General features: G+C 37.8%; 42 protein-coding genes, 2 long non-coding RNA genes and 14 pseudogenes across 80 annotated transcripts in view; 33 read left to right on the top strand and 25 right to left on the bottom strand.

The window, feature by feature from the left end:
- Nucleotides 1–4,629: 4,629 nt before the first annotated feature.
- On the bottom strand, nucleotides 4,630–9,903 carry LOC149045139 (uncharacterized). Of its 3 annotated transcripts, XR_016186663.1 has the most exons (4): nucleotides 9,718–9,903; nucleotides 8,602–8,762; nucleotides 5,856–5,898; nucleotides 4,630–4,931 (listed from the first exon to the last, which is right to left on the bottom strand). It is a non-coding gene; the product is annotated as an uncharacterized LOC149045139 (long non-coding RNA). The 3 variants fall into 3 exon arrangements; XR_016186662.1 differs by lacking the exon at nucleotides 8,602–8,762; XR_016186664.1 differs by lacking the exon at nucleotides 8,602–8,762 and having other exon boundaries at nucleotides 4,630–4,928.
- Nucleotides 9,904–11,512: 1,609 nt separating this feature from the next.
- LOC113682349 (microfibril-associated glycoprotein 4) lies at nucleotides 11,513–14,733 on the bottom strand. 2 transcript variants are annotated; one of them, XM_027199511.2, is made up of 4 exons: nucleotides 14,178–14,733; nucleotides 13,478–13,592; nucleotides 12,963–13,377; nucleotides 11,513–12,747 (listed from the first exon to the last, which is right to left on the bottom strand). In XM_027199511.2, exons 1-4 carry the CDS (start codon nucleotides 14,496–14,498, stop codon nucleotides 12,519–12,521), a joined length of 1,080 nt encoding a protein of 359 aa, XP_027055312.2. In that variant the 5' UTR covers nucleotides 14,499–14,733; the 3' UTR covers nucleotides 11,513–12,518. The 2 variants fall into 2 exon arrangements, with proteins under 2 accessions (XP_027055312.2, XP_089062754.1); XM_089206628.1 differs by having other exon boundaries at nucleotides 11,518–12,573.
- A 3,443-nt stretch (nucleotides 14,734–18,176) lies between these two features.
- On the bottom strand, nucleotides 18,177–20,004 carry LOC149045138 (uncharacterized). Its single transcript, XR_016186661.1, has 2 exons — nucleotides 19,860–20,004; nucleotides 18,177–18,338 (listed from the first exon to the last, which is right to left on the bottom strand). It is a non-coding gene; the product is annotated as an uncharacterized LOC149045138 (long non-coding RNA).
- Nucleotides 20,005–20,009: 5 nt separating this feature from the next.
- Nucleotides 20,010–42,317, top strand: LOC113682367 (uncharacterized). 3 transcript variants are annotated; one of them, XM_089206624.1, is made up of 28 exons: nucleotides 20,010–20,217; nucleotides 20,400–20,447; nucleotides 21,431–21,479; nucleotides 22,109–22,174; nucleotides 22,960–23,045; nucleotides 23,443–23,534; nucleotides 23,671–23,770; nucleotides 24,888–25,292; nucleotides 25,634–25,735; nucleotides 27,015–27,071; nucleotides 27,183–27,263; nucleotides 27,824–27,892; nucleotides 28,174–28,224; nucleotides 29,005–29,046; nucleotides 29,816–29,950; nucleotides 32,596–32,659; nucleotides 34,672–34,723; nucleotides 34,972–35,068; nucleotides 35,385–35,465; nucleotides 36,013–36,054; nucleotides 36,488–36,596; nucleotides 36,840–36,881; nucleotides 37,410–37,503; nucleotides 38,009–38,057; nucleotides 38,593–38,690; nucleotides 39,270–39,454; nucleotides 39,976–40,037; nucleotides 41,979–42,317. In XM_089206624.1, exons 3-28 carry the CDS (start codon nucleotides 21,461–21,463, stop codon nucleotides 42,123–42,125), a joined length of 2,427 nt encoding a protein of 808 aa, XP_089062750.1. In that variant the 5' UTR covers nucleotides 20,010–20,217; nucleotides 20,400–20,447; nucleotides 21,431–21,460; the 3' UTR covers nucleotides 42,126–42,317. The 3 variants fall into 3 exon arrangements, with proteins under 3 accessions (XP_089062750.1, XP_089062751.1, XP_089062752.1); XM_089206625.1 differs by having other exon boundaries at nucleotides 21,353–21,479; XM_089206626.1 differs by lacking the exon at nucleotides 20,400–20,447 and having other exon boundaries at nucleotides 20,049–20,217.
- Nucleotides 42,318–49,006: 6,689 nt separating this feature from the next.
- Nucleotides 49,007–55,034, bottom strand: LOC113682366 (protein lifeguard 4). The gene is made up of 7 exons (XM_027199527.2): nucleotides 54,852–55,034; nucleotides 53,081–53,189; nucleotides 52,384–52,489; nucleotides 51,359–51,392; nucleotides 50,564–50,681; nucleotides 50,126–50,171; nucleotides 49,007–49,652 (listed from the first exon to the last, which is right to left on the bottom strand). Exons 1-7 carry the CDS (start codon nucleotides 54,961–54,963, stop codon nucleotides 49,446–49,448), a joined length of 732 nt encoding a protein of 243 aa, XP_027055328.2. The 5' UTR covers nucleotides 54,964–55,034; the 3' UTR covers nucleotides 49,007–49,445.
- A 96-nt stretch (nucleotides 55,035–55,130) lies between these two features.
- Nucleotides 55,131–64,749, top strand: LOC113682363 (serine/threonine-protein phosphatase 4 regulatory subunit 2-B). The gene is made up of 8 exons (XM_027199524.2): nucleotides 55,131–55,293; nucleotides 55,397–55,484; nucleotides 57,003–57,051; nucleotides 58,336–58,457; nucleotides 60,736–60,829; nucleotides 61,995–62,044; nucleotides 62,702–63,207; nucleotides 63,652–64,749. The coding sequence occupies exons 1-8, from the start codon at nucleotides 55,242–55,244 to the stop codon at nucleotides 63,750–63,752; spliced, it is 1,062 nt and encodes a 353-aa protein (XP_027055325.1). The 5' UTR covers nucleotides 55,131–55,241; the 3' UTR covers nucleotides 63,753–64,749.
- An 865-nt stretch (nucleotides 64,750–65,614) lies between these two features.
- LOC113682359 (uncharacterized) lies at nucleotides 65,615–70,196 on the top strand. Of its 2 annotated transcripts, XM_089206608.1 has the most exons (4): nucleotides 65,615–65,943; nucleotides 67,232–68,423; nucleotides 69,036–69,447; nucleotides 70,025–70,196. In XM_089206608.1, exons 2-3 carry the CDS (start codon nucleotides 67,260–67,262, stop codon nucleotides 69,438–69,440), a joined length of 1,569 nt encoding a protein of 522 aa, XP_089062734.1. In that variant the 5' UTR covers nucleotides 65,615–65,943; nucleotides 67,232–67,259; the 3' UTR covers nucleotides 69,441–69,447; nucleotides 70,025–70,196. The 2 variants fall into 2 exon arrangements, with proteins under 2 accessions (XP_089062734.1, XP_027055321.2); XM_027199520.2 differs by having other exon boundaries at nucleotides 69,036–70,196.
- An 850-nt stretch (nucleotides 70,197–71,046) lies between these two features.
- Nucleotides 71,047–73,661, bottom strand: LOC113682362 (calcium homeostasis modulator protein 5). Its single transcript, XM_089206618.1, has one exon. It carries the CDS (start codon nucleotides 73,485–73,487, stop codon nucleotides 72,465–72,467), a length of 1,023 nt encoding a protein of 340 aa, XP_089062744.1. The 5' UTR covers nucleotides 73,488–73,661; the 3' UTR covers nucleotides 71,047–72,464.
- Nucleotides 73,662–77,419: 3,758 nt separating this feature from the next.
- On the bottom strand, nucleotides 77,420–83,265 carry LOC149045137 (uncharacterized). 3 transcript variants are annotated; one of them, XM_089206614.1, is made up of 7 exons: nucleotides 82,899–83,265; nucleotides 81,144–81,404; nucleotides 80,578–80,643; nucleotides 79,868–80,099; nucleotides 79,335–79,451; nucleotides 78,758–78,880; nucleotides 77,420–78,482 (listed from the first exon to the last, which is right to left on the bottom strand). In XM_089206614.1, exons 2-7 carry the CDS (start codon nucleotides 81,341–81,343, stop codon nucleotides 78,102–78,104), a joined length of 1,119 nt encoding a protein of 372 aa, XP_089062740.1. In that variant the 5' UTR covers nucleotides 81,344–81,404; nucleotides 82,899–83,265; the 3' UTR covers nucleotides 77,420–78,101. The 3 variants fall into 3 exon arrangements, with proteins under 3 accessions (XP_089062740.1, XP_089062742.1, XP_089062741.1); XM_089206616.1 differs by lacking the exon at nucleotides 80,578–80,643 and having other exon boundaries at nucleotides 82,899–83,039; XM_089206615.1 differs by lacking the exon at nucleotides 82,899–83,265 and having other exon boundaries at nucleotides 81,144–81,494.
- LOC149045136 (heat shock 70 kDa protein 12A-like) lies at nucleotides 82,021–87,330 on the top strand. The gene is made up of 5 exons (XM_089206604.1): nucleotides 82,021–82,168; nucleotides 82,876–83,180; nucleotides 84,674–84,898; nucleotides 85,227–85,404; nucleotides 85,863–87,330. Exons 1-5 carry the CDS (start codon nucleotides 82,147–82,149, stop codon nucleotides 86,930–86,932), a joined length of 1,800 nt encoding a protein of 599 aa, XP_089062730.1. The 5' UTR covers nucleotides 82,021–82,146; the 3' UTR covers nucleotides 86,933–87,330.
- An 801-nt stretch (nucleotides 87,331–88,131) lies between these two features.
- LOC113682360 (uncharacterized) lies at nucleotides 88,132–101,437 on the top strand. Of its 4 annotated transcripts, XM_089206609.1 has the most exons (13): nucleotides 88,132–88,293; nucleotides 90,365–90,406; nucleotides 91,274–91,324; nucleotides 91,801–91,887; nucleotides 92,767–92,829; nucleotides 93,307–93,369; nucleotides 94,108–94,170; nucleotides 96,257–96,331; nucleotides 96,635–96,697; nucleotides 96,959–97,175; nucleotides 97,793–97,912; nucleotides 98,407–98,553; nucleotides 99,909–101,437. In XM_089206609.1, exons 1-13 carry the CDS (start codon nucleotides 88,202–88,204, stop codon nucleotides 100,299–100,301), a joined length of 1,476 nt encoding a protein of 491 aa, XP_089062735.1. In that variant the 5' UTR covers nucleotides 88,132–88,201; the 3' UTR covers nucleotides 100,302–101,437. The 4 variants fall into 4 exon arrangements, with proteins under 4 accessions (XP_089062735.1, XP_089062737.1, XP_089062736.1 ...); XM_089206611.1 differs by lacking the exon at nucleotides 92,767–92,829 and having other exon boundaries at nucleotides 88,135–88,293; XM_089206610.1 differs by lacking the exon at nucleotides 93,307–93,369 and having other exon boundaries at nucleotides 88,135–88,293.
- Nucleotides 100,903–107,870, top strand: LOC113682365 (heat shock 70 kDa protein 12A-like). 2 transcript variants are annotated; one of them, XM_089206601.1, is made up of 5 exons: nucleotides 100,903–101,081; nucleotides 104,573–104,892; nucleotides 105,183–105,407; nucleotides 105,922–106,093; nucleotides 106,447–107,870. In XM_089206601.1, exons 1-5 carry the CDS (start codon nucleotides 101,009–101,011, stop codon nucleotides 107,493–107,495), a joined length of 1,839 nt encoding a protein of 612 aa, XP_089062727.1. In that variant the 5' UTR covers nucleotides 100,903–101,008; the 3' UTR covers nucleotides 107,496–107,870. The 2 variants fall into 2 exon arrangements, with proteins under 2 accessions (XP_089062727.1, XP_089062728.1); XM_089206602.1 differs by lacking the exon at nucleotides 100,903–101,081 and adding an exon at nucleotides 102,118–102,234.
- Nucleotides 107,871–112,035: 4,165 nt separating this feature from the next.
- Nucleotides 112,036–148,306, bottom strand: LOC113671139 (uncharacterized). Of its 6 annotated transcripts, none has more exons than XM_089206595.1 (28): nucleotides 147,905–148,306; nucleotides 147,644–147,730; nucleotides 146,200–146,292; nucleotides 142,718–142,795; nucleotides 142,167–142,241; nucleotides 139,608–139,682; nucleotides 139,083–139,157; nucleotides 138,726–138,800; nucleotides 138,315–138,377; nucleotides 137,460–137,534; nucleotides 137,028–137,102; nucleotides 136,140–136,193; nucleotides 134,028–134,102; nucleotides 130,969–131,043; nucleotides 130,559–130,633; nucleotides 129,695–129,757; nucleotides 128,969–129,043; nucleotides 125,663–125,737; nucleotides 125,335–125,409; nucleotides 124,968–125,042; nucleotides 124,523–124,585; nucleotides 123,253–123,327; nucleotides 121,175–121,237; nucleotides 119,880–119,972; nucleotides 117,918–118,134; nucleotides 116,378–116,497; nucleotides 115,567–115,707; nucleotides 112,036–112,939 (listed from the first exon to the last, which is right to left on the bottom strand). In XM_089206595.1, the coding sequence occupies exons 1-28, from the start codon at nucleotides 148,093–148,095 to the stop codon at nucleotides 112,553–112,555; spliced, it is 2,763 nt and encodes a 920-aa protein (XP_089062721.1). In that variant the 5' UTR covers nucleotides 148,096–148,306; the 3' UTR covers nucleotides 112,036–112,552. The 6 variants fall into 6 exon arrangements, with proteins under 6 accessions (XP_089062721.1, XP_089062722.1, XP_089062723.1 ...); XM_089206600.1 differs by having other exon boundaries at nucleotides 112,934–112,954; XM_089206599.1 differs by lacking the exon at nucleotides 112,036–112,939 and adding an exon at nucleotides 114,651–114,769.
- Nucleotides 148,307–149,712: 1,406 nt separating this feature from the next.
- LOC149045135 (heat shock 70 kDa protein 12A-like) lies at nucleotides 149,713–151,348 on the top strand. Its single transcript, XM_089206619.1, has 3 exons — nucleotides 149,713–149,937; nucleotides 150,066–150,249; nucleotides 150,706–151,348. Exons 1-3 carry the CDS (start codon nucleotides 149,917–149,919, stop codon nucleotides 151,221–151,223), a joined length of 723 nt encoding a protein of 240 aa, XP_089062745.1. The 5' UTR covers nucleotides 149,713–149,916; the 3' UTR covers nucleotides 151,224–151,348.
- Nucleotides 151,349–152,781: 1,433 nt separating this feature from the next.
- LOC113671138 (heat shock 70 kDa protein 12A-like) lies at nucleotides 152,782–158,934 on the top strand. Its single transcript, XM_089206623.1, has 5 exons — nucleotides 152,782–152,797; nucleotides 153,931–154,276; nucleotides 154,990–155,212; nucleotides 155,439–155,616; nucleotides 157,605–158,934. The coding sequence occupies exons 1-5, from the start codon at nucleotides 152,785–152,787 to the stop codon at nucleotides 158,660–158,662; spliced, it is 1,818 nt and encodes a 605-aa protein (XP_089062749.1). The 5' UTR covers nucleotides 152,782–152,784; the 3' UTR covers nucleotides 158,663–158,934.
- Nucleotides 158,935–166,088: 7,154 nt separating this feature from the next.
- Nucleotides 166,089–171,308, top strand: LOC113671140 (heat shock 70 kDa protein 12A). Its single transcript, XM_027187356.2, has 5 exons — nucleotides 166,089–166,427; nucleotides 166,970–167,295; nucleotides 167,709–167,933; nucleotides 168,259–168,442; nucleotides 169,199–171,308. The coding sequence occupies exons 1-5, from the start codon at nucleotides 166,409–166,411 to the stop codon at nucleotides 170,269–170,271; spliced, it is 1,827 nt and encodes a 608-aa protein (XP_027043157.2). The 5' UTR covers nucleotides 166,089–166,408; the 3' UTR covers nucleotides 170,272–171,308.
- A 4,120-nt stretch (nucleotides 171,309–175,428) lies between these two features.
- Nucleotides 175,429–176,451, top strand: LOC149045134 (heat shock 70 kDa protein 12A-like; annotated as a pseudogene).
- LOC149045132 (uncharacterized) lies at nucleotides 176,421–194,583 on the bottom strand. 3 transcript variants are annotated; one of them, XM_089206621.1, is made up of 7 exons: nucleotides 194,280–194,583; nucleotides 188,404–188,496; nucleotides 183,648–183,864; nucleotides 182,380–182,499; nucleotides 180,848–180,988; nucleotides 178,707–179,133; nucleotides 176,421–177,004 (listed from the first exon to the last, which is right to left on the bottom strand). In XM_089206621.1, exons 1-6 carry the CDS (start codon nucleotides 194,333–194,335, stop codon nucleotides 179,092–179,094), a joined length of 669 nt encoding a protein of 222 aa, XP_089062747.1. In that variant the 5' UTR covers nucleotides 194,336–194,583; the 3' UTR covers nucleotides 176,421–177,004; nucleotides 178,707–179,091. The 3 variants fall into 3 exon arrangements, with proteins under 3 accessions (XP_089062747.1, XP_089062746.1, XP_089062748.1); XM_089206620.1 differs by having other exon boundaries at nucleotides 178,707–179,135; nucleotides 180,851–180,988; XM_089206622.1 differs by lacking the exon at nucleotides 180,848–180,988.
- LOC149045133 (uncharacterized) lies at nucleotides 177,322–178,634 on the top strand. Its single transcript, XM_089206617.1, has one exon. It carries the CDS (start codon nucleotides 177,409–177,411, stop codon nucleotides 178,483–178,485), a length of 1,077 nt encoding a protein of 358 aa, XP_089062743.1. The 5' UTR covers nucleotides 177,322–177,408; the 3' UTR covers nucleotides 178,486–178,634.
- A 1,066-nt stretch (nucleotides 194,584–195,649) lies between the features above and the next one.
- On the top strand, nucleotides 195,650–201,000 carry LOC113682354 (heat shock 70 kDa protein 12A-like). The gene is made up of 6 exons (XM_089206603.1): nucleotides 195,650–195,754; nucleotides 196,682–196,998; nucleotides 197,571–197,795; nucleotides 198,080–198,257; nucleotides 198,877–199,426; nucleotides 199,724–201,000. The coding sequence occupies exons 1-6, from the start codon at nucleotides 195,748–195,750 to the stop codon at nucleotides 200,250–200,252; spliced, it is 1,806 nt and encodes a 601-aa protein (XP_089062729.1). The 5' UTR covers nucleotides 195,650–195,747; the 3' UTR covers nucleotides 200,253–201,000.
- LOC149045131 (uncharacterized) lies at nucleotides 200,985–218,250 on the bottom strand. 2 transcript variants are annotated; one of them, XR_016186660.1, is made up of 14 exons: nucleotides 217,687–218,250; nucleotides 216,602–216,688; nucleotides 214,971–215,024; nucleotides 214,581–214,643; nucleotides 213,862–213,918; nucleotides 208,403–208,459; nucleotides 207,921–207,947; nucleotides 207,485–207,559; nucleotides 206,719–206,793; nucleotides 206,190–206,264; nucleotides 205,367–205,583; nucleotides 204,236–204,997; nucleotides 203,416–203,556; nucleotides 200,985–202,085 (listed from the first exon to the last, which is right to left on the bottom strand). XR_016186660.1 is itself a non-coding variant. In XM_089206607.1 (14 exons), exons 1-14 carry the CDS (start codon nucleotides 217,884–217,886, stop codon nucleotides 201,714–201,716), a joined length of 1,620 nt encoding a protein of 539 aa, XP_089062733.1. In that variant the 5' UTR covers nucleotides 217,887–218,250; the 3' UTR covers nucleotides 200,985–201,713. The 2 variants fall into 2 exon arrangements, 1 of the variants encoding a protein (XP_089062733.1); XM_089206607.1 differs by having other exon boundaries at nucleotides 204,236–204,355.
- A 173-nt stretch (nucleotides 218,251–218,423) lies between these two features.
- On the top strand, nucleotides 218,424–222,646 carry LOC149045130 (heat shock 70 kDa protein 12A-like; annotated as a pseudogene). The gene is made up of 5 exons (XR_016186659.1): nucleotides 218,424–218,457; nucleotides 218,751–219,071; nucleotides 219,279–219,503; nucleotides 220,088–220,271; nucleotides 220,455–222,646. The product of XR_016186659.1 is annotated as a heat shock 70 kDa protein 12A-like (transcript).
- An 89-nt stretch (nucleotides 222,647–222,735) lies between these two features.
- LOC149045129 (heat shock 70 kDa protein 12A-like) lies at nucleotides 222,736–228,761 on the top strand. Of its 2 annotated transcripts, XM_089206605.1 has the most exons (5): nucleotides 222,736–222,945; nucleotides 223,378–223,700; nucleotides 224,504–224,728; nucleotides 226,097–226,274; nucleotides 227,027–228,761. In XM_089206605.1, exons 1-5 carry the CDS (start codon nucleotides 222,933–222,935, stop codon nucleotides 228,079–228,081), a joined length of 1,794 nt encoding a protein of 597 aa, XP_089062731.1. In that variant the 5' UTR covers nucleotides 222,736–222,932; the 3' UTR covers nucleotides 228,082–228,761. The 2 variants fall into 2 exon arrangements, with proteins under 2 accessions (XP_089062731.1, XP_089062732.1); XM_089206606.1 differs by lacking the exon at nucleotides 224,504–224,728.
- An 889-nt stretch (nucleotides 228,762–229,650) lies between these two features.
- Nucleotides 229,651–234,443, bottom strand: LOC149045128 (uncharacterized). Its single transcript, XM_089206613.1, has 9 exons — nucleotides 234,010–234,443; nucleotides 233,504–233,599; nucleotides 233,192–233,290; nucleotides 232,634–232,735; nucleotides 232,199–232,279; nucleotides 231,606–231,837; nucleotides 231,154–231,276; nucleotides 230,530–230,652; nucleotides 229,651–230,086 (listed from the first exon to the last, which is right to left on the bottom strand). The coding sequence occupies exons 1-9, from the start codon at nucleotides 234,204–234,206 to the stop codon at nucleotides 229,733–229,735; spliced, it is 1,407 nt and encodes a 468-aa protein (XP_089062739.1). The 5' UTR covers nucleotides 234,207–234,443; the 3' UTR covers nucleotides 229,651–229,732.
- Nucleotides 234,444–234,500: 57 nt separating this feature from the next.
- LOC113682263 (heat shock 70 kDa protein 12A) lies at nucleotides 234,501–243,335 on the top strand. The gene is made up of 5 exons (XM_089206594.1): nucleotides 234,501–234,693; nucleotides 235,827–236,146; nucleotides 240,102–240,326; nucleotides 240,473–240,638; nucleotides 241,549–243,335. Exons 1-5 carry the CDS (start codon nucleotides 234,675–234,677, stop codon nucleotides 242,601–242,603), a joined length of 1,785 nt encoding a protein of 594 aa, XP_089062720.1. The 5' UTR covers nucleotides 234,501–234,674; the 3' UTR covers nucleotides 242,604–243,335.
- On the bottom strand, nucleotides 242,686–253,138 carry LOC113682264 (uncharacterized). Its single transcript, XM_027199421.2, has 5 exons — nucleotides 252,876–253,138; nucleotides 250,298–250,637; nucleotides 245,076–245,229; nucleotides 244,577–244,714; nucleotides 242,686–244,035 (listed from the first exon to the last, which is right to left on the bottom strand). The coding sequence occupies exons 1-5, from the start codon at nucleotides 253,003–253,005 to the stop codon at nucleotides 243,874–243,876; spliced, it is 924 nt and encodes a 307-aa protein (XP_027055222.2). The 5' UTR covers nucleotides 253,006–253,138; the 3' UTR covers nucleotides 242,686–243,873.
- A 3,630-nt stretch (nucleotides 253,139–256,768) lies between these two features.
- On the top strand, nucleotides 256,769–272,326 carry LOC113682262 (uncharacterized). Of its 2 annotated transcripts, none has more exons than XM_089206592.1 (23): nucleotides 256,769–256,918; nucleotides 258,275–258,331; nucleotides 259,130–259,168; nucleotides 259,815–259,891; nucleotides 260,306–260,349; nucleotides 261,125–261,174; nucleotides 261,749–261,832; nucleotides 262,163–262,237; nucleotides 262,492–262,575; nucleotides 263,448–263,535; nucleotides 263,933–263,995; nucleotides 264,382–264,419; nucleotides 264,669–264,767; nucleotides 265,368–265,450; nucleotides 266,111–266,195; nucleotides 266,338–266,376; nucleotides 267,277–267,396; nucleotides 267,809–267,871; nucleotides 268,426–268,497; nucleotides 269,515–269,568; nucleotides 269,992–270,041; nucleotides 270,811–271,027; nucleotides 271,841–272,326. In XM_089206592.1, exons 1-23 carry the CDS (start codon nucleotides 256,901–256,903, stop codon nucleotides 271,967–271,969), a joined length of 1,728 nt encoding a protein of 575 aa, XP_089062718.1. In that variant the 5' UTR covers nucleotides 256,769–256,900; the 3' UTR covers nucleotides 271,970–272,326. The 2 variants fall into 2 exon arrangements, with proteins under 2 accessions (XP_089062718.1, XP_089062719.1); XM_089206593.1 differs by having other exon boundaries at nucleotides 256,829–256,918; nucleotides 257,415–258,331.
- Nucleotides 272,327–274,215: 1,889 nt separating this feature from the next.
- LOC113682259 (guanine nucleotide-binding protein-like 3 homolog) lies at nucleotides 274,216–287,360 on the top strand. The gene is made up of 24 exons (XM_089206589.1): nucleotides 274,216–274,310; nucleotides 274,395–274,447; nucleotides 276,073–276,130; nucleotides 276,489–276,571; nucleotides 276,989–277,105; nucleotides 277,473–277,524; nucleotides 277,775–277,812; nucleotides 278,130–278,201; nucleotides 278,478–278,541; nucleotides 279,012–279,115; nucleotides 279,782–279,926; nucleotides 280,137–280,161; nucleotides 280,721–280,783; nucleotides 281,167–281,278; nucleotides 282,007–282,072; nucleotides 282,299–282,386; nucleotides 283,230–283,284; nucleotides 283,654–283,753; nucleotides 284,253–284,289; nucleotides 284,794–284,876; nucleotides 285,441–285,548; nucleotides 286,309–286,461; nucleotides 286,580–286,616; nucleotides 286,998–287,360. Exons 1-24 carry the CDS (start codon nucleotides 274,298–274,300, stop codon nucleotides 287,060–287,062), a joined length of 1,791 nt encoding a protein of 596 aa, XP_089062715.1. The 5' UTR covers nucleotides 274,216–274,297; the 3' UTR covers nucleotides 287,063–287,360.
- Nucleotides 287,361–288,153: 793 nt separating this feature from the next.
- Nucleotides 288,154–301,746, top strand: LOC113682257 (glucose-6-phosphate 1-dehydrogenase). Of its 2 annotated transcripts, none has more exons than XM_027199410.2 (16): nucleotides 288,154–288,538; nucleotides 290,928–290,989; nucleotides 291,511–291,548; nucleotides 292,285–292,393; nucleotides 292,834–293,054; nucleotides 294,091–294,249; nucleotides 294,889–295,014; nucleotides 295,498–295,591; nucleotides 295,946–296,132; nucleotides 296,704–296,733; nucleotides 297,193–297,305; nucleotides 297,715–297,807; nucleotides 298,007–298,083; nucleotides 298,590–298,682; nucleotides 300,000–300,110; nucleotides 300,705–301,746. In XM_027199410.2, exons 1-15 carry the CDS (start codon nucleotides 288,421–288,423, stop codon nucleotides 300,088–300,090), a joined length of 1,611 nt encoding a protein of 536 aa, XP_027055211.2. In that variant the 5' UTR covers nucleotides 288,154–288,420; the 3' UTR covers nucleotides 300,091–300,110; nucleotides 300,705–301,746. The 2 variants fall into 2 exon arrangements, with proteins under 2 accessions (XP_027055211.2, XP_027055212.2); XM_027199411.2 differs by lacking the exon at nucleotides 288,154–288,538 and adding an exon at nucleotides 290,776–290,840.
- On the bottom strand, nucleotides 300,112–305,325 carry LOC113682258 (EKC/KEOPS complex subunit LAGE3). Of its 2 annotated transcripts, XM_089206591.1 has the most exons (5): nucleotides 305,173–305,325; nucleotides 304,227–304,301; nucleotides 303,554–303,939; nucleotides 303,326–303,454; nucleotides 300,112–302,446 (listed from the first exon to the last, which is right to left on the bottom strand). In XM_089206591.1, the coding sequence occupies exons 3-5, from the start codon at nucleotides 303,568–303,570 to the stop codon at nucleotides 302,329–302,331; spliced, it is 264 nt and encodes an 87-aa protein (XP_089062717.1). In that variant the 5' UTR covers nucleotides 303,571–303,939; nucleotides 304,227–304,301; nucleotides 305,173–305,325; the 3' UTR covers nucleotides 300,112–302,328. The 2 variants fall into 2 exon arrangements, with proteins under 2 accessions (XP_089062717.1, XP_089062716.1); XM_089206590.1 differs by having other exon boundaries at nucleotides 303,554–304,301; nucleotides 305,173–305,314.
- Nucleotides 303,596–307,783, top strand: LOC113682256 (dual specificity tyrosine-phosphorylation-regulated kinase 2). Its single transcript, XM_027199409.2, has 2 exons — nucleotides 303,596–303,729; nucleotides 305,252–307,783. Exon 2 carries the CDS (start codon nucleotides 305,512–305,514, stop codon nucleotides 307,246–307,248), a length of 1,737 nt encoding a protein of 578 aa, XP_027055210.1. The 5' UTR covers nucleotides 303,596–303,729; nucleotides 305,252–305,511; the 3' UTR covers nucleotides 307,249–307,783.
- Nucleotides 307,784–309,683: 1,900 nt separating this feature from the next.
- Nucleotides 309,684–317,933, bottom strand: LOC113682255 (F-box/LRR-repeat protein 5). The gene is made up of 8 exons (XM_027199408.2): nucleotides 317,766–317,933; nucleotides 316,926–317,264; nucleotides 315,247–315,339; nucleotides 314,407–314,927; nucleotides 313,506–313,713; nucleotides 312,929–313,011; nucleotides 311,724–311,999; nucleotides 309,684–311,142 (listed from the first exon to the last, which is right to left on the bottom strand). Exons 1-8 carry the CDS (start codon nucleotides 317,916–317,918, stop codon nucleotides 310,914–310,916), a joined length of 1,902 nt encoding a protein of 633 aa, XP_027055209.2. The 5' UTR covers nucleotides 317,919–317,933; the 3' UTR covers nucleotides 309,684–310,913.
- Nucleotides 317,934–320,155: 2,222 nt separating this feature from the next.
- On the bottom strand, nucleotides 320,156–322,123 carry LOC149045127 (serine/threonine-protein kinase pim-2-like). The gene is made up of 3 exons (XM_089205850.1): nucleotides 322,055–322,123; nucleotides 320,922–321,078; nucleotides 320,156–320,450 (listed from the first exon to the last, which is right to left on the bottom strand). Exons 1-3 carry the CDS (start codon nucleotides 322,121–322,123, stop codon nucleotides 320,263–320,265), a joined length of 414 nt encoding a protein of 137 aa, XP_089061976.1. The 3' UTR covers nucleotides 320,156–320,262.
- An 8,340-nt stretch (nucleotides 322,124–330,463) lies between these two features.
- LOC113682261 (uncharacterized) lies at nucleotides 330,464–346,029 on the top strand. Its single transcript, XM_027199416.2, has 18 exons — nucleotides 330,464–330,708; nucleotides 332,616–332,699; nucleotides 333,457–333,667; nucleotides 334,367–334,510; nucleotides 335,737–335,850; nucleotides 335,955–335,996; nucleotides 336,929–337,013; nucleotides 337,573–337,657; nucleotides 338,003–338,081; nucleotides 338,706–338,782; nucleotides 339,547–339,586; nucleotides 340,047–340,141; nucleotides 340,284–340,379; nucleotides 340,785–340,873; nucleotides 341,988–342,158; nucleotides 342,742–342,823; nucleotides 343,956–344,073; nucleotides 344,476–346,029. The coding sequence occupies exons 1-18, from the start codon at nucleotides 330,613–330,615 to the stop codon at nucleotides 344,598–344,600; spliced, it is 1,833 nt and encodes a 610-aa protein (XP_027055217.2). The 5' UTR covers nucleotides 330,464–330,612; the 3' UTR covers nucleotides 344,601–346,029.
- Nucleotides 346,030–350,711: 4,682 nt separating this feature from the next.
- On the top strand, nucleotides 350,712–372,220 carry LOC113682260 (uncharacterized). The gene is made up of 21 exons (XM_027199415.2): nucleotides 350,712–351,305; nucleotides 358,727–358,798; nucleotides 359,186–359,260; nucleotides 359,783–359,848; nucleotides 360,282–360,353; nucleotides 360,899–360,970; nucleotides 361,528–361,596; nucleotides 362,522–362,593; nucleotides 363,080–363,151; nucleotides 363,729–363,809; nucleotides 363,945–364,016; nucleotides 364,471–364,542; nucleotides 365,031–365,111; nucleotides 365,573–365,644; nucleotides 365,790–365,861; nucleotides 365,974–366,152; nucleotides 367,051–367,223; nucleotides 367,967–368,108; nucleotides 368,982–369,263; nucleotides 370,440–370,718; nucleotides 371,123–372,220. The coding sequence occupies exons 1-21, from the start codon at nucleotides 351,112–351,114 to the stop codon at nucleotides 371,944–371,946; spliced, it is 3,093 nt and encodes a 1,030-aa protein (XP_027055216.2). The 5' UTR covers nucleotides 350,712–351,111; the 3' UTR covers nucleotides 371,947–372,220.
- Nucleotides 372,221–374,769: 2,549 nt separating this feature from the next.
- Nucleotides 374,770–381,614, bottom strand: LOC149045126 (uncharacterized). The gene has a single exon (XM_089206126.1). The coding sequence runs from the start codon at nucleotides 381,320–381,322 to the stop codon at nucleotides 375,842–375,844; it is 5,481 nt and encodes a 1,826-aa protein (XP_089062252.1). The 5' UTR covers nucleotides 381,323–381,614; the 3' UTR covers nucleotides 374,770–375,841.
- A 9,613-nt stretch (nucleotides 381,615–391,227) lies between these two features.
- LOC149045125 (histone H3-like) lies at nucleotides 391,228–392,494 on the bottom strand. Its single transcript, XM_089208262.1, has one exon. It carries the CDS (start codon nucleotides 392,492–392,494, stop codon nucleotides 392,084–392,086), a length of 411 nt encoding a protein of 136 aa, XP_089064388.1. The 3' UTR covers nucleotides 391,228–392,083.
- An 883-nt stretch (nucleotides 392,495–393,377) lies between these two features.
- On the top strand, nucleotides 393,378–393,914 carry LOC149045124 (histone H4). The gene has a single exon (XM_089208272.1). It carries the CDS (start codon nucleotides 393,383–393,385, stop codon nucleotides 393,692–393,694), a length of 312 nt encoding a protein of 103 aa, XP_089064398.1. The 5' UTR covers nucleotides 393,378–393,382; the 3' UTR covers nucleotides 393,695–393,914.
- Nucleotides 393,915–394,140: 226 nt separating this feature from the next.
- Nucleotides 394,141–395,290, bottom strand: LOC149045123 (histone H2A pseudogene; annotated as a pseudogene). The gene has a single exon (XR_016187297.1). The product of XR_016187297.1 is annotated as a histone H2A pseudogene (transcript).
- LOC149045122 (histone H2B.1 pseudogene) lies at nucleotides 395,284–396,424 on the top strand (annotated as a pseudogene). The gene has a single exon (XR_016187293.1). The product of XR_016187293.1 is annotated as a histone H2B.1 pseudogene (transcript).
- On the bottom strand, nucleotides 395,740–397,006 carry LOC149045121 (histone H3-like). The gene has a single exon (XM_089208265.1). It carries the CDS (start codon nucleotides 397,004–397,006, stop codon nucleotides 396,596–396,598), a length of 411 nt encoding a protein of 136 aa, XP_089064391.1. The 3' UTR covers nucleotides 395,740–396,595.
- An 883-nt stretch (nucleotides 397,007–397,889) lies between these two features.
- Nucleotides 397,890–398,426, top strand: LOC149045120 (histone H4). The gene has a single exon (XM_089208271.1). The coding sequence runs from the start codon at nucleotides 397,895–397,897 to the stop codon at nucleotides 398,204–398,206; it is 312 nt and encodes a 103-aa protein (XP_089064397.1). The 5' UTR covers nucleotides 397,890–397,894; the 3' UTR covers nucleotides 398,207–398,426.
- A 226-nt stretch (nucleotides 398,427–398,652) lies between these two features.
- On the bottom strand, nucleotides 398,653–399,802 carry LOC149045119 (histone H2A pseudogene; annotated as a pseudogene). The gene has a single exon (XR_016187296.1). The product of XR_016187296.1 is annotated as a histone H2A pseudogene (transcript).
- LOC149045118 (histone H2B.1 pseudogene) lies at nucleotides 399,796–400,936 on the top strand (annotated as a pseudogene). The gene has a single exon (XR_016187291.1). The product of XR_016187291.1 is annotated as a histone H2B.1 pseudogene (transcript).
- On the bottom strand, nucleotides 400,252–401,518 carry LOC149045117 (histone H3-like). The gene has a single exon (XM_089208264.1). The coding sequence runs from the start codon at nucleotides 401,516–401,518 to the stop codon at nucleotides 401,108–401,110; it is 411 nt and encodes a 136-aa protein (XP_089064390.1). The 3' UTR covers nucleotides 400,252–401,107.
- An 883-nt stretch (nucleotides 401,519–402,401) lies between these two features.
- Nucleotides 402,402–402,938, top strand: LOC149045116 (histone H4). The gene has a single exon (XM_089208270.1). It carries the CDS (start codon nucleotides 402,407–402,409, stop codon nucleotides 402,716–402,718), a length of 312 nt encoding a protein of 103 aa, XP_089064396.1. The 5' UTR covers nucleotides 402,402–402,406; the 3' UTR covers nucleotides 402,719–402,938.
- A 226-nt stretch (nucleotides 402,939–403,164) lies between these two features.
- LOC149045115 (histone H2A pseudogene) lies at nucleotides 403,165–404,314 on the bottom strand (annotated as a pseudogene). Its single transcript, XR_016187295.1, has one exon. The product of XR_016187295.1 is annotated as a histone H2A pseudogene (transcript).
- Nucleotides 404,308–405,448, top strand: LOC149045114 (histone H2B.1 pseudogene; annotated as a pseudogene). Its single transcript, XR_016187292.1, has one exon. The product of XR_016187292.1 is annotated as a histone H2B.1 pseudogene (transcript).
- LOC149045113 (histone H3-like) lies at nucleotides 404,764–406,030 on the bottom strand. The gene has a single exon (XM_089208263.1). The coding sequence runs from the start codon at nucleotides 406,028–406,030 to the stop codon at nucleotides 405,620–405,622; it is 411 nt and encodes a 136-aa protein (XP_089064389.1). The 3' UTR covers nucleotides 404,764–405,619.
- An 883-nt stretch (nucleotides 406,031–406,913) lies between these two features.
- LOC149045112 (histone H4) lies at nucleotides 406,914–407,450 on the top strand. The gene has a single exon (XM_089208267.1). It carries the CDS (start codon nucleotides 406,919–406,921, stop codon nucleotides 407,228–407,230), a length of 312 nt encoding a protein of 103 aa, XP_089064393.1. The 5' UTR covers nucleotides 406,914–406,918; the 3' UTR covers nucleotides 407,231–407,450.
- On the bottom strand, nucleotides 407,227–408,826 carry LOC149045111 (histone H2A pseudogene; annotated as a pseudogene). Its single transcript, XR_016187298.1, has one exon. The product of XR_016187298.1 is annotated as a histone H2A pseudogene (transcript).
- On the top strand, nucleotides 408,820–409,964 carry LOC149045110 (histone H2B.1 pseudogene; annotated as a pseudogene). Its single transcript, XR_016187294.1, has one exon. The product of XR_016187294.1 is annotated as a histone H2B.1 pseudogene (transcript).
- Nucleotides 409,276–410,724, bottom strand: LOC149045109 (histone H3-like). Its single transcript, XM_089208266.1, has one exon. The coding sequence runs from the start codon at nucleotides 410,544–410,546 to the stop codon at nucleotides 410,136–410,138; it is 411 nt and encodes a 136-aa protein (XP_089064392.1). The 5' UTR covers nucleotides 410,547–410,724; the 3' UTR covers nucleotides 409,276–410,135.
- A 94-nt stretch (nucleotides 410,725–410,818) lies between these two features.
- LOC149045108 (histone H4) lies at nucleotides 410,819–411,955 on the top strand. The gene has a single exon (XM_089208268.1). The coding sequence runs from the start codon at nucleotides 411,434–411,436 to the stop codon at nucleotides 411,743–411,745; it is 312 nt and encodes a 103-aa protein (XP_089064394.1). The 5' UTR covers nucleotides 410,819–411,433; the 3' UTR covers nucleotides 411,746–411,955.
- Nucleotides 411,956–412,301: 346 nt separating this feature from the next.
- On the bottom strand, nucleotides 412,302–413,212 carry LOC149045107 (histone H2A pseudogene; annotated as a pseudogene). The gene has a single exon (XR_016187299.1). The product of XR_016187299.1 is annotated as a histone H2A pseudogene (transcript).
- A 122-nt stretch (nucleotides 413,213–413,334) lies between these two features.
- Nucleotides 413,335–413,859, top strand: LOC149045106 (histone H2B.1 pseudogene; annotated as a pseudogene).
- Nucleotides 413,860–414,852: 993 nt separating this feature from the next.
- LOC149045100 (uncharacterized) overlaps nucleotides 414,853–420,000 on the top strand; it is a 56,358-nt pseudogene continuing 51,210 nt past the window's right edge. The window contains exon 1 of the transcript XR_016186658.1: nucleotides 414,853–415,030. The product of XR_016186658.1 is annotated as an uncharacterized LOC149045100 (transcript). The remainder of the gene's footprint in view (nucleotides 415,031–420,000) is intronic.
- LOC149045105 (uncharacterized) overlaps nucleotides 415,024–420,000 on the top strand; it is a 7,828-nt pseudogene continuing 2,851 nt past the window's right edge. The window contains exon 1 of the transcript XR_016186657.1: nucleotides 415,024–420,000. This exon is cut by the window's right edge and continues 2,851 nt beyond it. The product of XR_016186657.1 is annotated as an uncharacterized LOC149045105 (transcript).

The following is a 420,000-nucleotide window of genomic DNA, read 5'->3' as shown; positions in this document are numbered from 1 at the left end:
CGCTTTTCTAAAATTCACTAAGAGCATAAAATTTTCTTAAGATTTGTAATTTTCCTATCTTTCATTTTTAACTACGACTAACGAGCCGCACAAAGAAACACTTTTTGTAATTGTAAGCTTCTCGTTTATTTCGGACGCGTTTCGTCTCTTATTGAGACTTCTTTACGGAATGATTACAATTAAAGAGGAACAGTATATTATATTGCACGTTGGTGTGCTTAAGTTTTGAATTTCCATGGAAGTTAATTATAACTGAAAGCGGGCGTTATAAAAAAAACGCCTAAATACATATCAAGTTATTGCGTATTGCTTTATTTTGGGGGGCTAACGATAAGCGCTAATCGTAGAATTCACCGCTGAAAAAAGAAATGGGAAATCGGGGTAAAGATGGCATGTGGGAACTTAGAGTATTATCCACTTGTAGCGTTAATTCTCAGAATTTACCCCGTTTTGCCAGAATTTATTGAAAAAAATGGAAAATCGGGAAAAAGATTGGATATGGCAAGTCAGTAGGATAAATTCCACTTGAAGGATGACTTTTCAGAAGGTGCCCGGTTTTTCTATAATTCACTAAAAAAAATTGAAAATCGGGGTAAACTAGATTAGTTGTAGCATGTAGCACTTGTAGCATGAATTCTCAGATTTTACCCCATTTTTCTGGAATGAATTCATTAAAAAAAAGGAAAATCAGGAAATATTTGACACGACAACGTAGGTCATATGCCACTTGTGGGATAAATTCTAAGAATTTACCCCGGTTCTCTAAAATTCACTAAAAAAATGGAAAATCGGAGCAAAGATGGTATTTGGGAACTTCGAGTATTATCCACTTGTAGCATAAGTTCTCAGAGTTTACCCTGTTTTTCTAGAATGAATTCATTAGAAAATGGAAAATCGGGGTAAAGATTGGATATGGCAAGTCAGTAGGATAAATTCCACTTAAAGGATGACTTTTCAGAATGTGCCCCGTTTTTCTATAATTCACTGAAAAAAATGGAAAATCGGGGTAAACTAGATTAGATGCGGCAAGTCAATAGGATATATTCCAGTTGGAGGATGATTTACTAGAATTTACCTCGTTTTTCTATAATTCCTTGAAAAAATTGGAAAATCAGATTAAAGATGGCGTATAGGAATTACGGGTATTATCCACTTGTGGCATGAATTCTCAGATTTTACCCTGTTTTTCTGGAATCAATTCATTAAAAAATGGAAAATCGGAGTGAAGATTGGATATTACAACTTAGGATATATTCCACTTACGGTATGAATTCTTAAAACTTACCCTGTTTTTCTGGAATTCATTGAAATAAAAATAGAGGATCGGGTTAAAGATTGGATTTGGAAACTTAAAATGTATTCCACTTAGAGGATGAATTCTCAGAATTTACCCCGTTTTTCTGGAATATATTAGAAAAAAACGGAAAATCAGGGATGACCCGAGTTATATTTTATCCCACACAATTGGACACAATAGCCGTTTTCAGAATTTATTGAAAAATTCATTTTTCATATTGGGATATATCTTTTTATGAGATGAATTGTTTTTCTAGAATTCTCTGAAAATAATGGAAAATCGGGTAAATATTATATATAACAAGTTGGCACATGTTTCACTTGTAAGATGAATTGTCCGATTTTATCCCATTTTTACAGAATTCCTGGAAAATGCAAAAAACCTGGACAAAGACTGAATATGACAAGTTAGGATGTATTCCACTTACAAGATGAATACTCAGATTATACCCCGTTTTTCTAGGGTTGACTCAACAAAGGGAAAATCGGAGTGAAGGTTGATTATGAAAGGCTAGGATGTAACCCACACGTGGGATTAATTGTCAGATTTTCACTTATTTGTCCCTAATAAACGAGAAAAATGAAAAATTAGGGGAAAGATTTGATATGGCAAAATTGGAAACTAGGAGCAAAGATGGTATATGGCCATGGGAGCTAAGGGTATTACGAATTATTTCTAGAACTAATTCATCAAAACAAAGGAAAATCGGGGTGAAGATTGGACATTGCAAGTAATGATATTAGCTACTCGTGGAAAGAGTTGTCACGATTTACCCCGTTTATCTAGAGTTATTGAACAAATCCGGGTAAAGATCGGATATGGAAAAGTTATGATATTATCCACTTGTAGGATGAATTGTCACAATTAACCCCGTATTTCTAGAGTTGATTGAGAAAATGGGAAATTGGGTGAAGATTTGATTTGACATGTTAGGATATGTTCTACTTGCTGGATAAATTATCAGAATTTATTCCGTTTTTCGAGAATTCTCACATTCAATGAAAAATGGAAAATAGAGGTTAATATTGTATATGTCAAGTTGGGATGTATTGCATATGCAGGGTACGAGCTATTAAATTGTTTTGATTTTCGAATGCGCTCAAAACAGGGAACAGGGATGAACAGATATACCGCATTTGTACGTTAGATCGCCGGAATTGCACCTTTTATTCGCGTAAAAGAACTTTAGGTCGGGGTAGGTGTCGGAAGGTTACCCTCGGGTGAAGTCAATAACTTTAGCCGGTACATTGTAGAATCCCTTGCACAAAGCCTGGGTATTATGCGACAAATATCACTGAGCCTGAAGAGATCTTTTTGCTGGAAAAGAAAATGTAGCCCTATAAAATATTGATCAGTCGGCAAGTTTTGGTGTTATGTTCCACCACTGTGATGTTCTGATTGTTGAGAAGGGTCTGCATATTACTCCCAACCTTGGAGTTTAAGTCAATTTAGCGTTAAAAATGTTTTCAGGCAATGAGAAATTTTCCCAGAAGTCGCTGCATACACAGATGCATGTGCATATATTGACGGCAACTTATTAATTTATCTTTGCTTTACAAGCAAAGTGAACATCTATGTAGAGGCCTACGGGTACTATGCGCCGTCAGATAAAACATTGTAACATAATAATTGAAGGGTTGAGTGCAAAATAAGCCATTCCAAAAGGATCATTCCAGAGAGACATCTGCCCAAAAAGTGGGATGCTTATAAGAGAAAAGAAAAGAAAACCAAACTTAAGTCATTCAGATTTAATCAAAATTTTAACAGATGACAATATTAACAAGCATTACTTTCTTTTCATTATTAACATGCATCACGAAAGACAACTGAGCAATAACTATTAATCATGCTAATGCTAAGTGAAAGCTTTGTCACAGTTTATTTCTCAACAAGATATTGTAGATGAATATAAAGAGTGATTTTATCCAACCAGTGAAATTGGTCATAAACTACTGGGCATTACAAAAATTTTTGGTTTGTATCATGTTTTCCATACACAATACGGAGTGATCCAACAACCAAACATACATGCTGGTGTCATACAGGTTGTTTACATACTGTTTCATGGATTAAGTAAAATCACTTCAGTTGTTCCTTTTTTAATGTTTCGTATAAATTTTTGTTACCTTTATTCTGCTATGATATCCTTTGTTAACAAAATTCTCTTGATAAATAGGATACACTGTAAGTGTTTGGAACAAATAAACACTTTTTTGTGTCATTGAGGCAGGAGTGATTGGTGCTAAATATTTTTTCTAATTACTGGGTGCATTAGCAAACCATAATTAATCGAACTCAAAATTCAAGCTTAAATTGCTCATCTAACGAACAAAAATGGATAGCCAAAAAAAACTCCTCCAGTTGTACTTGAACATGCAACACTCTTATGGAAATAAACATCTTCAGTACAAATAATTCAAGCAAATAACTTCAGGTGAAATGGTGATTTTTTTGGAATTTGTGAAATATAAAGTAGACTACAGTGCACTAATATACAATAAATCCATTCTATCTTTTATTTACTTCCAACTATTTGGCTCTAATTGTTCAATACTATTTCACAGATTACAGAAAGTAACTCTTTCTGTCCTTCCAATTTGCTCTTCTATACTTTTGAATAAAATAAAGCAGTTGACACCAGATTGAGAAGTCAAGGCTATTTTATTCACCCATTCATTCATAATTGTTAGTAAGATTTCTTTTTTATATGGATTGCTGTAAATGTCAAGGGTTTAAATAAATTCTTTGCAATTTAAATGATTGTGTCATTTTTTAACATGTTACTGCTCTGGAAATGCACTAGATGTAAAACTCTGGAACTCGACAATTCCAAAGGAGGTTTTGTGGACAAATTCATGGGTCTGATGTGAACATGCTTAAGAGGTCACATTCTCTGCTGATGTTCTCTGGCCATATCTAGGTACCATTCATAATTTGGAGCAGGGGAATTTTGGATATAACTTGAATTAAGCATGCTTCAAAACCCAATCAAAACTGTTAGAGTGAACACATGACCCATTAGGTGTTTAATTATTAGTATTACACTGTGCCAAATAGCTTGCCCTACTGATTTTATTTAAAATTAAAAAAAGTCTTTCTCCTCAAGTTGCCTCCATTTCCAGTCTCTCCACATTGGCAGAACATCTCTGCATAGTATAAAATAATTATAATAATAATAATAATGATATCCCCCTAAACTACTTTACATGTTACAAGAACATCTCTGCATCATTTGACAACTCTGTGTCTTTGTCCAGTAGTTGAATGCCTAATGAGGGAAGAGGAGGGAGAGAGGAGGGGAAGAGGAGGGGGGGGAGAGGAGGGGGGAGGGGAGGGGGGAGGGGAGGGGGGAGGGGAGGGGGGGAGAGGAGGGGGGAAACAAATGGATCATCTTCCTATCTTCATAATCCTCCTAAGAATCCGCTGATTCATACCTACCAGGAAAAGCAACACCAAAACCAGCAGAAACCTCTTCCATGGTTTTTTCAGGACTAAATGGACTCACTCCTGTTCTGCATTTCTTGATTCCATCTTCACCTATTCTTGCACTGCTGTCTTCACCAGCACGGTGCACAAACAGTATCTGCCAATTTTTCATAAACATATTTCTGGCATCCATTGAAGCTACACTCTGCTAAATAAAATATAGTATTTGTGAATAAGTAATAGCTATATAAGATTGCTACCTTTAACATACACATTAACCCTTTACACCCTGACATCAGTATGCATTTTCTCCATACTGTTCTCTATACATTTCCTACGGTGCTGACAAGGAGAATTTGTTTAAAAATCAAGAGCTTTACAAGTTGTTGGTCATATCCTTGACTCCTGTGACTTTAATGTTTGATTCAGGGGTGATATTGTAAGGAGAAATTAGAAGCTAGTCACTCTCAGGGGTTAAAGGGTTAAGATTTTTTTTCTGAATAATGTCTGTAAAATTTAAGCTCAAATGTAGTATTTTTAGCATATAAATCTACTCCTGGTAAGTGGCTCTGGCAACCTATCTTTACATGACTAACTACTAATAAAATAACCCTCCATCTTCACAAAGATCTAAGTAAGCTTTTAAGGCCTTCCTGTCATTTTTTTTAAAGAATGGCCTTGTAAACTTTTCCTTTTGGCTCCACTGATAAAAAACATTTAGGGAAAGTCAAATAATCAACAGGCACAACTAGTGCTTAAATACTAAGTTGGCAATTGATGGAGACACCATTAGCAACACAACAAAAAAAGGAAAGAATTCTCAACTGGCTAAAAATTGCATCATTAAGTTGCATACTATTCTTCCCACATTTCCTAATAAATTGACCTATATTTAGTGGACACCTCTATAACACAGACACTAGGGAAGGTTCTCAGAGGGGTTACCTTTGATATTTTTATAACAATAAAAGTAATAGCTTTCACTGCAGTTTAAAGTGATTTAATTTTTTAAAAACAGTTAACTTCTCTAATCACACAACACCTGCATGAAGCATGTCAATTATCAATAACAAATAATGGAGGGTTGCAAATTACTTTCAGTACTTTATAGTGCATGCAATGTGTTCCTTACCATCATTTTTCTGTGTTTTATTTCCATTTATAGACTTAAGTGGCTGTAAAAAAAAAACAATTCAAACAATTTACCTCACTTCTTAAAGCAAGAAATCACAAGACTAAACACCAAGTGTAGAAACTTAGACATACTTGGGCTAGAACCCTAATTAAAAAAAAAAAAAAAACTACCCCCCTGCACTGTCTTTGGTATCATCCTGTTCCTCCCCTTGAACTTTTCTTTCCTATCAATTTGCAAACACAAACCATGCTTCTTCTCAAAGAGAATAGTTTCCATAAGAACCCAAATAACCACAAAGAACATTGGCAAGATAGATAACCAAATGAGTAGTGGTATCGAATTAGAGCTTGGAGCAATAAACCAACCTGAATGACTGCTACACCTCATTCTTTTTCCCCAGGTCTATGTGAGCTAAATTTTGAGCACAGAATGCAATACCTCACCAAACATCCACTAGGATGACTCACTTAAAAGTGTGAATGATTATCATCTCTTGCTGAGATTGCACACTTCTCTTTAATATTTTTATTACTACACATATGGGGGCTTTGGTAAGATTGTGGAAAGGGGGGACAAAAAATGACAGTGTGGCAGCCATTTATTCCCACTTGGACAACGAAGTCAGGAACCTTTCCCTGGAAATTTAAAAGTTTGGATGTCCAAAATGGTCCATTTTAGGCCACCATTTCCCAAGTTGGCTTAAAATGATATCTGCTATGAGGGAGAGTATTGACACTTATTTAATAAATAGCGTAGCTTTTACATAACTTACTACCTTATATAAACATTATACATAGCAATTTTGTCTCGGAAATGATGTCTGTGTAGTCTTGTTTGATTTTTACCTTTGCCTTGCTCAAAAATATGAAAATGTACCCAGGATGACATTAGATTTTGGGACATGGTGGTGTGATTTCCAACACAGTATATTTAATGAAATTACTGATGGCGAAGAAATTAATTTAAGTGATGAATGTAGAGCATGGCAATCTATGAAACAATCAATTTCTAATCATGAACTAGCTCTTTGTCAATGACAAGTTCACAAAATTAATATTGCTAAGGGTTACATCAAGCAAAAGTTACTGCAACCACCATACTAAAAAACATGGCAACTGGTACATTCACCCAGAACTCTTTGCACAAGAAAATCCTGGAACCACTCAAAAAATCAAGCAGAAAAGGTCTGGAAAATTTAAACCTTCCATACATGATGTTGTTGTTTTCTGAAATATTGCTCTCTACATGTGCCTCATCCTAAGAATAATGGTAAAATGTACAAGTACCATCTTTGTCTGTAAGTGGATTGAATCTATTGGGTAAACACCAGAAAAAATGATAATATTGATACAAATATTATCATTTTTGATAACTCATAACTCATAACAAATCTTGTCTTGTGATTGTTTGAGCGATCGATGTAGATGATGTTATTTTTGAAGGATGCAAGTGGCCTGTCGAAGAGCACAAAAGAATTGGATAGTATACTTTTATCGTGTCATTGCTATCTCAAGTTATTGGTGATCATTTGAAGTACTTGCCTTCCTGTAAGCATTTTTTAGAGCTTAAACTGTACTGCCAGTGCAGTGTACTTCCAATTTTGGCAAAAATTTAAAGTTTAAAGAAGTTTTCTCCAACCTATTAAATTACAAGAGTTGTATGACAATTTGATGATCTGAAAAGACTCTTATACATGCCAAACAAAAAAGAACAAGTAAGGCTGATATTTAACAGTGAGGATAAAAACAAAATATTTCCAAAAGCCTTTTCTTTTCAGGAGTAAGACTAAATGAGGTCAGATTAAACTAATGTGGAGAGGTTTGTTGATCTCTTTATGAAAATGGATGATTTACATCTTTCAGATCATTGCATATTCTGCAGTAATGGGCATCGGCTTAGATGCCTATTTGCAGAAATTAATAGTTTTCAAGCCAGGGGTTTGTCTATGCTAATTTTAGGGCAGAAAAATCATAAATCAGTCACTTAAGAAATTTTATAGCCCTGACTGGAAGCTCAAACACTCTTAAGGAACAGGACAATATTTCACCTGATCACTCCTCATATTCTTTTCCCATGAAATTTGGACAAAAACTTTCAAAGAACTTTATTGGTAATTTTATAGTTGCAAAAAAGGTATAGACACAAGTTGCATATAGCATAACCTAGTAGAGGCAAGTTGTGTGGAGAGAACAAAAGATTGATCATTTATACTGGTAGTAAGCTTCTGGTACTAATGACATTCTCTTGAATGCCAGCTTGCCACAGCAAATGTCACTCCTATCCTTTCTGTCAATAGTACCGATTGTTGTATCGCTCATCTCATGTTTTAAGAACCAAAGAAAGTTAGATAATTTTAATCTGCAAGTTTTATAGTACACTTCGACTCAAAATTCATTTCGTATTGCAGAAGTATTCTACTGAAATAAACAAGATAGAATGAAGCTGACACCATCCGTTTCAAATAACACATAAACATAAAGAAAACAGCACCAGTTTAAACTCATGATACAAAGCCCACCCATTTTCTTTGAGGTAAATGAACTGGTTAGACCGAAAGCTAAATAAATAAGATTTGGGGGCCATGTAATAAAACAAGTTCTACTGAAGTTTATCCTCCAGTTAGCACTTCAAGCCCAAAAGGGCAATCAGAAAAATTCGCACCAAAACACAGCAACAAAATAAGATAAAACCAGAGATGATCGAGGCAAGACTATAAACATTGTTAAGACACATGCCTACATACCAAGCACAACAGACTTGGAGAGCAAAAAGGCCAAAGACAGTTGTGAGCTATGACTTGGGAATTCCACCTCAACTTCCCAAAAATGAATTCACTGAAGGTTGTAGAAAGAGCAACTCAATCCTGAAGCTGGAACATTTTTTTAAGCCTTGTGTCCTTTGAGACTTCAAAGAGAAAGAAGAGAAGATGTTATTTGAAGTGATTTGAAGCTTGGGGGCTACCTCGAACTTAACATAATTACTCGGGCTTTCCGAAGGAAACGCCCAAGGTATAAATTTGGCTTTGTTTTGTTTTTGTTTTTTGTGTTCAGTCACAAAATGCAGTTCCGCTACAGTGCATGTGTAGAATGAACGCTAGAGCACATGGTTTTAAGTAATGCCTGCCTCTGTGGGCAATTCCTTGCTCGATGTATGTGAAAGAAATTCGATGGCTGTTATGCTCAATATACATACAAAGTCACACACCATTCGCAGTAGACCCACACTAAAACTTGTGGAGCGTTTTGGAAACGGGTCGGTCCGCAAACTTTACAAGAGATCAATTTATGAGCAATCCTTTACAAGTGAACTTTCTATCGAGAAATATCAAGCGAAACCTGCTATATCAAATGAGCTATCTAATATTATGTTTACATGTAAACACAACCGTGTATTTAGACGTGATTGAGAACCCAGTAGAATACCAGAAGGTACTCTGAAACGTCTCAGAAGAAAGGGCAGAAAAGTGAAGGAATATGTTTATGAGTGTATTCGTCCAAGCATACCAAAGTTCTCTTGGCTACATTGTTATGTAAAGTGTTGCGGCAAATGAACATCAAGGCTCGATGAAGTGCCAAGAAAATCGCGACCGGAGAAAAATGCCAACCAAACCAGGGGATATGTTACAAGGACATAACTTTAATCAATCTCGTAAACTGTAAGCGAATTAAAAAAGGGACTTATATAATAGATTGTATTCAATTAAACACGTGGCGACTTAACAGCGTAAATGAATCTTACATAATAAAGGAACTAATAAATGAACCAAATGCTACGGCAAACACAAAATATATATACAAATAAAGACGAAAGAGCTTGCTTGAAACGAGATAAACAAACAAAACAAGCGAAAACAACTTACATATCAGTCCCTATACGCCGGTGGCTTGAAATCAAACTTTATAAATTAACTTTGTATGCACGCCGAACATGAACAGGCGATTAATGAAAGCGGGAGAGAAAAACTATTTGAAGGAATCAAATGGCACAAATCCAACTGTAACACAAATGTCACGCAAGTTTAACAGTCACGCATTTACATAAAGGTTAGAAGAGTTACAAAGAATGTTTGTAAGCTTAATACGAAGAGGGTAAGATTAAATAAAGTGACACAACATGATAAGAAGCATTTGTTGCATTGTTCTGTGTGGGTATATCAAAGGATAATTAAATTGAAGTATAGAGCAAGTCGGTGTTTATCAATGTTCTCTTGTAACAGACCCATGTGACTTAATAAGAGTCAGACACACCTATCAAACTATTGTGAACTTCAACTGAGTTCAGATATCAAGAAAAACCCTAGTCCTACTCCAATGTACATTGACCCTAGCAAAACGATAACGGCACCATATAGCTAAGCAAATGAGTTGGTATTTGGACAAAATTCAGGACAACAATGTGTTGCATTGAGTTTATACTCTTTGATTTACAATAAAAAACAAGGAATCAATTCTGCTGATGATCTCATGTCAATAATGAATATTGGAAATCAGTTGTACTCAAGTTTGTCTCAGTTAACCAGACAGTCATTTTTAATGCAGACAGAATTACTCACACTTTTAAATGTGTTTGGGACTGACTATGAACTTCAATACAGTGAGAGCTACACTGGTACTATTCATCAAGAAGCTACAGTAGAAGGATATCAGTACTGTACCTCCTTAGATAGAGCCTTTCAATCACTTATATCCGAAAATTTCAACAATTCTGTATTGACAATAGGATGTACTGCAGTTGCTATCTATTGTAAAGGTAATGTGGGCATTGAAAAGTCCTTGAATTTCAACCTTTGGCATCTGTAGGAACCTACTCCTATAAGGTAATATATTATTTTGATTGTTGTCTAGTACCATAACAACATTCATTACACTCCAGCAGACAAAAATAAACACAAGTTGACTTATTCATGACCGGCAATGACGAAATTGCGTGACGACAGTAACAATGGCAATATGGCAGTCTCACTCCAGATGTGCGATATTGAGAGCCCGAGTTCACGCAGCTATGCGTCTAGTTTTATTTCAAAGTTGTAGTAAAATAAGATCAAATTGTAAACTACCTTCTATTATCGTAACGAATACCTCACGATCGCCTCCACACACCACTTCGTGATTCATCAGCTTAATAAGACTAACCTTCAAGGTTTGTAGTCTCATGTACACATCTTGATCGTCAGCAAATCAAATATCAAACTTCAAGTTTTGGGCCTTTTTTCGCGTTTTGTTCGCACTTTGATCATTAAAATATCCTCATCCGAAGAGCCAGCAAACTCCATGAGTATCCACAGAGTTATAAATGGTGGTAAACTTGTCATACTTTTTCATCCCTCTCCAAAAAATACCACAGAAAGGTGTCGATCGCTCAGTTGAGAACCCGCAAAAGCGCGCTGACAATATCAAAATGGCGCCAGACGCGCCGAACAAATTTTCTTAGCGCATGCGCAACAAAATGCTCCTCTGCTCCTCTACTACTTCGTTTTACATCTCGTTAAGGACAAAGTAGATGGGTTCAAGACTACGAACAACGAGCCGCTCACGCGAAATAACGACAGCAGTCTACTGTGTGACCGTCTGACTCTCTTCTGTCATCTTCTTATCCCATACATGCCCAATACACAACAATGGATTTCGATGAAAATTGTGGTTTTCAAAATACACAATTATTTGACAATAAAGGATGCTACTTCGTGCCTAGCCCACCACCATAGTCTACTGTTACTATATCAACCTATTCACCTTAGTATCATTACACAACATGTTCGCGTAGGGCTTGAAATCATGGGACTATAGCTGAAGAAGGAATTGATGTCAGGGGTGGGGAGCCTTGAATGGTATGGCCCATTTTATCAAAGAGAATGAAAACTTTCACTGCTAATGATAGTAAAGAATACTGAAATGCCTCCAATACTGAACTATTAATAGACAACCTTGTAGAAAATTATGCCACCAGCCCCTACGACAAAACACAGAGCGTGAACTTCTCCAGGAGGAAAATGAAGGATGAGGTGATTAGAAACTGTATCCCTTTGATAACGCGAAAAGTTTTGTTCTAGAGGTGGGACTGGGACTAAATTGTTTTGACGAAATTGTTTTTATTATAGCTAGCGGTTGAGATCTTTTAAAAGAGGTAAATTACTCTTTTTTCAGTTCTTGGCCAAGATGATCATGCAGTAAGGGTTTCTCCCTCCACCACAGAGAGATTGTCCTCAAAATTTCACATTTGCCTCGGAAGCTTCGCTTCTCGACCACATATTAATTTTTCGGACAATATCTTAGCCGCGGACATTATCAGGCGACATACCTGCCGCCCAAACGAGTCTATTACTAAATATTTAACAGGCATACAAGGAAGAGACGCGAACGGGACACTCGCACCCACGTGAGGCTCCCACAAAGAGGATGAGCACTTGCAACTATACAAACCTAAACAAACTAAAGGTTAATCTAATAATGGCAATATGGACAATCCCCTGAGATAAACCAAGAACATACCAGGTCTCCATCAAAAAATGACATTAAATACGGATAGTATTGATAAGGAATGAGAATATGCCTGCTTTTACGGCAGTTCATGCTAAAACTACTAGTCAGTCAGGATTAATCCAATGCTTTGATGACGTCATGCGTGATACCATGCATTTGTTATCCCGCGATAGAAACCATCCTATCCCTTGATTTTAACTTTCATCTCAGTGCGTCTTAGAGAGTAATAATAGCCCCTGAAAGCGTACCAGTTGACTCCGTTAGCATAGGTGGTTTGTCGACCATTGAGATATAATCCGTTTAAATTGGACCTATGGCATCGGTCGTACCACCAGGCTCCTTTGTACAGTTGGGCGCAGCGGTGACTATATATGTCATTGTCTTGATCTTTCGTAGAAAAATTCATATGGCTGGAATGATGAAGATTAAAACTCAAATATTGCCGTTATTCATTCAAAGTAAAAAATTTTGGGAATTAGTTCTGTTAAAAATCATAAAAACTAATCAATTTATGGAAAAATTTCTTAATAAATAGCATGGTCGGCACGGACACCATACGAAAAAAGGGACAAAAAGATACAATAAAATTGAATACAATACAATACAATAGACAGTTTTTCCTTACTTGTGTCGTCCTGTCATAGAGTCACCAGCCGTGCCGTTGTATCCGCCAATCAAAAGCTGATACTTATCAGCTTCGCCTGCCACCTTAAAAGTCTTGTACTCAGCGTAGGTGATGTTACCGTCAAAGTCTTCCAGGTCAACTCTCATCATCACGTTATCAACTGCTGTTAAAAGGTGAAGATTGTCGTTTCCAAGCCAGAACTCACCGTTTAGATTTCCAAACCCATTTTTGTAGGATTCCCATCCAAGATAAAAGTCAACAGAGCCGTCAAAACGTCTTTGAAATACGGTCCAACCTCCGCCATCCGTGGTCATATCACATAACACTTGTATCGGTTTGCCGCCATCTGGATTGATGGTGTACAGGCCACTGACATTAAAACCATCTTGAAACAATTGAGAGCAGCTCTTCCCCTCTGTTGCGAAGAAAAAAAGTGATTCAGTCCAAAGTTGTTTTTGTAGAATAATTAAGCTTTGATTGACTCAAACAATAAACTTTCTAAATCCTTGACTTACTGCAAGGTTTTCCAGTATAGCCATCGTCACATTTGCATCGTGCGCTTCCATCTACATAATTGGGAATGCAGATTCCATTTTTGCCACATTGAAACCTGTCCTCCTCGCAAGCGCTCTGTGAAAAAAATAACTCCTCAAAAACCTTTACCCTTTTAAGTTTATCGAGACCTTTCGAATAAAAGTGTTTTCTGGGGGATCCTTGGTTTATTTAAAGGCACCTTGAGAAAAAAATCATTTTAAAATTCTTTTAATTATACCTGTTTACTTACTTGTAAGAGGTGCGATAATTTATATCATGTTTTACTACGTGATTTAGCTTTGGGTTTTAATTATATACTCCTCCACAAGCCAGATACTTATAACAAGGTGCAACAGGAAACGCATCATTTTTGGATCAGGAAACTCGAGAAAGTTCATGAGGAATGCCTATATATATGCACGAAAAAATAGCAAGGTTGGATATTGAACGCATAATACAAGTCGAACATAAGCCTGAATTGTTCTCTCTTCATACCCTTTTAGCAAATTTTTATCGCAAAAATGACCCCTCAAAGGTAATAGTAAAATTTTATTAAGTTTAGGCTGCTTTTGTTCGTGGTGTCTCTTTACTGTGAAGGTCCACCACAATTTGAAACGCAATGTTTCATATACTGAGCTGGTGACAAGTCATTTTCAATGCACTGAGATAGATTTCGCTTACCATTAGTCCTCTATAAATAAAATCTTTGTCTTCAGTAAAGTTTGCAAATCCAAAAAATCGATCAGAGTCGCTCAGTTGACACTTGAATTTCCCTGAGTCGCCCTTTATGGTTCTATAGTTGTAAGACTGACATCGCTCTTCCTCCACACACTCAAACTGACAAGAAGTTTCCGAATCAACTTCCATTTCACTTATCAGGCTTTTGTTCAGCTTTCGTCCTGCTATGTTGTCGGCAAAGTTAACAGCGTTCAGATCTGGCTCTGAAATACGGCTAACGCCGGACACAACGGCACAAAGAATAAGTATAATACGGAGATACATGTTCAGTCTTTGCCTTCAAAAAGTTTATGATAAAGAAAAATGAATGTTTGTTTCCTTCTATTGGCTAACTAGACAAGCAGGTGAAAGGAAATTACCAGAATGAAAACAAACTATATATTGCAATATCGACTCTCAGCTAATTAATTAATATCTGATGACAATTTTGGATAATTTGAAAAATGTTATATGTTCTAACATCTGGCTGTTACTTTGTCGTTGGTATATATTGGTCTACGACAAAATTTTAGCATCTTAATAATTTGTATGTAGCAATTAAGGAAGGCCCCCTAACCAAACCTAGTGTTAGCTTTCCTTTTGAGCTTCTCTCTTTAAATAGTGTCATTATAATTGTCTCGTTGCAGTGTTGATATCAAATTTATTCTAAATTGCATGAGGTTGTAGTATTTCCTATTTTTTTTCATCGAGACCTCATTTTTCGCGGATTGAGGGTTTAATTCATCTTTCCCTTGTGCAAAGAGGCCAAATTTACTTATTTTACCCTATATTCTCAGCCAAATAAAAAGATGTTTTGATTTTCTTTTGCCATGTTTGCTTTACGTATCAACATCCTTGTTTCGATAATTGAATAATTTGCAGAATCTATGACTCTCTCGTCGTTCAAATTTAATAGCATCTCTCACATTCTATCGGAAACACCAGTGATTTCGTGTAAAGCTGTTTAGAACCTAACGATTCGTGTTCAACTTTAAGGAAAGTTGGAGTCAAAATATGATTATTTTTGTCAGAAAAATAAATGAAAAAGATAAAATTACTGGAATAGGCGCATGTATTACTAATTTTCGAATGCTTTTAAGCAGGTTGCCAATTAATGCTAATGGTACTCTTTCATATGTAGCTTTTTATGATTCTTTCCTGAGGCATTTAAGCTTTTGAGTGTTTATTTCTCTTAAGCCTCTTGCAGCTTGCTTAATTAGAACATAATCATGAAACTATAAATGAATATGTAGGACTAAGTTAGAAGGAATTATAAAATTCAATTAGAATCATGTTTGCATAATGAAGTCATAGAAACACCTTCTCCTGGGGCTGAGGTTTCATTCTGCAAGCAAATCTGAAGACTGATTATATTCTTCACCGAATTTCTGGATTTGTAGCCTTTTTACTCACAAGTGTAAATGGCGAATCATTTTAGTTTCCATAACAACACAACAATCATAATATTATCCATCAGATGATTTATATTTCATCGCAAAAAAAGGTAGTAGAAAGAATTGTCATCAAGATTTGCCTAACTTACTCAAACTGACAAGAAGTTTCCCGTTCAACTTTATTTTCTCTTATCAGGCTTTCGTTTAGCTTTTGTCTTGCGGGAAAGTCAACAGCGTTCACGCCTGGCTCCGAAATACGGCTTCTGCTTTATACAAAGTCACAGAAAAAGAACATTTTGCAGTGATGCCTGTTCGGTTTTCACCGTCCGATGAAGAAAAATAAATGTTGTTTTCGTTGTCAGTGCCCTATTAAGAAGAATAAGTAGAAAACGAATCGCCTGTGATATTACTACGCTTCCGTCACAAACCTTTCAGACAATGTGTTTGAAGGTTTGTTCAATTCTGATTTGCGTAAGTGCCTTGGAAGGAATACGACACTATGCCAAATGACGAAGGAAGGACGAGGGAGGCCTGTCGATGGGGGAGGGGTCGGGACACATTTGCAGTTTAAGCGGGAAATTTGACCATTGAAAGACCCTATTATATTCAGTTCCTAAAGACGCTGGTTCTACTTAGCTTGGGAAATGAATTTGTAGAGCACTTTGCAAGACTTAAGTTAGTAAGTTGTACATCGTGGTGATTTCTATTAGTCCATCGCTCTTTACTTTTCGTCTGAGGAGCATAATCCTAGATCAGAGTTTGTGCCCCTCCCAATCAGTAGCAGCGTCTTTTAAGACCAGAATTAAATTACGGGAGGACTGGCAAATGCAAGTGAGCTCCAACCCTTCCGACCAACAGGCCTCCTTCTAAAAATTTTTTTCAGGTTCTATTTTCAACTACTCGTTTCAGCAGTGTTCTTAGCTGCGAGGATCTCTTAATTTCATTTCTTCACGGAAGTGCAAATATATGAATTTTCATATATCTAAAATCATCATTCATCACTTGGATGGTTTATTTGGACCCAACACATTGAGCAGCTCCCAGTTGGCTTGTTAGCTCAGTTGGTGGAGCGCTGCACCAGTATCGCAGAAGTCATGGGTTCAAATCCCGTACGGGTCTGAATTTTTTCCAGGTCCTATTTTCAACTACTCGTTTCACTAGCGTTCTTAGCATCTCTTAATTTCATTTCTTCACCACACTGCAAATATATGAATTTTCATATATCTAAAGTTATCAGGCCTCCTTCTCTCACCCGTCATATATCACTTCGCATTAAAGAGTCAGAAAGCCTTAACTTAGGGTCATTGAATCTGAACTCTCCTGTCCGTACCCTCAATGTATCGTCTTTTTCTTAATTCTAACAGACACTTGACCAAATAGGGTTTGGGTTCTTTCCAGTGAAGGAAGAGACAGGACACTGGGAACGAAGTTGTAGACGCGGTCGCTAAGCCAGAAAGGGTTGGTCAGCATTAGATTCCATCCACCAAAACCACCTCGGTCGAGAGGGACTGAGATGGAATATTTAAGGACTTGCAAAACATAACCGAAGATTCTCGGAAATCTGCAAGTGATGTAGCCGAACATCAAAAGCTGTAAATCCCATGATTCTTGAGGAACAAACAGAAAAAGCATAGCGAGAATTTTGAGTCGCGAACCATTGATGGTAGACATGCAGATAATTTAGGATACGTAAATTCTGTTGATGAGGCGCATAAACTTATTGCGGAATTTGAAACAGGATTGACGACGAAGTTTTCTTTCTTTAAAGCTGTCAAAGGTTTCGGGAACACATATATATATTGATATAGCTCTTTAGCATTACAAAGCTTTGCTATCGCTATTGTGCATTCTCACTAGTTTACCTAGTTCAAGTCCTCTGGCATGGCTTGGATGATACCACAATAGTGGAATCATTCGGGTTAATTTAATGCTTACACCTCCTTCCTCGGACAGAAGTCACCAGATACTGGGGGAAGATGCATGAGATATTTAAGGAGCAAAAATTCGTTTTTTACTGGTGTGCCTTTCCTAATTTTTGGAAGGAAAGTGTTCAATTGCCAGCACGGCATAGATAGAACAGCTGGAGAGAAAAGGAAACGAAAAGATGCAGAAGAAGTACTGCATATAATAATTTTTTTTTATCCTCAACCTTTGTGTTTCTGTCAACTATGGCTTGCTAATTCGAAAGGTCAAATACTTGAATGGGTCATATGACATTGATCTCAGAATACTTTTATGACAAACGTGATAACAGTTCAATCTTGGCTAAATTGAAGATGGTTTAGAAGTTAACAATCATAAGAACTTTTCACTAACATATGCTGCTGACAAAGGAGAAAATATATGCAATTCTGCATTTTTTGCTTTCTATCAAGCAATCATATGTTTGCTCCTTATCACGCTATGACACTTCCGTTTTGTCACATTCCAAAAAATAACTCGAGAAATACACTGTCACTCATCTTACACTGTTATATTTACCTATTACAGAAGACTGGAAACAAAGATTTTGTTTTCAAGAAAATAAGATTTCTTGTCCAAGACACAAGGAAGTTTGACTGCAAAGCACAGATAAAAATGCGAGAAATTTTATTTTTTCAGAGAACAAGGTAGTTCTACTCATGTATAAACAGAACAAATGCGATTTAATAAATCAGATATGTGGCATGACTCCTTTTCTTCCGTCCCCACTCAAAACAAGCAAACACACCTATAGAGGTTCCAGTCTGGTCTGCAAATGAAAAGGAGGAAGGTGATCACTGCAAAATTAAGCATTAGGGTTCTTATTTATAACATATTGATTATTGTATACTGATATCTAGAAATTAAGGTTGCAAGTAGCAGCCAGCTGAGTTATAGTTTGAGTTTTATCAAGTCCATTACTTTGTTAAATTTAGAGTAACCTTGTCTTGAGAGAGGAAAATTGAGGAGCTGTAATATACTTATCATCAATTAGGGACCACAAAGAAAAGGAGAAGGAGAGGGGTAAGACTTGTGACAAGCTGGCAGACATATAGATAAACTTTACTGCTAAATGGGTTACAATACAAAGTGCTCAGTATTTGGATCAGCTATGGCTCAACTTAAACTTTGCTTTAGCTTCAAGTTTAATCCTTTGTGGTTTCCTTTCTCTGTGTTTATTTTTCATGTTATGTACACAGAAGAACACAAAAATGACAAGGAATGCTTTTGAATATTAAGAGGCTGGAATAAGCAAGAAACCAAAACTGAATTTTAAACAGTACAAAGTTAATTTGATCTTCCAATGTTATTTAATTTTAACCATTAATAGAATTTGCTATTTAAATTTATCCCCTCCATTTTTCTAGATATTGTGAGCAAAAACAAACAATTATCACAAAATGCATGGTATACAATGGTTTGATTCACCAATGTGGCAAAGGCCTTTCACTGTCTATCCATAAAAAGGGAAATAGTTAATGTAAAATGTAAGACATTCTGCAGTTTGAGCCTATACTTATTCATCCATGTGAAATTAAAGGTTACTTGAAATAAATGTGAAAGATTTATAGGATTTTCAGACCCCTGATAACAATTACTAATGTGCTGATCTGTTGTACTTAAAGGTTATGATTTTAGCGGAAATAGTGGAAGAAATTCTTGGACCTGGAATTTTGTTGCAAATGTCTGTTTAAATCAGTTTAAGTCAGTTAAAAACTCTCCTGTTTCAAGATTACATGATTACCACACCAGAACCTTTTGTATTCTATATTGTGCACCATGTTATGATTATGGTTTCAATAATAAAAGGTGCTGACTCAAGAACTTTGCAAAATATCTCTACATAAAAAAAAAAGATTATGGTTATGTACTCCAAATAGCAAGTCACATCATTCTTCTGTTAGGAAGCAGCAGAAATTGCTATGGTGGTTTTGGTGGATGGAGAGAAACATCCACCAAAACCACTTTATTCTATGTGTTAAGAGTTATGATAATCATTATGAACGTTTGGTCGGTCAGCAATTGTGCACCATAAAAAATAATTAGCCAGAGCACTAACTGCTAATTAGTGGTATAAATCTTTTGTCTCCCTGAACATCTAACAGTGGCTATAGATAAAATTTAAAAAATATATTGTTGATGGTTTTGGTCAAAGTTTTGGTGGATGTTCCCTAATGACATCCACCAAAACTACGTAACATCTGGGCACCTTTTAAATACGTGAAATATCTGCATAAAATTGCGTAAAATGTTTTATAATACTACAATCGAACAATAAATTAATACTTACCATTTCTTGAGAAAAAAAGTTTTGACGCAATTTCCCAAACAAATGATACACTTAGGTCATCGGGATAAGTCGGCATGTTGTCGTAGCTTCGTAATTTTCATTTAGTATAACAAGTCATGAGTTGTCCATCATTCCATCTCAGTCCCTCTCGACCAAGGTGGTTTTGGTGGATGGAATCTAATGCTGACCGAAAGGGTTCCTAACCTCCAAACATTTTACCTCCAAAGCCTTAGTTCAAGCTATGAGCTATCTTTAAAGTTGTTTTGATTTATTCGATTTGGTGTCTTTTCATCTCATTTTCGCTTTCTTGAAGTCATCAACAAAGGATAATTGTTTTTTGCTCGGTAGAAGTTGACAGGTATGTTATGCGAACCGATATCACTCCTTACATCTCGTGGATTTTAGTTTGCGAGCTTTCTATTTTTATTGAATTCTTTAATCCTAATTGATAGCTTAGCTTTGTTAATCAAACTTAAGTTATTTCAATCGTTTTAACTTAAGTCGTAATGGATGTAAAAGTTTAAGTAACTTCTTTGATAGACTTCCTTATCGGCACCTGAAACCACAGAAAGCCTGGACTTATAACTGGTTTGTAGTAAATTTTGATGTTCAGTTTACTATTTATTCGTCCAGTATTGAATTATTCACCGAGACAGTTAGTTGGTAAGTTATTCGAGGCATTAGGTTTTGGTTTCTCGGTGCAGGGAATACACAGCAATGATACGTGAAAACCATGTAAAGTTTTTGTAATCTTTACAAGTCACTGTCCCTTAGAGTGGAGAGGGGGGGAGAAAACTGTACCTCGTTCTTCCGCCTCCCGGACTTTGTGCCCCTCTGTCTCCAGACCCCGCCCCTCATTATATTACTCCAGGTTCATTGTATTATTCAGGTTAAAAAAAGGATCAGAAACATGGGTTTTTGGCAAGCTATGCTAAAACATATCATTATTGACCATTCCCTCTTTGTCATTTTGATAGCAGCTTTAGTGTAGTTGGATTAATATAACACATCTGACAAACTTAGTGGCTTCTCCTGACATAAAATGCTTGTATATATAGATGGACGAAATTATGAAGTACACCGTTATTGTAACACTGCTGATAAATTGTTTTCAAAACCATTAACATTTTTTGTACAAAGGTGCTCTAAACTAAGGGGGTCTGCAGGCATACTCCCTTAGTACATTTTAACTGAGCATTGTTTATTTTCCATATCTATGGTTTTTTTTTTTTTTTTATTATTTTTATTTTTTTTAATATTGTAATGTTAATATTATAATATTGTAATTTTACCGAGTAATTTTACTGGTTTTAATTTAGTTTTTAATAATATTGTAATGCGCTTTTGAGTATTTTTATAGAAAAAGCGCAATATAAGTATTAAATATTATTATTATTATTATTATTATTATTATTATTGTTATCGGCAAGGTAAAGTGTTATCAGAATAAACCCTGTAACTAATGATTCTTTCTTATTATCTTTACCCATTAGAAGGTGTGGGAAATCAGGATTCTTTTCAATTATTTTTCCCCAAATAACCACTTACATCATGGGTTTTTTTTCATGTAGAAATAATCTGCAGCAGTGGTCATTTTAATCATGGATGCTGAGGATAAAGGTATTCAATATATCATCTATATCTGGAATATATCAAGTTTTAAAACATCTTTTTCCTACTGTGTGCCATATTTGAACTGAGGAATCTCCTGTTCTCTGCCCTGACCTGGTTTAAAGGACATGTTCCCTTTCCTTTCAAGATTTAGATTATCAATGCTCTATGCAATCTGTCACCATGGATAGGGCATTGCATTTGGGGATTTTGGTTGGTACTATGAAATATTATTAAATGTTATTGTTACAATTTTATTTGAATGTCAGATTCTCAGAAATTAATTGGGTCTGATTAATATCAGTGCAGTACACTTATAGTTCTGTGACTTTGGGTATAGGAAAACCCAAGCAGAAAGATTTAACACTTTCTTTCATAATATCATGAGGACATTTAGCACCTAATATTTTCACTTTCTCTTCCATAGATAAAAACACTGATTTTTGAATAATTTTACATGTTCGACACTCATGCCAGTAATCTTCAGGGAAACTTGCCCTGACAGCCTTACTTTCATGTTGGCTGAAATATAAAACTGCTATCCGAGTAAACCAAGCTGAGGGATCTGGAATAAGAGTTATAATTACTATCAATTTAGGAGACAATTATTTAACTGAAAGTATGTTCTTCTTATCAAGATGGCATTAGTCAGAAAGTCCAGGGTGAACTGCATAAACTCAAGCAAGCTTTTAAGTGTTCAGCAGGTAATTTTTTTTCCCAATAGCCACCATTAATGTTCATTGTATTTCTTAATGTCAATATAATCTTTTCTTTCTTTTTAATTTTTTTCCCATTAATGTGAAAACTTAGAGGAGTGGTTTAAGTAGAAATATGAGCCAAAAATGTGTTCATGATGTTTATACATGTAGGCCAAAATGTTGCTTTAAGCCAATAATGCTACAAATTCTGGCTTTAGTTTGTCTACGTGTACAAGATGTTCCAAATTGTTTCAAGGTGCAATTGTCCTCTAGAGGTGACATGCTTCTGGTGCTCTGTTGATTTCACAACTAAATTTCTCACCCACACTGTAATTTGCAATCATTTGTGATAACTTTTCTTTTCAAGTATTGATTTTTTTTTTTTACACTGCATTTTTCAAGTAGTAGTCAGGTAATGCTGAAACACAATGAACACTCTATATAGCTGATTTTTTTCACCAGGAATGGGAATATAATTGGCAAACATACATGTGAAAAGGCATGAGATTGAAGTCAAATTACAGGCATGAGAGTTAGGAAGCAAGACATGACATTTATTGTTATGTACGACATAATATACAAGTATACACTGATGGAGAATCAAACCCTCTTTTTTGGTGGTTTTATTGCATTGGGACCAAGATGATATAGATCAGTTAACGATTAAAAAAACCAGTGAACTTACTGATCTGTATATTAAGCATTTACCAGTTGTACTTTGATGCAATGATGTATGGTTAACAAAGCAGAAATTAAAGGGACCTTTATATACTCTTACTCTACCAATGCAGACTCTCAGAACTGGGTGAAAAGTGAGATAGTGTGTCGCTGCACTGACGAAGAGTTTCAGCAACTTCTCAAGGGCCTGTCATATATTGTGAGTACCTTGACCAACTGATTGGCAAGTAAATTCTTCTTTCAATATTGATACATTCTCCAGTAAACAAAGTAATCAGAAAAAAATGTTAAACTTATCAATTACATAGGGTTATCTTATTAGTTTTGTAAATTCTTTCTCTTCTCATCTTTTGCCAATCAATTAAGCATTTTGAGTAGCTTAAGAACTGTAGTTAACATGAAACCATTTGCATTCACAACAAACATCATTGATCATTCATTTATGTAAAATGAAAATTATTTGTTAAAATATTTATATATTACTGTTATTGAAGTTTATTATTGTGCAAAGGTAAGTACATTTTAAGCTTATAAATGTAAAACACTGCAGAAGCTCACCCGTTAATTATGCTTTGTCTTAAATTTTTACTGTACAGGAGTTAGAGGCTGCTGCTTTAATACTTCAGCAACACATTGACCTAGAAAAACAAGTATGGAAATGTTTAGAAAATCTGAAATCAGTTCAAAGGTATTCTTGTGTTCATAATCTTCCATGCTCATTCAGAGTGCCTTTCAATTGACTATTTCACTAATAAGACCTAAAAGTATATTAATATTTTTGCTATTAAGGTCTTGGGTCTAATTATTATGAATTTTTGTTGCAGTGAATGGGATGGAAAAACCATTGACTGCACTCAAAAGATTATTGCAAGTCAAAGGAAGGTTGCAAGACTAAGGAGTAGATTGCTTCGCTGTCTCACTCAGGTAAGTACATGTAATATGTATATTTTCTTCCAGTGGGAACTCATTTACTCTTAATTTCCCAAAATGTGACTGAACATTCCCATCTACATGTAGCTTCTGCATTTTCTTGCAATTTAGACGCTACATTGTAAAGTCATGCTTAAGCTTTAAAGTATGTTTGTTTTCTTCCCCTATTTATGGGTAATGTATCAATCGATATGGATAGGGAAAAATCATGTTGGCTTTAATATCAATAGTCATCCACTGTCAGAGATGAGAGTAATTTCAATTGGTACTTAACCCTTTCCATCCTAACATCAGTTTGCATGTTCTCCATATTGTTCTCCTTAAATTTCTTAAGGTGTTGAGAAGGTGAATTTGTTTAACAATCAAAAGCTTCAGTCTCTTGTTGCAGATCATTTTCTTCAATCTCCTGATCTTAATGTGTGATTCAGGAGCAGTAGTGGGAGAAGAAATTAAATACTAATCATTCTTAGAAATTACTGTGTTTCATTGTGAAGTATTTGTAGTATGTGTACAATTTCAAATGTCTGTTTGGGCTTTTTGCGACGCAGAAAAGTGCTTTATGGGCATTCTACTGTCACTATATCCCATTTATTAGTATTGAAGCAATTAGTCATGAATAAGTTAAGTTATATAATAGAAAACACAACCAATGTTATAAGGCAGCTGAAAATATACAATAATAAATACCTTAATGGCTTGAAAGCTAAGATCAAATGTTTTTGAGATACTGCCTTTGACTTGAGATAGATAATACTTATCATTTCTGTAGGGGAAAGGTTCGTTAATTGACAGTGTAGGCTAGTGGACAAACAAGGCTGAGATACTCAAGGACACGCAAGTGACAGGTTGCCCTTTTTTGGATTTCAATAACTGAAGAGAAACAGTAAACGTTTATAGAGGTCCCAGCTGGGATCCCACGCAAAATAGGGGGGATCCCAGTTGGGAGAAACTGGGATCCCATGTGGGATTGGGGGAATCCGGCCTCACCAGTGTTTTTACCTGGAAATTTAGCCAAAGTAAATGTAAGGTCTTTAGATGCCAGCTTTGCCTGCTTTATTTGAGGATAACTTATTTATTATACCTGATTTTCACACAATACTTGTCTCCTCAGCAACTTTACAAGAATGGTTCATTATCTTGTGAGCTTCCTCCTTGGTCTGGAGATGTGTCCCATGCGTTGGGCAGAGATGAGGATGATGATGATGATCAAGTGAGGCAGGAGGAAAGCTTGCAGGACAATGACTCAATGTATTCAAATGTCCAAGATGAACAAAATATAGCGTCTAATTCTGCTTACGAAAATCTTGAAATACAGTCAGAACAGAGCACTCAACCTGAACACGCAGGTAAAAATTCAACCGCAGAAAAGAATGATGGAAAAAATAATTACTACGGTCCTGTTGCTCTAAAGCCACAGCCTTCAAGACCAGCTCCCTCACGCCCACTACCGTACGCTGTGACAAGGAAATTGAGCGGTAAATCTGGAAGCGAAGTTGACCACAAATCGTTAGAAAAGGTACAGTACTGCCATGTTTAACTCGTTATAAATCTATTAAGAGCCAAAACGAGATTCGTTTGTCTTTATTTGAGTTATTTCTCTCCTTACTGATAATGCACTGTGTATGCAGTATGCATTTTTTCCCTTGAGAAACAAACACAAATGGAAACTACATGAGTAACAGGCCTTCCGACAAAGAACAGTAATTTTTTTACCTGATTTCTACTTTAACCCAGAGTAAGTGAATACCGTTTGAAGAGTGTTCACATATTACAAAAATGTGTAAGCCTCAAGCCCATGTGTTTCCTAATGTTATGTTTTTTATTATTTTTACTTGTGACGTTTATTTTGTGTATTAGGATGATAAACCTGTGGAGTTGTCCTCACCCAGTGACAACAGTCAGGGAGATGATCAAGATGGCTTGATTGCGGAGCAACAATTCCTACAGGACTGGGATCCTGTGAGTATTAATTACGGCATGTACTAGAATTAGAGCAGTTTTCAATTGACTGTCAAAAGTAATCCAGGATTGCTTTAGTTTTACTTTATTTTTCTCTGTGATTGGTTCAGAAACTTCGCGCCATCCTCTCAATCAATCAGATACAAAACTAAAAACAACAGCGACATAGTCGTTCGCGTTTTCCCGCGCTTCAAGCAGTTTACATGTTTTCACTTTGAGTTCTCATTGGCTACTGATGATGTAAAGCTTCGGTCCGATTGGTCGCTGGGACATTTTCCTTAGCTCTGATTGGTCGTTGAGATTTTCTTATGGCGCCTAAATACTTGGCTTTGGTTTTTCGACACTCCCTTGAACACTGCCCTCTTAAAAGACGTGTGAATCACTGAGAAGCATGTTCTCATGTATATCCCGATTAACGTATTTTATGATCATGAGCTGACCGTGAATGGGAAGACGTATCTTAATGTTTGTACGTTGGACGGCTGCTGTTTACAATTACTATACTACAACTATACTTTTACAATATATAAAGTTTCTCTAATTGATTAACACGAATTAACAAAACTGTTACCTTACCATTTGTAAACTAAAGCTATTTTACTACATTGTAGCTAAGATTTAAATCCGATAGCTGTTCATATGGGAAACTTGGGTGCTACTGTTAAGATAAAGAAGTCGAAGTCCTTCAGTGTTCGCCCACGTAACCTGGCCAACGTGATCATATGGGGGCTCTGAGTTGGTCACTGGCATCTCGTTTGCTTGGCTAACGTACCTTGTTGTCTGAATATTTTTTTGTTCCTTTTTTTCTCTTGTTTTCCTCCTTTTTTCCAATTGATTAGGCTCGTATGATTGACCGTCAAAGAACAGTCAGCTCAAAGTCTGATGCCCACCCAGTTATCTCAAACTGTTCGAAATTCGAGCTATTACAGGAGTCTTCAGTTCTAGTTTACGTGGTTGCTACTGTATGGGCATGTTTTGCCACAAAGAGCATGAAGCAACTAGTATTCTGAGGGAGTTAGAGAGGTCTTATATGTCTCTTAATCTTTGCTGTAAGCTCTTACAAGTGCCTCACAACACATGTACCAACTCTATCTCTAAATTGCTGAAAGTTTGGCCCGTTTTGTTGAGGTACTGATCTAGTGGGTGTAATCACCAAGAAAGCCTCGTAGCTGATTATCAATGTAGGCAACAGAAGCCTTGTGCCATCAGGTTTTAAAAATCTGGCCCAATAGGTTTATATGGAAATAACTCTTTCATTATGTTTCTTTATCTTTCCAAGACCCCAGTCCTTCAGGAGTTGTTCGGTAACGTGCGCGCACTACCAACCCCTCAGTTGGTAAGGATGTTGTCTTATTAAGTGCTTTTGTGCATGTACAGTAGGATTTGCTTAATGAGTATAGTTTCAGGAACATTAAAGAACAAATAATTTCCTTTGTTTACTCAAAAGCGAACTTCAGAGGGCGGTCCTGATAACATCCGCATGGCTGGATACATGGAGAAGCAGCCTGTCAGAGGGAACCTGAAACGAGTAAAGTATACTTCATAAATGCTTGCGAATAATGGAGTTCCGTCAAAATGCTTTGCGTATCTTGGAAGATTTCGTGTTTTTTTCGTGATCATCATTTCAATCTGTATTAATCTTCTCAATCGTTAGCCATCCCTCTGCTTTATTTCTTTGAAACTTCCTCTTTTATGTGTTTCTTTACCGCTCTAGTCTTTTGTAATGACCTCGTCCTAAAAAGATTTGCGTCCTTAAAGTAGCTGACAGGCAGATATTGCGAAAGGAAAGTTTGCTTTTCCACGATACGGGCGCACAGTATGGTGTTTGTTACTCGTTGTCCATTTTAATACTAATATAAAGGCCAATCCAAGCGTCTTTTGGATTTTTTTCGTTGATAGTCGAAGGGTCTCCTCACTTATACGATAGATAGAGTTTAAACTTTTTCTGGGATGTTAAAACATCCCAGAACAGTTATTTGAATCACTGAGTGTGCTATTCGAGTGTTTCCCCAGCGTTCTCGCTCGTATGCTTTATTGCACCGTGTACATCTTTTTTGTGATGTATTAAAGTTTTGTTGTATGCAACAGGCTTCTGTATTTAAAGGATGGAAGAAACGTCACTTCAAAGCTGTTGGAGGCAAACTTTATTACTACGAGGTAGGAAAACATTCGTGATCGTCGTAATGTTCAAGGGTATAGTTGGTTTTGCGTCACCTCGCTCTCTGATTGTCTTGGAAGCTTGCGCTATCTCCCAACCAATCAGGCTTAAACTAAATACGTATCGTGACTCGGTCAGTCACAGTTCATCCCGCTGCTAGAGTAGTTTACTTGGTTTTAGTTAGAGTTTTCACTCAGGTTCCGTGAGACATTTTGCTTAGCTCTGGTTGGCTGTTGAGATCTTTTACGACACTTAATTGTTCAAATTTACGCCATACCAGGATCATCGAGCAAGAGAACCATTAGGATTTGTGAACCTCATCGGTTGTACAGTAAGTGGACATTGCTGATTTCTAAACACTGTCTTATGGATACACCTAATTGCAATAAAGATAAGAAGCATTTAGGAATGTATTTGGGCCAATAATTTACATCCTTAATGTCTATTTGTTTTTTAACCATGATATCGACGTCAAAATTTCCGAGTCACCCATGTCTCAGAGCTGATAAAGGCATTGCGTTACACGTTGACACAATTAGCTTTGTCTGTACTCTTACTGACAATAGCAAACTGGCCAATCAGATTGCGACATTACTGCTAATCGTGGTAAAATAATCCATTGATTCGTATCAACTCCGCGGTACATTCGAATACAAGGCCCCGAACACAATAGATGCGTGTGTGGTTGGGGTAAAGTAACAAACCAGGTTTCAGTTATTTTGTTATTATCATTATCATTAATATTATTTTTATTAGTGTTTGGTATTAAAACTATTTATAGCTATATTAGGAATTTAAAATATGTTAAAAATCTGAAACCTAACGCTCAAAAATCATTCAAAAGCTGACCATGGACTATAATTGCGTAACTTAACTTGTGTCTATAGCCTGCTCCAGAGGTTTAGTTTCAAGGGGGGGGAGAGGTCACACTGTCAAACAGAAGGTACTCACCAGATTGGCATGTCGACCTCCACATGTTATTTTACTTATAAAAGAAGATTGGAACAGAACACTACGGATGAAACACTATTATTTCTGTTGCTGCTGTTATTGTTAAATTTGATTTTTTTAAAGATTTAATGTTGCTATATGTATATGGCTGCTGTTTCAGGTGAAGAAGATGGACGAAAAGTTTCTGGAAGTGACTGAACAAGTTAGTGTGTTTCTTTTTTGATTAAAATTGTGTAACATAACGAAACTACCAAGCTTTTTCACCGCATTAGCTTACACCAGTCTTTTCATTATATTTTCATCAGTCGTTCAATTGGTTTTAGTAACTTTATTTAGTGCTTTGTAACTTTCAAAAGTACCTAGAAGATGAAGTATTATTTTGATAAAATAAAGAGGATATCAATTTAGGAAAAATAAGCTAAGCACCTACAAGGATAACGTAGATAAGGTCTTGGAGAAGTAAATCGATGCCTCTGAGTTCCCCGTCGCGACCCTCAAAATAAAATTTTAGCGTATGGAATCCAAACCGGCCCTTTCACTCTTTACGGTGGCTAATTCACGTTTTCGACTCAGTTGTTAACACCAAATTACCTGTTATACTCTCCCACCGACGCAACACCTCAGTTTCTTGAGAAACTTACTCCCTTTATTCAAATCTCAGTACGTTCTCTGACTGTCGATTTTGGTTTGAGATTATTTGTTTTGATCAACCGAGTTAATAATGTAAGTTGGCCACCGTTAAGAGTTTCTAAAGCTTATGTTTCGGGCGGTAGCCCTTCGTCAGAACGAAAGACTCGCAATGTTAGCTCTTGGAACTCTTAGCAGTGGTCAATTTACATCATCAACTCAGTTGATGAACCAAATTATCTTGTATTACTCCCCACTGACTCTTTAGAACTAACCTCCTTTATCGATTCTCCTTTGACCTGAATTGTAGTCAAGGGTAGCTTTTACCTATGTTTTCTTACCAGACGCAAGGTGGCCGTTCAGTGAAGCTGAAGTGTTCATCTGCAAAAGAGGCGGAGGACTGGAAAGAAGCCTTGGAAGCAGAATCTGCAGCACCCTTGGAAGGCAGTCTTGGTTTGGAGGAATCGTCAGCCACTGAGGTTAGTTTACTTTTAACTCATCTGGATGTGTGAGGCATGATAACCGAAAGAATCTACAGAATTTGTGCAAAAAATTGATTTTTAAACGTGTATCATAAATCCCTCACCCAAAGTCAAACCGCGTGTGACTTGCGATCCAAGCCCATAGACCCCCAAGGACACAAGTACCCAAACCTTAAATACAAAGATTGTGTTCTCTGATAAATATAACATAACATCATATTCCTACAATGTAGTTAATACCAATGAGGATGAATTGTGACGTTTCGATTGACTACAAGCCTTTTTTGGGCGTTGAGGTCGACTCAACGTTTCTTTCACAAGATTGTTACATTAGAGTGGCTGAATACTGTTTTCCCATGCTGCAACCTGTTGTATTCTGAGCGCTCAAAAACCAACTTTTCCCCATTGCAGTCGAAACATTTTCTCACATGCGCTTACTAAAGGTTTCAAGTTTGAAATAGAGGCCGTGGCTTTGCAATCGCCAATAATATGCTAAGAAAAATCCCAGAAAATCGCTTTTGTCGACGGTCTCAGAAAGTCGCCGTTGTATTTTTTCGCAGCTTCCTTATTTTGTCTCTTGGGGTAAGGCCTCGCTGAAAAAGAATTTCAGTCGACTGAATCTAGCTGTTTAAGAATTTCGATGCTGCTTCAGGGTAGCTCGCCCGATCTATGTGATCGCACCGATTTTTTGCAACTACCGAGACGATCGGAGGCGATCCAAGCGATTAGGAGCGATGAGGAGGTTCTTAAATGATTACCGATCGTTAAGTATGAACAATGCGCGCAGTCAAGGCCTTGAAAGCCATCAAAGACTGAACATCCGTACGAGGTTTTCATATCTATTCTTTGCCGCGGGGGTTAAACTCTCCTTCCAAATGCATTCATCAGCAACAGAAGCTCTTGATCTACTTGGTTGGGATACATTAGAAAAAAGGCGAAGATCTCATCGTCTATTTTTGGTTTTTAAGTCCTTGAATGGACTAATTGATTGGAATTTTAATTTTAATCATTTTAAAGATATACATGATTATAACACTCGTTTTAATAACAACATTTGTAAACCACAATCAAAGCGTACATGGGGTCAGCATCGGTTTGTTTGTCATGCAGTAGATGACTGGAACGCTCTCCCAGACGGCATTAGGAACATTTCCGATTTTTCAGTTTTTAGACGTCTTGTTAAAAACATGTAGTCTCTTCTATTGATTATACCCTTTTATCCTATTCTTGATAACCATATTTATATTTTCTGTTATCCTTACGTTAGATTTATGCAGGGCCTCACTGAAAACCACACTTTGTGACGTGGGCTCCCTGTCAAAAGATCTTATTTATTATTATTATTATAATGATGAACCCAATATATTTTTTTTATAGTCCATCGAAAATTTGTTGTATATACTCGTATATTCTTGGCCTTCTTTCATGAATAAGGAATGGTTAAATTCTTCAGTTTTGCAAGCCAAGAGGGCTTATTGGTATGCACAGAGAAGAAAGATTATCGGTTGTTCAACCGGAAACCGCCAAAAACTGTGCAATTTAAGTGCTAACGTAGACTAGCCTTTAACAGCCTGAAACATTTTTTATTTATGGAAAAATGGTTTTGTAGATATTTTGAGATGTATAAATTTTGTTTGGAATACAGGAAGGTTGTGCAATAATCGTGAGGTACTTACCCTCTACTAAATGCTCAGAGATATTTTTTTTGTCCAGAGCTCTTTTCTTTGCAAACCATGTAAATGTTTTTCATTATGAATATCGTGGCTGTTGATCGTATAATGCCGATAACGTAATCTGTTAGTTAATGAAATTTTTAATAAATTTGCATTTTTTTAATGTAGTTTTTTTACTCCATTATTGTTCTCAGCAAATTTTTCTGTGCACACCAATTTATTCAGTAATGAAGACAACTGTTTACTCTCTCTTTTTTTTTTTTTTTTTTTTTACATAAAATGCTAATTTCTGCGAGCTGTTTTGTGTCAATATCTCATAAATGTTAAAATAAATTCGTTTGACCGCAGTTTTTCATCATTTTATTGTTATTATTGTTATTGTCTGTATCTCTTTACACCCCCCTCCAAATTTTTTTTGTCATGCCCATTGTTTTTGCGTGGAACTTAAAGATACGGTGCTTCAGTACAAAAAGTCACAAGGAAATTTAGAATTATTCCTTTTCACTTGTCATCTTTGCAGCAAAGTGAAATAGTTGAGTAAGAATTGAATAGGGGATTTTACGGGTCCGTGGAGGCTGGTGTCAACCAGCCTTCTATTGAGAAGGGAGTGAAATTCATGTCCCCGCTCTTATAAGATTTGGTCTGTAATCATTTGAGTGACTTGTCAACTAGGGGAAGGATCACGTACAATATTGGGCGTATCATATTGGATGAAGTTTTTTTTGCCCTAGCTATAGCAAATTTTTATCGCATAAATCTGTATTTATTTTTCTGTGGCGATGCTTACGACTAAGAAGGCGGAAATGAAATCGAAAACAGCCGCCAGCGTTCTATGAACTCTCGGAGTTTGAGAGATCCCATGAATAATTATGTTGGAATGGAAGAAGGCTAAGTTAGCTCCACAGTTGGTGTTGGTAATATTTGTTCCTCGTTACTAGACACGAGCTTCACGGTATGTTTCCTTTACAGGGTCTAACCATAATCATTGACTTAGGATCAAATGCTGTTAAGGCTGGCTTTGCTCAGGAAGGTGGTAAGTGCAGTGAGTGTTTTAAGTGTTCGTTAGTTGTATGACAAACCTATGCCTTTGATTGAATGCGTTTAGTACAAGAGAACATGACGATCTGTAACTTAAAGCACAGGCTGGCAGGATGACGTCTGAAAGCTATTTGCGAAATCTCTGCAGTCTGCCTATTGGGTGTGGAAACCGACAGGCCCCCAATGGCGGACACACTTCCAAAGCACAATGAATCCGTTAAAATCAGTATTCGGTCGTTTAGCACGTTTTAGCACACTAAATGAAAATTAGGAATATAAGTCATTTATTTATTTTTTAGAGGGCACGGTAACGAATCCTGCCATCTGATTGGTTCTTTACGCGGTCCGTATTTTCCTCTCTCTGCCCACGGGAAACGCTTTTGTGAGTCGCCGAGTACATCCCAACCTTCGTTGCCATTTTTCCTAAATATATCTCGTTTTTCCGGCTGGGCAGTATTTTTAAGCAAGAACGATAAATAACTTATTAATCCTCTTTTCTCTCTCTGAAATCACTTTGGTTGACAGAAAAGTATTGGTTGCAAAATGAATTTGCATAAGCAATAGTGTCATTATGTATTTGGCCTAAAAACCGTCTGCAATTAATTTTGATCTTTCACAAAAAGTACCCAGAAAGTTAAAACGTGAGGTATTTGGTTTCAGTTGCACTAATCGATGGAACTTTCATTCATTTAATATCTGAATTTTCTCAAACAACTTGTACGTAGTGAAAGAGCGAGCAAAGTTTTAATTTCAGTTCTACAACAAATATACGCTCTCGGTGAGTTTTTCCAAGTCCGTCCAATTTGGACATTTGTACCGTAAATTGCACAACAGAAACCGAAGGAATTCAATGAGAAAAGGCCGCATTAAATCCCCTTGTGTCTTGTTGGATTGTATCATTCGAATTTAGTTTTTGTGGAGGAAAGACCAAATTTACACACGCCATTGCAGCAAACAAACAAGCAGACTCTCACAACTTCAAAATAAAAAAAATTTGAATTACTTACAATTTCTTTCCTCGTCATATACTTAATGAACAGAGGTAAATCTTCGAACATGAGTGAATCTTCGATGAGAGGGAATAATACTTTCCGTTGGATCATTGACTGTTTTTGAAGAAAACATAGTCGTGACAGTCCCTGCCAACCTAGTTTCGTTGTTTTTCAAGAGTGTACATGCGCTTTTTTTTTTCTTACGCGCTCTCTAATTGACAGGTGTCAGAATGTGATAGATAGTTGTAAAAATAAAGTTTGTTTGGAAGCCTTTTAAATCACCTTTATCATTACGCAAATGAAAATGTTTTGGTGAAGCATCTCTCTTTAATTTGCATCACCTCTATTTTAACTACCATTCACTCGCTCAAAAATTGTTCAGTGTAAGGAAGATCTTGCCGTATTTACAGCCCTAAATCATTCGGGTTCTTTGGGAAAGAATTTCGTTAAGTTAAAAAAATATATGTATATATGTTATTTACCGGTTAAGGATCGGTACGTATGCCTCGGACAGCATTTTTAAGACCTCGGTGGCAGTTTTTCACCACACGGACCGACCTTAACTGATAAATAACATATATTTATAACGAGAGATTTTGACAAAAAAAAAAAACAGATTCAGATTTACAAGGCTGTAAATAAGGGTACGTTTCGCGGAAATGACCAATCACTATACTCGTTATAACCAAGAGATCCTCGAATTTCTCACTGAGGTTCGATTGGATCAGAAATGTGGCAATTGTTTTGTAGTCCCTTTCAACAAACGAAAAAAATTTGAAATCAAAGCAAAACAAAACAAAATAATAATAATAATAGTTGCGTCTCCCACCATAAGGTAGTATCAAATCTGTTGTTAAATGACCTGGTTTTATAGTAAATTTTCATCTTTCTGTTTTTTCTCCCTCGTCTTCCACTGAACCTTTTTTGTAGCCATGATTCTTCCGGTGGTCCACCAACTTTCATTTTGTCTGCATGTTTTTCAGTCCTCAAAAAAGATTGTATTTCTTTGATATAGCATGGCCTCAAGTGATATTTCCCTGTGTTGTAGCTGTGGACAAAGAGAATTCGTAAGTATTGATAACACAAATTTGTTGATAACACAAATTAAAGTATGAAATTTAACCGTTTGTCGCAAGCATCATAGAGTGACCCCGGTAAGGTTCGAACAGGGACCATTGGATTTGTAGTCAAGCTCCAACCACTTGTTTCCCGAATCTCTTACGAGATCATTTAATCTTTCCAATTTTCCTAAACAAAAGAAAGAGGGGATGTTTTGAAAATTCCCTGACTCAGTTACATTCTCTATGTTGTGTAGAGAAAACTGTAAGTATGGATACGATGCGCTCCTACCTGAGACAAGGAAGACGTCAAGGTTACACTTCCCCTTGAGAAAGTCATTGAAAATTGACAAGGTAAATAATCGTGACTTCTATAAATCATTCGTGTTTTACTGTTTTTATGCGCTCGTTTGACTAAGCTTCCATAGACATGACTTGGGATAGATGTTGAAAGAGTGTGTTATCTATGGAAACGAATGGAAATTTTTCTTTCCACAATCAAGCCATGTTCTTTTGAGGGTAAAGAGGTAGTCTTTCCAAAAATAGATCTGTTTTTCGAGAAGTTCAAGCATACATTCCACATAATGTAAACATTAACTATACGACGTTTACAATAAACCAAGTATTCGTTAGTCTCCTTGTTAACGTTTCTGCGTTTTTGTGTTTACAGCTCAGGATTGAGATACAGGATTTAATTGGAATATTTGAGCACGTGTTTGATAAACTCAGAGTTGAGCCATCTAAACACAAGGTAAGCCCCATGCATCGTTATCTTTATCACTGATTAGTAATTAATACTGTGGTTTTTTCCTGAAGCCTTCAAAAAGTTCAGTAATCTGTTTGTTTATCTCTATCTTCCAGTCTGTTGTACGTGTTTCATATACGTGTGTCACTAGTTCTGTTCGTCTGTTCCCCCACCTTTCCAGCAGATGGCTATCCTGTTTTAAAGCAAAGTTCTCAATTTCCTTTAAGTTACTGAAAACCTCCAAATAAAAGATTATCAGAGAAGAAAAACTTCCCAGAGTCATTGAAGTAGGCAAACGGGTGAATAAAAAAACAGAAACAAGAAATCATAAAAGGAAATGAAGATATATTTCAAAGATTAAAGGATTACAAAGATTTGCGCGATTTTGTCGGCGACTAACTCGAAAAATGAGGTTTATTTTCATATCGACATGACGAGGTAAATCTACGTTGACGGTTTTTTTCGTGGCATAAAAAGTACGGGTACACTTCCTGAGCACCATGATCTTTAGTTGGCTTCAGCTCTTTGAAACAATTCTTTTTCATAACTACAGGTGATTATGACATTACCACATGGCTGCGGTCCTCAAGAAAAAGTGCGTTACTGATTTTTTTTTTATTGTTGTTGTCGTTGTTGTTGATAAACAGCCTAACTTGTAAACAAGCCCGTTTCCTAATTCACACTTCAAAGAAAACAGTTGGTGATAAACAGCCAAACTTAAAAACAAGCCCATTTCCTAATTCACACTTGAAAGAAAACAGTTGGTAGTATCGATGCAATCTGTAATTGTCAATTCTCAGGCTTAGACCGAGTCCAAATAATTATAATTCCAAAGAGATGCAAATTGTATGTGAAAAGAACGGTGGTGAACGAATAGCAACCGTATAAATTGTTCATGTGGGCGAAATTCGCAACTAAATATGGGAATGATCTAAATATAGCCTAGGAGCTGCGTAGGGGATTCAGTCTCTTACCTTGATTCTCTCTTGGGATTTTCGTTCCACTCAATTGAATTGATTTGTTGACAGGAAGAGCTAGTAGAACTGCTGCTGGATATCTTTAAAGTTGAAGCATGTTACCTCCAGGAACAGGCTGTTTTATCGATGTACTCCTACAGCGCTATTTCAGGAATCGTTGGTGAGTCCCAATTTAGAATTGAAATGGTGAGGATACAGGGAAGAAGAAAATATTAAAAGATGCCAAATCACCATCTTGGCCTCCCTTTTCTATTTATTTTTTTAAAAGCATAATTTATTCTACATGTAGCGCGTTGTAGTGGTTAGATTTAAAAACACTTAAACCCTTCACTGAAACCACCGTGGAACCAAAATGAAATATAATTTTATCTATTTTATGTTTTTTTTCTTTTTTTGTTTTCAGTGGATATCGGTGATCATATCGACATCATTCCAGTGGTGGAAGGTAACACTGTAACGTAACCCACTTAGCATTTCACGTTTTATATGTTAGACGCTAACTCAAAACTGAGTCTAGCGCATGACATGAATTAAAATGAAATAAATAAAATACGGTAAACTGTCCGCTATAACGGACACTCTCGTTTGCTGACATCTCTTTTGACAGACCCTGACTTTTTTATCAGTTTCCCGTTTTGCCTCAAACTCTCGGCTGTATTTACGCATTTCCGTTAGCGGACACTCTCTCGTAAGTGGCGTCAGACAATTTTGAAATGCGACTTAGCAATTCGAGAATATCCATCAATTCTTCGTTCTCGAATGGTTCGTCATCTTCTGCAGCGCTGAAGTTTTCAACAGGATACTTACCGGCTTTCTTAACCTACTGTTTTATTTCATTCATACATTCACTGATTCCTTTTGTGACAATTTATTTACTCACTCATTTGTTTAGTCATTTGAAAATTTATCTGCTACTTTATTATGCTTCAAAGACTGCTATTGTGCTCAATTTAAACTTACAAACCTGTTACAGGATGTATGATCGAAGCTGGTGTCACCAGACTTCCTTATGGCGGCAGACAAATTACCGACAGTTTTACAAGGTTGTTGACAGAGAAAGGCATTCGGTAAGATGGATAAGTCTCTCTTGAGACCATGCACAAGTACACCGTACAGAGTATCAATAAGAGGTCATATTAAATAAAAAACTGAAACGTGCGAGAAGAATTGATCAGAAATAGCTGATTTTTTTGCACGTGAGTAACTGGTAATGTATTTTTTTCGCCTCAAACAGCACACATATTTGATCCTAACAATCTCGAAAGATTTCAACAAGGAATCGTATTTACAGTAATCGGACTTAATTTCGAAACAGAGGCTCTATAGTTGTCATGTCGCCTATCTTTCGATTAAAATAGCATCGCAATGGAAAAAATGTTAGCACTCTCTGTAAAACTGTGTTTTTTTGCGAAATATTGAAAGATAAACATAAAAAAGAAGACAATTTTTTTCTATTACTTTCTCCAAAAGATCAGGCATCGTCCATCAAAACCGCAGTTCGTGACACCCATATTACTTTTTTCTGCAGTTCGAACTGACCTCAAATCTTTTCTTTTTTTATCTCAACCGAAGGCTTTTCTCAGAAGTCGAGTCTTACATTTCGCGAGCAATCAAAGAAAAGGTACGATTACTGCTATAAGGCTGTTAGCTATTAAGACTGGAGTGTTTTTGTTTCGGTTGTCAACAAGGAAGGCTTGAGGGGGCTGAGTTACCTTACTCTGAGTCTAAAAAGCTAACTAGATAAGCTACGGCAGCCATCCAAGGTAATCCGACTCATATCCAGAGAAAACGTTACCGGGGAAAAAGAAACTTTTGAAAGTACTCAGTATTTTATTGAGCCCAGAAAGGCTCTGGTTTCTTATGGGTACATTCATGAATTTTGATTTTTGAATATTTGTCCAGAGGCAAACAACGAACTTTATTCTTTGTACGAAATGTTATGGTGTAATTGGATTGGTTTATGTCGTAAAACGTGTTTTGTTGAACTTTGGTCAAAATGTACATGTAAATATGTGAAGAACACGGTTTTCATGGAAGTAAAGGCAGCTGCGTTAGGTCGTGGTAATAGAAATGGTCATTAAAATTGCGTGTTAATCAAGATAGACTGATTTTTTGCAACCATATTTTTATAAGGATGTTCTTCAATTTCTCTTCAGGTATCCCTTGTGGCAAAACGAGATGTTCAAGAGGATACAGAAGCGGACTATACAATGGAGGTGGATCTGGAAAAGTACTCCATACCAGATGGCACAAGGTGTGTTACAACCAGGGATTCTCTTTCCTTGAAGTTAATAGGTCTCGGTTTCTTCTTCAGCCGGAGAATTCAGCCAAGGTTGTTATTTTCAGTCCGTAATGATCCTCGCCGACTCTAATCATTCTAATTTTCCTTTGGAGTGTTCTTACTCTTCTGGCGTATTTACCCTGGCAAAAGGCTTGAACGCTGAAAAGTGACGTTGAATGTTGTGACGTAGCCCTGTAGAGCTTCTTCTGCTGTCTAAAAAAAAAAAAAGGCAAAACGTTTTCCAAGTAATGTTGTTCATCCTTGAGATGGCGGCTCTTGTTTCTCTCTAAATTTCATTGGCAAAGAAGTGGCAACTTTGGGTGGCTTTTTCATACGGGCAGTGGAAATACTCTAAAGAGTATTCGACGAAACATTATAGGCATTTGATCGACTTTCACCCAGCATGCATAAAGTCACGCAAATTCTTTATTTGCCTCGTATTTCTTTGGCATTTTTATGTTATGAGTTGCTTTTCGATGTAGTTTCTTCGTAGAAGCATATCATATCTTTTTCCGTGCAAGTTAAGATAATCTGTTACTTTTATTTCCATAGGAAAATTACTGTGGACTCGGCTAGATACCGCTGTACCGAAGGACTGTTTAAACCATCCGTTTGGGGCAAAGACAATCCGGGTATTCACCAGCTGACTGTTAACGCCATCATGGCCTGTAGTATCGACATACGGAAACAGATGTGTCGAAATATTTACCTGAGTGGTGGAGGGTCCATGTCTCCAGGTTAGATCAAAATGATTACCACCATTACTAGATAGTACTGTGTTGGTTTCACTCATGTGGTTTTCTTTAGCTCTATTTTGTTCCTCTGCCTTTTTTTTTTCTTTGTTTGTTTCCTTTTGTTTCCTTTTGTTTCATTTTTTTATCTTTGCTTTCTCCTGTTCTTAATTTCTTTCATTTCCATTTTTGGTCTTTATTTTGAGTTGATTGCCTTTTGTTTTCTGTTTGCTCAATTCGTTTGTTTTTATGTTAATTTGTTTGGGGTTGTGTTACGTTCTGATTTGTCAACTGATCGATGATCGAATTTCGTGTAGTATATTTCTTTATAAGAAAGTTATCACGTAACTGTAAGGACCTAACCTTGTTAATTTATAGTTACAAGGAATTATCATGTTACGTTTTGATTTACGGTTTGCAAAATAAAATGAAGGAGAAGAACGTATATGGGCTATTAGACGTTTCGAATTTTTTTGTGAAATATTCTCACATGAAAAATACTAGAGAATTGTGTGCTTCGTTCCCAGGTCTGGCCGAACGACTTCAGGAGGAAGTTTCTGAGCTGATGCCTTCAACTTCCCATGTTCAGGTATGTAAATCATGAACACTGTACCTTCCGCTTTTAATCCGTGTGTGGCGTTACAAGATAAAGTACAAAAAGAGGGAACTTTTGCAATAACGATCACATTACAATCACGATCACAATCACAATCGCTTTAAAGAACTGTTTTGCAAACCAAAACAGCTAGACGAAGTTAAAACTTTCTCTAAAATGTCAAAGCACGTGCAGTCCCCCAGAGATTGTCGCGTGACACGCAACGTAACGTAAAATCGGAAATGAACTAAAACGGAAATTAAACGGTAGCCACAAACACTGTCTGTAAAAGAAAGTGAATTAATGACTTCCTTTGGTCGTGTATGTGCTTGAAACCTTTGGGTTTAAGGGTAAAATTTACACCTTTCTAAAGTCTTATGATTAAGTTTGTTTTCGTAATTCCGCCAGTCTTGCATTCTTGATCTTACTATGAGGACGACAGGAAACATTCTCATACACTACCTGGCCTTTGGGTGGTGATAGCCTAATATTCAGTTCCTACTACTGAAGAGGGGGTCATTGGGGTCTATTAGAACCACAAAACCATGTCAAAAAAAAAAAGAAAACATCCAAAACCGCAAAACTGCAAAAATTCTATCAATACCGAAAACCGTCAAAACCGTTAAATTTTCACATCCCAGTTGACAAAACCGTAATCGATCCGGTACAGTGGTGACAAGTGGAGCATACAGAGGTATATTCGAGATCAGTGGTGGCGCATAATTGCCGCTCACATCGAGTAGAAACCGGAACCGAAATAGGGAAAACCGGAAACCACATCAGGTACCAAATCCAAACCCATTAGTATTTTCGACGAAAACCGAAAAGCAAATTCTACAAAGCGGAAAATACTCAAACTGCAGCGAACACCAAAAGCGAAAAACCGAAGTTTTTTGACACAAAGACCGAAAAATCAAACTAAAAAATGGCCAAAACCGTAAGACCGAAAATCCTAATGCCCCCCTCCCCCTCCCCCCCCCCCCTCACTGAAGACTACATTCGAAAAGTTTCGAGGCTTTGAATTTTAAGTGATGTAGCACCTCTAAAGAACGTGAATTTGACCCTTCCTTACTAGGTTTATGTATATTAGTAAAAAAGTTTGGATAGAAAGCGCGCTACCATTGGTTGAAAGAGCGTGCTCTATTAGAGTATAGAACATAGAACAAGAGAGCTAAAGTTGTCACGCCATCTGCCAAATTGGACCATGTCAGACCGTTTCCCGGACTTCTCTCTCGCTTTTTTTCATTAAATGAAAGTGAAATTTCGGAACAAGCGAGCCGGCAAGTAGCAACAGAAGAACCAAACAAAGGTTTCTAAACATGCCAGGCGCCGCACATAACGTGAGCAGAGACGAAAATCTTGGCCACATTTCACTGAAAATTTCATTGTCAGATTCAATATGAAGGTTCAGGCAAGTGACAAATTCGACCTGCAGAACTATTTCAGTTTGTGAACCTTGATGGTTTGTCATTTTTGACAGCTTTAGTCTTATTCAACCGATCAGATTATTTCCACTATTCTAACAAGGATTCTGATTGGCTTATCGTAACGAGTTTTATGAGAGTATAGAACATGGTGACGACACGTAAAATTAAAATTTACTTTGGAAATAGTATAAGTAAAGCATTGGGAATTTAACGGATTCTTTGTTGTAAAACAAAAAGCCTTAACTGTGCTCTGTTCTGTTGTAAAGCACTTAGGATGTGTTTCCCTTACTTCTTCAGTGCTCCCAACTACGTCTCGTGTGTTTTTTTAACGCTTTATTTTCCGACTTTTTTGCATTAGAACGTCTTTTATTGTTGATTATATTTTCTTATGTAAAGATTCTGATCATTTCTCTATTCACCACTTTATATAAACTTCATTCAAGTCCTTGCTGTTTTCTTATTTGTTACTTGTCCCTTGGCTCACGTTCCTTGTTACTCCCCAACCCAGGTTCACGCAGGACTTGAGCGTCAGCATGCTGCTTTCATAGGGGCCTCAGTGGTCGCCAAGCTTCCTCTGTTTGAAGACTTGTGCGTCTTTAAAGAAGATTGGGACGAAAATGGACCAGAAGCTTTAGAAAAATGGCTGACATTGTAGCGTAATTCATTATTATGGTCAACAAATTTTGAATTAAAAAATAAAGCAGAGGAACTTTTAAACAGTCACACACGCGTAAATACGTCGACTCGAGCAATCAAATAATTATTCATAATTTTTCTTTCTCGTCATTTAACCTGCTCCGTAAGTCGTGCTCTTCTACAAACATACAAATAAAATGTAAAACAGGGAGCCTGGTTGTTATTTGAATTTACGTTTTCTTGTGACATTATTTAAAGGCCCCTCTCTTAGGCAAGCCGTCGTCAACTTTTTGTGACCACCCAAATCCATTTGTGAGGGCGCTTCAGAGTGGAAAGATCTATTTGTGAGTGCGCTCCAGACTGGAAGACCTATTTATGTGGGAGCTCCAGCAGAGTGGAAAGATTTATTTGTGAGGGTGATTCAGAGTGAAAAGATCTATTCTCTGCCTGGGGGTTTCCTCTCATAACTTTCCAAATGTTGACACACTGATTTTTTACAAACTTGTTGTATGTACTCTTGTATTCTATGACTTCTTTTGTGAACAAGGAATGGTTAAATTCCTTTGTTTTGGCGGGCAGTTTGGTTGTGAGGTCGGGTCTTGTTCTGGGTAATATTTGATGCACCTTATTTGGAACGCTTTGATTGTCTCTCGGCGATCGTTAATGAGTTTATAAGAAGCTAGGTCTCATAAAATCATTAACGATCACCCTGTTGTACGCTTGTCGGACATTTTAAAAGGTAACGATGTCGCGACAGCCCAGAACTTCGTCAATTTCATCACAATGAGCTGATTTCCTTCCATTTCCTTCAGACTGCTTGCTGTTCCAGTCTTTGGCCTGCTTGTATCGATCGACAAGGTACTTCATCTTCTTTTGGTACTTGTCTGTTGTTTTCTTGGTACCGAATTTATCTTTCATTTACTTGGCGATGTTTTCCCACGCTTTTCGAGCTTCCCTGCTTTTAAGGCGGTCAAAATTTTCGGCCCGTAATCTTAGCAACATTGTTTCTTCGTCATTCGACCAGCAAGCGTACACCCGTCTTTCCTCAGCAGAAGAAGACGACGAACTTGGTCCGCTCAGAATGTAAGGGAGTAGTAAAGACTGTTTAAGAAACGCTAAATGTTTGCTAAACGTTCGCACAATTAAAATTGGTAAAGAGAAAGAAATCTCGCTAAAGAACACCTGCGAAGGGGTGATCCTTGAGGCTAATCATTCTATGCACAAGTACTTTATCAGCCACAGTGATCCCGTGACACTTAAGAGCGAAACGAGGTGGTTGAAAGTAGATGATGTTACCTTAGTAACAAAAGAAGGAGAAAATGACCGGCAGCAAAAGGCAAAGGGTGACAGTGGGAGACCAAATGATACTTGCACAGGCCATGAAGCCGATTCCCCCGGCCAACCAGTCAAGCAAGCAAGAACAGACAACGCCAGTTTGTTAGAGGCCAGCATCGATCAGATGTTCTCCTCGGAAAAGCTTGATGGTGACACTGTTAACTTGTATTTTGACTTTTTGAGAAATAATCGAGCATTTGGAGAAGGGAACTGGGGGTTAGCAAGTTCGTACTTTTATCCTTCATTGCATCGACCGCATGGGAGAGTAAAGATTACGTCCTTTCCCCGCCCCCTAACCCTACCGTCCACTCTAACTATAAATCAAACATGGCCGGTCAGATAATCGATGGCGAGCCTGTAACGTTAGCTCGCCCTAATAAGACACCTGCACTGCAGGCAATATGGTGTTTTGCCTAAGAACACAGCACAATGACCCAGCCAGGGTTGGAACTTGGACTTTTGGATCCGTAGTCAAGCTCCAACCACTTGTCCATGGCTCTCTTGCAGGATCAAAAATTCCCTCTGATTTATTTTTCTATACAAAAGAGAAAGAAACGTTTCCAAAATTCCCCAACTCAATTATATTCTCTACGTTGTGTAAAGAAAACTGTAAATATGGATACGAAGCGCTCCTACCAGAGACAAGGAAGACGTCAAGATTACGCTTCTCCTTGATAGAGTCACTGAAAATTGATGAGGTAAATTATGGTTAACTCTCAGTCATTCTCTTTAACTCGGTTTGTTGTTTTCGAACATTACTGCTTACGTTATTGTCTGACATCGCCTCCGTCCTCATTAAGTCCGATATAGTTAAAAACGGTATCTTTACTATGGGAACGGAATAAAAGCTTTCGATTCCTTTCATAAATCCACCCATACTCTTTTTAGAGTAAATTAAAGAAGCGGATGTAAGAAAATCCGTCGCACGAGAGGTTCTATAGTGCATTATACTTGATCATAACTTTTAACTCTTGTATGAGTTCAGTAGACCAAGTATACCTCAAACTCCTACTAAACATTTCTGCGCATGCGTTTTTGTGATTTTTGCTCAGATTATTGAAATACTTAATTTAAGTGGAATCTTCACGTGTTTGAGAAACTCAAAGTTTAGCCATCTAAACATAAGGTAAGCTTCACGCAACGTGATCTTTTTCACCATAATTATTATTGCTGTTATTTTTTTTTAAAGATCTGTACTGAGTTTTGGCAACTCTGGAGTAGCCTAACATTTTACCAAATCGTTTTAGCCTTAGGCAGGCATCGTTTTTACTCTGTAGGTCATTATAAGTCTGAGAAAGTGACTGTAATTGTCATGCTGAGAAGGGGAGATTCCATGGCTCTTCCTGTTCATTGGAATTTGGAATGTTGGTTTTTTGCGGAGGGAGGAAAACTGAACCGGAGGATCCGGAGAAAAACCCTCGTAGCGAGAACGATAACCAACAACAAACTCAACCTATATGTGACGCCGGGTACTGGAATCCAACCCGAGTCTCGTTAGTGGATGGTGGGAAGCGAGTGTTCTCACCACCGCGCTCCCCACGCTCCCCTAATGAATGAGTCAATTATGTTAGACTAAAGAAGGGACATCAAAAAAGCAAAGAAGGAACATCAAGAAAGCAAAGAAGGGAACCAGATCAATGATGTAAAAAAGATATTTCTATGTTTTCGATTTTCTATAAAGTTGTTTGTCTCCTGGCTAATACGGCAACCCGTCACTGCCAAATTCTAAAAAAAAAAAACTTATTCGCACATTACTGGTCCACACCAATTCCAGTGCTATTGAGTTGCATAACTAACACGGTCAGTTTGGACACTGTGTGGTTGAGTTAGCAAAGTTATAATCTCGATTCAGTAAAGTCGCTCAAGTAACTATTTAAATCGTGACTGCCCAGGTTACCTGTGAAGTCTCGAGTATTTGATGACAATAAGTTAACAAAAACTGCTAGGCTGCCATTGTAAAATGAAAGACAACGACAAAACACCAGTCTTGTCTCTTGAACGTTGAGATATGAGCGAGCAAACCACCAAGTGCACTCAGCTGTCAAATTCAAAGTTTAAGATTTTGATTGGTAGGTTTTACGTTGAAGGATACATCACAAGATGACCTCATCTACACTACAATTAGAACTTGGCTTCAAAACGAAAATTATTGCATTGTTAGTTTCTCTCATTTGTGATTCGACATCATTTTTCCGGGCAGTTTTGATTTGAAATGAAAGTTCATTTCACGAAAATCTTATCATTTCTGCTTTTTATCACGTTGGTTAGATCTTCTACTAAGGCTGACAGCCGATTGCAAAAGAAATTCAAGAATGGTAAGAAAATTTTGCTTTGTGTAGTAATCATGAAGAGCCATGGCGCTACAAGTTATCAGGAAAGTTTTGTCACATTTCTTGGTATTTGATTACTTTTTCCGAAATTTCGTTTCGATTATTGTAGCATAACCACAAACAGACCACAACATGTATTCGTGTCCGGAGGTCAAAACTAATTTCGTAAGAAAACGCTTCAAACGGCCCATGAAGGCAAAAAACCAAAACAAAACAAAAATACCACAAATGTATCGTTTAACATTTCATCAAACTTTATTGAGATATTCAGACCGAGAAATTGAATTTTCAGTGCTTTATTCATATTTTTCAAAGACAACAAAATTTACAATTTGTAGTCCTGGAAAAATTTATATGTGTATATACACACCAAAGTGCACGAGAAATCATGTTGGGCTTGCTGTTAATATACATGAGAAAAAGTTAAGATAGCGCGCACACGCCATTAATAAATTTGTAATTTGCACTCGTGTTATAACTTCAGTAACACTCGTGTGTTATAACTTTGCTCTCGTGTTACATGAAAAATGCACTCATTTTTAGCCAATCAGACGCGCGTAATTTTTTCATGTATATTAGTAAACGCCTGATATAAATTATGAGGGAACATGTTAAGTATACTTTTTATAGCTAGCGATATGCCCTGTCTGCACAAGTGTTTGAGAAGGATCTTCTTTTTGATTTATGGTATGCTTATCTAGGGTCCGTATTTTTTCGAGATTTGGTCTTTTCCCTCAGCTTCTTTTCCTTAGTTAGCCCAAAAAAAGGCCTCTCCATCTGAAATAAGATGACAAGTTAATTTCTTTTAGGTATAGAGAGGCAAGGCAGCGAACAGATGTACCACAATCAACCTTTTCACAGAGGTCATCTGGTCCCTGCACGTACTATGTCGATTGATCGATCGCACTATAAATCGACTTACAAGTACACAAATGCTGTTCCACAGCTTGGACCCTTTAACCAAGGCTCATGGTCCCGATATGAGATGAGGATACGGAGGTACGCTCGAAACACTTGCACCAGTCAAGCGCATAGGAATGGAGTGTTATATCTTTTAACTGGCCCCTCGTTCGTTCAGCTTCACCATGCGAACCCCGTGGGGTTCGGCCTGGGTCCAGCAATTCAGCGATTAGGAGGAAATAATCCAGGTATAGTAATACCACACTCAATGTGGACCGCTGGTTGCTGCGTGGGTGCTAATGGCATAGAAAGTTTTGCTGTCATTGGGGGCAACTTACCACATATTGCATCTAATACACAACAAATAACCGTACAACAACTGCAAGAAATCCTGAGCGCTGACGTAACTCACCGCAATTTCGGCGGATCAAATGTAAATCTGTTTCCAGGAAACGTCAACTGTGCGAATAATAATAACAATCTTGCTCACCTTCCACAGGCTGTACAGGGAGACTGAAATAAGGCCAAAACACTCAAACAAAAACTAGCAGTTTTTCCCAATCAGCTGACTGAATTTCGATGGGGTTTATGGAATTAGCAAATCAAAATATATCAATTCGGTTTTCCAGCAATGACATTGTGATAAGGATTATTATTTCAATAAATGATTGCTGTAGATAAATGCTGCAAGTTCTACGCCACGAAATGAATGTACAGATATTTATTCTTCCAAATAGAAGTGGATGAAGATGGGATTCGACTGAAAACAAATATTTACAAATATCCAACTACAAAATATAACCCCGCCAAAAAAATAAAATACAAATAAATAAATGAAATTGAAAACGTTCAAATTCTCCCTGACGAACTGAATTAAAAATTTCACAAACGAGTCCTAGAAATAGCCTCCTACTTCCGCTCACAGCGATCCCCTTCACCCATGAATTCACGTTTTAAGCAACTCATATATGGTAAGGATTGTAGCCTTTCCACCACCTCCTGGCGAGTAACCATGAGCTTTTATCACGAAAAATACTGCTGTAAACTCTGATGTCTTACTTAGGCAAACTGTACCCTCGTTTCTGATCGGTCGGCTATTAAGGAGGGTTGCAAAGAGGGGGGAGGGGGTTCCAATCACACATCACGCTGAATGTTATCTTAAAGCGCGCATCACGGAGATTTTTTCTAACTAATCACGCGTGACGTAAAAGGCGTAAATACGTTAAGCTAATACTGTAAGATTTCAATCCATCGGATGTATTTTTAAAAATGATATTACATCCAACGTTTTTTATCCTGGAATGAATTAAGTTTCGCTTGTCATATTGCTTTTTTTTAGACAAATAAAGACGACTTACTTGTTGAAACCAGACGCTCCGAGAGTGCTTACTCGGGTTTCGTACCGCAATATCAAATCGTACTTTACAAGTATCGCACACAGTAAAACAAATAATACTTAAAGGATCAGGATTTTCAACACAATTTATTCAATTTGCTTCGTTGAGTATCCTCTTCATCCAATAGCTTGTTGTTTGCTTCACCTTCGAAGTTCTGTTCACGAAGATTTTTTATTTTTTCAATTTTACATGAGGTGTTCGTCTGAGCATCACAGTCATCATAGTTTGTTGTTTAACAAGTCAGTAGTTGTAGTTTTGACACTTTTCGTAGTTTGAATTCATATATGGCTCATTAGTTATCTCGCGTAAACTAATATGAACTTTGCTAATTTGGTTATCTTTCAATTTGTGGCCACTCGTGGCTCCTGGAGTATTGCTTACGAATTGAGTAGATGTCTACGTCTACCTTTACTATTCTTTGATACACGGGCAATACTTATGTGAAAGCTTTGCGCAATCCCCTTCTGTGCGACACCTTCTTCATATCAGTGAAGGATATAACGTGGCTCTTGAATTCGTTTAGGTCTTTCTAATGACCTTGAAAAAATTTTGTGTACCACTAACTGGTACACAAAATTTTTCCTTGTGTACTGGCTCATTGCTTGTATTCACGCCTTCTCGGACGGCATAAGATGACACCAAACTCTGACGACTTTCACTGTTTCAGCCATTTGGGTCGTTTGGGTTAATATTCTTACAGCTCTTTCATTCAATGGTCCGAATACTTTCTGGTCTTTCTGGATACGATCTGGCGCACTACCACGACCAGGTGGTCATAGTCTTTGTGCAACTCTCTCTACCCTCTAGTAAACCCCACCTTGTTTACAACCAATATTGGGGAATTTAGACAGAGGAAGTAAAGCCCCTACTCCTCTTTCCCAGCACCTAGCTAATCAGGCCACAAGCCTAAACATCTATTCAAACATGCAAAAACAGGCTGACAATAATATCGCTTTTTATTTCTTCATTTCACAGATCTAAAGCCTTGAAATCAAATCACTACCGAGTAAACTATTTGACGCGTTGTATAAAAAGTTTTAACATTTGCTGAAAGCAAGACTCCTTTACAGCTGTTACACGTAATTGAAAATTTGAACTTCTCTAAACAAGGAAACAACGCGGAAATGTTAACATAATTTGCAAAGAAAATCCTCAAACAATACCTTAGTGTACATAGCATTTTCATCCTACAGTTCCCCAAGCTGAGAAGTTTAATAAATCGAAAAATCTTTCTAACTTATTATCATTTGACCTTCAACTACTGTGTAAATTAGCACGAATCATTCTACAACAGGAAATACAATAGTAAGATTAACCAAGAGAGAGTAGCAAGAGAGCCTTTTTTTAAAAGGCTCGGTGTCGGCCATTTTAAATTAATCAGTTCTTCTTCATAGAATTTAGGATTCTCAGGATCTCGATGAAGAGATTGATCATGTCCAGGTAGAGGTTGATTGACGCCAAAATGTATTCCTCTGGTGAAAGTTTATGCATTAACATGTGAGTATCAAACACAATGAAAGCTGAGAACAGCAGAGCACCAGCTATGGCATACACAAGCTCAAAGGTCTCGCTGTGGAAGAAAAACTGAAAAACAAAGTTGTAGAAAAATAAAGCAATTAGTAACTTAATTGAAATGCTTGTTTTGTTTACAGAAGAACACACATCATATCAAAAAATATCTAGACATAACGTGAGAATGTCCCTTTGCCAATTATGTAAAAAAAATACTATTGAGCAATATTATGCTCAGATTTACCCTAATCCCAAATCTCTAAAAACCGATTGATCGGTCAAAACACTATTAACACTCCTGAAATAAATAAGAAGCTCAAAAAGTCTAAGTTTGAAAGTAATTTTGGTACGTGATCCCAAATAAATCCATTCAGTATTTTTATCTCCATTTTTGCATCATTTCAAAGAAAAAAACTGATAGCAACTTGAAGCACTGGCTGTTTTTAGCAAGAAACTGATAAAAATTCGCAAGATATGGCACAGAATGAAAGTAAGAGTAGTTCATATTTTACTAAAGCAAGTATCCTGCTTCTACATAAACCAACCTGCAGAAACCCAGCTAAAATGAGGATCCACAAAAGAGTGAACAGGCTGTAGACAAAAAAAAAGGAACTATCAATGTTGATTTCATCATCTTCACCCTGATAACAACAGAGACCTGTGCTATTAATGCCTTTTAGGATTAGCGTCAAGTCTTCCAGCTTTGATCAGTTCATCTCATTTAAACAAACTACCTGCTTATAGAATAGTGTTAAGTGTCCACTGATTGTCCAAACCCCAACCTCATTCATACCTTAATACAAATAATTAACCTATATTTATTGTGATAGGTAAAAAGACAATTTGAGATGTCCATTCATAAATATGAAATACAATGTTTGATTACAGTACTGCAAGTGATTATGAATTGACTATCACAAGCTTCAGTTTGTATCCATAAGCTTGATCTTGATCTTGACAAAAAATACAACAAACAAACATACCCAGCACCCCACGAACTGTAGTCTCTCTTGCTTTGCATTGTGTACATTGTCAATGCTGTGGTTGTTGCCACAGTCAGCACAAATGCTTCCAGCACCAGCACTTGGTCATAAAATGTAACTGTAATGGAAAAGATTATCTTTACTTACTTTTTTGTCTTATTTAAAGGTTTAGTCTATTGGTACTATAAAAGTGATACCAGAATTGCATAAAGGAAAACCTCCACCAGTGAAACAAGTTGCCTTAAATCTGATTGGGAAATCTTGTGGTATAAAAGATTTATTACTGGAGGCCAGGAACCAAAAGCAATTGGAAAAATAACACAACAAAGATAGAGGATTGATATTCCATACACGTGTACACACACAAGGTGCCATTTTGGAAGGTATACAGTTGCCACTATTTTCATCAAACAGCACCTCATGCTCTACCAAAAGGGTTAGTGGGTTCAAGACTACACAGTCTGACCACAAACTATTTAAAGTAAGAAAACTAAATTTCAAAAAACCAGTATAGTGATGGGGAAAACAAAAAATTGGCATCTATCCAAACTTTTCCATCTTCTTTTTTGGAAATACCACCCAATCCCATACCATTCAGTTTTTTTTTTCCTTCAGCAGCAATTTTGATTTAGTCTCAAACCCTGCCTAAGTTTTAATTTTTCTTTAGCCTGCATTGTAATAGAAAGCCTTCCATAAGGTTACCCATAGCCTACTAGCTGTGGGAGGTGTTTCTATACCCATGGCAAGGATATAGGAGTACCACTTAGGTCATAAGATCAAGATGTTAAAACGTACCCAGTGTACCAACAGTATAAGCTTCTGATAGTGTCTGAAATAAAATGCACCATTCTAAGAATATTTGTATAATTACAAATGACTCCTAATAATTCCAACCCACTGACTTGCACCCCAATCTACAGGTAGCATGAACCATTTCCCCTCAACTTCAGTCATTAATCAACTTTCTTAACTCAATCTGGCCACCAACTTTCATTTCTATTCAGCTTATTTAAATATTCTTTCAGCTCAGTAACTGAAACCATGTTTGTCTCAATACACAACAGGTGAAAACAAATGGTACTGAGTCTAACTTTACATGTTTATTTGTATTGTTAATCCATTTTAAATTCTTTCTTATATTACAAGAACATTGTCAGTCCAGTTAAGGTTTTAGTGGTAGAGGAATGGCATAAATTAAACTTAGGTGCAGTGTTATAAACTTCTCTTAGCCTCTATGTTTTGTAACAAATTAGATTAAAATGTTGATTTTATAAATAATGATAAAATAAATCCCCCCTTTCCTCCCCAAATTTCAATGAAATTTCTTCATTTACTCTAAGCTTCTGATAACGTGACCTTTTTCAGTTTCCCTAAACGTTTGAGCTTCAAGATAAATCAGGGGTCAGCAAGTCAGCTTGGTGACCATTAACCCTTTACACCCTACCACCATTATATATGTTGTGGTTTAATTTTCTCCTTGATTTCAATTTTATTTTCCTTTGTTTCAAATGCATTATCATACATTACAATACCCAAAAACAAAAGAAAAGAAAATTTTAACCAAGGATAAAATTGAACCACAACTTATACATGTATATTCTCCATACTGTAATCTATACATTTCTCAACCTGCTGACACAGAGAATTCTTTCAAAATCAAGAGCTCCATAAGGTGGTGATGATTTCCTTTGTTCATGTTACCTTAGTGTTTGATTCAGGGGTGATATTATATGGTGAAATTAGATGCCAGTCACTCTTAGGGGTCAAAGGGTTAACCAAAAATGATATTTTTTACAGTACAATTTCAATTTCAAACTTACAAATGCACCCAAAAGGTACATGTTGGTTGGATGTTCTTTGCGCTTGAACATCAGTCCAATTAGCAGACCAAGTGACAGGATAAATGCCATCATCAAAACCTCAGGTCTATGAGAGACATTGTTTCAGGAAAATAGAAATGATAAATATGAGGATAAATTCTCTAAATGTGCACTAGAAAGTCTCTATTGGTAAATTTTTTCTCTTTCAAACCACCTTTGACCAGAAGACAGTTAGAAACAGTATCATTCTGGAACTCTATGCTATCATTACCATGTGCAGACACCCATTATCTTTCTTCAGTACTTCTTCTTCTATGCACTGGACTTTCAACCCATGCTAGTGCCAATGTATACAGCCCTCATTGGGGAATTTTTTCAACTAAGTACTTAACAATTAATGAAAGTGCTCATAAGGCTTGACACTGCGTAGACAAAATAGCATAATACTGACAGTGACAAGTATATTGTACATCTGTAGTTATCAAAAGATCTGCAGAGTGATTCTATCAACAGATAACCACACAGTCTTTACAATTAGTAGCTGGTGCTGGGAAATTGGCTTTGTATAAAAATATTCCCTAATTGATAATTTGTTTCATTCTCCTCCCTTGTCTGCTTTACAGACTATTAAGATGTAGAGAGAACTCTTGGGTGGCAAACAATTACAATTTGAAATTATAGATTTTCCACACAGTACCTTCCCTGAACAAAAGTTTTGATGCTTTCTGTGTACATAAATACTCCCGCCACAAAAATGGTGAGCATAAGTTGGGCAGTAAGAATGCCATAAACCTTTCTGAGGAAACCTGTAGAAAAAAAAGAAAAGTTTTTCCATCAACAAATGGTTGATTTAAAAAAAAAAAATTTTAGCTGAATTGTCGAAAAAAGATGCTGCTTTAAAGTAAATAAGCAATTCAGTAAACAGGAATAAATCAGATAGAAATTTCCCAAAATTTCAATGCATAAGCATGGCTGATTTTTATATTCTCAGTGTAGTTGCCAACATCCTCTCCAAGGTCTGCAGACTGATGATTCTGTTGTTTTTTTTATTGTTGTTTTTGTTGTTGTTTGCTTTGTTTGTTTAATTAACCAACTACAGGGGCATGAGAGTTTTAATAGAATATGATAAATAGAAGTAAGACAAAGATAGATATGTACTATAGGGTAACACAAATGCTGCAAAGTAAAATTTTTGTAAATTTTTAACATGTGCTGTACACATGTAGCCATTTAGACAAAAAATTATGTAAATGAACTACATGCATTTACAAGGCCAAAATGTTTTAAAAAGTAGAAAACTAAACATTTTAGACACTTGGTCATCATTTGGGTAAGAAATGATTTATCCTGATGATGACCATTTGGTTTTATCTTTTCAATATTTTAGCCACGTAAACAGCTCATTTTCAAACATAAGTGAAATTTATGGAAAAATAAGTTAATAATAGCCCAATTATAGTATTTAAATAATTCATTATTTTACAACTGACTTAACCCTTTAACTCCCTTGAGTGTCCAAAACAGAATTTATCCTTACGACATCAGCACTATATCAACCAAATAAGTATTAAGAATAAAGAATAATATCAATTTGTGATAATTAGTTGATTCAATACTAAAATTAATTGTCTCAACTAACATTACAAGAATTGCATGGCTGACAGTAAGAAGAATTACAAATTTGTTTGGGAGTTAAATAGTGGAATAACCTCAATAAATGATGATTACAATTTTGTAACAAAATGGACGCCACCAAACTTGTTCTAGACAGGCATACAGTGTATATAAGCAAAATTAGGGGTGCTTTCAAGACCCTGCTGTGTTGCTCTGGAAGCCTTGCAGGTCATAGAAGAGAAAATCTCTCTAACAAAATTAATACCTCTACAATTCTTACCGCTAATATAATTTCCAAGGAAACAATAAAGCAAGCAAGCAACTACGCATTGAAGAACTGGAATATTAATTATTTTTGCTTTTATTGAAGTTTCAGGTGAAAATAATAATAGCCTATGTGCTCATCTATCACCTTCCCACAAAATTAACATATATACAGTGACTATCATGTGTTCTACATGTAGTTTCATGTTACGGAAAAGTAGAAGAGCTTGCTTTGCACAAGTCATCATAGCCCACTTAAAATACAGTAAGAACTGCGAAAATCTACCAAAACTCCAAACGAGGTATATAAAAATGACGTGTACACAGAAATAATGTTTACCATCATTCATCTTCAGAATAAGAACACAAAAATTTTAGTTTGATTCAAAATGTGTAAACATTTAAAATCTATTTGGCTATTTCCGCTCTCTTCTCAAAAAAATTCTTCACAATTTCTAGTAACAACTGTAAGTCATCATCAAACAAAAAGGGTTTCACTTTCAAACTCCCTATCGATCTTCCAGGAGAGAAACATTCTGACGAAAATCGTCATTGGAAAAAAAAGCTATGAAACATTCTGTAACACTAACCAAGACGGATATTGATGTTCGTCTGGGCAACAGTGACTCCATAACTGAAATCGTCCTCCAAACTCGACAGTTTTGAGCCGCCAAACATCGTATCTCCTTTGCTAGTCGACATCTTGGAAATTGCCAATTATCCTCTGTAAGCAAGAAATTTCACCTAAAGAACGGTGTTTTTGATTGGTTTTCTCACTTAAATTAACCAATCGCATTTCGTGTTAGAAACTTGTTTTGAAATCTCTTCCAAATATGGAGACATAAGGGACTACCTCCGGTGGAAACTATGACGTCAATTTCAATGGCGCCATTTTTGTTGTCCGCGATTCAGACAGAGTTTGGAATATTTTAATTTTTCGCAACATTTCTTGTGGTAATCGTCAACGAAAATCTGTTTCGATGCTCATTAAAACGATGGAGAATAATGAAGAAATCCTTCAAGCACTGCATGGTAAGTTTCAGTGAGAAATTGGGTGAATTACGGGCAATGAAATTGGATTTTCTCAATGTACCATTTTTGATATTCGCGGTTCTTTTGACGATTTGTCCGGCAGAGTTCGAGAGCGCAACAAATGCTGAGAAAGTCCTTACACAAGAATTAGAGGACATGCTCTTGTACATCGCCAAGACAGGGAGAGTCTTGTAAGTGTTCATCTGTCAAATAATTCTGTAGCTAACGTAATGTCATTTTTGAGATGTTAATTTTTTGTTACAGAAGGCCGCATGTGTTTGTTAATGAATACGATCAAGGTTCTCTCGCGTATAGTTAATTCAAATTTTTGATCCATTGATATTTTCCGTCGTAAAGTTGAGGATTAGCCGGCAAGATTGCATGCTTCTGTCAAATCTATGTTTACTATTTGCACGCCGGCAGCAATATTGTCCTTCTACTTTCAAGTCAGAATTTGGCTGATAGGCCGGCCAGCGGATTTAAAACGTGGTTTGCCCAAAAACTGCTGAAAGGGTCTCTCTTGCAGTGAGTCTGGAAAAGCATACATGGCCATTGATCAGCACTTTCCTGTTGCTTGCAAGTCAAATTGCAAATTATACCCATTTCTTCTTCCAATTAAGCCAGCCCACCTTCCCAAATCACATTTCCCCCCCCCCTGTCTTTTTTCCACCCAGCCCCAAGCTCACCCTCTCCTCTTGTTGTTTACATAGAAACTTCTCAACTACTCATATTTGGCAACTAAAGAGATAAGCAGGCCATGTTATTCATTTAAACTCTGCAATCGATAGACTCTTTGGCCATTCTCGTTGTGGCTGCTGGTGTAGGCATTCTCCCATATGACCTAGTTTTACTTTGGTGAAGGTGTTTTTAGCTCTGTCAAACTAAGTTTTAGTGGAAGACTTCCCCATCAGAAACAATTTTTAAACTGCAGAATGCATGGCTGGAAATGTTGTGCATTCACTTTGAACTGTAGCAGAATTGCTGCACCATGGAATCATGAATCACCAAATTGTTAGGTAAAACCTTCTGGAAAGTAAATTTCAGGATACAAATCATATTAGCCTGTCTTAACAGTTCCAAACATTGGTGAATTTACCGGTAAATCTGTTGACTTGAGGGAAAATTTTAAGTAATTTTCTACATACTGGTATACATGTATATCAGTGACTGCTGAATGTTTTTCAAGCCATTGCGAACACTATCAAAGCTCAGACTGTTCATTGAATGAGGAAAAAAGGATCTGCTATGTCACTGGAATGTGGACATGCTTATTCAGGAGGAGTTATGGGTGGGATTTGGTGCCCCAAGTTCAACTTTTTTTTTTTCCAAAATCATTATTTGGTAATCTATCACAAAATGGTTGCTATATAATGAGTGCCTAAAATCATCACACAGTTGAACTACAGGCTGGGCTAGGCACTACTGAGAAATTACTTCAACTGTTTTTCAAAATTTTTATTTTGTGTACCTTTGTGTCCAACATTGTTGTAGAACTGTCTTGAGGTCACTGCTGAAAGTGTTATCATTCTCTCTTCAGTATGAAAGTTAAACCATTGTCACAAAGTACATATGTTTTTGGAGATGGCTACTCTATGTAAACTTTCTGTCATCCGTATAGTTTGATTGCAAACAGTTGTCAGGGAAATTTTCTAGTGCATGTATTAGACATTATCTGTGAAAAAAACATATTATTTTATTCTTTGCCATAGATTTCCATGGAATTCATTAAAACCTGTCTTCTTGTTTAAACTTGACAAGGTAAAACCTAAAATTTTATTATACTTTGACCAATAATGCTTATCCTGCATTTTTCAACTACATTTGTCTGGACAGAGCTGAGTACACGTACATGTAAGGTCTGCGTATGTCAGAAATACATTTATGAATCCATAAAAACAAATAAATGTAGTGGTTGTTTTAAGAATGTTGAAAGCCAGCTTAATGTCCTTCATCTATTGAAACTGTTTTATCCATATTATTGTAGCCTAATCTATGCAAAATGCATTTGTTGCAATCAAAATACCATGGTTTGCTGTTAAATTTCATTAAGTGTGCAGAAATAAGACTATGGTGTCCAAAATGTATTGGTTCTACCATTTTAGTCTACTGTTGTCATGGTTTTAAGCATGAACCCATGAAATTTCATGATATGTGCAAATGTTTTTCAGCTCTGTCAAGGTACTGTGCATTTACACAATTTATGTCAATTTTTATATATTGATAACTACTTGTATCAGGAGAACAATTTCAAGGAAAACCAGAATAATCTCCATGTTTGAATAAAAATAGCTTACAAAATCAAAATTTAGGCCACAAACTGTGTGATCCTCAGGGAGGGCCTACCAAACCTCTTTTTTGCTGCCTTCAGTTGTTGATCATTAACAAATATTTACAAGTAGAGACATGAAAATGATACAATTGCAATAAATTGTGATGCAGTCCAACACAGTTTTGCTGATGGTTTTCCAGCAGTTTTAAGCTGAAGGATTGAACATTTATTCAATAGCAGTAAAGCTCTACTGCTTGTTTTCACAGTTCTGTGGCTTTTTTTTTTCTCCAAGCACCCACAAAATTCAGGCTACTTTACCCGTGATCCTTCAGGAATTTTGATTCCGGCCTTAGAGGGTGGCATTGTTAACAGCAGCTTAGAGCATTTTCTGCCATCTGGCTATCAACTCCACAGTGCGCCTGTTATTTTAAGGTGCAGTAAGGCATAAGAATCAGTCTGTGCATCTCTAAATCCCCTATAAAACAAAAAAAGTTATACACATGTATATCGTAATGTGTGTTAACTCTATAATTGTACAGTGTATGTCATAGGTAACAGAATGGATTGAGAAACAAAACCTAAACTCATTACTTGGCTGATGAGTAGTGAGACAAAAGTAAGTTCTCAGTACATTCTCATTTCATGCTGACCAGGAGAGGACAGGTGTTCATGTGCATGTATGCAGTTTGTCATACATGTACATGTACCTGTCCTTCTATGCTAAATTTGACCTCGTCTCAACCACTGGCACATGTTATGTTAACATTTACTAGGTAATGCGAGAATTCTTTGAGAGCAGCCCATCCAGGAATGCATCATCTACTGAACCAACGGTTACAGCAGACTTTGAAGTAATGAGGCAGAGACTTTTGGATTGTCTGGATTCATTCACAAGGTATGACTGATGATGATAATAGTAAAGATGGATTTATTCATGTACAGCAGAATCTCTATATCAATATGCTCTAATGCTTTTTACAACACTTTGTGGAGGACTTTGGCCGGATAGCATTAAGCAGTTTACAATTTGTTCTTAGGGAAATTTTATTGGGTGCCCCCAATTTAGGAATTGTTTAGAAACAATGCTAGACCACAACACAAAGAGCTACTGTATGTTCCCTACTCTTTGCAAGAAGTGTGTGGGTTCTTATTGTTGGCTGCCACCCAGTACAGAGAAGATGTAGGAGATAGGGCCTTTGATTTATTGTCCTTATTGGAGGAAACTAGAGGGGCAATTATTTGCAGATGTCTCTGCTGCACATTTTCCTTGGTTATTGTAACACCCTCTGACTGTTGGTCCAGTCTGGGGCACAAACCTTAAACCCTCAACCTTCTGCACAGCAATCACACATTACAACCAGATTTATTGTCCTTATTGGAGAAAATTAGTAGGGCAATCATTTGCAGATGTCTCTGCCACACATTTTCCTTGGTTATTTTAACACCCTGACTGTTGGTCCAGTCTGGGGCACAAACCCTCAACTTCATGCACAGCAATTACACACTACAACCTGAGCTACATGTAACCTTCATACAATATTTTAGCTTTCCTGGGAGTAGTAATACAAAGATATACTAGATGTATTTTTGAGCAACATTTATATGGTAACCCCAAGAATGATAGGAATGATCACATGTATATGTCAGGGATTAGGAAGGCCGTGCGCCATGCGCATATGGCGCATAAAGCTACGAAATGGCCCATTATAAAAATACTTACCGGGCCTGTGATGCGCCCTGACCACACAAAGCTAGTGAAATATAAACTATTTTGTGAAAAGGATTTTAATTTGTAAAAGTTTCACTTTGGTGAGACATAAACAAGCGAAAAACTACGGTGCCTTCGCTTGTTTGATCACGCTCGCTTCATTCTTGTTCCCAGATCCTGAACTCGGACTTTGCATGCAAACGAGGCTATTACTCGGAGTTCCACGTGCTTTCATTTTTGAGCAGAGTTCGAGCGTTTTCGTCGCTTTGAATGTATTTGCATCGATTAGCCTCATGCCCCCGAAAAAAATCTTGAGATTGGACAGCTCGCAGAGAACGTTGTCTACATTTTTCAACACAACAGCGGAGCAGAATCGTGATACTGTGAGCGAAAACGACCGTGAAACGGACGAAACAGATGGTTCATGTATAGGTAGACTGTAATACACAAGCAATAAACCTTTGTTAAAATTTTTACTGGCCCATTTATTTACCCTAATGGCCCAAACGTTTTATAAATGGCCCATAACTTTTCAATGATAGGGGCCATAGGCTCATTTGCCTGTTAAACCTTCCTAATCCCTGATATGTACAGTTATATAATAAGCTCAGTTATGCACGTATTCTGATTGGTTCTCACTTATGATCTATAGGAGGACAGACGTATAGATGACATCATCATTAAAACTTTTTTTAATTCTTTATTATATAAAACAAATAGATTCCAAGTTACCGTACGTCTGTTCAGTAATAGATCACAGAGGATGTCAAAATGTGGTAAGAACATCAGTGACACACTCAGCTGCGCCTCATGTGCCACTTTTTTGTTCTTACCACATTTTGATGTCATCTGTGATCTATTACTGAACAGACGCACGGCAACTTGGAATCTATTTGTTAATTAGTATGGTAGAACTACAGTACATGTTGTATCACAAGATTTCTGGTTTTGTTTTAGTCTCTGAAATAAAGTGCAAATCCTTTGTCAGCTGATAATATTTTTGATCAGCATAAGGCAGTTTTTTAATGAACTTACCAGTACACTAAAGTCACATAAATGTACAGGTAACAAACAGGTCCTTGCATTTTTTTGAATCCAGATCAAGATTAACATGCACATTTATTAGGGTAACAATTTTAAAGCTCTACAGCACCCCCCCCCCCAAAAAAAAAGTAATGTATTAAATATAATAATATTATATAATATAATATAGAATATATATATTATTATATGTTGTTTGTAATATTATACATACACACTGTAATAATAGTAATTTAATAATGATTATTATAATAAATTAATAAAACAGGCTGCAAGGGAAAGACAATAAGTTCACTGTTTTGTCACAACTCCCCATCAGGAATGTGCGAGTGTAAATTTTCTCTACAACCCAATATTGGCATTTTTCTTTATATCTACATTGTATGATAGATAAGAGTCTTATCAGATCTTTCCTTCTTATCAGTGCACCTTTTACTATCCAAAGACTTTGTGAGTTGATGATGGAACCCAGGAAAAACTATAGCAACAGTGAAAAATTCATGAGAGGAGTTGAGAAGGTGAGTCATAGTGTGCTAGGGAAGTCATATTATGATTGCAAAGCACATTTGGGAAGGAATCATGGAAAAGTGATAAAAGTCAGATTTGCAATCTTTACATGTTGGTCCAGAGAGTGACGTTGTTGCAATTCCTGTTTGGATTCATTTGTTGTGGCCCAAAGTTGAATTTCTTCATGTTTCATGTACACTTGTACAACTAGGAAGTAACCAAGACTGATCTGCTTCATATCTTGTCTGATTGGAATTTGGGTGAATTATTTCAAATTAAAATCCATATGTTAAGTTACCCCCAATTCTTTTCAGTGGCTACTTTATGTTGTGTAGTGCAAAATCACAGGACAGTTCTCAGGCAATATGCCCCATCTACATTCATAATTATTTGTCCTCCAATTACTGAAGCTAACAGAAACAAAGCTACATGTACATGTACCAGGAAAAAGCCTGTTCAAGAGTTTCACTCCTTCATCTTTATTACTTTATATGGAAGAAAAATTAACTATTATTGTAGAGTCTGAGGATAATGACATTGAAAAGCTGATTTTAAATGCTGCTCCAGAAAGCATACTGCACAAAAAAGTCAACACAATTTTCTGACAATGCGTGATACAAAAATTAATTGAAGGGCTGTAAGATAAACAAACCTCCTTTTGGTTGAAATGTTGTCCCAAAAAATTCACACTCACCCCCAAAGCTTCACTTCTCAGCCAAATAGAAATTTATTAATATCTTGGACAATGTCGCAGCTGCAGACATAACCAGCCAACATACCAGTCTCTAGAAGGGGTTTATTTACCAACTGATTTTTAATTTTTTGATTAGAGATGTAGACATGATGTTGACATCTGCTTCATAAAAGAACATGCCCTAACAGTACACTTACAAACTGAATGAAATTTTAAAGTTGATTGACCAGAAAAAAAGAAAAAACCCCAACAACAAATTTTAGTACAGAATAATCTTTGGACACAACTGGGGATATTGTAAGTTATCAAAAAGTAGTGATCATCTCTCTTGGAGATGTTCAGTACATGAAACTATCAAAACAGCTGTGGCTTGGATTGCCTAAGAACACTACATAATCATTCAATTTATGAGGTGCAGATTTGTCTGTTGGTTTTTGTTTCCATTTTCATATTTTAAATCATGGACACTTTATTGTTTTCAGAATGTACTTGTGGTTAGCACAGTGGATTTTGGTAGAGATGAAGTTGCAGTGTAAGTACATATAGTTGTTTTTAATGCTCATAAAGCCCTCAAGCCTTATTAGTGACTAATTGGTGAAATGCAACTTTTCCTAACAGTTTCACTGCAGCAAGTAGTTAATAGGCGTGGGTAACTTTATTAAGTTGACAGTGCTACATATGAATATGAAAGTGATTTTTGCAGTAATGAACACTCCTTAAACAGTAGTGAAAATAAGGCCTGAATTTTTTTCAGGCCTGTATAATTTTTTTCTGGTCATATTTTTACCACTGTTTAAGTAGCGTTCATTACTGCGAAGATCGCTGTCATATTCATTTTTCAATTCGCAGGTCACAGATATGATTTTCTTATATATACAGTCAGTGCTACATGTATCTTGACGTATGATCACCAAATTCGTTTAACTAATTCAGAGAGAAAGTTTAATAGCTGTAGCGAGAAATTCCCTCGTCCAATTCTGATCAGGGAAGAGACTGTACCAAAGAACATCCACTAACACTATAAATACAGTTACCATATATGGTTCCTCTTACTGATCTACCTAAGCTTGCAACGGAATAATTTTGGTGTGTGTTACATGTCCATGTACGTTTGTTGGTAATTTTTTTCCATTAGCGCCGTTTTTCGAGTGAATACCGCATAACAAATTTCTTATCTTATTTCTACCAGCTATGGTCTCACGAACAACATTGATGGGCAACACACGTTGTCAAATGTCCCTAATGGTCCAGTTACAAACGGAGTTATGAGCTTAGGAGCCTCGTCTGAAGGAAGCTTTGTCGCAGATCATGGTTATGACGAACGACTTTCACCTCATGTCACGCCAGATAACGTGACACAAAATGTCACACCAGGCACAAATGGACCTACACCTTTAAACGCCCATGAAAATGGACATGATACTCAAGAACATTATAATGAAGCCAATTCAACAGCTAATTCCACGGGAGTGGAAACAGCAGCCTCGTTAGCTCCACCAGAACACGAAGTACGCGAAGAAAAGAGTGAAGTACTGAGTACGAGAGATGGAGAACATGTTGAACTAGAGCAGGCACCAGAAAGAGATCTTAGTGATGGGTTGCCTGTGACTTGTGCATCCAGAAGTCCTGCAGAAGAAAAAGAAGCCGCCCAAGTACTTCAGGAAGATTCAAAACAACCATCAACAACGGAAATAAGTGAGTGGATAACTTGAAATTTAGAGAGTACAGTGTTGTACATGTTAACATGAATGCCAAAGAATCACTCTATAATTCAGCCTACATGCCCCATCAATCTGAACCAGAAGAAAATTTAAAGTCAGTTTTCAACCCTTAAAGCCTGTTTGCGTAACATTTCCCTTTCCCTTCCCCTGCCCTCCCCTGCTCTCCCATGTCCTCCCCTCCCTTCCACCTCCGGACACTTTTTCCGGTTGAAGTCATTTACACTAGAAGTACATGAAAGCAAAGGAAATAGGACGGAAAACTTCTCTAAATAACACAATGAACATTACAGAATAAACGGATTAAAAGATTAAATGAATCAATTAACCACTCAAAATTTGTTTTAAATTCGTTTCCTTTCAATTTCTTTTTTTTTTGTTTTTATTTTATTCTTAAAACTGTTTTTAACTTAATTGTCAGAAAGTGACTCAGCTGAGCAACAGACTCTTGAAACAGAGACTTCAAAAAGCCCTGAGAAAATCGAAACAAATGGAGACGAAGAGCCGATGGATGAAAATTAACATACAGTTTACATGTACTTCAGATCAGTGATAATGTTCCTATGTATCAACAAATGGCTGTTCTCAATTCCTTCGAGTTCGAAAGACAAGTAACCTCACAAGATGAAGAGATCGTGGCCGCATAAACCACATTTTGAATGACACCTTCAAGTTGTTCAGAACGATCGTTCAAACGAAAGAACATTCTATTATTCGTAAAATTTTTATTTTATTAATATTTTGTTGGTTTGTTTTCTCATTCATTGTTTTAGTAGGAAAATGTCTTTATAGACCTCAAAAGAGAATTTTGGCTTTATATTGTCCAATCAAATTGCATTGCAGACTTTAATGTTTCCTCTCTGCAGCCATTACTTTGCAGACATGTTTTGTAGGGTTTAACTTCTCACGTGTAGGGGAGTCAGACTTAATTTCTTAACTAATAGACGGAAGTTCTGCTCTAAGTTACCTTTCCTTCACTTTTGTACTTTACATCTTCGCAGTTAACGCTATCCATAACTCTCAATATTGTAAACTTTCTTTACACATTCCGTTTAATACTATGCGTTTGTCTTGAACGTGCGTGTTCAGGAGTTTCTAAGGTGTTATTTCTGATGTCGTTCGCCTTCTTTTGAAACTTCCTTGGTCGTGACTGCTACTTTCACGTAATTTTTACCTATTCAGCTATCATCATTCAATTCTTTCAGCCCTTTTCACCAACTCTTCGTGTTTTATGTTCTCTTCCTTCTACCGTAGCATTTCCTCAAGGCTATTTTTGAGACTTTCTCTCTAGTTTTGATTCGAGGAGAGAGAGAACATGGATTTCAGTAACAAAAGTTTCCCAAAAGAGAAGGTGACGCTAATATTCGTCAGCTCTATGTAACATTAACTTGGGTTCAATTTAACAATATAACAAAAGCTATCATATGAAAGGTGGAATTTTCTTTTTTCATCTATAAGTAGGAATTGCCTTCCCTAAGTGTAGAAAGCCAAAGCAAAAAATTAAATTAGTCAAACAATATTATTGACAATTTTTCGTAATCTGAAATGTATTGCTAATGCATTGATCAATTTGAAGCCTCAACATCGATGCACCCCCCCTCCCCGGGGGAGTTTGAACTTTTAAAGATTGTTTCGTCCAAAGTCCCGCCTAACAGGGCAAAGTGGAGAGTGCCGCTTCAAATTTCCCACCCCACCCAAGCAAGATTCAAATTTCACCTCCCCAGGTGGGAGGACAGAAATGCTTGTGGTTGCCTATTGGTGATGTCGAAGCTTCGATTAATCGGTGCATAATTGCTTTTAAAAACTATTTTTACTGTTCGAACGCGAATTGCTAAGCTTTTTCACAATGTGGCGTTACCTAAGTTGCTCACCAATCTCATTCCCAGGGAATTTTGGTCACTCTTTTTTTCCCGACCTATGGTCAGGGGAACAAGGACTCTGCAGTAAGATTTTTATGAAACGTATGAGACACTGAAGGATTTCATTAAAACTTCTAAAGTAACCCATGGAAAGGAGACCATATTATCTGCGCATTTAGATGACTGAGTTTTTCCCAATTAGCCTACTTACTCCAATATCTTAAATCAGTACTAATTTTTTAAAAGTACCCTTAGGACAGTCTCAGATTTAGCGTACAGACTAGGCGTTATTAAGTTAGTAGGGGGGGAGGGAAAGGGGGCGGTGTTAAGGCGAGTGGAGCTCGAGCTTAGCTCGCTTCTGTTCGCCTGAAAAACGCAAAAAAAACAGATGATGCCAGTTCTTCAAGTTATCACTTAGCTTTTTTGTGTATTTCGTCACGCAATTTACTTCCCCGTAGCCAAAGGGCTCCTAACGAGGACTTATGTTTACACGAGTAGTAGCCGCTATTCAAAAAATGAGCCCGCGCTGTTCCCTTCCCCACCCTTGAGAGTCGAAGGCCGGATCCGAGTAGACGCCAGATATAGCGTCTGAGTAGGAAGACAACGCCAAACAACGGTGGCAAAGTGCCATTTTCTCGAGATATTTCAAACCAGTTTATCAAAATTTCCGCCTCTAATAGAAAACTGCTGGTAGCATCGATCGGTTGTGGACTTCCCGTGATCAGCTTTTTTTTCAGGCTCTGTCATTGACCCTCGTTTCCAAGGGGAGAATCATAACGAGTAGGTGTGTACGTTTATGTGTACGACCTTGAAGTAATCCGGCACTGAGTGAGAGAACGACTGAAAGGTTGCAGGTGTGTTTGTGACTCTGTGTGTTATTGTTGTTGTTCTTATTCTCATCAGTAGCTGGGTGGAAATTGTTTTCGAAACTAGTAAGCTGCTTCTCGATAGAAAACAATTTCCTCTCCAATAAATCGTTTGAATATAGCTTATTGTACACGGATCTGCCCTGTATAAATCCATCGTAGGTGTCGATATTTCACTGATTTGTGCGTGCCCGTAAGCGTCCTTAGATTATCAATCATACTTTTTGGTCTAATATCGGACGACGTCTCCCATTTAAAAGATCATTGACCTTGCGAAATACATCCCCAATCGAATGTGATCGATCGTTCGAGTTGGGAAGGAGGTCGATTCCATTGCAAATTGGGCGATCGAAAAAAGTGATATGCGGAACTTTTTAAGCGCATAATTGTATTTGATTTGTTTGGAAATCGAAGAAATTTGACTTAGCCTAAAAATCATCCCTGTTCTGATGCGAGAAGGAGTACATCAGTCTAACAATGTACATCTAAATAAGTTGAACACTGCAAATTAATTTAAAACAAAATATCTTACGAAAGCAAGGAAACTTCATGATTCTCTTTGTAAAGTCGTTGTCAATCAGCTTGCTCTCTACTGATTAAAAAATTGTTGAAATATGAACAAAAAACCCTCATTTGCCACGTGGAATTCCCTTATGAGACAGAAGTGTTGTTGAGAGGATATGACTCAATCATAAATTAGTGGACAATTTAGTACAATTAACTGCCTTTAATTCGATTCAAGTGTTCATTTCCTCACTTTATAAGGGAAAGTGTTTAAACAACAAGTAATTAACTTAACACTGGAGTAAATATGTTTGAAGATGGTAGAGATCAAAGATTCATAAGCTCCCTTTTGAAAGCAAATCCATCTCAATCTAATTTGCATTTTCCCTCATTTGTTTTTCCTTGAGTTACATCAAAACTTTAATGTGCCAAAAAACCCTTTTTCACGAAAGCATACAGAACTTTGGTAACTTCAAGTTGACAATTTTATCACTCTTAAACTCCCAGAGATCAATGCAACCTATCAAAAGAAAAAAATGTTGGGATGATTACCAGTATTGATTTTCATCGTAATTTTGAGCCATATATCAAGAATTATCTTTTACGTTGTATAGTTGCTCAAAAAAAATCCAGTTGAAAATGACCATTAAATTGACTTTTACCATAAGCAAAACTTAAGTAGAGTTTTCACTTCCTTCTGCATTTTATTTTCACACCGTCCTATATGGTGAAAATTTACAACATTAATTATATTTTTCTAACTTATTTACAGATACCCACAACAAGTGATACTCACAAATATGGGTGGAAATCAGTCCAACTTGCCTCCCCGACCAATGGGCTTTGAATACATGTGTATTGCTGTTCGTGAAACAGACAAATTGCGCATTGTCCTTGGCACAGATCGAGAAATAAGCATTATCCGCCAGGTAATTGAGGAATCATGGCCCAAAGGGATTCAACAAGAGACATTCAAAATGAATGGTGTGCATGAATTCAAGTTGAAAGGAAATCCATTCTGTGCTGCCACTTCATCAAGTGATGCAATCATTTCCAGGAAAATGGCTGGAAATGTTCTGCACAGGCTTTACCGTGATGGATGGAAGCTTCAAATGTCAAGCGACCTAACACAGACAACAGATCTCACAACATGGATTTTCAAGCAAGATACCACTTCCATCTGTCCATCTTTGCCATTTCTCATTGTGGGTCTCAGCAGTTATGATAGTTTGATGGTACTCAATGGTCCAATGGACCTCCATCAAACGTTCAAGGATGTCATAGAGAAGTCCTGGCCTCAAGGAATACAGCGATGGACATATGAGAGTGATGTTTTAATGATCAAATTGAAGGGAAATCCCTGGTATGCGAATGGTGAGGATACAGTACATGCCAGAGTGATTTTACACACTCTTATTGGTGCACTGCAGGTCAAACAGTGGAAGCTCTATGGAAATTCCAACCTTAGAAGTAGTGCTAACACTCTATTTTTTGAGCATGATCCTAATATTGTGCCTGGCATGCAGTTTTCTCCCATCCCTGGAATGCAGTTTTCTCAGTCACACTTCACAATCAGTTTCAACAGTCATGACTTGTTGAGACTGATTGGTGCACCAGAGGGGCTGGTGTCTGCTGTTCGCAACACTCTTCAGACCTTCTGGTCAAGAGGCATTCAAGAAGAAAGATCTTATGCCAGCAGCTGGCAGTTCAAGCTACGAGGCACTCCTTGGTGGGCATCAGGTGATGAAGCTGTGGACTCGAGGTTTCTGGTTTTGAAGGTGCTCGAAGCTTTGCAAGCCTATGGATGGAGTGTGGCGGCCAGTGTTGATTGCTCAAGGAAAGATTCTGACAAGAGTAGTGTGATCTTTAAAACATCTCAGCCAACTCAGTCTCATTTCTTCTGCATCAGTTTGCATGAGACTGACAAGTTGCGGCTTATAAATGCACCTGAGGATGTCACAAAGGTTTGTGAAAGTCTTTTCATATGTCATTTTAGTAAGGAAGCAAAATCTGCATCAACCCTTTAACTCCCAGAAGTGATCAACACGAAACTTCTCCTCATAATATCCACACATTATCCAGCAAATAGGTAATGAGAATATTCAAACTTATCAGGCAGAAGTTATAATCTTGATCTAACACCAAATTATCATTACTGCTTTACCAGGAAATGTGTAGCAGCTTGAGGGGAGAATTAATAATTTGATATTAGGAGTTAAAGGGTTAAATTAACTTTAAGTTGATGTATTGAGTAAGATACCTCAGTGCCTGTATTTACATTAAAGACTCGTGTCTTAGTTTCTTATTCTTTGTCTTTGGCACAATCAGTTGCAAAGAGCACAATACCCATGATCATTACTTGCCTGATAACTCCCTGAATTGTTCTCTACTCAGTCCTATTCACTACTAAAATTATATAAGTCTTGCTGTCAAGATATTGACAGTGTTTATGTTCAATTACACTGACTAGTTAACTTGCTCAAAATAACAACACTTTTTACATTTCTACATGTTTTTATCTTTAAGATTGATTGTACAGATTTCAATTGAAGTAACTGTTTTCTTGTCTTGCTCAGATTTGTCAGGATGTGATCCAATCCCAGTATCTTCTTGGCATTCAAAGGGTGCAGCTTTATGGTAAAAGCCTTGAGTTCAAATTTGTGGGTAACCCTTGGAGTTGTGGAATAGATGGTCATGATGGTATCCATGGCAGAAATATGTTACTGCACATATTTCGTGCTCTAGCAGGCCGCTTTTGGCGTCCAGTCACGTCAGCAGATGTGTCAGCCAAATATATGCACCAGGAAAATGGTCCTGATTATCCATTAGATGTGGATTCTATATTCTTTACCTATGATCCTTCTGCTGCATCACCATCTGCACCCCCCTATATGCAGCCACCACCTTATGGCTTTCTCCCACCCAATGAGGCTCCACCACCCTTTGCTCCACCTGCCTATGGTGCATATCCAAATCAGTGATAAAGTGGTATGACATCTAGTCTTGCATATGAAATGATTACCATAAATGGTGCTCTGAAAGAAGCCTATGACTGTATAGTGTCTTATAATTCCCAAAGGATTCTGAGTTACATGAATGAAACCAGTCCTTATTATGTCAATTACAATCAACTACTAATACTGTTTTGTCACCTTATTAGTAGCTTTAAAGGTTGGCAGATTTGGTCTTTAAAACCTCTCAGATTGTGCAATTTTGCACAAAAGTAAGCAGATTTATAGTTTTGGAGATTGCTCTGGATTGCGAATAAGTGGGGTGGTTTAGTGGAGTTCTCCAAGACTTTGTCTTACTTAGAGACCCTGACGAGCTAGCAATTCAGTTTCGAACACCTAAAAAGACAGGAAACTTCATGTAAAATCAAGTAATATCCTATGGAAGAAAAGCAAAGTATATGTACTAGATACATTATGTAGTGAAATGAAAGCAAGCTAGTCACAAAGACATTTTTTCAGTAACGCTGTCACATCTTTCATCAATAACTATTCATGTTACTATTTGTTAATATGTGGCATGTCAAAACATTATTTTTTTTATCTATATTCTCTAGTAATCGACTATTTTGATGTAACTATGCGAAAGGGCATTCTTGACTTCATCATGAATAGATATCGTTTTGGTAGAAGAAAAGAAAAAGAAAACGATATAAAGATGCTTGCGCTATCAAGGCATGACAGAATATAAGGTACGTAGAGAATCAGAAATAAACTTTTTGAAAATTATACTTCGTCACCTTTTTACTCAGGGCCGCTTACTTAAACATGGTTCAGTCGTTTAACAAAACCGCCTCCTAAACAACCCGCAATTTAGCTGCACCTTTCATCCCAACATTCATTTCAGCGAGCAGTGTCAAGAGGGCGAGGGGTAACAGCGGAAGGACATTTATTGAATTAAATCAACCCTCTTGTAGAGAAAGACTAAGGCCCACTGAATGTGTAAAACCGTGGTTTGGGTTTGACATCGTGTAAATAACCGGCTCTTAGTTTTTACCCTCGAGGCTGTTACTGATCAAGTTTCAATACATTTTAATTCTTAACTCTTTTTAACCCCCAGATCAAGGTGCAATTCTCCTTACTGTTAACCATACAATTCTCATGATGTTAGTTCAGAGAATTTAGTATTGGATCAACTTATCCCCAAATTGATATTTTACTTTATTCTCGTCACTTATTTGGTTGATATTGTTTTGATATTGTGAGGAGAAATTCTGCCTTGGTCACTCATGAGAGGTAATGGGTTAACCCTTAACACCCTGACACTAGTATGCAAATTCTTAAAACTGTTCTTTGTACATTTTCTAAGCTGCTGGCAAGGAAAGTGTCTCTCTCAATCAAGAACTTCTTTAGATAGTGATAGTTTCTATTTTCTCGTCACCGTAATGTATGGTTAAGGGTTGATACTGTAAGGTGAAATTCGATGCTTCTCACCCTTACACTCGAGGGTTAACAGGAATGTGAGTGTCAGTCCGTAAAAAAAGAGTAAGCGGACTTTTTTTTCGACCACCATAAAATTAATTCTTAATATTCAGTGTGAAAGTGTTGGAACGGTACTGATTTGTATTCCAAAGTTTAATCAGTTTCATCATATTTTTTATTTGCCTTATTTACATAATATAAAAAAATTTATTTACAACGGTTATAGCTAGAAGGCGAGGAGACCCAGGAAGCTACCGGGCTTATGGGAGAGCCACCTCGCTTACATTAATAAATAAAGTAAAGAAAAAGTGCTGCGAATGTGCGGCTAGGCCAATTCAAGGATTATTTAAGTTAAAACTCTTGCATTTTCGTCTTAAAACTAAGAAGGTTTGACGAACGAGTGACTGAAACAGGAAGAGAATTCCAAATTTTAGGACCTTGGTAAAGAATTGTAAAATTGCTTGAGATTTGTACGGCACAAATGCGTTCGATAATTACTGGCTGTTCTGGTACCATAGTTGTGAATTTGGCTATTCGTAACAAAAAGATTGAGAAGCAATGGAGGAAATAAGTTATTTCTGTAATAAAACATGAATTTGGCGATTTCAAACGTATTGACTTGGAAAATATCTAAAATTCCTAGTTTAGAGAATAAAGGAGCGGAATGGGCTCGATAGTCTGAGTTGGTGATAGCCCGCACAGCTCGCTTTTGCAAGTAATAAATTCTATTTAAGTTAGATACGTATGTGGACGACCAGGCACAGTTACAATAGACGATATAAGGATAAATTAAGGTGTAGTACAAAGTGAGCTTGGTTGTAGAGGATAGGAAAAAGCGAGACCTGAATATAATACCTATTGAATATAATATAATATGAATATAATACCTATTGATACCAGTCGAAAAAATATGTACATTTTAAAAAGGGTGAAAAAAGTGAAAGATCTTAAATACATTTTTACTAAGCGTAGGGACAGAGAAAAGTCCTCTGCCAGCAGTTGAACGTTAAATCATGAACATTCGAGTGCTTTCCTAACCGAGCCATACTTTATGAATGAATGAATGGTAAGTTTCTAAAGAAACTGTGGTGCTCCATACGTAGGTGAATGAAATACAAGAGAATTTGGTTTCATCAACTGAGTTGACAAAGTAAATTGGCCAGCTTGAAGAGTTTGTAAACCTGACGTTTCGAGCGTTAGCCCTTCGTCAGAGCTGACACTCGAAATATCAGCTTTAGAAACTCTCTAAGATGGCCCATTTACATTGTCAACTCAGTTGATAAAACCACACCATACTATACAACGCACTGGCTAGCGAGCCTGACTTTTTAGACGGTTGTGTTTCCTGATCACGGCTGATATAACTAACAAATTGATAATTGGCTGCACCCAAATATAAATAAAGTTCTCAGCAACGTTTTGTCACCTTACTTAAATTAGCATAGGACGACTTTCTCTTTCATTCAGTTGTGTCAATCACAGCGTTTTGGCGATGAAGAGAGAATTTCGAAACTGTCTACCTCGGTTTGTCTTGGCATTCACATGAAGTGTTCATTTTTCCTGAATTTCTCTCTTTCATACAGTTGTTTCATTCACAGCGTTTTGGCGATGAAGAGAGACTTTCGAAACTGTCTGTCTCGGTTTGTGTTGGCATTCACATGTAGTCAGTATTTTTCCTGAATTTTGATCATTAGAGGAACTCGGACGATTATCCGTGGCATCGATTTCACAAGGGAGAAACTGTGGCGCTTTTTCTGCGACACCCTCTGGGGTGTGAAAAGCAGGACTCTCTGGAATAATAAAGAACAATCCGTACCTGTAATACACATCATGAGATACTTCTTTTATACGCTCATCAAAATCTTTGTTCTCAACCTTCTCGAATGACTTTTCTACGCTTCGTTCAGCGCTTTCTTTGGCGATCTCTTTTGCCTTAATATGGAACCGTACTAGCGCTTCTTTCGCCTCAATGTGGCGGTAATACTCCAAGCTTGGTATTTCAAGCTGCTTTGCTTTTTTAAGACACCGACGAATACAAATTGAGGTGAACAAAGTAGACACTACTATTAGCAGCAAAGACCAGCCTGCTATCTGACTGTGGGTCTTGTAACGTTCTTCAAGTTGCTCCGAGCGGGTACCGGCTTCAAAGTAACGGAGACATCGGTCAGTCGTATTTGACTTCGTGGCATCTTTATCAACTAAAGGTGGTCCGAAATAGGCGCACGTGTAGTATTGTTGCCGTAAAAACGACAGTACTAGCCAGGCAGCTGGGGCGATGCATGCTCTTATGAAGACATATGGTGTAAGGAACAAAGCCTTAAGGTAGCGGAAAGTCGGATATTTCGTCCGACGTCTGTTACAGATTGTGGCGAACTTCCACAGATCTCTATCGACCAAGATTCCGGCAAGAAACAAAAGCATTGCCGGAACCCAAAGAAATGCCAATCCATATGCAAAATGTCCCTCACACGGACAGTGAAATACCACACTTCCCACTAACTCCTCTAAGCCAACCGTCGTTCCAGCCATAAAGCCGTACAACAACGAGCGTTTTGAGTTACTGAATAGAATTGCTGCACTGCTCAGTAGAGTATTCATTTTAAGCTGTCGGGACAGCAGCTCGAGTATTTTGACTATTGTCCGACTTCAATTGCAGTTTTATATTTCGAGGATATTTTTGGAAACGGAAGCTGTTTTACCAAATAAATTTCGCTTCTTTTCACATTTAAGAACGAAAGTTATTTTAACCAATAAAATGTTTACTCTTTCAGCAATAAACAGGAAGTGTTCGAAAGTTAGTTTCGAGCCGGTTTCTGAAAGGATGGAGCCGATTTTCGGTTTGATGCAGTTCAAAAGAAAGTTAACCGATAGAATGCGCTGCAAGAATCAACTGATGCTTAATATGTTGTTTCATGAATCATTATGACTGTTGATTCTAGAAAAGCGAATTGATTTAATTCCACGAGTGGCGGTCGTTCCGTCTACGAGCTGTTTTGCTAACGACCGGTTCACTAACGTCCTATTAATCAGAAAGAAAGGAAACATCCAAAGATGAAAGTACACATTCAGCACATACAGTTTCAATCTTTCTATTCATTCATGTAACACTAATGCCACTCCACAAATAATATTACCGCTCTTCAGTAAACATTAAAACTTCATTTACCGATACTAACAAGGTCCTAGCCATTTATCAGTCATTACTGATTCTTCTATATCGTTTTTCCGACCAAGTAAAATTACGTTATTAACTTTAACGAAAATGCCGGCTTACGAGTCAGCTTACGAACCTGGATGCCCACCATGATAGGAGTTATCTCCGGTTTTCAAAGCTGACAGCCCTGCCCATGTCTTCTGAAAGCTGGCTTGATGGGGCACCCCCTATATTTGGTGCCTCATCCGGCCTTGAGAGAAGGGACTGAACCAACTTCCCTCTCGAGGGCAGAATAAGTGTGTTTACATCCAGTGTGGATAGACTAGCGGATAAACTTATACAAGTATCATTCGCAAAAAGGTGAATCACAGTGCTTTTTTTTGACAATTGCACATCGTCTGAGTACTTTTTCTGATTATGACCGAATAATGGTGCTTATAATCTCGAGATAAGATTTTTTTCTGACCCCTTAAAGATGATAAAGGTTGGTTGATCATCATTAGCATGAAGAAGCTTACAAAAAGATCAAATTTAGGTTCTGTCTTTTGGCTGCTATTTTGAGTCATAAAAGGGCAAATTATGAGTTTAGCAAGAAAAAATATCAGACGTTTCTTTCATGGTCTAGAGCAACTTCTTTAAAGCAAGAGGAATCATTGGTTATCAGCTTTCATGGTCTCAGTTGCCATAGTTATTGTAATTATACTCTTATTCAAAAAGACTAAAGTGGACGTCTGTTTACTAGTTATGATGAGCTAAATTTGATTCGATCAATTATTTTAGTGCGTTCCAAATTTTTTCCCCCAGATTTCTTCCCTGTCTTGACTTTATTATGGCATGGAAAAGTTAGTGACGTTTTTTCCACGCTGCTCAAACGAAAGCCTTAAAGTTGTGTTGAAACCTGACCTACATCGCAAGTCTAGGAATTCGCAACATTTTGGAACTTAATTATCAGCTTTGGCTAGTTTTAATATATCGTTCTCAAACTTGACAAGTTGACTGATTTCCAGGCGCTCTTTAGCAATAACGGAGAATCGTTGCCGCCTGGTCTTTGCCAAAAGTTCTTCTTCGCTTATATGTTTGCAATTTTATTGGTCTTTTCTTTAAATTTCAGCGTGTTATAAAAGAAAGAATCGGTAAATATTGGCATTTTGTTACTTGACACATCGTTAATCAGATTTCTCTTCGAGATGAAGTGGAGCGTTCTGAAAGCCGACTGTAATTTTTATCATGGAGCGGAAGAAAATCCAACTCGGCGAGTTTCTATCAGGGACAATCAAAATCCAATTGAGCAGGAGTTTTTGCCAAAGTATCAGTAATTTTTTCGTTATCAGCGAAATGAGGTTACTTTAGACCTTAAAAAGCCACTCTTGACATAAAAAAATTAAAAAAAAGCATTTAGCTCATTCTCAAGCTGGAAAATAAATTTGTAGTTTAGAAAAAAAGTTAATTTAAAATCAATAATAGCAACACATGGCGAAATAATTTTTTTTTTGGAGAAAAGTCAATCAATAGCTTAATGTACTATAATCATTTGAAACGCAAGCTACTCATTTGTTTTTTGTGGTAAACTTTGGAAGAGGACTCCAATTAAAATCATCGGCATATTTCATTTTCGTAGATTCGCAAAAGTTAGACCAAGTTAGGCTACCAGCATCCGTGAATTGGAGAGAAACACTCCGTAAATAATGGTTTGATTTAATACAAAGGACAGAAGACACCTGGGATGAAAAAATAAGAAACCGGAAAAAAACTATGGCAGCTGCCATGTTTTGTTTGGAATATCGCCGATCAATAGTCATCAGTATCACACGGTAGTGAGTGATTAAAATAGTAAAATTGTCTGATACCCGAGAAATAGAATTCCTTTCAAGCTTTTTCTATTATGTAGATCTTAGAAATCTCTCCTCGGATTCTTGCAGCTCAGCAGCTGATATTTTCTAAATTCCTCTTCTTCTATTTTCTTTTGGAGGGAACTCTTTAACGGTTTTAAGTACTTCTTTCCTCCTTGTGCAAGCACTTTGTTCTTCGTCAATGGATTTGACCTGTGAAGCGTTTTCCAGTTAAACATTTGTGTCTTGTAATAAAATGATGTTTACTTTTTCAGCTTTTTAGGCTAATCAATATGCTACTGTCTGCGGCTCACCAACACAGTTCAGTGAATGCTGCAGCCCATCGGAGAAACGGGGAATTCCGTGATGTTCGTCGATCGAGTCTTGAGCTCCACACAACTTCACCCGGAGCCAGGCTACGACGCAACTATCCCGTGCGTCTGTGAGCTATTTCCTAGGGGGTCCTCCTGTCTTGAAAAACATCAGCTTTAGTGCCACTCCCGGTGAGAAAATAGATGTTGGACGGACTGGTACTAGAAAGTCGTCAGTTACCGCCTGTTTGTTGCGCATGCCAGCAAACACCGACACCATCATTATCGATGGAATTTGTATGACTGATCTCAAAGTCTAGGATGTTTGCACTATGATGGCAGTCATTAGTCAGAGTTCTTTCCTATTTAATGAAGTGCTTCGTCGAAGTCTTGATCCAGCTGACAAATTTATTGTTGAAGAATTGCGGAATATTTTGGACAAAGTTAAGCTGAAGTCGACTGTGGTAACAGAGATGGTCAACTTTACCGTCACGTGACAGAAAATGGTGCTAATTTCAGTGTCGGAGAGCGGCAGTTGATCCGCTTCGCTCGCGCTCTTTTGTTTGGATGAAGCAACATCCAGTGTGGATACACAAAGGGATGAACTTATACAAAGCATAATTCGTAAAGAGATGAATCATTGTACTGTTTTGACGTCTGAGTACTGCTTGGCGTAGGGAAAATTGTCGGAATGGATTCTCCCAAGACTTTACTTAAAAATAAGCTCACTTTTTTCTACCAGCTATATCACAATGTGAACTTTGAATTATGATTATGCCAGATAGTCCTGTGAAAGATTGGCCTAAGACATTAGACCAATCTTTTACATGACTATCTGGCATATCTGCTCATTAGGCCCTATGGTGTCGATTCAGATTTTCGCTCATACCAAAGGTTAGAAAGCGTACAAATATGCGGTTATCAGAAGTTTACTCTTAAATCGACTGTTTTACTCCACCTCGCTGAAAATTTGTATTGCTGAATTTCAACATATCTTTTTGCGGTAGAAATGAGGATCGGTGAAAGATAGATGGACATGATTCGACTGAAAACAAATGAATGCAGATATCTCACTACGAATTACAAAAAAAACAACAAAATCAATCGACAAAAAATATTCTGAATGAAAAAGAAACTGACGAACTTACAATTTGTGGCGTAGGCAGGTCTTGCAGTAAAAGTTTTAAATAAAAGTAACGCGGCGCTAACAGAAACTAACAAAACAAAACGACTGACTCAGTTGAAACCAAACAACGATATATTGATGATATATTGATGTGAGTGGTCAAAGAAGTAATCAGTTTAATAAACCACTCCAGTCGTAACAAACTTGTTGAAAATTGGCGAATATTTACAGACAAAAATTCACACCTAAAGATTCGAGTTGTTACTCACTAAAAAAAGACGGGTCTATAACTGGTCTAGCCGGTCAATTCTGTGTCAAGGTAGGCTTCTTATTAAATAAAACGTGTGCTGCATTTTACCATGTTCTTACATAGGAAGTGCAAATTACACACTCTAGCACTCTTAAAATGAAATGGTTGTTTTCATGACAAGTCCAGCGAGTCAGTGAGTTTGAGATACCTGTGCTGTTTTCAAATCGATAGAACTGTCTTTAGTCCACTATTTACGCAGTTCTTATCTCCTATACAGTTACATAGAATAACTTGATTTTTCAGAGGTACTAAACGTTTTACAATAATTTTGTTCCTGTCGATTTACGAGTTTTACAGAAATAGTCTCAAAAGTAAAAATCGAATGGCAAAGACAAATCCTTCCAAAAATTAAAAAGTCAAATTTCTTTTTCAGTTGACTATCTTTCTTATTCTAATAAAAGTGAGTGTTTCTCCAGTTGCACATGAACCGAAAATTTTTCCATTATAAGCTGAGGCATAATTATGCCGGTAGTCATAGCTTGTCAAACGTAAGAGCCAACGGAGCTACGCCCTGTCAAAACGACATCCCCTTTGGCAATAACTCTGTTTTCCCAATCGTAAAGTGTCGGCCATAGGTAACAATAAATCCGTTTACCTCCTTGGATGCTGGCCCACCGTTGAGACGCATTTGGTTTAACTAACGACGGAAAAGCTTGGCTTTCACTATGGGATAGTGGGTTAAAGGTCCAAGAATTGTAATCGATTTTGAGCGGAGGGACTTGGGTAACAGCCCGCCACGAAAATCGTGTGCAGTACTCAATGTACCCTTTCAGTTCCTTTTTGAGGCTTTTATCAAAGCTTGGAAGGATTTCCTCTTTCTTTTTATTTTCCTTCCATTTTACCTTCAGTTCTCTCCTTACGGCCTGTGCGGATTGAAATAATACGTATTACATGTGTCATTGTTAAGTTGCATTATTTAATAATTACAGATAAAGAAGCAAACGGTTTGGTAAACTCCATAAATGGAAGGATACGACCGAAATGTATAACATGCTGTATCTATAAGTAATATAGTCTAATACTTCGAACCCAGCTTGAAAAATTAACCAAAAAAAGCAAAGATCAAAAACACACGCAAAAAAGTAAAAACAAAGACAACAACATTTCAAACGTATATTGTCAATGAAAGTTATCTCGCCTTCACAAGCTTTTCCAAATTAAGGTTCTCCCTTCCAGCTGCCTCTTTAACGAAGACCATGACTTCATTGGTGTAATCTTCTGGAACATCTTTCGGTCTTTTCGCAGGTAGGACATCGGGAAGCTTAGGAATAGAAAGAGATATACTTAATCTCATGACAGTAAAAGTATACGACTCAGTTTCACAGTTGTTGGTTTGAATTTTCAACTGAACTGTGTGTACAATTGGGCATCTATAATTTTTTTTTCAATTACTTTCTAAATTTCTGAAGACCTTCCTTCGAATTATCGGCCTGGTCATCTTAACAAACTCCATGCCACGGGCGTCTTCTGCGCCTTTTTTATTTTGAAATAAATAACAACAACACAAACAAAAAAACAAACAAAAACCAAACCAACGAAGCCAAAACAAAAGTAAACGTATTCGCACGCCCTTTCATTACTGTGGTATGAAACTGATAATTATGGATTGTAAAAGTACGTATAAAATATTTATCTTCCTTTCATAGAAAACAACTCAAATAAGGAAGAGCTAGTTAAAATGATAAATAAACATTACAGCACTAAAGATCACAAACCTTATATTTACCATCCCCTAGACCAACACAAGGTGCATCAGTAACTAAAGTGTCAAAAAGCGATGAGTAGTAGGATAAAAAGCCAATTCTCGCCTTCTCTGCACATTCGTAAGACAACTGAAAGAAAGAAACTTGCACATGAATTGTATGGAGACAGAAAAAGAGATCTTGTAGATCTGGAAAATTTCAGTTTGTAGGTGCCTTATAAAAGTGCGGATGTATTGCATATAAATAAAAAAATAATAGAGACCAATAATATATGAATAAATAAGAATAATAAGTAAGAAATGGAAAAAATATAAAGGAATAAATGAAAAAAATATCTGTTTGACTGTTCATCCCTAAGACCCTCACTATAATGTACACAATATTACTATTCGTACGTTGACCCGCGCACAAGATAACAGATAACGAATTTATCCTCACGGGCTATGCGCAATATAAATTTTCTGCCATGGCATCTGATCTCGCACGGTATGAATAAAATAAATTATATTTCAACTCCACGACATTTTACAGAACAAACAAATCACCTCAAATATATAACATGCAAGCCTGTACGCCTTTAATTGATCTTCTTCGGACTGCTGTTGAGATCGGCTTTTCTTCATTTTTGTTTCAATCAAATCCACTGCGTCAACGCGTCTTCCATCCCTAAAGTCGTTCCTGTATTCTGCCTCAAGCTCAGACTGCCTGTTTGAGCTCAACGTGTTTTCAGTTCTTCTTTGGTCCATGTTGACTTTTCTCTCTGCCACAGTAGCAAGCCTTATTGAAAATAAGAGTTGCTGGTTAAATTGAGTCAATCGATTGTCGTACCTTCGATTATATATCAGCTAGTAACATTTCCTTGAAAAAAAAATTCAAAAGAAGTATCTGTATCAAACATAGCAAGAGGGAGACAAATCACAAATATAATGCGATGTGCAACAGAAGAAGTAGGGAGAGAGTACGAAGTAGCATTTTGGTATTAAGGTAATGGCGGCATTCAATCAGTTTCTTTCAAGAAAAGCTACTCTGGGAATGATATTCAAGGAAACCCACTAACAAAGAGACAAGGACATGTTCACTCCCTGATTAGAAATAAATTGTCCTTTAATTCAATTTGAACTAGCTTTCGTTTTAGTGGATAATTGTGCTTGTTTGGGGAATTTCCAGGAAGATATTCATGAACAGGTAGAAACAAGTTTGGTTTAAGGGTGTGGGTAAGGATCAAAGCAGATGTTACTCTCCACAATTGTGTTACCTTTGTCTCAGTCTTTGAACTTCCGCTGATAATTCCCTATTTTCATTACTATGACTTTGATGGAGGCTATCGATAATGAAGAGAAGTCAAAATCATTCGTAAATGATAATCTACCTCATTTAGGTGTTGCTTAATATGCTAACAGCTTTCAAGAATTTCCGTCAGTGTCGACCATTAATTATATTCAGTTTGTCACGCCTGAGGAACAGAAGAGTCCTTTCAATGCGAGCGTGACGGAAAGATTATAACCATTCCTCCTTTCCTAACCGCTAAATGATCACAACAGTTAAGAACTACCAGAATACTTTATACCTGTGACGGATTAATTGATTAATTTATGTATTTATTCATTTATTTCCTTGCGGAGTAGGCATTAGATAGGGCAGATATTTCTGTGACGATAATAACGACTGTAACATTTCATTGTGCATACACAAATGCGTCTACATTGTGAGCAATGAGATCATTACATAAGCAAACAATTTCAGCCGGTTTTATTTAAAGAATTTTATAATATCTTGCAATCTACATGGCCTCAAATGAACAGAACTTCTCAAATTGTTTACCTTTGCAGTTGTTGCCTGAGATCTTTATTTTCATGCTCTAACCTCTCGAGTCGCAAAGGGAGTTGTCGTGATGCTTCAATTAGTTTTTCTGTGGACCATTCCTCATCATTTGAAGGTGATGCCGATGGATGCGTTTTGGATTCATATCCACTTGGTTGAACGGAGTTAGGTAACGTTTTTCTACGCTTAGAGGTCGCCATTACTGAATCAAGTAGCAATCGCCCCAACGTGTATCGACTGTATCTCCCGGATGTCTGTTTTCTTAGAAAGAAGCCGGAAGTGGCTAATTTATTTTAACAAAACTAAAATATTTCATGCGCCAGTGAGGGATAAGTTCACTTCGCTAAGTTAAGTCTCCGTCTTGCGCAACCAACGCGTAGATACGGTAGTTAAAAACGGATCTGGAATTGAATCGTTTTTAAAATCGATTTGTTACATTAACACTCCGTAATGTAGCTTTACTTTGGCGTGAATATGCACAATCGGGGGCAAGGAAAAACACGCAGACAAACACGCGCAGACCGCTATTTTCTGCCTTAATCTTAGTTTTTGTATCATCAAAAAGACATGAAATATATACCTATTCGGCGAGTAGGTCTAAAATTGTCGATAAGAATTGATGTTTCTTTTCACGAAGCCCTTGTAGGGTCACGCAATTCCAGTGCGAAAGTGCCTTACTAAAGCTTGAATAGTAGTAAAATGCAAATGATCGAATTCTGATCAAGTCTACAAAGTCAAAGAGAATCAACTCTGTCAGAATATTATCGTGACTTGTTAAAAAAGGAACCCTTTTTGAGTGAGTAACAGTATACTTGGTGTATAACTTCCAATTTTTATTCTTGGAACTAACGTAACCTGCGTTATTTATAACTCACACGAAACATAAACAATTCTGGGAAATTTCCCTCCGTCACCCTAATCTCTTGACCACTGAAGACATTTGCATTTAACAGTTGCTGCACGTTTTCATCCTCTCGTTGCTCAGCTTATTCTGTTAGGAGATATGGCATCGGCATCAGGCAACGGTAAGAGTAGATTTGTACTATACTCAATTGTAAACACGAACAACGGGCAGCAAGTTGAGAATCGGCGAAGCGACGTCTCCAGATACACAGAGCCGAGTTCATTTTGAACCGACCGTTTTATAATGAAATGAAAGAACAAGCGATATCGATTTATATCTCACTCTGAAACTGATTTTTCTGAGGACAGGTAACAGGGGAAACAGTAATTCCCGGTTTTCCGATTTCTTTGTATCGAACGTTTAAAATCCGCGTAACGCTATTTTACATTCCGTGCGGCTGATAATAAATCAATTATTCATTTTTGATCTGTATGATCACCCTACACTTAAATGATTGAGATTCTCAACTTAATCAAAGAAAGAAAAGATGTTCCAGTATTCCAATCAATCCAATTCACTTACGGGTGATTGGACCTCAGGAAATACAACAAGTAAACTCTTACTTGATCTAAGAGGGTGTACGATTCTGTTAGTTTCATGTATGCAAGCCTTCAAACAACTTTTCGATTTAAGAAGCTCGTGCACTAACTCTAAGATCGATTCGCTTACTACACTTTACAGCAACTCAGCTTTAAATTTGTCATATAAATGTTCCAGGAACAGCGAATGTCTCCTGACCGAGGGAAATTTTAATGAAGTGTGTCGCGTCACGGTAACTCCCCCAAATGTGCCAGTTTCTGAAACGTGCGGTTTCCTTTTCAAATCTAGGTACTCGTCATGAGAATTCTTACCTTGCAACCGTAGGGATAGACTTTGGTACAACCTACAGTGGGTTTGCCTTCTCATTCAACAAAGGCGAAGGTGGAGAAGCGATTTTTATGAACAGAGACTGGGTCAATGAACAGGGCCATCGAACCAGCAAGACACCAACATGTCTGCTTCTTAAACCAGACTTGTCATTTGACTCGTTTGGTTACTCAGCGATGGAGAGATACTCCGGTTTAAAAAGTGCATACGAAGAAAAAGAATACTTCTTTTTCCAACATTTTAAGATGGAGCTGCACAACGAAGAGGTAAGTAAAGGCCAGCTCCTTTACGCGTTTTAATATGACAGGGTCTTACAAATGCTATCCAAGTGTCGCATATCTTGCATTTTTCCCTTTGTTTATTTAGTTTGTGGTTTGAGTAAGTATCATTTGATCGCGTAGTATCACGTATCATGTGTATCATGCGTATCATGTATATCTTCAAATTGAAACATTTTTGAGAAAGATCGTAGATGCAATATATATTTATATATATAAATTCCCCGATGAGTAAGCATTCACGGAACAGGCTTATAGGAATGAAAGTGTTGTCTCTCTGTTCTTTTCTCCTATCGCAACATATGTGTATATATATATATATATATATATATATGTATATATGTGTGTGTGTATATATATATAGTATATATGTATAGTATATATATATATATAACTAACTGCATATATATATATATAATTGCATATATATATAACTAACTATATATATATAACTAACTGCATATATATATATATATATATAGTATATATATATATATATATATATATATATATATATATATATTTATATATATAATTGCAGACAGTACTGTTTCGGCCTACTGGGCCTCACCAGTGCAGTGCTGATGTTACAAAGGAGGTGTAAGCATTAATTTACCCTGAATGATTCCACAATTGTGGTATCATCCAAGCCATGCCAGAGGATTCGAACTAGATTAATTGGGCAGAATGCATATAGATCTATATATACATACATACATACATACATATATATATATATATATATACTTATTTATAGGAAGTCTGTGTTTTGATTTTTCCGTAGTACAGTGCTCGATACATACAAGTAGAGTGCGATATGTATTGAGATCGGCAAAAACAAAGAGACTACACTTTCATCCTTACAAGCCTGTTTCGTAATTAACTCACTCTTCAGGGGATTTCAGTGGCAAGAATATTCGTGAACATCGTTAATATACTATAAAATTTGCATAAGTTGATGTGGCGGTAAATTTAGATGTTTAGTTCAGCTGTTACGCAGCAACGCTTTGTTTCTGTGACGACATGACGACACAAGTTCGTTACGTTTGTTGCTTGCGCTATTGTAGGGTCAGCTTGATGAAAGTATACGCCACGAAATAAAGTGGCCAATGTTATTGTCTTTAAGAGTCCAGATGTGTTTGCTGAGTTCGGTAGAGTTTCTGCGTTTTGCGTGTCGGAATGATGCAGTGTGGTTTCTGTATATTGAAGTCGTTTTCTGTAGGTCCGATGTACGTTTCAGTAGTGCTATTGTCCTTACGTGTGACGGTGGCCTGGTAGATAACTGATGATTGGAGGCAGTTAACCTCCGCTTCTTTTACTATTCATTGGGTGTTCATCTGCAGAGCTGATTGAGGTGATAAAAATGAACTTGCTGCTTGTTAAGTGACTAAGATAAAGCAATTTTGATTTAGATGATACAGAAATACCTCTTCATTTTGAGTCACTATTAAATTATATTCAATTTCTTTTACGACAAACAGAACATTGACCTGCAAGCTACTATCCCTGATGCCAGATATAAACGCGTGAAGGCAAAGACAGTGTTTGCTTACGCCATACGGTTTCTGCGAGATGAGGCGATTAATTTCATTCGCCAGGAAACTAAAGATCAGAGTTTCAAGGTTGAGGATGTTTTGTGGGTTCTGACTGTGCCAGCCATATGGAGTCCAAAAGCAAAACAGTTCATGAGAGAAGCAGCCTATGAGGTAACATTTTGACTCATGGGAATGGTTTAAACTACATCAGTGCCGTTAATGCCGCTGTGGAAGTTTGTAAATATGTATAACTGATCTACTAACTAAGACTGACTTCTGTTTGCTCGTTTCGTTTTGCTTTCTTTTTTGTTTTTGTTTTTTTTATTGTTTTCTTTTTCTTACTTGATTTGATTGATTGTTGGAATGTTTACAAAAGAAGAGAAATTTAAAAACCAAAACAAAAGGAGACAAAACTAAACGAAACGAAATGCATTATCATTTCCCTCACGTTAAGTTGCCATCTTTAATTTCTAAATTTGAAGGCATTATGTTTTCTCAGGCTGGTCTCGTCTGTCGTGATCATCCGGAGCAGTTAGTTATTGCTTTAGAACCTGAAGCGGCGGCGATATTCTGCACTGAGAGAAAAATGGACGCGATACTGTCAGAGAAACTTGATGTATCGATGGATGGACTATTGTCCCAACTGAATGCACAGTATATGGTTGTTGACATCGGAGGTAAAGTTACTGAGAATCATGAGCTAAATATTCTACTAAAAAGTTGATGAAATCATTAAATCTGGTTAAATCATTTTTGTTGTTCTTTATGCTGCAACATTGAATTTTCTTCAGGATCTTAAACTAAACATTTCCTTAGCTCCTATTTTGCCCATTTTCTTAGCTAAAACCTGTTTTAAATTAAACTAAGAACACTGATAGACTAAAGAAAGAGAATACGATAAACAAAGAAAGAACAACAGGAAAAAGGTCAGAAATAATAGTTGACGCAGTAATCACAGAAACTGCAATGGCGATAAAACGTTAATAAATTTTTTCAATAATGGGTGAACATACTCACTTATTTCTTAGCATTGTCAGTCACTATACAGTCACTTTTTCCTCGACTGTCGTTTGCCATACGATTCGCAATTGATATCTTTTTATTTCCTCTTTTTTTGTAACAACTGCGCTCCCAGGAGGTACTCTCGACGTCACCGTTCATGAAAAGCAAGATGACGGTACAATTAAGGAAATCCATAAAGTGACAGGTGGGCCCTATGGCGGAAACAAGGTGAATCACCAGTTCGAAGGTCTTCTGGATGAGCTATTTGGTGCCGAAAAACTGTATGAGTACCGTAAACTATTTCCTATTGATTGGCTTCGCTTAAAAAACGATTTCGAAGAAAAAAAACGCGGACTTCGCTCTCAACAAAAGAAAGAGACCCGAATTCGTCTACCGTATAGCTTTGTTTCGACCGTTAGTGAATTTCTGCCTCATTCTCTTGCCCGTTATGGCGAGGGTGAAATTCAATTGCAGAGGAACGAATACCTCTGCCTCGGCCCGAGTGTGATGACGAAACAGTTTGAACCTGTTTTGGAAGCGATGAAAGATCATTTGGATGTCTTGCTGAGCCAACCCAAGCTTTCAAAAGTGAGGGTAATGCTACTTGTTGGAGGATTTGCAGAATCTCCCATTCTTCAGCAGAAGATAATGGAAAAGTTTAACAGCAGATGCCGTGTAATTGTACCACGTGACGCGGCCAAAGCAGTGGTTCAGGGTGCCGTGATGTTTGGTCAGCTTCCCGATAGAATTTCCCAAAGGGTTATGTCTACAACATACGGCTGTGCCTGCTGCCGAGATTTCATCCGAGGTGTACATCCAAACGAAAAGAAATTAATGGCAGATGGCGTAGAAAAATGCTGTGACTTATTCGCTTGTTTTGTTAAGGAAGATGAAGTGGTGACCCTTGGTCAAAGAATCCGGCAAGTCTTTCATCCAGTATATGCTAACCAAACAGAGGTACCCTTTGGATTTTACACCTCAAACAACGTCGACGCACAGTTTGTTACCGAACCAGGCTTGACTAAGATTGGAAACCTGGTTGTTAATTCTCCTGTTACCAGTAGTGGTCGTGACAGAGAAATCGAGGTCAGCTTATACTTCGGTGGTACCGAAATAACGGCTACAGCTTTAGATGTTTCAAGTGGGAAAGTAAAACAAACTACTCTTGACTTTTTCCCTAAGTCTGAAAAGATTGAAAAGTAACATGTCCTGTTATGGCTTATATCTTTGAAGGACCTACTTGTAAAAAGTTAATCAGCGACACACATTCTGTCTGAGCGTGTAATATTTCAAATTGAAGTAGCCACTGTAATTATTAACCAAATATAAATATGACAAAAGCAATACTCAAAAAAGCATGAAAAAAGAAAAAAAAATCAAATTACATGCATAAAAAGGAATCAGAACAATAAAAAAATGTAGGCATAACGACTGAAACAAACAACAAACAAAAAGCAAGGTGGTTAAAAGGCCTTTAGCTGGCCCCAAAACTGTAACATGTATAGGGGTAGAAGTACTGTTTGTCTTATTATTGAAATTCCCACTTTTATAAACCTCCATTTAGACTTGAAATACACATAATTAACTTGTTTGGGCTTCAATAGTTCATGGTGTTCTTACAAATTCTCATATCCAAACTAAATAATTGATATAAGGGCTTGGTCACAATATATGTGAGTTTTAAAGGATGAGAATCTGGAAAAGCAAGCATCCCTCTTTAACTAGAACTGAAATTGATGGGCACCCTCCCCTTTTAATTCATGTTTTTACTTTGATCTCCCTCCCTCCCCCCCCCCCCCCCCTCCTCCTCTTTACTGTTTAGGGAAACATGAATGAAGATTACCTTTTTCGTATTTTGACGCGTGAAGTTTTGATTAATTGGCGTCCACGTTACGCATAAGGCGAGAATATAAGTGCCTTAGCTTTATAAGTGAAATAATCAAAATAGGAGAGTTATGCAGAACATATCCTACCTTTATCCTCCTCTGGATATTTGCTTAAATAACATAGTCACCACCGATATCAGTCTCTTTTACTCTCGTGTCCACTAGGCTTGTGGAAAGATGATAACCTCCGCATTTTTTAAATAAAGAAAGGAAAGCCTGCCGTCTCACAGCGGATAGTTCTTTTGTGCATGAGCAAATTGCTTATTTTCAAAGCTCTGTCTGAAGATTAAAATTTAATGGCAGACCCAGGACTATTGTTCGCTACCATTTCTCATTCATTACTTTCTTGTAAATGAAGGCGATTTCTGGTAAAAATTTTAGTTTGGAAATATCTTCGCAACCATATACTGGATTTTCCGCGAATTTCTCATCAATTGACGTTACTACCTGTCTCCCATTTGAAATTAATGAAGATTGCTCTACCTTGACATATATCACATGACATTCAGTTACACTTCCGGTAATTCCTAGAAGACGAGGTTTTAGGCTACTGCGCGGCGGGCAAACAAGATCGATTCTACGCATTATGGAGCGATATTTGTCGTTCCACTGGCATAATAATGTATCGTCAGACACAGCCACCACACCGGAGTTAGTCCAACTTCACGAAGATTCAAGGTAAGTAAGTGAATGTCGGCGGTCTGTATGCGATCTCCATCTGAAGGTAGTGTATGAGAGTACGATTAGACATTTTGGTTTGCAATAAGGACCTCTGGAGCGAGAATTTCTTTTTCTTCAGAAGTAGAGGTACCTATTTCAAGCTACCTCTTTTTGACACATGAATAAAGTTTTTCATTCATTCATTGATAAATCCATTTATCACGTCCATTTTAAAGTTGATGTTGAGACACTGAAGTATTACTTTCAACGACAACAAAGCGAACAGAGTCCAAGGCCTCGATATCGTCCTTTGTGATGACATGCAATTCTTTGATGTCACGCACTTTTGTTGAATCGATAACGAGTAAATGAATAACTTATGCATGTTAAAAGAATAATGGAATATTAGAGTGTACAGTCAACTTAACGAGGGAGTGAATGAACAAAAAACATAATACATCATGGGAATGTAATACATCGGTGGGAATGTAATTGACATGTGCTGTGTGTTTTTGAAAACCATGCTAAGACTTGAGACAAAATTCCTATGGTTTCCTTCACAAGTTTTTTTATTGTTGTTGTAAAAGACATGTGACGATATTGCTAGGAAAGGGTTAAAGGATTCACACTCTTTCTATTGTATGGCAACTTTAACATGAACCTGAAATTTCCATGTAAGGACAGCATCAAAATCGCTACATTTTCACCATAATTTTCACACTGATTTGCTGTTTGATACTGGTAATCATTGATAGGAATACAGAGTATGGAAAAGGTAAATCTGAGGTAGAAATAGGAGACAGTGAGACTACTGCAATTTTCAATTTCTTTTGTGCACTTTATTGTTTTTGAAGATTTCTTTTGGGGCTAGCTTCAGATTGTCCTTTTTTTCCAACACATATGTGGAAGAATTGTATTAATTGGGATGTTAAGGGCCTATCAATCAACCAATTAATTGATTGATTAGAATGAAATTAACAGTTAGAGGACATATACATATTCCAACACTTGTTTTACATCCAGCAGGTAATAATATATGAGTATAAATCATTACTCAGTCGGAACAATAATTTATAATGTGACATTTCTCATCTTTCAACTTAAAGAGAACTGAATAATTCAAGAATTCAGGCAAAAGGGGATGTTAATAACAAACAGTTTTCTGTGGAATCCATCTTATATTACTTTTAAGATCATAGGCATCTTCACTTCACAAACTCCCCTCCAATTTATCCAGTTTTAAGTAGAGATTTGCTATTAAAATTGTCTTAAAACATTCAAACTTCAATAGACACTATGAGGAAAACCAGTCTGAGAGTAAAGTGTGCAGGCAGAAGTTACCACAGTGGTTTGATTGAGGTTTTAGTCCTACTTTCACTTGTGAACTTGTTGGCCATGAAGAAAAAGACCCCCAGAGAAAACTCAAACTTGCAGCTGTTTCTCAAAATATTTTGTCTAAATGCTTCATAATCACAAATTGGCATTTTTTTAGCATCCAGACTGTTTACATACTTTTAGTGACAATCTGTTTCCAATGGTGTACTGGTACAAATGTGTTAAATCATATTCCCACCATTGAAAAGAGGGATGACTGAACCCCTGCTATGGGTTCAAATTAATTTATAAATTAAAAATTGTTGGCTGACATCTACAGAACTTGTAGATCTTGGCAAGCAATGGTTAATATTTAAATTTAAGCCTTGTGAGGTTATGGCACCACAAGTTCAATTGGGCAAGGCCAAAAAATATTATGTAATTAATGATGTTGGAATATGGTACTTTTTGCAGATTTTCTCTTTTTTTTCGTCAAAGTGATGGAATGAGCTTAGCTAGGCCAAATGCTTTCGCAAAAATGGCAGACCCTGTGAAAACCATGACAGACATTTTTTTACAAATGACACCAAACTCAACTAAAATCTTAAATAAGTAATGAATACGCAGCAACCCCAAAGGATAGCTGCTGCCCAAAAAATGCATGCTCACAAAAGCTCTCTCCACCCTATGATACTCCCTTTATATTGCACATATTCGAGGTTTGCACCTTATGCATTTCGTATGTCACAGCATTCCACTGCTTTACCTTTTTCAGAACACAAAATTTAGAGAAAGAGATACAACAGTTAAAGGAGAGGTAGGTATCTTCATGGTTGGTTCTCATTTGCCCTGAAAACCTTTTGGCCCTTTTTTATTTGTTTGGTTAGCACTTAGCATTAACTAAAGCCAAAATTTACGTCTTGGCTTTCTATTTATTTAATTTATTTGTTCACCTGTGATTAGTGGCAAAAATCTAAATGTGCTTGCTCTTTTATTTTTTTATTTCTTTCTATCTATAACTCTCAAAATTTACCTTGCCCCTCATCCTCAATGTTGCCTATTGTTCAAAACAAAAGGTCACTAATTACCTAAATTGATAAAAGAAAGAGGGGACTCTCAAGTAAGTACCAAGTGACATAAATAAAGTAACAAGTAAGTTTCAAGGAACATGTTGGAGATGAACTAACAAGAATTATTTTTATTATGTTGACCATAGGGTTGCCAACTATTACTTAGGGGAGGGCATGCCAACTAATTTTTTCACTTATTGTTTGATGTGTTCTCGAAATGTTAAGACATCAGTAAAACCCAGACAATATTTAAGTCACCTTTCGGCCTAAATTTAGCTAATTGTATGTAGATTTTGTGCAATTGTATATTGTTGGATCAATATGGTGAAGTAATAACAGACATTCCCATTCTCATTATTATGAAGTGATAAATAGCAAAAAAGGGAATGATATAATTTTTCTAAAACTTTATCAAACTCTCACTGAACAAGTTAAAGCATATCTACGTTTTCTGAGCATTTAGTACGTCTTTATTTCCTAGTGGCTCATAGTATTCTAACTGTGTTCTAGGTTCAAGCAGTGTATAGGTGTGTTATATGAGAAGAAAAAAGCAGCTGATGAAAAACCCTTTGAACTTGTATTACAGCACTTTTTGTTGTTGTTTTCTTTTCTAGACAAGGCGTGTTGGAAAAACGTCTAGCTTTGAAAGAAGAAGATTGCCAAAGGTGAGTGAGACTTTGCAAATAAAGCAGATGCTGATAGTTCTCGGAGATTTCCCTGTCTCGGTCATTTAGCAGTTCTTTTTGATCTTTCCTTGCTTGCTGAAAGATTATTCTTCCTTATCAACATTGCATTCATTCATCTCTCTTTTTTGTTCCTTTACACATTGTTCTAATTCGTCTATCTCATTGCTATCCGTTTTGCCCCAATTTTTTAAAGTAATTTTACCTACTTCAGAATTAAAGGAAGAATCAATTAGAACATTTTACAATACTGAGGTACTATTTATGGGGCGCACTTACGGTGATAATTAATGACAGAAATACAGATTTTCACTATTGTCCCCGATGCCATACATCTGTTACAGAACAAGCCATTTTTTCTCTTGAATCTTGTGGATCTATAAAATATTATTAGTATTAATACTCTAATCTCTATGACGAGTGATTTACATTTTAATTATTTGTTGTTTTTTTTATAGACTGAAATCTGAAAAGGAAAAGATGGAAAGTAAATTCAAAAAAGATAAAAAAGCGATAACGAATGCGTTAAATGATAATCTCCAAAGGTAAGGCCTGGATTTACACTAAACGCAGTGTGCAAGTAAGGAAATTGTGCCACGATGACGATGACGGTGTTCTCTGAAGAAAATGCCTGAGGTCTAGGAAAACACGAATTAGCAAGGCACGACTGGATTAGCAAAACCAACTCGATCGGAATTAGTTTCAACACTCAATTAAAAATTGCTCCGGTGACTGTGATGGGTGATTGTTATTGCAATTTATGCTACTTCTTCTTGTTTACCAATCACTGTTGTTCTCAATGGACATAGATGAGCTTGTCAACTGTTGACTTGAAAGTTCTGCACCATGCCTTGTTATGATGACATTGCTTTAGTACTTTTGATTCCCAACGTGCTTTAGAGAAGAAAACAAAAATAAGATCAATAGTTACTTAAAAGCTTTCGAGACGCCGCGGATTTTAAATGACGGATGATGCCTATATGAGTTATTTATTGTACGGAAAATAACGTACCGAAGCCTATTTTTTATATTGATTATTTATAATAGTCACAATGTAGAAAAGCAGCAGATGGAAAAAAGATTTACAAGAGAGCTTACGGCAAGAGAGAACACATGTATGCGTCTAGTTTACACATCTCCTCACCTTAATGTCATTTCTCCCTTAAGAAAGAAAGAAACTCTGTAGCTTTTCCCAGTAACTAACAAGGTACAGAGGCTTTTGAACTTCGAAGACTTTCAAGAGCCTGCTCAGACACACGCTCTACAGTTTCCTATACACGTAAATTTTGCATCTGTGACAGGCAAACAGAAACATCAAATGTATATTAAAATTATACACGCATGACATTAAGGCTTCTAGCCACAGAACCACTTCTTTTAGTTAAATCAAAGTCGTTATGAGATTGTGTACTTTTTTCTGTGAGGTTGAAACAAGAAGAGGAGTCCACAAAGAAATGGAAAGACAAGGCTGAATATTGCTCGGAGAGGTAAAATTGATGTAGTGCTTGATTCTAAATTCATTTAAGTACCTCCAATCCTACTTACCTCACAGAAATGTACATAGTTGATTATACAAAGTTTTGATTATATTACAACTCGTTATTTCAGTAAGTTACTGCAAAAGAGTTTAATGGACTGTTATTATTACCTACCAACTGACCGACGGGATGACTGATTGTGTAATTGCTTGACTGACTAAAGGGCTAACTAACTTACAACGTAGCCGCACAGTAATGGTGAGTTTGTACCGAAGCATATCAGATCTCATTGTACTACATTGGCAAATGGAGAAATATGAATTTCCAAATCTTGCATCCATAAATTTTGCATCCTTAACAGGCAAACGGAAGCATCAAGTGTATATTAGAATCAAACATGCATGGCACTAAGGCTTCCGGCCACAGAACTAGCTTTTTTTTAGTTAAATCAAAGTCGTTATGAGATTGTGTACTTTTTTCTGTGAGGTTGAAACAAGAAGAGGAGTCCACAAAGAAATGGAAAGACAAGGCTGAATATTGCTCGGAGAGGTAAAATTGATGTAGTGCTTGATTCTAAATTCATTTAAGTACCTCCAATCCTACTTACCTCACAGAAATGTACATAGTTGATTTTATAAAGTTTTGATTTTATTATAACTCGTTAATTCAGTAAGTTACTGCAAGAAAGTTTAATGAACTGTTATTATTACCTACCAACTGACCGACGGGATGACTGATTGCGTGATTGCTTGACTGACTTAAGGGCTGACTAACTTACTACGTAGCTGCACAGTAATGGTGAGTTTGTAGCGAAGCGTATCAGATCTCATTGTACTGCATTGGGTGACGGAGAAATATGAATTTTTAAATCTTCATATTTAATTTTGCATCTGTGACTGACAAACGGAAGCATCAAGTGTACAGCTATTTCAATTTACGTTGTCGGATCAAAGCTTCAAGGGTACGGGACAAGACCGAAAGGCGGTATGGGTAGATTAGAATTAATTTTAGGCTTTCGGGGTTGTCGGCGCGAGATGGACATAGACATCGGAGATCTTCGCTGTATGGACGAGGCATTGTTAATTTTGCTGATAATTATTCATTAAGATCCCATATTCCCCTTCGGTCTTGTCTTGTAGGCTTGAGGCTTTGATCCGACAACGTAAATTGAAATAGCTGTATATTAAAATCAAACATGCATGGCACTAAGGCTTCCGGCCACAGAACCAACCTTTTTTTTTCGCTAAATCAAGGTCGTTATGAGATTATGTACTTTTTTTCTGTGAGGTTGAAACAAGAAGAGGAGTCCACAAAGAAATGGAAAGACAAGGCTGAATATTGCTCGGAGAGGTAAAATTGATGTAGTGCTTGATTCTAAATTCATTTAAGTACCTCCAATCCTACTTACCTCACCTACTTACCTCACAGAAATGTACATAGTTGATTATACAAAGTTTTGATTATATTACAACACGTTATTTCAGTAAGTTACTGCAAGAGAGTTTAATGAACTGTTATTATTACCTACCAACTGACCAAAGGGATGACTGATTGCGTGATTGCTTGACTGACTAAAGGGCTGACTAACTTACTACTTAGCCGCACAGTAATGGTGAGTTTGTAGCAAAGCGTATCAGATCTCATTGTACTGCATTGGGTGACGGAGAAATATGAATTTTCAAATCAGCGACAAACGATTAGTTTTGGGCCACTCGCGCTATTCAAGTACCGTTCACTAGAAATTCGGTCCTGAAGTTTCTTCTTTAAAACAAGGATTGCGTCAAATTTAACAAAGAAAGCCAATGATACTCTTACGTTCATATCCCCCGTGAGAAACCCACAATGTTCAGGGCGCTACCTTATTCAAGATACTGTAGGTGCCTTTTTAGGTTTTTCTGAAATTGTTACATATTTCTTCTTAAATAAAGCACTGTGACCAAGCTGAACATGCTCAAAAGGCATCCTTTGCACTTAGCCTCAAAACTTTCTTGGCGCTTGACCAACATTTTCTTAATTTATTTTAAAAGAATACTTAAGGAAATATTATTTAAACGAATGAATGTTTATAAAGAAGAATATGAAACACTTTATCCTTCTCGTTGCGGCTCAGTCTCGAGAAACGTTTTCTATTCAAAGGGCACGCTATTCTTGATAGTGTCAACACCATACAAGCAAACATGGAAAAACATTTCTTCTCGTCTGGAGTTTTTTATTAGTATAATGGGAGTTTTCGATACCGTTGATTACGAAACACTACCCAGGGGTGCATCCACCTTTTTTATTTGTTTTAGGCATTTTCACTGGTCTGAAAGCGTGCTAACCTAGTGCTTTAACGTTACAAGATTTGTTCTTGGTGCTTCTTTGTTATTTAAGATCTCGAAAGTATGTATGTCGTAGCGAAAGTCCACTTCTTGTCTCAAACTTTACAAGAGTCATATAGTTATTATAGAAGTCAAACGGGAGAAAAATCCTAGCTGCGGGCCTTTGGGGTTATAGGCTGGCCGCACTCCTACACTTGATAACCTTTAGCCGGTTTCATCTAATTTAGAAGGTAGAACACCAGCAAATCAGATTGGTTTATACATTGCCGAGAAAACCACCACCTGCTCATGCATGTATGCTAGGACAACTTCTCTTTCTATTACACATTATGATGTTCATGATCACTGTGGTTCCATCTGACACACACTCTTTTTGTCTTTTCGCCGATGGCACCAATATTCTCTGCGCTGACAAAAATCTAACTGTAGAAGAAACTATGAAACAATAAATACAAAGAAATCTAACGAAGTAGTACCTCATTCTTATAAAAACGTATCTATCAACCAAATATTCATATTCTTTACAATTACTTTGGAAGGAAAATAATAATTCAGTTACCCTTGGGCAGTAATAAATCGTTACCTTTTTTTTTGAAATATCACATCGGTTATATTACACGTAGAATAAATAAAACAGTAGGATTAATTGCGAAATTAAGACACTTTTTACTACTACCGACTCAGTTGAATGTAAGGAGATATTAATGTCCCAATATTTTCACTTGTGAACGTTTATCTAATTTACATAATTTATGGACTAACTTAACATATCACAAATCATAAAAAAGAGTTAAATTAACAGAAAGTGATAAACAATAGTATGTCCGAAGGAGCTGGTAATAATCCTTCATTAGTGCCTAAGTAACATTTCTTATGTATGTATAATTACACGTACATGTATACATGTATATGGCGGTAAGTAATAATTCGTTCTTTGTACTTCTTGTCCCTGTTCTTTATCTCTGTCACAATTATATATTAGGAATGTCATAATCTATGACTGGCCCACCGAGATTTATTCGCCTATTTGCGGTCAGTCCAATGTAACAACGTGCAATATGTAATATTTAAAACAAGTAATAACATTTATGTATTGTAACGTATAACTCTTTTAGCTTTGAGAAAATTCGTGACAGCTTTAACATGTACCTCAAGAAGCAGGCTGCAGAAGAACAGGAATTAATTAACAGGTTAGTATCCTGAGTTGTTTACATTGCTGTTGCCTCAAGTGAGTTTGATGTTTATTTGTTACTTCAATTTTTTGGTAGAACAACGTATTTGGCGTTGCCACGAAGCAATAAGTCATTTCACTGAAACAATCAGCATTAGCAGGGTCCTTTGTTATTGTTGTTTTCTATGGGGTGGTAAGAGTCTTTCCCAAATGCACGTACATTCTTACTGTGTTGACATTTGGATTTCACTTTTTGATCATGTTTATCTGTTCAAAGATTCATTTGATTTGACAATGTATCCGTGTTAATATTCACTTAAAGTTTGTCGAAAAGAGACGAGGAGTTACGGGTTCTCCGGGAACAATTAAGAGACAAGACAGTGAGGTACTTCACCTACAATAGTATTGTTTTCAGCAAATAGAGAAACATAAATATACCGCAGCTTGCTAATTATTATTATTTTTTTGTTGTAAATAATTTTTGAACTTGTGGTTACTTTATACTTCTCTAAATTAAAGAGCACTCCACTATCATCAAATCCTTGTCATTCTGTTTGAAGTCTTACTTTTACGGGATGGGAAATTTGCGGTCCAAATTTTAGAACCAATTGCAGGTCACAATTTCACTAGCCCTTACTGCTTATAGATTGGCCATAAGTTTTGAAAAGCGACTGAAGCAAGATCAACGACGAGTTGAAAATACTGTGGAATCAAACACACCCAGTGATATAGAAAAAGACTTCAGCGACTTTTTCGATGGAGAGAGGCTTGACGCTTGTGACGACATCGAGTTCGTGTTGGGCCCATCCGGAGAAATCGAAGATAATGTTTATTATCCAAGATTGGCTTGCTTGATATTTGAGGTAATCATCATACATGTAACAGTAAATAATTTAAGATCAAACTTAACTTAATAACAACAATTATAACTGATCTGCTGAAATTATAACTAGTAGAGACATGAGGTAAACCTCGTGAACTTGTGTTATCATGACTAAAAGAGCAGTTGTCATCGCCATTCTTGTTGTCGATCCGTTTAAGGCTGTCATCTCCAGTGAATTGACACTTATTCAGCAATTCAAAAATTTTGCCAGCTGTCAGACTCGTGTACGCTAGAGTGGTGCTTCAAATAGCTAGATCAGCAAGTCTTTATTATTATCAACTTGACTCTTGTCTATAAGAATGTAAGAGACAATTGATGCATACCCAACGCTCCTGCATGTTGGATTAGGCTGTGAACTGGTCCGGAAAGTTCCGTGGTTCACAAAAAAAATAAGCACTCCATGGATTACGACCATCTGTGATGAAGATAACAACAGCATTCCACCAATTTGCGAAGGCATGCCCTTCTAATATCCATAATACATTGCGCACTCACAAAGTAGAGCCAAGAATTTCAAGACGTCCAATTAAAATGTTCTGATTGGAGATTGTGCGCTGATTTTGCTTATTTTTGGAAACATCATGATTTCTTTTGTAGACTGCTTACGAACAGGTGAAAGAGGCAAGGGATGCCGCTTGTGATTTGTTCCAAAACGTTACCAGCCAACTAATTGGGGAAGCTCCAAGAATGTGCCAGGAATTATGCCACGCAAGAAAGGTTAGGATGTACATAAATAAAAGGCCTTCATTATCCCCTGTATACTCTTGTATCATTCACGAGGCGTTTTGAGAGGGTGTGCATGTATGTGTACACTATTATCATTGAATTGCATTACTATTTAGACACACTTAATAGCCCTTCCTCTTCACTGTCTTAGCCGTGTTAATGTTGTTATTTTTTATGATTATCTTCATGATAATGATTATTGATTTTAAGATTTTGTTAAGGTTTTGTTTTGCACTTCTTTTCCTCCCAATTGATAACTTAACCTCTTGATGTGCACAAATGATGGAAAAGCTCCTTTAAAGAAAATCAATTTCAACTATGCTTAATCAATAGAAGGAATTAGAAGGTCGATGATCAAAAAAAATTAATTAAAAAATAAATGAATAACAAAGAAGAAGTTGTCCTATGCATTGACCCTCTGTTCCCTAAATATGGACTAAGGCCGTATTTTAATTCAATTGCTTCCTCGTGTTTCTCAATTAAAGGAGAATGGTGCTTCTGCTCAGTTACCAGAAACATTTGATCTTTTAACGGGGAGGATGGATGAAGGAATATCAACGGATGTACTTGATGGAATGATGCTTTCCTTGAAAGAAACGTCACACTTGGGTAACCTCGACTGCTTCCAAAAGGTATGTGATAAATAAAGAATGAAACACGGGCACGCGTAGATATGGAATTTCTCCTCGAGTGTCAAACTCTATAGCTCACGAGTGAACGCAGCGAACAGGTGAGATATCGATATCTACAAGCAACCATCTTTTATTTTTTTTTGTTATATAAACACAAAAGGCCTTTACTAATAAGAAGAGTCGACTTCATTAATGAATGAGAAAAGTTGTAAGGTGCGTCGGTGATAAGGCTTGAGATGAAAAAATGCGTTGAAAAAGTACAAAACAAACACTGGGCGTAACTTCCACCTCACAAAATTCTCAGTTATTGACTTTTTCCTTACCGATAGAAGAAATTTTTTCAGATACACGGCCAAAATCGGCCTGTGACAAATCTTCCAGTTGGAGATTTTCGTTCTTAGCCGCGAGAAATGCCACTGCTAAAGCCAAGCGCGTAACTTTCCATTTTGCTTTTCGTATTTTGGTGTTCTTCTACCTCTAGGAAATTTTGCTCATGACTGTTCCAAAGCGATACGAATTTTAAGTGTTTTTAGCAGCCATAATCCGTAAACAGTTAGGCAACACTAAGATTAAAAACGAATATCTTTTATTACCAATTCCAGCCAAATTGTTCTCTGCCAATCGCAAACCATGACGCAACAGTATGAAAAAATCCTGGAAAATTCACCCAGCCACACCAGCTTTCCATATTTATGATGTGCATGAATCGACTCTTCCGGATAATTTTAATCAAAGTATTGTGCGTAATATATTTTTGTTAACGTCATCAAGTTCAGCTTCGAAGTATGCGCCTTTGGAATCTTAAAATCTGGATATCACGATAATTTAAATTATTTTCATTTCTATATCAGTTACCATTATTGTTGTTATTATAAAAGTTGAGGAAGAGAGAAATGCCCAAGATATGTCATCATGGTGGAAGTATTGGCGAACAACTCTTTCTCAGATTGTCAATGAACAATTGGTTCATATGTCAGCGTGCGTTCATCGATATATGAAGTACTTGGGAAGCTTGGAGAGCACGAAAGATGCGTAAGAGTAGCTTCTTGAGTGCTCTCCAAACTTCCCAAGTGCTTTATATCTCGATGAACGCACAGCTGACGTATGAACCGATTGTTTTATAACATTTTCAACCCGATGGTTTGCTGATTTGATTTGTTTGCTAACGTCATGAGCGTGCACAATAAGAATATGATGCACACTCGCGCAATTGAATTTGATGAGACAAATTTACTAGCTATGTTATAAAATTCATTTGATTAATATGCACATTCATTATTTTAGTTTAGTTTTGAAAGTCTTCATAGTGATTATTTCACCCTATTTGATGTTTTGACTTCTCAAAACACCCTTAGGATGTCAGGAAGATTGTGTGGGAACGTTGGACAAATTGCATGTCCGAAATGGAGGGATCATTCTTACCCAGGCCTTCAGAGGATGTGTTGACACGACTCGGTGACTACATAAAGGCATGTATCAGGCTAACATGGAGAATGGTTACACAAGTTCCACCAATGCAGCTTGAGTATGGGGCTGTGCAATTTGACAAAGATTTGCATAAATTGGCGAGATTCCAACATCGTGCAGAATACAGTCGTGGCGCAGATCATCTTTCTGGGCAGGTTATTGCCTGTTACTTGTGGCCTGCACTTTTGGAAGCGGGTGATCGAATTGTTTTTCCAGGAGAGGTTATGTGTGAGCCTGAATCGGATGGTTATGTGGTGATTTCCCCATCTTTGATACCCTGATCCAGATAAATAACATCCTCCAAAGAATCTTTCAGAAGGAGGTCACACGTTACGACATAAACATTATGGATATTACATATCTGCAAAATTAAAACATTGCAAAAGGAGGCATATAATTTAATCGTTTGTCTATCATTCCAAGACTGTATGATATCTTTACACCTCGCCGGTTGAAGAGTACAGCAGCCTTCTACCCCCCCAAAATTAGCAATATAGATTTGAGACCAGCATCTTCGTCTTTTTCTTGTTCACAAGTAAGGTCTAGCCATCGAAATGGCTTAACTTCGGCAGCTTGGAGAAATCTTTCAAGTAGACTGATGAAATGTAAACAGGGAGTCATTTTAAAACCTTTCGGTTTCGGTTTTCTCGGGAAAATTCCATTGTTGTTAAATATCTTCGTGGCTCTCAATTTTATTGCTTTCAAAGCAAATTTCAATTTAGAAATTTTCCGGCAAAAAATGCCAACCTAATTCCTTCATCGGGATTATGCATGAAATGTGTTACACAATAAACTTTCGCATTTGGGTTTCCGTCACATACTCTCTCTTTCTCGTTATCCGATACTTATGAAATTAAAAAGGAATGTGTTTTCTGTGTAAACAGGATACTGTAATTCCAGGCCGTTGATCGTCACTTGATTCTGGGAATTTCCCTTCCTGTTTGGGTTTCTCAGAAAGCACCCTCCAAGTCGTTCTTTGACACATTGAATGGCGAGTTATCATATCACTAAACTTCTGTTGAGGAAAAGACAAGGCAAACCTAAGGGAATGGCTTCAGAAGGTAATGATGTTTATACTGCTAGAATTTTCACGCGAAAGCTACAATGTCCACCACAATCCTTAACAATTATTGTTATCAGGCCATCAAAGCTCTTGCACTCAGGAGTAAACACAAAATGGTGCACTCAGTCAGACTTATTACATTTTCCATCACAAAAGTTACTCTAATTTTGTTCAGGATATGCTTCTTAATCAAAATTATGCCGTAATAAACGCGTGAAGTGATGAAATTTTTGAGAGGTCATACGTTACGTTAATAGAGGTCTGTACTTTCCCTTGCGTCTACAAGGCTTTTATTAGTCACAAGATATAATGAATACTAAATATCCAGAGCATTAAAATATTAAAGTCATTGAATGTAGACTCGTTCATCGATCATTCCAACACTAAATGTTGAAATTATTCCCTAGAAAAAACCAACAATAAGAAGAAGAAAGATTGAGGGGCAGCGTCATTGTCTGTTTGTTGTTGATATGTTAATTAGATTTATGCATTAAGGTGGCGTGACTTGCGATGATTGCAAATGTAAACGGGAAGTCATTTAGTAACCTTTTGGTTTCCGCTTATTCCGAGAAATTTCCCTTGTTATTGAATGTCTTGTAAAGCAATCGGTCGATCTTTTGTGTCTACAAATTTTACTGCCCTCAAAGCAAATACTTGTATTTAAATTTTCTTTACACAAAGCCCAATATATTTCTCGACTATGATTGTGTTTTCCGAGAAACTCAACAGGAAGAGAAATTTATTTCGTGAGCAAGAGAATGGGGCACTTTATTTCGTAATTTGATTTTCGTGAGATACTTCTCGAACTTTGCCTGATAGTCGTGAAATTAGAGAGGAATTCAATAAGATTTTATTTTCTGTGTAATCAGGATATTCTAATCTCATGACCCTTGATCGTGGGTTAATTCGGGGAATTTCCCTTTCTGGTAATTTAGTGTTAACAACTGGGTTGAAAACGTAAATTAGCCACCGTAAAGGGTAAAAAAGCTGACGTTTCGAGCGTTAGCCCTTCGTCAGAGCGATTGAATGTTTAGATGTCTCGGAAAACACGGTCTAAGTCAGTCTTCGACGCTTTGAATGGCGAGACATGCTATCATAGAACTCCTGTTTAAAAAAAAGACAAGCAAAATACAAAAGTATGGCTTCAGAAGGTAATTCATACCGCTAGAATTTTCATAAAATTAATTCCAGAGAGATCAAATCTTTGAATCATACATTCGTTTATCAGCTCATGCAAAAGCTACGCTGTCCACCACGATCCTTAATAATGATTGTTTTCAGGTGATCACAGCTCTTACACTCAGGAATGGTCACAAAAATGAGCATTCAGTCACACCTTTTTAGTTTACCTTCACAGGAGTTGGTAATTTTGCTTAGAATATGCTTCCAAATCAAAACCATGAGATCCAACAAGCCTCTGAAAACATTTTACATGTTTTCGTTGTTGACATCTGCAAGGTAATCAATAAGATTCTGAGAAAAAAAAAATGGTTTCTTTTGGCATGAAAACCCATCTGTAGTGACGTTTCTTGTGAAAGCATTGCCAACCAAGTCTGTGTCCGCATAAATTTTGGTTTAGCAAGATAGCTGATTTATTGTCCAAAACTTACATCTAATACATTAAGGGGGTAAGGTTCTAAAGGATCAGCGATGTCGATAGTGTAATGTTTGTAGATATATCGTCTTGTCCCACGCTCGTGACAAGACGACAAACATCTTTCTTTATTGCTTTACCGAGCTCAAAACTTACCATCTCTCTTATCAACTTTTGGCTATGCTATGCAGTAGATGACTATGGCGGATGTGCAGTAAAGTGATCAGTGATCCTAATGGATCTCTTGCGCCTCGATATTTTCTCTACGTTATGAACGAAAGGACAAGTTTTGCATCGTGAGCGAGCGCATTTGAAAGTTCCAGGTTGGTCATTGGTTTGAAATGAACTTCTGACCAAAAAGTTGCCTATGTTTTTGTCACGTTTGAATAAATTAGTAGACATTACCAAAAGATAGTACCAGTCTCTCAATCGTTCTGGAATAATGTAAAGTTTTTAAATTTGATGATAGATTTAACTGCGTGGTTGTGTGGGCGAAATGTGAGAGTGAATGGAATGTAGTCCGTATTTTCCTTCTCGGCCGTTTGTAGTGCTGACTGTCGATCAATTGTTGGGCACGGTGGTGGCCCGCGGAACGACAGAAACAGGATAGCCACGTTTCGATAAACTTTAAATCACTCCAAAACGATTCAGAGACTGTTACCATCTTTTCGCAACCTCCACTAATTTCATTCAAACGTGACAGAGTGCTTCAGGTCTGGAGACAAAATAGGACGAACTCGAGAAACATGCCACGTCTTATATCGTTTGGTCCCTTGATGTTTAGTAGAACGTTATATTGACACTCTCTTCCCTTCCCTTATGACTATGATTTTATGATTCTAGGTTAATTTGGTAGTGCATCAACTAAATGAATTACTCATTTGGTTGGTTTCATTTTGCATTCTATTACGTTTTTAAAGACTAAAACAAGTACTTATTGAAAAGGAAAAGAAAAGAAAAAATGTCCAAACTCGCGACTTCTCAAGAAAATACATTTGCCATCAAAAAAGCGGAACCTTTCTAGTTTTACGAGGGCCGTGCAAGATTTACAGCTTGTCTCCTTTTCACTTCTTCTCTTTGTACCTAATGCAATTGCTGGCAAATTCGGCATTGAAACATTATTCAAGTGTTATTATTTTTTCCACAGTTCGTCAGGGGGTGGTATTCTACAAAGTCTGCGATCTGATTGGGTCCGAGAGCGGGCAGCATTCTCCCATCCGACCCGCCTCCGTTTCGAATTGAGTCGCTTTGCAAAACATGTCTTGTTTGCTTGGAAGCCTTTTAAATTAACTTTACCATTACGCGAAAAAAAAATGTCTCAGTCGAGTCTCTCTCTTTAATTTGAGTAACCTATCTACCTACTCGCTCAAAAACTGTTCAGTTTATGGAATTACAGCTCTTAATCAATCTGGTCTCTTAGCCAAGCACTTAAGGATGGAAAAAAAAAATGAAATGTTATTCACCAGCCTTAGTAGGTTCGTATTGAGAGAAAGCCTACACTCTATCTTGCGTATTATGGATATTATGTATAAAGAAATAATTTTTACTGTAATTTATCAAGTCTCAGATAAGAATCTAAAGGAAGACTAAGAATGAATTCAGCTCTGTCCTCAGACAAGCTCAAACTTCGCATATACCAAAATTCATGTATAATCAATTTAGCAGTTGTTTTCTAAGAAAATTGTTGGTTTTGAATTCGAAGAGACCGTCGGTCATATGGCCTCAAAGAGGAAAAAGACCTGTGGAGAAATAAGAAATCGGCTATCACGTTGCTTCCTTATCTGAGAATATTTAGATCCATCAAACATCCAAGTTGATTTACCTGCCAGGTACCTAGAAGCTAAAGCTGATCAAACTCACGCAGGTCTAATAGTATGGTATTATTGCATTTGCAGTTAGAGAAAATCCGTCCGATGATTTTAAGAATCCATACATTGCCATGGTGGCGATAGACTTTGGCACTTCATACACTGGCTTTGCCTTTTCATTTAACAAAGGTAATGAACAAGACGCGATTTTCATGAACCGGGACTGGACGAATGAACAGGGAGGCAGAACGAGCAAGACTCCGACCTGCCTGCTCCTTAATTCAGATCTCAGTTTCAACTCGTTTGGCTATGATGCAATGGAAAACTATGCACAGCTACAAAATGAACACGAGGAGCAGAAGTACTTCTTCTTTCAGCATTTTAAAATGGCACTCCATAACGATGAGGTATAGTAGCTGCTTTACAATTACCTAGAAATCTGTATCGAAGCTTAATCCCAATCGTCTTAGATGAAATGAAGTTCCTTTCCTTTTGGCACCTGACTATCGAATTTTAATACCCTCAATGGAGTTTTATGTAATCAGAAAACCTTTCTACACTGGAAAATCTGGTACTCAGGTGAGAATATTCGGGGTCCCATGCGACAATATTTAACGAACTCTGGAACTGCTGCAAGATGTTCTGATTACTCTCGCGTAAAATGTTTTTCCTACTGATTGTACGGTTATATTATTAGAAACTTAACAAGGACACATCCATTAAAGCTGCAAATGGAAAAGAAGTTAAGGCCCAGACTGTGTTTGCACTTTCAATCGAGTTTCTGAAAGACGAAGCAATCAAAATTCTTGCCTTGGAAACCGGTGATGAACAATTTAAGGCAGACGATATTCAATGGGTACTAACTGTTCCTGCAATATGGACTCCAGCAGCTAAACAGTTCATGAGAGAAGCAGCCAATCAGGTGAGGTTGCATAAAAATACATCGTGGTCACTTTGATTCCAGCATATCAATGCATAGCATGGATTTTTTTTTTCACTCAGGCTAAATCACCCATTTTCACTTCCGTGCCTCTTTGTTCAGAAAAAGAGAGCTGCAATTTAAAGTTCTAATTACACAACTGAGGTAAAGTAGAGACGCGGAGACATTTTCCTTATCAACCCAGAACTTGGCATTGTTTAGGCTATTTCTGAATGCGCCTGAGGCACCAAAAGCAACCGATCAAAACATTTACAGGCATTAGTAAATTATTTGGCTTCACCCAAACTTTTTCTGCTCTTTTTTTTTTTTTTTTATTTAAACATTAGTTTTGTGTGTCTGGCGTCAACCCATATCCTCGTGCTTTTTAAACCCTTTGTTGCTTACTTTTCTCCCTTTCGGTACATGTGTTTGCTTAGGAGGGAAGGGGGGTCTCCATTTTTGCGAATTAAATGAAAAATTTACAAGCCACATTTTTCACTTACTTTTTTTCTTGTAGGCCGGAGTTGGAAAGCAGACTAATCCTGGCCAGTTAATTATTGCCTTGGAGCCCGAAACTGCCGCAATTTTCTGCATGGAACGGAAGAATATAGAAAGAGAATGTAACAGTGATTTCAAAGATGAAGAGCTTTCAAAACCAAAAACACGGTATATGGTCGTTGATATAGGAGGTAAAGATGTTATTCAAAGATCCCTTTGTTCTATCCTTTAAGTGAATTACCACGCAAAAAGGGTAGCATATACATTTTTAAAGGGGTAAAGTGAGCACATTAAGCTCGACTGAATTGGGAATGTAAATATGAAAGAAAACGCTTTGGTTTCGTTCAAATAAATATATTCCACAAGGAAACAATAACTTCCTTGTTACAGACGCAGAGAGGTTTAGGAAAGATGAACAGAAAAATAGACAATAATCAAAAAATGAATTTTTCCGCTTGATTTAGCGAAACTTTCCGATATGGGGGGGGGGGGGGGAGTAAGAAGAATTAAAACTGATCGGAATTTTTTCTTTAAATATTTCTAGGTGGGACATTAGATGTGGCCATACATGAGGTTATAGAGAAAGGCAGCATCAAAGAGATTGACAAAATAACGGGTGGTCCCTATGGCGGGATCAGAGTGAACCAAGAGTTCGAAAGGCTCTTGGGAGATTTGTTCGGAGTAGCAAGGCTGAATGCGTACAAAGAGAAGTTTCCTTCCGATTGGCTGGCTCTGATGAACGACTTTGAAGGGAAAAAGCAAGGATTTCGTATGTTGGGAGGAAAAATGACAAATATCCGTTATCCGGCAAGCTTTGCTTCTCTTGTTGAGCGAAACACAGTTAAGGAGCGTTACGATGAGAATGATGTTAGGTTGAAGAGAAATGAATATCTTTGCATAAGCCCAAACATCATGGAAGTAAAGTTGTTTGCACCTGTCTTATCTGACATCAGGGATCATTTGAAAAGACTGCAGGAAAGGACAAAGGCTTTAAATGTTACAACCATGATTCTGGTGGGCGGATTCGCGGACTCTCCGATTCTTCAGAATAAGATTAAGAATGAGTTTTCAAAGAATTTTCGAGTTGTGGTCCCCCGAAATGCCGCTATAGCTGTAGTTCAAGGTGCTGTATTATTTGGAAAGAATCCAGCTAAAATAACGGAAAGGGTCATGAGCACAACTTATGGTGCCGATTGCTCTCGGGATTTTGACAAATTCGTTCACCCTTCCGCTAAGTTTTTTTTAGCCGATGGTCGCCCGAAGTGCAAAGACTTATTTAGCTGCTTTGTGAAGGAGGATGAGGTCGCACAACCAGGTCATACTGTCAAGAAGATGTATACCCCCCTTCATGCAAATGACACTCAACTTACATTTGGATTTTATGTTGCAAAAAATCCCGAATGTAAGTTTATCACCGATGAAGGAGTAACTAAGATTGGAAGTGTCACTGTCAACTCTCCAGATACTTCTAAAGGGCGAAGCAGAAATATTGAAGTCACCATGCACTTTGGAGGAACAGAAATCGTCGCCACAGCAATAGATATTTCGAGTGGAAGCACAGCTCAAACCACTCTGGATTTTTTCCATGACTAACCGCTATCAAAGAAATGTAATAGCACTCTATCATTCTGTAAGAAGCTGGTGTCGATCTGAAACTTTATGGCAAGTGCCATGCAAAGCGGCGTAGAACAATTTGTGTTGTAGAAATGATTGCAATTGCCAATTTTAAAGTTGTTAGTGCTGCTTGTAGGAACGAGGATGAAAACAGACGCACCAAGGAAATTTGGCTTTTTTATATATCAAATTTTCTATCGAAGGCAACGGTCTATTCACTAGCTAAAGTGTGAACTACAAACCTACAGATTCTTATAGCTCCTTATGATATTCATCTTTGCATCCATCGCATGTCAAGAATTCCACTATTTCCTGATAAATAAACTGTAACAGTTTTTTAGTTTGTAAATAAAATTAGAGAGATGGCAAATTTGAGTCCGGTAAAGAACAAGAGAAAGATGCTGTTCTTCTTGTCACAAGCGTGAGACAAAGAAAAAATTCTGAGTCCCCATGAGGAAACGAACCCTAGACCTTCGGATTCTGCGCTCCGATGCTCTACCACTGAACAGAGACTCTGCGGTGAGCGAGGTCTATTACGAAGTTCAAAAGCCACGCGTACTGCATACCGCTTAGATCAGCAATATCGAAAGCATCTATTTACAAACATGACAAAAGCTTCAAAATTTGCGGCCATCTCGTTTAATAGACAACTTGGTTTGGAATTTGTCAGGCATCCATGTTAACGAAGTGTAACCACTTTGATTAATTTTATTATTTTATCTATTTACTAGTTAATTAGCTCATTAATTTATTAGTATATAGTTTTAATTATTTCTTTATTCTGAAAAGCCCATTTGGGACGAATGAAGTATGTATGTATGTCTAGAGAGGGTTGGGGAAGGAGGAATCCGAGATAATCTTGCACAAGACTGGTTTGGTCGCACAAGTTGGGTCAGGTAGGTTTTTATTTTTTATTGAATGTACGTTGTGGTTCCACATAGTCATGGTAGCCTGCGTAGCTGGCGGTTGTGTTTTGTTTGGGCAAACGAGTAGCGAAGCCGCGGGAGAAATGGGAAAGAGGCGCTTCCACTAACCATAACCGCCAGTAACGCAAACTAGTGGTCATGCTTACCAACCTAGTTTTGTTCTTTCGATATGTAGGTGTATGTAGGAAACGCAGAAAGCGATTAAAGGAGATGATACATAGTGAAGTGCGTGATATTCAAGTCTCAGAACTGTGAGCTGAATCTAAGGTAACTGAGCAGCTGGAGAGAATGGCGTTAGTGAGTATGTAAAAATCAAAAACACTGTCAATTGTTACTTATTAAACAATTCCAAAAAAAAATCACGCACACAACAGATGAAAAAGATTAAGAGTTGTTTTCTTTATGAATTATTAGCTGATAACGCCACGTCACGGAAAACAGATGCTGTCATCCCAAGGCATATGACTGTTTGCCACTGTGTGTCGTGATAAAGAGGTTCAGACGCTCTCTATTCGTTGCAACAAGATATTTCTAAAGCATTTTGTTTGACGTCATAGCATTCTAAACACAAATTAAGGACTGGGGTGTGTGTGATGAGTTTCCGGTTTCCAGACTCTCATAAAGATCAATAGGCATAAGGGTATTCATAAATTGCTTCATTTAAGTAAATACTTCCTGCAGTTGAGATGATTGTAGAGGTACTTTAAGTTAGTGAATAACGCTTGAAGGAAATGAAAAATGATCTTTTTCCATGTTTAGGATGGTCGTGATGACGAGGTGGCCTTCAATCTTCCAGAACCGGTGCAAACACCACAGAGTGTAATAACAAATGCTCAAACACCACAGAGTGTAATTACGAATGCTGAAACACCACCAGGTGTCTATCAGCCATCTGAATGTTTTACAACTCCATTTAGAGATGACTCAGTTGAAGTGACGAGCAACTCAAAAGAGAAATTGAATTCCTTTCTGGCTTCTAGAGGCTGAGTCCTATCCGTTATCCGTTCGATTTTAGGCTTTGAGTGCATTTGATAGTTTTTGGCGGGTAATAAACAAACGAAATGGCGACCTTTGTTGCAAAGAATAGTGGTGGGGTGAAAGAGAAGCCAACGATAGTCTTAAAAGAGTTGTAAGTTTAAAGAGTTTTTTTTTCGTTTTAGTTTCAACAAGCGGCGCCAGCGACTAGCAGGCGTGCGAGGATTCACACTGAAATAGGAGAACAACCTTCGTTTTTCATAAAATTGTAATTTACAATCCTTGAACTTGAAAACAATCCTAAGATTCATTAAAAATATCACTTACTCCGAAGCGCTCGGAGTTTACAGGTGTTCAAAAGCTTTTTCCGTTATGGCGTGAGATTAGGGACAAAATCGATCATTACATTTCGTATCGTGTGTTTTTTCTGTGTGAAGCAACAAAAGGTGCCGGCGACTGACGAAATTATAGGTTAACACGAAAATCAAATAACACCTAAACAAATAATTTTGGCTACCGATTTTCAGTGAATTTTTAAAGAACAATTATTTTAAGTTTCAATACAATTTGAAGGTTCAAAATAATTATTACGTACTAAAATGCGAAAGTTATACACCACAAAATTAATAAATAGGCCTCAAATGAAATTCTATTTTGTTCTCAGGATTATACGTTGCCTAGCACGTGACCAAAATCTACCAAGGCGGAAATCCAAAATGACGGTGGCAGTCTGGGCTTAGTTATATCACTCGAAACTCGTTCCCATTTGTCTCATTTAATAAAGAGGAATCATTATTGTTTTCATTAAGACAACAATGCCTTGATTTTCCAATATTTACAACGATAGATAGTAAATTTCACTTTTCACCCACATTTAATTCCAACCTTTTCTTTTGAACCAGAAACCAAAATGATATATGTTTGAAACACATGACATCATCCACCCTTGTCAAATGTAATAACATGATCATTTCAATTGTAATGCCTTCTTATCCCAACGTTACTTTGTTTCTTTGCTACATAAGCGAACACTGAACTACTGCTCGTACTCTAAATATGACAATCAACCACAAAATTCCCTAAAATAGATAAAATTAAACATAATCCAAAAAATCAAGTAAGTCATCTGTCAATTCACGAGTTTGCTCATAGAGCACTTTGATTGACATTCATTACCAGCCCGTACGTCATTCAAGATTTGCCATTCGGCAAGGGAACTCCTAGGCAAGAGAGCAAACTGGCAAATTAAAACTGGCAAAACGTTATCTCAAATGTAACTATAAGGCAGGAAAAAAACGTACTTTAAATACCTACTCCGTTATCGAACTCCGGAACTAAACATTTCATGTCAAACCCTAGAAATACAGAGGGAGTTTAATAGGCACGATAACGTTCTTTTCAGTTTTTTTACTAGTGTCATACCAAGTCATGTATAGTTCACACAATTCGATTTGACAACTCAGTTTTTCGTTACACTTTGATAGCAAGTACATATATCGTCAGCTTCCAGAGTTCCAGATCACTGTAGGGCATCTGCTCTCAGTTACCCTGGAGATCCAGATTACATTAATAATTGCGATCATGATCATGACATCGCATATGATCGATGCGAGTTGTTCCCTGATGTGGTCCATGAAATCGAGTCCGTTTTAGAGGAGGTTCAATCCAAGAAAGAGGAAAAAGATGAGATGAAATATAAGGTTTCTCAAGCTAAAAAAAAAAAAATGAAGCATTGAAAATTCATTTGCTCCGCTTCATCAACCAAGACGAAGCATTACATATACCTTAAAACATCTAAACCCTCATTCTGTGCTTTTAGTTTTGGATTGGGCCATGAAATACCTCCCAAGAAAATACCGCGAGAGTCAGACCGATTGGTTTGGAAAGCGAGGTATTTCATGGCACATAACCACGGCCACAAGAATGCACGAAGGACAACTTCAACTGCTGTCACTCGTCCACCTTTTTGAAAGCTGTTACCAAGACAGCAACACAGTTTTGGCTGTAATTGATGACGTGCTGAAACAGCTCAAGGAAACAATGCGCAAAGTTGATCGCGTCCACCTCAGACAGGACAATGCTGGATACTATCATAGCGCATCTACATTACTGGCAATTCAGCAGGTGGCCAAAAGTCACGATATCAGCATAGGGCTAGATTTCTCGGATTCCCAAGGGAAAAAGGGGTCTTGCGACCGTAAAGCAGCCGCGATCAAGAATCATATTTGAATTTATCTAAATTCTGGTCACGATTTCGAGACTGCCGACCGAATGAAGACCGTTATAGAGTCCTCGGGTGGTGTACCCGGTGTGAGGGTGTTGCACGAAAACTTAGAATGGGACCGATGGGTATTTAGTATTGCTAGCTCCTCACATCTGCTAACACTCCACAAACTGTGACCACCGTATGGACAAAAAGGCTTGTAGAGTCTTTTAATACTCTACAAGGACTTGAAAGTCCTATCCAAACTCTACCACTGTTTTTAGGTTTATTGACCCTTGCCAGCCAACCTTCCAGAACACCTTCAAAAGGTCTAAATCGACCGCCGCAAGTTTTTTCTATAGAATATTTAAAAATTACTCGCCTTAAGCTCAGTGAATATCATGATAAATAATTGCCGAGACGACGTCGAAAGGATTATTATTATTATCTTCTAAATCAAATTGCAAAATAAACGCTTATGAAAGAAACGATACATGTGGTGAAAAATTAACTACTTAATATATAAGCAATTTAGTTTCTGAGCAAATGCTCTCATTTAACATCAATAGGAAAAAATGTCCACGTAAAGACATTTTAATGTTTTGACTTGTAGACGAAATAAAATAGTACGTGCATAAACAAACAGAATACTCATTGTTAATCGCTTACATTCTATTCCATCTGTTATCGTTTATTTTTCAGAGTTCCTTCTTTCTCTAATAACGTCACAAATAATACTAAATATGATAGGTCGTTTTATGTCAGAAAAGCCAATCACATCGATCATGAATCGAACTGATTTGTGCCCCTCATTTACATTTGGAGCGTAGCACAAGTAAAAAATATTCAAAAGGATTTTGAACATTAAAGCAGTTTCTGAAATACACATAAGCTTTTGCTTTAGTTGATAGACGTAAAAATTCAAGAGAAGCTTACTCAGTATTCCCTTTTATCTTACACAAGACTTCTCCTTTTCGAATACATCTTCCTTCCCCATCAAACAGTCCCGGCCAAAGATAACATACTATCTCCTCTTCCTGATGTTGGTCGGGGGTTCCTTTCACCAACGTACGTACCTCAGGACTCATATGGTAACCCATCTTCTTATGGTACCGTTGTAGGTGCGAGGAATGATACTCTAACCTCAATGGTGGTGTCTGGGTAACCATTCTCCAAGTAAGCTGGATACTTGCTTTAATGTACTCCTGGAATAGTGGTTTATGAAGCTGACTCACTGCGTGTGAAAGTCGGCTGTTTCTCACCAATTTCTCCTTTTCTTGCCACCTGCTCCACTTCCTCTTAGCGGCTTGAATAACATCCTAAAATTTTCAGTGCTGGTTATTTAAAAAGTTAGGAGTATATACGTTCGCAAGTTATCTTTCAAATCAAATTTGCAAAATAATCGCGTATGAAAGAAACGATAAATGTGATCGAAAATTAAGAAAGTCGACAACGTTGACAACAGTAAAAGCGCCGGTGATATAGATATAGATATATATATATATATATATATATATATATATATATATATATATATATATGTATATATATATATATATATATATAGACTACGCGCTTCTGATTGGCTGAAAACGAGTGTACTTTTCATGTCACGCGAGTGCAAAGTTGTAAAGTGAGTGCAAATTACAGATAGCGCGCGCGTTGTCAAAATTTCGTCTGTCTTGACTTTCTAAGATGCTTTTTCCATGAAAATGATGAACAAAAACTTGCACTCGAAATCATCTTATTATCGATACTAATATGGTTAACAATTTTTTTCAGACCTGACATCGACATTCATCCTTCTCCCCTTTCCCCATGGAGAATGATGCAGGGCAGGAAATGTACGATATATTGGCTTGGGATGAAAATAAGATTGCAAAGATTAACTGCTTAATCGTCTCGTACCTAGGTAATGTTTTTGATCTGAAGATAATGATTAAAAAAAATGCCTCTCAAAATTTCGAAAAAAACAATTCTAGGTTTCTAAGTAATTTTCAAAAGTCAGTATAGTAATTAACTCTAAGTTACTGAGTTTTTTTTGTTTTTGTTTTTTTTTTCAATTTACTTATTTTCCGTGTGCGTTTGATCCAAAAAACTGAACTACAACTCGGTCTCTTCGTGACGCCTTTGAAAACTTATCAGAAAAAAAAACCATTAGATTCGATCGTGACTGATGATCTCATATGAAACCAACCAGAAGCATACCAAGTAGCAAAACTCATTAGAAACATGGGAAAAGCCTTTGCGTTACCACGAACATCCAACAAACTGGACTGTATCACTCAGCAGATAAAAGGCTAGAAACGGTGTGAGGCTTTTTTGATATTCCTGTTGTTCCCGAGAAAATCTATTTTAAAGTTAGACAATACAAAATTGCGTTGTCACGCGCCGGGAATTCACAAGAAAGATATCTCAAGTTTCTTTAGAGCCTCGTATAATTTTGTACATTAATATCTGACAAATATCCTCGCTAAGTTTCGTCAAAATGCGACAAAACTTGTTAATTCGTTTAGGTATAGGTTACTCACATAGAAGCAAACCTCGGGTTTTCGGCCTCCAAAGAAATTCCCAGTCTTCGCACCTCATTTATTTCATTTAAGCGCGTGTCGATGCCGTCATGCCGCCAACCAATAAATAGAGAATAATACATGGGCGCGCGTAGATACGGAATTTCTCTCCGAGTATTAACTCCATAGCTCACGAGTGAGATGTCGAAGTGAACACGAGAAGGCAAATTTCATATCTACGAGTAACCTTGTATTATTTTGTTTATCATATAAATCCAATGGCCCTTTACTGAGAAGAAAAGCCGACTTCATTACTGAATGAAAATAAATGAATCGACATTCGTAGAGTGCTTTAGCGCTAACTCTTAAGATGGAAAAATGCGTTGAATCATGATTAAAAAAATAACAATGGTCGTAATTTTCAATTTACAAACTTCTCATTTATTGAATTCGTCCTTACCGACAGAAGATGTCTTTCAGGTAAACGGCCAAAATCGGCCAGCGGCAAATCTTCCAGTTATCGATTTTCATTCTCAGCCGAGAGAAATGCCGACACCAACGCCACTGAATTCGTACCTTTCGGTTTTTCCTTTTTGTATTAGTTTTCTCTCCCTTCTAGGAAAGTTTGAACCTCATTGTCTGTCAGCGATACAGATTTTTTTAGTGTTTTCGCCGCCATAACTCAAGAAGTTCCAAGAAAGTACTTATATTGAGAATTGTGAAGGCTTTGTTGTTCATTCATCAACCTGACCGAGTGGCGCTAAAGGCGAGTGACGTGTCAGCAGCTGACTGGCTATATCAACACACGTGAAAAAATATCGTATTTTTTCACTTATGTTGTTACAGCTTTTCTCAGGGCCGGAAATCCCCGTATAACATCGCAGTTTATGTGATAAAAAGCAATATTGAACTCCCTTCTCGAGTCCCTTGACAAAGAGGCTTTTGAAATTCGCGGTTAAACGAAGTCCAAAAAATTCATCAAGAAAAGCAATTTGTAAAGTCAGACTTTTTTACTTCATCAAAATCTCCTGCCTTCGACTTCTTTGGCTTGGGCCTTCTGATAGATTCGCCACAAAGCGACATCTCTTTTTGACTGTTTCATGAAGACTCTTAGTTTTCAATGTTTTGGGAAATGTGATAACTTCACTTCTTTTGTGTGGTGCAATGTGTGATGTAAACGAAATATGCAAATCGAGATCCACCACACTGTTCATCCTCACCCCGACGATTTACTGCTTAACCATGAAACCTTCAAAACTTATATGAACAAGTGATGTTTACAACCAAGATACGTACTGAGAGGCTGAGTCAAATCAATTACGAACTATTAGAGAATCATAATACAAAAACCGAGACCGTTTTTTCCCAAATACCTCTTGTAGGGCACATTGTTGTAACTTTTTTCGAACGAAGATAGAGTGTACAGGACAACATACCTCCACTAAACAATCAAGATTGCAACTGGGTGCCGTTTCTTTCAAGATCATCATTAGGGCATCAACAGCTTCAACCGGATACTGTGATTCTTGACGTCCTAAGCAGACTCGATAGGTAATCGATGTTTTAGAAATGCCCGTCTGTTGGTAAAGACAAAAGACTTGTATGCTACACGATATTACAATAGGAATATTTTAAATGCATCATGCAGTCATAATATCAATGGAGGGCTAAAAAGACGATTAAATGGATATGGCTGAACAAGAATTAACAAAATCCGAATCTTTAATCTATCTATCCGAGTGAATTCAAATTTAATTTATATATTCCCTAGATTACTAACCACTCTGTAGACAACTTGCCGGCTTAAATGAAAGCCTAAACCTTATTGATGCAGCTGGAATCTGAGTTTTCATATGAAAGGCAAGTCCTTCATTTAAATGACAATAGGACCGAGCCGATTTATTTTCACTTAACGATGCAAATCACCTTTCCTTACTGTAAGGCTTGACGCCTCTTCTTTCGTCAAGAGAGATTCGTGTTCATCGTGTCTAGTGAGGTCTAGCTTTTCTTCAAAATGACGCTGTATCTTAACATCTACAATTGATCCGCACGTAAGGGGGGGGAGGGGGGAAACTAGAAGGATGATATGGTTTAAATACAATGTCAGCGTCCTTACTCAATATCGTTATGAAAAAGGACGAGTCTCAAATCTTTACAAGTGTTCTATTTATATTAATCTTAACCACCGCTTTTCATCTATCCTCGTCGGAGATTAATTGCTCTAAGGGTTTATTTTATTTGTCTTACCCTTTTATAGCTGGTCATCAATTTGATCTCTTCTGGGGCTAATTGAATAAAACCTTTCGTTACTTCTTTCCCCAATTCAAAAATTGTTCCTCTTGCCTCTTCCATTGTTTCGTAGGCAGCCTAAAAAAAAACAAAACAAAACAATACAAACATTAATAATGTGAGAATGGCAATTACTGTACTAAAATTATACATAATGTACATCTCTATGGCAAAATGAAATCCTAGTAATACATTTACCGCCGTATACAGCGACGAAATCTACTCATTCCACCAACACCTAAACGAGCAGAACACGAACAATTAGCAGACAAGGCGCACAAAACCGACGCGTACCGACATATTACCAGACAAGTCATCTTACTACCCGGAATCACACAGAGTCGTTACTATTATGCACCCAGGGCTCTAAAAAGATAGGGTGCTCGACAGGCACCCTACCCGAAGAAAACCAAAACTTTGACAATGTTTTTCCCTAAAAGAACAACAGTTAGATTCAGCGACACACTTAGCAGCGACAACACCTACGACCACAATGACTACACCATAAATGAATGCATATCTGAAACCACCTCGCGCATGCTATAACCATTCAATATCCATGTCACCCATAAAACGATCATTACTACACTACGTCAATTACAAAAGACAGGGTTGTTTTATAACAAACTTTAATACAAGACCCACTAAGCACGAACGAGCGACGAGAAATGGTAATAGAAAAATCACATCACTGGAAGGTCATCTAGTCACGAACCACGCTATTGAGTAGGACTCTGCCTAATGCTTAACCTACAGCTCTAACTATTTCCAGACTGACTCTGTAAAGCTAGTTAACTTATTTAAAGTAAACTACCCTAAATAGATGTCAATAACTACTGGCACCGATAAAACGACTTATTCAATACATTTGCACCGCCACGGAACCGAACAGAACGACTATGCAGTCATTCTGCCGACGGATCGAAACGAATGACGACCGATTTATATGCACCAAATGAGTCTTTGCAAGGACTGGAACTAAAACAGTCACTGACAACAACTCTTCATTTGACTCTGATGGTGACCATCCACTCAGTTTGTCGAAGGTCAGTCACCACAACCGACTACGATCCTTCTCAGGACTACCCCCTCCCGCACGATCAGATTACACGAAAACATTGTACCCACTGGTTCAAACCATTTATTGTAAAATCAGAATGGTTTTCATTAGTCGTTCCACTTAAAGGATGGAAAACTGTAGCAAAAACCCCGAGAGAGAGAATATAGAGAAGTTTTACATAATTTATATTGCAGTCAGAATATGCGAAATGAGAATTAGTAGGACGTACATGGTCATAATGCTACAAACAATGAACGACCCTTGCCGACTTGAAAAATGTAGCATTGACGTATGTTTTTTATAAGAAGCTCATGCCCATCGTCTTATTAAAAAGGTTAGCTCAAAAGTTTTGAAACGACTTCAAAATTAATTATTGATACTACGAACGAAACATCTACATTTCATGAGTGTTAACTTAACCGTTAATGCAAGACATACCTCAAAAACAAGACAAAGAAGTCTGGGGCCATAAACGTCGACCTCCAGCTGCTCTTTAAATGAGCAAGATGTCTGCATTTTTTCCAATGCATCCATTCTCGTTTCGTCGAAGAAATTAGCGAAATCCTCTTCCACCTTTGACTGTCTGTTCTCACTAAGCGTGTCCTCCACTTTTGACTGATTTTGTTTTACTCTTCTCTCACTGAGAGCGGCAACTCTGCAAGATAATAAGAGACCATTCAGTGCTAAGATGATACACACATCGTCATCGTCAAAAAGAAGTTGAGAGAAAAATTGATAAGGGACATTTGTATAAAAGGATATGAAAATAGCTTCTGAGAATTTTTTTGAAATGCAGTTGGTCACTTTCAGAGGCTGAATTCACGTTTGTATTTTTAATCCTAGGCGAAATTTAAATGCCTCATTTAACATCGTTTGGATGAAAAAGCAAAAGGCATATATATATCATGCAAAGGTTCTGAGGGCGGCTTTCTATACAGCTAACCTTATTTATTATAAATATCCTTGACTTGAGATATCTTGGGATTTTAAGTTTTTTTTGTTTTTGTTTTTTTTTTATTTTTAACTTGAATGTGCGACCTTAAGTAGGCTTCCTAGTGGGAGCTGTTCATTTGATAGCCATTTTACACTTTCTAATCATACACATTCATATGCGTGTGTTTGTCTTTGTGCATTACTACTTCAAAGACAAGGATTTTTAACTCGAAACAGCGATCTCTGGACTTTTTCATTGCTGTGCGAGTAAAGGATAACGTTCAACTTTAAAATTCAAAAACGGTTGCAATTCCGCTTTCTGTGGATGGTGGCGACGAATTTGTTCTCATGGTGGTGCTATTTTCTTGACCAAGTAAAAATTTACATTTTGTTCGATAAATCCTTGCATATAACACACCTCGGCTCTTCATCAGTTTAGAGCGTGTGACTTGACAATTGCTTTTCTTTTCAGTTTATCTCATGTAGAGTTCACAAAATACAGTGTGTTGCGTAGTCAAGAACACTGATCACGATTAGAATTTTACAAGTATAATTAAATCTGTTTAAGGGGAGGGAATAGATGACTCGTATTCCGAAAAGCATTGCTTAGTAAAGCGGAGGAATTCAATCCTAAGTATCTTTTGCGTTAATACAGGTAAGCTCATTGCTGGTAACCCGTATATAAACATGAGATGCATAAGACCCTTATACTCCTGTGCTGGAACCTGTTTCCTTCATTCAAAAGCTAGTTTACGAGATGAAGGAAGATCAACATGAAGCAAATTCCTGAGCCAACTTTTAATGTAAACTATCGATTATTTCTCAAAAACTTCTCTGAACATTAACAGCTTGTCTATTGTGATCTCTATAGATGGAATTGTGTAGTTCAAGATCGAAATAAGACGCACCTCACTTTCAGCTGCGCAAGAGGAAAAAAAAATTATTCGCGCTGAATAAGCCAACGTATTTTAAAAAGAAAACATTGATTAGGCAATAGTTCACAAATTTTTATGTATGTCATACTGTTTAACGATATATGAACATGAAGGTTTGAAAGACTTTGCTTTGATCTATGTAAACAAAGTATCACCGACACCCTTTACGGTTTAAGGAAAAATAAAAACTTGGTACGGACTAATAGATTTATGCTGACTTGCTGAGGGTTGACCTCAACAAGTTACGTTTCAGTATTCATTTCCTACTCAGCGTTGCTTTTCGGTTTTAAGTCGGCTGCTTAACCTGCTGTAGAATGTGTCTTCTAAGGTCACATGTACTAAATGATGTAAGTTAAAACGAAATTTCACACAACTTAAAAGCTGGTTTGTTCGTTTTCTTCAACCTTTCTTGATCATCAAAATAATTTTTTTTTTTCATTTTAATGATTATTTACTTTAAATTACATTTAATGTAAAAAATACAAGGGAAAGCCACTGCCGATTAGGCATGTACTGTAATACAAAAGGTTACCCGATGGCGCTCGATGTTTTGGAACTTCCAATGTTCGCCAAGACCTCGATCTGTTCCTGTTGATCTTCGATGGTTGCCTCCAATGTTTTAATTCTTTAGAAAGGGATAAGAACAATAAATGCTCTCCTTCATGATAAACTAGGGGAAAAAACAAACGTTATTTTGGACTTCTATTTTCTCCATTCATATAAAACGAAATACAGGAGAGGTAGGTTCGTAGGTTTTAGAGAATGAAAAAGAGAAAAGAAAACTGAACCACGCATGGATTTTTTAACTGTAATTAGTGTGATATTTAAATTGTATTTTTATGCTTTTACCGTACTGAATTACCTCTGGACGAAAAAGGGCAGTTTTCCAATTAAAGTTGAATTTTATTAGGAATAATCTACCTGAGTCACTACAAATGTTAATTCAAAGAGTCAGATAATTTCCACCCGGCAATTTTAATAATACTGATGAAAGTTATGATAATGACAATGATGTTCATAAAAATATTAATAATAATCATGACATTGATAATGATGATGATAATACATCTTTTAATCGTCTAGCAATTTTTCTGAAAGAATAGCCTCAGAGAGTTTCGCAGATATTCTAAACTAAAAAATGCCGACTTTACAGATTTGACCTCGAAATTAATCCATCACAAATCTAGTAGGGTAAATTAGAAACGATACCGTAAACCTTTTAAGAATACTGAATAAAATAAACAATAATTTTTACACTTCTTAATCACTAATGCACGCTTCTTAAGAGGAGGTTTATAAGTTCTGTTTACAATAGGCGGTTTCTGCTTGAAAGGAGCACTAAAAGAGATAGAGTCTTTAAAAGCCACATGCTCACAATGACAAATACACGCCCTATTTTGTTAAAATAATTTCAGACCAGCTATTGATGGCAAGTAAAACAAAAGTGACGAGAATACATTAAAAGAATCTCCATTAACCTTCATGATACATACTGCTTAAAATGTTGTTATTGCAAGCTGCACATGTTCTGAAAGACACAGCTTTTAATTCTATCGAAGCCTGGACTTTTTGAGGTCTCTTTTAATAGGAGCTTTAGATTTCAACATTGTCATAATCTTAAATCTGGTACTTCACTTGCCGGGCAATGGACCTACTCCTAACCCCTAACTTTTAGTTCATTCAGTATCATTATTATCGTCATCACTTTCATTATTGTTATTGCCATTATAATAAATATTTTATTTTCATTACCGTTATCAGTATTGTTATGTTCAATAATCCTTTTTTTCTCAGTAAAAAACATACACAAAAGTATATTAGCTGTACTTCTCTACTTGCTGTGCTAGTTTCTGTTCCTTTCCCTCGATATTTGCAAGGAGTTCGTCATTTCTACCGAGAAATGAAAACCAATTATTCCATCAGTAAGAGTCTGTCAAACACGTTTGTATTCGCATGTGCGTATCCAAGTAATTTAATTTCCATCTAAACATATAACTGATGTATTTAAATGTGTTAATGATGCTCAAAAAATATAAATCTACCAAATGAAGCAGAAAACGTTCTTAAAAACGATACGTGATACTTTTTTTTCATTTCGCCCATAAGCTCTTTTAAAGCTTCCATTTTTTCCCCTTATTGAAATACCCTGGTGTTAGAAAAGTACACAATACTCGATTAGTAGCTAAATACGTGTTAAAAGTAGTTAATAATACCTCCAGCAGCTACAGAGAGTGGTTGCAGTAGCAGCGGCAGTAACAGCAGTGGTAGTAATAGCATTATTAGAATTAGCAGAAGTAATAGCATATGAAGCAATAGCAGTGGCAGTTGCGATGGTTGTAACAGTGGCGGTAAAAGTGGCATTGGTTGTAGTAGCAGCGGTTGCAGTATCAGCATTGGCAGGAATGATAGTAGTTGAGGTGGTAGTAGTAGATAGTAGTAATCGTGATAGTAGAAGTCGTGGTGGTAGTGATAACGGTAATGGTGTTGTTTGTGGATAACGGTGATATAAGTAGTTATAGAAACCAATCCCTTGCCTAATCCCAGTCCGTGCAGCTATCCTTAAATAGTTTAACCTTCGTGCAGGGTATGCCAAAGACAAAGTGTTCCTCAAGTTCACAAGTGATCACAAGTAACGTTACGTTTTGAATGCTGTTTTGCCGTATTCCCAAATCTTCAGGTAAATGTCCAGTTTCATCGTTTTATTCGTATTTTCGTTTATAACATTCTTTTTAAAAACCACTGGAAAGGATATATATTGTTAGAAGTTCGATTCGTCCAGAATTAAACTTCTCCAAGTCCTAAAGTTATTGCAGATGCGTTGATTATAGTAGTGATGGTGGTAGTAGTGAGGGTATTAGTAATGGTGGTTCTAGTAATGGTGATAGTAGTTTTGATGATAATAGTGACGGTGTTGGTAGCAGAAGACGTGATAGTAGTAATGGCGATAGTAGTAGTGATAGCAGTGGTGGTGGTAGAAGTAGTGGTAGAAGCATTGGTGATAAAAATAGTGGTGATAGTAGTAGTGGTGCTAGTTGTAGAGGTGGTAATAAACGTGATGACAGTAGTAGTGGTGGTGGAAGGAATGATGCTTGAAGTGGTGGTGTTAGAAGAAGTGGTGATAGTAGTAAAGATCGTAATAGTGGTGCTGATAGTAGTAGACATGGTAGTGGCGGTGCTTGCAGTATAAGTTATTTTAGTAGAGGTGGTAGTGTTGTTCGTAGTAGTAGTAGTGGTAGTGATGGTGGTGTTGGCAGAAGTGGTGGAGGCATTAGTAGTAGTAGTAGTAGTAGTAGTAGTAGTAGTAGCAGTGGTGTTGGTGGTAATACTGAAAATAGTAATGGTGAAATTAGTAATGTTAGTAGTAGTTGTGGTAGTAGTAACGGTGGTAGTAATGGTGATGCTGGTAGTTTAGGTGTTAGTAAAGGTGGTAATAGTAGAATTGGTAGTAGTAGAAGTGGTAGAAGTAGTGTTGGTTATAGAAGTGGTTGTAAAAGTAGGAGAACACGATTGACCTCCATTCTATGGTAATCTTGAATGTCACATGTAACGCTAAAAGAAAGTCGCGCACTTAATATTTGCGACAACTGTTCCTTCTTAACTTAGCTTAGGTTCGAGAAAACAGTGTTTACTGATAAAAAATATGGTACCCTGTGTGATTACTAATGAGGTAAGAATTCCGTGTGGTAAGCAGAATATCAGTTAAGGCATGCGGGTATTTGCTAAGAATAAGTGGATAATTCTGAATCAAAATGGCAATACAACTGGATTATTTAAATAGTCAGAAATACACTTTGCTACTTCTTTCTTCCCATGGTGAAAGAAAAGCTACGGTAAATTGGAGAGGGCTTTCGAATTGCGGTATGCATGTGACCAGGAACACCGCTTGTGTGGAAAATCGTACATACCTGATTTTCACCTCCTTCAGCTCTTCGTCTTTAATTTCCAAAAGAGCTTTGCACTTTTCTTTCAGTTCTTTCTGCCTGAAAGAAGAATGCAAGAAACAAAACTGAGCAGGCGGCGAAACAAGTAGTGGTGGATAAAGCGGTAAAAAATCAAATAATTCTATTCTTTATGAATTTAAGTTGCACAGTCCCAAGTTGTCTTGGTTTTGGATGGGAGATGTTATTAACCCTCCGACGTACACGCAAACATTCTCAAACCCCCACCGTGATACAAGGAGGGAGTGGGGCGAAGGGGGTTTGGAACCCCCTTTAGCGTTTTCGTTAGGTTACGCTGCAAGAGTGTTATTTCAAATAGTTGGCCTGTTATGTCGTCTACAAGAAGCTTTTTATTCTTATTGGATACATATGCAAGTGGCGCTGTTGGGTGCGGACTTTCTCAGATTTTTTACTCTTCCAAAATTGTCAAAAGAACAGTGGCTATCGAACTTAAGAAAAGACACTCAAAAGATAATATTTTTACTATACTTCCTTTTTCAGCACTATAAGCTTTAGTTCTTTTGTAGCTCATCATGCTCATTTCAAACCCTAACCCACACCTCACCTGCCATATAATAACTCCTACATCTATAAGCCGATTTTCACTTAATTCACAGCAAATATCTCTTCAATTTAAACGAACAGTTAAGAAAGTGGACAGTTACCCTGATCAAGAGATTATACATCATAATTATATTATTGGGTCGAATGTGGTACACTTTGAAAATAGTAGTAATAAAACTAAACCAGTGAGTAGCACTCTGCGAACAGTTGTTGTAAAACTTGCCTTAATTTCCAACGCGTTTCGTCGAATTGCCACAGACTTTTTCAGGAAGTTTTACAAGTAAACACTAAATGCCTGTATTTATAAATCATTGTTATTTTATTAAGTTATTCTTAAAGGTCCTGAAATAAGCGTGAGAGCGGTTTTTATGAAATTTTTTGGCTAACAAACAACACTCATACCTTTCTACGCGATTTAACACCCTTCTAAGATTAATAAAAAGGAAAGTTTCCGAATGATTAGCCTAATCTGAGCGTCCAAATGTCCCTAAGTGGGAAACAAAAGCGTGCACAAAAGCCTACAAATGCTACAAAGTTACTGTGCTCACATGAAACAGTGGTGCACCGTGATTTTGCGGGGACATTGAACAGAGTCTTTCTCTTGTAATAAGATTAGTGGGCTGAGCCCGGCATCTGCAAAACTAGGTAAGTTCCATGTTGTCTATCCACTTACATCTGAGTATGTTTCATTATTTCCTCCTCCTTGTTTTCGAGTTCCTTGAGAAGAGTGTCATTTCTGTGAGAAGAGATTCAAAAACAGAACGTCTTACTATGATTTCGTAAAGTTGAAGTTTATGTAGATATGGTAACCCTCTCAAAGTGGCAGAAGCATAAAAGTACCTAAAATTTAGTTTTCTGTACCACCAGAATTAATTCTAAGCGCCCAAAATACACACTGGCGAGATTTCTCTGCAACCCAATTACATATTTCCACCGAAACAATCAAAATTCCTCTTTCGATGTTTTAGCTGAATATAGACTTGAAAAAATAGACGGCTCTGATTATTTGCCTCTGAAGCAATCGATATTTTAAAATGATCAAAAAATGTGTCTGCTTTCACCAATGGCAAGAAAAATGCTAAGAATAACTGTTTTAACATCTAAATTGGCATGCAAACCTAGATTTATGATCTGCAAGATTCTTGTTGTAGTCTTCATAAATTTTCTGGATATAGTCACTTTTCTTCAACAACCTTTAAGACAAGACAAAGTATGAGTGAAATCCTTTTTGTAGGCGTGAAATCTGAAGTAAAATCCGCTTTAAATAGGCTCAACACGAATTGACTTCAAACGTGTCAGATTTTTGCAGTGGACGACTGCAGCCTCGTCGAAGAGAATTGTCATCAAGATTCCTGTACAACTCTTGAGATGACCATTAAGTAAAAAATTAACAAAAACGGAAGCTAGAACTGGAATACAAGACTCAATCTTTGTTTATTCCAAGCCGATTCTACTGATACAATCAGACGGTTGATATAGACTTACTTTTCTTTCATTGTCTGTATTTCGCGTGACAATTTATCGACCTCCTTCTGATGTTCATTTTTAAGGACCTCCATTCTACCAATAAAGAATTAAAGGTCTCATTTTAGATAAAAAATCACCTACTGATAACAAGTTATTATTTGTGGGTAAATTATTGACACTGAAAAATTATCAATGATTATTAAACTATCGCTTCATCACGGAAAATCCTCTCTTGCACTTTAATGGTTCAGTCCTTAATCATCAGTTTGTCTCTTCTGAAATGGGCTTCAGAGTCACTCTAAATTTACAAAATGTTCAAAAGGTTTAGCTTTTAGTGAGCACTCACTTTTCCTCTTGTTCTCTCGCTATTTCTACAATCTGCCTTTCCTTCTTCTCCTGTTCACTTTCCAGTTTCGCGATTCTGAAGATAAGAAAACAGAATTTCTAACAAGTCCAGTCAAAAAAAAGAACTAAACGAGAAGAAATTCATGGAAAAGCTATCATTAGATTGAACTCAATCTATAAATTACAAAGCAAAAAATATTAATCTTGCGCTAATATCGCAATAAATATTATTTTCATGCATCAAAACAACATCACTGGAGTATTTTCTTTTGCCTCACATTGCAATTTCTTCCAAAGTGAATCGTATCGTTTCGGTCGAGTGATTGACTGGTTAGTGTCATAGGGAGGATAACGTTCCATTGTGACTGGTTGAGCAGAGAGGTGCTTCTGGGCGATCGCCACCTTTTTCTTATAATTTTTGAAGAGGGATGAAAGAATATACCAAGTTTATCATCATTTCTAACTCTGTGGATACTCACGTTGTTTGCTGACTCTTCGAATGAGGATACTTTAGTGATCAAAGTGCGAACAAAACGCAAAAAGAGGCCGAAAACTTGAAGTTTGAGATTTGATTTACTGAAGATCAACATGCGCACATGAGACAACAAACCTTGAAAGTTAGTCATAAGATGTTAATGACTTACTTCTATGAATCACGAAGTTTTATTTGGAGACACTGTGAGATATTTGCTACGATAAAAGAAGATAATTTAGACTTTGATCATATTTTACCTCAGCTTCAAAGGAACTTGAAAATTGCGTTCAGTTCGCTTTGGCCCCCAAGATTCAAATCACTTCAAATAACACTGCCTTTTTTTTCTTTTTAGTCACATGGGACACAAGGCTTTAAAAAATGTTCCAGCTTCAGGATTGCGTTCGTCTTACTACAACCTTCGGCGAATTCGTTTTTAGGATGTTTATGTGGATTTTCCAAGTCATGGCTCACAACCGTTTTGGCCTTTTAGCTCTCCAAGTCTGTTGTACATGGTATATAGGCATGTGTTTTAATAAAGGTTAAAGTCTCGCCTCGATCATCTCCGATTTTGGCTTATTTTTTCGTTGTGTTCTGGTGGAAATTTCCTAATTGCCTATTTGGGCTTGAAGTGCCAACTAGAGGTAAAACGGTAAAACTTATTCATCACATGGTCTCCAAATCTCTCACCACTGTTAGTTCATTGTTTATTTAATTTCGGTCTAGCCAGTTCATTTACCTAAAAAAAAATGCGTGAGCTTTGTTTCATGAGTTTTCTTTATGTTCATGTGCTGTTTGAAACAAATGGGGTTAGCTTGACTCAGTCTTGTTCATCTCAGTAGAATGCTTCTGTCTTGCGAATTGACTTTTGAGCAGAATTGCACCATGAAGCTCGCAGATTTATATAATCAAACTTTCTCTAATTCTTAAAATATAAGAAGAGTGATACAACGAATTGATAATTACTCAAGGGGCTGGAGCTCTTTGTTTCCTTGGGATATAGACTACACCATTTCTGTTGTAATTTAAAACGAATTTCGGATTGAAATGTATTCAAACCAGTCTGACTTGCATTCACTTTGCTAGAAATGTCTTGATGCTTCAATTATCATTTCTTCAGTAATTAAGATTGATGATATGTTATGTTCTCTGCTGTGTAGGGAGATGTGAAGTGACCCTAATACGTGTACATTGAGTCGGTACTATTAACAGAACGGATAGCTGTGGCATTTACTGTGGCAAGCTGCTATTCAAGAAATTGTTATTAGTACCAGAGCCTTACTGCTGGTTTAAATTATCAGTCTTTTAATCTCTCCACGCAACTTGCCTTAACTGAATTAATTATTACTGGTCTCACTTTTAGGCTCATAGGGCAACAGGCCGGTCTCTCTTGTCTTTGTACACACCTCTCCACTCATGACGCAACTCTCGATCATCTGTTGAGGCTTAGGGGTACTTTGACCCAAACTAAATCTTCAAATTCTTCAAATTTTGATGAAATTTGTGGCATTATTGACCATAACTAATGATATTTCCGATACTAAGGATTGAAAATAAGTTTCTGTAATTTTAAGGAAATCCATAATTGTTCCTCCTTTTCTAACAAGCTCTCCTTTGATGTAACAACCGTATCTCTAGTACTAATGTTATCTTATTTTTCTTTACCCGACATTGACCTTTTTTGTTTTGATAAACGAGACTTTTGAAACTAAACGTAAACTTTTTTCTTTCGCTTAAATAAAGTACATTGCACTAGCAGTTGAAGCTCTACGAAACGCTCACAGGAAAGTGAGTGCTTCAAATAATCAACGATAACTTGAGATAACAATGACACAATTAAGGTACTATCCAATAGGTCTATACTCTTCAACAAGCCTCTTGCATCCTTCATAAAAAAGACATCATCGACATAGATCGCCCAAACAATCATAAAACAAGACTAGAAGTCGTTTGCATACTCTTTTGCCTTTTGAAAATCACTTCCTTCCGTACACCATACAACAATTTTGAGACGTCAACGTTTTCATTTAAGTTACAGAGGGAAAAATAATAAGAAAGGTTCTGTAAATTACTCGATCAGTTGTTGTTTTTCCGACGTACTTTCCTGCTTCTCGAAACCGACGCAGGCGCATACCAGCGGTTACTCGCATCAAATGAACAAAACATGAGCAGATAAAATGCCTTTCTACTTACTGATTGGTTTTTAAACTCATGTCGGACTTATACTCTAGTAAATAAAAAATCCTCGCAGATGAGCTTCAATTATTAAAATTGAAGAAAAAAGCCTGAAGAAATTTAAGCTACGACAGGATTCGAACCCGTAATACCCGGATACTAGTTGGGGCTGCTAGCAAGAAAACTGCATGTCAGAATATTGCAGATTTTGAGCTGCTCTTTGTTCCCTTGAAGGAATCTGATCAAAATCAAAGTCAGATAAGAGAAAACACATCACCATAATATTTACCCATAATCGCAATCATTTTAAGGCCACATTAAGTTTCCGAATATCAACAAGTTCCTCTACTAGATGTGAAGCAAAGGGTAAAAAACTGCCAAAACAAAAAGTCTTTTGACTCATAAGGTTATTAGCACCAAACAGATGTACATCAATATGTCTAATTTCAGCAAGTACGTTGAGTCTAGAACTTGAATAAGAGTCTTAAATAAATCCAGAGAGATAATGGTTGGTGGAGGGCCAATATGGGGGATTTAGTCTATTACGTTCACACTCTTTTAGCCGTTTTGACTCGTGCTGTCTCAAATTCAATCTATAGCAGTGAAACGTTAAGAAAATACTGTGAAATGTAAATTAAATCATATTATTTGAGAATTTACCTTTCTTCTAGCTCTTTAATTTTCTCCTTTGCCTCTTTTTCTTTCTTCTTCATTTCTTCTTTGAGTGTCTTATTTCTGAAAAAAGAAAGAGCTTATTCATATACCGTACAATTATGATTCAAACCAACTTAAATTGCACTCTTCATATTGAATCTTAAAACTGGGTCGTATGTGACACAGTTTAAAGAAATAATAATAAAACCAAAACAGTAAGCAGTCATCTGCGAACAGCTGCTGAACAATTTCCCTTAATTTCCGAAGTGTTTCGTCGAATTGTCACAGACTTCTCCGTAGAGTTTTACAAGTAAGCACTAAACACCTGTATTTATAAGCCATTGCATTTTAGTAAGTTATTCTTAAAGCTCCTGAAATTGAAATTGTTTGGCCAACGCACAACGCTCATAAAGAAAATAGGTTGGCAATTATTAGCCTAAACTGGAGAAACAAAAGCGTGTACAAAAGCCTAGAAATACTTCAAAGTAAGAATGTCACGCCACCTTCAATTACACTCTGCTAACGTGAAACGGTGATCATGTGACCCCAGAGATACACATTAGAACGAGGGCTGCATGGGCAAGAGTTCCAGCTATAAATTAATTTTTGTTTTTAAGCGTACTGACTGTGATTTTGCTGGGACATCGAACAGTCTTTCTCTTGTATTAAGATTCGTGGGTTCAGCACGGTATCTTTAAATCTAGGTAAGTTACATTTTATCTATCCACTTACATCTGAGTATATTTCGTTATTTTCTCCTCCATGTTTTCGAGTTCCTTGAGAAGGGTATCATTTCTGTGAGAAGGGATTTAAAAGCAGACCATCTCACTCTGATCTCGTGTGTTTTTTAACGTTTATCGGTACATATAGCAATCCTCTGTTATAAGCAAAATGCTCAAATGTACTCACTATTGACTCGATGTAGTTGCCTACCAAACATTTTCTGTAACACCAAATTTAATTCGAAGTGCACAAAATACACACTGGCTAGATTTCTCTGCAACCCAATTACATATTTCCACCCAAACAATTAAAATTCCTCTTTCGATGTTTTAGCTTAATATAGACTCTTAAGAAAATAGATGGCTCCTGATTATTTGCCTCTGTAACAATAGCTATCTGATAATGATCAATATTCAACAGTAGTCATTTCGCTTTGTGCCTGCGTTTACCAATGGCTAGAAAAGAATAACTATTTTACCAGCTAACTTGGCATTCAAGCTTAGATTTATGTTTTAATCTTCATACATTTTTTGGATATAGCCACTTTTCTTCCATAACCTTTGAGATAAGTCAAGGAATGAGTGAAATCCTGTTTTTAGGCGTGAAATCTGATGTAAGATCCGCTTAAAATAGACTCAACAGAAATTGACCTCAAACGCGTCAAGATTTTGCGGTGGACGACTGCGGCCTCTTCCAAGAAAATTGCCATCAAGAACCCTGTCCAACTCTAGAGATACCGTTTAAGTAAAATCGATGTTTATGTGTAAAAAATGTAATTAGCAAAAAGGAAGCTAGAACTGGAATACAAGATTCGATTTTTGTTTATTCCAAACCGATTCTACTGATTCAATCAGGCAGTTAATGCAAACTTACCTTTCTTTCATTGTCTGTATTTCGCGTAACAATTTATCGACCTCCTTCTGATGTTCATTTGTCAGGCCTTCAGTTCTAACAATAAAGAATTACAGATCTCATTTTAAATAAAAATCACTCACTGATAACGAGTTAACCAAAGAAGACAAACAGATTAATCAATTTCATAAAGAGAGTCTTTATCTGCCCTCAAAAATCGCCATCATGGCATGTGGATAAATTATTTACACCGAAGAATTTCCACTGCTAAACTATCCCCTCATCACGTAAACTCCTCCCTTGCACTAAATCATCAGCTTGCACCCCTAAATCATCAGCTTTTCTCTTCTGGGAAGGGCTTCAGAGTCACCCCAAACTTACGAAATGTTCAAAATCCTGCTAACAAGGTTTAGCTTCCAGTTAGCACTCACTTTTCCTCTACCTCTCTTGCTATTTCTACCATCTGCCTTTCCTTCTTCTCCTGCTCACCTTCGAGCAACGCAATCCTGACGACAAGAAAACAGAAATGTTAATAAATCTAAGACAAAGAAAAGCACTAAGCAAGAAGAAATTCGTGGAAAAGCTATCATCAGATTGAACTCGATATGCAAATTACAAAGCAAAATCTTGCACTAATATTGTAATAAGTATTATTTTCATTCATTAAAACATCACGGGAGTATTATTTTTTGCCTCACAATGCAATTTCTTCCCAACTGAACAAGTGAGTTGTGACGTTTCGGTCGAGTGATTGACTGCTTTAGTATCACCATAACGCTCCATTGACTGCTTTAGTATCACCATAACGCTCCATTGTGACTGGTTAATCAGAGAGGCATTTTGTCCGCGCATGCGCGAGATTAATTAAAATGTTTCCCGTTCAACGTTATTCTGATGTTTTTAGCGCGCTTCCGCGGATTTTCAACAAGGCTATCGACATATTTCTCTAATAATTTTTGAAGAGGAATGAAAGAATATGCCAAGTTTACCGCCATTTCTGACTCTGTGGAAACTCATGGTGCTTGCTGGCTCTTCAGATGAGGATACTTTAGTGATCAAAGTGCGAACAAAACGCGAAAAAATGCCGAAAACTTGAAGCTTGAGATTTGATTTACTGAAGATCAACATGTGCACATGAGACTACAAACCTTGAAAGTTAGTCATAAGATGTTAATGTCTTACTTCTATGAATCACGAAGTTTTATTTGGAGACGCCGTGAGATATTTGCTACGATAAAAGAAGATAATTTAGACTTTGATCATATTTTACCTCAATTTCAAAGAAAAATTGCGTTCAGTTCGCTTTGGCCCCCAAGATTCAAATCACTTCAAATATCATTGTCTCTTTTTCTCTTTGTATTCACATAGGACACAAGGCTTTAAAAAATGTTCCACGGCTTCAGGATTGCGTTCGTCTTACTGCAACCTTCGGTGAATTCGTTTTTGGAATGTTTATGTGGATTTTCCAAGTCATGGCTCACAACTGTTTTGGCTCTCCAAGTCTATTGTATGTGGTATGTAGGCATGTGTTTTAATAACGGTTAAAGTCTCGCCTCAATCATCTCCGGTTTTGTTTTTGTTTTTTTTTCGCTGTGTTCTGGTGAAAATTTTTCTATTTGCCTATTTAGGCTGAAAGTGCTGACAGGAGGAAAAACTAATCAGTAGAACTTATTTATTACATGGCCCCCAAATCCCTGACCACTGCCAGTTCATTGTTTATTTAGCTATCGGTCTAACCAGTTCATTTACCTCAAAAAAAAAGCTCTCGGATTAATATAATTAAATTTTCTCTTCTTCTCAAAATATGAGAGTAGGGATAAGAAATTGATAATTACTCAAAGGAATGGAACTCTTTGATTCTTTGGGATATTGACTACACTATTTCTATTGACGGAACGGATAGCTGTGGGATTTACTGTGGCAAGCTGCTATTTAGGAAATTGTTATTAGTACCAGAAGCTTACTACTGGTTTAAATTATCAGTGTTTTGCTCTCTCCACGCAACTTGCCTTAACTTAATTAATTATTACTGGACACATTTTTAGGTGCAACAGGGAACACCCCTCCACTCATGGTGCAATTCTCGATCATCTGTTGAGGCTTAGGGGTACTTTGACCAAAATTAAGTCTTTAAATTTTGATGAAGTTTGTCGCATCATTGACCATAACTGATGATATTTCCGAGACTAATGATTCAAAAAAGGTCTCTTTACTCTGATAAAGTCTATAACTATTCCTCTATTTCTAAACAAGCTCTCCTTTGATTTGACGACCATATCTCTAGTAGAAACGTTGTCTTACCTTTCTTTACTCGACATTGACCTTTTTTGTTTTCATAATCGGCCCGGCCGGTTGTGATTCATGCCAAAAAAAAAAACATTTCAAACAAAACACAAATTTCTGAAAACCTTCAAATTTCGCTCAAATTAAAGTAATTGCACTAGCAGTGGAAGCTCTACAAAACGCTCACAGGAAGTGAGTGCTTCAAACAATCAACGGTAATTTGAGAGTACTATCCAATAGGTCTATGCTCTTCAACAAGCCTCTCGCATCCTTCATAAATAACATCATCGACATTGATCGCCCAAACAGTCATAAAACAAGACTAGAAGTCGTTTGCATACTCTTTTGCCTTTTGAAAACCACTTCCTTCCGCAGACCACACAACAATTCTAAGACTTTGACGCTTCCATCTAAGTTACAGAGGGAAACATGACAAAAATGGTTCTGTCAAATGCTCGATCCATTGTTGTTTTCCGACGTATTTTCCTGCTTCTCTTTTAGTCTTTAGCGGGGAACCGACGCAGGCGCATTCCAGCGGTTACTCGCATCAAACAAAAAATGTACAAAACATGCGCAGACAATATGCCTCTCTACTGACTGGTTGGTTTTTAACAGCAAATCATGTTGGACTTATACCCTAGTGAATAAAAATTAAAATCCTCGCCGGTGAGCTATAGTAAGTGGAGAAAAGAAGCCTAGTTGGGTGTTACTAGTCGGGTGCTACTAGCAAGAAAACTGCATGTGAGAGTATTGCAAATTTCGAACTGTTCTTTGTTCCCGTGAAGGAATCTGATCAAAATCAAAGTCAGATAAGAGATCAGACATCACCTTAATGGTAACCCATAATCACAATCATTTTAAGGCCCCATTAAGTTCTAGGATCAACAAGTTCTACAAGATTTATAGTGACTGAAAGTCTATTGACTTATAAGGTTATTAGCACCAAACAGATGTATATAAATATGTCTGATTATGGAAAGTACGTTGAGTCTAGAACGTGAATAAAAGTGTTAAATAAACTTGGAGAGATGATTTTTGGTGGAAGGCCAATATGGAGGATTTTAATCTATTACGTTCATACTCTTTTGGCCGTTAATATTAGAATCGTTGTCCCTGTACTATCTCAAGTTCAATTTATAGCAGTGACACGTTATGAAAATGCAGTGAAATGTAAAAAAAAATTAAATTGCATAATTTGAGAATTTACCTTTCCTCTCGCTCTTTAATTTTGTCCTCTGCCTCTTTTTCCTTCTTCTTCAATTCTTCTTTGAGTTTCAGATTCCTAAGAAAAGAAAGAGCTTATTCATATACCGTACAATTATGCTTCAAACCAACTTAAATTGCACTCTTCACATAGACTCTTAAAAATGGGTCGTTTGTGGCACAGTTTAAAGAAATAATAGTAAAACTAAACCAGTGAGCAGCCCTCTACGAATAGTTGTTGTAAAACTTACTTTAATTTCCGACGCGTTTCGTCGAATTGTCATAGACTTCTCCAGAGAGTTTTACAAGTAAACACTAAACACCTGTATTTATAAGCCATTGCATTTTAATAAGTTACTCTTAAAGGTCCTGAAACAAGCGTGAGAGCGATTTTTATAATTGTTTGTTACACAACGCTTTTACCTTTCTACGCGATTTAACACCCTGCTAAGGTTAATAAACATAGGCATGCTATGCATGTAAGAGTTTTTTTGGGGGGGTTGGGTACATTTTTACAAACGGAATGAAGAGCATTAACGCGGAAAACAACGAAAATGTCGCATTAACTTACACTCAGTTATTTTGTGGTAGATTGTGTGTGTTGTGCGAATAACTGTCACCAAAAATAAACTGTATTGGTGCCACGGATACCTGTTAGTACAAAATACAGACTGCAGACTGCAGACTGCAGACTGCAGACTGCAGACCGGATACAAAATGTAGACTAAATACAAAATATAGACTACAGATTGCAGAGTGGGTACAAAACGCAGACTGTGAGTCTAAAGAGTTTTTTCGTCTGGTAGGTAATAACATGTCATGTTATAGCTTACCGTTGCGTCACGCAGTCGCTTTTCCGCGATCGGCTTTCACGATTATTTGCACTATTGTGGAATATTCCTGGCCCGTTTCTCGATCAAAATCGATCTTAATATAATTTCAAGTCTTCGTATAGTCTTCTCACTTTGCGCACGAGTTGGTTTGTGTGATGTCTGCACAGATTTTACCAACTTAATAAAAGTAGATGTAGATGTAGATGTAATGTGCAATATTCGAGAAACAATTGACAGCTTTGCAGGTCGTCTGTATCATTATCTGTTTAACCGGTATGTGTTTATTTTGTTGACAAAAATTCGGTCCGAGACCAAAATTGTTCCTTCCACTTGAAATATTTTCAACGTTAGTAGATCACGTCATATTAACTTACCTCCGTAAATCATTCATTCCAGATAACAAAATCAATTCGTCCTTGACCAAACACAAACAACCCCACAAGATCACTTTTTCCAGGCATCGAAAACATACACAAAATCGTCCATATTTAATTTTAATCACACATTCATCTAGAGATAGCACCGAGTAAACCAATCCAGAAAAATATAATCGGCACACTCAGCAAATCATAAATCTTGCAACACAGCTTGCCGTAAGAGAACTGCTCAAATCAAAATGTTTGGTGCAATTCATCAACACCTAGAGCAATATCTGATCTGATTCAAAATTTTTCTACCCTCTATCGTCGTGAAGGAACATCAACCATGATCGTGCTACAGTGCACAGAACTCCATTTTCTCTCGAACCACTATCCACCATTTTCACAGCACGCGTAACACGGTTACTATAGGTAATCTGATATCTTGCATCTGTCTAGTAGTATCGCATTTCTCATAAAGCGCCGTAAAATACACGTAAAAATACAGAAAATCAAATATTTCTCATTCTATGAGATGATTTCATTTTACGAACCGCTCTCTCAGAATCCCCCATTACTTCGTTGAAATTTGAACACCTCTCAAACCAAAGAACAAAGGCGACGCTCTGATTGGTGCGAGATACATACCTTTATACGGCGTCTGATTGGTGCGAGATACATACCCCAAACGATCTGATTGGTGCAAACAACATACCACTCTTTGAACGCTAACGTAGAGTTTTTCTGTTTTTTTTTTTTTGTTTTTTTTTTTGTTTTTTTTTTTTTTTGTTTTTTTTTTTTCATAACTCAAAAAGGAAGTTTCGCAATGATTAGCCAAATCCGAGGATTTGGATATCTTTTAGTGGGGAAACAAAGCATGTACTCTACAAAAATAGGTGAGTTACATTTTGTCTATTAACTTACATCTGAGTATATTTCGTGATTTCCTCCCCCTTTTCCTTAAGAAGAGTGTCATTTCTGTGAAAAAAAGATTTAAAAGCGGAACAACTCACTCTGATCTTGTGTGTTTTTGTAAATCTTATCGGTAGATATAGTAATCCTCTTAAATGGGCAGAAGCTTAAATGTACTCACCATTGTCCCAATTTAGTTGCTTACCAAAAATTTAACCTTTCTGTACTACCAGAATTAATTCTAAGCGCACAAAATACACACTGGCGAGGTTTCTCTGCAACCCAATTACATATTTCCACCCGGAAACAATCCAAATCCTCTTTCGATGTTCTAGCTGAATACAGACTCTTGGAAAAAATAGATGGCTCTTATTATTTGCCTCTGGAGCAGTAGACATTTTAAAATGATCAATATTCAACAGTACTCATTTCGCTTCGTAACTTCTTTTATCAATGGCAAGAAAAATGCCAAGAATAACTGTTTTTAAATCTGATTTGGCATTCAAGCCTGGATTTGTGATCTGCAAGATTCTTGTTGTAGTCCTCATACATCTTCTTGATATAGTTACTTTCCTTCAATAACTTTTAGGATCAGTCAAGATATAATTGAAATCCCGTTTTTAGGCGTGAAATCTGATGTAAGATCCGCTTTAAATAGACTCAACACAAATTGACCTCAAAAGCGTCAAGATTTTGGGATGGACAACTACAGCCTAGACGAAGAGAATCTTCATCAAGAACCCTGTCCAACTCTAGAGATACCGGTTAAGCAAAATCGATGTTAATGAGTAAAAAATGTACATTAACAAAAAAGGAAGCTAGAACTGTAATACAAGACTCAATTTTTGTTTATTCCAAGCCGATTCTACTGATTCAATCAGGCGGTTGGTATAGACTTACTTTTCTTTCATTGCCTGTATTTCGCGTAACAATTTATCGACCTCCTTCTGATGTTCATTTGTCAGGCCTTCAGTTCTAGCAATAAAAAATTAAAGATCTCATTTTAAATAAAAAAAATTAATCGCTGACAACGAGCTAACCAGCGAAGACATAAAAAGATTAGTCAAATTCATACATACAGTATTCATCTGCTGTCTAAGAATCACAATTATCATTTACATGTAAATCATTTACATTGTAAATTATTTTCACCAATAAAACTGCTAATGACTCTTAAACTATCCCTTCATCACGAAAAATCCTGTCTTCTACAGTAAGATTTCAGTTCTAAGTTATTAGCTCGTCTCTTCTGGAAAGGGTTTCAGAGTCACCCTAAATTTACGAAACGTTCAAAATCCTGCCAACAAGGTTTAGCTTCTTGTGAGCACTCACTTTTCCTTTTCTTCTCTCGCTATTTCTACAATCTGCTTTTCCTTCTTCTCCTGTTCACTTTCGAGTCTCGCGATTCTGACGATAAGCAAACTTGATAAGTCAAGTCAAGGAAAAGCACTAAACGAGAAGGAATTCATGGAAAAGCTATCTTCAGATTGAACTCAATATGCAAATTACAAAGCAAAATCTTATACCTTAGTAAACAGTGTCATTTATTAAAACAACATCACTGGGGTTTCAATGGAATTTCTTCCCACGTGAATCGAGACGTTTTGGTCGAGTGATTGACTGGTTTAGTGTCATCTAAGTAAGGATAACTCTCTGTTGTGACTGGTTGAGCAGAGAGGTTTTTTGTCCACGAATGCGCGAGATTAATTCAAATTTTGCCCGTTCGGCGCCGTTCTGATGTTTTCAGCGCGTTTCCACGGGTTTTCACCTGGGCTATCCCCACCTTTTTCTCAATTTTTGAAGAGGGATGGCAGAATATGCCAAGTTTACCACCATTTCTAGCTCTGTGGATACTTGTGGTGGAATGATTAGCCTAATTTGAGCATCTGAATGTATTTTAGTTGGGAAACAAAAACGTGTACGAAAGCTAGAAATGCTACAAAGTAAGAATGTCACGCCACCTTCAATTACACTCTGCTCACGTGAAACGGTGGTCATGTGACCCCACAGAGACACATTAGAACGAGCGCTGCTGGGGCGAGAATTCCAGCCATAAATCAATGTTTGTTTTAACTGCGCAGGGATTTTGCCAGGAAGTTGAACAGAGTCTTTCTCTTGAATTAAGACTCGTGGGGCGAGCACGGCATCTACAAAACTAGGTGAGTTACAATTTGTCTTTTAACTTACATCTGAGTGTATTTCGCGATTTCCTCCTCCCTCTTTTCGAGTTCCTTAAGAAGAGCGTCCTTTCTGTGAAAAAAGATTCAAAAGTAGAACAACTTACTCTGATCTCGTGTGTTTTGGTAAATTTTAACGGTACATATGGTAACCTTCTCAAATGGGCAGGAGCTCAGATGTACCATAATCTAGGCTTTCTGTATTACCAGAACGAATTCTAAGCGTACAAAATACACACCAGCGAGATTTCTCTGCAACCCAATTACATATTTCCACCGAAACAATAAAAATTTCTCTTTCGATGTTTTAGCTGAATACGGACTCTTGAAAAAAAAGGCTCTGATTATTTGCCTATAGAGCAATAGATATTTTAAAATGATCAATATTCAACAGTACTCATTTTGCTTTGTCCATTCAGACCTGGATTTATGATCTGCAAGATTCTTGTTGTAGTCCTCATACATTTTCTGAATATAGTCACTTTTCTTCAACAACCTTTAAGATAAGACAAAGAATGAGTGAAATCCTTTTTGTAGGCGTGAAATCTGATGTAAGATCCGCTTTAAACAGACTCAACACAAATTGACCTCAAACGCGTCAAGATTTTGCGGTGGACGACGTCGAAGAGAATTGTCATCAAGAACGCTGTCCAACTCTAGAGATACCCGTTAAGAAAAAATTAATAAAAACGGAAGCTAGAACTGTAATACAAGACTCAATTTTTGTTTATTCCGAGCCGATTCTACTGATTGAATCAGGCGGTTGATATAGACTTACTTTTCTTTCATTGTCTGTATTTCGCGTAACAATTTATCGACCTCCTTCTGATGTTCATTTGTCAGGCCTTCAGTTCTAACAATAGAATTAAAGATCTCATTTTAGATAATAAATTAATCACTGATAACGAGTTAACCAGCGAAGACATAAACAGATTAAGCAACTTCATAAACACAGTATTTATCTGCTGTCTAAGAATCACCATCATCATCTGTAGATAACTTATTTACTATCCCTTCATTGCGGAAAATTGTCCCCTGTGACGTAAGTGTATAGTCCTAAATTATTAGCTTGTCTCTTCTGAAAAGGGCTTTAGAGTCATCCTAAATTTTTTATATGTTCAAAATACCAATGACTCTTAAGCTATCCCTTCATCGTGAAAAATCCTTCCATGACCTGTATGTGTTCAGTCCTAAATTATTAGCTCGTCTCTTCTGGAAAGGGCATTAGGGCATAAGAGTTACCCTTAACTTAAAAAAAGTTCAGAATCCTGCCAACAAGGTTTAGCTTTTAGTTAGCACTCACTTTTCTTTTTCTTCTCTGGTTATTTCTACAATCTGCCTTTCCTTCTTCTCCTGTTCGCCTTCGAGTCTTGCGATTCTGAAGATAAGCAAACTTGATAAGTCAAGTCAAAGAAAAGGACTAAACGAGAAGGATTTCGTGGAAAAGCTATCATCAGCTTAAACTCAATTTGCAAACCAAAATCTTGCGCTAATATCGTAATGAATATAATTGTCATTCATTAAAACAACATCATTGGAGTACTATCTTTTGCCACGTGAATCGCGTCGTTTCGATTGATTGATTGACTGGTTTGGTGTTATCTTAGTCCTCTGTGACTGGTTGAGCAGAGCAGCCTTTTGTCCACGCATGCGCGAGATCAATTCAAATTTTTCCCGTTTAGCGCCATTGTGTTTTCAGCGCGCTTCCGCGGGTTTTCAACTAGCTTATGGCCACTTTTCTCTCATAATTTTTGAAGAAGGATGAAAGAATTTGCCGAGTTCATCACCATTTCTAACTCTGTAGATACGCATGGTGTTTGCTGGCTCTTTGGATGAGGATACTTTTGAGGACAAAGCGCGAACAAAACGCGAAAAAAGGCCGAAAACTTGAAGTTTGAGATTTGGTATCCTGAAGATCAACATGTGCACGTGAGATAACAAACCTTCAAGTCTAAAGATGATGTCTTACTTCTATGAATCACGATGTTTTTTTTGGAGATGATCGTGAGAAATTTGTTACGATAAAAGAAGATATTTTTTAATTCGATCTTACTGTACTTCAACTTCGAAATAAAATTGCGTTAAGTTCGAGGTGCCCCCCCCAAACTTCTTTTATTTCTCTTTATAGTCACATAGGACACAACGCTTCAGGATTGCGTTGCTCTTACTTCAATCTTTGGCGAATTTGTTTTCGGGAGATTTAGGTTGATTTTCCAAGTAATGGCTCACAACTGTCTTTGGTCTTCTAGCTCTCCAGGTCTGTTGTACATGGTATGTAGGCATGCGTCTTAACGACGGTTATAGTCATGCCTCAATCATCTCCGATTTTATATCATTCTTGTCGTATTCTGGTGGGAATTTTTCTAATTGCCTATTTGGGCTTGAAGTGCTTACTAGGGTTTAACTTCGGTAAAACTTGTTTATCAAATGCTCCCCAATTCCTCACCACTATCAGTTCATTGTTTCCTTAGCTTCCGGTCTTACCAGTTCATTCACCTCAAAAAAATACGTGGGCTTTGTCTCATAAGTTTAAACTTGTATCGTTTTCTTTATGTTCATGTGTTAATCGAAACAAATGTCTTTGTACACACCTCTCCACTCATGGTGCAATACTCGATCATCTGTTGAGGCTTAGGGGTAGTTTGACCAAAATTAAGTCATCAAATTTTGATGACATTTGTCGCATCATTGACCATAACCGATGATATTTCCGAGACTAATGATTCAAAAAAGGTTTCTTTACTCTGATAAAATCTATAATTACTCCTCCATTTCTAACAAGCTCTCCTTTGGTTTGACGTTCTGGTAACACAGAAAGCCTAGATTTTGGTACATCTGAGCTCCTGCCCATTTGAGAAGGTTACCATATGTACCGTCAAAATTTATCAAAACACACGAGATCAGAGTAAGTTGTTCTACTTTTGAATCTTTTTTCACAGAAATGACGCTCTTCTTAAGGAACTCGAAAAGTTTTGTTTACTCGACATTGACCTTTTTTTTTGGTAATCGGCCCCGCCGGTTGTGATTCACGTCAAAAAAAAACTTTCGTCATTCGTCTTTCGTCTCTTGCTTAAATTGAAAGTACATTGCATTAGCAGTTGAAGCTTTACAAAACGCTTACAGGAAAGTGAGAGACTTTGACGCTTCCATCTAAGTTACAGAGGGAAACACGACAAGAAAGGTTCTGTCAAATACTCGATCCATTGTTGTTTTGCGACGTATCTTCCTGCTTCTCTTCCAGTCTTCAGCGGGAAACCGACACAAGCACATACCAGAGGTTACTCGCATCAAACAAAAAATTTATAAAATGCCTCTCTACTGACTAGTTGGTTTTAAACACTCAATCATGTTGGACTTATACTCAAGAAAATAAAAATTCCTCGCAGATGAGCTACAATTATTGAAATTGGAGAAAAGAAGCCTGAAGAAATTTAAGTTACGACAGGATTCGAACCCGTAACTCCCGGATACTAGTGGGTTGCTGCTATCTAATGCGCTACAAAACTGCATGTGAGAGTGTAAGACATTAAGTTTCCGAGGATCAACAAGTTCGACTACATATATAGCAACTGCAAGTCTATTGACTAATAAGGTTATTAGCAACAAACAGATGTACATAGATGTGTCTGATTTCAGAAAGTACGTTAAGTCTGGAACGTGACTAAAAGCGTTAAATAAATTCAGAGAGATGATGTTTAGTGGAAGGCCAATATGAAGGATTTAGTCACGTTCATACTCTTTTGGCCGTTAAGATTAGACTCGCTGCTCCCGTGCTGTCTCAAATTCAACCTATACTAGTGAGATGTTATGAAAATACAGTGAAATGTAAATAAATTCTAAATCATATAATTTGAGAATTTACCTTTCCTCTTGCTTTGTAATTTTGTCCTTTGCCTCTTTTTCCTTTTTCTTCAATTCTTCTTTGAGTTTCAGATTCCTAAGAAAAGAAAGAGCTTATTTATATACCGTACAATTATGATTAAAACCAACTAAAGTAAATCCTAAAGCATCAAAATTGTTTTAGCCAACACTCATTTCTGGATAGCAATTATTATTATGCACCTTTAATTGTGATGTAGTACTCTTAGGCATATCTTTGCTCTTCGTTTGAAGCTCAGAACTTCTTATCGCAGTGGAAAAGAAGAGTAAAACAAACTTTTTTCTTTACTTCTTTGGCTTCCATGCGTAATAAGCAGACAACCAAGGCTAATTACAAACTAGATGTACGGAAGTAGGAACTACGGTTACCGTCATGAACAAATTTGGTCGGCCAAATGGGTGATCATAGTCTCCTATTTATGGAGCTCTATAAGTAAGTGACAGTTAAATGAGTCATGGCAGTTCGGAGGGCGATTTTATAGATCTTAAAAGTGGCTATTTTACTTATTAGGATATAAATTTAGGTGCTCTCACTCCTCTTCCACCAGTTTTAACCGTTCTTTATTCGCCTCTATTGTATCTTCCTTTTCCTTCAATTCTCTCTCCACGTACCTAATAACACAAATGTAGCGTGAGAAAGCAGATACCGAAATAAAAAAAGTTTCAGTCATTTAACCATCGCCAAAGAAAAGGGCTGACAATAGTTTCTGGTGGAGAAATACCACTTGATCAACGTGTGGTAGTTCGTAGAGTTGAATTGTGGTATGCGTTACAAAATAGAGAGCTTTTTTGTCACGCGCTCTATATTTCAACATGGAGACGAGGCCCAGATCTACATTGTCCTTTTAGCTCCGGATGGATAAGCGAACGCGACTAAAAATTAAAGGAGACTTCACAGCCAAGTAGATGCGACATGTTTGACAAGATAACGATAAGGAATGCCATGTGACCGCTGACGTCAGTATTTTTGTCCTATTCTAATAAAAATATCAAGTAGGTAGCTTATTACTATTACCTTAGTAAATTGATCTTATTTGTATCTGAAATTCCGATATCTTTTGAAATAGTATCTTAACCTTGTCGGGGCAGACTTGCAAACGAGGTAAATATTAAGAGCGGTGTTCCTTTGGTCAAATGCTTAAAATAAAAACATCCATAAAAAGGTGTCGCGTGAAACAAACATTTTTAAGTTTGCGAAACATTTTACGATATTGCTGGCACCCTTTCAGTTCATCCCACGTCAGTTCCAAATGCTCGCGTTACAGTTTGAATTTAACTTTAAAAATTGGTCATCGAATCACGATGTAAGACTAACAGAGTCCTGAAAATTTGAATAGAACATAACAGAAGCACAGGCGGACAGAAGTGGTATTCTTAAGTGCATCCTTGAAGGATTTCTTTTGCTATCCACCTCCCAGCAACACGCGCGGGAATTGCACCGGAAAGTATACTAACGGTTGCAGGAATAAATGAGTCAAAATCATCTCTTTATGTAATATTGTACCCTGTTTTAATACATACTAGCTACAATAATGATACACTTGAAAAATTACGCGCTTCTGATTAGCTGAAAACGAGTGCATTCTTCATGTAACACGACTGCAAAGTTGTAACATAAGCGCAAAAAAATTTTGTTTGTCTTGATTTTCTGGGATGATTTTTTCATGTTAATTATTAATAAGTAATAACATAATTTTGAATGCAATTTGGTGCATCTAAGCACTTGTATATTTTTCAAGACAACAATTTGGACTCGCCCTACGGGCTCGTCCAATTTTGTTGTCTTTGAAAAATTTGCTCGTACTTGTTTACACTAAATTGCACTCGAAGTCATGCTACTACCTATACGTATATATTTACTATTATCATTCTACTGTGGTAAATATTGTTTCGGTTTTATGTGGATTACTTTAAAATACCACTCTCCCTGCGCAACAAGTTTTTAAATCAGTTCACGATTCTGAATAGAGCAATCTTACGTCGTGATTCGATAACACATTTGTTAAGTAAAATTCAAACTGTAACATGAGCATTTGCAAGAGGGTTTCGATGGAGTTAAACCGTCAGCAATCAAAGAGGATAAATTTTTACGGTCAACCGTCCAAAATGCAAATCAATATTAACCGTCAAACGGTTTAAAGAATTTGTATACTTTAGTCGCTTGCTACTAAGAGCTTAAGATCTGGAAGAATCCTTCGGATGGTTAACAAAAATCATCACTGGTAGATTTCGCCAGATTATTAATGATTCCCTCGAGATCGACGACATTTTTATCTTCGCTCTATGTTTGAAATAGTGAAAGTAACCAAAAAACCAACGTTCCAATTGAATGGATGAAAACCCTTCAAGTGTGCGAGAAGCAAACGCAACAATCCAATGAAAGAGAATCTTAGAAGTACTCGAGATACTTAAGTAACTCACGAATGAAGGAGTTTCTGAAAGTGCGCGAGATACTAACGTAACAGTCCAATTAAAGAGAATCGTAAAAGCGCGCGAGATACCCACAGAACAAAATTTCATATCTAGAAGTAACCGTGCAACAAAATTCTCAGTTATTGAATTGGTCCCTACCGACAGAAGAAATCTTTCAGGTACACCGCCAAAATCGGCTGGTGGCAAATCTTTTAGTTGTTGATTTTCGTTCTCAGCCGCGAAAAATGCCATCAACAAAGCCACTGAATGCGTAACTTTCGGATTTTCTCTTCGTATTTTGGTTTCCTTCCCCTTCTAGAAAAGTTTAACGTCACTGTCTATAAAGTATACGGATATTTCACTGTTTTAGCAGCCATAATCCGGGAAAATTCCGACAAACAATGAAGGATTGAGCGGAATGGTGAAGGCTTTGCCCTAAATTCACCAACCTGACCGGGTGGCGCTTAATACGAGTGACGTGTCAGCAGCTGATTTGCGATATCAATCACACGTGAAAAATATGGTATTTCTCTTTCGCTGGGCTGGAAATCCTTGTATAACACCATAGTTTATATGATAAACTAAAGTAACAATTTGATGAGAGAGAATCTTCAATGTGCGCGAGATACTAACGTAGCAATCCAGTGAAAGAGAATCCTAAAAGTGTGCGAGATACTAACGTAAAAATCTAAGGAAAAAGAATCCTAAAAGTGCGTGAGATACTAACGTAACAATCTAACGTAAGAGAATCCTTAAAGTACGCGATATACTAACTTACTACACCCATTTTGAAATCACTGGGGGTCCCTATAATCTGATTGACTCTAATTGGTGCGATTTATTCACAAATTGCATCATTTTTTGCTTTAAATCGCATCTTTTTCTTAGCCAATGAGGAAGCTTCACTAATAAGAAAACAACCAATCAGATTTCAAGGCTTGTTTACAGTAACCAATCAAATTGCAGGAAAGTGAGCCACTTAGGATGGCATCAGTAGCATCGAAACATACTTTACAGATTTAAAAATGTCGTTTTTAATGCAGATTGTAATTCCTTTCGTTTTCAATCTATTTTTGTGTTTGCGTCTTATAAACATTTTGCCAAAGATACACCTCTCTTTCTATTGTATTGCCTCGTTTTCAATTCTGCTCCAACAAGCTTAGAAAGACATTGAAATTCCAGATGCAAATAAGATCAATTTACTGAGGTAATGGTAATAAGCTAGCTACCTTCTTGATATTTCTACTAGAATAAGGTAAAAATGCTGACGTTGGCAGTCACGTGACGTTCCTCGTCATCATATTTTCGCATATTTCACGTCTACTACCATCAATTTTTAGTCGCATTCGCTTGTCCATTGGGAGCTAAAGGGTCAATATAGATCTCAGCCTCGTTTCCAGTTCAATTCAACTCTACGAACTACCACACGTTGATCAGGAAATCTTTCTCTACCAGAATCAAGTGTCAGACTTTTCTGTGATGATTGTATATATATTTGTAAACGGAATTATATACATGCTAGAAAACCTGCGATGTGATTTACAGTCCTAACAGTTTTTTCAAGAATCACAATAAAAATATACGAAATGTGAAATCGGGTTAACCTGTCTCTGCTAAACACCATTGAGCTGTGCACGCTTTTCATGGCCTCAAGTGCTGCAGTCATCTCTCTGACAGTTTGGTCCAAGGTCACTAAACTGTAAAGGATGCTAACGCTTATTCAAAATTGACATTTGATGCTTAAAAAATTAAGATAAATGAACCTATTGAACAATATTAACATGGCAATGACAATGATGATAATAATGATATAGTATTCGTCCATTATTGTTACTATCTTCTACATCAATGGCAATAAGTAAGATTAAAACTCGAGCCAAGAGGCTCACACTACCGGAACTTATCGCTGTTTCCGTTGACTGAATCTATTAGTAGCTACTCCGTAGTTCATCGTAGGGTGACCGAAGAATACTTACTACAAGTAAATGATCGCGACTTAACGTAATTTTGGTTTTTATTACGTCGTGATCTCGGTCCACATCCTGTGAAAAACTCATCCTGTGTTAGCTTACTGAGAAAAAAATGTGGACTGGAAAAACCAAGTAACTACCAATTTCAAAACTTTGTCTTTTCTTAGGCCTTATTCGTTTCTGCTGAGTTCATCGCGGCTTCCCTTTGTGAATTCGAATTTGAAAGGATCTTCAGGACTAAAACCACACTCTCCCAAGAATTGGGGAGAAGTGTTAATCGAATTAGCCTAAATGGAGGTCACCAATTACAAACCCTACTGATGTCCATAATAATGTTCAGCTCAGAACTTATCCGTGACAATTTCGCGCGATATTTTCGTGTAGTTATTATTGCGTTACAGGATCGAGATTGACTTTTTCGAATTAATTTCGAACATGGCCCAATCTCTAATCTCGAATTATCGTTACGATGTCGTAAATACATCAGATAAAAGGTTAATGTTTGCCTACCGTTTATCGTATCGAATTCACCCGTGAAATCGTCCGTAACGGATGGTATACCCCAGAATGTAAATTTTTCCGGAGACAGAAGAGCGATTAAATCGTTGATGCCAGACCGAATCACGTTTAAAGAGCACTGACAAACCACTGACTATAAATATCAAGATTCCACCAACAGGTAAATGTGAAGTTTGCTATGAATACGAATGCGCGTCAAATTTTGGGTGATTCATTGAATTCTCACTTAATCAACCGCAAACGACTCTTGTCCGGATTACGTTATGTCGTTACGTCAGATCCAGTAAATTATTGAAACGATCTTTAGGAAATGTATTGCGTTGTGGGTGTACATTCTTTTCGAATTTTTGCAGAACGCAAAGCGCAATAGAACTTTTCGATATAATTTTGGAAAAGGTTCATTAAAAGGGTCCTTTAGGAAAATTCTAGATATTTACTCATGGTCAGTGGCTCTTGAGTATCTTTAGTTTTTCCCGAAACACATATGCCTGACCCTACCCCGTCATATGGAAGGTCACACATAACAGTGTACAAGTAACGTGTATCAAAGCCTGCTTACCTTTGCGTATTCGCGTTTATTTCCCCTTGAAAACATTCCAGTTGCTTTTGCATGTCTGATCGTGCTAATCTTTCTGACTCATCTCTTCTGCTTAACAAGAAAAAATCGGCTGATGAAGTTGTCTCGTTAACACCAGACACTTAACTACGTATTGTATTTAACTATGTGACATTAAACTTAGAGATGTGTCAAAATTTTAGGCAAGATATGTGCACGGAATATTCTTATGTTCGATTCATTCTTCAATGTGGTGTTACGAACCCGTGTTTGGTCGTTTCGGGTTGATTTGTAGCCCCTGTTTCCTTCTCAAGCCACTGCTCAATCCTTTCCGGCAAGTTGGAGAACACATCGCGATTAGCTTTCAACACAGCGATGAACGACCTCCTTGAACGAGCTCGAGCGTCGTCGATCGTCGTTTGTGATTCGGTAGTGGGGGATTGTGTGTCTGTCATTGCCACAATACAGCGAATAAAGAGCAACGATTTAAAACATTGAGTCCTTGCGCATGCAGAGGGTTGATAAATTAAATCAATAGACTATTTTTCACGGTTGAGAGATCCGATGCTGAAATACCATGACTCTTAATTCGCACTTTGCCTCGTTCTCGTGCCTCAGTGAGAACTTGAAAATGGCCCAAACCGCTGGGAAAATGTTACAAGATTTCTGAGAAAAACCGGAAGTGTCATGTACTTTTTACCATTTATTTATTCATTTATTTTATTTTACAATTTTGAGAAACGATTTTTGAGATGAGCATAACATAACCTTTTCAAAAGCTTAAAACAGACGAAAAACCAATCAAATATACGCTCAAGCCATAATTCATATACCAAAGTCTTCAACAAAGTTTTAATTTCAACAACGTCTGATGTCTCTAACCTAAAGAAATCGTTATCTTTGAGGCCATTATAATTATGACGTAATCTTTCCAAGAAAGGGACAAAATCCCCTGTAACACATTATAATGACCTAGTTTCCTTGAGGGCGATTATTTTACCGCTGAGTGATTTCCACTACAAATCTTCGTGTTCGATGAACAAGAGCTGTCTTAAAGATGCAAAGAACCTCGGAATGTGAGTTGACGATGCACAAACCAAAATTATTGTGACCGACCACTACATGAGCTCATGAAGTCGAAAACAGAATTGAAAGTCGCTCAAACAAACATTCTTAATATTAAATGGACCATATCATATTTTTGAAGGTAAAAATGAGACCTCAGTGATTCGTCCCATTTATGACTAAATACAATAATGGAGTTCAAGTCGTGATTTTCTTCAAACCTGGCACACTCTAATACGATGATATTAAGAAATCGACGACTTTTCGGTATTCTCGGAATTCTTCTGCAAATTTCAGCTCGGTTATGATAAAGTATTTCAAGCGCTTGAAGCTTTCTATGATTCGGATAACTTCAAATCAACTGCGGAATAAAATTCTGCTTTTCTACTAATTGCCAATACATGAACTGAAACCGTGTTTCATTACTTTGCATTTTATATCTGTCATCACCTGCCTCTCTCATCTATTTGACGTTTCTTCCTGAAGCATGTGCTTATTTAATTATTTATTTGTTGACTATAATTATCGTTCAACAGATGATCAAGAGGGAGGAGAACTTTTCCTCTCCTCTCCTGTAACATTCATCGCTGTGGTAGCAATTGACTTTGGTACAACGTTAAATAGGTTTGCATTTGCGTTCAATAACAAAGAAAGAGAAAAAAGTATCCACATGAATAAAGAATGGGGAAGTGACCAAGGTTACTCCACTATGAAGACATCTACATGTTTGTTGCTCAATCCAGACCAGAGCTTCAATTCCTTTGGCTATGAAGCCAAAGATAAATTTGCTGATTTGAAGGAAGAGGAGGCTCGACAATATTTTTACTTTGATTGCTTTAAAATGATTCTTCATAACAATGGGTTTATACTTCTTTTAGAAATATTCATAGAAAGATATTTCTTATGTTGTTTAGGTGATTAATTCCGAACCGAATGAGAGCGCAGAAACTTACTAAAAACATAGAACTGATAAACTTTCCAAATAAACGTGGTTTTTCTCTTCACAGAGCTTGAATATAAACACCACTGTAGAGGCAGGAAATGCCAAGCTCATGAGGGCCTTGGATGTTTCTAAATATTCTATACAATATCTTTACACACGGGCACTAGAGGTGATTAAGGAGAGAACTGGTGACGAAGACTTCTGAGAGAATGAGGTGCAATGGGTCTTGACCGTCCCAGCAATATGGAAGCCAGCGTCAAAACAATTCATGAGAGAGACTACTTATCAAGTGAGCTGCTATGATATACAAATTTTTCCGTGATGTACTTCTTTCTGACGGCCATTTTCTGAAATATGTCTCTGTAACATCATCTTCATTGACTATCCTGACATCTAGTGCTTGTACTTTTATCTTAGGCAGGGCTGGCACATCCCTCAAACCCAGAGCAGGTACTGATCGCTTTGGAGCCAGAGGCGGCCTCCGTCTACTGTAGAAAGCAAAAGGTGAGAGAGTCTGTTGCTGAGAGTGGTAGCAACGATGCCTCAGTTGAGGACGCCATCGCCCGACCAGAAACACAGTACATAGTAATTGACATTGAAGGTAAACTCAATTTTCCTAGTAGCAAATTGTTCCACTCGAAACTCTAGACTTGAACAAAGACATCGACCTTGTGCGGTTTAATTGTTTTATTTCATTTATGTTAATTTTTTATTTTTTCTATTTGCTGTGATGATCAGCAGAGTAAGCAGAAAGTATAAATCTCGAGACAGAAATAGTCAACACATGTAAAGCTAGACACCCCATTTTTTAAGTGATCAATTTTTTATCATTTTCATGTAATGTTCTCTGTTTAATAAATGTGCAGGGCCCAGTTATATAAAGATCGAATAATACTATGCAACGGATCAATTGCAATCCGGTGGTGGATAAGTGATAGTAAAACGTATAGCGTTATCCACCGTATAGAGTTATATCCAGTAGATAACGTAATTCAACTTTCGAACAACCGCGGCCAGAATGTTCTTTTTAAATCTTTTGACTCTTTTATTTATGTAGGCGGAACTCTTGTGGTGACTGTTCATGAACTTATGGAAAACGGTGCAATCCGAGACCTTTATAACGCCCTTGATGATTATGCCTGTCACAATCCGGTGGATTGGCTCTGTCTCATGTATGATTTCGAAGTAAAGAAAGTCGGAAAACGTATCTGTGAAGGGGGGACAACACGAATCCGGTTGCCTGGTAGTTTCTTGAGTAAATTTCTCAGCCAGAGAGGTTTCGATGTTAACACAGCCATTCAGCACCATTACAGCCTGGATGAAATAAAAGTCCTTCGTAACGAGTACCTCTGCCTTGAACCAAAAGTCATGAGGCAGCTGTTCAACCCAGTCTTGGATGACATCATTTCCCACTTATCCAACCTTCTCGCCAAACCAGAATTGTCTGAGGTCAAGTTTGCACTCCTTGTAGGCGGTTTTTCTGACTCAGCTGTTTTACAGGAAAGAATCAAGGGGCATTTTGGCCATGCCTATCGCATTTTAATACCGCACTGTGCATCCCTTGCAGTTGTCTAAGGTGCTGTGATGTTTGGACAGAAACCTAACACTTTCGAGTCCAGAATAATAGCTAACATCCAAAGCATCCGTGTACATAAGCTCTTCCTAGACGGGTTACATCCTGAATCGAAAAAGGAAATGAACGCTGGAATCCCACATTGTAAAGATTTTTTTAAGTTTGTTAAAGATTTTAGGCAGAGGGTTATAGGGTATTTACGTCAGTATTTCTATAGTAAAAAATGATCCTTCATACTCAGTTCGCGTAATTCATCACAGCTAAATTTTTATGAAGCTGTCTGCATAACGAAATTTAAGTCAACATTTAATGAAAGCCTCATAACCTCCAAACAATAAGACCTATTCTACTAGTTTCTTTATTCTGTTAAAACGCACATTATCTGTTATATTCATTTTGTACTTCGTTCAGTCATGGTAAAAACACAGCTAGTGTAACATCCTTGTGACACTATTATGGCTCTTATTATGGCTCTGGAATAGAGAATCTCGCATGAACTAAAACTTAGTTTAGATTGATTCCATTCCCGGCTCGCATTCTTCCTTTTAAACTCGAAAATTTCATTTGCTTCTGTACGTGTACTTGTATTTCGTGTTCATTTTTCAGCTAACCTTTGCCGTTGGAGCACTTACATCAGTCCCTCACTATGATGATTTTCGAACCGCTAGCCCAAAGTTTCCAGTCTGCCAGATTTTACGCCGGTGCACCGCTCATAATCGAAACACGAACAGTTACAGTATTGTCATCGATCACTAGTAAGTATATGCCGAGCGGGCTATGTAGATAATCTAAATGATATCTGAATAACGCAGATAACTGATCTTGCTGGTCATATATTTAAGTATGTTTTATGAAATTCCACAGGACACATTAATAGAAAAGTATCCTTGAAAAGAATAGCAATAACGGTTAAGAGGAAGAGTTAGTTAAAAACTTCCTGCTTACAAGGAGTAAATATGGAACTAAAACAAAACCGGAAAGAAAAAGTCATTGACTTAACAAATTAGATAAAACTCCCTTCTTATCAACACTAAAAAGCAGGTTGTTGTGGCTGATGTGAATTAAACAATATTCACCATCCTATGATACTCATTGCGAAAGATTATACTCAGTCGGGAGAATAGAATATACTACTGATTTTCTCTTAGCTCGGATGTTATTCCAAGAATTCGCGTAAGCTTAGGTCAACTTACTCTTTTCTTGCATCCGCCGATGGGAAATTGATTTTAGTCACCGAAAACTTGGCTGTTTTCCGAGAAAATGCACACTATCACAGGGATAATGGAATATATTATTTTCTCTTAGCTTTAGTGCTTTTCCAGGAATTCTGGGAAGTTTACGTTAACTTGACCTTTTCCTGAACCCACCAATAGGAAATTGATCCTTAGGACTGATAACTCGGCTGTTTCCGAGAAAAAGCACACTATCACAGGGATGTTTCACGAAGTTGTGCATTGATTCTTCTGAGGAGAATTTTGCTGGGATTTAGCTTCGATAGTGAAGGGAACAATTTAACAGATAACTTGTAAAGGGATCCTTTTAGCAAGGTGGTTAGCCACAGGAATGGCATACAAAGGTAAGATCGCTAGATCGCTCAGACTCAAAGCCAATATTCCTGAAATCAAATCCTTCAATGTTTCGTTTCACGGAAAGCCAGAATGTCCGGTCTTAAATCAAGTAGATAGAATCTTACATAAAATGTTATTGTGGATAATGATCTCAAATGCGAATGGAGACCGGTATCTGCTGAACTCGCGAGGTCTTGGCCGATTTCAACAAGTATCCTCGATCTCTTTCATAATAATCTATTTTTAAACTTTTCATTTGTCTGTTCATTTTTACGTCCAAGAATTATTTCACTTGCTTAGTGGCTTTCACTTTTTTTACTAGTCTATTTTTCATCATTATTTCATTTAAAAAAAGATTCTGACAAGAAAGCCTCTGACAAGTTAGCCCGTTTAAAAACCTATAGTCGCTGACGCTGTCACACTCGTTAATTCAATGACAAGTAAACAAGGTAATTTCGCAACGCCAGATCGCTTCGATCGCCCAGAGAGATCTTAGTTATTCGAGAAATTCATATTTTAAAACGCTGTGAATCCAACCGATCCTCTTTTATTATTATGACATCAGACTCAACCAAAAACTTCAAATAACATTATTTCTTCAATCCTGTTCAGTCTGCATCGAGTGCACCCGGCAGCTTCCATGAAAACGCCGGAAGACACCAAAAATTTGAAGTTAATCGTTGAAAATATCCTTGTACAGTTTTCTATCGCATTGATGAAATTTATTCATTCATTTGACGTTGATATTGAACAAAGTTTGCCGTTAGTTCGCACTTTCTACGCCATTTCTACGAAGAAACGCGTTGTGCCAGGCAGATTTCAGGCATTTGAAAAACTCTCGACAAAAGATCTGGAGTTACCGACAGAACTTTGTATCACAGTTCCTTGCTGAAAACCTTTCTATACTTGACCTGTTTTTTTCATGTAATTTGGTATTATAGTGAGTTATGGGTGTTAATAGAATATTTTGAACTTTTGACGACTCAAAGTTCAATATTTATTGAAAGCAGTTAAGATGTTCTCTCTTGTTTTTCTCGGTCTGTACTGTAAGCTATGGGTTATAAAACTCGTTCTGTAACTCACAATACGGTTCTCGAACTCGGTTAGTAAGAGGTAAAATTGTCGTTTTAATTTCTTACAGCACTGGAAGGCTCACTCCTTTATACTTCAAGGCGTTCATATCTGGCAGTTGTTGCCATTGATTTTGGAACAACCTACAGTGGATTTGCTTTTTCATTCATCAAAGATGAGGGAAAGGACGCCATCTTCATGAACAGAGACTGGGCGAATGAACAAGGCGCTCAAACAAGCAAAACCCCGACATGCCTGCTACTCAAAACAGATCTGTCATTTGACTCATTTGGTTATGACGCGATGGAAAAATACAGCAATCTTCAAGATGAAAGAGAAGAGAAAGATTATCTCTTTTTCAAACATTTTAAAATGACTCTTCACAATGAGGAGATAAGAATGAGCTCCACTGATCAGTTTCAAATATAAATTATTAAAGACATAGACGGCACTTTCAATTGATTTTAGGCGTAATTACCTACGCAGGATGTTGAGAAAACATGAGAAAAGCTTGTAAATCACAAGCTGGATGCCAGTCTATTGCCACTGCTTTCATAAATATAATATAATTTAATTTTCTTTTGGTTAGCCGGCGCAATAAACGGCTTTGACGAACCAGGGTGCCTGTAGAATCTCGGTGATACTTTTCACGTTCTAGAACAGAAGAGCGAGCAGACAAAAATAGCTTTGTCATAACTTCCAGACTTACCCCAACCGTCCGGCCCGATAGTTGTTACTTGAAAGAATTGTTTTTCTTTTTTTTAACTTTTTTTAAATTAAATATTAAACATATCGTGTTATCTTATTTATTCCGACAAACACGTTTACAAAATGCTTATTAATGCCAGCGTAAGAAGCGCTGGCTCGACCTTAGCCCTGACTATAAGTCCACCATAGCTGTCAGGTTCAACCGTAAACTCGCTCATCTTGAAGGACTTTGTCATGGCGAAAGCATTGGTATAAAATTTCAATTCCGTCATCTTTAATCGTATCATACGCGTCAATCTTCGTCATCCTTAAATATTTTGGTTCCTCTGAAGTTTCTTAGAATCTCTTCTTTGTTGAGGCGATTGCAAAAAGATATGACGACATATTTTCCCTTAAACGCTGGGTTCATTCTCTCCTAGAGTCTTGACAGTAAGACTCTAATAGAAGCGGCCAACGGACAACCTGTCAAGGCCAAGACAGTGTTTACAAGGTCCATTACATTTCTCAAAGACGAAGCCATCAAAGTAATTTGTCAGCGGACTGGAGATGATCATTTCAGTCCAGACGATGTCCAATGGGTTCTAACTGTTCCGGCAATATGGACTCCAGGCGCAAAGCAGTTTATGAGAGAAGCAGCTTATCAGGTAATGTTAAAATATCATGTTTTATCCAGTTCGAAATGAATGCCTCCAAATCTTGAATCTGGGTGTGCCCACAACTTTATACGAAGTCTGTTTAGGTGTGCTAATCTTGTGGCAAACATAGTCGTAACATTTAATAGTGCATGCTTGTTTTTTATCGACTTTACGACATCTTTCAGGTTTGTTTTTAGGTTTGCCAACTAAATTAAAAAGTCTTTGTTTTTCAAAGGCTGGTGTGGGATCACCAGAGAATCCTGATCAACTAATGATCGCTTTGGAGCCAGAAGCAGCTGCAATTTTCTGTCAAGAGAAAAATTTGAGTGATTTTCAGGCGGAAGTCGGCAGTAGACCTGTGGATGGCATATTATCACAAATTAATACACACTACGTTGTCGTGGACATTGGAGGTATGTAACTCAAGTTAACAAGCTAAGAACATAGCAATCAACGTGTAACATTATTGTTTATTGTTTATTCTTTTTGGACTAACAGATTAAGGACACGAAGCAAATAATTAAATGCAGAGATTCCATTACTTGACTGCTATATTATATCGTCATCCTCTATGGTAGTTAAGGAAAGAGTTTTTTAAGACTAAAAAACCATCTACACTGCTCTGCCCCTTGCCCCATAAGACAATTTTCATAAAGATCGCACAAGGTTATTTCAACTCTGAATAAGCTAAATACGTGGTCTTAAACATCATTCAGGGAAACATTTACTTACATTATGAGTGCGCAGAAGTATCATATACCGACATTCCCATCCTCGAAGTGTGTAGTAGGTAGAAAGTTCGAAGCACTAATCAGAAGGTCGTCGGTTCGACGCCGAGTGGAAGCACCCTAAGCTGTTTTTTTTTTTACGAATATTTCTTTGCCATTCACTGAATAACAGTTTTCTTCACACCAAGCTTAAAAATTATACATCATTAAGCGAAGCAATGCTGTTGATTATCAACAAGCCAAATGGTTCGGAGTAATACCCCTATGAATTAGGGTTACGAATTGCCAACCGCGAACGTAAAAAAACCTATAACAAAACGTTTCTTAGCTTTGGAATACACGTAAACTTAAAATAGGAACTATAGGTATTTAATATTGCCAGCGCCTCACATTTTGCGGACACTGCACAAACTGTGACCACCGCATGGGCAAAAAGGCTTGTAGAGTCTTTTAAGACTCTACAAGGACTTGAGAGTCTTTTAAGACTCTACAAGGACTTGAGAGTCCTATCCAAACTCTACTACTGTTTTTCGGTTTATTCACCCTTGCCAGCCAACCCACCAGAACACCTTCAAAAGGTCCAAATCAACCGAAACAAGTTTTGTCCACAGAATATTTAGCAAGTACTCGCCTTAGGCTCAGTAAATATCATGATGAATGATTTCCGAGACGACGTCGTGGGGATTATTCAACAATATTCACTCAGCCTGAGGCAAATAATTGCTCAGTTGCTTTCGAATTCTGCGGTAAATTCGTTTTAATGTTAAAATCATCCTGTTACAATTGTCTTCGCTATTCGTATGAAGATAAGCAGCCAGTTTACGCTAGAATTTAGTAGGCTCATTTGATTCGATCAGTAAAAAGTTCCCGTATTACTTTTGAAAAGTGTTACACCAAACTTTAGCATCTTTTGTGGTCTTTAGAGTTGTATTTTCTTTCATCGTATGCATCATTTTCCGCAGAGCACTGATAAAACAGGAGGCAGCCATTGAAAAATTTAGCATCCCTACTTTAATCACCTCACGCGAGTGATTCTAGCGAGATATGACGCAATACTCGACCAGTCAGAGCGCGCGCATCTCTATAATCACCTGAGCAATTATACAAGACTCATAAAAAGCATGACTGACTTTTTTGATTAAAGATGGCCTCCAGTAAGTGAAAAGAGAGACTTTTCTCGACTCAAATTAACCTTTAATCGCTGCACGACCCTTCTTTGCCATTCTGTTTGTCGTTACTCAATGTCACTGTTATCGGATAATTATATTATCCCTGTGGAAAAGGGAACTTTTTACGACACCACTGACACTTTATTTACTAATTTGTTTGCTAACATTAAATCCAGTGGTGATTATTGAAATTTTAGTTGTAAATAGTTAATCTCGTAGGCTGTTTTTTTCATCATTGATGTTAGCTATGTTAATAATATTATTATTGCTATTATCATCATCGGTTGGAACCAACCCCTTTTTTTAAATACAACTCTCGTTTCAAGGGGTATAAATCCTTACAGTAAATACACTAGGAATCACCACGAAACGTATTGACTGTCCTGAGAAGTCAATGATGCATTTGCGATGTCGATTAATCGAAAAAAGATTAACCAGGATATGCAGGGTAGGATATAAAGTTAGTATACATCAGCTGACTTTCCATTTCATCATTTATCTCAGGAGGGACACTAGACGTGACAGTGCACGAAATACAAGATGATGGTAACATTAAAGAGATCCACAAGGTCACAGGGGGACCTTATGGTGGAATGTACGTCAACCAGCAGTTTGAAACTCTCCTGGAAGAGTTGTTTGGTGTACAAAGAATTCAAAAGTTCAAAGAGCAGCATCCATCTGATTGGCTGTCGTTAATGAACGAGTTTGAAGGAAAAAAACGTGGGAAGCGCATTTTAGACGACAGTTTGATGACAAACATCCGCCTACCAAGGAGCTTTGTATCCATGTTAAATGAAACTCAGAGTTCAGTGATGGACAGCTATGGAACTAAGGACGTAAGACTGAAAAATAAAGAGTACCTTTGCCTAAGTTCAGGAATGATGAAGAAATTGTTTAACCCTGTCGTGGAGAGAATTAAACAACATTTAAAAACTTTGATAAAAAAACCGCAACTATCAAAGGTGCAAACCATGCTCCTTGTTGGCGGCTTTGCCGATTCTGCTTTCCTACAACAGGAATTAAAAACGGAGTTCGCAAGAAGGCTCAGGATACTTATTCCTCATTATACAACCATAGCAGTTGTTCAAGGAGCTGTAATCTTTGGCAAAAAACCTACGAAAATATCCGAAAGAGTCGTCTCCACAACTTTTGGCGCCGATCGTTCGGTAGATTTTATCGAAGGGATTCATCCTGAAGAAAAGAAATTTATTGCAGATGGAATTGAAAAGTGCGGTCAAGTTTTTAAATGCTTTGTAAAGGAAAACAGCGTAATAAAGCTCGGACAGCGAATTACAAAATCATGTCACTCTGTGCGAGCTAATGCGACAAGCCTGAAATTTGGATTCTACGTCACAAGCAATCCCAAAGCACAGTTTGTTACTGACCCCGAGGTAACAAAGATTGGAAGTGTCAAAGTTCAGTCCCCAGATACATGGAGAGGTAAAGATAGAAAAATAGAAGTCAGTATGTATTTCGGAGGAACTGAAATAACCGCCACTGCCTCTGATATTTCAAGTGGAAACAGCGCTCAAATCACATTGGACTTTTTCTGTCGATCATGAACGTGTTTCTTTTTTCTGTTGTATATAAGACAGAGATTCAAAACAGATCTAATACAATAATCAGACCATGATCATAACCTTAGCATTTATTTAAAAAAAACGAATTCCATAGACGTGCACTCCCTGAGTAATCACTCACGAAGTCTAGTCTGAGAAGCAATGTGATTTACCTTGTGAGACTTTTCAAGAATTGTCTGACTCCTAAAAGCAGTCAATCGCTTCAATAGTTCATCATAGTAAGCATCAATAACAATAAAACAATCCCAATGCTAGTGATTGTAGAGTCTTCCTTTATTTGAAGGTAAATGTCATATGATGTGCAAGAGGGAAAGAAGACAAGTGCCTAGTCAGCATAAGTGCCATGTTCAAAAAAGTTGTTTAGACATATTTTAATTGATAACTCTCTAAGCACCCGTGATTTGCATACCAAACCAGTCATAATTACTCAGTGATCTGTAGCTATTATACCAATATTTTTTGTTGTGAAAGCGCGCGTTATTTTTTATAAAAATCTTAAAGGAATTTTTTTTTGTTATGATAAGCTACCAACAATTAACAAAACTTAGTGTTACTTACAATATCAGAATTTATATTTCTTACAAAATTAGAAGATATATTGTAGTTTAAATTTGAACTCAATAACCCAATATTCAATCATTTACTCAAGAAAAATTGCGAGGAAAGCTTTTGCCTTTAAGATAGATGTTGAATTATGGATAGTTAACCAAAGACAATCTTTATTATATCTTTAGTTTGACCATCCAAACTCTAAAAGAAGCTTTAACTACTAAATATATAAGCAATTTAGTTTCTGAGCAAATGCTCTCATTTAACATCAGTAGGGAAAATGTCCATGTGAAGACATTTTAATGTTTTGACTTGTAGACGAAATAAAATAGTGCGTGCAAATACATTAAACAAATAGAATACCCATTGTATCGCCTGCATTCTATTTAAAAAGAATTGCTGGCTGCATCGCCACGCAGTTCTCAAACTAAAGTTGTATTAATAGTGGTACATTTATCCCCAGTACTGCCACCAGGTTTCAAATCGATACTACTTGCATCTGTAATCATTTATTTTTCAGACTTCCTTCTTTCTATAGTAACGTCACAGGTAACACTTGAAATAAGAGGTCGTTTTATGTGAGAAAACCCACTTATTTCGATCATGAATCGACCTAATTCATGCCCCTCATTTACATTTAGAGCATGGCAAAACTAAAAACATATTTAACAGGATTTTCAACATTAAAGCAGTTTCTAAAATGCACATAGGTTTTTGCTTTAGTTGATGGACGTAAAAATTAAAGAGAAGCTTACTCAGTATTCACTTTTATCTTACACAAGACTTCTCCTTTGTGAATACATCTTCCTTCCCCATCAAACAGTCCCGGCCAAAGATAACACGCTATCTCCTCTTCCTGATGTTGGTCAGGGGTTCCTTTCACCAACGTACGTACCTAAGGACTCGTATGATAACCTATCTTTTTATGGCACTGTTGTAGGTACAAGGATTAATACTGTAACTTCAGTGGTGGTGTCTGGGTAACCATTCTCCAAGTCAGCCGGATACTTGCTTTGATGTACTCCTGGAATAATGGTTTGTGAAGGTGACTCACTGCGTGTGAAAGTCGGCTGTATCTCACCAATTTCTCCTTTTCTTGCCACCTGTTCCACTTCTCCTTAACGACTTTAAAATTTTCTGTGCTCATTATTTAAAAAGTTAGGAGTATATACGTTCGCTAGTTATCTTTAAACTCAAATTGAAAAATAATCTCTCATGAAAGAAACGATGCATATGATCAAAAATAGAGAAAGTCGAAAACGTCGACAACAGTAAAAGCGATGTATATGTAAACATTGTGCACTTTTGATTGGCTGAAAACGAATGCATTTTTCATTTCATACGAGTGCAAAGTTGTAACACGAATGAAAATTACAAATAGCGTGCGCTGTCAAAATTTCCTCTGCTTAACTTTCTAAGATGCTTTTTCCATGCAAATTATTAACAAAAAATTGCACTCGATATCATGTTGAAACCGATACTAAAATCGCGAACAATTTTTTTTTTTCAGACCTGACATCGAAAGTCATCCTTCTTTCCCTTTTTCCGTGGAGAATGATGCACAAAACAAAATGTAGAGAGGAAAGGGCTGGAAAAGTACGATGTGTTGGCTTGGTTTGAAAATAAAATTGCGACTGTAAGCTCGTCTGGAACCTAAGTTCTGTTTTTTAATTGGAAGATGTTCGAAAAAGAAAAACGATTCTAGGTTTCTAAGTAATATTCAAATTATTGTGAAGTCAATATAGTGATTAACTCTAAGTTACTGAGTTTTGTTTTTTATTCATTTATTTCCTGTATGCGTTTTGATCCAAAAAACTGAACCACAACTCAGTTTCTTCATGACGCCTTTGAAAAATTATCATCAGAAAAAAAAATCATTAGAGACGATTGTGACTGATGTTCTCATATGAAATCAAGAAGCAGCATAACAATTAGCACAACTCCTTAGAAATCTGAATAAAGATTAAGTCACCGTCAACAGAAAAGGGTGCCCTCCGGAAAAAGCCTTTGCCTTACCACGAACATCCCAACAAACGGGATTGTATCACACAGCAGATAAAAGGGTAAAAACGGTGTGAGGCTTTTTTGATATTCCTATTCGTTCCCGAGAAAATAAATTTTAAGAGGCCGTGACTGTAAATATCGAGAATCGTTGGCCAGGCTAAAAAAAACCAAAATTCTGATAATTTGCCTAGAAAACCCTTTTAGGGAGATATATTCAAAAAAATTATTTTAAAGTTTGAAAAATCAAATCTGTCCGAGGAAATGGGGAAAAACGAAAATTCGGGTTTTTCCTTATTAATTATGCAAAAAAATACAGTAAAATTGACCAACTTTAGTGTGCGAGTACTGAAGGAGGATGTTTGGTAAGAAATCGGGGGTGTTTTTACTTCAAAGTATAATTCGACGCCAACTAAGGAAAAGCAACATTGAACTCCCTTGTCGAGTGCCTTGAGAAAGAAGCTATTGAAATTCGTGGGAAAGGTCATCTCTCGCAACCTCACCGGAGAAAACGAATAGAAAGAAAAGCAAGAAAAGCAATCAAGAAAAGCAGTTTGTAAGATCAGACTTTTTTGCTTCTTTTGTGCGGTGCAATGCGTGATGTAAACGAAATATGCAAATCGAGATCCACCACACTATTCATCCCCACCCCGAAGATTTACTGCTTAACCATAAAACCTTCAAAAATTATATTAACAAGTGATGTTTACAACCAAGATACGCACTGAGAGGCTGAGTCAAATCAATTACGAACTACTACAGAATCATGGGGTTCCATGTTTCCTTGTTCCCAACAAAATTTATCTTGTGTTCCAGTGTTCCCTGAAAGTATTTCGTTGATTTTGGTTTTCCCTGCTCCCCAAATAACGCTTTTGTTCCCGTGTTCCCAGTTTTATTTTCCCTTTGTTCCTATGTTACCAAAAAGTTAAATGGCCATGTTCCGTTGTTCCCTAAAACCCCTGAGAGGGGCTTACCCTCGGGCTGTAAAAACACGAGTATTCGAACGCTGTCAACAGGGTCTTTTTCTTTGACACCAGTTTGGAAAAGGAAGTTATAGGACACTTTTTGAAACTATTCATACTGTTCTGTATTCTAATTTAAGCTTATAATTTCTGTGCTTGTGGCAAAAATTTTCCTGGGTACGGACATGTTTCATAGATAATATCACTAATTAAGTTGACCACAATCTGCGACGAAAGTTAAAAATTGAAAGAGTTGTGACCATTGATTTTTATTGATATCAATTTAATTGCTTTTTGATAATCAGTGCATACATGTTGAGTTAAAAGAAAATTCTAGCATGCCAAGTTACTTTTATCCCAGACACTAATGGTTTATGATTTGGTGTACTTAATGGACCTTTATCTTTTTATCTAGGAGAATGGAGGAGGAACAATATGATACCAGCAATGGTTTTGGTTGGCCAGTCTCCTTAAAAACTTACAAACTTGGTGACAATATCTTATCATTTGTACTATATCTACTCATTTGTTTCCAAATTTTAGCTATAACCTCTGGCATACATACACGTTTTTGTTTGAAACTTATGAAGCTGAAATTTATTTGGCCGGTTATTTTGACCAGTAAGTATATCTCCATAATTTTCAGCCCTGTGTAATGTAAAAATAAGTTTTGTCATTGTTTTCCATGCCTCGTTTGTGATGCTAGTCATCAGATACCCTGGAGCGGAAGAGAAGACCAAGGAACTAGGAAAATTCCTTTTACGGCTGATCTTACGTCCACCTTCAGCTTCTCCTAATGTTAACCTTCCTCAAACGCCAACCCCAGACACAGATAGTTACCCATCACAGACTCCACTTTCATGTCCTGATTCTCAACCGCTGCCAACTTCTGCAGGATCTCCCACAACACCTGTGACTCCATCAAGTCAGTTTCAATCAGCAAAGCAGTTGGTGGATGATCCAATGAAAGAGGACCCTAAGAGCTGGCAAGATACTAACGTATCAATTAAATGAAAAAGAATCCTAAAAAATTCACGAAATACTTATGTAAAAATCGAATGAAAGAGAGTTCTAAAAGTGCTTGAGATACTGACGTAACAATCCAATTAGCTGTCAGCGGTCAAAGTAAGAAAAATAACTGTCAATTATCAAAACTACCCTCTCTCAATGAGACCCTCTTGCAAATGAAGATGGCATCCATAGTATCGCAACATGCTTTGCTTTTGTTTTAAGCAGATTGTAATTCCTTTCGTTTTCAATCTATTTTATTTTTGTGTCTTATTAACATTTTACCAAAGATACACCTCTCTGAACATTTGCTTCGCTATCAATTCAAGTCTGCTCCAAAAAGCTTAAAAAATATCAGGATTTAAGATGCAAATAAGATCAATTTACTGTGGTAATAATAATAAGCTAGCTACCTACTTGATATTTCTATTAGAATAGGACAAAAAATGCTGACCTCAGCAGTCTCGTGACATTCCTTATCATCATCTTGTCAAATATTTTACATCTGCTTATTTTGCTGTGAAGTCTCCTTCAATTTTTAGTCGCATTCGCTTGTCTATTGGAGCTAAAGGGTCAATTTAGATCTCAGCTTCGTTTGTATGTATGTATTTATGTATGTATGTAAGTATGTATTTATGTATGTATGTATATATATATATATATATATACATACATATACATGCATGTATGTATACGGAAGTATGTACATGCTAGAAAACCTACAATGTGATTTGCAGTCCTAAGAGTTTTAATAATCACAATAAAAATATTAAACGGGTAAAGCTGTCGCTGCTAAACACCATTGAGCTGTGCTCGCTTTTCATGGCCTCAGGTGCGGCAGTCATCTCTCTGACAGTTTGGCCCAGGGTCACTAAACTGTAAAGGATACTAACACATCTAAAATTTTTATATTATGATTAAAAAAATAGGGTAAATTAACATATTGAACACTATAATCATGGTAATGATAATGATGGTAATACTGATATAGTATTCGTCCATTATTGTTACTATCATCTACATCAATGGCAATAAGTAAGGTTAGAAACTCGAACCAAGAGGCCCACGCTACCGGAACTTATTGCTGTTTCCGTTGACTGAACCTATCAGTACCTACTCCTGAGTTGGTTGCAAGGCAATCGAAGAGTAGTTACTACAAGTAAATGATCGCGACATAATGTAATTTTTATTACGTCAGGGATGAAGTTCACAATGCCATTCATTTAGTGCAACATGATCTCGGTCCACATCCTGTGAAAAAACAGTTGGCTTATCTTACTGAGAAGAAAATGTGGACTGGAAAAACCAAGTAACCAACAGTTTCAAAACTTTGTCTTTTCTAAGCCTTAATCATTTCTGCTATGTCCATCGCGGCTTCCCTTTGTTAATTTTGTAAGGATCTTTAGCAATAAAACCACTTGCTCCCATGAATTGGGGAGGAGTGTCAATCGAATTAGCCTATATGGAAGTCACCAATTACAAACCCCACTGAGGTTTATAGTAACGTTCAGTTCGGAACTGAGTCGTGACAATTTCGCGTGATATTTTCATGTAGTTATTGTTGCGTTACAGGATCGAAATTGACCTTTTCGAATTAATTTCGAACATGGCCGAATCTCTTATCTCGAATTATCGGTGGGGAAAATACATCAGATAAAAGGTTAACGTTTTCCTACCGTTTATCGTATCGAATTCGCCCGTGAAATCGTCCGTAACGGATGATGTACAGCAAAATGTATTCAGTTCTTTCCGGAGACAGCAGAGCGATTAAATCATCAATGTCAGACTGAATCATGTTTTAAGAGCACTGACAATACACTAACTATAAATATCGAGATTCCACCGACAGGTACATGAGACTTAACTAACCGCAAACGACTCTTGTCCGGATTACGTTATATCGTTTCGTCAAATCTAGTAATTACTGAAATGATCTTTAGGGAATGTATTGCGTTGTCGTATACACTCTTTTCAATTTTTCGCAGAAAGCAAAACACAGTAGAACTTTTCGATATAATTTTTAAAAAGGTTCATTAAAAGGATCCTTCAAGAAAATTCTAGATATTTACTCATGGTCAGTGGCTTTTGAGTATCTTCAGTTTCTCCCTAAACACATATGCCTGACCCTACCCCCGTCAGTGTACCAGTGACATATGTATCAAAGCCCGACTTACCTTTGAGTATTCGCGTTTATTTCTGCTTGAAAACATTCCAATCGCTTTTCCATGTCTGATCGTGCTATGTCTGATTCACCTCTCCTGCTTAACAAGAAAAAATCTGATGATGAAGTTGTCTCGTCAACACCAAACCTTATGTATTTAACTATGTGACATTTGAACTTTAAGATGTGTGAACAATTGAGGCAAGATACGCGCACGGTATATTCTAATGTTCGATTCATTCGTCAATGTGGTCTTACGAATCTGTGTTCGGTCGTTTCGGGCTGATTTGTAGCACTTGTTTCCTTCTCAAGCCACTGTTCAATCCTTTCCGGCAAATTGGAGAACACATCGCGATTAACTTTCAAAATAGCGATGAACGACCTCCTTGAACGAGCTCGAGCGTCGTCGATCGTTGCTTGTGATTCGGTAGTGGCGGAATGTATATCTGTCATCGCCACAATACAGTGAATAAAGAGCAACGATTTGAAATATCGAGTTCTTGTACAGAGGTTTGATAACCCAAATCAGTAGGTCATTTCCGAATTCTCACGGTTGAGAGATCCGATGCTGAAATGCCATGACTCTTAATTTGCACTTTGCCTCGTTCTCGTGTCTCAGTGAGAACTTAAAAATGACACAAACCGCCGGGATGTTACAAGATTTCTGAGAAAAACCGGAAGTGTCATGTTATTTATTTATTTATTTATATTGACTTTGCAATTTTGAGAAATTAGTTTTAAGCAGAGCATAACATACAACACGTCGAAAGCTTAAAACAGACGAAAAACGAATCGAAGATACGCTAAAGCCATAATTCATATACTACAGTCCCCCTCACAGTTTTGATTTCAACGGCGTCTGATGTCTCTAATCAAAGAAATCGACATCTTTGAGGCCATTATAATTATGACGTAATCTTTCCAAGAAAGAGACAAAATCCCCTGTAAGACATCATAATGACCTAGTTTCCTAGAAGGCGATTAATTCACCGCCGAGTGGTTTCGACTACAAATCTTCATGTTCGATGAACAAGAGCTGTCTTCAAGATGCAGAGAACCTCGGAAGGTGAGTTGGCGATGACTAACCAATCTTATTACGACCGACCACTACATGAGCTCATGAAATCGAAAACAGAATCGAAAGTCGCTCAAACAAACATTCTTAGTATTAAATGGACCATAACATACTTTTTGAAGGCGAAAATAAGACCTCAGTGATTCGTCTCGTTTATGATTAAACACAACAGTGAACTTTAACTCGTGATTTTCTTCAAACTTGGCATCCTCTAAAACTATGATATCAAGAAGTCGACGACTCTTCGGCTTTCTCGGATTTCTTCTGCAAATTTCAGCTTGGCGATGATGACATATTTCAAGCGTTTGAAGCTTTCTACGATTCGGATAACTTCAAATCAACTGCTGAATAAAACATTGCTTTTCAACTAACTGCCAATACATTTACTGAAACCACGTTTCATTACTTTGCATTCCTTTCAGTCAAACTGAAGTTTTATGTCATCACCTGCCTCTCTCATCTGTTTGACATTTCTTTCTGAAGCATGTGCTTATTTAATTATTTAGTTGTTGACTATAATTATCGTTCAACAGATGATCAAGAGGGAGGTGAACTTTTCCTTTCCTCTCCTGTTACATTCATCGCTGTGGTAGCAATTGACTTTGGCACAACGTTTAGTGGGTTCGCATTTGCGTTCAATAACAAAGATGGAGAAAAAAGTATCCACATGAATAAAGAATGGGGAAGTGACCAAGGCTACTCCACTATGAAGACACCTACATGTTTGTTGCTCAATCCAGACCAGAGTTTCAATTCGTTTGGCTATGAAGCCAAAGATAAATTTGCTGATTTGGAGGAGGAGGAAGCTCGACAATATTTTTACTTTGATTGCTTTAAAATGATTCTTCATAACAATGAGGTGAGAGAAAAATTCTCGTTTTTTTTTTTTTTTTTTTTTTTTTCAAACTTCCTTATTTAGGAGAAATATTGGTAAAACTTTGAAGGATTTTATGTCAATAAACATTAGTCGATTCTGGTATGGAAGAAAGAAGCTGTGTTATTCTGATAAGTGTTGGCAATTTGTTTATTAACTTTGAAGGAGATCAGGGTAAAGCCAAGCTATCGTATAAAAGCTTTGGTCAATTTAAAGGTTATTTGGTTTTCCTTAAAATTTGGTGTTTTTCAAGTTTTGTACTTTTTTAGAAATATTAATAGACAGATACTTCTAATGTTGTTTAGGTGATTAATTCCGAACTGAATGACAGCGCAGAAACTTACTGCAAACATAAAACTAATAAACTTTTGAATGAAACGTGGTTTTTGTCCTTATAGAACTTGAACATAAACACCACTGTAGAGGCAGGGAATGGCAAGCACATGAGGGCCTTGGATGTTTTTAAATATTCCATAAAATATCTTTACACACGGGCACTAGAAGTGATTAAGGAGAGAACTGGTGACGAAGACTTCGGAGGAAATGATGTGCAATGGGTATTGACCGTCCCAGCAATATGGAAACCAGCGGCAAAACAATTCATGAGAGAGGCTGCTTATCAAGTGAGCTGCCATGATATACACATTTCAATCATCAACAAATCCGTGTAATGATCAGTATTATTGACTAATTTTCAAATCGCTAACGCAAAAAAGGGTAAAGCTGTTGCTGTGAAGAATGCAAATTCTTGCACCATACGAGAAGAAAATGGTGAAACATTACTGAACCAGTATGCTTGGTTAGGGCTCGCTCTGCGAAACCGCAAAAGCACAAGAAAGAAAAATTGGGCGAAAATACTTCTTTCCTACGGCCATTTTCTGCAATATGTCTTTGTAACATCATCTTCATTGACTATACTGACATCCAGTATTTGTACTTTTATCTCAGGCAGGGCTGGCACATCCCTCAAACCCAGAGCAGATACTGATCGCTTTGGAGCCAGAGGCGGCCTCCGTCTACTGTAGAGAGCAAAAGGTAAGAGAGTTTGTTGCTGAGAGTGGTAGCAACGATGACTCGGTTGAGGACACCATCGCCCGACCAGAATCACAGTACATGGTAATTGACATTGGAGGTAAATTTAATTTTTCTAGTAGCAAATTTTCCACTCGAAACTCATGACTTGAACAAAGACATCGACCTTGTGCGGTTTAATGCTTTATTTTATTTCCGTTAGTTTTTTACTTTTTTCGATTTACCGTGATGATCAGCAGAGTAAACAGAAAGTATAAATCTCGAGACAGAAATAGTCAACACATATAAAGCTAGACACCTCATTTTTAAAGTGATCAATTTTCTATCATTTTCATGAAATGTTTTCTGTTATAACAAATGTGCAGGGCCCAGTTATATGAAGGTCAGATAACGCTATCCAACGGATAAATTCCTATCCGGTGGATAAATGATAGCGGAGCTCGCAGAGCGTAGCCCCATAATTATACAAAATAGTAGTAACCCATGAAGCCGAAAAAATTTGGATGTACGACGGTACGACCGTCCGACCGCACAAGGTGCCACTGTCAACCTGCGTGGTCAACTGTACCGCGGGCACGCCAACGTCATGGCTTTGTTCAGTAGTCCAGTGTTCAGTGTACTGGGCTCCGAGTCGGACCACCCAGGTTCTAGTCCTGGCCGGGGCAAGGCGTTGTGCCCTTGAGACGTGCGGGGAAAAAAAAGTACGAGCTCCGCTTTTAGGCTTGGCTATATATTAGCAAAACGTATGACGTTATCCACCGTATAGAGTTTTATCCAGTGAATAGCGTTATCCAACTTTCGAACAACCGAGGCCAGAACGTTATTCTAAAATATTTTGACTCTTGTATTCATGTAGGCGGAACTCTTGATGTGACTGTTCATAAACTTATGGAAAACGGTGCAATCCGAGAGCTTTATAAAGCCACAGGAGGTACATTTGGAGGACAGAATGTCAACAGACAGTTCAGGATCCTTCTTGAACAAATTTTCACCAAATCCTTCCTCGATAATTATGCACGTCACAATCCGGTGGATTGGCTCTGTCTCATGAATGATTTCGAAGTAAAGAAACGCGGAAAACGTATCTGTGAAGGGGGGACAACACGAATCCGGTTGCCTGGTAGTTTCTTGAGTAAATTTCTCAACCAGAGAGGTTGCGATATTAACACAGCCATTCGGCAGCATTACAACCTGGATGAAATAAAAGTCCTTCGTAACGAGTACCTCTGCCTTGAACCAAAAGTCATGAGGCAGCTGTTCAACCCAGTCTTGGATGACATCATCTCCCACCTCTCCAACCTTCTCGCCAAACCAGAGTTATCTGAGGTCAAGTTTGCATTCCTCGTAGGCGGTTTTTCTGACTCAGCTGTTTTACAGGAAAAAATCAAGGGGCATTTTGGCCATGCCTATCGCATCTTAATACCGCACTGCGCATCCCTTGCAGTTGTCCAAGGTGCTGTGATGTTTGGACAGAAACCTAACACTTTCGAGTCCAGAATAATGGCTACCACCTATGGCATTCGTGTACATAAGCTCTTCCTCGACGGGTTACATCCTGAATCGAAAAAGGAAATAATAGCTGGAATCCCACGTTGTAAAGATGTGTTTTTTAAGTTTGTTAAAGTCGATGAAGTCGTTAAAGTTGGAGAAAAACGTCAATTCACTGGTTTTGCACCCTTGACAGGCGAAGAGAAACAAGTGAAGCTCGATTTCTACCAATCAGAATGTCCAGATGTGGAGTTTGTTACAGATCCTGAGGTGCGCAAGGCCCCCGGTCGTGGATTAGTGATTGAAACACCAGAGGCATGGAAAACGAAAGATATTGAGATCCATTTGCTCTTTGGTGGAACTGAGATAAAGGTCACGGCTGTTAATCGTACTAGCAACCGACAATCCACGGTTCATCTAGACTTTCTGGCCAGCAGTTAGTAGATTTAGGCATTTTTCAATTGTTCAACAGTGGTAAACAATTGCAGAAATTTGTGTCAGAGAATGACTTTAGAAATTGATGTATGGGTTTACCGGTGGCAACACCGGTCCCTCCAAACTACCTGTAAATTTGTCATTTTACCAAAACAATTATTTTTTTTCCATGGTTTTTGAGGTATATACGTCGGTATTTCTCTAGTAAATAATGATCTTTAATTTTTTCCCTACTCTTCTTGATATTTAAAAGCAGCTTACTAAACTTGCATATTGCAGATTGTAGGATGGGCGAGTTATCCTTCATACTCAGTTCGCGTAATTCGTCACAGCTAAATTTTTATGAAGCTGTCTACATAATGAAATTTAAGTCAACATTTCATGAAAGCCTCACAGCCTATAAGACTTAAGACTTATTCTACTAGTTTCTTCATCCTGTAAAAACGCACATCATCTGTTATATTGATTTTGTATCATCCATGGTAAAGATACTGCTAGTTTTACATCCTATAGTGATTATGGCTCTGGAATAGAGAATCTCGCATGAACTAAAACTTAGTTTAGATTGATTTCCATTCCCGGCTCGCATTCTTCCTTTTAAACTCGAAAATTTCATTTGCTTCTGTACGTGTTCTTGTATTTCGTGTTCATTTTCCAGCTAACCTTTGCAGTTGGAGCACTTACGCACTTACATCAGCCCCTCACCGAGATGATTTTCGAACCGTTGGCCCAAAGTTTCCAGTCTGCCAGATTTTATGCCGGTACACCGCTCATAATCGAAAGACGAACAGTGACAGTATTAGTATCGATCACAAGAACGTAATGGCCGGGCGGGCTATGTATATTATTTAACTGATATCTGACTGACGCAGATAACTGATGTTGCTAGTCAGATATTCAAGTATGTTTTATGAAATCCCACGGGACACACTAAAGTAGAAAATTATCCTTGAAAAGAATAGCAATAACGGTTAAGAGGAGGAGTAAGTTGAAAAGTAAAAACTTTCTGCTTACAAGGAGTAAAAACTGGAACTAAAACAAAACCGGAAAGAAAAAGTCATTGACTCACCATTATCGATGAAAGTCCCTCCTTATCAACACTTACATGCAGGTTGTTGTGGCTGATGCGAATTAAATAATATTCATGATCCTATACTCAGCACGAAAGAATATATAACTCATTTTCTCTTAGCTCGGATGTCATTCCAAGAATTCGCGGAAACTTAAGACAACTTAACCTTTCCTACATCCACCAATAGGAAACTGATTTTAGGCATCGAAAACTCAGCTGTTTTTCGAGAAAATACACACTATCACAGGGAGAATGGAGTATATTACTTCCTCTTAGCTTAAGTGCTTTCCCAAGAATTCGTGGGAGTTACGTCGACTTGACCTTTTCCTGCACCCACCAATAGGCAATTGGTCCTTGGCACCGATAACTCGGCCGTTTTCCGAAAAAAAGCACGAAGTTGTGCATTGTTTCTTCTCAAGAAAATTTTGATGACATTTAGCTTCGATACTGGGGAGAATCATTTAACAGATAACTTGAGAGGTATCCTTTTACCCAGGTGGTTAGCCACAAAAATGGCCTACAAAGGTAAGAACGCTGGTACTCAGACTCAGTGGCAATATACCTGAAATCAAATCCTTCACTGTTTCGCCGAGGTTTCACGGAAAGCCAGAAAATCCAATCTTAAATCAAGTAGATAGAGTGCCATCGTGAATAATGATCTCAAATGCGAATGGAGGCCGGTATCTGTTGGACTCGCGAGGTCCTGGCCGATTTCAACAAGTATCCTCGATCTCTTTCATAATAACCTATTTTTAAACTTTTCATTTGTCTGTTCATTTTCACTTCCAAGAATTATTTTATTTGCTGAATGGCTTTCACTAGTTTATTTTTCATCATTATTTCGCTTAAAAAAAGATTATTTTAAGAAAGCCTCTGACGAGTTAGCCCTTTCGGTCTGCATCGAGTGCACCCAGCAGCTTCCATGAAAACGCCAGAAAACACCAAAAATTTGATGCTAATCGTTGAAAAGACCCTTGTACAGTTTTCCATCGCATTCATGAAATTCATTCATTCATTTGACGTTGATATTGAACAAAGTTAGCCGTTAGTTCGCACTTTCTACGCCATTTCTACAAATTTCAGGCATTTGAAAAACTCTCGACAAACGGTCAGGAGTTAAAGACAGAACTTTGTACCACAGTTCCTTCCTGTAAAACTTTGTATACTTGACCTGTTCTTTTTATGTAATTTTGCATTATTGAGAATTATGAGTATCAAACGAATATTTTGAGCTTTTAACGACTCAACGTCAGTTTTTATTGGAAGGCAATAAAATGTTCTATCTCGTTTTTCTCGGTTTGAACTGTAAGTTATGAAACCTCGTTTTCCGTCCGATTTATGGCCCATGCGCCAAGCGCACGGGTCATAAAACTCGGTCCGTCAAAAAAAAAATTGTCGTTTTAATCTCTTACAGCACTGGAAGGCTCACTCCTTTAAACTTCAAAGCGTTCGTATCTGACAGTCATTGCCATTGATTTCAGAACAACCGACGGTGGATTTGCTTTTCCATTCATCAATGATGAAGGAGAGGACGTCATCTTCATGAACAGAGACTGGGTGATTGAACAAGGCGCTCAAACAAGCAAAACCCGAACATGCCTGCTACTCAAATCAGATGTGCATTTGAATTATTTGGTTATGAAGCGATGGAAAAGTACAGCAATCTTCAAGATGAAAGAGAAGAGAAAGATCATCTCTTTTCCAAACATTTTAAAATGACTCTTCAAAATGAGGAGGTAAGAATAAGCCCCACTGATTAGTCTCAAAGATAAATTATTAAAGACATAAACCGCACTTCCTATTGGTTTAAGGCGTGATTACCCGCGCAAGATGTTGGGAAAACACGAGGAAAGTTTGTGAATCGCGAGTTGGATGCCAGTCTATTTCCATTGAAACATTTTGATAGACTTTAATATTCTATGGGTTAGCCGGTGCAATAAACGGTTTTTGACAAACCAGGGTGCCTGTAGTATCTCAGTGATACTTTTCACGTTCTAGAACGGAAAAGAGAGCACACAAAAGCCCGAAAGGAGTTGCTTGAAAGAATTTTGTTTTTCTTTTTTTCTTTTTTTCAATTTAGTATTGAACAAAGTATTGAACATGTCGTTTGATCTCGTTGATTTCCACAAAGACGTTTACAAGATGCTTACTTAATGCCAGCGTAAGAAGCGCTGGCTCGACCTTAGCCCTGATAGACTATAAGTTCATTCTCTTCTAGAGTCTTGACAGCAGTCAGCAGACAGGAGATGATCATTTCATTTCATTTCAGCAGTTTATGAGAGAAGCAGCTTATCATATCTTATCCAGTTTGAAATAAATGCCCCCAAATCTTGAAATCTGGACGTGCTCACAACTTTACATGTGTATTTAGGCGAGCCAATCTCATGGCAAACATGGTCATAACATTTAATAGCGCATGTTTATTTTTATTGGCTTTACTACATATTTCAGGTTTGTATTTAGGTTTGCTATCTAAATTAAAAAGTCTGTCTTTTTTCAAAGGCTGGTGTGGGATCACCAGAGAATCCTGATCAACTGATGATGCTTTGGAGCCAGAAGCGGCTGCAATTTTCTGTCAAGAGAAACATTTCAGTGATTTTCAGGCGGAAGTTGGTAGTAGACCTGCGGATGGCATACTATCACAAATTAACACACACTACGTTGTCGTGGACATTGGAGGTATGTAACTCAAGTTAACACGTTGAGAACGTAGCAGTTAACGTATAACATCATAGTTAACTATAATTTTTTTTTAACTTACAGATTAAGGACACGAGTAGATAAAATGCAAAGATTCCATTAATTGACTGCTACATTATATCGTCATCCTCTATGCTAGTTAGGGAAAGAGTTTTTTTTAGGACTAAAATACTATCTACACTGCTCTGCCCACTGCCCATAAGACAATTTTCACAAAGACCGCATGAGCTTAATTCAACCCTGAATAAGCTAAATACGTGGTCCAAGACATCATTCAGGTAAACATATTTATTTACATCATCATTGCGCATAAGCATCACATATCGACATTCCTATCCTCGAAATGTGTAGTAGGTTGAAAATTCGAATCACTATTCAGAAGGTCGTCGGTTCGACGCCCAGTGGGAGCACTCCAAGCTTTTTTTTTTTAGAATATTTTTTGTCATTCACTGAATAACAGTTTTCTTCACTTAAACCACCAAGCTTAAAAATTATGCATCATTAAGCGAAGCAATGCTGTTGATTATCAACAAGCTAAATGGTTCGGAGTCATACCCCTATGAATTAGGGTTGCACTGGAATTTCCAGCTTACACTAGAATTTAACAGGTTCATTTAATTAAAAAAGTTCTCATATTTCTTTTGAAAAGTGTTACGCCAAACTTAGTAGTATCTTTTGTGGTCTTTAGAGTTGTATTTTCTTTCATCACGTGTATCATTTTCTGCGACACACTAATAAAACGCGAGGGAGCCTTTAAAAATTTTGCACCCCTACTTTAATCACCTCACGCGAGTGATTCTAGCAAGAAATGACGCAGTACTCGACCAGTCTGAGCTCGTGCATCTCTATAATCACCGGAGCAATTATACTAAACTCACATATATAAAAAGCATGACTGACGTATTTGATTAAAGGTCTCAGATCAATGAGAGGAGAGACTTTTATCAACTCAAAGTAAGGACCATTCTTCAAAAATTAATTTCAGAGGTGATTATTGAAAGCTTGGTAGTAAATAAGTAATCTCTTAGGCTATGTTTTTTTAATAATTGATGTTAGCATGCTAACCATTATCATCATTTTTGTTAGTGATCGTATTAGTGTTATTATCATTATATTTTCGGTATCATTATTGCTACTATTATCATTACTATTACTATTTTTACCATCATTATTATTATCATCCTGGTTGGAACCAACCCCTTTTTTAAGTTCAACTCTCGTTTCAAGGGGTAAAAATCCTTACAATAAACATACTAGGAATCACCAAGAAAGTTATTGGTTGTCCCGTGAAGTCAATGATGCATCTACAATGTAGAGTAATCGCAAAAAGATTAACCATGATAGGATATAAAGTGAGTATATATCAGCTGACTTTCATTTTTTTTATCTCAATGGGGACATTAGATGTCACAGTAGTGCACAAAATACAAGATGATGGTAACATTAAAGAGGTCCACAGGGCGACCTTATGGTGGAATGTACATCAACCAGCAGTTTGAAAATCGTTTGGAAGAGTTATTTGGTTCAAAAAGTTCACAAAGCAACATCCATCTGATTGGCTGTCGTTAATGAACGAGTTTGAAGGAAAGGAACGCGGGAAGCGCATTTTAGACGACAGTTTGAGGACAAATGTCAGTTTACTAAGGAGCTTTGTATCCGTGTTAAATGAAACTCAAAGTTCGGTGATGGACAGCTGTGGAACAAACAACTTTGATGAAAAAACCGCAACTATCAAAGGTGCAAAGCATGCTCCTTGTTGGCGGCTTTGCTGATTCTGCTTTCTTACAACAAGAATTAAAAACGGAGTTCGCAAGAAGGCTAAGGATACTTGTTCCTCATTACAAAACCATTGCAGTTGTTCAAGGAGCTGTAATCTTTGGAAAAAAACCTACGAAAATATCCGAAAGAGTCGTCTCCACAACTTTTGGCTCCGATCGTTCGATGGATTTTGTTGAAGGAGTTCATCCTGAAGAAAAGAAATTTATTACAAATGGGATTGAAAAGTGCGGTCAAGTATTTAAATGTTTTGTAAGGGAAAACAGCGTAGTAAAGCTCGGAGAGCGAATAACAAAAACCTCTCACCCTGAGCGAACTAGCGCAACAAGCCTGAAATTTGGATTCTACGTCACAAGCAATCCCAAATAACAGTTTGTTACTGACCCCGAGGTAACAAAGATTGGAAGTGTCAAAAGTCAGTCCCCAGATACATGGAGAGGTAAAGATAGAAAACTTGAAGTCAGTATATATTTCGGAGGAACTGAATAACTGCCACTGCCTCTGATATTTCAAGTACAAATAGCGCCCAAACCACCTTTGGACTTTTTCTTTCGATCATTAATGAATTTTTTTCTAAACGGATCTAAAACAATAATCAGACCATGATCATAACCTAAGCATTTATTTCCAAAAACAAGTTCCATAGACGTGCAATTATTCAATATTTAAACACTTGCTCAAGAACAATTGCAAGGAAAGCTTTTGCCTTTAAGATGGATGTTAAGTATGGATGCTAAACTAGGGACAATCTTTCCAACAGTTTTCTCTATGTCTTTAGTTTGACCACCCAAACTCTAAAACAAGCTTTAACTACTCAATACAGAAGCAATTTAGTTTATAAGCAAATGCTCTCATTAAACATCAATAAGGAAAAATGTCGATGTAAAGACGTTTTAATGTTTTGACTTATAGACGAAATAAAATAGTGCTTGCATAAACAAACAGAATACTCATTGTTAATCGCCTGCATTCTATTCCATCTGTTATCGTATATTTTTCAGAGGTCCTTCTTTCTCTAACAACGTCACAGGTAACACTAAATATAAGAGGTCGTTTCATGTCAGAAAACCCACTTATTTCGATCATGCATCGACCTGATTCATGCCTCTCATTTACATTTGGAGCGTGGCACAAATAAAAGGTATTTAACAGGATTTTGAACATTAAAGCAATTTCCAAACTACACATAACCTGAAAAGATAGAGGGGCCGCAGCCAGGATAAAACATCTTGTAAAATTTAAAAAACGATCTCTGGCTAAAACTTTTAAAAATACGAGCTTTCGGCTGTTTGCGCTACAGCCTTCAACGGGTAAAATGATAAAAAGGTAAGAAATACTAGGTGTGAAGTACAAAGTAGGAAATTAAAAATGCTAATAACTAAGAATGTTTGTTAAAAATACTAGGTGTGAAGTACAAAGTAGGAAATTAAAAATGCTAATAACTAAGAATGTTTGTTAAAAAGAATGTTGTATTGTCCGGGCAAAGGACAGGAATTGTTGTCCTGGAACAGGATGCCTCTCTTCCATCCAGAACAAATTTGGACATCAATGACATAATATCACTCCTCCAATTTACCCTGTCCAACAACTATTTTATGTTCAATGACAGAGTCTATAAACAAGTACACGGATGCGCTATGGGCAGTCCAGTCAGCCCTGTAGTGGCCAATCTCTGTATGGAAGAGATCGAGGAAAGTGCGATTAACAGTTCATCCGTCCCTCCTAAAATCTGGAAACGTTATGTTGATGATAGCTTCTGCATTATCAAAAAAGACAATGTGCGAGCTTTCCATGACACATTAAATTCAATTGACGCCAACATCTCTTTCACCATCGAAATTGAAAGTGACAATAAGATCTCCTTTCTCGACACTTTGGTCACCCGTAGAAATGGCACCATCGCTGTAGATGTTTACAGAAAACCTACGCACACGGACAGATATCTAGACTACAATTCTCACCATGATAATAAACACAAGGCCAGCACAGCAGCAACCCTTCTACACAGAGCCCTAAAGCTACCCAACTCCTCCGAAGGAAAAGAACGAGAACTAAATCGAGTTTATTCTGCACTTGAGTCTAATGGTTATCCATCGATTTTCATTAAAAACATCCAGACCAAAAAAACCCGACGCTCAACAGTGTTGTCCCCGGAGGAACTTGTTGGCACATTTTTCAAGATGGTCGAGGCGTCCGAATCACGCAAGTTGTTCGCCTCTCTTCCATACATTAAAGGCGTAACAGAACCTCTGACTCGTGTCCTCAAAAAACACGACATCACAGTGGTGAACAAACCACTTATCACCCTCCAACAACAGTTCCCGGCCCCAAAATTTCGACCATTATTGGAATCTCAAACAAATGTTGTTTATAAAATTCCTTGTGGTGACTGTTCATGGTGTTATATTGGTGAGACTGGCAGGGCCTTCAACACAAGAAAGAAAGAACACCTCAGAAATGTGAAAACCGCGGCAAAAGGCTCAAGAGTTTCCAATCACGTCTGGGCCAATAATCACGCAATAGACTTTGATAATGCTTCTATTATTGACAAAGGCAGTTTTAGAACAAGAAAAACACTAGAAGCGTGGCATTCCAAGTTAACTCCCAATGCGGACAACAATTCCTGTCCTTTGCCCGGACAATACAACATTCTTTTTAACAAACATTCTTAGTTATTAGCATTTTTAATTTCCTACTTTGTACTTCACACCTAGTATTTTTAACAAACATTCTTAGTTATTAGCATTTTTAATTTCCTACTTTGTACTTCACACCTAGTATTTCTTACCTTTTTATCATTTTACCCGTTGAAGGCTGTAGCGCAAACAGCCGAAAGCTCGTATTTTTAAAAGTTTTAGCCAGAGATCGTTTTTTAAATTTTACTACACATAACCTTTTGCTTTAGTTGTTGGGCGTAGAAATTCAAAAGATGCTTACTCGGTATTCGCTTTTATCCTACACAAGACTTCTCCTTTTCGAATACATCTTCCTTCCCCATCAAACAGTCCCGGCCAAAGATAACATGCTATCTCCTCTTCCTGATGTTGGTCAGGGATTCCTTTCGCCAACGTACGTACCTCAGGACTCATATAACAACCCATCTTCTTATGGCATTGTTGTAGGTACAAGGATTGATACTCTAACCTAAGTGGTGGTGTCTGGGTAACCATTCTCCAAGTCAGCCGGATACTTGCTTTTATGTACTCCTGGAATAGTGGTTTATGAAGGTGACTCACTGCGTGTGAAAGTCGGCTGTTTCTCAACAATTTTTCCTCTTCCTACCACCTGTTCCACTTCTTCTCAACAACTCGAATGACGTCCTAAAAGATTTTTGAAGATTATTTGAAAAGTTAGGCGTACGCGTTCGCGAACTGCAAAGTAATCGCTCATGAAAGAAATGATACGTGTGGTCAAAAATTAAGAAAGCCGACAACGCTAACATCAGTAAAAGCTCTAATGATGTTTATATAATGATGTATATATAAAAATTACGCGCTTCTGACTAGCTTTAAGCGAGTGCAATTTTCATGTCACACGAGTGCAAAGTTGTAACACGAGTTCAAATTACAAATAGTGCGCGTGCTGTCAAAAAATCCTCGACTTTCTAAGATGCTTTTTCCATGCAAATTATTAACACAAAACTACACTCGAAATCATGTTATTACCGATACTAATATCGTGAACAATTTTCTTTCAGACCTGACATCGACATTCATCCTTCCTCCCCTTTTCCCGTGGAGAATGTAGCACAAGACAAAATAGAGAGGAGAAAGGGCAGGAAAAGTACGATATATATTGGCTTGGATTGAAAATAAGATTACGACTGCGAGCTCGTCTCGTACCTAAGTACTGTTTTTAATCGGAAGATAATGATAAAAAAAAGAAAAGTGCCTCTAACATGTTCGAAAAAAAAAATCAAGTAATCTTCAAATCATTGTGAAGTCGATATAGTGATTAACTTTGAGTTACTTAGCCTTTTCTTTAATTTATTTATTTCCCGTGTGCGTTTGATAAAAAAAATGAACTACAACTCGATTTCTTCATGACGCCTTTGAAAAGTTGTTATCAGAAAAAAAAAAAAAAATCAGATACGATTGTTACTGATGTTCTCATACGAAACCAACCAGCAGCATAACAATGTGCACGAATCGTTAGAAATCTGAAGAAAGATTAAGGTCACCGTCAACAGAAAAGAGTGCCCTCCGGAAAAAGCCTTTGCGTTACCACGAACATCCCAACAAACTGGATTGTATCACTCAGCAGATTATAAGCTTTTCGATATTCCGATTGGTTCCCGAGAAAATCTATTTTAAAGTTGGACAAAACAAAATTGCGTTGTCACGCGCCGGGAATTCACAAGAAAAAGATATCTCAAATTCCATTAAAGCCTCACATAATTGTGTGCATTAATATCTGACAAATATCCTGGCTACGTTTCATCAAAATCCGACAAAAATACATACCCTATTAAATCGTTCAGGTTTAGGTAACTAGCGTAAAAACAAACCTCAGATTTTCGGTCCCCAAAGAAATTCCCAGTTTTAGCACCACATTTAAGCGCGTGCCAATGCGGTCATGCCGCCAACCAATAAAAGGCAATATGGAACTCCCTTGTCGAGTGCCGTGAGAAAGAGGCTATTTAAATTCGCGGGAAAACGTATGGGTTAAACGAAGTTCAAAAAATTCATCAAGGAAAGCAATTCGTAAGGTCAGACCCTTTTTGCTTCATCAAAATGTCCTGCCGTCGATTTCTATGGCTCGGGCCTTCTGTTAGATTTGCTACAAAGTGACATCTCTTTTTGACCATTTCATGAAGACTCTTATTCTTCAATGTTTTGGGAAATGTGACAAGTTCACTTCTTTTGTACGTTTCATTACGTGATGTAAACGAAACATGCAAATCGAGATCCACGACACAGTTCATCCCACCCCGAAGGTTTACAATGTAACCATGAAACCTTCAAAAATTATATGAACAAGTGACGTTTACAATCAAGATACGTACTGAGAGGCTGAGTATGCAGGACAACATACCTCCACTAAACAATCAAGGTTGCAATTGGGTGCCGTTTCTTTCAAGATCATCATTAGGGCATCAACAGCTTCTACTGGATACTGTGATTCTTGACGCCCTAAGCAGACTGGATAGGTTATCGATGTTTCAGAGACGCCCGTCTGTTGGTTAAGACAAAAGACTTGAATACTACACGTATTACAAAAAGAATATTTGAATGTATTAGCCATAATGGATAGATAAATAGAATAGATAGAAAAGCTAATTTAACCACGATAACCGTGATAAAAAACTACAATATTTTCCACGTTTGTTCTTCCACAAACCGTGAACAACAAAAATTCGATTAAACTTCCAGAGCCTTTGCGAGTTTATATTTTTATATGAAGATCTCTAATAGATAGTTACAATTTTTTTAGTCACGTGCTTTAAAAACAGCAGAAAGTTCAATATGTAAGTTCGTTGTCAATAGCTTAATGGCGCAGCCAGATAAGGAACTTTACCGTAAATTTGGTCCAGGCCGGTTGCTTTGTTGACATCTCGGTGACAGTTTGACAGTACAGTAAAGAAATAAAGACCCTAAACGGTTTAATTTCAGTTCATTAAAACGAGGACGGCTCGTGTTCCAATTCCTCTTATAAATTTATGGATGACCTGGAAAGGTCTGTAGAAACACCTGGACCAATTTAGGTAAAACAATTACCGAACCCATCGGCAATGTCGTTGGTATTTTTAACGCTAGCATTTCTAAAAACTGGATTTCTAGATCCAAACGTCTTGTATAATTCATGCAGCTTCGAATGCAAGTGCAAACACCACCACCACCTCGATTTCTATCAAGGCTAATCATATTGTAACCCTGAAAGTGTAAATTAGATTGTACAGCCTAATTTAGGGTCAGAAGTTCAAAAGTCTGTTCATTCATGAAAGCTAGTTCGTTAATGGACCGATAAAGGCTTACGATATTATGGGAACAGGTTTTAAAACCCTCGGCATATATATCTATGGAGGTGCTAAAAAGCCGTTTCTATTAGATAGATACGGCTGAAGAAGAAGTAACAAAATCCGAAATTTTAATCTAGCGATCCCAATGAATTTAAATTTAATTTCCTAAATTACTCACCACGTTATAGAAAACTTGCCAGCCTTAATAAAAGCCTATACCTTGTTGATGCAGCTGGAATCTGAGTTTCCATTTGAAAGGCAAGTCTTCCATTTAAATTACAGTAGGAACGAACCGATTTATTTTCACTTAACGATCCAAATCATATTTCCTTACTATAAAGCTTGACACCTCTTCTTTCGTCAAGAGAGTTTCGTGTTCATCACGACGCTTTATCTAAACATCTACAATTGATCTGCACGTAAGGGGGGTGGAGAACTAAGGATGATATAGTTTATATACAATGTCTGCGTCCTTTACCCAATATCGTAAGGAAAAAAGACAAGTGTCAAATCTTTACAACAGTTTTGTTTATATTAATCTTAATCACCGCTTTTCATCTATCCTCGCCGGAGATAAACTGCTATAGGGGTTGATTTTTTGTCTTACCCTTTTACAGTCTGTAATCAATTTGATCTCGTCTGGGGTTAATTGAATAAAACCTCTCGTTACTTCTTTCCCCAACTCAAACATTGCTCTTCTCGCCTCTTCCATTTTTTCGTAGGCAGCCTTGAAAAAAAAAAGAAACAGAACAAAACAATACAAAAATTAAACACTTGTGAAAATGGCAATTACTGTACTATAGCGTGATGAAATCCTAGTAATACATTTATCGCCGTAAACCACGACAAAATCTCCACATTCCACCACCACCTAAACGAGCAGAGCACAGACAAACAGTAAACAGACAAGTCGAAGAAAACCAACACGTATCGCCGTACACCAGACAAGTCATCTTACAACCCGACATCACACAAAGTCGTTACTATCATGCACCCAGGGCTCTAAAAAGTGCGCCTGGTTTGCAACTCGACAGACAGCCTATCCAAAGAAAACAAAAACTTTGACTGTGTTTTTCCGAAAAAGAGCAACAATTGGATCCGGCGAAACACTTAGCAACGACAACTCCTACGACCACAATGACTAGACCGTACATGGAGGGCATGTCTGAAACCATCTCGCGCATGCTGTAACCGTTCAATATCCAGCTCGCCCACAAAACGATCGTTATTACACTACGTCAGTTACAAAAGACAGGGTTGGTTTATAACAAACTTCAATACAAGACAGACTGAGCACGAACAAGCGACGAGAAATGGTAATGATAAAAATCACAACGCTTAAATTCATCGAGTAACGAACCCCGCTATTGACTGTGACTCTGCCAAATGCTTAACCTACAGCTCTAACTATTCTCAACGACTGACTGTGTAAAGCTAGTTCACTAATTTGGAGCAGACTAGCCTCGACAGAAGTCTACAACTACCAGCACCAATAAATTGACTTATTCAAGACATTTGCTCTGTCACGGAACCGAAAAGAATGACTTTGCAGTCCTAACAATTACGACCGACTTACATGCACCAAATTAGTTTTAAAGTCAATACAATCGCGGCTAAACTGACTGAACATTATGCAAGGACTGGAACTATAACAGTCGACTGACAGCAACTCTTCACTTGACTCTGATGGTGGCCATCCACTCAGATTGTCGACTCGAAAAAAGCACAACTAAAGTATGTTTTTTTATAGGAAGCCGATGCCCACCGTCTCATTCAAAAGGTTATCTCCCAATTTTGAAACGACTTTGGAACTAATTATTGATACCGTGAACGAGGTATCATGGGTGTTTGCTTATTCTTAATATCAAGATATACCTCAAAAATAAGACAAAGAAGTCTGGGGCAATAGATGTCGATCTCTATCTGCTTTTCAAACGAGTACGATTTCTCCATTTTTTCGAGTATATCCATTCTCGTTTCGTCGAAGAAATTAGCGAAATCCTCTTCCGCCTTTGACTGTCTGTTCTTACTAAGCGTATCCTCCACTTTTGACTGATTTTGCTTTACTCTTCTCTCACTGAGAGCGGCAACTCTGCAAGGTAATTAGAGACCATTCAGTGCTAAGATGATAGACACATCGTCATCGTCAAACAAAAGTTGACAGAAAAAATTATTAGGGAAATTTTTTGAAAATAGCTTCTGAGAATTTTTTTTTAAATGCAGTTAGTCACTTTCAGAGGTTGAAGTCACGTTTGTATATTTAATCCTAGGCGAATTGTAGATGCTTCATGCAACACCGTTTCGATAAAATAACAAAACGCATATGTACATCATACAAAGGTTCTATACATCTAACCTGATTTAATTATATATAGTACACCTCATTTAATGTAAATATCCTCGACTTGAGATATCTTGGGATTTTCGCATTTTTTTCGCATTTAACTTGTATGTGCAACCCAATGAAGGCCGAAAATCGAAACGTCACGAGTTAAACTCTGGAAACAGCAGCAAGCAGTTTATATTATAGTCATTTCACACTTTCTGATCATGTACAATCGTATGTGTGTGTGTCTTTGTACATTACTACTTCAAGGACGAGGATTTTTTAACGCAAGGCAGCGATCTTTAGACTTTTTCTTTTCTGTGCAGGTAGAGGAAAACGTTGAACTTTGCTCTCGGACCTTCGTCAATCCGCAGCTTGTGGTTTGACAAATGTTTTTCTTTTCAGTTTATCTCATGTATCGTTCACAGAGTACACTATGTTGCGTAATCAAGAACACTCATCACTATTGGAATTTTACTAGTATGATTAAATCTATTTAAAGGGGGGGGAAATAGATGACCCATATTCCGAAAGCATTGTTGAGTAAACCAGAGGGATCCAATCCTTAGTATCTTTTGCATTAATGGAGGTAAGCTTGTTGCCGGTAATCGTATATTCTCATGGGGTATATAAGAGCCTTTACATACTTCTGTGCTGGAACCTGTTTCCTTCACCCAAAGGCTAGTTTACGAGGTGAAGGACGATCAATAAGGAAGAAAATTCGTAAGCTTGTCTGTTGTGAGCCGTATGGATGGACAACTCATTTAACTCGTGAAATAAGACGCACCTCATTTTCAGTAGCTCAATCTCTCTGTCCTTACTATTGTAAAATTCTTCGAGCTGATTAAGCCTACACATTTTTAAAAAAGAAAACATTGATAAAGCATACTGTTTAACGATACATGAACATGAAGATTTAAAAGGCTTTTCTTTGATCGATGTAAACAAAGTATCACCGACACCCTATACGATATCATTTTGGGGCAAAAAAAAAACTAAACTAATATATCATTGTTATTCTGCAGTAGTGTTCAAAACAGCGTTATAGAGCAGTTTAATAGTCACTCTAAGCACAAACAAGATGAAAAGTATTCGGTGAGCTCACTTTTCTCCCCTCTCCCCATTTTCTATCTCTATTACTTGTAAGTTAATCTCAAGTTCAACTATTCTGGTGGATCAGCAAACGAAATAATTACCATCTTCTTAACGAGTCAGATTTACAACCTTTAGGAACTGAACAAACAACGGAAACAACCCAATTTGAAAAAAATATATATTCCATTTACTTCATTGTTGAACTGCAATAGCTCTGTTTCCTCTGGTAAACTGCGCCCTCGGGTGCAGTTAAGGGACTGGCCTTTTAGCTGTATATCCAACAAAACTCACGGGTAGTTTCACAGACACTTGAAGGAAGGTACCCCTCGCCTTGAAGCCAGCCTGGGCGAGCATCCAGGTGCAGCCCGGGGACTGGCCTAATTTTGGGTGGTGCTTCCAAATATTAGGAGTGGTTAAGGTTTGAACACCTACGTTAATGAGGGTTTGTTTTCAATTTTCTCATAGCTTATTTTTGTCACGTGCTCTTTTGACTGATCCTTGGGCTTACGTCACAGTTCAACCAGTGGGCTTTGTCCCTGTAGCTGTAGGGAAGTCTGCTGAAGACCTCGTGCCTAGGGGTATGTTTCGGAAAATTCACCTGGATATTTGTTTTATAATTAGGCACACATTACTTTTGACGCCAAAAAATTTTATTTTCGCAAAGATGACTTTAAAGGTTCCAATTATCTTTTTTTATATAAGTCTAAGCTGTTCTTATTGCAAATTTGGTTCTTACCGATAAATCGACGTTATTATATACATACCGAGATTTACGCGCCAAAAAGCATTTAGATGAAAATAGTCTCTTCGCGCTAGAGAAGCCAGCTGATTGGTCATACAAACCTTTCGACGCTCTGATTGGCTATATCATTATTTTCACTAGTGAACAAAACCGTGTCGTTCGTTCGCAACTCCTCTTGACTGACAAAAAGCACACTTCTAAGCTCAAGCGCATTTTTCTTCAGAAAGATGGCTTCAAATCAAACTAACCATTTTCAGAGCTTAGATTCATCAGTAGAAGAGTTCATAGACGGACAGGAAAATGAAAACGCCAAGAAAAAGACCAAACACGATGTTGCTCTGTTCCATGAATTTCTTGTTTTCAATGGCGAGGCGATTCAGGCATGCGGGTTCTGATAAGCAACAAAAAATGAGGTCTCGGGTTTTCACTTCTGTATTTCAAGTTTTGAGCTTCCGTAGAGTTATTTCGTCATATTTTTAGGATGTCTTATTTCATTCTAACTATTTCTGCCTTTTGACGGCATTTTTGCTTGATAATTTAAATGTAAAGTATTTTACAAGGAAGCCATTTCAGTGCAACTCTCGAACTATGCGGCGGCTTGACCGCGCGTTGTTTTCCTTTGAAATAAAATAAAGATATGTTTATCTTTGAGTTCTGTTCGCTTATGAATCTTGGTATGTATATAATAAATAAGTTATTTCACGATTGGTTCGCTTGTACGATTTTAACTCACTCGCTGTGAATAAAAATCGTACGTGCTCACCAACCGTGTAATAACCTATAATTATCCCTCAATGCGAAAGGTTTGTTGAGCATACCGGGGAAAAATGGTCTAATATTAATCTATTTGCATAATTTCTTTGTTATCCTTTTAAGAGAGAAGATACAAGAACTGGTTTTCAAATAATACCTCTTTGCTTGCTGTTCAAGTTTCATTTCCTTTTCCGCGATCTTTACGAGGAGATCTTCGTTTCCACTGGGGATGGGAAGCCACCAGGCGATAAACCTATCATATAACCACCTATACAACAATAAATTGCAATTTAATAAGAAAAGGAACCTGAGATGAAAATTTTCCCTCTTTTTTCTGTCGGGCCGAAGAATCAATCAAGAGGCAAGAAACCTTTCCCTTCTTTTGCACTCATCAATCTCACGGTCATATCGATAGACGAGGAAGTAATCTATAATAATCAAGCTGTAGAACACATTTAGTCATATCAGGCCCTGGAGTTATAAAATAGTAAATTTCATGTAGCAGATAGATGTAAGGAAGTTCACAGATAGAAATCGTGTTGAGTGTCTTGACAAAAGGGAACGTACGTCTGCTATGATGAGAGCGTTCGTTTGAAACTTAATTCAAAGAGCTTTTAGCTATTGTTACATAAGAAGGGAATTTTTTTTTATAAAGTCGTGTCAGAGAAAAATGAGAAGTAAACATCCCACGCTGCCAACATTTTTATATTAAAACAGGAGCACGAGTAGATTGTGAGTACACAACCTTTAAAAAAGAACGAAAAACTCACCATTTGATGAGAAATTGTAGCACAGGAAATAGGCAGGAAAGGTTCATGTTTTTTTTTGTTTTCTTTTCTTTTTGTTTTTTTGCGAAGTGCTTGCTGGGAGTTTACACACAGCAAAAGAAGAAAAATAAAAAATTGGAACGGACTAATAGATTTATGCTGACTTGCTGAGGATTGACCTCAACAGGTTAAGTTTCAGCATTCATTTCCCACTGAGCATTGCTTTTCGGTTTAATATCCGCCTCTTAACCTGCTGTACAATATATCCGTCTAAGGTTACGTGTTCTAAGAAGAATCAGTTTAAACGAAATTTCACTTTTAGAGCAACTTTAAAGTTATTATTTTTCATTGTATTCGACCCTTTTTGATCATTAAAAGAACATTTTTATTCTATTTTGATGATCATTAGAGTAAATTACATTCAGTGAAAAAAATAAGGAAAAGCCACGAACAGAGTTTTGAACATCCTATGTCTGGAGAATTGAAAAGATTGCCGATGCGGTAAAATGAGCATAAATAAACCAGATTAAAGAAGATTGCATAACGCCTTTTAGCCTGTTACAAAATGTTTGGCGCTAGAGTTATTGTAAAAATTCGAAGATGGTATACATCACTAGATGTAGTTATGTCACATTTAAATAATTTATTTCATGATGCAACATTTAAATGAACAGAGTACTCTGTGATAAATAAAACCTTAGACATCTTCGCCTCAAAAACAATACTGTCCAGCTGAGTTTAAGGGGAACAAAGAGAGGAGTTAACATAAATATTTTTTGTTGCCTTGCTGTATCTGCACACTAACAGTCCTTACTTAACGACCAAAGTTTCTTTGAGTTAGAATTAATCTAGAAGACATCAATCGTGGTCTATCGCTAAAGGAAACAAACTAAAAAAAAGGTATTCAGTGTTTTGACACTACGTATGTATTGTAATACGAGAGGTTACCCGATGACGCTCGATGTTTTGGAACTTCCAGTGTTCCCCGAGGCCCTGATCTGCCCCTGTTGATCTTCGATGGTTATCTCCGATGTTTTGATTCTGTAAAAAGGGATGAGAACAATAAATGCTTTCCTTCAAGAAAAACTATGGGTAAAAAAACAAAATTTATTTTGGACTTCTATTTTCTCCATTCATGTTACACGGAACACAAGAAAGTTGGACAGAATGAAAAAGGGAAAAGAAAACTGAACCACGCATGGATTTTTAAATGTAATTAGTGTAATGTTCAAAAACATGTTTCGACAGTTCTTCTGTCATCCTCAGTTCTGAGTAATACAAAGTACAAAGTTGAATTTAAAGTGTGTAACAAAATGCTGACTGGACAAAACAAACAATAGTAGTAGAATAATGTATGCATTTACAAAGAAAGTTTTAAATTACTATGGTAAAGTTGGTGATAAAGTGTAGGTTTCTCCCATTGAATGCGGATAGCTTCTTTGATTTTAAGTTGAAAAGTTGTGAAAGCGTGATCTAAGATGGTAAAACACTCATCAGAACAAAGAGTGCGACATTGTGGAGAATTATACGGAAGCCGAAAAGGGAAAATCCAAAACTATTTTGTAAATCCGAAAAAATATTTAGAATCGATATCTTTTAGCCAAATCGCTTTGAAAAAGTTTTTCAACTCGAGAAAACAACTTTAAATCTTGATTCAATTCATAGATCTACAGATAATTAAAATCAGAAATAGTTTACAATCCAAGAATCTCTCCAAAATCCTAAAAATTTTGCGAACCGAGAAAAATATATTGTCACGTGACACTTGCGCGAGTAGTCAGCACTTTGTCACAACACGACACATCGTGTCACTCTAGGTTGCACGAAGTCGACTTGGAGTCACTACGCGAACGGACTAAATTGTACCAAGTGTATTGCAATGTTCTTCCACAAATGTGGAAAGGAATTTAAGTAACGTTACGTTCTTAATGCTGTTTCGTATTCCCAAATCGTCAGATAAATGTCCAGTTTCATCATTTAACTCGTATTTCCTATGTTATTTGTATTTCATGTGTTATTCCTATGTTATTTCGAATGATGTAATTAGTTATTCCGTTCTTAATTTATTACGTTAATAACATTTAGTTTAAAACCACTGGCAATGACATTTATTGTTTGGAGTTCAAGTCGTCCAGAATTTAACTTCTCTACGTCCTAAAATTATAGCTGGTGCGTTGATTATAATAGTGATGGTAGTGTAAATGGGGTATTAGTTATGGTGGTGATAGTAATGGTGATAGTAGTGGTGATAATGAAAGTGGTAGCAGAAGACGAGATAGTAGTAATAGTGATAGAAGTAGTGATAGCAGTAGTGGTGGTAGAAGTGGTGGTAATAGTATTGGTGGTAAAAATAGTGGTGATAGTAGTAGTGGTGCTAGTTGTAGAGGTGGTAATAGACGTGATAGCAGTAGTAGTGGTGGTGGAAGTAATGATGCTCGTAATAGTGGTGGTAGTGAAAGTGGTGATAGTAGTAAAGATCGTAATAGTGGTGCTGATAATAGCAGACAAGGCAATGGCGGTGCTTCTAGTATAAGTGACAGTGATAGAGGTGGTTGTGTTGTTCGTAATAGTAGTTGTATTAATAGTAGTATTATTGATGGCGGTGGTAAAAGTGGTGGAGGTGTCAGTAGTGGTGGTAATGGCAGTGGTGTTAGCTTTTGTGTTGGTGGTGGTACTGAAAATAGTAATTGTGAAAGTAGTAGTGTTAGTAGTAGTTGTGGTAGTAATGGTGATTCTGGTAGTTGAGGTGTAAGTTAAGGTGTTAATAGTAGAAGTGGTAGTAGTGGTGGTGGTAAAAGTAGTGGTGGTAATTATAAAGATCGTAATAGTGGTGCTTAGAGTAGTAGACATGGTAGTAGTGGCGCTAGTAGTAATAATGATAGTAGTAAAGGTTGAAAGTAGTGTTCATGGTAGTAGTGAGGGTAGTAATGGCGATGCCAAAAGTGGTGGAGGTAGTAACAGTGGTGGTAGCATTGGTGGTGGTAGTAGTACTGATAAAAGTACTGGTGATAGTAGTAGCAGTGGTGGTAGTATTGGTGGTGGTAGTAGTACTGATTATAGTGGTTGTGATAGTAGTAATGGTGGTAGTAGTTGAAGAAGTGGTGGTGATGGTGGTACTAATGGTGGTGGTAGCAGTAGTGATGGTGGTAGTAGTGATGGTACTAGTGGTGATGATATTACTGGAGGTGGTTGTAGTGGTGGCAGTAGAATAGGTGGTAGATGTGGTGGTGGTAGAAGTAGAGGAGGTAGTGATAATGATAGTAGTAGTAGCAATAGTAGTAGTGGTGCTAGTGGTGTGGGTGGTACTAATGGTGATAGTAGTACTGGTAGTAGTATTAGGGGTAGGAGTAGTGGCGGCAGTAGTAGTAGGAATATTGCAAGTGGGGTTAGTAGTAGTCGTGGTAATGGTAGAAGTAATGGCGATAGTAGCGGGGGTGAGAGTAGTAGTTATTTAATTAGAAGTCGCTGTAATGGTAGAGGCGGTGTAATGGCAGTAGAAGAATAGATGGTAGTATTAGTTATGGTAGTAGAAGTAGTGATACTAGCAGTAGTGATGGTAGTTGTGGTAATAGTTGCAGTGGTTATAATAGCAGTCGTGCCATTAGTGGTGTTAATGGTAGTGTTGGTAATAATATTGGGTATAGTTGTAGGGGTACAACTTAAAGTGGTTGTGGCTATAGTGGTGCTAGTAGAAGAGCTGGTAGTAGTAGACGTAGTAGTGGTAATAGTAGCTATGATGATAATGGATGTGGTAGTAGTATCGATGTTATTAGTGATTAGTAATGGTAGTAGTGGTGGTGGTAGTAATAGCAGTGGTATAGGGTATGTTGTAGTGGTGGTGTTGGCTGTAGTGGGGTGACAGTGGTATTGCAGTGGTGTGGTAGTGAAGGTAGTAGTGGTGGTGTTATTAGTGATGGTGTTAGTATTGGTGATTGAAGTAGTAGAGGTGGTAATAGCGGTAGTAGTGGTAAAGGTAGTAGTGGTGGTGATGGTAAATGTGGTGATCGTAGTGGTAGTGGTTATAGTAGTGGTGGTAATAGCGGTGGTGTTATTAGTGATGGTGTTAGTATTAGTGATTGTAGTAGTAGAGGTGGTAATAGCGGTAGTAGTGGTAAAGGTAGTAGTGGTGGTGATGGTAAATGTGGTGATCGTAGTGGTAGTGGTTATAGTAGTGGTGGTAATAGCGGTGGTGTTATTAGTGATGGTGTTAGTATTAGTGATTGTAGTAGTAGAGGTGGTAATAGCGGTAGTAGTGGTAAAGGTAGTGGTGGTGGTGATGGTAAATGTGGTGATTGTAGTGGTAGTGGTGATAGTAGTGGTGGTAATAGTGGTGGTGTTATTAGTGATGGTGTTAGTATTGGTGATTGTAGTAGTAGAGGTGGTAGTAGCGGTGGTAGTGGTAATGGTAGTAGTGATGGTGATGGTAAATGTGGTGATCGTAGTGGTAGTGGTGATAGTATTGGTGGTAATAGTGGTGGGGGTTATGGTAGTGGCGGTTGTAGTAATAGTGGTGGTTGTGGTAGCAGTAGTAGTGGTGGTAATAGTAGCAGCAGTAGTATTAGTGGTGGTATGAGTAGTGCTCAACATCTTTTGGTTCTATTTTTGAATAATGGCACTTCCAAAACACCTGAGTGTTCAACAGATTGGTAATTAAACTGCGAAATGAACGCAAAGGTAGAAAACAAAGGTAAAATATGATGTCATCAGACACATCAAGATTGATGTTTATCGTGGAGTACAAACCTCCATGAGTCCAGGTATCTATTGTGTGTAATAAAAACTATTAGAGGAAAATGGTTGACAATTTGTTATCATTACATAAACATTAACTTGAAGTCTCGTAACCCGGATAAACACTATTTAGTGATGTTTTTTCGGAGATCGATGTAAAGTTAATTACAAGGAGAGTTATTCGAATTTGTTGGAAATTTTTGGGCAGAGCAAGCTTAGAAAAACTTTTAAGATTTTTCGCCCCTTTTGGAATTTGATTAAGTCATTTTCCGAGTTGTTTGCAGTGAATCGCTTTTCATAATGAGCTATGTGAAGTTTTATATGAAATAATTCATATTTGTACTGCGGTTGTAGATGAAAGTGAAATGTGATCATCGCAGTAAATTTTCCAATTTAAGCAATAGGAAAGAAGAAGCCTGAAAAAAATCAGGGCTTCAACGGGATTCGAACCCGTGACCTCCGCGATACCGGTGCGATGCTTAAATTGGAAAATTTACTGCGATGATCACATTTCACTTTCATAATGAGCTATGTCGTCGTTAGAGACTTAGAGATTTTAAGGGATTGAAGTCTGTATTCTAATTATGCTAGTGAAGGTGCATATCAAGTTTATAGCGGTATAGGAGAGGGCAAAACTGTGTATTTGGATTGGGAAAACATCACAAAAACTTCAGATAATGAAAGAAAATGGTAGAGTATCCCAAAGATTGGGGATGCAATACCTAATTCTAATCAAATGAGAGTTTTAAATCGCGCCATCATACGGCGACGTGAAAAAGATCACGTTACCTAAAATCACATGAGTTAAAAAGAGGTTCACAACATGTCATGTAAACCAACATCTGTCATTAACGTACCCACCAACAAGCGCTGATTGGTTCTTTTGCATGGGATTTCAAGTTTCCCACTCTGTTGCTTTAGGGTAGCTGGGAAAACCTTTTGTTCTCCTGGCGTACCCAACGCCCCATTAAACAAAATTACCCTGAGGTAATTCATCTCGGTAAAACTCGGTCTCATCCCAGTTGCCTTGTGCCAAATTTCTACACTTTACTGCGAATTCTTTTGATGCTTTGTCTGCTTTAGTGATGGCCTTTTTATTTGATAAATTCCAACCAAAGGGTCCCCCAACAACCTGGCCTACCATTTTTTATTCTTCCGTTCGTCTCTAAAACAATATTTTGAAGGTTAAATGTTTGTTACATGAAATAACTGTCTTGCGTATTACCGCAAACCGACCTAATACAAAAGATAACCGAATACAATCTTTATAAATATAATAGTCCTGTAAAGCTGTACAAAAAATTTGTAAATGAATGAATAAAACCTCTAGAAATCTAAAATGAACTGAAGTAAAAATATTTACAGTTTCCAATAAGGAATTATGGATCTGAATAACACCGGCGATGTGTGATTTATTTGCGAAACGCGCCCGCTAATTTTGTCATAATTTTTGTCATTGGGCATGACCCAAACGCTCAAAAGCAACTTTCGGGTATATTAAAAATAAAACTCTATCATGTAAGCTGAAAAATAAAATGAGAGATTGGGAAAACATACAGTAAGTGGCCGCAATCATTGCCTTTATTTGACGTAAACATGTAAGCTGTAAGTACCATCAAAAACACTTGCAACTGATCATTGTTACCTCTGATAGTACTAATTCTGTAGAGGAAAAGGCTACTTTCCCGCCTTTGTTTCAAGAATATGTTCTCCTGACTCATTAAAGCGACGCCAGCATTTTATTCGTAATAGAAGGAAGCTTAAATCCTTCCCACCCCTCCCCATAATTTGCACCCACCACGAGTCGTTGACTTGCAAATGTAAACTAGTAGTAGAAACGAGTCTGTAAAACGTTACACAAAAACGCGAGGTTGTAAGATTAATAACTTCATGTGAAACAAATTAAGAGCGTTTTAGGGGTAAAAGTATCCGTAGATTAAATGGAACATGTCAAATTCAAAGGTAGCAATGGGAGCATCTGTTTGTATCTGACTAACATCTAGCAGCATGTTTGCATCAGTCAGACCCTCGACATTGATCAGCAAACTTTTGATGAAATGAAAATTTAAGTTAAGAACATTCACGTTTTCTACCTGGCTGTCTCCGGTGTTTCTGTTTTGACGTACTTTGCCACAAGAGTATGCTGCATTTCGATCAGGCATTGGGCCTCTCGATTGTCTCTAAGCACAGCGATTACCTGCCTTACAAATTTGCCTGAGTGTCCTCCTTTGTTGCTTGATCTCCAAACTAAGCAGGCTGATAGTGTGCCATTTCTGTTTTCACTACTAATCTTACCAGCTTATTTCGCCTCAAGAATAAAACAATGAAAAACTGCTGTCGATTTGCACTGCTTATTTTGTTTCAATTCGCATTTCCAGGAAAGACCGGAAATAAGTCATGTGACATCATGTGATATCCTAATTTTATGCCGAAGTGCTTCTGAGTAATACCAGGTAAGTTTGGTGGAAGGAAGCGGTGATTGTCGCAAAAAATAAATGGTTTCGGGAGCAAGGTTTTAGTTGTGCTTTATTATTCTATGTTTTCCAGTTTATTCGTTTATTTCGATGAATTTATATATTCGTTTGCGAAAACAGCTTTAAGTATAGTGTTGCCCTGATATCAGATTATTTCCCAAGAACAAAAAGGGCTCTTTTATTCTTGCCTTCATCAATCTTTATTCCAATGGTTAGTCTCTCGAATCGTCCTGGCCATTTCTCTCATCTCGGGTCTGCATCCCATCGAGGTGAACTTCAAACTGTGTGAAGTTTTGTAGAGAGATCGCCATGATGTTTTGATTGCGCAGGAAAAATTACTTCGGAAATCCCTTTGGAAATCGCTTCTAAAATCCCTTCAGATCCTTTTAGAACACGCTCTCTGGGTTTTATGCTTGATCCTCGTCACCAGATGTGGTGTTTATGCTCAAATAAATACTGAAACTTCTGATATCATCGCAACGATATTTAATCGACATACATATAAAATCCGACTACAGAAGACTCCTTTCTTTCTTGACCCTTGCGGTCGAATACACCACACCAATTGTATTAGGGCCTATATCTGGAGCAGATGTATTACTTAAGACTTACATTTGTAAATGGTTTTAATTTTTCCCATTTGTTTTGACGATAAGGCACGCAATGATCAAGCAACCGAGCTATCTTTACTTAAAAAATTCATGTTTTTTATGAAAACAAAAATTCTAAACCTTCAGAATCAAAAACGGACGCTTGTGTGTCAGTAACAAGCTACTTCTTTGGGAAATCTTGAATTACAACATAATGGCTCTCACTACTTATTGATTAAAGAGACTTTTCTTGCACTGTCTTTTTGCGCAAGTAGATAATAAACAAGCAGGCAGAAAAATTCTGTACATGATTACTTCCGGAACAGTGCGACCGGAACCGGAAACAGTTTAAAATTTCCGATAAAAGGAATTCTAGGAAAAAGGGGAAATGAAAAATTTATGGTATAGCACATAAGCATTTTCTTTAGGGTGAACGACGCGTACTATCCAACATAAAGATTCTCCATCATTTAAGGAACTATTAGCTTGAAAGCGGCATGAGTGGTACGTATCAAAATCCTTATTTAAGTTATAAAAGTACAGACATTTACTATTCGAGCGAAACAAATTTTATAAATCATGCAACAGAAAGCGTTACTACAGGTTAACAAGTGAACACTTCTTTGAATTACAACTGGGTCCAACTCTTCAAAGCATTCGATTATTGTAAGTTGTTCCTACTTCGCTACAAATATGTATTAATTATTGCTTACAAGAATCATCGAAAAAGACGTAAAAGATACAGGAGTCTGAAATGAGGATAGGATAAACATATTAGCCCGGAAGTTAATTACTTTCGGTTTCTGCAATCGAACGCATCGACTGTTGATGAAAGATATTACAAACTGGCCTGTTCACCTTCGAACTTGAAGAAAACATGCCATTGGATACTATGTAAAAGAACTGATACACGGACTAAGAAGCAAGTAAAATTCGTCAAGAGGGATTTTGTTATCATCAAACAAGCGCGAAACCATGATCCTCCTCTCCGACGCCAAACGTATGAGTAAATGAACTAAACAAAGAATTACAAGAGGAAGGAGTTTGGTCAGTTTGGAGAGCATTATTACCAGATTAGGGGGGAAGCCTGGAAATCTTCTCTGTTAATCAACAGATTTTCTCAAAATGAATACTATAATACGCAGTTTTTTGGTCTCAAGAAAGAAGATGCATGTCTCTATTCTTCGGCATGATATAATTATTGACATTAATTTCTCTCGTAGATGTTCTTGTATCATTTTTTCGAATTATCTAAGCACCTACACCCGTCATTTTCTCTGCATAGAGGCGAGATCCAGCTGTTTTACTCTCAGCCTACCTTCCAACCTTAATAAAGCCACTTATCAATTAGGGTCATGCATGCCGTTCGTGTTTTCCAGTGTAGTGAACAAGGAAATATTCGCTTTTCTTAAGCTCATCCTTGCTCTTCAGCGTCTGAAGGTTTGCTGTTCGCTACAAGTTCATCATACATAGCCGTGGTTGCTATTGATTTTGGGACCACATACAGTGGTTTTGCTTTTGCTTTCAACCACAAGAAGGGAGAAGGAGGCATTCATATGAACAGAGCCTGGGGACATGACCAGGGAACTGCTACCCTTAAAACACCTACCTCTCTGCTTCTTCACCCTGATGGTAGCTTTGATTCATTCGGATACAAAGCGGAAGAAAAGTACGCCAACTTCTTTAATGGTGAAGATCGAGATTATCTTTACTTCAAACATTTCAAAATGGCACTACACAAGTCAGAGGTACAGTTCATTCATTCGTCTTTTTTTTTTCTTCCTTTTCTTTTTTTCGCCTGAAGCGAAACTTCCATAGACGGACTGTCTATCACTAACTCTAATCTTGAAATCAACTCGAAACACCTATAAAACTAATTCATAACGAATAGTCATAGGAGGAAGTAAAAGGTTAAATTACTGCTGATTGTCTCGACAAACACCGTAAAAAGAACAAGCATGGGAGTATGCGGTTGCTGAAGAGGAGCCGAGAGAAAAAATTGAAAGCAATAACTGAAAACAATAGCACTTCATTGCAAAATGGTCATAACAAACCAAGTTAACAGTGCTCTTGATTTCATCAGATCTGTAATCTTTACATAACATCTACATCTAAGTTTGATAAGAAAAAACAGATCACGAGATTTTTTAATTCATATTAAATGATAATTGCATGAAAAACTAAAAGGGTCTCTCAGGGTCCTCAAAACTAAACTAGATAGTACGCATCGTTTTGGGTTTTGTATAAGTTCTCCGCTGAAGTTAATTCGCATCAAAAGTATTAGACATAATCTTTGTAAATTTGTCTTCTCCTATTACAGACATTAGACAGAAATACAAAGCTGACAGCTCGAAATGGAAAAAAAATTGATGCTTTGGTTGTTTTTGCCCACTCATTGAGGTATCTCAAAGATCGAGCTATCGAAATCATTCGCGAGAGAACTGGAGACGAAAAGTATAATGAAAAGGACATTCGGTGGGTCATAACAGTGCCTGCCATTTGGAGACCCGCTGCCAAGCAATTCATGAGAGAAGCTGCATGTAAGGTAATTGTAGAGAAGTCAAATTTGTTTGTCCCCACCCCCTTACGATGAGTTAAGAGGTGAAAATTAAATAAGGAAAGGAAATACCGGACGAGCTAGAATACAGGTCACTCTGATGTTGTCAGTTACTAAACATGAATGTGTTATCACAAATGTGAAAGTTTTGTTTTTTTCTCCTCGGAGGTGTTCGCAAAAAGCGAGAAATTTAAGTTTGAGATTAATCAATGTTGTTTAAACGAAACGTTTTTGTCTTCAATAACTGACTTTTTTTGCTTCTGCTTTGGAAGGCGGAGATGGTATCAAATAAGAACCCTGAACAGCTGCTTATTGCCTTGGAACCAGAAGCAGCCTCTATACACTGCAGAGAAATGAAGATGAGAGAATTCGCCAATGAGAAAGGAGATGCCACTGTGTCTGACGTCTTTGCTCGACCTGGGTCAAAATACCTTGTTATTGATATCGGAGGTAAGACTGAACTTTTAGAAAAATGGACCGTTTTGACCATGTCACGCTACAAAGTATCAAAACCTTTTCTTATTTTTTAATTTGGAAATAGTAATGTCTCCTCTAAATCATTTAAAAGTTTCCATGTGTTTGTGAAGACGCAAAGTTTTTTTTTTAATATGAGGCAAATTTGTAATGGTAATTGAACTAAGTGGAGTGGTGGGACATCGTCGTAACTCGTTTGATACTGACCAAAGCAAATAGGCTAATAGCTTGTGATGATAACCTTTCTCAAACGGAGTCAAATAAAAACGACGCTGAAATTTCAAAAAATTTGAAAAATTCGTCGGCTAGGAACGGATCATTTTATAGTCAATAATCTAGAAGGCTGTTGAATTCGCAGGTAAGCGACAATGTTAATTATACGAGGTTTTAACTATCAAAAATAGAAACAAGCAAGCAGCCATGGACAGTTGTTTTAGCTTTAATGGGCTTCATTAGCTTCAAGCTTTATCAGCACAAATATACTAAATGTGATCGATCGAACTCGTAATGCGTTTTATGTTTGACTCGTGCAATATGAATGTAGGGGCTGAAGCTGTAAATTAATTGGTGTTACATCTGTTACTCCTTGATAAAGGCGGGACTCTTGACGTCACAGCTCATGAAATCTTAGTGAATGGAAACATTAAAGAAATCTATCAGGTGACAGGAGGACCTTATGGTGGAACCAAAGTTGACGAGGAGTTCATGTCCCTACTTGAGAGGTTTTTTGGAACTTATCAGGTGAAAAGCTTCCGTGAAAACCACCCAGCAGAATGGCTGGAGATGATGAATGAATTTGAGATGAAGAAGCGAGGGCGCCGAGCTTACGAGGGTGAAACAACCAGAATTCGCCTTCCTCGTACCTTTACTGCACTGGTTTCAGAGCAAGGTGGGCCTGATCTGGCGAGACGATTTGCAAGTTCTTGTACAACTGATGATGTCCAATTCGTCAGAAATGAATACTTCTGTATAGGACCAGCGACCATGAAAAAATTGTTTGAACCGGTTCTGAAAGGAATAGTGAAGCACTTGAACAATCTTCTTAAGCATCGTGAGCTCCGTGGGCTGCAATTTTTCTTTCTTGTTGGAGGTTTCGCCGAGTCAGCGATACTTCAGGATGCAATAAAGAAAAACTTTCAGCGGAGGTAAGGTAAATTTAACGTAAACGTGTGAATGGGTTGAAGTTTGGGTCAGAAGAATCCTAAGTTAGGTCGCATTATCTGAACCAAACGCACTGAGATGTGTTTCGACGTCCGAAGATTTTCGGCACGAAGGGTCGTGGTCAAAGTATGCAGTTGCAAGTTATCCTAAGATTCATCAAATCAAAAGGGCAGTTTTGCAATCAAAAGGTATAAGAAGCATGCCTAAAGGACAATTGACCTCCCATGTAAACATCACATGTAAAATGACTGTCATCTTTGATATTTTTTCTCTAATCACAGATGCAGAATTTTAGTTCCAAGCAACGCTAGCATTGCAGTTGTTCAAGGTGCAGTTATGTTTGGCCAAACACCTGACATTGTCGACTCTAGAATAATGTCTACGACTTACGGCTTCGATACGTACCGCCCGTTTAACCCCAGTCTTCACCCAATTGACAAGCAGCACTTTGTTGACGGCGTAGCCTGCTGTAAAGATTGCTTTGTGGTTCTTGTTAAAGAGAATGACATTGTGAGGACAGGTGAAAAGAAAGTCTTCGCTGATTACAGCCCATTGGAAGGAAGTCAAACAGCAGTTAGGTTCAGTTTTTTCACCTCCACCAATCCTGACGCCAAATACTCAACAGACGCTTCAGTTAGTAAATCCATTGGGGAGGTTGTCGTAAAATCACCTGACGTTACAAAAGGAACCAACCGAATGATTGACCTGGCGATAGAGTTTGGCGGAACTGAGATTAAAGCCACTGCAATAGACAAGAGCAGTGGGAACACTGCCACGGTGTATCTTGACTTCCTGTGCAATAAGGATTAAAAATCACCGAAAATCACCTGAGAAGATATGAAGTCCACGAGTGAATGTATGTGATAAACCTGTCTGCGTTTTAGGGACAATATTTTCGTATGTTATCATTGTATCGCGTAGAACTGATTTATCCCTAAAGTTTTTGTAAACCTCTATTTTAGTCTCCGTGTGTATGGAGTCCATCATGAACAACTCCAGCATATCGAAGCTAAACCTGACGTTATGAAACATCTTTGAACTTCGTTATATAACTGAAATACTAGACTCAGACCGGCCTACCTGAGGATTGCTATGACAAAGACAATTAAAATTTTCGATAATTAATGTCACACTCTTTAGGAATCTGACTGACACGTTTTGTATTTTAGACCGTGCCCAGCAGGTCGGAAGGGTTCTATACATTAGGCCGCGAGTTTTTCTCCCATTTTTACCGCAACGAACGTGGTGGGTTTTTTTTTGTCCTGTGGTTACTCGTTGGTCCTCCCAGGCCTAAGTTCTGTTTTTCGTAGACCACTTTTGTTATATGCGCGATTAACAGTTGCTATATTAGTTTCATTCAATTAACATACCGTGCGGCCTCCAGTGAGCACGTGATAGCGTATATGTTATTTTTTTTCTTCTGTTGTCACGCACGGCTATGGTGGTGTCAGGGAATATAGACGTGAGCTGATATTTTTGTTGTGATCTGAAGATGCACTTGAATCACAATAATTTTGTTTTTATTATCAAGTATTAAACAGGTTTAAATTTAAATGAACTTTATTCAGTTTGCTTTGAAAAAGCCAAATATATGGTACTTTTCTTAATGGAAATTAGAGAAAGCAGCAATTGGAACAAAACTTTACAAATTTCTTCCCGAAATTCCTCCCGAGAATGCACTAAGTTAACTTTGTCCGTAAACTCAACCCTCTTTCTACATGTAAGTTCCCCGCCAAGCCTCAGTCACAACTATTGGGCAAGAGTAAACTTGTAATCTATTAGCATTTAAGTGAGGCTGATAAATTGGATGTAAATTACTGAACACTTTTCTGCTAAAATAAAAGTCCATTCATGTTCACATGGAGGACTAGGCTATTTCAAAAACAAAAGAAATATCGGATTTTCTGCTTCAATTATTATAACTCTTCACTCTACTAATAACCTGTAAGAAAACAGCTCCTACACTTCCTGAGTAAGATCTAGAATGATATCATCAAACCCAACGTTTTAAAGCAAATTCTTCCTTCAAGGTAAGATCACGTATTACGGTTACATTCTCCACTAAAAATTTAATTCGTTCGTCGTGTCAGAGGAGCTTTAAAACTTTACGTAAAAAATACTCTCATTGACATTTTAAAATAATTTTGAATAAAGGACAGCGCTGCTTTTTTTCCATCCGATAAATATTTGGAGGGTAAGAAATAGAAGCCCCGTTTTTCCGCCAATCAGTGTCAAATATTTACCCCTGATACACCAATTTCAATTCAGCTTTTATACCGCCTCAGCTTCCACTTTACAAAGGACTTCTCCAGGTCGAATGACTCGTCCTCCTCCGTCTAAAAGTGCAGGCCACAAATAGCATGCAATCTCATCAGCGGCCGCGCCTTGTCCATTCGGAGGGGGCCTTGAACACATCTCTGGACTGCTGTGGTATCCCACCTTCCTATGGAAATTTTTTAAAGTGGTACACCTATACTCCAGTTGCATGGGTGGAACCTGGACGACCATACGCCAACTTAGCAGGATGCACGCCTGAACGTAGTCCTTGAGTTGAAACAGCAAATGATTGGAGAAAGAGAATTTACACGATTTTTCGCTGGCGAGCCATGATGCCCACTTTTCCGTGACTTTTCGCCGAACATCCTGAAAAAGACGCAATTACATGTGGAACCTGATTCACACTGGCCGAATAGACGAATGAAGTAAACTTCTTCAAAATTAAAAAATAGGATCATGGTGTGATCTTTCTTGCATGTAACAGAAAAGCTGCACAAAAGATATTTACTTGATTTACTTACTCTGCAAACTTTTCTAACCATTGGTCCACGACAGCCTGCTGAATGGGGCCTTAACCATACAAGAATATCTAAAGTGTCTTCTCTTAAAAAAGTACTCTCTGCGATGTTTTACGCGGGCTACAAATCGGCTCTGGTTCGTATATGTGAAGAGGACCTTACGATCTCAGGACGATTATTAATCGGCTTGAATCGCTGACATGGGTAACCGTTTCGCAATCCAATCTTTTCGAGCGTTTATGTGAAAAAAGTAGTTAAGTCGAATCAACCCCATTGTCTGGTAACCATTATAGATATTCAAGTTGAAGTGGCTGAAAAGGTTAGGATATTTTCGATTTAAACACTGACGTAGAATCCAACCCATGTTAGTCATTTTACTAAATAGCAATGTTTGTTTCGTATGTTATCTTTTATGTCACCATGGCTACCTAATATTCCACCAAGCTCGACTTTGTATGATTAGCATAAATATTAAAGTCCCCATTTTTATCAATGTTCCATTAATAAATACAATTTTCTTTCTCTCTTTGGGCTATTTCTTTCATTAATCGCACAATCTGGTTCCTTTGCACTTTGTATTTAAAGTTTTAGTTCTGTTGACCTTGCTAAGAGCCCTGGCCGAACGGGCGGTGAGTTGATTTCTCATTTGAAATTTCCAATTGAAAAAGCCAGTTTCAGGTGAATTTTCGAGACTTTTAGAAGGTCTAAGCCCTCATTGCAAGCGAAATGGACCAAACCAATGTAAAGAGAAACTACCTCTTACTAACCAAGTTCGAGGTCAGTGCAGTGAGTTAGGAACATATCTTTTCCCACTCAAATCTAATGAGGGCAGCAAAAACGAGTATTCGTAATTTACAGTGCGGACTACGAATACGAAGTTAGTTGAACCGATGACTTTCCACTTTGCGATTTTATTCGCCGATCGCGGCGAATTTGATCGCTAACTGACATGCTGGATATTCACTTGATATTGCCATGAGAATAAAGGTAAAGACAGACCGGCACGGACTCCCCATATGGCTTTTGTAGTCGCGACGCATAATCGCCTTCTAAGTAAATTTTTGCTCTCACAAGCATGTCTTTAAAGGATTTTCCCCTTTTGTAAGAGATGATAGGAGGCTTTGTAAAAATTGAATGGGAACTCAAAGCAGTTAACTATATAGCTATTACTAACATACCTCTCTCATGGACTCAAGGCTGCAAAGGTGCGCAGTTTCTTTCAAGGAAAGCATGAGAGCATCTAGAACCTCGGTCGGGTATTTCAGTTCCTGGCTGTATGTTGATATCTTCAAAGTGACTCTGTGTGACGATAGCTTGTACTTGATCGTCACAGGACAGAGTAAAAAAGATGAGAATTAAACTAAAAATTGTGAAGTACAATCAAAAAGCGGATGCTTTCAATAAGTTTTTTAATAAATATTTTGAAAGCAATACTGAGTTAAGGTCCTAAGTCATCAAATTCTCATTTATCGTCTGAGAAATGAAACTAACATTGATTTTTCCTTCGGCAGGGAAATCGCACGAACACGAGTGCATTTAGAAGTCTATTGTCTCAAGGTTTTTTCTTTGTGTTTTGGCAATAATATTGTAACACCAGCAGAAACATTAAAAAGTTTGAAAACCACTGATCAAAACATCAATAGTTACCAGAAATCACGAAACGCGTGTGCAGTTCATACGATTTAATTATTTATTTTCAGATCGTGGCAAAGCGGTCTTCCAAAACTTCCGTGTAAGTCCTTTAGCAGTGAAATGAGAGGTTCAAATTTCGGGATCAAAATACAATTTTAACAACAACACCGAGTTTTCCAAACTACTGGATCACTCTTTCAGTCTTACCATGACAGTAATTCTCGGAAAAGGCACCGAAAACCATTCATTTTAGATTTGGTTCCCTTTCTGATTTAACCTGACAAGGAACACAAGTTATAGCCATAATCTCAGATTAGCGAGATAAAGCTATTTTTGCCAGCTTTAGTGTAAGAATTTATTGTATACCTTTTCCGAAAGCAAGTAATCTTCTCCCAGTTCTGGAGCTTTCTTAATCATTTCATTGATTGTTTCTCTGAAAACATGAAGTGCTGAATCCTTTGCTTCGGTCGTCTTTTCGTAAGCCGCCTTTCAGGAAAAATATTTCACAAGTGTTACTAGATCAGACATAGTTTGATGCTACACTGGTTTGCAGATTTAATGAATGTAACCGAAGAAGTTACAATTCATAAACCCAACGTTTCCACACTCCTGTCTAGTGCTTTCATCAGGGGTGATCTAAACGCTGCAACAAGAGGTCCTTTTATATGATCACTAATTAGCGGCCTTTTTTCTGACGAGGTGTAAATAGGCGTCAGGAAGCAGACCACCATCGTCACGATTTAAAGGGGCGTGGGCGGAGTTAATGTGCCAAGCCTCCAAACAAAAGCGCTGGTGGTAACGCCGATTAGTGGTGATAATTTTGGAATTATCCCACCCAATTGTATGGTTGGTTAGGCAAGTATGCTCCGATAAAGCTGAATTTTCCTTTTTGCAAAGAAAAACCGCTTTTTGGTGCTCTTTTAACCGTGTACCAAACTGGCGTTTGGTCTGTCCGATGTATTCGTTGTCACAGTCATTGCAAGGAATAGAATAAATGGCGTCGGTTCGTTGTTCTTTCGTGACAGGATCCTTAGGTTTGGCGAAAATATGCCCCAAAGTCTGAAAAGGTTTTTGAGCAACTTTAACGTTGTGGCTATTCAAGATTCTCTTGATAGGTTCAGTAACACCCTGTATGTAAGGAATAACAGCAAAACCAGTCGCTGGTTCCCTTTCATCAAGAGCGTTACTATTTGTAACTGGTTTTTGGCAGTTACGGAGAAAAGTTTTTGTATAGCCATTTGCCTTTAGGACATTGGAAACATATTTCCTCTCCTTAGCCTTCGAATCGAGTGATGATGGTAGACAGTCAGCCCTCCTAAGTAAAGTTTTGGCTACAGACTTCTTACGGCAAATAGGATGAACTTTAATATATGTTACTAGATGTTTGATTGGAAGGGTTACGACAGTAACCAGCCATAATCAGTAATATTAAAATATCGCAGCTTTCCAGCTGTCAAAAAAGGGAACAAAATGAATATCTTTTTCGATTTTTCTCACCTCAAATATCATGCAGGCTAGTCGAGGGTAAGAGATACCAATGTCATTGTCTTCCTCAGATCCATAAACGGTTTGCATTTTTTCTATGGCGTCCATTCTCTCGTTGTCAAAAAAAGCAGCGAAGTCTTTTTCCACTTCCGAGGGTCTATTTGCTGCCGCCGTGTCTTCCACCTTTCTCTGATCCTTTTTCACCAGTTTTTCACTGAGATGAGCCAGTCTTGGAAAAAAGAAAAAGCAAGGTGGGAAAAGTAAATCAATTCCCATTGCCTCTGAATTGTTAAATAGCCAGCACTCAGTCGCACTAGTTTGACAAAATATTTTTGCATCCATCAGAAATCTCGGAAATTTTGTCTTAACCAAATCTTTGGGAAGCGCGATGGTAGACAACGTGATAATAGCGAAGGAAAAGAAGGAGGTTTTGGTTTAAAACTGAAACGCCCGGGCTTAATTTCTGCTGCTCCCTTTAGCAAAGATGTTTGCTATGATTTAGCGTAGAGTTTTTTACTTAGTAACCCCACGTAGAAGAACTTACATTTGAGCTAGTAACATTTATTATTAGAAAACTCAGAGGGCTGTGTGAGAATTCTGTGTTGTAAGCGGAATTTCAACAGACAGCTACAATTGTTGTATGCGGGTATTCGCTAGGAGGAAGTGAATAATTATGAATCCAATATGGCGATACAATTACGGATTATTTATATAGAATGTCAGATATTTAATTAATTTGCTACTTCTTCGTTCCTATTTTAAAAAATAAAAGCAATGTTGAATTGCGGTATGCATTTGACCTGAAAGATCGCTTCTATTGGCAAATCGTAAATACCTCATTTTCATCTCCCTCAATTCTTCATCTCTGCTTCCCAAAAGAGCTTTACATTGTTCTTTCAGCTCTTTCTCCCTGAAAGAAGAATATAAGAAACAAAACTGAGTAAGCGGCGATACAAGCAAAAGAAATTACAATTAGGCGATAGAAGATACAATTATTCTATTCGTTATCATCTTGAGTACTGCATTTCCATGCTATCTTGGTTCAGAATGAGAGATGTTGCTCAATTTCAGCCTGTAACGTACTCATACCAATAAATACAGTTCAGTTCCTCTTTATTCACTTTCAGATTGTTCTAGTAGTGGGGCTTAACCCGAGATATCCCTGCCACGTTGTTGTTCCTCTATTTGATTTTTTTTCTTATTGTTTATTTATTCTTCATTTTTTAATCACTCCTTCATTCTTCTATGTCTACTTTCTTATGGAACTGAGCAAGCATCCGCCAATTTAACACCTTTCCACTACATCACAAGCCTTGTTTAAATTGCTGCGAGTCTGTTAAAAAGTTCAGTCATTAGAATGTTACCTCAATTTCATTTGATTCAGCTCTTCATCTTTTATAGAAATTATTGAATTGGCACTCTTTTCCATTTGCTGATAGCTAGAGAGATCAAAATCGAAATTAAAGACAATCATATTTTGCTAATTGAAAAAAGTCAAATAATAAAAGGCAACAGCATTTGCTGTCTTCGCGCAAAACGAGTACAAATTAATGGGAGGGTCATTAAATGAATAAACCCCTTTCTGGCATGTTAGTGTGTCGGCTGACAATGTCCTTGGCTGAGAGATTGTCCTCAAAATTTTGCATTTGCCCTCAAAGCTTCGCTTCTCGGCCTTATCAATAAAGGGCAAAATTACTGAGCGCTGATTGGTTGAGAGAGAGGGCATTTTTTCTTAATCGAGGGCATTTTTAGTAATCAAGAGAGGGCATGATTACCTGTTAATGATTGGCTAATCCGTTGCATAATTTTGCCCTTTATTGATAAACAAGTAATCCCATGAGACCTCGTACTATTAAGGATTAATTGCACGTGAGTTTTCAAAATTTTCCAAATTGCCCTCGTCGCTTTGCGACTCGGGCAATTTTGGAAAATTTTGAAAACTCTCGTGCAATTAATCCTTAATAGTACTTGGCCTCATGTGATTACCTACACAAACACTCATTTTATGGACAATCATGGGTAGTGGTTCAATAAACTGATCCACGCTAACAGTAGCCTTAGCTCATAAACCAACCTCGCATGGGGGTGACCTGTAGAAAACGTGGTGTTTCTTTTATCCCTTAGTAGTACCTGTGCTGTAGATTTTTTAGCTCTTCGTTTCCCTTTAAAGTCATTTCCTGGTACCTTTTTTCCATCTCCTCAAACCTCAAAAGATCACAAACCTAATTTTATCATAATGTGGAACCAAACTCAGAAGAAAAAGACAAATGAGTTGAAATGAGAACAGATATACCAATTCAATAAAAATGCAGATATCCACTATGAGCTGACATTTATCGTTAAAGTTTTCTTTTCTTAGTTCAGGCCCTATTAAAACTCACTCCAGATCAATTTAAAAAGGTGTCTCCCATTTCTAGTATAAGCTTTGTTTCTGAAATGATGTCTCAGTTGAAAAAATACATGAATAAATAAAGTTTCTCCAAACCTATCATGAGTGAAACAAAATATACAAATTATTGGCTTAGTTTGGTGTAGCTTTTCGTCCATTTATGACACATAAGTATACCTCTCAGAGTCCTCCTTCCCTCCAATACTGGTTTGATTAAAGAAGAAAAGAGTGTGTGTAAACATTAGTTACATGTATCTTTCAACGGCAAACGAAAGAATTTAGACTTGAAGTGATACGGAATAACATACAGAGAGGAATAAATAAGGCTCAGTTTCAAGAAACGTACAAAACCACGTGTATGGTTATTTCTTCTTGCACGTCTAAGAACTTTTATTTTGGCTTTCCATAATGATATTGACATAATATTCTGCACCTAGGCCTGTTAAGTAAGCCTTAAAATAGATAGAGAACAGAACAGGAAACAAGACACATGTGGCTAGAAAACTTGGAGCTCATCGAGGGAGCTCGACAGGTGAAAAACGCCCTGGCAGTCGGGTAGAAGATGTAGGATTACCGTGAAGAATGTACAGTACGTCGTTTTGAAGTCTAGTCATTATTTATTTGTAAAGATTTGCGATAAAACTGACAGTGAGACTTACTCTGTCATAGTTGACACTGATACATTTGATGTCGGTTTTTCATCAAGGGGAGTTTCTCTGTTGGTAAAAGTCGGAACAGAAAAGCAGTTAAAATTGACTGAAGTAGTCGAAATCCCCTTATTTTCTTTTGCAGTTCTAAATAATAAAACAACGGGCTTAAACTTACTAAAAATTCGAATTGGTATTTTGCTCTTGAACTCATCAACGTTTACTTACGCTTTTGACAGGCACGTGTTTCACAAGCCGACATCAAGCAATGGTTGATTATTTACATCTGTTAATTTCTGATTAAACAAGTGTTCACAATGTACAAGTTTACGTCAATGGAAGTGCTCTGAATTCGAGATTCGTTTTCAAGTATTTACGCTAATAATATCCTGAAAATTTAGGATTACTTATTTAGTACAATGATCAAGTGTCTCTTTGCTACTCGTACTGATGCCATACCAAACAAATGTTTTTACAGCTTGTAATACTCAAATTGTGGTAATTGTTTCACAACTTTTAGGGTATTATTCTATTAGTGTAACTGAGATACTAGCTGGCATCCGACAAAGTGGGTGTTACCGTCGGTCCAAAAATAGACCGTTTACACTTGTTGAAGATTACTACTGCGTGGTGACCTTTAACCTGAATTTCTGTAAACGTATTAGTGTTAAACTTAAATATGTTTTTTTTTTTTAGCTTGAATAAAAGAGTGTAGTAAACAATTTTTAAACTGCTCGGGTTGGTTTATTTTGACCATACATCTTAAGAACGATAGTGACAACTTAGTTTGAAAAAGATTTTAACACTACGTAGTCAGTATGTTTATCATAACCTTGGCCTACTGCGCAAGGCATTACGCAAGCCTAAATCAAGGTAAGGCGTTCGGTTGATGAACAACTTTCAATCTCTGGTCAGTTCTTCCCTAGCTACTTTAAAAGGTGAATAGATTGAAGTGGAGAGTAATGAGCAGTCAATTTATATTAACAGTGGAACCGACATCAAATAAAAAGAAGTTAAAGCTACAATGCGTTTCTCTTTGTTGGTTAGTGTCTACTTCTGCGTAAAAAGCTTTTTAATTGTAGACATTATTCTTTTTTTTTCTTAACAAAACATTGTGTACATTGAATCGGTGAGTTTTAGGCTGGTTTCCCTGCTCAAACTTTATAATTTACGAGTAACATCGTGATGCAAACTTATTTCCAAGATCCTTTTTCTCGCTATTATTGTGAGATGTAACTGAAGGGAATAAGTAGCAGCAAAATTTAAAAAAATTCAATTGTGATGTAATATAATAATATTATAAATAAAAATAACATTCAAACTTTCTTTAAGAGCGAATGTTACCAATGGTCAAACATTTGGTGACAACAGTTAAAAAATCAATTTCGCCCATATTTCAAAGTTAGGTAAGCCTTGGAGAGAAACAAGCCACTGCATACTTCGCGTGGCTGAATATCGATTTATGTTCGAGAAATCGATAATAACTGAAATTCCGCCAAAATGCCTCTTTTGAAGCTCAAAATTTCAGGCGAGTCTCGGAACGTCGCGTTACAAAATGAAAAAATTGGACTGATAAAGAATACCAAATCTTGAAAAACAACATCAAAATATTTGTTGACAATAATTTGAGCTATTTTTGACCATTTATTTGCACAATATAATTGAATTTATCCGACCTACTTCTGACTTGTTTAAATATATTGGTCAAAAGTAACCCGTCATTTAACTTTGTGCTACACAAAATGAAAATCTGGCCTTTTGAAGATTAAAGTTAAGTTAAAACAAAGGAAATCACATTGAGGTCGAGGGATGAATAATTGATTTATTTTGTTTTATTCCCCCTAGCCTCGGAGCCATGTCAAAATTTGATTTTACGAAAATGGCCGATTGAGAGGATGGTTTTAGTGTAACCACTGACACCTCACGTAGTATCTAAAGAAGCGCTTGACTAAGCATCGAATCAACCTGAAGCGCGTTAACTTTTCAGACTCCCAAGGTAGAAAAGGGTCATGTAACTGTGAGGACGCCAAAGGAAAAAGTTAAATAAGAATCTATCTCAATGCTGGCCATGACATCGAGACAGCTGTTGAAGTCCTAAATGTAATAACTGTCCTAAATGTAATAACATTTGGTCCTAAATGTAATAAGCCTCCAATGCAATCGTTTAACTCCTTCAGTGCATTGTTATTATGGCGGACATCCACATTGAGATGTTAAAGTGACAGCTGTCGCCCTGAAAAAACCGCTGACCAGTATACATGTCACATTACGGGCTCGCTGATATCAATCAGCGTCTTTTCACTCGCTTGACATAAGAAATAACAGTCGAAGTATGGTCCTTTAAGCGGTTTATTGATCGAGTTGAAGAAAATCATTTCCAGCCCAAAGTGGGACTTCGTCTCCATCCATAAAAACGCAAAAAAAGAAAAAAAAAAAAAAAGAACTCGGCCAATATCCAGCCATTTTGACCTCACGCTTGGTCAATAACGCATATGAATCTATTTTGTTCAGACCCATACAAGTCTGGCAAGGGAAGACAGTACAAAAAATGCACTTCCAAGCCCGGAATTTGTCTGACGTATAAGTCGGTGGACTTTCTTTTCCTTATAATTCGGTTCATGAAGTGTTAACTTCAGCACTGATCACACAAGTATATCGTCAAAATCTGTTACACTTAAGAGTCTGAGCCAATGATATAAATAGAGCTATTGGTCAGCGTTCTCATTCCTTTGCGTCCGTCAATTTGATGCCAAAAGCACATCAGTATAAGGTTTTGTGGCCAATGCTTCACAACCTATGTCTTAAGCAAATAAAAAGACGGTGAATAATATCAGCGAGCCCGCAATATGCCATGAATATTGGTCAGAGGATTCTTTAGTGCATCAGCCGTCACTTTAACATCTCAATGTTAGCGCAGTTAAACGACTGCATAGGAGGCTTATTACATTTAGGACCGAACGTTGTTACATTTAATTTAGGGCTTTATTACTTTTAGGACCAAATGTCATTACATTTAAGACTTTATTACATTGAGGACTGTTATTACATTTAGGACTTCAATAACAGCCATAAGTCACCTGGCGGAATGTCTGAAGTCAGCGTGACATTAAGCGGTCCGCTTAACAGCGAAGAATTTAACTTTAAGCACTCGCGGTGAAGATGTTAAAAAAAACATGAGGCAAACAGAGAGAAAGACACCCAAGAGCTTTCTGAAGAAGTGATGAAGACTTTTGCTCTTCAGCATCTAATCATGTTTGACAAATACAACATCTGTAAAACTGTGTGCCACTCCTGGCTGTCGAAGTTTTCCGTAGGGATGCCGCCTAAGATTTGTACCGCGCTTGAGCTAAAGGTACTTTCAATAACAAGCAAGCGCAAGTAGTCCTATATAGATATTTGAGAATTATTTGACAAGTGTGGTTGTAATAGCATAGACTAATTGTCCTATACAAACCTTGAATTCCTTACCTGCGAAAAGATCCGCGCCTTGTCGGCAAATTTAACGGATTACTCACGTACCTTGGTGATACGCTATAGCTGAACAATGAAGTGTTTATTTTTAAGCCGTCTATAAGAGGTTAGTCATTTACTTCTTAAATTTATGAACTTGGAAGGAAAGATTAAGGAGATGAGCACAACATGGGTCTGTTCACTTCCTTTTTTCTGGTAAAATCTAGATGGGCAAAAATCTGGTCAGACCAGAAAACAGGCTAATGCTAAATTTGTCATTACGCATCACCTACGCTTGGTAATATATTGTCATAAGATTCATTGATGGTTTTGGACCCGTCCATATTTGAGAGGGATAGATCACTGCTTAGATTCAATTGCTAAATATCTACCTAACATGGTTCATTCTTTCAAAAGCCAGTGTTTAAAATATACAATATCAGCACAATTAACTCTCAGGAGACGTATTTTTACTCGAAGTCCCTGATGTGACCGACTAGCACTCGAGGCTGCTGTATGAGCTGGGGCAGTGATTACTCTACTGAGGCGTTTCTTCCGTTTCGAGATACGCAGAAATGGTTTTATAACCAAAGGTAAGCTTTTTTGAACCACTGCCAGGAAAAGATAAATGTGAGTATAAGGACGTGCTACATGGGTCGTAGTCTAACTACCGGCACGAGTAACTTCACGAGGCATGGTAGCCTCTGGGGAAGAAGTATAATATAAATCTTTGAGCGTTGGCTAGTTCAAACATTTCTGTGAAAGTTGCAGTTTTAACCCTTAATACAGCTTCTTTTAAATAAAAAAAATACTGTAACTCTGCACCTTGCTCTATTGCGCATCTGCAGGGTAGAGCTATGCCCTTTAAAGATCTTCAGTTTATCCACCAAAAACAATAATTCAAAAAATATCATAATTCACTAAATCATGATACCTTTAATCATGGTCGGGGTTAGATGATTGTTTGCTCCTGTTTCGTAGATTTAAATCTCGACTTAAGTTCCCGAAGCCACTTGTTTCACAGTCCACTTCTATTTTGGCGGAGTTGTCGCTTATAGTAGACCTCATCTTGAATTAATTAGCGTTATTCCGCATGTACACGAGAAACATGTTTCTAAACCGGCAACATTCCGCTTACATTTGGTCCGCAGTTCGGTTGAATACTAATATTTAAGCAAAGATCACTTACGTGTAGTAATTACAGCCTCCTTTTCAACGAAATGGGAATACAAAAATCTTAGATCAAAAACCCTGAAATACGCTTTGTTTTTACGTGAATGATGCAACAATTTCAGGGCTGTAGCCTTCTCCTTCAAAACAGCAACATGAAGGTAAGAGGATATTATGTTAAATAAGCTGTAGATTGGACGTAAAATGCGACACAATTGAGTTTGCTTGTGTATGTGTATATTTTCGGCTGGTCGCCGGCACCGTCGAATCGGCGCATTTTACCCAACTATAAAATTTGATTAAATCGCGCTGAATCATTTCCCCAAACAATCCTTTGGAGATCGAAAAGGATTTCACTTCTTTTGACCGATTTTTAAACAAGTCAGAAGTAGGTCGGATAAATTGAATTGTATTGTGCAAATAAATTGCCAAGAAGAGCTCAAGTTGTTGTCAACAAATATTTTGATGTTGTTTTTCAAGATTTGATACTTTTCATCAGTCCAAGTTTTTTCATTTCGTAATGCGGCTTTCCGGGATTCGCCTGAAATTTTGAGCTTCAAAAGCGGAATTTTGATGGAACTCAGTCATTGTCGATTTTCTCGAAAATAAATCGATATTCAGCCAAACGAAGTATGCAATGGCTTGTATCTCTCCATGGTCTACTTAACTAGGGAATATGAGCCGATTTTTTGCCACTCTCCTCACACCAAAGTATCATTCTAAATCCAATGTCTCATTGCATAAATGGTCTGTATGGTATGAGTAAGAGTAACTACTCGGTTATCTTTTCTGTTATTCCTACTTGCATTTCTCAGAGTGGTTTTTCGTTTTTTTAGACTGATGCCTATTACCTTGCCATGGTCGACACTCTTTCATATGAGTTTAGTTTGCTTTCAAGCCAAGATATCCTGGTGACAAATGTCATAATAGTAGAACATGGAATGAGCTTAATGATTGAGGCATTGATGGTTGTATAGTTATCCTTCGTTAAACTGTTGAATCTACAGAGCACTCAAGACTGCCGATTCAAAGAAGTCTTTGTTTTTTTAGAATTAGAACGAGGACATTTTTCCATAACTAATCGGTGGGGAAAAAACACTACATACACATGGTGAACCAAAAAAAAAATAAGTGCGTCGAAAAAACTACATTTTTGCCCAACTTCAAGGGACGGTAAAGGATTTTTCTCAATAGACATGGAATCAAACGGCAGGTCCTAATTCTGGCTGATGAATAGGCAGAACGTTGACTTAGCCTAGTGCTAAGGTAATTATTAAACCGGATGTTAATAAAGAAGACAGGCAGTTGCGAGAGAAGGGTGCCAGAGAGACTGTTCAAAGTTTAATTTTTTGCGTCCCGGGGGTGTTTGTGTCACTTATGTCCTTAAAAGCTGGCCCAAATGGGGATGTGAGTTGCGCGAGAAACAACCGTGTTTCATAGTGGTTTTACTAACTCGTTACATTTTCTTTCAATGAAAAGGAAAACGCCATGTTAATGGTTTCAGTAGTGCGCAATTGATCTACGTAATTATATATATTTGTGTTTTTCTGTCCCTGGTTATCCTTCTTACCTTTTCCTAGACTCTTTAAGTTCATCCTCCTTGGCTCTGATCTCTGCTATGTACTTGTCGTTACTACGACACAAATTATACGGTATCTTAAGCACAGATCAACACGAGATTTTGCCCTTTTATGTAAAACCGGGAGCGGAACTATCATTAACAAACTGTTTGCAAGAATGTACGTACTTCGTTCTTGATAAAATCTCCTCGAGGTTTAGATTGAAAACAATCGTTTTGGACGACAAACGTCTACGCCATTTGGCTATTTTAACGCTCTACCATAGTTCCAGTTGACTAATCATTCTCTGTTGGTTTTACCAGACGACTTCTTTTTCTAGATTTTAGCGTTTAGTATGTTTCATCATGGTTTCTCGAAGTCATTACATTTATTATACTTACCTTGATTTGTGATGCTCCTCTTGGGATTTGTAATGGCTTAACAATTCAGAGATCCTGTAAGATAGCAAACACAATATTAAACTAAGGTTAACAAGAACGCAAATTGTATCTCACATGAGCTTACACGCTCCAGTAAAAGCAAAAATTGAGGTGGCTGTGAGCCACTAGACTTGAAAAATGAAATATAAAGAGGTGAAATTTCGAAGCCACTAAACTGACTTAGTATTTTAAATTTTTGGTGAAGGAAGGTCACGCTTCAACTCTCTGTTCTACTCCAGTCTATACTCGGAAAGCACGTTCTGATCTCTAGGTGGTAGATAAGTGATACATAGTATATTGATAAAGAAATACACAGGCAGCCGAGAGCTGAATTGCGTATTTAACGTCAGTTTTATAATATTACTCATAAAGTTCTAATTCTAACTATATATATATATATATATATATATATATATATATAACTAACTGCAGACAGTACTGTTTCGGCCTTCTGGGCCTCATCAGTGCAGTGCTGATGCTAGGATGGAGGTAAGGCTATATATATATATATATATATATATATATATATATGTTACTAAGTATAATAATAATTACGGCGTTATTAATCTAAATATGAAGAATTGGTAATTAAGATTTAAAACTATGATTAAAGTGTCAATAAACATTATTCTTTAAAAAAGAAATCAATGAAAATGTGTTTCTGAAGAGATCTGTTTTCCAATTTGGGACTGAAAAATGCCTATTGTATCTGAGCGAGTACTCTGATTGAAGCGTATATAGCGGCTAAAAGCTTATTGTTCAATCTTTTCTCAGCTATTAGTTTATCCCCAAGCAGGAATTAAACAAGCGAAAGCCTCATAGGTTAGTTAGCGAACTTACCAAAAATTTAACAAGAATGGAAGGAAAGAGTGACGACGGAGTGATGGATGGAAGGAGTAAATTTGGGATCGTAACAACAGCTCAGAGGATGGCTTTCAGCCTTCATCCGAGTTAGAAAGGAAGAAGGAAAGGATGAAATTTTCATTTCAACGTACAATTTCTCCCAACTTTTCCTATCTTTGTTAAATTCAGAAACTTAGCAAAAATGGTTGCTCGTGTTGTTTACTATCTCTGAAACTGTATGCAGCCAATGTTCTTACCACATTTTGACATCACCAGAAAAGAGTGCACCATGTTATTAGTATAGACATAAATTATGTTCCAATAGCTCTAAAACCTACCAGCGTGATTACAGTGAAATAAAGAAAGAAAAAAGTAACCGAGTGTAGAGTCAAGAGCCTCTTTTTAGCTTAAAGTTACCGCGCTTAGGTTGTAAGAGACATTACACGTGGTAAATTCATGATCAAATAAAACTATGCAGCTTTGCCTCAAGGTGAAATTGTGCCAAATTCCCGCATAATCTCTCGAATCAAATGTAGTATTAAATACAATCCATTAAAGAATGTCCTTCTTTATTTCTTTCAAAGTTGCCTCTATACGAGGGCGAGTTCTACACGTATAAGATCAACCTTGAGTTTGCTGAACGACGGAAGATTTATTTAGTAACAGCAGTATCTCAATGGCAGCTTTTGCAGTTAACTTGTACAAGTTATTAAGATAATTCTTCCTTGCATTTTGAATAGTATGCTTACCTTTTATCTTTTTTCGCCAGTTCTTCATTTAAGAGTTTTACCAAATCGCCCTGTTTCCTTTTTTCAAGGACACTTATCGCATCTTCCCTATTAAGAAGGATTACAAGTAAATTTAATCTGTCGTTGATTCTCTTTTTTCCGTTCCTTTTCAGACTCTCGCCCCGCCCTCTCAACAACTCACTGGTAAATCTTCATTCTTATCAGACCAAACAGAGTATTGCTCGAGCAAACCTAACGTAAAAACGGTCCTAATGGCCACCAAGCATTAAAAAAGGTAATAACATAAATCAACATATATATCAGTGAGCTTTAAAAATATGTGTTCTTATTCCCCACTCTGACTCTTCTTCCATTTGTTCTTCCAACGTTATTTCTAGCTAGTCTGTCGATCTGTTTTCCTCAACTCAAAGGGACGCCTTGATTACTGCCTTTTATTATGGACTGATCCTATTTTGATTAGTTACTTTTTGGTTATGTTTCGATTTCATCTAGTAATTGGGGTTTTTGGGGGTGTCTTTAAATGTTCACCGATGTTCTGGTTCCTCTGAACTGATATTCCAGTATTTCTCTTGTGGTGAGAGATGCTGAAAGCTATGGGTTCTCCAACCGGCCGAAACCCGGGATAAATATAGAAAGGTCACATGTCAATCATCTTGGCAACTGAGTAGAAAAAATTCCTATTTGAACAGCACCAAGGCCGAATTATGGTCTGGGCATCATAATTATGGAAATCAAGTATTAGCACACGACCATAATCGTGCTCGTCTCGACTTTCGTTTGTCGGTAATCGCCCCCATCGCCTAGGCATTATTTAGGACATCGGGGCGCTAATATGCAATTCTATGGGCGGGCTGAAATTATTACTCCTAAAAGAAGCCTGTAAAATAGGCCCCTCTAAGACCTAACCCCAATTGACGTTATAAACAGTCAAACACAAGATCCACGACCTCTGATGCTTTGAACGCCGCAGGTTCTTTCTGAATTAAAACTGTCATTATCTATCCTTAAAGTGATTCTTCAATCGAGATATCTGCAAATTTATAGCCAGAGCTTTAGAGATAAATGAGCGGGTTAAACTTACATACCTGAATAAGTCGAAATTGCTTTTGTCATGCGGCTCCTTTGGCATATGTGTTTGTGCGGTTATCATTCTTTCGCACATTTCTGGCAAGGTGGGCAAAACGTTTTGATTTTCATTCAGAACAATCGAAAGAGACCTAAGAAATTTTAACTGACAGTCGCTCATCTCTCCTGAATCCTCAAACTTTTCTCGTACGCCTGACATTTTCCGTACTTCATCAATGAAATAATCTTATTCGCACTCGTTTGCACAAACAGATGATTGTACTCAACCGAATGGTTTGTAATATTTGTTTTAAGATTCCGGGAAAAAGCGGAAATATGTCATGGTATGGTAGGTCAAATAAACAACTCGCGAACTTTCAGTTTCTGAGAAAATCATTTACACAATAACTGCTGGACTGTCGATGATAGAGCAGAAATATTTTTACACACCGAGTTGCAAATAGCTAATAACTGGGGATTCTGACATTCACCTACATTGACTCACGATTACTAGACTCTGTAGCAGTTAAAGCACTCGATCGCATCAAATGTACGCCTGGTTTAAAAAATTTATGAAGAGACATGACGTCATCTTTCCAAGAAAGGATAAAAATACGCAGCAAATAATTTTGAACTTTCAGTTTCCGGGAATTTAAACAAAAGAAATATTTCAGAAGACTAATTTCACATTCTCTTCACAGATTTTGAAGTATTAGCCTCAATATTCACATTGTCGAAGTGCTTGAAATACATCTCACAATAGGGATCGGATATGGAGCAAAGTTTTGATGGTAAGTCAGTGGTGTCGCTTGTTGAAATACTAGTGAAAAGCGAATCTTCTTATCGTTTAAAATTTTCATCATCATTTCCTTTCATGCTCAGTCGTTTTAAATGATGTTATTCAGAGTGTTGAGTTTCTTGTGCGGCTGTTAATTGCTTGTCTTAAATTTCCCTGCAAGCCCTTAGCATCACAACAGTTAAGTCTTTCGTTGCAACTGATATCAACACTTGACGGAATAGAGCAAGTCTTCGGAGTTAAAGGCTGTATTATTTATTTACTTTTTTTTACTGTTTGCTTCTTAAGACATGCGAGAGGATGGCGATCTGTTCCTTGCTTCAAGTAAAACATACATTGGTTTAGTTGCAACTGACTTTGGCACAACCTTCAGTGGTTTTGCATTCGCTTTCAACTACAAAGAAGGCGAGAAATAAATCCATATGAACAAAGAATGGGGCGCAGATCAGGGCTGTCCTACACTCAAGACTCCAACTTGCCTTTTGCTTAATCCAGAGCTTCAATTCGTTTGGCTATGAAGCACAAGACAGATTTGCTGAGTTAGAAGAAGAAGAAGCTGGAGAATACTATTATTTTGAGAGGTTCAAGATGAGTCTTCACCACAACGAGGTAAGTTTATCAATCTTCGGCCCCGAGAGAAATTCCTGACCAGCGAGTAAATATCTCCAGAAGTTAATCGTCAACAGTAATAACAACAAAACATTTCATTCTTCATCTTAGTCATTGCTGTATCAAGTCATTTATTTATTTATTTGTACGGTCAATTGGTTTATAGCAGTTGTTCCTTACAAATTAATACCCATTGTTTTGGGACAGCATTTAAACTTGAACAGTACTCTGGAGGCCAGCAACGGGAGACACATGAAAGCTTTGGAAGTTTTTTCGCATTCAATAAATTACCTCCACAAAAGAGCTTTTGAAGTCATTAGAGAGAGGACTGGTGATGAACATTTCACGTCCCGTGACATTCAGTGGGTCTTGACAGTGCCGGCAATCTGGAAGCCAGCCGCGAAACAGTTTATGAGAGAAGCAGCTTACAAGGTAGGCAATCCTCAAAGTATCTTAAGAAGTTTTATTTTTTAACGAAAAAACATTGAAAACCCTCAGTACGAAATCAACAAAACGATAACAATTTGATTTGAAATCATTTTTTCAAAAACTTATTTTATTTCATCTAAAACTCAATTTTTCTCAAATCCAATTTGGATGAAAAATGTATACAAACTAGAGCCTCTATTTGGTGCTAAAATATGCATGGATATTTTCATGGACATTACCTGTTACTAGAGTAAAGCTCCAAGAAAATTGTTAGTCATGAGGAACAGATGATGTCTAAGGACAAATATCTACGCATTTTTCCCGTCAAATGTTTACTATCCTTACCGTTTAACGCAATGGATTTTCACTTTACATTGTTTTCAAAATGTTAGTACAATCGGATATAGATGTGCATCAAAAGCCGGTATCAAAGTCATCATGTTCTTCTTCTCAACTTGACATTGGTTTTCCACTTTCAGAGACTAGAGTAATTTTTGCATTTTTCACCTGAGGTGCTTTATCACCTTTGAGATGCGAAAAAAGAAGGCGCACATAGATATTTATACGTTGAATGTGTCTTCCACCAGGCAGGTGTAGGCTCTCCATCCAACCCAGAGCAGGTAGTTATTGCCTTGGAGCCGGAGGCTGCTTCTGTTTACTGCAGAGAACGAAAGATGAGGGATTTTGTTTCAGAGAGTGGGAGCAACGACGTGTCGGTTTCTGATACTATCGCCCACACTGACGTGAAGTACGTTGTGGTAGACATTGGAGGTAAATACTTAAAACAATCGTGAAGAATGTTTAAACGGAACAGGCTTAAAAGAAAATATCGCCTTTCTGAATATTTTTTCAAATAGAGATTGTCTCATGGATCAGTTTGATCAGATTTCTCTCTAGTTATGCTTAGGGTTGCCCTCATTACCCCTTTTTTATTACTTGTATTCATATTTCTAGGAGGAACCATGGATGTTACCGTACATCAAATACAAATGAATGGGTCGATCAGAGAGCTTCACAAAGCAACCGGAGGTCCTCACGGTGGAGACAAAGTTAATGAACAATTCAGGGCCCTTTTATAGTCAATTTTTAGTGCAACATTCATTGAGAATTATGCCCAGAATAATCCCGTTGATTGGCTTTGCCTCATGAATGATTTCGAAGTAAAGAAACGTGGAAAACGGACTTGTGAAGGAGGCACAACGAGAATTCGGTTGCCAGCAAGTTTTGTGAGTAAATTTTCCAGTAAAAAAGGCTGGGATATTAATTCAGTTATCGAACAACGTTACAGCTTGTCGGAAATCAAAGTTCAGCGTAATGAATTTCTCTGCCTTGACCCACAAATCATGAGACAACTGTTCGAGCCTGTCCTCGATGGAATTATGACTCAATGGAATTGTCTCAAGTTAAATTTGTCTTCCTCGTTGGTGGATTTGCTGATTCGCCACTGCTCCAGGAGAGAATCAAAAAAAATTTCCACAAAAGCCTTCAAATTATGGTACCACAAAATGCATCTCTTGCAGTTGTCCAAGGTGCTGTGATATTTGGCCAAAAACCACACGTATTTGAATCTAGAGTTATGACTTCGACTTACGGCATCCGTATACACAAATTGTTTCTTGACGGGCTGCATCCTGATTCAAAGAAGGAAATCATAAACGGAATTCCACGCTGTAAAGACGTCTTCTTCAAGTTTGTTAAAGTCAACAAAGTCGTCAAAGTTGGAGAAAGACGTAGATTCCCAGGCTTTGCTTCTCTGAGAGGGGCGGAAAAGCAAATCAAAATTGATTTCTATCAATCGGATCGCGACGATGCGGAGTTTGTTACAGATCCTGGCGTAGAAAAGACGCCTGGTCGAGGATTGGTACTCGAGACGCCCGAAGCTTGGAAAACTAACGACATCGAGATCAATTTGTATTTTGGCGGAACGGAAATGAAGGTCACAGTAGTAAACCTCACAAGTAAAACACAATCGACAGCCTGCCTAGACTTTTTGGCAATTACTCAGTAATTGATGGAAATATATGAATATTTCAAAGGATTCTGAGAATCAAGAAAACTTTTTTTTTTATTCATGTTTACTCAGTTTAGTTTTGGCTAGGAATTTCGTTGTTGACCGCTGTTAAGATACGTCTTTATCAAGTCCCCAAATTCTTAATTCATATTCTACTTTTAAGTCTTGCACAGTAAAAATTTGTTGGATACTGACACTCCTAGCGGATCTCTCTAATGCAGCACACATTTAATAACCTAATTGACTACCTATGTCATAACTGCTCTTAACTGCGCTAAAGTTTGAGACTCGATGGTCTCCCTTTCACTGACTATCTCACTTTTGTAGCTAATTTGAAAAGCTGACGTCTCGCCCCTGTCGAAGCAAAATGAAGCCCAAATAGCGGGCAATGTTCAATCAACAGCTCAAAACTCTTGACGGCGGTCAATTTACTCTGAAGAACTCCTTGTTGATAACGCGGTGTTTCACTTGGCCGTCAACTCAGTAAAAGAATCTCAAAAAAAACTAATTACTAAATCACTTGGATCCAATCAGTAATTCTCATCTGCTTTAATAATAATATCGAAGAAGATAAAATAATTGTTCATTCTTTCAAATATGGCTAGGGAACCGCTAATGGAGAGGCCACGTTACACAACGTACTCCATATTCTTATTTATCTACATTATATTTTGTAGAATCGCTTAAAACAATGTGAAGTTTGTAAACTTAGAGAAGAATAAGCAACAGTTTCATGACCTTTCATGGTGTGGTTCACGCGCTCAACTACCGGCAAACAATTTTAACTAAATATCAATTGCGCATCGGTTATACTATGTGGTGTCTTATTCAATAGAATCCAGATGCTACTATAAACAACTATGACCATTCAGAATTCATTGAAAATTAGATTAATTCTACAAGAAACAATATCTTGAGAATACTGTTATGGACCACAAAACTATTAGAAGAATATTTAAGTTGTGAATTGCAAGTTTTTCTCGGCATGGAACCAGAAGTTGAAATCATTTACATAAGTTCTCCGATAAAAATGTACTTCTTAGAAACACTAGAGCGTGCAACTTTCTTGCATGATGTGAAGTAAACAACATACGGGAAACTTTCGTTGCCCAATAAAATCCAAATCAATAAAAAGCGATGACGTTGTCTTTTTATTTTGGGCCCAAGTGCTTTTCCGAGAAATCGGGGAAACATACGTCAACTTGACCTTTCAGTGCAGTAGCCAATAAAAACGTTTTTTAATATGGAGATTAGGGTTTCTTTTTCTGAGAAACAGCACTATGCCGAAGGGAAATTCCCTTAGCGACCGGAATACTTTTTTTAGAAGGGAAATTTTGAGAGATTTTCATTTGGATGGCGAAAGGAGCGACAAAAATGTTTTACACGGTCAGTAACTTTGAAAGAAGAGTGAAGCGACACAAATGGCACTCAAAGGTAAAGATTTAGATTTGTCTGAAGAAATGTAATACATATTAAGTCTGATCTTTCTCCTTTCCGCTTGTATTTCGTGAAATGCCAAAATATCTGGTCTTAAATCAAGTAAATAGAGTGCCTCAATTTTTTGGCGTCGACCACCATAATACCGTTCTAGTTATGATCTCAACAGTAAAAAGAAACCGGCAGTAGTTGTGGCAAAAGTTGAGATAACGATGTTTTAGCCGGCCATATTTTGAGTCACCTATCTTAACGTTTAAGACTAACTAAATGGCCCAATTAACAATTATTCATAGAAGTGGAGGATAATAGTGGTGGATATTTACCGAGCAGAGAAGTGGCGAGGTAAATATCGACAAAAGAAGAAGGGAAAAAAAGGTTCGAAGAAAAGGAAACCATAAGAGTGATATGTATTTTGTTTATCTAACACAGCCCTCGAAGGCTCGCTTCTCTACTCTCCGAAACGTTCATATCTGGCAGTTGTTGCAATTGATTTTGGGACAACCTATAGTGGATTTGCATTTTCATTCATCAAAGATAAAGGAAAGGATGCCATCTTCATGAACATGGACTGGGCGAATGAACAAGGTGGCCAAACAAGCAAAACGCCAACATGCCTGCTACTCAAACCAGATCTGTCGTTTGACTCGTTTGGTTATGAAGCAATAGAGAAGTATTCCAGTCTTCAAAATGTAAGCGAAGAGAAGGAGTATCTATTTTTCAAACATTTCAAAATGGCACTTCACAGTAACGAGGTTAGTGATTTAACTTCGTGTCAAACTATTTCAATTGCATATTTACTTAACGTTAAAGGCGAAAATTTCCAGAACACCTAAGCTTCTGTGTTTGTGTCTCAGTAAAGTCTTTTAAACTGATAAAACTTACAAAACTTTGATATGGTTATTATCATAGATTTTTTTCCCAGAGCAACCACTTTTTAAGGACTTTAGACTTACAGTCAAAACCCAGCATCCAACGTTCTAAGGAAATCTTTCTACAAAGGTCACCTTTCTGTGAGAATATTGATTTCAACCTCAGTTCAACCTCGGTTCAACACCAACGTTGCATAGATAACTTCAAAGTGACATTTTCTGCTTCTTTTGTGGTACTATTCAAATATTGCCACGCGTTCGATAGTAAATAAGCAACTACATTGCAAAGCTGTTGAGTACGCTGCTGTTCATGTCACTCGTAAACATGAACTAGAATAAACTTTTTTTGGAACCAAACAGAGTTTGATCCTTAACGTCCGAAATAAGTCCACCGAAGCAGTTCCTGTGTACCAGGAAATCGTGACGAGTTTCTGTTTCCACCGTTGAGGGCGCCTAACGAGTTATTTTCCTCCGTTATTGTTGCATTCCCTGCAAAAGTCCAGTTATGGCGGAAAACAAATGATCATAAAACATCACTCAATCAATAACCTTGTTATTTATGGATCGATAGTTTTTTGTGATAATATATGATTTATTAGAATGACCGGCAAACATGTCGCACAGATTAATGCTATTTTAAAAAATACCTACACATGCTTTCCTTGAATACCTATACTACCTTTCAGACTTTGAATAGCAGGACTGTCATTAAGGCAGCAAATGGACGATTCGTCGAAGCCAACACAGTGTTTTCACGTTCCATTAACTTCCTTAAAGATGAAGCCATTAAAGTCATTCGTCAGAGAACTGGAGATGATTATTTCAGCGCAGATGACATCCAGTGGGTTCTGACTGTACCCGCCATATGGACTCCGAAAGCAAAGCAATTTATGAGGGAGGCGGCCTATGAGGTAATCTTCAATTATTGTACGCTCTCTTCTTTAAAGTGTGGGGTGTAAAGGTCGTTCAGACCAAATAAGCCTGCTATCTGCATCCCCATAATTACTCTAGAAAATTTCAATTTATTATGTTACTTCACGAAGTTGCATCATGATACTACTGATCCTACACAAATTCACTCAAATTAATTGTTTAACTTTAGCATAAAGGGGTCAGCTCCTAAAGAAACTGTATTGCTGCGTCGGTAGGGGAGTGTAACAAGGTGATTTGGTTTTAACAACTGAATTGAAAATGTACATTGGCCACGGTAAGGAGTTTCTAAGCTGAATTTTTTAATGTCAGCCCTTAGCCAGTCGATGAAACTAAATAATTCTGTATAACTTTAGGCCGGAGCAAACTGTGGACTAGACTACTAGACCTTTGGACTGTTGGACTATTTTTTCGGTCTGGTTTTTAGACCATTTTCTAATAAATTATAATAATATTAATAATAAATGTCTTTATAGCTCATTAGATAAAAATATATATCTAATGTTACAGGATAAAAAGATTAAAAGTTCAGCCCAAAGTTACAATAGAATAAAAGGAATAAAAAGATTAAACTGGATACAATATATCTGGCATAAAATATCATAAATGGTTGTATTTAAAAATTGATCTATTTACAAACGTGTTCTTACAACGTTCAGTGTTTATCTTAGGCTATTGGCAGCTTTTACGTTTAAGGTTGTAGGTTAAATTGTTCTTTTCTTGCGGAAAGCAAACCTTCAGAGGGTGGTTATCACGCTGTTGAACTATTTTTAGAAAAGCTTCATCTTGTTTTGTAATGATCTAATATTTAACTGCGTAGATATAAAGCGCAACTTACAGCAACTGTCTAAAAAGTGCTGAAGGACATTAATTTCCGCATCGGAGACACCATAAACAGGTAGTCCGTAGATTATGTTAGGGAGATCAATGCTATAGAAGAGATAATCAATTTCTGTCTGGCTGTAGCGGTCTTTTCTTCGTACTCTCAGCGCGTGTAGACATTTGTTGGCCTTGCACAGTTTAGCTTTTATGTGTGCAAAAAAATCTACAGTCATTCTGGAAGGTCAGACCTAATAACTAAAGAGTGGCATGTTGTGGTATATTCTCTACGTCAAGTTCTTTACGCTTGTGAGGGTTACAGCTCATGGAATTACAGTTCGCACAAGTCAGAAATTTCTCCACTAAACCACTTGACGTGTCACTAGGCCTGTTTTCCCCGTACAATAAGTTTTTAACTACACGAATATCATCCGACGCCGAAGAGGTTTTGAACAGCTTCTTGTCGGAAGTGGTTAAGACACTGCATCCTTTTCCATGTATATATATATCTTTCTTCTCTTGCTTAAAAGGCTGGTGTGGGGAAACCAGGAAATGCCGATCAATTAATGATTGCTTTAGAACCAGAAGCGGCAGCAATTTTCTGCAAGGAGAAAAATATGAATGACTTTCTAGAAGAATCTGGCAGCAGATCTTTAGATGGAGTGCTATCCCAAATCAACACACACTACGTTGTCGTTGATATTGGAGGTGAGTTATGTATTGATCTACTCCTTATCAACTAGAATACCACATAGAGGAGGTTGAGCAGAGATTTTTTAAAGTCACAATTACAACCACCTATGACTTCATCGATAGGAAGAGCAGCGAAACAAACTACTGGTCTAAATATAAGTCCTCACGAGCGGTGAAACCGAGAACTATGTTAGAGAGAATGAAAAATTAAAACCGCTAAAGGATGAAGGGTGACCAATCAGATCTTCATAGACCATGTAATTACTTCTCTTTGTATACATCAGCCAGGCAACAAATGCTTAGGGTTATTTAACACTCGAAACAAATTTTGATTCGTAGGTTAGTTGAGGGTGTCTTAGATATTTCACATTAAGTAAAGCTTGCTGATTCTTTTGAAATTATGGGCTATTATTCGACTAATTGAAAAGTTTTTTATCATTTTTCACGCAAACAAAAATTTCTTCATCCTTTTAAGGACTTCAAAATTGAAAATTATCAACACCTTTTTCTTCATAATGTATAATAGGTGACCGCTGAAAATAAACGAATAGATCGCGTGTACCATGGTCAATGAATAGCAAAGTGGAAAGAATAAGAAAACTTTGAAATTATAAAGAATAAAACCAAACTAAAATTACCGAATGGTGGTGATAGAAATAGTCGTAGTTTTTGTTGTTATGGTCTTGAGAATAGAAGTGTGAAGAAAAGAGAGGGAGGTATATATTTATTTAGGCTGGCAAATTGATTCGTGCTTTGTCATTTTTTAGGAGGAACACTTGATGTAACAGTGCATGAGATTCATGATGGTAGAATTAAAGAGATCCACAAAGTCACTGGGGGTCCTCATGGTGGAATGTACGTAAACCAGCAGTTCGAAAGTCTATTGGACGAGTTGTTTGGTACCACGACGCTTCAAAGCTATAGAGAGCAATTTCCATCTGATTGGCTCTGCTTGATGAGTGAGTTTGAAGCGAAAAAACGAGGAAAACGTATACTTGACAGCAGCTTGATGACGAATATACGATTACCAAGAAGCTTTGTATCGCAAATCAAACAAAACAAAGGGATGGGAATCGACCGTTATGGAGAGAGAGAAGTCAAGATAAAAAGTGACGATTATCTTTCCTTAGGTTCTGGAATGATGAGGAAATTATTCACCCCCGTCGTGGACAATATCAAGGAACATTTGAATAACTTGTTGGGAAAGCCACAGCTCTCAAAAGTACAAACAATGCTCCTTGTTGGTGGCTTTGCTGAGTCGGTTTTCCTCCAAAACGAAATAAAGAAGACGTTTTCCGGAAGGTGTAGAATCCTCGTCCCCCACCACGCCAGCATGGCAGTCGCCCAGGGCGCCGTAATCTTTGGCAAGAAGCCCACCACAATAACTGAAAGGGTAATGAGTACTACATATGGCATTCGTTGCACAAGAAAATTTAAATCGGGTGAGCATCCGGAAGAAAAGAAATCAGTCATAGACGGCATTGTGCTGTGCAAAGATTTATTTAGCTGCCTAGTTAAAGAAAATGACGTTGTAGAACTTGGACAGCGAATCAAAAAAATATATCACCCTTCGACGTCCAGCTCAACAAGGGCCACCGTTGGCTTCCACGTGACGACTAATCCAAATACTCAGTTTACCTCAGATCCTGGGGTAACTGAGATTGGGAAAATTAGCATCCAGACTCCTGACACCTGGAAAGGCAAAGACAGAGATATTGAAGTTAGCTTGTTCTTCGGTGGAACAGAAATAACCGCCACAGCTTGGGACGAATCAAGTGGGAATCACGCAGAGACAACTCTGGACTTTTTTACTCAATCGTAGACTGCTTATATCGAAGAACTAAAGCGTCTCTTTCAGAACCACAAGAAGTTCGTGTAAAGCTGGATAGTTGTATTTAATAAATTGATAGCTTTCTAAAGTAGAAACCTAGATTATTCTTCGAGAATATTGTCACAGTAAGAAAAATTTTTATTTTACAACCCAAGAACTTTTTTTCTACACACTATGTCATTTATACGGAACAATAGGAGTCAAGCATAGGCTAAAGTTAAATTCTCCGAACAACATCCATTTTTTCGTAATTACCACTTCGTATTACTATATCTGGGAAATTCATGAAAGGCTTTGGAACAAGGTATGGGGGTTTGCAACAATTTTTAAAAGAGTGACATGTGGTTCCTTCCACGAAAAAATTTCAAGTATTAAGTACAAAAAGGCAAGAATCACCAATCGTCGAAGAAATTATTTCGCTGCACATAGATAACAGAGTGTATGAGCGTGTGATTATACCTAAGTTTATTCACCGCGTGAAGTAGTCGCAAAAAGACTGGGGAACAAACTAGTATTGTTTTTCATGGTTTTTTTTCCTTTTTAGACTGCTATAGCTTTGCTATTCTAGATAAGAGAGGAAAGAACTAGTACTATAATCAGCACCACTGTGAACAAATCATCGGATTCTAGCTATGTTATTACTCGAAATAAATGGTCAGAGCTCAACGAAACACCTTTGAGATTACTTTGCTTTGTGGCTGGAGTTCTAACAAATTTAAGAGTCACATGTTTAGAGTATTTATGCGTGGTAACTAGAAAGTGGCATATTGATGACCCAGGAGAATGCCAAGTCATTGAATGCCATGGAACTTTCTAGAGTATTCTACTAGGTCACGTAATCACAATGTACTATTAGCAAAATAACAAGCTACCGAAATGTTCTAGAATACTCTGTAAATGCATAAAGGACTCAGTCGTGTACTTCTAGTTGCTGTTGTTGTCGGGAGTGACCGACTGTTTGGAAAGCTATATTGTGAGAGAGCGATTGTGGAAGACTGTTAATTTGAAGGAACTTTGGAGAAAATTTTGAGTTCGTGTCAGTGGGCTTAAGTGATTTTCTTAAATCTTAATCTTAAGTATCAGCCCTAGAAGGATGTGACACTCAGATGATGCAAACCGTGGCGAATGCTAAGCGTCCCATTTACTGGCGAAAATCATTTATTTTAAGTAAGATCTATAGTGTAGTATAGCTTTGATCTTGTTTAACGTGTGTGGAAACAATTATTGGAGTCAAAAGAATAGTCGCTTGTCAGTCAAACTCTTCACAACTATTTAAGTAGAGGCAGCTTGGCTGCCTGGGCGCTGGATTTTTCATCCAGTCACCCAGGTCCTGGTTCTGCTCGATCAAAATATAATTGTTTTTATTATTTATGATACTGACTTTTCATTAGGACTCCACGGCCCCGAACGATCAGAGTGCGCAATCTTATAATACCAAAAATAATTGCAGGTTTTGCCTGCCTCCTGCTTTAATGTGTTGCCTCATTTGAACCACGCCCTGATGGAATTTCTGCTGGGGTTTAAATTTAAAATTAAAAAGAAATAGAAAGAAAGAAAGAATTGTGGCTGATTTTTTTCAAGTATAATTCATTTCTTGTAAGGAATAACTTAAAATAAATCCTCCATTTGGAAGTTTAGCACATTATAGCAACAGTACTTCTCCTTTCCTGATAACTTTTCCGTCACAGTCTAACAAAGTAGGCCACAGATAGCACATGATTTTGCGTGTCTCTGAGTACATTTTTCGACGAGACGGGCTCCTTTCTTCGGAGGGACTAAACGCTTGACTCACTCCATGGACCTTTGTGTCATAATCAGTGGTCTTGTAGTCAATCTTAAGGGGAGGAACCTGTGTAACAGCACACCATGCAAACTGAGTGCAATATTTGATATAGTCATTCAGTCTATACAATAGATCCGAGTCGTATTCAAGAAGAAGAGATCCTCTTTGCAATTGGTGACGAGTCCATTTTTCAGAAATAGATCTTTTCACATCCTGAAAATTAACGCAACGAAAAAACGTAATTACATTTTGACGGGGAGTTTTAAGGGGTTTAAGAAGGGGCTTTCCGGAAAAATAATGACGAAGAAAATACTTTTTCACTTCGCGAAAAAAAAATTAAAATCCTAAAACCATACTCAAACGTTTAGTAATGGTAAAGCAAATCAACCCAGGATTTCCAATTTTTCATTTTCTACTCTCCACGGTATTTTTTAAGACCATAAACAATCATTTATCAGTTCTCAACTGGTTCTGAATATACTGTGAATTTGATTTGGTTTTATCAGTCTTGACAAATAAATGGAGAAGTGCAAAGAAGAGGAGCAAAATAAATTGTGCTTCAACATTACCAACTTCTACAGCTTCAGTAGAAGAGGAACAAGATACTATCGAGCCCAAAGACCCATTTAGGAACAAATGCAGATCATTGAATCTACCTGAACAAGTGAATTTAAATCGTGTTTCTTCGCCTTTTCTTTGACGAGAATCATCAACTCGCTGACCACATCTTGAGTAGCATGTACATCTCCATTTGGATTATTACACAGCGTATTCCAGAGCTAGCCAGTGAAATATGGAGATCGTAAATCATAATTGTGACTGAACTGATAACATTCTACTGTGTTACCACAATATATGTAAGTGTCCCTCCACCAATACAATTTCTAGAGAAGAGCAAAAAAAATTGTCCTTCAGTAGTTCTAAAAGCTTCGAGCGCGAGATTGGCGAAGAGGAATTCCATCCACTTAATGGAGATATACACTTTAAATTCCTTCAAAACCAAGCGCCTTTTTTATTCAAATAACCAGAATTATTGAAACAATTGAGAGAGAGACACAAGAATCGCGAAGGGTGTGCGCCACGAACAGACCACAGTGACCCTCACCAGCTTCACTCCGAAGTTCTTACAAATTTGTTCCTGTGCCTCAGAACAGACTATGTAGACAGACCCGTCTGCACTCTGGACCTCGGTTAAAAAACCTTCTTCCACTAAAAAGGCCCTTTGTGAAATTTCTTTATCAGTCTACCACTACATTAGATCAATGATTGACTAATCGTACTTTGCTTTGGAACGATGTGGAATCTGACCCTAGCGCGGGAGCCTCAGCAGCTAAGGTTTCCATTACACTGGACGTGAATTTGATAAAGGAGTCTTTCACCTTTAGAACAACGTCATAAGCTACCTAGATCCGGAAAAGAGGACATGTTTAGCTCTCTTGTTTAGACAAGATTCCCTTCTTTATTTCATATGGAAGAAGCTAGAAGTTTGTCGTTCAATTTACGTTTTACTAAGTTTGGTGAGCAATTCTAAGGTCGCCATATAGAGTTTCTAAAGCCGACTTTCGCCAATTTACACCATGGATTTAGTTGATTAAACCAAATTAGAAACTTACATCCTTTCTTCCAAGGTCAGCTTCTTTGATCCTTCTCCCTAAACGATTGAATTTTCACTCTTTAAATTAGATCGACACATAACTCAACCAGTCAATACGACACAAGTAAAGGACAGTACCTCAAATATGAAGCACGCCGATCTACAGCACTTTAAATACTCCCGTGTGGTGTTGTTACTCCCCCTCCGACGTCCAGATTTACTTGTCATGATGTCTATCGCATCAACACGAGTGCCATCCTTAAATTCGATGACGTAATCGCTCTCTAGCTGAGACTGTCTGTTGGTACTCAATGTGTTTTCAGTTCTTCTCTGATCAGACCTTACTCTCCTTTCCGAGACAGCAGCATGCCTATCGATGATGAACAATATTTTGAATGGCTAAATAAACCCCTCCAACTTCGACAACAATAAAATGCAAAACAAAATAAATGACGATTTGGTTGTCTAGGTTTTGTTAATAGTTATTTGCTTTGAGGTTTCTTGGAACACCAACTTAGAACTTTAAGTTAAACTTGATTAACCGTGTACTATGCTTCAGTTTCGTTTCAGAGATCACAATTTCCGCCATTTACCAGTGGACCTTGTTACATGGTTTTGTCAACAGTAGCGTGACCACCGTTTAGGAAAATTGAGTAATTGAATAGGATTCTTTGTTCAATTGATATAATAACAAAAATATTCAAGATAACATAAACAGCTATTACCAATACCTTTCCTTAAATCTGTCAAGCTCTCGGCGATATCCTTCAGAGACTTGTCTCGCTTTCATTATTTGTTGCTCATAGTTAAACCTTTGATAAAAAATAACGTGAAACAGAGTAAAACGTAATGTTTTAACAATTTAGATCTATCCAGTTATTGCAAAACGCTGAACTAAGTTAACCTCTGTAGCAAAACATTTGTTGCCCACCTTATCTGTGCTGTACTTCTGTATTTCTTAACCAACAAGGGAACAGTCGTGAAGAAGTGCAGCACGCAGGCCTAACAAACAACTTAGGAATCCAACGGCTGTTAGCGGCTTTAAATACAAACCTCATCTCCCTAAACTCCTCCTTTTGTTTTTGATACAATAAAGTCTAAAATCCAACTAACACACAACTGAGAAAAACATGATTACCTTTTCATAACTAAAAGTAAACACTAACCTCTGAGAGTCTCTAGAATATCTGTGACTGACACTGCTTCTCTCCTGTAGAAGGCGCTCATATTCTTTCAATTTTTTCCTCAAATCCAGGTTTTCTTGTGCGCTGCGGAAAATGAATTGTAAAGGATTGCATCAGACTAAAAATGTATGTTGAAAAGACTTTTCTGAAAATAAATCTAATTTCCGTTCTGTTTACCGTCATAAGCATTCTTAAAAGGAAAAAATGACCTGAGTTATATCAGGAAACGTAGAGTATTTTGAAGCTCCGCGATTACTTTTGTATATGTACATGTATCAGTCAAAGGCATAACTTAGTATGAGAGTATTCTTGTTTCACACCATCACATTCTTTAGTAAGAAAGTCACATAAATGTTGGTGAACATACTGGTCTTTCTTCTTGTATTCATTACTCTCTGAAAGGAATCAACGGTAAATGAATGAAACTACAGTAGTATTATAGGCATCAGTTCTTCACAGCTTTCCTTAATTTTCAAATGATCAAAATTTCAAGAAACATTGATGAGCACTCGAGATAATGCTGATGAAAAAATGCATTACCTTTGATTGAGGTTCTTATTCAACTCCTCGTTGTTTTTCTGCAGCGTTTCCGTGTTAGCCTGAAGTTGCTGCTCAAATTTCTTCCGTGCCTCTGAGATCCTTTTAAATTAATGGCAAATAGCAGGATTAACCACATTCTACTTGCAGTAACGAACTGTAGTTGTTACATGCAGGACCATTCGTTGAACGGATTTCTAAAACTTATGATTTAAAAAGAATCTTTGGTAGGAAATTTAATTTAGTTCATAGTGAAGTTGATTATTGAAAAAAGAGTGTGATTTAAATTCATCAGTGTATTTATAAAGCGTATACCTTTCTTTGTATTCTGTTCTAAGCTGTTTTTCTTTGGACTCCAGTTGGTCTTTTAACCATCTCTCACTAATGGTTGCCTGGCTAGGTGACTCTACCCTGAAAAATAAAAGTAGGAATTTTCACAAATTACTCTCTGCACCCTCTCCACCCTCCCTACCCTGGCAGTTTGCGAGGATATTCTAGTCACAGCCTCAGTTGCGAGAACCTGATTTCAAACCCTCGAGCAATTGCCCCACAAGCCCTGTGCTGTTATTCCTTTTATACACATTAGAGGGGCAAATCCACCCACTTGAATCCCAACAAATGACAAGAGATCGTGGAATTTCGTTTATTTGCATATGGCGATTACTCCTGGCAAGATCGAAGTTGTTCAGCCGAAAATGTACGTTGTATCACGGCTTTATCAAGTTATAAGTAAAAAAATTGCTTCCAAATCAGACACTAGATCGGCTAAAGGGAACTGAGTACAGATTCGATATACAGAGTGTATTTATTCTACTGTTTACCTTGACCGCGTCGCTTGGGCTTCCTTCTTCAGTCTGTCGTTATCGCTTCGGAGTCGAATGAGCTCCTCAGGAAGCTTTCTCAAATTCTTAATGAATTCTTGGTTGGTAGCGAGTGATTCCACTCCATTCGTGAACTCTAGTGATTCTTTCCGAGTTCTACGCCATGCGTTTTTCGGTCCTCTGCTCGGTCCGTCCATATTATCATTCCACGGGTACAAACTTAACGAGATATTCCTAGAAAAAATCGCTTCCGCTCTTTCTCTTTCTCTTTCGCGGAAAACCGGAAGTTGTCACGCTTATAAATTTGGTCGCACTTTATTCTCACAATCGCAAGATGACGTAATCTCAAAGTTTTCATTCAAGTTTGCTTTGCAGAAAAGTCGGGTTCCGTGAGTATGAAAATGGAATTTGTAGATAAAAGCTATTGAGAGAGAAAAAACTGGCAAATGTAAACAACCAAACTACGTTCACGAACATCTAAATTTGGTAACCCCCCCTGTTGTTTCGGAAGACACGATTCATCTCTTGACCCTCTATTGGTTGGTTTGATTTCCGGGAAATTTCCCCTCGATTTTGACGAGATAACATTGAATTTGTGAAATCGCCGATGATTTGCTCTCTTTTTCAAAATAAAAGTCTTTCCTCAAGGAAGATATCGGAACGCTATGGCTTTATCTCTAACAGGTAACGTAAACTTCAGTATTTACTGATTTGCTTGGACACTTTGGGGTTTGGATGACGTAGCAACAAGACGTAACTCACTGTGCTTACACTTAGTTTAATGCAACGACTGTTTTCCACACGCGATGGTTCAGAATATACAAAATACTGTTCTTAAGACCACTGATTATAAAGCCACAGATCTCACTGTAATCACTAACGGTGATCGACGAAACTATTGATCGATTGTAACGCTGATATGCATCATTATTCTTCGGCGAACTTATTCTCGCCTTGCAATTTTACAAGCTCGGCGTCAACAGTCACAGCAGTCAGCTACTTTCGCCCGGTTATTGGTACAGCTGTGAAAGAAAACAGCCTCCTAAGTGGGTTTCCGAAAATTAATGTGGTGCTATGTATTACGTTCAGGCAGTGTCCTACCTTTGATAAAACAAGCAAGATTAAATCAGTCATATCTAACTTTCGTTTTGCAAGTTTGCGGCCGTTTTATCATCATAGCTACAATCCTATCTGAATATGCCCATGATCAACACGCCGCTTATCTGTAAAATGCCATGCAAACTTTTAATCTGCAGGTTTGCGTGGTACTTGATGTAGCCCTCTTTTTTAAGGTCCTTTGATCTCAGCTCAAGCTACAATGTAGCATGCTCCATCGTCTTGATAATTTGCATATTATCTGCTCTTACTAGTTTAGTGTGAAAAGGCGGAATGTACATTCAAGCTGCAATGTGTTATGCTTTCATCTTTCATTTGCTTGGTTTTAAGTTCAGTGGCCGACGGAAAAAAACAGCGTCAGTCTAATTTTTAGAATTTACATTTGGGTCATACATAGGTTACGACAGTCATTAACATCAATAATAGTAGCTTAATAATAATGGTGCGCAAATTTAACATGTTGATATGCTCAAATACGCATGACATAAAATTCTAAAACAGTTCAATCTATCAAAAACTATGAAAAGGTGTGAATATCTAACATGTTAAAAAACAAATGGAAAAGCAATACATACATATATAGGCAGTTACCTCTCAATTTAACGAAAAGCTATATCAATGAGGGATTCGATCCCAGTTAATAAGGCTTTTAGAATTTATTTTAGTCATGCCACTTTTTTATGCCAATTTTTTTCACACAGACATTGGCAATTCGCTTTTACATCTTGAAAAGTCCTTCCTTGCTACAGTAGCAATAGACTTCGGCACAACCTACAGTGGGTTTGCTTTCTCATTCAATAAAGACGAGGGTGAAGATGCGATTTTTATGAACAGAGAATGGGAAAATGAACAGGGCCATCGAACTAGCAAGACACCAACATGTCTGCTTCTTAAACCAGATTTGTCATTTGACTCGTTTGGTTACCAAGCTGAGGAAAAGTACGCAAATCTGAATAACCTCTCTGAGGAAAAGGAATACATGTTTTTTCGGCATTTTAAAATGCTGCTACACAATGATGAGGTATGAAGTGCGCTAGACTATAAGTCTCTAGTATGTTTAACCATTTTATTTCATCTTTATTTCATCTTTTTTTTATCTTTTAAATGTTCTCCTCTTTTATTCACTATTTGGTACCATTATTACCATTGTTATTACTGTCATCATCGTCGTCATCGTCATGATCATCATTAGTATTATCATAATTGTTATCATTATTATGAAGAAAATTCAAGGAGCTGATCAGGTCACATTCTGTGGTCTGGGCCTTGCACGTTCTATCCGAGACAACAAATTGATTCTCGTCACTGCCGACAAACGGACGTAGTTCAGCTTAAATTGTAGAACACATCCATAGGTGGTTTAATCAGTTTTTAAATCCTATTGTGGTTTTAACTACAGCCCAGATGCATATTAGGTTGACCTGAAGAGATAAGGATCATCATCATTATCAAGTTTTTCACCTCTATCATTATCAATATCACTAGTTTGTTTAAACATCAATGCAGCTTTGCGAGTTTTAAAGCGTGTAATTTGAAAAGAACAAAACCATAGTAATAATTTGGCAAAACCAATTATTATCAGTAGTGATTTGGTAAAACTTTTGACCGTAAAAATTAATGGTAAAATACGACGTTTCGACCAAACTTCGGTCATTTTCAAGTGAGTGGTAAGAATTTAACGAGGAATATATATAGGCGTGTAAGAAATGCAAACGGACATTAAGAACATACAAGGAGAAGAAATAATAAGCTAATTAAAAAGGTTTTTAATAAGGTTTTTAATTGTTTTTAATATTTATATGTTTTTAATTAGCTTCTAATTATTTCTTCTCCTTGTCTGTTCTTATTGTCCGTTTACACTTTCAAAAATTTTTTACACTTCTTACACGCCTATATATATTCATCGTTACATTATTTCCACTCACTTGAAAATGACCGAAGTTTGGTCAAAACGTCGTATTTTACCGTTAATTTTTATCGTCAAAAACCAATTATAGATTGAATTTTCAAGATAGTTAGCTTGTTTGACCGAAAAATTCTGACGGAGTTCTGCTTTAATATTCGAATGATGAAGTTCAGCTATATCTAGCGTATGGCAAGTACTCATAACGCGTTTAGACGAAGTATTAGTTCAAAAAGTTAAGACACTGCAAAGCGATTTATTTGTGCATCCATGTGACTGAAACACACTCGCATAATTTATATATGTTATTTGCCGGCTGGGAGGTCCGTATGGTGAAAAACTGTGAGCGAGGTCTTGAAAATACTGCCCGAGGCCGTAGGCCGAGGGCAGCATTTTCAAGACCTCGGTCACAGTTTTTCACCATACGGACCGACCCTTAGCCGGTAAATAACATATTTATTGTTTTTAAACTTGACGAAATTCTTTCCGAAAGAACCCTAATGATTTATGGACGTAAATACGGCAAGATCTTCCATAAACTGAACAATTTTTGAGTGGGTAAATGGTAGTTAAAATAGAGGTGATGCAAATTTAAGAGAGATGCCTCAGCGAAACATTTTCATTTCCGTAACGATAAAGGTGATTTAAAAGGCTTCCAAACAAACTTTGAAACATTATTTTTACAAGTATCTGTCACAATCTGACACCTGTCAATTAGAGAGCGCGCAAGAAAAAAAAATCGTGGGAACATTTGAAAACCAACAGAACTAGTTTGGCAAGGACTGTCACAACAATGTTTTCTTCAAAATCAGTCAATGATCTAACGGAAAGTATTATTCACTCTCATCGATCATTCATTCATGTACGAAGATTTACCTCTGTTCATTAAGTAAACGGCGAGGAAAGTAATTGTGAGTAAATTCAATTTTTTTATTTTGAAGTCGTGAGAGTTTGCTCGTTTGTTTGCTGTAATGGCGTGTTTAACTCTGATCTTTCCTTCACAAAAACTGAATTCGAACGGCACACTCCAACGAGACACAAGGGAATGTAATGCGGCCTTTTCTCAAAAAATTCCTTCAATTTCTGTTGTGCAATTTAAGGTACAAATGTCCAAATTGAACGGAATTGGAAAGACTCACCAGGAGCGTATATTTGTTGTAGAACTTAAATTAAAACTTCGCTCGCTTTTTTTTTACTATGAACAAATTGCTCGAGAAAATTCAGATTTTAAATGAATGAAAGTTCCATCGTTCAGTTTAACTGTGACCAAATACCTCACGTTTCAACTTTCTGGGTACTTTTTGTGAACGATTAAAATTAATTGCAGACGGTTACTAGGCCGCTTGTCAACCAACGTAATGACAATATTGTTTATACAAATTCATTCTGAAACCAATATTTTTCTGTCAACCAAAGTGATTTGATAGAGATAAAAAAGAGGATTCATAAGTTATTTATCGGCTTGAGGTAGTGACCGACGTGTTTGCTTAAAAATACTGCCCAGCTGGAAAACGAGGTATATTTATGAAAAATGACAACGAAAGTTGGGATGTACTCGGCGACTCACGAAAGCGTTACCGTGGCCCGTGGGCAGAGATAGGAAAATACTGACCGGGTAAAGAACCAATCAGATTGCAAGATTCGTTACCGTGCCCTCTAAAAAAACAATAAATATATGTTATTTGCCGGCTGGGAGGTCCGTATGGTGAAAAACTGTGAGCGAGGTCTTGAAAATACTGCCCGAGGCCGTAGGCCGAGGGCAGCATTTTCAAGACCGAGGTCACAGTTTTTCACCATACGGACCGACCCTTAGCCGGTAAATAACATATTTATTGTTTTTTAAACTTGACGAAATTCTTTCCAAAAGAACCCTAATGATTTATGGACGTAAATACGGCAAGATCTTCCATAAACTGAACTATTTTTGAGTGAGTAAATGGTAGTTAAAATAGCGGTGATGCAAATTAAAGAGAGATGCCTCAGCGAAACATTTTCATTTCCGTAACGATAAAGATGATTTAAAAGGCTTCCAAACAAACTTTGAAACATTATTTTTACAAGTATCTGCCACAATCTGACACCTGTCAATTAGAGAGCGCGTAAGAAAAAAAAAGCGCAAGAAGATTTGAAAAACAACGGAACTAGTTTGGCAAGGACTGTCACGACAATGTTTTCTTCAAAAACAATCAATGATCTAACGGAAAGTATTATTCACTCTCATCGACGATTCATTCATGTACGAAGATTTACCTCTGTTCATTAAGTAAACGGCGAGGAAAGTAATTGTGAGTAAATTCAATTTTTTTATTTTGAAGTTGTGAGAGTTTGCTCGTTTGTTAGCTGCAACGGCGTGTGTAAATCTGGTCTTTCCTCCACAAAAACTGAATTCGAACGGCACACTCCAACGAGACACAAGGGGATTTAATGCGGCCTTTTCTCAATAAATTCCTTCAGTTTCTGTTGTGCAATTTATGGTCCAAATGTCCAAATTGAACGGACTTTGAAAGACTCACCAGGAGCGTATATTTATTGTCGAACTGAAATTAAAACTTCGCTCGCTCTTTTACTACGAACAAATTGTTTGTGAAAATTCAGACATTAAATGAATGAAAGTTCCATTGTTCAGTTTACCTGTAACCAAATACCTCACGTTTTAACTTTCTAAGTACTTTTTGTGAATGATTAAAATCAATTGCAGACGGTTTTTAGGCCGCTTGTCAACCGACGTAATGACACCATTGCCTATACAAATTCATTCTGAAACCAATATTTTTTTGTCAACTAAATTGATTTGAGAGAGAGAAAGAGAGGATTCATAAGTCGGCTTGAGGTAGTGACCGATGTGTTTGCTTAAAAATACTGCCCAGCGGGCAAAACGAGGTATATTTATGAAAAATGGCAACGAAAGTTGAGATGTACACGGCGACTCACGAAAGCGTTACCGTGGCCCGTGGGCAGAGATAGGAAAATACTGACCGGGTAAAGAACCAATCAGATTGCAGGATTCGTTACCGTGCCCTCTAAAAAAACAATAAAGTTACTTATCTTATATTTTCTACCTTTATCAAATTAGAGCCTGAATCTTAGCACCAAGATATCCGCAGCAAATGGAAAACTCTTGCATGCAAAACAAGTGTTTGCACATTCCATCCGGTTTCTGAAAGAACAAGCGCTCAATATCATTCGACAAGAGACGAGAGATGACGGATATAAAATGGAGGATATCCAGTGGGTTCTGACTGTACCAGCCATATGGACTCCACGAGCGAAGCAGTTTATGCGTGAAGCAGCCTATGAGGTATGCAATGAGATGGGCTTAAATCATCCATGCTATCGGCGAGTGAGGCATTTAGCACGATTGTTCGATTGTGTTGCATTTACCGGCATATTAGTCTGTCATCATTTCAAGGAAAAATGAGTAGTTGTGTCACTTTTTTTTCATAGGCTGGCCTTGGGTCATCTGAGAATCCAGAGCAGTTGATAATTGCTTTAGAACCTGAAGCTGCGGCACTGTTTTGCACAGAAAGACACCTGGAGAGAATGGGTGCTGTGTCGCTTGAAGGACAACTCTCTCAACCCAATATACACTATATGGTTGTCGACATCGGAGGTGAGGCTTCCTCTGAGCAAAGATTTTCGTAGTCTTCGTTTCTGAAGAACCTTTTCAAATTGAGTGGTTTGTAGAGTTGATGAAACGCGCAACGATAGTGCTTCTTTTTGAACGCGAAAGGAGCGAAGAACATCAATGGGTGGAGTAACTTACAAGAAGTAGCCCCTTGTCTAGAGAAATACTGCCGGCTACTTTACTTATTCAAAAAGAAATACTTTTTCAATAAGCAAGGAGTAGTTCCGATGGCTATCTGTACAAAATGTGGATTGCTCTATAACTGAGAACTTGTTCAGACAAAAACTAGAATGAAACCATTCAAAACCTTGATAATGTCGATGGTCTGGTTAACTATAACATTTACCTTCTAAATAGGGGAACGTAAGTAAACCTCTGTGACAAACCACCGTGAAGGGGTTAGAAATATTCCTCCTAATGCGCTATTTCCACAGTAAAATCCGAAACAGACGCGATACAACCTTGTAATTATATCAAAGATGACGAAACGCACTTTGCTAACATTCAAAAATATTAAACACCTATTTTTTAAAGAAAGATGTGGTATAGAGTTCAAAGCCAATTCAGTTAGGTCAATACGTGGAATTAGACAGTCAAAAATCCCTGTATAGAACGCATTGTAGCTTTTTTAATTTCCTAACCCAGCATGACAGTTTCATTATGAAAAAGTCTCTCTCTTTGTGGATTTTACCTTTCACAAACCAGCTATCTGTTTCACCTTGGAAGAATCTGAACTGCAGGGACACGGGAGTTTGCTCTCTAAAGTCGACGAGATCATGATTAAAACAATCTGGTCATAGCTGTGGTATCAAATTTTACGGCATCACGATTAAGTAAATAAGTCCCATTCAATAAATATTTAGGTGTAATCCATAAATCTCTTAACTCTTTATAGGCGGTACCTTTGATGTGACAGTGCATGAAAAACAGGATGACGGTAACATTAAGGAAATCTACAAAGTAACAGGTGGACCGTATGGAGGCAAGAAAGTGAATGAACAGTTTAAGAGCCTTTTGGACCAAATATTTGGTCAGCAGAAGATGTTTGATTATCGCCAACAATTTCCTTCTGATTGGCTAAAACTCATGAACGATTTTGAAATTAAGAAGCGCGGGGTTCGGGTCGTGCAGCAAAAAGAGACAAGGATTCGCCTGCCACGAAGTTTCGTCTCGTGGATCAACGATGCCGTTACAGTGGCTTTGAAACGCTATTCAAATGGAGAAATCAGAATCCTCAACGATGAGTACCTGTGCTTAAGTTCGAGAGTTATGGTGGAGCAGTTTCGGCCGGTATTGGAAGCTATGAAGGATCACTTAAGAGTGCTCCTTAGCGAGCCACGGCTTTCGAAAGTCACTGTGATGCTATTAGTTGGAGGATTCGCGAATTCTTTGATTCTTCAGGAAGAAATCAAAAGAAGGTTTTCCAGCAGGTGTTATATAATCATTCCTAATGATACCAGTACTGCTGTTGTCCAAGGGGCTGTCTTGTTTGGCAAGAGTCCGGGTAGAATAGTGCAAAGAGTTGTCAGCAAGACGTATGGAGCCGACTGCTGCCGAGAGTTTGTCCGCGGAGTTCACCCAGAAGAAAAGAAGTTTGTCGCGAATGGCGTGGAGATGTGTAATGATTTGCTTAACTACTTTGTGAAGGAAAATGAAGTCGTTAAACTCGGGCAGCGAATAAAAAGTATCTATCGACCATTGTATCCAAACGAAAAGAAGATCAAGTACTCTTTCTACGCGGCAGACAACCCCAATGCCCTTCTTATCACTGACGCCGGAGTAAAAAGGATTGGAAGCGTTGTGGTTGAGTCTCCTGAAACGTGGAGAGGTTTGGATAGGGAACTGGAGGTCAGTCTGTATTTTGGAGGAACAGAAATAACCGCAACAGCTCGAGACATTTCGAGTGGCAATACAGCGCAAACTACACTGGACTTTTTCCACGTCAAGTAATGATCAGTCTCAGCGTTTGGAACGATATTCTTACGTTACATTTCTTGCGTTATATAACAGTGAAATTAAAGGGGAAAATATGATCTAGAAACCATAAAATCTTTATCATCGCCACTATGAAATAAGTTTTCAAATTTACAACATACTGCGTCTCAAGATTACAGAGAGTCACCTTACCGTTCGAAAGATGTCTTGAAATGTGCCAAAAATTCGACCTCGAATGCTGCCATTTTGAAAAACAACTCAGTAACATATACGTACACGCGAAACTACAACACGAAGTTTACAAACAGCTGCTTCTCTATTTGATTCGAAAATGTGTTTTGGTGTGTCTCCTAATTGTTCCAACAAACCGCCAAGAGGTGAAACACTATCACAGGACTTAGACTAGCAAATTTTTCATGCGTTGGCCTGTCTTATGTAATGATTCCGAAATCACTTTTTTTCAGTGAGAAGAATGATATGATTTCTCTAGCATACTTTTTCTTTATTACAGAAGAGTGTATCGCAGTGATGTACGGAATTTAAGTAATGGCAACTCCTTGAGATGTGTTTACAAATGAGATTATTTTTTTCTGTTGGTCAAATAAGTGATTTTCACATTATTCCCTTGGATGTAAGATAGCATCATAGACCTTAGTGCAGCCTTGGAGCTGAAAACATTAGACTCTTGTTAGGCAAACAGCGTAAAACGGAGGGAAATAAAGTTATATGCAGATGTACACAAAGAAATAATTATTTTGAACCGAATTTTGTCTTAAAATACTGAAACAACTTATGGGTTCCGTCAAAAGACTGCTGGTTCAACCTTAGCTTGAAGTAGGGGAAAATCTGACGGAAGTTTCTTCGCTGATTATCTTCAGTGATCTTAAATTGGTAAGCTTTTTTAAGCGCAATGCAGTTTCCTTTTTAGTTGTCAAGTCTTCCACTTCTCGGTGAGTGACCAATGAAAACTGCCAGCATACAGGAATGAACTTGCATTGCCTCTCGTGATTAAAATAACCCCGGTCGCAAAAGAAAAATTTGTCAATCGCATTAGGCATTTTGTGTGATTTAGCAGAGAATACTTGTATCTACGTCTACAAAGATATCCTCGTTTAGCGCCTTCGTAAAAGAGAATTGTGACAACAAGATTAAAATTATGGTAAGTCTTTTTTTATACAAATCTTGACACAAAAACTCATCAATTCTTCTGGACAAAACACTCGACGCCTTAATGAACAGTTATAGCTTGCACAATGCGGAAGGTATTCTGAAAGGCAAATCTGTTTCATGTGGAACTGTCAGAATTTTTATTCAGCCAGGTTTGAACTTTATTTGTTGGAGACTGTTCAATCGCAGGAGGATACCAAGTGATGGCCGGGAGGGCTTGGGTTGAGGGTCCTCGCTTACGGCAGTAAATATTTGTCTTGTGGATTTTCCTCTCTGCCGTCTGCGAAGGAAACGAATCATTTGGCATGGGTCCTTATGCATTTTGTTTTCTGTGGTGGTATTACACGGATAATAATCTATGTTTTACAATTCATTACTGTGAGGCAACTTTCGGGAGAATGCCAAAGGGTCATGGAATGCTCGATAGGAGGATAAAATCTGTGAGAGTTTGTGCCATCTTAACCTGACAACTGCAACTAATGCATTCATTTCTGCCCCTCGTGGAAGAAAGAAAATAAACCAAGGATTCTAAGTTTTCATGCAGAGCTCTCTTCGCGCAGAAAACAACGTATGGGAGGGGTTTATGGAGCGATCTGCGGCTTAAATTCCTTCCATTCGCATGTAATGAATTCTGGTAGACAAAAAGATACAAGAAAGGAGGATAAAGAAAGAGAGCGCGGGAATACAACAAATGATAATGAAACAACTTCACTTGAGAATGGAATGAAGGCCAGTTATTTTGAGAAACCGAGTTTCTCTCCGTAAAAGCTGAACACTTTAATTTCTATACATTTAACGTTGATCAAGTTCATTGTACGTACTTTGATTCGGGAAGTTAGATCGTGGCACTCTCTGACAGTTTCATCTATCTCATGTTGCAGTTTCACGAAACGTTTCTTTTCCTTCTTTTGTTCTTGGGTGATTCTTTGGTCATCCAGTTCGAGTTTCGTTTGTAATTCCTGAGTAAAAAACGAATAACTTAATAACAAGAATTTTTCAAGCGTATCAATGAAGAATTTTAAGATTATAGCGTAAGATGTAAAATTGATATTATGACCATTGCATACATGCGTAATGATCTGCTTCCCTGTATTCCGGAACATTCAGCGTCTAAAAGGATTGCTACCTCCCACGGATAGGATGGCGTCCATAAAAGGTATTCCGTCAACTTTCCATAAGAGTTTACAGCTTCTCATTTATACTCCTGCTCAATAGCGAGGCCCTGAATTTTTCAGAGAAAATGGCTCATGCAGAAATGCAATTACATCCCTTGACAATTATCGATGATAATTTCTATATATTCAGTATTCATCTTCTCACCTTCAGCCTTTCGTCCTTCAGTTCCAGATCCCTATCGGCTTTTTCTATCTTCTGCTCCAATTCTTCTATGCTTGGTAATTTTGAGTCAAGTTGCAGGAGATTTTCATATCTCTTACTTTCGTTCTCAAGCCGTATGACTTTTTTTGTTTTCTTCCTATCGTTAAAATATAACATTTAGGTGGTGGTATCCTTATTCAAAATTCCTTATTCCCTGATAAATGAATACTACAACAAATTTCCTTTTTCACTCTGAAAATGGCATTGTTCCTGTTTTTTAAAAAAGATGCGATCGTTAGGTTTTCTGTGATTTTCACTCAAGTGATATCATCGATTTGCAATCAGCATTTCAAAATTCATATCATTAGATATATCTTCACTAAAATCCCGCCTACCGCCAGTGGGATGAAATTTCTGAACTTAGTTTTCGCCTGAAATGTTTTACACTTAAGAGGCGATCTCTGTAAGAGCGGTCCAGGGCATTTCGCATCGGAAAAAAGTTTTCCCTCAAACTTTACCCAATAAACTATCTTTGGTAACAAGTAAATAAAACCACATTAGTTTTTGGAAATACCTCAAAATAAAATTTTTAGAGCTCTCAAAAGTCAAAGCTGCTAAAGGCCCTTTTTTGACCTCTTGCGACATCGAAAATTTCAAAAGTTGAATAGCCCGGTCCTCGTATCACACCGCATGCAGCAAAAAATATTTTGTATTCTTAAAGTGTGTGATATATAAGGTGTTTAAAATGCATTTCAATTTAGATATTCGTTTATTCAGAGGCTCGTCATAATTTATTTAGAAACACTCGTTGGACAGCTTTCTGAAATTGGTTAAAAATACTCTTTCTTTCTCGGTTGATATTGCTCAAGTCCAGACCAGACTATTAAAAACTCCGCTTGATTTCTGTTAATAAGATGTTTGGCTGCAGAAAAATATAAAAACATCTTGCACTTATTGATTTTCTTCGCCGAGGTGACTTCGAACTTTTAGCGATATTGCAAGCGTGACAGCCGATTATGCAAATTAGTTCATTGAGCAAACTCAGACCGTTTTATGTGAGTAGCTCAATAAATCTTAGAAGTAGAAAATATAGGAGAAAATATAGTGGACAGAGCTTTAAGACCACACCGATCAATACCTTAAACATTTTAAAAGGCCAAAATTTGACAAATTTTATTATCTCGTGACGAAAGACGTCAACAACAACGTATCGAATATCATAATTATCATAATTCATGATTAGCGCTCGCAAACCCCTTTATAAAATTTGGCTTCTGTTATTTCATATTTGAGTTCTGATGGCTTACGCTATTCAAACCTGTATGAACATTTCATAACCAAACTACAGCATTCTATTTAGTGTAACCGGCGATAACAGCACACACTGAAATACACCGTGACCACTGTCACATAATTCAATTGTACATGTGTAATTATCCTCAATTGCTTCTCCCTTCTTAATAAAGCAGCGATAACATCGCCTTTTGGATCCAAATTCTGGTCGGCAAGAATAAGAGAAATTTTGTCTGCACACCTGTCTTTATGAAAGTTTCTATTCAGAACTCTAGGGAGTTCTTGTGGAAAAGGACCCCGCGATTTTTGAGGAAATAAATTATTACATTACTTGTGACCTCATTTTTCCAACAATTAGCTATATCTATACTGTAAAGTGCGTAAGTGTATTAGCTGTAATTCATATGTCTCTTTCGGTACTGGTTTGCTTGGGATTAATAACACTAAATTCTTGAAGCGGTATTCGCCAAAAGAAGTCCTGTTTTCAGTCGCGTTCTTCAGAAACTTCGCTCGAAGATCACGAGGAGTTTCCGGTTTGTTTAACTTGCCTCAGAGTACTGACTCAATAAAGAGTCATATCTGCTTAATCCATTTGTCAAAAGAGAGTTTCACAGAAGGAGAGCCTATCTTTGCAAGGGCTGGCCTGTTCGATGTAGAAGACTCAGTTATAGCAAAATGTGGGTCTGCGCAAAGCATAGGCACACTTATGGGAAGTTCTGGCGCCAAAGTTCAGCGTGCCAGTATCCGACACACCCTGGTAGCGATTCCAAAGGGCTAAAGAGCCGGTATTCTGTCAATTTGCAAAAGTCAAAGGCAATATCTAAGATGTATGGCGTTATATAGAGGTTTACACGATACTGCAGCTGAGGGAGCGGATGGTTTCAAGGATTTTCTCCAAATTATAGACGAATTGGAAAGCGTGGGAGCAGAAAAGGACTAGTGTAAAGAAGTTCGCGAGAGGCTTCAGGAGAGCAATTTGTATTTGAAGACTACATACCGTAATCACTGCGAAGAGGACGATAGCAAATGTGCCGATCACTGTAGGGTCTTTGCACCGAGCCATGCTGGTGACACTGAAGTTCAGAAAGTATGCAGTCACAGTCACAACGTGAAGTGTGAGGATTGTGAGATGCTGAAGAGTGTTCTTGAAGAAGTAAAAGGCGCTATTTCTGAGTACACAATACAATTGGGTAGGTTTCAAGCGGAAGACTATCTGTACAAAGCAAAAAATGCTGCCGCTAAGATCTTTGAATGGAGAGGGTATATCCTGAGAGCAGAAACCAGGATCAGTACGAGCGGCAAATTGTCGATACTTTGGAGGGAGATGAAGCATTTATAATAGTTGACTGGACAATGAAGTTCATAGCGATGAAGTTCCGGGAAAAGCAAGCAGAATGGTTTACCAAGAGGGAAATCAATTGGCATGTGAGTAGCGTTGTTGTAAGACAGGAGGAAAGCCTGGAAGAAACCTGATACGTAGAACTTTTTAACAGCTGTAAAAAAGACTGGTTTTCAGTGCTGTCAGTCCTAGAAAATCTCTTTGTCACCATAAAGTTACGAAATTCAGGAATAAAAAAGGCCCTTATAAGATCGGATGAAGTAGGTTGCTATCACAACAGTAAGCTAGTATCATCTCTACGAGGGCTCGGACATCAAGATTGCCACTTTCAGCAACTTATACAAGAGGGCCTGCGCGTTTGTAGAGCGTTTAATGTTGGGTCTGGAAAGTTTATTCGGTAAAATTAAAATTGCAATTTTTCCACAGAAAAAATGACGGATCTGGTGAAGGAGATTCCATTTTTCCCAACCACTGCTCGACGAACTGCATCAGCAGGAGAAAGCAATGATGGCAACGACGGTAGTTCCTATCAATGCCCTGAACCTGGTTGCGATGAAGATTTTAAGACGCAGGCCGACCTTGACTTCCATATGAACTAGCTGGTTCATCATGTAAGTCCTGTGCCTGCGAGCATGACTTAAAGTCTTTATGACAAAGTGAAGAGGTAGTGGGTCCATTACTTTCAGTCATTGTCATTAGAGGGTGAAAGTTCGACTGAACTGGTTGCAGTGGCCACAGAACCCTTGACAAGTACATCAAAGCTTCCCATGGGATGGGCTCTTCATAAGAGAGGTGCAAGTGAACGGCTTTCACAAAACGTCAGGCAGTACTTGAAACAGAAATTTAATATCGGATGAGACACTGGCAGAAACCAAACCCAGAGAAAGTAGCAAAGGATATGCGAACTGCTTGCACAATAGATGGAGAGAGAATGATCTATAGAACAGAGTGGTTATCCAACATACAGATTCAGGGTTTCTTCTCGAGATTGTGCCTTAAACAGCGATCTAAAATACAACAAGAATCGGATGATGCCACCGACGCAGACGACCACTTGATAGAAGCATCCGCGTCTGATGTAGACGAAGGGTGTTTGAGAGAGGCGAGGAACACAGTAATGGATGAGATAGACTGAAACATCCAGTCATGTTTGATATCTATGATGTGTGCTCGTTGGCAAGAGAAGCAAGGTTGTCTAGTCTCAAAGTCAAGATGCTAAGAGACATATGCGAACATTTTGAGCTCGCATTCAAAATGCAAAATACAAATGCAGCACCTCTTGCAAAAATGGAGGAAATGATTTCGGAGTGTAGTTGTTATGCAATCTAATTATGACGTCCGCCCGTTATGCGAATGCGATATCTTTTTTTACAAGAACTCTTCAAACTTATGAACAGAGACTGTTATGCAGACAGATGTGACGACCAAATATAATTTTTTCCCTTTCAGCGAGAAATCCGAGAAATCGCTGCTTTATTTAGACGTGAGAAGTATTCAAGACAATTACACGATGGAATTACGTGACAGAGTCACTGGTCACGGTGAATTTAGTGTGTGCTGTAATCGCTGGTTACACTAAATAGAATCCTGTAGTTTAATTTTGAAAAGTTCGTACAGGTTTGAATAGTGTAAGCCAATAACAGAAGCCAAATTTTAAAAAAAAGAGTTTGCGAGCGCTAATCAAATTATGATATTCGATACGTTGTTGTTGACGTCTTTCGAGATAATAAAATTTGTCAAATTTTGGCCTTTTAAAATGCTTAAAGTATTAATCGGTGTGGTTTTAAAGCTCTGTCCTACTATGTTTTCTACTTAAAATGGTTAAAATCTAAGATTTATTGAGCTACTCACATAAAACGGTCGGAGTTTGCTCAATGAACTAATTTGCATAATCGGCTGTCACGCTTGCAATATCGCTAAAAGTTCGAAGTCACCTCGGCGAAGAAAATCAATAAGTGCAAGATGTTTTTATATTTTTCTGCAGCCAAACATCTTATTAGCAGAAATCAAGCGGAGTTTTTAATGGTCTGGTCTGGACTTGAGCAATATCAACCGAGAAAGAAAGAGTACTTTTAACCAATTTCAGAAAGCTGTCCAACGAGTGTTTTTAAATAAATTATGACGAGCCTCTGAATAAACGAATATCAAAATTGAAATGCATTTTATACACCTTATATATCACACACTTTAAGAATACAAAATATTTTTTGCTGCATGCGGTGTGATACGAGGACCGGGCTATTCAACTTTTGAAATTTTCGATGTCGCAAGAGGTCAAAAAAGGGCCTTTAGCAGCTTTGAATTTTGAGAGCTCTAAAAATTTTATTTTGAGGTATTTCCAGAAACTAATGCGGTTTTATTTACTTGTTACCAAAAATAGTTTAATGGGCAAAGTTTGAGGGAAAACTTTTTTCCGATGCGAAATGCCCTGGACCGCTCTTACAGAGATCGCCTCTTAATAATTAAATAATAAAACACCGCCACCGACGCGGCACCGCAGTTTATTTAGAAACTTACACCCTTTATGTTTTATGCCGGACCTCGACATGTCATTGAGGCCAACCCACTCTTTAAGTAATTAGCATTTACTCACCTAACAGTAGCATCAGCATCAACTCGATTCTCCTCACTGAATCTCACATCTTTACGAAATCCCTTCAGGGACAGATTTGCCATATCTACAAAGTCATGTCTATCGTGAATTTCCCTTGTTTGAGATCGTTGAAGTCGTTTCAGTGCTCTGTTTTCGTGACGCAAGTTGTCCACTGTATCACTCAGGTTTTTGGCTTCAAACTCCAGGCTTTTTGCTTTGTGCTGTGTTCTCACAGCGATCTCGTACAGCAATCGATCCATTGCCGTTTGGTGCACGGTCTTCTTTTTCCTTTGTGTTGATAATTTAGAGATGCCTTTTTGCTTTGACTTTGCTCTTCCACCTCAAAATAAGTTTAATAAACCAAATCAACAAACCATACATATTTCCCTTCCTGTAGGAATATTAGTCCTTACCTCTGTGGGTGCATACAGTCATTAGATTTAGTATCTAGAACCAAAAACATTTCTGCTTCGACTAAGGTTGAATGAGTCAAATCAAAAAATCTTCCATAATGATCTTCTCGAACCCTGCGACCTGAGCACTGAATTTGTCGAAAAATATCGTAGACCCGAGGCGAATAAGGATTTTTACCAAGTTTTTTTGCGGTAACTAAAGTTAGAAATAAATCAAATATTTTATTTTCGTATTTATAGGGACGAGGTGTTTAAAGGTTCAGTATCTATCTAATGGGTAACTGGAAATGTTTTTGTTTTGAACATTATTCAATTATACAATCAACTCTTTTGCTACCACCAGATAGTTTTTCCTTAGTACGGCTCGAGCAAGCGAGGTTAATAGGTAGTTTATTATATGGCACTCGGGCCAAACTTGTTTAATTTCACTTCGCCGGCTTCTGTAACCAAACGTGCACGGCTCAGAACCAATCAGGACGCTCGGATTTACCTCGAGACTACCTTGCATTACAATAAAGTGTGATATATTTAGCGAGCGCGCAGATTACCACAATAGTAAAATATTAATGAAGTAAGAAATGGAAACAAAACTAAAACAAGAGAGTTTACTGTGTGAATTAAGAGGAAAGGAAAACAGATCTTGTTTAATTTTGTATTTTCTGTATCAGTTATCTCGCTCGGCGTTTTCTTCGATTTCCAGTTGTTATTGCAAATAAGACTGAAAATCACATCAAAACTTGCAGCGATTTACCTGTCCATATCTAAACTCTAACATATCAGTTACCATGGAATCAAAACACCAGCAGTAAACCACAAAAAAGATATATCTTTCGCGCTTTTCTCATGGAATTAAAATTTGCTCGATTTCTTCCTCGAAAAAATTCGATTCTAATTAAAAATATCTTCTCTGAAATTGTGTTAAAATCGACAGACAAACCCTAAGTGATGTCTTCATTCAAACCGAAATCAATTTCACCTCAACTTAAGTCGAATCATGGCTCACAAAATTATCTTACCTTACGCGATCTGCCTTAATGGATGACTGTTATTTCTCTCGTAGGAAGACAATTTTTTTAATCCTCCATCGTTTTGACTGGAAGAAATATGTCTCCCTTTTACTGAATATTAGGAACGTAATTAGAATAATTGAACCCGCGCTCTGATTAAACTTGGTTGTGGTTGGTTAAATATTAAAGAAGAGATTGCAAAAACACAATCATTGAAACAATGCAATTTTCAATGTTTGAAATAATCTTTGTCTGTTTTATTTTAAATAATTGAAAACAAAACTCAATAAGAATAATAAGCGCGTTAAACTGACTTATGGCCGGGAGTTTCTTTCTCTATGTCATTTATTCATTTTCCCATCAGCCAAGATGACTTTTTTCTATCAAGTTCCATAAAATTTTAACTATCTGAATTTTAGGAAAGGATTTTCTCATCGAGAGCATTATGACTTTATGATAAAAAAAAATACCTTATTTTTAAGTCTGATTTTATCAAAATTTTTGTTTTCGTGAAAACATCCTACCGCTTTCAAGAATAGCAAAAATTAATATTGTATGCAGCAATCGAAACATAAACAACTCAGTTCCATATCAACAGCTGCCTCACTGAATGGATAATTTTAAAGACCCTTCTAGCGTGTTATCAAGAGTGTTTCGAAATACATTGTGAAAAAAATCATTATAGCTCGGGCCGTATAAGCTGGGATACTTGCAATAATTTAGCAGTTGAATTAAATATATCGTGGAAAACTTAATATTTCTGTATCGTAATACATTTATAAGTCACGTAGGATACGCCCTTATACGATATCCGGGAAAAGTGGAAAACTTTGAACCGCATAATTTAAGTCCAGTTTAAATCCAGTTTGAGATTAAGGCTCTTAATTTGCTGTGCCAAATCATCCTAGAGTAAAAAAGTAGTTTAAATAATCCTCATAGAATTTCAGCGACGAAACGATTTGGCCATGGCCTGGCGTGTTTTAAGCGAATCTCACATGGGAATTTTAGAAATTCGAGCTACGTGTAAGGCAAACTTGATAGCAGAAAAGTTCTTCTTTTATCGCAGAGAAGCCTGCACGGTGTTAAGAAAATAATTAAAGTCAACTTGAAACACCAAGAGGGTTCCTTCAGATAAGTTTTAAATGCTAGATGAATTACCCTTCGTTGTTGGTCGAGAATCGTAAGTGTCCAGCGTGGTTGCACGTTGGTGTTTTTCACTCTCGTCAGAAGAACTGCTACGCGAGCTAATATCACTGTACATTTCTTCTACAACTGCCCCAAAAGACATCTGTTCATGTATCGTTACGTCGGCGGATCGCAACGTAATAGAGCGCTGCACTGCATTACATTTACGTACATATATCGTCGTTATCAGAGGTAGGCCGGTGGCAGTTACTCTAACGAGATATTACATTGTTTGAGAGAGTTGTTTAGAGCTATCGTTATTCCATAGGTAAGCAGCCGGGCTCCTTTGATTGGCTGGTATAGAAAGTTGTTTTGTTACTCCTAGAGTGAAAATAAACACTTAGTAGTTCATACTTAAACGATATGTTCGTAGTATCCACCAATTAATAACTGTATTTGGGGTTTTCACTGATTCAAGTTACTTTCTACTTTCTTCTTGGGCAGAATTAAAATTATAGACGGTCCTGATGACTTTTTTCTTTTCATGACGCATTTCCACTTTTTCCCGTAAATTGTGTTTGTAACAAAGATCAACAATAATAAAAAAAATACCGTTCATGTGAAGAAGTGACGAAGACAATTACCTCGAATTCTTTTATGAAAAAAAGGAAGATAAAAAATAAAATAAAAACAAAATGAATACAAAAAATAATAAAAATAATCTTATTCCAAAGAGTACTGTTAGCTATAGATAAACTAATAACAAACCTGGTTTCTTGTTTGGTGAGTCACCACTTTGTTTCTCTACTAAGGTGAACGTAGAACTTTTACTGCTAACTTTTTCAGTCAAGGAGGTTGCACAGCTGTTTTTTCCATCGCTGTTTGGGCTTTTGCTTTTGCCTGGGTGGCAATAATAAACTAAGCCCTCTGTGTCAGAGAGTTGATTCAACGTGTTCGAACACTTTGTAAACTGGCCTGAAAAATAAAAATATCAGAAAAGTATCTACGTATACCCTACTGCCTCTTTAGGACAAAAACATGACTTTTTCGTATTCCCTGTCTTAAACGCAAACCGCAGCTCACGTAGCATCCTGAATGGAGATGAAATCCAAGATTTCCTATAGAAGTGAGAAGACAAGCATCCACGCCTCCTTCACACGGGAGAGGCAACAAGGATGTTTTCTTCTCCTGACGTAAAAAAAGCCTTTCCACGGACAGTTCCCCACAACAATGGACCATGGTCCAATCAGACGCCCACCAAGTTATTCTGATAATTGAACCTCTTTAACAATTCTCGGGAAATAAAGAAAAAAAAAAGAAAGAGAAAGAAAAACAAAACGCGGTAGCGAATGGGAAGTCAAATGCAGGGTCACGTTAACGTATTTACCTTCTTCTTCCTCCAAAGAGGGCTCCGGACTAATATCTGCTGATGCTCGAACACTTTCGATTTCGCAGTCACCTTCATTATGAAAATTACTTTCAGGAGTTTCCTTCTCTGAAACGTAATGGGCATCATGGTATAGTCTGACTAATCCCGTTTCATTGAACAGTTTTACTGTTAGCGGATAATTTATGAACTTGTTTGTTTGCAAGCTGTACCATTATCCTAGATTGACTGGTAACATGTTTCATGCGAACTGTTAGGATAAGCAATGTCAAAACTACACAGTATGGAAAAATGTCAGAAAGATAATGACCGAGCTTTAATTTCAGCGTTCTCCTTACTCTACCTGAACACAGTAGTAGAACTGTTTTTCCTAGTTTATTCTGAAGACCTTTATTATAACTCCGATAACCTGAACAAAAGATTATCCCTGATAATTGGAGACTTCCATATATCATGGATAATTTCTCTGACTTCAGAGAGAATCCTTGTTTTGAAGAGTATTGTTTGTCAAAAATCCCATAATTCCCTTGGAGCATCGCGAGTCTAATCCGCACATTCACACCACCAAAACATGTTTAAAATCAGAAGCAGAGAACAGAAAAACTGAGTTTTCCATAGCATTCAATTAATCGCACACGTGTATTTTCAATGCGCTCAAACATCGGTTTAAGGAGCTTCTGGTAAAAAAAACAGATCAAACCCATGTTTTGCAACTTTAAAAACATAATTCTATGCTTTGGTGTGAATGGGGTATAATAAGACATCTGGTGCGGCCAGGAGTTCACTTACATCATATACCATTGAATGCATGTTTATATGTAGAAATGGCTTTTTTATAATCGTATTTTTTTTTGGACATATACATCATTTAATTTTGTACTTAGTATTAGAGCGTTCTCACTAATAACCTCAAGAGATTATAAGCTGCTAACCATTAGGAAATTGTTAGTCGACGCTACTTTATAATTTAATTTTTTTTTAATACTTTGGATCTCCAGCAAGCCGGTGGGCGGTATTTTAGAAATGTTTTAGATACAACTCTTTCGAGAGCTACCCGTTTTCCCGTGAAAGTTAAGGTTTAGAAACATAAAGTTTGCTGTCAAACGAATTACACTTTTTACCTTATTATTCTTGCCACAAAGAGAGTATTGTTTTACTTTCTTAGGAAATATTTCACAAATTTTAGATAATTTTGAAAACATCTTTCGATGTTTCATATTTTCGTCATTCAGCGGTACCACAAGATTACAATTTTTGGCAACTGAAGATCCTAACACTGGTCGCGTTCTTTGTCAAATTTCGTTTGTTTCTTTTTCCTTTCTAAGAAAATTCTTTTGTGCATCAAACTTTTCACGATATTTGAAACTCATATCTAAAATCAAAATTTAAAGAAAAAACGTTTCTGAACAAATGTTTTCCTTCATTTTATTTTAACTTATTAGAATAACTTACCAATTTCCATTACGAAATCTCTCTGTATATTTTTACCACAAGTTGAGGTATGAGTTCTTTTGAATGATCAAAGAAGGTGAAAAAATATTTTGGTTTGAATAATCATCTGTCAGGTGAATTTTCAGTTTGTTGCAATTTAATCGCTAATTGCGGAAGGTGGTAATTGCCTAATAATCTTGAGAAACAACTAAAAGTCTCACATATTCTTTTGTTTGAATTTCTATTCCGGATTTGATCAGAAAGCGACCACCTGAGGAAATTTGAGCGCGTTTTGATGAATTGAGGAATTCCGGAAAACGAACTTATAACGTTTTGCTAATTAGTGCAGAGGAAAATTACTTTAAGTAGATGAACAACGTGGCAGATAATTTTACAAAGGAGACCAAAGTTTGTCAATTTAGCAAAATGTTTCAGTTCCATCTTTCTCAAGTCAAGTCGTGAAATCAAAATTACAAATTATTATATGACAAAGTAGCCTGGGGTAAATGCGAACGTTCTGATTGGTTCTTACTTGGTCCGTATTTTGACATATGGACTGTTTCCGTGAAAATGGTCATAAGCCGAGTATTTTTCGGTCGCGAAAGCCGGCAAAATCATAAGAAAAAGGTTGGCGCGGGAGCCATATAAAAAACTACTTACCAACCTCGCTTGCTCAAGTCATACTCGCTCGGTTAGTAAAAAGGGAAGAACTTTGAAAAGTAGAGAGACTCACTTTTGGTTAGTCTAAAAAATTATAACTCATGCAAAAAGTTTTCGTTTAACAAATTTGTGTACAATTTTGTACAGGTGCGGTGTCAGAAATTAACCAACAACAAAAATAAAAGATGTTCAAAGATAAAAAAATAATTAAGTAGATGAACAAAATGGTAGACAACTACCGTGTATACTTATGACCGTCAAAATAATTATAGCTATTTAGTACCTCGCGAAATGACGCGAAACTTACTGTTTGTCCATGTTGAAATTCCCATTCAAGTAAGCTATTGAGTTTTTGCAAAATTTTTAACCAATGTTAAAACGAGAATTGATTTTATCTCAGAGCGTAACCTGAATGTGTAGCCATTCTTTAGCCAAGTCGAGGCTAGGGGCTTGGACTCCAGTCACGCAACTGCTTCCTATGGGTCAGTTGTCACAATTCTGTCACGGGATTTGCTATTCATTCTTTCCATGGTTGCTGGAATCATATATTTGCTTGTTTGTTTCTCAGTAACTGATAAAAATGGCGACTCAGCTGAAGGTATGTGATTTCTGAATGTTAAAAAAAATGCTAGATTTTATTCTGAATTATCGTGAATATCAATTTCTTCTTGCTTCTTGACGGAAGCCATTTCGTTACCAAACAATACCCCAGATTTTCCTTGATTATGATCATCGAAGAACGTTCGGTACTTCATTTGACACTCTTCTCTCGTTGTGAAATACATTAGGATAACATTGTTCAGGATGAAGTACAAAATGATTAAAAATAATCGATTTTCTTTTTATGCTATCGACAATCCCTGGGATATCAGGGGGGGTAGAGACGGGGGGGGTTAGCGAAGAGTGGGGAGGTCAAGATATACAAATTATCCATCAGAGCTACTTTATTATGTATTAAATCCCACCAGATGGAAAGGGTTTGGCTTCCATTGACCTATAAAATTCTTAGTTCTGTTGACCAATAGCTAGAAGAGCTTAATACATTATTGAAGGAATGATGGCTGAAGCATAGGCAGTGATCTATCTATCTATAGGTGGGTTAGAGATTCTTGGACTGACCAACCTCTTTCACTGGTTATGGGTATGTAAAGGTAGACTGACACATGAGCAATACTCCACCAATGTCCATCAGTAGAGTGCCTATCAGCTGACCATCAGTTGATTATTAAGGGATAATCAACCAACCTTTACCTTTTCATCAACGCACTATTGAGCACTATTTCAAGCCAGCTGGCTTGAAAATGTTTCAGTCAACATCAAGTGATGAGTAAATGGACTTCATCAGCCACCCATAGCACAGTTATTACCATTCAGTACATTAATAGTCAGTTTCAAATCCTTGCCATCTCCAAGACTTGTTGTTTTCCAGATACAATTGCCCTAAACACTGGTATATGAGCTGCACTTTCAGATAAGCAGCATCCCAAGTTTGACAACTCAAAGTGGAGTCTTGAGAGCTTTGCTCTGATGTTGTTTATTAATTTCTCCACTGAATGTATTTTCTCACCTGAATTAGGGCAATAGATTTATCTGTCATAGATTCTGGACCACTAAGCCAGACCAACACATTACACTATAAAAGTTCACCCTTAAAAATTATGCATACATCTTGAGACAAAATTATTCGACCCAACTAGTAGTAAGGCCATAGTGAAAATTAATTACAGCAAGTAAAGCTTAGTGATGTACAGGGGGAGGGAACATGGAACCAAAAGAAGGGAATGGAGATACCATGCAAGAAAATTTCCTTTTCAACTACTCCTTTGCTACCAATTGTACTTCAATTGATGGATTTAATTATCTTTAATTTCGAGTCAACTGGTAAAGTAATTTTAAAAACAAAGGAAGAGTTATATAAACAGGGCATACTGTTTTTATTATGGTCAATAATCAGGTCAATAGTAAGGTGCTCACTGGAGATGTTACTGATCAAGCAAGTTGGATTAAAAAGGTACATGCAAGGTGCTAATAAATACTTGTGTTATAAATATCTAACACCTATCTACCCAAGTGAAAGTAGTCAGTGGTGGATATTTACTGGTATTTACTGGCCATGGTAAATATCCACCACTAACTTCCTCCATGGAGGTGAATAGTTGTTTTAGCACATACTAAAGCAGTGAGATAATATAATACAAAAAGATGATTTAAGCTCATTTATTCCTGTAACAGTTACAACATTTTCAAGCAGAAGTCCCATGCATGTTACTCAGAGCTGAATAACAAAGGGTACCAGAGTATAAGTAGCCAATCAGAGCAAGCCTTCAATGCTATGCACTCTTTTAATATATACATGTACTAACAATGTTCCTAGCACTATATTGTCACTTAGTGTCTGAAAACTATTACACAGATGTAAACACAAATTCCTTTTTGGCCAAATGACACTTGAGTTACTCCAAAGTGTCAAGTATAATTGATTATAATCCTTTTTTAGCAGCCATGGATTCAATAAATCAATCACTCTGGAGGAACTGAAACCACACACCACTTTTTGGGCAGCAATGAAGACCAGCCTTGAGAGAGAAAGAGAAATCAGTGCAGCTTGAATCTCAGAAAAAAGTGTCAGTTGAGACAGGTTCCAAATAACTGAGCCCAAGTTAGAGTTCATTTAACTCTAGGATCCAACTTAAGCTGCCCCAAAAGCATCTAGGTAGCATACGCAGTAATTTAACCTAGAATTAGTTTTAAAAAAATTGTTTTACCTAAATTATTTATTTTTCCTAATTTTTCCTTTTGTTTTCCTAAGATTGGGGCAAGGGCACACATGAGGGCCATTGGATTCAAGGCAGGTTGAAGTTTTTTTAAGGTTTTAGTCATTAACTAGTGCACAACTAGTTTTTTCCTGGTTCAAGACCCAAATAATATGATAATTAATTAAATCAGAAGTTCATAGTTCAAGTGTGTTTGCCCTCAATCATGAATTTACACAAATTTTAAACAAATTTTGTGAGATGATCAATTTCATCAACACAGGTAAACTTCCTGGACTTAATTTTTTTCCAGATGTTACACTTTTATATATTTTAATATTCAGTTAACCTCAATTCCTATAAATTTGTCACTCATACTCCCAAGCTCAAAAATTTTATGATAAATCTCTTAATATATTCACGCACAATTGTTTGGTCAGAAATGTCATCCAAAATGTTTTTAAAAGTGAGACAAGACAAAATAATTATTCTTACGTGTACTGGCATAAGACTAGATTAATTCAGGGTAATAGAATGTACCTAGATGATAATAAAAATTTTGATGTCCTAATGTTTGTGGAAATGCAGTCGGAAAGGATCCCAAAGAGGAGTGCTGTTCATACTTACTTGTTTGCTGGGGGGGGGGGAGGGTATAGTGTTTGCATTAAATTGGAAGAGTGTCATACATTTATTTATTGTTTGAGTTGATCATAACCTTTGCATGACTGCTTAATCACTTAGGATGAAGATTTTGTGAAACCCTTGATAACTGTGGCTTGCCCCTATATCAATGTAATACCATGCAACTTTCACTTCAGGTTGGTGAACTATTCACTAGCTATCCTGAATTATAATTGAAATAACTATTTTATAACTCAGACTTACCATAACTAAAGGGTGGAAAATAACATACTTTATAATATAGCAAGGTGGTCTTTATTGAGGTTATGCAAACATTCTGATTGGTTCTTACTGTGTCAGGAATTTTTTTATAGGAACTGTTTCCATGTATTTTTGTTTTTGAAAGCCAGAAAATTTGAATAAAAAAGTTTAAATGAAGAACTCAAATAGAAAGTTCAGATGAAGTTTATTCCATACTGCCATGACATCAGGTCAATATTCCCCAGAATGGCCCTCATGCTTGGTTAATAAGGAGTTATCATGTGTAACGTAAGGCATATGTTACAGACATTAAATATATTCTAATATAATTGTCATTGTGATCTTCAAAGGGAGCTTGCAGATCTTGTGATAGAGGCTGTCGAAGAAGAAGGAGGTATTTGTCTCACAAATGTGTCCTTTAGAAAATTATGTAGTGTTAATAGGATATAAGGCAGGCAAGTGATGAGAATAAAGGAAAATATCATCTAGGGGATTATTTATTGATCCTATACTAAGTTTTCTAGCTAACATTCTATGGCAGACAGTGAGGAAAATTACCAATGAGATCTTGGGAATGAAGGGGTTAATTTGTAACCGTTTGGAAAAGGAGACAGAGATGAAACTCTAATTACTAAAGAGAGCAAACAGTGGATTTGGGTCTGAGCAGGTTATTAAAGGGTGAAATGACAATATTTATACCTCAAGTTATCAAGCAGGTCAATTGGTGTTGCATACCTAGAAATAAAAAAAGATGCTGCCTGCATGCATACTGAGTTATCAGCTGTACTCAACAGTTGCTTTGTTAATTGGTATCACTATTGAGTCAGAAGACACATGTTCAGATTTTTCCCCTGAAATTCAAAATCTCTCATCGTTAGTATTCCTATCTCTTGTAATAGAGGGTACCCCCTCTGGGAAAATTCTATTGACTTGTCATGACCTATTACCTCAGTCCAAAATGCATACCTGAAAAACATTTTTTTTTACATTATCTATGATTATTACCATTATGATATCATTATTTCAGACTCAAGTTCCTACAAATCAGTTGGTATCCATTGGACTATAGTCTTTAATATTAGTATATAAGGGGAACTAAATGAAAATCTGTTAAATACTCATTCTCTCCATTGTACCTAAGTTGCCTTTGTTTTTGAAATTCTGACCAGGAAAAGCTGTCCTATGCTGCACACCTGTCATAAGTGATGCTATGACCATGGTAAAAGATCTGTTGTTAGTGGCTAATTATAGATAATAAAATGTGTTAGTGTAATAAGCTTTTCAAATAGTTCAAATGTTTGGCCTTGATAAATCTTCAAAAATAAGTTGTCCAAGGTGTTCATATTAGAATTAATGAGGAAAGTTCAGTATAAGATAGGGCAGTCATGTGGAGAAAAGATCTGTTGGTGCCAGAGCTGTCGTAACAAATTTCAAAATTGAAGCTTGATGTCCTAAAGTTTCAGAAATTAGGCTTGATAATCTGTGGGTTGAGAGATCTACTGGATTTGAGCCCTAGCATGGTTTTTTGTGTTCTTGGGGAAAAAAAAACCAGCTAGGAATATCAATGGATGCCAACAAACTGATGGGCAAATATCAAAAAAATCTGGGATGGCAATACTCCCAATAACATCATGCTTCAAAAACAAAGTAAAAGTAAAGTGAAGTGGGGTGGGAAAGGGTGGAAGATAGTCCACATAAAGTGCATATAAAACAGTGTGCAAGGATCTTATATCAATAAAAGTTGTATCAATACTAGATAGCTGACTGTTAGTCAACTGAATTCATTTTCTTAGGGAACAAGTGGTATGAAGTATTCCCTAATATCAAGGGACTGGATTACTGATTGTATTGAAATCACGCATGCTGGATACACTGGGGTAAGAATTAGATGAAGTTGTAAATGTATGGATGAAATATTGATGAACACATTTGTAAGTTTCACAGTGCACTTGTTGTCTGGGGGTTTTCAGATGTGAATATATGTCACATTCTTATTAGTAACTGCCTTTCTTGAGATTATTATCGTACCATCTTTCATGGCATGCTGAGGACCAAACTTGATCTTGTGTTCCTCTCAGTGTGAGTTGCAATCTTGTCATAGTCATGACAACTTATAGGAAGGTGAGAATTTCATCTGAAAATCTGTATGATTTAAATGGTTGCTGCACCATTTAAATTCAGTGTCACCTTCTTTATACCCTTTCCAGGATGGCATGATCTGCCTTGCTGGCTGTGACAAGACCATTCCTGGTGTCACCATGGCTTTACCCAGGCTTGATGCAGTAAGTAGGAATTTTTATAACCCAATATTAACTTAGTGTGTGGGTGAAAAGCCTATTTGAATAGACAATGCAAAAACAAAAAAGGAAAAAAGAAAATTCTTTTAAAAACATGCTTAATTATAAACCTGTAAGTATAACCAGTTTTGACTTAAACTTGTTGCTTTATCAAAATATCTCTGATATTTACAGGTTAAGACTAAGTCACTGAAAGATTTTAAGGTTTGAAAGTGGCATACATTATTTTCAACCAACAGTGTGGTGTTGTTATTTATGGAGGAACAATGCTTCCTGGATGTGGAAAGAAACATACAAATCTGAGTGCTGGGAGTCCTTTTGAGGTAAGATGCCTGTGGCAGACCATGTCAAAAATTTGTATGACTGCTGTTGTGGTCAGATATAGAAATTAGCCACATGTTTGTGCTTCTCACTGAAGTTAGGCCCTTTTGGCTGGGATTGCCTTTTGGATAGTGACTGCACATAAAATCCCATGTTGTAGACTTTATTTTCTCTTGTCTTTATTTTTGTGATTTAATTCCAGTACTTTGAAGAGTCAGCACTAAATTTAACACATTCCATGTGAAACCAGAGTGACTGTAGGTGACAACCAATGCATGCCTCCTTGAGGCCTCCATCAGTCTTTTTTATGTGTTTACCGTTGGTCTGTTTGCATTTTTTTATGGTAGCCCTTTGAACTGTAGTTTCCTGTTCCTTTATTCTAGTGCTTCATTAGGACTAACATTTCATTTTGCATTTTGATTGTCACTGTCCAATTGACCTTCTATAAGTGTATAATGGGTGAAACAAAATTTGTTGAAAATATGCTGTGGAACAGAAGACTAATAATGACTTTTAATACTTTGACCTTGGCTCGCTAAGGTATTACTCTATGAATATTGCATTTCTATTGTTCTGATTGGTTCACTTTGGTTATCAGCTTATATTCAGAGTCACCTTATATGGAAATATGTCTTGCCAACTAGTGCAGAGCTGAAAAGGCTCCAAATATCCAAAAGTTCAGGATTTAATGAAATTTGATGAAACAATAATTCCAGTCATGCATGTTGGATAAAAGATTGGTTGTAGCCAATTCTGATATCAAACACAGAATGCATGGAATAATTGTTGGATATTCAGTAGTGAGTGAAATTAATTTTGTTTTTTGATTGATGATCAGTCTATCAATCTAAATCTGTGCTTTTTTTCCTTGTAGGCACTTGGCTCATATAGTGCAGGCTTGATGGACATTGAAGATTTGAAGGATATTGAGTGTCATGCAATACCTGGTGCTGGAGCCTGTGGTACATATACAGCTGCCTTATATTTATGACAGCAAATTTAATGATATTTCCATCAACTCCTTTTTGTTCTTGATAACAGGCAAGTCTTGGAGACTGCTTACCCTGAAAGGCTCTGATTGTCAGAACTTTTTATTCCTGTTCTATCAACCTGAAGCAACAAAACTTTCATTTTTAGGCCGTCTTTTCTTTTTCAGGGCACCACTCTTTTTCAAGAATAGCTGTGAATTTTTGCAACTAACATCTACAGTGACCTTTTCTGGCATCCTTTTTTTAAGTTTCTTTTTTTGTTCAATTTTTTTACTACCTCTTCAGTGCTTGTGAGCTCCAGAAATTTTCAATTTTTTTCCAGTTTTTTACATTATACATCAGCTTCTGTGTTTTGTAATTTCATTTTTAGGTGGTATGTTCACTGCCAACACCATGTCATCTGTCGTAGAAACTCTTGGCTTGTCATTACCAGGTTTGTGATGATTCAGTTATCAATTGAAAAGACAAACCTGCTTAGCTTACCATGGAAAATGACATTCCTTGGCAAATTCCTTTGATCTCAGAAATTCTCATCCAATGCAGGAGCCCCTCCCCCTGAACAATGTAGCGCTTCAGCTGTGATGTTAGACAGAGAAGCTCACTTTGGGAAGGGATTAGAAAACATCAATAAAAACAGGATAGAAGAAAAACTAGTCTTCCAAGATCTAAAGTTTTACCACTGATTGTAAACTTATCTTAAGAAGAGTTATTTTACTCCATGCATATTCCAGTTTGTAATTCAAATAATGTTATTAATAACATACAAATATTGTATTTATTCTTTTGGTTTCTTTTTTTTTTTTTCCGTCAATTTGATAGGTAGTGCTTCTGGTGTTGCTGTAGATGGGGAAAACAAGGTTAGTTTCTCAAACTTTATGTTTAAGGGTTAAAATGTGCGTGGCTTCAGTTTTAAAAGTGGATATTAAAATGAATAAGTCTTTTTGTCCTTATTTACTAAACTAGATGCATCACTTCTTTTGATCGTGTTTTTCTCTGCCGTTTAGAGCAGCTCTACGTCTTTTGATCGTTTATTCCCAATAAACAGATAGACAGACAGACACACTGGCACACAGAGCTGACTCTCTCACCGTCTTCTGTTTCCTCAGGTGATATCAGCTAAGAAGAGGGAAGTCAAAGAGGCTGTGAGGGCGTTGTTTTCTTTGATGAAATCAGGAAAAACTGCAAAAAATATTTTGAGTAGGAAGGTGATATTTGTCCTTACGCCTCGTTCTTTATGTTACCCGTTGATAATGAAGTAGTGTATTGTTTTATAGTGATCACTAGTGATTTTGGGCACGGCTAAATCAGGAAATGGCACTTGGATCTATTCTGGCATGAAACTTTGCTTGGTCTTACAAATACTGAGTAGTATTTGTACTTCACTTTGAGCAGTTTTAAATCCTTGGTTTGCCTTGGTTGACCAGAAGGGAAATTCTCCATAGCGCGGCTTTTTGAGATAAATAAAGATAAGCTAAGGCATTATCAAACAACAAAGGCCTGTTACCTAAGCGATAATTATTTTGATTCTCCTTTGGATTTTGTACTTTAAATGTAAGTTAAAGGAAAACATCACCAATTCATAAGTAGGTTTCAGGGTGAGACTGATGTAGAATCGTGACCATGCACCTACTTAACATCGCCATGAAATCGCTGACAGTTCGGCCAATGTTCTTGCGCCTTAATCGATGATTAAACCACAGCAAAAGTTTTTTAAAGAATCAATTTATTGTTGAACAGGCCGTAACATTTTGCCAATACTTATGGTCCAGTTTACTCTGTTTTGTTTTGATTCTCATTTTTATCAGGCTTTCGAAAATGCTGTAACAGTTATGTACGCTTTAGGTGGATCAACTAATGGAGTTCTTCATTTACTAGCTCTCGCCCATGAGTAAGTTGTCTTTCCTTTATTGCAAAAGTGTTATGATCGCTTTGAGGAGTGGGATCCATCATTCGTTACATCTTTATGCCACTATCACTTTATAGACAATCCTAATGCCGTGTCCACAGAAGATGCCTTAAATTTTCTTTTGAGCTCAATTGGCTCTATTTGAATTACTTTTTGCGTGGAAAATTCGGCTTGCATCTCTCTAATATAGCAACAAATAAAGTTTTTCTTGTATCGCAAAACTTGCTTGTTCAGTGGGACTGCGTGTAAACGACTGATACGTTAAGTGGACCAAAAAAAATGATACGTCACAAGGGCGTAGCTGTCGGGCATAGGGGTGCAGCTTCTAAATCTTTCAAAGAGGGATTTGATGAAAACTTCCATGATCGGGGACAAGTGGTGTAAGGGGTGTTTGTCACTTATTTTGTATTAAAAATGAAATGGTAAGGTTAAAAGTGGTGGCGGTGGTGTCACAAGAGTTGAAAACTTATTTTAAAATTTTTTTCGCTATTTAGAAACGAAACGCATCGCTTTAGCAGTACTAAGGTTTACTGAGAAGCCTAATCAAGAGATGTACCATTAAGTGAATTAAAACACTCCAACCAGCAAGTCGTAAACATTTGCATACGACTGTTTTATCTTGTTTTTCTCTTTAACATTCAGATCTGAAGTAGAATTTTGCATCGAAGATTTTAATAAGGTTGGAGGAAAGGTTCCACTGATAGCAAATGTTAAACCACATGGCAAGGTAGGTATAGTCCACTCTCCTCATTCTTTCGGCTAAAATCGATAAATTTTCGGCCGAAAAACCTAGAAGTACACATCAGCCCAAAAACGATTCATTTTCTTTAAGAATTAATCGGTCTGGATTTTTTGTCGTTATTTTTTAGTATCAAATGGCTGATTTGGACAAGATTGGAGGTCTTCCGGTAAGTAAAGATTTGGAACTTTGTTTAGCAGTAAGTTACTGTGTTTCGTGAAGAAATTCAAGGGATTGAGTTACTTTATACCGAATCAAGTTTCGTACCCTCACTATCCTTTTAACGGAAAAGAGAACGAAGCCTATATTTAGTTATCTTGACCAAACAAGCTCGGTCAATAAAGGATATATCATATGGCCATCGGTAGACCACAGCCTACACACGAAGTGTGTGACAACTCGGCTTGCGTCAATTGCTTGACCTGTGTGCCATCGCTCACGGTACAGTAGTAAATTATAGCACGCGGAAGAACCTTCATAGAGATATTCCTTGCGTTTTTGGGATGAAGACAACGTTTTTCGATTAAACAGCTCAGCTCTGCCTATAGCTTTATATCTTTATATGCCTACCTGTGGTATAAACGAAGTCTTCCGGAAAATTAAACTAGAAAGGGAAGATTGGAGAGAAAAGACACCACTTTCCCAGCAGACATAGCACTACGCTTAGTCTTCGTTAAGATACCAACCATTTCTTTATGATCTATGAATAATATTAATCATCATCATCATTATCATCATCATCACCATCATAATAACGATGATATGATATTCTGCCTTCCATCGTCCTTTTGCCATTTAGTGTAGTGTGTGTGTACCAACATTATAATAATGAAAGGGGAAAGAAAACTAGGAAACTTAGTGCGCTAGTTTGTTAAAAGTAGAATTAATTCAGCGAGTGCTACAAGAATTGTTGCCGAAGATTGACCCTTATATTGCTAGTTTACCTTGCTGTCCTTTAGTCCAGTGTTTATAAAACTTTGAAACGTATTTATCATGACAGACTTGTCACTAAGGGGAAAAATCCCGCGATCATCAAAGTAAGGGATAATCAAAACCATCTTTGTTGCAGTTAGTGTTGAAAGAACTACTGGATAATGGTTTTCTACATGGAGATCAGATCACAGTTAGTGGGAAAACAATGGCTGAAAATCTTGCTGATGTACAACGTCTTTCTGAAATAGGACAACAGGTACATGGAGCCAGTGTGTTTATGTCAAAAACAGAAGATTCAGCTCCTACATGCGGACCATATATCAATAACTGAAAAAGTTCTATATTTTTTACAGTACATTTTTCGCTTCGTACAGCATATCCACTATTGCTTTCTACCAAGAACATATCCTGCTAGAACTCTTTATTGAAATACGATTCAAATGCCAACTACAATGATATCCGTTGCATTTGTATAACCTTCCACGCCTGTAAAGGCTATCTTAAATAGTGGATCAGCGTTATACTGAAAAATCACGGTATGTTGCAATATCCTGGTTTCGTAATTATTAGTCACTCAGCAGCTGAGTTGTTCTTTGTGTTGTTAATGATTATTTGATTTTGGTTATTTTTTTTAAACCTACATCTTCTTATTCGTTCATATGTCGTAGGACGTAGTGTTTCCAATTTCATCTCCAGTGGCGCCAGCTGGCAGACACATCTTGATTTTAAAGGTGACGTAACCAATATTGATGTTGGTTTCTCCTCACATTATTTTATTCAGGAGCACAACTGATTTACTACAAGCTCGCTAGCTGACCGGGCTGCGTACAGACGCCTAGACAAAATGCTGAACCTCGTCCCTTAGACGCTTCCCCGGTCAGCGGCCTGTCTCAAAAGTCCTGCTAACGGTTCCGAAGCAATATTAATAAATCGATAGTTTTAAAATCTGCAATCGTGCAGGTCTGAGCCTCAAAACCAGCCTTTTCGTTTGTTCGTTTCGGGGCTTCGGATAGTCCGTTTAAAAGGTTCAATAAAGCTATCTACAGTTTATACAATGTGTTCATTTCTACAGTCCAAGATACGTTTCTGAAAGACACGTCGGTGATAATGTTGCTCCTATGTTACCACTGTATCTTTACGAATTTATCAATTTGAGATATAAATTTAAGTAAAACGGGTATAGGGATCTTGTGGAATTTTCTCGTATCAGTTTCGTTATAAATAAAATGCAAGTAGCTACACAATTTTTCCAGAAAATTTATCGGGATTGTGATCTCTTTTTCAGGGGAATCTTGCTCCTGAGAGCGCTGTACTCAAATTAAGTGGAAAAGATATAGCTGGAGTGTTTCGAGGTCCGGTGAGTAATACAGAGATTAAATACGTATGTGCTGTAACTAGACATATTTCTGTTTTGTCGGACAGTTGGTGAAAGCAGTCCGATATGTGGAAATGGGATCCAATCCCTGACGCAAGTATAAATTTTGAAAGGCCATTGTGGTTACGACTATAGTACTCTGAGTGTGGAGACATTCTTCCTTTCGCTCTCTTTCTTGATCACACTCACCTTCATCCGGCTGACGAACAGTAAATGCTTCCTGACTTTTAAAGCTTGCTCGCCTAGATACTTCTCTAAAAGTCGTGGATAATCCTGACAGTAATCTGGTAAGACCGTAGTTATGGACTAGTTTTCTAAGCCGTCGCTTGCATTATTTGCCCGAGTGAAATTTGGGAAGGAGTGTCTTTGTAACTTTATGGCTTTGTTTTGGTTGGCCGACAAAAAATTGCACGATACTACCCTGCTGCAAATTTTTATTTTTGACCTGTGCACGATGATCAAGCAACGACGAGATCCTCGCAAGTGAGCTGGAAGAAAAAGAGCCTAAAGAATTCAGATTTCTACGGCATTCAACACCACTGTTGAATTGTGATCAGGTTCCTTGACGGGAACGAATAATCCATGAAAATTTGCCTCGCTCCCAGAATGTGGCCTCGTAACTTAGTTGGCAGCAGCATCCAACTAGTATTTGAGAGACATGAGTTCGAATCTGTAATTTCTGTAAATTTGGTTACCAGCGAAGATTTTTTGTTCCCTTGTAGACAACAAGAAATCGCCTCATTTTGATTCATGGATAGCAAATAGCAATGTAACATTCGAGTATTAGAATAACGTACGAAGTGCCTAACAGACTGCAAGTATTTACATAAATGAAAGCAGGATAACTTCTCTTTCACATCCTTTCAGCTGAATCAGTTACTTTTAATAGTGTTTCCTCGACTGACTGTCACCATTCTTTTGGTGCACATTCGCGCTCTGCAGTGTTTTGTCTGTGTAAGAGTGTGTAAGCATGGATAAGTTTTCCTTCTTTTTGCATAGGCAGTGGTATTTGATGGAGAAGAGCAAGCATTTCAAAGTGTTATGAAGGGAAAAGTAAGTCCAATGTCAGTGACTGCATCTGACACATCTGTAAAGGAGCTCTTTTGTATTGAGTATCGTAAAACCAGAACCAAACTAATCGCAAAGGCCAATCAGATTAAATGTTAGCATCGCAGTTAATTAAGGTTTTCCTATAATAGGTTGAGAGAGTAGCGCAATCTCGAATTACTTTCGAAATTCACTACCCAGGCTCGCTTAGTTAGGCAAGCGATAACAGTTCCATCTGGGCTCGCTTACAGATCTGGTAATCTTGTCCGCCCATTATTATCGTTATTGTTGCTGTTATTGTTCTCTGTGTCAACTCGCGATGATTGCTAGCAGTCGAGAAGAAGCCACAACGGTGTGACGAAGTTAGTTTATGGAAATCATCTTACAAATCGATAAAAAGATTCATGAAGTTCCCGATTTCTTTGATAGATCAAAGCCGGCGATGTACTGGTCATTCGATATGAAGGTCCACGAGGCAGGTGAGTGGTCTGCACATGATGTACTATTAGCAGTCCTTAGTCCCAGTGCTTCAATGTGTGCACATTTCAGTCTTAGTATATGTTGCCTCCTAAATCAATAAAACGACTTTTTAGCTCGTAAAATTCACGAAAGACTAGTATAAATTACAATCTGTCGACACTGGTTGAACTCTCTTGTCACATTGTCTACTTTTCTGTTTTTTTGGCGTGAATTCATGCATCACTTAAAAACAAAAACGTGTTAACAGGGTAACTTTTATTTGTTTATTACTCGTTAATTTCAGATTAATTTATAGGAGTAGCAATTCTATCTGATGACTGATTTTTTTAAAACCGAAAACTATCAGGAGAAAATCCTCGAGCACAAAGGCTAATATACTGCAAAAACGTTCACCATAAAAGGGTAAGCAATCAATGATGAGACCCAACGGCTTTGTGGGTACTGTTATACATGATAACCACAATTAGGTTCACGTGGTAAATGACAGAAGCTATCCACACTTTCCTGAAAGAAAATAATTGTCGTAAACAAAGATTTTCATGAATAATGAAAAAGTCAAGCATTATGCAACTGTACGAAGATTTTCAGTAGCTCTACCAATTTTTGAAACAACAGAAGTTTGCATAAACTTTTTACCTTTAAGCCTATGTGAACTAATGGCGCTCACGCGAATTTGCCCTTTTTATAGATGGCATGATGGTGTCCATTCTGCTGAAATGTTTAAAGCTTCTTAAGGGAAAGTTTTCAAAATATTTTTTTCATGTTTAGTCCAGGGATGCCAGAAATGCTGGTCCCCAGCGGTGCCCTGGTTGGCGCAGGACTGGGAAAGAAAGTAGCATTGGTAACAGACGGACGATTCAGCGGTGCTTCCCATGGTATCATGATCGGTCACGTGTCACCTGAAGCTCAGGTCGGAGGTCCGATAGGTTTGATACAAGATGGTGATATCATAGTAATAGATCAGGAAAATGCAACTTTGCATGTGGTAAGTTTAGTTAAATCTAGGTCTGCTTTTGCTTAGCTTTTTTCAGCTCTGTGATTGGTCCAGAATACTTTCGCCACTTTCTCAACCAATCAGATCCAAAACGTAAACCAATCGCGACTTGTTCACGTGATTTCCAGTGCTTCAGACTGTTTGCCTGTTTTAATTTGATTTTTCATTGGCTCCTTGAAATATTTTCCTTTGTTCCGATTGGATGTTGTAATTTCCTTGGTTTTGGTTTCAGGACACTCAGTCCACTTTATTTTTTGCGATCTTTTCTTGGTAACAATGATATTAGCACCACAAACTGCAAATGAATATGACTGCGAGACTAAAAATGCACGTTATTTTCTCCTGGCTTTGTGATTCCGGAAAAATTAGAAAGAGAAACCATCATTTGGAGTACCTTTCAATAACAAAAGGATGGAGATGACTTTATTTTTACCAGCTTAAGCAGTGCTGATTTATAATGATAACTGAACTGAGTGTAGTGCAATTTGGTCTTCATTCATACTCGTGGTTTCAAAATCGAACGAGCGCGCATAGAGCCAATCAGATTGCAAGCATTTCATCAGTGTTTTTAAAATGGATCTAAAATAGAATGAAAACAGACGGTTATAGATGTAAGTCGCAGGCTGAATTCTTCCCTGGGACTCAGAGCTATTCTTTGTCAGAAGCTCTATACAAACATGCATTGTATGGTTATTTGACCGATGAGCTTAATGTTGTCGTCGTTTTCTTTCTTTTCCTAAACAAGGAAAGCGGTTTTTCGCAAGAGCACACTTTTCTCAAAAATGATACAAATTTCTTTCTCAGGAACTCACAGATGACGTGCTGCGCGAGCGAAAGTTAAGATGGCAACCACCGCCCAGAAGGCTCACGGGACTACTTCAGAAGTACTCCAGAGTAGTTTCCAGTGCTCATGCGGGAGCCGTTACTCACTAATCAACAAAATATAGGGATCTAATTAAAATTTTTAGAAAAATAATGGCTAATCTTGATGTAATGAAAAATGATTATGATGGTAGTAAAAACCTGTCAAGAATTAAGAAAACAATAAATGAACAAACAAACGCAGGAGCCTATTAGGATTGGAATGCAATTAGATTGCAAAGTTCTCGTGAATATCTATCAGAAAAGACTCTTTGAAGGAACATATTTTCTCGTTTGCAGTTTGTCTAGAAACGATTCTTACGCATAAAATAGGACCGTATTTGTACATCCGTTTTAAAGCTATTATTTTACGTAGGGAATGTACTTATGTTACTTAAATAGTTATTAAATTCAATTACTTTGGAGGAATCTTGAGAATTGTCGTACCTTCCTTTAAATGTATTTTACATTTACCTCTTTGGCCAATGTTAAGGGATTTATTTCAAAAAGATTGTACAGGTTCTTTCTATCCCACAGCCGTGTTTTTACCCTGTTTTATCGAAAAGAAGCGTTCCATTTCTCCGTCTCATTTCGGTCGGTATCAACCGATTTCGTAGGCTTTGCACGTCACGCCATAGGGGACTCATGTAACAAAGTCCATCGTGAGAGACGTCCAGCTTACTGCTTAGATAGAAATGTCGAATATGATACTTTTGCGCAGTGGTGATGGTAAAGGTGAACCTGGCGATTTAAGTGAAAGACGGTGCATTCAGAGAAAAACGCAAACATAATCAGAGGATATGAGATTTAAAAAACTCCGAGTTCTCCTAATAGGAGTCAAACGTACGTCCTTACGATTAAAACTTCGGGTGCATTGCCACTGAGCTCTATCAGCTTTGACTAAATCGGTCCTAGGTCATCTAGTCGCCCTCTATTCACGAACCACACCAAGCCCGGAAGAATCTAGGAGAGCAGAAATGGCGACGTCGTTAGTTAAATTTGCTGATGTGTTTGCCTGCTCAATTGATGACTCGGAGAGAACAAAATAAATGTCAACGCACTATCAATACCGGAGACAATAAGCCTATCCGCCAGAATCCAGTACGCCTGCCACTGGGTCAGAGAGCAGTGACAGAGGCACTATCCTCACAGTATGGAAGAAGTTATTCACCATGGACTTAGTGAAACGATTTACTTTGCCACGAGTCGGCTATAGTTCAGTGGTAAGGCATCCGAAGCGCTAATCGAAAGGTGTTAGGTTCATATCCTATTGGGAGAATTCGGAATCCTTTTTTCTCCAAATATGCCTGAGTCGCTCACTGAATACATCATCTTTAACATAAAATCAACAGGCTTTACATTTGCCATCTTCATTAAATCATCATTGTGCAAAACCAACATTCGACATTCCTATCCAAGCGGTATAGTGGAAGTTTGTCACCACAGAACTACTTTAACAGTTTATCCCAAAACTAGTCTACTACAGCTCAGTGGTAGAGCATCTGAAGCACTCATCTGAAGGTCGTAGGTTCGAATCCTATTGGAGACACTCCTTTTTTTGTTCTGTTTTTTTTTTTTCTCCAGGTATTTCTGTGTCATTTAGTGACAAAGTCATATTTCAGTTAAATCACCAGGCTTAAAATTTATCATCTTCATTTACGTCATGGTTGCGCAAAAGCATCATGGTGGGACATTTTTTACCTCAGAACTTCTTTAACGGCTTAGCTTACCACGAGTCGACAAAGGCCCAGTGGTAGGGTATCTGAAGTAGTCATCGGAAGGTCGTAGGTTCGAATCCTGTTAGGAACACTAGGAGTTTTTTTTCTTTTTTTTCATCTCAGCGTGCCTATGACATTAACTACATACATCTTTCACATAAATCGTCAGACTTAAAATTTACCGTTTTCATTTCCATCATGATTGCGCAAAAGCATCGAACTTGAAATTCATATCCAAGAGGTATGATGGAAATTTGCCATTTTGGACCTAGTTAAAAGGTATTGCCTGGGACGAGTCTCCTACAGCACAGTAACAAGCAAGCACTTATCGGAAGGCCATTGTAGGTTCGACTCCTAATGGGAGCACTCCAATCCATTTGTCTCCTTGAATGCCTGTCTTTAACTGAATGCATCACCTTCACGAAAATCCTTTCCCTTTCTTTCCATCTTCGTTCCTAATGGGAACGAAATCTTACTTTGGTTCGAGATGGAGGTTTATTTTGCATACCATGACAAGCGATTCTATTTATATATTGACCCCTATATTACGTTAACATAAGTATGGAAATCCTGTACTGATAATAAATTGAGTCAGCCCTAAGGAGACTGAGCACTAGTTCCGCCATTTTGGAAAGATTCACGTGGAGTGCTGGTTAATTGAGAGCCGAGAACAAAATAAAGTATGGTCCGTCCAAGTAAGTTTTGTAAATTTTCGTGTCAGCAAGCGGCTTTTTTTGCCATTAACCTATATCTGAAACGTTGATTTAAATTGTCTTCAGAGAAACAGAGCAAGCGGATGACGGCCCACAAGAAATACAAAATACAGCGAAAGGTTTGTTTGTGGATTGTGAAATGTGACGATCGTAGTAGTACAGCTGAGTCACAGTACATTGCAGTTAGTAACATGTAGGGGTGTCTGCTCAGACAGAAACACTTTTATTCGACAAAGTAGAAGATCGAGTTTTGACTGCCCTCACACTAGACATATCATTGCTCTGGTTGGGCAGGCAATAAAAATCGATATCTGAAAACCTTGTTATAAATCGATGACCATAGCATCATTGGATTTCATTCTTTCATATGTATTGTACTTGTGAATCAATGAAATCAGTATCCTCAGGCTATGGATTACGCGTTTTCGATGTTATCAATTGAATCAATCTTGTAGTATCAAGAGTCGTCTCATTCCAATCAGTGGGAATTTTAACCATCCTATCCAAAAGTATGATCTCAGGTACTAACTAACTAATGTAACATCAATAGGGCTTAACTCCAGTCAGTTTGCAGTTGTAAATGCCATTGAGTCAGTCTGTGAGTAAACTTTTTAGGAAGATCAATTGCAGTTTCTCTCTAAAATTCTTTGAACTGCTCCCAATGTATTTAGCTGACCATAGCTTGTCTGCTTTAGTGGGTTGGGGAGAGTTCAAAATTTTGTTGGAGTTGCACACTTGCTGTATCAAGATGATGGTGTAAACTCACTTTATAAGATAACCCAATTAATATTTCCCATTTTACATAATTCATGATAAATCTGTAACTGCTAAACTATTAAGAAATATAGGGTAATTAAGTGCTATCAACTGAGTTGATAACGTAAATTGGCCACTGTAAAGAGTTTAAAGGCTGATGTTTCGAATGTTAGCCCATTGTTAGAGCTAAAATCACTTTAAATGTCAGCCTTCAAACTCTCCACAGTGGCCAATTTACATTATCAACTCAGATGATAACACTTAATTATCCTGTTATACTTTCCCACTGACACAGCACCATTGTTTCTTTAGAAACTTAATAATACCCTTTTATTAAGAATTATAGTGCTTGTCTAACACCTCAACACTATACCTCGGTGGATAAAGGGAACGACTACCCTAGCTTTAAATTGTTTTAATAGACTATTATCATGGTGGTCATGTTGAACTTTTGAGGATAGAGTCTCATCAAGGGAGTCACCATGGCTACTACCTGTATATCTTACCCAAAGTCAAGAAATACAGTGGGGATAAAATAGACTAAAACACTAGGAATGACCAACTTTTTCATCACACATCTAAACATATCATGTATACCATCAAGATAATGACACACCAACTTCTTTATTATACCCCCTCTAATTCATTCCCTTGTGACTTAAACATCAGCAATTACCTTTAGAAGAGTGTTGTTCAAGGTTTTACCTGACCCCCATTTTTCTTTTATTCCTTTCTTCATGAATATTAACAGTACAAACATAAATATTAACATAACATTAGCGATATAAAGCAACACATTGTTTGGTGCATTTTTTGTCCCATTGAAAAATAGATGTATGGCCACTTAAAAATCATTTGTATTATGATGATGAGATAAAATCGCCAACTTGTCCTACATACCCTTCTTGGGATCAATCATTACAAACCTGAAAATATATCTTTGTAGTTAAGATAATGTTGTTAAATATTGTTTCACCTTTCTTTCCAGATCAGGGAGCATCTTCGGAAACAACGAAAAGAAGCCAAAATTAGTGGAAAAACAAAAAGTATGTAAAATCCATAAATGATAGGCTTAAATTGAGCTAGATGATAACCCAGATAAACATGTTAGAAAAGACTTTGTGTCTTAATATTGCATTGTTGCTTAAAACAAATTTCAAGTCTAAATTGTTTCAAACTTGTTTTATTTGTATGATCCTCTGTTTCAGACATAAGACAAATTGGAGTTAAACCTGAAATTGTTTTTACATGCTGGAAAACTTGTATTCATAGTCTGTTGAATTAGTTCAAGGTGCTTGCTTCATAGAGTTTTTCTGATCCTGGTTTGGGTTGATGTATTTTTAAGCCCTTTCTTCACACTAGATGACTGTCTTGGATTAATTATTAAAAATGTTAATATTTCAGAACACAAGAAAGATCCAGGAGTCCCAAACCTTTTTCCATTCAAAGAGGAAATACTTAAACAAGCAGAGGACAAGAAAAGAAGAGTGAGTACTTAATAACTAAACATATGTAGACAATAAAACTAGCCATTAACCCTTTAACTCCTATGAGTGACTGAGAAAGAATTTCTCCCTACAATGTCAACATTATATCAAGCAAACAAGTGATGAGAGTAACGAAAAAGGTGAACACTTGAAAAAAATTGCTAAAAACTATCCAGGACTGAAAGACAACCGCAACAAAAGGTTTTCTCGAGCATTAAGATTCAACTGCAATTTAGCCACATGGCACCACTTGAACCTGTGGCTGAAATAGCAGTTGTTGTCTGAGAGCACCCACTAAGGTTGTGCTGGTTAACTTTCTAAACTGCCTCTTTGTTAAAATTGTGAAGAAGTTCTAATATTTTAGGGAACATTTATTTATAAATTAGTGTTAATAAGATCATACTGTAATTCTTGCAGCAAGAAGAAGATAAAGAAAGGAGAAAGAAGAACAGGTTGAAAGAAGTGAATAAAAAAAGAAATCTAGAAAGTTTGCAGAAGGATGCTCTCAAGAGAGGAAAGGAGTTTGAAAGAAAGGTACAGTTACTGGAATGTGTTCGCTGCAATTTCTGATGAAATGTTTTGTATTAAACCACTGTATGATTAGTTGGTGTCTAGCAAAAGGATATGATGTATACAGCTCTGTATTTTTTTGGAATTTGAGACAAGCCTGCAAATTATTTATGTTAGTAGGTAGGTCATATGTCAGGCCACTGACTGGTGTTTGCAGCACAAGAAGTGGTGGTGAATAAAAGAAAAACTGTTTCATTTTCTGGAAAAAAAATGTTCCTTATCATTGTAACATACATACACAGTCAGATTATTGGACAAGGCCAAGCTTTTGCCTGTCAAAGAGGGTTTGTTACTAAATATTTTCTGATGGAAAACCTAATATTTTTTATAGGAAGCAATTAAAGAAAATTCTCAATCAGATATTAACTCAGGCAGAAAAGTAGGTGGGTACAGGAAAATTGAATATTCTTCATTCTGTCTCTTAATATTACAGACAAGTGTTCATGGTTGTTGTGTTGGTTTTTAAAAACTTACCTTTTTTGGCAATCTCTTTAACTTTATTGATCAAATTGATTGAGTGATTTATTTTTGATGAATTGATTGACAATGTACACTGTTTGTTTATTTATCTCTGTCCAACTCTATCCTTCATGTTCTTTTTATGACTGCCATATTTGTTTGACTTGTTCACAGAGGGATCACTTAAAGCATATTACAAAGAATTCAAGAAGGTACAGTAACCTGTTATGAACATACAATTGCATAAATTTCCAGATATATTACATACTTTAAATTTTAGAAATAAAGAATTTCCTCTTAGAAATGTTCCCTTGTTGCATAGTGGAACTTCATGAAAATGCAGTTCAAAATGTTCTGATATGCAGTTTAACATAATTTTTCATTGGGAAGTTTATTGATGAGTGTCACCTTAATGTTCTAGACCAAATAATAGTTCTAGAGAGTTGAGTCCAACCATATTGCACATGGGCTTTTAAAATAAAAAGTATCACTTGATTATTTCATAGATGAAATGTGTATTCATTATTAGGTTGTTGATGCTGCAGATGTTGTCCTGCAAGTATTAGATGCCCGTGATCCTTTAGGCTGTAGATGTCCACAGGTGATGTGATACTATTTAGAGAATACATACCTTTTTGGCTTTTTGTGAGCTATAAATGAAAGGCAACACTGTAGTGGTGGCTCACGTGTAAATAATTTTTTGGAGGGCACTTAGAGTCAATTTCGATTTTTGCAAAATTTGATATGAACTTAAGGCCTTAAGGTAGAAATGTCTGAACTTTGCACAAGTTTGATGATCAAGATAATCACCATTTCACTGACAAGAAAAAAGCTTCTGTACCTGCACATGTCTAAATATTTCTTTAACTGCTCACAGGTAGAGGAGGCAGTATTATCTTCTGGAGTCAATAAGAAATTAGTTCTGATTTTAAATAAAATAGGTGAGTTTTTGGCAAGGTTTAAGATGACTTCACACAAACCAGTAACAGCAGAGCTTATTTGGGTTTTGGTATATGGATGGTTTCTATTCCACTACATTGTACCCTCAGTATTTCCTCACAATTCTCTTCAGCTCTGTAGTACCAATTTTTCTTGTGGACTGAGAGGGGACCACGGAGAGTATACTGTTATGCAAAAGAATATGTTGAGTCCAAAATTTATAGGACTTACCATTAAATCACCACATTTCTCACCAAGTCCATCCCTAAACACCTTCAACTGATCACAAAAACCAACAAATCAAAACAAAAAAAAATCAGTGGAAAATGTTAAATGAAGTTGTACACTAGGACTGCATTCTTGGGTGCTTATAAGTTACAATTGTTATTTAATTTATACTCCTTGTGCCAAAAGTTTATCTACTAAATTTAAAGAATAAAAACAATTTTTTTTTAAAAAATTTATTTTGCAGATCTTGTGCCAAGACAAATTGTAGATCAGTGGTTGAAATATCTCCGTAATGAATTTCCAACAATTGCTTTTAAGGCATCTACACAGAACCAAAGACAGAACCTGGTAAGTAACTAAATATAAATATTTTTGGAACAAGAGATCCTCTTTAACTTAGCAAGTAGTTCTTTGTTCAGCCTTTGTGTGCAGAGGCTAATAATGCAGGGCAATCAGTGGAATTTTTTGATGAAGTTTTGAAATTATAGGCAGTTAATGGTCACTAGTTTTTAAGGTTTTGATTGAGAGCAAGTTGTCACTTAAAGCTGCATACATTATTATGTTCAATATTTTTGACAAATGACACAAACTAGTAAAAGTTACTTCTAAGAAATGTCAGACACCATTAAGTTTTCTAAGTGAGCATGGATGTAACAATGGTAAGAAGGGAGCTTGCCTCCTACTGCTGATCAGGTCAACATTTTGTTTTCCTTGCATGTACCTAACATGTACCTGAATGAACAACTGAGAAGAGAAAGGGAAACTTAATGTAGACATGAGACTTCTGAAAGGAACAGAGGAACCTCACCTCAACAATATGCAATGTATTTGGATGGTCCAAGTGCTTTACATGAAACCCTACTACACTTATGTTTCAAAAATGTTTAGTAAACATATACCAAAAGATATTTGAAGAGTCCAGCCAATATCAATTACTGTTTGTAGTAACTGATTATCAGTCACTTTAGGTCAGTTAGTTATTCTCAGTCTCTTTCTTGTTATCTTTTTCTCCAGCATCAAAGTAAGGTATCTTTGTCATTAGCTTCAGGAGATCTATTAGCAACCAGTGCTTGTTTAGGAGCAGACACTTTACTTAAACTTCTGGGAAATTATTGCCGTAATAAAGACATCAAGACTGCTATTACTGTTGGAATAGTAGGTATGATAACATGGAGTTTTGTCCTTTTTCCCTGCAGGACATTTACAGTTTCAATAGGTCAAGCCTATTCACTTTGATTTCTTTACCCATCCTGGGGTGGCCCCCACCCCAGGATGGTCACTCATAATACAATTGCAATAACATTTAGAGATTATATGCTTGGAGCTGATCATTTATAGGTTTTTATTTATTTTCCCTCTGAATATCTAGGTTTTCCTAATGTTGGCAAAAGCAGGTGAACTATAATTATCTAATGTTGTGGTGTGTAAGTGACAAAATAAGATAGCGTATAATCAACTACTTTTGTAGTAGACTTTCCCTTGTGATCCTCATATGGTGTCTACAGCAGCAAGGTTCTATCATGATAGCTGTGTTTGATGATATGGACCTAAGTTAGGTTTTGTATTGCAACTATACATGTGAGAAGTTTGTGTATCTTATTTTTGCAGTATTGTTCCTCATTTTATAAAGAGAGTAAATAAAATAATTGAGGTATAATTGGTAGAAAGATCCAATTCCTCCAAGTTCTCTGTACTTTAGGACCATCTGCCCATAAATTGTCTGGATTTTATGCAATTTTAATGGGAATCTGCAGTACTAGTAGCTTAATATACAGAGTGTAATGGTGCCATGTTCATAAGATTGGGGGTTACTTTTCTCGACTGCAGAAATGGTGTGTGACTCCTCAAACTTTTAGAGAATGCTAATAAAGTCAAATCATGGCAAAAAAAAATTTGTCCTATGTAATATGTTTTTTTGTACATCATCAACATCATTTTTGTGTTGTTTGATAGCATCATCAACAGTCTAAAGAGGAGTAAAGCATGTACTGTTGGAGCCACTCCAGGGGTTACAAAGTAAGTCAGCACTCTTTACTTGTATTTAAATGTAGCATGAAGTTTACTCTGAAGTGAACTTATTACCCTACACTGTATCTCTCACAGGATTTGCAAAGTAAATGATATTATAAGCTAGTCTAAATAACATGTTGAGGTTTTGTTTTGAGCCTTTATCTCCAGATGTACTTTTTTCCGAGGAATTTGTTCAAGGACTTACACTGAGAACTCTGATCTTTGATAATTTTTATGTCCTGCTTAGTATTCAAATTGATTTCACCTTCCTTTTAGTGATTTTTTCTTTAATTATTTTTCCCTCAAAAATGTCAATATGGTAAGGATTTTAAAACATTTTACCCCACATTATCATAGAAGAATCTAAATAGGACATTATTAAACTGCAGGAGCATGCAAGAGGTACATTTGGACAAACATGTCAAACTTCTGGACAGTCCTGGTATTGTGATGGACAGCGGAAACTCTGATTCAGCTGTTATATTACGGAACTGTGTTAAGGTATAAAGTAGAAATATTTGTTGAAATCGTACCAGTATGTTTATAGGACCCTTAATTAGAAATTATACTGCATCCATGTGCCTCACTGCCATCAAATCTTCACAAGATTTCTATGACATTTTTTTTATCAGGTATACTATGGTATATCAATAACCACATGGGTTTAACGCATTAAATGGCCTTTTTAAAAATATTGTGCATAACCAGTTGGTAGTACAGGTGAAAGACTTTCAAGGTTAAGTTTGGGCCAGCCTTGCATCTTCAAAATTGTTGGATATACAATTTGCATTACTAAATGCTTTTTGATAAGGAAATCCAGTGATACTTATAACAAAGCACAACTTGATGGTAAGCATCAACCAAAGTAGAATCTTTGATGGAGAGTAGCAGAAGCTCTTCCCTCTACTTTTACTGACATGTGACACAAGACAGGTGCAGCTCTGTAGGTTTTCCAGGAGTTAGAATGGCCCCTGGGTCAGCTGGGTGCATCAGGTTTAATTCCACTTGTATCACTATGTGGGGTTTGTTCTTGGCAGTCTTGAGTTTAGCTCATTTGTTATGCTTGTTAATAACCAACTAATATCCCCCAGTGAGTTAAGAATCTTGATTGGCCACACAGTATTTCACTGGTTTATTAGTGATTTTATGGCTCTGATGCTATAGAGTCAATTTTTTCTTTTATTTTCTTTTTCTACTAGTTATTGATAGTGCAGTTTGTTCCATAACAGATAGAAAGCATTGATGATCCAGTCCCAGCAGTTGAAGCTATTTTAAAAAGATGTAACAAACGACAGGTAATTTTTTTAACCTCATTTATTTGTTTCATTCATATTAAAAAATTTGAAAAGCAACTTTATAGATATGAGCAAATCTTATTATGTTTTAATTTGCACTTTTTTTTCAAACATCATGCTATTGGTTTCAACCCTGAACAAGTACACAGCTCTTTGACTAACTTTTGGCTTATCATTTTTTTAAAGATAATGAGGCCCTTCTTTCTTTCTTTCTATTTTTTGAAAGGTCATGGAAAAATATCTAGTACCAGATTATACAGATGTGCATGAGTTTCTCTCTCACCTTGGTAAGAGGCTTGGAAAGTTAAAGAAAGGTAAGATAGTTAAACTAAATGTTTGAAATGAATGATCTAAGAATTACTTCATTCTGCATAGGTCTCTTCTGCTGTTTGAATGATAATTATTGTGATGTACATTATGGTAAAGGAAAGTAAAGTCAGAAATTTTTGAAGTAGGCAACTGTACATTTTCTTATCTGCAGCTGAGGTATCCTGTGTAACTCAGGTTTAAATCACAAGTTACATAGTAAAATTCTGTTTGCTGATGGATACTTTTGTTGAGGGTGGTGCTCCTAAGGCATCTTTGTTGATTCTTTAGTTGGGACAAAGGGATAGCAGAGTGCTGAGAGGATGGCCTTCCTTTGCTATGTCAAGGGTTTGATTGATCCTGGGCCTCTCATGGGTGGAGTTTAATGCTGGTTGTTGTCCTGGTTTCCCTCAGGTTTTGTAGGTCACTAGAGTTGATACTACTCATTTTACAATAGGTCATCATAGGTTAACTTTCCCACCCCTCCCTTCTAACCTTTTGTTAGAACAAAACCTTTCTTGTAATTTATTACCTATTTGGCCGCAGTGATTTGAAAGTAGTCTATCAAAATCAAGTTTTCTCTTAATGGGCTAAACACAAGTTTACAAAAACTGCATTGTATATGTATCATTTTCTCACATACTGAACTTGATTTTGAAGAGAGGACATACAGTATATAAACACCAATGAAACTTCATAAGAAGTTAGCTTAAATTTGGTACTGAACTTAATAATCATAATTATATAACTTAGATTACTGTATAGGCTTCCAACTTGATTTATTGACTCTGTTTCAGTGGGTGAAAGTGTGTTAGATTTTTGTTTGTTGTTTTTGTTTTCAACTGTTGCAGGTGGCATTCCCAATGTAAATGCAGCAGGGAAATCAGTGTTGAAAGACTGGAACAGGTTTTGTATTTGACTTGTAGTTTTGTATGCAGAATTGAAGGAAGACTCTCAAAACATTTCCAGTCATTTGTTGTGCCATTCAAATCTACCTTCAACTTGATATGAGTTCAGTGAGAGAGAACAACATTTGAGCGTTTGTAGAATTCACGTTTCTCCTAATTGTTTCCTACCTTGCACTGGAAGTTGGTCTTTGTTTGACAGAAAGAAAGGGATTGCCGGACCCTACACTTCCTGATAAACTGATGCATCAAGTATTTGAGTGTGCTTTATCAAATACAGACATCGTGTTGTATTGGAGGGTCACTGGCACCTAGTGAGTGAGACATATTAACTTACGTTGTGTTTGAAAAATGATTTTTTTATCCACAGTGGAAAGATTGTATTCTATACTCATCCGCCAGAACAGCACAAGTTACCCACCCATTTATCAGCTGATATTGTCAGTGAATGGAGCAAGGAGTTTGATTTGGTGAGATATGAAAGGAAGGAGATGAAGTTCTCCTCAGTAATTTCATGTGTTTGTGTCAGTGTTCTTAAACTTTAACTGCACCGACAATTATTCATCATCACTCGTCATACCAAGTTACTTACTTTGGTTTATTATTAAGTTATTTGCTAAAGCCAAAGCAATTTTGTATAACTCTCGTAAAAGCATTGATTTCAAGACAAATTGTTGAACAATATTATCTTTTATTGAGAGTGCATCGATTTTGAAAATTGTTACTGCCCTTCTAGGGGTGTTAATATGTTCGCCGCAAACCCTTTTTTCCTCAAAGCGCTGGTTCTTTTAAGAGTCGCGAGAGAGTTATGGAATGCGAATGCCAGCAGATGTAAGAGGTGTGAAGACGCTTCGCTTGGCTAAGATAGAGGGATGAATGAACAGCTGTGCTCAGACTACTGGGTTGTTTAATGTCTGTTATATCTTCACATTCCTCGTTACTAATTTCATTGCACCTCTCTTTCTTCAGGGTTCTCTCCAACAGAATGAACATGACGAATTGCATGGTAAGTCTGCTGCTGATAGAAAGAAAGACCACAGAACTGGCGCTAAGCGAGGAAAGACCCAGTTTAGTGGTTACTTAAGTTTTTCCTGCACAATTTTTGGCACGGGAAGCAATTGGTTTTCACATCTTTGGTGCCTCGTACATTTTCAGCCACGACAATTTTTGGCCTCGAAATGTGTTGTAAAAAGGAAAAATAGCAAACAAACGAGAGAAATCAATATTGTTTGCCTTTTTTGCTCGAATGTGTCTGTCACCAACTGAAAAAAAAAAGGAAAAAAACTTTTGAAAGTGGGTAAATCGCAAGGTTGCTTATGAAATTGGTTTGTGTGTTTGCAAAGACGGTTTTTATCGTAAACATTCCATCATAGTTGCATACTGATACAATTTAATAAATCAACTGTTAAATGGTTTTCAGTGTTTTGTAACCATTTCTAACTACGGGCTGGGGTATATACATTTATAAAGCAATTAATCAGGAAATTCATGTACTTGCTATCCTTGGTAGGTCTGCGGCACACAATGGAAGATGCAATGGTGCTTGAAGCGGGTGACCCTGTGGATGCAGCTAAGGTTGATGAGGAAGATATGGTGAGTTTCGAAGCTGTAACTGTTCATTTATTAATCCATTTTGAAACTTTTTTGCTATTTCTCTTGAAGTTTTCAAATTTCCTACCAAGCTTTCTTACGTAAGAGTGGAGGATAGTGGAGTATTATTTTATGTCTCTGTTCTTTTTATTCCCACTCTGTCGCTGAGCTCTCTTTTTCTATTCGTCCCCATGAGCGTCATAGTCAGGTTTGTCTTTCAGTTAATCGTTACCTACTGTTGATTATTCGTAGCCAGTTTAGAGAGCTACTGTCAAAAATAAGTCGTCATTCCCAGAACACATCATCAGTGAATGCTGGCCTAAGCAGACCTCTCAATCCGGAATAAAACGTGCCTTCCACCAGGCCATTCAGAGCGGGTTTTCCGTCGAGTTGGTATTAAGTGGAAGTTTTTGATGGATTAAGTGTAGGACGCGAAATGGCATTTTAAAGTTGGTTGGATGAACTGAAAAGAAACGCAATCTATAAAACTTTTTCTTCCAAAGAGTGAAAGTTTTTGTAATGAAACAAATTGAAAAACATACGTTTTATTTGCCTTGCTTAACACAGGAATCCGCCGAGGAAGATGACGACGACTCAGATGACAGCGATTATGATGAGGAAATCGACGACGACAAAGAAGACGAAGAAGCCATGGAAGACAGCGATGGTGAGCAGGTATGATCAAGTTTATTCTTCTTACGTCAACAGCTTTTTAAGGGATCGGAGAGGAGAAATCGATGCTACCGATGAAATATGATAATTCAAATAAAAAACTACAACAACAGTGACGGTAAGAATCATATAACATTACATATTGATAATAATTGTATCAAATATGATGATGACGACAACGATAACAGACTGAAGTTACTGCTTAACCTTCACGACTCACATGAAATCTGCTGAGAATCGGTGCTCTTTTGATTGATGGAGGTTGGTCCTAGTTTACTATTTCATTCTAAACTACAAATGATATTTACTTTGCTGTTGAGTGAATTGTTTGTGTTAGAAAGAGATCAGTGGCGGGCGTCAGTATAGGACGCTCTCAGTTTATGTCACCACTTTAAACATTTACAGCACATAGCCACCAAACACCATCTTGAGTCAAAAAGATTAAAAACATCAAGTGTTAAGCAATGAAGTCCAACCAAAATTTAGGCTAAACAATGAGGTAGTGAATATCCTGAATCCAAGTCTCCCGCAGATCAACGAAGCGTGCTGCATAGCTTATCCTTTAAAATTATTTTGTATGTGAATGAAATCCCATTTTTAAATTAAAGGATGTAAACTAGATTCGCCTTGAGAACGAGGCGTAACGGACAATGAGAAGTGTTTGGATTCGTTTGATAGCTGAAATCCTAAGGGCCAATCAAAAGTGTAGTCAAGGGTGAATCAAAACTTATCATCACTATGCCGACCAATTTTACTCTTGTAGGCACAAAAAGATGGCATGACAGTTCTTGTCAAGAATTCAAAATCCGTCTCACATCCGAAGGAGGTCACGAAATCTCGGGGAGCGACTTCAGGTGGACTGGCGCCGAATGAAATCAATGAATTTAATCTACAGACTAATAAGGAAAGAAAGAAGGTAAAATATGTTTAGTGTCTCGTGCCCAAGCCATTCCGCTACAAGATAGCAATGCAATGTGTTTTGAATTCTTTTTTCCCATCTTTTTTCATTACTTGGCCTTTGTTTTTTTTTTTAGCTTTTTAAGAAGCAGCAGAGGGACAAGCGGAAACAAGGTAAGACTGTAATGAATGACAAGGACCAGGTTCGCCTCGTAAGTTAAGTTTCTCCTTAGTAGACAACCAAGCACAAAATTTACCAACTTTCTCAATCTTTTAGCACAATCAACTCCTTTGACATTGTTGGTCTTAACGTTATATACAGGACGCTAGTCACATCTGAACCTTGCTGCTGTAATAGCCCAGATCACGATAGAGTTCTTTGTAGCTGTGTAGTTTACTTGAAGCTTTTGACCGTAGCTGGAATCGAGAGTTGTGAGGTTCCAAATACCCTAGGAAGACATATTAGAACCAAATACTCGATGGAATCTTGACTGTAGTGTTATATTTCAGGGTGGTTCATACGAATTGAATATGAATTGTTCTATTCTCTTACAGCAACGAGTCAAGGAGAGGCAATGGCTGAAGATGACGATTACAACTTTGACACTGACTTCAGTTGAAGAGAAAAGACATAATCCTGGACTAACAGCAATAACAATCACGCATATTGATCTTAGGTTCAATTGAAAAAAAAAGGGAGAGAGAGAGAATAGAGCTAGAATGTGAGGGAAAAAAGCTTGGATCTGAAGCCTTTGGAAAACTATTGATCGTCTGAGAGAAATTTTAGGATAAAAACAAATTTGTTTTTATGTATTTTTTTATTTTAATCTCCCTCTGTTTTATTATTTGTAATAAGCGTGAGACAAAATGTACAGGACGAGAATACTTTATTCCTGATTAAAAATACTCCCCGACAAAGTTGGTCTCTAGAATCGCATTGTAGTCAGATTGTTCGATATTGCCGAGTTGTATATGTTGGCATGGGAGACTCGGTGATCTAATGGTAAGAGCACTAGACTCCTGGTCGAGGAGTGCGAATTCGAGCCCAGGCTGAATCACTGTGTTGTGTCCTCGTTTAAGATACTTGACTATCACAGTGCTAGTGAGTGACTTCATGATTGAGAGCAGTACACACATTGATAAGTTAGCCGAAAAAAAGAGGTAATAGTTCAGCGTGGTTTACTCCAGGAATGCTCTGTGAGTGAGACTTGGTATGGTTTGAATGGCAGAAACTCGCAAACTACCAACAGACTGGACTAATTCCAGGCTCCGAGCTGCGGGCTGAAAAGGAATTAAAATTCAGTTAATCACGCCTGTAAACCTGCTTTTCTCGCAATGCCTTGCAATAAAGATGAGCAAGAGCAGACCTTTCCTAAAGCACAGTGATACTGAAACTCTGCGGCTAAGCTAGGTTCTAACTCAACAAACCGACAGGTAACGTTCCGTGGAAACTAAGCAGATCATGACGCTTAACCACAGTCGAACGGGTCTAAATGCACCCTCAGTCCACCGCACTTTGTTATGTTCCTCAGAAACGCGTATGGAGAAACACCTTGCAGACGACGGCAACTAAACAAATTTCAAGAATCGTAGGAGTTATGTAGGCTTGTCATCCCTATTTTTTATTTCTTTGACGTTGTAAGTCGTGTATGACGTCTGATTGACGTGTTGTTTGGGAAATGAGCCCACGTGGTCCAAGAGCTGAAAGTTTATCTTTTTCCGAAACGATTCCGAACCCATCTCTGCCAGCGACAAGATATTTTAAACTATACTGTTGCTCTTCTCCATGCGAAACAATACGCAGAAATTGTCTAATCACCTTTTATTCAGTTTTGGAAGACGTGAGTTCCAAGCGGTGATTCTCGTGGTAGATAGTTATCGTGGCGTGACGGATTAGTTCCCAGTCTCAAATCAAAAGAAAACAAGCAAAGACGCATGGGAAGTTGCGGTCGTTGACTGATCTTTTCAATAACTAATCATGGCAAGGAAAATTAAACCTGATAACTCATGGATCTTCAATTTGGATTCTAAACCAAAACCAGAGAAAACGCATAATTTTGACCTCTGTCGTCTTCGAGCATACTCATCTCAAACAGGTAAGATTATCGTAATAAATTATTTCACGTAAAGACACACACTTAACAAACAGACTGTTTTAAAGCCTTGACTCCCTTAAGTTTTACACAAGTTGACTTAAGTTTAGAATACTCTAACTATGGCATTTCAAGTTTGTTTCTATGAGCTTAAACGTTTTTTTTTCTCATGGTGGACAGAGGTACTACCTTGTGAATTGGTTGTGAATATTTAATGTATCAAAAAAAAGATTTGCGTTGCGTGACATGATTTAAGTTCAGTGACAGAAATGGCTATTACCAGTGAACATACCAAAATATAGATTTCCTGATCAGTAATCAGGTTTTTTTGGCAAATCTTGATCTTCGTGGCTGAGTTCAGACGACGTTGTAATAATTTGAAAGACTGAAGCACGTTTTCTATTCTACTAAAAATCCCTCATAAACAGTTAGAAAGACAAAGTCAATATTTCAGCTCCAATGGCCAACCATTCATGAATATATATAAATTATGTTTGATGACGGGGGAGGGGCAAGAATTTCCATTTTTCAAAATCATTGAGCAAAAAGTTAGTTGTCACTGTAGATAGACTTCTACACTGATATTTATTGCCTGGTTATTTAATTATTACAAAGAAAGAGAGTTTTGTTTCTAAGCGTTGTAACAAGGAAAAAGAGGTTGGAGGGAAATATTGTTCAAGCGTTATACTTCGTGCTTGAATGAACAACAAAGGATTTATCCTGTTTTTGCTAAATGCAAATATTTGTTCGTTTCCAATTGTGCGTTTGAGATTACGTGGTATGAACAAGAAAACCTCAGAAATGTATGATTTCCTTAGATCCTCAATAAGAAAAAACTAGGTTCATCTTGAAGTGATACATCTCGTCAAAGCGCCTCGACTGAAAGGCAACTTTAAATAGGAACACTTCTCGTTAAAAGTCGCCCTTCCCTACCCCTCCCCCCCCCGAAGACTTCCAGTAGTCCAATGGACTCGTATGATAAACCAAGTATACTGTATGCCGCTCTTGATTTAAACAATTTTGCCACGGATCGCGTTATTTTGTCCACACCTAACGCAATCGCTACGCTTTCGACAGTGTGTAAATTTCGGCTCAGTCTTTGGTCACAAAAAAATAACAGTAATCGAAATTCCTTCTGAAAACCTATAAGAGTATTCGATGATTGTTTGGTTTTGAATTGGGGGAATTTTTTGGGCTTGTGTTTTCCGAAAAATACGTGACTAGACATGGCCAGATGGTCGATAAGGCCCCATCAGGATTACCGGGATACGGGATGTTTGGGTAAAAAATTATAGGGATACGAGACACTTGAGGAAAAACTTAGAGGGATACGGGCTTCGGGGATATCGAAGTAAAAAATTGGGGATACAAACTACAGGAATTAACGGGATACGGGATATTATGGCCAAAATTAATGGAATACAGGATACTCAGACCTCCCTCATGGGGCCTTGTTGATTTGACACGATCTCCTATAATATAGTTCTAACTGGCTAAGAGATCATTGAGAGGATTTTGTGTTAAGGGTAAAGGTTTTAAGATCTCTGCACAATTCCACCCAAACATCTTTTAAGTGCTCCCCTCTTCGTTGGTGCAATACCAGCATCACGTTAAACAAACAAACAACCTAACAAACAACACATAAAGAGGAGACATGGTGAACACAGACCTCGTCAATGACATAAACTAAAAATGATGATAGGGCTTGGGTTCTACTTTGGGTTTCGACTTCCGTCAGATTCATCTTGGCCACTAGCTTAAATTTTCCATGTGATCAGTGACCGAAGCAACACATAAGTTCGGGAAAAGCATTATGACTTCGAACAGGTGGAATCATCCATTCTGCTAACGGGTCTCCTTGTGAGGTTAAAATTACGAAAGGGAAAACCTGATGTTATAAAAATCTTCTAATATTTAGTAACTAAAATTTCACGCAGTGCAGATAAGAGTCATAAAACAGACATTGTAGTTTTCGCAATCTTTGTACAGCTTTATCTTTATTTCATACGAAGTTGTTGTTCATCACGTGAACCCAAGATTGCGTGACAAACCTGGGTGGATTTTTCCGTTCTAGATTGTCTACCCACGTAAACTCTTCTTCCAATGCCCTTCATTTCTTTGAAACGATGCATTTGAAAATTAAAATAAAAGTCAACGACTGAAGCAATCAAAAACATGTCGAGAAGTATTTGTTCAAAGTACAGACTTGCCATTTTTCCAGGGTAACAAATCATGTGGTAATTTGCGCATGATCATCATTACGTAAACACCAAGGTGTTCTGACAGTGCCCCAGAGGACCCAAAGGTCTGCAGAAAGTTGTAAATCTTAGAAAATTAGAATTTTAAAACTAAAAACGTTGTAATCATTCCTTTTTTTTATAAATTTCGCCAGATCCAGAGGATAGTTCAGCAGTGATGAACGAAGAAACGTTACTAGTTGTATTCGGAGCTTCGGTAAGTGACAGGTTTGACTTTCGCTTCTATCGATCTTTCCAAGTTGCACGGTGGAACATTTTTATTTGATACCAAGATAATGTGCCGCTTAAAAATCTTTTTCTATCTCCTGGCTTCGAAATCCTTTCTGCTAATGAACAAATGCGTTCATTTTGAAACAGCTCGCAACTTCAATCGTTCGTGCAGAAAATCGAACAAATTTACACATGCAAATATTGCAAGTTAGGTCTAAGTAGTTTCACTTCATGTTTGGAAGTTCACAGATTGAAATTTAATATTATGATTACAGGGTTCGAACGCAAGGCTGGAATTTTGTATCTGTCAGTCTCAATGCCATTTTACATCAGTCGAAGTTAAAGAGCTGTTTATTTGCGATTAAAGATTTTGTAAGGAATTTGCATTAACACGCTAATCGGACACCAATGTGATAGCAAGAATTTTGAAGATGTAGGTCGCCCATCATGTTTGTGAAACTATCAAAGTAATACTTCCTCAGTATTTCTCATAACTTATCATTACAGGGAGACCTTGCCAAGAAAAAGATTTACCCCACCTTATGGTAATACAAAGTTTTGTTGATAAATCTTTTGTAAGCAAATATTGGATGAATTACTAGTCAACAATTCTATTAAATCTGAAAAGTCACGCAATAGTCAGTGATGATGTGACACAAATGTTACTCTTCCAGCCAGATTCTTATTGTAATAAAAGTTGAAAACTTAGATTAAAACTTTTTTCATTTGAGTTTTCATTTCCAAATTAAAAAGACTGTGTAAATAAAAAAAGAAAGAAAAATTTTCAACCAGGAATTTGTTATAACAATCGATATCAATAGGAAAATCTTTATTTCATAGTGGCATGTGTTATGTTAAATGTTTTTGCTTTTTGATACTCTCCCATGGCATTATACTTAAATCAAATTGATGCCATCTAACCTCATTGCAAGGGCTAGGGAGACATTAGTCATCACAGACATGAAAAAGCTGATAGAGATTACAATAAATTATCTCTTACTAAGTATTTTTTAACGAAGTATCATGATGCTTAAAGACTTTTGAAGGGAACATGTTGAACTGGTGTTGTGAAATTGATGCTAGATGATAGGTTTTTATTCCATTTAAAGTCTGATATATCTCTTAAGTGAGTTCACTTATTGTACATATAACTGATAAGTAAGTGATTGTTCGGTGGAGAAAAAAAATGGAAGTTATATCTTGTGGCAAGGTCTGCGTTTGATCTTTCAATAAGTGCACATTTTTGCTATTACAATTAAGCTATGCCATTTATCTTACTAGGTATCTGTACAAAGATGATCTCATTCCAAAAAACACTAAAATAATTGGGTATGCTCGTTCAGATCTGACTGTTGACAAATTACGAGCCAAAATTGAGCCTTTCATGAAGGTGAGTTCTTTTCCTCTGGCTAAGAGTAGAAAATTAACCTCTGGTGGAGTATTTTAACTCAGAGGATCAACCAGTAAATTTCCTGTTCTAATATTTAGAGATAGAGGACAGTTCTTAGATGTAAGGAAGAGGTGTGGGTCGCCCATTTTTATACAGTATCATAAACCCAAAGTAAAGTAATCACTGTGGCCAATCAAAACCAAGGAAAGATCAACAGGAGTAAAGGAACTCAATATAAATTCATATAAGCATGGAAAAACCCTAATGATCCAGTCAAATTTGTTTTAGTTTTCCACTTGCTTGATTGACAGGGCAGCATAACTTTTTTACTACTGTGAAATCAAAGAGAAGCAAACCAATGATAAGTACATTTCTCTCTCATTTATTGAAAATTTTCTTCTGTAAGCTAAACAAATTTGTAATAAATTATTTCTTTTTAGCTTAAAGATGGAGAGAATGAAAAATTGTCAGAATTCTACAAGAGATGCTACTATGTGAAAGGTCCTTACAATGAGACTTCAGGTTTTAAAAGTCTGAATGCAGAGCTTGAGAAACTTGGAGAAGGGAAGGATGTTGTCAACAGGCTGTTTTATCTTGCACTTCCTCCTTCTGTTTTCATGGACACATCAGAGAACATCAAGAAGTACTGCATGGGCTCAAAGTATGTTATGGTTTGATGAATAGTGTACATGGTGGTTTGGATTTCTCCTTGGTTTAAACTCTTTCACTCTAGTTTTGTTAGAATTTTTTTCTCTGTTTGTTATTGTGATGATGAGTTCAGGACAAGGAGAAATAAAAATCAAACAAGTCTGTAAAATTTGAAATGTAGAAAAAAATTTAAATCACATTTAATTCAGTCATGTAGTTGGTCCACTCTCTCCCACAAACTTTCCACTATGGGAAAAAGACTTAAATGACCAAATTTAAAAATTCAATAATTTTCATCTCATTCATTCAATAAAGCAATTAGTAAGTCAAAGCAAGTTTAGTAAGGGTAATTCTTAATAATCTTTATATAATTCCACTTTTTCCACTCACATTAATTTTTTAGTTCCATTCACTTCAGGTCAATACCAGGTGTCTTAGAATCATGTAAATGACCTCAGAATTGAGAGTAATTTTTAGCATTAAGGTTGTACTCCTGTATCAAAGTTTTTCAGATCCTTAATTTTATAAATTAAATGACCAAGATGTAATGAGATGTATGCATAATGATTTTGCCAATGATGGGTCTGGACAGCTTTCAGTTGTCCTGGTTAAACTTGCTGTATTACTCCCACAGTGCCCCCCTTCACCCAAGAGTTCTAAGTAGGTAGCACATAATGGCCAGGGAAGAGTGATGAATTACAGGAAAACCATGCAAATAACCAGTAGAAGTAGCAATATCCTCAGTTTTTTCATGTGGCAAAAACAGGATAAGCTTGAAATAAAGGTTCCCCTTGCAATATAATAGGAACTTCTTCAGAAAGAGTAGCTATACTCCTATTAATATTAGCTTCTTGATTAAAAAATCAGGATAAGCTTGAAACAGAGCAATAGAATAGGATTCCCATCCTTAGTGAGTAGTGGCACATTTGGTTTCTTCTTGTTTCAATAATCAGGATAAGCATCTATCACTATATTTGTCAAAGTTTTAGATGTGCAAAATCTACTTTGAAGTTCATAACTAAGATTGGACTTGTGTATGGTTTGTACAGGGGTTGGAATCGGGTGGTGATAGAAAAACCCTTTGGCAAGGATTCTGACAGCTCTGCTGAGTTGTCCAATCATCTAGCGTCACTGTTTCCTGAGGACTCCATGTATCGTATAGATCATTATCTTGGAAAAGAAATGGTACAGAACCTGATGGTGCTGCGGTAGGACTTATTTCCCTTTACTCTTCTTGCTTTCAAATTTTAAGGATGGCTCTTTGAATTAACCTCCAACAAGAGTCTTATGTCAATAGATAGACACAGTCATTGAACACACTAGTTGTTAATGGTCAAGATTGTAAAGGGAGATTTTAAAACAAATTAGGTCTGTTATGATGTTGTGTTTGCCCTTTCTTCTGCCTTGCCACAAGTAATGAAGGTAACTGTGTTAACACGAGCTATAATGGCTAGTAACAAGGCAATTTATGGTTAGTTAATGATTGATACTCTTCTAATGAAACTGTTTTTTAACTATTTAAACCCTGAGAGTGACCAGCATCTCAATTCTCCTTACAGTAATACAGCTGAATCATTCATCAAGATCATGAGAATAAAGGAAATGATCCCCAACTAAACTTTGATTGACAAACAAATTCTCTTTGTCAGTACTGAAGGAAATGTATAGAGAAGATTTTGGAGAATATGGATACTGATATTAGGGTGTAATGGGTTTATGATTGGCAGAGAAAACCATTAGCAACACACAAATTTAGTACCAGTGATATTCTATTTCTGAGGTTAGGTGGCAAATTGAAAGTAACAATAGTTCAAGTGACTCCCTTATAAACAATTTCTTCATATTAGATTTGGTAACCGAATTTTTGGTCCAGTGTGGTGTAGAGAGAGTGTCAAAAGTGTCATCATTACATTCAAAGAACCCATTGGAACTTATGGGCGAGGAGGCTACTTTGATGAATATGGAATCATAAGGTAATTTGTAGCAATTTACTCTGACCAGTACAGTGAGTATAATTACCAAAATGTGGAATAGTAGTGTTTCTCTAGCTTTATAGGAACTTAAAGTAAATGATTAAATGACGCCACAATTGCTGAATAAAATTCAAGTCTTATAATCATAATAGTTTGAGAGAGGGGTTTCTTTGAATTTGAAAAAGGATTAGGCACTTTACAACTGAGTGAAAACTAATTTGAATTAAATTGCCTTGTTTTTCATCTCTTCAATTTTAAATTGTTAGAAGGTGCTGAACTTTGCCTCTGCAGAACCTACAACTTCTATCCATCTTTATTTAACTGAGTAACCTGCCATTGATAAATGTAAATGACAATTACCAGTGTATGATAATTAATAGCATGGAGCCTCCTTTAGTTTGGAGTCAAAGAGGGAATTTCTTTTTCTTTTGCAAGTTTGAGGTTTGACTTCTGATTAATACAAACTGTGCATGTCTCTTGCAGAGATGTGATGCAGAATCATCTCTTACAGGTTCTTTGTTTGGTTGCCATGGAAAAACCAGCCAGTAAACGAGCGGAAGATCTTCGAAATGAGAAGGTGAGTACAATTGTGTGAACTGTTCAGTCACCTTTATTCCAACAAATTCGAACTCTTTTTTTAATCCAGAAACAATTTTTTTTCCTGCAGAAACCAGTGGACATCCCTGTATACTTTTATTGTTCTTTCAAACTTTAAATTTTTTATAAACAATTTACAATTCATGGGGCATGTGAGGTACAGTCAGCTTAGCACGGATGATTAGAGTTATTGCCTCCCCATACGTGAGATTGCTGATTCAAAGCAGGGTGACCCCCTTTTACCCCTACCCCCCCCTTACCTGTTCTCCACAGGAAAGGGGGGGCTTTTGTTAGGTTACACTTGTTGACTAATCCTGTCATTTTACTCATTCAGGTTAAAGTTCTGAAGTCCATAAGCCCAATTGAATTAGAAAACACTGTGCTTGGTCAGTATATTGGAAATCCTGATGCAGAAGGTGATGGAAAATTTGGTTATCTTGATGATCCAACTGTACCAAAAGGATCCATCACACCAACCTTTGCAACCTCTGTCATGTACATACGCAACGAAAAATGGGATGGTAAGTTAAAGGTGCTCACTGAGGCAAGTGAATTGAGGGATCTAAACACAATTCAAGAAAGAGTTGAAACCCAGCATTAAGACTGTCTTGCAGTGTCATTGTTCAGTAATGTTGTTGATTATAGTGACTGATATTTCAGTAACCTCAGCTTAAGTCATCATTAGAGTCAAGTGAGTAGTTCTCTGTTAGTCACATGTTAGTCACATGTTAGTCACATGTTAGTCACATGTTCCAAGTCCACTTACAGTAATTGTTTTATGAATCCATTTCAACAAACCAAGCAAATGACATTCAAGTGACACACAACTCCCAGACTCAAATGATGACACTTATCCATCTCACTGATATACAAAAGTCCTATTCAGACAGAAGCAGAACTGAGACTAATCTTCCCATGATCAAACTTTTAGCTCTAGCACTAACTTTAAGTACAAGTTAAGAGCTACACATGTTTCAGTGTTAAGAAGTGGTAGGCAGGAAGACGACAAATTAATCAAGTATTGATAGAATCAGCCAAAGTACTTCAATTGTGATATTTTTTACTGTACTTTTTGTTCATTCATGTCTACAGGTGTTCCATTTATTCTCAAATGTGGCAAAGGTATTTTTCAATAATTATAATTTTATACATGTCTGATTATAGATTAATATAATTATTGGTACATGTCAAATTGTCGATACATTGTAATTTTAAGTCTGAATGATTTCAGATTTTATATCTGACAATAAAAAGCATTTTTGTCTCATTTACGTAGAAGTAAATACAAAATATTAGTCTCATGTTTGTGTTGATTTAAGCCTCTATGGACTCAACAAATTTAAATACAAGTTTATTTAATAATATTCAAAACAAATTGAGTTAGTTTTATTTACTCTTGAGAATTATTATCAGAAGCAATCATCAGCCTCTATGGACTTAACACAATTAAATACAAGTTTACTTATTTAATAATATTCAAAATAAAATTAGTTAAAGTTTTAATTTAATTTTAAGAATTGTTGTCAGAAGCAATCATTAGCTGTTACACTAAAAAATCACCATCTACTTCTCATTCTCTAGCTCTGAATGAGCGTAAGGCAGAGGTCCGCATTCAGTTCATTGACACACCTGGAGATATCTTTGAAGGAGGATGCAAAAGGAATGAGTTAGTGGTCAGACTTCAGCCAAATGAGGTATGCAGAAATTTCCCATTTTTATTAATAAAAAATAGTGTTCCCATGGTATCAATTTTAAATTTGTGAAAATGTTCACTAATAATAATGATAATGATAATAATAATAATAATAATCATAATAATAATAATAATAACAATAATATCTCACTGATTGTGGGTGGATATACCTGTGATGACAGCAATATCCTCACATGTAAAAGATGTGAACAATGCATCAATCAATTGGAAAATTCAACTTCCCCCTACCCTTCCCCCCCAGACATTTGAACTTTCAAGGATTAGTCCTTTTTAACTTCTGCCCCCCCCCCCAAAAAAAAGAAAAAGAGTAGTGCTCAAATATCACATCCAAGTGCATTGAAACAATTGTTTGTTTTTAGTGAAGGAAATATTTTTGTTGTATTTTACAGGCTGTTTATGTCAAGTTGATGATTAAGGAAGCAGGAATGTCCTTTGAACCAAAAGAATCAGAGTTGGACTTAACATATTCTGACAGATACACAGTATGTTTTTTTCTATCTGTCAGAATTAGCTTCTTTTTTGCAGTGTGGTTGTAGCTTTTTCAGTTACTTAAAAGTTTGTTCTTTCTATCATGTAAATCCCAATGAATAACAATTTTTTCAGGCATTTGTGTCAGCTAATAGTATTCTTCAAACATTGCACAACATTTGAATACTTAACACTTTTGTTTTTACTTAACAGAATGTGAAGATGCCTGATGCCTATGAGAGACTTATTCTTGATGTGTTTTCTGGAAATCAAGCTCATTTTGTCAGAAGGTACAAACATCTGTTAGAAATCAGACTGTTGGGTTTATCTCAATGGTTGTAGACCACAATACAATTGATAACAAGTTGTATCATGCTGTTCACTATGTACTTTTTCAAGAACAAGTTAGTGTGAGAGGTGATTGGGACAAGTTGCTACAAAAGCTTCCTTATATTTGACAGAGAGAATTTTGAGAAATATTTGTTTTTCCAATGGAATTTGGTCACCACAATCAGTTGCACAAATGAAAACTTGTTAGAGGTCGTGCAACTGATTGCAGCGATGTTTAACTCTGTCTTAAGAACAAAGGTTTTTCTTACAAATCTCCTTGCCATGGGGAGCAAAGTTTTGCTGCCATTTGTTTCAGTAAAGTTTTGCAGTAAATTCTTGCATCATGTGTCTTGGTCTGAAAACTTAGGAACTGTTTAATTCTTTTATATTGCTATAATTTTATTGTGATTTTCTCTACATATAATAAGTTAGTAATTTTATGGGTCACACATTTTTTTATTTCCAGTGATGAGCTTGCCGAGGCTTGGAGAATTTTTACCCCTATTCTCCATCAGATTGAAAAGGAGAATGTAAAACCAATTCCTTATCAGTTTGGAAGGTATTAACTCTTGTTAATAATGGACATGTGCTAAACAAGTTCAGTTATAGCAGTCAAGCACTTTCAATGATCAATTAAAAATGAATAACAGCCAATCGTTAACAAAAATGACCCTAAGTTTGTCAAACGTAACAGTTGGTAGAGGAAGGTCAATCACTTTGTCGTGGTTAGTATGTCACTGTTAGATACACTGGGACTGTATCACTGATAACTCAATATTGAAAACACCCAATCATGCAACTAAATTTGAAGACATGAACAGATTTCTCCTCTAATTTGAAATAAATTTAATTACTTATAAATTTTCCTAGGCAACAAATTGTACTCAATTTGTTTAGTCTTTAAGAAATTTACAGATACTTGTCCTTGTTCATTCCAAATTGCTCTAGAAATTATTTGACCACCTACACAAAGCTGACAAGATCCTCAGTCAAACTGTATCACTCACACTGTGTGGCTTAGTCATATTTGGATTCTAGGGATTGTTGCTTTCACTTGCATTTAAGGTCAACTTAGTTCAATGTTAAATCTTTCTTACTGATAGTTAAACCCACTTATGTATACTGATTGTTACCAAAGATGAAAGTCAGGCAAGAAAACACTCCCTACGGAAGGCCCAGAAGTCGTGGTCATATAGACTGAGGCACATGAAAACTGCACATTTCCTTTAAACATTGATTTTTTTTTTAACCCAGGACCCCCAAGAATCATAAGCATCAAATTTCTCCTTACAGTATTATCCCTGAATCAAACAGTAAGATCATAAGAATAAAGGAAATGATAGCAAACTCAAGTTCTTGATTAAAAAAGTTGAAAAGATGAAAGTCAGGCAAGAAAACACTCCTTATGGAAGGCCCAGAAGTCATGGTCATATAGAGGCACATGAAAACCACACAGTTCCTTTAAAAATTGATTTTTTTTAACCCAGGACCCCCCATAATCATAAGATCAAATTTCTCCTTACAGTACTATCCCTGAATCAAACAGTAAGATCAGAAGAATAAAGGAAATGATAGCAAACTCAAGCTCTTGATTTTTTGACAAATTCTTCTCATTAGTAACATTCAAAATGCACAGAGAACTTGCATACTGATCTTACAGTGTGTGTAAAGGGCTAGAAACTCAGTACGACTGTGTATAAGAAGTTCAACTTATTTTGCATAAATCTTTATTTTTCATTTTTATATAGGCAAACATGCACATCCACTAATCATGAGGTAAATTGTCTTCAGTTTGATTTGCCATTTTTTGGCAGTCATTGAGATTTTTTTTTTCTTTCTTTCTTTTTGTTTTGTTTTGTTTTGTTTTTTTGGACAGCCGAGGACCATTAGAATCTGATACTCTTATCAAAGACAGTGGATTTCTTTACAGTGGAACATATAAGTGGGAAAAGAAAGCTAAAAAGTAGATCATTACTTTAAAACTCAGGTATGACTGCCATGATTTTATTCAATATTGGATTTTTACAGTTTGCGTAAATAACAAAAGGCTCAAATCAGCTGTAGCAGGACCAAACTGCAAGATTTTACCTGTCTGATTACCAGTTACTGGCAATTGAACAATTAAACAGCTGATGAAAATTACACTTTAACCCTTAAACCCCTTAGTGTGACTAGCATCTAATTTCTCCTTGCAGTATCACCCCTGAATTATGCAGTATGGTCAAGAGAATAAAGTAATTGATCACAAACTAAAGTTGCTCTTGATTGTAAAACAAATTCTCCCTAGGAAATGCCTAGAGAACAGTATGGAGAATATGCAAACTGATGTTGGGTGTAAAGGGTTAAATGTTACAAGCCAAATTATTACTCAGAAAATGCCAATCAATCAAAACGCCTGGAAAACTCTTGGGCACCCTGCTCCTAGAGCTTAAGCTTAAGAACAAATTAACCAATGACATTGATCTGGTGAGAAAAAGGTTTTCTGAAGCCACTTTCCAACCAGAGTGATGGGACCAATCAGTTTTTTTATTCTTTGTTTATATGTAGAACACTGAAGTGTGATATTTTTGCTAATTTGCAGGTTAGCCCTTTTCAGTTGATAATCAACATGAAAGTTGCAGTTGTTTCTCCTGCTGCTGATCAATTAGCGGAATTTGAAAATGACAGTTTAAGTCACAACTTTTATATTAACTCACTCATTGCATAACTTAACCTAAATTTCTTATTACAATCCTTTTCCTGCCACTTTCACTTAAAGGATTTGTTTTGTACTTCAGTTGTCTCTAGCTTTTGAGAGGTGATCACTATTTAGCTAGTATTAGTTTCAGTTGTGTCTCTTTTATTTGTGTTTTTATGACACTTTTTTTCCTCTGAGAAATATGAAGTAGAAGTAGTCTACCCTTTGTTGCCTTACAACATATCAAGTCATCCATCTGCAAGATGAATATTTCCACATTTTCAGGGAATTATATGTGGTCAGTTGTGCTTTTTTTTTTTTTTCACCCCGTTTGATCTGATGCACAGGTGAAACAAACTAGGACTGTTAAATTTGGGCAGTTTCCCAGCATGTAGGGTTCAGTTGGACCATAGGTTTTTTTTTAATCAAAATGCATATATGTGGTACAGCTGAAAGTCATACCAAAACACTAATGTCAAAATATTTGGCTTTGTTTTTTTCAAGAGCCCAAGGGTAATTGCATAGATCTCAATTTAAATGTTCAAAGGTGAATCACTTTACATACTTTTCCCCTTAAGTATGAACATAGTTTGACTTGCCCTGCAATAAGCAGACATGATACATACTGGTACATGTTTTACAAGGTTAACTGTAAGATATAAAAATGTACTATTTTAACAACAGGCAACTTTCTAGGTAGAGTTTTTCCTTGTATTTGGTTTGAATTAATTTTAGATATCATAAGAATTAATAATGTTGCAGCCATCAAGAGTCCTGCTCAAAGCATTCTTTTTAGTTACAAAAGCTGCTTCATAAGGTCAAAACCTAGCACATTTGTAATGCTAGCTATTATTCAAAGACTTAGTGTGGTAACTTAGGCTTAAGTAAATAATGTTTGATTCCCTTCTCAAGAGAGAGAAGAAATAATAAAATGTGCCTTACTTCGTTGTCTGTTACTATTAATAGTTATTTTGCACATTGTTTCACTATGAAAAGTCCATGACCACATAAAGTACATGTACTCTTAAATAACAAGAAAGAAATGACAGTTTCCAACTTTTCCATGTGGTTGCTAAAACATGACTGTTTATGGTGTAATTTCAACACAAGTGAGAAGCACACCATGGTAACTTCCATTACCTCAAAATTCCTGCTGTGAAACTGCAAAAATGTTTAAGATACATTTACCATGTTTTTCAGTTGTTGAGGCAAACACTAAAGTAAAACACAGACATGAGTCCATGCCAACACATATGTGGTTTGTATCCTTGCCACTTGAAGCCTGTTTTTTCAATACACAATTCCAAGCAAAACGGCTCATTCATAACAACAAGATAATAGCAGCTGGCAAGTACTTAACAGTAATTTACCTATTAGGTAGAGTGTTTGTTAAGCACATGGAGCACCATTGTAATGCTGTGAGGTCAATTTTGACTGGGTAATTACCCAATATAAATCAATCTATCTTGCTGGTGTTGCAATAAACTCTCTCTCCAAAAAAATGGCTATAAGTTGATATCCAAGAAGGTTACGATTCTTCCAAGGGAGGACCAAATGCTTCAATTGTTTCTGTAACCAGAGTCAAATGGTCAAGGAAACCATTTGCACAGACTCTCAATGTCTTAGCTTCAGGGGATGATATTGTTCTGTAGGAATGAAAAGTGCTGGTCACACAAACAGTATCATGTCTTCCTGTAGGAAGTCTTTTTTTACAGGCCTTTTTTCCCCCTAAATTACCAGCACAGAGAAAGAACAAACTGCAAGGGATTTGTTGAATCTTAATGCAAAGGGGTGGGGAGTGGAATATGACAAAAAAGACAATCATTATCTGTGTTCATGGTAGTCTATTTGATCACCTAAGAAGAGGGCTGTAAATAAACCAAAACCTTAGAGTATACCTGCCTGCATCCTGGTTGGTAGGATGACGTAGACTAACAATTATTTTTACACAGAAAGGTAAAATAAATCCTAAAACTCTCTACAGTTGTCAGTCCAATTTATTAACTGTAAGCTGGTTATATTCTAATATATGAATAATTATTGATTATCTCGTCATACAGCCGCTTACGATGTGGATCAATAAGAGGAGAAGATAGTGATTGGTTACTTATTGTGTGATTCACGACTTAGAACATCCCCATCCTTTTTAACTTTAATATCTTGTAGCAACTTGATAAAGCTTGATAAAAACGTAACTATGTTACAAACAGCGGTTGTAGCAAAAACAAAGACCGAAGATCTGAAAACGAATACGTATCGCGACTAAATCACTATTAGAGGGATTAAAACTGGAGCTAGACGTTTCTGGCAAGAAACCATAACAAGATCATGTCAAATAAAGAAAATAAAGGAGTCTTCATTATCAAGTCTTAGCTTTCGAGGGTTTTCAATTACGCTACAACCTACAAACAGCTGAGGTTGATCCAAAGGTCCACTTTCCTTTCCAGGAAAAGAGCTTTCAAAAGTAATGCACAGTGAAACACGTACATACACAGATGGAAAAGTGCTAAATTTGCAACACTTACACGTATAACACATTGTCTTTCACTGTTAGCTGTTTCTTGGCTCCGCCACGTTTTGGTTCCGGATCGACGGAGAGAGAATTGCGAACAATTTGCGCCTCAGACTCAGTCGAAAAAGGCACAGTAAGTTCCCTGAAAAAACGATTAAGAAATTCATTGAAAACAATTTTCAAACCAAACAAAACGGCAGTTCCTACTATAACTTGAAATATAAAAACCTCACAAACTCACAGCTTCAATTCCGCCATCTTGTCCAGGTGAGGCAATGACCGTGGGCTCAGCCGAAACGCGAAGAGCTCCTCGTGCTTCCTGGCTGGTCACGCGAACTTTCCCCAGCAAAATGCAACCATTGATAAATTTGAACTTATTTTCCTTTTTACTTAGCACTCACAGTTGATAATGCGTGGGTAAGTAACTAATAATAACTCTTTTAGTTCATTTTGTATGGTGGTTTTTTGTTCAATCGAGGGAGAAGTGTGCTCCAGAAACCACATTACTTAACCATTGCAAAGTTGTTTTCAAGTGTTCGAAAAATTTGACCACGGATGCCACCAACTTGAATCTTACTTAGCAACCTTGTCGCCCTCTTGCGTTGTTGGAAAATAGTACTCCCACTCCTATTTTTCAAATAGAGTATTATTTTTTGTTTCCTAAAGGACACATTATCTTTATTTGTGCTCTTTAAAAAATACAATTTTGCAATAAAGTTTTCATAAAATGTAAACTTTAAACTTCAAGCTGGCAAAGTGATAATCTCAAATTAGTGCTGTAACAGCACTAAGAAAAGGGTTTCTAATGTATTATGAATGACATTTGTCCATCAATACTGGCAATACTATGATTACAACAGTGCTTAAAGGTAATAGATTTTGATGAGAGCTTTGTATGGATGTTTCGTACTTACATATGAACCACAAGTGATTTCAGTTCTTTGTAGTCAAAATATTGATGATAATGATAGTCCTGATGAGATACCTTCCTGCAAACACAAATACATTTACACATACTTATTGAGTTTCAAATAGTAAGCTCCTCAAAGAAGATGATTTAGAGAGATTTACCATGATTTTATACTTACAATTGATAAAATTATTTGATCTAATTGAAGTATTAAATTAGGCTTCATTAACAAAACCCATTTAATTATTCTGACATAAATTTCTTGGACTTTTTTTCAAAAATGATACAGAGTAAATTCCTTCTGTTGAAAATAGCTACAAAAATGATAAATTCAGTGCTGAAAATGAACCCTTACTCTTGATAAAAATCATATGATTTATTTGTAATTTAGGCTAAGAATTAAAAATAACCAACAGGAAGTAACGAACAGGATCTGTGGCAATGGAAGTAATTTTTAAGCTTGAGTCAAACTTGCTTACCTGCTATGAATTAATTTTGGTTATAGTTGTGGCAGTTACATCATCAGCTACATCAAATGTGAGGTTATAGTCTATTTTCAGTCAGTTACTTTTAGAATTGTTATAGCATAAAGATGATGAAATATCTCGAGAATTATTTTTTTGGGTAGGTGATTTTTACTTAAATTTGAGATTTTTTTCCGTTGTCATGTGTGAAGTATCAATTCAATTATCATAAAAATTGTGAAAAACGTTCTTTTTTATTCCAATGTTAAATTTTTGACTATTTAACCGAAATAATTCTCACACGATGCTATAATAGGTCATCAGCTGTATGAAAATTGACGTTTCATTCTATTTCCGCCATTTCTTTCTGATAAAACACATAAAACTTATTGTCATAAATCTATAAAATCCTTTGTGCATCAGCTGCTTCGTACGTAGTTCATCAGGATTAATTTAGTATAGTCCGCGAAAGGTAGTCATACCTACCTATTTTTAACAAGTTAATACGTGAAACAGTTTCAAAATTGAGATCATGATACAGTTAAACTTTCATTTTTTTTCTTAGAAGATGAAGTTTCTCGTCGAAAACAAAGAACCCTTCACACACGTCCGAACTATGACGTCACAACGAACTGGTTTGTTTACGTCTTGTGGTTTCCAAGACGCCACGGGAAAGCGCGCTGATTGGTTAGAAATCACCTGGCAACGACGCAACGAAACAACATCAAATGCGGCTGACAAAAGAGAAAGCAATTTATGAGGCTTGATTACTTCGTAGCTTCAAAACGAACAGAATACTGGCTTCGATCTTAACATTTATAACGTATGATGCTCACAACTAGTCAAAGAAAGCCATTAGCGGTTTCAAAGAGAGGAACTGGAGGAGATGGGATTTATATGGACCGAAACGGTAATGCGGATGTGTTACCTCCATTGAAACCGTCAACGAAGGGTAATGTGAAGGCTCACGAATCGAACGTTTCTGGAGCTTTACCGCTTGTTGGAGGAGTACAAGTACAACAACTATTTGAGGAAGAAACTAACCAACAAAACAAAGGAAAGGTTGCCAACGAAATACAAGGCCTTCCATCTGTTCATCGGCCAGTATCTTACTCAGGGAATGCTTCTCCAGCGTCAGGAAGGAGATCTAGCTTGAACGGATCGGGATCGCTGAAATCTAGAGGATTACCCATGGCGCCGGAGCAGGCAATGAAACAATTCATGCACAAGCTAACCAGCTACGAACATCATGAGATCTTTAATTATCCTCAAATCTGGTTTGTTGGTCCAAATGCGAAGAAACGTCAGGGTGTGGTTGGTGGTGCGAATAACGGAGGCTATGATGATGATCAGGGTTCTTACATTCAAGTTCCACATGATCATATTGCTTACCGCTACGAAGTTGTCAAGATTATCGGTAAGGGAAGCTTCGGGCAGGTTGTGAAAGCTTACGATCACAAGACTCAGACAAATGTGGCTTTGAAAATGGTCCGTAACGAGAAGCGATTCCACCGACAAGCTCAGGAAGAAATCAGGATTCTAGAACATCTGAAAAAGCAAGACAAAGACAACGGCCACAATATTATTCACATGCTGGAACATTTCAAATTTCGCGAACACGTTTGCATGACTTTCGAGTTGTTGAGCATGAACCTGTACGAACTCATAAAGAAAAACAAATTCCAGGGGTTTAGTCTACAACTGGTGCGGAAGTTCGCACACTCGATTCTTCAATGTAGTGACGCACTACACCGAAATCGTATTATTCATTGTGATTTGAAACCAGAGAACATTCTTCTCAAACAGCAAGGACGGAGTGGAATTAAAGTGATTGATTTTGGCTCTAGTTGCTATGAACATCAGCGTATTTACACGTACATTCAAAGCCGATTTTACCGTGCGCCTGAAGTGATTCTTGGAGCAAAGTATGGTATGCCAATAGACATGTGGAGCTTTGGATGTATTTTAGCTGAACTTTTGACAGGATATCCTTTGTTTCCCGGTGAAGATGAAGGAGACCAGCTTGCTTGCATTATTGAACTACTTGGCATGCCTCCTCAGAAACTATTAGAAAACTCTAAGCGGGACAAGACGTTTATTAATTCGAAAGGACATCCAAGGTATTGTACAGCAACAACTCTTCCAGATGGAAGCACAGTTTTGACTGGTGGTCGTTCTCGACACGGTAAGACGCGAGGCCCTCCTGGCTCGAAAAAATGGCAAACGGCTTTGAAAGGCTGTGAAGATGCACAGTTCATCGATTTTCTAAAGCGATGTTTAGAATGGGACCCTTCTCAGCGTATGACTCCATCACAAGCCCTTCGTCATCCATGGCTTCGAAGGCGCTTGCCTCGAGCACCCGAATCGAACGCGTCAGTGGAGAAATCATACCACCAGCGTAATTCAGGCTCGGGAGTCGCCAAGCTTCCGCCAGCTGCCCCAACATCAGGGAAAACCAAGCCACGAAGACAAATCGAAGAGATCTTGGACGATGGTCGTGGGGTAACAGACTCTGCTAAACTTAACACCAGAACTGTGTTACCAAAAATAGTGGGAAGATAATTTTACTAGTCTTGCAAGAAGTACACGATTTTCTAAGCTCTTGATAAAAATCGAATATTTTAACACCTTGCTTTTGTTATCAAGGTGACAACTGACTTTACTTTGCGAGAAAATTTTATTTTTTACCTCTCTTCGTTGTATTTTTTAGGAATTCTTAGAGTGTTTTAGGTTAATTACACCTTCAGAGGTAATTGAACGATGAACTGGTTCCTTTCAAATGTAAATCTTCTCTCCTCATACGTGTACGTTTGCACAACAATGCTTACTAGGTGTTAGCTTTAAGCGAATTTTATTTACTGTTTTTCTCAAGGAAAGAATTCTATGATCTACCAAATAATAAGTTATAGAGAACTACGTGGTAAAACACCCTGTATATACGAGTGAAGTTAGGTGTTATTGTTATTATGCAACTTGTATATAAAATTTAGACAATTCCTATTCATGTTCGTGAAATTAACAAGAGGAATGTTGTTTATCCCATACATTTATGTGAGATAGGGAGGAAAAGAATAAATATTTTAACTTTTCCAAAAAATTTTGTTTGATTCCTTGTAGATTGCTGTTGGAGTCGGACGTTTGTACCGTCATTTAAGTGGGAATGTGTGTCATTTCTAAAGATAGCTTAGTCGAGAATTTGCTTTGTTTTCCACGTCCCAGCTGGAAGCGTTCAACATAGGGATTCGTGTACTTGGTGAAACTTGATGAGCCTGTTCAAAAGCGACAGCATGATTACTGGTAGAAATCCCAAATAAGAAAACTTACTTAGAGAGCAACATTCTCGAAACTCTTCAAATTCCTCGTATTCTGGAGCCAGAATTTCATCTCGAGAAGTCTATCGCGATCTCCGAGGGTTCTTTGTGTAAAAGCTTCATATCTATCAATTACACAACAAAATTACTTCGAGATAACTTGGCCGCCAGCCTAAAATGCGTTAAATTACTCCGCGAATTTAAGACAAGTTGGCAAACGGGCTTGCATAAAGAATTTATATATAGCGAAATTGTCTTCAAAGTTACAACTTCAATTACAGGGGCATGCGTTGCAATCTTCTGTGCGACACACCAACTGAACTTCAGTATTAAGCAAATTCTAAAAATCCATTTTATAATGCTACTAGGCTCATAAATGCAGTGGAGGATTGCAGAAAGTAAACATTTACTTTATTTTACTCGTCTTCCCAAAACCTGTCGCATACTAACATTGCAGTAAATATTGAACAGAATAAACGACACAAGTTTCAACTTTGGCTTCCAGTGGGCTCGTTTCAAAAGTGGGAGGGACGGGAAAGGGAATAATCTCGACAAATTTTCTTAGATTAGCTCTTTAAACGGCTTAAATTGATAACAAGTCCAATGATGCACAATGTGAGGGTAGAAAATGGGAAATTTATTTGTGCCCAGAAAAAGAAAGTATGCAAATGATGCTCACATTTGTCCTGCATCTACAAGTTAATACGTGTTTAAACCAACTTTCTCTTACCACTACTTCCCTTAAGCCAATCATCAGAACAACTCAGACTTACAATGGTCGACTTTTCCAGAAACAATTTTCCAGATTTCTAAGGGTGAATTTGATTAGCCAGAAGGACTCACATACATTGATGCTGTGGGGTAAAAATCTCCTTCCTAATTTCCATCAAATTGCTTGCCTTCATCTTGCCAACAGTATAAGCTTGCAATTAAGAGTATTGATAGCATTAGTTATTATTTTTATAGTTTATCATACAATTAAATCCGTATGAAGCAGACCCCTTACATGGTGGACACTCTGTATTACATGAACACTCCCAGCTTGAAGTTCTGGTATTGCCTGTAAGTGGTTATGTAATTGTGAAAAAAAAAAACAGCTACTGTGTCCAATTATTATCTCTGAGGTAGACATGGACACTGATAATCAACCCTTTTGCGATTAAAAACCTGTGCACACAATAATTGACACTTTGATTAGTTCAAACTCTTCAATTTTTTATAAGAGCTAAAAAAAAGTAGCATGTTCAACCAAAAATTACATGAAGCAAAATGCCTCTATTAAGCAGTCAATCATACTTGCACTCAAACTTTTGATCTTTTTTACTTTATCACAAGTCCTAATCTGTGCACCATTTCCAGATTATCTTCCAGACAAGTTGTGCTAAGAAGGCTCTGCTAGGGGCAAGACTTAAGTGAAAGAATTGCAGCTTTCATATTGCAATGAGTAAATGCATCTTATTTCATCATGCAGCATGGGATATTGTGCTTTAAGGACTTAACTGCATTTTGTTAATGGTGAACAATAAAGACAAACTGATGTTTAAAAAAAAACCTGCTAACTTTTCAAATTGAGGTGTAGAATTGAAAAGGTGGATGTTTGAAAAGGATGATATCAAAGTCAAAACATCTTCATTTTCATAGCAAGGGTACTTTACCAGCTAAATCATCAAGAAGAACTACTTTGCATAACCTTTGTAACCACATTATTCATATTTATATATTCATTACATGCACTTTGCCATTGTTGTACATATCTAATCTCACAATTGGCATCAAAAGTGTTCCTGTCTATGATATGCTTTTAGCTTGTCTTTTACACTATTGAAAAGAGCGCTAAATATAAAATTACATTAATTTTTTAAACTCTCCAACTCCCATCAGTGACCAACACAGAATTTCTCTTTATAATATCAACACAATATCGAGCAGACGAGTGATGAGAATAAAGAAATATATCAATTAGGGTATTTTAAGTTTGTCTATTACCAAATTCTCAAAACTAACATCACAAGAACTGTATGGCAGACAGTGAGAAAAATTACTAAATGGGATCTTGGGAGTTAAAGGGTTAATCAACTTTTTTCACTTGACTCTTTTCTCTCATTTTTTTTAAATCATGTTTTAAACTCAGAAAATGGTGAAAACTTTGATTTGATTCTGACAGGTTCATACTGTACTGACCTGAATAACAATTAACTTTAGGATATGCAAAAAACAGTCCTGTTTTGCTTTTATTTTTCTCAGAGTTGATTAGAAAGTTTTGTAAGTTTCACAACTTCTGTATATATCTGCTTCGCCTTTATCAAACACAACTATCACACACTTTTTCTTTTTTAAAGTCAGTTTGCTTTCTTTTGACTCAATCAATGGTACTATCCACATGTTTTTTTGCAATTGTAATAAATGCCAATCAAAACTGATATCTGTTATTTGAAATCCAAAGCCATAAGCCTTTGATTTACAAAACAAAATATTGATCCTATACAATAGTAAGTTTGCTCTCTTTTGACTAATCAATTGCATTATCATGTGTTTTTTCACAATTGTAATAAATGCCAATCAAACCTGATGTCTGTGATATGAAATCCAATACCATAAGCCTTTAATTTACAAAACAAAATATTGATTCTTTATAAGAAAAAAAAATTGGAAAAGAAATTGGAAACAAAACTATACAATAAAACAAGACTGCAACTACCAACCATTACAGTGTCTACCCAAAAGTTTATGTAGACTTGGTATGACACAAACAACAGTTAGTGTACAGTCAAAGTTAATATCAGTTTCATAGTAGCACCAAACAAAGAAGTTCTCACAAATGAACTAACTATTAACAACAACAAGTACATAATCAAACTTCTCTCAAGCTCAATGCTGAGATGCACATTTTTGTGCGCACTATGAACATGCAATGTGTTACTCCCCAGTGCGGCAGCAGACACGATTTTTACACTGCAGATTCTGGCATCCACTGGCTGTCTCTGGGTAAGGACCCTCATCAATGTTATCACAATAGAAAAACTCTGTATGATCCAAAGCTGGACAAACAAAAACCAAGTCCAAAAGTCCTTCAGCTGTCACATGTAAGCAGCCTGACAAGTCCAAATGCCTAAGCTTGGGAAGTCCTCCATACTTTGCCAATGCCCTGCATAAACAAAGTTGCACCAGGTACATTAGTATAGCAACAGTAATATGATGAATACCATTTCATTAAAATAAATAAAAAGATGATAAAAATGATGTAAAATGAAGGAGTCATTTCTCTGTGCAGATGTCAGCTTGTCAAGGAGAAATTTGAATGTCACACCAAAAAATAACATTATTATAATTATTTTTTTTTAAAATAAATCAGGACTGGTTCACATTTTGTCAACTTAAGGGCAGCATAAAGGAGAACTATCTATGCTTTTAACAAAAAATTCCATTACAGATCCTTCAACATGATTTAAAATGATTTCAGAAATGTGCCTTTGTTCCTAGGCTTACTATCCACACTAGTCTCGTAAATTTTTCCATTGAAAATGAAGCTTTTCAAACAAGATAAATCCAAAATAGCCAAATTAGACCTTTGATTTTTTTCAGTTGAATACTTATTATTATTATGATACACATGTTCAAGAATATAGTCAATAATTTTTTCCAGCATAGGCAGGAAATGTTTTTCTATTTCCGGAGGAAAAAATAAAAGTTTCAAATTCATCTTATGTGTCTAGTGTTATCACTGACCTGAGACCTGCATCTGTAATCTGGTAACAGCCTGATAGTCCAAGATAGACAAGCTCTCTTTTAGCTGTCTCTGGAGTGATACCAGTACTTATCAATCTGCCACAAGAACAGATTGTATGGCAGTCACAACTGCTATCCTCAATGTCAGAAATTCCTGATCCAACTGGAAGTTTACCCAGTGATGAAGATAATTTAAACAAAGTTTTGTCTGTGATGTTTTTGCAGCCAGATACATCAAGATGTTCCAACTGTAAGCCACCACCCTTTCGAAACAATCTGAAATTACAAAAAGGGTTCATTTAAGATGTTTTCAGTTGATGAATACATCACTTTTGGAACAATACATTTATATCCTGTCTACGGCTTCCTGATCATGCAAGAAAAAGGTTTGATTTAAAAACAGATCTTGCACAGTCAGCTTTTACAACAAGCTCAACAAACCTAAATATGTTTTTGGTGGAAATATAGAAAAGGCTTTCCAGTCTTTCCTATGCTATGTCTTGGCCATTTACAGGTAATATTTATAATAATGATACTTCATTCATATAGCACTATTTCTATTGCCATCCAATAGCACTTTACAATGACTGAAAATAAACATATTAAAGTGCTTGAAAATCCCAATTAGCAGGAGGCAGACCAGTTGGCTATTTACACAGCCCAACCAGGGAGTTAGACTTGGGGCAGCTGAGAACAAATCCAGAGAATGTCAGGGTGAAGAACTTGAACCCAGGACCATCAGATTACAAGTCCAGCACCCTAACCACTTCACCACACTGCCTCCTACCGGTCCATATCACTCTGTCAAATTTCAAAGTTTGGGTTAGAATCTACATTAAGGGTTGTTTTGTTGTTGTTAGCCCCTTTAATTTCTGAGTCAGTAATAACTTGGAAAGGGGTTGGGAGGTTTGCCCATAACTGAGATCAAGAAGGTAGACAAATGTTATCCTTACTTTGAACATGACAAAGAACTAGATGCAATTGGCAACTAATGTGGTGATTGTCATGGGGGACTTCTAAATAAAATAGGGCATCCAATACAACCTATGCAGCATTGGAAGGAGGGTGTTTATTGGGAAAAAGGGGGTGGTGTCTATTACATTATTTAAAGTGTACCTTTAATCAAAAATTCATTTGATTTATATTAACATTTTTAACAATTTATATTAAATTACAACTCAAGACAGATCTGCATTCTCACTTACCCTTTCAAACCCAAGTCTGACACTGCAGTTTGAGATAAATCAAGCTGCCTTAGATTGGGACACTGAGACAAAATCTTGAATGCCTGTGCAAGTTATGAACCAAAGTTACTTAATAACTAGAAACTTTTAACAAAATCAGACAGAAGTTAAAAGCACTCTCATACAAAGCAAAGCACCATTACTCCATTTCACAACAGTGTCTGTCAATAGTGAAATGGGCAGTGAAAATGAGCCATATAAATCTGACATTACATAGCAGTTTATCAAAACACAGGAAAATGACTTCACAAGACCTTGTTTACAGTGTTAGACCACGAGTGACAGGCTCTTTATTCACACCCCCTGTTATAAAATGGATTATAAACCTGATAGGGACTTTCATCTGACTTAATTTGGCCATCCACATAAATCATTTTAGATAAACATGATACTATAACAACTCAAGTAATAGCCGCATCTTCTTGCCAAAATTTTGGGCTCAAAATCATGCATGCAGCATATATACAAGACCGTTGCTTTCAGAGGGAGTAACCTGACCTGTATGGGGTCACAGCATTCACTTAAGCTACTAACTCACCAAACCATTACTCAACATTGGACAACAGCCAAGTTTTAACACCCACACAGTTGGACCAATCATTGGTATCAGGTATCGAACCAAACCCAGCAGCTGATGTATCTCTGTGTGTGTCTCACTGTCACTGTCTCCATCATAACTGGACTCAGTGTCACTGGACTCAGTGTCACTGGACCCTTCCTTGTCCAAGTCTGTGTCAGTAAAAGAACTTCCACACAAAAAATTTCTTTAGTTAGTATATCATGTAATGGAACCAAAATCAGATTACCATCTGAACAATATGGTACTGATAAATACTGGTTAAAATTTTATCCAACTTGAAAGTCTTACTGCTTTATTACATTCCAGCAAATCCATTTTCCCACAATGCAAAAAATTCCATTAATAAAGTAATTACTCAAAAAGATTCTCAAGTCAGTTGAAGAAAAGACAAGGTATGTAATTATACCTTTCAAGTAAACAAAATAATATACTCAGCTAGCTGAAAACATTTTCAATTCATTGACATCTATATTATACCTAAAATAGCTACAGTACACAGGGAGTAGTCCAAAGGGTTCCAAAGAATCACAAAATTAGCTGCTAAAACTGGCTGTTTACAAGAGCTATTGTAAAAAAAAAATGGGGAGAACCACTTCCTGATAACAACAACATGATTATTAATCATTTCAATCTTAGTCAACATTATTTATAACTTTTCTGTGAGTATGCATGACGAAAGTTCAGTTACTGAGTAATGTGCAGAATAGATATGGTACCCATTCATTCTGGACATAAAGATAAATCCAATGACATTACCCTTAGTTTCGAAAGTCTTCTCATCTTCAGAAATGGCCAGCCACCTAAGCTCTGGACATTTTAACAAGATCAAAGGTGACTTATTCTACTCAATGCCTCTTACCTGCCATCAAATCCCAAACTTGGTATCTCCGAATCACAGTTACAAGAGCACATGTCATCACTATCTGCACCAAACCGCCAATCCTTTTTAAAGATCCAGCGCACAGGATAAAGCTCTCTCCATAAGTCACCATCTCGAGCAGAGTGTGACCATTTCTGACAAACCTGGGCACAATGGCATAAGTCTTTGGGGCCCAGGTAAGAAAAAATCTTTAGTGTGATTTCAGGTGGAAAACTCAGCAGCAAAGGTTGTTCTTTTTCAGTCACAACATCAACCTCAGCTTTCAAAGTCCTTTTTGTGAGGTTGTTTTCACTAGTCTTAAAATTGTCTGCTGTGGACATGCCTGATTTTAGATACATCCTTTCTTTTGATGAATGTTCTGTAGCACTTGAGTTTGTGTCCACTGAAGAAGATTTGTTACCCTCATTGTCAGGATTTTGATAAGTTTCAGCATCAAATGCACTATTCTTGTTAATTTGTGAGGTGAGAGGAGGAGACCCTGTTTCGTGGGAACATGAATGCTGAAAGATAAATAAAACTCAATTTCAAAGTTTGACATAACTTTGATTAAAATTTTAACAAACAGTTGCCAATCTAAGTGTTGGTTGTTGACAAAAAGCAAATTTCAGATCAAATTGACTTTTCTCTTTAAGATATGTGTTTTAAACTGAATGATTATAAATATTATCCCAACAAAATGTTAACAGTCAAGCCAACAAATTATTCAATAATTAAATATCAGTTTTGGAAAAACTTGTTGGAGTTTACTCTCTAATTTTTCACCACATCTATAAATCTGAACACCACAACATTTAGGGGAAAAAGCTATGAACAATGTACCTCAGTAAAAGCAGAGTGCAACTGATGAACCCTGGTTTTGATTTCTTTCAATTCCTCAAATGTGAAGTATTCCATAAGTAACGGCTGGAAAACCTGAAAACATCAGAGAGGATGCCATGTGGCAGTCTTAGTGTACATTATAACATCAATAACAAAGAAGATTTTAGGGATCTCTATGATTTTTATACAAGAATTTGCTATCAAATTAACTAATAATCATATGACCATATCAGATTGAGAGAGAGATGTCTGCCTGAGATTAAGCTCTTGAGTGTTAAGTATGATATACAAAGTAAGTTATGATTGTTTCTTTGGTCTGACACAAACAAAGCAACGGTATGTACAGCACCCACAAGGTTCAATGTAGGGATTTTAATTGACTGTGACTACACCTGGGGTCTTTCCTTGAGGCACATCCTTCAAATAAAATCAACTCAGTCCCCTATCCAGAAACAAATTGTCCCTGAATAGGAGAAGATCAAAATAAAGGACAGCAATGGGAAGCAGGCAAAAGATTTATAAAAAGTTGGACACAAGTATGAACTATTCTGAAATATGACCAAGCTTAGTTCCTCCATTTTAGATCATGTGGTATTTCAAACTTACTACAGTAGCTATTTTCTGAAGTGTCCCCTAAGAAAACCTAGTAGTAAAACAGACATAGTAACTAAACTACATATAATGAAGACTTTAAATTTTGAACACAGTCATCAAAAAGAAAAGAAAAGATGTAACCACTTTTCTGCAAGCAAGTAACAAAGACAGGAAATGTAACACCATACAATAGAGCCAAGCTTGGACCAAGGGCCAAAAGTTTGATTCCTCAGTGAGGACTCTGTTTTTTCTTCCCATGCTCACCATCAAACAAATACAGCTGCACATCTTTCTTTAACAGCACTACTGTACAAAAATAGCAGCTAAGATATAACATTGTACATTCCCAAATACCACCAACTTCACATTGGCAGAAATCTCTTTAGCAATACTCTCTTCCATGTGGAGCCCACACAATTGGCGTGATAGCTTTATATTTTGAATTTTGAAAAAGTGAAAGAGAATGTTACAAAGCTTCATATCATCCCACTAAATTACGATAATCCTTCTTATTTAATATCACAATAAAGTAACATGATTTACCTAAAATGTTTTGTATCGTCATTTTTGAGGCTGGAGACTGCGAATTTCAGCCACTTAAATGGTCCAGCAATTTGTCAATTTAATATGAATTCTGGCCAAACAGTTTTGGACTTATTTCAAGTAAAATCCTGCAAGAAGAAACCTAAGACTTGCAAATAAACATGTGTATATTTTGGTACAAATGCCAAGGAAATTTTTTGAGAAAAGTCCTCTCCTTGCTGGAACACCCAAAAATCAACTTCTTTTCCCTTTTCCTTCTATTATACATGCAACAAAGCATCAATTGCTGAACCCATCAATTGACTTATATTCACCAAGTCTGGCTACATGAACAACAACACACTACATTCTTGGTAAAAGTATGCTTACTTCCTTTCAGTATGAAATGAGAATATTCATCACAATTTAGTATGATGATATGAAGATTTTTGCCTTTCTCACGCATTTCATATACAAGTCAAATTATACAAACTGTCACATCAATTTGTCTGGACCCATCTCTGCCTGTTGCAGCAAAGGATTTCTCCTTCAAAAGCCTTTACCTCCTCTTCATGCCTCATGTGGGGGAGGAATTCTCTTTGAAATGATTCCAATGCTCCTTTGAGTCTGTCTTCAAATGTTCTCCTGTTCAAATTAGTTCTGCTTTTTGATGCACTTTTAAGTCCTTTCCTTGCTAATGACAAAATTTCCAAAACATGATTGTCTTTGTGAACATCACGCACAATAGCCTGAATCTGTTTACTAATCAAACGATGCTGCAAAACTTTCATAATGCAAGTATTTTCAATTTCCTCATGATGTTTCAGTTCTTGAAAGGTGGAGTTGATACACCCCAAAAGTCCGATCAGAGAAACATCGTCTTTAAAGTTGGTGGCCGAGAGCTGAAAGTCGTAAAACAATATTAAAAACCATCAACGTTATTTTAAAAGAACAAATTTAAGCCATATTTTCTTTGCATATATTTTAAATCAAATCAATGATACGCTAATACCAATTCCTGATCGATCAAATACCACATATTCGAAAATACGAAGCGAAACTTGTGTTGTAGAATGGAGTTTCGTACAACTACTGTGATTACAACACAGCTTAATTAACATCCTTAGAATCTCAACTTGCATTATTTTATTGAATAACGTTTGCCAACATAGCTATATATCCTACATTAAAATGTTTATATAAAAATAACGTTTTATACAATATCATGCATACTTCGAGGAATCTTTTCAGGATGGAGCTTCTATGAAAGCTAATGTAACCTTACGTGCATGTTGCAAAGACACTTAGAAAATTATCACAGAAAAGTTTGCGATAGAGCACATACCAGTAAAATCAGGAACCGAATAAGTTCACACACTTAACTTCAAACACCCAGTACATACCTTCTCTAAAGCTTCATAAACAAGCTGCTTCATCCGCAAGTGAGGTCCAGTAAAGACATCTATTTCCTCCGGCCAGGGTTGTTGACACAGCGCCATGTTTACAGTCTTAAGGTAGTAGATTTTCTTTACAGTTCGCATGGCTTGACGGGACATGACGTCATAATATTGCATCAAGTTATAGTTAGTAACCTCATTTACACGCTTTAATATGAATCGAAAGTCCATCAATTTCGCTGCTCCGGTTTTTCCCGTGTTTAGCCAAAAGTCGCCGTAGATAAATACGTAGGTAAAAAGATTTTCATCAAAGGACTTTAACAACTAAATCAAAAGGCATATCGAAACACTGTGTGTTGTGGGATAAATAAAGATGTCCACGTGCTTTTCACGTGACTTTCACGTGACTTTTACGAAAATTAACGCATGGAATAAGTTTGAGAATAATACATGGGTGCGCGCAGATATGGAATTTTTCTTCGAGTTTTCAACTCGTACCTCACGAGTTTAATTTTTTTTCCTTAGCCAGTTTGCATTGTGAACGCTAAAGAGAGAGTATAGTAAGCCACAGATCACATACAACTAGAAGCTCACGATTCGGACGAGAACGTTTATGTCAGTATCTGAGCAACTGCGAATTTACCCCACCCCTACCTAACAACAGTCATCAAGTTAGGGTTAAAGCTGGGTTAGGGAGGGGTGGGTGCGCAGTTTCTCAGATCCCGACATTGCTCCATTTTCTTGACGGCGACGAAATGACCCTGCATGCCATAAGACTCCATTCATTGAGAAACGAGTGGAGATCGAAAGAGAATACAACTAAACTCGTGCTAGACTAGACTTTTTTCTGTTATCAGAGACATAAGAGATCAAGACGACGTAAACTTTAAAATTTCTTGTAAGAAACGATTGAACTTTCTTATTTACGATGGTGAATATAACGTTCAACCGCTCAGTCAGGGGTTCTACATTAAATAGGCGTAAGTTTTAGATTAAGCCGGTTAATAATTAATCATATAAATTAATTTTTAGACGAAAAATTAGCAATCTCATATAGCCTAATTTATCCAGAAACAAAATTGTCTGGTATCCATTTTCATTTTTGACGTAAAAATCAACCAACAAGAGAAGGAGACATAAAGAATGAGTTGACCAAGCCTTGGTATTTTATGGAAGTGGGCCCTTGGCTCTTCATTATAATTTGGAAACAAAGTTTTTAACGTTTTTTACACTCTTTTCCCAAGGCGACATTTTATTTACACTTCAATTAAAATAACGGCAAAATGTTTAAGAAAAATCTTAACGTACATGGAAGATTTTCTCTCGGAGTGTGGCCTTGTTTATCAGAGCATCACGCTACAAGGTCTACAAGGACCATGATGGAGACTGTCCACTTTATTGTACATCGTAGGAGCCCTGTTAAGGACACAAAATTTCGCTTCAAATCGATAGGATCCCTTAGAGAATCAGTAACCTCTCCATTTCACTGTACTATATTTCAAGAACCTGTGTATATACTCCATTTCACGAAAAATTAGTAGGTTCCTTTTAGGGACTCCGTCATGCCAGGGATCATTAAGATTCGTGTATAGGCTATGCATTTCACTAAGATCTATTAGGTTCCTTTTAGGGATTCTATCGTCACTCCGAATCAATAGGATCCATTTATGTTCGGACTCACCATTTCGCTGTACATTATAAGATCCCTTTTGTGCATGTTGTCCCATATCAGCTAGTTAGATCATTTTCACCCTATGAACTGGTTCAGGTAGTTTGCGCATTTAGTTCCGCTAAACCGTTGTAGCTAGTTTGACATTATTCAACCCTGTCGGAGAATCTACGTTTTCTTGTCTCACCTTACTACGCGACATTTCAAGGCTACTGTTAGAGACTCTCAGTAACAACACACAATTTATCAAGGCAATTGTACCGAGTACAAATAATCGGTCATACTAAAAAAAAAAAACGACATCTCGTAATCAGCAAACAAGGTCCATAATAAAGAGAGGAGTTTACACTTTAACTGAGAACCATGGATGCTGGAGAACTTGTCTAAGAGTTGGTCGCTGATCTGCTTCGAGATTCCACAAAGTATATAAACAATATTCTTGATCTCTGTTAAATAAGGGAAAAGATAGATGATTATCGCTTTTAAACCAGATTTTCACGGAAAATCCCCTCGAAGTCCCTGCATTATCTCTAAGGACTTTTAGGTCCGTGATCTCTCGAAACTGAAGTGAAATAATTCGGAACCCGACGATTCTTCCTATAGTTGATTGCTTAACTGGAGCCAGTTCATTAATGTAAAGGCGAAGTAACTCCTACAATTATCCTTAGAGAGCTTGAGTGGTGATAACCAACAATGACCCAACAACAGTTTCCTTTACAACTTGATCAGTAATTGAGGGCGAAACTTTCCGACTGTCATACGAGAATTTGCGAAGATTTTTTGTTTGTTATGATAATGAACGCAGTGTTTAAAAATGTTCACTTAACCAAACTGTTACACACTTGATGAAAAGTGTTGAGGTATTCTGAGCTCCATGCTCAAACAATGTTGCAGTTTTCCAAATGCAGAAATAATTGGTGGCAACATATCGACCAAGAGAATTCCCATCACCCATATGGTTGCCCCGCAACCATCATATTTACTTGTCTTCATGAATTCAGAGGGCATGTATAGATTCATACCTAGAAGAAAAGTATTGATATTAAGTTTAGTCAAGAACAAAGAGAAAACAATTTCTATTGGATTTTTGTTAAGATTAAGCCTCTTTAACGGGCGGTTGTCGAAATTCAGAGTCGCAAGAGGAATAGGAAAAGGAAATTACATAAATTTGAAGAGGCTCTGGCCACTACCCGTATTCCTGGCTGCACCGCCGTATTCCTAGCTTCCACTTCCTCCCACTGACTTGCCGTCACGTGACGTGATGCAAAGTACGACTTAACTGGAACAATATGTAGTGTTAAGGGAGGCAAAATTAAAATGATCAATATCAGCAAAGATAAGATAAGCAAAAATAAGGAAGCTTGCTTCGAAAAATTAAGGGTCATTTTCCTACAAGATCTTTTAACTAAGCTGGTTTCTGAATGCGTGATTAATCTTTGTTATGTTGAGTTGAGATCACTTGAAACCGATTTCACTGATTGAACAGTTCTTACCTCTAAAGCTGTCAATAGGCTCTTCTTGTGTCTCAGATGCCAATCCAAAGTCATTCAATTTCACTTCATCATTTGAAAAATCCGGGAAGATATTTTCAGGCTTGATAACGCGGTGTATAACAACTTTTTCATCGCATTTGATGTTAGTTTCCAAGATCTGAGCGAAGTGTCGTCTCACTTCTTTTCAGACAATGGGTTTCCTGCGGAGTTACGGTCCTGTATGACGTCAAAAAAGTCTTTGCAAGATTCTGGTCGTTCCATAAAAAAACAGTAATGTTCTTCAGTAAAGATAAGTTGGTAGATTTGGATGACGTTTGGGTGACGCACTCGACTCATCAGATAAGCCTCAGCCGGGATTTCTCTTCCTCTCAGCTGTAACAAGAGAGGGAGAAAGAATAAGAGTGTTAGTTACTAGTGTTAACACCAAAAAGTCTCAACGACAAAAAGTAATAAACAGCAACAACCAAAATGGAAGACCAGAATTGAGAATCAGATTAAAAGCATGAGAGCTGAACTGTAGATACTAACAGACGACACAGAAAGGGGAAACCCAAAAGATCTCAAAAAAAAACAAAGAATTAAGAAATACAAAATAACAACAAACCAAGAACTGCCGACAGGAAAGAGAATCCTTCAAAATGAAAATTCAAGCAAAAGTTCAAAGAGTCGGGAGAATATGTGTAAACAAGTAAATAAGTCAGTCAAAACCAGATTTTTCCAAACAATAGAAATAAGTTCTTCAGAAACCTTGGAAAAGAACACATATCAGTTGAAAAACCACCTAAGAAAGAGCCAACAGGAACATTCTGGCATTCCCTCTTAGAGAACAATTGAGAGTACAACCATTCAACAGGGTGGATAAAGAGAGAGGAGCAGAAACAGAATGCCAACCATGGGAGGATATAAGCCAAGATGAGTTGCAGACCGCTTTAAAGAAAACAAGCAACTGGAAGTCACCAGGCTCTGATGCGGTTCTTAACTTCTGGCTCAAACAACTCACAACACTACATCAAAACCTGAATGTATATAACCAAGCAGTCGAAACCCCGAAAATCTGCCTAATTGGTTCGCAACAGCACAAACTTACTAACTACCAAAGAACAAAGACACAGAGAACCCCAAAAACTTTAGACCAATTGCCTGTTTATCAACATCCTCTTAAGTTCTCCCATCGATTTTAGGCCAAAAGAAGCTACACCCATGTCACAAAGAATGATATATTGCCCATAGAACAGAGAGTTTGTGTCTGGAGAACATACGGATGCAAAGATCACCTCCTAATGAATAAATGGTCATAGAAGACTGCAAAAAGAAGAAAAAGAACTTGACTATGACTTGGATAGATTACAGAAAAGCTTATGATAGTGTCCCTCATAGTTGGATACTAAAGACCTTACAGATGTACAGATTTAATAAAAAACGAATCAAGTTCATGGAAACCTCAATGAGAAACTGGAAAACTACAATGAAGCCATCTTGTAATGATGAATGGATCACAATGGATCAGATCAAGATCCAAAGAGGGATCTTTCAAGGAGATTCATTCTTGCCTAGTAATCTGTTTTATATGAAAGACCTAAAATTGAACAACAAGAATAAGGAAAAACAAGTTGGAGAACTGAAAATAGTGACACAATTCAGTGATGATATTGGTATGGAATTTGGCCTGGTGGAATGTGCCAAAGCCAGTTTCAAGAAAGGTAAATTAACCTCAACTGGAAACAAAATAATAGATGAGGAGACAGAAATACAAGAATTGAACCAGGAAGGAGCATACAAATACCTGGGTGTAGATAAAAGTGATGGTATCCAGCATAGCAAAATGAAAGAGAGGATAAGAAAATAATATAATAGGAGAGTAAGATTGATCCTAAGAACTGAGCTCAATGGAAGAAACAAAATAGAAGCCATCAACAGCCTTGTAGTCCCAGTTGTGCATTATAGTTTTGGCATCATTGACTGGAAAATCTCCAAACCGAAGAAGATTGACATGAAAACACCCATACTATTGAACAAGCACCAGGTGTTACATCCTAAAGCAGATGTGAAAAGGCTGTACATCCCAAGAAAAGATGGAGGAAGGGGCTTGATTGATGTAGAAACAACATTCAAAACAGTAACAATAGGGCTCAATCATTACCTAAGGTACAAAGAAGGGCAATATCCAAAGCAGGCGCTTGAACATGAAAGATTTAAGTCCAAAAATTCAATAACCAAGAATGCTACTAAGCTCAAAAGGGAAGTAACAATGCCAGACTTTGAGAACAGAGAGGATAAGTCAGCCTCAGAAAATGCTAAGGCCCTGAAACACACATCAAAGTCCAGGATGAAATCCATGAATAAATGAAAGTGGAAAAAAAAGCATTGCATGGCCAGTATTCCAGGATTCTAGAGAAGCCTCACTTAGACACAGTCACCACCAACAAATGGTTTTCAAGTAATCTGAAAGGAGAAACAGGGGACTATTTGTTGCAGCTCAAGACCACGCAATAAAACACCACAAACTACCACAAAGTAACATGTGTGTAAGATCCAAGTGTGACATTTTTTCTATTATTCGTTCTTGCGTAATTTGTTTTTCCTTTGCGTACGCAAATTAGTTTATACTTCTTTTCGTCCATTTGTTTAGTCTTTTTTTTTTGGCGTTTATTTAGGTGTTTATTCCTTTCTGTCAGTTTTCGCGCCCTCGTTGGCGTTTCTGTGCTGTTTCATCTTCATTAGCGCCTTTCTAAATTTCTATAGTTTTATTTTCCGCATGTTCTAGCGTATTTTTCATATCGTAGTTTTGCAGTACAGTTTGGGCAGTTCATTTTGGTCCGCGCTTAGCGCAGTTCTGTTTAGTTTCTTGCAAGTCTCTTCGCGTTATTCGCAGTCCGCTTTACAGCAGTTTTCTCTGGCCGAAACAATGTAAGTGTACTTCACAGTCCTCGTTTTGCAGTTTTGTTATTTCCTTACTCTAATTTACCTTAGTCGCAACTTGTAACTTTTTTGCTTTTTTACCGTTTTAGTTTCAACCCACGCTGTTTGTATGCACACTCTTAGTACCAAGCACGTCGGCTACAATAAATCTTCATTCGAATTTGGTTTGTGGTGTTGTTATTAAAGGCCAGGAGACTTACACGCTTATTGCAGTTTCAATGTGGCCAGCAAGTAGAGAGCAAATGCAGGATTTTTTCCCAATATGAAGAGACAGTGGACCATACTATATCTGGATGTGAGGTATTAGCTAAAAAAGAGTACATCTTTAGGCATAATAATGCTGCAGCATATCTCCATTGGAGCATCTGTAAAGATCATGATATCGAGATTTCAGAAAAATGGCACCTACAAGAGTCAGAGACTGTGATGCACAACAAAGGAAAGAAAGTGTTGAACAAAGTCCTGGAGCAGTTTGAGCAGTACTATAACCCCAGGAAGAACGTAGTCTTCGAGAGACATAAGTTTTGGCAGATAACACAGAAAGATTCTGAAAACGTGGATCATTTCGTCACACATTTGAAAAACAAGGTGAAGTCTTGCGATTACTCGTCGCCAGTTGATGACATGGTGCGAGACAAGTTCGTGATTAGTATACGAGATCTACAGGTGAAGGAACGATTACTGAGGGAAGAGAAGCTTACACTGGAAAAAGCGATTTCTATGGCAAGAGTGTCCGAAGCCTCAAAAGAACAGATTAAAGTGATGGGCCCAAAGGAGTAAACATTGAAAATCCAACTGTGAATGAAATTCGAGCTGGCGGCGGCAGAGAGGAAAAAAATCCTCCGTGTCGACAGAGACCAGGTTCGGGCTCACAAAAAGGAAAGTGCACGTTTTGTGGTTCTTCTCACTTGTGGGGATCTTGCCCTGCTTTGGGCGAAACGTGTGATTACTGCCAGATGCGAGATCATTTTGCGAACGTTTACCTGAAAAGACTGTGGGATTTTGGCGGGAAAACGGTACACGCAGTCGTTGAATCGGAGGGCAGAGACAACGAAGCCGATTTTCTGACCTTTTCAGTGGAGTCCAGAAATGAATGCCCTTCTCAAGACGATTGGCAAGTCTCGCTCAAGATTGCTGATACAAGTGTGAATTTTAAATTAGATTCAGGGTCTGATTGTAATGTCATTTCCAAGTCGTTGTTGGCTGGACTTCCAGTTGGTCCCAAACAGACCCGCCAGAGCAAAGCCAAGCTGAAAGTGTATGACGGACGTCGAATCACACCCAGGGGCAGGATCAGCCTAACTTGTGAGCACAAAGGGAAATTCACCGTTGTAGACTTCATACTCACTGAGCAAGATTTACCATTCAATCTTGGATTGAAGTCCTGTCTTGATTTAGGCCTGATAAAGAGAATTTACCACCTTCAAGAAGAGAATCTATAATCCGAATATGCAGACGTGTTTGAGGGCCTGGCTGAGACTAAAGGCGTCCAGCACAAAATTCAAATTGATCCCAATGCCATCCCTGTTGTGCACCCTCCCCGTAGGCGTCCTGAGGCCTTTCGCGAGCCTCTTAAAGAGAAGCTTCAGAGAATGGAGAAGCTGGGAGTCATTAAGAAATGTATAGAGCCCACTGCCTGGTTACACAGTCTTGTGGTTGCCAAGAAGAAGAATAGCAAGCTCAGAGTGTGCCTGGATCCTAGCAACCTCAGTCGTGCCGTCATGCGTGAACATTTTCCCATGCAGACCGTGGAAGATGTGATTAGCAGAATGCCCAATACAAAAGTGTTCAGTGTTCTTGATGCTAACCATGTCCTTCGGCAGGTTAAACTAGCCAAGGACAGTAGCAAGCTAGCTACCTTTAACACCCCATTTGGTCGGTATAGTTACAAACGTTTGCCATTTAGGATAGCACTGGCCCCAGAAGTCTTCCAGAATGTTATGTTCCATTTGTTTCGGGACATTGAAGGTGTTGAGGTAATTGTGGATGATCTTGTTGTGTGGGGGAAAGATGTGGAGCAGCATGATGTGAGGCTTAGAAAGATGTTGGACCGCTATCGTGGGCACAACCTTAAGCTTAACAGGGAGAAATGCCGTTTTCGAGAATCTGAAGTTCATTATGTGGGCCATGTGTTGAGTGCAGACGGTGTTAAACCAGACCCTAAGAAAGTTGAAGCAATAATCGCTATGCCAACCCCAACCAATCGTGAAGACTTACAGAGATTCTTAGGTATGGTGACCTATTTGTCTAAGTTCATCCCAGTCATGTCTCAGAAGAGTGCTCCACTCTGCCAGCTACTATAGAAAGATGTTGTATGAACCTGGGGACAAGTAGAAGATGACACATTTAAATGCCTGAAAACTTCAATCTTCTCAGCTCCTCAAGTTCTTTGACCCGAAAGAACCAGTGACCCTGTCTGTTGATGCAAGCTCAAAAGGTGATGATGCAGTTCTTCCGCAGAATGACCGCCCAATTGCTTACGCATCTAAAGCCCTGTCTCCAAGCCAAGAAAATTATGCTTAGATATAAAAAGAAGTGCTGGCCATTGTCTTTGGATGTGAGCGGTTTCATGATTATTTGTATGGGCAACGAGAGACTACAGTTGAAAATGATCACAAGCCATTAAAAGCAATCCTGCAGAAGCCTATTCCTCAAGCACCCCTCTGTCTTAAAAAGATGATTCTCAGGTTAAAGCCTTATGTAGTCAATGTTAAGTACATACCTGGCAGCCATAAGGAAGACATGATCCAGTCTGAGAGGGCGACCACACTCTGACGTGGAGAAGCTGTGAGACCTTAAAGTAAAGATTGCCTTCACACTCCAGCTGAAAAATAAGTTCCAGATACTGGCAGATGCTGAAGACCAGACGCAGGGAGGCTCAGGAGACATCAATGCAAAGTGGCAACAGCTTAAGATAGCCTACTAGCAGACCTGCAAAGCCTGCCTTGGAACAAAGCAGAGGAAGAGGAAGGAGTGGATCACAGAGAATACCTGGCAAACCATTGAAAACAGAAGAACTCTCAAGAAGAAAGTCTTAGAGGCCAAATCAGAGCAACTGAAAGAGAGATACAAGCAACAACATAGCGAAGCGAACCCAACAGCGAAGAGGATGATAAGAACAGACAAGCGGAGCCACATAAGCGACCTACCTTCCAAGCCAGGCAGAAGATACAGCAAGCAGGGGAGAGCAAGACAGAGTCTACAAGATCACCAAGCTGGTGTTTGGCAGGTACAGAAGAGGCACTGACGCTCTAATCATGGACAAGCAGGGGCGACTAATCACGACAGAAGCCGAACAAGACGCACGAGGGACGGAACACTTCAGTGAAGTTCTGAACAGACCACCACCACCACCAACAGAGGCAGATACACAAGAGGCAGAGACAGACCTGGATGTCAACACCGATAGCCCAGGAAAAGAAGAGATCATAGCAGCCATCAAGTCCCTCAAGAACGGAAAATTGCCTGGGCAAGACAATCTCAGTACAGAAGTATTTAAAGCAGATCCACAGCTAGCAGCGGACCCACTCCAGCCGCTCTTTGCAGACATCTGGGAGGGGATGAAGTTACCTGAAGATTGGACAGAGAGAGTCATTGTGAAGATTCCGAAGAAAGGTGCCCTCAACAACTGCAACAACTGGCGAGGAATCACCTTAATATCTGTACTCAGCCAGATACTGGCCAAGATCATCACCCAGCGAATAGCCGACACAGTGGACCAACAACTGAGAAGAGAGCAGGCAGGATTTTGGAAAAGAGAGGGATGCACAGACCAGATCTTCACCCTGTGTAACATCATAGAGCAGTGCACTGAGTGGTAGAGACAACTCTACATCAACTTTGTAGACTTTGAGAAGGCTTTTGACAGCGTGCACCGGGAAAGTCTGTGGCACACCCTTCGGGCCTATGGTATATCACAGCAGATTATCGACATCATCAAAAGCTTCTACAACAACATGCAGAGTGGACAACAGCGAAACCAGCTTTGAAGTGAAGACTGGCATCGGACAAGGCTGTACAATGTCGGCGATGCTCTTCGACATGACCATTGGCTGGGTAATGAGGCACACAACAGAAGATCAGTCACGGGGCATCAGATGGACCCTTCTCAACGCTGGAGGACCTCGATTTTGCAGATGATCTAGCCTTGGTCCCCCATACTCACCAACACATGCAGGAAAAGACGACCCGACTCAGTACTTACGCACAGCAGGTTGGCCTTAAGATCAGCCAAAAGAAGACGGAAGTGATGCTGCTGAACGTGACCAATCCTAGACCAGTTCAAGTGAACAGAAAAGACCTGCCAACAACTGAAGAGCTCACTTACCTGGGAAGCACAGAAAGGCATGATGGAGGAGCAGGGAGTGACATCAAAAACCGTCTCAAGAAGGCCAGAAACGCCTTCAGAATGCACAACAACATGTGGAGTTCCTCTCATTACAGCACCAAGACTAAGCTGAGTATCTACCAAAGCTGTTGTTTCGATGGCATGATTTACCAAACGTCTTTTAGCAGAGAAGTAGGAATCTGGAAACAGCATTGCGCGCTCTCGCTCTGAAATAAATAAATTGAAATATAATTACCTGGCCAACTTTTTCATCGCGCAAAAAATAAAATCTTAAGGAAGAAGCTCTTGAGACGAATTCCTTAGCAAAAAAAACTGGGATCTCAGTAAACTGCGCCGGCAAATACATCGACAACGTAGTAAAACAAAGCCTTGGATGAGAAGAACGATCATTCGTTACATGCATTTCCAACTACGTAATCGCCTTTTTCTTTTGACGGAAGATTCTTTTATGTTTCAATTTCAATCAAAGAGGACTCCAAGATTTTAGCTTTGACTATAATTTCAAAAAAGAAGGTTAACACTTCAAACACTCAGCGAAATTCTTACTACACACTGTAGGTAGTTTTGTTTATTTTATTTTTTTGTGTCACCGTCATCATGCCATAAACTAAATTTCAAAAGTTCCCCTAAAACGAAGCCCTCAATCCCTCGTTAGTTCTTTATCTGAAAAAATATTTGACCGGGGACGGTCTGTCTTCAAGCTAACAGGCGCTAGACAATTGAATGTTTATTAAAGAAATGTAGAACTAAAGAGGTTCTACGGCTCTTTTCATAGAACGATTATTGTGCTAATTTGAGCCGAGAAAAACCATTCTTGTTTGGCATTACGTAACAAATTTATATTTGGAATCCAAAGCTTTCTAAACGTACAAATTTAGGGTGAAATTCTTCAATTTGCACTTTCTCAAGCTAATGCAGGTAGTTGAGATTGGTTAAATATGGCTTATTTATGAATACGAACGTGAACTTTGCAGAATTTGTCATCTCGTTATTTAAACAAATTGTTTACTTAACACAACTTATTCATTAATTCCTTTTTTTCATCAATTTTTTTTTTCGCAAGTCAAGTCCACCCACATCAGTCCTCTGTGTTGGAAAAACATTGATCGGAGCATCAGAGGTTTAAAAAGGGAAAAATAAGAACACATAACAGAAGAACATACTTTTAATAAATTACAGTCTTGAGTTGTTGCAGTGAGATTGATGTTGGAAGGAAATAAAATTTGAAAATTATACTTTAAAACTAAAAAGGTTTTGTGTCACAGTTTGTTGTTGTTGTTTTAATTTCAATCGCACCAAAGGGCAAAAAACATTGTGAGAGACACGCTACCCTATTTTTTCAAAAAAATTTTAACCCAGAAAGCAAGATTTATTTCATGCACTGGCATTGTTCCTCTTTTACAAGACCTAATTTGACAAAGAGTGGCTTTACGATGCAAAAGTAGTGAAGTCCCGTCTTTACAACACAGCGAAAATTTCTCCAGAGTAGTTTTATCGGTTCATACAATTGTGAGTTACGTAGTAGGAATGTATTCGTTTTAAATGAAGCAATTTTTTACCGTGGTCGTCCTTTATTTATTTTGCAGCTTATTTTGTAACTGAATCTTATTTCTCACTTTTTTCTCGGCCCTTGTAATAATCCACACCGATTATAAGCGTGTACTTTCAAACCTCCATAATGGCCGGTTATGATGATAACACCCCTTTCTTAAATCAACAAAACGAGTGTGCAGTAGATTGTTTCTTTTAAGAATCATATTTCTTGAGCTCAGATTCTTAGTTTTGTCGTAATGACAGGTCCTGTACATATAACTTTTAAAGGTCACCGATGAACTGTTAGGAATCAGCGAAATTGAAGCAAAGAGTAATGCGAAATTAGATTGAACGAATGAAATATGAATCTAGGGATGGAAAATGATCCGTTCACAGTTTGCAACTCACCTTTACCAAACGTTCAACAGGCCATCAATTCATTTAGGATTGCAACCATAAAACGTTTAGAGAATTCCATACTCCCCGTAGACAGCAGATCTCAATATTGCGACACAAATGGATTAATTAAGAAAAAAAACCCACCCCTCCCTTCCCCCCTTTACAATCCTTTCCTTTAACTCTCCATCTTTACCCAGACTTCAAAACTTAGGTTCGAAATAGAATTTGCATTGATCTTCTTTTCCTCAGAGTTTGTTTCAAGACGAGTTCCCAAAGAGCTCTAAGCTCAGGTGCGGGCAAGGTACTCTACCATTATTACTTTTTTCCCGCCCTGTTCCCCAGAGTGATATTGATCGTCACGGTTGCGAGGCTGTGAACAAAGGCGCCATATTTGAAGAAGTGTGTAAACTTATGACGGCGCTTAGCTATTCAAATGATTTACGGTAACGATTATCTTTTCTGTAGCAGAGCAGCTGGTCGTTTGGATAGAAAATGTCCCGAAGTGTTGTTTCCCCGGCCCAGGCACCAATCGAAGTGCAGGATGATAGCGTTGCGACCACATTAAAAGTGATCATGGATGTATTGAAGGTGAGATAACTTAAAAAGCGAAATTAAAAGTCCTACGAGACTTTTTATCGCTTTAGTGGCATCACGCTAATTATCACTGTCTTTGAAAAGCTTTAATAACCTTAAACCTCTTTCCGTTTATAGTTACAGAAAGAGCGGGATAAACAGCTAATTTTCGACGACAAAAGTTGCCATGTAATGCGATGTTCGAAGACTTACAAGTTTTGTGAATTTCGCGTCACTTTCGTTTGATCGATCAAACCTTCAGGAAAGGCGAAGCGTCTTGTATGCATTCCAGTGTTGTTTGCATTGCTCCAAAACATCTACTGATAGCATCCATCGAAGACGGGGGATCAAATTTTTTTTATGATCTCTTTGTAGTAGATTTTACACATTTTTAATGAATTTTCCTCTCGAATTGGTCGAAAGCAATTGTGAAAAAATATTCACATTTCGGGAAAGTAAGAAATATCAAAGTTAATTTTAAAACCAGAGGGTTTAATTATAGTCAGGTAACCGTTGTTTAGCGGGTCTATGTTTACAGAGAAACAGCTGTCTAGTTCGTGAATGCAAAAAGTGGAATTCATTATCAGTTAGCGCAAAAAAATAAGTGCTTTTAAATTTGTTTTACTTCTTGAAAGATGATCATTATCGTGATGTATTGTTAACAGAAATGCTATTGTGGCCCATCTCTTAGTGATATGTTAAATTGTCCTAAAAAGTCTGCTGAGGGAATAATGAAAAAGTCAAAGTTCAAAATTGAAACAGCTTGTTGACATGACAGTGAAACAGCTGATGTATCTTTCCAGAAAAATAGAGGAAACTTCAACGTTTATTGATAATATTGAAAATGATAATTTTCTGATCGATTTATTGATCCATATATTTTTTCCTGATAGAGGAGTGCCTGCAGAATTTTTTAAAATTGACGTTGAACAGTTAGGGTTAAAAATTATATGAAGAGTTGCTTCCATTTTATTTTCTCTTCACTGCCATAGTGGAAAGTTTTAACAGGGAGTTACATTTATTCTAAATTGGTCTTCAGAGGGGGGTCAGGGGAGGAGGGGGGGGGGTTCAGGATGCTAGCTGTGAAAGGGAACTTTGTAATTCCCATGTGAGTTCAACCTGGTCTTTCTTCTTTTAAGGAAGCAGTGTTCAGTTCAAAACTAGCTTCAGATCTGCTTTAAATTTTTTGTTTCTAATTTTTACTTCACGAATGTTCTCAGGGTTTTTTAGTTTTTCTCTCTCAAAAAAATGTACCTTGCAAATTTTTTATCAAACCTGAAACATAAATTTAATTCACTTTAGAGGGTTGTGATGCAATTCAGTTCTTTGGTATAGCTAATAATTGTGACAAATAGAGTCAGAAAAGCAGATTCCTTGAAGAACATGGGTGGAAGAGAGAAACAGTCTGTAAACAGAAGGGATGATTGAATAAAGCCACTTTTGGGGCATTTTGATTGTTTGTTTGGTCAGAAACAGAAACTTTGGCTAAATGAGAGGTGCTTGTAGAGAAAGAACAATTTAGAAATATCTTTGATAAGAGGGCAGGGAGAAGATAGGGGATACCTGATGGAACATTTGAACGGTTGTCTTAATGGTTTTGACAGAATATCTGGGTCTCAATGGTATGATATTGTCATGGAATTTGCAAATAACTATAATTTTGTTCTGTCTTTTGTTGTAAGACAATAAATCTATTTATCCATCCTCTAACTCCCAGAGATGATTGTTTCTCCTCCTCATCAATGCATAATCCAGCTAAAAACTTATGAAACATGGCACATATTTGCATGTGCTCAAGCGTCCAAAGTGTTAAAATCTATACACAGTCTTCCTCAGGTTTTCAAACCTTTTTTACATGAGCATTTCACCTGAAACTGAGCAGATTTCATTCATTGGTATTTGTTGTTTCTTTTACTGTTTAGTCTCATGAAGGCTCCATAAAAGAATTAAGAAATTTCTTGACTTCCCATGGAAAAAGCCCTGCAGTAGTACCACCTCTTTTAAATGTAAGTACTTGACTGTGGAAAATTGGAGACACTGTGGCCCTTGTGGTTAGATCACTGGCCTCCATATAGAAAGGAGCAGGTTCCAGCTCCCCAGAAGAAGGTTTTGTTATTTTCGTGGGCTAGATGTCCAACTCTCAAAGTTACATCCTCTGCCCAGTAACTTAAATGGGAACTGTCAATGAAACCTGGTGAGATGTTGGGGAGAGTGGTAGGGGAGGTGGTAACCTGTAATGGACTAGTATCTCATGTGGGAGGACGGAGAACAATAAAATTATCGGTTGCTTCATGCAATTAGAACTGGGTTATATTCCTAGAAGATGATAAGTATTATGGAACAAAGCTTTTCTAACCTACCTGACTGTAGTACTACTTGTATGTCAATAATTGGAATCTATTTTTACTTGTGGGGCTTCACTGTCAGTCAAAAGTGCTACCGTGATCACATAATGACTGAAAAAACTGAAAGAAACAATTGACCAATAGGATTACAAGACACCTATAGAAGATTTCTTGTTTACAGTTTCATAATTTTCAGGCTCTCATTTGCTTCTCCTCAGGATAAAAGATTCTGACAAGGGTCTGAGACTTTTTTTTATTAGTTTCATAAGTTTGTCAGTGACTGGGGGTGGCACTTACTATCTGGTGGCAATCTTTTTGACGAGAAGGAAGAAAATTATTTCAGAATAAATGAAGAATTCTTGAAATATAGGGTGTTTCTAATTTGAACTTTTAAACGTTTTTTACTCACTAACCCTAGATATATGACATTAATGGAGAGGAGGAGCCAGTGAAAGATTTACATACAGATGACATACCAGACAACCAATCAGAAGCCTCATCAATTATGTCAAGCCGGACCGAGTATCATGAGCTGCCAACAAGATCCACTTTAATTAACAGTACTGGTATATCTAGTGCTGCTAATGGAATGCTGCCACTTTCTGATTTGAGTCATCAAAGAACCATAGGCAAGTACTTTGAATGATGAAAGCTTGTTGTGATGGCTGACAATTTTTAATAAGTGATAGCCTGTTCTTATGAACCTTGCCAAATATTATAACAAGTAACACTATCGGCGAGTAAAAATTTGTGTAAATAGTTGACCACCAGTCAATGACAGCCTGACATTCAAGCAATGTCATCATGTCCATTAAGTAAACTTGAATGACTGTCATAGACAGCTATTGAGTGTCAGTTAACCATTAGCAGAGAAGTTGATTACTTAGTATCTGTCAACTATTAGTTCACTATCAGTCCACTTCACCTGCCTGTGAAATACATGTTGCAATGTTTCTATAACCAAACCAAGGATTATATTTTTAGTCAATACTTGCAGTAAATGTTACTGTCTTTTAAATATTATAACAAAAAACTTACATTTATGAGACTATGAATGTGTCTGGAGTGTTGTTAAATATCCAATAAGTAGCACCCAAGCTACATCAAAGTTTTGCGTGGTTGAAATGATGGTCTGATGCCCATGTGGGGTCAGACAGTGACTGAACTTTATCAAACGGGACATTTATGAGACTCAATATTTAAAGTTTGTAGGATACTTTGTCTTCAGAAGGTTGACCACAGCACCACCATGACGGTGCTCATTTTCAGTTTTGAGGGAATTTTGTTTTAATTGAAGTGACATGTTGGATCCTAAATTTGACTCACAGTCTCCAGTCCAAATGGTCTCACAAGTACCCCAGCAAAGCCCTACTCCTCCCCACAACATTTTCCTCAAGCAAGAACTGCCTTATTTGAACAGACACCAAAACTGGACCTTTCAGTTTCCACTGTGCACGCTGATGAACATCAAGGTTAGTTTTTCATATACATATAATATCTAACAAATGATATGATCGCTTGAAAATGATACTATACATTGAAAATGATTCAGTATGTGTACTAACTAGATGTGAATATGAGCACATGAGTTGGACTTCAAGAGGAAGTGGATATGAAAACAAAATGATTTAATAGTTAAGGGGTTTGTGGAAGTTACAGTAGGGTGTGTTCTTGACTTCTCACAACAAACGTTTGGATAATGCATGGCCATGAGCTCTGAGGAGAAAGTGTTTAAACTCCTCTTAAGTTACTCTAACACTCTCAGATAGACTCCAAAGGGTTAAAGGAAAAGTAGCTTTCCCAAAGGGAAGGAATACAGAGGCAGAACTCTGAACTCTAAACCTTACTCATTAGCAAATATCAGAGTTTCCAGAGGATGGACAAGAATTGAAAGTGATGGTGATTGCAAATCATGATCATGAAAGAAAGAGAATAATGGGAAAACCAACTACCCTAAACCCTAACCAACTTAATGCTTTAACTCCCAAGATCTCATTAGTAATTCTTCTTACAGTCTGCCATACAGTTCTCATGATGTTTGTTTGGAGAATTTGGTATTGGATCAACTTACACTCCCTTAATTTATATTTTTATTTATTCTCATCACTTGTCTGCTTGATACTGTATTGATGTTGTAAGGAGAAATTCTGTCTTGGTCAATCATGGAAGTTAAAGGGTTGAAGACTTCTTGCTGAAAACTGCTTGTTAGGATGTTTGTGTGTGGCCACCTTTGAGCCAAATTGCTTCTAAGATTTATATCATAAATGTTGCTGGAACATAGAAATATAAGATGCTTTTGTTGCTTTCTTTGCAAGAATGTCAAACATAATTTTGGAAATAATTTTTACTCCAATTAACACTCACTCTGAAGCAGTAATGGGTGTAAAAGGAAGTTTTCAATCAATTTTTCTACCAAATCAAAGGTCCTACAGTTCATGTTTTATCACAAGCAACAAATGGCAATCATTCAAGTTTAGTCATCACCTGAAAGATAATTTCCTGCTGTATAACATAAGAGAAGTAGTTGATACCCAGCTTCAGGTCATTTTGGGATTATGGCATAATTGACAAAAGGGATAACATCACTCAAGGGTGGTGTGAGGGGAAATGATGACGTCATGAGTGACAAAAAAGTTGCATTACTCTGGAGTTTCAGAGATTTAAAAAAAAAACTAATTCGTTTGTTTCTTTATCACAGGGAAAATCAGTTCAAATTCCAGTCAGCCATATAATCTACATATGCCACCATTGAGGTCACATAAGGGCTCTGAATTGCACAAATACAGTCCATCACCGAGTTCCAGTTATTCTGGTATAGGAAACTTGAAAACGTTATGCATAATTTTTACTGTAAGTACAATTTTACCATCATTGAATCATTTAAAGGAGCCAGGTCCCTTTTTGTCACTTTTTCAGTTGTTGCGCTGAGTACAAAGATTCAGTTGCTGGAAAATCAAGGTTAGTGCAACAGTTCTAAAATTTGAAGTGAAACGTAAACCCAGTGATCTGCGATAGAGCTTAAGGTTTGTAATCAGATGATGGACATTAAGTAACTTAGGACAGGCTCCCTGCTACTGAGGACGTGCCGTCAGCGAGTGGGCGGGGTTCTTTCTCTCACTCCACCTTGATATACCGCTCTTCCCTACAAAAGAAACGGACTGTGTGAAACAGGCCAGAAATTTATGGGAAAGGCTGCTTTGCTGCAATATTCAATAGAGTGTTGAAGCATATCCCGGCATGCTCTGATTTCGCATTACATTGCATCGTTCGAATGCGCTGAATTTGCTTTACACTGGTTTTACTCTTTGCTTTACTCTGTGATTGTTTAAAAAAACTCCTACCATCCTGTCAACCAATCAATCAAAATTTAGTAGTTTCCTTCGATTGAGTGTCGTAAAACCAAAACCAAGGTATGCACAGCAGTCAATCAGAACAAGGGAAACACCGCTAGGAGCCCATGATAATTCCAAGCAAAAACAAGCAAACTGCCTGAGGTGCGAGAAATTACGAGTGAAAAGGTCGTGGTTGCTTTTAGTTTTGCATCTGATTGGTCAAGAGGGTGGCGCAAGTTTTCTCGACCAATCACAGATAGCAAAAATGCAGAAGAATCCAGTTCTGGATAACTTTCCACACTTAGTTGTAAATTTGCTTTTAAAGCAAAAGGTGAATGAGTGAGTGAATTTCCTGCGCTTAAGGTGTACTTTGTCTTCGAGTTTTTTTGCGCTTATTTTGCTATTACTTTATTTCCTGTCTTGCCTTTTTCACGATTGCCCTTCCAGGGGTTTTGGTTCACGACACTCAAAAAATGCTCTGTGTGATGCGGTAACTTTGTTGCATTCAGTGTTTAGGCTGGTGTGATCAGAAATTATTGTGCGTTTTTATTCCTTTAGTGTCGGAATGGGGAGATATTATTGATGAAATGTCAGACCGCATGGCCAATCAACCCTCCCTTATTAGGAAGTTTGCAAAGGAAAGGTGAGAAATCATAAATAAACGACAAAAGATATTTCATTACAACAAATTTAACATCCTGAAAAATTATTACGAACGCAACATTTAGAGACATCTTATCAAAGCTTAAATACAAATAAATAAGAGTAGCCGATTAGAACGACAGCGAAAACTACGTAGCAAAAACGCGAGGCTTCGAAAGAAACAGCCTCCATTACTTTTGGAGACCTAGAGAAAAACTACTCTTAGGTAGCGTTTGCTATTGGGCGGCTCACAAAAACCTGTCAGAAATCAACGGAAGAAAATTGATGTTGGAGATATAGTATCTCAAAGGAAACATAATTTCTATTTTAGTGGATGTCTCTTCCTACATAATCTTCCGCTATTTTTAACTTTAATACACCGGGTTGAGTCGCTTCCGTTGAATGGTTTTGTAAGAATAGGCAATAGTGTTCAGTGATGTCGATATTGTAGTTAGGTTTGCGTAATGCACACTTTCAAAGGGTATCGTAAATGTAGAGAATTAATACTACTTTTCCTTTACTCAAAAACTTGTTTGTTCGTTTTTTTTTATCTATGTTAGTACGACAGACAAAGTCAGTTACCGCCAACACACCGATGATTTGGAAGAGCTTGAAAGAAAACTGGCTAAAAGAATTGACGATAAGGTGCAGTGTACTTGTACTGCAAAAATTATGATTGATGAGTGCTTCCATTGTTTAAATCCGAACTTTGGAAATCCGCTGTGGTGTCGTACTTTGGTGACAGCGAAATGTGGTCACAAAAATTCTAACTTAGAGGTTTCAGTTTTTTATTTTTATTTTTAATTTTTTGTTTGAATTTGCACATGCAGTAATCTTCGTTTCCCTAAACGCCCAAACAGAAATCAGATAGGAAAAAGAGGTTTATGTGCGTGGTTCTGATAAGGTTCAACCGAGACATTTTAATATCTGTTACAGCGCCAAAAGGCATTATTATCACTGCTGAAAAGTCTTCATTAACGCTTTTTTCAGTTTGCAAGTCTTGATCGAAAAATTATCGAGCTGTATGACGACTTGATGAGCCAAGTATCCCATACATCAGCTTCAAAAGGTAAACAAGTAAAACCAGTTTTTATTGCTGGCTCTTTCTCCACGAGTCTTTTCTCCGAGTTCAAGAGGCTTATATTTTAACCATTCTACGTAATATTTATTTTCTTTTTATAATCAGTCATATAACAGACGAAGATATTTTTAAGTTGTGGGCAAATTTGGCTGAGTCGCGAATTTACTTGTGAGCTTGAAACTGGTCTATATGTCATTGCAACTCATGCAATCTTTCCTATTTGTATTTCTTTGAGTGACTGAGATATGAAGTCCTCATCGTAACGCAAAAGGGTCGCAGCTATTTTGATAAAAAAAGCAAAAGAAATGATGAGCCAACAACAACGGCCAGGTAAGCGGAATCCGGCGGAATACTGGGGAGAGTCTCTTACTATATGCGTCTGAAACCTCAGGTCCCTCTTACCCTTGATTGGTTTAAACTCAAACTGGACGAAGAAACGCTCCTCGTTCTCATTGAAAGCGAATGCTTTCTTCCTTCAGACATCTGAGAACGCTCTGTTGATTAAACACTCCGTTTGTGGTGTATACAGGTAAAAATTAGTCGGCTTTGGCGTTCTTGGATGAAAGTGTTAGCGGAAGTAAAAATATCTTTCGCCACATGTCTTCATTTCAGTTTCGGACGAGAAGAAGACAGGAAAACAAGATTCCTTAGGGAAACTTCATTCAAATGTGGATTCGCTCTCAGAACAGGTTGGGGATTTATCAAGAAATTAACGACCATAACTGAATACAACAACACATTCCCACAATTTGTTCTGTTTTTCTCTTCTTTTTCTTTAATTTATGTACATAGCTCCTGTATATGATGGATAAGATTCAAACTTGATCAAAGAGCACTCTTGTTTGGCTTTAGGGCTTAATGAGACGGTACAGGACAACCTATGTACGCAGATGACTCGTTCTTAGTTCTTCATTTATTCCTTGAAATACGTTGATTATTATCATTTGTATAAGGCCATGCTCCTGATCACCGAGAGTTCTTTCCATGTGTACAGAAGATCTGTTTTTTCGGTTTAAAAGTAATGGTGTTCTCCCTTGCGAATAATAATATCGCTAGTGTACATGCTACTGGATTTGTCCAATTTGCACCGTGCCCTGGCCGAATAAAGTACTCAGTTTATATCAAACCAGTTTGTTGTCTTAAATTATAGAAGTCTGGAACTCTCTCTCAAATAACTGAGTCAACTCTATACAAAAGAAACAAGTTTGTACCATTCCATTTTGTTTAAGTAAAAATATTACTGTTTCTTAAGATGGGAAATTCTCATTGTTTTGTTTTCGTAGAAGTGAAAAGTGGTCAAGCCCTTTATTTGATAAACTAAGATACTTTTTCTTTAATTTCGACCATTTATCAGCTTTTCGGACACGGGAGACATGGAACTGTGATTTATGGTAACTTGTCAGGTTATCTGAAATCACCTTAAGTTAAAGTGTTTTCTTTTTCTTTCTTAAAGTTTGCCAAACAAAATGAAAAAGTTAAACACATAGCGAAAGGTAAGTCTGAGGGGACGGTCTGGTGTAAGGTAGAATTCCAAGACGATATTTAACGCTTAAAGAATGTGACAACAAGTCATAATCTCAAAAAAAAGCCGACAGGAGGTTTGGCGAAATGATGTTGGCAAAGTAAAACAAAAACCCCAAGTCTGCTAGTCATCTCTACTTGTGGGTCACAAACTTACATCACTAAGGTTAACGACCATACAACTTTGAACGCTAAATTTTAAAGGTTGACAGATCGTGACGCAACCGCTTTCAATTCGAGAGAAGGAAGAAGTAGTATTCTGCTCATCGAACTCTTTCATGTAAACGCACCGGGTTACTTTTGACTGAATCAGAAATGTAGCCGTTGTTGAGATCTACGCGGAAGGGTCTTTCAGGATTATTTTGAGGGTCACGATAATTCTCGTTGGGTTGCTTGTTTTTATAACGTCTCTTCACTGATTTTCTTCCTCAGGAATGTCGGAGTTGGACGACAAAGTAGCTCACCTTAAACAGGACATGTCGCTCTACAGACGTCAGGTGGACGGCAACAAACGAGGCGACGATGAGGTGTGGTCATCTGTTAAACCGATATTTTCTCGCTTCAAAATTCCAATGATCATATTTTAGTGTAGATATTTTACAGGGCTTAGCCGCCTATGTGTTCTTGAATGTTAAAGCAGCATAACTACGTTGGCTCTTTATTCTGTAGCTCGTGTCCTTGGTCGCAGAACAGCTTATAGGGAATGAGGACATTACTGGATGGAAAGTGGCACTGAAGGAGATCCACGCAGCTCTCAATAAACAGGTGATTCAAGTTAATGTTTCCCTGTATATGTGTGATATTGACCCGAGAAGAAGAGGAGTTTACTTCGTTTTGTTTTGGGTTTTTTTTTGTGTGTGTGAGGGGTCAGAGCGGGTAATCCCGAATGGTAAGGATGGTCGAAGTAAATCGTACAATATGATAAGTTGCACAAGCGAGTCGCTCAGGTAACTAATTAAAAGCAAGAGAATATAAACTGCAGTTTCTGGACTGTTGTTAAAACAGCGCTCGTTTTCTCTCGCCGGCTCGCGGAGTCATCCAAAAAAATGATATTATCTTGGTAACTACGCTAATTTAACAGCACCTGGAGATGGCTGTTAGTCTAAATTGAAAATATTTCCCACACACATTGATATTCTCCATAACATTATTTTTGCTTTGTTCATGAAGTCTGAAATCAACACATCAGTGCACCATTCATATGCAACGCTCGACAAACGGACAGAGGCTATGAGTCAGAAAGTTCAACTTCATGGAAGGTAAGGTCACTTGGAATTAAACAACACTGCAAGATTGATTCATTCATTACTTTGGAGAAGTAGGAGGGGAATTCTCTCTCTGGGGAATTCTAATGCTGAGAATATTTACTACAATAGTACTGACCTTGAATTAAATAGTGATCTCTGCAGTTATGAACGCTACTTACGCAGTAGAGTTGTAAATGTAAACATATGATTAGTTCCTCTGTACCACTAGATTTCTTATTTGCATTTTATTCTGAGAGCTGTGTAACGACCAAAATTGTTATTTTTGCCCAAAAATTTGTGATGGTTCAAACTACTCACTTTCTCTGTTTTGTCGCGACCTTATAGAACTTTTCTTTTGCTTCTCTCAAGCTACTCCTTCATGAGATCAGCTCTCTATTTTGGTCCGGAGGCAAGAGGCCTTATTTGGCTCACTAGGCCTTATTCCCAACGTTACCGACACCTTCCATCTTAGAAAACGCAAGGTGTCTACGTGAAGGAGAAAAGTGAAAGAAACATTTTGTAGTAAAGGCTCCGCACGGATAAAATGTTTTACAGAACAACTTAACAAAACTATCAAACGGATAGGGACAGAGGAAATGACAGCCACGATTGTTCTCTACTTAGTTGGTTTTGATCATACTATTTGGTTCAGAAATTTACCTCAAATGCCTTAGTATTCATATAGTATAACGTGGCTACAACTCCAGAGTAGAAGCAGTAACAGTTACATTACCTGTTTTGAAAAATTATTGTGTGGAGTAATGAATTTCACGTGACGCATTTAACCTTTCAACTCTCAGATCAAATTTGTAATTCCCCTTACTGTCAACTAGACAATTATTATAATGTTAGTTCAGAGAGTCAACTAATTATCCTCAAATTGATATTTTTCTTATTCTCATCCCTTATCTGGTTGATATTGTATTGATATTGTTAGGAGAAATTCTGTCTTGGTCACTCATGGGAGTTAAAGGGTTAAAGAGAAGTCGTTGTGGATTACAAAAACGCTTTAGAATGATGAAAAAGTTTTGGATCAAGGCTAACATGGCTGAGGGGTGCAGTAAAGGAATTGGTAACAAAATCCTTGAATGATCATTAATTTGTACCATTCAATGGTTGATTTCAGGTGGCGCTGGAGCGGCGTGTCAAATTTGTACCCTAGGGCACATTCGTGTGTTGCAGATCAACACACAGACGATATAAACTTTACTTCTCAGATACACAACACTGAATCACGGAGCTTGGTTTGGGAGAAAGGCAAATCATATGTGGTAATAACGACAGGAGGGTGTTACTGGTAATTTTTTATTTCAGTTTCTCTTTTGATCTCAGTAGAATCATTATACGACACTTTTTTTATCAGGTGTGCCATGGGTTGTTGGTCGGGGTTTCTGAGAAGAGGTGTATACTACATGCCTCTACTAAGAAGCCCCTACTATAATATTACTTCAGGTTTGTGGCTTACAATAGTCTTGCTTACACGCCGTTTCAACCTGGAATTCCTCTCGGAATTACCGTAAAATCCCCAACACGTTGGAACGTGCAGCCTTTTAACTCTCGAAATCTAGAAGGGTTTTCACCCTACAAAGAACCTTGAATGGTTTTTGACCAGAAAATTTGATTTTACATCAAAAATTCAAACCTTCAATTATAAATAACGTAATTCTCATTACCTTTTTGCTTGACAGCGTATTAGTATTGCAAGGAAGATTACTAGAATAGAATAGGAAGAATACTAGAATAGAATAGGAAGAATACTAGAATAGAATAGGAAGAATACTAGAATAGAATAGGAAGAATACTAGAATTTAAACTGTTCCTTCATACAAATTCAACGTTTCACTGCCTCATGTAAGCATCGTGTTTTATCTTGCTATCAGGCTCTCAGTGGGTGCCTTCTCCAAGAAGACGACAACACCACCCTCCCTACAAGTCACTATTGATGAAGAACCCGTCCCCCTGGTAGGTGAAAATCTAACATTGTTAATCAACTGTTTCTTACTGAACAGTTTTTCCTGTGAGTTTTCGGGAACTTTCAGTCCCAAGCATTGGTTTTCAATTCTGACTCGTATCCAGTCGTCTCTTCTTGGTCCATATAAGCGTAAGAGTTGGACAAGGAGATAGAAGGAACGAAGAGAACAATGGGATGGCAGCAGGATATAGGAAGAGTCACTTTCCTCTTTCCCCCATCTGTCCCCGCATACTTTCCTTAGAGGCGAGCTGGCGACAAATAAACTCTTACCATGAATAGTCGAAAGAAGTAAATTTTTGTGAAGAACTTGACTAGTTGTAGCCTTGGTCTTCATCAAGGCAAACAAGAAAGTGGCAAGACATTGTAGCACCACCTTCTCCGGCTATTCTTTTCCGCGATTCTCTTTTCCTTGCACATGACAACCCTGAAAAGCATTGTTGGTAGTTTTCAGGTCACGGTTCCTTGACCTCGGGATTTCAGGGAAATCCACGAAAACATCACTGTAAGGAAGAGGCTTAGACTTAGGGGGTTTGATTAATTTATTTTCTTTGCAACACTGAATTTTAACTATAACCTTCATGAAAAACGAATTGAAGAATGAACTGACCCTAATGAACGACAACAGCGATGTAAACTCAACAAGAGCGAATTCGAAGTGACCTTGCTATTTTATTCACGTGCATGTCGATACTTTTCCCTGTTCATTTGTCCTTCTGTCCATATTTATTTGTTCCACTTATCAAAATTCATTTATTACCGGATACCCAGATTACCTTTCGAGATTGTCGCTTGCATTTCGTTCTTTTTCCGACAACCTTTCTGCAAACAGCTGTAAACACACACGTGGATGCAACCAACAACCCCTTCGACAAAACTCAAGCCCATGCTTCAAACTTTGGTGGCATCTCGACAATTTTAATGGTCTTTTTCTTCAGAATTTACCCACATCACTTTCATCGTCAACTGTAGTGTAGCTTGTTTAGTTAAGTTTTTTTTCCTTCTGAAAAAAGTTTGATCTTGTTATGTGTTTCTGTTTTGTTTTGTTTTCTTTCCTGGTTTTTGATGTTTTGGTAGAATCTGGATACATATACTTATCCAGTTCACCTGTCATGTCATTTGCAGTTTAACAGTTCCGGTAAATCACCAACTCATCACAGAATAAGTGTCATTTCCTCTGCTCCAAAATACCAACCTTCCGCGGCTAGATTGAAAGGAGAAGAAACCGGTTCGTGGAGACCTGGTAAATAACGGTGTTGTTGAGTAGAATCTTCTCTGTTGACTGCCTCGGTAGAAAATAATTCTCAATTGAGTGAGAAAAATAAACCAGGACTGCATCGTTGTTGTGCACACCTCAACCAATGAGATTCAAAACTGAGGCCAGAAGCGACACTGTCACACGCACTTTCCTTTACTTGCGGTTACAGTTACACTTACTGAAGTTTGAGCTCACATTGGCTACACGTGAGGTTCATCTTTGTTCTGATTGAGCACTTTGATCACTTTGGCTTTCGTTTCCCGGCCCTCTCTCAGAATGCGCTCCACTCAGAAATTCAAACAAATCTTAGGCATGATGGCTTGTGTTAGCTTGTTTTGACGTGGTCAGTGTATTTCAATTTCTTTTTCATTGATTCATTCTTTTAAGGCTCTATTCTCACGGGCGCAGTACTGATTCCCGCTCATAGTAGAATAAGCATCAGCCCAACAAGCACCGCACCAGGGACACGATTGAGTGTGGAGGGATACTTGGAATTGTTAAAGATGTACTAAAGATACAAGACATACTGATCTTACAATCTGGACACAACTGTTTTACTTAAAGAAACGATGTGACTATATTTTGATTCATTTTGAGTCATAAAATCGTCTTTAATTAGATAGAAATCGTGAAATAATCGTCGTATGGGGTAGGTAAACAATAGAGAGAATAAGAAGAATTCAAGAATAAACTGAGCTTTAAGGAAGATGGGCTACGATAGATTGGATTCACACGGGTGACATTCGATGAACTTGTCTGAAAATGCAAGCTACATCATGTCAAAATGGAAAAACTCCCTTAAAATCAGGTCCAATTGCACTAGAATCCCACTTTTTTAAACCTTCTGAATAAGGATAAAAGAATTCGATTTGATCATTTATCTGTGCGAAAACAGCACTTGAACTTGAGGGAAGGAGAAGCGAATTTTGGTTTGAATTATCATACTGATTGAGAAAAGGGGACTCTGATGTAGTTTCATTATAAAATTTTCACATCGTGCCTCTCTACAAATGAATGTAGGGTTCACGCAAATTCCAAAACGACGTAGTCAACGCTCCGTTAACTTGATCCGTCAAAATAATATGATGCCCGGTATTCATGTTTTTGTTGATGTTAACACAGAAATTCCTCTTAGTCTCATTAACTTGTATTTCTTTTAACATTTCGTTTCCCATCCAAAGCTGTTGGAGAATCTCAAACATATCAAGTATAACCTCTCTTTTCCGTTGGTCAAAAGAGATTTTATTATCCTTCTCTGTAGGAATTAAGGCTGATGTTACCATACTTTCTTCATTTCCCGTAGGTCAGAAGTTATTGTTAAGCTTAGTTTGTCAGAACTGGCCATGAATGGAATTGATTGATTATAAATACCAACAGAGATGGCCCTTTCTTTGACAAGGGTCTGACCCCAAACAGCACTAATATTTCACTACAGAATTTTCGCCAAACGATTTGCATTTTAAGTACCCAGAATTGCAGCAATGGTGCAAACTAATTTAAATTCTTCAGGAATTGAAATCACATGAAAAAAGCACATCTCACTTCACTCGTCAGGGGAGTCCATCTGGATTTCATTTACATCGTCAGAGATCAGCTCTTTAGTTCGGCCAGACATGATGAGTGAAAAACACCCCAGGGTTGGACTAACTGTTCAAACAGGTCAACTACGGAGCAACTAGCTTTCATTGCGCATGCGCCAGCCTTCATCCAGCGCCGAAGGGTCCACTGAAGGTCGCGCCAAGGGACATCCTGAGTTAGCGCTTGATATTTAGATATATGCGGACGAATGGGTGGGCTTAAAAAATATTCGTGTAAATAACTGAAAACGCAAATTTGCGTTTTTCTTGCTTATAGTTAAACGTAAACCAGAGATTTATTTCGTTATAAGGAAAATTTTAAATTAACTATAATATACAGTGCAAATAAAATGTTTCCATGTAATACAAGTGTGTTAAGGATCATTTATTGCAGCCCTCTCTTTTAACTTCAACTTCCTTGCTTTTCCAAAAATCATTCTTTCGTGCAGGAAAATCGACGATAGTCAATTAGTAAAGTAATCGGTGTCTGCAATTAGCCACCAGAAAACACATGACAATGAAATTACGGTATCTCGACGTTGAGTCGCTCTTCACTAATGAAGAGCCACTAGGTTGCTAAGTTGATCCAAGTTGTGGTATATGCCGCTTAATTACTCAAACTGAAAACCGTCTGTTCTTGACTGGACGACCGTCGGAAGACATACACCTGCCTTGAATATCTAAATCTGAGGCAACTTTTTTCTGCAGCAATACCCGTTTAGACGGAATTACATAGGCAGAACGTTATGTATCAAATAGAATATTTCTTACGCTTCTTTGGTGCTAAAGTTATTAAGGGTAAATAGAAAAATTAGTGAACCTGACAAGTAGTGATTTTCTTTCTTTTGGATGGCATATCGCTGGTAATCACGGGAAAGCTTCCCGTAAGTCACAATGGAGCGTCCTTTTCGGAGAGTAGGCTAATACTCATTCTCCACTCTACTCGGCTGTAAACCGTTGTTTTTTTGGTCAGTTTTTATTCGTATGTACATAGTCACCTTTCTCCGATATTTTACTTTACTTTTATTTCATCTTCAGTGGGCTTCCTGTAAAGTAGGTTGAAGCTAAGTAGGGTAACACTTTCAAAAAGATGACGTATTTCTTAACTTCTTGGTTCAAAGTATCAACGGATGATTGTTTCGCTTGGCCAAGTGATGGCTAATCGCGTAAGTAAACACCTCAGTGGATGCTCTCGGGCTGAAAGGAAAACTCTCTTCCGTTTATATCCTTACTTAAAACAAATTGACTGATAACCACATATAGATGTTGAAATAATTGAGAAATTCGTGCGTAAAGATTAGCTGCTTTTGGTGAATATAATGTGGATGGGGAGGGAGGGGGGTTTCTTGTGAACTTAATACACGATTCCGATGAGTTCAGAAGTACTCAGCGCGCGAGACTGTAGCAACACCCGCTCGAGGGAGCTTCTCTCTAGTTGAACGCTCGCCGTCTAGGCTGGCGCTGTTTTTAGAAGAAACGAGAAGTTTGAATACAGCACGAAGACAAGGAAAAACAAGTTCAGAATCGTAGTCGCTCGATACATCATAACCGCGCACTATGAGGAATTTCGAGTTTATTCTGCAGCCAGTTAGTGCGCATATTTGTCGTTAAATTGCCAACGATTCAATATTTTGATATTCACACAGCATTCTACACCCACATAACGACTGTTTAAAAAGCAACAAGAACAAAGGCGGTGACAGACGGTGAAAACGTCATTCATCTTCCAAATATCGACGCGAGTGTATCCAAAAAGCTTTCAAAGGAAAGACGATTCGAATATTAAGTTTGAAGTCCATACAATGTTGGAAAAAGTGTAAGGGGGGTCATTGATTGATGCACAAAAAGGGCTTATTATAGTCTGGCCAGCATTTTGGTCTGCCAATGAGATTCTGGACTTTTCTAGAGCTGACAAGATTTTACGTTAAATGATAAGTAAGGTGATATTGGCGGGTTTTTTTTCCACTGACCAATATATAACCTTAGAAACCGTTTTGTTTAACTTGAGAGACCCTTGCATACAAAAACTCATCACATCGAATTTTTTCCAAACCATATCCGACTGTGAACAACAGGGAACTCCGCAAACGGACCGCCCTTTCAATTAACAAGAGCAGATATGCCACATCTGATCCTTTCCGGGATTTTAAATACACCTCAATTCATTTCCCGTCCATGTTTTGTTGGTTATGTGGTATTTCCTGTTTTTGCTCATAAAAAGCTGCCAACTATTAGAACCGGTAAGATAATAAGCCATCAAATAGTTTCGAGAGAAATTCACAAAATGTGATTGTTAGTAAAACTTTCATAGACTAGGTTTAGTGGCTGCGAGAGCCGAGGGCGAGTGCTAATCATCTCTGTTTATGAAAAAGTTAGGGAGTGGGTCCCGGCTTATTACAAATTGCACTCAAAATCATTTGATCATCGGTCAATAGAAGACATTTGATTTTGTATTTTTACCCTAAATTTGATCTTCTGCACATTTAGGATTGACCGAAATAACCTCAGCCAATGGGCGTGTGCAAATTTTTGGATTTCTGTCATTGTGGTCGATCGACAATGAAACCTCGACTATGTAAATAACGGTGAAGAATACGGAAAGAGGTGGCTATGCGTCCTTGCAACATCTTAGCTCAATTTGTCTTTCCATTTTCATGAGAAGAAAACGCAAGGCCGGTCATTTCTATTCGCGTCTTGACTTTATTTTCTTTGTGTTTAAAAAACTGAACCCTTCCTTTTCAAGAACTGGAGGCAAGAAACAATCCTTTGCTTGCGGCGATGCTGAGACTGAGGCCCGAGAATTTGGTGTTTATATCCCACAATAGATAATTTTCTGAGCCTTGTTACCTCCTTTGAGAGAATTTAGGTACTGATCACTTCTAGGATTGATAGGGTTGAATACAGTTTCCAGTTAATGGGATATTTCAGAGCCCAATATGGGGTTTTATAATTGTTACCGGTTAGCTTGTACTACAAAAAATCACATGTACTGAATTACTTGTTTCAGTGACGTACAAGTAACTTTTTAATCCATTAACTACGTTCAATTCTTTGCTCATTCAAACAAATTGAGCCATTCTAGAAACTGCATGAAAAACAAATCATTCGTCAACAAACCCTTAATGTGTATTTTTCTAAGGTGTTTGCTACACTTCGAAAGCAAGGACTGTAACCGACTAAGAATTAAAACGTTGTATGTAACGACGAGCCTTAGACTGAGGTCATTTGCAGTTAATTTTCGTATTCTTTGTTTTTGTTCAGTCTAACCGAGTAAAGACCATAAGGACCCCTCCAGTGAAACGCCAGCAAACTAAACCAGTTCAGTTTCAATACTTAACGCTCTGTTCTTCTAGTTAAATGGTTTAAATTTTCGATGTGTTCGTAAGGAAGGAGTTTTTATTCCCAAGACCTCTACAGTCTGCAAAGAACAGCTCCGTAAGTGGAACCGATATGACTCAAGGAAGGAAACAAAACGCTTCTTAATAATCACACATCAAAATATCTGTATATTGGTCGTTTACAGGTTTATTTTGAACACGATTGCATCACGGTGAGAGAAATGATAAAGAATATTTTATTTAAGAGCCGCTAGATTGAAAAGCTCACGGCAAAACTCGCCACTTAAGGGCGAAGTTTAACATATTCTGAGTTTAACTGTGAGATAACGACATCAAGGACTATCTAGTTTAAACGGTTGGCTTCGGGTCGAAAATTTGTCAGAAAATTTCGGTCTCAATTTCAAGCCTATACGATTTGAAACGATGATCTTCTTCAACCAATATCTATCTTAATTAAGTGAATGCAGCCTCACGACGGTTGTGGAATTAAGCGTTCAACGAGACTTGGTGATGAATAGGGTAACTTTTGAGACACAAGGCATGGCAACGCAAACTGAAAATGAGGTCCACGGTTTACCGTGTCCCACAAGATAGTGTATCATTTTATTGGCCCTTAAATCATAATACTGGTATGCAAAATGTCTCGCTTAATGTAACATTCAATTGTATTTCGGCTACGTATCTCTAATCCCACGGCCGGCGATTCGTGAATATGCATTATGGATCTATCCTTTAATTTTGTGAATTACCCTTTTGTTCTCCTACTCAAAATCACTCGAGTGCTGGCCTTTGGGATGTTTGTGAGAAAATTAGCCCGTTTATATCTTCTCACGTGTACAGGTTGTAACCATGTTGTCATTTGCTCTTGGTGAGAAAAATTTCCTTAAATTGGCGATCTATTGTGTTAAAACACTACCTAGTAGACAACTTGCCTGAATGCTACAGACTTGCTAAATTTGCTAGTGACATTTGTTTAGCTTATTGCAGGGCCTTGAATGAATGCTCAAACAATTTGCGTCAAGCTCTCAAGACGCACGTTCCAACAGCTAATGAACTACCTTAGAATCGTATCCTCTCGACGATCGAAAAAGTTATCGAAAACATTATGTTCCCCGATAACCATCGCTTAAATACTCCGTAACGCCACTACTAAGCATTTTGAAATATTCCGTTTATCGTGATTCAACCAATGAACACTGAACTGATTGAAACATTCAAAATTTATCCAGCTCTTTAAGATATTTTAGGCGATCGCACCTCGCATGTTTGCCGTTTTCATTCTTTTGACTTAAGACCGCAGGAGTGGATTTCTCGCCGTTTCGTGTTCAGCTTGCGTAAATGGAATGTGTTTGTTCAAGTGGTGTGCAAGCGGTTCATTTGATGGATGGCTCTATAATTATGTGAAGTTCTTTACAAAATCTCATTTGTGTATTATTCCGGCCGGAAAACATCCCTTACACTCTCCTTGTTTCGGGTTGTATTGTAAGGGACTTTTCAGCGCAGAGAAAAGAAAACAATACGCCCAGAGTAAGAGTTTTCACAAGGTGAAGAAAACCTTTAGAGTACACTATCTCTCTATCTAAACGCGTGCGTGTCGAAGCTTACCCCAGCTGTTTGCACAGGCAAATAAAATTAACATCTGCACACTCAATTGGCTCGCTTTACACGTCTCATTTCATATCAATTATTCTGCTGTCAATCACTTTTTGGGAAGGTTGAAATCGGAGCGATATGGATGAATTGAAGTAAATACGACAAATTTTATTTGGGTTGTATCCCGCGGCTTAGGTCCTTGTCAATTTACCGACACATGGTATAAGTGACCAATCACATCGCAGGCTATTGTTGTTGTGACGTTCGTGGGTGGTCAGTTTCATGTCGTGAAAGTGGCATTCAATTTCAACCGAGTGAGGTTGATGGTTTCCTCTTTGACGCTTTAAGAAAACTTTGCGTGAAGGTGTACCTATTCTGTTACCGACACCCTACTAAGTAAAGGAAGCTTTTCATCGTGGATGAATCTCCGGGGTTTTTAGTGGCACATCATAGAAAATCTCCTTTAGTAGAGACTGTGGTGGGAAATGTAAAAGCACCGCGGATTTCAATCAAATATGGCGTCTATTAATATTATGAATGCTTTGATTGCAATATGTTTGGCCTTATGTGGATTGTCGCTGGGACAAGATCAAAATGGCCAAGAATGTGTAACAGCCAAGCCCTGCATTTGTTCTGGAACAAGAGTTATCTGCAAGAGTCGTCAACTTCGCTCAATACCTGAGGGGATTCCTTTGCAAACGACCTCATTGTGAGTAAAACGGTTTCTTGGTTCTAGCTAGTTTATGTGCTGTCTTTTGTTGAGTTGTAAGCGTACTCGTCGGCGATTTAAAATCTCTTAAGTCACTCCTAACGAACTTTTTCTCAACATCTCATGTTTATCGGTTTTGATAAGATATTTCGGGCTACTCTTTATCTAAGGTGAATACCTTGTTACCTACGAATGGCAGTTTTTGAACCGAGGGATTTTTCACGGTGTCACCTTACAACTAGAAAAACACCATGAACGGGGAGCTGGTTTGATAGAGGTTTTGCACTTTTCTGTTTACGAAGTCTTGAATGAAGAAAGATTCGATTCGCGTGAGAGTTTTCGATTGCATCTTTAAAATATATCGAAAAAGAATGCAGGTATGAGAGAGCATTTCTTTGAGCTGGAATCGAACACGTCATGTGTTGCTTCAAATGTCAAATTGTCAAGCGACGAGTTTACGAAGGAATGGTGAATGTGACGTGCCCATGTGTCTGATATATTTTTAAGTAAGCTTAGTTGTTTCTTCAGAAAGCGAGTGGATTTCCTCTGTTGTGCTAAAACTCCATAAATAAGTGACATATTGCAAACGAATTACTGCATGATACGCGTACTTCCAATTGATAATGTGTCAACTAAACCGTCTCTTTGAAAGGTTCTCCTCTATTGTTATCTTTGCTTCGTTAAACAAATAACAAGGTCTTCAATAAACTGTGAACTCGATATTTCATTCATTGTAAAGTAAATTTCTATGCTATCCAGTAACTAAAATTTATTTAAGGCGAAATCCCAAGAAAGGAATCATTCGTGTCTTGTTTAGGTTGCGATCGAGATATTGACATATGTGCATTACTCGCAAATTATGTACATATTGGGAAGGTTTCCCGCCGTGTTCTTGCGACATAAATCAATTTGAAGTTTTTTTTTTTATTTTTAACTGGGAATTGCAATTCTTGTTTTTACTGTTATTTAGGGACGTTCGTTGCGGCAGGTTTCATGCGGCAAACTCAAAATTCAATCATAGCGTTCGCCACCGCACATTGCGCTAAAGCCATATTATTCAATGTGGACTAATAAGAAATAAAAAGTAAACAGCATGAGAGAAATATGTTACATTTGTCGTTTTTATGGTCTAATATTCTGACCAGAACGCGCACCTTCTTCAGAAATCGTTTTCAGGCTACATATTCAATTAATTCACTATCTTATGAAAGGGAATTTTTCGTCGTCTATCGACAATTATTTCGACTGAAGCAAATTTATTAAATTAGCGTCTTTGTTTTCCTGTGCTTTACATTGTTTTTGTTTTGCCGTGAGAACGCCGTTCATTGGCACAATTATTCTTTTCTTCAATTTCCTTATTTATGGACGATTGGATTCTCTTTACATCATGTTGGTAGTGTTTGAAGCGCTCGCTCCCTTGTGTTGGTTTGTTGTTGTGTACAGTGCACGCTTTCTTTCCCGAGGCTGATTTCTTACGCGTTTGTAGCAAAATCTCCTGCTGTTGTATTTATTTAAATTGTGTTCTGAAAAGATCGTGATTAAAAATTCCAATTTTGTAACTATCTCAACAACCTACTGAATGGGCGATGTTATAAAACTTCTTCTACCTATGCGAGTGAATTTTGATGTTTTGATATGATTTTGTGTCAATGCTCTAATCGTCGAGAGACCTGATAGATCAATTTATTATCATTGAAGAGGATCGAGAAGTTATAGATGCTGGAAAATGTGTTTTTTGTTATGCCCCCAGGCCACAGAACATAATATGCAAATTCCTCATCAAATGTAGACCCCCTACTGATGAATTGGTGGGAACAGAGCTTTCCCTTTGTGGTCTTCGTCCAAAAATTTATATCTGAACGTAAGGGAGTGGCTACAAAAAATATATGTTATCCTTTTGATTCCAGTGAAGTTTTTGTTTGAGTTTATATCTGTGATGTTTCAAGAAAACAAAAACTTTAGATTAGCCTTTACTCTCTCAGAATTTGCAAGTGGAGCTTGATTCTTATCAATTTTTATGAGACTCTCAATCACTGTGAGAAATAGTATACAAAGCAGACTGAAATTCCAGGTGCTTTCAATTACATTATTCAGACTTAAAGAATTAGTGGAGTGAAGGAAGTTTCAGCCTTGTTTCAGATATCATGCTTAAGCTCATACTGTTTGTGTGGAGGCTCACAGTGACTGTGTTTTATTTTATACTTGTAGAATGTATGTTATGTCTCTCCTCTGGATGGTAGTTTTTTTCTATTTCTTGGTACAGGTAGATATGGTTGTGTCATTTTCATTGAGGGGTATGGTTTGATTCATCCAGTCTTTCTATTTGAGATAAACCAGTCAGAAAGTACAGCTTATACTGTTGTATCTTATTTATGACACACAGTACAACTGTTTGACTGCTTTGCTTAGATACCTGTACCTTTGTCAACAGTGTAGATGGAAAGTTTTCTTTCAATAGGGAAGAGAACTGGTGATTGGGTGAACCAAATGCAATAGTATATGTGGTGCATTTACCCTTGATTGATTGTTTCTCTTGTGACAAATTGTAATTTTTGCACAAACATGATCATTGATATGCAGAGTTCAAATGTGCCACTGAAAGAATTGCCATGTTTCATTTCACTAATATTATGACCCACATCAGTTAAGAAAACTTTTTGCTAGTGTGTAATTTTTTATGATGAAGCTACAGTACATGCACAACCTAAGCTATTATAGGTGACCTTTCGCTAGAGGCAGACAAAAGTGATTTTAAAGGACACTTGCTGCCTTACAGGAGAATGGAAGTGGGATTTGAAGTGATGTTAGCAACATTTTATACCTGCCAACTTATGCTAGTGAACCGTGCAAGATTTCTCTTACTGGATCTGATCTTATCTGTTGGATGTTAGAATGCATTTTGCAAATTTGCAAGACAGTTTGAGGAGTAAGGACTGAGTTTTTAAATGTTCTCCCTTCTGTAATCGGGAGTGCCATGTGTGGGAAGTGATTATTTATTTAAGACTTTTTTCCCTTGAACTGGTACAAGTTTATTTTATCAAACTGGTTTGTAGGCCACAAGCTTGGGTGTGATCAAACTTTCTGATTTACAGTTACAAGAATCACACTTGGTATGTGCAAGTGTGCAGTTGCAACTATTAGTGAGATAAAATCTTGTATTGTATACAAGAGGAACACTTGGATATTTATTTTATTGTTTGCAAGTAGATACACGAAGAAGCAATAGATCTTTGGAGACAGCACAAAGTATATGTAGGTCATTTAAACAAGTAGTGCTACTGATTGAATGTCTTACTTTGACGCCTGTGAAAGTGTGTTTTGAATGTTTGGAAAATGAAAAGAATCAACTGTTCTACTTTCATTGGCTTCGTGGGATACTCTTTGGATCAAGGCATTACAATGTCCTTGAGTGATATGATAGGTCACATTTGGGATATATTTTTTTGCTTGAGCAAAGGAATTTTGTTCCTGTTGAAAATCTTTTCCATTTCATTGCCGCAGTCTATGTTGAAAAAAGCTTGTTGTTGCATGTTGGAATTAAGAGCAACCATGGATTAGTTCTTGACCTATCAAGTGGAACTTGAATGTTTAGACATAACAAGAGCTTCTATAATTTGCTTTGTGACAGATTACTGAGCAATGAATGTAACAGTGAACATGCAACAACATACCAAGGGTACTAAGCCAATCATGGTGGCTTGTGTGTTCTTGTTGGTTTTTTCCTCCTCAATTTGAATTGCGTCAGTAGACATTTGAACTTCTCCTTGATCATATCCTCTTTTCTTTTTTCCACTCATATGTTACCCAGCAACAGGAAAAGGTTGTTGTAATTTCAGGCCACTTAGCTAGGGTGTGACTTGAGACATCAAGCAGTCGGTACATTTTATAATACCCTGGTATCTTTGTCATTGAACAAAATATTTTTTATTGTCTAACACAAGTAATTTGTGAACAATTTAGGAAAGTTTTACTGGAAGAGTTAAGTATCAATGTAATTATGATCAAATTGTCAAGCCTGGCAAGTTGAAATGAAATTCTTGAACTTGAGTTTTGGGTTTAACATTTATTTCAGTGTGCTTCTGGTAAATTCTAACTATTTATAGGTTTGATTAACTTAAAGCTATTTTAATAATGTATTTCTGAGCAGAGTAGGGTACAATGGCTTTGTCAAAGAATTTGATATACCCATTGGCTTGAAACAGGGCTTCAGCCTACTGGAAATTAAACTGATGACTACCATTCTCAGATGTGTCCATCATAAGTTATTAAAAAAAGTTTGCTTGTCAGAATTGTAAATATTAGACAGTTGATTGATAATTTTGAATAAAAATTGCAAGTTTTCAAGAGAACAACCAATGTATTGACTCTCAGTAAATAAGTAATAATTTTGGTCTCAATATATGAAAATTTCCTTACTCTCAATATTGGTCATAGTTCAATGTAGTCAATATATGAGACAATTTACACACTGAGGTATTTGAACCCTATTTTCAAAACAATTAAGCTCATATTAGATGTGAATTTACAATGGTCAAGTACCTGTAATATTGTTGAAAACAACAAAGAAAAAAATGTGTGTTTAACAATACAGCTAACTTCTCTAGATCAACATTTCAGAGTAATGAAGGGATTGATTCACTTCATGATAGCCTTTGTACCACATCTTTTGAAAAAGTGAACAGAGATTATTGCATTGGGAAATAATTGTTAATACAGTACATGACCACAAGTTCCTGTACTGATTACAATGCGTGTTTTATGCCTAACTAGTAATTCGCTTTTAATTTAAATTTTTCTTTCTCCAAAAGTTTATGATTGAATAAGAACTGTAAATAAGGTATTGTTGGTACAGAACTTTGTTACTTAAAATAGTCTTCACAAATCTTCCAAAATTTTAAATTATCTAGATCCACCATCTCTTAGATTGGCTTCCTTTTTTTTCATTATAAATGAATCATAGATCATAGATCACATAATATTATTTTTACCTCAAGTTGCATGTGACCCTGTCAATTTTATATGTTTGTAATTATACACTTTTTTTTGGATTGTGGACAAAGTAGAGATAAATTGGTTTTTTGTTAAATTTGAATCCTGGAAAAGTTGAACAAAGTGCATATTAGTTCTAGGCACCGTGTAAATGAAATGTAGCCCCTTTGGAACATCTTTACATATTTTACTTTCAAACAGTACAAGAAGCTGTGTAACATTATGGACGTCTCCTTTCTCTTTCTGGCTTTTTTATCTCTCTCTTTTTTTTAATGGAGCACAGGAGAAAATCACAGCTAACTTGGCCCTGATGGGAACTTGTGGTACGCCTGAATGAATTGGCGATTGAAACATCATCAACAAACTGATATGTTTTTGTTCTGTTTTTGTTACAAGCATTGATGTCATACTATTGTGCAGAGGATCATGAAATTTAATATGAGAAAGAACACTGAACTGGTGGCACTTTGTACCAAAATTGAAATGTACTATATAGGTATCTTTTGCTTAACATAGCTCAGAAAGAAACTCGTTAGTTGTTTTTCGTTGTATGTGTAGTGAATATATTTTCTTAAGACAGGATACATCAGGCAGTTAAACAAAGAGATGCTTGTTATGACTGTGTAATATTCTGCCAGGTACCTACCACACACACTTACCCACCTTGAAAGCAGTAAATCAATTTTCTGTGTTTACTTGAGCTGTGCTTGCAAGAAATAGGAAGTTTATAATTATCAAAAATTTTGTTTTTATTCTGTAACTTTGAAACACAAATTTCTAATCCATACAATGATTTTTTTGGGAACTTAGTAGACCTCTGTTCCCATTAAATGGAACACATTTGGTTTGTTTTTTTTCCTCTTTATTACCATGTCCTAGTTCCAATATGATGTCATTTTCATGCTGGAATGACTGTCAGGAAATGCCATATTTGACCATTTTATTTTCATGCTTCTCTGTCTACTGGTAGTAAGAAAATATGTTGTAAACTGCCAGCTTGTTGTAGCCTTAGTTTTAAGGTGTGCAAAAATGTAATGTCATTTAATTTCTCAATTCATTGAATTAGTAGTTTGCGAAATAATGGTAGTTGATATTGTAGCTGTGTTCATGCTCAAGTTGTTTACGTGGCACATAGCCCAGTTGTACTTAGGAGATTTAAGTGTTTATAATCTTATTCTTAGCTGTAGTCTGTATCAGATTTTGTTCATCAAAGGTATATCATCCACTTTGGGTTTTTTTTTGGTTGTGGAAGAAAGGGAACCTTGTTTGAAGGTTCATTTTTCTGGATGTTCTTTGTGGGCTTAAGTTTGTAAATTACTGAGTACTCTTTTGTATTCAAGAAGTCAATATTCTTCATGGAGCCTTACTAGGTGACAAGCAGTTTGAGATTTGTTTGAAAATTTTCTAGAAAGTTCCTGATGTAAGGTACTTCTGTTGTAATTCTGAAAGCATCTCATCTATTGAATAAAACGTATGGTAATGTTGTGAAAAGGTACAACACACATATAACTTGGGAGATAGGGTGTTCAAGTAGGAATTTAGAGATGAAATTTTCCTGTTTGAACTTAGAAGGTGACATGGATGACTGATTAAAAATCTGTAGGATAATGTATCCACTATGCATGTATGCCTACACGGAAATTGATTTGAAGACTGTATGACTTCTTTGAATGGAACACCTGATAGATTGTAGGACCTCTACATTGAATTGATTAGATTATAAGGAGCAGGAATACCTGTTATATTTCACTTTCTTATTCATCTTTTTTTGTGTGAGGCAAAATTGTTGATAGCAGGTAATTTAGTGTTAACAACTGGGTTGAAAACGTAAATTAGCCACCGTAAAGGGTAAAAAAGCTGACGTTTCGAGCGTTAGCCCTTCGTCAGAGCGATGACGAAGGGCTAACGCTCGAAACGTCAGCTTTTTTACCCTTTACGGTGGCTAATTTACGTTTTCAACCCAGTTGTTAACACTAAATTACCTGCTATACTCTCCCACCGACGCAGCACCACAGTTTCTTTAGAAACTTACCCCTTTAAAATTGTTGATAGTTAGTCTCAACACATTTACCCAACTATAAAACTTAAACCTAGTAGACCTTTTCTTCTGAGACATTCACCCCTTAAAAGTAAACTTTTTTACCCATAAACACCTCCATATTACAAGAGATAACAGTTGCATTCTGCTGGATAGACTGGACACTTCCAGCTTAAATTCCTCAACCCAGCCTGGCAAGGTTCAAATTCCTAACCCCTAGGCACAGGTGACTTTCAAATCCTTCAAATCCCCATTTGGGGGAGGGGGGGTTAGGAGGGTTGGATGTTGAAGCTTTGAAATGATTGGTGTTGCAGCACATGCTCCTTAGTAAGTTATTGTTTAGGTTGGCTCAACCTTACTTCCGCTGACATTCTCTTTTAATCTATTTTTTCAGGGATCTTAGTAATAATCAGCTGGTGACCTTGAATATTTCGCAGCTTTCAAGACTAACAGACCTTCAAGAGCTGTAAGCCTTTAGAATTAATCTTATATTTGGTTATAATTTACAATATCCTAAATCGGTTTCCTTTTTATCCTTTGCAAGTAATCGTCCACAAACCTAAGCTATTTGTTTAATGATATCATTCATTGAACATTTTGAGCCCAGTAGTTCTTTTATGTCAATAATATATGATTAATAATGGTTAATAGAAACTATTTTTTTGCATGGTCAGTCATGAATTCATAAGAGGCAAGACTTTTGAAGTTGGCCTATCAGCAGGAGGATTTACCCTCTGTTCCTGCGCTTGAAACAACACACTTGCAACAAAGGGTGTAATATGAAAATTACTTGCCAGCCCACTCTTTATCCATTGCAGAGTTCTTGACATTTTGTCCCTCTCTCTTTTATCAGTCTTCTTCATGAAAATCGGCTCAGAGAAGTTCCACCATGGCAGGCTTTACCATCTTCCTTGATCCGCTTGTCTTTGTGAGTATTAAATTTAATTTTTGTAACCCTGTGTACACACTCTATGAAGTCATCCTTCGCAACTTTTCCGGAAACTCAGCTAACTTATTACCTCCCTTCTGTGGATACTTAAATTCAAGGGACACTTTTGTAGGGTGCGTCTATGTGGAGGTTCCTTGGTATTCAATGAGCAATAAGTTATGAAGTAAAGTTACGGCTTCACTGTGATTTTCCTGTAGTGCACTGAAAAGCATGTTGTAAATCAAGGTATTTAGCAGCATATTCAAGGAATTACAAGGCTATATAAGGCTCATGCTTCATTTCGTTCTACTCAAACAAGGGTTTAATCATTGGTTCAGTTGACCCATCCTTATTGACAAGTCAATGACCAACAGTATTTTTTACATACTTCTTCAGATCTTTTGAAAGAGGAATACATTACAGATTCAAGAAGTGAACTGCAGATTGAAAACTTGACTTTTAAGTCTGGGGGAAAAAAAATAAGTGTCTGAGAAAATAGCATTTTTCACTTTACCTTTGCAGGCATCACAACAAAATAACGTCCATCCCATCACAAAATGTCACAAAGAGACTATCTTTACAATATCTGTAAGTATATTTGTGGCATTTACATTCAAACTGCACATTTGCACAGGAGTAGAGCTAAGCACTTACCATTTAGTTTTAGGGTGAACCTCTCAGCAAGTGACATCCATTTAAGGCAGATCACTTATAAGCTATCTAGAAAGGAAAACGTATGTGGATACCTTCTGTTCAGTCCTTAAACACTATTCTTTTCAAGGTGAAAAAATCTTCTCCATGTTCTCTCTCGAGTCCACTGCTGTTTTCAGCTAAAAAGCCTTACATATCATTTGTAGAGCTTTATTGAAAGAAAAATAGAAGTCATTTATCTACCAGTGCTATCAATAATAGATATTTATCAATAATTCCCAAATGGGATAACACCATGCCATACAGATATTGATATATAAAATAACTTAAAGATCACACTCTCATGTTTTTTTGTCCTGTTTTGTTCCAGGTTTCTGAGCAGTAATAGAATTTCATACATTGGGCCAAATGCCTTTGCTAATCTCACCTCAGTGCAGTCATTGTGAGTAGTGAAAGTGATCCACTACCTTGTTAAAATTGTTATTGTAGTTGTGGCAGAGGTAGTAGAAGGATGCTAAGGATATTTGTCAAGACCAAGTGAATTTCCCTAGGGAATTGATTGTTGTTCAATTTGATTTGATTACCAAAGTCTATAGGCAAGTAAAGGGTAGAAAAACTCAATCAGCCATCTTATGCTTCTCAGATCATAAATGCTCACTCCATGCCAAATTGTTTTTGTGAAGCAATTTCTTTCACATGAAGTGACCATGTCACATGTTCACTAGTTTCTGTAGTTGATTGCAATGTCTATGAATCAAATTTGATGCATAAGGACCTCCAAATAGATTGCGCCATCAGTGTTATCGAAGACTTAGGATGATCGAATGAAGTAACTTTGGAAATTTTGATACCCTGTAATTTAAATTGGATGGAAGAGGTGGCAGCATGAACTAAACATGATTTTGTATGACAATTCATGAGAGTTGGGCTATAATGTTGTATTATGAATAAAATGTTCAACAAAGCTGCTATGTCTGTTTATCACAGGAAACTGAGCCGAAATAGGCTGACATCCATCCCAGTTCAGGCCTTGAGTCAGTTAACCTCATTAAAAAAACTGTAAGTCTCTCATTTGTCAGTTGTTTAATTATTTGTGTTGTTTTGAATAAGATTCTTATCACATTGCTGCATCTGCTTTATAAAGTGATTCAAATGACAGGTTATTGCCCTTCTGCTTCCTGTGGGGAAGAAATTATATCATGTTATGTTTCATAACTTACTTAGACCCAGATCTTATCACAGAAGCTGTCTGAAGCAAAATTTTTCATCATTTTTTCTTTACAGCTGTGTAATTTTTCATCTTTGTTACTTTGATGAACAAAATCACATGATATTTCCTAATTTTAAGCGATACGCAATTTGAACATGTAGCTCTGTGGGAGGATACTTGTAGTTCTGTTTATACTCAAGAACCAAATGTTTGGATAGGCTTTAAATACTTTAAAATGTGGTTGATGTATTAAAAAGATTTTTAGATAGATAAGGTTGATATGCTTTTCATTTAAGTGTGATATCATGTAACGGAGAATAGTAGAGTTGATGAAATTAGAATAATCCTGGTTTGCATTTTGGGTGTTATTACATATTTCATATGATTTCACTCTGTTTTCTTTCAGAGATCTCACAAAAAATTGGATCAATGCTGTTGTCAGTCCTTTGAAAAGTCTAAAGTCTGTAGCCATACTGTAAGTTTTTCTTATTCTTTGTTTTAATATTTCATGATCCTCAAAACATTCTTTGCATTTTTATTCCAGATTAAGGGAGTTTACTTTAGTGGAATGAAAATCTGGTCTTATCATGTTTATCAGATCACTAAAAATCCTGTTAAATCTCTCAGGGCACACTTTCAGCCACAAGCTGGTGTCTGTTTGTTTCCTGAGCTCCATGTAGAAAAGACATTTTGCAATTTGCTACATTCCACAAATATTTCAGACAGTTAATTGAATTAGGGTTTGAGAAAATGTAGGGATTGAATGAAGGATGTACAGTTTTGACAGGAAAAGTTTAAACAGCTTTATACCAAAGGAAAGAAAATTGTTGGTTATTTTTCAGTAGATTCAAAGAGATATTAAAAATGATTGGCACTATTTTATTCCAGATCCTTAGATCCTTAGAATAATTTTTGAGGAATTAAATTGGCCATCAGACAAGAAACAAGAATAGGTCTACGCCCCTAATGAAGTTTGTCTCAATTACATAAATTTATTCATTACAATTTCTATGATGTTATGTACTTATACATGAATGACTTGTATTGCTCAAGGATTTTTTTTTTCAGTTCAGTATAAATGAACAATAAAACCAAAACAACTTTCTGATCTATATTCATGATCCCCTGGACTGGGTTTGTTTCATGGGGATTTATCTCTATAAGCGTTACACAACAATCTGGGCTTTTTTTCCTTAAATTGTTATAAAACCAATTTGTAAATGCAGCTAAAGTAGACTGTTAATTCTGCAGTGTCTCATTAGCCACTGCTATATGCATTGCTTATCAAAGCACAGATCAGATATCTATTTAAAAGCACAGATACCTCCTATCAGAGGCTGTCTATCTTAAGCTTGTTGTCATGCTCTTATAGCATTTTGTCTCTTCTTTCATCATTGCAGAAAGCTTTCAAAGAATAAAATCCATACCATATCTAATAATGCACTCTGGGAGATGTCCAATCTGAGGGAATTGTGAGTACATCAGCTGAAATTGTTAATATGAACTTGTCTGTGGGTATTGTTATTTGTGATTTCAACAAATTTTTTCACCTGTCTCTTGTAAGGTCTGGAATTGTAGAGATAAAGGGGTGGGGAGATATTCCAACCTCTTTGCAGTATTTTACCCCAAAAATTTATTATGAAATTCATAACCTATTTTTTTCTCCTCTTCTGACTACATGAATACATCTTCATACTGTCATTGGTGCCGAATGTTTTTTCATGGCTTGTAACCTGTTAAACTCCAAGAGTGATTGACATGTTAATTCTCCTTACATTAATACTGCTGAATCTTGCATTAAAATCATAAGAATAAAGGAAATGGTTGCCATCAGAAGCTTTGATTGTTAAACAAAATTCTCCTCTTCAGTCACAAAGGAAATATACAGAGAAGAGTATGGAGAATATGGATACTGATTTTAGGGTGTAAAGGGTTAACTAAATATCAATTTTCTTTAGGTATTTGGACAACAACAATCTAACATTCGTGGCTACACTGTGGTTCATTGGAGATGGCAACCTTCATAAACTGTAAGTCTGTGTACCTCTAAGGTATAGTGTTTGTTTCAGTGGATGTTGAAAGAAAAATGATATCTCTCTTACATTTGCATGAACCCTGTACTTGCTTTATGGAAAATATTATATCCTGCAATGATTACCCTGCCTAATGTGCTGATAGTATGAAGAACAAGTTTTAAAATGGCTTCTTCAGGATTGCATAAAATTGCAGTCGATCATATAATCACCCAAGTCATTATATGGAAAAATGATTATTATTCTTTCAGTAGTCGAGTAATCCTCTCTGATCAATGTCAGGGATTGTGGGATAGTAGCTTATTCACTTCATCTGTGATGAATAATTATATTCTAACTGAGGAAACTGCCTAGAAGGTGTGCTTTTCTCAGAGCTTAGCTATTTTAAGAGCAGGGATTTTGAGGAGTAAAAGTGAATGAAATGGGAGAACAATTTGCTATGTGGCACAAAGTAATAATTCTTTTTCATGAACATGTCACCCAATAATGTTGAATGTATTTCCACAATTCAATTCAGTTATGGACCTGTTTAATGTATATTAATTTTTTTAAATTTTTTTTATTTCTGAACCAGCTATCTGAACAACAATCGCATCAGCAAGATTGAAAAAGGTCCTTCCTTTGACTGGAGAACAGTTCTTCTTCTGGGGGATTTGTAAGTTGGTTTTAGTTGGTTGTATTTCATCTTCTCTTGTGAAGTGTAACAAATGATATCAAGTCACTCCTTGGTATTGCATACACCCATTATGGTTCTCTGTCCATAACAACCAGTTCCTTCTTTTTCTCATAGGAACCTGGCCCAGAATGAATTGTCCTACATTCACAAGGACACATTTGCCCATCTTTTAACCCTGCAGAGTCTGTAAGTGTTCAGTTTGTAGTATATGACTTAAGTCAGCAACTTCAATAGAGGCTTTTTTTTGTAGATGGCCGGGTTTAATTCCTCATACTGCTGTCCATTGAGATGTTTTTTTCCAAGATTGGTAGTGCCCCTTTTGTGGTAACAGAAACACAATGTAACACCTTCAGCTTCTGAAACCCCCACATTTATGCATATGAAGTTTAGCCTGGTGCTCCACAAAGCAACTAGGGGTTTAACTACCTGCCTTCTGGATGGGCTGCTAGTCTATCTTGATTGGAGGGAGTCATTGAGATTGAAGGTTATTGCCCAAAAAAAAAAAAAAAAACACCATGTTGCCCAAGCCCAAGTGACTTCTAATTTGCTGGATCTGGATCTGAACCTCAGTGTTTCCTGTTAGAAAATTGTGAATTACATATGCTTTAACTAAGGTTATCCCCCATTTTTTACCTTGCAGAAATCTTGGCAATAACCAGATTTATCATGTGGAAGATGGGGCATTCTCTGACTTGAGCTCATTGAGTGTGTTGTAAGTTTCTACCATGTGCTATGCATTGTGGTCCTTCAACTTAATGTGTTTAAGCTGATTTTGTTACTTAAACTTTTCAATAAATATTAGGTAATGTTACCTGTTAACCCTTTAACTCCCAGATCAAGTTTATAATTCTCCTTACTGTCAATTATACAATTCTTATGATGTTAGTTTAGAGAATTATCCTAAATTGATATTTTTCTTTATTCTCATCACTTATCTAGTTGATATTGTATCAATATTGTATGGAGAAATTCTGTCTTGGTCGTTCATGGGAGTTAAAGGATTAAATAGTGAAAGCCTTAACCTTATATCTGGGGGCACAGGTTTGAATTCCATCAAAGTCTGAATTGTTTTATTGCTTCTTTTCTTGACTTCCTCTGGATGTAGCTCATCTGCAGGGATCATTTCTTTTATTGAATATTACTGGCAGGTCAAAAGAGTGTTTCATTTAATTGTTAGTATAAGTGTTGTTTGTATTCTAGGGATCTTAGAAACAATGCTCTGTCCTCTATTCTGGAAGGAACCAGGAGTGCATTTGAAGGACTTAAAAAGTTGGTTCTGCTGTAAGTAAAGAAATTCAACTTATTTGATTTAGTTATGCCATATGCAGTGTTGCTGAATCATATATATGTAGTGATGCTGTAATTGGGGTAAATGTGGAACTGACCAACTGATTATAGAATTGACCAAATTACGTTACATATGTCTACTTAAACAACCCTTTAGTCCTGAAAATCTGTTTAGCTATTTTTTTATTATCCTCCTTGAGGAAATTTGTTGTATCCACATAAAACATGCCGAGACATTTTTCTCCTTTCATCACATGCTTGCTAGATTAAATACTTTGAAATGATTATTTTAAGGAAGAACTAAAGGCAATTCTCTTTTGGGAGTCATAGAGTTAACTGTGCACGCCACCTCTGAATTATTGTATATTGTGATTGATTTTGATGATTGTATCATGTGATGTGTAGTTAAATATTTTTAAATACCTTTTGAATGAGATGACCTATAAACTTTGTAGGAGGCTTGATGGAAATGGTATCCCTTGGATAGCAGCAAATGCATTCTCTGGACTTAAATCAGTCAAAAGCTTGTAAGTATAGTATATTTATTTTTTTGTAAATGCATCTAGTTAGAGTACCACTCTTTTTAGCTTAATGATAACTAAATAATCATGTTTCTGTTACAATTTTTCCCTCCAGTCAAACATGTGTTTCACTGTGACATTTCTGTTTTAGGAACCTTTCAGCTAATATTGTAGCATATATTGAGGAGAATGCTTTCTTGGAGGCCAATGAACTACAATTTCTGTAAGTTGGATAACTGTTACTTCTACCTGTTTTGTTTAAATACACATTGAGGGGTGTCATGATATGAATTTTGGAATGTGCTCATGTGAGAGGACCTTCTCTTGTTTCACAGATATTTAAACACTACCCACCTTCTTTGTAACTGTGACCTCAGCTGGCTACCTAGATGGATTGAAAAGAAGGAAGAAGACACAGAAGGATTCAAATCAAACATACATGCTGTTTGCCTACACCCTAAACCAGTAGAAAGAAGAAGCATTTTTAACCTCAGTTCATCTGAATTTGTTTGTGGTAAGGATTTTAACAGTATGGGACTTCTTTTGCAACAGCCCAGTTGATGCTAGGTCAGAACGTTCCTCTTTTAAAGAGGCCTAAGTTGCAAAGAACTGTGATTATACTTCTTCCTTTTTTTGAAGCAAACTTCCTCAGTGTTTGTTTATACATCAAGTAATTACAATAAAGAGGGTGTTGTGGTATAATCTAATTGACAGAAAAACACTACAATCCCACAAACTCAATGATTTTATTAAACGGCAAGTTATGTTCTTAATGAGGGGCAACTATCAAAAGCAGTACAATACTTATCCGTAATTAACTTAATTAAGCCCACCACAGTCTATACTCTAGCTCACCACTAACACAATCTCACTGCTGTCTCCAAAGTTTCATGAAATAAGTGATCTTCTGCAGTAACTCTCTCTCTTGGTATAGCTTTCAAAACAGTTGTCAATGCGACAACAGCAATTACTCCTACCACTACATAAGTGAGTCCTTATATATATTCACAAAGTGTTCTGGAACATTCTAGGAGCTGTCATAAGAATTATTTTAGTACTTTTACATTATAAATGTGTGACTCAATGAGATGTTTTGGAAAGTTCTATGGTATACAAGTCAGCATGACTCAGCAGTCAGGAGATTTCTAGAAGCAACAACAATTACTCATAACAAAGGAAGAACTACTCCTTTATGAAATGCCAAATATAATGAGATTTGTGTGCTCCTACCGGGGACATACAGCAGGTGAAATGCATTGTATGATTATTCAACATGCCTAGGAGACTGTGATTAAATTACCAGTATGAAGCTCATTCTATCAAATTGTGGCTTGTGCATTTTTTTTAAATTTTATAAATGTATCCAACCCACGAGCCAATCAGATAATATGTTGATGCCTTTAATTTTTTAGACAAGAATGATTACAAACCAGAGATAACAATACATCCACAAGGACACAAGGTTCTGCTTAGTAAGAATGTTACATTACATTGTGTGGTCAGGCAGAGGAATAGTACAATCAAAGTTAACTGGACAAAGAACAACAAGCCTCTGGAAGGTGCAGACATCACAAGCCATGCTCAGGTTGGTGAGTTAGTTGTAATGGGATATTCTGGAAATTGTGTTATCTTCCTTGTGTGATATAGATTACTTGAATATTATTTAATTAATAATTACTAGTTAATATTTCACATGCTCTTTTCACTCCCAAGAGTAACCAAAAGGAATCTCTTTTCACCCTCTGACCCCCAAGAGTAACTAGACTGTAATTTCCCTCTACTATCTCCCCTCTGAATCACACATTGAGTTCACAAAACTAAAGTAAATGATGCTCAACTGTAGAAGCTCTTAATTGTGAAACAAATTCTCCTTGTTAGCACCTTAGTGAATGTATAGAGAACAGTATGGAGAATATGCATACTGATGTTAGGGTGTAAAGGTTCAATAAAATCGTTATTCTTCGGAGTTGAAAAAGTATCAGTTAGGGGAGGTTTTTTTTTCAACACCAATTTCTTGGAAGTTAAGTTCCAAGAGCTGTTTTGAAGACAGTGCAAAGAATATATTTAGATCTTTGGAGTGAAAGGGAGATTGGCAATGTGGCTGACTAAAGTCATTCAATTGAATGGTTGGATGTGAATTTTGTACATTTTTGAGAGGTCAGTATGCATATTAGGGAGAGTGGGCCAGGAAGTGAGGCAGTGACAATCATGGCTCCTTTTTTAGTGCTGTGGCAACCATTTCAAACCATTGTGGGCGATTAAAATCAATCTCTATCAAACTCACTTAATAACCTGCTTGGTTTCTTGAACATGTGTTCCCTTCTACAGACCAGTGATGGCAAAATGGTTACTTACAGCAGCGAGCTTCATTTGGTATCAGTGACAAACAAAGACAGTGGCAATTATCAGTGTGTGGCAACAAATTATTTTACACCTGTCCAGTCAAAGATAGCTCAAATCACAGTGCTTGGTAAGTGGAACAAATATATACATCATATCTGCACATAGGGTTTAACAATAGCTTAATTAACAAACTTGGCACAGTGTCGATTATTGAGTATTAATAAAATACAAAAAGATCAAAAAGCTGGCTTAAGAAACAGAATCTTTACTTTAGACAGGAAATATATTAAAATACTTATGTTATGATTACTCTTTGTCAGAAGCTTCTGATTCTTTTTTTTTAAGTTTTACAAGTATTGTATATTATTCAAAATTGTTGTTTAGTGCTCCTAGATAGTCTACATGGAATAGAAACACCCTCCTTATCCTCCTCTTCATCCTGAATTAAACTGTACCTGCCGAGGCTAAACTCATTATGTGATAACACTGATTGTGATGTTTGTGTTACATACACATTGTAGGAAAGGTAAAATTGGATATGCATATGACAAAGCTGTAAAAATGTTCCAGTTTTATTAAGTTTCTTTCTCAAGATTTTATTTTTGTTATATTTAAGTTATGAAAAGTGCCATAGTATGCGCCGGAAAACTTAAGTGATAAAGTTGTAGTTGTTGCTAGTTTATATGACAAGGCACATGACTGTACAAGTTTCCTATACCAATCCGAGTATTGAGAAAAGAAAACATAAAAACAACTTCACCCTTATGGCACTCTGGTAATCTGGAAGTCTTGAAATGTGAGTGTGGTTATTGATAATAATTTTTCTGAGAAAATTAAAGAAGAAATACCTTGATTGACTTAGTAGCCATATTATTTGGAAACCAGCTTCGTCAGTGGTGGTCCCGATATTATATATCTATAACGAAAAAATGCCTTGGAATAGGTCCTGGAATTTTATGGAATCTCGTGTAATTTCGATCTTGTTTGTTTTGTTTTCCAGTTTTCCCCAGGATCAAAGAGAAACCGTCTGACACATTTGTTAAAGGAGGTGAAACCTTTGAGCTGCGTTGTGAAGCTGACGGTTCCCCAGAACCACAGGTCTCGTGGCAAAAAGATGGGGGTTCAAACTTCCCTGCAGCTAGTGAAAAGCGCATATATTATTCGCCTGAGAGGAAAGTGTACGTGATTAGGAATGCTCAACCAGCGGATACTGGAGAATACATCTGCAGCGCAGCAAATGATGCTGGTTCTGTCAATGCGTCAGCCTTTGTTACTGTCTTAAGTGAGTGGCTCTCATTATGTCTTATTTTGAATAAATAAAATTAAAATTCACAAGGTAACCAGGCCTGACCATCAGACATGGTTTGATGCTACTCTGGTTTAAAGATGTAATGAATGTAACCGAGAAGTTACAGAATTTTACTCTCCTGTCTATTTCCTTCATTAGGAGTGATCTAATTAATGTAACAACAGGTACTTTTATATACTCACTAGTTAGCTGCCCTTTTTTCCGACGAGGTGTAAATAACCTTTTCAGACTTGAGGGGATATCTTTGCCAAACCTAGGGATGCTGTTACAAAAGAACAACGAACCGACGCTTTTTATTCTATTCCGTGCAAGGACTGTGAACACGAGTATATCAGACAGACCAAACGTTAGTTTGGTACACGATTGAAAGAGCATCAAAAGGCGGTTTTCTTTCGCAAAAGAGAAAATTCAGCTTTGTCGGAGCACACATGCCTAACCAACCATACAAATGGGTGGGATAATTCTAGAATTAACACCACTAATCGACGTTACCACCAGCGCCTTTGTTTGGAAGCCAGGCGTACGAACTCCGCCCACGCTCCTTTAAATCATGATTATGGCGGCTTACTACCTGACGTCTATTTACACCTCGTCAGAAAAATAGGCAGATAATTAGTGATCATAGAAAAGGACCTGTAGTTGCAGCGATTAGATCACCCCTGATGAAGGCACTAGGCAGGAATGTCGAAACGATGGGTCCGTGAATTGTAACTTCTCGGTTACATTCATTAAATCTTTAAACCAGAGTAGCATCAAACCATGACTAAATGAAAATTGCAATGTACACTCCATTAAGCCCCTTTTTAACTGAAATGCCCTCTCTCGCACTCATAAGCACTACTACACAGGTCCCAAGGACTGCTATTCTCATTATGAGGATAGACCTGCCTCCAAAATCAGACAATTATTATGAAGGGTTTAAAATACTTAGGAAATTGATCCTAGCACCAAAGAGTAAACTCGCGCAGTTTTGTTAGCAGACTGTTCGCTGATTTGAAAGTAGCAGTAATGCAAGTGTATTGAAATTTGATCAATGTTCGTTTGTTCGCGTGGGAATTTCCAGCTTGTCGTTGTGGAGAAGTGTGTATTCGTAATTAGGATTCACTCTTAAGAGGTATGCTTACACTAGGTACTTTTTGGTGTCTCTAGAAGCGCCACACGTTGTGCATCCTATACGAAGTGAAGTTGTGGTGACTGTAGGTGACAATGCGGTGCTGCAGTGTTTGGTCAGTGGTGCTCCAGGACCCACAGTGACGTGGTTTAAGAGTGATAGGGTCGTAGAGAGGAGCAGCCGTATTATGTTTGCTGAAGCAGGCCAGGTGCTGGTTATAACCGAGGTCAAGGAAGACGATGGGGACAAGTACTCTTGCGAGGCTTCAAACTCGGAGGGAACTCTCAAGCAGAGCACAGAGCTTTATGTAGAACCAGGTATGGGTGTGAATGTCATTGAATCATCCCCACCTTGAATTTGTAGATAGCATAGAGATCAATGTCCCTCCAGATCAGATTCTGAATTTGATTTCTAATAGCTGGGGGGAAAAAAAACATTTAACAATTTGCTAACGAAAAGCAAGAACAATCACACCACGGCAAAAGCAGACAAAAAATAAAACAAGACTAAAAACATTAAAACGACGCTGCAAGTGGAAATATTTCCCCTATGTCAATTATGAACCAAAGTAAACTGTTAGAAAAGAAGAAGTTATAAGCGAAAAGAGTGTAATGGGAAAGAAAGACGTAAACGTTGGGTTTCACTTTTAGTAGAGATATTTTAGTTTGCTATTGTTGGATAATGCTTCTCCAGGTTTGTAAGCATTTCTGTTGTTTTGCAGAAAAATGCACGAGCGTTGGCACTACCGAAAAGACCAACAAATCAAAGTACGTGAAGTACGATAAGAAAACGTTTCTTGGAATCATTGTTGTTGTGGTGGTGTCCTGCATTGTGGTTACATCAATGGTGTGGCTCTTCATTCAGTACAATACCCTTTCCTGCGGAAAGAAGGCGTCTCCAAGAAGACGTCCACAGCACGTGTCACATTTTGAACCGGAGCTCTGTGACGAGGCGAATGCGAAGGCTTTTGAACACGAAGGTATCAGCTACATTCCTTTGAAATCGTCTAGTTCAAGTAGCACTCAAAACAGCCGCGAGTCGCCACGATCGACGGCAACATTTATTACTTCATCAGAGTCTGCGCAAGGGCCGTGTATAAATCTTGTGTCAAGCTCGGAAAACGCTTCGGGTTCCGAAGAGAAATCGTCCACAGGCGACAATGTCTCATCTGAGAACTCGCTGAAGGGTAGTCATAGCTCTTTGACATCGTCATATCCTTCAGACGCTTGTCTTTCCAGTTATCAACAAGTGGTGACTTCAGCACAAATTCATGTTTCTGATAGTGACTCCGAGAAGCATAGACCGTGTAATACACGGAAAAAATCTGAAACTGAAGATCCAGGCGAAGGAGATGGACAAAAAAATCTAGGCTTTCCGAGGCATTACCATGAACATACTACATTGCTTCAGAGACCATTGAGAACTAATGACGACAACGTTTCCCTGCCAGATGATGCAAACAAAGATGTTTGCGTGACAGTATATCCTCTGGCGGAAGCAGATACGTCTTGCGTGACTGATAGCGTAGGCTGTTCGGAAACGTAGCATTTGTCATTTTTATAATATGATAAATTATTGTAATTAATATTATTATTATTATTATTATTATTATTATTATTATTATAACGACTATTATTGTTGTATAAATATGTATAGTTGTGAGAAAACCATGCGTCAGCCAGGCGACGGTTTTTTTAGATATGTATCGGAGACATGCTCAAACTGGTTCTCTGGCAACTGTAAAGATCCCTTTATCGTTCGTGCAAGTGACAAGGTCCATTTACCTCTAACAAAATAAAAAACGACAGTGAAAACTTGATCTGGTTTTCTATCTGTTTGTTGTTTACATTTGTCATCTGGTTCATAGCTCAAACGCTATGGTCAAGCCGAATCTTTACTTGCAAGTTGTTTACATTTGTCATCTGGTTCAGCTCAAACGCTATGGTCAAGCCGAATCTTTACTTGCAAGTTTTCCGTGGTGAATTTTCTTGTCGAAAACTCGTTAATTTCGTTTACAGGTGTCTTTTTAAAAAATTGGCAAGTCATTGACTTATTAATGAGAAAATAGTTAAAAGTTTCCATCTAGTCCAACAAGGAAAACTTTTTAAGGGAAAACTTGCAGGTTTAAATGCAGCCGAAGGCGATTACCGATTGATTGTCGAAATAGATCGAGAATTTAATTGGGTTGCCACGGTCTGCAATCGGTCTCAAAAACTCGCGCCACCCTGTCGATCAATCACGTGCTTACTTAACAACTCGTCACTCGCGTTTTCCCGCGCTCTGGACAGATTACCTTTTTTTTCTATTTAATTGATAACTCTAATTACTTCGGATTGGTTTACAACGCTCAAATCGGAACGCTTTTAAAGAAATCCTAATATTTTTTCAGAATGATGGGGCTGTTCACTTCCTAGTCAATTGTCATTTCTGTTGTCACCGAAACTAAAGAGAAAATGTTCAGTAACCGGTAAAAACTCAGAAAAAATTTGGAATTTTTCCTTAAAGAAAATTGGCATCCCACGGAAGCAGAATTATACTATTTTACGGTGTTTCATGATGAATGGGAACATCAACAGAACACTCACTGGTAGCATACAAAAAGCCCTACCCTCCCCACCTAGGAGAAACGGAAGGGGAGGAACATTCTTTCCGTTTTCCCCTGGCGAAGTCATTCAGCAAATAATTTCTATACCTAAACCGTACTAAATGACATGTCAGTGGTATGTGGGAGGAAAGTCACACAGCTGAATTTTTAAAAATGATCTTGCACACCTGTTCTCCAGTTATCTTGAGGGGAAACCAGACGAATCTTTTAAATTGAAATCGTTTTTAAAGTCGTCCTTCCTCTTTGAAAAGGATAACAATAACTGGATGATGCAGCCGCGGTTCTGTTATCAGCATAAGTGAAGGTGTTACCTATGCTCCTTTTAGACCAACTTGCACAGCATTTCAAAGTGCAGCTCATTAAAATGAATGAGTTGCCAGTAATCGGATCCTTGTGTTTGAGAAAAGATTTCTGGGATTGCCGTGGGGCAGAAATTGAAAGTTTCTATTGGGAAATATATGGCGAAAGACTGTTTCGACGTTTGGAGCGAGATCGTCGTTTTTTCGCCGCAGTTTTATCAGAAATGAATTCAGGTAGTGTTGTTGCAAGGGTAGTGTAAGTTGTTTGATTAACCATGAACCATGAAATAAGTAATAAAATCTACCGATAAACTTTTCTCCATGCATAAGGTCCGTAAGGTTCATTGTGAAATTGACATAGCGTAATAATCTCGAAATTCAAAGATATCGGCCATAAATCGCCAAGAATAAACTTAATTAAGCCTTTTCAGCTTTTGTTACGTATGTTCAGTCCACTGCTAGTTTTTTTTCTTGGCTTGGTAATACAAAAGGGCGCTACCACAGCGATCTCGATAAGGCAGCGGGAGATTGAAATGGTTTGCTTGAGCATCAAATATAATCATGATACATTTATGTGATTAAACGCCTACATTGCTTATTTGTTATGATGAATGAGAGACGGCAAATCAGCGTTCATAATCGGTTCAATGCGGAACCCGGCTTTCTTCTGCGACGATGAGTGGGTACAAATGAGTCGCTTTAGGAGCGATGCATATTTGAATATACGTCCACAATTTCTGCCGGAGTTCCTGTGATCTTGCTGTTCTTGACAAAATCCTCCATGGAGTTCGAGGAAGAAACTGGCACATGAAAACCTTTGGATTTTTCTCAAACAAACTGCCCTCTTGACCAAGGGGTTCCTTATCGTTTATTTATCCTTCCGAAGGGCAACAGCTCGGTAAAAGTAATTTCCATCTCCGCTGACAACGACGCCTTCTCTCCTTTGAGGTGGTATATTTTTAGACACCGAAATTTGTTTATTTAATACGCCAACAAGTATGAAAACAAGCTGTATTCATATAAATACAACTGAAAATACTTAAATGAGTTATTTGGCGATTTATGACTAATTTTGCAATATATCAAGAACATTACGAGGTAAAGATTTCACAATAAACCTTAAGTAAGGGACCGGTCATTATTTATCGCCTGGGGGGGGGGTCGGAGTATTTAGGGGGGGATCACATGGTTTTTTGAAGACCTTTAGGGGGGATCAGCCGTAATTGACAAGCATAATGGGGGATATCAGACCAAAAAAAAAGGAATTTTAGGTCGCGCCGGGACCCCGGGTGATTGCATTTGTAAATACTTTGGTAGGATTTGCCGCTGGGACTCTAAACCCCCAACCATATATTCAAGACCACGTTCAGTTGTATTTTGTATTATATAAACTCTATTCTAGCCCAGACACAAAACCCAAACCCTTTTACAGACCCTCCATTTTGTAAAAAAGAATCACTATCGTAGTCTAACATACACGTTTTTATTCAGGCACGATCTAAATTAGAAAGGTAATTAAGATTTTGAGAATGGAATACTTACAATTGCTCAAAATTGTTTCATAACGTTTCAGTTTGTTTTATAGAGAATCGTAATCTAAAATCATAAACTTTCATTATTTTAATACGCGGCCGAATGAAAACAACAAATAAAAAAGTGTTTATTTTGGTGAGGCTGTATCTTGTTCCGCTTCCGTGTCAGAATCTTCGGCAGCCCTCTCCACTGGCTCTTGCACAGTCTCCTCGTCAGATTCATCTGAATCCTCGCCCGAACTTGACCCTTTTTCAGCACCATTACTGCTATTCTCTTCGTTCATTCTGGCCACTACCACTTTCAAATTGCGTGCTAGCTCTGTTTCAAACACGCCTCTTTCCAAAAGCCATAGCAGAGGATCCAGGTGGAGACGCTTGACAAATCTCGCAGTGAATCCTGCATTAATACTTGAGACACATTTGTAAGTATTCTTTTCGAGTGAATCGAAAACCTCTTTAGCTACCTCTTTTGAGGTAAGTTTTTCTAGGAGAATTGCTGCTCGCTGATGCAACCTTTTCTCCTTGATTTTTTTCACTTTTCTCTTGTTTTCTTTTTTTCTTCGGGATTGACCGTTGTTCCCCATGGGAGATGGGAACTTTCTCTTCAAGCTCATGAGGGTGGTCGTGAGCGCATTGGAGGCTTTCTGCAGCTCTTGGTGTATGGCCTTCACTCGCTCTTGAGCCTCCTGGAAATATTTGAGCTCTGTATAAAACGTATACAACAGGACAACTTCGAATAAAGACTGTATTCCAGAATAACAATATACAAGACGGCTTTCACGCATTCCTTTTCATTTTCCTTTTCCTAGAGTTTTCATCAAGAGTTCAAAGTTCAATTCGTGGGGGGTAAGAAACATACAAAAATCCACGTGACACTCTCGGTCCAGTTTTCAACACACTCCCCCGCGTTGATTGATATCATCAATCAAAGTTCAGAGTTCAAAGTTCAATTAATCTTACGAATACAAATCATAACATGACAGAGTCAACTTAATAAACCTATCTTAATCAGAATTCACGACAACAACTGGGACATCCTCGTCCCTCACTACTCTAACAGGAACATTTGCCGCTTGGGACACAGGATTGGCAGTTTCAGTGTCCAACTTCACTTCCAAAGGATAGAGTCTCTGCAATGGGCGTCTCCATTCTGCAGTTAGTGAATTACCAGACTTAACTCTTACTACTGCACTTCGAAATCGACCATCTCGTCCTGGAAGTAATCGTTCGATCTTTCCAAGGCGCCACAGCTGTCTCGGGATCTTATTGTCATGTAGACACACAATATCTCCCACTTGTACTTTACGGAGAGAGTTAGCTCTCTTAGAATAGCGATGGTATTCTCTAAGTTGTGTGAGATATTCTGACCGCCATCGGTTCCAGAAGTGATCCAGAATTCGCTGTAAGAATTTTGCTCTTCTTGTTAGTGTTTCCTCGGTTTGGCCAACTTCATCCGACGAGCTCTTTGGTGGTACTGACAAAATTCTGCGGCCCACAATCAGGTGTGAAGGTGTTAATGGTTCCTCCATTTCATCGAAGACATATGTCAAGGGTCGTGAGTTCAAGGCCGCTTCGACTTCCACAAGGACAGTAGATAGCTCATCATAGTTTAACCGAGCATTTCGTATACACTTCTTCAAACTCAACTTGACCGATTTTACCAGCCGTTCAAAAAATCCACCCCACCAAGGGGCTGCTTCAACGTTGAACTTCCACTGTGTGCCATCACGCTGACACTGGGCCTGCACTCTTGAATCCTTAAAAGTTTTCCCATTGTCACTGACAATCAAGACGGGAATTCCTCTTCTTCCTTTAAAGCGAGCAAGGGCTCTGATAAAACTCTCTGCACTTAGATTTGGAACAAGTTCAAGATGAACAGCTCGGGTTGCGGCGCACGTGAACAAAGCTATGTAGACCTTATTCACATCTCCCTTCTTTGCAAATACATCCTTGACATATATGGGCCCTGCGAAGTCCACTCCAACACGTGTAAATGCAAACTCATCACTCAACCGAAATTCAGGAAGAGGAGGGGGAGGAAGAACTGCATAGCTTCTCCCCTGTAACTTCTTACAAACAGAACAGTTTCCGATCGCAGTTTTCACAGTTTGCCTCCCTTTCGTCACCCAGAATCTTGATCTTAGTTCTGTGAGTGTATCCCTCACACCATTGTGAAGAACCTTGAAGTGACAGTCATTGATAACCAGGTAGGTGAATCGTGAACATCTTGAAAGGAATATCGGAAAACGAGCATCATATGGAATCGGGGCATTTTTAAGACGACCACCACACCTCAAGATTCCCTTGTCATCCGTGAACAGTGATAACGAGACCTTGACCTGGTCAAAGTTCTTGTCATTGTAGACGGATCTCTGCACCTCCTTGATCCAAAGTTCTCTTGCTTGATCCATCTCTTCTTGCGTTACTTCTCCATCAATCAATTCCTTCTTCCTTTTACTTTGCTTGAGATTAGAAACAAATCGCAAAACATATGCGGTGACTCGCATCAGTCTTTGAAGACTACTGAACTTTTCCAAGGGAATGATGCAATCAAGATTTAGCCGATTTTCTGAAGTCGCCTCTCCAAAGGCAATGTTCACAAGAACTGAACTGTCATGCTGCTTCTTGCTGTTGTTACAGCTTCCCTTCTTCAGTTCTAGGCGAGGATCTGAATCATTACTTGTGACTTCAACAGAGTTCATTTTAAGACTTGGCCACTGCTCCTTCTCACCCCTAAGAAACTCAGGGCCACTCCACCACAACTGATTGGTGATCAATTTCGAGGTCATTGACCCACGCGAACAGATGTCAGCTGGATTGGATTCCGTGGGGCAATAATTCCACTGAGCTGGCTTTGTAAGTCGACGGATCTCAACCACTCTGTTTTGAATGAATTGCTTGAATTCTCTACTTACACCCCAAATCCACCACAGAGCAATTTGAGAATCTAACCAGCAATGTACAGAATCAACTTTCAATGTTCCGTCAAATGCTGTCAACACCGTATTGACTAATCGGGCCAGAATGAGAGCGCCTACTAACTCCAGTCGAGGTATGGTTTCTCCATTCATCGGGGCAACTCTGGTTTTTGATGACACAAGCTGGGTGAAGACAGTTCCAGTGGCTGTTTCAACGCGTAAGTACACAACTGCTCCATAGGCCTTCTCACTTGCATCCCCAAAACCATGGAGTTGAACACTTTGCAAATCTGCTTTTGACCAACCATGGAAGTAGTGTCTCTTCAGTTGTACCACTCCCACCTTCTTAGCATCTTGAACAAGCTTTAACCACTGTTCATGGATAAATGAATCCACAGGGTCATCCCAACCAACCCCTGTCTTGCAAATAGATTGAAAGATGATCTTCAGTGGAATGATGACTGGACTCAGTAGTCCCAAGGGGTCATACAGCTTGCTTGTTGTACCAAGAATAGCTCTCTTCGTAACCAGACAAGTATTATCAGTTTCTAGTGAAGAGGTCAGATCCAAGAGCAACAAATCTTTCTCCCTGTCCCAACCAACTCCAAGTACTTTGAGTTTTGATGTGGTGAAGTTCTTCGCTGTCTCAAACAGAGAACTTGAGTAGGTTTCATCTTCCTCTTGAATCGGGTGTTCCTTAACAAAACTGCTTGAAACTTGATGAGGCTGACTTTCAGATTGTCCAATTCTTTCCTGCAGGACTTTGGAGTTGGAGACCCACTTTCGCATATTGAAGCCTCCATTCTTGAAAGACGACTTCAGATTCTCATACATCTCGAGAACTGAATTATCGGAATCATCTCCACTAACAAAGTCATCCACGTACAAACTTTTCAGAATTCTCTCAGCAAACTCTCTGGGAATGTCAGCAGAAGATAAATGATGACGAATTGTTGCGTTTAATAAGAAGGGACTTGAGGAGACACCAAATGCAACTCTTGCAAATCGATACACTTGGAGTTTCGGGCGACTGCTTGTGATATCGTCAATCCACAGGAAACGAAGATAGTCACGATCTCTTGGGTGAACTGAAACATTTAAGAAGGCTTTCTCAATGTCTCCTATGAGGGCTACCTTGTGAGCCCGGAACCTCAGGAGGACGTCATAAATGAAAGGAGACAGTGGGGGACCAGCATACAGACAGTCATTAAGGCTTGGTGTGTTCCTTCCTGATCGAGCACTGGCGTCATAAACAATACGCAGTTTAGTAGTGTCCTTGTCGACACGGATCACTTCATGATTAGGAAGGTAATGTACCTTGCCCACACCATTATTAGTACCTTGCTCCACTGGTTCCACGATTCCCTGTTTTTCCTGATCTCGGATGACGTCATCATAGTGCTTTAACACCTCAGGCTTCAAATTCAGACGCTTCAGCAGTGAAACTAGCCTTGACTTGCACAATGCAAAATTATCTGTAAGCAGCTCATGGTCTTCCTTGAAGGGTAGCTGTACTTGATATCTTCCCTCTGTAAATTCAACTTTGCTCACAAATTTGTCATACAGAGACAAACTGTCATTTCGAATCCCAAGTGATTCATAGTCCCAGAATTTTTCAAGTTCAAAGGCAATTTCATCCCGATTGACAACAATCGCTTCCACTTTCAGAACATGGGTTGCAGTAAGATTCACTGTGTTACCATTGTCATTGTGAGACATAATCATGGTGGGGCCAGAGAGGACATATCCTAGTTTGGTGGCAAGAGCAACAGGTTCCCACGGTGCACCTCTCACTATGGTTCCTTCGACCAATGACCAATAATGATCAGCACCAATGAGAATGCTGATAGGTAGATCTCCTCTACCACACCTGTCGGCTAAAGAGAGGCCGTGCAGATGTTCACAGCTAGACTGAACGAGCTCTGTGGGTTGTTGGGTCAGGGGGCCACATATGACTGGTACCACATAGGCTTGTATGTAGACAATTGCATCACACATGGTTTTGATACCCACTTGAACAATTTCGCATGTTCGTAGTCTGGCATCAGACTCACCAAAAGTTTTAATCAGAAGTGACTCTCTACCAATCACTGGTAACTTCAGTCTGTCTTTAAGGTTCTTAGTTATGTAAGATCTCTGACTGCATGAGTCAAATACCAGGCGAACACTTGGGGAAGAAGTGTCATTATCTGGACGCACAACTTCAGCGGTTGCCGTCTGCAACAACACAGACCCTCTAGACTGATCCACATACATACTGGTAGATACACTGGCCACATTATCTTGATCTTGCCCACCCAGGGTTGATTGAGAATCACCACAAATTGCTACATGGTGAGCTCCTTGACATTTAAGACATTTCATATGAGCTTGACAGTTACGTGCCAAATGTCCTTGCTTGAGACAAAGGAAACACTTGCCTTTCTTTTTAAGAACTTCCTTTCTAGATTCAGTACTTGTGACAACATTACACTTAGAACTCTGATGGTTTTGATTGCAAAATGAACACCAAACACGAGAAGACTGCTTATCCTTAGAACTGTCAGTGTACAAAGCTGATGTAGAAAGTGGCAACTCACCTCTCTGATTTGAGGATCTGAACTCTTTGTTTTTGACGAGACATTGTTCTCTCAGTTGCAGTTCCTTGTGAAATTCAACCAAAATATCTTTCAGATTCCATGTCTCCGATTCCAGATTGCGAGTGATAGCGATTCGAAATTCCTCCGGTAATTTCTGCATAACTATTGGTGTTAAGAAACAACCATACATCTCGGAAGAGATTTCCATACCTTCTAATCCACGAACATGAGACTCCACTGTGTCGTACAAGCTTCGGAGTTTCTTAACTTCACCAATCGATTCCACCTTGGGGAGTTTGGTGAGCACTTCGATGTGGCTAGAGATCACCATCTGCCGATTTCCGAATCTTTGTTTCAGTAGATCAACCGCCTTTTCGTAGTTAGCACTCGTCAGGGCTAGACCGGCGACCGAACTTTGTGCAGTGCCAGTGAGAAGTGATTTCAGATAGTTGAATTTATCCACGGAAGACAGATTTGGGTTCTTGTGAACCGCAGACTCGAAAGATTCCCAGAAAGGATACCAATGCATGGGATTTCCGTGGAATTTCTTCAGCTCAAGCTTGGGTAACTTTGCATGAGTGAAGGCTTTCGAAACGTGACCTTGAGAAGTTCCCGCGCTTTCGGGAGAAACAGGTTGCACCACGGAAGGGGATTTCTGGCTCTTTCCCTTACTTTCTTGAGCTTCCAAAACAGATTCTAACTCTACAATACACTCCTGAATGGAGCTCATTAGCTCACAGCTCTCACAGACTTCGGTATCAATAACTTCAACGTCATCCACCAGATCCACAATTTCGCGGTCGAGCGATTGAAGCTCCGAATACTTCGTTTCAAGAGCGGTTCGAAGAAATTTCAGCCTTTTCACTTCGACGAGATTACCTTCAGCGATTAACCCTTTAGCATCTTCGATAGCTTTCTCGACAAACTTTCGATGACCGTCGCGAAATTTCCTCAGATTCTTCAATTTCTTCTTCCCCGACTGCGACATGTCACCCACGTGTTTCCAGCTCGCATTCACAACAATTTCATTCAAGACGTTCTTTCAGAGCGGTAGAATCCCGGTTTTCGATTCCCGGGTCTCGGCACCAAATGTATAAAACGTATACAACAGGACAACTTCGAATAAAGACTGTATTCCAGAATAACAATATACAAGACGGCTTTCACGCATTCCTTTTCATTTTCCTTTTCCTAGAGTTTTCATCAAGAGTTCAAAGTTCAATTCGTGGGGGGTAAGAAACATACAAAAATCCACGTGACACTCTCGGTCCAGTTTTCAACAAGCTCATCACTTGCAAACGACCTTAAAGATTACATCAAGAGCAAAGTAAGCGAGTCCCCTGATGAATTATTCTTTTTCAATTCTGTTTACCTCGACAACTATCGGGGTGCATCAGAACGAAACAAAGAGCAAGCGCCCGGTGCAGCATACTTCCGAAAGATCGAATCGTTTATGGAAGACCACTATATTCGTGGAGAACTTTTTATGGAATTCTGTCGTGATGCCTGTAAAGAGTCAAGAGAAGAAAGTTCCAATCTCTGTTCCTGGTGTTCTAACAATAGATGGGTCGGTCCAGAAACGGAAAGAATTCCGCAACCTGTACCAGATTCAAACAATCCTGGACATTTCATGGATATCTATCAGACGGAATCGACGGGCAGGACACCAGATGATTACCTTCCAAGAAAATGTATTAAAGATCTGTACGAGGAACATTCTGACAGTATCAGAAACGATCAGGATACCATGAAGAGCTTCTGCTCAAAATATAATGTGGAAGAGAAGCACGTCATTGCATATGTTAATCATTTGAAGGATATTGAGATCCGAAAGGACATCAGAACAAGAGCAGCTCAGGAGCGAAGAAGGCAAGAGGCCGAACGAACGTACAAGGACTTTCAATGGGATAACCTCATCGAGGGTGGCAAAGTTGAAAAGTTGCGGGTAAGAGAACTAGACCTGTATCTCAACAAGCATGGTTTGACGACTGTGGGTCGGAAACTTGACAAAGTGAAGGCCATTCGATGTCACTATTACCGACAGAATAAAGAGACTGTGATAACAGAAGAACTGTCGAGTGATGAAGATGACGTGGAATCCGAGGATGAAGAATCCGAAAGTGGAGAGGCAGAGAGCGACGATGACTATGTTTTCGTGGATTTGGATGAACAGCCTGAGATTAGCACTTCCTCGACAATTCAGTTCGTATCTGACGAGCAAATATTTACCGTTGTGGTTCAAGGTCCATGAGACGTAAGTACCACTATTAAAATATCACTTGCATATTCAAAAAGTTATTTGGCGGTGGCTGGGAGAAAAGGGGGGGGGGATCATGAAACTTTCCACTACCGATAAGGGAGGATCTCTAAAAAACTAGATACTCTACGGGGGGATCAGGTAAATGCTCCGATGTGACAACAAAAATACTCCGACCCCCCCCCCCAGGCGATAAATAATGACCGGTCCCTAAGGAGAGAAGGTTATTGTTCTAATGCGAAATTACTGTTCTAATCAGCCAACTTTGCCGAATTCGCCTCTTTCCCCTCTAATTGTGGCGGTTTCATTATACTATCATGCTCGAATTGCTCGCCACAGCATCTCAATAATATTACCAATACGCATGCCAGGCGTGCGAGTCGTGGTACCAGGCGTGCGAGTCGTGGTGCGAGGCGTGCGAGGTATGCGAATAATAAAGACAAACTAAAAGGCATTCTAAGATCGACTGCGGGGAAGATACGCACTGTTGTTTAGTTGTAGCGATTGCGGTAAAAAAAAAAACAATGTGGAGTAAAATGCAGCAGGATCAGAGCCAAAAACAGCTCTTGTCAATGTCAAAATTGTGACGAAAGGAAGACAAGGCCGAGGACAAGGCAGGAAATTAATAGAGTAGATTCATGTATTAAATGTGCACAATAGATTATTAACTGAGAAGTTTACAATCTCTCGATGTGTATCAAAAATAAAGTGAAATAAGAATAAATTTGCTAATTCCTTTCTTCTTGATCAGACACGCGGACATCACTCGTAATTATAAACCGGGTAGTTTCATTTGCTTTCTCTGGGGCCCACAAAGAGGCACTGTCAGATTGACAATATGACAATGCCTGCCAGGTAGAGGATAATAATCCATTCCTTGAACTGGCCAAGCAGCTTTCAAAACTGACCATTCTCTAACTGGCCCAATAATCCTTTCAAAATGAATTCTTATCGGTGCGGTATTCGGTCGTTTGTACCCATGCTCGTTTTGTATCCACATTCAATCGAGCTGTACCCAGTTTAAGTCAGTTCATACCCGAACCACTGGTCGATTCGTAACCGTTCCTATAGACAAAGATACGAAATGAAATATAATAAAATATGTGGTTATTGTTCATCGTGGTGTGAGATAGGAGATGAACTTTGTGTGGATTAAGCTGAGTAGACTTAGTATGATTGGCTGCTTCAACAGTCAGATTAAAGGTGTCCGATTACAGCCAACTGTCCGATTACACTGCCTGATCACAACTGTACAGAGTAATTTGGGAAATATAAAGCAGCTGATGCACCAATCACACTTGAGGAAATTGTAATGGTTATGATTAGTTTTAAAATACTTTGAGTAGGCTTTGCTAAAATAGTGGAATAGATTTTCCTCGCCATAGGGTTAAATTAGCTTTATTGTCATATTTTGGGAAAATTGATCAAGGGGAAGTTGTAGACTATTATTTTCCAAAACTAGGCTTTACAGGAACTTTTGGTGTAGAAAAAGACCTTCATTAAGATTTCGTCTTATTTTTCTAAGCAGCTTATTAAGGATACACATCTTCCTTATGTATGGGCGTTTTTGTGTCCGAATTTATGGACAAAACCCTAACCCTAACCGTGCACGTGAAAAGATAGAAGCATGAACCCAAATGCGAAAATGGCCGGGGAAAATATTTATAATTGGGACCAGAAGTTCTTTGCAGAGCACAAGGAACTTCCGGTCCAACCTTCACTTTTTCCATATGGTTGCACCATTTTTCGATGGTGACGATCATAATTCTTCTCTGATAGACGGAATCTTTTATAGGAACTTGGAGGAAGATGGAAGGGAGTTATAAGAATATAGGTTACAAGAATTCTATTATTGTTCTTCAGCCTAAATTGCGAGGGATCTTTTATCAACTTGAAGAATCTGCCTTTGATTGTGTCGCAAAGAAACTAAACTATAAGACTGGGATATTCTTGAAGCAAGTAAAAGGAGAACGAAATGGCAAAAGGAGAGCCAAGAAGAAAGCTGAGACTTGAACGAAGCTAACTCTGTATCCCCACGAAATCACAAAAAACCTGTATGACCACACACACAAATAAAGGAAACGCAAAATCAACCTCGAAAAACAGATCCTGAAACTTCAGGCCCCAGTAGAGGGGCAAGCAGCGACTGAACTTGCAGAAGGAGCAGAGGGACAAACACAAAGGCGAGGATTTGTGCGACCTGACCGATCAACGTTCGAAGCCGGCCGGCTATATTAAGTACATTATAAAGTTACTTCATATGCTGAGTGATTGATAAATATGTTTTAAAACTTTGTTAACCAACTGTTCACTACTTTTACTGAGCACGGAAAATGACAATAAATAAACTTTCCTAGATGGAATTATAACACAGTTACTATGGTTGCTGCCTCGTGTATCAGACATATTTTCTTACCGAAAACAAACAACTGTTTTGAAAATTGCTCCGAATGACCTGTAATAAGACATTTCCCTCCGGAGCTGTCTCGGTTGCCTGATGTTGACGTTGAGTGTAATTGGTTCGCTCCTTTCATTCAGTCATGTTATCACAAAGTCCACATCAGGCGTCTACATTGAAGCAATCTTGTTGTTGTGTCTCTCTATTTTTTGGGGGGGGAGGGGGGGTAACTATTTTTAGTCGAAGTTTACTTGCATGGTCTGCAGAGCCACGTGGAGACAGAGACAACCGTAAAGACAAACAAAAAAATGGTTCTAAAAAATCATTTTCGTGTGAATGGCCGTGGTCAACACATCGCTCAAAGCCTTTCCGACATGGCCAGCAAACAGGGATCACTACGTCTGGGACGGGAACAATATTTTTCAGAAGGGATCATTATAGTTTTTGAAATCGTAGATCATAAAATATGGATGAAAATTGGGATCATTATGTAACCCACATACCTCATTATGACCCTGCTAGGAACTGACTTAGTAGGGTGTCCATGTATGACCTTAAAGATTTGATACTTACCAAGACAACAACAACAAAAAGAAAAGAAAATCCAAGCTTGTCTCAGCAAAAAGCACCAGTTGACTGCTGATTAGGTTTAAACGACAACTTTAGTTAATTGAATACGATAACTTAGTAGGTGAATACAACCTTAGGAAAATTACTTTAGTAGTGTGTCATGCATTTGTTTTGGGGGTTTTATTTAACACTTTTGGTGACCATTACACGACACTTCTTCATCAATGAGCGCGCGAAACGCAGGGAGCCTGTACCGCCATTTGTGCAAAGTATTACCTTGTGAGAAGACAAGAATACCTCTGCTTTTTGGATCGCTTATAGTGACCTACAAGCTCATACAGGCTATCATAGTCGGGGAGTATGTTCAATGAGTGAGAATATTCTTTAAAATGATATATTTAAGTGGGGAGGACCCTCAGCAATAACGGATCCGATGGCGAATTGATGCTCGCGACTTCGAAGAGGAGTTGAAGTTGAAGGTAACTTGTAAGTTTTAATCTTTTATTTTATGTTATTTTCTTCGTGTTTGAAGTGAAAGTTTTTATTACGTATGGTAAATAAAAATGGTAAAAATGCCGCGAGGAGATATCTTTATCTCTCTATAGCGACTTTATTTGAAACGTTTTGAAATTTACATCGACGTGGAGGCTATACAGTGGAACACAACAATTTTTTTTATCACTTGAACACAAATGATACTAAACTAGTGAAAAAAAATTCAACTTGATATCTAAGAGAAATTTGTCTTTTTATTCAAAATGTCAAAGATGTCAAAGTAACGATAAAATCACTTGTAAACTGCCTACTGTTGTAGCGAAATAATGGCATCCCGTACTAATTTGGGAACCAAAAAAACCAACGCTGATATAGCGTTAGACTTTTAATTTAACCAATCGCCATTTTCATTCTAACATTGAATGCAAGTTAAGTATTAACTATCAACCATTAGCGTATCGTTTTTTTAGGTTTACTTCAAATAACTTATTGTTTCAAATTAAATTCCTATTGTCTACTTTCATAATCGCACAGGAAATCGAAAGGCGGTTTGTAATCAAAGTGCTCTGTGAGCAAACTCGTGAATTGACACATGATTTTTTAGATTATGTTTAATGTTATCTGGTTTAGGGAATTTTGTGGTTGATTGTCATATCTAGAGTACGAGCAGTAGTTCAGTGTTCGCTAATGTAGCAAAGAAACAAAGTAACGTCGGGATAAGAAAGCACAATTGAAATGATCATGCTATTGCATTTGACAAGGGTGGTTGATGTCATATGTTTTAAACGTATATCATTTCTGTTTCTGTTTCTGGTTCAAAAGAAAAGGTTGGAAGTAAATGTGCGTGAAAAGTGAAATTTACTGTCTATCATTGGAAATATTAGAAAATCAAGGCAATACTTTCTTAATGAAAACATTAACGATTCCCTCTTTATCAAATGAGACATACAGGAAGGAGTTTTGAGTGATATAACTAAGCTAAGACTGCCACCGTCATTTTGGATCTCCACCTGGGTAGATTTTAGTCACGTGCTAGGCAACGTATAATCAATAGCAAGATAGAATTTCATTTCAGGCCTATTTATCAATTTTGTGGTGTAAAACTTTCGCATTTTAGTACGTAATACGTATTTTGAATCTTCAAATTGTCTTGAAACTTAAAAGAAAATTGTTCTTTAAAAATTCACTGAAAATCGGTAGCTAATACTGTTTGTTTAGGTGTTATTTGATTTTCGTGTTAACTTGTAATTTCGTTAGTCGCCGGCATCTTCTGTTGTTTCTCACAGGAAAAACACACGATACGAAACGTAATGATCGATTTTGTCCTCAATCTCACGCCGTAACAGAAAAATCTGTAAACTCCGAGCGCTTCCCAGTAGGTGATATTTTCAATGAATCTTCGGATTGTTTTCAAGTTCAAGGGTTGTAAATTACAATTTTATGAAAAACGAAGGTTGTTCTGTTATTTCAGTGTGAATCCTTGTGGCGCTTGTTGAAACTAAAACGAAAAAAAAATTATTTTAAGATTATCATTGGCTTCTTTGTCACCCCACCACTATTCTTAGCAACAATGGTCGCCGTTTCGTTTGTTTATTGCTCGCCAAAAACCATCAAATGCACTCAAAAGCCTAAAATCGAAAAAAAGTTTACAGGAATCGACCAATCGAGCGAGCAAGGAGTGCCATTCCCACATCATATCTACAACTCGCTCTTGCGCATGCGAGTAATTCATGAGTTAAAAATTAAAATTTAGCGCGCGAAGCGATATAACCGCAGGGACTTACCGTTAATGCATGCGAGTCAATCGTACCAAATCTCCGCTTCTTAATCGGTAAATAAGAGTCCTTTTTCAAGAATTCAAGGTCTTTTAAAAGAATCGACTTCATGTTAAAAAAGAGAGATCTAATTTGCGGCCGAAATCACCGAATCAACCTAAGAAAAGTTTGAAGTCAAAACAAGGTTATTAAGCTGGGTAGCGAATGTAGAGAGAAGTCCAAAGTTAGCAACCATTCTTAAGGTCAGAGGAAAGGTAAGCTAATTCATCTCACCATTGATCATTTTTAATTAAATGGAGCTAAAATTTAATGGTCTGACAGCAGTGATCGGCTTTCCGTAATGGGATGGATTGAGTTGAGACGCAGTATCACGAAAACCACAGAGCGGCGGTAAATCAATTTGCCAAATGTAATCTTTAGTTCTTTCTATTTACAGGCTACACGACTGCTTTGCTTCGAAATAGCACGGCGAACAAACTCCATAGGTAGCAGACGAAGCCATATCGTTCCCTAAAGTGTCGTACAGGATCAAGGATTCTACTTTGACTTGCAGAAGACATGCAGCTAAGTGGAATCTCTACATGCACACACTTTATTTTTTGCTATCTTAATTTCAGCAAGTATAACTTTTTTAAACTTTTTTTGGGTTTAATTTATCTTATACGCCTATAACACTGACATTTTCTTTCATTACTGTACATTACGTTGAGTTACTAACTTTACTTACATTCACAGTCGTTCATTCATCACATCACGGATTTATTACAAACCAGCAAAATAACCATCTCCCAACTGTGCAGATATCGACTTCTGTGATACCAGAGCACTGCACTGGTATTGCAGAGGTCATGGTTTCAACTCATGTGCAGGCCTGATTTTTTTTTCTTTCAGGCTCTATTCTAACTACTGTTTTGATTTTTCTTTCAAGGTACCATTCTTTCCACACCAAGAGTAGTAACTAGGGCAGTCCTAGAGCATTACAGGGTTTGTTCGGGTCCTAGAAAATCTGGAAATTCCTGGAATTTATTTGACACTTTCCAGGAATGGAAAATCCTGGAAAAAAGACTACAGGTCCTGGAAATCTGCTAGACTCAAGCAATAAAGTTTTCAGAATTTACACCAAAAAAAATATCGACCAACCGTAATGAGAATTGATTTTGAAATCTTGGGAATGAAAGGGTTTAATCCTGGAAAAATCAATCTGAGACCTAGAAAAGTCATTGAAATTTGCTTCTGAGAAAAAGTATTAACCCTGCCACTAATTCATGAACTGTCCCAAGAGAAATATGAAAGAGATTATTTCACAACAGCAGGCCTTTGTTTTGGTTTTTATAATTATGCAAATAAGCAGATTTTTGTTGGAACAGGAAAGTAAATGTACAATCTTTAACCTTAAGCCTTTAACCCTTTACATTCTATCATCAGTATGCATATTCTCCATACTGTTTTCTATACATTTGCTAGGGTGAGAATCGCTCTGATGAAGGGCTAACACTCGAAATGTCAGCTTTTTTACCCTTTACAATGGCTAATTTACGTTTTCAACTCAGTTGTCAACACTAAATTACCTGCTATACTCTCCCACCGATGCAGCACCACAGTTTCTTTAGAAACTTGCCCCTCTATTCATTTGAGAATTTGTTTAACAATCAAGAGCTTCCTTACTTGGGGATAATTACCTTTTATTTTTGACATTAATGTTTAATTGGTACTGTAAGAAGAAATAAAATGCTAGTCTCTCTTAGAGATTAAAGGGTAAATTGTTAAATTTGTCTTCCCATTTTCAGGATATTGACAAGATTAATGGGCATGGGTATCCAAGAGTCCTAGTGTAATGGTTTTGTGTGTACAACACCATTCATGCTGTTAGTCAAGAGTGCTTATAAAATGCCTTGGGAAGATAGTGACATGGGACTGTAATATTTTAAAATGTACAATTTTTTTTAATATTCTGCACGATAACTTTCCTCATACTGGCCATGCCATATGTTTAGAAAACAATTGAAAAACTCCCAAAAATAGTCAAGGAAGAATTGAATGATTTTGAAAAGCTACAGACAGAAAACCATCTTATTTCAATAGTCATTTTAAAAGCATGTCATAAAAATCAACATTAATCTGGGTGAATAGTCAAAATGGAGGGCTGAGGCAAGCCTTTGTTTGCATTTTCAGTCTTAGCCTGATCAGTTAGTTAAGTTATAGGTGAATTGGTGCTCAAACAGAAATCTATAGATAACCAGTGGAGTAATAAAAAGGAAGAAAACTTTCATGTGCAACGTTACTTTCATCAAGAAAGTATAAGTTTCATGTGTACAGGAGACGATCACCGGTATAACTCTCCAGACGATCTTCCACTCTCAACGTCTAAACGATTTTAAAGACAATGGAGGACTTTCAATTGCCTGAGAAGATGAGGTAAGGCAAGAGGTAGGGGGGATACCAGATGAGGCATGACAGGAGGTAGGGGATACCTATGCAAAACTAAGTCATTGGAAAGTTTAGAGGATCGGCCACTAGAATTCTCTCAATTCCCTAAGTGTTCATGTGGCTACCCAATTTCATTCTATTGATCAAAGTATTTTCCCAAACCACGCACAAATGAGAGCGCGTATGTTACTTCAATTACTTCATAAATATTCCATACGTTTTATAAAGATTTTCGTTACTCTTAAGAGTAGTACAAGTAGGAGAAATACAACGTATAAATTACAACAACAAAAACAATAGATGAAAATACGAATTTACTGTATACATAAGGTAAGATAATGACTGGAGAGGAATCTAAGGGAAAAAAAATCCAATTCTAGACAATAAACATTGTGACGTCTGAAACTGGACGAAGGCCTGATAAACTGATGTCCAGATAAGCAGGTAGTATGTTCCATAATTTTCCTTGCCTGGTGGTTGAAGGACATCATTAAGTCTGGATACCCGCAAGTCAACAGCATACTTCAAAGAAGCGAAGTGTGTTTCTGCTATCGTTGTTTCCAATAGCAATTGTTAGCCCTCGAGGTACGTGAATGTTGGAGCCCGAAGCAGATCGATCCAGGAAGGAACTCTCAAAAATACTTCTCGCCAAAAAGAGTTATGACCGATTTCCCTTTCACTGTTCACAGATTTGGTACCAAAGCGACAACTGTTTTTAGACTTACTAAAATTTCTTCCGAATGAAATCAAGAATTCCCTACCCAAAATAATTTAATATTTCCCAGAATGCATTGCAAAGAAAAAGCCTCATTAATATGTATTACATCCTTCCCCATTTGTTGTTGTTGTTAAGCGAGGGTACAAAAGCAGTCACCAAATATACAAGCAGCAAGTGAACTGCCCGACCTCACAAACAAACGGCTCCTTCAGGAGCCACCACATATCATGAAAGTAAATGTCCAACATTGTTGTTGTTTCTTTCTTTCTTTCTTTCTTTCTTTTCTTTTTCGAGTCTCTGATTTTTATTCAGTCAGACTCAGTTTCAGTGAACATGTTTTGCTGGTGCGAATGAGTTATTAATCTAGTACAAAAGGCAGGTGCATGGGGCGTATCCGTTGGTAATAAATAATTTGCTTTTGCCAAGTAAGGAACATGAAAAGGCAACAACATTGAATTAAAAGTCGGAACCAATTATACGAACGACTGAAAGCGCAATTGGTGCCCTCTATGTTTGTCTGGTACAAACAAACACACGCTGTTACCGAACGGTAATAACGTAGAGATTGAGGTAATTGCGCCTGCTTAAAAAGAGGCTGTTCCTGTGCTTGTTTGTTTTTCTGGTTTCTTGTTTGTTTGTTTGTTTGTTTGTTTGTCCTTGTTCTTGTTCTTGTTCTTGTTTTTTTCTTGTTTTTTGCTTTTTTTGCCAAGTAAGGAACAAGAAAAGACAGCGGCAATGAATTGTAACGTCGGTACAAATTATACGAACGGCTGAAAGCGCAAAATGGTGACCTTTATGTTTGTCTAGTTCAAGCAAACTCGCGGAAAACGCATCAAAACAGTTGACCTCCGTCGCTGCTCACTTTCTGTCAAATTTTTGTCGCCAATCAAACCGAGAGTCGATCGCTCGAATGTTCTGACAAGATATCTTTTTTTCTCACTCACGTAACAAAAACCAAGAAAATGAAACAACAACCACAACAAAACGAAACGGAACACACACAGAAAAATTAAAGACGTGTAAAAGGAGATGGGCTGCTCATTGACCTTTAGGTTAGTGGTGGCTCCTAAAGGAGCCGTTAGTGTTTGTTTGATGACCAAGCGACTGTACTAAGCCCGCTCGCCACGAATCCTTCGAGCCAACTGGATATCCTTCGGCATGATGGTTACGCGTTTGGCGTGGATGGCGCACAGATTGGTATCTTCGAACAGACCCACCAAATAAGCTTCGCTAGCCTCTTGGAGCGCTAGTACAGCGGAACTTTGGAATCGCAGATCGGTTTTGAAATCCTGCGCGATCTCCCGCACAAGCCGTTGAAAGGGCAACGTGCGGATAAGTAACTCCGTAGACTTCTGATAACGACGGATTTCACGGAGTGCAACTGTGCCTGGTCTGTAACGGTGAGGTTTCTTCACGCCACCCGTAGCGGGAGCACTCTTGCGGGCCGCCTTAGTGGCTAGCTGTTTACGAGGAGCTTTTCCACCTGTTGATTTCCGGGCGGTTTGCTTGGTACGAGCCATAGCCAACGAGATTGGACGCTTCAGTCTAGTAATCTTCAGAAAGTTTACGCTTTTATCCCGATCTCCAGTGACAAAACCGATTTTATAACAAGCGCTCAACGATCCGATTGGTTATCCAAAGTTTGCTTGTGATTGGCTGCGGTGAATTTCTTTGTTCGGGTACTCTTTTTTTTCCGAGGACGAGGCGGAAAGTAAATTTTAGTAATCTCTGACCTGCAATTTTTCTCGAAACTGCCCTCGGGTTTCAGTTTCAGTTTCCGCAGAGGCGGGTCACCTTTGGAGATGTGGTCATTGATTTTCTCTTGCTTCATGACAATAATGCGAGTTTTTCACTCACGTAACAAAAACCAAGAAAATGAAACAACAACCACAACAAAACGAAACGGAACACACACAGAAAAATTAAAGACGTGTAAAAGGAGAGGCATTTTGCAAATCCAAATTACCATTAGGAATGGATTGGTTATCCAAAGTTTGCTTGTGATTGGCTGCGGTGAATTTCTTTGTTCGGGTACTCTTTTTTTCCGAGGACGAGGCGGAAAGTAAATTTTAGTAAACTCTGACCTGCAATTTTTCTCGAAACTGCCCTCGGTTTTCAGTCGCTCGCCTTCAGTGAGTACTCTCGAAAAAGTAATAAACTAATTAGTGAGTGAGTGAGTGAGTGAGACCGAATTTGACCATGGATTACTTTGAAGGTTGTGAGTCATTTTCGCTATCCTTTAGCGTGGCCGTGTAGATAAGTGATAATGGTATTCATAAGTCGGCATTTGGCCTGGCTCTCTTGTCAATTGGAAATGTGACGTTTCCCGAGAGGTCCAGCCACACATCTCAAGTTTTGTTCAGGGCCGACAACAATTGCATCCGTAACATTCGAAAGAAAAACAAATCATGTCTGGACGCGGCAAAGGAGGTAAAGGGCTTGGAAAAGGGGGCGCCAAGCGCCATCGAAAGATTCTGCGAGACAACATCCAGGGAATCACCAAGCCAGCAATCCGACGTCTGGCTCGCCGCGGTGGTGTCAAGCGTATTTCCGGGCTTATTTACGAAGAGACCCGCGGAGTCCTCAAAGTCTTCCTGGAAAACGTTATCCGTGATGCTGTGACTTACACCGAACACGCCAAACGGAAGACCGTTACCGCAATGGATGTGGTCTACGCCCTTAAACGCCAAGGCCGTACCCTATACGGTTTTGGCGGGTAGAGAATCACGGAAACCTCAGAGAATTGATAAACGGCTCCTTTAGGAGCCACCACCTCATGCGAAAGTCGTGATCAGCCACAGTGATGGTCAAACCCTGTGTTTGAACAACGAGTCAAAGGGCGATATTATTCTGCTCTCAACGTTTCTCCTAGTCCTTGTGTTAGCGTTAATGCAGTGTAACTCGAGTCGCTTGTCGTGGTGTGCAAAATAGTCTCTCGTTCCAACAGGGAACTGGGATGGCAGGAAATAGGAAATAGGAAATAGGAAATTGGAGTTTCAAAAGCCATGCAAAGCTGGGTTCAGCGAACGTTCTACTCAAATTCTATTACTGTTCCACGCAAAGGAATAGAAAAGATTAAAGCGGATTTGCGACAACCACGCAAACTTGTGATCAGCGATCGTACCATTCAAACTCAAATGCGTTTCTCTGTCTTGATAGGTAGGAAGGCAGTTTATGCAAGTCGCAAATTCCACGCTCCAACAATTGAAAGAGAGACAGTAGCGGGCTGCAAATGTGTCGAGGCATTTTGCAAATCCAAATTACCATCGTCCAACCAAACGAACGAAAACAAAGTCGCCGGCAATGTTTCCAAAAAAAAGCAAAGCTGATTTGAATTGTCTTTCTTTCCGTCTGTTTGATTTGACTTGCTTTTTATTTGTTTAACTAGTTCGGGATCAAAAATGCGGCATGTAAGCGATGGACACTAGGTGAACTGAAACGATTTGTTTTGATCGATAACAAAGTAAAGACGCGAGCGCTTGTGTGTGCATGTACGAGTGTCAATTGGAGTAGATGGATTTTTCACTGATCACGACTTTTTTCGAGGTTTGGTGGCTCCTAAAGGAGCCGTTTTGAAGTTTGATGTTGTCAATGGTGCTTCTTCTTGGGTAGCAGCACGGCCTGTATGTTGGGAAGAACACCGCCCTGGGCGATCGTTACACCAGCTAGAAGTTTGTTCAATTCCTCGTCGTTTCGGACGGCCAACTGCAGGTGTCTGGGAATGATTCTGCTCTTCTTGTTGTCACGAGCGGCGTTTCCGGCCAACTCTAGAATTTCAGCACTTAGATACTCGAGCACAGCGGCCAAGTATACGGGAGCACTCGCCCCGACACGCTCTGCATAGTTTCCTTTGCGAAGGAGTCGGTGGATGCGGCCGACTGGAAACTGAAGACCTGCTCGGCTGGACCTGCTCTTTTTTGCCTTGGTGCCCGACGCTTTTCCTTTCCCTCGGCCGGTCATTTTAGTTTTCTCTCTCGCAAGCCAGCTCGTGCTAGGACACACACTAAAATTCCAACGATTTTGTTGTCTAAATTGTGACGCGTTCCGAGTCGTGACGCCGTACTTATCTCGCGGCTCGCGCGCGCTAACGGATCGAAACCCTCCAATCAAAATAATTCCGCCCTCTGTTGCCTCTCAGTCTTTTGTTCCTTTCACAGCTGTATCTGAGCCAATCGCTTCAAAGAGAATTTTCGTTGGCATACTAATTGATCCTCAACAATGGACCTTAAATAGGGAGTAAATTCTCCTGTCTAGTCACTCACCTCAGTTTATTTTTGAGAGAACGGTGATAGATTTTCTTTCGAAAACGATGGCACCAAAATTTCCCGCGGCCGGAAAAGGCGAGAAGAGAGCCGGCAAGGTTAAATCAGCCCCGACAGACCCTGGCAAGAAAAAGAAGAGAAGCAAGAGAAAGGAGAGCTATGCGATCTACATCTACAAAGTGTCGAAACAGGTGCACCCCGACACCGGTATCTCCAGCAAAGCCATGGGTATCATGAACTCGTTTGTCAACGATGTCTTTGAACGCATCGCGACCGAATCCTCGCGGCTCGCACACTACAACAAGAAGTCCACCATCAGCTCTCGCGAAATCCAGACCGCCATTAGGTTACTGTTACCGGGCGAACTCGCAAAACATGCAGTAAGCGAGGGTACAAAAGCAGTCACCAAATATACAAGCAGCAAGTGAACTGCCCGACCTCACAAACAAACGGCTCCTTCAGGAGCCACCACATATCATGAAAGTAAATGTCCAACATTGTTGTTGTTTCTTTCTTTCTTTCTTTCTTTCTTTTCTTTTTCGAGTCTCTGATTTTTATTCAGTCAGACTCAGTTTCAGTGAACATGTTTTGCTGGTGCGAATGAGTTATTAATCTAGTACAAAAGGCAGGTGCATGGGGCGTATCCGTTGGTAATAAATAATTTGCTTTTGCCAAGTAAGGAACATGAAAAGGCAACAACATTGAATTAAAAGTCGGAACCAATTATACGAACGACTGAAAGCGCAATTGGTGCCCTCTATGTTTGTCTGGTACAAACAAACACACGCTGTTACCGAACGGTAATAACGTAGAGATTGAGGTAATTGCGCCTGCTTAAAAAGAGGCTGTTCCTGTGCTTGTTTGTTTTTCTGGTTTCTTGTTTGTTTGTTTGTTTGTTTGTTTGTCCTTGTTCTTGTTCTTGTTCTTGTTTTTTTCTTGTTTTTTGCTTTTTTTGCCAAGTAAGGAACAAGAAAAGACAGCGGCAATGAATTGTAACGTCGGTACAAATTATACGAACGGCTGAAAGCGCAAAATGGTGACCTTTATGTTTGTCTAGTTCAAGCAAACTCGCGGAAAACGCATCAAAACAGTTGACCTCCGTCGCTGCTCACTTTCTGTCAAATTTTTGTCGCCAATCAAACCGAGAGTCGATCGCTCGAATGTTCTGACAAGATATCTTTTTTTCTCACTCACGTAACAAAAACCAAGAAAATGAAACAACAACCACAACAAAACGAAACGGAACACACACAGAAAAATTAAAGACGTGTAAAAGGAGATGGGCTGCTCATTGACCTTTAGGTTAGTGGTGGCTCCTAAAGGAGCCGTTAGTGTTTGTTTGATGACCAAGCGACTGTACTAAGCCCGCTCGCCACGAATCCTTCGAGCCAACTGGATATCCTTCGGCATGATGGTTACGCGTTTGGCGTGGATGGCGCACAGATTGGTATCTTCGAACAGACCCACCAAATAAGCTTCGCTAGCCTCTTGGAGCGCTAGTACAGCGGAACTTTGGAATCGCAGATCGGTTTTGAAATCCTGCGCGATCTCCCGCACAAGCCGTTGAAAGGGCAACGTGCGGATAAGTAACTCCGTAGACTTCTGATAACGACGGATTTCACGGAGTGCAACTGTGCCTGGTCTGTAACGGTGAGGTTTCTTCACGCCACCCGTAGCGGGAGCACTCTTGCGGGCCGCCTTAGTGGCTAGCTGTTTACGAGGAGCTTTTCCACCTGTTGATTTCCGGGCGGTTTGCTTGGTACGAGCCATAGCCAACGAGATTGGACGCTTCAGTCTAGTAATCTTCAGAAAGTTTACGCTTTTATCCCGATCTCCAGTGACAAAACCGATTTTATAACAAGCGCTCAACGATCCGATTGGTTATCCAAAGTTTGCTTGTGATTGGCTGCGGTGAATTTCTTTGTTCGGGTACTCTTTTTTTTCCGAGGACGAGGCGGAAAGTAAATTTTAGTAATCTCTGACCTGCAATTTTTCTCGAAACTGCCCTCGGGTTTCAGTTTCAGTTTCCGCAGAGGCGGGTCACCTTTGGAGATGTGGTCATTGATTTTCTCTTGCTTCATGACAATAATGCGAGTTTTTCACTCACGTAACAAAAACCAAGAAAATGAAACAACAACCACAACAAAACGAAACGGAACACACACAGAAAAATTAAAGACGTGTAAAAGGAGAGGCATTTTGCAAATCCAAATTACCATTAGGAATGGATTGGTTATCCAAAGTTTGCTTGTGATTGGCTGCGGTGAATTTCTTTGTTCGGGTACTCTTTTTTTCCGAGGACGAGGCGGAAAGTAAATTTTAGTAAACTCTGACCTGCAATTTTTCTCGAAACTGCCCTCGGTTTTCAGTCGCTCGCCTTCAGTGAGTACTCTCGAAAAAGTAATAAACTAATTAGTGAGTGAGTGAGTGAGTGAGACCGAATTTGACCATGGATTACTTTGAAGGTTGTGAGTCATTTTCGCTATCCTTTAGCGTGGCCGTGTAGATAAGTGATAATGGTATTCATAAGTCGGCATTTGGCCTGGCTCTCTTGTCAATTGGAAATGTGACGTTTCCCGAGAGGTCCAGCCACACATCTCAAGTTTTGTTCAGGGCCGACAACAATTGCATCCGTAACATTCGAAAGAAAAACAAATCATGTCTGGACGCGGCAAAGGAGGTAAAGGGCTTGGAAAAGGGGGCGCCAAGCGCCATCGAAAGATTCTGCGAGACAACATCCAGGGAATCACCAAGCCAGCAATCCGACGTCTGGCTCGCCGCGGTGGTGTCAAGCGTATTTCCGGGCTTATTTACGAAGAGACCCGCGGAGTCCTCAAAGTCTTCCTGGAAAACGTTATCCGTGATGCTGTGACTTACACCGAACACGCCAAACGGAAGACCGTTACCGCAATGGATGTGGTCTACGCCCTTAAACGCCAAGGCCGTACCCTATACGGTTTTGGCGGGTAGAGAATCACGGAAACCTCAGAGAATTGATAAACGGCTCCTTTAGGAGCCACCACCTCATGCGAAAGTCGTGATCAGCCACAGTGATGGTCAAACCCTGTGTTTGAACAACGAGTCAAAGGGCGATATTATTCTGCTCTCAACGTTTCTCCTAGTCCTTGTGTTAGCGTTAATGCAGTGTAACTCGAGTCGCTTGTCGTGGTGTGCAAAATAGTCTCTCGTTCCAACAGGGAACTGGGATGGCAGGAAATAGGAAATAGGAAATAGGAAATTGGAGTTTCAAAAGCCATGCAAAGCTGGGTTCAGCGAACGTTCTACTCAAATTCTATTACTGTTCCACGCAAAGGAATAGAAAAGATTAAAGCGGATTTGCGACAACCACGCAAACTTGTGATCAGCGATCGTACCATTCAAACTCAAATGCGTTTCTCTGTCTTGATAGGTAGGAAGGCAGTTTATGCAAGTCGCAAATTCCACGCTCCAACAATTGAAAGAGAGACAGTAGCGGGCTGCAAATGTGTCGAGGCATTTTGCAAATCCAAATTACCATCGTCCAACCAAACGAACGAAAACAAAGTCGCCGGCAATGTTTCCAAAAAAAAGCAAAGCTGATTTGAATTGTCTTTCTTTCCGTCTGTTTGATTTGACTTGCTTTTTATTTGTTTAACTAGTTCGGGATCAAAAATGCGGCATGTAAGCGATGGACACTAGGTGAACTGAAACGATTTGTTTTGATCGATAACAAAGTAAAGACGCGAGCGCTTGTGTGTGCATGTACGAGTGTCAATTGGAGTAGATGGATTTTTCACTGATCACGACTTTTTTCGAGGTTTGGTGGCTCCTAAAGGAGCCGTTTTGAAGTTTGATGTTGTCAATGGTGCTTCTTCTTGGGTAGCAGCACGGCCTGTATGTTGGGAAGAACACCGCCCTGGGCGATCGTTACACCAGCTAGAAGTTTGTTCAATTCCTCGTCGTTTCGGACGGCCAACTGCAGGTGTCTGGGAATGATTCTGCTCTTCTTGTTGTCACGAGCGGCGTTTCCGGCCAACTCTAGAATTTCAGCACTTAGATACTCGAGCACAGCGGCCAAGTATACGGGAGCACTCGCCCCGACACGCTCTGCATAGTTTCCTTTGCGAAGGAGTCGGTGGATGCGGCCGACTGGAAACTGAAGACCTGCTCGGCTGGACCTGCTCTTTTTTGCCTTGGTGCCCGACGCTTTTCCTTTCCCTCGGCCGGTCATTTTAGTTTTCTCTCTCGCAAGCCAGCTCGTGCTAGGACACACACTAAAATTCCAACGATTTTGTTGTCTAAATTGTGACGCGTTCCGAGTCGTGACGCCGTACTTATCTCGCGGCTCGCGCGCGCTAACGGATCGAAACCCTCCAATCAAAATAATTCCGCCCTCTGTTGCCTCTCAGTCTTTTGTTCCTTTCACAGCTGTATCTGAGCCAATCGCTTCAAAGAGAATTTTCGTTGGCATACTAATTGATCCTCAACAATGGACCTTAAATAGGGAGTAAATTCTCCTGTCTAGTCACTCACCTCAGTTTATTTTTGAGAGAACGGTGATAGATTTTCTTTCGAAAACGATGGCACCAAAATTTCCCGCGGCCGGAAAAGGCGAGAAGAGAGCCGGCAAGGTTAAATCAGCCCCGACAGACCCTGGCAAGAAAAAGAAGAGAAGCAAGAGAAAGGAGAGCTATGCGATCTACATCTACAAAGTGTCGAAACAGGTGCACCCCGACACCGGTATCTCCAGCAAAGCCATGGGTATCATGAACTCGTTTGTCAACGATGTCTTTGAACGCATCGCGACCGAATCCTCGCGGCTCGCACACTACAACAAGAAGTCCACCATCAGCTCTCGCGAAATCCAGACCGCCATTAGGTTACTGTTACCGGGCGAACTCGCAAAACATGCAGTAAGCGAGGGTACAAAAGCAGTCACCAAATATACAAGCAGCAAGTGAACTGCCCGACCTCACAAACAAACGGCTCCTTCAGGAGCCACCACATATCATGAAAGTAAATGTCCAACATTGTTGTTGTTTCTTTCTTTCTTTCTTTCTTTCTTTTCTTTTTCGAGTCTCTGATTTTTATTCAGTCAGACTCAGTTTCAGTGAACATGTTTTGCTGGTGCGAATGAGTTATTAATCTAGTACAAAAGGCAGGTGCATGGGGCGTATCCGTTGGTAATAAATAATTTGCTTTTGCCAAGTAAGGAACATGAAAAGGCAACAACATTGAATTAAAAGTCGGAACCAATTATACGAACGACTGAAAGCGCAATTGGTGCCCTCTATGTTTGTCTGGTACAAACAAACACACGCTGTTACCGAACGGTAATAACGTAGAGATTGAGGTAATTGCGCCTGCTTAAAAAGAGGCTGTTCCTGTGCTTGTTTGTTTTTCTGGTTTCTTGTTTGTTTGTTTGTTTGTTTGTTTGTCCTTGTTCTTGTTCTTGTTCTTGTTTTTTTCTTGTTTTTTGCTTTTTTTGCCAAGTAAGGAACAAGAAAAGACAGCGGCAATGAATTGTAACGTCGGTACAAATTATACGAACGGCTGAAAGCGCAAAATGGTGACCTTTATGTTTGTCTAGTTCAAGCAAACTCGCGGAAAACGCATCAAAACAGTTGACCTCCGTCGCTGCTCACTTTCTGTCAAATTTTTGTCGCCAATCAAACCGAGAGTCGATCGCTCGAATGTTCTGACAAGATATCTTTTTTTCTCACTCACGTAACAAAAACCAAGAAAATGAAACAACAACCACAACAAAACGAAACGGAACACACACAGAAAAATTAAAGACGTGTAAAAGGAGATGGGCTGCTCATTGACCTTTAGGTTAGTGGTGGCTCCTAAAGGAGCCGTTAGTGTTTGTTTGATGACCAAGCGACTGTACTAAGCCCGCTCGCCACGAATCCTTCGAGCCAACTGGATATCCTTCGGCATGATGGTTACGCGTTTGGCGTGGATGGCGCACAGATTGGTATCTTCGAACAGACCCACCAAATAAGCTTCGCTAGCCTCTTGGAGCGCTAGTACAGCGGAACTTTGGAATCGCAGATCGGTTTTGAAATCCTGCGCGATCTCCCGCACAAGCCGTTGAAAGGGCAACGTGCGGATAAGTAACTCCGTAGACTTCTGATAACGACGGATTTCACGGAGTGCAACTGTGCCTGGTCTGTAACGGTGAGGTTTCTTCACGCCACCCGTAGCGGGAGCACTCTTGCGGGCCGCCTTAGTGGCTAGCTGTTTACGAGGAGCTTTTCCACCTGTTGATTTCCGGGCGGTTTGCTTGGTACGAGCCATAGCCAACGAGATTGGACGCTTCAGTCTAGTAATCTTCAGAAAGTTTACGCTTTTATCCCGATCTCCAGTGACAAAACCGATTTTATAACAAGCGCTCAACGATCCGATTGGTTATCCAAAGTTTGCTTGTGATTGGCTGCGGTGAATTTCTTTGTTCGGGTACTCTTTTTTTTCCGAGGACGAGGCGGAAAGTAAATTTTAGTAATCTCTGACCTGCAATTTTTCTCGAAACTGCCCTCGGGTTTCAGTTTCAGTTTCCGCAGAGGCGGGTCACCTTTGGAGATGTGGTCATTGATTTTCTCTTGCTTCATGACAATAATGCGAGTTTTTCACTCACGTAACAAAAACCAAGAAAATGAAACAACAACCACAACAAAACGAAACGGAACACACACAGAAAAATTAAAGACGTGTAAAAGGAGAGGCATTTTGCAAATCCAAATTACCATTAGGAATGGATTGGTTATCCAAAGTTTGCTTGTGATTGGCTGCGGTGAATTTCTTTGTTCGGGTACTCTTTTTTTCCGAGGACGAGGCGGAAAGTAAATTTTAGTAAACTCTGACCTGCAATTTTTCTCGAAACTGCCCTCGGTTTTCAGTCGCTCGCCTTCAGTGAGTACTCTCGAAAAAGTAATAAACTAATTAGTGAGTGAGTGAGTGAGTGAGACCGAATTTGACCATGGATTACTTTGAAGGTTGTGAGTCATTTTCGCTATCCTTTAGCGTGGCCGTGTAGATAAGTGATAATGGTATTCATAAGTCGGCATTTGGCCTGGCTCTCTTGTCAATTGGAAATGTGACGTTTCCCGAGAGGTCCAGCCACACATCTCAAGTTTTGTTCAGGGCCGACAACAATTGCATCCGTAACATTCGAAAGAAAAACAAATCATGTCTGGACGCGGCAAAGGAGGTAAAGGGCTTGGAAAAGGGGGCGCCAAGCGCCATCGAAAGATTCTGCGAGACAACATCCAGGGAATCACCAAGCCAGCAATCCGACGTCTGGCTCGCCGCGGTGGTGTCAAGCGTATTTCCGGGCTTATTTACGAAGAGACCCGCGGAGTCCTCAAAGTCTTCCTGGAAAACGTTATCCGTGATGCTGTGACTTACACCGAACACGCCAAACGGAAGACCGTTACCGCAATGGATGTGGTCTACGCCCTTAAACGCCAAGGCCGTACCCTATACGGTTTTGGCGGGTAGAGAATCACGGAAACCTCAGAGAATTGATAAACGGCTCCTTTAGGAGCCACCACCTCATGCGAAAGTCGTGATCAGCCACAGTGATGGTCAAACCCTGTGTTTGAACAACGAGTCAAAGGGCGATATTATTCTGCTCTCAACGTTTCTCCTAGTCCTTGTGTTAGCGTTAATGCAGTGTAACTCGAGTCGCTTGTCGTGGTGTGCAAAATAGTCTCTCGTTCCAACAGGGAACTGGGATGGCAGGAAATAGGAAATAGGAAATAGGAAATTGGAGTTTCAAAAGCCATGCAAAGCTGGGTTCAGCGAACGTTCTACTCAAATTCTATTACTGTTCCACGCAAAGGAATAGAAAAGATTAAAGCGGATTTGCGACAACCACGCAAACTTGTGATCAGCGATCGTACCATTCAAACTCAAATGCGTTTCTCTGTCTTGATAGGTAGGAAGGCAGTTTATGCAAGTCGCAAATTCCACGCTCCAACAATTGAAAGAGAGACAGTAGCGGGCTGCAAATGTGTCGAGGCATTTTGCAAATCCAAATTACCATCGTCCAACCAAACGAACGAAAACAAAGTCGCCGGCAATGTTTCCAAAAAAAAGCAAAGCTGATTTGAATTGTCTTTCTTTCCGTCTGTTTGATTTGACTTGCTTTTTATTTGTTTAACTAGTTCGGGATCAAAAATGCGGCATGTAAGCGATGGACACTAGGTGAACTGAAACGATTTGTTTTGATCGATAACAAAGTAAAGACGCGAGCGCTTGTGTGTGCATGTACGAGTGTCAATTGGAGTAGATGGATTTTTCACTGATCACGACTTTTTTCGAGGTTTGGTGGCTCCTAAAGGAGCCGTTTTGAAGTTTGATGTTGTCAATGGTGCTTCTTCTTGGGTAGCAGCACGGCCTGTATGTTGGGAAGAACACCGCCCTGGGCGATCGTTACACCAGCTAGAAGTTTGTTCAATTCCTCGTCGTTTCGGACGGCCAACTGCAGGTGTCTGGGAATGATTCTGCTCTTCTTGTTGTCACGAGCGGCGTTTCCGGCCAACTCTAGAATTTCAGCACTTAGATACTCGAGCACAGCGGCCAAGTATACGGGAGCACTCGCCCCGACACGCTCTGCATAGTTTCCTTTGCGAAGGAGTCGGTGGATGCGGCCGACTGGAAACTGAAGACCTGCTCGGCTGGACCTGCTCTTTTTTGCCTTGGTGCCCGACGCTTTTCCTTTCCCTCGGCCGGTCATTTTAGTTTTCTCTCTCGCAAGCCAGCTCGTGCTAGGACACACACTAAAATTCCAACGATTTTGTTGTCTAAATTGTGACGCGTTCCGAGTCGTGACGCCGTACTTATCTCGCGGCTCGCGCGCGCTAACGGATCGAAACCCTCCAATCAAAATAATTCCGCCCTCTGTTGCCTCTCAGTCTTTTGTTCCTTTCACAGCTGTATCTGAGCCAATCGCTTCAAAGAGAATTTTCGTTGGCATACTAATTGATCCTCAACAATGGACCTTAAATAGGGAGTAAATTCTCCTGTCTAGTCACTCACCTCAGTTTATTTTTGAGAGAACGGTGATAGATTTTCTTTCGAAAACGATGGCACCAAAATTTCCCGCGGCCGGAAAAGGCGAGAAGAGAGCCGGCAAGGTTAAATCAGCCCCGACAGACCCTGGCAAGAAAAAGAAGAGAAGCAAGAGAAAGGAGAGCTATGCGATCTACATCTACAAAGTGTCGAAACAGGTGCACCCCGACACCGGTATCTCCAGCAAAGCCATGGGTATCATGAACTCGTTTGTCAACGATGTCTTTGAACGCATCGCGACCGAATCCTCGCGGCTCGCACACTACAACAAGAAGTCCACCATCAGCTCTCGCGAAATCCAGACCGCCATTAGGTTACTGTTACCGGGCGAACTCGCAAAACATGCAGTAAGCGAGGGTACAAAAGCAGTCACCAAATATACAAGCAGCAAGTGAACTGCCCGACCTCACAAACAAACGGCTCCTTCAGGAGCCACCACATATCATGAAAGTAAATGTCCAACATTGTTGTTGTTTCTTTCTTTCTTTCTTTCTTTCTTTTCTTTTTCGAGTCTCTGATTTTTATTCAGTCAGACTCAGTTTCAGTGAACATGTTTTGCTGGTGCGAATGAGTTATTAATCTAGTACAAAAGGCAGGTGCATGGGGCGTATCCGTTGGTAATAAATAATTTGCTTTTGCCAAGTAAGGAACATGAAAAGGCAACAACATTGAATTAAAAGTCGGAACCAATTATACGAACGACTGAAAGCGCAATTGGTGCCCTCTATGTTTGTCTGGTACAAACAAACACACGCTGTTACCGAACGGTAATAACGTAGAGATTGAGGTAATTGCGCCTGCTTAAAAAGAGGCTGTTCCTGTGCTTGTTTGTTTTTCTGGTTTCTTGTTTGTTTGTTTGTTTGTTTGTTTGTCCTTGTTCTTGTTCTTGTTCTTGTTTTTTTCTTGTTTTTTGCTTTTTTTGCCAAGTAAGGAACAAGAAAAGACAGCGGCAATGAATTGTAACGTCGGTACAAATTATACGAACGGCTGAAAGCGCAAAATGGTGACCTTTATGTTTGTCTAGTTCAAGCAAACTCGCGGAAAACGCATCAAAACAGTTGACCTCCGTCGCTGCTCACTTTCTGTCAAATTTTTGTCGCCAATCAAACCGAGAGTCGATCGCTCGAATGTTCTGACAAGATATCTTTTTTTCTCACTCACGTAACAAAAACCAAGAAAATGAAACAACAACCACAACAAAACGAAACGGAACACACACAGAAAAATTAAAGACGTGTAAAAGGAGATGGGCTGCTCATTGACCTTTAGGTTAGTGGTGGCTCCTAAAGGAGCCGTTAGTGTTTGTTTGATGACCAAGCGACTGTACTAAGCCCGCTCGCCACGAATCCTTCGAGCCAACTGGATATCCTTCGGCATGATGGTTACGCGTTTGGCGTGGATGGCGCACAGATTGGTATCTTCGAACAGACCCACCAAATAAGCTTCGCTAGCCTCTTGGAGCGCTAGTACAGCGGAACTTTGGAATCGCAGATCGGTTTTGAAATCCTGCGCGATCTCCCGCACAAGCCGTTGAAAGGGCAACGTGCGGATAAGTAACTCCGTAGACTTCTGATAACGACGGATTTCACGGAGTGCAACTGTGCCTGGTCTGTAACGGTGAGGTTTCTTCACGCCACCCGTAGCGGGAGCACTCTTGCGGGCCGCCTTAGTGGCTAGCTGTTTACGAGGAGCTTTTCCACCTGTTGATTTCCGGGCGGTTTGCTTGGTACGAGCCATAGCCAACGAGATTGGACGCTTCAGTCTAGTAATCTTCAGAAAGTTTACGCTTTTATCCCGATCTCCAGTGACAAAACCGATTTTATAACAAGCGCTCAACGATCCGATTGGTTATCCAAAGTTTGCTTGTGATTGGCTGCGGTGAATTTCTTTGTTCGGGTACTCTTTTTTTTCCGAGGACGAGGCGGAAAGTAAATTTTAGTAATCTCTGACCTGCAATTTTTCTCGAAACTGCCCTCGGGTTTCAGTTTCAGTTTCCGCAGAGGCGGGTCACCTTTGGAGATGTGGTCATTGATTTTCTCTTGCTTCATGACAATAATGCGAGTTTTTCACTCACGTAACAAAAACCAAGAAAATGAAACAACAACCACAACAAAACGAAACGGAACACACACAGAAAAATTAAAGACGTGTAAAAGGAGAGGCATTTTGCAAATCCAAATTACCATTAGGAATGGATTGGTTATCCAAAGTTTGCTTGTGATTGGCTGCGGTGAATTTCTTTGTTCGGGTACTCTTTTTTTCCGAGGACGAGGCGGAAAGTAAATTTTAGTAAACTCTGACCTGCAATTTTTCTCGAAACTGCCCTCGGTTTTCAGTCGCTCGCCTTCAGTGAGTACTCTCGAAAAAGTAATAAACTAATTAGTGAGTGAGTGAGTGAGTGAGACCGAATTTGACCATGGATTACTTTGAAGGTTGTGAGTCATTTTCGCTATCCTTTAGCGTGGCCGTGTAGATAAGTGATAATGGTATTCATAAGTCGGCATTTGGCCTGGCTCTCTTGTCAATTGGAAATGTGACGTTTCCCGAGAGGTCCAGCCACACATCTCAAGTTTTGTTCAGGGCCGACAACAATTGCATCCGTAACATTCGAAAGAAAAACAAATCATGTCTGGACGCGGCAAAGGAGGTAAAGGGCTTGGAAAAGGGGGCGCCAAGCGCCATCGAAAGATTCTGCGAGACAACATCCAGGGAATCACCAAGCCAGCAATCCGACGTCTGGCTCGCCGCGGTGGTGTCAAGCGTATTTCCGGGCTTATTTACGAAGAGACCCGCGGAGTCCTCAAAGTCTTCCTGGAAAACGTTATCCGTGATGCTGTGACTTACACCGAACACGCCAAACGGAAGACCGTTACCGCAATGGATGTGGTCTACGCCCTTAAACGCCAAGGCCGTACCCTATACGGTTTTGGCGGGTAGAGAATCACGGAAACCTCAGAGAATTGATAAACGGCTCCTTTAGGAGCCACCACCTCATGCGAAAGTCGTGATCAGCCACAGTGATGGTCAAACCCTGTGTTTGAACAACGAGTCAAAGGGCGATATTATTCTGCTCTCAACGTTTCTCCTAGTCCTTGTGTTAGCGTTAATGCAGTGTAACTCGAGTCGCTTGTCGTGGTGTGCAAAATAGTCTCTCGTTCCAACAGGGAACTGGGATGGCAGGAAATAGGAAATAGGAAATAGGAAATTGGAGTTTCAAAAGCCATGCAAAGCTGGGTTCAGCGAACGTTCTACTCAAATTCTATTACTGTTCCACGCAAAGGAATAGAAAAGATTAAAGCGGATTTGCGACAACCACGCAAACTTGTGATCAGCGATCGTACCATTCAAACTCAAATGCGTTTCTCTGTCTTGATAGGTAGGAAGGCAGTTTATGCAAGTCGCAAATTCCACGCTCCAACAATTGAAAGAGAGACAGTAGCGGGCTGCAAATGTGTCGAGGCATTTTGCAAATCCAAATTACCATCGTCCAACCAAACGAACGAAAACAAAGTCGCCGGCAATGTTTCCAAAAAAAAGCAAAGCTGATTTGAATTGTCTTTCTTTCCGTCTGTTTGATTTGACTTGCTTTTTATTTGTTTAACTAGTTCGGGATCAAAAATGCGGCATGTAAGCGATGGACACTAGGTGAACTGAAACGATTTGTTTTGATCGATAACAAAGTAAAGACGCGAGCGCTTGTGTGTGCATGTACGAGTGTCAATTGGAGTAAATGGATTTTTCACTGATCACGACTTTTTTCGAGGTTTGGTGGCTCCTAAAGGAGCCGTTTTGAAGTTTGATGTTGTCAATGGTGCTTCTTCTTGGGTAGCAGCACGGCCTGTATGTTGGGAAGAACACCGCCCTGGGCGATCGTTACACCAGCTAGAAGTTTGTTCAATTCCTCGTCGTTTCGGACGGCCAACTGCAGGTGTCTGGGAATGATTCTGCTCTTCTTGTTGTCACGAGCGGCGTTTCCGGCCAACTCTAGAATTTCAGCACTTAGATACTCGAGCACAGCGGCCAAGTATACGGGAGCACTCGCCCCGACACGCTCTGCATAGTTTCCTTTGCGAAGGAGTCGGTGGATGCGGCCGACTGGAAACTGAAGACCTGCTCGGCTGGACCTGCTCTTTTTTGCCTTGGTGCCCGACGCTTTTCCTTTCCCTCGGCCGGTCATTTTAGTTTTCTCTCTCGCAAGCCAGCTCGTGCTAGGACACACACTAAAATTCCAACGATTTTGTTGTCTAAATTGTGACGCGTTCCGAGTCGTGACGCCGTACTTATCTCGCGGCTCGCGCGCGCTAACGGATCGAAACCCTCCAATCAAAATAATTCCGCCCTCTGTTGCCTCTCAGTCTTTTGTTCCTTTCACAGCTGTATCTGAGCCAATCGCTTCAAAGAGAATTTTCGTTGGCATACTAATTGATCCTCAACAATGGACCTTAAATAGGGAGTAAATTCTCCTGTCTAGTCACTCACCTCAGTTTATTTTTGAGAGAACGGTGATAGATTTTCTTTCGAAAATGATGGCACCAAAATTTCCCGCGGCCGGAAAAGGCGAGAAGAGAGCCGGCAAGGTTAAATCAGCCCCGACAGACCCTGGCAAGAAAAAGAAGAGAAGCAAGAGAAAGGAGAGCTATGCGATCTACATCTACAAAGTGTCGAAACAGGTGCACCCCGACACCGGTATCTCCAGCAAAGCCATGGGTATCATGAACTCGTTTGTCAACGATGTCTTTGAACGCATCGCGACCGAATCCTCGCGGCTCGCACACTACAACAAGAAGTCCACCATCAGCTCTCGCGAAATCCAGACCGCCATTAGGTTACTGTTACCGGGCGAACTCGCAAAACATGCAGTAAGCGAGGGTACAAAAGCAGTCACCAAATATACAAGCAGCAAGTGAACTGCCCGACCTCACAAACAAACGGCTCCTTCAGGAGCCACCACATATCATGAAAGTAAATGTCCAACATTGTTGTTGTTTCTTTCTTTCTTTCTTTCTTTCTTTTCTTTTTCGAGTCTCTGATTTTTATTCAGTCAGACTCAGTTTCAGTGAACATGTTTTGCTGGTGCGAATGAGTTATTAATCTAGTACAAAAGGCAGGTGCATGGGGCGTATCCGTTGGTAATAAATAATTTGCTTTTGCCAAGTAAGGAACATGAAAAGGCAACAACATTGAATTAAAAGTCGGAACCAATTATACGAACGACTGAAAGCGCAATTGGTGCCCTCTATGTTTGTCTGGTACAAACAAACACACGCTGTTACCGAACGGTAATAACGTAGAGATTGAGGTAATTGCGCCTGCTTAAAAAGAGGCTGTTCCTGTGCTTGTTTGTTTTTCTGGTTTCTTGTTTGTTTGTTTGTTTGTTTGTTTGTTTGTCCTTGTTCTTGTTCTTGTTCTTGTTTTTTTCTTGTTTTTTGCTTTTTTTGCCAAGTAAGGAACAAGAAAAGACAGCGGCAATGAATTGTAACGTCGGTACAAATTATACGAACGGCTGAAAGCGCAAAATGGTGACCTTTATGTTTGTCTAGTTCAAGCAAACTCGCGGAAAACGCATCAAAACAGTTGACCTCCGTCGCTGCTCACTTTCTGTCAAATTTTTGTCGCCAATCAAACCGAGAGTCGATCGCTCGAATGTTCTGACAAGATATCTTTTTTTCTCACTCACGTAACAAAAACCAAGAAAATGAAACAACAACCACAACAAAACGAAACGGAACACACACAGAAAAATTAAAGACGTGTAAAAGGAGATGGGCTGCTCATTGACCTTTAGGTTAGTGGTGGCTCCTAAAGGAGCCGTTAGTGTTTGTTTGATGACCAAGCGACTGTACTAAGCCCGCTCGCCACGAATCCTTCGAGCCAACTGGATATCCTTCGGCATGATGGTTACGCGTTTGGCGTGGATGGCGCACAGATTGGTATCTTCGAACAGACCCACCAAATAAGCTTCGCTAGCCTCTTGGAGCGCTAGTACAGCGGAACTTTGGAATCGCAGATCGGTTTTGAAATCCTGCGCGATCTCCCGCACAAGCCGTTGAAAGGGCAACGTGCGGATAAGTAACTCCGTAGACTTCTGATAACGACGGATTTCACGGAGTGCAACTGTGCCTGGTCTGTAACGGTGAGGTTTCTTCACGCCACCCGTAGCGGGAGCACTCTTGCGGGCCGCCTTAGTGGCTAGCTGTTTACGAGGAGCTTTTCCACCTGTTGATTTCCGGGCGGTTTGCTTGGTACGAGCCATAGCCAACGAGATTGGACGCTTCAGTCTAGTAATCTTCAGAAAGTTTACGCTTTTATCCCGATCTCCAGTGACAAAACCGATTTTATAACAAGCGCTCAACGATCCGATTGGTTATCCAAAGTTTGCTTGTGATTGGCTGCGGTGAATTTCTTTGTTCGGGTACTCTTTTTTTCCGAGGATGAGGCGGAAAGTAAATTTTAGTAATCTCTGACCTGCAATTTTTCTCGAAACTGCCCTCGGGTTTCAGTTTCAGTTTCCGCAGAGGCGGGTCACCTTTGGAGATGTGGTCATTGATTTTCTCTTGCTTCATGACAATAATGCGAGTTTTTCACTCACGTAACAAAAACCAAGAAAATGAAACAACAACCACAACAAAACGAAACGGAACACACACAGAAAAATTAAAGACGTGTAAAAGGAGAGGCATTTTGCAAATCCAAATTACCATTAGGAATGGATTGGTTATCCAAAGTTTGCTTGTGATTGGCTGCGGTGAATTTCTTTGTTCGGGTACTCTTTTTTTCCGAGGACGAGGCGGAAAGTAAATTTTAGTAAACTCTGACCTGCAATTTTTCTCGAAACTGCCCTCGGTTTTCAGTCGCTCGCCTTCAGTGAGTACTCTCGAAAAAGTAATAAACTAATTAGTGAGTGAGTGAGTGAGTGAGACCGAATTTGACCATGGATTACTTTGAAGGTTGTGAGTCATTTTCGCTATCCTTTAGCGTGGCCGTGTAGATAAGTGATAATGGTATTCATAAGTCGGCATTTGGCCTGGCTCTCTTGTCAATTGGAAATGTGACGTTTCCCGAGAGGTCCAGCCACACATCTCAAGTTTTGTTCAGGGCCGACAACAATTGCATCCGTAACATTCGAAAGAAAAACAAATCATGTCTGGACGCGGCAAAGGAGGTAAAGGGCTTGGAAAAGGGGGCGCCAAGCGCCATCGAAAGATTCTGCGAGACAACATCCAGGGAATCACCAAGCCAGCAATCCGACGTCTGGCTCGCCGCGGTGGTGTCAAGCGTATTTCCGGGCTTATTTACGAAGAGACCCGCGGAGTCCTCAAAGTCTTCCTGGAAAACGTTATCCGTGATGCTGTGACTTACACCGAACACGCCAAACGGAAGACCGTTACCGCAATGGATGTGGTCTACGCCCTTAAACGCCAAGGCCGTACCCTATACGGTTTTGGCGGGTAGAGAATCACGGAAACCTCAGAGAATTGATAAACGGCTCCTTTAGGAGCCACCACCTCATGCGAAAGTCGTGATCAGCCACAGTGATGGTCAAACCCTGTGTTTGAACAACGAGTCAAAGGGCGATATTATTCTGCTCTCAACGTTTCTCCTAGTCCTTGTGTTAGCGTTAATGCAGTGTAACTCGAGTCGCTTGTCGTGGTGTGCAAAATAGTCTCTCGTTCCAACAGGGAACTGGGATGGCAGGAAATAGGAAATAGGAAATAGGAAATTGGAGTTTCAAAAGCCATGCAAAGCTGGGTTCAGCGAACGTTCTACTCAAATTCTATTACTGTTCCACGCAAAGGAATAGAAAAGATTAAAGCGGATTTGCGACAACCACGCAAACTTGTGATCAGCGATCGTACCATTCAAACTCAAATGCGTTTCTCTGTCTTGATAGGTAGGAAGGCAGTTTATGCAAGTCGCAAATTCCACGCTCCAACAATTGAAAGAGAGACAGTAGCGGGCTGCAAATGTGTCGAGGCATTTTGCAAATCCAAATTACCATCGTCCAACCAAACGAACGAAAACAAAGTCGCCGGCAATGTTTCCAAAAAAAAGCAAAGCTGATTTGAATTGTCTTTCTTTCCGTCTGTTTGATTTGACTTGCTTTTTATTTGTTTAACTAGTTCGGGATCAAAAATGCGGCATGTAAGCGATGGACACTAGGTGAACTGAAACGATTTGTTTTGATCGATAACAAAGTAAAGACGCGAGCGCTTGTGTGTGCATGTACGAGTGTCAATTGGAGTAGATGGATTTTTCACTGATCACGACTTTTTTCGAGGTTTGGTGGCTCCTAAAGGAGCCGTTTTGAAGTTTGATGTTGTCAATGGTGCTTCTTCTTGGGTAGCAGCACGGCCTGTATGTTGGGAAGAACACCGCCCTGGGCGATCGTTACACCAGCTAGAAGTTTGTTCAATTCCTCGTCGTTTCGGACGGCCAACTGCAGGTGTCTGGGAATGATTCTGCTCTTCTTGTTGTCACGAGCGGCGTTTCCGGCCAACTCTAGAATTTCAGCACTTAGATACTCGAGCACAGCGGCCAAGTATACGGGAGCACTCGCCCCGACACGCTCTGCATAGTTTCCTTTGCGAAGGAGTCGGTGGATGCGGCCGACTGGAAACTGAAGACCTGCTCGGCTGGACCTGCTCTTTTTTGCCTTGGTGCCCGACGCTTTTCCTTTCCCTCGGCCGGTCATTTTAGTTTTCTCTCTCGCAAGCCAGCTCGTGCTAGGACACACACTAAAATTCCAACGATTTTGTTCTCTAAATTGTGACGCGTTCCGAGTCGTGACGCCGTACTTATCTCGCGGCTCGCGCGCGCTAACGGATCGAAACCCTCCAATCAAAATAATTCCGCCCTCTGTTGCCTCTCAGTCTTTTGTTCCTTTCACAGCTGTATCTGAGCCAATCGCTTCAAAGAGAATTTTCGCTGGCATACTAATTGATCCTCAACAATGGACCTTAAATAGGGAGTAAATTCTCCTGTCTAGTCACTCACCTCAGTTTATTTTTGAGAGAACGGTGATAGATTTTCTTTCGAAAATGATGGCACCAAAATTTCCCGCGGCCGGAAAAGGCGAGAAGAGAGCCGGCAAGGTTAAATCAGCCCCGACAGACCCTGGCAAGAAAAAGAAGAGAAGCAAGAGAAAGGAGAGCTATGCGATCTACATCTACAAAGTGTCGAAACAGGTGCACCCCGACACCGGTATCTCCAGCAAAGCCATGGGTATCATGAACTCGTTTGTCAACGACGTCTTTGAACGCATCGCGACCGAATCCTCGCGGCTCGCACACTACAACAAGAAGTCCACCATCAGCTCTCGCGAAATCCAGACCGCCATTAGGTTACTGTTACCGGGCGAACTCGCAAAACATGCAGTAAGCGAGGGTACAAAAGCAGTCACCAAATATACAAGCAGCAAGTGAACTGCCCGACCTCACAAACAAACGGCTCCTTCAGGAGCCACCACATATCATGAAAGTAAATGTCCAACATTGTTGTTGTTTCTTTCTTTCTTTCTTTCTTTCTTTTCTTTTTCGAGTCTCTGATTTTTATTCATTCAAACTCAGTTTCAGCGAACATGTTTTGCTTTCTGTCTGCTTTACTGCCCTCGGTTTTCAGTCGCTCGCCTTCAGTGAGTACTCTCGAAAAAGTAATAAACTAATTAGTGAGTGAGTGAGACTGAATTTGACCATGACCATACCATTGTCCAACCAAGAAAGATGGGACGCTTTAGTTTCGTAATCTTCAGAAATTTTACGCTTTTCTCGCGATCTCCTGTGACAAAACCGATTTTATAAAGAGGCGCTCGACCATCTGATTAGTTATCTGAAGTTTGTTTGTGATCGGCTGCGGCGAATTTCTTTGTTCGTGTACTTTCTAAGAGAGTGAGGCGGATAGTAAATTTTAGTAAAATCTGACCTTCAATTTTTAGATCACTTTCTCTATTCGGATCATTTGTACCTTTTGAAGCATCTTCTTTAGTAAAAGTAATTTAGTTCTTTAGTTGGAGTAGCAGTTACTTTATCAAAATCAGAATCGTAGCCCTTTTGGTCGTCGCATTATCTTAGGGTTCACTTATGAGGTTTTTCCGCACTGCTCTGGTAAAAGAGGTTAAGCTTTTCTCAAAGAAAATCCCTTTAAATTTACAGTTTTGAAGAAAACAAGTTAGTATTTGACTTGTTGGTTCATGGATAACATTGTAATTAGCTTAACATTCTTAAAACTATGCGAGTTATTTTTTCTAAGCTTTATTATCTGTGAGGTACATTTTTGTTTTGGACACGAAAACGGAGAAGTATTGCGTGATATATTTTCATGGCTCAAAAATAATTAATCAAGGATTTGGGTACTCGTAGTAAGGTGGGCGATTAAGTGTTTGGTAAATAATGAATGATGAAAGAAAAAGCGGTGCAAGCCCATTTTTTGAAAGCAGTTTTTTTCGCAGTTCGTCGTAAGTGGTCGGCATTAACCTCGCGGGATAAGAAATCCTGCAGCTTACACGACGTTCATCAAGTTTTGACCGCTGTCCTATAAACTTGTATGTTCGACCCTTTATACTGCCCCAGAGCTCTTGTATTTTTAAGTCATCGTTTAACTGCATGGTTGCTTTATATCTCGACGAGGAAACATGTATTTAGTCAGTATCGTTAGCCGGAAAGTCATTTGTCGATCGAAAGATGGCTGACAATCCATAGAAGTGATTTCTTCGCTGCATTCAGAGACCTTCCCCTTCGCCCGGTAAGAAGTTTACACCACGCACACTTTCTTTCTGATCCGCTTTGTAACGTTTTTCCAGAATTACAAATCAAGCTTTGGTTTGATTTCTATCGTGGAAATTGTATAGCTGGGCTAACGTCACTGGGTTTTCAGCCAAGTTGAATCGTTTTCAAAATCTAAGGAAACAGACTATATGCACTATATATCTGTCTTCAAAGACACTAAAAGTTACTCCAACTACAACTCACATTTAAGTTATCAGCAAGTTTGAATGTTTTATTTACGAAATGTTTTTCATTCAGGGCGTCAAGCCTTCGCTGAATATCCAAACTGACTCGATTCGCGCCAAAACTTTTGTCTGACACCTAGTTGTTATTCACCTTTAATCTGGGAACCATAGGGGAAAGAACTTTCTTATCATTTTTGTTTTTAAATGATTTATTTTCATATCTCAATTTTTACTTTTTACTTGACAATGACCTGAAGTAACGGTGTAACGTCGTCGAAAATACTTTACGAACAGTTTAATTAGTTTTATGTATTTTAATAACGTTTAGCGTACAACTTTGCAAAGAAAGGTTCCTCGAGTCTCTTCTTAATTTACATTAACCTATAGTTATCTAAGTCGTAGTTTTCAACAATCAAGCTCAAGTTGTGGGAGAAATTTTTTGATTAAAATTAAAAGAAAAAGAAAGAAGATTAAATTGCAAGAGTCTGGTCCCACTGCATTTGACATGGAGGAACTTGAACAATACAAACATTGGTCAGGATACCTATTTGTGCATAGTTGTCCCTTCTCACAGTCCATATTTTGATATGGATGTGGTTGTTATCAATGGCAACAAGAAGATCACCAACATGATTCATGTGGAAAATGCATTACACCCAGTGAGCTCCACGCCCTAGAGCTCAGACCACCCCTGGAAATTCCAGAGAAAATGGCTGCCTTGATTAACACACAGACCACTGCGATAATAATTTAAGATTTTAATGTCTTCAATTTACTCTACTGAAGGGAAACTTCACAAAGTTGCATGTTAAATAATAGACTTTCCCCTTGTCAAATTTTATTTTCGACTTGTGCATCAGGCTCTCTCAAAAAAAATTCTTAAGCTGGAGAACTGATTCAACTTCATGATGTGCAGTGAGTCATTAGCAAGACTGCTTTCAGCCTTGAAAGTATTTATCAGTATGATAACTCTTTTTTACACTTTTATTCCATTGGAATCACCTAGAAAGCTTTCCCTCAAATACAACACCAAAAACAGATCACAAATTTCTCCTCTTCAAAAGGAATCCTAAACTTTTCTAATGTTGGTCAATTTTGAATTTGGCTGCCATTGTGACATGTCACAAGGTGAAGATATAAAATTTTTTTTTGCTAGTCATGAGTGAGAACAAACCAATTTTTATGCCTAAATGAAAAGTTTCACTTTTAACAATGCATATTTGTTCTTTGCTTTGGTAAACTTTTGCTCTAAGCAAGTTACAAGGAGGTGAACTTTGCAGAGGAGATTGTTTTGGTCTTCTGCAGTCAGGTTTGCAAGATGTAAATATTTCCCTTGAGTCATGAAGTAGTGCTTTGGGATTTTTTTTTTTAGCCTTCAATAAACTTGTCAGAATCCCAGTACATTGTCAGCTGAGGAAGTTCATGGATTTTAATGAGAATGTTCAGCCCGAGATATGCTGAAATTTCCACTCGGGTTGTTGTGAACATTTGATCCCCTTTCGGATGTGCATATGCATCAGTGTAAGGGATTATTTTGTCAATATAAGCATCATCAATGAATACATTGAAGAAATCTTTGGCAGTTGCATTTTCTCCGAGATCTCTGGTCAGGACATGAAATGGACAATTGCTCAACATTACTTTGTTGCAATGTGCTAGACCATTGAAGAGCATTTGGTTGGCTCTCTTCAGCAGGAAATTTTTCATTGTTACTTTTCTTGCTTCCTTCTTCTTCTTCCTCACAAGCGTATGGCTCAACATTCGAATGGCTTCCCCTTTCTTTTGACTCTAGGTTGAAAAAGTCTTCCATCTTGTCATCCACATTGCAAAGCAAGTTTTGTTCTTGCTGTGCTTGACATGCTTGTCACATTTTTTCAATTTCTTTGTTGGTAAAGCCATTCACTGCTTTCCAATACCCAGGGGAGTTTTGTTTCTAAACTACTTCTCATCATCTGTTTTGCATTCTTCACTTAGCCACTTCCACCAATTTTAGCCACCGGTTGTTTCTTTGCTTGATTTGAAGGGTGCCCTCAAACTTTTTTTGCATAAGGGCAGTCTTCACTCTGACTTTTCAAAAAGAAGGTGGTTTTGAGGTTGAAATAACTTTTTCTTGATCTTAATTTTTTTTCCAGACCTTACTAAAATATGTTCAACATATTAAAAAAGTTAACGAGAACAAGAAGAATTAAGATAATAAATGTTAACAAAGATTATCTTAAATACTACAGCCAAGATGAAAAAAAAAAAGGCATCCAGAGCATGCATGAGTGGGCTAGATATAATAAAAATACTTATAGCAAGATAGAATGAGATAGTTATATAAAGGATGTTTTGTTGTACTTTGGGTTTTGGCAAAAAAAAAAAAAAAAACCAAAACATAAAGGGAACATTGTGCTGATAAACATTTCAAAGAACAATGAGGATTTGCCGAAAAAATACTGAAATTTGCAGATCATGGTAGCTTCAGTTTAAAAATGGCAAGGTTTGGGGGTATTTCTAGTGGAACTTTTTCTCTCTAGTCTCTTATGTATTATAATTATATAAAGTATAAAGCCAGCAAATCATAGTGTTCTGGTTCTTTGTTGGAATTGTTACCAGGTAAATAAATGAATCTGGATAACTGCAGTGTATTGGAGGAGGAGATGTGTATACTGTAAAACACAGCATAGATTCTAAAGTAGTCTCCCACACAGGCACTCTTAGGCCTTGTCACGCGTCTCTTCCCCACAGACTTACACAATTGGTCTCACTTTGTTTTATTGTAACAACTTTTAATAGCTCAGTAAGTGAAGTATGGTGTTTAAAGTGAACAAAAACTCATTTTATGGGCACCCAGGAGCAGAATAAAGACTGACTCATTTTCAGGGGAAGTGTTGTCTTACACATGAAGTAGACTTCATAAATTATTTGCTCTTAGCCTCAAATTAACAGAAAAAAGAACAAATACTCAACAATATTAGCGCCACCATTCTGTTAGCTTGTCTACTGTGACAACTGTTGTAACCGTGCAATTCATTGTATAGCATTACACCAGGCAGTAAACTTCATCATTTTTTTATCTTCAGTCATGATTGTTATCTGTGCAATGAGCCTTTTTTGACATCCCTTGAAGTGCACTATTTCCACACATAGTGCATGTTATTATCTCATCTTGAGCTTTTTCTTGATGTATTGCCATGTTGCATACAATGCAGGATGTATTCCATTTTAAATGGACAGCTATGCATTGACCTTTAAGTAAATGCTCTTGTACTTTTGGTGTTGTTAGATTTATATCCTTTAAATATTCTATTTCTTCATATTCTGTCAAGCCTTTTGTATTTAAATATGTCTCATCCTCAAAAATTTTCACTTTTAAATCCTTGAAGTGGTATGACTTTCCAGCATGAATTTGGTTGATAATGTTTTCCCATAGCACAAGCTTTATGGAATTAGTGTTGTCTCTTATGACACTATCACATTTGTATTTCATTTTATCATTTTGTACTATGGGTTGCTTATTTTCTTTCTTTGTTAGTACCCTGACCTTTAAATCCACGGTCTCATAAATATCTTTGGCAAGGGTTTCATTAACAGTGCATAGTTTAGTAGCAAATTGTTCACTGAATTCAAATTCCAGTTGAGAAGGTGTAATTTTTGCTTGTTTGAGATAGCATATTCTTCTGTTGTTATGTGGAATGGTTTGGATGCTGTGGGCTTGACTCCCTGAATTTTTAATGGTGACTTGTTTTTAAAGGCTTGAGTTAAGTTCACTTGTTTTCTAGTAGCAAATAGCACATACTATTTCATTGTCACTTCATTGAATGTGCCAATCAAAGAAGCTGACTCTTGGGTTTTCTTTGAATGGGTGACCCTAGTCAATTGATGGACATTACCCTCTAGGGAATCTGAAAATTAATCTTTCAGGTAGTGAACCCTATTATTAAAAGTAAAATAGTTAAAAAAATACTGAGGGCAATGTCCTTCATAACATATTTCAATTGTAAAAACTGTAAAATAAAACATAACTGACAGATTTTTCTGTCCTTTGGGTTTGATGCTTTTGGTGGTTGGAGATTATCTGATTCTTTTTTCTTTGTTTGTGCCAGGAAATTAAGGCATGGTACAAAAACTACTGGACTGTAGTTGAGTTTTTGCTGTCTCATTAACAATACAGTCAAGTCAAAATGCTTTTGAGTGGTAGGCAAGCTGGCTATAGTAATAGGCAGCAGAGGCCCTTTGAAAATATTGGCCTCAAATGTTTGCATCTGGTGTATTTAGGGTAAACTGAGCCACTATTAGATAGCGTTAACATAACAGTAATGAAGAGTCACACAAGACCTTCAGTTTTCAAATTGAAGTTATATTCTGCCAGATGCATTATTGGAAAACATGTAATTGACTGGGCAGTTAAAACAAGCTGAACTAACTTGGTTTGTACTGCATTACAGATAACAAACCTAAATTTTTGTTTCAATATCAACATCCTTTCAATTTGCAGTCATTACTCAATACATAATGTAATAGCACTGTATGTCCTCTGCTATCTGTCAGTTTTGTTTATAGTTTTGTAATCAGAAGTTCCAGAAAAGCTATAGAATTAACTACTGAAGTTAAAGGGTAGAAATGATTAAAACTCACAGTCACTTACATAGTCACTGTCTGACTCTGAGTCAGGACTGCAAGGAAGTAGATCAAAGAGAGTGCCTATTTCCGCTACTTCCTCCTGAACTGTCTGCTGCTAATGATGATGAGCAGCAAAAGATGATACCTCTAGGATGAG

This window comes from Pocillopora damicornis, chromosome 5 (assembly GCF_964200805.1).
Source record: "Pocillopora damicornis chromosome 5, jaPocDami1.2, whole genome shotgun sequence".
NCBI classification, from domain to species: domain Eukaryota; kingdom Metazoa; phylum Cnidaria; class Anthozoa; order Scleractinia; family Pocilloporidae; genus Pocillopora; species Pocillopora damicornis.
The sequence above is the reverse complement of the archived record's forward strand: the minus strand, read 5'-3'. Positions and strand labels throughout refer to the sequence as shown.

Coding starts and splice junctions, on each gene's coding strand:
- LOC113682349 (XM_027199511.2), bottom strand. CDS start 14,498: ATGTATCTCCGTATTATACTTATTCTTTGTGCCGTTGTGTCCGGCGTT. Junction 13,378..13,477: donor CTATACTGGAAAACCTTGCA/GTAAGTCAAGGA, acceptor TCTTCGCAACAG/AGGGGAAGAGCTGCTCTCAA. Junction 12,748..12,962: donor TCTATGACAGGACGACACAA/GTAAGGAAAAAC, acceptor TCATCATTCCAG/CCATATGAATTTTTCTACGA.
- LOC113682367 (XM_089206624.1), top strand. Junction 23,535..23,670: donor AATCTGAAATCAGTTCAAAG/GTATTCTTGTGT, acceptor TTTTTGTTGCAG/TGAATGGGATGGAAAAACCA. Junction 29,047..29,815: donor TTCTGGAAGTGACTGAACAA/GTTAGTGTGTTT, acceptor TTTTCTTACCAG/ACGCAAGGTGGCCGTTCAGT.
- LOC113682366 (XM_027199527.2), bottom strand. CDS start 54,963: ATGTCGACTAGCAAAGGAGATACGATGTTTGGCGGCTCAAAACTGTCG. Junction 53,190..54,851: donor GAACATCAATATCCGTCTTG/GTTAGTGTTACA, acceptor TTTTTTCTACAG/GTTTCCTCAGAAAGGTTTAT. Junction 51,393..52,383: donor TGTACCTTTTGGGTGCATTT/GTAAGTTTGAAA, acceptor ATTTTATTTCAG/ACACTATCAGAAGCTTATAC.
- LOC113682363 (XM_027199524.2), top strand. CDS start 55,242: ATGCTCATTAAAACGATGGAGAATAATGAAGAAATCCTTCAAGCACTG. Junction 55,485..57,002: donor GCCAAGACAGGGAGAGTCTT/GTAAGTGTTCAT, acceptor TCTTTGCCATAG/ATTTCCATGGAATTCATTAA. Junction 60,830..61,994: donor TCATGAGAGGAGTTGAGAAG/GTGAGTCATAGT, acceptor TATTGTTTTCAG/AATGTACTTGTGGTTAGCAC.
- LOC113682359 (XM_089206608.1), top strand. CDS start 67,260: ATGGGTGGAAATCAGTCCAACTTGCCTCCCCGACCAATGGGCTTTGAA. Junction 68,424..69,035: donor CACCTGAGGATGTCACAAAG/GTTTGTGAAAGT, acceptor TGTCTTGCTCAG/ATTTGTCAGGATGTGATCCA.
- LOC113682362 (XM_089206618.1), bottom strand. CDS start 73,487: ATGAATACTCTACTGAGCAGTGCAGCAATTCTATTCAGTAACTCAAAA.
- LOC149045137 (XM_089206614.1), bottom strand. CDS start 81,343: ATGGCGACCTCTAAGCGTAGAAAAACGTTACCTAACTCCGTTCAACCA. Junction 80,644..81,143: donor CTCAGGCAACAACTGCAAAG/GTAAACAATTTG, acceptor CATTATCGATAG/CCTCCATCAAAGTCATAGTA. Junction 78,483..78,757: donor ATTTGGAAAAGCTTGTGAAG/GCGAGATAACTT, acceptor CAATCCGCACAG/GCCGTAAGGAGAGAACTGAA.
- LOC149045136 (XM_089206604.1), top strand. CDS start 82,147: ATGGCATCGGCATCAGGCAACG. Junction 82,169..82,875: donor GGCATCGGCATCAGGCAACG/GTAAGAGTAGAT, acceptor TTTCAAATCTAG/GTACTCGTCATGAGAATTCT. Junction 84,899..85,226: donor TGAGAGAAGCAGCCTATGAG/GTAACATTTTGA, acceptor ATGTTTTCTCAG/GCTGGTCTCGTCTGTCGTGA.
- LOC113682360 (XM_089206609.1), top strand. CDS start 88,202: ATGGAGCGATATTTGTCGTTCCACTGGCATAATAATGTATCGTCAGAC. Junction 96,332..96,634: donor GAACAGGAATTAATTAACAG/GTTAGTATCCTG, acceptor ATTCACTTAAAG/TTTGTCGAAAAGAGACGAGG. Junction 97,913..98,406: donor AATTATGCCACGCAAGAAAG/GTTAGGATGTAC, acceptor TCTCAATTAAAG/GAGAATGGTGCTTCTGCTCA.
- LOC113682365 (XM_089206601.1), top strand. CDS start 101,009: ATGGCGAGTTATCATATCACTAAACTTCTGTTGAGGAAAAGACAAGGC. Junction 101,082..104,572: donor TAAGGGAATGGCTTCAGAAG/GTAATGATGTTT, acceptor TTGCATTTGCAG/TTAGAGAAAATCCGTCCGAT. Junction 105,408..105,921: donor TGAGAGAAGCAGCCAATCAG/GTGAGGTTGCAT, acceptor TTTTTCTTGTAG/GCCGGAGTTGGAAAGCAGAC.
- LOC113671139 (XM_089206595.1), bottom strand. CDS start 148,095: ATGACAGACACACAATCCCCCACTACCGAATCACAAACGACGATCGAC. Junction 125,043..125,334: donor ATACAGACAATGAAAGAAAA/GTAAGTCTATAT, acceptor CTTGTCTTAAAG/GTTGTTGAAGAAAAGTGACT. Junction 115,708..116,377: donor TGATGACCAGCTATAAAAGG/GTAAGACAAATA, acceptor CTTTACCAACAG/ACGGGCATTTCTAAAACATC.
- LOC149045135 (XM_089206619.1), top strand. CDS start 149,917: ATGAGAGAGACTACTTATCAA. Junction 149,938..150,065: donor TGAGAGAGACTACTTATCAA/GTGAGCTGCTAT, acceptor CTTTTATCTTAG/GCAGGGCTGGCACATCCCTC. Junction 150,250..150,705: donor CATAGTAATTGACATTGAAG/GTAAACTCAATT, acceptor TTATTTATGTAG/GCGGAACTCTTGTGGTGACT.
- LOC113671138 (XM_089206623.1), top strand. Junction 154,277..154,989: donor AGAATGAGCTCCACTGATCA/GTTTCAAATATA, acceptor TCTCTCCTAGAG/TCTTGACAGTAAGACTCTAA. Junction 155,617..157,604: donor CGTTGTCGTGGACATTGGAG/GTATGTAACTCA, acceptor CATTTATCTCAG/GAGGGACACTAGACGTGACA.
- LOC113671140 (XM_027187356.2), top strand. Junction 167,296..167,708: donor TGATTCTTCATAACAATGAG/GTGAGAGAAAAA, acceptor TTGTCCTTATAG/AACTTGAACATAAACACCAC. Junction 167,934..168,258: donor TGAGAGAGGCTGCTTATCAA/GTGAGCTGCCAT, acceptor CTTTTATCTCAG/GCAGGGCTGGCACATCCCTC.
- LOC149045133 (XM_089206617.1), top strand. CDS start 177,409: ATGTTCAATGACAGAGTCTATAAACAAGTACACGGATGCGCTATGGGC.
- LOC149045132 (XM_089206620.1), bottom strand. CDS start 194,335: ATGCAGCATACTCTTGTGGCAAAGTACGTCAAAACAGAAACACCGGAG. Junction 188,497..194,279: donor GAAACACCGGAGACAGCCAG/GTAGAAAACGTG, acceptor CCCTTTTTACAG/AATCAAAACATCGGAGATAA. Junction 179,136..180,850: donor GCAACCTTGATTGTTTAGTG/GAGGTATGTTGT, acceptor CAAAAATCTTTT/AGGACGTCATTCGAGTTGTT.
- LOC113682354 (XM_089206603.1), top strand. Junction 197,796..198,079: donor TGAGAGAAGCTGCATGTAAG/GTAATTGTAGAG, acceptor CTGCTTTGGAAG/GCGGAGATGGTATCAAATAA. Junction 198,258..198,876: donor CCTTGTTATTGATATCGGAG/GTAAGACTGAAC, acceptor TCCTTGATAAAG/GCGGGACTCTTGACGTCACA.
- LOC149045131 (XM_089206607.1), bottom strand. CDS start 217,886: ATGTCAGGCGTACGAGAAAAGTTTGAGGATTCAGGAGAGATGAGCGAC. Junction 214,644..214,970: donor GAGGAGCATCACAAATCAAG/GTAAGTATAATA, acceptor TTTGTGTCGTAG/TAACGACAAGTACATAGCAG. Junction 207,560..207,920: donor GGGAAGGAGGACTCTGAGAG/GTATACTTATGT, acceptor TGATCTTTTGAG/GTTTGAGGAGATGGAAAAAA.
- LOC149045129 (XM_089206605.1), top strand. Junction 223,701..224,503: donor TGGCACTTCACAGTAACGAG/GTTAGTGATTTA, acceptor ACTACCTTTCAG/ACTTTGAATAGCAGGACTGT. Junction 226,275..227,026: donor CGTTGTCGTTGATATTGGAG/GTGAGTTATGTA, acceptor GTCATTTTTTAG/GAGGAACACTTGATGTAACA.
- LOC149045128 (XM_089206613.1), bottom strand. CDS start 234,206: ATGGACGGACCGAGCAGAGGACCGAAAAACGCATGGCGTAGAACTCGG. Junction 231,277..231,605: donor CGGCGTGCTTCATATTTGAG/GTACTGTCCTTT, acceptor TTCCGGATCTAG/GTAGCTTATGACGTTGTTCT. Junction 230,087..230,529: donor ATTTAAATTCACTTGTTCAG/GTAGATTCAATG, acceptor GTTAATTTTCAG/GATGTGAAAAGATCTATTTC.
- LOC113682263 (XM_089206594.1), top strand. Junction 236,147..240,101: donor TGCTGCTACACAATGATGAG/GTATGAAGTGCG, acceptor TTATCAAATTAG/AGCCTGAATCTTAGCACCAA. Junction 240,639..241,548: donor TATGGTTGTCGACATCGGAG/GTGAGGCTTCCT, acceptor AACTCTTTATAG/GCGGTACCTTTGATGTGACA.
- LOC113682264 (XM_027199421.2), bottom strand. CDS start 253,005: ATGTCTTTTGGGGCAGTTGTAGAAGAAATGTACAGTGATATTAGCTCG. Junction 245,230..250,297: donor GATGCTGATGCTACTGTTAG/GTGAGTAAATGC, acceptor TTTTAACGATAG/GAAGAAAACAAAAAAAGTCA. Junction 244,715..245,075: donor TGAAGGACGAAAGGCTGAAG/GTGAGAAGATGA, acceptor TTTTTTACTCAG/GAATTACAAACGAAACTCGA.
- LOC113682262 (XM_089206592.1), top strand. Junction 262,576..263,447: donor GTGCTGGGAGTCCTTTTGAG/GTAAGATGCCTG, acceptor TTTTCCTTGTAG/GCACTTGGCTCATATAGTGC. Junction 271,028..271,840: donor AAAATGCAACTTTGCATGTG/GTAAGTTTAGTT, acceptor TTTCTTTCTCAG/GAACTCACAGATGACGTGCT.
- LOC113682259 (XM_089206589.1), top strand. Junction 277,525..277,774: donor TAACTCAGGCAGAAAAGTAG/GTGGGTACAGGA, acceptor ACTTGTTCACAG/AGGGATCACTTAAAGCATAT. Junction 279,116..279,781: donor AGAACCAAAGACAGAACCTG/GTAAGTAACTAA, acceptor CTTTTTCTCCAG/CATCAAAGTAAGGTATCTTT.
- LOC113682257 (XM_027199410.2), top strand. CDS start 288,421: ATGGCAAGGAAAATTAAACCTGATAACTCATGGATCTTCAATTTGGAT. Junction 291,549..292,284: donor AAGATTTACCCCACCTTATG/GTAATACAAAGT, acceptor TTATCTTACTAG/GTATCTGTACAAAGATGATC. Junction 298,084..298,589: donor CAAGCTCATTTTGTCAGAAG/GTACAAACATCT, acceptor TTTTATTTCCAG/TGATGAGCTTGCCGAGGCTT.
- LOC113682258 (XM_089206591.1), bottom strand. Junction 302,447..303,325: donor AAAGACAATGTGTTATACGT/GTAAGTGTTGCA, acceptor TCATTCCTACAG/AACAATATCATCCCCTGAAG.
- LOC113682256 (XM_027199409.2), top strand. CDS start 305,512: ATGATGCTCACAACTAGTCAAAGAAAGCCATTAGCGGTTTCAAAGAGA.
- LOC113682255 (XM_027199408.2), bottom strand. CDS start 317,918: ATGTCCCGTCAAGCCATGCGAACTGTAAAGAAAATCTACTACCTTAAG. Junction 314,928..315,246: donor TGCACTCTGCTTTTACTGAG/GTACATTGTTCA, acceptor TTTATCTTTCAG/CATTCATGTTCCCACGAAAC. Junction 313,714..314,406: donor AGTTTGGGATTTGATGGCAG/GTAAGAGGCATT, acceptor TTTGTGTGGAAG/TTCTTTTACTGACACAGACT.
- LOC149045127 (XM_089205850.1), bottom strand. CDS start 322,123: ATGGGTGTAGCTTCTTTTGGCCTAAAATCGATGGGAGAACTTAAGAGG. Junction 321,079..322,054: donor TGTTGATAAACAGGCAATTG/GTCTAAAGTTTT, acceptor CACTTCGCTCAG/ATCTTGGAAACTAACATCAA. Junction 320,451..320,921: donor GCCTATTGACAGCTTTAGAG/GTAAGAACTGTT, acceptor CTTTTCTTCTAG/GTATGAATCTATACATGCCC.
- LOC113682261 (XM_027199416.2), top strand. CDS start 330,613: ATGTCCCGAAGTGTTGTTTCCCCGGCCCAGGCACCAATCGAAGTGCAG. Junction 337,658..338,002: donor CTAAAAGAATTGACGATAAG/GTGCAGTGTACT, acceptor CGCTTTTTTCAG/TTTGCAAGTCTTGATCGAAA. Junction 339,587..340,046: donor AGTTAAACACATAGCGAAAG/GTAAGTCTGAGG, acceptor TTTCTTCCTCAG/GAATGTCGGAGTTGGACGAC.
- LOC113682260 (XM_027199415.2), top strand. CDS start 351,112: ATGGCGTCTATTAATATTATGAATGCTTTGATTGCAATATGTTTGGCC. Junction 359,261..359,782: donor TCCTTGATCCGCTTGTCTTT/GTGAGTATTAAA, acceptor TTACCTTTGCAG/GCATCACAACAAAATAACGT. Junction 362,594..363,079: donor ATGTCCAATCTGAGGGAATT/GTGAGTACATCA, acceptor AATTTTCTTTAG/GTATTTGGACAACAACAATC.
- LOC149045126 (XM_089206126.1), bottom strand. CDS start 381,322: ATGTCGCAGTCGGGGAAGAAGAAATTGAAGAATCTGAGGAAATTTCGC.
- LOC149045125 (XM_089208262.1), bottom strand. CDS start 392,494: ATGGCTCGTACCAAGCAAACCGCCCGGAAATCAACAGGTGGAAAAGCT.
- LOC149045124 (XM_089208272.1), top strand. CDS start 393,383: ATGTCTGGACGCGGCAAAGGAGGTAAAGGGCTTGGAAAAGGGGGCGCC.
- LOC149045121 (XM_089208265.1), bottom strand. CDS start 397,006: ATGGCTCGTACCAAGCAAACCGCCCGGAAATCAACAGGTGGAAAAGCT.
- LOC149045120 (XM_089208271.1), top strand. CDS start 397,895: ATGTCTGGACGCGGCAAAGGAGGTAAAGGGCTTGGAAAAGGGGGCGCC.
- LOC149045117 (XM_089208264.1), bottom strand. CDS start 401,518: ATGGCTCGTACCAAGCAAACCGCCCGGAAATCAACAGGTGGAAAAGCT.
- LOC149045116 (XM_089208270.1), top strand. CDS start 402,407: ATGTCTGGACGCGGCAAAGGAGGTAAAGGGCTTGGAAAAGGGGGCGCC.
- LOC149045113 (XM_089208263.1), bottom strand. CDS start 406,030: ATGGCTCGTACCAAGCAAACCGCCCGGAAATCAACAGGTGGAAAAGCT.
- LOC149045112 (XM_089208267.1), top strand. CDS start 406,919: ATGTCTGGACGCGGCAAAGGAGGTAAAGGGCTTGGAAAAGGGGGCGCC.
- LOC149045109 (XM_089208266.1), bottom strand. CDS start 410,546: ATGGCTCGTACCAAGCAAACCGCCCGGAAATCAACAGGTGGAAAAGCT.
- LOC149045108 (XM_089208268.1), top strand. CDS start 411,434: ATGTCTGGACGCGGCAAAGGAGGTAAAGGGCTTGGAAAAGGGGGCGCC.